The 548,843-nt window shown below is 37.6% G+C and overlaps 4 protein-coding genes and 1 non-coding gene across 8 annotated transcripts; 3 read left to right on the plus strand and 2 right to left on the minus strand.

Annotated features, from left to right (window-relative positions):
• Positions 1-15,556: 15,556 nt before the first annotated feature.
• Positions 15,557-482,621, minus strand: CTNNA3 (catenin alpha 3). Of its 2 annotated transcripts, XM_031053362.2 has the most exons (17): positions 482,515-482,621; positions 476,140-476,332; positions 468,260-468,426; positions 457,359-457,478; positions 381,232-381,495; positions 373,872-374,075; positions 205,729-205,809; positions 201,217-201,369; positions 179,816-179,908; positions 151,550-151,706; positions 128,025-128,225; positions 100,689-100,840; positions 77,075-77,167; positions 73,859-74,040; positions 37,306-37,411; positions 29,759-29,893; positions 15,557-17,866 (listed from the first exon to the last, which is right to left on the minus strand). In XM_031053362.2, exons 1-17 carry the CDS (start codon positions 482,614-482,616, stop codon positions 17,579-17,581), a joined length of 2,691 nt encoding a protein of 896 aa, XP_030909222.2. In that variant the 5' UTR covers positions 482,617-482,621; the 3' UTR covers positions 15,557-17,578. The 2 variants fall into 2 exon arrangements, with proteins under 2 accessions (XP_030909222.2, XP_030909223.2); XM_031053363.2 differs by lacking the exon at positions 29,759-29,893 and having other exon boundaries at positions 482,515-482,616.
• LRRTM3 (leucine rich repeat transmembrane neuronal 3) lies at positions 264,119-266,747 on the plus strand. Its single transcript, XM_031053364.2, has 2 exons — positions 264,119-264,624; positions 264,947-266,747. The coding sequence occupies exons 1-2, from the start codon at positions 264,621-264,623 to the stop codon at positions 266,482-266,484; spliced, it is 1,542 nt and encodes a 513-aa protein (XP_030909224.1). The 5' UTR covers positions 264,119-264,620; the 3' UTR covers positions 266,485-266,747.
• A 19,147-nt stretch (positions 482,622-501,768) lies between the features above and the next one.
• Positions 501,769-501,850, plus strand: TRNAS-UGA (transfer RNA serine (anticodon UGA)). Its single transcript has one exon. It is a non-coding gene; the product is annotated as a tRNA-Ser (tRNA).
• A 4,985-nt stretch (positions 501,851-506,835) lies between these two features.
• Positions 506,836-515,753, minus strand: DNAJC12 (DnaJ heat shock protein family (Hsp40) member C12). The gene is made up of 5 exons (XM_005153670.3): positions 515,523-515,753; positions 513,490-513,568; positions 511,008-511,147; positions 509,755-509,953; positions 506,836-507,969 (listed from the first exon to the last, which is right to left on the minus strand). Exons 1-5 carry the CDS (start codon positions 515,598-515,600, stop codon positions 507,875-507,877), a joined length of 591 nt encoding a protein of 196 aa, XP_005153727.1. The 5' UTR covers positions 515,601-515,753; the 3' UTR covers positions 506,836-507,874.
• A 4,606-nt stretch (positions 515,754-520,359) lies between these two features.
• Positions 520,360-540,588, plus strand: SIRT1 (sirtuin 1). Of its 3 annotated transcripts, none has more exons than XM_034061805.1 (9): positions 520,360-520,527; positions 523,952-524,068; positions 525,405-525,646; positions 526,920-527,072; positions 529,217-529,364; positions 532,621-532,700; positions 537,073-537,259; positions 538,610-539,170; positions 540,085-540,588. In XM_034061805.1, the coding sequence occupies exons 1-9, from the start codon at positions 520,467-520,469 to the stop codon at positions 540,405-540,407; spliced, it is 1,872 nt and encodes a 623-aa protein (XP_033917696.1). In that variant the 5' UTR covers positions 520,360-520,466; the 3' UTR covers positions 540,408-540,588. The 3 variants fall into 3 exon arrangements, with proteins under 3 accessions (XP_033917696.1, XP_033917697.1, XP_005153729.3); XM_034061806.1 differs by lacking the exon at positions 520,360-520,527 and adding an exon at positions 520,557-520,575; XM_005153672.3 differs by lacking the exon at positions 520,360-520,527 and adding an exon at positions 520,733-521,203.
• Positions 540,589-548,843: the final 8,255 nt, after the last annotated feature.

Below are 548,843 nucleotides of genomic sequence, written 5' to 3' on the forward strand. Positions count from 1 at the left end.
TTGTTAGGATATAATGGCATATATGAGTGTTCATTTACAAGACTCCCTTTTGGTGTTTTCCCTCCATAGAGGAGGCTGGTATTTGATGATCTTCTGAACCAGCAATTCTGTTTTCTGAAGCAGAAAATTAAGTTTTCTTTACTGTGAAGAAGCCAACATGTATTTCATATTCACGCTAGGCTGTTCTGACATACAAGCAGTAGAAAATGGGAAAATAGCGTTTCCAAGCAGCTAGGACAGCAGAACACAGTTTTCTGGCAGTCTATTTCAGCAATGTCTCACAGGTTCTGATTCTTATTCATACTAAGACACCTTTAAATTGCTCTGGGAATGCAACCAGTTTTCCCATGGATGAAGGTGTAATTTATGCGCTTTGCACTGCCAAGAAACCGTAATGTAAAGAATAAAATCCTGTACCTATTCTCTCAAAACAATATGGTATCCAGATTTGAGCAAGGCATCTGAATTTTCAAGTGAGAACAAAGAAATGTCTAAGATAGTTCAGGTAACAAAATTAAAATTAAAAAATTGGATTTTGGATATTATATGCACAGACGCTTTAGGAGAAGCTGAAAAGGGGTGCAGTGACAAAATTTGTCCCAGAATGTCAGGTTGTATAATATCGTTAAAGTTGATGAACAGATGTCTTCACTTGCATGGAGTTGAGATGTTTACCAGTGCAGCTGGTATCCCAGCCAAAGCACCCAGGCCCTTGCACTCAGATTTCCACTCAGAGGAAATGCTTCATCTTCAGAATCCTGACAGTTGGATTTTTCAGGTTATGCTGCTCTGGATGATCAGCCTAACATTTTGTCTTAGTGCTGTTGTTAGTGCTTCTCTAGATCCTGAATCTGTTCATACAGATTCAGGATATTTATTAAAATAGGGTAAAATACTGGATCAACCCACAGTGGGGATTGTGTGGCATATATATAGGGGGCTTTCGTATAGCTCTACTGTAAACCTGCTCAGTAATGGAACTCATTCTTCCTGCTGAACATTATTCATCTCCTCATTTAATTTAGGTTGGAATAACAATAGTATATTGGGCCTTGGAATATGGGCTTGCTGAGTACAGTCAGTACACCAGCTGTGTGTCTTGCATGAAAGACCATAGGGTTACCCATAAAAGTCAATCAAATCACATTGTCCCAGTTCACTTCTCAGTAGATGGTACAGCCTTTCTTGTGTCTTACTTCACTGAAGTAAATAAAAGAGATTATGCTTAATTAGGCTGAATTTTGAAACTATATATATGTTTGTACTTGCAGAAAATAGGGAGGTGAAAACATTTTTTCCCATCCTGAATAGAAATGGTAGGGAAGCTAATCAAATGAGTGGAAACAGCACAGAAGAGCACTACACTCATATTAAAGATGGATTGAATTTTGTTATTCATGCTCTGTTGTTGGCAGATGGCTTAATGTATTGAAATGGACAAGAGAGCATTACAGACAGCATGGCATCATAGCTGTACAAATGGAGACAGTTCAGGCAGTAGCTCATTGTAGTTTGGGGAGTGACTGAAAAAAGAAAATGACTCTGTCACACTTAATTAGAGAAGTAGAACTACAGTACAGAGTCAAAGCCCAGTGCCAAGTATTGTCCCTGCAGATCAAGCATTAGATACCTTGTACAGTCAATACAGAATCTTTCAGCTTCTTAGCTTACTCACTGCATAGATGATACAACTTTTCACTAATCTGACAGTCGTAAAGAGAAAAGCAAGCAAAGATCAGCCAAGGGAGGAAGACCCTGAAACTAGACAATTACTTCACTTCCTTCCTTCTTAGATAAATATGGGTCTCATTGCTGCTCTCATCTCCTGGATTTCTGTTTCAGTACTTAAATATGATTTATTTCTGTGCATAACTGAATATCAGATCAACCTTCTGAATCCTTTCGGCAAATTTTTACTTATTTTTGGTGCAAGCAGCATCTTTGAAATCTTACGGCTGCTAGGAAAAACGTGGAACGTTTTTCTTTTTTCTTTAATTTCTTTTTATCCCTAACTTCCAGAAAATAATTTCTTCTTCTTGGCAGTAAGCTTTAATCGTATTCAGCAGTGATTTCCCTCTCTTTGTAGTTCAAGTAATTTAATAGGTTTGAGATTTCACAGATATTCTTTCAGGTATCTAAGGTGCAGTAGTTTCATTAATGGATTTTCATTAATGGCTGTGGTCAGTTTTTGGTTCACAATCAGCATAAAGTGGCTTTGGGCCAGCCAGTGATTCCCAGCAGATAAATTACCTTGTGTTACCATCATTGTTGCACACATAGCACTAGTGAGCATGGCATGGCCCCCTCCCATACTGTTTGCCCAGCCATACCCTGTTTCGCTCAGGTTATCATATGCATGCAAGGGCAGCATTAGGGCGAGATGCACAGGCAGAGCTGAGCTCTGTTGCAGTCACTAAGAGCTCCCTTCCCAGCAACATGTGTGAATTGAACCCAGGGAGAAAAACCCCACCCAAGTTTGAGGCCTTAGCTGGTTGACTTAATCTGCCTAGGCCAGCTCTATGGTGGAAAGTGATAAGACACGGCGTAATACAAAGAATGTCACTGTGCAGGTGTTCTGAATTGCTCACAGGAGTTTAAAACATAAGTGGAGATTTAGTTAGTGTTGTTAGCTAATTCAGGTACCTAAAGTTGGAACAATATGAGTACTTCCAAAGTTTCCGCATGCTGTCTGAGGCTTACATCTGTGAATGATCCCTCAAGATTTTGTAATCTTGGTGACTGATGGATTCTGCAAGTTGTTGCTCTCACTGGCCTACAGCACTGGTAGGACATTATCTTGAGCCCAGCACCCTGCCTAAAGCTGATGTTTTCCAGGCTGCATGTTGTCTTCTTACAGGAGTGTATTATGTGTCCCACAGCAAAGGGCCTACAGGCATGAAACTTAGAGTTTTATCTTGAAGGGTGTATTGACTAATTAATTTTATGATTTGAAAACTTTTTTAATCCCAGATACCTTTGACCACAATTAGTTATCTGAACTTTTTGGGAATTTTCAATTATTTGTCAGGAGTGGTTCAGCATGAATTGTTCATTCCCCCTCTGCCATTTGCCCAGTTTCTTCTTCTTCAAGCATTCTACCTGCTGCTCCAGTTCATGGTCATCCAAGAGGTTCCAGGGAGGCTCTCTACTGTTTTATCATATAAATAAATAAGAAACAAAAACCATGTTGTTTGATGTTCTTTGTATGCCTGCTACCAAACCGTGAAGTCAGAGTTGCTTTAGGTTTAATATAAAAGTCCTAGTTAGTCTTTTATCTTTACTGACATAACTCTAACAGCCTTCACATCCTATCCTGTGTATTTTACCTTTCTTTACTGTAGAGAATCCAACTGTTCCATTATAAATCATCTTACACTTTTTTTAATTACCATAGATAAATTGTGTAACATTTCTGCACTTCATACTGCAGCAAAACTCCAGGTTCTTTCAGTGGGAGCTTCACCTGGATGAAGCAAATCACCAGTGCCCAAAAAATATTTATGTCTGCAACTTCCTAGGGAAGTTTCTTACATGCATTTACCTCTGTGTAACTTGCCAAGCCTGTCTGCCTGCCTGCAGCCTTCTTTCCTCTGCCTGCCTTCTTTCCTTTGCCTGTATGCTTTCCTTTCCTGCCTTCTTGCCTTTGCCTGCCTTCCTGTCCTTTCTCCGTGTCTCTCTCTCTCCTTTATGATAATGAAGAAACCTGCTTTTTACCAATCTCACTTCACTTTTTTGTTTTCTTCTTTTTTTTCCCCTATGTTGCTGTACTTTTTAATTTCTAGTTTTGGTGTTCCTGAATGTTTTGTTAGATGACTACAGTGGTGAAGGTATGGGATGTTTAGCAAGTAGAGCATTTCCTCAGTATATTTGACAAGCAAATTCAAATCTCTTTCTAAACACCAATTCTTTTGAATTCCTGCTAGCTCCCTCCTCAAAACAGGCTGGATTTTAATTTTTCTGTTGCAGTCTATTGCTCTCAATTTACTCCTACTTTAAGAGCATTTCATTTGTTCTCCAGTCATCAGCAAATCATGACAGTATGCAAGGCCTTCCACATTGCATGAAGCTTGTCAGTCATTGTTTGCATCTTACTTTTGTCATCTAATGAGGGGTTTTCATCTAAAATGGACCTTGGGCTGATGCCAACCTCATGAAACTTAACCATGACAAGTGCAAGGTCCTGCATCTGGGTCGGAGCAATCCCAGGCACAGCTACAGGTTGAGCAAAAAGGAAATTCAGAGCAGCCCTGTGGAGAAGGACTTGGGGGTGTTGGTTGATGAGAAAATGAACATGAGCCAGCAGTGTGCACTCACAGCCCAGAAAGCCAAATGTATTCTGGGCTGCATCAAAAGAAGTGTGACCAGCAGGTCGAAGGAGGTGATCCTGCCCCTCTACTCTGCTCTCATGAGACCTCACTTGGAGTATTGTGTGCAGTTCTGGTGTCCTCAACATAAAAAGGACATGGAACTGTTGGAACAAGTCCAGAGGAGGCCACAAGGATGATCATGGGACTGGAGCACCTCCCATATGAAGACAGGATGAGAAAGTTGGTTCTGTTCAGCCTGGAGAAGGCTGCATGGAGACCTCATAGCAGCCTTCCAGTATCTGAAGGGGTCCTACAGGATTGCTGGTGAGGGACTATTCATTAGGGACTGTAGTGATAGGACAAGGGGTAACGGGTTAGAACTTAAACAGTGGAGGTTTAGATTGGATATGAGGAAGAAATTCTTTACTGTTAGGGTGGTGAAGCACTGGAATGGGTTGCTCAGGGAGGTTGTGAATGCTCCATCCCTGGCAGTGTTCAAGGCCAGGTTGGATGAAGCCTTGGGTGACATGGTTTAGTGTGAGGTGTCCCTGCCCATGGCAGGTTGGTTGGAAGTAGATGAGCTTAAGGTCCTTTCCAACCATAACTATCCTATGATTCTATAAACATCTTAGTTTGCCTGTTGTGGTTCTTAAGCTGAAGTAAGTTTTTTTGTGATTGTTTGCCATATCAGAAATCACTTGCTAATCTCCTTTGTCCTTTATTTGAATTGCTTTATAGAATTCAATTACACACATTCTATAATTACATCACCTGTGATACTTTGTAATAATTCTCACAAGGCCAAATGACTTTCCTGAAGTTAAATGTAAGAAACTGAGACAAGTCTCTCAAATTGTATAATTTATTCTGGAGAGGAAATAAGGAGCTCAAGTGCAAAACCTTGTTAAAGAATAAAGCGTATCTAAAACATGTGCATATTAAAAATTATCATTAGAATGTACCATAGGTCCAGTTATTCTTTGTATAGCCAAATTGACTTGAAAATATGTGGATGTGGACAGAACGCACACATCCTTACATAAAGACACATTACGTACAATTCTGTTACAAAAATCTGCTCAATATAGCAAATAATTGGAAGAAGTTCAACTGGGTTTAACAGTTAATTTATCAGTCTTCAAATGTTTCCATTTTCTTCAATAAAATACAACAAAATTATGGAAGATGATACCAGTCAAGATAAAGTCTTGTGCACAAGATTTATCCAAGTAATTCATTCTTATCTGTACTTTGTATAAATTAATACTAAACTAATTCATCACCACCCAAAATCCTGTTTGCAGTAGTTTATCAAGTTATATAGCTGTTCCTCCATTTGAATAATCCATGCTGTGCTACAGAAAGTTATCACTACCCAGGAAGCAAGACATGGCCTACTGCTTAGGTGGCCCAACAAAATATGAAGTAAAATCATCTTGATTTTGAAACAGAGTATATGAATACTGGATTTGTTTTGTTGCCGTGCATTTAGTGCGAATCCTTGTTTTATTGTCTGTATCTTACTCTCCTGCAGTAAAATGTTCGCAGTTGTCCTATTCACGTTCAGTTATTCTATTCCGGAGGGATGATACAGTCTTCCCTTGGAGTGCATGCTGTCCCGAAAGCTTGAGACCCAGTCCCCTCAGGTGGTTACCCCGTGCTGGCCCAAACAGGGCCTTTCTGCTTCTGGAAATCAGACCAGCCTGGGGTCAATTGTGCAGATGTAGGAGGCTGGAGGGAAGCTCCTCTCTATAAATTCTGCATCTCTGACACACAAAACACATCCACAATGCAGGAGAAGGCATTCTTTCAGTCAACTGTCTTCCATTTGCTCACTTCAGGCAGTCAGTAGTATTCTGAAAGCTCCTTTCAGGTGAAATAATCCTCTTATATGTGTTACAGAGAAATGATAAGATTATAATGTACCTGAGTCTAACAGAGGATCAGCTTTCTTTTCATAAAATAATCTGGGTCTGCTCACAGTTCATTGCTTGGGACAAGAGATCTTGGGAAAATTGCCTACAGCCTACTACCATTTTAATGGAGAGCAATAAGCAATGGCTCTTTTTTCCATGCCAGATGTATCTTAGAATTGCCCTGCAGCATTGCGTATCTGTTATATTCCTTACCTGTGTTGCTAAGAGAAATAAAATGACAACCTTTGAGATTCAAATAGAATTAAAAAAAAAATAAAAAATGATGGTCACTGTGCTCCTGGGAAAGGATCACACAATATTGAAACCAGTGTCCTTAAAGCTCAGAGACAGCTACAGAAGTGAGCAATGACAGAGAGGTGGCTGCAGTCTTCTAGATACTTCATGTTATTGCCTTTTTTAATGTAATTCTCAGGAGATAGCTAATTTATTTGAGACCCTGTTGGACTAGCTTATGTAACAAGGAATTGCAGTGCAGTGGCTTCAGGAGTCCAATGAAGAATTCCTGGTTTTGAAGTAGTAAACTCGTCTTGCATCTCTTTTCTGTCTGAAATTATTGTTTTGTTTTATATGTGGTTTGACATCTGTCCCCAGAGCACACACATTTAAGGATGGGAATTTTAAAAATTAAGGTAACCTTTTTCTAAACAAGTAAATATTACTGCTGTCGACAAATAGCATTGTGATCTGCAAAATCAGAGGGAGAAGCCTGTGGCCACTGCAATTATTTTGTTGACTTTGCAAGTATAGCTTGCTCTGTTTGCAGTCTAAGGGTTTGAGGTTTTTGTAAGCTCTTCTCTGTGTGCTGCATTGATTCTTTAGTATTTTGCTACTAGTCCCTCTTTTATCCTCCCTTTAGATATCAGAATCAGTGGGTGCTACAGCGGCCAGTTAACACCTCTTGTTATAACAGACTGCCATTGCAAAAAAAAAAAGGGAGTTGGAGTCCTATTGCCAGGGAGACAGTGTTGTGAATGATTACAATTAGGCTGAGCCTGTGGTGGAAGCTGGTCAATGCATCTTTTTTTATTGGTTTATGGAGATCTGTATTTAAGGGGAAAAAAGATGTGTTGAAAAAATACAGGGAGTTTATACCTATCTGCTTCTGCCAGGTTAGAAAAGTGGGAGAGCATGAGCAGGGCATGAGCACACAGATTTAACAGGAGGAGGAAAGACCTTTCACTCCAGAGGCAGGGTTAGGGTTCAGGTAAATATTTGATTTTTATAAATAATAGCAGTATTAGAACCACTGCAAAGTGATCTGACTGCTGTCCCAGCAGCACAGCTTTGATTCAGCAAAGCACTTGCATATAATCCTAAAGCCAGGCCAGCTGAAGAGATCATTTAAGCATGTGCTTAATTATATTGTCTGCAGTATTGGCAGATCCATGAGACTTCTTTGAAGTGGGAATCATTGCTTGTACTCACTGTGATAAAATGTGATGAGGTATGTTATATTGGTATGTGTTGAAAGGTAAAGCACCTTACCATTAGCCTGACCAAATACTAGCAGCTGTCAATTCAGGCTACATTAACTGTAAAAAAAGATAATTCAGCCAAGTTTTACCCCCACACACTCATTGTCTTACCTAACACTTGCATGTTATAAGGAATACTACATCTGAAATGATGTCATGGGTTCAGCAGTAGCTCATGCTCTGCCAGGGAGGAGGGAGAGATAGGGCGCCTGGTCTGGGCTAGTCGGGGAGGTATTCCATACCACAGCACATCCTGCTCAGGGAGGGAACTGGAAGCTGGCCGGGAGGGGAGGGGTGAGCTCTCTCTTCGGGGCTGTGCTCGTGTAGGCGGGTGGTATTGTATTTTCTCTCCCTGTTTGTCTCCTCTAACATTGATTTGTTATTGGTAGCAGTAGTGATTTGTGTTATACCTTAATTGTTGGACTGATTTTACCTCAGTCCATGGGAGCTGTATTCCTCTGGCTCTCCTTCCCATCCCTCTGGGAGTGGGAAGGTGGGGGGGGGGAGGGGGAGGGGAAACATGGATTGTGCAGATTTAGTTTAAACCACAACAGTTTTTGGAACACAAGCACAGCCCCGAAGAGAGAGCTCACGCCTCCCCTCCCAGCCAGCTTACAGTTCCCTCTCCGAGCCCAGCCCAGAGTGTTAACCCCTTCCCTTCCAGCCAGCTTCCAGTCCCCTCCCCGAGCAGGACGTGCTGTGGTATGGAATACCTCCCCGACTAGCCCAGACCAGGCACCCTATCTCTCCCTCCTCCCTGGCAGAGCATGAGCTACTGCTGAATCCATGACAAATGAGTAATTCCATTTTTCATTATAACAGACTATATTAATCTGTAAAAATACCAAACCAGCAAAGAAGTGAGAAATATACCATATGCTATCTAATAACGTGGCATGATTCCTGGTTTAAATAAGTCTGTATCCCTTGTCTAGGTAGCATATTGTATGTTCCTTTTGAGTTTTTGTGAAGTCTATTTATATGAAAGTCAAACAATAAGATATAATTTGTTTTCAAAATATATATTAAATTGTAGTCTTTAGGTTTCTAGTTGCTTTTCCAGTCCTCCTGCATTGGTAATAAACTTTGGAACCTTCAAATACTTGGTGGCAAAATCTGTACCAAAGTGTGGGTCTCATAGCTAGATGTAGTTGGATAACCATTCTCCTTTAGATGCTGCCTTTTTTAAGGAAAAAGAGATTGCAGTATCAGGGTGCAAAGCTTCTGGATGAGGAATTCAGATTTGGCCAGAAAAGGAGCTTTTTAAAAAGCTGTCTTGCCAATTGCTCTATTTAAAATATGGCTGACTGTCCTTTTCTTAACAAAACAAACAAAAAAAGCATGATGTTTTTATCTGATAAGTAGCCAACCCAGATTATTTCACAGAAATCCCTTCCTTGAATGACACACATCTCTTACTGCGTAAGCCACTGGTGGGGGGTGCATTCTATTAAGTATGTACCTTAACCAAAAGGGCCTCATCTACATGGTTTGTGAACACTTCTAGGGATGGTGATTCCACCACTGCCCTGGTCAGCCTGTTCCAATGCCTGATCACCTTCTCAGTGAAGAATTCTTTCCCTAATATCCAACCTAAACCTTCCCTGGTTGCAGCTTGATACCGTTACCTCTTGTCCTGTCACTTGTTACTTGAGAGAAGATATCCACCACCACCTCACTACAACCTCCTTTCAGGTAGTTGTAGAGAGAGACATGGTCCCCCCTGAGCCTTCTCTTCTCCAGACTAAACACCCCCAGTTCCCTCTGCCACTGCTCGTAAGACTTGTGCTCCAGAACCTTCACCAGCTTTGTTGCCCTTCTCTGGACTCACTCCAGCACCTCAATGTCTTTCTTGCAGTTAGGGGTCTAGAAGTGAACACAGGACTCGGGCTGCAGCCTCGCTAGTGCTGACTACTAGTAGGGGATGATCAGTGCCCTGGTCCTGCTGGCCACACTATTTCTGATAGAGGGCAGAATGCCATTGGTCTTCATGGCTGCCTGGGCACAAGCTGGCTCATGTTCAGCCATTGATCAGCACCCGCAAATCTTTTTATGCCAAGTGGCTTTCCAGCCACTCTTCCCCAAGCATGTAGTGTTGCATGGGGTTGTTGTGGCCCAAACGCAGGACCTGGCACTTTGCTTTGTTGAACTTCATACCATTTGCCATAGCCTGTGGCCACAGGTCAATCCACCCTGTCCAGATCCCTCTACAAAGCCTTCCTATCCTTCAACAGATCAACACTTCCAGCCAACTTGGTGTCATCCACAAATTTACCGAGAGTGTACTTGATCTCCTCATCCATATCATCAGTGAAGATACTAAACAACATTGGCCCTAACACTGAGCCACTAGTGACCAGTTGCCAAGTAGATGTGATACCATTTACCACCACTCTTTGAGCTTTGCCATCCAGTCAGTTTCCAACCCTGTGAAGAATACACCTATCCAGGCCATGAGCAGCCGGTTTCTCCAGGAGAAGGCTGTGTTGAATACTTTACTGAAGTCCAAAAAAAGTACAGCTACTGAAACATAATGTTTCTGAAAACCAATATTGTAAGGGCTGTTTACCTGGGAACAGCTTCCTTTGTAGTCCTTTTGCCCTATTCTGTTATATTCTGCTGTTAATAATTTAGGAGGTGATGAGAAGGCTTGTTTGTGCATGTATTTTGCTTACACTGGACTCATGTATCATTGGCTGTCAGCTTTGGTCCTCAGCTGTTGGTGATGCAGAAAATTAACGGAGTCTTCAGCCCAGGCATTATGGTAATAGAGCACCTGAGGATGTGCCATCACCACCCATGTGATTCAGTATTTCATTCTACCAATAAGCTCTTTGCCCTTTGGATTGAGTATTAATAACCTTCATATTTTGTATTTTGGTATTTTAAAGTTGGCCCTGGCATGCCTAAATAAAGACAAGTTGTTTGAAATGCAGCAAGAGGAAAGGGCAAGGAAGACGTATTTTCTTTTGGGGAGCATATCTCTTCACTGGTGGCATGCTTTCTACCTGTTCAAAAGCAAACTTCAAGGTGACTGATCAGTCTTAGCCAGTCTGAATGAGGGATAACATTTTTAGGGAGCTGCTAGAGAGGAAGGACTACTGTAACTACTGTAAGAGGGATATTTTACCACTGACATCAAAATAGCTTTGCTGATATAGCCTGACTGCTAAGCTGGCCACACAGCATTTCTCCTTCTTCTTTTGTAGTGTTTTGACAAGATGATAAAATGAAGCAAGATCTTGGGAAATGGGGGTGGATGTGCTGATAGCCTATATGGTCTCCTTTCATTTAAAGAAGTTGCAGTGTCCAGGACAGAAGACAGGAGGCTAATGCTGAGGGGGAAATATCAAAATGATAGGAAAATAGGACAGATGGAAGCTAAAAGATGGCTTAAAAGGGAATAGGACAAGTGGGTTACTTGGTCACTGCCTACAAGTAACATTAGGAAGTTGTCAGAAGGATTAGGGTTCCTTTCCTACTTTCTTAGCTAACCTTGCAGACAGACATGCCAAGCACCTCTGTGAAGCCATTGAAGATCCGCTCCCAGTTATATTCCTGAACGTCATATGAGCTGTGGCTCCTCTGAATGAGACAGAGTGGGCACATTGTGGTTATGGCATGTCAGGTGATGAACAATAGTAAAAAATGTTAATCTAAGCAAGCCCATTCCCACACCTGATGGTAAAGGGCAAAATACAGAAAGCTGAGAAAACAGCCACATCCCGAATGTGAAGGACCTTAGCTGCTGGTGCTTAAATAGGTAGCCTGCCATTATTACCTGAATTTTAATGTATGACTAGGTATCATCTACATGCAGCATTACAGCTATAATACTATTCTTTTTCCTCTAGAAGAGGGCTTAGTTGTGACTGTTACACAGTCATGACTGAGCAGAGGAATATGGTACAAACCACACAATGTATTTGCACACAAAATGTTTACACAAGTAGTAGGAATAGTTTAATGCCTGTTTCTCTGATTGCTGCCTATCCAAGCTCTGAGAAACATCACTGAGGCTTTGGGCTTTGCAGCTTGTTGGGTGAGTCCTTAGTAACTCAAAAATAAGTAATATGAAACAATCAGTGCAACTTATTGATAGGGTGGCTTCCAGTATGTGCATCAGTTGCTGTAAAATAACAGCTGGGTGAATAATGCAAAATTTATACTTAGATAATCTGTGCTTAGGAGCAATTTAAGACCAAGAATACAGAGGACTAGAGTGGGCTCATAGAGGGATAAGAAGGTGGAAAAGAATCTCTTTCTGTTTTTTTCCTCTGGTCCTTGTAAAACTGTTACTCCAGGGAAATTCTGCTTTGCCGGGGAAATCATTCCTTTGAATGATGGTCTTTCTCCACCAGAGAAGCTGAAAAAACAGGAGAGTTTTCTTCCTTTCTTCCATTCCTTCAGCCATGCTGGGTAGTTGGAAAAACAGAGCATGGTACTCTCTTCTGTATTTTGAAAGCATGGGAGCAATTTCCTATTTTGTTTCCATCTAATAAGGGAGCTCTGGGAACTAAGCAGACAAAACACCTAGCAGCAGGCTTGCTAGAGCAGATAGCACCATCTCCCTTAACATCCTGCCTCCCTGAAAGAGCAATGCCAAAAAGGTAATCTGCACCACAGCTCATGAGCTACATGATTATTTTCAGCTGCTGTTACATCACCTTCTGACTTCTATAAAAATAATTGAGAACTACAGCAGAAAAGTCAATGGCTCTAAAAGGGCCAGGCTGATAGAAGACTGAGTCCAGAGGAAACATCATCCTGCATGACAAGGCATCTCTGTAGTCTCCGGCATGCTTAAATGCAGTAATTTTCAGCATCAGGAAGTAGAATAGGAATATTTCCTCTCCTGTAAAAAGCCCCTTAAAAATAAAAACACTAGCTCCATCTCGTGTATTGCAAGTTTTCATCTTAAGTATTTCTAGTTTTTAGCTTAATTATTTCTAGTATCCTGGATTCAAAACTTAGACCCTCAGCTTTCAGTTTCTTTGACCATAGCAGCAAGTTTCTTGTGTTTATAGGAAACAACAGGGGCTTTGAAGCATTTTTGTGCTTTGCGTTTATATAACTTTTAAGCCATTTCTGCTTTGGATATATTTTGTTTCTCTTTATTGCAAGAAAGTTTCCACAGAGGTGCAGCTTATTAATTGAAAAGTGGTATTTTTCATTGCAGCAATACTTTTTGGTGTACAATACAAAACCCCTAAGATATTTCATCAATAGCACTAGTGCATTTTTGTAACTTGAAGTAGTTCTGGAAACAAAACAAACCTACTAACCATCTTAGGAGAAAGAGTAAGCCAGTTCCAATGGCCTCCCAGAGAAAACAAAAATTAAGCATATAGCATCATATGCTTGATATATAATTACTCTGCTAATACGCTTTACATTGTATGGGTTTGGACAGTTTCAGATGACTGCTTCTGTTACGTTAACTTTTTCTTCCCAGCACTCCTGTGGTTTTAGTGGGCTATTAGACGGGAAGCAGTTTGTTAACAGTTGTGTATAACCAGAGCTGTAGAGCAAGAATGGAGGTGAGAGCATAGAAGAGGGTAGGGAAAGAGTCACTTGTGCCTCAGGTGTCCACCAAGAGCTGCTGGCAAGGACCAGGAGGATGAGAGAGGTGTGTTTTCAAGACTCTTGGGGCTCGGGGGGTCACGGGACTGTGAGGCAGAGGGCAGGCACCACTTGCTGAATCCGAAGTGCTGGTCCTAGTCTCAAGATGTCCAGCACCATTTTATCAAACCTTCTGTCTCTGGAGTTCCAACTTCCACGTCCTGTGACAAAAGTACCACCCCTGCTTACCAGCCTCACTTATTCCTCACCCCAGAGCTCAAGGTGTAAGTGCAGAGAGGGTTAACGCAACCTTTCCCTCAAAAAAAAGGCCAATCAGTTATGTCAGAACCATGCAAAAGAGCAGGGCTCCAGGGGTGGGCAGAGGTAGAGGCACAGGTGGTTTTACATTTTCCTGAGGGCCCAAGAGATGAGGGTTTTCATTGCTTACTGGGAGCAGCTCACTAAGTCAGGGCAGTAAGGAAGGAATTGAGACAAACAGCAAACTATGCGCAACTCAATCTTCAATGACAGAATCATAGGATCATAGAATAGTTAGGGTTGGAATGGACCTTAAGATCATCTAGTTCCAACCTCACACTAAAACATGTCACGCAAGGCTCTGTCCAACCTGGCCTTGAGCACTGCCAAGGATGGAGCATTCATAGCTTCCTTGGGCAACCTGTTTACAGCTCAGCATCACTAAGTATTAAAGCAGTGAGAGCAGTGACACGATCAAGTTGCTTATTAAAAAAAAATTCAACAGCTTTGGGTTTCGTGGAAGTGGCATGGATGTGGCCTCTTGTACTGCTGTGCTTCAGCAATGAAAATACCATCTAGTGCAGGTGTTAGTGCTTCACAGATTTCATTTTTGTTTTTCCTAAAATTGCCTTCAGTTGTCCATCAAACTTTGCTCTCTAGTGGGGAGAGGACAAGCAAGTTAGTGAAATAATCTGAGCTGCTGAGGCGAGAAAGTTGCAAAGCTGCAGTTAACAGCATAGTTTCAAGGGACACACTGATATGCTGCAGACATTATGCAAACACAGAGGTAAGCAACAGTGGAGTGAAAACTTATACTCTGAAAACTGGGGCTATGAAGGTATGAGAGCAGACTGCAGGATGAATTAAGTAGCTGCTTTTGAATAAAACTTACTGAGCAGCACATCCTCCTTTAGCATTATTGATAGTTGCATAGAAGTGGTAGTTCCCTATTTTGCAGGTGTCATGGTTTGAGCATGTTTTGAGGGTGTTTTTTGTTCAAGGTTTTTTTTTTTCCAGCCAGGTGGGAGGGGAGTCCGGGAGGAAGGAGAGACAGGACACCTGACCCAGGCTAGTCAATGAGGTATTCCATACCATAGCACGTGATGCTCAGGATGCATACTGGGAAAGGGAAGGCTGGAGGGGGGAGCTCTGGAGAAAAATGGAGGAGGGAGCACATGGTGCTCGGCCGGGCAGGGTGGAGTGAGTTATGGGTCGGTGGCTGGTGGGGTGTTGTATTCTTTTCACTTGCTGTTTGCTGTATCATTATTATTTGTAGTAGTAAATGGCAGTAGGGGTTTTGTGTTATGCCTTAGCAATTAAACCGTTCTTATCTCAATCCGTGGGGGCTACATTCTTTGGATTCTCCTTCCTAACTCTCCGGGAGTTGGGGGACTTGGTTTAAACCACGACAGCAGGCTACAGAGGGGGGTATTGAGCTATTATGGTGGGCTTTTTACAGCTCCAGGACTTGTTTCTTACCCTTCTGCCTCTTGAGACAGGAATACACTTTACCTTGTAATGTTTTCACTTGTGTTTGGAATTTAGCCAAGAAAAAGCAGTCTAAATACAATTAACTTACCATTCTTTTGTCTGTTTTCAAAAAACAGCAGTATTTTCTTGTTCATTTAAAAGGTTGTTTTTTTACCCAGTATATTCAATGTAATAGGAATAGTACTGAAAGTTGAGATCAGACTGGCTATTGAGTATGGCCACAATAATAGAGTAGTAAATAACACTGCAGGAAGGAGCATTAAATTAAGCAATAAACTGTGCTTTAATGATACTAATGCTAGGAAAACTCTCAATTAGACCTAAGTGTACATACACTTAGTGAGCTGGAAGACTGGCACCCCTATGAGGAAACCTGAGATTTCTGAACTGGGTTTTCGCTTGTTTTAGAGACCAGTAAGGAGACACATCAAAGAAACAGAAAAATCCCAGGACACCAGAAGACATCTTCTCAGTGGTGCAAGTGCTTTTTATTAATAATGTGAAAACGAGCTATTAGTTACAAACATTTGAGGTCAGGGTGACCTATATGAAAGGTGTGGCCCAGAGATACCAGGATTTATTAAGAAAGTAACTAACACCCTTCCAAAACAAGGAACTCTTCTGCTGGCTTCTGGACTTGAACATTGCTGGGGACATAGGCAGTCTGAGGGAGTGGGCCAGAATCTGGCATGGAGGTTTTGGCTTTAAAGTGTGACAACAGTGTATGCTCACCTGATCTCTGTACCAAACAGAATCTTTATCTTGGCTTTGACAGTCTGCCAGCAGACCTACTGAAAGCAGGTGGTACAACCTGCTCTGTATTAGCTCTGCCTGCTCCACTTGAATGTTAGCTGGTTCCCACTCTTTAGTCCCAAGAGGACTAGCAAAGACCTATACATGGTAAAAAGATCTTGATGCAAACAAGCTTGAGGGAATCTCAGTTTGATGAAAGGACTTTTTTGTTACAAACTTCTACTTTTGTATCATTTAGCAGATAGTAAAGTTAGGGAACATGAAGTAGTGATCTGCAAAATTTTTAATTCATGATTGCTGTATGTTTCATGAGATTTCTTAACCAACAGCCTAGATATTATACTGCTTTTCTGTCCTGAGCTTTAAAAACATAGTGGCATCCGAAAGAGGATAAATGGAGTTTATGGTTATTTTTGCTGCCCATATTGCACTAGGTAGGTCCACTGCTGTGCCAAACAAGGTAATAAATGACATGGAGCAGCAGCCTATAGTCTGGAGCCACCTCATAGTGGTAGCCAATGACCATCGTGAAGTTCTGGCATTTGAGTGCTTTCACCTTAGCAAATACAAAAAGGATCTATTTAACTGCTAAGTCAGACATTTTGAGTAACAAGTGCAGTGTGGGAAAACTCAGCAACATGGCAGAGAAGAGAGGGGTTAGATTCTTCACCACAAAAAAGAAAATTGAACTGGATTTTATTCAAATAACTTCAGAAGAATTTTCTTCAATTATCTTACAGAAGCCTGGTGTTGACCACAGGCTAACAGCACTTACCCTTCATTATATATGCTGAGACACAGCACAGTCGTCTAGCAGACTGCTTACTGGCACAGTCATGCATTTAGGGTTCTACTGTCATAAGAAAAAGAATTTAAGTCACTACAGTTACCTTGCAAAAATTTCATAATTCCTGAGATTCAGGATAGGTGCATGTGTATTTCACACACTGATCTCAGAATAATGATTTATTTCATACTTTTTCTTTTGTGCAGTGATTAGGTTTTTTTTACTGTTAACATCTTAATTATATGAACTTCCAAATGTAACAGTTGGCAGCTTTATTAGTATTCACAGAATAGAGTAGGAAACAGAACACAGATTAATTTTAATGTTTCAAAAGGCCTTTTAAAGAGGTATTATTACTGCTATGTTGCAGTCAGGGGTTTTTTTTCTTGTTATTACATTGTTATATCCATGTTGTTAGAACATTTTTTCTATTTCAAACTTAAATTTCTAAGACTGGATCTTGGATGAGGGGAGATCTTCAGATCTTTCAATCTAGATACAAGTTGAGGGCCTAGACTCAGCTAGCATCAAGCAGTCCAGCTGATTTGATCATGGTATAATGATGCTGATAAAGGATCTGGCCCAACAGCATGTTTGAAAAGCTGTATATCATGAAACACACAGAGTTTAATAGTGGCTACATTCATCCCTGGTAAAGGAATGCTGAAGCCTAGTGAATGTGGTACAACTTCGGGCAGGTTGGCAGATTGCATCCTCCTTTCCAACTACTGCACCATCCCATAACGTATTTCTCGAAGTGCTCTGTTGAAAACCAGTATATGTGCCAGTATAAAGCCATGATAAGTTTGTCACTGCAAGATGAGTATTTTCTTTTTCAACTATGTGTTTCTAATTAATCCAAAAGCCATTTTCAAATAATTTAAGTGTTATCTTACAGATTTAGAGGAAAGCAAATCATTAACATAGCATAGTTATTAAATAAGTGGGGGAAAAGAGGAAAATTCAAAGATCATAAATTCAAGATAGAGACCAAAACATGGCAGAGTATTAGACTACCTCTCTGCCTCTAAATTCACTCATGACTTGAACAGGATGGATTCTCTTCTTTGCAGAACCTTTCCTGACAGCCGCATAGATTTCTTCTGGCTTCTCTCTTTTAATTAGGGGCTTCTTCTCTGGAGCCTTCATTCTCCACATGACAACAGGATGTCGTGGGCCAGTAGGACTCTGTATCTTGATAATCTTTGTGGATGCAATATAGGACATCTTCACTGTCTGTACCACAGCATTCATTAAATTTTTGGCTGCCTGAATTAGTGAAGTGACGCTATCCAACTGTAAGAAGAAAAAGAAACATTAGCCTAGGAAGTCGGCCTGCTTTTAAATTCAATATGCTCAGGAATAAACAACAGTTAAAAAGTAAGGCTACAATACCAAACCCTAACTTCTTTGTTGTCCCTTGATGTGTTTATATTAATGTTCCACAGCTCAGACTTAAAGTGATATGCAGAAATTTGTGCTGGCAGAATACAAATGCTTATGTAGATAATGTTTATTGTTTTCTTTTTTTAAATGTGAATTTATGGTGCTTGTCTGCAGGGTCTCATTGTTATTACTACTGATGAGTAATGAAACCAGCTCAAAGAGCTATGAAAATGTGATCCATTACTTCTTTTGTATCAGCACTAAGCAAAGTCTCCAGCCGCTGCTGTCACATTCCAGGCTCTCACACATGCTCCTGAGCAATGCTGGGATACTGTAAAGTGACTAGTTTTGTCAGAGCTGTTGAACCTAGTCTTAGCTGCCAAGAATTATGAGCCAGATAGCACACAGAAATCGCAGTAACTTTGTGGCCTCTCAAATTGTTTAAGGAGTGCCAACCTAAGAGGCAGAATGCGTTAACAAACTAATCCCTATCACCTACTAACATCTTCAACAGCATAATAAATGTGCATACAAGTGCTAAAGCAAAGGCAATTTCCCATCAATACTCATAGAAACAGTACATTTAATTAGATCCGAAAATCTGCTAACTGCAACAAAAATGACAGCTTTAACAAGAAATTTGGCTTTGCTATACTGCACTGTAGCATAATACAAGCAAACTCACCAATAGCACTGCTCCCTTCATAGATTTGAGGCCTGCAGTCTCCAGCATCTATGGGCTGAGAGCAGTGCGCTGGGGACATTACACTGTCCTAGTCACCTCCTCACATGTGACTGGCATCACAGCTACAGGCTAGTTGCACAGTGCAGATGCTACAATCTTGGGAACTTTGGCTTATCAAAAACCAAGGACAAGCACAATTGTATGACAAAAAGCCAACACTGGCTAAAGAACTGTTACCTGTAACTGGCCATCAGTATTGTTCCAGCACTTGGAAATGAGCCTTTTTCTCATTTCTCCTGTTCCCAAAACACAGACTGATAAGGCTTAGGCTCATCCCTTCAGAAGTAACAGGGACAACAGCACCATAAAGGGTGAGAAACTGGGTGGGCAGGGGGTGGGAGAAGGCAAGATCACTATGGTTTGGATGTAAAAGTAGTAGGAGTACTCTATGTATTACTCTAGTAAATGTAGTAGAACCTACATTTTAACTTCTAAACATCCTCTTTGTTGAAACATTTGCCTGTAAAAGCAATGAAGCCAGTGCTCTAAAAGGGCCATCCATGGGAGGACAGTCTTGCACTTTGTCATCCAGCCTGTCTTTTGCAATATGCAGGTTTGCAAACTGATTTTTTAGGAAAGGTTCAGGGTCTTCTCCCCTTTGCCAGGTCACATGAATTGATCACGTGAGAAGTGTGTGTTATTGTCTGTTATGCTGATTGTGTAAGACTTTGCACACATACACCCAAATTCAAATAAGGCAACAACAAAAATGCAAGGGATGGGATTTAGTTGCATTCTGGAAACACCTCTGAACTGGCAGAAAAACCCTCCGGTTATTATCATGTTTACTGCTGCTCTCTGGAAGTGTGAAATAACCCTAATACCCTCCAAAAACTAAAATAACGTGCAGATATGTGTGATGACAAACTGAAATTTATACTCTGAGAAAAGGTGTAAAATTTACCAGATGGCCTCTAAAGTTCATTCCTTTCTGCAGCATCCCTTTTTTAGAAGGGATTTGCACTGTATAATAGTCATGTAATCTTTGCATGGTAGTATTTTAACATAAGCTGGTAGGTATATTTGAGGCCTGTGATGTATAAACTTTACTTTGGGGAGCAGGCTGTCCAACCACTCTGCTAAGTTCAGCAGTACAACATATTTACTGTCATATGATTTGACATGAGAATGCTCCATCCCTGGCAGTGTTCAAGGCCAGGCTGGATGAAGCCTTGGGTGCTATGGTTTAGTGTGAGGTGTCCCTGCCCATGGCAGGGGGGTTGGAACTAGATGATCTCAAGGTCCTTTCCAACCCTAACTATTCTATGATTCTATGATTCTATGAAGTTCAAAGCACACAGTTACCTCCAACCTAAAGCTTATTTCAAATGCTGCTTTTAAACTAAACATGTTAAAAAACTCCAGTCTGCCAGTAAGGTGTTCTGCTAACAGGCTTTGTCATTACCCTCCTGATACATCTTCAGTCTCCAGCATATCTGTTTTTCTAAGGAGGCTGCCTAGTTGTGCAGCTTCAGCACACTGGCACATGAACTGATGTCCTGGCCAGTTTTCAAGCTGCTGAATGTTCACTGTTGTAATATTTATTTATTTGGCTGGTTAGAAGGAATCAGAAGGGGAGACAGATCAAGTTGTGTGTGAACTTTTTCTTTCATGCTAACCAGAGAATTATACACACAGCCACACATGCATACGCATGTGTACACAGTCCCAAAATTTCAATTATCTGTTGTTTTCTAGAACAGCTGATGCCTCCATGATCCTGACAGCTTCTTAAAGAGGCTTTGAATGAGCTTTTTTTCTCTATCCATGGTCAATATTGGAGGCATCATGCACACTTTTCTAGCATTTGCTGTGTAGTAACACCACTGTGAAGCTGCTGTATACCAGAGGGCGCAAAAGAAAAGATCATCTTGGTTCTATGGCAGCAGGTGTACAGGCTTAAAGGGAAGGTTTTTCATTAAATTTCTCAGTGATACCAGTTTCTGTAATCCTTCCACTTTCTTAAAGTTGCCTGGAGTTAAGAGTTACACTGGGAGGAAATATGTTTGAAGCTTCTACATGAACTTGGTAGCAGCATCAAGGCAGGATAAAGGTTGTCCCAAAACTTCATCCAGTTTTTACTATGACTGTAGTTTATACTGTGAAATATGGCTAATAAAGCAGTATCCTTTCAGGAGACCGTTACAACTTGCCTTTCCTCTCCTTTTGGAAACTGAACAGTTATCACCTCATTCTGGCATCTGTAGCTCCTTTCACAGAATGGCCGTGGCTATGGAGCAGTCCACACCTCCTTCACCACACCACTGTGATACTGTATTTTTATTTATTAAACTACAATCATATATCTACTATAAACGAATTATAAATAAGCTTACTTCATGGGTCTCCAGTTTTGCTGAGGTTGGCATTACGAAGCTGTTTACTTTAGGGATTTGGCTGTGGTTACTTACCACAGTGGCAGGGGCAGACGGGAGGTAGGTGGTATATGTCAGAACAAGCAGCAATTGCCATTAGTTTTACTTTGCTCTTAGCATCTCTGCGTAGGCAGTGAAATAGAGGGAGACTTATGTAATGCTGCCCTTTAGGCTATCCATGTTATTTTCAGTGTCTTAGTGTCCAGGTTCCCCCTCAGTTTTCTGGTACTCACACTAGTCTCACTTCTATACTGAAAATGTGGATATTAATGGGAGGGAGAGGGAAGCTATTTTTTAAACTGCATTCAAAATTTCAGAACTTTCAGAAGATGTTATTAGATATGTATCACAGGTGGTGAGAGTCAGGCCATATATGTCATCTTTTTCGTCTCTAGAGAGCAGCTGTTTTTATACTTCAATGCCACTAGCATTATAGACTTTGGTGTAAATCTATTCTATAAATCTAATCTACTCAGGGACGCTCTGCACTTGGTTGCTTTTATCTCAGATATTCATCAGGCTTTCAAGGTCTCATAATGTATCTACGAAAACTGATGAAATGAAACTTGGCATAAATGAAAGATTGATAACATATTCATTGAGCATTTAAGCTCATTTCATGTAGCTGTGAACTCTTCGATGTGTAGCAAGTGGTGCATAAAGATTCACCAGCAAAACAAACAAACAAACAAACCCCAAACTAAAAGCTGTTTTATTTTTGGGTGACTTCCACTTTTGTTCTTTTGGCACTTTATATGGAGACACAACATTCCTGCCTCCACATTTCACAGGTCTGACTGTCAGTCAAGACAGTAATTCATTAAAGGATTTAGGAAAAGCATCTTTTGCCATATCTTTCCTTATTTAAATGTTATCTGTACTGGTTTCCATTGCAAAAGAAACACAGAACAATTCCATAACCACTGTGGTGAAACACAGAAGATAAAGATATAGTGAGTTTTTTAAAAAAAAAAAAAAAAACAAAAAAAAAAAAACAAAAAAACAACCTGCCCAATCCTTCTCTCCCCAAAATCAGCGCTCATGCTGAAATCGAATCCCTCCTCTCCAGCACTTGCATTTCTCTTCTGTAATGAGTTCGGTGTGCAAGTAAATTAACTCCACTGAAGAACAAAACTGAAGGGAGTGCAGCAAAAAATGAATTCTGAAACTTTATTTCCAATTTGTTTGCATGTACCATATTTTTCACATTTTTATAAAACAATTTCATGTCTTGGCAGCAGTAGCAATCCATTATTATAAGAAGCTTAACCATATGGTCAGTAACTTTTGTTTAATATTCAGAATGATTAAGAGTATCATGATTTAGAATATCAAGAAACTCTTCTGCTGTCAAAGTATTTTCTGTTCTGTGTATCAAGAAATGTTTGCCATGTCAGGTGTCAGGAGGAGTTGTTTCTGTAGCAAACAAATAGAGAATTTCCTTATTGTCAAAGCCTGCAAATACGTCAGTCTCCCGCTCACATTCTTAGCAAGGATTTGCAGATGCTGTCTCTTTGACATAAACAAGTGGCAGACAATTGCCTCCTGGAATAAAGCTGTGAGAGACTATGCAAAACAATACCCAAAAATAACTTCTTGATCTGTAAGGCACCAGTCTGCTCAAACCCCAGTTGGGATACTCTTGATCGATCTGCTGTGATCATTCATTTTTTTTGCAGGGAACTGAGATTTTACTATTGGAGCACAGATTTATCAATTGGCTCTTTACAATCTCACTAGTCCTATTTACAGTTCATCCAGACTTTAAATTTTCATACAGGTGAAAACTAAGAATTGACTATCAAACACACAATAATTAATGTTTGAAGTCTGAACTTACTTAAGATTCTACTGGAAACAAGGCCAGTTATTAAAAATTAATCCTAATTTAACCTCTAGGTTTAAATACATTCCTAGAAACAAATTTCTTTGTTACGTGATACTGTGAGACTAAGATTGAATCTTTATTTCTTTGACAACTACTTCTGAAAATAAAATGAATTCTATATTACTGTGAAGAACAGTAAGCTGAGTAGTACTGCATTTGAGGTAAGGAGTACATATTACATTGTCCTTTTCATTTTCTATCACTTTTTTACTATGTGTAACAATTTGCTGTTGTAAAATATTTTGTGGTTCTTTCACTGAAGTTGCTATATAAAATAAAGTCTGAGGTTGCTATATAAAATAAAGTTATTTAATCTCTTAAAAGTAGCAGAACAATGCAAACCAGATACATTATCAAGAGTGAAATCCTGACAGCTGAAAATATGTGGTTTTCCTTGGCCTGGGCCAGGATTTTAACATTAGTTACTTGCCTTGTTTTCTGAGCTGAGGATATTCGTATTTCCACAGCTGTTTCTCCACCCAGAACTGTGATAATTTTATTGTAATGAAAACAGAGATCTTAGTGTAGAATATGGGCATTCAGGAAAGCACAGGAAAAAAATTCCAGAGTTGGAAGCACTACCATGTTTCTTCATGTAACTGCCAGATGATAAATAAAACCTATCATGGATTCAGCCTCATAGAGGTTATATATGGGGTTTATATTGGGGTATATAGGATATATACCTATATATAGTTGTGTGTATATATATATATATGTGTGTGTGTATATATATATGTATATATTGGGGGTTGGAACTAGATCTTAAGGTCCTTTCCAACCCTAACTATTCTATGATTCTATGATATACAATAAGGCAAAAGGAGACTTGCCATTGCAATTCTTTTTTCCCATTACTGGAAAATGTTCCCTCAGCGTTTTGCTCACCTCTGCTTTGCCACGCTCCTCCCTTTGGGATATCAGAGATTTATTATTTTATATATCCAGTTTATGCAACTGGCCTCAGGAAATCTGCTGCACCATTTGGGTGGGTAATAATTTTCAATGAACCGAGTTTTCCTAAAAAATACGCTACTGGTCATCTATGTCTGTTGGTTTATCTAGTAATTACCTCAAAGTTATCTGGTGTTTGTTCTTTTTCAGTTTACCTATTTTTCAGGCAAGGAAATTGAATCTAATGAACTAAATAACCATTACCAGAATCTGCTTCAGGCTGTGTAGGATTCAAAGAATGAAACCGAGTCCTATAATTAGACCAGGCCTTGTGTCCAAGTTAAATGATAACTTACACTAAGTACTGTAAAACTGTTTCCCTGAAACACCGTACTGGAACATATGCTTAGGCAGGCGGTCAGTCCAGTCCCTTGCAAGTGCTGCTGCTTTCACTGGCAGGATGGTCTTCAAAAAAGGAAACTGTTTCTTTAAAGAAACAGGTCATTGAGGAATGATTTAATAGAAATCCTTTCCTTGCTGTTTCCATCAATTGCTTTAGTTTGTGAAGAAATGGAGTGCTTGCTGCAATAATCTTTTATATGCACTGAGGTCAAGAACTATAAAATACAATCTGATTTTGCTAATTAGCAAAGTAATTATTATTAGGAAAAGTTAACTGTCTTGTAGTGTACATTACCAGTAACATTTCTTGCTGCTTTAATTTAAATTGTTCTCAGTAGAAAGCAACTGAGCTTTCTGAGAGGACTTAACAGGAAAAAAATATATTCCTTGCTTTGCTTCCAGAGGCCAGGAGTTCTATATACACACATACCAGCATAGTCCAGGTAGAACTAGTGACAGATGTAGTGGTATTACATTAAAAAAAAAACCAAACAACCCAAACAGTGAAACATTCCTGTCAACCCTCAGTAAAAGAAAATCTTAAAATATTATCCCAGCTCTTGGGAGTTAACATCAGCTTTAAGAAAATCAGCATTTTAATATTTTCAGAATCAAATACTGATACAAGAAACAATTCTGTGCATAGTGTAAGGCCCTACAAATAGTCTTCCACCATTAGCTCAAGCAAACTGTATAGCAAGTTTCCAATGAGATCGGAGAAATACCATCTAGGAGAAGCAAACAGGCTGAACAAGGAGCAGCAGCTGTGCCTCTGGCACGCAGGCATCAGCTTTGTCAGAATGGCAGCTGTGATGTTAAAGAAGATCAAAGTAAATTTTTTAACTGAAGTCTGCACAGCAGTAAAAGCAGGACAGTGGTACTGAAGTAAATGGAGCAAACTGCCTACCTCTAATACATCAAGAGGGCTGTTACAGAAGCCAGTGTGACTGCCAGCTTGTTGCCCAGCTCTTGTTCCTGTTCTTCAGTATTATATGAGCTGAAGCTATGAAGCCATTCTGCCCTTCTCTTTTAGAAGGAAAAAGCAAACTCAAACAGAAACCCTAAATCAAATTGAAAGGCACTACTTTACTTTCCATCTCCTCCCCTGCCAAAAGAGCAGCTCTTCACAAGGTCAGCAAAATGCCAGCTCTTGCTGCATGGCTCCACTCAAGCAATAACTGAAACCCCCCAGCTGCAACAAAGGTGTTGAGCAGCTTGCCAGCTGCTCAAATGCTGGCCAAGATGTGATTTTTCTGGGATATGGTTATCCAAGGATTGGCTCTGTGTCAGCCAAAGGCCTGGTGGCAGCTACAGGTACCATACCTTGTATTTTTCTGCCTGTTAGCTTATAGCTTTGACTCCATCTGTTTTTTATCTGTGGTATAGCCTTCAAAGCTGAAACATGTTCATAGGAATAGTGTCCAGGCAACTTTTGATTTAACTGGCATAGGAATTCAGTGGTAACTCGCTAAGTGAAACAGACATTTAAATACAGCCTTCAAGCCTAAAGTTAGAAGTACTAAAGCACCTACATTTGGCACAAAAGTGGACTTATGTCACTGTTTAAGTAAGTCTGGTTCTTGACATACAGGAAGAATCAAAGATGAATCAAGTGATGCTTTTGATTTATCCCATTTTTTTGCTGTGGCAAAGAGAGCCAACAGGATGCAGGGTTACATCAACATGGGCATCACCAGCAGAGATAATTATCTTCCTATACTTGGTGATTGTATGGCCACACCTGGAATACTGTGTTCAGGTTTGGTCCCTGCTCTGCAAAAAAAGATGTGGACAGGCTGGAGAGGGTTCTGAGAAGGGGTGCAAAAATCATCAAAGGACTGGGAAGCCTGACCTATGAGGAAAGGCTGTGAGAGAACTCTTTGTTCAGCCTTGAGGAAAAAAAGGCTTAAGGGAGACCTTATCACCATGTTCCAGTATTTAAAGGGTGGCTACAGAGGAGATAGAGCCTCTTTTTACAAGGAGTCACACATGAAAAACAAAGAGGTGATGGGTACGAGTTATACTCCTGGGGAAATTCCGACTGGACGTAGGAGAAAGATTTTCACAATGAAAACAATCAGCCATTGGAATTTCCACAGGGATTTGGTAGACTCCCCAGCATTGGACACTTAAAACTCAGCTGGACAATGTGCTGGGATATCTAGTCTAGGTCACACTTGCCTAGAAAGGTTGGATCACTGAGGTCCCTTCCAGCCTAATATTTTGTGATTCTGTGATTTGCAGGAAAAATAGAGTGAAACAGCCTTCAGTGCACAGGTAGGGCTGGCTAACCTGAGAGATCTTTTCCATGCCACTTATCAACTTATCAAAATCTGATACTGTAACTCTGAGAACTCTTTCTTCCAGATTTCCATCTTCTTTTTAAGGCAAAAAACCTTTAATAACCACCATAACTGGGGGTCTGAGTATTACTGTGCCACTGGCTAGAATGAAAGTACTGGATGGAGCTCAGGGAAGGGCAGTGAGAGAGGCAAGTGTCTGCATAACTACACTCAGAACCTACAACATTCTGTGGACTGAAGTAAAAAAAAAACATTCACTGAAGAGAACAGTTAGGAGGACTATCACCCTGACACTCCCACAGCATTCCAGCTGCCCAGGTACACTGGCCTATTTAACCTACACTAATGATATGGCAGGGGTGTTAATTTAAGTAAGAAACATTTTAAGGAAGGTTGTCAGAGGAGTGTTACAGGGAAGACACAAGGGGAGACAGAAGAAAAACAACTAAAGATAATGTGATCTAGAGAAGGAATGATTATGAGCTGTGTTTTGTAGATTACGGTTTACTTTTTCGTATGCATAATGCTCTTTTTTGTCACAGCAGTAAGTCCCAAACTGAACTATACTGGCAGTCACCAGCACCTCCTTAGGTACAGTGTTTCTATCAATAAGAATACATTTTCCTACTGACAGATACATGGGTGGCATTACACTGTAGCACTGCTGACCAAAGGTACATAGTAGTGTATCAGGTTAATGTGTAATGCCATTTTATGTCTACTTTACTTTCTTCATAGCTTCATTCAGAAGAAGACACTGGTAAGGCAGGTGTTACAATTTAGCTCTATCTCAAGATGACAGTTCTTTCTGTTAAAGATCAGCAAATATGTGATAGAAATATAGACTATATCCTCTGTTCTTCATCTCCCCTATTCTTTCCTCTGACTTGGTCCTTAGGCTTCAATGGTGCATTTTTCATGAACTGCTACTCTTCTTGTATGAAAAAAACCCCAAACAATTAAAAATTCGAGACTGATTTAAATCCAAGATCCTTGTGCACTGTTGGAGGAAGGGAAGTGGAGGATGGACATAAGTGCTATCTGACACCCATTTTATGTGTGGATTTATGGTCTATTGCCAGCTTTTGCTCAATCATTTTCACTTTGTACAGCATAGCTGACTAGCTAGCTTGGAAGTTGATATTAACTATCTGAATGGAGTTTGGGTTTTTAGTTTTAGAATTTAAATATTTGCACCAGGATTATGTACTTCCCACTGTTGACATACGGGTGACACAATAAATTGGAAAAGAAAAAAATGCAACTATCATTACTATCGGAGAAAAACAGAGGAAGAACTAGAGTAGGCTTTCAAAATTTCTTGCAGTAATTCTACCAATCAGCTGCACTCAATAATGGAAACAGGACCAGGAAAATTACAGCTGGTGTATACCAGGCGGTATGCAGATTTTTGTAGCTCAAGGATCCTTGTGAATCCGAATTTGCCATAGTGGACAGCTCAAGTAAGATATATGTTGTGATGTGCAAGAATCTGTATCTTTTACTAGGTTTGTAAGTGAATAAAGTCTATCTGTGTTGTCCATTTATTAATTTTTCAGTCCTCCAGTAGCTTTCTAAATTACTAGTTAGCTAATCTCCAAATTTCATGGAGACTCAAAAATGCCAAGGACAAATAATAAATCTCTATCAGGTCACAAAACCAGAGACTGCATAGAGAAAAAAGAATCACAAATAAGAGATCCTAGAGAGAAAAAGACAGAGACAGCCCAATTCTTGTTGGCTGTCAAGTGGGTGACCAATAGCCTGCCAGCACAGGCTGAGCAGTCAGTATCTGCACTACTGTTTCTTGCTGCACAGCTGTTGTGGATTTTGGGGTGAGGTTCACTCCATCTATGTATGTCTGTCTGTCTATCATGATCAGGGGTAACATGTTAGAAACACAGAAGCTGAGGTAAAAAGCATTAGTACTCTAAGAAACACATGAACAGTTTATATGCAGGTGAGGGGAGAACAAAGCACTGAAACAAAGCCTCTAAGCACAGAGGGAATCACGGGTTTCTGTTGTGTAGGACCACTGGAAGTAGGTTTAAAAACAACATGGGCAAATTCAGAGCACAGAGGGTGTATGCACAGAGGGCATGAAACTATAAGATTTGGCTTTCTTAATCCACTCTGCTCATTCAGCTGTTGGTAAAAGAAAGAAGAAACATAATGAATCTAAACTTGATTAATTTACAACCCCATTGAAAATAAGTATTTGCTTCAGAAGGCATACATTCAAGTCAAAATTACTAACCTATAAGTTCTGCATGAGGTTTAAATATGACCTCTGAGTTTTCATTTGACTGTACCAACAAAAATGGCCTACAGAAATTAATGTTTCAGATCTTACATCAGCTGTAGAGGCTTAATTTCTGGTTAGTTTATAAACCATATAAAATGTACTAGTATTTTTAGTGATACATACATTTCATACTATGTGAATGTGAAGTCATCATAAAAAGCAAAGTATTTAAATAGTAAGAATGTGGGGGGGGGGGAGGGGGAAGATTTTGTTATCTGGTTTATGTACCTTTTAGCAGATTTAATGTCTTGAAATCATAATCCCATATGCTGAAAGTAATAATGCTAATGAAGAATATATGGATGCCTGGGATCAGATTTGTGCTGAGGACAAGTACAGAAAGGTTCCACAAAATCATAAACAATATATTTTCTGCTGCTAATGATACTTAGTTGCAATGGAGCTAATGACTCTTAAATTAATGCACAGTCAAGAAATCTGCTCAGACTACTTGCTCTTCATTTTAATTTTCTTTATTTCTATAGAGATGTAGAGTGTCTTTTATCACTTTCTTCTGAACTGGAAGTGAATCGGGATTTATTTTTTGGGTACAGACACAAACACATGCTCCATATATGTAAATAAATGAGACGCAATCTTAAAATGGGTTACAGTTCTTATATCAAATTACTCCAGAGTAACAGTGAAGAATTGTATGCTTTGAGAATTTAAAAGAAAAAAAACTGCAAGTGATTACTACTCCTTTAAAGCCACCAATGTTACGTTTCAGTGCCTCAGATGCTCTGTGTTAAGTCAGTGTACAAAACCAGTGGGGAATAAAGCAAGCGATTCAGGGCTACACTGGAATATCTTGCAAGCACAGGAAAGCACAACTGAAATTTAAGATGTATTTTGCTTGACAGAGTAATTTATGCCATTTTTCTACTTACAGCAGACATGATGAGCTCTCCACCTAGATTCTGGATTTCTGCTTTAACTTGGCTGCAGATTTTGAGCTGATGGGAGTACAGCTTGATCTGTTCCAGGTAAGCCAACAAATCCTGCTTGCATGATTGGTCTGGACACTGAAGAGTAAGAAAAGAACAATTAATAAAGCATTTCAGCAACTGCTGATTCACAATTTTGTCTGAAACATGTTAATATTTCACTCAGGAGCATTCAAATTGTACACCAATCTAGCCTTGCTTTTCACTGTGGCTGTGTCAGATCACAGTTCATTCCTCCTGTGAATCTTTTTAACAAAATAATTGGAGAAGTTCAGAATAATCCTACACTTTCCCATATTAACTTTTTTCTTTAAACAGTGCTGGGCTTGCCTTAGGAATATTTCTAAACAAATTCTTTAGTGTATGGAATAGTTACTTTCCCTTCAACTCCTAAGAGGTTATGCTTTCTTTTTAAGAAGATACCTACAAGAGCAATGTTAATATTTATAGGAAATTATGCTTAATTTTATAGTGCAATCTGGGTTTTTTTTATTCCATCCAGAATTTTTTCAACTAAATCCACAGATCTTCTGTAACAGTGGGTATAGGACAATAAAAATGTCTTACAGAAAACACCTATTTCAATACTTTTAATAGCACAGGATTTTTTTATAAAAATAGCATCTTTCCACCCTCATTTCTTTGAACTCCCTAAATACCTGAAGTACTGGGAGGGGAAATACTATTCTATGAGTACCAGGATAGACACTTAAGGCCTGCTATGCATTTCTTCTAAAGCTGCTTGCTCTGGCAGAGTAAAGGATCTTAAGGTGAATGGTAAGTCCCTATTGTGCTACCACAGCTGTAAAAAGTGAGCATGATAAATAATAAAGAGATCCCTACAAGTTTTTCAGACATATTTTTAGCCTGTGTGAGTGTGTACATTAGAAATATGGTTACTGCATTTTGATGGAAAATTGTGTTCAGGTTTGTGTATTAAGAAAGATATGTTCCCAACAACTGCAGTGGCAACAGCCACATATGGGTTTGTATAGTTATTTAAACTCTTGAGTCTTATGGAATTGTGATCAATGGATTTATATCCAAAACCTACCACAATTCAGAAAAAGCACTAATTCTATTTAATTCATGAAATACTGTACCTAAACTACTAGCATTGCTGAAGAAACCTGATACTTGTTTAAAATGGGGGTGTGACAATTCCACTCTTCAGGCAGTTATGTTTGGCAAAACAAAGCAGTCCATGTTTTAGACTTACGAAAAGATAATAAATAACGAAGAGTAGGATGAACTAGTTTAAATTACTTACTTAATATGAACTAAATGCTCTCATGAGACCTCACTTGGGAGTATTGTGTGCAGTTCTGGTGTCCTCAACATAAAAAGGACATGGAACTGTTGGAACAAGTCCAGAGAAGGGCCATGAGGATGATCAGGGGGTTGGAGCACCACCTGTATGAAGACAGGCTGAGAAAGTTGGGGCTGTTCACCCTGGAGAAGGCTGCATGGAGACCTCATAGCAGCCTTCCAGTATCTGAAGGGGATCTATAAGGATGCTGGAGAGGGACTCTTTATTAGGGACTGTATTGATAGGACAAGGGGTAATGGGTTAAAACTTAAAACAGAGGAAGTTTAGACTGGATATAAGGAGGAAGTTCTTTACTGTAAGGGTGGTGAGGCACTGGAATGAATGGATTGCCTAGGGAAGCTCCATCCCTGGTGGTGTTTAAGGCTGGGTTGGACAGAGTCTTAAGTGATGTGGTTTAGTGTGAGGTGCCACTGCCCACGGCAGGGGGTTGGAACTAGAAGATCTTAAGGTCCTTTCCAAACCTAACTATTCGATGATTCTACGAAATGTCAGTCCCTACCTCATGTTTTACTAGGTCCATTACTAAAATGTTTTCCATACTTTGGCAAAATTTAGAAGAAAAATAGAAGAGTTTCTTGACATTGTCTCTTTCTTATGTGTGATGTTTTCAAAGTGTTAGCATATTATAGAAAATTATACTAAAATATGCATTTGCTTCTTCCTTACTCACCACTGCTTTAAGAACTGCACAAACCAGTATTTAAATATTAGTATCTCAGTTTAGAGAGTTTAGACTGCTTGGAAGACTGGAATAGTCATTGTTTATTTAATTAATAAAAAAATCTGCCCTATCAGTCAAATGAAACTGTAATCCCTTTAAGCATCAGACTTCATTATATAAAACCAGGGTGTATTTCCTGCAATGAGAGATACTTGCTCCTCTTCTTTTTTTCTTTTTTTTTCTTATATATAGCATGATCTCTCCCCCCTACCCCGAAAAACCCAAGAGGTGGGCAGACAGATTGCTTAAATAGTGTCTCATCCACTTCAAATAGTGACAATGTCAATTACATCTTGTCAGAGACAAGAATAATTTAACCTTATTATATAGTACTCTCTCGTAATATTGGCAGGCCAGTTACATTTGCTATCTATCTTACTTATATACCATATAGAGAAGAAATGTGTAACATTTTAGGAATGCTAAAGATGGCGTGCATCAAAGACCAAGAAACTGCCGCTCAAAACCAAAATATGGAAACACAGTTCAGTGCTCAGTAGATTCAAAAACAGGTATATGCTAGGCATTATTAGAAAGAGACTTCTGACATGTAATTATGCAACTGTACAGCTCTGTGATACACCCACAACTTTTCTACCTAGTGTAGGTATGATATATCTTTCCTCTCCTTTGCCCACTACAAGGCACATAAAAAAACAAGAGGACAACAAAGATTTTTGTGAAGACAGGTATTCTTTCCTCCACTACAAGAGGTCATTAAAAGTAACTAGCCCGAGTTCAAAACGAAAGGGGATGGCTTTTAACACTGTTGGTAAGTTTCAGAAATCTTTGTTGCAGGATGGGTACACTACAAGCTTACATAGGTTAAAAAAGTTGCTGGACAAATTAACGAAAAGAAATACCAAGGACTGTTTAATATATCAAGCACATAAAAAATAGGGTCGGTTAAGTAAACTCATGAATGGCTGCTGGAGGTTGGGAAACCATATTGTGGAAAAATCATGAAATGCATGCCATTATCTCGCCATGTTCTGAAGATACTATTGACTATTGTCAGCAACAGGACATCGGCCTAAGTGAACCTACAGGGTCTAAGTGTGCTCATTTTTATGTACTTTACCCATGAAACTTCGCAAGAGCATATGATCAAGGAAGGGACCAACACAATAGAAAGAAGAGGCATTTACACGGGTAAAGATAAGAATTCTGAGCTATTTTTAGCAGGATAATGTACTAAAAAAACCCCAACCTTACAGCGTATCCAAATCAACCTTAAACAGATGTTAGAAAGAAATGTACTGTGTAGAGAGGATAGTTCGTAAGGAATCCTCGCATATTGCTCAGAAGCATCTGGTACAAGTTGCTCACTAGTGAAACTGAACACTAGGCTGCAACAGAAGGACGGTTAATAAATTCTGAGTTTAATCATCCCAAAGGTAATTGATGGTTACCAGTTTAATGCCTCACATTCTTAGCTAGAGATCCTGGCAAATTATGCAAGGTTCTTTTCCATACGTATTTAAGACAGTGGGATATTAACAAGGGCTCTCCATAACAACAGAATCAGAATTGACTTGCATGCAAAATACACTGTGATGTTTTACCTAATAGAGATAATATCCACAGAAACTTCCATATGATTTGATTAATTGTGCAGTGATTAAAATCACAGTGAAGCCAGCATTCAACAATCCAAATGAAAAAGCTACTGGCACAGCAGTGCCAAGACAAACAATTCTGCAGGAAAGTCTGATTACAGCAATGCTGTTCTTGCTTCACTATAATTTCATCGCTTTGCTAACAAAGTCTGTAGCATTTCTTTAGAATCTGAAGCTGCCTTTATGGTGATTAATACTGGGTATAATCACACACAGGCCCACTACTATAAATGTGTAATTTATTGCAAATATTTATTAACTGCAAGCTTTTAGGTAAGATGATCCTGTAATCAAAACATCTTTTTGGCACATCTGCTTGCATCATATTTATCAGCTTATCATTTTAGATGCCTGTTTCATTTTACTTTCAGGTAAACATTTTTGAAGTATATGAAATCAGCTAAGTTAGGAGACTACCTGGTTCTGCAGAATATAGATGTTTCATATTGATCCCTACACTTCTAGATTGGAAGTCTTTAACATTTCATTGCCTTGATGTATTGATCCTGACCAAGAGACCACTATACATTGAGGAGCTGGTAACCCACACAGTAGCTGACCTGTGAACTAGGGCCACACCTGGGCTGTGCTGCAGTACACAAATCTCTTGGCTATAGTGTACACCTAACTAACATATGGCAGTAGACAAGCCTGCAGGAAGCTCCAGCTCAGTAATGGGTTTGGGACACCTGCATAGCCCTGCCTTTATCTAGGACTGCAGCAAAAAGTTCCATTGTGAACATCCCATTTGACAGTGGAAATTACGACATTGTTAAATTTATTAGGAGTTTATTTGTGATTAATCTGCCTAGTTTTATGCTGATGCTGTACTGTGATTATTTTCACAGTTCTTAACACTGAGTCATCTTAAAAGTGCTGTCAGTATGGATTGAAATGTAACATTCTGCTAATTGTACCACACTGTGTCCCTTTCCTTCAAACACAGGAAGACGGGGTTATAAAAGCCTGTCCTTTTAACTGCAAAGGCAGAATAATAGTCCAGTCATGGGATGACTGTGAACAGTAACATGATGTGGCCTAATTAAATGACAGTATCAGACTTACAGGGTAGCCTAAGCTTAACAACAAGTGGTGAAAAAGTGGTGGAAAGTATGTGCAGGAAGTTATTTGAAACTGGTACAATGTAGAGGTCTTTTCACTTTTGAAACAAAGCATACAAATTCATTTTTACACAATAAAAATTCCACATAATTTAGATATTATTAAAAGGCAACAGGAGCAATACTCCACTAAAAAGCATTAATGCTGCTGAGAAAGGCACTCATAAAGTCTCCTTGGAATTTATGTTCCAGTCTGGGCATCGGATTCTCAAAGAGCTCCCTCAGTTTGGACCATATTCAGAGAACAGCTATCAGGTAGCCCTGAAGAATGTAGTTTATTTTATTTTAGGACTCCAAGAAAGCAGGGCATAGGGAATTTAGCAGAGTAATAGCTGAGAAAAGGAATTACTGGTCTTTACAAATACCTTGGAGATTTAAAAAAAAACCACAATGAGGAAAGAGCTTTATAAGTTACAGGATGACTTGCCACAGTCAAAACTGGTTAGAGAAGTTAAAGGATTTCTAGCCCTCAGAGGAATGAGATGATAATATCAAGCATCTCTGTAATAGGAGGAATAAAGGAAAGATTCTCTTTTATACCATGTTTGACACACGGCTAGCAATGCTTGTAGTTGTGCTCATCACAGTTGTACTGGAAGGGCTGCTTTGGTTCCATTGTTTATTTTTTTTAAATTGTATATGCTCACTTGCTTCTAATACATAGAGCACGAAATAACATCTAAAATACAAGCAACACCTCTAATAGTGTATTTCTGATGCATACGAGATACCACAGGGAATAAACACTAGGGGTCAGGTGGCTCAAGGGTATCAACTATGTGCAAGGTTCTGAGCTAGCTCATATGGAAATAATTTGAGTGAATTCAATAAAAGGGTTACAATAACTTGAATGATGTCACATCTTTCCAGCAGCTGATGTTTCCCAGCAGCTGCTGGGAAATGTGTCACACAAATTATTAGTACTAATGATTCATGGCTACTTTTTGCTCATGCTAATTTGTTCATGTTTCTGGTCTGCAGTCATTGTAGTAATACAGAAAAAGGAAAATTTTAGGAAAGAAGTGACTCAGTGAGACTAGATTCCCTATTCTAAGAGCAAGAGATTGTGACCCTTGCTCATCTTCAGCTTTGATACCATATTGTTTTCTGCAATGGATCTGTGATGGGTTAGAATTTTAATTTGTAACTGGTAAAAGCTTGAAAGGAGCCATTCTCTAATGCTCTTGAAAAGAGGTAAGTGCTGGAAAATATCTGTCAAGATCACAAATGGGGACTTAACAACATTTTACCTTGTTTTTCCACAAATCAGATCACAACTGTATAAATGGAAAATATAAGTTCTTTGTCTTGTTATCTGGAATTCAGAGTCACATACGGTAGAAAACACCAACAGATTGTTGCTGTTCATAGATATTAGAAAAACAACGGTTGTATATGAAAATTAAAAGTGAATGGAAGAGAAACAGTATGTAAGGGTGTGGAAGGCAGTGATTTGCATGCTGCCCTGAGCCTAAAAGGCAGTTACAAAGCCTAGGAATGTGTACATGCTCTAGATTTGATACTTGCACACTGACATTTCACTACACTCTTCTTCTGGCACTGTCTGGCCCTAAAACCACCAACCTTACTTAACAAAGCAGGCTGCATGTGGCAAGTTGCTTGGTATATTAATTTCCTAAGCTACTATGGAGTCATCCTAGCCAGGAACATGAGCATGCTTATCAATTTATGTACATCTGGTTTAGGTATTTTGGTGGGGGGTTTTGAGCCCCCCATGTATTTAAAATTCAATTAAAATAAAGTAGACTTTATTGTTCTACTCTGCATTTGATGATGGTACATATTTCTTTTAAATGCAAAAAAATCACCTCAAGACTGCAGGCATGCAGTGGCCAACACTCTGACTATCCAGAAGGATATTTACATAGAAAACCATTTGACATCAGTACTCCAAAGAAACGGCCAGTGTTGGGGGGCAGAAATGGAAGACAGATAAAACTAGGTACACCAGAAGTACAGATTCTGTAACTACAAAGGGAGATTAGGATGAAAAATAAGTCATTTCAAAGAAAAAAGAAGCAAAGTCGGTAACCTTACTAAGGGTGGTGCTGAGACCTAGCACATGTCTAAGCCTGCTCAGCAGAATTCTATGCCAGTGCAACACTCCACTTCTAAGCTGACTCACCTGAAACAGTTACAGTTGTTTCTAGGTAATTTACCCAAGGAAAAATAGACTATACATCTAAAATGTTGCATTCATAGCTCTAAGGAGGTATGAATATATGTATATATTTATATTGGTTTAGTGTGAGGTGTCCCTGCCATGGAACTAGATGATCTTGAGGTCCTTTCCAACCCTAACTATTCTATGATTCTATACATTATATATTCATGTATCTGTCTAAAATTTTACATTCATAGCTTAAAGGAGCTCACAAATATACCCATATGTACAAATACACATGTAGATAAATACATAAATGCACGTAGACATCTGTAATATATGTACAAAGACATTTATGTGTGTTTGTAAGTGTATTTAAACAGACACATTGATATGTATGAAGAGAATCCACACATACAATTAAGACAGGATCTATATATTCAAAAATTGAGAAAAAGACGAGACAGTAAAAATGTCATGAGCACTTTTGTAAGCGACTTTCTTAAGTGTTAGGGGTTCTGTGGATGGATTAATCTGTGACACAGTTTAATGCACTGCTGCATCAATAACCTACCTGATTGGCAATCAGCCGTGCTAGGACATCCATCCTTGATCCCGACTCTGAAATCATTTTTGCTGCATTAATTACATCAGATGTGTTCTTCAGTGGTCCTCTACCCCTTCAAATGAAACAAAGAACCGTCTTACATTATTCAAAAAATTGGGAATAAATCAAATCCATGAAAGTTAGGCACAGAAGAACTCTACTAAATAAAAAAATTAAACCATACAGAAGCAACATTAACGACATTAATTAAATCCCCACTACCCCAACTGTTTTGTTTCCATGTCCCACAAATTTGTATTGTTTGACATCAAGTGGATGCAGAAGTACTAGAAAGATGTCACTGTTTTCATGCTGGAAGCACAACACATGTCAAATCCTAAGGATAGGATAGGGATTTTGGAAGACTACTTGTGGCATTTCCTTTTCCCATGGTTATATGAATTTTATGTGCCTTTCCCCTCCAGAAAAATGTCTAGTAAATGTGTTCAAAGAAAATTCAGCTCAGGGATGTATTTTGAGACACATTATGGGTATCTGGTAAAAAAAAAATGGTTGTCTGAGTGATTTTTGGTTGTGGGGTTTTTGGGGGTCTTCTCTTCCTTCTCCCACCTGAAAAACTATGAAGCTCTTGTGAACAGTTTATCAAGAAGCCAGCTTCTTTTTTTGTACACCCCCCAACCCAAAACACTTATTTAATTACATGAGACTGTTTCTAGAACCCAAGGCAAAATGTGAATTGCCTAAGGTAAGCAATATTGACAACCATTATCTTCACATTTTCCTGTGCTTCAGCTTCTTCAATGCTGAAATACTTTAGCTAAACTAAAATAACAATTTTATTTCACACATGTATAAAGTGAGCAATCCTGCTAAGTAAGTTTAACTTTGCATTTCAACATCTTTGCCAGGAATACTTTCAGTTTTATGCAGATATTTAATTCCTGAAGGCCTCACATCAATTTACAAGTTCTGCTCTACAAACTCTAAGCAGTCCGGCACCCTCCTGCAAAATTACAACCCAGACTTCCAGTCAAGTAACACAAAAGATGAACACAACCCAGAAGCATCAGGGAAAGGTGAGAGGGCATAACAGTGCAAGTAACTTATGCTTAGGAAGTTCTTGTTAATATCGGCCAGCAGCTTTTTTGATATGTGAAGATACACTGGCTGGGTATTTTGAGGGTGAGGTTGGCAAATTAAACTACCCATTTTCTTATACCTGTGCAAGTCCCTCAGAGGATCTGGCTAATGAGAATGAAGCAATTCCAACCGAAGAAAGGTATTTCAGACAAATTAAAAGAAAGCATTTCTTGCCACCACAAAAATGGTCACTGTGAGAGCCATTAGAAAAACACTTAGGAATGAGGACTAAGACTTCTGCTCTATTTACCACCTTACTGCACTAATGACTCAATGTCTTCTCTTCTACATTCTGTAAGAAATGTAGACCAGGATGCTTATGAGCTATAAATCACAGCTAGGTCTTGAAACAAATACTTAGAAATAGTGTTTAAGAATGCCTCGCCCTTATATTGGAGTGCTGACAAAGCAGCATGGCAAGTTACACATACAAAGAGGTCTCCTTCCCTACACAACCAAGAAGAACTATCTGCGCTCCTTCTTTTACCTTCACATAAAATCCAGATCCTTTTACATAAAGTACAGGTTTAATTGCCTTGAGGTATGGCATAATGAGCTGTTAGTCCCAATTTATGATGTTTTGCAATTATTACCCACTGGACACTTTAAAAAAACACTTGGGAGAGCACACCAGATCTGCTGAATCACCAGACAAACAGAAGCAGCAGACAGGAAAAAAACCCAGGATGACATTTCTAAAGATACAACTGCACACTAGATTTTGGCAAAAATCATCAACCTCACAGAGATAGAGATAGCCTATAAAGTTGGTTTAAAAAAAGACACAGGAATTATCACATGGGTAAGTCTGAAGATCATGAGGTAGTGGTGTTAGGAAAGTAGCAGGTGCCACAACGTGGTACATAGGTAAAAGTTTTCCTTTCACTTTCTCAGTTTTATTAAGACTGCAGCTGCAGTTCTGTGTGGATTTCCATGAAGAAAGTTTTGTCACAGTTGGAAATCGTGCAAATAGGATGGTTAGACATGTCATAAACATAATGAATAAGGAATGACTGAAGGGCTTAGACCCTTAATTTGATTTAGAAATTTGAAAATTAGCAGTGGGGCAAAGGAGGAAGCATAAGCAAGAGAGCCTGTAGGATAGATATGGTAACAGTCCTCAATTGGGCTTCATGGCTCTATTGGATAGGGGAGGTAGCACTGAGCTTATATTTGGGAAAAGAAATTTCAGGTGAGGTGCTGAAATGGTGAGAAACTGGAACAGAGCAGCCAGGAGGTTGTGGTGTCTCCACCACTGGACAAGACTAGACAGACATTTGTTATGAATGGTGGGATGATTTAAGTCCCCTCTTGAGGTCTCTTCCAGTCCAACAATTTGATTATTTTAAATTTAACAAAGAAGTTTCATGTTGTTCAGTGAATGAGTGCCAGTTTCAATGCATGCTGCCTTCTGACGTTATCAGTGCAGCTGTGCATTTTGTGAATTCACAGTTTTCCTGATTTAGCACCAGATCAGCAGATTCACAATGCCACTAGCTCATATTAACTCCCCGAATCCAGATGTCAGAGATGCATAAAGTCCATTAAATGTTTTCCCCAGCCATCATGTGGCTTCCTACCAGTTTTATATTTACTCGTGTTTTGTCTTGCAAGTTTGAAGTATGAAAAAACGCTTTGTAGAGGGGGCTGTTTCCCTGAGCTACTTGTCTCACTGCCTGGATTTTTTTCAGTTACTTCACTTAATTCTCTCTCCATATCACTGTACTGACACCCCTTTCCTTCTACAGATATAGTCCATGATCCTCCCCCACCAAGTGCTGAAGAATCCCTGCCTAATCCGAGAGACTCTTGTGGTACTTTTTTGTGGTATTTGTTAAAAATAACCGAATTACTAGAGATAATGCAGATCTGTATGCAGAAGTTTAAGATTAGCTTAACTCATGCACCTACAGCAGATGCTTAGATTAAAAAAATCCTTCTCACCAAGTACCATCTGCTGGTCAACAGCACCACAAAATTTCTCCTTCATGGAGTTCTCCATCTTTTCCCTCTTCTACAACATAAATTCCAGTTTCTTAGAATGGATGTTCATGATGCTATGGCATCCATGAAACATGTTGGGTTATTTTTAGTCACTGTTCTCTTACTATTTCTGTTTCCAGTCTCTAATTTTTAAAGCCAAACTCCATCTTGCACATTCAGTTACTGCATTTACTGAAATTCTTTCCCAATAATTTAATGGGGTTCACAGCCTATGGTAGACTCTGAATGCCTGATTTGGATTCACTGCATGGGAAGTCTACTTTATTTTTCTCACACTTCATTATTTCCAAGCGTAAAGCCTTACTAGCTATGTAAGCTGCTATCACATTCACGGCTATGAAAACAAAGATGAAACACAAAGTACTGTATTTATGAGCAATGATGTGCCTCCAAGATAGTGATGGATCTTATATCATCTGCTCTACCCAATAAAGAAATTGGGGAGACCATGAATAACTTGAGAATCATCCATCTAAGCCTAAATAGAAAGAATGTAGTTGAATTGGGTACAACAAAAACAGTTTAGAGTATCTCCACAAAGCTGTAGGAGAAAAACAGGCTTCACATAAATGTTCCTTGAAAGATAAAATCATAAGAAGAAAATAAAGCTAGACTGCATTAAGTGGTAGGACACCACGGGTTTTGTAGAATTCTGAAAGAGAGATCTAAGCCTCTCAAGTCTAATCATTCTTGCTTCAAGCCATGATAAAGTGTTGCAGAGTAACTCCATCCCTGTCTGCCAAAACTATAATTATCAGGCATCAGAATCAGGCATTGTGATCTTCATACTGGAATTTCACTCTGGAAAGTAATGATCAAAAATATTCTCCTAATTTTACATCAACAAAAACTTGTACTCTTATCTAAAATTCAAAAGGCTTTTGGCATTACATTTTCCAGGAATAGAGTCTTTGGTCTCTGAGCAAAGCTGAGTGGCTTTCCTCTACTCACTGTACTCACACACATCAGCAAATGTTTTGTACTTCCCCCATGTCAGAAACAATAGGGAGCTCTACTGACTAGTCACTCTCAAAAAATAAACTTCTACCTAAAATGCGTCTATCATAAACTACCACCAAACACAAGCATTTCATAGCACTGCAAGCATTTGAAGATGTGTACTGCATCTTCACAACTACTGTCATCTCCAAGCCAAAACCCAAATGGTCTTTGTCACATTAAAGTCTTGAGTTTCAGACATCATCAGTCCGAATTTCTAGCTGACAGGATTACAGGGTTTTCTGGGCACATTGCAGAAGAGGCACTAACTCCAAACCAGTATGAATCCAGCAACACATCTCTCTGTTCCTTGGTGTTCCCATGAAAGCTCTCTGCAGGATCCAGTCTGGCAATCCCAGTCAACCCCAGACCAATGATCACAAGAATCGATTGGAACATTTCTTGACTTTGTGAAGATGGAGCAAGCACTCATTCAGGTGACTGTCATATTACTTAAGATACACTGGGAGAAAGGACATTAATTATATTGCCATCTGTTTAGTCTTATAAGTCACATCCATTATCTTACTGTCCTGTGTTCAGCAGTAGCAGTTGTTTTTCTCCTTCTTAGTAGCTGGTACAGTGCTGTGTTTTTTGACTTTCAGCCTGGTAACAACACTGATAACACCGATGTTTTTAGTTGCTGCTCAGTAATGTTTACTCTGACCAAGGACTTTCTGAGTCTCATGCTCTGCCAGGGAGGAGGGGAAGCTGGGAGGAAGCAGAGACAGGACACCAGACCCAAACTAGCCAAAGAGGTATTCCATACCACAGCATGTCATGCCCAGTATATAAACTGGTGGCAGTTACCCGGAAGAGCTAGATCACTGCTCGAGTCAGCCTGGGTATTGGTCGGTGGGTGGTGAGCGGTTGTATTCTCTTCCCTTGTTATTTCCCTTATCATTATTGGTGGTAGCAGCAGTGGTTTGTGTTACACCTTAGTTACTGGACGGTTCTTATCTCAACCTGTGAGAGTTACATTCTTTTTAATCTCTTCTCCATCCCTCTGGGAGCGGAGCAAGGAAGAAGGGTGGAAACAAGCCAGCGGCTCTATGGTTCTGAGTTGCCGGCTGGGTTTAAACCACGACACTTACCCAGAGACAGAAAGATATTCCAAACAAAATAACTGTATTTTATATATACTATGGTATTTAGTTAATTCAGTTGTCACTACATTCCATGGTTACACTTCTGCCTCCTGCAGTTCTTCCTTAAATACTTAGCATTTCTCCATTCTTCTGCCTTCCTACTGCTGCTCTGCAAAATGCTTCTAATATTGGCATGGTTAAGAAATTTGGATCCCCACCACACATTCTGAGCTCTATCCCAGGAGCTGTTTCTTGAGTTTGAGTATTTCTGTTGCTGAGATTTTTATCTTTTTTTAACCTAGTGATTGGATGAAGTCCTGGGAGCAGGGATAAGGAAGCAGGATTCACATCTCAGTCATTACAAGTGGTCTATTAAATTACTGGGTAATTACTTTTATTACATGTGGCTGCATATCTCTATCAGCTATACCTAGACAAACAGGAGGTAGCAGAGTTACTCAGGAAATTCAGTTAGGAGAACATAATTGTAGATTGTATACGAGGATCCCAGAGCTAACCTCTGCCATTTCATTACTGCTGTAGACACAGAAGCAAAAGAGATTCTAATTTCACTTACTTACTTTCTATCCCTGTCTGAGTTTACAGGTTTGAAATTCAGGAGAAAATAATTCCTAATGCTAGCAAAACTGCTAGCATAACTAAGACCAAACCCACACTGAGCATTTCAAGATGCATTGGCTGAAGCAGATATAGCCAGATGAGAAAAGGATAGTGTGAAGAAACACTAAAAGACATGAGATAAATTATCACAGATGCTCTGTATTAAATAGTATTTTGTAAGTAGAAACACCTTTTGTGAGTAAAGGAAGTTAAGACTTACAAAAATACCTGGATTATATGAACCCAGGAATGGGTCAGTGAAGTTGTAGGCAATGTGAATGCAGCATATATATTACTATCTGTTCTTCAAATCTGGAAATGAAAATTAGTTTAAGACAGAAGTTCCTTTTTGTCTTCTTTTTTACCATCTTGCACTGGCAATGTATCAAGTCTGCAACTCCCTCAAAGGGGAATAAGGGAGAAGATGCATAGTCTCTTTTACAACAAAAGTGAGGTGATACAGATGAAACAAATACACTTTGTAAATGAGAATTACATGGGCTGATCTAGCTAAGACTGCTTTTTATTGGATTGATACCTTTGAGTGTGCAGAAGTCAACCACAGACCCTGCTGAAGTTCTGAGTGCCACCTTTCAAAATCTCTTGGTAGGAATGTTAGCAAAGCAATCAATCTTATTTTGTCTATCAGTTCCAAATGGTGTATGCTGAGAGCAAATAGATCCTATCATTTTCTAATCAAACAAACAAACAGGTTGGAAACATGCAGAACATAACAAAGAGATTACTAACAGCCAACTTGATTTTTCAAGGATAAATATTGTCAGACCAATGTAAAATAAGCTTTTAGAGCTTTTGGAAAGATGACAAGCTATAAATGCCATGTATCTTCAGACAGGCTTCTGAAACTGTCTCCTGTTGTGTTTTCATAAGCTACCTAAAAAATATGTAGTCTAGACAAAATACTTCGGAGATGGAAAACTGTTAGAAGAGCATAATCCAAGACAGACTGGTTATCAAAGGCCTGCTGTCACAATGGAATTAAAAATAGGAGAAGGAACCTGGTGCTGCTGGAATCTGCCCCGGTTTCGGTGCTGCTCAGTTCTTCACTGATGACTTGAATGAAGGAAAAAAGAGAATGCTTAGTGAACTTAATCTTGATACTGATGTGAAAGGAGAAGGAAAGGGGCTGGCAGGCCAGACCTGGACTTAAGAATTATCCTGAGAAGAGTATGGAAGAAAAAGTAGATGCAATTAAAGAGGGATAAATGCACTCAAGGAGGATAACCAAATTAATACATACAAGTGGAGAGTCAGTCTCTACAAAACAGAACAGGGAACTCCAAGCAATGTGAAGTTTCAGTGGATCACAGATTCATCAGGAATGAACACGAGTATGCTGCAGAAGGCAGTGGGAAAATGGTAAACAGAGAAGAAGTAACACTTTTGCTCTTTTTTTACAGTAACATGGTCTATAGGAGAATTTCTGGAAAGATGTAAGACAATTAAAAAAAGACTGATTGCCAACAGAATGGATTAGGTTTGGGTTTGTTTCATAAGCTTCATCTTATTCTGAAATAAGCAGTAAGCCTCTGTGAAAAATAATGACATAGGAATTCCTGTTCAACTGCAGCCACTGGGTTATGTGGCACAAGAGGATTATATGGCATTTACACACTCATGGTTACATGGTCTATCAACAATGATATCTTATGTAACATTATGAATGTCTTATCTCAGAGGCTCCTGTTCTGTCGAAGTGTCTGTCTTCTGTTCCAGTGACACAGAATCTCTGGACAAACCCGCAATAATTATAGAATCATAGAATCATAGAATAGTTAGGGTTGGAAAGGACCTTAAGATCATCTAGTCCCAACCCCCCTGCCATGGGCAAGGACACCTCACACTAGACCATATCACCCAGGGCTTCATCCAACCTGGTCTTGAACACTGCCAGGGATGGAGCATTCACAACCTCCCTGGGCAACCCATTCCAGTACCTCACCACCCTAACAGTAAAGAATTTCTTCCTTATATCCAGTCTAAACCTCTGCTGTTTAAGTTTCAACCCATTACCCCTTGTCCTATCACTACAGTCCCTAATGAATAGTCCATCCCCAGCATCCCTGTAGGCCTCCTTCAGATACTGGAAGGCTGCTATGAAGTCTCCACGTAGCCTTCTCTTCTCCAGGCTGAACAGCCCCAACTTTCTCAGCTTGTCTTCATAGAGGAGGTGCTCCAGTCCCCTCATCATCCTCATGGCCCTCCTCTGGACTTGTTCCAACAGTTCCACGTCCTTTTTATGTTGAGGACACCAGAACTACACACAATACTCCACGTGAGGTCTCACAAAAGCAGAGTAGAGGGGCAGGATCACCTACTTTGACCTGTTGGTCACGCTTCTTTTGATGCAGCCTAGAATACGGTTGGCTTTCTGGGCTGTAAGCGCACACTGAAGCTGGCTCATGTTCATTTCCTCATTGACCAACACCCCCAAGTCCCTCTCTGTAGGGCTGCTCTGAATTTCCTTTTTGCCCAACCTGTAGCTGTGCCTGGGATTGCTCCGACCCAGGTGTAGGACCTTACACTTGGCATGGTTACACTTCATGAGGTTGGCATCAGCCCACCTCATAAGTGTGTCAAGGTCCCTCTGAATGGCATTCCTTCCCTCTAGCGTATCAACAGAACCACACAGCTTGGTGTCATCGGCAAACTTGCTGAGGGTGCACTCAATCCCATTGTCCATGTCAGTGACAAAGATATTAAACAAGACCGGTCCCACCACTGATCCCTGAGGGACACCACTCGCTTCTGGTCTCCAGCCGGACATTGAACCATTGAACACAATTCTCTGAGTGCAACCATCCAGCCAGTTCTTTATCCATCGAGTGGTCCACCTATCAAACTGATGTCTCTCCAATTTAGAGACAAGGATGTCATGTGGGACAGTGTCGAAAGCTTTGCACAAGTCCAGGTAGATGAAGTCAACTGCTCCACCCCTGTCCATCACTTTTGTAGTCCCATCACAGAAGGCCACCAAATTGGTCAGGCAGGATTTCCCCTTAGTGAAGCCATGCTGGCTGTCACCAAGCACCTTGTTGGTTTTTGTGTGCCTTAGCATGCCTTGCAGGAGAACCTGCTCCAAGATTTTGCCAGGCACAGAGGTGAGACTGACTGGTCAATGAATTCTACAGCACTACCTTTAAAGAAACCAAAGATGTGTGAAAAATACTGAACACAGAAACAGTTCAAATGTCCATACTTTTGCTTTGAGTTGTATTGGCAGAAGGCAAACTATACTCCCCCCTTCTCCCAGGCTTTTACAGAGTGATAATGCAACTATGGATACAAAAGTACTGAAAATGAAGGGCAACGCAATAATCCGCATGAGTAGTTAAATCATTTACACCAGTGTGGCTGTTAAATGGGAACTGGAAAGTACTGTTACTTACAGCAATTTTTTTTTTACATCAATGCAAGTGTGTATCAGTCTTATGATTTCTTTAGTTTTCTGCTCTGGGGCAGATTCTACTATCTAGATACTTCAGTGTTGATCTCATGTTTGTGATTTTCTTATCTAGGTCATCCTTCTCTCCCCAGATCCTTGTGCTTTTGCCAGCTTTACAAAACAAAGCAAGCTATTATTTAGAACGCTATGCTCTAAGAGGAACCCAGTAATTTATTCTTTTTGTTGTTCTTACTTCCTATATTTTGCCATCTAAAACCAAAATAGGGTAATCAAGGATTTTATCAGCACTTAGTAGACAATACAGAAGCAGATTTTTCAAAGGCCTTTAGTGTCTACCAATTTCAGTTCTGACAGTGATGTCTAAAACTCTCTGAATTTCACTGAAAACTTGATCATTTGTTGTGGCCTCTGAAGAAAGCCTTCATGTTCTGGTAATTTCACAATACATCATGAAGATTTCATGGTATATCTGTAGTTCATCTTTGGTGCCATGCCTATGCAACAGTGATTCTCATTCATGGGTCACTGCTGCCCCTCAAGCACTGCGATGTAGAATAGTATGGCCCTGCCTCCTTCTTTACTCCCCAGCTCTTTTCAGGTGGCATGGTCCTTGCAGGCTACCAGTCTGCAAAAGCCTTTATGTCCATCCTTGATAGTGTCTGTTCCTGACCTCTTCATACTTCTCCCAAAGCAGGCCACTTGTGACCCTGTAAAATAAAATGTAACTGCTTTTCAATAACAAAATGCCCTTCATTTGTGTTACTGTTTGGACAAACTATTTGATAATATTAAAAAAAAAATATTAAGAAAAGATCTTTTCTTAATGATTCACTGTTTTATTTTCCTCTATCTGCTTTGCTTAATGAAGTAGGAGTACAGCTATTTAAACATGAGAAAGGACAAAACACTCTTGTTTATAAGCTGACATATCCTATTCTGTCAGTTGTATAAACTTTGTCAGAAAAATCCAGGCACTGAAAACTTGGCTGAAAGGCCAAAGGTGAATACGACAGTATTTCAAAATAACTGTCACTAGAAGTGCTAATTCTGGTCTTTAAAAAGCATATGGCTTAACACCAAGGAATTTTTTCTTCAGAGTGTAGTCCTACATAGCAGAGTCCTGCTCCATCATCCTAATCATAACACTTCTGAAATGGAGAAATCCTGAAATAGTAAGGGAAAAATGTTGATATTACCTGAATAGTTACTGAACATTATGTTACCTGTCAAAGATGCTTCCTAATTTGGAACTGCATCTTAAAATAGTATGGAAGCAAAATGAAGCAAGGAGATGTTGAGGCAGAAGTCAAGTGGAAAAAGAAATGAATGTATGTCAAGAAAGAAGCTGTACATGTAGTCTGGGAGGTGTAAGAGCAGCTGAAAGCCTGACTACACGTTGTTAAATCAGAAGTCTGACAAAACTAATCATAGCAACAACAAAATATGGAAAGGAAAGCAGCAAAGGGATATGTTTGTACATGTCTGACTGTGATGTTTATGTATATGCATTGAATATTTGTATGTGCAACAATCAGACACAGAATTGCCTGTATAGAGATGAAACTCCAAAAATTGTGAGATCTTGTCATAGCTACATTTGTGCACACTGACAGACACTCTTTCCCTTCACCTGTAAATCCCAAAGTCCAAATCTTCACAAAGACATGTGAAGCTCTCTTGCCAACCCTGAATAAATGCATTAAAGAAAACATTCAATTTCTACCCAGTTGAGACCCATTGTGGGTGATATATATATTAAAAAGCAACAAGCAAAACACCATATAATTAAATGTATTCTTTATGTACATATATAAAACCAACAATATAAAATTATTACTGTGATCTGAAGATGAAAAGCTCTTCATAGTGCTTCACAAAGCTAGTTGTTATGAAATTATTTTATCAACAGATTTTACACTGGACGCAAAGAAAGAAAACAATGCTGAAAGCCTATAGTGATAAAAACAGAGGAAAGGCAGGAAGCTGCCCTCCTGCAGTGGGTCACAACTGGGTATAAACCAGACATTTCAATTATGTATTTCATCAAAGACTGCAAGAGAAGTTCAAATACCCAAGGGTGCTCTTCTGTGCACACAGCTGCACACAGAGCTCTCGATTTTCAGCTCTGTAAATTCATGTAATCATATAAATATTTCTGTGTTTGGTAGTAGTTTATTAAAAAAAAGATGAAATTGTAATGAGAGCAGTGGTTTGTACAGTAAAGCTCACCTGAATAAATTTGATGTCATTACTGAGAAGATGCTATTCATGAAGCTCAATGATTTGTATTTTTGTTGAGGGACTGTAGTGATAGGACAAGGGGTAACAGGTTAAAACTTAAACAGGGGAAGTTTAGATTGGATATAAGGAAGAAGTTCTTTACTGTGAGGGTGGTGAAGCACTGAAATGGGTTGCCCAAGGAAGTTGTGAATGCTCTGTTCCCGGCAGTTTTCAGGGCCACGCTGGACAGAGCCTTAGGTGACACCATTTAGTGTGAGGTGTCCCTGCCCATGGCAGGGGGATTAGAACAAAATGATCTTAAGGTTCTTTCCAACCCTAACTATTCTATGATTCTATGATTCTAAATAATTTACAGATGCAAAAACTGGCTACTCCAGTCAGCTATTTCATAGCTATTTCACTTTTTCCTACACCACCACAAATCTTTCCCCAAATCTCCCTCTGATCTGTTTATCATATCCATACATAAACATTGTTGATGCAAAGAGAATACCACATCACAATTGAGTCTTGGTATCTAAACCAGGGATCAGTTATTTGTTTCTCACCTCTTCTCCTTCTCATTACCTCTAAGATATTTCTCCATCTCTTTCTGCTTCCTGAACCAGCTTTTCAAAGGACACTTTGATTTTTTAGTTGCTAAGAAGGTCAGCAGACCTTCCAAGCCATGGGCTTTAATTTGGATGCCTATAATTTTTAATTACTGTGTTACAACTCTACAGTTACTGTTTTTACTGTTTCATTGATAACAAGAAAAGTATCTGCTATTTGACTCATCAGTCTCCCTTCTCCAGTTTTCCCTATCATAAACAGAAATCATTCAGAGACCTTGACATCAATAATACAAGACACCATCCAATAGCTGCACAAACTGTATGCTTCAATAATTTTTAAAATCCAACCCTTTTCATGAATTGAAACTATTTGGTTATAAGCAAATAACATTAAAATTGTGCACATATATGTTAATAAATGCAGTTTCCTTGTGGAGTGACCTGGATTGTGCAACAAAATGGACAATGCAAAGAGACATGAAATCTTGCCCTTTACAAACAGGCCAGATGCATACTGATACTTCTGCAGGCACTGATAGCCTGTCTGCAGAAGTATTTCAGGTTGTCTCCTGCAAGAGCAGGTGTTTGACTATGTGGAATATGTTTCAAATGTAACAGCAAAACAGTCTCCATATTTGCACTTTCTCAAAGCACAGAGGCTAATTCCAGCTGAGACAGAAAGTCAACATTATCTCTAAGGACTCCCACTGCTGAGTGGCCCCTCTGCTTCCCACTCTTGTGGACCATGTATTGAATTTTCAACAGGAGTTACAACATGGTCTAGAAAAAGCAAGTGTTAACAGCCTGGAAGCAGAAAAAAAGCCATCAGAGGGTTATTAATGAAACAAAATATGAATGTAAGCAGTACAGTGCAAACATGTAGCAATGCCACTTAAATAAGTCAATATTGTCCTACAAAATCCACTTGTTATGATGTAACCTTTAAAAATGGAAGAAATAGTCTTTGTTCTTCAAAGCATATCTTTTAACTTCTCCAATGAGAGAAAGCAAATAAATTATTCTGCAAATCACTTGTTGCATTTATTTTCTATTAACAATCATTTTTCCTTAAAAAAATCAAACCATAGATATATACGTAGTATGTATATATATATATATATGGATATATATGTAGTGTGTATATATAGTTTCAGAACATGCCTTGTAGCAAGGCCTGTTATAGCCATTAACTTAATAAATCCCAAAAGGTAGAGCTTAAAACTTAAATGGCAAATTTTAATTTGGTGCTTCATGACCAGCATGCTATGATTTTTTGATGGTATTTATTCTCCACGTAATTGTGTCATTTAAAGCAACTTTATGACAGACCTTACTTTTGATATTTTACAGCAGTGCACAGATACTCTTAGAATGTTAAAACTGCATTACTGGGAATGCGGCACAGGTTAATGCTGTTGCTGGAAATTACCTCTCTAAACCAGAATACTTGGTCTCTCTCTGGACTCTTTATTGCAAGTGTCCCCACACCAGCATCTTCAGCTGGATTGTGAGAGCCTTCTCAAACTTCTGCTGAGTTTTTATCATTCAGTTGACCCGTGGTCCTGAATGGTCCCCTCAGCCTGTGGATAATCAATCCATTGCTATTCATTAACAAAACTACATGCATCCTTACTACTTTAGTGAGGTGAAAAGGACTGTCCTAAGTCACCATTTCTGCATCTACAGCAACAGTTTCAACTGGCTATTTACAAGTACCTGCTGTGTGTAGTTTCATCAATTTTGCAGCAGGAACTGCTTGGGAAGTCTGGTGGGCCAGAATCTCCACCCTAGCTGTTTATCAACACAGCAGGAGCTGCCTGGGAAACCTTAAGGGCATGCTGGAGCTCCCAACAGAAAGCTCCAGCACCACTTGGCTAGATCCTTCTTCATGAAGGTGGCTAGAAATCCAGTCACTCACCTTGTCTATGCTTACTCCACTGTTCCAAGTCCATCCATTGTCTCATGGATGCAAATGATTATATGGGGAGTTCCTGAACCACACTCACAATTAAATAATAATACTAGCACATTTTGTGAAACATCAAATTGCTATGGTTTTCTAACCTTTTAATTCTCTTCCATGTTTTTAGAACAAAGCAGAGATGAAGTACATGGTAGGATCTCACCCCACATATTTTAACAGTAAAATGAATGGCATATATGAACAAACAGAAAGTACTTCTCCTTCTGGCCACAAGATGTTATGATTATTCCTGGATGTAGAAAAGAAGGTAATACAGAATAAATCAATGCAATTTAAAAACACAAACTACTTGGGGAAAACCATTAGGAACTCTGGCAGATATGTAACTAAACACTTAAATTCAGGAGGGCTGAGCTAAAGGTTGAAGATGCCAACTACCCTCTGAACGTGGAGTTATAAAGACACTTTTAATCCTTAGGCAGATGACAGTAGAAACTGAGAAAGAGATAATGTTTTCAGTTTACTCTGACATATATCATAGTTTACATAATTAGACACCACGTGTATTTTATGGTGAGACAATCAGATATCTTTTGGAGTAACTGCCTCTTTATGGAGACTACCTTACACACAGACATAAACACAGACACACACAGAGAAACACAAAATACCTTCATATGTGAAGCAGAGCCCTGAGAGGCTCATCTACCTACAGGTCTTCAGAAGCAGATACTTCAAGGCAAAAGACAGAGACACTAATATTGTTAGATGCAGGAGAAAACTGTGAGAACTGGCAAAACTGATTAGCAGTAGTAATATCATGGGCTACAAAGGAGGCTATGCTACAATCGGGTTTGTGCTGTGGTGTCATTTTGCTCTATGCAGTTTCACCCTGCAAATCTCTTTCTAATCTTCCCTCTAACATTTTTCAAATTCTTTAAGTTGATTCACAGGACAATCATTTTACCTCTTTCTTGCCAATACTTCCTGGTGTAATATTCTTTACTGAATGGTTTATCACTCAACTGAAATGGAATGATAAATGAAAATAATGTAAAAGAAGATTCAAAATCAGTCTTTCAGAACGCCTTTGCTACATGTAACATCATCTCACTCATCACCAGTCATGCCACATTTCTGAGTTTACATGTGCTGTCCTACTTCTAGTGTGAACATGTGCTATTAATAACCATATTTTCCAACACTTCTGCCCACAAGGTATCATTATTAGCTCTTAAAGCTACTTGAAAGCCCCACCTGTGGTGCAATTTCAGTTTTAACTACCTACTATGCACAACAAAGGAATCAGTCTTCTGAAAAATCCCCAGAAAAATACCAATCCTGAAGTTTGATTCAAAAACTCGCACGGTCTATCAGTAACCTGCTAAAATTTTTGCTCAAAAAGATGCACTTGACTAAATACATATATATAAAAATTCTGAAAAATTGTCTTTCAGAGTGATATTTGCCTGATGGTAACATCTGACATTTAGAAAAGGGAGTCATGAAGTTGTACACTCTACATGCCCTGAATTCAACAGCACTTATGCTATTGAACCTAGAGAGCTCCCAAAATCAGGACTACCAGGACCAAAATGCTGCAACAAACTTGTAATGACAGGCTGTAGGTGAGTAATGGAAGACAATAAACTTCAGCTTTCAAAATTAGTTCATTCAATTTGCAGTCAAATTTTAGAATTTATCAGAAAACCGTAGTCAGTTTTTTTAATAAAAGCATTTTCTGTGTGCATGAAGCAAATGGCATGACACATAATGCAGTTAAAACATTTTGTAATAAAAAATAAGAAATCACATATCATATATCCACCTAGCACATCTGCTATGCCATTGTGACAGATGTTTATTAATATGGATATCTAATCATACTGCTAGATTGCTAATGGCTTAGTAATCCATCTTCTAAACACTGCATACATTTCTGATTATATGCTGAACCAATTACCAAAATATTTCCTAAGAATTAGTTCTTTACCTCTATTGGCCTCTGGAAAGCACCATGAACTTGCAGTTTTGATTTCAACAACAATGTACAATTCTGTCACAGCAGTACCTAAAACATGTTGGGTTCATAATATATATGATTTATGAAAGACTTAAAGACACTTCCTTAAATATGTTAACTAGTATGAAAATTGGCTAAAATTAATAGAAACATCTTTTGAAAGAATACTTTCTATGTAAGGCCAGTGACCATAAAACAGGTGACTCAGCTGGGCACAAATACTTTCAGTTATCTTCAGGAATGAAGGTCCTAAATACTACTTCCTAATGTATTAGCCCACTCTAAAAATTGTATGCTTTGCAACCTGCAACCTGTTTTTTCTTCCTCCCGGTTTGGTTCTTGCATGCAGAGGAAAGCAGCAAACTGCCCCACATCAAAATAGGACACTGATTTTCTAATTTCTTTTTTCTTGTTGAACTTCAAAATCTAGGAGTAGAAAGTCTCACATCTTCCTGCCAGAATTCTATAGATCATGCACTTATTTGACATTCTGGCATTTGGCTACAGTGTTAATTAGCTGGACAATTCAGTTATTTACTGAAATACTCAGTTACAGGTGAACACCACTGTTTTCACATTCTGCAAACTGTGGGAATAATAATGATTTATTAAATTAAAGATCATAGTATCTTTTTCTAATAGTCCATCGTTTTCTAATAGCCCAGCCATTAACTACTGATGTTCACTATGTCTTTGTACTCACCTTTACCTTGGACATATTTCCTTACCAATTCTTTTCCTAATTTCTAAGCCCTCATGAAGGTACAGATTAAGCTTACTTTATTACAAGTAAATTCACACAGGATGAACTGGACTTGCTGGGCTTGAATTTCTGAATTATCTTGCTTTTTCTGATACTATAGCCCCAGTTATTTTTTTACTAGACACTGTCTAGCTCACTGGCAAGCTGCTATTTCATGTGGCACTGCCACATTATGAGACTATAAGGCAACAGAAGCTTTTGAAAGTGTTACTTTGGACATCAGATGTGATCAGAATCCTTCAGATACAGCTCTTCAGAGTTAACCAACACCTAGTGTCATGATATTTGTTGCATTTGAAGGTTACAGGGCTTTGGGTTTGTTTGTGTTTTGGGGTTTTTGAGTAAAACTAGTCACTTTCACTTTCTTTACTTTGTCTACTTTTTACTTCGGTTTTCTTGTTTTTACTTGTACTTCTTCCATATTACAGTTGCCTAATGGGCATGACCAGAAGCCATTTCAGTCCTAGGTGGTTTTCATGACTGCAATACTTACTTGACTCTTACTGAGAAAGTACCTGGCTTAAAAATGCTATGCAAGGAGAAAACTAATTTCAAATATATACTTTGCATAATAAAAACAAAAGTTTTAGAGACAAACTATCATCTTTGCATTTTATCAATTTGATACTTACCTTGTTCATGCTTTCAAAAAAAAAATGAAGTAAACATATTCTCATTTATACTGTTGATGACTCAGAGAGTTATTAACAGCTCCACAGCACCAAAGAAAAAGGGTCATAATGTCCCTATCTTCCCAAATCACCCACATTTCTCATGCTGGGCTCTCCTCATCACTCTTACCCACTTACATAAACACAGTGTAACATAGGGAGGGTGTGAATGAAATCTTTGTCTTGTCAGCCTCAAACATTCAAATACCAGGAGTCAGGCTCCAAAATATCACGGAACTGGAATAAATACCATGAGACTTGAAATAATAAATCTGAAGTTCTTTGTATTTACTTTCTGGTTTCTGAGCCTTCAGGGGTCACATTTTCAGGATTTGCTCAACGGCCATGAAACTCACTTTAAAAATGTTGGAGGTAAGTTCCACCTACAATAACATATCTTAAGTGCCAAGACATGAAGTAATACACATAGAAAGATTTCTAATAATGTGAGTCATCAACACTAACTATATTAGTCTAAGAAAAGAGCATTTAAAACATGGAAGTTGCTAATTCCTGTTCTGTTCATCAAACATCCCTAAGAAAGCTTTCCTACATCCACATGGTGGTGAGAGGTAAATAGTAGTATAAGAGGACATGGTCCCTAGCTAGAATCTATCACTGATGCCAAAAAGATAAAAGAGCAAAGATGTGAGGAAAAATTACTAACATGGGTGCTGCCTCCTAGAATTTATACACTGTTATGTTATGTCTGCTTACAGTGTTGCACAGAGCTGCTTAGCTCACTTTACTGTTCTCCCACCCCCCATCTTAAGTAATTTGCTACAGACTGGCAATAGAGAGCATTCATCATTTCTGCTGCAGAATTCTGGGTGTGAAGAAGGGATTTCCTTCCCTGCAATGATGCAAAAACTCATCTGAATTCATGAGGCTGAAATGCCTGGCTGCAGAGACTGCAAACTAGAGCGAGGATTTGAGTCTTACATAGATCCTAACAGTTTTCAACTGCTTGGTGCAACCTCAGCACAATAGGCCATTCCTGGTTATATTAATTACATGCTTCAAAGGGTTTCTTAACAGCCAAGAAGGCTAGAAACTTTTTTTTAATCGACACAGAGTTTCTATAGGAAATTATATTCACACAATTAACACAATTCAATAGATCGAGTTACTTGCCATTGGCAAGTGCAACTGTCATATTGCTATGTCAAGTTGAAAGCACTGGAAAAGATGTTTGGCACAGGCTCTCTGGTTAATGACACTTTAAAATTTTGTCAATGTAGTTGAAATTTCATAGGACTGGAAGGGGGAAGCATCCTCTGAGAGTATTTCAGTTGAATACAACATGCCCCAAAAGTAACATCATAGGCCTGAATAAAAATGCCAATTTGTCTACTTTTAAATCACAATTACACCATGCTTTATTCTAAGGCCTAAAACTAGAACTGCAGCTTGTTTCCTCAGCCTACAGGACTTAAATTTGAAGAGAACTTTCGGAATCAGTTACTGCCTTGGCATGCAATGCAGTACACACAGCAGCTTGTTCACTGAAATCCTGACCAAATCCTGAAGGTTTCTGCTCTGAGGCTTGTGCTCCCTCCCAGGCCATGAAAAGTTCTCTTTCTATATTAATAACCCTGCTTTATTGATGAGAAAAGCTGCTTAATCAACCCATTAAACAGCCATATTTACTTACATACTTATCTTCACATGGTCCACTCACTACAGGATTATGGAGCTGTATAGCTTTTTAGCATGGCTTGTTTTAGGATTAGTTGTAAAGACAAATATTCCAAACTTTGTTAAAGTACTAGTAATATTCACTCAGTCAAACACTGCACAGCCTGACTCTGAAAAGGAAACACACGATGTAGGCTCCACACTTAAGCAAAGAGGTAGACAACAAAATCATGGTGATTGAGAAACTTAGTGAGGACTTCCCTCTACAGTATTTCCATAGTAATTCTCCTTTCCACCCACCTTTTGCTTGTTTTGCCTACTGTCAGAAGCCCAGGTGAGACCTTATCTGAGTGGTTTGCACTTGGGAATGTGAGAAAGCAAGGAGATGATGTGCATTCCCAATTCCAGCACTGTCTGTTCTTTAAACACCTGCCAGATGTCACATGAGGTCCACTGAGAAAGCTTTATGATTACTGTGGGGCCTCAGGGCCTGCCATATTGTAGACAAGAACTGGTTTTGGAAACAAACTGGTGGATTACTCTGGAAATGTCCTTTGAGGAAAAAAAACAAACACATCTGAGAGTCAGTTAAAAAAGGTATAAGAAGAGAAAGTAAAGATTCTCCAAGTATCTCATTGCCTCTCTTATTAAACTAGATGAAACTGCAAGTCCCAGAAGCAAAATTATGGCTTGTGTAAAGGAAAGATGCAAAAATCCCACATGTGAAAAACAGAACACTCTTGACACTCTTGGCACACAGAAGAGCTGCAATGATTCATCTGGATATGACCCACACATTTATAGCAACTGGATATTTAAAAAGGCAAAGAATACATTTTAGGCATAAAAGGAAAATCAGAGCAAATGTGGAGTGAACACTTGGAATACTCCTTCCAACAGCAGTAACTTCTTTGTCAGCAACGTTTTCCTGCCATATCCTATGTTGCCCACACCATGACAGCAAACCCCTTGGTGTAACAGCACCAAACTCTCACAGTTGCTAGGAGCAGATGTCCAGCATCTGGTGCATGCACTGAGAACTCTTTAAGGAAATCACTTTTAGAATATTCATGTTATCATCATCTGCTACCTCTGACTGGCCCACTTGAAAAGCAATAGACAGAGACCAGACAGCATTAATGAAGTGTCGACACAGGAGTCACGGACAACGCGGAGACGATCAATATGATCAAGCGATTGCCAAAGTTTATTCAAATACAGTGCTCCTTTTATACCCTTACACCCTTAGGTTTCTTCTGTAACAGCCTTGGATACTGAGCTCTAATTGGTTAGTCTAGAGGTTACTACCATTTACAAAGCTAATGTTTATAATTGTTATAATTGCAATTAAATACCTTACTCTAAAAATACAGTGGGAAACTACAACCTTGGCAGAGATCATTCTCTGCACGTTTTCAGTGGAAAATTACAGAGGCCTAACAAGACAATTGACCTTGCTTATGCCTGCCAAAAATCTTCTTACTTTACAGTAACAAGGCTCAGGGATCGCTCACTACGTGACCTTGGCTCTTTAAGAATTCCCACAATGAAGACATTCAAGAGACAGAAATTGAGTCATACATATTCCCATATAGAAACCTTGAAATCCTAAATTAACTGGGAACTATGCTGTTTATAACAATTTAGCCACAAAAATGCTAATTAAGAGCAGAGCATTACAGCATGTCTAGCAATTACCACAGGCCCATATAGACAGAAGCTTCTCAGCCATTATTCAGTGAAGAATATACTGCTCTGCACAGATGATTCAGCCAACAGAAAAAAGGTGTTTAAAACAATGAATGGAACTGTGAAAGTAAACAATTACCTAATACTAAATATAAATTAAAGGTGTTAGTGTAAATGGCCAAATATTTTCTTATTTTTAGTAGCAGTTGATTACCTTCATTGATTACCTTGATTACTGATTTACCTTCAGCTCAAGTGAAGAGAGACAGAACTACCTAAAGATAGCAAGAGAACTAGTGATCAAGTCATCCAGGTGGAAGTGAGAGGATGACCTGCATGGTGAAAAGCAGAAATTACATTCCTCTGCTTCCTCTTTCTCTGACACAACACTAATCAGAAGCACACCATCTTCAGAACACCACACATTCCTGGGGGTAGGCATGTGGGACCAAGTGTGCTCACAGCCCCACTTCCCTCCCCCTATATACCTCTAGTTGTATTTTATTTTACACCTTGGTGTGTTGATGATATGTGCCTTTTCCATAAAACTAAAGATGTCCTCGGTGCCAATGTCAGCTACTTCTTTTAAGGGAATGAGTGGTGTATATGTAGGGATTATCTCAATGGTCTGTAGCAGTTTTCTTTAAAAACAGCTTTTCATTAAATTTACCATGAAGTGAAGATAGCCTGCTGAACTCAGACTCCTTCCATTAACTCTCACCCACCCAGAGTATACTGAACAGTGTTACTCCTTCCCCCTGTTATACAGAGCGCACAGAACTAGTGACATTGTTTGATCCACCACTTGCTGACAGTAAGGGTAGTTCTCAGATGACCTTAACAGTTCTGGATTGAGACAGGTATGGGAAAATACTGTGAAAGAAAAATCTTCTGTTTGAACTCTGTGATACAAATCCCTCCACATTTCTACTTTTTACTGTTTCTAGAGCTCAGGTAACAGCTGTGATGCAATCTTTCAATAATGAAATCATGATATTGGTGCTGTGTGGTGTCTGCTACATTAAGGCTACATGTGCATAACATGACTATTCCCAAATACCACATCGTGTTTACTCACACATCCTCCATATCCCCAGATAATTACCTCCAAGTGGTCATTCTACATTCTACAAATCAGCCTTGAAGCAGCAATAATTCCCCATACCACATGTTCTGTGGCAGACAGAATGGCACCTACTCTAATTGTACTTCAACTTGGCTGATGAAAACAAGATCTAGTATAGGGAGGCAGCACCATGCTCTGAGCAGGTATTTGTATGAACATGCCTCACTGCAATAATGGTGATTGTTGGCCATCTGACTTACAGAAATCTAGCACTATAAGCCAGTCCATCCAAATACAAATTTTGTCCATCATTTCTTGTTTGACATTCTTTCCATCATGTTGCTATACAGAACATAGGCTATAACAAGTGAAATATCACCTTATATACCACGAAAGCTGAAATCTGCTCTCATCTAGCATCAGGGCACTCAAGAGTTTGGGCCAGAGGCTCTGTATGAGCCTACCTCTTTCTGCCCTACAATATCATGCCTCAAAGGTGTCAAGAATATAGGATGGAGAGGCAAAACATTTGCTAACCTTTTGAACAGTACTATTATATCAGGTCTAAAGGGATACTAAGACAACCTGAATGCCACTACTACTGCTATTCCAAAGGAGAAAGACAGAATTTTAATCCCCAATAGTACCAAAACAGCAGCCACCAAAGACACTAAATTTAAAAAAAAAAAAAAAAAAAAAGTGTGTTAAAAAGTGCTGCACAGTGTCAAACAAAAGTTTAAAAACCACTGGCAGGTTGTGTGAGCTCTGAAAGGTCCTGGTTTAATTGAAAAAGAATGGAAGAGCTTCCAGTAGTATTTTTAGCAGAAAACACAGCAGCTCACCACTTTTTCTGTTGTTTGTCATGCTCCCAAGGTGAGCATCTGTGAATACTTTTTCTCAGAACTATGCATATTGAAGAAAGAAAACTAAAAGTATACTAAATAAAATGAATCATATAGAAAATACAATAAGGTTTTTTGTACCTCTTCAGTTTCTGGGACCAATTATATTTTATTAGATGTCAACTCCATCCTAGCTTGACTCTTGGCCATACAGAAACCAAGGTTCAACTGAAATTATTTCTTGTGGATTGATCACTCATGCATAAAAAAGTCAGACATTTGGTAGGAGAAACAATACAGGTGAACTGATTTTATGAAGATGATGGCCTTATATCTCTGAAATAACTGTGGCTTCATCTGCACAGAGTGCCTATAGCAAAGTGCTATGTTGTGCTACAATACTGTGAAACAACTGTTCTGTAACCCAGTTTAGGAAAGAGCTGAAAATAACAGTAAAGTAATTCTTTAGAAAAGACTGTAGTCATATACTGAAAATTCCAAATATACTTCCTCTCCCTACCCTATAATGTACTTCTCATATACCAAATGGCCAAGGCCACATACACAATCTGGAGAGCCTTAAGCTGATTTGGATATGGCTGAGTACCCCTATAAAATCTGCTTTATACAGTGTGCTGTGCCTTCATCTCATTTACATGTTCAAGGATATGGGACTAATTTTTCTCCAATGCCTATAACTTACTGTACATATGAATGTAAAATAAGGTAATTTGCTTAAAGTAACTGGTTCTTAGATAAAATTACAAAATCTCTTTGCTTTGGAAAACACAACTTCTGGCACCAAAATGTTTTCATGTTTTACATTCTGATAAAGAAGCCCTGAAATACAAAGTTGACAGAGTTTCTTCTAAGGGTGAAGAAGAGGGAATAAGATGGCAGAGAAGCCCCTGACTTCCTTCCTCCAAAGTGCCCACTTCCCTCACTAGGTAAGAGCAGCAGCCCAGAAAATGACACCACTTTACTAGACTCATATCATCCTGGCAATTGTGAGCAATCCTGTCAAGAGCATCTGCAAACTGTGGTGACCAGCACTGCAAAGCCTACACAGCATCAAAAGCACTCCACTTTAAAAAATAACATCCTACTGAATTGTCTTTTTTCTGTTTCACTATCTGCAATTACTCTTCTCTATTTCAACAGTTACTACTTATTTTTACATATGAGGTACTATCTGTACTATGAAGTTTACAAACTCTACCTTGACAATTAGACTCCAGTCTTCTATTTCACAAATACCATCTAGGTCAACAGTTCAGCAAGTGCCATAAACCCATCTTTTTTTTCACCCCTGGAAAACAGTCAAGAGAAACACGGGTGTTCATCACACTCTGAATGTGACTGATCTCTTGTAGAAGCAAAACTTTCAGTTGAATCAGCATTAAATTCACAGGGAAAAAAAAAAAAAAGGCATCTAATACTTTACATTAAATTTCTGGTCATAATTAATTCACTGATGTGAAGGAAGGCCTCCAAGTAAGGGCCTGATAAAAGCAAAAGTTTCCTGTCTTTATTTCTTGGAAACTCTCCAAAGGTTTAAGCTTCTAATTTCTGCTAATTAATTCAGGTGGAACTAGAACATATGGTGTTATAGAAAAATACATAGAATGTACAAAATATAGCAAACAAAATCCATAAGAATAGGCCTACATTTTAAAGGGGGGATAAAGCTGGGAGAGGTGCTCTGCCTCTTTTATTACTTCTTTTTTTCTCTAGGAGACATTGCTGGGTGCTCTTACTTAACAACAGCTTGAGCACAATAAACAGAAAAACAAGTCTTGCATCAAGCCATTAAAGGTCAAAATGTGGCTCAATTATGTGCCAATTGGAAAATGCTACAAAAATCATCATTTTCCTGACCATTGTCAAAAGAACAACAAATTGTAATACATAGTGACCATGACCTCATATCCAGTTTGGACACTGTCTGCCCACTGGGTGGGCCTGAGCCACCAGAATGGACCAAGAAAAGGGACAGAGGAAAAGTGGCCCCAGTCAGAGTGATGGTGGTAACTGACCCAGCAGGACCAACTCAGAATGTAGCTATTACTTCTGGGGTGCTCAGCTTCTTGTTTGGAGGGAGCTGACACCAACTCTGCCCACCCTTGCTAAATGGTTAATGTGTACAAAGCACAACCTTAACATCTGCAAGGTGGCCCAGCACTTTCTTGGTCTGTCATGCCCAAGGGAGACTGTCCTGCTATAGGCTTCCCATTTGCCTATGAAAACTGGTTTCAAAGCTGTTAAATTACTGCCTGAAGTGCTCCTCCTTTACAAGCCTTATGTCTGTGTGGGCAGAAACTAATAGCTGGGAGTGTTTTGCTGAAGAGCTTGTGTTTTCCCAGTATGATTGCCCTGTTGATGAACAGTTTCAGAGGCTTAGAAATCTACCCTCTCCATATAGGGCAGAAAACATCAGCTAACTCCAATCCAACAGGAATTCAGCAGTAGAACAGTTCCTGCAAATTTTGTGAAATTAGCACAGACTTTGAGAGACTGGGAAGGAATAGTGACAATAACATGCAACTAGACATTCAGAAAAGCAGAAGATGCTAATCAGCTATCACAGTAATGGCTACCATGAATCTGACGCTGTCGTGGAGTACTTGCTAGGCAACCTCCTACCAAAGAACATGCAAGCTAACATAGAAGAAACGACAGCTCCAAGCTAATCTTCAGGTTCATCTTTAAAATGTTGGGGATATGCAGACCTAAAGGCTAAGGCCTCACCTCAGTCCTGGGGCAAGTTAGGGAGCAAGTCTCCATGGAAGACATTTTGAGGACGGGAATATGAATCTTGGGTCCTCTGTGAGCATCCAGAGGTTTGAGGCTGGAGCATATTATGTATAGAGCAGAGGCTTAAGAAACAAAGCTTCAGCCTCAAGAAATTAAGGCCTAATCATTGTTCTTCCTGTACGTGAAGGGGAGTTTATAGAAGACATTGGCTTGTTCCTTAGATGCACAGTATTAGTAATTAAAAAAAAAAAAAGGACAAGGTGCATGGGACATAAAAAATCCTGTTAAATCAAGATGTAAAATTTCTTTACTGTGGGTGGCAAAACACAGGTTGGCCAGAGGCTGGAATCTCCACCTTAGGAATTTCCAAAGCTTGATTGGACAAGCCCCTGAGCAAGTTGATGTAATGTAAAAACTCATCTGCTTTGAAAAGGCTGGACTAGGTTACCTCCAAACATCCTTTCTAGCCTCATTTTTAATAAGAGCTGGTAGGAACAAACTCAGAAGCAATGAGAAGAGACTGGACTGCTGGGCAGTAAGTGACCCCAGCAACTAACATGCCTGCAGTGGCCATTTCTCAACCTGGAATGTTTCTGTGATATACATTAGAATAATGAGCTTCCAAAGCACAGCACTGACTTATTTTAAAAAACCTAGTAGGTGTTAAAGGAATAGGTTGGCATTATGAATGTTATGAGCTGGAGACACAAGCGGTACTGAGTGAGAAATGTGCTTAAGGGTTTTGACAGTGAAGGCAGGTGGTTTGTTTGATGCAGCAGAAGTGAGAAGTGTGTAGTAAAGCTGCGGTTAAAGGAACAACAGAGAAGATGCAGAAGAAACGGGAGGCTGCAAAAAATGCATGAAATTCAGACTCAGTCAAAATCTTTTGAGATGGGCAAGAGGACAGATACAGGATTTTTGCTTTCAAAATCCTCACTTGCGTAAGCTGGATTTGTATATATCTTAGAAGCTCTGTGACATTCAAGTAGAATGAGTGTTATCAGCTGATTCTGTGTTACATGGTATGATTTAACTTGACACATCTCAACAATTCATCACAAATCTGAGAGACTGTTTCTACTTGAGGGTAACAACTGCCTGAGGCTACTACATGTAGTTCTTCTGCAAGGACAGTCAGTATCCTGCAAGTACTGTAAAATCTTAAATAGTATTTAGACTACTCTAGTTAATGCAGTTCTGCTGCTCATTTTAACAGTAAAATTTATATGCTTCATCTACTTTGTTGCAACAAGTAAATTCTGGTGGTTCTGTTTATCAAAGTACATATAGTAAAACACATGCACTATGCACACAAAACTAAGTTGAACATCCTTTAGAAATAAATTAATTTTAAAAACAACTTCATATAATTAATGCTAATAAAAGTTGCTCTTAAGATAGAATTCTCTAAAGAGGGTTCACCTCCTTTGCTCAAAGTAATTTTATCTAAAATGACTGTCCTTTCTGATTATGACTCAGCTGGACACCCCCACTGTCTCAGAAGCTTTTGCAGCCTTCAGCCTTTGGGTGGTTTTTGATAAAATACTTAATTTTAAAGTTCTTTGTTCTTGTATGCATCTTATGATCAAATACTGAGCAGCTATGGCCTCCCAAAGCATCCCAGACTGCTTAAAAAAATAATGCTGACCTATGAATTCTCTGACATAAATAATGGAGGTATGTAAAAGGGAAAGTTTTCTATGTATCTGAAGCAGAACTGTAGGTGTAGTGGCATTTAGTCAGGTCTGGGTTTTTTGTAATAAAGGTACCATTATCTTTTGTAGCAGTGACAGACTGGATTGATGATCAGAGAGAAGACAAGAGTAGGAGGTCTGGGACCAGTGAGTGATTTCCAAATGGGTGAGAGCAGCTGGTTGAAACTGACAGAAATCGGAGGGCTAGGAGAGGCCAGAAAATGACAAGGAAGTCAGTGGATATTTGGATGCAGTGGAAAAGCTGTGCAGTATTACAGAAGCATCTGGCTGCTGAAGGGAAACTAGGAGGATCATGGGTACCTCTGAAGTGTAAAGGGACACAAGGAAAGATAAATCAAATAATGTGTTATGGTGAAAATCGTCATGAATAAGTTGAGTAGGAATAGAATCCCTCTTCTCTTTCATCATTATCTTTTTGTCCCATGGCCTCTTCAAATTCCAGTAACTACAGAACTGTCATCTTGACTTCTCATCTTCTTTTTAGATCCCCCCCTCTTGATTTTCCTCAGCAAAAACTAGAATATCATGGAGAACATATGAATTAAGACTGAAGACTGGCTGTTATCAGGTTAGGAGACTTGCTAGATTGGGCAGCAACTTAACCAAAAGAACTACAGAGAGAAAAGTTCAGGTGAAGCTGCAGTCGCTGGAAGTACTAGATATTTAAGCAGAATTGTATTTAGCTTTACTGTAAGGATAAAGGAGGACAGCTTTTCTGGGATGACTCTGTTAGATTTATTTTTCCAAATCTTGTTAATTTATTTTGCTATTTTTACTATTTTGCTAATATTAACTCTGATATTGATGCCATTTTAGAAACAAATGTCAAGTATCAAGAGCAAATATAAAACATTTTCTGAACAGTTTGCTGAAAGCTGCACTTAAAAAAAAAATGTGTTCATATGGCCCCATTTGGAATCTCAATAAACCTACAAAATGGATAAAAGGGATAAAAGTCCAGTGATTCTCATTTACCATTTATACCACAGAAAACTGAAAGGGATTGTCATGGAGACTTCAGCCAGGCACTGTGAATCCTGAATCCATGGACTGTATGCCCTCAGGATATTCTGTGAAACAGCCTAGCAGAAGTTAGTTACCAGAGCTGGTCTCTCCCTTGTGTATCTTTAAAATCACCTCAGACATGGCAGCATGCTCTGCCTTGTATGTTCAAATCTCATCTAAGGACCTAGTACTATCTTTCCTATCAGCAAAATGCTGTGAAATACTTGCACTGAGGATATCCTGTAGTTTTCTGTTATTATAAAGGAATTTGCCTTGGAGAGCAAGGTTCAAACAGTAAGGCTGTCCACTACAACTATTCTCAACAAGTTCATGACAGACTTCCCTTTCTGCTTAAACAACTGACCCTTTCTTCTTGATCCTAAGCATTGCTTTAATTAGATATGAATTCCTTTATATGAGCAAAAGATTTGTGTCTATTTACTGGTAAATGCCCCCTTAATTACAAATCCACTGTGACAATGGGAAAACAAAACAAAACAAAACAAAACTTTTCTATTTACACGAAGTGAAGGGGAAAAAAAAAAAAACAAAACCCCAGGATTTTTTTTGTACCTTTTCAGCCAATCAGAGAAATTAGAACATCTTCACCAAAATATTATTAAAGCTATTACAGTAGCTGAGGCAATTTCTTGCTATATACCTCTACAGAAGACACAGCAAAAGGACAGAATATTGACATGTGATTGACCCATGTGGTTAAATACATTTCCTCCATAAAATTAAAAGCTCCGACTCCTTTTTATACTTAGATGTTTTCAGTGAATATTCATGCTTTTGCACCAGGAAAATGTAATGTGACAGGACACAAGGAAGAAAAAACGTTCAAATCATGTAAACATGTGTATATGTTTATAAATACAAAAATGTCTATTTTTTCAACCTTCCATTCCTTTTACAGGTAGTTCTGCCTGTTGCTCATTCCAAGACACTGTCAGAGAATAGATACCTGTATAGCAGCATTGCTTTTTGATGTCAACATATACAGACACTTGTGTATCTCCCCAACCCAGTGTCGTCTTCAGTGTAATTTTGTCCGCACTTTTCAATGTATTTAAAAACACAATTCATGCTTATATTTGAGATGAACACATAAACAGTTATTTCAAAACCCAGCAGGCTTCTTTCCAATAATGACGTAATTTTACAACAGTTAGAAAGCTTGGGAACACAGTTTTTTCTTATTGAGAGGAAAAATTAGTGTATTTTGGCACTAGATCAATAATGTATCCAAGCCTGTTTATTAGCTACTTGCTCAGTTTCTGTAAACACAGGTGTGAAAAATAGTAACTCCAGAAGTCAGATGAGAGCTCTGAATTGCTTAAAGAATTGTAATCAGCTTTTCTTAAGAAAACTCTGACTCATATATGTTGATTGTACCCTATTGTTTGTAAGCAAGTGCTTCAGAGTTCCTTGATCCATAAAACTTTCTTTAAACTTTGTAAGATCTCTTTGATTTGGGATGAACCAAGTGGTTCACAGGTCAAGATTTAAAACTAAAATACAGTGCACAGTACCTGCTTCCCAGAGAGATCCTACTTCCCAAATCCAAAATAGTCTCCTCTTCCCCACAAGTCTGCTTGTTCAGATGCCAGTTCTGTTCTAATCTTTCATTTAGATACCACCCATCAATACAATAAAACAATGTCACATACAATAAAGTCTAAGCAGCAAGTTAATTGACTGTTCTGTGTTTATACAGATTCTTTCCAGGAATTATGTTCACTTAAAAGCTCAATTTAAAGGAATAAAACTCCTTCATTGCTAAGAAAGAAGCTCTTCCTTTAAACCAGTATATTCCCACACAGCAGGATGGATCTGTCACAGCTGCAGAAGTGGACGTTCAAAACAAAAACAAACTTTGATTTTGAAACAAGTATTCATTATGTTTTGGATTGAGTTTTCAAGTCAGAAGTGGCATTTCTACAGCTGTCGCATGTCAGATGTCAGGTACCTAAGACTACAAAGTTGTAGTTATGTGCAACTAAGCGAATATCACAGCGCTTACTTAAATACATCTTCAGCACTTAAATACATCACACACATTGCACTGTTAGCAGAAAACCCTACAAATGAGAGTTAAGTAATTCAAAATGGGATCTAGACAAAGCAAAATGCTCATCATGGAGTCATATATAATGGCCAGTACAAAAAAACTCTGAACAAAGGAATCTTTGTATCTTGTCCTCACCCAGGAAACAGAAGCCTTTCAAAAACTGAGCCAAGAACTGAAATCCTCTTTTCCCTTCTCCATAACATAACCAACCAACCTCTCATCACACTGGCAGAATTTGAGACAAGTCTGACTTCAGTGCACAGAAATGTAAACCCATGTCTATTGCCACCTCTCACTAAGAAATGTCGTAATTGCTCGGCTATAGCATACATTGGGTTTGAGGGCTATAGAGATGATGGCTTTGTGGAAGGGAGAGAAACCTCATACTCATCTTACTGTTCCCAGACTATCCAATGAATATTTAACAGACAAATATACATGAAGTTTTTGGAAAAGCAATTGGAATCCCTAAACACTAGCCAAGCAAATTCCTCTTCTGCACAGGAAAGTATCCACAGGATGGTATTAAAGCATCTCCCACAATTCCTGATAATTTATAGCCTAATACTCTGGAAGGTGAAAATTAAGTTTAAACCCTCTCCAGCCACAGAAACCAGAACTTCTGCTATCTTGAGTGAATCCCTAAGGTATCAGAAAACCAAACAAACCCTGTTCTTTACAGTTCTGCATAGCAGGCATTCAAATCAGATGCAGACAGGCACTTTCGGATAGATCCTGACCCAATAAGGTGCTCTGAAAATACCTAGCCTCTTTGAATAAATTAATAAAGCACCTCTTATGCATATTCAAAGAAAGATGGTAAGTGACAGGCACAAGGTAACAGTGTCCCAGGCTTTGCTTATTTCTGCATAGGCCAGAAGAGAAGTACAGTTTTCTGGTCAGCCACTGGGGAAGCCAGCAGAGCCAAGCCAAGCTGGTATTTCTTGAGAAAGCCAGGGATGGGGCTGCAGCAACATGCTGAAGACAGATAGAAAACATCAGCAGATGCACTGATACCTTCTTCGTTTCTCAGCTTCACTGAGTGCCTTTACCATTGAAGCCATGGCAATACAGGAACAATTTCCTTGTTCTTTTGCCTTACCCACTATAGCCCCCCTAAAAATAATAAAACTACAATCCAGTTCACTTTCAGCAAAGTAAAATTCAGGAAAGAAAAAAAAACAAACAAAAACTCTACCAAACTCTCTCATTGCTAGCAGCAACAACTGTCAGAGAACACACAGAACAAAACTGTCAGGAACACCCTATGCTATCCCCCAACAAGCACCAATTGTGGCAGAGTCCAAACAGGAATAGAAGGCCACACTTTCAGTAGAGCAAATGCCTGTTAATCTGCTGCCCTTACCTCTGTCTGTCAGGTACAAAGCTTACTAATGCAAATATCATGGTATCTTTGCACAATTTTTAACTGATTCCAGCAATCAGTATAACCAGTTTTGCATACTCAGGCCTGACTATCATGTTCAAACCACTGATGCTGATACAAACTTCCAGCAATATTTCTGCTCTTGTTCAATTACTTTTCCATCTGCCAAGTATAAGTTTTCTATAACAGTGATTTATAGGATGGTTCGCTGCAGCAAGGTTCATCATCAAGTTTCAGTAAGCTTATGTCACATAGCACATACAAAGTTTAAAGAAAGCTGTAAAAATATGTGCTACATAAAATCACAGTAGCCTGGCCTAATGTTTATCTGCAGAGGACATGCCTATGAATGTTCAGTAGGATAAGAATTGTTTCAGATTAGGTTCTACAGGTCCCTTTTGCCAAGACTCAAAAAAACCCCAGAGGCATCTGACTCTCTGATCAAATAAGGAAGCTAAGCCATAATAAGCTACTTCAGCTGGTTACTCTACCCTGGTCCTAACTTCTGCTGAGCAATAGCTCACTGGCCTTCACTGAAGTCATCCTGAAGTATTTTTCTTAATGACCTGAGGCATACACATTAACGGTTTATGCCACCATTATTCCCATTACCTTCTGTCTGAATAATGACTTATTTTAATACCAACATTAACTTGGTTTTAGTTTAATGTATTACTGCTGCATAATACAGTATAATACAGGTCAGGATAATACAGACACACAAACACACTCAGATGCCAAGATGACCTTGAACAAATAAAGCTTTCGAAAGTACTCATTGAAATTAAATAAAAATCAATGCAAGGGACTACATTTGAAGGAAAACAGAAATCAGCTTAGGTAACAAGTGACTCAAATACAGATATTTTACTATTTGCCTGAGTAGCTTCTGATGCAACAAATACAAAATGTCAGAATTTTTTATTTCTTCAATGTTCAAGCACAACTACAGGCTGGGCAAAGACTGGATTGAGAGCAGCCCTGAGGAGAAGGACCTGGGGGTGCTGGCTGACAAAAAGCTTAACATGAGCCAGCAATGTGCTCCTTCAGCCCAGAAAGCCAGCCATATCTTGGGCTGCATCCAAAGAAACATGGCCAACAGGTCGAGGGAAGTGATTCTCCCCCTCTACTCCACTTTTTGTGAAATCCTACCTGGAGTACTGTGCCCAGCTCTGCAGCTCCAAACACAAGAGAGGCTGAGAGAGTTGGGCTTGTCACAGAGAATCATAGAATAGTTAGGGTTAGAAAGGACCTCAAGATCATCTAGTTCCAACCTCCCTGCCATGGAGAAAAGAAGGCTCCAGGGAAAAATAAGAAAAGCTTTCTAGTACTTAAAGGGAACCTACAAGAATTGTGGAGAGGGTCTTTTTGCAAGGGCTGCAGTGACAGGACAAAGGGGAACGGCTTTAAACTGAAAGAGGTTAGGTTTAGATCAGATATTAGGAAAAACATTTTCATTATGAGGGTGGTGAGGCACTGGCACCAGCTGCCCAGAGAAGCTGTGGATGCCCATCCCTGGTAGTGGTTCAAGGCCAGGCTGGATGGGGCTTTGAGCAACCTGGCCAGACAACAAGGCTGTCTGTTATGGAACATTTAATTCTTTAAAACTACATATAGCAGCATGATATAGTTCTGATGAAAGCAACAGTGAATAATGTGATATAAAAATACATGTGTTTGAATATGTACTGCCAGACATATACTCTGTTTTATGCCTGACAGCATCATATGGTACAAGTAGAACAACCGATGAGACAATACTACAGGTTGAAATCAGGACAATTTTGTTACTTTTTCCCTTGCAGTGGGAACAGAAATCAAGTGCTGAAAAATGTGGAAAACTCCCAACCAACCAAATGAATCAAAGAATGAAAAGAAAAAGAAACAACATAAATTAAGGACGAGGCGGGTATCTGCAGAGAGGAGCCTTCAGTCCAGGAGCCTCAGCTCTGAGCAGCAGAAGGCACCGAGGCAGCCTCCAGCCCTCGGCAGCTCTTGCCCAGGAGCCGCAGCTCCGCTGACGCGAGCACGCACTCGGAGCCAGCAGGGACGGCCCCGCCCTGAGCGGGTGGAACGCAGCCCAGGGGAGGGCTGGAACAGGGCGTGGGGCGACAGTTGGTGCCGGCAGCGCGAGCAGGATGGGGAGCGCTGCCCTCAGGGCCAGGGCCGGTCCGGGAGCTCTGCTCCGGCTGCCTCGGCGGTGGCAGCGTCGGAACCAGACATTGCCGGTGAGAGAGGAGGCAGCAGCGCAGAGCTCCGAGGGTAGAGAGTGCCTGCACTGGTCTGGTGAGGCAGGAGTGAGGGTTTAAACTGGATGTGTTGGGGAAGGGAGTCATCGATCCATGGCCACACTCCCAGTCAGTTGCCAGCACATGTACTAAGTGCTTGGATCGATGCAGAGCTATTTCAGCCACTCCAGCCTATGCGAGTCAGCTTTACTTGGAGCTCAGCTCAGATGCCACTCTACAAATGCCCGTAGTATGGGACAAGAGGAATTAAGAGATATGTGCACAGCTCCAGGGATATGACATACTAGGCATCACAGAAACATGGTGGGATGGCTCCTATGATTGGAGTATTGGAATGGAAGGTTATAAGCTCTTTAGAATAAAGACAGGCCAGGCAGATAGGGAGGGGAGTTGCTATTTATGGCAATGGTAAGCTGGAAAGTATGGTGCTCCATCTGGAGACAGGTGATCAGTCAACAGAAAGTTTGTGGGTCAGGGTCAAAGGGAGAGCAGTGATAGGGGACATCACTGCAGGGATCTGTTACAGGCGGCCTCATGCGTGCAGGCCCTTGTCATCTTGGGGGGACTTGAAACATGCTGATACCTCCTGGGAGATAGTCAAGCGCAAGATCCTCAGGACAGGGAGAAAAGCTCACTGCACTGGACTTCAAGAGAGCAGTTTTGGCCTATTCAGCAGCCTGCTCATTATGGTTCCTACAAAAAACCCTAGAGGGCAGGGAGGCTCAAGACTGCTGGTTAATATTCAAGGATCACTTGCTACAAGCTCCAGAGCACTGGTGGTTTGACTAGCAGGAAATGGGGCAGGAGGGCCAAGGGACCTCCACTGATGAATAATGACCTGCTGACATAACTTAGAAGGGGAAAAAGAAGCTTATAGAAGGTGGAAGCAAAGACAGAAAGCCTGGGAAGAATACAGGGATGTTGTCTGGGAAGCTAGGGACCAGATCAGGGAAGCTAGGGACCAGATCAGAAGGTAAGGCCCAGTCAGAATGGGGTCTGGCAAGGGATGTGAAAGATAATGGGAAGGGCTTCTGTAAGTATGTAGCAAATAAAAGACAGACTAGGGACAATGTGGGCCCTCTCCAGAAGCTATCAGGGCAGCTGGCTACCCTGGATTTGGAGAAGGCTGAGGTTCTGAATGACTTTCAAGAAAGGGAATATGGAAGACCCAGGGAATTACAGACCAGTCAGTCTCACCTCTGGGCCTGGCAAAATCTTTGTGCAGATTCTCCTGAAAGACATGCTAAGGCACATGAAAAACAATGAGGTGGTTGGTGACAGCCAACATGGCTTCACTAGGGGGAAATTCTGCCTGACCAATTTGGTGGACTTCTATGATGGGGCTACGGAAGTGATAAACAGGAGCAGAGCAGTTAATGTCATCTACCTGGACTTGTGCAAAGTATTCGATCCTGTCCCACACGACATCCTTGTCTCTAAATTGGAGAGACATCAATTTAGTAGGTGGACCATTTGGTGGGTAAAGAACTAGCTGGACTGCCACACACAGAGAGTTGTGGTCAATTGCCCAGTGTCCAACTGGAGACCAGTAACAAGTGGTGTCCCTCAGGGGTCAGTGTTGGGATCGATCTTTTTCAATATCTTTGTCGGTGACATGGCCAGTGGGATTGAGTGCGCCCTCAACAAGTTTGCTGATGTGGTTCTGTTGATATGCTGAGGGAAGGAATGCCATCCAGAGGGACCTTGACACACTTGTGAGGTGGGCTGATGTTAACCTCATGAAGTTTAACCATGACAAGTGCAAGGTCCTACACCTGGGTTGGAGCAATCCCAGCCACAGCTACAGGTTGGGCAGAGATTCAGAGCAGCCCTGTGGAGAAGGACTTGGGAGTATTGGTTCATAAGAAACTGAATATGAACCACCAGTGTGCGCTCATAACCCAGAAGGCCAACTTTATCCTGGGCTGTATCAAAAGAAGCGTGATCAGCAGATCAAAGGAGGTGATCCTGCCCCGCTGCTCTGCTCTCATGAGACCTCACTTGGAGTATTGTGTGCAGTTTTGCGTTCTCAACGTAGAAGGACATGGAGCTGTTCAAACAAGTCTAGAGGAGGACCACAAGGATGATAAGGGAGGTCGAGCACCTTCCGTATGAGAAAGCTGGGGCTGTTCAGCCTGGAGAAGAGAAGGCTTTGTGGAGACCTCATCTGTATCTGAAGGGGGCCTACAAGGATGGTGGGGAAGGACTCTTCATTAGTGATTGTAGTGACAGGACAAGGGGTAATGGGTCCAAACTGAAACAGGGGAAGTTTTGGTTAGATATAAGGAAAAACCTCTTTACTTTGAGAGTGGTGAGGCACTGGAACATGTTGCTCAAAGAAATCATAAATGCTCCATGCCTGGCAGTGTTCAAGGCAAGTCTTGGGCAACATGGTCTACTGTGAGGCATCCCTGCCATGGCAGGGGGATTGGAATTAGATAATCTTAACATCCTTTCCAACCCTAACTATTCTATGATTCTATGACAAACATAGTTCAAAACTTCAAACCTCCCTTCCAGCATTTCAGTACTACTAGTTAGCATGCCAACATTAACTATGTTAGCTTAGCTACTCAATTCTGTAAAGATGCCTGACATTAAAAATCTCTGTATTTCCTGCTGTAACAATATGAAAATGGCCTCCAATATTTATAAATACTGAAATACCTTTTTTTGCATAATTACCTTGTGAAGTCAGTCATCTCCATCATAATCACACACATTCTCTTGGCCAAAACAATGATGTCATTGCTAGTATCGTCCCATATTTCAATCTCTGCATCAAGCTTACTCTTGACTTTTTTGAAGTCAGCCACTTGCTCAGCTATCTTTTCCTTTTCAGCCTCCGGCAGTTGAGTCATCTTTGCCTGAAACATAAAATAATTTGATTAGCAAAACTTTAATGTTGGGTATTTTTCTATATTAAAACTAAATCTCTGTATATTATTAAATATATAGTTTAAACACACTGTGGCCTGAGCTAACTGTTCCAGCCTGAGCACTTCTGGATTTTAAGAGCTATATGCTATCACTGGGTTGAGCTGAATAAATTACATCCATGTAACAGGGGCTGTGGTGTCTGCGAAACCACTAGTAATAAGTAGAGAGGGGCTAAGATATTATGTGGCCATATGGCAGTCCTGGCCCTTCGTAATACCTCTGCCACAGGAAGCAAGATCTTTTGGCCTGTTTGTCTCAATGGCTCTACTGTATACTGAGCACCTTCTCTGTGAAGTGGTCCATCTCTTGCACCACAGTCCATGAAGTTACATACAGCAACTATTAACACACTGTAATTTTGCTACAATTAAACAATAAATATGCTTGTTTATAAAATATCTACAATCCATAAAATGGAAAAACAAATTGACAAAGCAAGAGGAATCCAGAGTGCTGTTATGCAAACTAGTATCGAGACAGATATGTACAAATAAATATAATTACCATAGTGGAAATGCCCAAAAGAAAGAGCTTAAAAAGGAAAAAAGGTTACTCTGCAATCTTGCCATCTCACTTCTGGAACACTGTCATTCTTAGTGTTACTACTGCATGCAAAAGCCTTGCAATAGCACAGAAGTCTACTGCAGAACAAAAACCAAGACAATCCCTATGTAAGCCTTAAAAACTACCTTCCCTATACAGATTCTTCATATTGCTAAACAGGTCCTGGGTATAAATTTTCAAATACCTTTATCAAAAAGCAGTCAAAAAAAAGAGGCCTTAAATCATTGTTCTTGCTTGCTGCAGCAGCAAATACATACGTTCAAACACTTGTTTAAGAAAAATGTCCATGAAGGTTTTGTCAATATGTTGATTTAGGCTGAGAGGACATGTACCTACTTTAATCCAAGCTATAATTTTCTATTAATTTTGTGTGTAATGCACCAGTTATGGCCCTGATGTAATCTGAAATATAGGAAAATTGTTCCCAAGTAAAGAGACAGAATCAGGCATTAAGCAATGACTGCCATCTAGATACCCCCAAAAGGAACATTTACAGTAATTGTATTTTTTTTTTTGGAGAAATAGAAGAAAAAGTAGAACTGCACATCCTATACTGTTAAAATACTGTTGCTGTTGTTTTTTTCAGATATATTAACCATAGTTTATCTACAAATAATTCAAATTCATTGACAGTACAAATTATATATTATGTGTGTAATACACAGAAAACCATATGCCGAAGGTACCTCTCCACAGCAATAAACTATGCCTCTGATTCTCAGTACCCACCTCTATACCTACAACAGTCTTCAGCATTTACTTACTGTTTCATGTAGTCACCTGGAAGTATGTGTTACTTATGGGTTGGTTTTTTTTTTCCCAAATCCCATTCCCTTTAAAGGAAAACTGGGACGTGGAAGACCACATGTGTAAACATGATCTTTTAAAGCATTAGTGGATCTTTTGTTACTACACTGTGACAGTAAACATCTACAAACTTCAACTTCTGTTCTCCCAGTAAGAGGGAAAACTTCAAGTGCTTTCATTATGGGGTATTTATGAAAATATGCAAGCACAAACATTTGTACCTGTTCCAAACAAATTGAAAGTATCCTATGTGGTTAACATTTTGAAGGAAAACCTTGCCTTTCTTAACTACAATAGAAATTTTAGCCTGTAACATGGGGAAAATATGCTAACATTTCTAAAGAATAATTTAAATTGAAAAGGGCAGCTAGTATATTTTAATAGCCAATTATGTTTATTGAGTAATAAGATTGTATGAGGTGGTCTTTCACACAGCTGTATTTCTCACAGTGTTTTAAGCATCAACTGACAACATATAACTGATACACACATATGCAACACAAGTGAACAATGTTAATTTTGGGTTGGGTCTTTTTTTATTATTATTGGGGTCTTAATAAAGAAAATATTTGGTTTTGTTGAATTAAAAACTATATCCTGAAAAACAGATGTGAATTAAAATGCCATTTTCTTCACATAGCTCTTTTTACATCAAGAAGTTTTGCTTTTTCACAGCTAGTTCTATAATTTGTAATTTCCATAATGGGAATAATACTACAATCAATCCATTGTGAGAGAGATGTAATTGTTCTAGGTATTAAGTAAACAAATAATGAAGTAGACATTTCTGGTCCCATGGATCTTTTCACTTCAGAAAGTTGTGAACATACAGTTTTGCTGAAACATGATTTAAAACTGAAACATAAAGAATATTGTTTGCTAAATGCATCTCTTTTGTACTAAGAAACCTTTTGCTATCTCAAAAATGCTTTCATGCTCATAAAAACAATAAGCTCTTAAAAACAATAAACAATAAACTGTAATGTAGTGAAGTCCTTAGGTTAAATGATGATACAACAGGAAAACCTGATTAAGCACTTCCAGAAACACTAAAATTGTCAGTACTGTATTAATTTCTTCACATTTCTTTATTAATTCCCCAGTTAGGAAATAAACCATAGAACAGGTTCACACATGAACACAGCAGGAAATGTCTGTAACTCATGCACTGCAATGGCTAAGATTCCAGATATAACCCTTTCTCTTTTGTGCATGTGAATTTTCTTGTACATAGAGGTGATTTTTTGTCAAATTGTGTTGCAGGCTTCAGTGGCGTAAGACCAATAGAAAACTAGTTTCTATTAGACCAAGACACATTTATGAAACTGTGACTTGGTAGAATTTTATTCATTAAGTATAAGAATTTTTCTAATTTACATGTTCACCAAGTATTTACCACTTAATTACACTTTCACTCTTTCAGATCATACACATCAGTTTTATGCCATTACCACATTTTCACAAATCTATTAAGAGTTGAAAAAGATTTTAATGATTTACTGCATGCCTTTAAGTGGTTTTGTAGGAGCAGTATCACAATTAGCATTTTTCCTTGTCATCAAAATATTTTTAAATCAACTGGTATAATACCCTGTCAGTTTTCCCTTCAGTCTGGATACTTGTACGACTACGTGCATCATGGTCCTCTTCAAGGTCAGATACATCTTCTAGCTCCTCGGGTGTCTGGGAATAAGAATACAGAAATGGATTATTCTCTTTTGTGTTTAGTAACTTTGGTATTAATGCCAAACATGTATTATAATTTGGTCTAAAATAATGTCTGAAAAACAAAAGTCAGTCCTGTTATAGCAGTGCACTGGTTACTGAATGCTAATTAAAATCAACTAGTCAGACAGCTTTGACTAGTTCAGAATAGCCATGCTTTAATTAAAGCACTGACCTTTTAAAGTTGGTACTTACATGTCCTGGGTTCTGTTATTTTTCTCCTTCTTTAGTAACTGGTGCAGTGCTGTGTTTTGGCTTTAGTCTGAGAACAATGCTGGTAATACACTGTTGGTTTTAGTTGTTGCTAAGTAATGCTTATCCAGATCAAGGACTTTTAAAACACTCTCTCATGTCCTGCCAGTGAGGAGGGGCACAAGAAGCCAGGAGGAAGCAGAGACAGGACATCTGACCCCAAGTAGCCAAAGGGGTATTCCATACCACAGCACATCATGCCCAGTATATAAACTGGGGGGAGTCACCTGGAAGGCCCAGACTGCCACTTGGATTGGGTGGGATATCGGTCAGCGTGTAGTGAGCAATTGTATTGTGCATCACTTGGGCTTTGTTATTTTTTCCTTCTCTGTCAAGTTTCATATAATTTCCCCTTATTATTTCCCTTATCATTATTATTATTGGTGGTGGTAGTAGTGGGTTTGTGTTATACCTTAGTTATTGGACTGTTCTTATCTCAACCTGTGGGAGTTACATTCTTTAGATTCTCCTCCCCATCCTGCCAAGAGCAAGAGGGAAGATATGGAAGAGTGAGTGAGCGGCTGCATGGTTCTGAGTTACTGGCTGAGTTTAAACCATGATATATGGGAAGCTCTTTTGTATTTAGTACTGTGTTACTGCTGCTAGCAAAGGTGTCTTACAAGAAATGTTTACATGATGAGAATGCATGCCTCAGTTTTTAGAATCTAAACATTTTTCTACTTTTTACTTTCCTACTTTTTACTTTCCTACTACTGCTTTTCACTGCCCAGAAATACTCACACACCTACCCTCCCATCTTCAAATTAAACACAGATGATCTAGTAGACCCTAACATTTTTTAGTTAGTGGGAGTAGGAGGCTTCAGAATCCTGCTGACTTTTATTGCTACACTGACACCAAACAGTGTTCCAAGTCAGCTATGTACTCTGGGAGGGAAAGAGCACCTCTCCACCAGTTTGGAATATGTCACTTCTCAATTCTATCAAGGAGCACAAGTTTCTGCATTAAAGTTAAAATTAAGTGTCCCTAATTTGCTATTTATTTGTTTACATGGCACTATTTCGTATGCCACTGTCTGTTCCTTTCTGTCACCTCAACTGCCAATTAAGCAGCACCAGTTTATTACATGAAAATACATATGTGTGTTATGATAATCTGCGTTAAAGATATCCTTTTCTACTCTTTGTGATGTTTACTTAGGGCAGTCTGATTTCACCTGTAGGTGAATAGGAAGAAGATATCAATTACTGACATAAACCTATTGCCTCATAGTGGAAAGTTAATCCCAACAGCATTAGGTAAATACATTTCCACTTTATTCAGCATATAAGCCTTCCACAAACCTTAAACTATTATCCTTCAGTTACTATATATGCTGGGGGAAATGTAAATTCTGTTTTTAGCCTTCTCTCTTAAATATGCCTTACTAATTCTGTTCCTCCCTCTTGCTTTTTTTTTACTTTATTTTTTCCTTGCAAGTTCCAAAACATGAGTTATTTGGGCCAAATTTTACTGTGTATACTGTATGTTCTCTAAGGTACCCTTAGTTAAAAGAATCTGTTTTGGAAACATATGGTTTGGGTACTAATTTCTTCAGCCATGCATCAGCAACTCCATCAAAAAATATTGTCTAAGTTATGACAAGAGGAACTGTCTGTACGATCCAGGTCTTCACATTTATTTCCTCCTTCCCACTTACCAAGATATTATTAAAAAATATTCTTCATCATAAGTTCTGTATTTTATTATAAATAACTTTTTAAAAAAAAAAAAAAACACCAAAAAAGCGCATAATGAACATGGCTCTGCAAAGGAAACTTTAAAAAACCCCACAAACACAACCAGAAGCAAACATTAAAAGCAACTGTATTCATATTGCGAAAACACTGCACACAGGCATACCAAACTTTTGGGGTTATGAGCTATTTAAAAAATAGTACTTGTTCTGATGATGCAATAGGCAAACTCGAATTTATTAAGTACATTGAAATTTTAAAGAACTAAAAATATACAGAGCTAGATTCCATACATAACTGGTGACAGATCTGCTACTGAATGATCTACTACCAGCTTGACATCTAGACTTCCAATTAGAGAGAAATCCTGATGTTCTTAGTTTCCCAAAAGCCTGACATATGAAGAGAAACATGATAGGAGAAGGACTATCAGATAACCTTACTAAAAGCGAGGCAGAAAAAAACCCTGGTCAACCCTTTTTTCAATCATGTCAAATGTAATTTTTTAAATCCAGAATTGCTACATGTTCTCACTGTCTTTTTTTACTGTCAAGTTATTTATAAAAAAGATCTGTTGACAGGGACACTGGAGGGTTCTGTTATCTTATTCCTAGCACATAGCACAGTAATGGCACTACTTAAACTAAGCAAATCACCTGCATAGGTTGGTAGCATTTTGGAAAGCACCTCTGTGCCCAGAGGGTGGTATGTAAGCCACTAGACTTCCAACACTTCCAACATCAGCCTTGGGTAAAGGTTTAAATAGCATTCTATTACTTGAAGAGCACACAGATTTCCCTCACATACTTTCTATGAGGTAACACTGTAAGAAATAAGGAACTCAAAGCTGGTGCACATGCTGGAAGAAATATAAAGCTGGTGATGAAAAATACACCTAGATTTCCTCAAGAAAACAGGTAATCAATTTAGGGAGTAAAGATGGTATGCTGATAAAGCAGGAAAAGAAAAATTAATTTTCAGGCAAAGACTAACAGTGTGATGAAGTCTCTCAGCTTTACTCCTGGAATTAAAGATAGTAAGAAGTCCACAACAGCCAAAAGCTACTTTCATAAGAAGTTTTTGAAAACCTGCAGTGTGGAAAGAAAATCATGTTTTGTTGTGGGTGGATATCCGTAAAATAAAAAAAAAAAAAAAAACCCTACCAGAAACTCACTTTAATTGAAACCTTACAGACACTCTTATTAGAGGAACAATAACAGAAAAGGTATTAAAACAGAGTAACTTTAGCTTCTCAGGATTACACTGGCCTTGAGGCAATTAATAATAGCCTTGATTCAGTGAGAGATTTACAGACAGAAGAAATCTCTTTCTTTTTAAAGGTACACAATACTTGGTTACAACATAAAGAAATACATTGTGATTCTTAAGTTTTTCTAAACATTAGTTACAATTTCCAACCCCCCAAGGCACCATTGTTTCCTGGGTGAACATACACTTGGGAATGCTCGACCATCCCACATTTCCAATACAGGGATTTTTTTTCTTCTATAAAACATGGAATACAAGATGTTATGACAGGGGGGAATGGTTCACAATTTTGAGACAGTCGCATTTTGTGTGATACAATTTAGACTACTCGGTCAGAGTTTAGAGTGTAAGTGGGCTTGTCTTTGAGCCTCTCTGCCCAGATGTTGTCAGGATATTTTATTATTTTTTCCCCCTCTTTTAAATAATGTATATACCTTTGCCAGGTTAGTGAAATTTATTTGTGGCTACAATGAGAAGTTTCTTGTAGAAAGCCTATTTTCCTAGCCAGAAGAGTGCACTGCCATTGAGTTCTTCCAAAGTGATTTTCTCTGAAGCCCAGATTTCCCAGGTTTTGAATTACTGGTACTGCAGAATTCAGAAAAATAACTTATCCAGGTATTAAAGACTAAGGACAAAGTTTCAAAGCAGAAAGAAGTTATTGAGTTATTATACCTGAAATCACAGACCATAAACAGTAATTTTCAGACATAAAGCATCAAAAAATGCGGGGGGGGGGGGAGACGGAGGGAGGGGAGAATAAAATGTCACCATAATAATGAGGACAACAAAACTAGTTACTCAATTGTTTTCTCTCCTGGGAAGCCGTTTTATGTAATACAAGATTTGTGATTTTTCATATTACTTACATGATCCACTATTTATTAAATATATTATATATATATATGTATATATATATTATTAAATACCTGAGACACATATTTGTCATATTTATATGAGTACTCCATATGTAAACATACAGATAATCCATACTGGGAAAACTGAACAAAACACAACTCTCTGTTGGTTTTGAATTTGACACTCACTCTGAATGTTACAGTAAGAAAACATAACTGCATATTTGAACTGCTATGGACTACCAGTTTGTAACACAAGATAGGGTGCTGTCATCCATAATGAGAAATTTTGTGCAGAAAGAACAGCAGACCTTAAGTGCTGGAATAAGAATTTCAAGGAAGGAATTTGAGAATATTTAGGGCTCTCACATAAACTGTACATAACCTCTGACACAAATTGGAGTCTTGGCAATTGCAAGTGACAGAAGAGGAAGAGGGCTGGGTATACACTGTCAGTGACAAGACGAATACAAGACATAAATGGCAAATTCACCATTAAGACATACGGAGTGTGGAATTTCCGGTAGATATAAGGAAGAAAGTTAAGGTACAATGAAGTCCTTTGCAAGACTCTGGCTGATGACAACCTACAAACTCATGCATGAAGCACAGTGCCTGACCAAGTTAGGAAGCAGATCTGAACAGGAAAATTTACAAAAACATTTCCACCAGCTATAGGCACAGAACTCCTGAATGGTCTTCCCTCCCCTGGTGTTGGAGGAGGGGAGAAATCAATTGTAAGATGCAGCCTGAGCAGTCTACAAACAAGAGTTTTTAACAGCTGGCTGTTAAAAAAGAGCAAAGGTGTGAGATGGGACAGACCAGCTGTCACAGTCTGCTGGACCAAGATTCTAAGAGAGATTTCGGTCAGTTGTGGAAAGTCGTTGTTGACTCCAACAAAAATGCATCCATGTATGTCCCTACACATTTAAGACTGTAACTATGGGACTCTCACTGACATGTTACATGGTGGTGTGAATTTCTTTCCAAATTTTAATGATTGTAACAAAATTTACATTCTCTATGATTTTGCTACTGAAGACTCACTGTGAAGACTTGAAATCATATCTACAGCCATGTCTATTACGGATGAATTTTACACCTTCCTAGTATTCAACTTCAAACTGCAATAGCAAGTTGTTACTACTGCACATGGGTGATTTCAGGCTATGCATTACCTCTTCATCTATGAAATGAAAACCACTTCTCTAACAAATACTTACTTACTTTCCTACTAAGACATTAGAGAGAGTAATTAATAAAACCAAGGCCTGGCCTTAGCCTTTAGATCTTTGACCAGTCTTTCCAAACTGGGTACAAATGTGCTTTTTGGTTTATTTGCTTTTTAATCCAAGCTTTATAGAACTTTGTGTTTGACTATGCTCAAAAGCATTTTCCCCAAAACAAAGTGTTTCACTGTCCTGGTTTCAGCTGTAAAAGTTATTTTTCTCCCTAGAACAGTGGTGTGTTTCAGCTTAAGTCAGAATAATGCTGATAACACATAGAGTCATAGAATCATAGAATAGTTAGGGCTGGAAAGGACGTTAAGATCATCTAGTTCCAATCCCCCTGCCATGGCAGGGAAGCCTGGCACTAGACCATGTCACCAAAGGCTCTGTCCAACCTGGCCTTGAACACTGCCAGGGATGGAGGATTCACAACTTCTTGGGCAGCCTGCTGCAGTGCCTCACCACTCTCAAAATAAAGAATTTCTTCCTTTTATCTAACCTAAGCTTCCCCTCTCAAAGTTTGAACACATTAACCCTTTGTCTTATTGCTGCAGTCACTGATGAAGAGGCCCTCTCCAGCATCCCTGTAGGTCCCCTTCAGATACTGGAAGGCTGCTATGAGGTTTCCATGCAGCTTTCTCTTCTCCAGGCTGAACAGCCCCAACTTTCTCAGCCTGTCTTAATACGGGACATGCTCGACCTCCCTTATCATCCTCGTGGCCCTCAGAGTAGAGCAAGCATTATTTATTTTTCCTTACTACATTAGTAAGAACCTCATGTAATTGTTGCTACCTATTTTTTAAAGCACTTTTCAGGTTTTTTTTTTGTAAAAGCAATTACTTTGAGTGTTATTTTTAAAACAATAAACCTCACATTATAAAGGATGAATTTAAGACCTGGGGCTTTAATTTATTTGTCGATATTGTGGCATCTCAATGCTATGGTTAATACTATTCCCTCTAGTTATCATTAAAAATTATGATGTCTATTCTTCAAATCTATTCTTGGCACTTCCCTTAAAATTCTTTTGCATGCACATTATTTGGAATATTATGAATGTAAAGCTAACAATGATTAATTAAACCAAAGATCAGAACTCTGCTAGCAGTATTTTCACCAACTCCTGGCAAGGAATTTGTCATCAAGTAATAGTAAAATCATTATCCTGCCATAGCCTATACACATTACAGATAATTTATTTTTGAATGCAGGTGATAAACAGTTCTGGTTACTAACAGAAAAAGTTGTGAAAAAGATTATTTATATACATAAGTTATAATTTCATGTAAGGTTAGTGGTGAAAACAAACTTTGGTGAGGACCAATCAGTTTAATTAAGAATAAATGATGACCCTCAACACTGAAAGATGAAAGTATTTTCAATGAAACAAGATTAGGTTATATGGTAAACAGCTAAGATTTTAAAAATAACAAATGCCTTGAACTCATAGTATGGTGCAAAATTCACCTTATGCGTACTGGACGCTAGGAGGTTTCGTTTGCTTGTTTAACAAGAAGCCAGCTTGTTTTTGTTTTGATCTCCTTAATTCCAGGAGTTTAAGACAAAAGAGAGTAATCATCATTAGAAACAGCTAGATAGATCAATAGCCTGACTTCATGTGACAATGCCTGTGTTTTCAGATCTCACTGAGCATACATTAAGATAATAATTTTCTCAATAAATGGCCTGAGATATAGGAAGTATGTGAGCAGAGGAGGCCAGTTTAAAAGTTTGAAGTGAAATTTTTGAGAACTGCCTTCTGAAAACCCATTTGAAGTAAAAACTGTAAAGTTGTCATAGCTGAGTAAACTGGAACAGAGAATTTTAGCACCTATTTTCTAAGTTACACCTCTTTTGCTGTAAACCTGTATTTTAGGTACAGTACAACAAATCCACTTCTGTGAACTATGCTTTGAAAATATGTGATACAGCCTGCCTGCCTGCAGAACTTCCTTTCCTTCCTAGAAAACTCAACTTTTTTATGATGGAGAGTATATTCCAAAGCCTCCTTCTCAAAGCCAAAACAAAAAAATGTTTCATGGCTGACTGAACACAAATAAGAAAACTGAAACTGCTCTTGGAAATCATCAGTATTTTAAAGTCAAAAAAGATGCAGTGAAGATCTCAAAGTTTGACTGTCTTAAAAAGACATTTCAGTGCTCAGAAAGGGCAAGAAACAAGGGATAGAACAAACAATTCTGAATTCCATAAGAAATGTGTGTTTATCAGATGAATAAAGCCTGACCAATGGCAGCTCCTGCATAAAAATTTTTTTCTGATGTGCCAAATCCATCTGTTTCTGTTAAATAAATTAAAAAAAAATCTCAACAATCTCAAGATTTGTTCATGTCTCTTCTGTCTCAACTGACTCTCTGCTATATGATCTGCATATAAAATATATCATCTTAAAAAAGGTACATAGAAAAAGCCTGTCAATCAAAAACTTGTGCATAATTGTGAAAATACACAATCTAAATGCATAGCCAACTTCTCAATGCACAGGTACCACTACTGTCATCCTTCCCATATATTCTCCACCTATGACTTTGTGTTGAAATGTAAACTCTGTTTTAGCAGATGTTCCTCACAGGCACTAAGACACTGAAAATAAAACCACTCTACCCATGAACCATATATCCATTAGTTTAATTCCTGCTTTTAATTATCCAGAGGCTTCTGAAGCCCAGGACAAGCATCCAGCCACATTTAGTCATTTAGTAACCAGTAACTGTTCCACTGAGCGATCACTGCCAGTTGACATGGAACTAAATAACCCATTAAGCACATAATTGTGCAAACCAGACTTCATGCCACAAATCAGTAATTAAATTCCACTTTATTATAAACTAGGATCCCTAAGTGAAGTGGAATTAAGCACATACACACATCCAGCCACCCCTTAGAGAACACTATTTCAGGCGTTGTTTCTGAACAAATTACTTATTACATGATTTTGTTACAATTTTTGTAGGTGCTAAAGAGAATCATAGATGAACATCTTTTTAGTTATAAGTGCACTGATATTACTAATGCGTTTAACAGTTCATGGAAAATTCTTGGGTTTGTATGTGAAATTATTTAACTTGGGAAAGTTTCCTGACACAAAGATACATGAAACAAGGCAGAAAGGAATACTCCCTCTAACACATCAAACGAGACATTTTTTCAGATCAGTATTTTCCCTTTACCTATTTATTCACAATATGCAGTTTTGACAGCCTCTGGTGGCCAGTGAAATGGGAGATACTCAGCATAACTCTGTCCTTTACAAACAAATACTACTGTAAATAAAAATGATACAAAGACACATCTTCTTTAGTATCTACGGAAATTTAGCAAATTCTTACTCATAGAATTTGGTTTTCAAATGTCTAAACTGAATCCTCCCCCATGCAGTTAGAGCCTACTCTCTTTGTATCCATTATGATGAACATATAACAGGGATTTTCTCCTTAGAATCACAGAATAAACTGGGTTGGAAAAGACCTTCAAGATAATCAAGTCCAACCATTACCCCAGGACTTCCAAGTCCAGCACTGAACTCTTGTGCAACATTTTATGTAACTGAAAAACAGGTATCAAATCTTACCCTTATTTCTCCCCTTCTGTTGCTCTGTTCACTAGGTTAATTAAGACTAATCCATTCAGTGTTTCTCTCATTGATCACATTTTCTAATACTCTGATTATTCTAGCAGCAATAAATCAGAGTGCATTTGCTTAAACACATAGGAAATTCTGGAGGAGTTCACTGCTCATCTTGAGATCATAAACCACACTTCCCTAACTTCTAACTAAGGTATATAAACAGCAGAATAACTGCAGCGAACTGAAACTCAATAAAATCTTGCTTGACTGCATGGGTTGAAAGTGGTCTTTCAGAAATTCCCAGTATTATCTGACTTGAACAGTACGTGAGCAGTAAGAACTAATGCATCTAAATACCAATTTAGGCTTGTTATGGTTAATTCGATCAGTAACTGGAGCTGATCAGCAATATTTTTATCCCATGGCAATGGATGCAATTTTATTTTGAAAAAAAGTCTTTCTTACTAGAACTAGAAAAAAAAACACCTTTGATAAATACTTGTTAGAAAAGTATTAATGAGATTCATTTGTTTTGTCAATGGTGCTGCCTACCCATAATTTTACATTTTTGTGGAAACTGCTTAGACACGTGAATAATTTCAGTAAAACACTTTCACAGCCAGTAAATATTAGAACTACATCTGGTTTCAAATCTCCTGAATAATTTTAATTCTGGCAATGAAAACAAACCGCCATGATACACGTTTTACCAGTTTTACGGTTAGAGGCAAAAGTTTTTGCATGCTTTCACATGACCTCCTATTCAGTAAACTAGTGAAATAGGTTCTTGTCCTGGGTTAAGCAGTAGCCGTCTTTTTTCTCCTTCTTAGTAGCTGGTGCAGTGCCGTGTTTTTGACTTTCAGCCTGGGAACAGCGCTGATAACACCGATGGTTTTAGTTGCTGCTCAGTAATGTTTACTCTTACCAACGACTTTCTGAGTCTCATGCTCTGCCAGGGGGGAGAGAAAGCCAGGAGGAAGCAGAGACAGGACACCTGACCCAAACTAACCAAAGAGGTATTCCATACCACAGCACGTCATGCCCAGTGTATAAAACTGGGGGCAGTTACCCGGAAGGGCTAGGTCACTGCTCGGGTCAGGCTGGGTATTGGTTGGCTGGTGGTGAGTGGCTGTATGCTCTTCCCTTGTTATTCCCCTTATCATTATTATTATTGGTGGTAGCAGTAGTGGTTTGTGTTATACCTTAGTTACTGGACGGTTCTTATCTCAACTCGTGGGAGTTACATTCTTTCAATGATACTCCCCATCCCTCCAGAAGCGGGGGGTGTTGTGTGTGTGTGTGTGCAGGTGAGTGAGCAGCTGTGTGATTCTGGCTTGCCAGCTGGGCTTAAACCATGACAGTTCTAGACAAACCTATGTTAAAGTTTGCACATAACTGGTTAAAAAATTATACTCCAAAACAGTTACTAAAATTAGTCTGTCAAAATTACTGTTATCAAGTAGAATTCAAGACATCAGCACTAAGTACAGCATTTTCATAAAAAACTTTGTGCAATGGAATAGAGTGGGCTTTCTAAATCTGTAGGTGAATCAGAGACTGTGATTATTAAGCCAGTGTTGAAATGTAATGTATCTTGACAAACTGATTGAGAAAGGAAGATAGTACAGTAGAAACAAATGCAAAGTACTGAATTTAGGCAGGAAAAATCAGCTGTACAAGTAAGAGATGGGAACTAAAGGCTAGTAAGAACGTGACAGAAAAACTTTTAAGAATTACTGTGGATCACAGGCTAAACAGAAAGCAGCAATGTCACATTCTTGAAAAATCAAGGCAGCCAGATTGTTGCAATTATCTGTAGGAGCACAATAAGTAAGCCATATGAAACAAGTCTACCAAACTTCGAGCTGATGCCTCCACTAAAGTACTGTACCTAGTGTTGGGCAATGCACTTCCAAAAGGAGGTAAACCAGCTGAAGGATCACAACAAGCATGAGCATGAGAGCATGATATGAAAATTAAAGAGACTTCAAGAAGGAGGAGATAGTCTGTTCTCCACAGCCCTGATGGACCAGACAAGAAGTGCTTTAAGCTTCCACAAGATGACATGTGGGGGGGATTTTAGGAAGAACTGCCTAATTTTAATGACGGAGTAGAATAAATTGTTTGAAAACACCAGAGAGTTTCCAGCTGTTTGTAAGAACAGGTCAGACAAACTAACATCGAGAATTATTTGAAATTAATGCTGGGCTGCACAAGAAATTATACTGACAACAGTACCACTGTGCTTGAACTACTGAACTGTAGCTGGACATGAAGGAAGGAAAAGCAAATATTATACAAGATTCAACTCTGTAATTTTTGTCTTTTTTTTAAAAAAGATACTTTGTTATGCACAGATAACATTATGGAACACCTGCTGTTAGAGTGCAAGTCAGGTCTTTACAAGAATGATTACTTTAAACACAAATTGATATTACCTAATTAGAATTACCTTAATTCTAATTAGAGAGTGTAAATCCTCAGAAATAGGTGAAAAAACACGTAGCAGTCATTTTGTGGATTTCCTCATTAATACAGCACAAACTGTTAATTTGTTGTAGGATTTATGACTGCTTGAAAGCTTAGAATGGGACTTGTACTATTTAATGTAATGTAAAAACTAGACTTACACAATTTAATAGGTTTTGCTTATAACTGGTCATAGATGCTTGATTCGAATAGGAAAATACTTCTGAAAACAGTGATCACATAACTGATACTCTAATTCATTTATATAAAATTATTTTACATAATGTATATGTTGATCAGAAAACCAGTAAATCATTTGTAACTATTTCAATCATTCAAACTCCAAAATTTTCTGTCACACTAAATAAAAAACAATCTACTCACTGACTTGACTAAAACTTTCTGTTTCTTTTATGGAAATACTAATATATCAGTATGCATATATATGCAAGTAGTATGGGTATTTAATTCAGTGCAAGATTTACTATTGTAAATTATTGAGATACCATGAAAAAACACACCTGCTTGCTAAATATACACTAGGGATGACACAATGACATATTATTTAGATACAGTGCATTAAGATCACAGAGAACCTCAACAGCTGTATTTACTAGCTATTTAATAACTTTTAAGTGCTTGTTTCTAAAACATTCACAGTTTTTTAGTGCAATATTTTAATACAGAGGCAACATAAGAAACAGATGGAAATGAAATTGGGTGCAAACATCTAGATGCGTCTGCAAGACTAAAAGAGAAGAGAGAGGAACCTTACTTCTCAAGTAAGAAATCCAATTCCAAATGGGAGGGAAGGGTGAAAAAATTATTTCAAAAAGTTAAAAGGCAGGAAATAACTACTTATGAATGCTCAGTGAACTGTGCCATACCACAGGACCACATGAAGGCCACATACAGGCTGAGGGAGAAAGGTAATAAATAGGTTTTATCACTATATTCCAGGAGGTAGAGATCAGCACATCCTTCTCCAATTCCCCTCCTCAGGAAGCTGTGGAGAGCAATGAGTTTGCCCCTCAGCCTCCTTTTCTCCAAACTAGATGAGCCCAAAGTCCTTAGCAGTTCCTCATACAGAATTCCTTCCAGGCATTTCACCAGCTTTGTTGCCCTCCTCTGGATGCATTCAAGTACCTTAACACCCTTCTTAAATTGTGGGGCTCAGAACTGCACACAGTACTCAAGATGAGGCTGCACCAACACTGAATATGCTGGGATAATCACCTCTTGCCCTCTTGACTGCCAGCAAACCCTGCTTACTCCTACTGGGCCTGCCGTCAACTAGCATACCCAGATTCCTTTCTATAGGGCTGCTCTCCAACCACTCCATTCCCAGTTTACATATGTACTCGGCATTAATTCTGTCCTAGGTGCAGATCTCAGTATTTCCACTTGTTAAATTTCAACCCATTAATCATAGCCTAGTGCTTCAATCTCTCTAGATCCCTCTGCAAGGCCTGCAGTCCCTCAAGACATTTAACAGTTCCTCCCAGTTTGGTATCATCAGCAACCTTGCTAATGGTGCATTCAATTTCTGCATCCCTATCATTGATAAACACAATGAACTCAACTGGCTCTGGAATTGAGTCCTGAGAAACTGGCAACCAGCTATCTAGCTGTAGCCCCACTCACTACAACCTTTTGAGCTTTGCTGTTCAGCCAGTTCTTCACCCAGTGCACTGTGAATCCATTTATCCCATAGTCGGGCAACTTGTCCAGAAGAATGCTGTGAGGGATAGTATCAAATGCCTTACTAAAATCCAGATGCACTACATCCACCACTCTCCCTTCATCTACCAGGCGGGTGACCTTATCAAAGAACAGAACTTTCCCTTTGTGAACCCATGCTGTGCCTGATGACTGCATTATTCTTTAAACACCTTTCAACAATATGCAGTCCAATCTTCTCTGTAATTTTTCCAGGAATTGCAGACTAACAGGTCTGTAGTTCCCTGTATCTTCCCTCACACCTTTCTGTAGATAGGAATAAGACTGGCCAGCTTCTAGTCAGCAAGGACCTCCCCAGACTCCCAAGACCTTTGGTAGATGATCAAGAGGGATACTGCCATAACATACTAGCTCCTTCAGTACTCTGGGATGAATCCCATTAGGCCTCATGGACTTGTGAACATTCAGCTGATGCAGTTGGTCCCTCATAATTTCAGTGTTCACAAATGGAAAGTCACTGTTTCCACACTTGAGGTTCTCCAGCTCAAGGGACTGAGTAAGCAAGCTTACTTTTAAAAGCATGTTAAACATTTAATAATACTGATAGACTTTTAATGTGTATGTCCACACTTCTAACAAGATTTTTTGAACTGGATTACTGTATTATACAATTTCTATAGTTCAGCATCTTTAAATTTCATACTTGATTATACTATCTATTTTAGCCAAGATAAAAATCTGAATTCATACACTAATTACTGTTTTCCAAAGAGACTGGCACCCAGAGGGAATTCCAGTTTTCATGCTTTACAAAACATAATTCTTATGCTACCTCAGTCATAGGCAGGAGAGTGAATCTGCACACAAACAACACAGAACCACAGAATGATTTTGATCAGAAAGGACCTTAAAGATTATCCATTTCCAGCCCCACTGCCATGGGCAGAGACACCTTCCACTAGACCAGATTGCTCAAAGCCCTGTCCAACCTGGCCTTGAACACTGACAGGAATGGGGCCTCCACAACTTCTCTGGGCAACTTGTTCCACTATCTCACCACCTTCATGAAAGAAACTGTAAGGTAACAGGAGAGAAAATGGAAAAGGAAAATAGAAAAGGAGAGGAAGAAAAACAAGAGGATACAAAGAAACATTACTGTATAGCTACACCTGTGATGCAGCACGATGTTTCTTCAAATACTAACCTATGTCCTCATGGTAAGCTATTCATGTTGGTTACTGAATGGTCCCTAACATTAATTTCAATTGTGCTTTTACTTTCTCTTTTTGAAGGGTGGTATTTTTTGGCAATTAATAATGCTCTCAGGTTTCTTTTTTTCCCCGGGCATTTGATAAATCTCTGGGCTCATCAATATACCCAACAAAAAAAAAATTAAAAAGGCACAGAAATGCATCAAAGCCTAAAAACCAATTATGCCTGGTAAAAGCTGCCTGCCAAACCTGTGAGCTATCTGGCAATCCTACAGACTATGGAAATGCAAAACATTCCATCTCTAAATATCCAGGGTGCAGGTAACAGTCGCTACTGAGTTTTCTGAGTTAGGAAGTATCAGGAGAAAATTGCAGTTTTTTTTTTTACTGATGAACTAAACACAACCTAAAATTTCATCTGCATTTGACTCTACCAGTGAAGAAATGTGATAATTTTGCTGGGAGAAAACAGTCCTATAACTTATAAAGGTAGTACATTCTACAAATGCATGGTGCAATTTCATATACCAAAAAACCCTACACCCAAACAAAACCAAACAGCAAAATGATCAGATAGGATAATTTTTTCATGCAGGAAAATAACTTGCTTCATGCAGATCCTTTCTGCATTTAAAAGGCAATGAGGGTGAGTCATCTGCTTTCTGATCTGTGAGTTTCCTATAAACAAGAGAAAAATCAAGCAGCAAGCCTGTGACAATGAAACCTTTAAGGTGCAAGGCTTAAGGCTGTATTAATGGAATAGAACAGAAAAGTGAAAAGGGAAGCCTAAGTTTAGGCAAACACCATTTTAGGTTTCAGCTCTGCTGTGATCGGGGCTCCATTTCAACATTCAACTGACAATGGATGTCAGTTATCCAGCTGCCTCTGACACCAATCACTGCAGTCAAGCATGTGGCCCTTCACTGAAAGACTACACACAGCCAGTGTATTTCAGCACACCTGAAAGAATGATGATATTCCCATTCCTGCACTGGCCATAGTCCCAGTGGGGGAAGCCCAATTACACTGTAGTAAGGGAATGAGCCATTGCTGCTGCTCTGGGTGGAAGGGGGCTAACAAAGGCTGTCATCTGTTGACAAAGCCATTCTCAGGGACACGTTACTGTACCTGTGTGCATGCTCAAGCTGCCAATGCCTCAGTCTAGGTAGCTACTGGCAGCTCTTTCAAAAGAAGGGCTTGTTAACCAGGGTTATCTTCAGTTTATCTTCAGTACTTCATACATATATGCCTTCTATCATAACATGGAAGTTGCTACTATTTTTTTTTTGGTGAATTTAACATATTCCATGATATTTCAAAGGATAATCAAAATGGCACAAAAATTTCTCATGCACTATTTCATGCTGGACCATGTCTAGGAAAAAGGAAGGCTTCTATTTTCAGGAAGAACTTGCTAAATAATTGCCTTTTCTTACATTTTCCACAATCATTTTATGCAGACTGCTTCAGGAGACTAGGATAATAAGGACACTTGGAGAAACTAACTACTTTATATTAATGTTACTGTGCTAATTTCCTAAAGTACTTGGTAGAGTGGGCTCAAAGAAAAAGAGCCTCAAAAGCTAACAGCTTAGTTATACTGAAGGAACGGTGGTCTAAAACTGCAGTTTCAACACAATCCATGCAGTAGATGATGCACAGTACTCTCTTGCTGCAAAACACTTCATTATCAATATACATTGACTTTGTTGGTAATAATAATGAAGGGTCTCCTTTCCTTTTAAGAATGAGCAGTAAGTCTCAGAGATTCTCAGGTAATTAGGTAGTATCTGATTTGTCAACCTCTACATAATCTTTTCAGGTAAGCAGTACTTGAAAATAGTGTCTTCCATTTGGCAAGCTCAGTAGCTCAGTGAAAGATTATTTTTTTTTTTAATTCTCCAAAAAATTTTCTTTCACGTTTTCTGTTCTTTCTAAGTCAGTTTCCCTGTTATTACTACGGCTCCTTACTTAGTATGCTCACCTACCTTCACTAACTCTGCATTCCAACTCCATGAGCACACTTCAAAGAAAATAAACTGGTATGATTCAAGTTTGCTAGCAATGGTTAAAAAAAAAAAGAAAAATAAAAAGGCAGGAGGGTATCATTAACAGCAAACCTGAACTCAAATATACCTATGGAATACTAATGAGTTAAAAGAATATAAACCAGAAGAAACTATTCAGGGATAAACCAATCAGTAATTCACCCCAAACCTTTTTCACTGCCACACTGCTGCATCAGCAGGGAAATGCATGACAATGGGACCAGATCTTACACTGTTACACCAATGTCAAGGCATTGAATGACACAGGTCATAGCACTGATACTCCATTCTTGTGCCAGGAAAACTGAAATCACAGTCTAGCAAAAAATAATCATTATTATGTTTCTGAGGTCCCGTTATATATTGAATACATTTGTAGTGTACTTCGCGGCTTTTCTGCATCATATTAAAGACAGTCCATTCTACCAGGAAAGTGATTCCACAGTGAAAATAATGGCAATTGAGAAGTTTCAACTAGGCCATGGACTGTACAGATGACTGTGATTAGTAACAGGAATCTGTGGCCAGATTCACACTGAGCAATGAAGATCTATGAGCCAGAACTGGCACTAGCATCAACAGGGTTGCTTTCAGAATGAGAACCATAGCCTGAGCTACTAACACTACTAAGAGACTGCAGTCTCCATTTCCAGGCTTGCATTTCTCACACTCCACTGAACCATGTGGCAGGATGCATATTTTAATATAGTATCTGTGATTTGTAACACTTTGCTGCACCTCCCAGTTTTACTCCAAAAATTCACTCCTTCTCTTTTAACAGAATAATATTCATTCAATTTCTCTGGGAATATAACTTATATTGGACAGTAAGCACCAAATGGCATGGAAGGAATACACATCACTTTTCCTTACTGTAAGAAAAAAAAGCCCTCAGTAAAGATTTTAATGGTCCAGAAAAAAATACTGCCTTGTGCTTAAGTTTCCAATAAGCCACAAAAGTAGAGCTATCGAATCATTCTGTTTTCCTAACAGAAGGGGATAATTTTGTGAACAATTAAAAACATAAGCATATGTGACAGTTGTCATATGATTTAATCTCTAAATTGGGAAGAATTGAAATTTCAAGTAGTAAGTCAAAACTGTTCATGCTGTCCATGTCTGTGAAAAGCATACTGGCTTCTGTCTGAACCGGTAGACCCAGAACTAACAAACTATGATGATAAGCCATGCAGCAATTTGCTGCTGAGAAGTTCTTAATTCACAGCCTTGCATGAATACAGCCTTAGGCTGTATAGCTTGGGCATGAGACAATGCAGATTTGCCAGGATGGGTAATTACACATTTATACTGTAATGGATACAGCATGCAGCTGACACTCTCACCAGTGGTCCTTGTACGAGTATTTCTGAAATCATTCACTATTTTTGCCTATACAGGGAGCTTTTTTTTTCTTCTTTAATTTTTAGAAAACAGCACATCTTTGCCATTAGCTGACACAAACTGAAAATCTAAGGCAGACTGAAGAAAACTGCATTTTTAACCTGAAAAAAGAGTAAAAATGTACAGTCATGTGCTGAATGTGAACAAGCAAGCATAAACACAGCAAGGGTTGAAGTATTATAGTTTAGTAGTGGCATGCAGTGTAGCAAGTGGCTTGCTTTTATAAGTAAGATTTAACACACATTATTGTTTTACTTGTCCCATCAACCTACATTACTGTCTTTACACTAATACATATAAAAAAATCACCCCAGACAGTGAAGTCAGACTTGGCTTGACAGAGCCCAGGATAGCATTCTGCTTCTAACAGGAAGCTGGACCAGATGATCTCCTCAAGTCCCTTCCTTCTGTGATCCTCTATGTATGTTTCTCTTCTCTCTTTCTCCTCACCGATGAGGATGTGAGACAAGTAAAAGATGTGACAGTAAAAAGCAAGGTTTGGTTCAAAAGATACTGCAGTTTTTTGGGTTTAGAAAGAAGCGTTTGTTAACCATAAGATTTTGGACAAACTACCAAGTATATTAAAATAATTTAAAATACTGAAAAAAAGTAAAAAATGTTAACATACAGTAACTACAGTACTGATACTATCCAAATTGTGAGTTCCTGGAACTCCTTTTAAGCACTTCCATTTTGTCATATCTAGAGTCACTTGGATGGAGCATGTGAGCTGCTGATTTGGAGGGAGAGGAAAATCTTCACCATCAGACCTGTATGCAAGATGTAGCCTGACAACACCAAGTGCTTTCTCATATGCTTATACATGCAGTTAGAGAAAGAGTCTACTCCTCCAACATATACATAAAACAGCATGAAAATCCTACATATTCTTGCTCGGAAGGGGGTATCTGCTTTTGACAGTCCTATACTACAGGATGATTTCTCTGTATAGAATATAGTACAAGAATGTAAAAAGACAATTTTGGAACTGCACATATGGGGATGAACCCACTAGTCATTTTATATGTGAAAAGAACACAGAATCTAAGATCATAAATCTTCCTGTAAAATCTGAGCGAATGGCTGAAACATAGGAGCAGGGTTAATACTGAGAAGAATGTACAATGAACTGAAAAGTTAAAACTTTTTATCTTGAAAGCGCAGGAATACAGAAGCACAAAAGCTTCTTCTGTCTCCCTCTCCCTACATGAGGTGGGAACACACCACCTGTTTTTAAAGTCAGTAAATTAATCTGGTTTTAAACTCAAAAAAGTTTTAAATTTTTTTGTGGAAAGACCTCAACTCTTAAGAACAGATACTTGTTATGGAAACTGTGGTTAACTCCAAACTCTAAAGATATTTCCTAGGGTAACCCACTCACATGTTCAAGTGAAGAGGATGCAACTTTCAAGGAAAAGAAGGTGGGAGTTTTTTTAACAGATGCACTGCTGAGCAGCTCTTTGCTCTATAAAGCAACAAAATCAGCAACACTATTACACAGGGAACCAGAATGGTCATCTGATTTGTTTAAGGTGTTAAAGGCCTTAAACTAATGAAACTGGCAGGAAATCAGACCTTTGAGAATTTGTTACACAGTACATAAATATGAAATGAAAGCAAACTGATATATGTAATTGTTTGCCAGAAAACAGAAATCAGCTTTGTTTGTTTGGAAACACAACAGACCTGGTACAATAGGGAGATTAGCATTTAAAAAAATGTCAGCATGTTAAACTGAAACACATGCAGACAGTGTCCCAAAACTATTGCAGTATAGAGCATTTTGATGAGACACCTACAGTGCAGTCTCACAATAATAATACAGTTTATGATGCTAATCCAGATGTAAATATAAATAAGTATTTCTACAATATGAGATGACTTCCCAGGTCTGTTTATCTTCCAATAAAAAGAAAAAATTCCATGAAACTTCAACTTGGTGAATTCTCTTCCACTGTTCTTGATGTATTTTTGTTAAGATGACTTTATTACTGCTTTAGCTATGAGTAGTTATTATTCACTTTAAGTTATTACAACTTTCCACTGTTTATAATATTCGAATGGAATACTGTTAGCTGTTATTTCAATCCACTGTCTTATTTTCTTCAAGTGACTATGCTTTCATATAGCAGCTTTTTTTTATGTTCTAGCATCAGTATTAATATTCTGCAACATTTAATACATAGTCTTAAAGACTGTCAACCTGTTTCCTTTGACTTTTCCACATATTTCACGTGGCAGAATTCTTGTCTTTAATTCTACTATTTACCCTAATTAATTTCCATAACAGCAGCATTGTGGTTAAAACACTATCCAGATAATGCTCAAATGTTCCTGTGCAAGATCAAGCTCCCAAAGCCTCTCCATTTACACAAAAATCAGATGCTTCAAGAGTAAAATAAGGACTGAGGAACATAAGACACTGAGAAGGACATGTATCTGTATGCCTTGGATCAAGTATCTCATGATTCCAAATCAACAGTTAACACTGGATGAATTAATCCTTGTGAGTGAAACAATTAAAGCATCTTAAGGGAAGCATCCTGCAGCTCCAAAGGCATTTCTATTTCAGCTCATCAGTGTAGCACACCTTCTACTATCTAGTTGCTCTTAAGTGTTATCCACATTATACTTGCAGGACTGGAATGAACGTTTTATGCATCTATGGTTAACTTGGGACACGGAAAAGCAGATCTGATTATCAGCATTAACCATACCATTTGGCAGCATTTTACATTTAGGAACTCCATTTTAAAAAACATTATGTCTATGTAATTAGATGCTTGAAATCCTTCCTGAGGAACTGATCTGGAGAGTTTCTGCTTTTATTTTGATTTTGAAAAAATGCCCCCTGTGGATCGCTGTCCTCATTCATTTACAATTCTCAATTATATTTTGATTAACAATTTCTTTCCCTGATTCAGTCTTGCAGTGTCCTGTAATTGGCAATCCATTGTTTCTTGGCACTGTATCTATAAGCCCCTATAAATTGGCCATGGAATGCTTTTATTTCCTCACTTCGGCAGTGGTGGTAACAGCATACATCTGAATAACCATCAGATTTGCTAAAACTTCTTCCAGGCAGACTGAAATGAAACTGGCATTGTCTGGAATGTATCTAACTAGGAATGCAAATGCATCCTTACTCAAAAAATTAATGCCAGGGTTTCCTCAGCACTCTCTCTGTGCTGGCAATCAGTATCTCAAAGGGATGGTAGAGTAGCTGAATATCAATCCACCAAACCTCAAAAAAACTGTTGCATGACAGTGTCTGAATAATGGTATTCATTAAGTAGAAAGCTGCACATGTCCCTTGAAATAAATAAATTTCTTTTTTATATCCTGTGCTTTTGTGAGGACTCTGCAATTGCTGAGCTGTTGAATACATTCAAATATAGCTGAATGCTGAATGCACTTCAAGTTGCATTGATTTCTGAGGCAAATACATACATTATTTTGGATAATGAGAGGTTCAGCACAGGTGGAGGCAGGCTCAGAACTTCAGTTCACAAGAGGAGGAGCATCTGCTCTTTGCTACCCACAGCTTCAGGTATGGCCAGCAAGGTAATTTCTGGTAACTTTTGCTTCTTCTTGCATTGTAAAATTGCACTTGCAAAGCAGAAGTGGAAGATGGCATATTAATGCTGTCAATTTAGGTGTGGTGCAATGACTTACACTTTTACAGATGCCCTATGCACTTCCACTGTATACATACACTGTGAACTCATGAGTTATGCATACATGCAGTCTCTTTCAGGTGCAAGTATTTTCCCTTCATGCTTCAGAAAGTAGTACAGGGGGATAGAGCATCCTTTTCTTTTTTGAGTGACTGTCCACATATATATACACATCACAGACGACTGTACAAATATATACTCAGAGCTTCCCACAGAGCAGTTTCTATGACTTCACAGAAACTAACTGAAGCTTTGTTACACTCCTCAATGAATTCCCCAAAAATTAATCTCTAAAAGAGTAGTCAGTCATGATCAAGCTCAAGAAGACTGAACATACATAAGACTCAGATCTCACTGAGAAACAGAGAGAAACAGCTTCGTAATCTTTGTAATCTTGTAAAAAAAAGAAAAACCCAGAGTCCCTGAGTCACTAAGGGAAGACAGGATGAGCAACAGAGGCATTAAATGAAGCTTACCTAATCTAGAAAAAAATTTTATGTCCTAACCAAAACTCTTAGCCTGTGTTCACGGAAACAGGAACCGATCAGAAGACCTACAGAGGATCAGCCTCAGTCTGGTTTGTTTTGCCAGCTAACTCCAACTCAAATATCCTGCTAGAGGCAAGATACATGCTTCAGGATCTCTCTTCAGTATATAAAAAATATCGTAATTGACAACTGCAGTAAGGATGAGACATGTTAAAGATTTTGCAGATTGGAATTCCTACTGAAAGGGTTTAACTTATATACCACAATACATTAAGACTCACTAATGCATATCAGAATCATAGAATGGTTTGGGCTGGAAGGGACCTTTAAATGTCATCTAGTCCAAGCCCTCTGCAACAAGCACTGCCATCTTCCACTAGACCAAATTGCCCAGAGTCCCATCCAGCCTGACTGTGAATGTTTCCAGGAGGGGGTATTTACTGCCTCTCTGTGCAACTGTCACAGTGTTTCACCACTCTCACTGTAAAATATTTCTTCCTTATATCAAGTCTGAATCTATCCTCCTTGTTTAAAACCATTCCCCTTCATCCTATCCCTACAGGCTGTACTAAAAAGTAGGCCCACCTTTCTTGTAAGCCCCCTTTGAATACTGGAAGGCTGCCCTGGAGCCTTTCCTTCTCCAGGCTGAGTAAACCAAACACTTTCAGCCTTTCTTCATAGGAGAGGGGCTCCAGCCCTTTCATTGTTTTTTGTGGCCCTCCTCTGGACTCACTCCAACAAGTTCACATCTTTCCTGTGTTGAGGACTCCAGGGCTGGATGCAGTACTCCAGGCAGGGTCATAGCAGAGTAGAACAGGGGAGACAATTACCTCCCTTAATGTGCTGGTCCTGCTAGCCTGTAGTATTTTTTTTATATTTAAAAGAAAGTTGAAATCTGTTTCTTTTTTTCAACCTAAAAGACAGTGCAGCAGACAACCTTCCTCTGAAAAATGTATCTACATTTTTATTAGTGCTTAATTTTGTTTAAAAATAAATTGCTGAGCATATAGATAGTGCAGCTGAGTCATTTTATCATTTGAAATGGGATTTGTGGGCCGAAGATATCTAGAGGAAATTCTGCATATGACAAAACTCTATTTCAGATTTTAAAAATAAGGTGTTCTGAAGCATCTTCTCCATCTTCTGGGAAAGCACCAGGATTGGTACATTGATTGAGATTGTGTAAGACTGATAGAAATCAGGCTTTTAAGTGTGTGAAGCTGACAAAACTTCAAAAGGAGATTATCAGGATCACCTGAATCTCTGTTCCTACATTCCACTAAATAAGGTGAAAGTTGAAGAATTACAAACAGATTTTGGCTTGTAGTCACAAGTTGATAATTACTGAAGTGAATGAAGATCTCTACCAACAAAATATAAATAAGTATTTTTAAAGAACAAAGCAAATTTTAATGCGACATTGTGATCTAGTACTCAATGCAACTCTAGTCTTCTTGAACTATAATCATGTCTGTTTCACTGTAATCCAGATTTCCCTGATCAGTTCAACCTGGATATGAGTTTACACAGTTCACATACACTGTTCTAAGTTATCCTGAAAATGCCCTGATGTCCTGAACTATCTCAGAAATGAGTAATTAATAAACAAAAACCTTACCCGAATCATCATGACTGAGCATCTGATGTTATGAATTGTATCATACACCTTCTTAGAAATGTCCACAAACTGGTTATCATCAAAAAGATGCACTGTGTTCTTGCTTAAGCTCTCCAATGCAATATTTACTTGATTTATAAACTCTGGAATCACTGTTCAAAAAACAAAACACAAACAAAATTCAGTGAGCATAAAAAAGATAAAACATGCAATTGTAACATTGATTTACCAAGGCCATTTAGCTTGTCTGACTGAATCAAACAAATCTTAGTTTTTTGCATCAGTTTGATATTAACTTCTACTTTACCCACAATATCCTGGCCTTATTTTGCATGGTGACCTGGTACCACTAGATCTCTCTTGATCATCAATTGAAAGCAAGGTAAACCCAACACACAGAATACAAAATGAAGACAGAACACAGCTGGAAAATTCATCACGCAGAGAAGGACCTCAAATAAGTACACATCAAGCTCATTTACAACAACAGAAGACAGAAAGTAAAGGGACAGAACTCAACTTCTGTAATAGCCAATATGAGTAAGAACGGAACATTTCTCAGGCAATGTGCTGGTTTCAAACACAAGTATAATATGTGTTCAGTCCCTTCCTCCACTATTAAGTGCTATGTAATTCATAAATTCATACTATACGAAAGCAGTACTACCAGTACTTTAACTACAAACCACTTCAAGAAAATTTTGAAGTATGTAATAAATTTTTATACTGACAAAGCTTCAAAGTCAGCAAGCTATCTGAATTAGAAAACCTGTAACATACACTTTAAATATTAGTAAAGATGACTCAATAATGTTTTAACCCCTAACTTTACATGGAGAAACCCACACAATGCTTGGAGACATTTAGATTCACTCAAGTTACAGCAATTTCACTGTCTTCAAGATCAGTTATTTCTCTCTAGAACTCAGAACAGCTACTTCATGTGTCAGTTCTTAGCAATATCAAACTTCAGTTAATTCAGTGCCAGTGGGAAGATTCATCTTCTGTAAAATTGGTGTCCACAAGTGTGAGACAAGTAGGTGCCATTTAATTTGAAAAAAATATTATATTTAAAATCCTTTCTTCCCTCTTCCAATTATCAACTGAATCACCCTGCTTTCTGAAAACGTCAGTGGGAAGAACAGCTTCCTTAAAGAGTATGGAAAAAAAGACAAGGTACATTTTTCATTAGCAATCGAATTAGCAATTAGGGATAGCAGCATCTATTTATTCAGTGCTTTCTGGGAAAAAAAACAAACAACCCCACCAAAACCAACCAAACAAAAACCAAACAAAACCACTAAAAAAACCCCAAACAAACAAAAACCCCACAACTCACAGATATACAATTTCAGAACATTTTTTTTTCTCTGTTAAACAAAGATCCTGGCCCCTAGACTAACTAATAATTGCAACTGTGGCAACTTTTAACTGATCCATCACCTCATACATTTACATAAACATAAACATACAACTCTTCACATCTGTTGTAAAACTGCTGCAAAGGAGAATGTAAGAAGCTTCCAGGAACTCAAGATTTCCATTGGTACAGTGAAAACCATGAGGTGTTTCCCACAGTCTCATGTATCCTCACTTCTCAGTACATTTTATGTCATATATGTGCAGTACTGTGAAGCACAGACTTCCTGCTTCCCAGCAGCATTTTCAGTGGCTGCTAACTACATCCATCCCCCTTTTATAGGACAGACTATTTCTTCTAATTTATCTAGTTAGCTTCCATTTTGATGCCATATGCCTATTAATGGCCTTTTTACAACTCCTTCCGAGACCAAACTCATTATCACAGTGTATTTGTTTGTCTGAATGAATATATTGCTTATGAAAAAGGATTTTACACAGATACATACTCTATAAGTCATATTCTACTGGTTGAGTCAGTGCTAAACCACAGGCTGCACTTGATTACAGAAATATGATCTCAGTGGCTTCACTCTGGAAACACTTTTAAGATGTTTGCTCTTTGTCAATATAATTTTTAGACACTGACAATTAAAACACAAGACTAAAATGTAATTCTAAAATATGCACATAACAATCTGCTAATGAAATATAAAAGTACACTTCAGCTGTTATATGATTATAAAATAGTTCTTATTGTTTGGTCATTTACCCTGTATCTGATTGGGTAATTCCCTCAAATCCAAGATTTTTCTTGACTGCATGGAATTTATTTAATTTTTGAGTTCCCAACCAAATGACTATTAAAAAGAGTTTTCAGTGGGCATATGAGTTCTTATCCATGGATCACTGGCATCCAAAAATACTTCGTAATCCTCTAATAGTCCAGGCACCACTCTGAAATATTACATTAAATGGAGCAGAATTACATTAACATGCATCTTTGCTTTATTCTGCTTTACTTTTCTAGGCAGCCTAAATACAGCAAAGTGGATATAAAAACAGATTGGACAAGACTGATTTTTACAATCTTTCAAAAGCAAAGAAAAATTAAACAAATTGAGTTGTAAGTAAAATGAAAAATTGCAAGTGTTATACAGTTGAGAAGTAATATTAGTTTTTTATGATTTTAGTATTAAAAGATTTCAGAAGAAAACTTCAAATTTGTATTTTTGCCTTTCCCCCTTACCCCCGGTGAAAACATGAACATGAATCCTGCCTCTCCTGAGGGGGAAGGAGTAGAAAGGAGGAGGATACTTTGGCAAATACCAATACCACTCATAAGTATCATGTTAAAAGTCCCCAAACTAACTTCCAGATTTCACACCACCAAACCACGTTTTTCACTCTTCTTGAAATTAAGCTTATTTATTTTAAAATTCATAATTTCTTACCTAATTCTCTCTTGTTTTAAACAAAAAATACTATTTGGCTTTCTTCATAGGCCATGTCTTTTTAGACTTTGATACTGTAAAAGTTGGCAATTTAAACTCTAAGATTTGTGATGCTGAGATCTTAGAAAGCAGGCATTCTTTATTGCAGCACTGGAGACACAGGTGATCCTTCCATGCAACATGTCTACCTGGTGTTCCCAAAGCATTATATGGTAATAATACACACAAATTCATTAAATTTCCCAGAAAAGTCATATGTATACCTATTTAAATCAAGCATGACAAGTTCATTAAATTTCACTGAAAAGTTATGTATATATTTAAATAATGTCTTGAATCTCATTAATAATATTTTTCTTTTATCAAAGTTTACCAGGGTTTGCTTCAACAGAGCCTAGGCCAATGCCCTTTGTTTCTATCTTGCTTACAGGGACACCTATTCTTCTCCTACTTAAACATTTTCTGTTATCTAAACTGCTCAGCATAGAATGTGCAGCTCAGTTCATTATCTGCCAGGCTTAGCTCAGTCCATAAAGATTAACCCTTTAAGGTCCAAGCAAGTTGAGTATCAATTCCTAATACTTTTCTTATCTTCTACCAAAAATGACTAAGGAATCCTGTTTGTAGTTTAATATCTGTCACAGCTCAGCTCTTAATTGAGGCTAGCCCATCTATATGTCACAATCACACTAGGTAATATGGAAAAGTAAGCTTCACTAATCATTTTATTCCAGTTGGCAACTCTGTTGTTCTTAGTAACAGATTCATCAGGACAACTGTTTCTGAACTTTGCAGAAGGCCAGATGAAAACATGAGCCATTCTACTTACACCTTTTAATGAAGTCATGTTAAGTTATTACCATCACTTCATCAGTGATCAACACAGCTTGATACTGAAAAAGCAAGTCTCCACAGCTGAAATGTCCACACGTATGCAACGCTCACTCTAAAGAATGCCTTTAGAAAATGAATGTAACGGACATGGACAGACATGACCTCCTGCTACTGATAAAAAAAAAAAACTTTCATTTATTTATTTAAAAAAAAAACAAAATGTTTATGATTTTTAACTGGGGAGAAAAAAAAATCATAACAAAACCCTTGTTTCATTTGTTTGACAAGGAGAGGGAACAAACAGAAAATATCTTCATAAAAGAATAAACACAGATTACTTATTTTCCATCTTTCTTATATTCAAGCACTGAAACAGGACTATTTGGTACTCTGACATCTCTACAGGACAATCCCCAGATCCCATCCCTTGTGCTTATTATGCTGGAATTATATAGGCAGGGCATTTTTCTCCCTTGCAGCTCCTCTCAAGTCAGAATGCCACAGTTTATCTAAGGATGTCAAGGGAGAGCAGAGGTGGTGGATTACTGAATGAACATATACACAATTTATCTCAAAAAAAATAATTTGTTTAAAGTAGCTAAACTTTCAACTTCAGTGTTTTTCTCTATGTATAAACACCGTGAGCAACTTACTGTATGGTGTAAATAGACTGGGAAAAGGCTCAAGAGCTCCCACTAGAATGAAGACTGGAAAACTGCTCTTTAAAAGGCACTTTTGAAATGGAAACAAAAGCAGAACCCAGATGAATGAATGAAGCTCTCTGTAGCAAACCTACAGATCCCAGCTACAGGCAGACTGCAAGACTGCCATAGCTATTGCTTGAACTTAAGTTCAATGACCTTTCAACAAAGAATAATACTTTGTTGGGCAGTCAGGCATCCAGAGATGACATCTGTGCTCAGAGCCACAGGGCTACTGGTAGGAGATATTGAAAACATGTGCAGCCTTCCTATAAAATTTATTTTGTCAATATACAAAAATACAGAATACACAGAGTGAATGAAAACTTTCAACTAATGAAGCACATGAAAGTTAGTACCAAAACTGAACTTCTAATACTGAAGTGAATAATGACTGCAGGAGTATTTAACAAGAATGGCACAAGGATTTGTTCTAAGATTAGAATCTCCATCCTTAACAGTTAGTTGAAGTAACTGCTACAAAAGAAGATCTTTTTCTTTTATTTTAAATGTGGTCAAGATTGAATTAAAAAACGGTTTTCCTCCTAAAGGTAATCAAATCAGGGTTAGTTATTCATGATGAATTAGGATTCTAATAGGAGGAAAAAGCCCTATGAGAACATCCAGAAGGCCACCAGAAGGGAGATTCTAAAAAAAGATGCAAAACACAAAAGCTTAGTCATGTAAGGCCTAAAAAGATAATGAATGAAACTAATATGAAACTAGCATGATCACAGATCACAGAAATAGAACATTTGCAGACAGGCAAGTTAAAAGGAGATGAGTGCAACCTAGACCTATGCTAAGCCATATGTTTCAACCACTAATACCTTCTTTCAGCACACTGTGCCCTTGTATTATTTAGCATATGAAGAGAAAAGCTCCACTGAAATCTTGAAAACCATCTGCCATTTAGGCAATAAGATGGCAAAAACCCTAGAGATTCATGTCTTGATAATGACCTCAGCTTGTCATCATATCAGCAAGATACAAAAATCACAGGAAGAGCTATGGGTCTCCAAACCAAGAAACATAACAACTCCTGAAGCCCAAAACTATCTGCTGTAGCTCAGGATACCACAAAGGCAGTATTTTGTCATCCAGAAGATACCTCTTAAAAAAAAAAAGAAACTCTTGAAAGAAATTAATATATTACCATTCTTAACCAGAGGGCTAAGAGTGCACCTGAAAAATCCTTGGAAGAGATTTCTTTCAGATAAAAAAACCTTGTCATTTGTTGATACTAAAGGTTAAGAAGCTGATCTCAGGGCACCCACAATCCTGCAAAATGGTCTTCAGAACACCATCATGTATCTCCCCATTTCTTAATATCAGCCTGAAGGAACTCAGGTTGCCTTCAAGACCAAGAGGGCTCCTTGGAACTAACTCAGTCATACATGAATCCAAAGCTCTCAATCCGAGAGAGAAAACGCTAACTTCAAGCACAAGTGATCATTAGGAGTAGTATTCTTATAAAAATACTGCAGTGCAACAGAGAAAACTAAACCCAGAATTCTACACTGCTAATGCTTCCAGGGCAATTTTAAACCAAAGAAACTTCCAGAGTTTCTCCAGAATAACATCTAAACGTAAATTTAGCTGCCAAAGCTCTAAGAGGGAGCTGTTAGTATAAGCAACATGAATGGTTAGTAAGGTTTTCACTGCTAGCAAGACCAAACTACCTGAACAAGATGATCCTAAGCCTTCCAAAGATGGTCTTTATAAGATATCCTGAAAAACTGATCTCAGTTTTTCACTACTATATGTTACAAAGCACCTACTGAACTTTTGAGGACATGATCTAAGCTTTATGCATACAATAGCATGCCTTGCTTTGATTTCAGCAGGTCTGGGATCACACCAGGATGGATACAGGCCTTTGGTTTGATGCCGTATGTTGCAGTAAGTTAAAGCACACTGTCTCCTATATACAGGAACAATATTATCCATCAAATCTGAAATACCCATCCCTTTTTCTAAGAGTGAAAATTCAAGATTTCCAATTTCAGACAAATATATTTCTTTGAGATAAATATATTTCTTTAAAAGCATTGATGCTTTTAAGTTCTGTAGGCAAAAACTATCAGGAGCTATTGGTTAGAAAAAAGAAACCTATCCTCATAACAGCCAGCAAGTAGATGATACTTTTTTAACACTCTCCTGACTTCCCTTTTAAAAGGAAGAAGATTATAGAAGAAAGAAAATAAAGAGTTGCCATGTACACTTAAATTCTGACACCAGGTAAATATTACAGGTAAGCAGCAAGGGTATAGGAATAGCTTCCATCCCTCAGGTTAACAGTCAAAAAGCCCAACAACTGTAAAGGGAAAAAAAAAACAAACCTGAAACAAAATGAAAATATAATCAAAAGCAACACGGAAAATAAAATAATAATAATAAAAAAGTAGTAAAGAAGCAAAGCAACAATTACTCTTCCACCAGGAAAAACTAAATCTTTTTTTCTTGTCATAAGGTAATTCACTATTTCTTCTCTGTATGTGTTTTCAATTTTCCTCTGTGCTTGTCTGCATACCTTGACTTTAATTTTTATTTCATTTATCTAATTTTTTTGAGCACTAAGGAAGTGGCATAACAAAAGGAATAAAAGGTCGAACACTACCCTTCTGAGGATGCTTTTCAATACTATAGCCTGGAATTGTACATGATGTTAAACTGAAATAATACAGAATTTACTCATGGGAATGAAAGACTTCTTTAAGGATGTCCTTCATCTTCCAACAAGAATTTCCAATGAGTCCTCCTGTGGCAGCATAAGCAGACAGTTGTGGCAAGTGGTGTATCTCAAATACTTTATTATCTCCCATAATCTTATCACTGAGCATGAAAGTCAGTGTGATCAGTATAGAGTTTGCTTTCAGAGGATTTAAATAGCTTTCCAGTTGCAGGAATCCATCTAAAGTGAAGTATAAGCAAGATATGGTTGAAAAGATTAAAAACACAGCTACCACTTAAATACAGAGTAATGCTAGAGTAAATAAGAAATTAGTTAATTAACTAACAGTCTTTATTTAGTACTCCTTTACTGCATTTTGCTCTTTGAGACCAAAGAAGAGTTTTTACTTCTTGCAATTTATAATTAAACATTTTAAAATTTCTTCTGGTGTGGTATCTAAAAATTTCAGGTAGTAAGAATACCATATATTCCAGTAACCCGGTTTTACTGCCAAGTATTACTTCTATTCTTAATTCCATTTCAATCCAAAATATACAAAGTTATACAAAAAACTAATAAGTAAATAAAATTAAAACCATCTAAACTAAGGCAACTGCACTGGTTATGGCGTACCATCCCAGGTCCATACAAGGACATCTGGCAGAAGCTTGAGTTACATGAGCCACACTTTCTAGAATTAAATAAACCTGAGAGAAAAGATCTTCAAATTGTGCCCATCCATCCTTGACTATTTAGAGCATAAGTAACTATAAATTATCTTTGTGGGATTTAGTATTTTATGCTGAAGTTTTTGCATCCTTAAAGTGTAACAGAACATGAAGTAGCCAAGGCAGAGGCCTATTGCACATAAAAAGAATTTGCATACTAAAAGGAAGGTATGACTGTATTTGCTTCTCCTTAAGCCAAACATAAGCATACTAAAACAGTGAAACCAGAAACAGTGTATAAGCATTTTGCAGCACTGTATACACTTGCAAAGATGGAATACTGGCATAACCAGCAATCATTTAGTAACAGTGTCCTGGTTTCAGCCACACAGCTAAGCATACAAATAAATGCATATAAAATAAATTTTTAGAAAAATAGGTATATATATATAATCTATGCATATGTTCACATTTATATTTACATATAAGCTATAAATATCTGACAGCAGGTTTGTGGTATTACATCTTTACAGCTAGGGTAAAACTTTCAAGAGTTAACTGTCCTGAATCTGAGAAATTATTGATAATCAGTGAGACCTAATTATTGTCAGTGAAGGGCAACTGAGTAAACTGCTGCTTTTAATTTTGAAAATGTCATACTTTATCCCTCTTTTAAATTTACCCATGAAACCCACGACAAGTGATTCAACTTCCTACCTGGAAAACATACACTGATTTTCATTTGTACCACGACAATTTACATATATACAAAGTCATTGTTACTCTGTAAGCAGACTGGACAGGTAAGGATATGGGTACAGGTAATCAAGCCTCTGGACTTTCCCCTCCCTCAAGTTCTCCCTCCGCAGTCCTTGCACAGCCTGGCAAATGCACATAACACTGCAGCTGGGAACATAAGCAGTCCCTGTAATTAAACATCATGTTTCAAGACTTCAGTGGTGGCTTAAAGGGATCTTTTTCCCCTCACTGCACAAACATTCAGAAAAAAAAAAAAACCAAAACCAACCACAGAGAGGGTTGGATTTGTTTTTGAGGGTGTACACCAATTTGATTTCCCTACATGAGGTATTAGAGGCAGGTCACAGCATCTAAAAGTGCAGAAAGATACCTGTAGATCACATAAATAATGTAGACTTTTAAATTTCTCTACTCACTTTTTTTCTGCCGTGCTCAAGGACAGACTAACCATGAGATCTCAGATGAGAAATACATTTCCCCCTAGGTCATACTACTGAAGAATTTTAGGACATTTTGCATTTCTTCACAAACACTGTGGGCCATGTGGGCCTGTCTTATCTCATCAGTGCCCTGCTACTGCAGGGCCTTTATGTGCTGTGGGAATATCCACTTGCCCTAAATACAGTTCACAGTACAGAATAGCATGACCTTCTTTAGCCTAACTGGGTTTAATTTAGAGGCATCTGCAATAAACTGAATGATGTGATACATATAAACTAAGATTAGTAAATACCCTAAATATGTATCTAAAAAAAAAAGCATGATTACTTTTCATTAATGAATTTCACGGGGCACACAGGGTTTCAGTTCAGCCTATGTTCAGTCCAACTGCAGACTACCATGGAACCTCCATATATACACCCTCACTTCAAAACTAGTGATCATACAGCAGCATGATGACAAAGTTCAATGAACTGAAGCAGTTCAAGATTTCATTGTTTTTTGTCTGCCAAGCTAGTATTGAGGTGATTCGGTATTCCAGTCCAACTTGCTACCAGGCCAGATAGTTGACGTGCTAGTACTGGAACAAGGAAGGCGGCATGAAAAGGCAAATGGGGCAGGCGGGCACCACTGCTGTCAATAAAAGCTGCATGTAGAACCACTCGAAATTACTGTAAATTGCAGCCTGTATTTCTCTCACTAGAATTTGTTACCACAGATTTCTAATGAAGTTTTTCTTCACTGGCTTTGTTATATTCAAAGCCAAAGCTCTGACAGCAAGAGCAGGGAGCCAACTAACACATCAGGCGATTTCTAAGGGCTAATGAACAAATAATCCCAAATTAGTATTGTTCAAATGTACTGAATAGGACACTGGAAATGTACAACCCTTTAAGAGGAAGTAGAGGTCTTCCTATGGGGTAGTCCCTTCATTATATGTAAGAGAGATTACCTGAACAGAGAACAGCTTTTCAGTAATTTAGGTGGAGAAACACGTAGCACACAAGCCTACAAACCACCGACTCTGTGAAACTTGGTTGTTTCTAGTGAATAAGCATTATGCTATATACTGCTTAAGCTAAAGAATGTTGGGAATTAGCAACAAACCTGAACCAGTTAGACTTCTCTACTAATACGTTTTCTTTTAGTTTCATGTTTAGAATGATAATTTCTATGAAATTTGAAGTAGTAAGAATTATGCTTATCAAAGTACATTAAGGGGTATTTTGCGGAAACACTGCTTTAGTCATTAAAAAGACTGACCTTTTAAAAAGTTATTTCAAAGATATTTAAAGTCATTTAAGAGCATTCAAAAAGAAACTAAAATAGTAATCTTATCAAGTCTGATCTGGAGGGGAATACTGAAAAGATAACAGACTTTACTTAATGCAATAAATCCACCATTGTATTAGTCTACCTATTTGGGAAACAGACACCCTGGACACGGAATATATTATTACTCCATGTGCAATGTAACCCCAGGTTTTTATAAGATTTTATACATTAATATTGCCATGACTGAAATGTGGGTTTCCTCATGTATTCCCCTACGAATGCCAAGACTACCTGAAGACTGACAGTCTGCATACTACATGTTTACTCTTGCATCCCAGAAATTACTGGTTAGCATTACCCTGGCCTATGCCCTGAGCTTGTAACTCTTAGTGCACCTTCTCCTTTTTTTGGAAGCAATATAAGCATCTTTAGAAAATGCCCAAAGTGTTCAGGCTTCATTGGATAGTAAAGGACAAACGAAATAATAAAAACAATCTGTTGCTGCATAAGGTAAATTTGTTTGTAAATATACGTATTGTAACATAGCAAACACATTCTACATAAGTATAGTTTCTGAAATCACAATGTGTTTTTAAAAGAGAAAGCAGTATTACAGGGTTATTTTTTCACCTTTTGTCTGACAGATTGCAATTTCTGAGTCTTAGAAAGCTGGCCTGATTTATTTTCCTCACTATGAACCGTAAGTTAACCATTTTAAACCCTGTAACTTTCTATTCAACTGCATAAACTTGTATGTACAGACATACACACTTTCATACCTATTGAACCCTTTAATTAGCTTGTTTCTAGCACTTGACTCTTTATCAAACAGCATCAGTGCAACAACAGGCTACTCTCACTGATTTTTCACTAATCTTGTGTTGGGATAGACAAAGCACTCTGATTTTTAATACCTAGTATCAGATTTCATTTCCAATTAAAAACTGTCAGAGTGAGTAGGATATGGCAAGTTACTGTTTTCATCTGGAGGATAATGATGACTTTTATTCAATTTAAGCATTTAGAAGTACTGGGGAAAGCTAATCAGGAAATCAATGGACAAACGCTAATATCTACCTTTCCCCTAAGGTGCAAATAGCTAAACGCAAATAGCTAAATAGTGATCTTGAAAATAAGATCACTCACACTGCCTCTAAAAACAAAATGAAAAAGTACAAAGAATCAAGAGAAATTTTTTTTATGTTATCTTCTTATTTTATTATTATCTTATTATATTATATCTTATCTTATGCCCCCACCCCCAATGGGAGGTGAGGGGAAAGCATATGCACAGAAGGCCACACTGAAAGCACACTGGTAATATTTGGACACACCTAATACTACAATGTCCAAATGTCTTAGTCTCTAATATGCTGCAGTGCTCTGAAAATGCTAGTCATGTTTCCTAGTAATAGGAATGAGTCACCATCTTCATAACAGGAAAGCTTGTCAATTACACTATGGCAAAGAACACTTGTTTCTACGTTTTCCATGTATCTGTAGACAGACCATAAAAATAAATTACATTGTTTTGGAAAGAAACAAGTCTGTGATGCTTGCACCAGCCTTCTCCAGGCTGATCACCATGTAACTTTTCATGAACTCAACAGCACAAGGATTTTGTTCTAGACCCCTTTATCTCAGATTAACATGTATCAAATGCTGCAGTGAAGGAGCACACTACTTTCATAAGCTGCAAGGTTGATTACTTCTGCATTCTGGTCCCAGTTACTGCACAACACCCTGCTCACCAGAAGGAACACCAAGTGAATGCTTGAATCCAAGAATATATGTTTTGCTATGCAGGAGTCATATTAAAATTATATTTTTAAGGATTTCTTGAAACAGTTTCAATTATAAAATTACCTAAAAAAGTTAAAGATCATTCAACAAGGCAAGAAATTCTAAGACATTTCTTCCCCTTTACAAATGTAATGTTTCCACCAAATAGACTCTTTGAGGGACAAAGAATGATGCAATTCAACGACAAACTGAGAAATTAAATTTCTCCAAATAATTTTATAACAAAGATGTTTAAATTCTATTCCAAACAACCAATACTGACTGGTACAGTACTACCTCACTTTCTCCATCCTATTGTGTTCTCTTTGGGGTGTAACCATAGGCACTTTTCAGGCTCTACTTTTATAGCAGAGCAAGCAATACCTCAATTTACAAAAAGGTCACCAAACACAGAAATAAAAATAAACAAAATAAGAACAAATTATCTAATCCTGCATCTGTACATTTTTTGTCTGAGATGAGTAAGACAGATAGTCACAGACCGGCATGCATGTTTCAGTGTAACACTAGCACTAAATACACAGTAGTTTGACCAGTGTTTCATATCATTAGCTTTCACATCTTAGTCCAGTTCGACTTGCAATGTCAAACTGCCACTGCACCACTTCACTTTCTATAGAGAAAAAGGCAGAAAGTCAATTTATTTTAAGGAGAACCATCTAGGCCATAAATCTGCAAAGGAACCCTTTGTACCCTAACATGCTTGGTCTGTATGACACTTCTTAATATTTCTCATATCTAGGCACTTTTTTTTGCAATTTTTACAACACTTTGGGATGTTTTATATTACACCTAAAGGACAAAAATAAAACATGCCTTTGTTTTTCCTCTGCATGCCACACTGCATTTCATTGAAGTCATGAACAATAAAATACAGGAAAGTAAAAGGAAGAACTTTTCTGCAACTACCCCCCCCCCCAAAAAAAAGGCAGCTGTATTTCTATTTTTGACAATTTGAGACATCACACAGAATGTCTCTTTTGCAATGGCAAAAAAAGTAACATGTGAGAGTTTAATAAATAATATTTCACAGTAGAGACTGTGGTTTACCAAACATAACAAAATGGATTTGTCTACACAGAAGCATTGAACAGTGGGTGTATACTATCTTGAGTACCAAACACAATGGGCTCTTGAGCCAAATATATACCTGTAAAAGAAGACAAGGCTATATCCAGCGCCCTCAGTTACTGAAGAAAGGTCCAGACCAGGCAAAACATGGGAACAGTAACCGCAGTCCTGCCCATCTCTTGCTAGAAATGTAAAGATTAGAAAGATGCATAGGTAGGTATGTGTGAACAGGAACAAGAGCACTGCATACATCTCTGCCAAACACTGCTAGAAATCTCTACACAAGATTACTGTGTTTGCTGCCTTCGGCAGTAAATGTATGTCCCTATAAAATCAGCTGCATACTTGACACATGAATGATTTGTTTCCCAAAGGCAGCTTAGATTATTGCATACCTGTAAGATAAACTTAAAGAATCAAAACAAATCTGAATGTTGACACTGTTACAATTGGCCGCAAGGCATACTTATTTAAACTGGTATTAAATGAAACAATCATCCTATAGGGACAGCAAGAATTGGATTCCAAGTGGTGAGAAAGAATTCCCCATGAGAACAGGGGAATGCTTCACAAGGAGAGGTGGGCTGCATCTGCAGGTTTAGAGAAAAAACTGCAGAAACAGTGTTCTTCAAATTTCTCCTTCTATTTACCACCCTAACTACAGAACACAAATGGCATACCAGAAATGAAAACTAATGGCTACAACTACAGTATTCTGAAAGAGGGGCTTCAAAGAAACCACCAGAGATGCTGTTCACTCTTTACATTTTGCCTCATTGCAAACAACCTGCAGGTTTTAAATGCCTGTATCTAAGTTCTGGGCTAGAACATGCTGGTCTTACAGGCTGCACAGAGAAGATGCGGATGCCCCGTCCCTGGCAGTGTTCAAGGCCAGGCTAGATGGGGTTTTGAGCAACCTGGCCTAGTGGAAGGTGCCCCTGCCCATGGCAGTGGGGTTGGAACTGGATGACCCTTAAGGTCCCTGCCAATGCAAACTATGAGTGTATGATTCTATACTCTAACAGTACTTGAGAACGTGCTTCTGAAAATGTGGGGTCCAACAGTGGTGAACTGTATCTTGAGAAATGTCTTTTTCACTGTATCATCAAAAAGCATTGTGCAGTGCATATGCAAACGCTCTGTACAGATGAGGAACTCTGGTCTCATTAAAAGTTCCAAATTACATGCAAAGATCAATTTGCAAAACCTCTATTTTGGTTTTAGAACTTTCCAGATCTGAAACATCTGTAGGAAACAGTTCCATTCAGATACCTTAAGAGATCTGTTCTCTGGCCTAATTAATTGGTTCTAATAAACAGATCACTCATTAGAAAACAACAAGAAAAGCACCCAAACAAAACAAACAAAAACCAAACAGCCCCACACAAACACATAAAAAACCCCACCAAACAAAAAAACCCCACAACAAAAAACATCCCCTAAAAACTTGACCTTGAGGCCAAGAATAGTGAGCTACACTGACAACTTCCATAATGTTTAAATTCCAAGCAACATAAAACTTCAAAGTCCTATCTCAACTATACTTAGAATATTGCCATGAGGCTGATGAGCAACAGATAAAGTTAAATATCAGGAAAATGCAGTGTCTAAATCTGAGTTAACTCCAGTAATCCTGTAAGGTAAAGAAGAAGGGAAAACCAGCCCTAGTCCCAGAGTTTCTAACATACAAACTTCTGCATTATCCCCAGCCCAGTGATAAATATGACTCACAGGCAGCCTTCACAATGCCACCTTCTGGACAACCATTTCTACTCCAGGAAGGTAAGAAATGACTGCTCGGGAAGCAAATGCTGTCCTGGTAACATTCTTCCAGCACCTCTGCTTACAACCAAATTTTGAGGCCAAACCACATTCATGCCCATGCAGGAAGACAAAAATGAACTCTAAGTATAGTTCCCACCTTGAGACAGAGTCTGGAGTAGTTGCTACCATACTAACACAATCTGTAGGAGGATCCTCAATTTGGACAGCTTTAGGCCTCTCCTATTACATCCCTAAATATGCTAAAAGTTTGAGAACATGGTTCTCAAACTTACAGACACTTAGAACATTGCATTTTAATATGTAAGGTTGATACCTACTATAAGAACTTGACTCAAAATGGTTTTATTTTGGTGGTCCTAATTTGTAGTGAAAAATTATTTTCAGACTAAGGAATAAAATAATTATAATTAGAAGATCAGTGAACAAATACCAAACTGTACATATGAGCAAACTAAACACATTTATCACATAATCAAGCATCCACCTATGCTGTAAATATAACTGTAAACCCAAATTAGCAATCCAATCTCCAGACTCACTGATCTTTTTATTACAGCTATGCTTTTAAAGACTTTCTGTCAGAAGTGTTGAAGCATGACCTCACCATCTGATTGAGCTGAAAAAGGAGGCCAAGGGAGAAGATTTTACAAAAAAAAAAGGAATCTGGGGTGGAAATTCCTACACTTCTGAGTATAATGAAAGATGGACATTATCATAATTTTCTTGCTGCAAGCAGGAGATCCGTCTCTGGACACCTGGCTTCCCTGAATGCAAAGGCACATCAGAGGAGAAATTTTCAGTATTGTGACACAAAACCATCTTACCCACAATCCCCTACAGAAAGTAATGACAACTAGAGACATATAAGATAACAAAGAACACATTTCTTTTGCAGAAAGCAGTGCTGCTGTGCTTGAGCACCTTCTTTCACAAAAAAGAGTTTAGCTCTGGATGAGGCTATTAAGGAACCCAGTTGTACTGGTTCCTGCTTGTTATGGGTTTGAAAAGGCTCAGGTTCCCTAAACCTGCCTTAAACCACTCACCAATATGAAAAAAATAAAACCAAGAGGGAGCAACTTCAGCGCACTGAAACAAGTGTCAGGAGGCAAAAAAAAAAAAAAAAAAAGTTAGTTTCTTCTCAGCGGATGACTGCAAAAGTATAATAAGCATCAAAGTATGCATCAAAATGCATCACCAGGTGCTCTGCAAAAATTTCTCATATAGATAATGCTCCAGGGAAAAATAAACCAACCCAACTCAAGAACTCAAAACAGCATCTAGTTCATCTTCTGCTCAAAGAGGTATGAGTTGTGCCAAAGTTTGCCCTATCGGACTTTGACCAAAATCTCACTTGTCAACCTTTCGAAAGCTGTCATGAAGATTTGGATAGAACCTTCATATCTTTTTATCTTGTCAAAACTGATTTAACTATATCTACCACATGTATTTGAGAGCATTTTTTTTAAATCTAATTAAAATATAAAACTCACTGGGAAAGTCATTCTGAAAATTGTTTCAAGTGGAATCAGAAGATGACTGAAAGCCCAAAAGATCAAACATAAATACAACAGAATGAGCAGAGGATCAAGGTACACAATGGCCCCCAAATCAGACTGAATTCACATGAAGAATTAAACTATTCACACAACCTAACAAAATTGCTTTTATCTTTTTTACTAAAAAATGAAGAAACAGAGAATATGATACTCTCATTTACCATCTCTCTACTAAAAACATCAGGATGGGCTACCACATAAAATAAAGAAGAAAATAAAAAAAGGTAGAATACTGAAATAATCCCAGTCATACTATTCAACTTGCTCCTTCCTTTGATTCTTATCCAGGAAAAAAAAAAAAAAAAAGCATTCAAAGCAAGAATGGGCTGTTTGCACTCAGTACGTTAACAATAATTCATCTTGCATTTCATGTTTTCCCCCTACAGAAATCTTGTCTTAACCAGTCAGCTACCAATAACATGTTATCGATATATTCCTCTGAATATGCCTTAAATTTCTTAATCAACATTTACAGATATTAGTGCAAGTGCTAGTATTATTAGCCGGAAAAATTTCTTCAGGTAAAGAAAGTTCTGTACAAGAAAACAGAGAAACAGTGAGCAGGATTAATTGTAACAGGTCTGACTGTTCTGTACAGAAAATCATTTTGAATCCTAACTGCAAAGGACTGCTGACAGACAAGAAAGTGTGTGTTAGTTTTATTTCCTCCTAATTTCACTTCTATGTAAAAAGTATGGAAAGGCTGAAAAAGTTCCAGAAGGTCTTTTAGTTCTTTACTTGCAGTTTAGTTTACAAAGGCTGACTACAAGAATACTTCCTCCTAACCTGCAATGCAGAAAGAGTAACTTCTCCAAAATTCAAAAACATTAGTTATCAATTCACTAACAATGGTTATAAACTGAATAAAAATGCACTGAATAAAACTAACATTACTTCTAACACTATTGAGATATAATCTGAAGGTGTTTTTAGCTACATGTTCTTATTTGCCTCACAGAACAATATATAAGCAAGACAAGAAATGAAGCTTAAGTAAATACAAGATGACTGTGCTGTTTTGAAGAAATCTGGAACACTGCTGAAAATCATACTCTTAGGTCTCAGGAAAAAAGGAAGCCAACATAGTTTTAAAAGAGCATACTACAGCACAAGCACTTTGCAAAACAGAGTACCAATAGGCTTTAAATGGTAATCTGCCTACCTGGAAATATATGAGATTAAAACATGCGATCGACTGAATCCATTTGCAACTTTACTGTGTTTCACCTCCACTTAATATACATGGTACTTCATATAAGAAGTTTTTATTAGCATTCTGGAGAAATTTGTAGATTCAGAATGAGGTTATCTACAACCCTTCTATACTTAAAGTCCTTCACAAATACTAATGTTCTATTTTTAACAAAGTCACTAAGGAAAAGAAGGAATGGTCCTCTGTGAATTTGAGACTGCTACCGCAGAGTATGAATGCACATGTTAAAACAATTTCCCAGAAAAAAATTACTCTCATCTGAATGCAGCTGGTGTCTAACACAAGGGAAAAAAAATACCATAAAACTGTTTGAAAATTACTTCCATACGTCATTTGTATCTACCTCCTCCTCAAAAATAAGACCAATACTACATCAGGTCATAGTTTTGGCTACTTAGGTCTTAAAAGCCTCAAAGGAGAGAAATCTCACTGCATGTCCCCAAAGAACAAAAATCTCATTGCACATCTCTTCTAGAGTTGCACTATACAGGAAATACTCCCTCTCTTGCAATGTGTCCTGCTGAACTCATGCTGTGTACTGTGAGTACTGCCCTTTGTTGTGCTGTCTCTACCAAGAAGAGCCTGACATCTACTGTCTCTAATCGTCTCTCAAGAAGTTGTAGGCTTCTATTTGATTGCCCCTTGGCCTCCACACAAGCTCTTGATCTCTCACTATCCTCACAGGACACCTGCTCTAGTCCCCTGGCCAATCTGAGAGCCCTGTTTTCCAGAGCTTTTCTCCCCTTTTAGCTTCCATGGCATGCCAGGAGAGGGTAAAATACTTAATCAGCATCAGAGTGGCCAGCAGAAACAGACCACAAAGCCTTCTTATATTTTCTCCTTGGCAGGTGCCTTTTGAGTGAGAGAGAATGTAACATTCTTAAACTAGAGAAAACAGACAATTCCTACTGAACAAAGAGAACTGCCATTCATTTTGCATAAGCTGTTGTGACAAGCCTACAAACTGTATTTGAAAAAGGCAAATGAAACATCTAGCAAAATCCTTAGCTTGTGCACATAAGCATGTAAGAAATAGAAAAGCTAAATAAAAAGCAGAAGATGGAACGGCACTTGTATCAGCATTCCTATCTTTTATTGCTAAGATAAATCACCTTTTCCCAGGAAAAAGCAATGCAGTACATTTAATCCATCAGAAACATTTAATAAAGTACTGTACCGAAAATTTCTTTCTCTGGTGGAGTGGACCAGTATTAGCATGGAGGCTGCACAACTTATCATCACTGAAGGGGCTGGAAAGTGAGAGGAGATTCTGGAATGTGGCCAAAATAACAATTTTGGGATCAAGAAATAAACAAATAAATAAATGAACAAATAAAATTCATTACTAATAATGGCAAACAGTATGATGTTAAAGCATCCTGCCAATACAGAAGACCACTGGGTCAGGAAGAATACAATCACTTTTAGGACAAAATCATAGGAAAGGACTTAAAAAATAAAGGGCAACTGAAACTTGTGAAGGTTTCAAAGAAAATCAACAAGACTTACACAACTTAAGCAAATGTATCTGTAAAAGATCTGTACTCTTTCAGTATTAAGAGGGACACATTTGGAATCCACAGTTACAGATACAGGCTTATAACCATTTTTTGATGCAGGAAGAAATTTTCAAATCCATGTTCAATTTTATATCTGGTATATTTATATCACCTCTCTGTTCCAGAGATTAAACTCTTTTGTCTTAATCCATTCTTCAAAGCGAGTGAGCAAAGTATTCTGTGTCATACCAGCACTGATCTCAGAACAATGCCTACAGCTGACCTTTAATTTGAGAACAGTTCAATTTGGGTTGCATTCCAAATATAATTTTATCACTATTCTTAAAGTTAAGCCCTGTATCTATGTGAATTACAAGATATTTCATAATTCCAGTTGCTAGAAGCTGTGGAAAATGGTTTGCTGTAATTCAATCAGCACTACTGCAATTTAAAAAATGTGGACTCAAAATTCTAGTGATTCAAAGAATACCTCCACTAGTTCCTTAGGACTGTTAAGAGTACTTATCATCTGGTAGCCACAATACAAGGAGGACACTGACCCACTGGAGTGAGTCCAGAGGACAGCCATGAAGATCATCAGAGGGCCGTCCTATGAAGAAAGGCTGAAAGAGCTGGGCTTGTTCAGCCTGGAGAAGGCTCTGGTGAGACCTCAGAGAAGACTTCCAGTGCTTAAAGGTGCCTACAACAAATCTGGAGAGGGACTTTTTACAAAGGCATGTAGTGACAGGACAAGAAGGAACGGCTTTAAATTGAGAGAGGGTAGACTCAGATCAGATATTAATAAGTTCTTTCTGTGAGATTGGTGAGACTGGAGCAGGTTTCCCAGAGAAGCTATGGATGCCCCATCCCTGGAAGTGTTCAAGGCCAACCTTGATGGGGCTTTTAGCAGCCGGGTCTTAGTGGATAGTGTTCCTGCCCATAGAACGGGGTATATGGACCCAGATGATCTTTCCCTGTCCCCTTCCAATCCAAACCATGTTATGATCTTTGTCTCCAGCCTTTTCCTTGTTTTTTACAAGATCTAAATAACTAGAGGATTTATATATGTGTATACATGCATATGTATGTATATAGTATATCATACATTGACATGAAAGTGTAACTGCAGCTAAAATTTGCAGCTAAATAAATACAGGCTTTATTCTATATTAACAGAATATGCTGTAATATAAATTATTTACTTAAATTTAACTTCTGCTGATTCTGGCAGAGAGTAAAATGAGACAGTAGACTTTGATATTTAGAAGTAGAGTACAAGGTTATTTTTCCAATTATGAAGAGGAAATACCTTATGTTTTAATAAATAATGTTTCTAGAGGTTTCATTTTGCTTTCATGCAACAGTACACAAACCCTATGAAAATGCAAGGATCTGCATATTTGAATCTAGTCAATAGTGCCAGACATCAGGAATGACAGAGTGTTACCAGTAGAAACATTTTCACAGTCTTTAACATAGCAGAATAACGCCTGAAGCTTTATTTTTTCATATTATTTAGCTATTTCTTATTAGCTTTCACTTGTAAAATCAAGATAGGAAATGCTAGTTTAAACAAGTGCCTGCACAGAGTATGCAGACTACATAGAATAATAGAATCATAGAATAGTTAGGGTTGGAAAGGACCTTAATATCATCTAGTTCCAACCCCCCTGCCATGGGCAGGGACACCCCACACTAAACCATGTCACCCAAGGCTCCATCCAACCTGGCCTTGAACACTGCCAGGGATGGGGCATTCACTACGTCCCTGGGCAACCCATTCCAGTACCTCACCACCCTAACAGTAAAGAATTTCTGCCTTATATCCAGTCTAAACCTCTGCTGTTTAAGTTTCAACCCGTTACATGACTGAGCGCTCTTTTCTTCAGTGGTCTGTAAAGGTTTCACAGAGCCTGAGGCACGCATTTTCAAGGCATGATCCTCCATGCTGACTTCCAATCATCTAGAGCAGGACTTGGCTGGAATGCTTTGCAGTTTTCTCTCCTACCCACATACGTACATGATCTTCCCTCTGAAGCCTAAGAACAGGAGGGGACAGAGTATGTCCCAGTCTCATTGTGATGAAGAACAAGGATGCAGTGAGCATGATACTGGCTGAGACCAGGATCTGGGAAACGTTTCTGCACCCCACAAGTAGATGTAGCTTCATGAACTCACACAGTGTCACAGGGAACTCGAGGACAGACAGTGGCAGTCCGAATGACCTATAGAATCACAGAATCATTTAGATTGGAAAAGACCTTTAAGATTGAGTCCAACTGTAACTATACTCACAATCAGACCACATATTCTCTTCCAGCAGTCTTCTGCTTCATTACTTTCCAAACTGACCCCATGGACACCCGCCCTTTCTAATGTGTGGCCCTGGCATACATCTAAAGCAGGTCCATCCAGAGACCTGAATTAAGCAGCTGTTTTGTAACATAACTGCATATGATCACTTAATCACCATGCCATAATTTCATACACAGAGTGCAAATCAAAGCTGCAAAGACAGTTTTAGTTTTGGTATCAGCTAACTACTAGGGGCTTGACTGCACAACAGAAATGGTATTCTTACACGGTCTTGTTAGTTTGCTTGGGGTTTTTCTTGTTGAAGAAAAGAGAAGGAGCAAAATGGAGGAGTGACATAACATAAGCCTGATAAAACAGACACTCTGCTGTATGGTGCTGGCAAGATCCATTTGTCTGTTAACAACTCGTATCTAAACAAGATTACTCAACCTGAGCTAAGGAATTAAGCACCAGTTTCTAACACTCACTGTAAGGCAGCATTATGATACTACTGTTGAACAGCTCACTTTACTATCTCTAATATATCTGATGTCTTATAGCTAAACACACAGATTAGCAATCTTATGCTCTTTTCTTGAACATACTGTAATGCAGACAATTTAACCTCTTTTTTTTGTATAAATGACTTCAACATATGTGCTACAATTTAACCTCAGTCTTTGTTTTAACAAAGAGTAAGTGTACCTGTCCCTCTTTTTACACAATTTTTCTGTCCTGTTACCTCGAATCTGCACCCTCCCCATATCTGGCTCCCGTTCTCTCTTTTTCTTTTTATTTCTCTGCAATTTCCGTGTACACTATTATGCTATAATTGTATTTTCACTTACTCTACACTCTACTGCAATAATTTCTTTCCAGTAACACATAACCTTTTCACTGGGCATAAAGGATGCACTTCACTGCCATAGGTTACTCCTGTCAGCTAACTTCAGGGCTAATGACAGCATAAATACACAGTTCTCTCCTAGTGAAGTGCACCTTCCTATCAACTGGCTCCCGAAAGACCCAGCAGTAATAGAATATTTTCGGCTACACCTGAGGGTTGCAGCTTACCCACATTTTCCCTGTAAGCTGTAACAGTTAAATATAAAAATGAAAACCATCAAGAAAACAAAAAATGTCCCATGACTTGATCTTTGTACACTGCAGATCAGATAAATATGGGTGGGAATGAAATGCGCATTTCTTTTTTTTTTTCACTGCTACTGAATGATGTAAAGACAGCGAATCTTAGGTTTGAAGTACTACAAGGACATCTAAGATGACACCATGCTTGATGTCCCATGACAAAGGCAAACATTACAACTAAAACCATTTTTATGTCTTGCTGTTTTCTGTAGATAAGCCAGATTCAAACATGTTATATATCACTGTTGAAGCAAGGCAACAGAACAGAAATCAGTGTCATAGAATAATAGAATAGTTAGGGTTGAAAAGGACCTTAAGATCATCTAGTTCCAACCCCGCTGCCATGGGCAGGGACACCTCACACTAAACTATGTCACTCAAGGCTCTGTCCAACCTGGCCTTGAACACTGACAGGGATGGAGCATTCACAACTTCCTTGGGCATCTGATTCCGGTGCCTCATCCGCTTACAGCAAAGCACTTCTTCCTTATATCTAACCTAAACTTCCCCTGTTTAAGTTTGAACCCCTTATGCTTGTCCTATCACTACAGTCCCTAATGAAGAGTCCATCATCAGCATCCCTATAGGCACCCTCCAGAAACTGGAAGGCTGCTATGAGCCTTCTCCTTTCCAGGCTGAAGAGCCCCAACTTTCTCAGCCTGTCCTCATAAGGGAGGTGCGACATCCTTGTGGCCCTCCTCTGGAATTTTTCCAACAGCTCCATGCCCTTCTTACATTGAGGACACCAAAACTACACACACTGCTCCAAGCGGGTTCTCACAAGAGCAGAGTAGAGGGGCAGGATCACCTCCTTTGACCTCCTGGTCACGCTTCTTTTGATGTAGCCCAGGATACAGCTGGTTTTCTGGGCTGTGAATGCACACTGCTGGCTCATGTTCATTTTCTCATCAACTAACACCCCCAAGTCCTTCTCCACAGGGCTGCTCTGAATCTCTGCCCAACCTGTAGCTGTGACTGGGATTGCTCCAAACCAGATGTAGGACCTTGCACTTGTCATGGTTAAACTTCATGAGGTTGGAATCAGCCCACCTCACAAGTGTGTTGAGGTCCCTCTGGATGGCATTCCTTCAGTTCACTGTATCAAGTGAGCCACACAGCTTAGTGTCATTGGCAAACTTGCTGAGGGTGCACTCAATCCCACTGTCCATGTCACCAACAAAGATGTTGAGCAAGACTGGTTCTAACACTGATCCCTGAGGGATACCACTCGTTACTGGTCTCCAGCTGGACATTGAGCAATTGACCATAACTCTTTGTGTGTGGCCATCCAGCCAGTTCTTTATCCACCAAATGGTCCACCTATCAAATTGATGTCTCTCCAGTTTAGAGACAAGGATATCGTGTGGGACAGTGTCGATTGCTTTGCACAAATCTAAGTAGATGACATCAACTGCTCTGCCCCTGCCCATCAGTTCTGTAGCCCCATCATAGAAGGCCACCAAATTGCTCATGCAGGATTTCCCCTTAGTGAAGCCATGTTGGGTGTCACAAACCACATCATTATTTTTCATGTGCCTTAGCATGTCTTCCAGGAGAATCGGCACAAAGATTTTGCCAGGCACAAAGGTGAAACCAACTCATCTTTAGTTCCCTGGGTCTTCTGTTTTCCTCTTCTTGAAAATGGGGGTTGTATTTCTCTTTTTCCAGTCGTCAGGTACTCCACATAACTGCCACAATTTTTCTAATATGATGTGCAATGACTTAGCAACATTAGCAACATTAGCAACAAGCTCCTTCAGGACCATGGATGGATTTCATCAGGTCCCAAGGACTTGTGCACATTCAGGTTCTTAAGATGATCTCGAACCTGATCCTCTCCTACAGTGGGCCCAAGGTCTTCATTCTCACAGTCCCTGCATCTGCCTTCCAACACTTGGGTGGTGTGGTCAGAGCACTTAATAGTGAAGACTGAGGCAAAGAAGTCATTGAGAACCTCAGCCTACTCCAAATCCAGGGTAGCCAGCTGCCCTTATTGCTTCCTGAGAGTGCCCACATTGTCCCTAGTCTGTCTTTTATTTGCTACATACTTACAGAAGCCCTTCCCGTTATCATTCACATCCCTTGCCAGACTCCATTCTGACTGGGCCTTAACTTTCCTGATCTGGTCCCTAGCTTCCCTGATCTGGTCCCTAGCTTCCTGGACAACATCCATGTATTCTTCCCAGGCCACCTGTTCTTGTTTCCACCTTCTGTAAGCTTCTTTTTTCCCTTCTAAGTTTTTCCTCAGCAACTCCTTATCCATCCATGAAGGGTCTCCTGGCCCTCCTGTCACATTCCCTTCTAGTCAGGACACAATGGTCCCAAGCTTGGAACAGCTCGGTGACCCTTGAATATCAACCAGCAGTCTTGAGCTCCCCTGCCCTTTAGGTTTTTTTCATAGGAACCTTACTGAGCAGGCTGCTGAATAGGCCAAATCTGCTCTCTTGAAGTCCAGTGCAGTGAGCTTGCTGCATGCTTTTCTCCCTGTCCTGAGGATTTTGCACTTGACTATCTCATGATCTCTACAACCAAGGCTGCTCTGGAGCATCACATTTACAATCAGCCCCTCCCTGTTGGTGAGCACAAGGTCAAGCAGGGCACCTCTCCTTGTCGGCTCCTCTGTTACTTGCAAGAGGAAGTTGTCTTCCAGACAACCAAGGAACCTCCTGGAGTGCTTGTGCCGAGCCGTACCATCCCTCCAGAAGGTATCAGCGTGTTTCAAGTCCCCCATGAGGACAAGTGCCTGCAAGCGTGAGGCCGCCTCTATTTGTCTGTAGAGTGCTTCATCCACAGAGTCCTCCTGATCAGGAGGTCTGTAACAGATCCCTGCAGTGATGTCCCCTATCACTGCCCTCCCTTTGACCCTGACCCTCAAACTATCTGTTGACTGATCACCTGTCCCCAGACGGCGTTCCATACTTTCCAGCTTACCACTGACCATAGGCTGGAGTGGCTGAAATAGCTCTGCATCGATCCAAGCACTTAGTACATGTGCTGGCAACTGACTGGGAGTGTGGCCATGGATCGATGACTCCCTTCCCCAACACATCCAGTTTAAACCCTCACTCCTGCCTCACCAGACCAGTGCAGGCACTCTCTACCCTCGGAGCTCTGCGCTGCTGCCTCCTCTCTCACCGGCAATGTCTGGTTCCGACGCTGCCACCGCCGAGGCAGCCGGAGCAGAGCTCCCGGACCGGCCCTGGCCCTGAGGGCAGCGCTCCCCATCCTGCTCGCGCTGCCGGCACCAACTGTCGCCCCACGCCCTGTTCCAGCCCTCCCCTGGGCTGCGTTCCACCCGCTCAGGGCGGGGCCGTCCCTGCTGGCTCCGAGTGCGTGCTCGCGTCAGCGGAGCTGCGGCTCCTGGGCAAGAGCTGCCGAGGGCTGGAGGCTGCCTCGGTGCCTTCTGCTGCTCAGAGCTGAGGCTCCTGGACTGAAGGCTCCTCTCTGCAGATACCTCGGCAAAACAGTGTTTAAACATTACCAGTTTCAAGAAAGAAGAGCTCAGCTTTTACACGGGTGTCAAAACCATGCTTCCTAGAACTGCCAATTCTCTTGGTATTTGTCACAGTACTTTCAAAAGTTATGAAAAGAAGAATGTCATGTTGCAAGTTCTCAACTCTTGTATCAAATTCTCAGAAAAGAGGATAAAAACATTCAAGTCTATTTCAAATTCTTCTCACTATTCTGTCCCTTCTGCTAATTTATTGCAATGTCAGTTCACTCTTTTCACATGAAGACAGTTCTGTCCTGGATGTATTTGAACTGATGAAGAAAAAGCTCGAACAAAATTCCTGTCTTTTCTTGCAGTAAAGTAGAGTAAATGTCAAGTATAAGGTACAAGAAATTTATTTAGACTGAGAAAGCTAGGATTTAGACTTCTGAGTTCATGAAGCTAAATCCTATATTCCAGAGATGTTCAGACTTGCCAGAAAATTTACTAGTAACAATTATTTAACTGCCTGACTGTTAGAAATGATACTAATGAAAACATGGAAGTCCTGGGAGCTCCACATATTTTTTAATGTGAAATATACAACATGAAAGGCCAAAGATTCATTTCTATAAACAACTATTGTAGACCACAGAAACATAAACAACTATTGTAGACCACAGAAACCATTTACAGAATAGTGCTGTTACGCCCCTCCTGACAGTACAGGAATATTCCAATACAGGATACCTTCTTTTTGAATATCATGAAAAAGTAAATGGACATTATTTACCATTTTAGTAAGTTCCAAATTTGCTTAGGAAAACTGAAGGTGTTTGGGAATATTTAACCACTTTTCAACTGTCCTTAAAAGTTTTGTGGTAGTACCCACAAATCATGAACCTGCTTCTCTTTCTCTGAGTTTGCCTTTGATCCACTTACAATAGATGTGGTGAGGTCAGTACAACTAAGTGGAAAGCTGCTGCCTCATCAGTTACAAGTCTCCAAACATGTTATGTGCATTTATGTAAGAACTGCAGTCAGCTGGGGGCTGACCTACCAGAAAGCAGTTCTGCTGAGAAGGACCTGGGAATGCTGGCAAATGTTAAGTTGACTACGAGCAGGCAGCGTGGCCCTGTGGCCAGGAGGACCAATAGTATCTTGGTGTGCATGTTAAAATTAATCTTAAAAAATTGTTTTGAACTGCGTATCATCATAATTGGATAACATGCTGGAAGCAGATTAGAGCTCATATAGTAAATCATTAGGGATTCACAGGATTCTCTTTAAATGTTAAATTAAAGCAAGTATTTAAAGTGAAGTTTATATCATGAAAGAAACTAAGAATATATTTTAGAAATTAGACTTACCAGTCCTCGTCAAATACTGAACATTTGACATCACTTCTTCAGTGTAAGTCCCTGGTTCGTAATTATCCATCTCACCCGAAACGATATGAGCTACTCTTGAAGCACGACCTCGGATTGCACCTGCTGCACGATCTAAATTGTCTGCATTTTGCTCTCTCAGTGCAATGATACACTTGTTTACGTCCTCAAGAATATGGCTTTCTGCAAATAAAACAATATTTCTTTTAAGAGGAGACCCTTGTGCAATCAGACATATTTTAGACATGGAATTGATCGCATTTTTCTTCCCCTATTGAAATGCATTGGCCAACACAAGCTTGGATAAAAAACTTACAATGTAAAATGAACACTGAACTGTCCTTGAAATTCTTAAAACAACTTACTGAATCTTAGAATTCAAAGGTAGAGTAATAGTCTCCTATAAGCAACAGCAACAATAAAATGTTGTGAAAAATCTGAAAATCACAAAACCTCACATGCATAGCAAATATTTGCAGAATGAAGGAAAATTTCATGGGAGTAAAACTGTTACTTACTTTTGAAACTTTCTTAAGCCTTAGGTGACAAAAGTTGCCATGAGTTGAATCTCTGTCAACAACTGCTCCAACAATTAAACTAACTTGTTTTATATCAGTGTGTCAGGATGGTCACGCTGAATCAAACTCTTAGATTAATAGAATGAGCAGTATTTTTCCCTGGTATTAAAATTATGCTACTACTCATTAAATTATTGAAATACGCATCATTATAGATTACGTATTTTACATATGATTTACATTTCTTATACCAATATATTTACTACATTACTATGTATATTGTAGGTTTATATGCTATTGATCAGGTTAAAAAAAAATATGTGCAAATATGCACATACATACAGGATCACTTATCAATATATTAAAATGATGATACAGCACTGGCTTTCCTGATACAGCTACTTTATTTCACAATGTCTTCTTGCCAAATAATATTCCTCCCCTTCAGCTCTGTCATTGCCTAATAATAGCACATCTCTTTTTGTATTATGATGCTTTCATTCCTTCAATATTCTTTCCTTATTAGAATTTTCCTGTTTAAAATTCATCACCACCTCAGAAATATAAAGCCCCATTAAGGAAATAAATTATTTCTTGCATCATCTTTTCTACAGCAACTGATTTATTGTCAACTCTAGTTACATGATTTGCCATAACATATTCTAAGCTTATACATTTTTATTTTGCAAATTAAAACATACACACACTACAATCACCTTCTGTCTGAACAAATATATATACATTCAAAATTTTACATTTGCAAGAATACTGTTGAACTTCTACCTGAAAGTCAGTGTGGTTTCAGATCCAATAGAAGTACCACAGATCTGGTATTTATTCTCAGACAACTGCAAGAAAAGTGTAGAGAACAGAATAAGGGGCTCTATGTAACTTTTGTTGACCTCACCAAAGCTTTTGACACTGTGAGTAGAAAAGGCCTGTGGCTGATCTTGGAATGATTAGGTTGTCCCCCCAGGTTCCTCAAAATGATTATTCTGTTACATGAGGATCATCAAGGCCAAGTCAGATATGGCGATGCACTCTCTGAACCCTTCCCTATAACCAATGGTGTGAAGCAAGGTTGCATTCTCACACCAACTTTATTCACAATCGTCTTCAGCATGATGCTTCAAAGGGCTATGGTAGACCTCGACGAACAAAATGGCATCTATATTTGATATCGTACTGATGGGAGCCTGTTCAATCTAAGGTGACTGAAGGCCCACACTAAGAACCTAAATCATCTTGTCCATGAACTGCTTTTTGCTGATGATGCTGCCCTTGTTGCCCACACAGAAGCAGCTCTGCAGTGTTTAACATCTTGCTTTGCGGAGGTGGCTGAGATTTTGGGGCTGGAAGTCAGTTTGAAGAAGACAGTAGTTCTCTACCAACCTGCACCACAAGAAGATTATCATCATCCTCACATTACCATTGGTGACTCAGAGCTTAAGTCAGTTCATTAGTTCAGCTATCTGGGAAGCATTATTTCCTTGGATGCCATGATCAACAAAGAGAGACAACAGAATAGCAAAGGCTTTTAGAGCCTTCAGAAAACTATATAAAAGAGTCTGGTGCAATAAACACCTGAAGAAAAGTACAAAGATTAGTGTCTATAAAGCCATTATACTGTCTGCTCTTTTATATGTGTCTGAATCACGAGTTATCTACCGCCATCACCTGTGACTCCTTGAACGCTTCCATCAGCGCTTCCTCCGTACAATTCTAACCATCCATTGGACTGACTATGTGTCAAATGTTACTGTCCTTGAACAGGCAGGGGTCACCAGTATCAAGGCCATATTGCTGAAATTGCAGGTGTGCTGGGCAGGGCATGTCTCTAGGATGAAAGATCATCTCCTCCCTAAGATTGCGTTTTATGGTGAACTTGCCACCAGTTGCCGCAAGAGAAGTGCCCCAGAGAAGATATATAAGGACTCCCTGAAACAATACCTTAGCCTTGGCCACACTGACTATCATCAGTGGTCCACCTTGGCCTCCAATCGGGAGACTTGGAGACACACTATACATAATACCGTTGTCTCCTTTGAGAACACGCGCGGAACCAGTCTCGAGGAGAAAAGGCAACGTAGAAAGAATCACGACCTGCCTATACCACCAAAGGAGACCTTTTGTTTTGCTTTTTGCAACCACATTTGTCTATCCCACATAGGCCTTTTTAGTCATCAGTGCACTTGTAGTAAGCATGGGTAAAACCCTTCCCAAATCTTTGTTCACGAAGTCAAGACATGAGTGAATGGATGACTGTGAAACACATAATGACACAGAACCTCTGAAAGTCAAAAAGTCTCTTGGACTCCAGTTCTTGGATGAGAAATTAAATGCAACCACTTGCTTCACCCCACCTCCCACCCTGGGAAATTGCAGAAGATAATCAGAAAAAAGGTAAACCCCATACGTTAAGAACATTATAACTGAAATACAGTACAACATAGTAATAATTGTATATAGGACCTGATGAAATAAATCCACGGGTCCTGAAAGAGCTGGCAAATGAAGTTGCTAAGCCACTGTCCATCATATTTGAAAAATCATGGCAGTCGGGTGAAGTTCCCAATGACTGGAAAAAGGGTAATACAGTTGATACACTGAAGGGAAGGAATGCCATCCAGAGGGACCTCAACATGCTTGTGAGGTGGGCTGATGCCAACCTCATGAAGTTTAACCATGACAAGTGCAAGGTCCTACACCTGGGTCAGAGCAATCCCAGGCACAGCTACAGGTTGGGCAGAGAAGAGATTCAGAGGAGCCCTGTGGAGAAGGACTTGGGGGTGTTGGTTGATGAGAAAATGAACATGAGCCAGCAGTGTGCATTCACAGCCCAGAAAGCCAACCATATCCCAGGGCTGCATCAACAAAAGCGTGACCAGCAGGTTGAAGGAGGTGATCCTGCTCCTCTGCTCTGCTCTTGTCGGACCTCACTTGGAGTATTGTGTGCAGTTCTGGTGTCCTCAACATAAAAAGGACATGGAACTGTTAGAACAAGTCCAGAGGAGGGCCACGAGGATGATCAGGGGACTGGAGCACCTCCCATATGAAGACAGGCTGAGAAAGTTGGGGCTGTTTAGCCTGGAAAAGAGAAGGCTGCGTGGAGATCTCATAGCAGCCTTCCAGTATCTGAAGCGGGCCTATAGGGATGCTGGTGAGGGACCATTCATTAGGCACTGTAGTGACAGGACAAGGGGTAACAGGTTAAAACTTAAACAGGGGAAGTTTAGGTAGGATATAAGGAGGAAATACTTTAAGACAGTCATGTCAAGAGTTACAGAGTGAACAAATACGTCATGTGCTAGCATTCCCATCTATATCACCAATACTGAAGGGCATATTCCATTTTTTCAGGCAAAGCAATGTAAACATAGAATTTAACTTAGGATATAGAGGGTAATACAACATAATTGAAAAAGAGAGTATGTTTATAGCCTTAAAGCTTAAAGGCTTCTTAAAAACTTCCATATTAGTTTTGGCCTTGAATTTCCTTTTGGCTCTCAGAGAATGAAACAGGAACATCAGAAATGTATGATGTGAAGGTAGCAGTTTTTCTCTATCTTCAGAAGAACCATTGTGAAACATCTCTTGCACTAACCCAGGAAGTAATTCAGAGCTTATGTTTTTTCTTGTTAACTCCCATGACTGCTATTCAGTACACCAGTGTTAAATTACTTTTTTTGTTACAGAGTAAATTGGACAACCAAGTAATTTGGACAGACCAAACACACCATTAGGTAATCCTGAATTACTAACTCCACCTAACATGAGTATCCTGGGATCCTACCTACGCAAAATTTATAAATTCTGGTTCAGTTTATGGCACTGCTACATCACAGAACACCTCTGTAAAATGGAATGTCCATACCCTTTCAGGTACATGTCACCAGCCTCCAAGGTCAGCTGAAAAAGAATAGCTTAATAATGGAGATTTTCTTAGCACTGTTTGTTCAGTCTGTACATACTCTGTAACTACACCCGTGAGCTGCCATCTACATGCAAGCTGAGCAATAAGAGGTCCAGTGACTACTTCAGTTCCACCCACGCCAAACACAACACATGAAACAATGATAGAAAGGGGACAAATGACAAGATGTGCACAGATGTTACAGGGTCCATCCTGTGCTGTACAGGTTAATATCTCATCTTTATTTTCTCTGGCATCTTCCGTGCATTCCACAGTAGGGATCTTCCAAACAAACCAGTATGCAAATGTGTCCAAGGCTGAAAAAGGCTGAACAACTGAAGGAAAGAGAAGGTTGACGTGCACAGAATGCAGGAGAAAGGACTAAACCCCACACTTCTGCTGCCATTGTTAGATCTAAAATGAAGCAGTATAGGTCACCACTGCATTAAGTTTAATATTGTTCAAGTATTAATAGAGATAATCACAGAAATAGACAGCCCAACCTCCACTTCAAGAGCCTTTGTGTGAAGAAAACACTGCCTTTTCACTGTTCAGCAAAGACAACTAAAGGACTTACCCCGTGTAAATAGAAAGGTAAGACTCTTCCAATATCTACCAAGTGAAATCTCCATAATGGAAAAGCATAGTTAACTGGTTAATTTGTGTGATACGCATGTCATAGAATCATAGAATCATAGAATAGTAAGGCTTGGAAAGGACCTTAAGATCATCTAGTTCCAACCCCCCTGCCATGGGCAGGGACACCTCTCACTAAACCATGTCACCCAAGGCTTTGTCCAACCTGTTCTTTATCCATCGAGTGGTGCACCTATCAAATTCATGTTTCTCCAATTTAGAGACAAGGATATCGTGTGATAGTGCCGAATGCTTTGCACAAGTCCAGGTAGACATCAAGTGAATTGAAAGAAAAAAGTATTGCATGTGGCCTAATGGAAATACTGGATGAAAGGAACACATGATGGAAAGCTCACAATTTTCAAACTTTTTAAGAGATGTCAACCACAACACTTTTATGGAGAAAGAAAAAGCAAACTTGAGGCCAGATGCTAATGGAAATGCAATTAGACCTGGATGTTGTGGACTGAGATCCCAACTAGTTGCTTCCTTCCAAATTGCTAAGCCTACTTTTAAGTAATTTTAAAATCTTAACTATCAATGCCCATAACAATATCAAGGAATATAAATTAGAATGTGGTATATCCTTCCAGATACTTTGTTTCAAAGAAGACAGACACAGATTTAATTAACTGTATACTGTCGATCCACCCTGTACTAGAAAAGATGTTCAACATGTTTTCTTGCTACATCCATGCACTGCCTACATGTAAGGGGTCATTTGAGAACAGAATGCACAGACCAGTAAGCATAAATGACCCTGTTCCCACATACAGGTACTATATAGCAGTTGCCTTTCCAAATATCTATAGGCAACACATAGTCTCTCTCAACGTTCTGAAGCTCTTTCCAGGTGAGGTAGTTCACAGCCAAGAAAACCTTGCTTAACTTAATTTTCCCAAGGCACAAACAAGTTTATACATTTGCCTTAGTACATCAAATAGAAATCAGCACTGATCACAGTCCAGCTGAGACTGTTTTAACCTGCATCTTTCTTACAGATGTTTTCTCCTATACAAAATACATTAGATCAACTTTTGATTTTAATCTAAGTATCCTGCTTTCCAAAGCAGAAAAACAAATGCTAGGATGATGTACCATCTCTCTGTCATCAGTCAGTGTCTACTATAAGAGTTAGTTGTAACAATGGATTGATAAATGTTTAAAGAAATCGTCCAATTGTCACAGTCACCAGAGAAATTATCAAGAGTGGTGCACTGTACCTTCTGATTTTCCTATGGGATCTTGGTGTAGTTGTGTACTGGCCAAAAATCATATCTCAGCTGAGCCAGCTAGTGGATACTAAAGCTGTCTTTGACAAAGCCATGACTCAGACTGTCTCTGGGACAAAATCAATAGTGCTTCCTTTGCATTTCATCTGAAGAAAAAGACATGTGATGCCCTTCCACTCCACTTGGTACTTATAAGGTCTGCGTTGAAGCACTTTTTATTAAAGTTTTCCCATTCAGTTCAAGAAAATTGTGGACCAAATGGAGATATGCCAGGAAAAAAAAAAAGAGATTTAAGAAATATAATATATGAAAAAGTATTAGAAAACTCAGTTTGGTCTCCTGAAAACAAGATGGAAAATAAAAAGTACTTTTCTGCAAACCCCAAACCATAAAATTAGATGCAGAAGTATGCAGTGATAGTTTAGCCCGACCAAAATGATTTCTATCTTTTACCATCCATTCACATGATAAAATGGGAAGCAAAGCAGCTTTTTACAAAAAGTAAACTTCCTTTCAGACCACTCCTATTCCCTGGATACGGTGGTACCTTATAGTGTTCTGCAGAAAAGGATTCCAGTGTTTCCAATAATGGCGCTACCTACTACAGCAACAGACATGCTTCCAAAGACTCACAGTGCTTTGGTGAATCTCCAAAAGATTTCTGAAAGCAAATATTAATAATATCCATACTTAGATTTAGCAACTTCTGGTGCCAAAGAGAACAGGACCACTAAGTGGAAGGTGCAAGTCCCAGTATACCATTCCACGCTATCAGTCCTCCTATATTCAGAACAAAAAAAAGAAGTTGCATTTAATTCCCACCTCTTTGCTACATACTGAAGTTCAGGGAATACCCAAAGAACAATCTTATGGAACAGATTTTCTTGGCCCTTGTGGCTCTTTTAATATAATATCTACAGTCTACAAGCAAGACAGTGTCTTATACACTTTTCAAAAAATTAATCGCTGGTGATCACTTAATGTTTAAAGACCCTGGGAAATTCCATAGAACAATTTTTAAATTAATAAAAAAGTGGAAAAAAAATTACTAAGAACAAGGAAAATAATTTCTCCTCTAATTGTATTACTAAATATATTTTATCTGTATAAACTAAGAAACTAGATGATAATTTCTAATATTATTTGTTGCTAATCCATCTGAAAACACTGTCATTCTATCTCAGACAAGAGTGGCACTGAGAGGCAGGATTCATAATGGTCTGATATTTACTCAACTGCATGCATGGTGCTTCCAAAAGTCTTTTGACACATACACCAATAGTATAAAATGCACATAAGCGTGATGTCAGGCAAGAAGGAGGATCCAGGAAGTTATAGGCTAAGGCTTCATATCAATTCCTGGAATAATTATTGAATAAGATCTCATGTAAGACACTTTCAGGCCTTGAAGCACAGGAAGATGATAATGAATAAATAGCATTGATTTACCAAGGACAAATCAAGCATGGCCAAACTGATTGCTTTGAGTGACATAGGACTGGCTCTGTGGATGAGGGGAGTGCATTGATTATTGCTTACTTCAAGAACATGTTTTACACAGTCTTCTTACAGAAAAGCTGGAGTGATGGCATCTGGGTGGGTGAAGAACAAGGTGGATGAATCAGCAGTCAGGCCATCAGGCTCACAGAGGAATGGTCAGTACTTCAAAGTGAAACTGCAGGCTACTTAGGACAGCTGCTCTTCAGGAAGGGACGCTGAGGCTGCCAGTGTTTAACTTCTTCATTAACACCTTTTACAATAACATAGAACGCATCTTCAGCAAGCCTGGTGGTGACATCAACTTGCTAGACTGTCTGGCTAGTACTCTAGAGGACAGGGCTGCCACTCAGAGCAACTGTGACAAGCTCGGCAAATGCACCAACAGGCTATTGATCAGAAACTGAAGCAAAGAAAACTTAGAACTTGATGTAAGGGGCATGGAGGAGTGCGAGGGATGGGAGTAATTCTTCAATATGAGCATGGTGGAACACTTTAACAAATTGCCTGTGGAGACCAGAAATCAACTGACACAGAGAAATTGGTGAAAACGCTTTTGTTTTCAGGTGCTAAGTAAAATAAACTAACACTATTTTTAAATTGAGGAAGTCTGCCACAATGACAGTCTCTTCCTGAAAGGGGAACTGTGATGCCAAGAGATCAAATTTTGAAAAACACATACATAAAAAGCCTCTTAGTTAATAAGTAAGTCTCACATTAATAGGTACTAGGCTGCAAGGACAAATTTTTCTGAAAGAACATAGCTAGGAAGTATGCCAGAGAGTTCCAGGAAAGAGGGAGCTAACCTGGAGAAAGGTAAGATAAAAGTGTCCAGTGTTATGGACATAAGCACCATAAACACAAAAATATGGTGACTATCTCACACAGTTATCTGGAGGCTGAAAGACAAAACGTACAAGACAAGAAGAAAAAAAGGGATGGAAAATGAAGGTGAATGTTGGCAGAGAAAAGAGGGTATGGCATAAAGGCACCCCCCTTGGCAAGGTACTGGAAATTCTTCAGGATCTATCACTAGTTAGGCATGTCTCTACAGATGACTTCTGAAGGAAAAAAGAAGAAACATATTCAACTGTATAATAAATTTCTTGTTTATGTTTCTTCAAACTTCAGTGTGTAGTCTGAAACATTAACCTCTGTTCTATTCACAGAAAATTCTGTTATCAGATTTTACCTTAGAGTGAATAAAATATAGATTGAGTTGGCAGCTTCTCCTTAAGGTTCATTTTCATTCACATATGCATAAATGATTCCAAGATGTTAGCATTTAAACCAAGGAAGCTAAAAATAGAAAACCAAACAAACAAAAAAATCCCCACCACATCACACACACACACACAAACCCTCTGATAATAACATTTTGTAAAGTGTTTATTCATTACATACTTGGCAACCCAGAGTCATCAGTTTGAGTGGCTAATAGTTTTAGATTACAGAATATTTATCTCCCTGCATTACTGCAAACCTTATAGCAATATTAATCCCTTCAGCAGTTTTATTTCTTTCCCTCATTTATTCTAACATGATTACAATGAGATTTGGTTCACCTGAGATGGTAACTGCTTGTGCTTCAACCCTTGCCCTCCATTTCCTGGGCACAAAATTCAGCCTACAGACAGGCTTTCTTGACTGTCAGCTTCCCAATTTAGCATCCAGTTGTATTCCAGGACCTTAGGGAAATTAAGGAAGCAGTGTCTTATATAGTCAGCATATTTAAGCCTCTCTCCTTTCCTAGAACGTTACATGAGCAAAGCCTAGAGAACTCTGAAAACGAGGAAGTACACTGTAAAAGCATACAAGCAATTTTAATGTCTAGGTAAGGATCTGGAGAGAAGAAAGGCAAAGAAAAAGTAGACCAAAAGCATAGAGACCTGGATGGGCCAGAGAGAAACAAAAGCCAGAAAAAAGGAAAAATGTGAGTGCACCCAGCTGCACAGGGTCAGTACCTACACACTCCAGTTCTCTCCTGGGCTACAAAACCCAGGAAACACTTTCCTCCATAAAAAGGTAGGGGTGGCATGCACTCGTATAACTTGCTCCTAGCCTTTTTATTTGGCCTAGTCATCTTAAACGCATCCGTAACAACTGAATTATATGTTTTAGAGACAATCAACTTCATTATTTACACACACATGTAAATGTATTCAAATGACTTAGCCCTTAGAGTACCCATTTCTTCCCTCTGGCTATAAAAAAATGAAAATGCTTATTCTAAAAATTACATGAGATGGTTCATATTCCCATTATCCATGATACTGTGCAGGGCAACAAAGAATTTTTAATGTATTAATACTCTGTAATATGATGCTGACTTTGTAGGACAAGATAGAAAAATAATTCATTGGAGATGGTAACAGAACATTAAAGAAGAGACAAGGAGGGAGAAGAAGAAATAGAGCATTCTTGTTTAATCTCTGGAAATCAGCACAACCACAAATCATGGTGCAGTATGTCCTCCCACATCCAGCTGCTACTAACTTCCAGAATGAACAAATTTTACTCAGACTAGCCATGTCTCAGCTATGAACCTAAGAAACTGTTTTAATAACCATTCTCTTCTTAAAGAGTATTCTCTTCACCAAAGCACCTATAACCAACATACCGTAAAATTTTTTGGTGTGTAATTTACCTTTCTAAAAAAAGCAAATTGAACTTCAGCTTCTTCAAGTATAATGCAATAAACCACTTCAATCCCATGTTAACTCCTGGTAACACTGACAGAATGTCATTTGGCCTAGACTAGGAAACTAGGCAGCAGTGGACTAGATGACCTTTTTTTTTTTTCTCAGCTATTGCAGGTAAGACTGATGGTTCAATGTTATGTTGTTTACATTAGAAGTCTAATAGTACACATCTATCTCTTACATCTGATCACAAATGTGGGGACTAAAAACTACCTCCCCTTTCCTCTACCATAACAACTAGTACTTCAGTGGACCTGCATTATACACCCAGTTTTGCTTAACTGCTCCAAAAAGCACCTGCACCATTTAAATACATTTACACCTAAAACAGTAAGTGTTTCCAGACAGATGAAAGAATCCATTAATTAATCAGCATATATTGCTCATCTCCTATATCGCTTTTCAGAAATACAAGTTTTAGTGAACACATCATGCTGGAAGAACATTGCCAGGTAACCTTAACTCTGCATTAATAGGTTAATTGACTCTTGCCTTTTACTTCTTCACTGAGGTGTGAGGTTGGTGAATGAGCGATAACTGTCAAAATAAAACGGGAGAATCTGAAGGGGGTGGGGAGGAAATCACTGCAAGGACAACGAGGTTCACTAGAATAATTAACAGTTGCTCAGACAGGTTGTAAAATCTCTGTTCTTGGTCCAAACACAGTGTGGGCCCAACTGTGAGTAATAGGACAGACTAAACATTGAGGTCCCTTGCAACCAGAATAATTTTATGATTCTGTGATAGAGGGAAAAAACAATAAAAACTGTCAGCCAAAAAGACGCTGGGCTAAGGCAGACCTATCCAGGCTCTACAATTACTGAAACACCCTTCTCTGCATCAGCAAGTCCTTTTACAGATATGATCATAAAATTCATCAGAACACTTGCCACCAACTGTCAGCTTTAATTTAGACTTTCCTTCTCAGTTTGTTATCTCAGACATAATAATTACTTTTCACTCTTCCCTTCAGCTACTGGATAACAGAGAATTGTTTGCCTTACTAAACAAAAATATGGCTGATTTCTTATGTGGCATTCAGTTCATAAAATACCCAGGAAAACCATTTTCTTTATTCTCACTCTGGGCCTGTTCCCTTCATTTACAGCAATGCACAATCAAAGCATTTATTATTTTCCATAGAACACTCACACTCGTGGTTTAAACCAAGCCGCACAGCTCATGCACTCACTCCCCCCTTGCTCCCCCAACTCCTGGAGAGTTAGGAAGGAGAATCCAAAGAATGTAGGTCCCACAGGTTGAGATAAGAACAGTTTAATAGCTAAGGTATAACACAATCACTACTGCTACTACTACTAATAATAATAATGATGATAAAGGAAATAACAAGTGAAGTGAATACAACATCTCACCAGCCGCCGACCCATAACTCACCCCACCGTGCCCGACCGAGCACTGACCGCACCGACCGGTACCTCCTTCGATCCCCCTGAGCCCTCGCCCTTCCGGGTTACTCCCGGTTACATCCTGGGCATGACGTGCTATGGTATGGAATACCTCTTTGGCTAGCCTGGGTCAGGTGTCCTGTTTCTCCTTCCTCCCAGCCTCCCCTCCTCCCTGGCAGAGCATGAGGCTCAGAAAATCCTTGGCCAGAGTAAACATTTGAGCAATAACTAAAAACATCGGTGCTATCAGCACCATTCCCAGCCCGAAAGTCAGAACACAGTGCTGCACCAGCTACCAAGAAGGAGAGAACATGACTGCTACTGCTGAACCCAGGACATTCACTCTCAAGAAAATGCAGGAGACAGCTTCCCTTTCTGTCACCTTTATGAACCTCAGCTAAAAATTTTGGAAGGTTTCTTTTTCCAGTGGATGAACTACAAAAGAAGAAATACTTTTCTTTGGAATTTTTATTTTTGCCATTTGATTCTTCATTCCAATCAGCCTTTCAGCCATGTACTGGAACTGTCTTGGGGGGGAGAATTCTTAATGACAAGAGAAGATTCTCCTTCAGCATACAAGCAGGAGTCTGCATCATACACAAAATGCTCCATAAGCTTTTGTTTGGTCTTTTGTGCAGCACTTGCCCCCTTTGAAGGCAGAGTTACTCACACAACTGATGAATTAAAGCAGATAGAGGCTAAAACAGGAGCTGTATTCTCAGTGATGTAGTTCTCAGTAGAAGTAGAGATTCAATTTTCCATATCATTTGCTCTGCCAAAAGAGAAGAGCTGAAGTATACAGTTTTACTGCCTTAGGTGAAATATGAGTTGGCCCTAAACAGGGCATAAATAAATCTGTTTTCTGCCCCTCTGTGGTGGTGAAATGGAAAATTTATTGTTGCTTTCTAAATTCTGCATTGAAAATCCAAATCTAGCTAAAATATTATTTAATTTCATAAAAATATATCTTAAAAACTCAGAAAGGTCTTGATATATCATAAATCCTTAAATCTAAAATGGCAAAAGCACTGTTCCCTGAATAGCAGATAATCTAGAGTAATTAGTTTATGCCAGGAATTACAGTTTTCCACTGAGCTCCAGTCTCATCTCACTAGAAATGAAAGCCTTTTGCACAGTGAAATAACTAGGCAGATTACACAGAAACAGTTCATAGCACACATCTTAAAAATCAATGTATAGCTGATATCCTGGTTATTAACTTCAGTGGAAATGCTACTGCATGAAGACCTGGCCCTTTTCCTAGTTTGGACCAAAAGCATGAGGAAAAATCTGCAATCACTAGGGAACACTCCATGCCTGTCTTTGAATCAGTTTAGGATTTGGTCAATTTAGCACCTTCAAAAGATTTAAGAGGAGGGAATGGGGGGAAGGGGGGGGGGGGGGGGGAGAAGAATTAACAAACATTAAAATTTACTACCTACTTCCTTTTGATGAATTAGTGGTGTATAACTAGAGACCTTTTGCATTATCTGTTTTACAATGCATGCAACAAAGCAAACCATATTATGTTAAATGGTAGCTATTTCATTTATGTCTAGAAAATAATGTCAAAAAGTAATAGCCATCTGCCACTCTGATAATTGTCCAGGTGAAAACACTGACTTTATGATACTATTCTCTTGTAACAGCTCCATATCTGCTATAGTGAATATCTGATGAACACCAAATAATTCTGTTTGACAGAATAGCCAACCCACAGATAGGGCAAATGTTAACAGAGGAAAAACTAATTGACAAGAAATAATTTGGGGTAGGAAACTCCAAAGTCTTCCATCAAAAGTGATAAATTTTAAGCTGTGATAACTTTATCAGTTTTCCTGGTGGAAGCATTATCCTCAAATTGCATTGTTTACTGCTGAATATAGTTACCTCTCAAAGTATCAAACTTGCAGAAAGAAAAGCTGCCTTTTCATTAGGTCAGTTTTTCCACTGAAGTGTAAGATGGCATGATTTTTGGTGGTGATGGTGGAGGGGTGGTGGTGATGTTGGTTCGAGCATTTTTGGGGGACTGGGGTTTTGTTTGGTTTTAAAGGTTTAATCTACCATGCACCACATTTCTGGGGCCAAATTTAATATCTCTGCTAAACTTATTGATAACAGCAGCTCAGACACCTCAGAACTTGTGTAACCTGTGAATTCAATTATGCACATTCCTTGATTTTGCACCTTTTTTTTTTTTTCTTCCCCTAATGTGCTAAGGATTCCCAGCTGTGTAGCTGGAGGTTCCAAAGGGCAGATATCGCCTTGCCCTCAAGAAAACCTCATTAGTATCTTGCTGCTTGTTATCAAGTTCACAAGAGAGGAGCTTAAAGGAATATATCACATTTAACCATCAACTTTTACTGCATATGCATGTACATATGTCTGTTTTCTCAAGTTTCATTTTTAAAGCAAATATAGGTTGGACATGCTGCACATTAGCCTAGCTGGCTGTCAGTAGGAAAAGCATATTCCAGGAGTTTCCAAACTACAGCACAACTGGAACCTGCTCTCCCAGTTAAAGATTTTGTTCTTATCATACAAAGAAGTCTGACAATCTGTACCATAGTAGCACAGAATCACAAATAAATTAGCACCACTGCTCAAAAAATCTTCCATTATCATTTGGTTGTACTTATTTAGATATAATTTTTTAGAACACTTGCATATGCTGCCAGTAGGCCCCATTACATTAAGCAAGCAGATCAATTCCTGCATAGCTGCACAAAACCATTAAAAGCTATTGCCACAGCTGCAGCTGGAAAGCTATTAGCAACCAACCTGTTAGGAAATACATGCACAAAACATTATTCCCAATCTGCATCAAACCCATGCATCTTTGACCGTGCTCCAAAGACTGCCGCATCTGAATTCAGCCACATCAGATACAAAGTGAATTCCAAATGCATGAGCTTTTAAAAATCTGGAAGAGGCTGCCAGCAATTTGCAACAAAGGTTGTGATAAGAAACAAATCTTGCAAGTAACTATACCTCAGCAACAACTTACTGAAATTCAATATGGAATTAAATATGAAATTTCAGTTTGGTATGGAAACTTTAACAATCCAGATGACTAAATCCACAGCTGAACTGCACTGCCTAGCTTCTTACTCCTGCCTGCTTACTGAATGACTTGATCTTATCCTGTACAGCTTTGCAAGAAGTTCACCACTAAAACTTTCCCATGATGTTACTAACAGGTACAACAAAGTCTTTAATTAGAAAATGCTCATTTGAAGTAGCAGGGGTTTATGGGACAACATTTGCCAAAACAGTTTCTGAAAATCAGCGTGTAATACATGGTCCAATTTAGTGGCTAGAATATGGCATATCTAAAAACAGTCTCTAAGAATGCATCAGTTACCTAAGAAGTGTAACACCATTCTAATGTTTGCCCTTGAGCCTAAGCAATCAGTATTAAAAGAGTAATTTGCATGTATATTGGTGTAACAGGGACTGTCTGCTACTTCTGAGGCAATCATATGGACAGCAAAGGGAGAGGGCAACACTACATTTTCAGTTAAAACAAAATGGACACAATGCACATCAACAAATTTGCAGGAACAAGATATTCCTCTAAAGGAAACTGAAAACGAACTGTTGCATTACTTGTTATGACATGTAACATATCAAGTTCTATTAGCCTTGATAATACAGTAAGAAAAACTGTGTACTATGGTGGTAACTTTTAAGGTGTTTGATGGAATGAAGTGAAACAAACCTACATACAAATAATTTCTGTTGGGCAAACAGGTAGAAACTTTTATATAAATTGAACAGAGAGAGTTCTTTAGTAATAATCATACTCAGATGAGTCAAAATAGCTTCGTAGAGAACCATGTATCACAAACTGGAGATTTTTAAAGGTGCTAGTGAACAGTAAGATAAGGGATTCATTTGATAACTACAGACTGGATTTCCAAAAGGCTTTCAACTGCTATGCCTAGACAACTCTGAGATAGCATGGGATGACATATTTTCCTGGGTGCTAATTCTCATAAAACAAAAAGCAAAGATAGAAATAAGCAGACTGTTTTCACAATTACATAAACCAGCAGTTCCATGGGGATGGGCTCTGAAATTGCATTATTTGATTCTTTCAGAAATAATATAAAAAGAGAGTATTGAAGCAACAAAAGAGGGAGTTGTTTTTTGTTCGCATTTTCTCATTTGAATAACAAAGAACTGAAAATGGGTATCACAGTAACAATGATAGCCACGCTCATAGAATCATAGAATAGTTAGGGGTGGAAAGGACCTTAAAGCCATCTAGTTCCAATCGATGTCAATAACATCAAATTAATGTGTATAATGAAAAAACAGCCCTAAGTCTCTATAAAGTATTTAGCTGTAAATTAGTTACTTTAAGCACAGAATTTCTGAAGCCAATTAAAAAATTCTAGAACACTTTCTCAAGAATTAGAAGTTAACAATGCTAGGATCTTCCAGGATAGTACCTGACAGTAATGAAAAAAGAAGTTTACTGTTCCATCATAAACCATGATATGTCTACGTGCTGCAAATATTTATTGTCCTTACTTCCATCTAAAAGCATCAATTTCAGTAAGCAGCAGGACTAAAACCAGAACAACCTACTTTTTCACTAAATACACCTCTATCTTGTTGAAATAATAGTTATATAATGGTATGGAAGACAGACAGGTTAAAATGAACAAGACACAGGGAAGGATATGCCCAGCAAGAGCACAGTTGTATGATAGCTTCAACAGAACCTTCAGGTGGGTCATTAAACTGATGAAAGCTATACCAACAGAAGCAAACTTTGCGTGCTCACTGACACATGCACAGAGCTTTTAGTCTTCATGAAAAAGGGAAAAATTCAAAGCCATTTTCTTATACTACAGGTGAGAACCACAAAGAAGGAGCTCAACTGTTTTAGCGCATTACTTACTATCCATAAGCACATGATAGCTGAGCCAAACAAACTTGAGATAAATGGTATTGAAACCCACTTTATAATTTACCTTCCTGTTTCAATACTGTTTCACCTTAAGTAAGTGCATGTACCTCTACTTAGATTCTTATAGCTCTTTGAAAAAGCATGACATGGCATTTTGCTAGTGCAAGCGACAAAAACACAGCATGAAAACATAAAACGTACTCCTAAGTGTCTGAATAGCATCTTGCTCTTCTCCCCTATCTCCATAGCTACACTAAGAGTGAATCTGTAATTGGCAATTTTTGCGATGCTTTCATCTGTAAACATGCTACATAGACTGGAAAAGTAGTAATAAACTGAACCAGAACTTTAAACCATTGATGGAAAACAAATTACACCAAGAGACATAAGCAAGCCAGAAATCTGAATCATTCCATTACTCCTCATCCAAGTATTTACAGAATATTTTGTAGTTTATTTTGAGTGACTTTAACTGTCCAGATTGCCTTCTTAATGATTGTAGCTCTCCAAAGTGCTTTGAAACATGAGCCTGATCAAAATCTAAAATTTAATGCCATAAATACTTACAGACCTAAGCCTGGCCTTAAGATTCATTGTATTTGAAAGCTATTCATCAAGCATGGTTTCTTTAACAGAAGATGTGGCAATATTATAAGGTGATCACAGACAAAAATTTGATTGATGGGCCACCCAGTGGATAAGGACTTGGCTGGATGGCCGCATGCAAAGAGTTGCAGTCAATAGCTCAATGTCCCACTGGAGACCAATAACAAGTGGTGTTCCTCATGGATCAGTGTTGGGATCAGTCTTGTCACTAACATGGACAATGGGATTGAGTATGCCCTCAGGAAGTTTGCTGACGACACTAAGCTGTGTGGTTTAGTTGGTACATTGAAATGCCGAAGTGGTGGACTTATGTCTCAACTCTGTCTCTGCCTGCATTGCTTGTATTCCTTGTAGGCTTTCTGTAAATTTATGATTGGTTGCAGAGGATGGTTAATTTAGGTTTGGTACAGCTCTTTCCTGTCTTAGTCTTCCAGATTCATGAGTTTAGCCTTATCCACCAAGTGGTCCATCCATCAAATTTATGTCCCTCCAGTTTAGAGACAAGGATGGCATGCAGGACACTGTCACACGCTTTGCAGAAGTCCAGATAGATGACATCAGATCCTGATGCCCCTATCCAATCATTTCTATAGCCCCATTATAGAAGGCCACCAAAGTGGCCCTTAGTGAAGCCATGTTGGCTGTCACTAACCACCTCACTGTTTGTCACATGCCTTTACATGGTTTCAAGGAGAATCTCCTCCATGATCCTGCCAGGCAGAGATGAGACTGACTTTCCCATGTCTTCCATTTTCTCCTAGGGAAGCTTCACTAAAATCAAATAAAAACTACTAATAAAGCAACCAAAAATGTTAGGGTTTGGGTGGCTTTTTTGGTTGTTTCTTCTTGTTGTTGTGGTGGGTTTTTTTTTTCTTTGGTGGGTTTTGGGTTTTTTTGGGGGATTTGGTTTTTTTTTTTGCACCAACAAAACCTGCTTGTTCCAACAGCTTTACAATAACATTCTATCTTTTGCTGCTTTCCATGAAGTCAAAGTAGTTTTTGATGGCACAAGTTTACATTAAAAGGCAACTTCTGCCTTCTGTTCTAATGTTGTGGTATCTCACTGTTTACGCTTGAAAGACTTAACATACTCTTAGATTGCAAAGGAAAAATTAAGATATTGGGAACAAATTTCTAGGCTGCACAACTTCAGACTTTTAGGAAGTTCCTCGCATGCACTGCATTTGGAGTATGTTCTTCTCAACTGCATTGAGTGGGAGAGTCAACTTTTCCCTGGATTTCCTGTGAAAGTAAGTACATCACAGTGGAACAAGATTATTACAGGACCATGAAATATGACTCTCCCTCTTGCCAGGAGTGATTTGTTCCAATTCTTTAGTGAAAAAAAAACCAACACTCCCTTTTGCCTACTCAAGTCAGCTTGAATGATCTTTAGTCTTATCACAGAATTGCCTTAGCAGCCTCAGAAGTCTTTATCTAAGACACTTCAGTCCAATTTCTGCAGAGTTGAACTGTGGGGCACATCTGTACATAAGTATGATGTATACAGTAGAAAAATGAAACATTCTCCAGATTTTACTGCAAATTGATGGGCTGATGTTTAATGTCCACATTTAGCATTATCAATTGATAGCAGTAGAAACTGAACAGCAGAGTTACACAAATCCTTACCCGAGGCACACATGTAAGTCATTCAACTCATTTTCATTCCATCAGGTAAATGGCAAGTAAAAGAACTTCCAGTAGAGAAACAACAAACTAGACATTAGGCAAAACCATCTCAACATCTAATGACTATAAACTACTATTTGGAATGCATTTACACTAAAAAAAAAATCAATTGAAAGTGTTGAGGCTACAAGAAGCAAAATGCATTTCTGATAAATTTTATTTTAAGGAGGTATTTGAAATGGCAGAGAGCAGAGACATCATTACACTGGGAACACAACAGGAGAAAGTCTATGTTGCCTATGTTACAGTACATGAGGACGGATGAGAATAGAGATGAGTAAGGGAGTATTTTTATGAAAACATTAAACTTCAGTTTTGGCAAAAGAGGAGCTAACATTGTAAAGACTAAATGACAAACCAAAACTCAGATATTATGAAAGGCTGGAGAGAAGTTTCGGTAGATGTAACAATCATTGTTTGGGCACGGATATTAAGAAGAGGACACAAAAGCAGCACAAAGATTGGGCATTCAAGCTCTTCAAGACCACAGAAAGTAAAAAACACAGATCCTGAGAATTTTCTGTATATAAACACATTTTTGATGCCTTTCTTACCAATGTAGTTGTTATAGTAGCTAACTCTTGGACTAAAAGATCTACCTCTTACTGGTTTTCTAAAACATAATAATATTAAAATATTTAATAATGCAATTAATTTGACATTGCAATTACACATCATCATCAGAAGATGAATATATGTATACAAAGGAAGGAAACACATTTGAGATTTTCCATCTATATCCAGAAAGTTTATTAATATAGTTTTGAATAGAGGGTAGTAAATTGACACAGAAGAATCAATATTAGAAAATGAACATCATTAAATATTTTCAGCCTAACCACATCAGGAAAGAGACACTGAAGAGTCAGTTTATGAAGGCAATTGAGGATAAAACTTAAAATTCACCAACATAAAATTACAAGCATATCAAAACTAGTTTCCTGGTAATTCATGCATCAAATGCAATAGCACATTTCAATTTACTTATATGAATCTAAAAACTTCACATCATCATGATAAATGGATGACAGTAGTTTTTAAACTTAATGTCAATGGGTTGTAAAGATTAATACCCTCATTCTTCCTTGCATAAATTAATTATCCAAAACTGACAAGCTGCTACCAATTCTCTGTTCTTAGAAAGTATAATAAATCTATGAACAATGGTATAATAATTTATACTATTTTGTAAATGCAATGACATTTCTAATACAATTCACTAACTCTTTCTTTTATAAGAAGCAGACCTTCATTTAAACTGGCTAGTTGCAATCAGACCTCTCTTTCACTTGTAAAGATCAGATTTCATCTACTTTTTTGTTTACTGTAGTGCTAGTTTTCCTTTGAGCACAGTATCACATACAGATAAATAGCAAGAATAAACCACAACTGAAACAAGCAAAAAATATTTCATGATAGGTGAATCTGAAAAGGAAAGACCAATACACTTACAAAAGTAAGAACAGCATTATTAGCACTTAAAAAAAAACAACAAAAACCAAACCACAAACAAACCCAAACTTTTCAAATGCTCACAATTCACCCTTTTTGATTTGCCACAGAATTCTCCTTCCCCTAGTGCCACATCAGAGAACTACATGAATCACAACAGGAGAGACGCAGTTTTGCTCTGTGCATATGTTTTGTTTCACATGTGGCTTGTGAAGAGTCACAAGATCTTTTAATGTGGAGCTCAGTTCCCTTATTCAGCTTATTTTAAGGACAAAAACATCCTGAATTCAATAAACATAGGAAATATACCACTTGCTACTGAGCTCTGCACAAAAAATCTGCAGTGACATTACATGAGTTACAATGTACTTTAAAAATGTTCATAACAGAAACACAGCTAAGACTACTTAATTTGCCCTCCAAATGATCCCCCAGAATAACTCACATTATATATATATACATGTATACATACATATATATATATATGTATACATACATACTCATCATTTTATAGAATGACTTGCCATCCAAGGCTCAGGTGACACTGTGAAAAGGGCTACATAATGTATCTTTTCACCTCAAGTCTTCACCAGCAAGTGCTCCAGTCATGCTGCCCAAGTCACAAAAAGCAACAGCAGAGACTGGAAGATTGAAGAACTGCCTTCTACAGATCAGGTTTGAAAACATCTACATCAAGCTCATGCACAGGTCCATGGGATCTGACAAGAAGCATCCGCAGGTCCTGAGGGAACAGACAGATGAAGTGCCTAAGCTGCTACCCATTGTATTTGAGAAATCATGGCAGTCTGGTGACGTTCCTGCTGACTGGAAGAGGGGAAATATAACTCCCATTTTCATGATGGGAAAAAGGAAGACTGAGGGAACTACAAGCCAGTCAGTCTCACATTGGTGCCTCACAAAGTCATGAAGTAGATTCTCTTGGAAACCATGCTAAGGCACATGAAAAATAAGGTGACTGGCAACAGCCAGCATGGCTTCACTAAGCATAAATCATGCCTGATAATTTAATGGCCTTCTGAGGCAAGTTGACAATGTATATGAATAAGGGCAGAGCAACTGACATCATCTACCTGGAGCAGAGCAAAACAGTAATGGTGCTATAACACTGAGGAGTAGACAGAGTCACTTGCACTATTCCTTGCAAGTAGCCTTAATAATTACTGCTTTGTACATGAGCTAATAAAAACCTTAAGTATCTTCTCAGAGCAAGAAAGTTATACCACCACAGGTAAATATCTATTCACAGCACACACTTAAGAACAAGCATGACACTGAAAGTTAAACAAATTAAATTCACATGTGCCAAAATGTTCTACCAAAGCCCACAGAAGATGCTCTACACATGGTTTAGAGCAGATATATGTTTATATTTTGACCTCATGATAGGTAGGCCTGCACATTACTGCTACTTAGTTACAGTTTCTGCTTTACTTATGGTGAAATATTGTCAATCATTCACTTGTGCTTAATCAAAGAATATAAAGTACATAAAAAATGGAATCTACTATGAAAATAGTAGCTGCCCAATTCTCCCCCTCCCCAAGTTATTACTGGAATGTTTAACTTTATTCTTCAGGTCAAGGAAACTTAAAAAAACATCTGTAATATGTCATTTAAATGAATCATAGTTGTAAAGTTAGAAAGAACCATTTAGCTCAGTGAATTTTAAAACTCAGGAGACTTCACAGTAGAAGATAATTCACTTCCACTACAGCCTATCTTACACAGAGAAAATTAACCTCTGGTTATTTTTTCCTACACTAAAATGCTGAGATATACTTAGGAGAGTAACTCAATACACTTGCAATAATTACAATAAATTCTTCTACATTCAGACCTAAATCACTTGCTAGGTGTATGTCCTGGCAGCTGTAAAGCAAGGAGAACTTTCATGCTTACAATTTTTGTATTGTAATACCCATATGTTGGTCACTGGGGGCTCCAGTTCAGCAGATTCTAGTTACCACAGTAAAGGTGGTATTTCTGAAGATATGCAAGTAACCTTTAGAACAATGATATATTCAAGCTAAATCTCCCTCTAGACAAGATTCCAACCTCATGTTTAGTAACCAAAGAATATTTTGGGTAAATTAACTTAGTTCTAACTTAATTTTTAATGGTTTCACACTACTGACATTTGTAGAACCATTTATGTTCTAGATTGCTGCACAAACCAAGTAATTTTAACAAATTAAATTAAGAACAAAAGACATGCCCAGATTAAAATGGGCAAAGCAGGACTCACTTGCCATCAGGAAACACAAAAGTTAAACTACATTTAATGATGATGAGACACAATTTTCTTCCTGTTCAGGTTACAAAAGTCAAAAACATAGAATTGGGATCTTTGAACTGCAAGGAAGAAAACAAATGTTTCCTATCTTTGGCTTAAATGTTGAAAACACTCACTGCTTCAGTCAGTACAATATACTGCTACCAAAGATCTTTTCAGTGAGAAGACTGAAAAGTACATTTTTCTTGACAAATATTTGCAACAGTGAAAATTTGGGAAATGCTACAGTGCATTCCACAGTAACTGGAACACAGTATATTGTGAGAATCTCCTAGTTTATGTATATGCACACTGATACTTCCTTTTCTAGAAGGAGACTACTCACAGCTGCAGAGAGGATTTTGAAACTTAAAAGGCAAATGAACCTTCGAGGATGGATAAATGTACCCCCTGTAACATACTCATTCTGCTTCATGCAGCTAGTTTGCTCCAATAACTGCTAGCTGGGTCCACATTGTGCACAATATAAATATATACTGTACTTGAACATCTTAAACAGAAGCAACAGCTTCACAAGACCTTACACAATCTAAGCTTCCACTGGTTTCCTGTGGAAAAGTTTTACTAAAAGTTTTTAAAGCATATAAAAGAAGAGTCAGATTCTGAAAATTGTCATACCTGATACAGCAAGAAAATCATCAATACTTATTATATCATCCACAGCTTCAGTAAGGACATGGATGTGATTCTCCCATGTACTCCTATACATCTCCATGTTGTTTTTCACAACTTGACTTTTTGGTCTGGCAGCAAGAGCTAAAGCAGCATTAATAACCTGTACCAAAAATAAAGACAAAATCCAACATAAAAATAATTATGTCTTCAGAAATAAAATCTAATGCTTTACTTAAAACTGCAGAGCAGTATTTCTGTTCTCTAAGCGAAAGCAATGTTCAGTTTTTGTTTCTGTTCTCAGCAGGACTATCAGGAGATGTTGCTTACTTCATCTTCCATGAGCTTTTTAACTAACAAAGCTAAAAAGGAATATGATAGCAAAAATCCCAACTTTTATTTTTAGTTGGAGAATTCATACAATTCCAGTTTGCAATATATTAATACAAAGAGGCTTTTACTTTCACAAACTTAAAGCACACACTAACTGGTATGATATACATCAGTTTTGAATTTAAACTCTTTCAGGAACTGTTGCCACAGAGCTTATTATGGAGTATCTTCACTGACAGAGGTATTATCAGCCTCTCATAATGACAGAGGTAAGTTTTGGCAGGACAACAGGTATCTCTTTTAGGATCATTGGCATGGGACATAACACATACTACATTTATATAAAAGCCACAGGCTGATATTTCTATACCAGTTAGGCCTAAAAATAGTAACTAAGTTCACATGAAGAGGGTAGATCCTATCTCTCCCTGGAAGGACTAATTAAAGACAGAAATATTGGATCCTAAAGTGATTACTTCTCTAGATACCTCTTCAATCAATTAATTAGTTAGAGGATTTTCTTCCTAATACGGCTTTTTATTGATGGTTTACCTATAAATGTTAAATTAATACATAATCCAGGCAGAACTGAACATTAGCCTTATACTAATCTTTTTTTCCCCTTCCCAATATTGCTCACTTATCAAGGGTTAAATTGTTTTAAGACAATAGAACACCATGTGAAGAAAAAAATGGGAAGAATAAAACCAAAATGCCACACAAATCCCCAGTGCTGACAGTATACATTCCTGAAATGTCCTGATACATTATGCCACTGTAACCAAGTCATATTTCTAATTCTAATCCCATCTGATGTGTCTTTTACAATAATATCAATCCTCTTGACCCTGTTCTGGCTCATAAGCTAAATCATAATCAGTTTGGTTTGTATTTTTATATATCACATGAATTTATACAATAGGTGAAATTTAAATAATGGTGAACTTACTAATGACTCTCATAATCAAGGAATGTACATCATTAGGTTTTCACAAACACTGCTAAGACTGGGTCTTTTTACTAACACTTTTGATGAAAAGATCATGTGCTTATTACTTTACCAGCCATCTGTAAAAGACAGAGTATGCACCTACACTGAAGGAAAGGGTAAGATTTCTTCACAAGTGATTTTTAAACAAAATACAAGTCTGTCCTGTAAATACAAACACAAATGGATCTTAATCCCCAGCAACAAAAAAAAAAAAACAAACAACCTCAATAGGCAGAACAAATTTAGAATTGGAACCAAGTGGACAGGTAGCAACAAAAATGCACATGTGTTTATAGTGTGTCAGTCAAATGCAAGTCTGCTATGCCAAGTGATAGTGAACAGAAAAAGTACTGTCAGAGAAACCAACAGTCTGAGAAGCAAAGCCAGAATTCCTGAAAAACAAACCATGAAGCAAATGTTTTGCTCTACTGCTGTACTTTTAAAGTTTTTAGGTGGAATATAGCTATGCATTTTGGTGCACCATACTTCTAGAATGACAAAGAATTTCTTTCCCACTGAAGACAGAACCACATGAGCATCATCATTATAGATTAAGAAACATAAAAACATGACAAGACTGAAAAAACTGAAACTGGTCCAGAGAAAGAGAGAACCTAAAGAGAAAGAGTAGCTGCAGAGATTAAATGAATTAACTGCTCTATATGCATCATGAAAAGCAAAGAAGCTACAAACTGAGAAAAACAGTAAAAGCTACAAACACTACCAACAAAAAAAAACAAAATCCCAAACAAACAAAAAAAATCAACCAAAAAGCAAAAAGTTCTCCATTTACCTGAAATTCTCTAACACATAAAAACAATAATTTGTTTAAGATCAAAATATCAAGCACACCAAATGCTGAACTGAGGAAGATGACATCATTCATTTGTTATCAGTTCCATAAAATAGCGCTAACATGCAATAGTACATGAACATATTAGGATGATGTCCAACATATTTTTGTAAACCAAGAATGGAATTATCATAAAGATGTTACTTGATTTTAGATAATGATATAATATGCTTAAACACTGTTTAAATGTTTTCTAAATGTAGCCAATCAGGAGCACTAACATCTCAGAATTACTATTGAATTAGCAGCAATCTCCACTGGAAACCCTTCTTATTCTGACAAAACATCTGCAAAGTTATGCAGAAAACCACAGAATGCACTGAATAAAGCATATGTGGTCATTCTCCTCATCTTCCAGATTACTAATACCCAAATTATTTCATTCTGAACAGATGAGCAATTAACAGTTTGATATTCTTGTGTCTGATCAGTGTTTAAAAAAAAAAGGCTACAAAATGTCTACAAAATAGAAAAATAAAATACTAAGCAAAAGCACCTCAGAATCTACCACCACCTGCTATGGTTTCAGCAGTTTTCCTATGAAACAGTTTTTTTGAAAGCTCAGTTCAGCTCACCAGACATAGTGCATGCACATAAACAAGTTTAAATGCTCATTTAAAAGAAGCCTGATTTCATGCAGTATCCTTAAAACTAAGCCACTGACTTTTAAAATAGTAGATGTTACAAGCAGGTGACAGAATACTGCTCTAACCAGGGCCTAGAAAGGACTTGGAAATGACTATTCTTTTTCCTTTCTGATTATAATTTTGTTTGTGCTATACACAGAGTTTTCTGCACAGCTTTCAGACATCCTTTCAAAAAAGCCTCTTCCTTGTGTTATACAAGTTTATTTTGTCCATACTCCAGGTCTACAAAATCTGTAGCAAAAGCATTTATCAGCTGTATCAATTGGCAGCAGATCTGTCTTAATGGTGCATAATTCTACCACTAAAAGCAGGCAAACAATTTGTGTCTCATATAAAAAACACTATCCCAGTGCTTCCCCCCCACACACTTTTTTTTTAATGTCAGGAAACATATATGGTTAAGAAATTGAATGTACAAGAGGTGCCTTATATTTTAATTTGTAAATAAAATTCTCTCCTCCAATAAAATGTAGGAGGGAAATCATAGTAACTTCCACGGGAATTAGAAGAGCAGCTCTCCCAGATGAATGCTGAGTGCAGCCTGCTAATTTTAGCCTGCTGATTTTAGTACTGCTAAAATCATACATAGTTTCTAACATACAGAAAATAGTACTAGCATAGCACTGCTGACACAGATTAAAAGGTTCATCCTTTATACCTTATCAAAATGTAGAAAATAAAAAATGAGTCACCAGGGACTTTGAAGCCATATTCAGATACCAAAGATGTGTATATCCTAGGCATAGGCAAAACACCATAATAAACCTTCTGCCTATATCCCCACACACTTATTTGTAGCACCATTTTGGAAACATAGCGTCTTTTCCTGCATACATTTATTTATGCTTGGATAGCCAATTGCTTCTGGCTTCTCAAATAAGTCAACAGATTACTCAAGTAGCTGCCGGCTTAAATTTCCATTCACATACATTGCTCCTACTGAAAGCTCTCTGAAAGTACAGACTTTTTTCTTTTTTTTTTTTTCAGAGTTAAAGCAAGGAAATTCAGAGCATATTGGGGTACATTTTTATAAAGGTAAGTGCTCAGCATTTTCCTCTAAGTACGACCTTTGGCAATGAACTTATATTTCAAATAAATTCTTCAAAGCAGGCAATGACACACTACGCTAAAGCCAGTCTTAACTGACTTCCAATTTTATCCGTTATACAAACTACTTCATTTGGTTATTTAAACAAATGACTAAAATTCCATACATGCAATTGTAAGCAGTTTATGAACTAGGCTTTACATCATCTTTTTATTTATAGAATCATAGAATAGTAAGGTTGGAAAGGACCTTAAGATCATCTAGTTCCAATCCCCCTGCCATGGCCAGGGACACCTCACACTAACCATGCCACCCAAGGCTTTGTCCAACCTGGCCTTGAATACTGCCAGGGATGGAGCATTCACAGCCTCCCTGGGCAACCCATTCCAGTGCCTCACCACCCTAACAGTAAAGAATTCTTCCTTAGATCCAATCTAAACTTCCCCTGTTTAAGTTTGAACCCATTACCCCTTGTCCTGTCACTACAGTTCCTGATGAAGAGTCCCTCCCCAGCATCCCTGTAGCCCTCCTTTAGATACTGGAGGGCTGCTATGTCTCCACACAGCCTTCTCTTCTCCAGGCTGAACAGCCCCAACTTTCTCAGCCTGTCTTTGTATGGGAGGTGCTCCAGTCCCCTGATCATCCTCGTGGCCCTCCTCTGGACTTGTTCCAACAGTTCCATGTCCTTTTTATGTTGAGGGCACCAGAACTTCACAAAACACTCCAGGTGAGGTCTCACAAGAGCAGAATAAAGATCACCTCCTTTGAGCTGCTGGTCACACCCCTTTTGATACAGCCTAGGATACGTTTGGCTTTCTGGGCTGCAAGCACACTGCCAGCTCATGGTCATTTTCTCATTGACCAACACCCCCAAGTCCTTCTCCGCAGCACTGCTGCGGCCATCCAGCCAATTCTTTATCCACCGAGTGGTCCACCTATCAAATTGAGGTCTCTCCAATTTAGAGACAAAGATGTCGTGTGGGACAGTGCTGAATGCTTTGCACAAGTCCAGGTAGATGACATCAACTGCTCTACCCCTGCCCATCAGCTCTGTAGCCCCATTATAGAAGGCCACCAAATCGGTCAGGCAGGATTTCCCCTTAGTGAAGCCATGTTGTCTGTCACCAAACACCTTGTTTTTCATGTGCCTTAGCATGCTTTCCAGGAGAATCTGCTCCAAGATTTTGCCAAGCACAGAGATGTAGTTCCCTGGGTCATCCATTTTCCCCTTCTTGAAAATGGGGGGTTTATTTCCCTTTTCCCAGTCATTAGGAACTTCACTTGATTGCCCTGATTTTTCAAATATGGTGGCCAGTGGCTTAGCATCTTCATTGGCCAGCTCCTTCAGGACCTGCATATGGATTTCATCAGGTCACATGGACTTGTGTACATTTAGGTTTTTAAGATGGTCTCAAACCAGATCCTCTCCTACAGTGGGCCCAAGGTCTTCATTCTCACAGTCCCTGTGTCTGCCTTCCAAGACTTGGGTGGTGCGGTCAGAGTCTTTGCCAGTGAAGACCGAGGCAAAGAAGCCATTCAGAACCTCAGCCTTCTCCAAATCCAGGGTAACCAGATCTCCCGCCAGCTTCCAGAGGGGGCCTACATTGTCCCTAGTCTGTTTTTTATTTGCTACGTACCTACAGAATCCCTTCCTGTTATCCTTAACATCCCTAGCCAAGTTTAATTCTAATTTTATTTCTAATTTTTGTTACCACATTTCTCAGGACTTCTGGTGATGGAGTCCACCGCTTAAGATTTCTATTGGATTTTTGGAGAGAAGGTGCGGGAAAGCGGCGGAGGGAAAACTGCACCCTCATGTAAGGTCGGCAGAATTCGTTTATTGATACACATACACATGTTTTTATAACATACTTAATTAGCTCATACATATTGCAAAAGCTGAGCTCATGATTGGTCGCTAAGCATTGCGTTAATCTTGTCCCCGAAACCATCTTCGGAATGGGGAAGCTTTACATTCTGCGGTTAGTTCTTCCTCTTATCTTGTTTACTGGACATTTGCTTTTTGCTGATCTTGCCAGTAGCTTTCCTCCAAGGTCACCATGTCCTTCATTCCACGTTCTGCTAACCACCGCTGAATATGCGGCTCCACAAGAAGGTGCTTCAGCAGTAGGATAATACCTAAGTTTTTATTTGCTAAAATAATTTTATTTCCAATCTGTAAGGACCTGCAGAATGTGGCTACTCCAACTGACTTGGCAAAACTCATTGAAAAATCCCACACATGCACAAATGAACACAGAAACTAAGGTACGAAAGGGCCCACGCTAATACCCTTTCCTTCACTTTTATCCCCTTTAAAATAGACTGAGCTTTCAGTTCCTACACACTATTCTCCTGAGTGTGGACTAGAGACACAAGGCCTTCTTGTTAATGCCCCATTTTAACTCTCGGACATAGAAAATGAGGACAAACCCATGGTGACTCAAGACTTACACACAGACCATATTTTCAAAACAATTCTGCACTTGGTACTTCAGGAGTACCACTTCTGGTGACAGCACATACCACATCCTTCAACTCCCCACAAGAACTTGCAGAGCTCTACCAAGCTTCCGCTCAGTGCCCAAACCTCCTTGGTTGAAAGACAATGCTGCCTGCAATGCTCTTTCTATATGAAGTGTAGAAAACCCTAATACAACATTCAGCATAGTAATAGCATATTTTCATAACTTTTTTAAAATACCAGTGTCTGCTGCCCAAAGGGTACTGGAGGTGGGCTACAAAGACAGAGGGAAGTGCAGCCAGGTACTAGCACCCAATTAAATACTTTCTGGGCTTGTTAAACCAAGACAGGATCTGTATATCTGATCACATTTGGATATTCCACAGTTGCACTACAAATCTCACAGTTCAGGTAAACATTACCAGTAAATTGTTAATCCTCCTGCTCTATTGCTTGGGCATATCGTTAGGAGCTAAATTAATAGCTTTCAAATATCTCTTTCCAATTTTGAGCAAAAGTTAGCTGAAGACAGCATTTTTTATTATTACTTGCATTGCAGTAACATACATATGTCCTCATCAAGTACAGGATAAACCATACTCTGTACATTCCATTAAGTGGAAGTCAGTCTCAAAAACTTAACAGAGCAATAACAGAAGATTACACAAGTTGAGGGAAGCTTGAGGATAGAACGAAATGATGACAACAATAAAATAATCCTACAGACTTCCTACTGAGTAGCTTCTGAACAGCTGATGTTCATAAAGATACAGATAAAGATACAGATAAGCTGATAAGGGCAGAGGGGAAGGGGGAGGAGGAGAAAGGCAGGGGATGACAACCACAAAACCACACCTGGGCAGCATTGATGTGGTAGTCTTGGACTGTAAGACAGTTACTCCTCTGTTTAGAAGTACCAAACTGAAAGCCAGCATATATCTACTGTCACACAAGGGAGGGAAGCAATGTTCAGTGAGATGGTGACTTAACAAAAGGATGTCAACCAGCCTAAGGTCAAGCAAAAGGAGACAACAGAAGAGTAAAGTGCATAGCAGGGTTGCAGTAACATTACAAGAGAATACTTGTGATCAGTGTTTTAATTAAAATGAGGAAAGAAACAAGGGCAAAGGTCTGATATGACAGCAACAACAGCAGAAAAAAATAAGGATTTCTTAGAAATAAAATGTAGCGATATTGTGAATACTGAAAACTGTTAAGTCTCTCTAGCCAAATCAAGAAGCCTCAATTAATTGCTTGTTGGGGTTTTTTTGTGATTTTCTTTTTTTGCAATTTTCTTTTTTTGCAGCTGAATGGGAGCTGGCTGTCCAGCTTCATGTTCATCTGCACCTCCAGCAGATGAATTCTGAACAAAATTAAGTGGGCAGATCCATCAAAATGATACACTAAGAGCAGAGCCAAATTCAGTCAATTTTTTCTCAAATATGCCAGAGGAATTTTCTTCAAAGAAAAGAAGGGTCTATTCTTCTCACCCTAGGATACATGGTTTACCAACCGAATCAAAATAGGAATATGCATAGCTTTGAAAATAAATATTCTCAAACCATTTTATTCTTCTGGGAGAGTAGTAATACCTTAGAAGTCTACATGTAGTTATAACTAAGTATAACTGCATACAATTTCAAATGATGGGGGAAGGAGTAAATTTAAGCCCCCTCTCATAACTGAATTCTAATTTTTCTGTAACCAGCCTTTCAATTATCTACACACTTCTATGCCACTGATAATTCTTTTAATCAGGCCTCTACAGCAGGTTGCTACAAAAGTGAATGTGACATAGTTCATCTGGTGGTCTCTAAATCAAAAGTTGACAGTCATCAATGTACTGCCCTGAAGAATTATACCACCCTAAAAAAAGGGTTCTGACACTGAATTTACATCTCTGGTTGTTTCACATTCTGTATCTCAGTTGTTTTTCCCCACTGGCCATGCTATGCCAACTTTACTCACACTGAGCAGTAAGGGTTTATAGTGGCTAATATTTAAAACAGATTAGCATGAAAAGCACACACATGGACAACTTTACTCTTCACACTTAACTGTTGAGTGATTGATTACTTCATCCTAGCCTTTATAATGATGACATGCTTCATTTGCTGTGCATGAGGTCTTCATCTCTAAGGCACAGACATGGATAACTATGCAGAAAAATAAGCTCTATATATCCAATAGAATGTATATGGAAAATGGACTGCACTCAAATGTAGTTCAGCACAGCTATCACGGACTCAGCCAAAAGGGACTTTCAGACATACATACCAAAAGTGTAGGTTGTGTGCAGAGAGTACAAAAAATTAGCTCCAGTCACTATTGCAGAAATGTGAAAAACATGCTCATGAGGTGAAGTCCAGATAAGGACTCTACTTGTTGACTTCTCTAGTCTCACCACGTTGGCAAGCACAACAGTCTATATTGGTGTTCCTGAGTCACTGCTAATGTTCACAGAAGATGTAAAAGGACACAAAGTTCTCTTAATTAATCTGAAGATCTACATGATTGAGAACCATGGCCCCAAATATTTAACTAACTCGTTTCTTTGTATTACAGCTGTACATCCATCTTATATACATGAACATAATCTCTTATGAGAAAGAATTCTTTTGTGCCTTAATATTAGAGGATAATTAAATGTAGTTGTAAAATGGTACATTTACTGCCACCCTGCTCCCCGAAATACAGTAATAGGTCCATACTTTCTCCAGAGCAAATCCTCCCAGAAATTTCATGTTCTGGCTGGGGTAAAAAGTTTTGACCTGTATGTAGGCTGGAATTCCTTTGGAGTCGAAAGTATAGAAATGGTTTCCAATCAGTTCTTCCTGTGTATAGGACAGCAAGCTCTGCATTCATGTAAACAGACAGAAACTGAGTTCAGCATCTGACTTGACCATAAAGTTTTATTACTTGAAGAGAGAACTCAGTAGCTGTGTAATTTTATACCTAAGAAAAGTATAATGGGATGGTCATATTTAAGGTGAACAGTACATCAAATATGCTATTTGATTCTGTCACTTACAGAAACCAGAATGCATGTCATCTAAAATCAAAACTATTTTGTGCATCTTGTATTAATTCCAATTCATTTATGTAATGTGAACAGTTTCTAAGCATACCTCACAAGATTCATTGAGTCATGCACATGAGTAACACAACAAAATAACACAGAAAACTCTTTTTTGAGCTTCTAGAGGGTCATTTTTTCCAAGCTATTACTGAACTAATTATCTCACTCTACTTCACAATAGGAATTACACTCCTTGGGACAGCATCAGTATGGAATAAAAGTCATGTTCAACTACTTTTTATCTAAGAGAACCTAAAGTGCTTTTTCTATCTCAAAAATGATAGTAAACAGAAATAATGTGAACAAAAATCAACAGATAATGCAGCAACATTTCCTGACATAAGGGTTATTGCTAAAGAAACCACAAAAACATGTTGGCAGTCTGCCTTTTTGTTCTTTTAACAGAAAATTCTGCAGAACTTTATTTCTGTCTAACTGTGCCTTGTATTTCTCTTAAAAAACACAGTAGGGGAGCTTAAATGTCCATACATCCCTAAGCTCTGTAAGAAAGCGCATGTATTTACTACTAATGCAAAAAACTACTCTGCAAGGGGAAAAACAACACTCCAATAACAAGGCTCAGGAATACATGACACTGTTGCTTAGGCATCTGTCATAAAAAGCCATCAAAATAACAAAGATATGAAATCCCTCAAAAATCTAAAAACTTTGAAAGTTGAGTATCTTGTATAAAAAGTATTTCAGTCGATATAATTAAATAAAATCGAGGCCATGTTGATAACACAGCTCTAGACATCAGAAAAATTCTACCCAAGAAATGAGTGCATTCCAAGAGTAACTAAATTACTTGCTATATTTATTAATAAAATCAACTTTAATTGCTCTGTAAATTAAAAAGGTGAAATGTACCCTCACTGAAAATCTGATCCAAAGTTAGGGAACATTGTTCAATCACGGGATCAGAAGTGACACATCAGTAACAAAGCAAGATTGTACCTTCACAAGAAACCTCTTCTGAAAACAGGAAAAGTTCCATCTACAGCAAAGTGCTTGCTCTCTCATATCATTCTGAAAGACTTCTATCTCAGCAGCATTATCAAGTACTGACAGTTGTGGGCAGTTAGGTGTACAGGTGTTATGACAGGACAAGTGCATCACTGTGTTTACATTATATTCAGAAAAACTAAGAAACCTATCGCTCCAGGCAGAGACTCAAAAATTCTAGCAAGACATAATGATGCAATCATAAGAATACAGCAATCCCTAAAATACTAAATGCAACTGTTAAGATATTTAGGACAAATTATGATCTAACATTATTTTTCAGCATCCTATTTGCAATCTCTTTCCACTTTGGCAGAACTGGCATTTAAATAACTTTATGTTCTGTTTCTTCTTTCTTTCCAATCATTTAAAGCTGAAAGAAGGGACTGGCACTGAAGGCACTGGGTCTGATAGTGGCATAGTTGACTATGTTTGGTAGTAAGTTTTAGAGGTGAAAAACCAAATAGTTAACTTGAGAAAAGATCACTGACTAAAGTTGGTACATATTAACCCAAGCCAATGGCTAAGGATCTTGAAAATAAATTAGAAGTACACGGGGAAAGCAAACCCTCAAGAACAAACAGAAGTGTGGGGCTGGGGTTAAGCCAACAGTACAATGAATATTATTAATCTGACACTCCAGGGTAAAAATTAAATACAATCCTGCATAGCTTTATCTTCTGGTGTTTGGGCATTGGCTACTGGTGAGACACAGAAATATATTTTTATTACACTGGAATAAAGTTTTTGAATTTCATGAAAAGTTTGTGTAACCTGACTCAAAAGCATACCTCCCAATAAAGCTTAGTGTTGCTGAGAGGCAGTAAAAGCCATGGTGCACTTGAAGAAGGCGACAAAAGCAAAACCAAACAAAAACACCACCAAAAACCAAACCAAACCAAATAAAAAACCTCATCCCTACTAAATCAAAAACCACACAAACCAGCTCTCTAAAGCTCTACCCTACCCCCAAACATAACTATGCTTTGGTTTAATACAGGGACTACATGCACATTTCTGAATGCATCTGAAAACCTTTTACAGGAAAGCCACACAAAGTTATCTTCAACACTTCAGGACTGAACAGAGGTAAGACTTTGACAAGGTCAGGCATTTTTTTAGGTCATGCTTTGCAAAGAAAGGTTGGACCAGATGATACTTGAGGTTTCTTCCAACCTGGCATTCTATGATTCAGAGGTATAATAGAAATATTCTGACACAAGAAAGTTAAAGCTTAAAAATAAAAACATACATTCACATTATTTTAGTTTAAAATTTCACGGAAGTGTAGAAGAACTGAAAATGCAGTAAAGTATTCAGTATTCACACATTTGGGTGGATAGTTTATTTTTTTGAGAGAGAGCACAAAATAGACTGAACACTTAAAGACTCATTTTTAAATCCATCTGACAGCACCTTCTTTCCAGAATGAATTCACTTGACCTGAGAAGTGAAGCAGACAGCAGATCACAAAATAAACTAGGGTTTTTTTGCAGGTCAGATTGCAGGTGCTTGATCACATGAAATTACCAGTTTCAGTTCTTCAGTAGTTTCTCTATTTTAAAATGATGAAACTAAAGTAATTAAAATATATATTTCTGCTATGCTTTATTGAATACAGTGTCTGTAAATGACCAGGGAACATTTGGAGATGTTATTCTAAGGTCTGGGGGGGTGGATCACATAAATCTCCTGGTTTATTTCAAGGATAAAAACTATATTTTTCCACTCAACCAAAATATACTATTCCTTAAACCATATATTTTTTTTTTAATTAGATACACAAGCAGTATCCAGTATCTTATTTAGGATCAAGAAAATCATAAATATTGGTCAATTACCTGAAACAATTTTAGCTATGGTTTCAATTTTATAAATAAGCAATTACTTTCTTCTGCCCATGGTTACTGTATGCAGAGTCCAAGTAGATTCTACTCACAAAGCACAGACCCTTTCACTAAATTTTAATCAAGCCTTGAGTAATGCATTCTCAAATGCGAATTTTTATTTCGAGAAAAGCAAAATCTTGAAATGTAAGGCTGAAATAATCTTCAAGATTCACTGATATATGAATGACAAAATAAAAATACTCATATACAGTTCTGTTTATAATATTTCATTTGTTATCTTACACTTATCACAGTATACCAACTACACTGCTGATAGCAGAATTTGCTGATCAAACTGGGATAACCTATATTGTCAACAGCCTAAGTTATATAGCTACAGTATAGCTTTCCGAATATGCTGGCATGAAAGAAACTCTCCATGAGAGTTTACAGTCTTGAGACTTGATCATTAAAAGTGTTCAGCATTAAAACCCCTTCTGTCTGAATACAACACCCAGAATTATCAATTACATTGGTTGCATACTGAAATTACAATATAAAAATGAAGCTTATGTAATTAACATTCCATTCATTGTCTTTCATATCAGTTCAATTTATAATGTACTGCATGTAAAATAGAAAGGTCCTTACAAACTATTCATTCATGTAGCAAAGTTTACAGAAATAAAATACAACTGCAGCAGAACCAGAACAACTGCAGTATAACTACACTAAAGTTACATTCTTTGACTATTTAGTAAGCTGAACACACATGTAGATTAAGTTTATATACTTAAGTTCATAGAAAAAAATAACATCAGTAAAGCTCAATATGTAAGCCACAACTTGCTTCATGTACCTTTTGAAGTCTATTATGCAAAACAAATCCCGTACAACACAAACATCAACTAAAAAAATACCAAGCCCCAACACCAAAACAAAAAAACAAAAACCCCCACAAAACAAAACCAACGGCAACAGGAAAAAACAAAGAACCTACTAAAAATGTATTAAATCCATCCAGTTAGTTCCTCATTCTCTCCTGGGATTTCTAACAAAACAGTCACCATTACAGACAAGGTTCTTCAGTAATCATATGTCTAAATGCCATTGCTCTACATTTCCTACGTAATGTAGGTCATTATGAATTATGGTATGGCCTGAGCAAAAGAAATCAAGAGCAGAAGACAACAGCGAGAATTCAACTTGACAAATGAATGAGTTAAAAAATAAACAGACAAGCAGAAAGCTTTAGGAGAGTTAGATACAGACAGGGACATGGAGGTCAAAAATCCCCGAGGTGCATCTGGAAAGAACAAGTAGAAAAATTATGGTGAACAGGTGGGACCAACAGATATCCTCAAATATATTCCATGTCACTCTTGCATACAGAAGCAACAAGCTCCAACTTTTCACTTGTTGCTGCTACACTCAAAGATCTAAGGCGCAGTGGGTACTACCCTGCCCCTCCCCTGGAAGTTTTTTCTATCCTCCCAAGGCCTCACCATATGCTACAGGCCCCTCACTGAAGGCTCTAAGGACTTTGCTAGGCTCTCTCTCTCTGCTGCAGCCTACAAACACTCAATTCTTTTCCTGATCCTCTCACACATTTAATTTTTAATGGATCTAAAACAACACACTGTGAAAAGAAAAAGCCACCAAACAGCTGACACCTATTGTTTTGTTTCTTTCTCTAGCAGACTGCTTTATAGAATAGAATCATAGAATGGTTATGGTTGGAAAGGACCTTAAGATCATCTGCTTCCAATGCCCCTGCCATGGGCAAGAACACCCCACACTAGATGATGTCACCAAAGGCTCTGTCCAATCTGGCCTTGAAAACCGCTAGGGATAGAGCATTTAACACTCCTTTGAGCCACCTGTTCCAGTGCCTCACCATCCTTACAGTAAAGAACTTCTTCCTTATATCCAATCTAAACTTCCCCTGTTAAAACCCATTACCCCTTGTCGTACCACTACAGTCCCTGAAGAAGAGTCCACCCCAAGCATCCTTGTAGGCTCCCTTCAGACACTGGAAGGCTGCTATGAGGTCTCCACGCAGCCTTCTCTTCTCCAGGCTGAACAGTCCCAACTTTCTCAGCCTGTCTTCATACAGGAGGTGCTCCAGGCCCCTGATCATCCTTGTGGCCCTCCTCTGGAGTTGCTGCAACAGTTCCATGTCCTTCTTATGGTGAGAACATCAGAACTGCACATGGTACTCCAAGTGAGGTCTCACAAGAGCAGAGTAGAGGGGCAGGATCACCTCCTTCAACCTGCTGGTCACGCTTCTTTTGATGCAGCCCAGGATACAGTTGGCTTTCTGGACTGCGAGCACACTGCCAGCTCATGTTCGTTTTCTCATCGACCAACACCCCTCTGCAGCCAGCCAAACAACCAAACTAAAAAAATAAAAGAATTTAAAAAGGGTGCAAAGTGAAAACAATATGTTGACAATATTGTAGCGGGTATGCATGACTTTAAGGTAAGCTAAGTATTTGCAAATTTTCTCTAAGCTTTCATTGTCTGTTGTATATTTAACATACATAGAAAGTACAAAAACAACATAAAATCCTTGTTACCTTCCAGATAGCAAGGATAATTCTGGGCAGATAATGAGAAATTCAAACAAAGAAAATCTTTTCTCCACTCAGGAAGGAATCTTCATTCAGCTGTTATTAAAAATCATTTCTGAAGCCCAAGTAAAGAAACTCATAAACATGAAATTAGGTTCCACCACATTGTTCACATTATTATCCTGTAAAAAGGAACACAACATTGCCTAAATTGTATGTCACTCACCATCAAGTGACTACTCTCTCCCCCCTCCCCTCCCCGGCTCTTGTTGGTACTATTTTTCTAATGACTTTAGTCTTTTAATCTATTTTCCACAGACAGAAACCCCAGCAGAATATTGACTTAAAATAGTATCAAGAAATAGGCAAGCTACTGCCTCCACAGAAAGATGTACCATTAAGGAAATGAAAAATGGGGTGATTTTTGAAGTGTCTCTAGTTATTTATACATGCCAAAGCACAGGTAAAATTAACATTGGAAGGATGCAGTGTGTTATCCAGAAAAAAATTTCTTTTGAGAACATCCTTCCCGGAAAACTATGCACAGATGGGTAATAATTCTGCCTTAAAGATACAGATAAAACATCAACAGCAACAGTCTGCATTTTTCAAGAACTTCAGCAATGCTACAGTAGAACATAAAGTTAGTGTGACTACAGTTATTAATTTAAAATTCAGATTGCATTTTCCCTGAAAAAGTTGAAAGGAGACCGAAGTGATATACTGAGAAATACACATACCTTGTATCTATTTTATGCATAAACATAAACATGAGTTCACATCTAGCTAGCACATCACGTAACACAGAAAGTTCCAAAGAAATCAGAAAGAAAACTTTGCTTGGAATTATTCTGTTTAAAATAGAAGTGACAGCTTTAGGATGGTAAACTTAAGTTTTTTCTAACTCAGCACAGCAAATTAGTATCAACAATAATGTACAATCATGTAAGAGACAAAGGAATAGAACCAACTGGTGCTATACATGCTTTTTCTATTCCTTACAAAGCTGATCTTAATGACATATTTCCTAACGACTTTTAAATTTGGAATTTAGCAAAGCATAAAGTCAAATTGCCAGATATATTCTGCATTTACCATTCTGCAATGTAACACAGAAAATCCACTTGCAGACCACGTTATCTCTCTTTGTCTTTTTTAATGACATTTTAACATTTCCAGAAGAAATCATGAAAACAGGAAAGGTAGCCATATGCTTCCTTGAGTCTGAAGCTACTTCACTAGAAACCATTTAAAAAATCAATTTAAAAACTTGGAAGCTCAGAGATACTAACTGGCTGAAGTTTCTAACATTCAACTTCTTCATGCTTCCATCAGAAGTGTGCCAGAATTTCCTGTCTACATCATCAGCTGCCTCCATGGTGCTGAAGCACCCATGAGGATCCCCATCTCACTTAGAATCAGAGAATCATAGAATAGTTAAGGTTGGAAAGGACATTAAGATCATCTAGTTCCAACCCCCCTGCCATGGGCAGGGACACCTCCCACTAAACCATGTCACCCAAGGCTCTGTCCAACCTGGCCCTTGAACACTGCCAGGGATTGAGCATTCACAAGTTCCTCGGGTAACTCCTTACAGTAAAGAACTTTCTTCCTTATATGCAATCTAAACTTCCCCTTTCTTTCCAAAACCATGCAAAACTACATCTCTTAACAGTAGTATTATTTTGCTGTCTTGTAATACTCTAAGCTTTCCTACTGTATGACCACCCTCCTCCCCAGACTCAGTAGGTTGGAGGGGTTTTTTTTAATCACAACAAGTCTCTAATAATAAAGTTTTATTGGTTTTATTTCCTTCGCTGGTATTCTGCTGCAGGACTTGTCACCAACAAAATGTGGTATCTCAGGAAAATGTATAAATTCAGAAAAAAGGAAGAAGTTGAAGATGTAAAAAAAAAACACCTTTCCAGGAAGAACACTTTGAAGTTTTAAGGGCACAGTGAAAAAGAAATTGTTTATAAAACATTAATAGCATTTTTGTGTGGTACGAATCTACAGCTAATGCCCTCCAACAACTTTAAGATATTCAATCATTCTCATGTCTTATGTCCACTAACTGCAGGTGAGGCAGGTGAAAGACAATAAAACAGTACAGTTTCTATATTGTTACAGAAGTTGAGGCTACTCAGGGTTGGTATTTTTATGTAATATTAGAAACTGAAAATTAGTTGAGCATTCTAACACAACAGATGCTGAAAGATGAAAGTTAAGACTAAACACCTCAAAGCATTTAATAATTATTCTCTCTCCAATTACTATCATAAAACTGCCAAGCAGCCACAGCCAAAAAGAGACTTCCATGAGAATCCAAGTCACACTTTGAGGTTTTTTTTCCCCCTTCAGAGTGTTTACTGGAGAAGTACAAGCCAAAGCAAAAATCTAGCAAAGTCCATTTGTGTAAGAGCATAAAGCATTGGGCCTTCAAAGACATTTTGGTGGCCCGCAGTTTTAGAATTCCATAATACCCAACCAGCTAAAAATGCCACAGGTTTACAATCTTTTTAAACCAACATTTTAAACCAATCTTCATTTTCACAAACCAAGTAAGGTAACATCCTACAACTACTAAGTCAGTAAATTACTATAGAGGATATGGAAAAGGTTTTCTTCTATCAATTTCAATCCTTGTGAGATAGCCAGACTGGAAATTGGAGCACAGCTAGTTATACACATGTTCCTTTTCTGATGAGTGCCTGTCACATTAAGACTGCAGTGTTCTGATGATACAAAGGAACATCCATCCAAATAAGATCACTATCATTATTATCATACTTCTGGACTAGACTAACAACTACTTCCGTGCAATGTCTCCTAGAAGCCAGTAACAACAGCTATCTACTAAACTAAAATATTAACTTCCAGCACCAAAGATGTGCCACTATCAGCTCAACCTGGCACCGCCAGTGGCCTGCTCCAACTTCACCCTCCTTTTCCCTCACTCCTTCCCCTGACCCAGCAAGCATTGTTCATACACCCATGTAACAGACAACATCAAGCAACTGGCTTTAATCACAGACTGGTTTGGGTTGGAAGGATTTTGAAATATTATCTTGTTCCTGCCTCCCTGCCATGGGAAGCAATAACTTCCACTAGAGCAGGTTGCTCAAAGCCCCATCCAGCCTGGTCTTGAACACTTCCAGGGATGGGACAGCCACAGGTTCTCTGAGCAACCTGTTCCAATGCCTCACCACTCTCACAGTAAAGAATTTCTTCCTTATATCTAATCTAAATCTACCCTCTTTCAGTCTAAAGCAGTTCCCCTTTGTCTTGTCACTACATGCTCTTGTAAAAGGTTCCTCTCCAGCTTCCATTTCTTGAACAAAAACTGACCTTCTTACTTGTTTCCCAGGTTAATTCTCAGCTGCATCAGTATCTTGATTGAGACTGCTGAATAGATGTCAAGATTGCTATTGTTAGTCACAAGGAGGAAGGCAGATACAATAGACTGAAAGTAGAGAGGGAGATCAGGTCTCTAGCAGCACTGATGATGTATACCAGATTAAACTGGTTGAAGAGCAAAGATGTAAGAGAAAGAATTAAACATAGGATTTCTCCAGCAGACCACCACAGCTATTAAGGTTAATGGAAATTTCTTCATGAACTTCAGCAGCATGGTGTGTAGACTTAGCCAACATGGTCAAAACCTACATGGAAAATGTATCACTTCACCCAAGTATCTTTCCTTTAGTTTTAAAAATATTATTATTAAGGCATGATATGCACTTTCAATTAATCTCTCAATTGAAAGGTTGAGGATGGTACTTAAGATGTCTGACACTGCTAGATAGATGTTAGTAGAGATACTAACATCTGTTTTCCCTCTTTTAAAGCAAGTAGTAGAGAACTCACTGATTTACCATGTTCTGCCCCATAACTTACACCCTTGCAAAAGACTACTGTATTTTAAGAAAACAGTATTAACAGACAAAAAGAAATGCCACACAGATGATTCAACCAAGATGAAACAATGAAATAACTGGTTATTAAAGTGACATTGGTCAAGACTTTTTCCAAGACTAATACGAGACTTCTTCAGTGTCTCCTATCATTTAATGTACCAGAGCAAATAACAAAATTATTGATTTTCTCTCATGAAAAATACATAGGAAATACGAAATGTGCTTCAAAAATCCACTGGATCATAATATATAATTAAACTCCAATACCTGAAAAATTTAACACATCAAAAGATGCTGCCCACTTATTAGATATCAAGCCTCATTTTTGTGAATGAGAATATGCAGGTTTGTTCAATACAGTACCTACTTTCTAGAAAATAACAGAATCAAATAATATCCATCTATCTGTATCAGCTAAGCAATTTAAGTGTAAATCAAAATATAGCTCAAAGGAAAGACTAAACCTGTTCATTTTTATAAAGGAAACATGCACTGATAAATGTTTAATTTTGAGTATAAGATTCTGTAGGACATTCACATTTAAAGCTTGACCAAAATTTACAGGAAGCATAAGAAAATTATTATCATAGTTTTAACAAGAAAAAGAAAAAGCAGAGAACATGCAAGTTGTGCTTGGAAATTAGAGCTGCTTGCTTGAATATTCGTATGCATGGGGCACATTGATGTAACTGTTAACCTGCTGAAGGCTTCCATGTTATTTTGCACCAAATTATAGGTGTAATCAATGTACTTTGGAAAAGGATGGATTACAACTGGCTTGTGGACTGGAGATGCCTTTTCTGGATTGCTTCTACAGCCACATATAAAAACACTATACAAAAAACATCTCAGTTCTTCAGCTCATGGTTCCAAGCTATTTCTGAATTTACTGATAAACACCATGATCCTAAAAACACACAACAGGCTTAATAGTATCTGCTAGAGAGACAGGAAAGAAAGCACCACAACAGTGCTGAAACTACTACAACTGAAAGAAAGGGAGGCTGCAGAGGCCAGTTTTTTGCAAGGGATCTTGGTGGGTTTTGCCATTCTCCTCACTGCAGGTACACATGTCAATAGAGAAGCAGATCTTAACACCCAAAACAACAGTCAATTCCAGACAGTCATTCTGGCACTGAACACCAGGTGAATTATGCTGGACAAACCAAATACAAAAATGTTAAAGACAGCTGTCAGATAGTATTTGAATGACCTCAAAACATGAAGTTTAGAAATATATTCCCACTGATCAGCTCAGCATCTTGCTTATCTGAATACCAGTCCACGTTACTTGAACTAGCACACTGACTTATTTCAAACTCACACAGCCAAAAATTCAGCCTCTGTGTTTAGTGGCAACAATATTAAAAAATAACTACCAGCATATCAAGTTCCAAGCAGCAAGAAAAGATGGCACTGAAAATTAGAGCTGTATCTTCCACAAATGTGACAAGTGTTATGCTCTTTTCAGTAGTTTTACTATTATTTTGTTAAGAATTTACTAACAGCCAGTTTTGTAGCATGATATTACTGAATGGTGTTAAATTACATAATCCAAGCAATTATTTAAAAGATGACAGATAAGCTTGCCTAGAAATTTTTTATTTAGATTGTGAGAGCGCTGAAAACTGCACTGAGATAGGATGCTTACCAGAAGCTTTTGCATACATTCAACATTCATAATCAAAGAATTCTGTGGGAAAGGTGAGAGCACTCATTTAAAAAGCAACAATTCTGTGTTCTATGTAATTTCTGTATTAAATTCTGTATTGAAAAAAATTACATCCTAGCAAAACAAACCCAGTAAAGCCAGACATCCAAAACAGGTCCTAATGCACTGCAAACCAAAATAATAATCAGCCTGATTTAGAGTAGAATACTAACAAGGCTGTTTTCAGGAAAGAAGCAAGCAGAAGTATGACCAGAACATCTATGTTTTGTCCCCAAGACTTTTTCAAGTGAGGAAGGATGAGTCTATACATATATTTTTATATTCTGAAATTTAAACAGAAGTGCTGAAAGTTTCTGGGACATCCTTAAAGAGTGGGAACACACCAAAACCCCTTGCATCCTTTCTAAACCTCTCACAAAGACAGATAGGAGTCTCATAAAACCCCCATGTAGTTCTGTAGGAGTTAATGAGTGAAATCACACTTTTGGTTCCCCTGCATTGAGAACAATGGAACTATGAAGCAGTTTCTTACATTTTGATCAGTGAATTTAGTAGCCTAAATAGAAAATGGACTCTTCTAACAGCACATGTATGAAGAATAGCAAATTATGGGGTCCAATGAAGTCACTCCATGTGTCTCTGCTAACTGAAGTTGGAGTGAAACAGCAAATGCTTTTATCTAGAGGCAGTTTAGTTTCATAAGCACAGATTATCTTTTTTCTTTTTAATCATGTATTTCAATATTTGTAATGTAATTATCTCATTTAAAAACTTGACAGAAATCTGGTGTGAAGAATTCCCAGTTTTTGCAAGATTTCAAAACTAAGTCTTCTGTCATGTGTCATCACTACAAGTTGTCGGTCTAACCTCAATCATTCTGCATATCTCATTGCCTTTTAAATATTTACAGAATTATAAATTTAGCTAGATCCTGATTACATTTTCATTATTATCTTACAGCTTTTTCCTACTAGAAGCATTATAGGAATAGGGCTAACAAACTTATGTCTCCATTTCCAAATACACCAATTTAACTTCTTGCAGCACAATATTTTGCTAATGTGTAACAGGAACTGCAGGTGCAGATGTACAAGGTAAACAAGCATAGGAGGGAAAGGACAATAAATTAATTACTGAAGATATTTTAACTTAAGAAGAAACAGGATAAAGAAGAAATCACACACACTTAGATATCCATTTGCTGAATATTACAAACTCAGTAAATCAGTATAAGCAGATAAGAGTAAAGTCTATGACACAAAGATTGCTGACAATGAACATTTTATTCTTTGTCAGCAAAAAGTTCTGAACAAGCAGTGCAGGGCAAAAATGCTACTATAGGTACCAAACCTTGTCTACAACTGGGCACACCACTGCAGAATAATCTTATGAGTAGAAACATCAAGGTAGAGACACTAAGAGAACTAACACATCCATTATAACTACAAAACAAATAAAACCATATCAAATCTCAAATATCTGTTTCCAAACTAAGATACTCCACATAAAGCAGTGAAGACATGTTAGAAGCATGTAACTTGCTTTAAAAATAACATCTTCTCATTCATATTTTTGCTCAATAACTAGTCACCATGTAAAAAAACGCCTCTACAGATGCTACACCAGCACATGAGAGAACACAGAACCATATGTTCTATGGTTCTTAGAAGAAACATGCCCTTAAAAAGAATGCAAAGGACCAAGAGGAAGACAGCTTCCATCCAAGCAACAGTAAGTAGTTCACTACAAATTCTACATTTGCCCACAGAAGTTGTAGATGCCCAATCCCTGGAAGTGTTCAAGGCCAGGTCGGATGGGTATTTGATAATGCTGAACCAGTGGAAGGTCTCCCTTCCGATGGCAGCAGGGTTGTACCTAGGCAATCTTTAAGGTCAGATGCCCGAGAGCTGTGTAGCTGATGCTCTGTCATTAAAGGTTCACTAACCTCCCCTGCTTCCAAATGGTTTCTTCAGAACAGTGTAGGGATGTGGTTGAAAAAAATGGCTCAAATTATGAACTCCTACAGGCAACAGGTAACTGGGTAGGGGAAGAGGAATGACTGAACTCTCAAGCTTAAGCCTGGTACTAGCCAGCTGCAGCTGGTATGTGCTGGTTTAAAATTCTTTTAACATCTCAACTAAAAAAAGATGACATCTGGAATCATACAACTAATAAAGAAATGTAAAAGGCACATGAAAAATGACAAGGTGCTTGGTGACAGCCAGCATGACTTCACTAAGGGGAAATCCTGCATGAGCAATTTGGTGGCCTTCTATGATGACACTACAGAACTGATGGGTAGGGGTAGAGCAGCTGATGTCATCTACCTGGACTTGTGCAAAGCATTCAACACTGTCCCACATGACATCCTTGTCTCTAAATTGGAGAGACATCAATTTGATAGGTGGACCACTCAGTGGCTAAAGAGCTGGCTGGATGGCCACACACAAAGAGCTGTGGTCAATGGCTCAATGTCTAACTGGAGACCAATAACAAGTGGTGTCCCTCAGGGGTCAGTGTTGGGATTGATCTTGTGCAACATCTTTGTCGGTGACATGGACAGTGGGATTGAGTGCACCCTCAGCAAGTTTGCTGATGACACCAAGCTGTGTGGCTTGGTTGATCTGCTGGAGGGAAGGAATGCCATTGAAACAAGGGGAACACAAAATCACAAAATGGAATATATAAACCTTTAGAATTCGTTTTAAGCAATGTTAAGTTTGATGGCTTTGTAACAGTAGCAATGGAAAATTATTGAAGTGCATGGTACATAGAAAAAAATAGAGTACAGCTATAGAACATACTGACACAAGATAAATGATTATAGTTGATGTAGTTTTAAGAAAAACAGTCTAGAAGAACAGGACACAGGGATAAGGAATATCTGGGAATAGCAGGTGTCCAGGATGGGCTACAGTTAAACTAACTGATAAGTAGGAGGATAGGAGGATTATTATGTCTCTGGTGCCAACGAACCAATTAAGCTGGTATAAACATCTACTGCGTGTGCTTCAAAGGCTGCCAGAAGTGATGAAGATTGTTGGAAGAAGTAAACGACCCTCAGAGACCACCACCACAATTTTGTACGCATGTGGGGAACTTTCTGGAAAATAACGTAATCCATACGTAGCCTCATGAATATGTATGTATGCCCAGGGACTATATAAGGATGGCTTGTGTAGCAATAGGGAGACACATGTTAGGAGGAGCTATCCCCCCATGTCTCCCGGCGCCACAATAAAAGGATACCTGCTTGTCAGCTTCAAAACTTTGTTGGCAAGTTTGTTCATGGAGTTTTCTTCGAATCAGATTGGCACCCCAAACGGGACCCTCTCTGCTCGGTTGCAGGACCCACTGAGGACAGGGCTCCCTAGGGCTCTCGGGAATTTTTCACGGAGGGACCCCATGACTCATTCGGATCACTGCGGGAGCAGACAAGGACCATCTTCATAAAAGGTATTATTTTCTTTTGTATAGCCTGTAAGGTGCAGGGGGCATCTTGCATAAAGACTGCATTGGTAATTGGGTTGGTTTGGTAAGCGTACACAAGGTTTGGAAGCCTTCTGTAAATCGAGATAAGAAAACTCGTAGGTAAAGGCGTATACCTGGCTGCTAGCGTCCGTTTGGTATACACCCACAAGAAGCAGGGGGCTTCTTGTGGTTTGGGTCCTGCAAGACGCAGTGGACATCTTGTAGAAAAGGGTTTGGATTTTACTGGTATACACCCTCAAGCAGCAGGGGGCTTCTTGTGGTTTGGGTCTTGCAAGATGCAGGGGGTGTCTTGTGGAAATGGTTTTGGATCTCGTTGTGGCTTGTTACAGTAAGCATTTTGGTATTGGTGACAGGATGTTGTAACTGTGTTATTAATTGTGGTTTGTTTGATAGAATTTTAGTCTCTGTCTCTGTTTCAAGTGTTGTAACTGTGTAGTGTGTCTGTGGGATCCCTAATGTGTGTGAGTGAGAGACTGATAATGGAAAATCAACAGTGAAGAGATCATGAAAAAGAGTCCTTTAGGGTACATTTTGGCACACTGGAAAGAACTGGGAGGGTCTCCTGGGGGCTCGGTAAATAAGAAAAAGTTGGTAAAATATTGTAACCGATGGTGGCCTTTGCATACTTTGGAAGATCAGGAAAAGTGGCCTAAAAATGGAACCTGAACTATAATATATTGTTACAATTAATGTTGCTTTGAGGCTGCAAGGAAAATGGCATGAAGTAATGTATGTTGATATGTTTTTCACTTTAAGAAACCACGTGGAGTGACAGATGCAATGCAAAATTAATATAGCTCCTCCAGATCCCTTAATTTTGGCTTTGGAAAAGGACAGGGAAAAACTGAAAGTTAAGATGGAGAGCTGTTGTTCAGCCTGTGATACTGGGGAAAGATGTTTAAAGTTAAAAAACAGTAATCAGGAAGATAGGCTGGAAAATTATCACAGGTACCTCCAAGGGGAGCACCCTCTGCATCTGTCCTATCTGATATTCATAAGGAGCAAGAGATTGCTGTCACTGGCATCAAGAGGCAGATGCACATTCTGAGTGAAGAAAGGGTTAAAGCAGAAGTGCTGTTGCAGAGGCAGGCATCTGCAGCCCCTGCAGAGCAGGTGAGCAACTGTGAGGAAAAAAAAAAGGAAAACCAAGGGGGAAAGGAGGGGAGCTCGTGCAGCTCCTGTGTTTGAGCATGGGATGGGTGCCAGGGCAGGCAAACAAGTGAGAACAGATATGTTCACGGACGGGACTGAGGGGTTGTTGAATAAATGTGGACAGGAGGAAGCATGAAGAGCATATAGGAATTGAGAACAGGTAGAAAAGAAAAAGCTGGGTCATGCTATAGCCACAGCTGCAGTGGTTGCTTTGAAACTGGAAGGAGGGGAGTGCCATGGTGTGGCTCCAGTAACTGAATTGGAACTAGACTGACAGGGACCTGGGGAATCTACCCTAGCAGATCCACTGGTTAAATTAAAAGTAGGGACTAGAGGAAATAAAGTGGAATTTTAGTGGATAGAGGAGCAACTTATTTGATGTTAAATCTGAGAGAAAAGAATTTGTTACAGATGTGGGAGCTACTGGCCACCAAGAAAAAGAGAAAAAAAAAAAACACAAACAAACAAACAACCTGAGGCATTGTTTCTGAAACCCTTAAAGTACAAATTGGGAAAACAAATAAGAATGCATGAATTTTTATGCATGCCAAATTCTCTAAAATCTTTACTAGGGTGAGAAGCAATATTTAAAGAAGGCAAAATGGAATTTAGAGTTAAAAACAATCAATTAATTGCAGTTTCGAGTTTATCTTTAATACAACAGAAAAGCAAACAGGAGGACCTCCCTGAAATAGAAGAAATCCTTAATCAGGGATATCTGGGAGTATGGGCATCTGAAGTTCCAGGTAAGGCGAAAAATGCTTTGCCTGTTAAAGTGGAAAAAAAAGGGAGGCCTGCCCAATTAGAATAAAACAATATCCCTTAAAATCAGAAAATCAAAGGGAATAATAAAAAAAAGTCATTGATAAATTTTAAAATATATATTATTCATTGAATATGAATTGGAATATAATACTATCTGCACAGTAAAGAAATATGATGGTAAAATTTGCAGATTGGTTCAAGATCTCAGAGCAGTCAACAAAATTGCAGAGGATATTTGTCCAATAGTAGCTAATTTGTATGATTTATTGACTAAATTGAATAATAATCAGAAATGGTTTGCCATCTTGGATTTAAAGGATGCTTTCTTTTGCTTACCATTGGCCAAAGAAAGCCAAAATTTATTTGCTTTTGAATGGGAAAATACTACATGGGTAATTGGGTTGGTTTGGTAAGCGTATGCAAGGTTTGGAAGCCTTCCATAAACTGAGATAAGAAATCTCATAGGTAAAGGCGTATACCTGGCTGCTAGCGTCCATTTGGTATACACCCTCAAGAAGCAGGGGGCTTCTCGTGGTTTGGGTCCTGCATTCAGAGGGATCTTGACAGGTTTGTGAGATGGGCTGATGCCAACCTCATGAAGTTTAACCATGCCAAGTGCAAGGTCCTACACCTGGGTAGGAGCAATCCCAGGCACAGCTACAGGTTGGGCAAAAAGGAAATTCAGAGCAGCCCTGTGGAGAAGGACTTGGGGGTGTTGGTTGATGAGAAAATGAACATGAGCCAGCTTCAGTGTGCACTCACAGCCCAGAAAGCCAACTGTATTCTGGGCTGCATCAAAAGAAGTGTGACCAGCAGGTCAAAGGAGGTGATCTCTACTCTGCTCTCGTGAGACCTCACTTGGAGTGTTGTGTGCAGTTCTGGTGTCCTCAACATAAAAAGGACATGGAACTGTTGGAACAAGTCCAGAGGAGGCCACGAGGATGATCAGGGGACTGGAGCACCTCCCATACAAAGACAGGCTGAGAAAGTTGGGGGTGCTCAGCCTGGAGAAGAGAAGGCTGCGTGGAGACTTCATAGCAGCCTTCCAGTATCTGAAGGAGGCCTACAGGGATGCTGGTGAGGGACTCTTCACTAGGGACTGTAGTGACAGGACAAGGGGTAATGGGTTCAAACTTAAACAGCAGAGGTTTAGACTGAATATAAGGAAGAAATTCTTTACTGTTAGTGTGGTGAGGTACTGGAATGGGTTGCCCAGGGGAGGTTGTGAATGCTCCATCCCTGGCAGTATTTAAGGCCAGGTTGGACAAAGCCTTGGGTGATATGGTTAGTGTGAGGTATCCCTGCCCATGGCAGAGTGGTTTGGAACTAGATGATCTTAAGGTCCTTTCCAACCCTAACTATTCTATGATTCTATGATTCTAAACTTGTACCCCTGGAGAAAAAAATAGGGTGGAAGAAGCTATGCATGAGTTCCTTCTTACAAGCAAACAATCTTACAAAACTAGTAACAGGTTAATTTGAATAGAGTGGTATGTGAACCACAGAACTATAAAAGTTATAAAAAAGACACTGAAACTGGATATTTCAAGAGAGAACACTGATCTGTGATATTTTCAGAATACCACATTTCCTTGATTAAATTTTCTCTTCCCCTCTTCCTGCCTTCCACCCCCAGTCTTGCATTTACTCAACAGGCATAAAAAGGACTTCTCCAGTTTATAATTTAATATTTTACTAATATTTGCTCTTTACCTCCAATTTCAACTACATGTAGCCTGCAAACACACAAAAGAATATGAATATTTAGGCCACTGTGTAAATGACAGTATTCTTCAAAGAACTTATGATCTTGAAATTATGCAACCTCAAGTCTGAAACACTCAAATCAGATTCTCACAAATCAGTAAAATTTTTGCTCTGAACAGATGTCAACTACAGAAGTTTTTCCATCTCTATAATTCTAAATGTTACAGAGTGAATACGTATTTTATAATGTATTAAGTACCAAAAAATGTATTTGTATCTGTAGTGTTTTTCATTCATTTGCTTAAGACACGCTTTTGAATTGGTAATTATGAGAAGAATTCATAACATTCACATGCACAAAATCCAAATCAAATGGTAATAATATTTCACTTTAAAGTAAAAATATTTTGCTTTCTAAGTGTAAAAATACTCCCAATTTGCCTATTATGTTACACTGTTCATTCAATCAGGTGTAATTTCAGAAACAGAGCAGCATGTTTCTTCAACTGACATTCCTAAAGCTTTTTAAAACTCCCCAAATTGTTTACAATTCCCATGTTAACCACTAATAAAAATTAAACAAATTAACTATTTGTCCTTGATTTATCATTTGTTCTCCATTTACTCAGTAAGCTGTGTGAACAGAATGTGAAGTTAGACTGAAGGAGCATGACTACCTATGCTGTGTGACAAAAATAGTGTATGCTCAGTGCACTGTAATGGGAATTAATTGAAAAAGCCATACCTGTGGACATAAAGTCTCTATGTGATTAGCTGCCATTTGGACAATTTTCATTCCATCTTCATTTGTTGATAGTGAACAAGCAAGATTAGCAACCTTAAATAAACAAACAAACAGTTTTGTAAGTATTCATCCCCAGACTCTGAAACTTGCCAAAAACACATCTCTGCCAGAAAGCCTTAACTACTTGGGGAATTTGTCAAAGAATGCATCAGAAGATGGAAACACAGGAGAAGAAGGCGGGGTGTGGGAGAGCTGTACAAAGGTGTGATAGTAATGAGGAATCTTGTGACCTCTCCCCAATTTAGTTTCAGCACATAATAGCTTCAGAGTGGTGTTTAGATAAATATCATGAAATTTCAAAGATCGTAAGACTTCAGCTAGACTGCTTGTGATCATGAAGCTTTAATTATTCAGACCATTTCAAGCAATGTCCAGATTATTTTTTTTTACCTTACTTCTAAGACCTTCAAGATTAAGTTCATTTGCCTTGATTTGTTGTAATGAAACACAGATTGATTTATGCTCTGCACTATCCATAGTGGCACGGTTTTCTATTGTAATAGTCGTATCAGCGTAGCTTACACTATAAACATCTAAGGGAACCTGAAGTTTGAAGAAATTAAGGGAAAAAGAGCACTCTGCAGCTCACTGCAACTCAGCATCAACGGGTGAAACAGTCTTGACAAGGGTACAAGAGGGGTTGGGATACTGACATCAGTCAATGTTTTCATCTGACTCAAGTCATGTAATGCCCTTACGTAAATGACTACACACTTGCTAGTCTTCACAGCCTTCACTGAAGCAGCTACATTACATATATATCACTCCACTGTTAATGTAGATCAAGAGCTGCCTGAGAAATAGACCTCTGTAGAGCTGCAAATACTAACAGCAGTTAGTCATGTTTGGGTCATGTGTCCTTGTCCTGGGTTCAGCAGTAGCAGTCATTTTTTCTCCTTCTTGGTGGCTGGTGCAGTGCTGTGTTTTGACTTTTGGGCTGGAAACAGTTGCTGATAGCAAGTATATTTTGAGTTACTGCTCAAATGTTTGGTTTGTCCAAGGCCTTTTCTGAGCTCATGCTCTGCCAGGGAGGAGGGGAGGCCGGGAGGAAGGAGAGACAGGACACCTGAACCAGGCTAGCCAAAGAGGTATTCCATACCATAGCACGTCATACCCAGGATGTAACCAGGAGAGAGCCGGAAGGGCTGGAGAGCTCTGGGGGGATGGAGGAGGTATCGGTCGGTGCTTGGTCGGGCAGGGTGGAGTGAGTTATGGGTCAGTGGCTGGTGAGGTATTGTATTCTCTTCACTTGTTATTTGTTTTATCATTATTATTTGTAGTAGTAGTAGCAGTAGTGATTTGTGTTATACTTTAGCTATCAAACCATTCTTATCTTAACTTCCTAACTCTCCGGGAGTTGGGGGAGCAAGGGGGGGAGTGAGTGAACGAGCTGTGTGGACTTGGTTTTAAACCACGAGAGTCCTGTCTCTGCTTCCTCCCGGCTTCCGCTCCTCCCTGGCAGAGCATGTGACTCAGAAAGTCCTTGGTCAGAGTAAACATTACTGAGCAGCAACTAAAACCATCAGTGTTATCAGCGCTGCTCCCAGCCTGAAAGTCAAAAACACAGCACTTCACCAGCTACTAAGAAGGAGAAAAATTACTGCTACTGATGAACCCAGGACAAATGTGTATATGAATTTACCAAGTCACTGACATGATGACTGTAATGTAGGAAATTAAAAAGGCTGAAACCAAGATGAGGACCTTGCTTTGCCAAATGTTTCAAAGAAGGCAAAGCCTCAAAGACCTTGTGATCCATCAAACTTTAACTGCCCAAGAGATGGGCACCAAATACAAACAAAAGAATTGGGAAGGGGAAGAGCAGGAGGAAAAGTATGATGGCATAGGGATGATACACATCATAGTACAACACAGACACAAATGCAATAAAGCAATCTATTTAAGGTAGAAATTAATCCTGACTGATCACTGTTCAGAAGATATTTCATTTATAGGAGCAGCTGAATACAGAACTGATGAGTAACATTTTATATTCAGCATTACAGCAGTCAACATGGCTTTTGATATGAATTATATACTCTCTGAAAATTGATTTTAAATGGTACTCTGCTCTCCTCCAATTATAAATGAAAAGGTGTTTATATATTCTTTGCTTCTAATTTCATAGCATACTAAATTATCTTCTACAAGTTTATTATGTATTCTTAGTTTTGACCCCTAGCTCTATTCATGAAGCCTTAAAAAGTCTTTTGAGAAAAATGACTTTTCATATAAAAAAATTGTCATGGAAAAACTAAAAGGTCAGCAGTAAATAATAACTCTATATTTTTAAGAAAAAGGCTACCCTGATGTATCTATGTATGTCTTCTAGTTGCTGCATTTTTATATGAATTTATGATTACTATGTGCATTTTTATGAGCTTATGAAACTTACACAGACTGGAATATTTGTTTAGAGTGAAAAAACATATTCCTGTAGACTGAAAACTTACCCCCAGGTGTGCAATAAAGTATTATCACAATATTGCTGGTTTTCAATCCATTTACCCATTTTCTACAGTAAAACTTAACTTCTTTCCAGATCAAGTAAAATTGTGATACTGAGCTATTTATAAGCTGCTTCCAAAGTTTATAGGTTATATCTGCATTGCTTATAAAATGCTTTAGGGTACTTCAGGTCAGATGCTACACTATTACTTTAATTTTTATTACTCATCACTTTTGGGGGAAAAGTTACAAGCTATACTAAAATATTCTTAACATATATTACGTTGCTTCCCATGTCTTTTCTAGCTTTACACCTCCCAGTTTTCAAGAAAGATTCTGGAAAATGCTAGTTCAGCTACTGTGGGGGACTACATATCTGCAAGCCTCTATCTGTTACACTTTGCTTAATTTTACATGTCTCTCTTCATTTTTCTGCAGAATTGAACTCTAGTCCATTACTGCCACAATCACTACTTTGACAAAATTAGCTCTACCTTGTACATCCAAGGCTTATCACTGCCCCAGTTCAACTGTAACCAGATACCTTGTTAACACGAAGAAACTCTTCAGGGTATTCAACTTGAATGTTTCCCATAATGTTATTTGTCAAGCATGCTAAAGATTCTGTTTCCATAATTAATTAATAAAGGGTATTTGAATACCAATAGACTAGTTTTCTTTTTTTTTTAATCAACACAAATCTAGAACAACTCACTTCAACCTATTTATTTCAAGTTTCATGTGCTTAGATAAGTCCTATCACACACAAGTTCAATTAGGAGATTGCTTTGATAAACTGGCCCTCAACCAAATTAAAAATGGGAAAAAGCACAAACAGAGAAATACAATATTCTGAGGCAAAGATTGCACATGTGTAAGGGAGAATTCTGCACAGTAACATTTCACAAACCATTTCCTTTTTGGTAAAGCTGTCAGGCCTGATGCAGAGCCCCATTAATCTTTCTCTCACTGCTTTGCATCACAGTACAGATCACTGAAGAACTAAGCTAAAGATTCCCTCTCTAGACCTCAGAGTGTAGAGCACTAGTTACAACCAGAGGGATTACATTGTATCTCGACTGCATTTGTGCCCTGCAAGCCAAGGTAACTGAGGAGTCCACTAAACATTAACAGTCCATAGGTGTGATCTGTGTCTCACTGAAAGTTTCTCAAAAAAGGCACTGTCTGCATGAGTACTAGACTTAATCCACTGGAATAATCACAAAGTGGCCTTTGATATGTCAAGATAGGTCCTTCTTTAGCACTATTTGCTAAATTATAGCAATAGAAGGCTTTCCAGAAGTACCACACAAGTACAGAAATACAAAGAAACTATGTGAAAAGGAGACTAGGACAAGCAAAGAACTGACTGAAATACAACAGTTTTACTCCTTACCTCTTTCATCATGCAGACAGAAAAAAATGTCAGTATAAAGGCAAAAAGAATATTTTACCAGTACACACATATGTTATATACTGTATTAACTGGAAGAGAGCATGTTTTTCAAAAGCAGAAAGTCACTATCCAACTCCATAAGCATGTAACCGATAACCAATCTTCTGATTTTCCTTATCTCAGCCTGACAACAAACATGGCAGATAAAACAGCAGTTCACCATGGAGCAAGGGAAACAGGCCTTCAGTCATGCACAGAATCAGCCAATTCCTTAAAATATTTAAGAGGAGGAACTCTCAAAACTAATGGCAGAATATACAGTATTTGAGGGGATTGGGCACCACACACAGAGAAATGCTTCTGAACACATTAGCAAGCTGGACTCAACTGTCTGACATTGACTTTTGGACACCAACATTTATCCCCAGTGAAAGCTTGGAAGGATCAGAGTGGATCAACCACTTCTCAAAACAAATGTATAATCTCATACTCTGAATATCCCATGTATTAATCTCTTTTTATTGTAAATGTTTCAGGGTAAAATTTCTAAACATCTTTTTTCTTCTGCATGTGCATTTCTTTTCTTTGTTCCTCTCTGCATGAAACCCTCTATCTCCTGCACCTAAGTAACAATGAGGCAAACTGTCATTAGAATACTCAAGATTTCAGGCCCTTCCCTGTATAAAACAAAGGTAAGCTCCAAACATATCCATGAATACACCCTTACTTATTTTCTTAGTACTCATTATTCCAAAATTCTATGAAACAATATCCATTACCCTTGCTTTACAGATTTTTCTGCTAAGACTAAATAACATATGGCTTTGTCATCTACAAATACCTAAGCATACTTGGGTGATCTTTGTTTCTCTTAGCCACATCTTAGACTCTTTCTAAGATGTCTTAGAAACGATTCTGTTGCCATAAATATCCACCTCCTTGCCTCTAGTTAACTGAAATGGAAATCAATCCTAGGAGATGCAGTGTAGTTCCTCCAACATGCATATAACCTATATTATTAAATCAGTGTGAGCTAAGGTAACTGTCAGTCTGCTAACAAAATGAAACCACACAGCTCTCAATTAGTGCTTAATAAATATTAGCAGAGCAGAAGAGGAAACGCACTTCTTTTTAGCAGTGTAATCAAATAGTCTGAATGCTAGAAATTCTTTCATTTCAATGTAAATGTTTTAATTTTTTTGAAGTAGGACACCTGACAAATAAAACATTACGTGATTAGTTTTGAATGAGGAAAAATAAAAAAAAAAATCACAGTTCAGGTAACAGTTCTTTTAAAATTTCAAAATAGAAGCAAAATGTCAAAATAGACATTTATCCTTTTACAGAAAGAGTTATGCTCTAAGCACATTGATCTGATTCAACACCTGGATTCATTATACATGCTAGAAATTTACATTCTTATAAATAAAAGGTCAATCATACTGATCATAAATTAATCTCTGGGAATTTACAAAGAACGACCATTCAGAAATGTAATAACCATTGTATCATAAATACTTTTCAAGAAATCGTGCCGGAGGGAAGAGACTCTCACAACCCACCAACAAATCTACAGATATTCAAAGATAATGAAAGATCAATGCAATAAAACATACTTTCAGAATTTAATCCATTTTGGGACTAGCCCTTCACAGAAATTTTGCCTCCACAGAAAGTATGGACGCTCATTTCACACCTAACGTTAGTATCAAGCACCTGTTCCGGCAATACATAATGTATATAGCAGTGTAAGTTTCTGAAATACATACTTTTTGCACTAAGAAGCAGTTACTAGATATTCCAGTTTGTTTCCAATGACCCTTACTATTAATTATGGGTACAGAATTACAGATGTGTGCTACTTGAGCACTTACAATCAACTGTAGGATGAGAACAGGAGAGTCAACAATACGGCATTGAGGATTAGCTAGAACTGAATAAAGTATGGCCCATTACCTAGAATCAGAAATTAACTCTTCAGCAACAAAAGAATGTTTTCTTCCTCATAGTTGGAAGGAAACAGAACAGGGAGATACAAGCATACACACTCAATAATACAAATTAAATTCACTGTATTACCAGAAATAAAGTAGCTCACATCAGCCATACAAGCTTTGACACTAATTTTCACACATCCACCACTAGTAATACCTACTTTATTTTCCGTAGGACACAATATTGCATTGCAAATTGCATGTGATAAATTCACAAACAATGAAATTGTCTTCTAAAAACTACTACAGAATTCAGAGCATCTAGCTTCTTTTTTAAAAAGAAAAGAAAAAAAACCCCAACAACTTATCAAACAAAATTTCATTATGATAGATTGACCTTTTTCTCCACATGGCAAAGAGTGAAAAGGCTACCTTAGCTACTCAAAACTGAAATCAGTGAGGCAACTTTGCACTTCCCTGTAAACTACTGAACTGTTCAATGATGCCAGCAACAGTCAAAGGAGTACTAAAACATACCAATGCACAGAACACAATTTTAATTTCACTTTATTTGTAAAAATCCCAAATATTATTGCTAGCTTAGACTATGATTTGCACCAAAAGTTGTCACTAACTTTCCAGAAACTCACCTCCTACATTAATTGAACCAGATCATTACTGCAAAAATAAATCCAAAAACCATTCAACCAGATGTACCAGCATATGTAATCAGGAAAATGGAACAGCACACTATCACTGAACACAGTATTTGCTAACTTATTATTAATGGTACAGTGGTACTAGGATGAACATTCAAATTAAAACATAAATACATTAAAAAAAAATAAATAATATAAAGCTGCATGACAGGAGGGTTTAACATGCAACTTTAGAAATCCTTACTGACAATCCCAAGAAAACTTCTTCTCAAAAGAGAAAAAAATGTTTTATCATATAAGTCATTTTCCTGAAATCCCTGTAAAGGCATGGTTAGAGGTCCTCGCACCCTTCAAAAACAAACAAAAAAACTGTCATCCAATTTGTTTCAAGATTCAGAATTCAACTTCTGGGACAGCAACTTAGTGTTAAATGGTGTGCAACCCTCATAGCACATCTACACGTAGGGAAAAAATAAATTTTAAGAATTTTTGTTTGTTTGTTTGTGCTTTACAACTAATTGGATGACTCAGTTTCCGCCTCACACACACACGCAGGGCTTTCCAACAGTTGAAATATTGAGAATTGCTGTTTCTTGGAATTAAAACAAAGGAAAGGAACTTAGAGGAACCCTTGTAAAGAAGACTGCCTTAATCATTACCAGACAGCAAAGCAGAGCTTTCCATACCACCACATTCAGGACAGAAACCAATCCCAGCACACAGATGCATAAATTTTTATCTACCATAAGCAAAAAATACATTCACTTCAGAGTTAAAACAGGATACAATATACCTTACTGTTATCAGTGCTATTATAAAGACCTTAGTTTACTCTTGTCCTGCTTCCACTGAGCAGGACTTGAAAAAAATAATATGCAGAGGAGGACTACTTTACTACTCCATCCCCACCAGCTGTAAGCGTAAGCATAATGAAAAATACTTAATTTCAAATACTGACCAAAATAATACTCAAAATAGGACCGTATACCATTCACTTACACTGATCAGCAGTTGCTCACATAGGTACTCCCAAAATCTCATGACTGCTTGAATGCAGCCCTTTAAAAGCAGGCCAAACATTCAGACTGAAGAACTGAAACTGAGTATTTGTGAACCAAATGCACTTTTTAATATATTGTTTTCTACTGTTTCCTCACGGATTAGGATTTCAGACTTTACGCTGCACTAAATTAGGCCTTAAAATGACAATGCTATTGAGCTTGTTGCTTGCAAAAGGCCAACACCAACTCTCGCCATATACAACTCATAAGTAATAAAAAACCACAGTCATTACTAGTTCTTAGCAGCCTGAACTCCCCACGAGCTCCGGTTGCACACTGCCCGTGCAGTTTTCTCCTCATCACTCAGCAGCTCGGCGCTCAGAAAAGCCTCAGCCAGGAACGGCAGAATTCTCCTTCCACAAGGCACAACACATTTTTGGCTACCTACATTAAAAGCTCAATAGAGAAATGCACAACCAAACTTACCCACTCCCGCTGGCCATGACCTGCCAGGTTACCAGGACACCAGCAAGGGCTTCACCACAACACAACAGCAAGGTGACCATGGAACCTTCCAGAATGACAGGGGCAGGGCTAGGCACTGATGGGGGTTGGGGCCCTGCCACAGAGTAGAGGTGTGAGGTGGCCTGAAGCGAGGGGAGTGGCACACTCTCTGCCCCACTACACCCAGCCCTTCCATGGCCACTTCTGTACCTGCAGTGGCTGCATCTTAAGTGCACAGAAATGGGACTGAGTGTTAAGGGATGGCACCACAGCTTCGGCAGCCAGCCGACCCCTGCCAGGAAGTGAGGAGTCTTGGTGCGGCGCACGGCAGTGACCGGCCTGGCACAGCCCGGCCATAGCAACAGCCGGATCAGAGAGGTCCATGCCTGGAAAGCTTAAAAGAGCCTTTTAATTGAAAGGGTGGCTTCAAAATTTCCTACTGCCAATGGTTTTGATTTATTCTCACTGAGTACTAACTAACCACACAGGACAGGCATGAGGTCTCTTAAAATAAAACTTCCCATTTTGAGTAAATTTAAATTGAAATTGAAAATTTAAATTGAAATTTAACACTGTAAATATGCTTTTTATGAAATGCTCAAACAAATGGAATTTGCAGTGGCTGTAAAGCAGTCCCTGACTCACTTATAATGAAGTACATACATGTATGTATACTACATATCTAAGTTAGCAGAACGTTACACTGCTTTAGTTTAAAAATGCACTATGTGCATAGGCACATAGTATATTCTTAACACATTAAAATACGTCATTAGTGCAGTTATAATATACTCTTTCACTATATCATTCACTATAGGCTGCATTTCAAATATCTAGCAAAAATTAATCCTCTTGTTCATGATTACCCTTCCTTTATCCCTTCAGTGAGTATTTAAAGAATTTTGCAGATTTATAGTTTTTCTTCTCTTCATGAATGGTGTCATGAGCTGTGCTCCTGCAGCTACTGAGAAAGCCATCTATAGACAGCAAATTCCAACTGCAGTGGAGCTTGAAGTAGTCCCTTAGCTACTGTAGTTTATATGGGGTAAATGTACTAACATAAAAAGTTTCTGTGCCAGTCTTTATTTCATGTTGAGTTCAAAAGCTCATAAGATACTTTATAAGAAATCCTTGACTCATCTGTGCAATGTGCTCTCTCATCTAGGAAAGGTAACATTGATCACAAAGGAGAACACGTAAAATGCAACCTTGCAACCAAAATTTTAGACATAAAGTCATCCAGATTTCAAAGCTGCAGACTCCAGTGCAGTCTGAGGCATCATGTGGGCTCACCTTTAAGGATGTGGATAGAATTCAAAGTACAGGACTGTGTACACTACTAAATTCACTGACAAAACTCTTACGGAGACTATCTTGTTTATAGCCTGCTGACCTTTAGAAAGGGCAAATGAAGTTACTGTTAATCACTGTAAACCAATGCACAGATGAGAAACAGTCTTAACACATGGTAGACATCCATCCAGTAACAACAGAGTAAGAGATGTGGGGGTTGCTAATACATTTCAAAAGAAACAAATTCTGTGCAAGACAGTCTAGAATTATCAACTATAAATGATTCCTAATAAAGGACTGACAGGGCGTGTATTAATTAAGATAAAACACAGAATGGTGATCTAAACTTGCCATTGCAAATGTACATGGGATATGTCAACTACTGTCCGTCTGTCCGTTTACTGGACCAGCTGTGTAAAAGACAGATGAGAAAGTTGTGGCTGATGACAGTTCATTAGAGAAAACATGCCTACTTTAATTCTGTCCTACTGAGTCTAGTGAGGAAGTTTCTTGTTCTAGCAAGACCAGCCTGTGTTTTCCAGAAGAAGAAAGATTTAGAAATTTGTTATGAACTTAGTATTTTCAATATTAGGCTAACAGTTATAAAAAAATGGACTTTAATATAATGATGTTAAAAAGTGAGTAATGTGATTTCCTTGCAAGAAACTATGTTGACCTTACTAAATATTGCTCAAATTTGTTGTTCAGTTTCTTTTACAGAGCTTCTGCAGAGGATGAATTACACCAAAGGAAAATAATTAACTGTATGTGCCTGTTGCCTCAAAGCTGTCAAAACCAAAACCAGCCAACTTCTCTGTTAAACAAAGATCAGTTCCCTTCCTTGATCAGAAATTGTAGTCTATGACTTCCCATTGTATGTTTTCTTAATAATTTTCTTGCCTTTTTTTGAGAGTTCAGTCACTATTCATTTAATTTTATTTCTACTGTTAAGTCTATAATACGAAATTATTTGTCCTGCATTTTGTTTTCTTGCCTAAAATACAAGATAACAGATAGCTTCTCTAAGTACTGTGCACAAACTGCATTTCGGAACAAGAACATTTATTAGTTATTTCAACGTATTCAGGAATTCACATTTTTAAGTACAGTCTTGTAAAAATCAACACCCTGGCAGTGGGAAAAAAACCCCAAATCCACTAGTTCAAAAGCCCTTTGGCAGTGCTAAAATAGCCAGAAGGATTCCTAGAGAAGTGATTAAATTTGGCAAATAAACATGTTGCCTGACCCTCTACAAAATACTCTTAGAGTCATAGAATGCTTTGGTTGGAAAAGATCATCTTGTTCCAACTCCCTTGCCATGGGCAAGGACACCTTCCACTAGACCAGGTTGCCCAAAGCTCCTCCTTCACCATGTAACACAGCATCCATTGTCTAGGGGAGAAAGAAAAAAAAACAAACCACAAACCAACAAACTTCAACAGGTACACACACAGATATTTGGTATTTAAAAAGCACAAGCTTTAGTGAGCTGCTGTAAATATTTGGATGTGTGACTTTTTTAGCACCTTCAGAATTTTTCTGTTATGGGTGAGTGGCTCATTACAGATCAGTACTATCAAAACTGTGAGATTTTGGGGGATTCAGATAGAATCATGATGCCTGATACTGTGAGGAACTTCTAAATCTGGTTTCTGCAGTGATACAAGGGAAAAGTCACTGCCACTGCACTTGTGTCAGCTGCCTTTACACTATCAGCAAAAATGTTATCTGAGTGTATTTTGATGAGGAGTCCATGTTGAAGCAAGACAATTTTCCTTTTGGAGCTGATACAACTTAAGATACACTCTGCCTCACCATTCTAGGTGGCTGACATTTCTAGCTCTTGAAATATGCATCTCAGACATACAAAGTCTGATAAATCTTCATGTTGTTTATCCTTTGTTCCCTTGCGTCACACTTATGCAATAAAGGCTGTGATTAAGAGGATTAATGAAAATGTCACCATTTATCACCTGAAGCTCAATCAGTAATAGGAAAGTTGGACCTTATTTGATTAATTACATAAAGGTGAAAAAATCCTCACATGAATTCAGGACTAGCTGCAAGATGCTGGAACTCTATAAGGTCCAAAATCTCAAGGTTCAAATTCTTAAAGTTTACAAACACTTAGAAGTATATGCTTAACTTTAAGCTAACATTATTGAATTAATTTTCTTAATTCACTAACTCAACCACATTAACTCTCCATTAAGCCTCCATCTACCAGCTCTAACATATCAAGGACAAGTTACTTGTCTTTAAAAGCCTCCTCCCATCTGCCTTCCACCTCTCAATTACTGTTGCCAGGATTCTTTTACTAGAATTTAATGTATTTTTGCATTTAAAACATTTGTGCATTTTTCCTGTGCTGCCTTACAATTTTAGAAATAATTCTACACACCTCCCACAAATGCCATTACCATCTTTAGGCTTCCCTCTTTCATGCTATCAGCATGCAACCAAGCAGAGCCACTCCTGACAACAGAGGGTTCGTAGGCTGCAGTCATTAAGGATGTCTATGCTGTTATTGACAACTGTCACATCCTGACAATCAGGTCAATTTGCTGAAGGCAAAATTTTGAATTTCTAGAGCATAGAAACAAATTCTAGATTAAATGGGAAAGTACAGGTTTAGACATAAATCTTGGGCTTACTGGCATAAAAATTGTGTTTCAGACATTAAAAGTTTGATTTTTTAAAAAAAGTTGAAGAGAAAAAAAAATAACAGTAAGTAATATAAGGAATTATATTTTTGGCTTTGTAGTTAGATTGGTAGTTCTTGCTACAAACCTATCTAATCTAAATGGCCTTGCTCATTTCAGGGGTTTGGACTAGATGGCCTTTGAAGGTCCCTTCTAATCCAAATTATCTTATGATTCTATGATTCTAATTACAAATTCACTAAAACTAGCTAAATCAGCAGTTGGGTTGCTAAAATGGATTTACTTAGATCTCTGGATTTAACTGAATTGCAGCAATGAAGAACCTACAAGAAAGGAACCTTCATTACTGAGATCTCAGGAATGTGCCATTAACTAAATCCTGCCTGAAGAGGCAGACTGCACACTGATCTCTCCTGAAAGTGAGAAAGTGAAACAAAAGCAGGGTAGTGCTGAATGGGAATTCTGAGTCACACAAACTGAGGATACATAGAAATTAGCAAACCGAAGGTGATATTCCTCTCAAAAACAAAGCATTATTTTAACTAGTTAAATAAAGAGTTACAAGATAAAATGTGTGTGATGAGAGGAGAGTTAATTTATCAAGGTTAGACTGATTCTAGAAATAAATATGGTTAAAATAATGAAAATCCACTTCCCAGTCATAAATATTGATCCAGCTTTAAAGTGCTCATCTTATCTACAAAAAACATCCTACTCTGCTGACAGGTACATTTTATTCCCAAATGCTGACCAATATTCTGCATGCATATCTCTATATGCTAACTGCTTCATGTTTCAAACTTAGATACCTGCTGTTTCAAGCAGAAAACCATACTTAAGTTCTGTGTCCACAGATCCTACTGTACAACAGGATCCTGCATTCTAGTGATGGCTATTGTGTATGTTTATGTACAGGATAGAAGTTACACTGTAATGCAAAAACAGGAATGATAGTTTATTCTTCAATTTAGAGTCTTAAACTGCTATTATGACACAGATGTAGTTAAATATTACACCACTGAAACAATATGATGGTTTTAAGAAAAATAGTAAGAACAGAAGCACCAGAAAAAAAAATATATAAGCCCTGGAGTTGGATTCTATATTTGGGGATCAAATTCCTCTCCATTAAACTGCCTCAAACTAAAAACTTCTGCATAACAGAATTCATTTTTCTTGTCTTGTGATTATGCTCCTAAGAAGAATGATAGAAGATCCTGCTCTTTTCTGATATCCTGAAAGTTAATAAAGATGTTTCAATAATCTGTCAGTTTGACCTCTACCTATGTAGTTGCGGAATTTTGCCACTGTCAGAAGTAGTTTTGTGTTTCAATGGCTCAGTAAAATGAGAGTCTTCCAGTTAATAGGATTTTGTATAAGTAGTACTTAAATATATAAATCAAAATTCATTACTGGATTGTTAAATTCCATTTTAGATTAAGTTGCTATCTACCAGGAAACTATGTATTACATTGGATGGCAAATCTAGGGGGGGGTTCTTGGCTTATCAGAATGCAAGTAGTTTTACTCTCATTGCCCAAGTGGCAAGTAAGAGCTATCATCCTTTATATATATATGTCAATAAAACAGATTGAAGTAGTCAGATTTTTCCCACTGTACTTGAAGAGAAATATTTACTGTTTGTATATAAAATGAAAAGCAACTTATCATGATTAAGTTGCAGAATCTGTGTTGAAACTGGGTCCTGGCAGAACTGTTTTCCACAAGAGGCAGATATAGAAAGCTTTAGTTCAAGACCCAGTGGCCCTGTGTTTTGCTTGTGAGAAAGTAAGGATTTTATGTAGCATGCTTATTAGCTTATGATCAATATAGATTCATTTTGCTTACAAAATACTCACTGTTATTTCCACCATGCTGGGTTTTGCAAACATTTTAACATATTTAGCCCCGGAAATCTTGCATTGTACCACATAAATTCTTCCATAGTTTGTTAAAATGGCATTGTAAAGCATTGAATAAAAAAATAACATATCTATGTATATCACAAACTTCAATTTCTTTATAGAAATTGCACTCATTAACGGTTTTCTAAATAGGAGTTAACTCAGATAAATCCTTACATGTACATTCTTAACTAAGTCTAATGGTGACTGATTTTGAGTTAGCTAAATTCGCTTATCTCTGTTTTATTCCAGGCTCTGTCATTGATCCATAACAGATTCATTCTCCCATTCTGCCTCCTTCTACAGTTTATCTGTCTCCTATTTTTTCCCAGATGTAGAGACCCAAATATTTCTTGGTGTCTCCAGAGTGCTACTGAAACAGGGATGTAGTAAATGTTACCTTTGAAGAACTTCCGTGAAGGATGAGCAATTCCATGAGTTTGGCTCACATGAATTCAAACATATTTTCTGGGTCCAGCTCTTAGGTAAGTAGGAGAGGCTCTAAACCAACAAACTAAAAACATATTTATACTTAAATTTAAAAAAATAAAGGTGCCAATCCAAACTGCTGTCATTCAACACACAATAGTTTGATCATGGTAAAATGGCAAAAAGCTATGAACTCTCCAGCTGGTATTGTTTAAATGAATTTCCCTCATCCTTATTGCTGTGCTCTCCTATCCAGAGACAGAGACCACCTTCCCAGGTAAGGGGCCAGAAGCCATATATTAAGCAAGGAGTGCCTAGACTCAGATTATAAATTGTGAAGGAAACTTCTTCCAACACATTCGGGACATCAGTCTTATCTTTTTAAAAGCTAGTTTTTGAAGTAACTGAAGTAACAAGAGCCAGCAAGTTATTTTATTCAAGATCTTAACATTTTTTTTCCCTCCTTAAAGTTTTCTGTCAGTATTCACATAGTTTGTTCCCATGCATCTTGTCCAACTAGAAAGTGACAAACTAATTTATTTCTATATACATATATATAACTCAAGATTTGTTCTCCCTTACATCTTCTAACTTAATTTTAAAAGAATGATTTCTTAAGGAGAATTCACATTGAAAATATGTGCTGGATTCCCTGCACTGAAAACCTTTAATAACTGGCAAATTTGTTTTTTAACAACACTCTATGTTCTGTATGCATTTGCTGCTCTACATCAACAAATTACAATACTGATGAGCTTAAATATACGTGCTGTGTGTTACTGTCCATTGTTCATAACAGAGTCAAACTCAGAAATCCTAATTCCTAGAAGCCAGCACTGTCATATTGGATACACTCAAAACTGAAAAAAAAAACCAAAGGTAACAAATAGGCAATAGGCTAAACCTTCAAGTTTATGTATTAGAGTAGTAGATCTGAAGTCAGTGTTATTAGATCAAACTACAGAGAGTATGATATATTCATGTACTGAGAAATGAAGAACACAAAGTTCAGTTCATCATCACCTCCGCTTCTCCTGTTAAATCTCTCAGCCTCTGCTTCGTTCAGCTGACCTTTACATGCTGCAGTGGGAGATTTGCATCTGCGCCAAAAGGAAAGATAATCAGAGGATTCTTCCCCGCTTCCATCAAATTCCTTTTTTAATCTCAAGTTCACCCAGCCTATCACTCCTCCTTTCAGAAAGCATTACATCTCTTTTGTAGATCGGCTCAGGAGAACAGCCTGTCAGCTTTCCCAGAGAAGAAATTTCTAGTAACAGAGGACCTGCTTTTTTTTCTTCTGTAGATGTGACATTTCATTCTTCCTTTTTACCTCTTTTGTTCATTTTTACATGTTCTCTCAATACCAGAATTTGTTCTGGTCTTTGGCAGAAGTGAACCACAGGCCACAACACTATATTCACTAAAACCAGGCATGTCTTACAAGCCAAAAAGCTTGTAAAGCACAACCAAGTCCCCTAAGGCTTTTCATTATTATTGTGTCATAATTTTAAATAGTGGTTATATTCAGAGCTAATTTTCAAATTCCCTAGAAGACAGGACTGTTTGAAAATGTTTCCATATAATCCAATATTTCAATTAGGTTTGCAATTTAATTGTAATGTTTTTAAATGTAAAGGCGTTTCAGAGCAAAGATAAACGTGTGAAATCCCAAAGTATTTATTTTTTGAAATACTTTTATCAAAATTGCTGCATTATAATAAGTAATTCCAATTAATAACAAACCTTTTCTAACAGAAACATATCTTTTGGGAATTTATTTTAGCCAAGGCTCACAGGCAAAGACACCAAGTACAGACAGAATTGTAACCCAGATTTGGTTGCTTTTTTCATTCTTCAATATATCCTAGTTTTTCAATGTCACAAAATCAATACTCACATTCACAAATATTTGATGCACTATATGAGCAATATAAGGCACTGTAACCTAGAAAAATCTCCATCTGGAGAATCTTTAATATGAACTTTGCTAGTCATGAAGATACTTCAGCTATGGAGTGTCTATTTCATATGTGGGAAGAGTTCAATATAATAGCCAAAGTGGACATTTTAATGTTTGGGTTTTTTTTAGTTTTGACAGTAGAACTAGGACTATTTAACTTCCTCCACAGAGCAGAAGATACTATTCACATTCACAACTAAGAGACTCTATTCTGTGCAATTACTGTGCAGCTATAATACTGCAAAGATATTTGCCATATTCTTTGCACTGTTGGAGGTTTTTGAGTACTAGCACTGTCCACAAAGCACCAGCTAATATTCCTGCTGAGTGTGGCTAACCTCCCAAGTGTATGCATTTTTTAACACAGGCTAGAACATCTTGGGTAAGAGCACAGAGTAGTTAAACTTAGGAGAGAGAAAACATAAGAAAAAAAGGAAGAAGATATTACCTACTACCTTTGGCAACATCACTGTCCCAGATGTGGTATTCAGTCTTTCTGTATCACTGATGTTTTGTACTTCACTGAATTCATAAACATGCTCCTGAGCTGTATTATATTGTAACGTCTTGAATCAATTTTGAAAGGAAAGACTGTAACTTCAAAATGTTAATTCAGGAGAAAGATACTTGTAACAGATCTTAATCCTCAAACTTATTTACAAAGGTCACTGGCCTATGAGGATACTGTTTGTTTCTTAAATTACAATACGAGCAGTGAATCACTGTAGTGAGCAGTTTAGCTTAGCTCAATTAACTTTGCATATTCAAAGAGGAAAAAACCCATATTCTTCCTCAAGAGCTACTGTTTCTATCTGAGAAGCTTTAATTTTCAGATTAAAACAGAAGACACCAAAATATCTTTCTTGATATTCCAAGTAGTACTTCTAATATCCATATCAAATTCATTGTCAGAGAAACCTTTGTGAGACGATGAACTTTTGCTTTTATAATGTCCCACTCAGTCTACTGTATTTATATAAAAAGCAATATAATAAGCTACTATTCAAACATCCTTGGTCTTTCAAAAACAGATTAAAAAATGCACTGAAAAAACAAGATACACCTGATTAAAAACTGTTATATGGAGCATAAGAAAACGTAAAGTAATGTATGTCTCAAAATAGACCAACCTCATGGTACAATTCATCTCGCCTCACTTAAATCATCTAGAAATTAAGACATCCAGACTAAAGCTGTCATTTAATCAAAGAAGAAGAAGGCAGTTAATCAAGATAAATCATCACTGGGAAATCTTTATCTTGGGTTAAGATTAAATGGGCTAAATAAGTTTTTAAATTGAAAAAACACCAACACAATGAAATCTAGAATATCTACCTGAATTTTTCAACTTTGAAAAAAGGCAAGTGAAACAAATTGAGTGATACTGGTGGGCTGGGGAGTGGAGAAGGGACAGTATTGTTAGTACATGCTGTAATTTGAACACAAAAAAACACAAATATCAATGGTTTGTTTTACTTAAAAATAGATTTAGATCCTAACCCTGTAATACCAGAATCACTGCATTTTCTATCACCACTAGACTTGCTTGGCTGCAATACTAAAACTGATTTTTAAGTGACTGGAGATCTGACTATACAAATACCCAGGCCTTTGTGGACCAGATTCAGAATTTTATTTTGCTAGTTTCTGCAATCAAGTGAAATACCATGGAAAGAAAATTAAGCACTGATGGTTTTATCAATATGGCAACAACAGCTTGATTCACAACTGACAGAGTTATAGAATCATAGAATTGTTTGGGTTGGAAGGGACATTCAAGATCACCTAGTTCCAATACAGGACATATTGGAGTAGGTAATAAAACTATGCTGACTCAAATTATGGCTTACTGATTATTTTGAGGATGCAATATCATCTATTTATTACAATATGTTGTCCTGCCTCCATTTCTAAATTGATATTATCAAATGAAACATATCCAGGGCAACAGGTTAGGCAACTGTCCCAGAGGGCAGAGGTAATGTTTATACATTAGAAGTTTCACTAAGAAAAAGTAAACTATTCGATAGACAAATGGATAACCAAAGTAGCGAGGATTCAAAGCCAACTCATCTCCTTTCTATCTGTCCTATCTTTCTTGCAGAATCAGGTTCCCTGTTTCAGTAGTACTTCGGCTGTGCCTGATTTTTATGGAGTACCCATAACCCACAGCACCATGTCCAGTTGAAAACCAAGCTCCATGCATATTTGCACTTCTCATTTTCTGAATGCCACGGTTTTTAAGCCCAGCTGGTAACTCAGAATCACACAACTGCTCGCTCACTCCTCCCCCTCCCTCCACACAACTCACAGCTGCAGGGATGGGGAGGAGAATCAAAAGAATGTAACTCTCACGGGTTGAGATAAGAATAGTCCAGTAACTAAGGTATAACACAAAACTACTACTGCTACCACCAATAATAATAATGATAAGGGGAATAACAGGGGAAAGAATACAAAACTAAAAAGGGAAAGGAAAAAACCTCAATAAACACAAGTAATGCACAATACCATGTGTCAACCGACACACAGCCCAACCCCAGCAGTGAACTGGGCCTTCTGGGTAACTTCCCCCAGTTACTGGGCATGACATGCTGTAGTATGGAGTACCCCTTTGGCTACTTTGGGTCGGGTGTCCTGTCTCTGCTTCCTCCTGGCTTCTTGTGCCCCTCCTTACTGGCAGAACATGAGAGACTGAGAAGTCCTTGATTTGGGTTAAACATTACTTAGCAAGACCGAAAAACATCAGTGTACTATCAGCATCATTCTCAGAGTAAAGTCATAAACACAGCACTGCACCAGCTACAAAGAAGGAGAAAAATAACTGTTACAGTCAAACCTAGGACACTGAAGTATGTGTACATACACGCGTGAAATCTGAGATGACTAAGATCAAAGCCTACCTATCTGTTATATTCCTTGACAAATTAAAGCAATAGTGCAGTGCTCTACAACTGTCAATTTAAATATATATACATACTCTCAGTTTAACAGGGTTCAGGCCACTTAAACCAAAACCTGCTCCTAATTTACAGCTCTGATTTACTTGAATGCTATTCCATCTACATCAATTGAATTTGTATTACACTTTCCACAAAACAGCTGCCATAATTCTTTCTCTTTGAATATGCTGTCAGAAATTACTGAATTTTTCTTAAAAATCAGATAAATCTGTTTGTACATACAAAGCCCCTTTGTGGCTGCTTGCTTAGCTGTTAATATTTTTTTGATTTCTGGTTGTTTATTTTAAGCCTGATAGGCTAGCAGTCAACAGATGCAGTACAACTACTAGTTAATTTGCTGGAGAGTTTAGCAGTACAGGTTATCAAAAAGCCATAATCAAGCTCTTATTTAGGGATACTGGAAAGTGCATTAGACCAATTTAAGCAACTTTTAAATAAGATACTTCAGTTCTAGTAGATATCCAGAAAATAATTTCAATTTTATTTTATATGCATTTTCAGTAGTGCCATATGATAAAAACACCAGTAAAACAACAATCTGGAATAACTAATTTAACAACAGGAGGTGGCACTGGGTACAATCTCTCTGAAAGCTACTTACAACATGTCTAAAAGTACATTCTCTTCACTGTATGCAGCATATTACATCATAGGATAAATATAAATACTTATTTATATTTAATACACAGCCTGTATATTTATACATAAAATAAGATGATGTAAGGATACCATTTAATAGAAACCCTTTTATACAACATCACTAAGGATAGCTGTCTTCTGGGCAGTCTTATGTTCACAGGCAGCTGCTACATGTCCTTGTAAACTTTTTTAGTCAGTGTATCTGCTCAGTCATCAGCCCCTTTAGTCACAAACCTAGCCTGATGGCCAGCTATTCTTTGCATTTGGGAAACAAATTCAAACCCATGAAACGAAACTAATATTGGATTTTTAGGTTCACATCTTCTAAACTGAATAATGATTTGGGTATTCCAGCTGACCTGACCTCAATTCCAAATTCAGTAAAGTTATCAGATATTCAGAGATCTGTCCTTTCTAAAAATCTAGCTGCTTCAAGCTGGTGTAGTTTCAGTATTAAAAATCTTAAAACCTTTAAAACTTCAGGTTTCTGCTTTAGTTTTCATTTGACTTTGTAGCATGGTCAAAATGAGACACTCTTGTAAATCAGAGAATAATAACTAGTGTTACTCTGTAACTACATAAGCATGAAGAGAAACAAATACAATACCTTACTTTTACTTTAGCTATTTACCTATTTGTCTTTCATTATCTGTAGACCACTCAAGATTAATTCATTCATTCTGAGCCAAATACTTTTTCTAAGTAAATTAATTTCTAAGTGAATTAATTGCTTTTTCCCATTTTTTGTGTTACTGCACACAAAAGCACTAAAAGCTTAAAAACCCACAAAAATTAGCAATGCATTCCTTACGGGCACTTGAGATAATATTCCTGCAAAATCCATGACTTCTGTATTCCAGCAGTGTTTCCAGCTGCAGACTGACTGAGTTAGTAATTATTTAGTCAAATTTACAAGGCCGATTTTCCAACAAACTGAAATCTCCCCCAGATTCTATCTGCAAATTGCTAAGTGATGAGTTAGTGTCATTTATAAGTAATAAATAAGTATATATTTTAGAAATGAGTATACAATATATGCGAGTGAATTTGTTCAGCAATGCTGAACATGCTTTCAGTCTGCTAGAGAGTTCATGGCTCTCAACTGGGAGTCAGCACCAGTTCCTCTTCAGCATATCATTACACAGGCTATGAACTTTCAAAGTGAGAAAGCTAGCAACTAACATTAATATGGTCTCTCACATAGCTTGGGTGTCAGTTTCCTAACACTTTTGAGCTAATACTCTTTAGAATCACTCATTTGATCAAGTTCCCACTGAATATCTTACACTGATTTCTCTAATTAGAATTCCCCAGCACCTAGTTTCTATGCAATGAAATACTATATAAATGCAATACCATAAAACCACTATCTTACTCCATACCTTAACATAAAAAATAGAGTATGTTTACTTTACCCTAGGCCATCTATTTATTCTTTCCTGAAATATCAGGCTTAATAGTTTTATGATATCTACCAGCAAAAGCAATGTACAGCAGCAAGTCACTTGTACCATATATTCAAAAAAAGTGCAACTCCATCAAACGCACCTCCACAAGCCTGCTGGTATGTTCTCGAAATATAGCAGCATATTCCTTTATCTCTTTCTCTCTTCCATTTTTAGCAGCTTCAATGAGAACTAGAAGTGGAACAGTGGTGTCCAAGAAGGAGTCTGAGATATGATCTATAATGGCTTTACGGAGCTGCAAAAGAAAGCATTACATTAGTATCTGCTAAGTGGACTATTTATTAAAGTTTACTGTACTTACTGTCTATTAGTATTTTACAACATAAACCTGTACACACTGTATTCCTGCATTATTTGCAGGATTATGTGTCTGTAATCTACTGCAGTTGCAATTTATCTACTACACAGAAAAGTATTTAATTTTACGGACAATTTTAATATCCCACTACCTAAATATGCTTGTTTGTACGTGTGAGTGTATGTATGTGTGAGCATAGATACATAAAACACTTCAAACATGTAGTACTCCCATTGAATTCAAGGGAGCCAAACAAATATTCATGATCCTTGATGAACAGCATGATTCCACATATGAAAAATTACTGTTAGACCAAACCTAATGTCTCCTGGGTACTCCTTCTTGAAGTTCAGATGCCAAGGGAGAAGGCTGATTCACTTTGCAAAGAAAATATCAATGATGTTTATACTCAGAAAACAGTCTACATCACATATTTTCATAGTTGTAAAATTACCCAAATATTTTCAACAATGTTGGAATACCCAACAATATGATTTGATTAACAAAATGCTAGTCTTCATGGTAATTATACCAGTAAGATTACTGATTATGCCACCTGAACACAGAGTAATAGAGCCAGAACTATAAATGTGCCTGAAGTTCAATTTTCTCAGATTAATTGTTCTTGAACTTTTAAAGTTATTGAAGAACAAATTACATCTCTGAGATTAGGCTTCATGTAAGGTTACAATTGATCACTGGGACATTACATTACCTACACATGGCAATCATTCATTTAATCACAGAACACTACAAGAAATGTACCAATTCTAACAATACATGCAATGCAACCAAATTATCAAGTTTCAACTTGAATTTCCTACTGCAAAAAAAAAAAATTATAATATATAGAAAATATATGGATTGGAACAGAAAAGAACACAAAAGGCTTTTTTTTAAGCTCTTAAATGCTGACCAAGAGAAATATTTTTGTGTTCTGCATAGCCCAGATTGTAGGACTTTTGCAGCCTTCATTGCTTATTTGAGAATCAGTGATTGCAATGACCTTAGTCACATTTGTGGCGATCTTGAGGCATCTGATTTTCAAAGCAGCAGCCTAATTTAATGCTGCATCACATATTTCTTTGCTGCAGCTTTTTATTGGTTTGGTTGGTTTAATTAACCTTTCACATATAAATTGTCATTACTATTTCATTCTAAAAAGTACTCTATCCTGCAATTAAAAGGTAAAAAGCATCTTCTTCAAAAACAAGATAATGCTGTATCTTTGCTGAATACAAACACTTTTGAAATTATGTTCCTGTTTCAGCTATGCACAGCAATACATGAGGTTGAGATTTTCAAAAGATGGCTTGCACAGCATTAAAGAATGAAGAAATACAATGTAGAACAAAGAAAGGAAAAAGCCAAAAGAAAAATGAAGTATCTAAAGCAGTATGTGTTCCTCTTCATCCAGTTAAAACAATAATTTTTCACTACTCCGTAGGTCTGTTTCTGACTCTGGCCACCTCTACAGCAAAATGCTAAAAGCTAAGTAGCCATACCAGGAGACACATAAAGTGACAAAGAATAGCACCAGCAGTGTTAGCAGGCAATACTGGGGAACTTACTGTGCTATAATTATTTTTTTTCTCATACCTCTAAGTAAAAGAGACACCATCAGAAGAGGGAAGAGAGAGGGAGAATGATATTTGACAAACTAATTTTTAAGTTGCGAGGTCTTATTCTTACCCTTTGAGCAGACTGTTACAGAAGTCGAAGCATGGAGCGTTTTTTCTTTTGATATTGAAGTGCATTGAAAAATAACATAGAAATATACTGTTTATAAAACATAGGGCATAAGGTTGTCCAAAAAAACTGGACAGTAGAGAAGAAAACCCCAGAAGCTGTTTACAATACTATCAAATATCCGTATCCTGATGAGTACAGAAAACAGTGTTCGCCTCTATTTGCCTATTGCTTCACAAGACTACGTTGGCAAAAGTCCTGGAAAAACTAAAGATTAGTTTTATTAATGGCTCTCTCTTTGCTATTTCAAAGGAATGACAGGAAGGCAATCTTCTTTATGTTCAGAAAAAGCTATCCATGGTGAAAAAGCAACACAGAAATATAAGAATATCATCAGGAATAACACATCTATAAAAAAAAAGAACAACCAACCAGAACTCTGGAGCAACAATAGGAGGAACATCTGTGCAGTCTATTCACGGTATGCTGGAAAACAACTGGGAGGAGAGACTGAGTATGGTAATTTCTCAGAATTAGAAATTGGACTGAATAGGCAATTTCTTCCTAAATATTCATATAGCTCTAATAGGCAGGGAAGCAGTGATCTAGGTAAAACTGCAGACACAGAAATGACACGCTACATCTCTGGCACAATACCAGTAAAAATCAAAACAAAACAGAATAGTTTAAAATCCCAGCAAGTGCTGGCCAAGTTCCTGAAGTGAATACAAATAACTTCATTTGAAAAGACAGAGATTTTTAAAACTTCCAGAACACGCTGTTCTTGAGATACTTACTTTTGCCATTGAGTCTTGCCAGATACAAGAAGCCTTCCTTCGCTTTACTTACTGTGATCTACAAAGGCATTCCATAGTGGCCCATGGCATAACCCATTGTTAGCTGGTGCCTGCATCAGCACTTATATGACAGTTTTGTTTATCATACACAACACTGAAGAGATTTCAAAAATACACATTCATACGGTTTTATCTTCAACCCCAGCTTTGCAGAGGTATCCCAGTAATTGAGTGAAATCTGAGTACATTGTGCACATCTTAGCCCCAAGTCCAGCAAGAATGTCTTATATGAGACAAGCTGTGATGCTTTATACCATTCAAAAAAAATTTAGTATTATAAAAGCTGTAAGTGTAGACCAAGAAACAATGTTCATGTTTCTAGAAAATGTGCTGACAGGCAGAATAATGAATGTTGTAAGTGAAAGCAAGTAAGACTTTACTGCAATACCTGCAGGCATAGAATTTGCAATTTCATGTTTCCCAGATCAGGAATTAGACATGCAGTAAAACAATTCTTATGCAATTCACATGTATGAATACAGAGCAGGATGAAGTAGATTAAGCATTTCTCATAAATGCCTTCCAGTGGAAAATGTCAAGAAAGCATACAGCTATTCTGGTTAGAGAAAACTGCTGGTTCTAGATTGACTGTAAATTCGGAATGATTACTTTCAGCCTCAGTGTTTTATAAAAGTTTCTAGAAACACACAAATTGAATTATGTAATAGATTTTAAACACTGTAATAGAGTCACTAAACTGTTACAAGGTTGAGTCTGTAATGGATGTGACAGTAGGACAGAAGGGAAATAAATGTTCCTAGATACACCGAGCTTGTGATCTAGGATGCTGGATATTTGATCTGAATGTATTTTTGAAATTAGATAGCTAGTTAGTTGTAGACACTATATTTATATTATATTCATATCATCTTTCAAGGCTGGCCGTGGCTGATTATTGGGGGACACAAAGGAAGTTATTCATCACCTTGAAGCACAGGCTGGCTTGTAGGACTGTTCACAAAGTTGGGAGGGATATTCTTCCATCAGGGAGCTGACAAATAGCCACAGCTAGAGACAGCATGAAAGCAGTCTGTGCTCATGTTTTGTGCAGCCATAAATTTTCATATAGTTGTTTGGCCAGCCTTGCTGAAAGAACTGCTGTCTTTCTAGGTCTTTTTTTCTGAAGTGGCACATTTTATACTTTCAGCATAATTTACAATTTTTCTCAAACATGTTCCTTGAAGAGACGGGATTTAAACACAGCTAATGTCTACTGCTCAATGTCTGCAGTGCACTGAAGTTGTAGATTTTGGTGCATGTCTTACATTAGGTTTAGGTTATTGGGATGAAAAATGGTTGCGCTGACTGTGGACCAGGTATTTCAAGGACCCTTTTTTGTTGTATGAGTTCTTACAACTGTATAGAACTAGACACAGTGACTCAGTGGTCCTTTCAAGGTATCTGTTCCAACAACCGATAATAATTCAATCTTACTTAAAATAAAATTTCTCTTGATGTCCAAAGTACATTACCAGTATATTTCTAAAGCAAATACATTATTTTGACATGTATACATGAAGAGCTTTGTTTATGTACATACATATAATTCAGCTGGTATCATTTGTTAGGGTTTTTCCCCTTACTTTTGAAAATTTGCATGTTCTGTGGAATAGTGTAACTGTCTTCAGTATTTTCTTGACATAGAAATCTTTATTTTCAAAATGCAGTTCTACAAAAGCTGAAATAAGCAATTTGGAAAAGCATCCCTCAAGTCTCCTTTTCTACCTTTTCAGTTCCCCAGGTTGCTTACCTGTCTGCGAAGGTCTCTTGTCTTCTTGCACATACTATCTATTGCAACATTCAAGGCATTGCTTCTCTCTTTCTTGTCTGTCTATAATAAATATGATAGAAAACACAACAACAGTTATTTGTGATCTCTTAGCATGTTTTTTGTGACCTCAGTTCATCATAGCATTTCTTAAATCATATATGCTTAAGGAATTTTTTGAATTTTAATACATTTCAGGAACCAGTACCACAATATTCACAGAATGACAATTTCTAATTATAAGTATAATCTGCTGAATCAAAACATATGCTTTGCTAGCAGTATATCCAAATGAAATTAAACACTTTTTTTTTTCTTCTGAATTGCTGTAATACTCTGATTATAATGTAGGGTTACTTATGGAACAGCATTAATGTAATAATTATTGTATTGGTAATATAATGTAAGAGGGTGTAACAGGTTGCTTAAACAAGTTGTGGATGCCTCCTCCCTGGCAGTGTTCAAAGGCAAGTTGGACAGGGCCTTGGGTGACGTGGTCTAGTGCAAGGTGTCCCTGCTCATGGTGGAGGGGTTGGAACTAGATAATCTTTAAGACTCCTTCCAACTATAACCATTAAATGATTCTATTATTTATGCCAATCCATTATCACCAAATTCATATGAAAAATCATATTATGTTTCTATAAGCCATTTATAAATTCAGACGCCCACAATGCAGTTTGATATTGCTTTAGTCTACAGCATGCATTATTTTACTCCTGTAAAACAAAACAGGTGAGTTTCAAAATGTTGCAATGCAAACATCCATTGTCAATGAAAATGGTCAATCTCTTCCTTTAACAGCATATTCATTCTCAGCATCAATAGAAGACTGATTTTTGGAGATTTTTGAGAGATCTTCAGAGAACCAGTTCGATACTTCCAAACAATCTTAGCTTTTTTTATTTCTATCAGCAAAGTGGTTGTATCATTATTTGCTATTTGAGAAGTGTAATTAACACTTCTACTGTACTGCCTACCTTTCTTCTATACCATATTGCCATAGTAGTTCTGTGTCTACTAGCTATTTTGAATAATCTTTATTTCACATTTGTACAGAAACTATATGAAAATACAAAATGCCTGATGAGCTTTGTTTCTCTAAAGCAGTCATTCAGTACTCACTATTTTGGACTGCCCTGGTCCAAAGGCAAGAAACCAGAAACAGTGATAGTATCTTTGCAAGAAGTTTTAAGTCAGTACACATCTCCAGGGAGAGGACCAGATTCTCAGAAATGTTGAAGAAATAACTACGTATACTGGTTATAGTTATTTGGGCTTCAGTTATAGTACACTAGGGAGTCTATTATTATGAACATGACTCTCGTTTTATTAATCATACTAAAGTTAATACTAGTGAAAACAGAAGTAGTAATGTACTGGTAGGCACCTAGGTGTATAACTTTGTTACATACAATATATCATACTTCAGAGTTATTTCCTTACAAAAAAAAAGCAATAATCTTTGAACAGAACAATATCCTTAATACTAAAGCAAAGACTAGACAAGATCAGAAAAGAACTTTTTACATTAAAAGTGAATGTGTCAAGTAATAAATGCCTTGAAATGTTTAGTATATATTTAACTTAAAGGAAAAATGACTTCAAAAGGTAAAGCTCATATATTCAGAGTGACTTAAAAATTTTCCTATTCTTTTACTTTTCTGAAATTGCTTACAGTCTTTGCAGGGAACAGCTGGTCAAACATGGGTCTTGGAGAGAGGTCTGAACTTCACCTTGAAACCATCAAGGAATCCCTGAAGGCACATACTGACATTCTATTTCATAGTAATGGGACCATTTTTCATACCAATGCTTGTATACGAACTGAAGTAAATAATGACTCTTCTACTATATTTTCGAAGCTATTGTCAGCCTTCGCAACAAATCAATCCCTTCTAAACTGTGAAGTAAACAGGACCAGTAAAAGCTTTGTGGATACAACTCAGCTTATGCCTACGCATTTTCAGCTGACAAAAATGCAGTTCCACATTGGCACATCCTTTAAAAGCTTTATATTTAGAGCCTATTTTTCTAAGACAACAAAATCAATGTAAAATATTGGGATTTTTTTTAAGTTGTCTAGTAAGCTGTAACTTCAATGGCAACTAATGATATAACTCGCTTTAAGCAAACCTAAATCTTTGAGGCAGCTAATATGAAATAACCTCACTCAGCGAGTGGAATAAAAATATTGAGCAGTGAACAAGGAAAAATACTTCATTTGCAAACTCTTTATGTAATTGTCAATAGACAATGTCTAGAAAACAAAACTAATAATAATTGAACTTATACTTCACCTTGTGTTTTCCCCAAGAACTAAACACACTGTAAAATGTAGCTTCGGACTATAGAATGTGGACAGGCTCAGAACGTGGGTAACCTCAAAACTGCAAACTCTCTTTCTTCCTTAGATACTTAAACATCAGAAGAACACATTACTGTTTGGATCAACCCTTCTCACAAAGATTTAAATATTTCAAAATTGTGTGCAGTCTATTAAAGTCAGGGAGACACCTGATGACAAAGTCTACTCTAAATACTTCTAAATACGAATGGCCTTGTGCCATTTTGTCCATCTTCTATGAGGTATTGTCCATTGGGCCCAAGTACATTTGAATGCTGAATTACTCCTTTAAGTTTATACCCCTCTGCAGACTTCAATCTCAGATATGCAACAGTAACAGTTCAAGATCTACACTATGATTACACTTTTGTAGCTGAAAAATTCTGTATTTAATATTTTTAAAAGATCTATTAAAATAACGGCATAGTGAAAGTAAACATGATCTGAACATCTCTATGCAATGTTCCACTTTCTAGTAATGCAGATAACGCCTGTGATTGCAATACTTTGCATCTGCTTGTTAATTAACATTCTTCTCATGACTGCTGTACTTAAAAACAAGCAAGTCTATCCTGAAGTAGTTCATTCTTGTACAGGCTGACTGAGTTAAGAAAAGGGCTAGGAAAATTATACACATTTTTCTAGGCTCTGGATTTCAAAAATCCTGCAGTTAAGCTCATTCCTTTCAGTTTTCCTGTACTCAGCTACAGTTTTATTCTGTAAAATATATATAATAACAGCTATATGGCTCCCTTGTGAAGATATCGTAAGAAATACCCAGCTCCTATCTCAATGCACTTTTAACATATGGAAAATATAACAAGCATTAAGTCGTATTATTATTAATACTCCACAAAGTGAAAACAAGTATTTTTAATTAACGCTGCACAGCCTGAAGACAAATGCTGAGCATGGCCAATAATACAGGCCTATCTATTTCACACACTGGCATGTAGTGTTAGTTGCATGACTCAAAAACCGCATGTGCAGAAAATCTTTTCTGACAGATTTTCATTCAAAACAGTACATAACTAAGAGCAGATTCTCTGTTGAAACAAATCACCATGTCTCCATTATTTTTAATGGAGGAGTTCTTTTGCATCAGCAGGGGACCATGACCTTCATGGCTATTACAGATCCTTCTGCACTCCAAGGCATCTAGATGCAAAATAATATGTTTTTATTAGCTACACAATGTAAGAACTCAAGAACATGCCTACAGTGAAGTCTTTTGTGGGTACATGCCAACAGTTAACAATATTAACAAAGACAACACTAATTCAACAACCTTCGCACTTCATTGAGTTGAAGAGGTAGCTTAAACAAAGGCATATCATTATTCTGATAAGGTTTTGAATTTCACTTTGCTTATACTACTGAAGAGATGCAAACATTTTCCCAATAGTTGTACTAGCATCTCCCAACTGAAAACTGATCAGTGAATTATAAAGAATATTTCGGGCAGAACTACTTAAGTGATCATCTAAACTCTTCAAGTACTGAGGCAATATGGACTAAATTTATGAAAAAGGATATAAAAAAGGATATATATAAAGAACACAATCAGCCATAGGTATTAAAATAGTAAATAAAATAAGCATTCCTTATGTGAATCAAAGAATACCCCCCTTTAGCCATAATCAAGAATTCAGTTATAACACAGAAATGGTCACATTAGCAGTACTAAAATAAACAAGACATGGCCAAGTGAAATGGAGACATTTTATCTGGGTATGTACTGGTGATAATGTATTAACAAGAATTTCCTTAAATCTTGCAAGACCACACTCCTTGTCCCCTTATAGTCATCAGAGAAAAGTAACCCTCTGAAGGTTCTGAGCCTCTACTCGCTAGGTGAGAGACACCTAGTTTGGTAGGTTGGAGTTTTGCCTTGTGATTAGTCTGCAGAAATACTCATTTCATATTAAAAAAAACCCTAAATTTATAAAATGCCCTGGATATTTTTTGGACACATCCACCTGAAATAGGTACCAAGATTTCAATACAAAGTAATTGTTTTTCAAAAGTACCTATACATGTTCAAAAACATGTCTGTAGACTCTAATTTTTTAATGCTGTGGTATAAAAGGGAGCAATATTAATTTATCACATTCATGGTGAGATCAGATATCTTCTGAATTCTGTATTTCAGAACAGCAGGAGTCTTAGCTTATAAACCTAACCTATTTTACTTTAGTCCTAAAGGATTCCTTCAATTATTTTTATGGCAACAACACAGTGAGGACATTCTATAGCCATGCTATTAGGCAGGGCCTCAAGATACAACTGCTGAATTAAGATCTAGACTGCAAACAGCAGAAGTGGTCACGATGTGTCTGGGTCCCCTGTATAGGAAAAGTGATTTTGAAGAAGTGAATGAAAAACCTGGAGCTTGAGCCTCACTCTTAATTTTTAATAACTGTCCTCCTCAGACAAGTTGTCTGTAAAGGAATAAATATATGCAGGAACTGGTCAGTATAAGGTTATAAACAGAATGCATCAATATAAGCTGAGTTAGATTGTATACGTCTCTGTGTGCCATTGACTACAGAAACTGCACAGCAGTAAACAATTTATCTTGTAAGGCACCCTGACTTTTTTCCTTAGACACACTATAAAGAATTATTTGTAAGCATGCAAAATAGGCTTGAGATCCAGGGCATTTGTGATGTTTGGGGATATTCAGATACAAGTTCATCTTGCATGCCTGGGCTTACGTATTGGTTTAAATCAACATGTTAAAAGCAAGCAAGCAAGCAATGATACTTCACTGAGATGTTTGAAATTACATACATGACTAAAAACAACCTTAGAACCTTAATCCATATGGTACTCTCCTGAAAATAGGTTTCCATACTTAAAGGCTTAAGGCCAGAAACTGAGCATGTATTTGGTTTCCTGGAATGTGTTTGTTCCTAAACACTAGATAAAAAATAAATCCAGCACACTAGCATTACTTTCATTGTTTATCTCCAGCAGCTGTACCATGACTTGGTGATAACATCTTTTGATTTAGTTCAATGTATCCAAGAACAATTATATTTTTTAAAAGACTAGCTTATTTATTGAAATTAGTTCGCTATGGGAATATCAAAAGAATGTCAAGCTAAAAAGTAAACACAATTCAATACAACAATATATTAATAAATGTCAGAGCTCTAATTAAATGACCGATTATTTCAGGCTATATGTTGACTGATAATAATCCTGTAACTCAGTATTTATAGGGTCCTGTACATTGTACCTTAATAAAAAAAAAAACCAACAAACCCTCACCCAACCTGAATAAGATATTAACACGAAGTCACAGTCTCTATAGAGATAGCAGTCATTTAATGCCTGCTGTTAAAATTTAACATTTATCATTTTTTGATATATGGTGCTTATAAATGTTTCTTCTTTTGAATTATAAAATCATTTTGAATTCTAGACAAAACTAACTGATCAAAAAAACTTGTATAAAAAGCAGCTTAACAGCTATCTGTGTGTGCTGAAACAATGCTGTCATTACATGGGAAAATTCTCAGCATGTTTGCTGTGCAAAGACAGAAATAAGATTTTTAATTCTTTTTTTTCATACTCAGTTCATAGAAACTGTGATCTTTCAAATCCTGTTTTGCAATTAAACAAAGTTAACACAACTGCAAGGATCTGTCTCAAAAAAAAAAACCAAAACCAACAAACCAAACCAAACACAAACCGTATGCCTTTGTAAGGGAAGATCCAGTTCAATCCTGTTGCAGTCCTCATTTATATTTAAACATACGAACTAACAAAGAAGGGGCAAGAGGCTTGCTGCTTACAGGGGGCTTGCTTCTGGCAAAATTAGTTAACACAGTGTTTCAGCCATTAATAAGTAAATAGAACTAATTTCACTGCTTACATTCTTTGCTGGGAAAAGGCAAAGGACTTATCACCTTTAAGGTCACATAAGAGTGAAGAAGTCTGAGATGAGTGCTATGAAACACCTTTTAGAAATGCCGAGTCTGGGGCAGCCACACCACATGAATGGTAACAGTGGCGCACAAACATGATGGGAACAGCATAATAGAGTGTGGAAGGTCCAAATCAGCAATGCTGGAATAACCTCTGTCTCTCACACCTCTTGCCAAAGTGAGGCCTCAGGGCAGCTATTTCCATGTGGAGAACCTCCCTCCCTCTGACATCTCTTGGGGAACAAGTAACTAGAACTATATAATCTAAACCCTTATCTGATCAGTGGGCCTTAACTGTAGTCAATCTGCTTGCCACTAGGCTGCTGCGTAGGCCTCCTCTCTGCCCCTTGCTCCGTGCATGGTCCATGCTAGCTACAGGATCTGCACCGCGCAGCAACGGACACTTCTCTGGCATTAGCCCCCTGGAGTCCCTGTATTTCTTGGGGCACCGTAAGCATACTATTGCCAGAATGTGAAAATCAGGCTTCAGCTGTCTTCTCATCTAACACATCTTTGTACTCAAATTCATCTGGCTTCCTAGTTCAATCTAATCTAAAGAAGAGATCTCTCAAGCAAGTTTTCTTTCTTACTGCCTTCTTGTCTCAGTTTAGACTGATAAATCCTTCAGTCCTGTTGCTGTTCAGTCCCAGTCCTACAGTTCCCAGCACAGTAGGAACAAAACCTCTTTTAATTAATAGCAAAATCAAAGATATTTAAATGCTGTTAAGAACCTCTTTCTACTTCCTTGTACCAATTTATGTATTGCTAGGCCAAGGAATATTTGCCTTACATGAAGAATTAATGGAAACAGTATTTTACCCTTCAGATTTTCAACTTGCTCCTCAAATACAACTTCCATGTAAAAGACAAGATCCCTTGTTGAATGGCATATGTCTAGTTAAATAAACCCGAACTATGATATCCAAAGCTTTAGATATCACTAGACAAGTCTGTGTCTTGTTCAAACACAAAAGGAAGCCAGTTGTTTATAATTCTAGTTTCCAAGTATCTCTCACGCTTTTAAACAAACTTTTTAAAAGACCTCTGTGTTCCTCATCTTGGAAATGGATAGCAAAAACTTTTTGAGTGCCAATAATTTCATTAAAACAACAGGATGATATAGAGGCATAAACTATTATTTGCAGGTTTGTCCTTAACCCCCCTCCCCCCAGATCTTTAAGGATTCACAGCAGTGCCACATTATTAACTGCTGCCTGAGAAAGTTCTTAAATTAACATTTAAGAAGTTATTAGGGAATCCTCTGACAAGACAGTAAAGGCAGAACTTGACATTTCTGACATTTTAAAGAAAAAAAATCCCTTTGAAAAGGCAAAAGCTCTCAGGCCTTTTCGTATGGCATTTCCAAGCATATTTTTACTGCACATCAAAAGCCTCCAAAAGGAAATTCATTTACAGGTATATTTATTACATTTATTTGTTAATATAGGAAACATACAGAATGAATAACCCATGAGTATTTTAAGTTGAAAACCACTATATTTACTCAGTAACACAGATTCCCTTCTTTAGCCTAGTACACTTTTAAAGACACTTGACTCAAGAAAACCTATTTCTATGAAAAACAAGTAAGTATATTTAAATAGTGTGAGAGGGAAAAAAAAAAAAAAGCTGGGGGGAGAGGAAGTGTCCCACAAAAAAAACCAACCAACAAATCAAACATAACAAGGGCATGGAAAATCATATACAACTAAGGAGTCTTTCATAAGGAATCTTTCATGTGGAACTGTTTCTCATTATAGATTTTTTTTCTCCTCAACAGCTTCAATGAGATTGTCATTTTTTTCCTCTTTAAGCCATCATGGACAGGTCCCTGTGGACCTAATGTTGTGAGATGTGAACTTCCACATAAGAAATGAATTACCTCAACCTCTGTCAATATCAAGTGAAGTACCAAGGGCTCACCACACTGTGCGAATTACCCCTTCTCAATCAATATGCAAGAAGTCTTGAATTTAAAGCCTCTCGGTATAACTCTCTTAGCATTCAGTTATATCTAGCTCATAACACTGCAAAATAAATTTAATTCTAAATGAGCATGCATAAAACAGTCAAAAAAAAACCCCAGAAAAACAATTTAAAATTTTTAATCCTTTAGCTAAAAAAAACAAAACAAACCCACACCAAAAAAAAACAAAACCTGAAAATTTTAGATCCTACTGTGATCCTAAATTATCAGAAATAATCATGTTGCTGAAATATATGTAGCATTGCATTTTCTAATACATGCTGAAAAACATCGGTGTCAGACAACTGAAGCTGGGGAGGATAGCAAGGATTTCTCTAAGGACAGAACTGGATCCCTCATTTCTGGTAAGAGAATAAGGAACTTGAAATACTGAGCAACCCAAAAGACTGAAGGAGGAATCTATGCTGCTTTTAAATTTTATTGTTTCTTTCTGCTATATAAGGCAAATATCTCATTGTATCAGTTTTACTTTTTTGCATTGGCAATATTAGAAAAATTCAGCACAATTCCTAGGTGAACCTGAAAAAAACAAACCAACACCCCTCCCCGCCAGAAAAACCAACAAACCAAAACCCAGGCTTTTCTTCTACTTGTTTGGGTTAAATTGATGCAGGAAGTAAATGCATCGTAACTGGTCTATTGCAAAGCAAATATAATCGTAATTTACTTTTCTAATGAAAAATCAAAAGCAAAGAGTACTTGGTATTTGAAAAAATGACAGTCTTCACTTAACAGAGAAATCATAAAGGCCAATGGCACTGTATTTTGGCTTGCATTTCAACTTTAAAACTACTGGAGGAATTTAAAGGGATTAAAAAGTTGATTTTCTTATAATCTGATGTTACTGTCATTCACTGATGATGCAGTAGGTAAAACAAGCGTAACTAGAAATAGAGCAATATCCATACTGTAGAACTGAAAACAGGAAACACCCTTAAGGTTAATCTGCTTTTTACTAATTTTCTAAGTTTGTAGTACAGAAGTTTTTAATTGAATATCCATCTACCATTCACCAAAGTGTTCCAGCAGTTTTACTGCAGCAAAATAGGAAATTAGTTGGAGAAAATCTCACCCTACAGCTACAGTGTAAGAGTTTTGTATGATGAACTATCATATAAATTGCTTGAAGTAATCTCTCTCTGTTGTCAGAGGAGGTAAGTGATGGAGGGGAAAGAAAATTCAAAATAAAATATAGCAGAGTTGCTAAAACAGTCCTTCCCATACAGATTGTTTAAAAGTCTTAGCTGTACTCTAAATCAAAAAGTTAAACAGGAGTCAAACAGGGAAAAGAGTCCAGTGCTAAGCTACTTAAATTCTTCCATACCTAGGGATGTATTGAGATACTAAAAGTTCCAAAGTTATATTTCTACAGCAAAGCAAAGGCATATCCTGTGTTTTTCAAGACAACAAAAACCAATTTAGTGTGGTTTTAGATGGGGTATTTTAATGCACTATGTACTATATAAAGAGATTCCAACTGACTTAAGAGGAGTAGAACAGCATTCAAATTAATCAGCACATATATATACACACACATATTTATCATAGAATCATAGAATAGTTAGGGTTGGAAAGGACCTTAAGATCATCTAGTTCCAACCCCCCTGCCATGGGCGGGGACACCTCCCACTAAACCATGTCACCCAAATACATTTAAATATATACATGTAGTGATTACAAATATATTTCTGAAAAAAAGACCTCTTTCAAGTCCTCATAGCCACTCCACACCATCCAGTAACATCACACTTTCTCCCTATATTCCCATCATATCAAAGAGCAACATGAAGAGATAAGGAAGGTAGAACAGTAACAAGACGGTATTTTTTTTTTTCCTTCATGAAGTTTGCTGTTTATATTATATTTATTATCCTGAGATAACCTCTCTGATACTATTCATGATCACTTATAGATCAGACATGCCATGATATTTCTTTTCACCCAGCATACTTTTATTGCCAGGGATGGGTAATGAAGATTGATTTCCCTGATTCCAAAGATTTCAGCTACCCACATGTCCATAAACAAGGGAAGTTCCACTTTGTAAATATTATTTTAAAACTTTGTAGTTTCACTTACACATACCTCATACTCTATGGAGTAGAAAGCAGCCTTTTGAGACAAACAGGGGTGGACCCATGACAGAACTAGGTCTACAGACAGAAACTTCATGAAAATAGCTACTTGTCATAGATTTTTGTTCTAAGCTGGGCAAAATTTGGTCATTTCAGATAACATTCATGTTACGGATTTGGTTTTGTTCATAACCATGCTTTTAAGTAAAAGTTAAAGGCTGAAACTCAAAACGGACAAAAACTGTAATTCCATGGAATTATATATTAAATTTATTAGCTAATCCCTTCCTAATCCAGAGCAATTAATTTACTTTAACACCATAATGTGATGTAATATGTGAATCTGGGAGGATAGGAGTCACTTAAGAATGTGCAGTGAATGCAAATCCATCTTCTAGGGAGCGGACTAGGGTAAGTGGTTTAAACATTTAGCTCTGAAATTTACAAATACTTCAGCTAAACACTCATCACCATCAAGCACATATAATGAATCTAGAACGTGTGAATCCCTTTATATATGTCTTGTCTATACAGAGGACTACAAGATAAGAGGTAGCAACATAAGATGTTTTGGGCATTGTCAAAGCAAATAATAGTTGATGCAATCACTCCACCAGGTGAATACAGTACTACCAGTCACTCCTGAATAAAACATAGCATTATTTATAGCAACACAATGAAATGACTCCAAGATGTTATTCCCAGAAGCTCATGATTAAATGTTTTCAATACTCAAGTGTTATTTAAGAAAATCACTATTCTTAACTAGAGAAAATCTATTCCACTTCAGATAGTTTCTGCTGTTAGGACTTAAAGGGGAAAGAACATGAAAGAGATTGATAAAAGAGCATTTGAATGATCCTTTTCACACTGAGACTGCCAGAAAAGAGGCCATTGCATAGCCATTTATTTAGCAGATTGATTTGGAGAGTGAGAAAGCAAAGCATTACTTTGGCTGTTGGATTATACTCTTAGTACAAGTTTGAAGATTCTGGGTTTCTGTGCTACAAGAGAGGGGGAAAAAAAGCAATTTGTTAAAGGTAGCAGCTAACAAATGGAACAAGGGAGGCTGTATGTGATGCCATGCAGGGAAGACAACTGAAAATTACAGTCTCCTACAGAGCAGGGGTTTGCAGGATCCTGCATGAGATCAAGAAAGCCTGTTATTCAGGGCATATTCCTATGCAGTTCTATGCAAAAATTCTCTGCTGCTTTTTTCTGTATTTATTTTTACACAGAAAAAACCCCCAACATATACCTGTGAAAAAATTCAAACTCAGCATGCAACATACTTGTCATTCTAATGCAATGATCATACCTTAGGTTGGAAGCTCTTTTTTCTGATGTACTTTTAGTTTAAACATTGTAGAGAATTTTTGTCTAAATTAAGATTTCCAAGTTTCATGTTTAATTTTTTTAACCATTTACATCCCTAATTAGCAAAAATATTAATTTACTATAAGGTAACCTAAGTTTGTATACAATTGTCATCACAACTTTAATATAGCAAAAATGGAAAGGAAATAAAAGTATCTAACTATAACAAAATCAGGAGACAAGTAAGAAAGAATTATGTTGGGTAAACCTAGGAGCAGAAGAAAGATTCATTAAAGATTTAAGAGAAATGTATGTAAGTTAAAATTGTATCATAGAATCATATGCTTATGCATCATTAATTGTACAGAGCGAGCTTTTAACTTGACAGGCAGCAGCAAAGGTAAAGAGCAGTGAAAAAGTCTTTGGTATAAGAAGAAAGCTCAAGGAAAACTGTTAATACATAGGTAGAAGAAAAGACACAGGAAGCATGATGACTTATGGCTATAGAAGTTAAGAGTCATGTAGACTAATGACATTTGGAAGTAAACAGGAACATACCTTGTAGAGGTATGGCCTACTGGTTTTAACAGCTGTGTTCATACTTTGAGATAGCCATACATAATGAAGCAATCGGTAATAAAAATGCTCTGGAGAACTTAATGGTTGACAACTGGTGACAGTATTTTGTAATGACACCAGTTATCTCAGTTGAACTAGAACCAGGCAAGGTGTCTGAATATCCACTGACATAAGCTAGTTTCATGGACTATCACTGCTGAACATACAACAGATCAGAACCAAAAATCCCTAATAGATTCAAATTTTGCTTTTAGTGGATGATAACATATTTTAAAAGTATGCTACTCATATTTTAAAAGCATGCTACCTATGTCTAATCAAGAGACCAATAAAAATTAAAAACCCATAGTCTACAAAAAGCTGTATTGAAGGTAGATATCATTCTCCTTCTTTAAGAAACCACACACTTGGTATACTTTTATTGACATAACATCAGAGATATGGCAGCACCAGAAAGCAGGAAAACAGATGAGATAAGGAGTCTTAAAAAAAAAAAAAAACAACAAACCAAACCAAAACCAGAAAAATACAATAAAGTGAGGTTTTCCACCAATACAGTCATGTCACAGAGTTCAAAGAACATTTTTCCTCACAAGACTTCTACTCTTTCCTTCACTTTCAATGAAATTAATGAAATACCTGACTGAAATCTAATAAATAACATCCTCCTTCTGTTAATGTCTGTTACTGAATTATATGAGAATTTCAAATAATGTTTAGAGAATTTCAAATAATGTTTAAAATACACAAAGTCAGAAGATTAAAAGTAAAAAGTTAAGTAGGATTGTTGTAAGTATTGTTTACTGCTTATTATGTACATGTAAATTCAGACATGTATGTCTGAACATTTATATTAAAAGAAATCTGCAGGTTGTGCTAATGACCTGAAACCAGGGTCTTAAAAGATATGCTGTCTGTTTGCATACTCTAAGAGTGCACCCCTATGTAAGATTTTAATATTTTCCTTATAATATCTACAGAGTGTTTGCTCTCAGACCTCCCTTACTGCTCTTCAAGATAATGTATGTAGGTCACAGTAAAGCCACTAGTTCAGTTAACTCTCAACCACACAACTGGCATATAAGAATAAGACAGGTGGAAGTCAAATGTCCACACAAACTGCAAACTTCAAGGAACAGTTTATTGGTAAAGAAGCCTTTATTCTCTACAAGGCCTTGTACATATTCTAACAGGTGCAGTTAGTTACCATTTTCAGTTATCAGATCACAGCAGTTTTGGTATTTATTTCTCATTTGATGACTGATAATAGCACCATCATGTGAAAAGCCACATCATCTCCTGTTTCTTCAAAAGTGCTGTCTCATCTGATAAAAGTGACTGAGCAGATGGCAACACAGCAGCATCTGGAGTTACAATCTCAGCCCAGCCACAGAATTTTTGAGGAATCTTACAACATGCTCTGACTATTCTAAGATGGCTCCTCTCAGCAGTTTCCTAGCAGGCCCAGATACAGCTTGCTACCCACTTCAATAGTCTTTAGGAAACACCTGGACACAAAGATCTCCCAATAGCGAGCATCAGTAAATTGAAAAACTTCAGAAGAGAACTGTTTCATTGACTCCGTGTTGTGCATGAATCATTCATGTGGAGAAAACAGTATTCAAGCATTTAAAGACTGTGCTAGCATGCGTGCTGCTGATAGGACATAATAGGTGTGAAGAAGAATCTTAATTCCACCATTTCCTTGCTGCTTTGAATTTTGTTGCCATTAACTAGAGATCTATGGATTTGATCATATACATAGCCATATTATGCAAACACATTGCGATACTCACACATACGTATACAACTATAAATACGGGTAACAATATGTCAGACTGTATCTGGTCTACTTTATAAACACTGTTTGGACTGAAGGAACTGGCAACACCACATGCTGATCTAATGGAAATCTGAAAACACCAAGTTGCACAAAACTGAGTGACTAACCTGACAACTTCCCAGATTTGAGAGCCACCTGTTCAAGCATTGCAAATCAAAGAAACGCAGATTTTCTATTAATTTAAGCATATATACTCACAGTTACCATGGAAAACACTGTTAATAAATGCCATGGAATGAGAGTTTAGCATATAGTAAAGCGAATGAGATTCTGAGAACAAAGATAATGTCAATACTTATTAGATATATTTATCTTATTTCAAGCTTTCCTGAATAAAGTACTTGCTATGGGACTAAGAAAAGTATGGCAGAATGTAAACTTTCTTCCGTCATTCCTTCCACTCCCTCTTTTGTTGCAACAAAAGATAACCCTACAACTCTATTCTAAAATCACAAAGAAAATTATACGCCTATTGGGGGGAGAGGGGGAGGGGAAAGGGGGAAGAGGAATCAGTTCAAATATCAACTGCTCATGAAAGTATAAGACATATTAAATAAACTCAGTGCTGAAAGTATAACTTTAGTTTGGCATCATCTTTTGTATGTAAATAAAGGTATTTTAACTATACTTGTTACATCACCTACACTTCAGTGTGCTATGCTTCCAAACTACCATAACAAACATTGTCTGAAAATAAATATTTGTGGATATGTCCTTTATCAAACTACTTAAACTTATCACATTGGAGGTACATATTTAACTGCCTATTTTTCAGGCATATGAAAGGGTGTATATATTAATTTTAACTAGAATATGTGTTCCAATGTAGACAAGACCTCTACAATCACATAACAGCATATATATTAACAAAAACCTAAATAATAATTGAACAAAACCTCATTAATGGGATCCAAGAAAATACAAGAGCAATTGTACATGAAAAAGCTTTATGTCAGATTGTGCTGACAGCATAAGGGAAAATGGATGCTCTAGTAAACCATATTACATAAAGAGCAAATCTGATGTGACAGTGTGTCTGTGAAGAATATTAAGAAGAACAAAATCAAAATCACTAAAAAAAAAGAGAATGGAAAAGCTAAGCAAGAAAAGCAAAGTAAGTATTCCAGGCAAGGTTTGTTCTGTAATTATGAAATAGAAATTATAAATTATGGATGAGTTGTTTCCTACTCACAAGACTAAGAATGGTATTTGAAAATAAGTTTGCAGAACTGGGGCTTCATTTTGCTAAAGACTGCCAAACTCACGCTCATGATCTCTTTTTTTTTTTCTGTTCCTTCTTAAGATTACTGATACACTTCTTTTCTGATCATCCATAACGACAGCATATTAAACATAAAAAAACCTCAAATGGGAACTAACACATAACTGCTACTGCGGACATACACAACATAACTTAAACTCAAAGAGTATTAAGATTAAAAAAGCAAACAAAACACTGAACATGAGAGTGACAAAGTGAAAGGTTTTTCTTACGAAAGACTTTAATATTGGTGCTTCATTAAGCTATGTTGAGTGCAGGAACCTGGGTAAGAAGAGCCAAAATGCTTCTAGATTACCTTTCTATTAATCCCAGTTCAGAAAGACCTGGATCCTCACACACAACCTACTGAAACTATGGCAGTTAAAGAAAGCTACAGAGACAGGGACAAAACAGAGCTTTTAAGACATGTCCATTAAATCCACTGTAAGCAGCACAACTGCAGTGCACTCTGACAAGTCCCTAACAACACGTAGACAATGTGCACTTGCAGCCTCTGCATATTTTTATTGACATTAAAAAAAAGTTTTAGGAGGAAAGGAATGCTTGTAATTCAATGCATTAGTTGAAAGAGCTGGTAAACGTAAATACACCGTAGGCAACTTTGTTGATAAAGCTAAAAAAAAAAAAAAAAAACAGAAGAAGCTGCTAAGAAGTACAGACAACACTTTGCTTTCATTTTCATACATAATTAAAATACCGAAGAGTAGTATACTCAGAGATTCTAAATGATATATGAGCAAAACCAGTGAAGAACAAAAATCAAGTAACTTGATTCCAGTATCAATCAGGCAGAATATTAAACATAGGGCAGAGAATGATAGAAATTGTCAGTAATTACTGTTTAAATTTCTGAGGTTGTTCCATGCAATATTGCCATCCCTGAATTTATAAAGTACTAATTATAATAAAAAACCCACATCATCACTTAGGAGCTAGTTCCTCATCCACTTCAAACATGATATGAAGAGACATAGCATAAAACAGAGGCATAGATCAATTCTGCAGACTGAAGCAGCAAATTAACAGATTCCCATTTATAGAATAAGTTTAGCAATGGAAAATGGAGATTTGAGCATGAACAAGCCAGAGGAGAGAATGGCACCTTGGGAAGCTAATTCAGGAAGGTCTGAGAACAAGTATCTATAATTTTCAACAGGTTTACTGTTGACTTATTAGGCAGCAACATGGAATTGCAAAGCAGAGCTTTATCAAGCAATTTTTTCCAGTCTTTCGACACAGAAACTTAAGTTCAATAAACAAAACCTTTGCTCCAAATCTCTCTCCGTTACTGCTGTTACAGAGCAGTTCAGTTAGCATCCTTTCACAAAATATGGGTCATACTCCTTGCTGCATAATGATATCCACTGTTAAAACAGTTAAATTGGTGTAAGAAAAGACTAATCCAATTTTTAATCCATATTTAAATAAGACAAAAATCTGACTCAATGCACTGATTGATAAGCCAGCAAATGACATAAATTTTATGTGTGCACAACATGCACTTCTTTAGAGCACAGACAACATTGATAGCACTCTTGGAATTTATATTTAAATGAATGTAAAAATTGCTAAAATGAAAATTGCTTTGTAATTAATTCCCTTCATTAGCACATGCACTGCAAAGAGGTGGAAGCCAGCGCAGAAGACTCAGACTGAAACTCTAAAAGCTGGCGTTTCATACAAAGGATACCAGGTACCATCTGTGACCTCACGAAGAATTTAACCTCCAGGAGTCTTGGACAATTCACCATGTTTGCTCCTAAATCTCTTCAGTTTTTGGATATCTGCCAGAACAAAATTAAAGCCTCTCTTACTCCATTTTGCTAACTGCAGAAACCCATTCACCTAAGGCTTAATGATGAAAACTTGATTCAATTGTAAATCAAAATCAGTAAGTTTTGTAAAATAAATTTTGTTTGCACACTGTGAAATGCTATGCTAAAATAAATGAAGTACTCTCTTTTTTAATCTTTTAAATATCTAAGTCCTATTTACAGTTTACCAATATAAAAGCTGTAAACATTTTCAGATTCTGCTACAAAAGTCTGTTTAGATTCTCTCCCTCTTATTCTTTAAACTTAAATAAAACTTGGGTAGGTAAAAAGCTTTTGAAAACTACATGTTGTCGTTAAGTAATTACTCAGACTCTCTAATATATATGTCGCATGACATGGCCATAGAATTACAGCAATGTTTGTTAGCTGTGTCATGGTTTTTAATAATTCTTGCTAGATCCACATACAGATTAAGGCAACTTGCTCAATAAAGAGAATGCTGAAGAACAGCTACCCCTAGTGATCAGAGAAACAGGAGTTGAAGTTCGAAGTCTATCAGTGTTTACAGGAATCCCTCATTTTTCTCCACAAGCTTGTAGCCAGACACAGAGCAAACAATGAACAAAGACAATACCTCCATGCGCATAAACATACTTGGATAAATCACTGCAAATAATTTTACCAGAAACAGCTTTTGAATAGGTTTGTGTCATATTGATACATCCAAGTCAGACTCCAGTTTCAAATGCTAATGTACCATCTAAAGACTTAAAGCCCAATCTCTGTAAATTTCTCTGGTGTGACCCCCTGAGACACAGAATAGCAAACAGAACCTTCTCTGGATCTCTATGCAATATGTATGCATTTCAATGCACTGACTTAAGAGCAGTCTTTCTTAAGTGTCCTGATCACTTAGTAAAGATCCTTTATGTGGAGAGTCACACATGGGAGTGGTACCAATGGCAGACGGAGAGCAAAAGATAAGAATTTGAACTGGGCAACAGGGGCAAAAGTCCTCAATATAGTAACAGGCCCTGAGCCAAATATTGTGAGGAAGAGGACATCAACACATTTACACTGTGCCTAACAGAGTACCAGTTCACAAGAAGAAAATCCAGATGCTATCACAGGAGTAAAAAAAAAAAAAAAAAGAATCATAGAATTATTTAAGTTGGAAAAGACATTTATGACCATCAAGTCCAACTCTTAACCTAGCACTGCCAAATCCACCACTAAATTATATCCCTAAGCGTCACATCTACATGTCTTTTAAATAAGTCATGAGATGGCAAATCCACCACTTCCCTGAGCAGCCTGGCCCAATGCTTGACAATTCCTTCAGTGAAGAAATTCTTCCTACTATCCAATCTAAACCTCCCATGGTATAATTTGAGGCTGTTTCCTCTTGTCCTATTGCTTCTTACTTGGAAAAAAGAGACTGACACCCACCTCACTACAACCTCCTTCCAGGCAATTGTAGAGAACAATAAGGTCTCCCCTCAGCCTCCTTTCCTCTGGGTTGAACCACCCCAGTTCCCTCAGCCTCTCCTGGTAGAACTTGTGTTCTACGTTCTTCACCATTTTCGTTACCCTTTTTTGGACATGCTCCAGCACCTCAATGTTTTTCTTTCCCTGAGGGGCCCAAAACCAAACACAGTGTTCCTGGATACAGGGGGATGCTCACCTCCCTAAGTCCTGCTGGCCACAGGATTTCTGATACAAGCCAGGATACTGTTGGCCTTCTTGGCCACTTGAATATGAGCTGCTGGCTCATATTCAGCTGGCTGTTGACCAACACCACCAGGTTCTTTTCTGCCAGGCACCTTTCCAGCCACTGCTCCCCAAGCCTGGAGCATTGCATGGATGGTTGTGATCCAAGCACAGGCCCTGGCAATGAGCCTTGTTGAACCTCACACAACTGGTCTCAGCTCATCCATCCAGGCTGTCCAGGGACTCTTCAGAGCTTTGCTACCCTCAAGCTGCCCAACTTAGTGTTTTCTGCAAATTTACTGAGGGTGCACTTGATCATCCATAAACATATTAAAACTGGTCCCAGTACTGAGCCCTGGGGGACACCACTTGTGCCCAGCCACCAACAGGAGTTCTCTCTATTCACCACCACTCTTTGGGCCTGGCCATCCAGCCAGTTTTTAACACAGCAAAGTGTAAACCTGTTTGCGACTTGAGCAGCCAGTTTCTCCAGGAGTATGCTGTGGGAAATGGTTTCAAAGGCTTCAGTAAAGTCAGGGTGGACAATATCCACAGCCCTTCCCTCACCTTGTGGGTCACTTTGTCATAGAAGATCAGGTTGGTAAAGCAGGCTCCGTCTTTCATAAACCCATGCTGACTGAGACTGATCATCTGATTGTCCTGTTTCCATATAAATGGGAAAACCTTAATGTGAATGTTATTCAACAGAAAATTAGGAGAGTCCATAGCAAGTAGCAATTCTCCCATGCAATAAAACTGGCTAAACAGTGTCCATGGAAAATTTTGTACAAGCAACACAGACTACTTGAAGATGCTATTACCTGGAACTTTCTGAGTGCTGTATGGGCTCTTTATTCCAGTTACACAACTGTATTATACAGGTTGGAGTTCTCTCTGTGTTCATAAATATTATACAGTTACTTCAAAATATGCATAATATACTGTTTATAGACTCAAAAGATGGATGGAGGACTAGGAAGATAATTTTTACAAGAAAGCAAAGAAAAAAATTAGCATAAGGAATATTCATGTGGCAGGAAATTTAAAGCACACAAGCTGCAAGAGAAAGAAGAGATAAGACTGATGAAGAAATCAAAATCTCAGTGAAGGGAAACAAAACAGAGACAAATTAGAAACAATATTATTTTCCATAAAGCAGAAGGCAGAATCACTACAGCCCTTGCTTGGAACAGTGCAATTTGCTATAAACTTCATGCATCTTCTATACACATATCAAATCCTTTTCTGAATTGTATTTACCTTCTGGACAGTCCTCCTGAGCATCTTGAGCATCTTCCTTACACCTCCTGTCTATACACACACTGATTTCTGACCTCTTTTTTCTCCTAATAACCAAATATACTATACCAGCCTCCACCATACCCAGCTTTTCTCAGACTGATAGTCTCTGGTTATTGCTACTTGTCCACCTTTTCATGCATCATTCGCGTATTTACAGAACTTTCATGTGATAGATTCTGTACAGATCTTTGGAGAGATTATTTAAATCATGTCTTTAAATCCTGCACTTAACTTGTAGCATTAGCTTTCTATGTAACCAAGACAGAAGCTGAGTGAAGAGAGAGAATATGCATGTGTGCAAGGATTTTGTTCTATACAACCTCACCTTTTTTAAAAGAAAAATCTTTTAAACTTTATACTCTTTCTGTGAAGTAAGAGTGAAATAAGTGAACTAAACCAAGTCAAAACCAGCAGGTTACACTACAGGTGCTTTAGCATAGGTGTTCATTTCAGAATGAAAGCACTCCTGTCACGGTTTAAGTGCAGTCAGTAACCCAGATCCACACAGCCCGCTCGCTCACTCTCCCCCTTCCTCCCCCCCTACCCTCCCCCGCTCCTGGAGGGATGGGGAGGAGAATCGAAAGAATGTAACTCCCACGGGTCGAGATAAGAACAGTCCAGTAACTAAGGTATAACACAAATCACTACTGCTACCACCAATAATAATAATGATAAGGGAAATAACAAAGGAAGGGAATACTACCACTCACCACTTGCCGATCAATACCCAGCCCGACCTAAGCAGTGAACTAGCCCTTTCTTCTGGGTAACTGAGTTTACATCCTGGGCATGATGTGCTGCAGTATGGAATACCTCTTTGGTCAGTTTGGATCAGGTGTCCTGTCTCTGCTTCCTCCTGGCTTTCCCTCCTCCCTGGCAGAGTTGTAAGGCTCAGAAAGTCCTTGGTCAGACTAAACATTTGAGCAGTAACTAGAAACATCGGTGTTATCAGTGTTGTTCCCAGGCCGAAATTCAAAAACACAGCACTGTACCAGGTACTAAGAAGGCAAAAAATGACTGCTACTGATGAACCCAGGACAACTCCTCTGAAAACAGCAGAAATAAGTAACATAGCATAATGGCTATAAAATAAATAGTCGAAACAAGAAGTAGAATTTTTTTTCTAACATTTCTGTTATATACCACCAACTCTGTTTATTGGAAATAAGGGAGAAAGACATTTGAGACCCCAAGAAAAAAGTCAGTTTGCAGAATATATGTACATTATAAAAGAAGAAAAATGGGGTGGGGGAGAGGGGGAAGGGAGGGGAGAAAGGCATAGAGAAAGGCAAAGTTCATTATGTAACTTTAGAACATGTGTCTTCCACTGACCTAAGTGTCACATCTAGATGACTGCAACAATTTTCCATTTAGATCTCTGCAGAGGAAAGCCAGAAGGTGGATAACTGCTTCCTGCATGCTAGAAGCAGCATGGACCTGGCTCCAGTGGGACATGGTATTTCTGACAGTGCAAAGCTCAGTGCATGTAACTGCTCAGAGGCCTCCACACCTGAGACCTGGGATACAGTGAATATGCAGCCTGGCTAACCTGTCTGTGGGTGACATGGAGTTATCTTACAGTGTTAAGCATGGACTATGATTCTGTCATTCTATGTTAAACTGAGAAATCACTGAAAAAGTTGTTAAATACCCACCCCTTTTAAAATAACTACTTTCACAGATTGTTATCTATAAAATGGCTATTTCCATTCTGAATGGCAAAAAGGATAAATTGTATTGGCCTCCTGTAAAACAGGGAGGCATATTTTCATCTTTATTACTCAAAAGATAATAAAAAATAAGTTTCAAATGTGGTCAGTGATACCTGCTTACCAGCAAGTATCAACTGGGCATACCAACATGAAAAATGCAATATATGGATGGACCCAAACTCTGACAAATTCACATTGTGTGGGAAATGCTTGAAATCAAGGAACATTACTTCTAGTGCTAGGGAAATGCACCTGCGAGGAAATAAAAGCAAGGTCAAACCACAGATACTATCTCTAAAAAAAAAGTCTATTCAAATGTAACACTGGAGGTGACTTGGAAGCTGACACAGGTAAACACAGAGCAGACAAACTGGAAGACAACAGCAAACTGCCAAAGAGTGGACAGTATTAGCTATTCTAATTAATGTGTTATTACAGGGCACAGCACTGATGTGTGCACATCCAGCACATTATAATTCTTTACCCAGATGTTTTTTACTTTCCATGGTGGTGAGCACATGTGTATATATAATGGTATCTTCCCTGTAAAATATTTCCTTAATAGATATTTAATGTTAAAAGAACATTCATGAGTTTGTCAGAAAAAGCACCCCAAATTACCTAAAATCTAAAGGAAGTGAATTCGTAACTGAATTTCTATGAGAACTGCTTGCATTTTCTAAAGAAACAGCTAGTCCAATTTTAAAGATGTCAATGCTTCTCTCAAGCATATTTCTGTTACAAACAATTTTGTATCATTAGTTTAAAAGAAAGGTATTTTAAAAGGCAAAAAGCAAAAAAAACCCACCCTTTTGATATTCAGAAGCAATTCTATCAACTGCCTGATTTTGACTAGGCCATTCCTTACAATGAGAAAACAATTTAAGGATGTAAGTGGCATGTTATTACTCAAACGGAAACCCCTCCATGAGATACAAATTCACACAACATAAGCTTGTTCTGAGGTAACAAAATATACAGATACCACCTGCTAAATAACTGCTCCAACTGTAATAGCCATGAACTGAAAATTTAAGGCAGCTTAGACTAATATAAAGGCAGACTACTTCAGCTATGAAGTTTACAATCAAGAGTAAGCTCAGTTGTACAGTAAGCCATCTCAGTAATACAGGAGGGAGACATGCATACAATGCTAACATCACTGTTAAAAACCAGTCTAGTTAAAGCATATGTAAACACAGAAAATAATTAAATCTATTATCTGCCTTGCTCCTACTTCTCTTGCAACCTCCAAAGCAAATAATCAACTTCAGCATTATCGCAGTAACTAGATGCTCAGCAATGAGATCTATGGAAGCTTTTCTCCAACTATATCTTCTGATGCTTTTTGAGACAATTTTCAACATTCATCATCTGACAGACCTCATAAGCAGTACCCTGGACTTCTCAGTGAACCCAGAATAGAGAGCTATTGGCCCACACCTTACAAAATGCATACAGAGACACTCCTGAGAGACACTTTCAGCTCAGCCACTAAATACACTACTTTGTTGATTATTTTACTCTTCCTGCAAAAAAATAGGAACCATAGACAAAGGGTCTTCTGTGGAGACACAGGTTGGCTCATTAGTATTTATACTTTCAAATTATGTCAATACAATCAGAATAATGTAATACATAATTCATATTGCAATGAGTCCAACAACTGCAGAACTGAAAACTATAATAGCAGTAATTAAATCTTAAACAGAGCTTTTCTCAAAGTGTTTTGCAAAGAAAGCAAAGCTTTTCCCTTATTTTCCCATGAGAAAATTGAGAACAGTGAAGTTACTTGGCCATTGCCACCTTCAGTCCACCAGCGAAACTAAGGATAGAAAATAAAACTGAAAAACTGAAAAAAAAGCAATCTTTAAGTCAAAGGGATCACACCTGAAATGGTGGTAGGAATGAACTCACTGTTGGAAAACAAAATAATTCACAGGTCATGCAAACTACAAAAATGAAAATGCATTTTTTTCTGCTTAATTCGGATCTTACCCTGTGTCGAATTAGATGAATTAAATAATTGTTTCATTACTCATCCTAACAAGGACCCTCAAATTAGATATATTTTCCTGAACTAACCCCTACAGATTCCAGAAACATAATTTACAAATGTTATCAAGCTGGGGCAACAGAAAGAGTTGGCTGAAATACTTCTGCACATCACAAACTAAGTCACGAATTAATTACAGCAAGAGCTTAAATTTATCACTTCCAAGATGAATGAGTGTCTGCAAGTTGTTTCAATGTCTTTGGAACAGTCTACGGCACACAGTCTTACAAGCAGCGCCATCCCTGTCTGCCTTGGTTATCATTAAACTGGCAGTAGTGAAAAGCACTTTCTGTTACTGTTTTGTTCAATGGATTTGGGGATGGATAAATCTTATTTCAGTTCTCTAAAGTGACAGTTCACAGTGTTTTCGATTAACATTTCTTTGTTTAACTATGAAACTACAGTCAAAAAAGCATGTCAGAGCACAATAAGCTACCACTCATGATTTCTTTTTCTCTCACATTACAAAATAACTCTCAGAATGAAATTATTTAATTTTGCACACCCACAGAGTCCTTAGCTTTGAGGTTAAGAAAATAAAAAAGGATTTAAATTTATTATGTAATAAAAATAAAAGTAAGCACTGTCCTTTGGACTTGTCCTGTGTTCAGCTGTAACAGTTATTTTTCTCCTTCCTAGTAAGCTAGTGCAGTGTTCTGTTTCAGCTTTAGTCTGAGAACAATGCTGAGAGCACAGTGATGTTTTAGTTGTTACTAAGTAATGTTTACCCCAATCAAGGGCTTTTCAGTCTCTCATGCTCTGCCAGTGAGGAGGAGCACAAGAAGCGAGGAGGGAGTAAAGACAGAACACCTGACCCAAACTAGCCAAAGGGGTATTCCATACCACAGCACGTCATGCCCAGTACAGAAATTGGAGGGAGTTACCCCAGAAGGGCACACCACTGCTGAGGTCAGGCTGTCTGTTGGTCAATGGGTGATGAGCAATTGTATTGTGCATTACTTGTGTTTATTGCTGGGTTTTTCCCCTTCCTTTTTTAGTTTATATTCTCTCCCTTGTTATTTCACATATCATTCTTAGTATTATTAGTAGTAGCTTTGTATTATACTCTAGTTATTAGGCTGTTCTTACCTCAGCCTGCGGGGTTTTATATTTTTTCAATTCTCCTTCCCATCCCACCTGGAGGAGGGGGTGAAGTGGGTGGGTAAGCAAGTGTCTGAGTTACCAGCTGGGTTTTAACCATGACATGACTGCAGTCAACATAGCTTTTTTCAGCAGACCAAACACAGCTTCATGTTTTGAATTTTAAGTTTTCCTCCTATTTTCTAAGGACATGCAACTTAATTCCAGAAGGTCTATTCCTTACCAATTACATTCTCAGGTGTTGCCACTCCAGTGCTTCTATAGAGCAGCAGCTGATCTCCACTGTTAAAATATGCAGGTATGCTGAGATCTGTCTCTCCAAGGCCAGGAAGGATGAACGTGCTTCTCAGAGCACAGCATAGGACAAACTGTCTTATTGTCCTTGCAACCTCTCCCTACACAGTGGCAATGGCATAGAGTAGGCTTATTAGCTATCATAAGCCAATACCCCTGGGCCTGTACCCAGCAGGCTGCCCTAGCACCACCCTCTAGACTGCAGGGAACAAGCAGGACCTCTGCACTTATCACTCACAGGTAACAAACACAGTTCAAGGGGAGCATCTGGAGATCTCATTTGTTTGTTGGCAAAAAGAGAACAATACCATGAAGCTTTAAATCTCTTCTGCTTTTACAGTGTTTAGAAATCAATGGTGCTCCTGAACTATACCATCAATACAAAAGTTGTCTCTGGTCAGAAGAAGAACAGTGAAGTACTTTGCCTCTTAGAAAAACTAGTAAGAATTGTTAACGCAGGATGCATTAAGTATAAAATCATATACAGTCCAAAAGTTGACAGTATGGAAGAGACAGAAACATCCAGCCTGGAACTGAGGCAACAACCACATGTTCCTATCTATGAGCTACTACAAAAGCTAATCCATCCAGATTTTGGTAGATTTATGAATCAATCTTTTGAATAGTCCAAACTATGATTATGGATCAATGTCAAGCCTTCAGAGCAGGCATTTTTTGGTCACTAATAACTTGAGGCTTAAAGGCATGGGTGCAAAACATCTGAGAAAGAAAAAATCTATTAATTGTACTGTCAAATCGATACCTCCCCTAATTGTAAAACATTTCATCAGGTGGAATATGTAGTACAACGACATCTCCTTTCCCACTATACCTGGCAGGAAAAAAAACCCACAAATGCATTATGCCGAAATCAAACCATAACTGGGGTTTGCAACTCCAGTGTGTTGTGGCTTATTAAATGTCATAGTTTATAAAAGGCCATGTGGACTGTCATGTCTTCCAGTGAAGGAACTGAATATTGAGGCTGTATAGCCTGCTTTCACATCAAGAATGTAGAAGAAACAACCACAGCAGCTTTACAGGCCTGACAATAGTGATGCCTTTCCTCCTACATGCTTCTCTGGCTCACTATTCCACAGTAACTTTGCCACACAGTAATACAGTCATAGAGATAATAAGCCAACTTCTAATGCATTTAGTCATGATAAATACTCTGGATTAAGTGGCTGTTAGTATCCAGTTTGCAAAGTGCACTTTGCAGTTGTGAAATGTTTATAAACAGCCAAGCCTTTGTTCATAACTCAGCAGGACAATCCTACAATGCTGTGTCTCACATAATGGGAAAGGCAGTCTTGATGCTATTCATACTTTGCTTCTATTATTTTCATGAGATGTGCACACAAAATACTGGTTATGACCATTACAGAAACACAATCATGTGCTAAGCACACAGAGTACCTCTGGACAAGATTTTGACCGGCTTCAGCATGAAAAACAGTATTTCCCAGACACCTACAGTCAGTGACTTCAGAAGCAATAGCAATACAAATAAAATATAAAAACAAATGTCTTTGAGCTGTTCAGATCACCAGGAAATACATGGCCTAATTTAGTACTAATATATATGCCTAATGGGACTTCACTATATAATACCTTTATTACACCAAATTCCCTTTATTTTGTTCAGCCTTTAGGCCACAAGTCTTACAACGTTTCATGGTGGTTATTTATTTCTTTTATTTGTTCTAACCCCAGTATTCATTTTCCTCCACAGAGTATTTTGATTAGGTTCACAGTCATTCCAATTTGGACGGAAAAAAACCAAGCTTCCACAATTTTGCACTTGATCACCACAAAACTTACTTGTTTCCTTTTTCCTTTAAAATTATTTGTACAGCATTTGGGATTTATACCCAAATGGGCCTAACTGACTGGTACAGTCATAGATCTTAGAAATATCAATTCCCTTTGAATGGATTACAAGCTGCACAGAATGTAAAATAGAAGTGGAGTAACTGCTGGCTGGACATCTAGCATCACATTCAGAACTGCAAACTCATCTTTCTAAAACAACCTATCATGTTTAGGATAGTCTCAAACAACTCAGACCTACTTTCCAGGTAGCTTATGAGATATCAGAATTTATTGTTTGCATTATGTTGAGAATACACCATATGACAGCTGGTAGGGTACATGGAGGGAGTATATGTACAGGAATTTATGCTTCTGACCTTAAAGGTTAGTTATCTTCTGAATTCCATTCCAGTCTCATATTTTGATGCAGTCCCCTGATCTTTAACAGCATAAATTAACAGATTCAATTAAAATTACTGATCTATTTTCTATTTATTTTTAGTCAATATCTGAAAGACCCTAGTGTATCAAATATTTGCTACTTTAAATTTCAAGTCATCTGTTTTTAATATCTGGGTCTATTGATTCATCAATTCTTAGCAATGCAACAATGAGAAAATTCACACATTGCAATGCAGGAAAAGCATCTTAGTTCAAATCATCCGACTTTTGATATCAACAGTATTGATATTTAAACCCGAGTGAGGTGCTTTGAACTTTTACTGTGCCAGTGGAGACAGAATCAAGACAAATGATAGAATTAAACTCAGCCTAAATTTGGCATTTATATTTGATCAGACTGCAGACTCCACTGACTGTATTAATTTATCCACCCAGCACTGTGATGAGAACCTAGACAGTTAGGTTAGGTGTCAATCACTACACTGGAGATACTAAAAATTAAGTAACACTCTCAGTGTCGAAAAAGCAGACATCCCTTTATTTTTAGATGGGTTTGATGGGATCATTATAAAAATGTCTTTCACTGCATAATTTTAAACTAAAGGCCTCCAAATTTCCTGTATTTCCTTTTTTTTTTCAAAGAAGCATAAAAAGCATGTCCCCTTAGTCAAGAAAACTTTTTACAGCTCCCTTAGGCACTACATTAAACACCTGAAATTGTTTAGCTATCAGCAGACCTGGATGAAACATATAGACAATAAGAAAATATTTTAAACATTTGATAGGAAATAGTAGAAGATGTATGCTGCATTCACTGAAGGCAGCAGGAACACTACTACTTACTTAAATGGAAGCAGAACTGAATATGAACATTTTTTACGAGAAAGTTTTGAACTATTTTGAAACTAAACATCTATTTTCAAAAAATATAAGTTTTTATAAACATACAATTAAGATCTCTTTTTTTTTCCTGAGGGTTTTTTTTTTTTCATATCAAAAGCTCCAAAATATTTCTAAAGTAAAACTGAACAAAACCTGCAATTTCCTGCTTGAATGATTTTCAAGTAAAAGTGGCAGTCTTACAGGAATGATACTGAAAAATACAGATTTCCCCTACGTAAAAATCATACCAACATATTCTCTTTCAGCAGTTCAAGCCAAATGGGAAGATTTCACTGTACTACAATAATATGAAGAGTTTTGTTAGAAGTTAGCCGCAAAACAAAGAGTAACATTTTCTTTTCTTCCCAGTGCATAAAATAACTGGAACTATAGCTGGGATTCCAAAGACCTATGTATCTCCTTCACAATAATGAAACATGAGAAAACCTGTACACTGCATGAGAGCTATCATGCTGGCTATCCATAGATGTGAAACAGGAGGTGACTGTTGAGCCAGGGAAGCTGATGTGTCCCTCCTTCCACACTCTTCACCTCAGCCTGGCTGTCCTCAGGTCAGTTATGCAAAGTGAAATACACTCTTTTTATTTCAAAATGTAAAAAGCTTTCTATTCCCATCAGAAAAGTTACAATAAAATGTCCACATTTTCACAGTCTTAATCAACATTATCTTACTTCAAAGTCCCTTTTCAGAGCAAGAATAAAGATTTGGAGTTTCTCAGAAGATTGAAACTGCCATTTCAAAACAAACTATTTTGGTTTATGAAAATAAACATTACCCCTGGCAATGACATTTAAAAGCGTAATGGGGCCCATGCCCAAGTGCTGGAAGCATGGCTGAGAGTTGTCTGTGAGAGGAGGCTGGGGCTGCCCTGTGCTGAATGCAGCAAGCTCCAGCTGGCTCTTGAAAAGTTCTGGAGCACTGCAGACAGACAGAGGCTGAGCCCCTCAGCCACACTGGCAGTGCCCTATGAAAACAGATTTAATAAATGGCAAAAACACCAGAAAGAAGAGGAATATGGAAAAACAGTGTGAGGAACAGCCCAGTGAGCACCTAGGGATGAAGGGGGGAGGTGATGGTACTCCAGGAACATGCACAGACTTTCGTTTTTTTTAACATTAGGTTCCAAGACAGATTTATGCACAAAAACCCCTTTCTCAGATTTACAGATAAAACCTTGCCTTGTGGCCATATATTCATTGACAGATACAGCACATTATGAAACACAAAGATAATTCAATATCATTAAATGACAGGTACAATCCGTAACAGTAGCCAAGAAAAAAATATGCAACTGAAAGCAAATATTAGCTCATTGAAAGCAGAGAATATTTACCTGATAAAAAGCCAAAGATGAGTAAACAGGACAGAGGATGATGCTTTCTTTGTAAAGCTCCTAAATTCTGCTCACAAAGCTAATTCTAATTTTATTTTCTATTATAAACCCAGTCACTTTAAATATATTTTACTGCCTGTCATTAGAGAAGTATTTTTTCAGCCAAAGCCCATGTTATGCACTAGACCAAATCTAAACCTGAAATTTTAGCAATATACAGATATCCATTAGATGTGCAAATTTTAATAATATTTTGCTATTATGCTTGCAAAAAAATGGGGGAGGTTTGGTATAACTTAATTTGAAAAACAAATGTAATACTCATTCTTTTATTTTGTTGTTATAGCTAAATTCTCTACAATATATTACAGTATTTACTACAGACATTACCCTGATTAGTGTAGCTTAACATAGAACAGGTGGCCAATATGGTCAAATTTAACTGATCCAAAGAATGAAAGAGAGAAACTGTGTTGCTGTGTATGCAAATACATTGATATTGTCAAGGACTTTAATTATAGTTAAAAATATGGACTGAAAATACATTATAAGATTATGGCAAATTATATACCTCCTCAGAATCAGCCTGATACTATATTTTTATTTTTAAAGATGAAGTTCCTGGTTTAATATGTTTCTGTCCTGAGTTTGTCTCTTCAGCTGTTTCACCTGTGAAGTCATTTGAGACAGAAGAAAGACCTGGCTGTCCCAGTTATGGACTAATATTCTCATAGATAACACCTCTAATTGCATCTCTCTCAATAGCTGCAAGAATACAAGTGGGCAAAAGCCATTTCCTCAGAGCTGAACTGTGGGTGCTTGAAGACAGGCAGCTCAGTGCCCTGGGAGCTTCAGAAAACTATGCCAATCATCAGCACATACATTCCTGTTTGTATCCAACAAGGTGCAACAGCATATTTCCCTCAAGACCTGACTGAGATAGTTCATTCTCAATCACCATAAATAAAATGTTTTTCCACACAATTAAGTCAATTTTGTTTATTATCCAAAGCAAGAGCCTGGTGTACTCCACAAGTCATTCATGTACAGCCCCTCAACTGAACAATCTGAAGGAGGGTGTACATATTTATGCAGAGACTATAAAAAAGGCGAGAAGTATAACATGATAGCACAGCCGCCGTATGCAATACATTCTACATTGATGGATTTCAAATAAACTAGTTATCACTTCACCACTCACAGGAATAAACCAAAATGGCACATTACAGAGAAATGTTATCTCAAAACAACAGCTGTATGCATACTTTGGCTATGAATGTAACTGGCACACAGTTCCAGCAGCATTGCCTATTCTGTCATCCCTCCCAGGGAATCAATGCCTGATTATCATGGCCTCTCTTTTGCTACCTTCATTTCATCTGCTATGAAATCACGGTTCTCTGTTTTTCATTTCCTCCCCGAGCTTTCTTTGCCCCTGAATTCCTCGGATTACTAATTCCCTGTTCACAGTCTTTGTATACCTTTTAAGAGCCAGAACCCACACTGAAGATATTTTATGTAGAGTTTTTCCCTCCAGAAGTGAACCTGCATTCCTTCGCCATAGAGACTCCAAAAAATCTTACTGCACCAAAGTTAGCACCAGTCCACTGCCTTAAAGTAAGTTAGGTAACACTGTGAAGAATATGCTGAGTACACTACCCCTCCTAACCTCCCCCAAAGCAAAAAGATGTGCCCTGCATTAAAGAACTTACCCAGTGGTGGAAAGAATGTAGCCAGGCCTCACAATAATACTTTCATGTACAGGGAGGGGTATGGGTTGCTTACTCTCCTTATTTAAGATAATACAAGATTCGTAGTATGTGAAAGAAGCACACTCCTCCAGGTTAAGTGGTCTCTCAAATCAATATTCATACCTTTGAAATTATAACATAGCTGACTGGTGTACCAAGAATATATTGACATTTCTACAGTTAATGTACAAGGATTTCTTCTTTACTGAGAACAAACCAATTCATCATAACTATAGCAATGCTGAATACCTTGAAAAGTAAATGTATCTTGTGAAGTTTCTAGAATGTCCTTAAGACTCATCTATTAATTCTCCATTAATACCCATTAGTATATTGAGAATTACACTAACACTTCTCACAAATTATTTTCAGGGGTTTTTTTCCCTCATTACAGTGTATATGACAGAGTAGGACATGAATAAGCCCACAGGAAACAACATAATGGGATGTGAAATTCAAAACCTATTGAGAGTAAAATCAATTCATATTTAGGACACATCATCTTGGCTCCTCTTAGATGTACATATAAGACTATAAAGGCCTTTGAAAAATGAGTAGAACATCCATGCAGTGATTTCCAGTGGATGTGCATAACAACCTGTCCCATTCTATCTGCTCCCTCTCCCATGTGCCCTGTTCACTTAACAGGCCACATGGCAGCATGCAGTATGAGAAGCCAGGTGTAAGGTTATTCACCCATCCAACTATGCTGACTGACCAACAGGCCAGTGACCCTCCCACTATGGCTAAAGTGTACTTAAAACTAATTCATGCTCCATAAAAGCTTTAATGTGGACCTCTATTCCCCAGCCAACACAACCAATTTTTTTATTTTGGGTTTTTTTTTGTTTTAATCTTTATCGTAATGACTTCGACACTGACACATTGACTGGAACCAGCCAAAAGTTTAACAATTATCAACAGGGAGCCCACAGTTGGCAGTGTAATCACTTACATCTCATTTTCCTAAGAAACCAAGCTAAATGAGTGATTAATTCAGAAAAGCCCCAAGACAGGAAACCACATTAAATGAATGTCCTATTTTAAGTAGAAATAACTCAAACTGAATTAGTAGCATAGCAGAGGGGTTTTGAGTGCAGTAAAACTTTGCACACCAACAAATAAGACAGTCCTCATACTGGTTGCACCTTTTCCCATCAGCAGGTGAAACCAACACTGGAAACCAATAGAAAAGGCTTAATTTAAGCAGAGACTGTTGAGCTCATGTCAGTTCCTACTCTGGTGATGTAAATAAGCCTTTTCGCTTTGTTTTGGGTTTTTTCCCTCTGTTTTATTTTTTGCATATAGATCCTTTATAATCAAAATAATATGTACAGCACTGTTTTAGCATTTACTCTATTCTATATATACTTATTTTAAATCTGAAGCTCAAACAAAATTTCAAGATAGGCAAAACTTGGTTTTGAGATTTCTTACTGATAATATAACCACTAAAATAAGCTTTTGCTCAATAATAGCAGCTAGAGTTGTTAGTAACATTCCCTGCAAGAGTATACTAGAATATGTAAATAGAAGCATAGAAAAAAATACTTTATGCAGTAAACAATTATTTATGATACATATTAACAGATAAACAATTTTACTGTACCATGAAAATGACATTGTATTTTTACTATCTTTTTCCCCCTTTTTCTCTCAATTTTAAAAAGCAGAAAATCTAATGGCATGCAGAGAAAGAAGTCTACCATTTCTATACAGGACATATATTGCATTTATAATGCAGTGCAGAAGTAGACTGGTATGAGGAAGCATTTAACAAGAAGGAACACTCTTAAAGAATAAATATGAAAGAATTCAAATTAATAAATCTTTAGTATGCTGTTGCTACTACAGTTTTTATCATCCCATTCAGCTACTCCAAACTTTACTGAAAAATCAAAATATATTTTTATTACTCCCTATTTCCTAGACTTTCAATTCACTGAATTTTCATATGACCTTCTCTCTGTCTTTCACAATACCATACAGGTTCAGTAAAAGTCATTCACTTAGTTTCAATGATAAAGGGGGCAAAAATAATCTTTGCCATAATTCAGCAGAACAATCTACTTAACACAATAGCAACCCATAAAAATGACCCCATGTGTAATGTTTGTGCTCAGGTGGAAAGCATTTTCAGATGGTCCCCAAAAGATCAGACCCAGTTAATTGTTACATTAAACCAAACTACATCAAAAAAGGTATACACACAAGTACTTGGGATTTCAGATAAATGCAGCAACATGTGTAACAGATCAGATCATGCATCCCCACTGCTTCATGTCCTACCTCTGACAGTAATCACTCAGGAAGAGTTACGAAAAGTATGTAGGACAGAACACACTGATATTTTCTAAATTGTGTGCTCCAACCTATTGGCAATATGCAGAAACACTTCCTGAACTTGGGACTTCTTGAGCCAGAGGTGGTATCTACCTCTTAGTACAAATCCACAGCTGCAGAGAATGAAAATGTGTCTTACTACTGGCTACGCACAATTCATTACTATTCAGTCACCAAATCTGAAGTAGAAGCAATACTCTGTGACCTAGGTGACCAATTGCATCACAATTAATTCAAGCTAAGAGTTTATGCCTGTGGGCTAACATTTGGTCACAAAATATTTCAGTTTTATTTGTGAATAATATATAAGCAAAGGGGAATGCCTGTTCATGAACAAGTCACAGTCAAAAAAACCCCATAAATAATGCAGCGTTAGATAATTCTTATGTGACAAAGAATTTGGCCAACTTTCATGCTCAGAGAACTGCTAATTTTTGGTGGTCTCCCCTTCTCTTCTCTCCAGGTTACACTGGGGGGAGTGCCAATGATTGAGGTATGGGAACTACTAGGTCACCTGAAGTCTGTCTCTTCATTCTGACTCCTTTACTTTCCCCAAACACAAAGCAAACAGAAATCAGCTAGGACCACAGCTCCGCAGCTGTTGTTTTCTATGTACTGTAGCAATTTCAAAGATGCTTCTCTTCTCTTTCCCTTCCATTTAAGATGCTACATAACATGAGGAGCAAAAAGACAAGACAGTATCTTGTGTATCTCCTGGAATTTCTAGCCATGTCTCAATGCTGCTGAGAGAAAAGAGGACTACTAGAAACTATTGCTGAAAAACATGCCACCTACTGCTGACGCTGATATTCACTATATACCAGTGGAAGCCCCTTCTAAGAGTTTTTCCCAAATTCCTTGTATCTAATTTTCAGCATTTCCAAACTAGTTTTCAAAACAGCCAGAGGGTTTAAACAAAGAATTTCAATACAATACACAAAAAGAATAGCTACCAAGTGGTAGATAGTAGAAAGTAACAAACACAGAGTGCATCCAATTTGCCTCCTCACTCACGAGATTAGATGCACACTTCTTGCTTCCAGGCCTGACTACCAGATTTTAGAATAGATTAAGTAGGTCAGTGTTTCATCCCTCACACTGAAGGAGGGTGACAACGGAGGTACCACAGAGCCAGAGTATGCACTGACAAACTCCTGGGTAGACCACCCAGAAAAAAATCTCTTGACTTATATGCAGATTTCGCACTCAGTTTCTGAACAACTAGAGTTTATTTTCACTGAATCACTCAGACTTGTCTTACTGGTTTTTTGATGTTAAAAGAAACAAATCCCCAAGGTAAGCTCTCTTTGTAAGTATGCACATCATTGCAGCATTCATTTGGGATCTCAGTTCTATTTTGTGCTGATCATGAAAACCAAACCCCCTGCTTATTCCGTTAATACTGGCCGATTATTTAATTTTGTTCTTACTTGGTAGGGATCTATTTTTATCTTTGTTTGTAGAAGTCCAAAATAAATTCAAAGGCAATACCAAGTCAAATTAAGCCTGGAATACTGCAAACTAAAAGCTTCTATTAGTTGGGTTAGTTTGTTTGAGGTATCGCACACATTGTTAGATGATTAAAATAGAGGAGGAGGGAGGATTCATTTCATACTATTCGAGTTAACCAAATAAACACCATAAACTCCAACAAGCAAGCCTTAGCTGCTAGACTTGTCATCACATTCTATAAGCTGTGTTTCTAAATCATCTGCACTGCTTTGCAAATTTTATATTAAAAGATTGAAGATACTCACAAAAGTCTTCTCCTTTATTATCAATGACTAAACAATAACACAGTATACTAAGTAAAATATACAGTAAAAAATATATCCCATAGTAAATGAAGCCAGAGAAACAGAATACGTCCAACAGGTATGGCAGGTATTAAAGAAATCATATTCTTATTCTTTGAATCTTGTTCAGCAAATTAAAACCAGTAAATTTTCCTCTTTGTTTCACACTTCATAAAATATGCATTCCACTATAATAGTATTCACTGTACATACCACTACCATTTTCAGTCTTTGCCACACACATTCATATAAAATATGACTGCAGCTAAAAGCTCATATGCTTCTAGATACCACTTAAATTAAGTATGTCCTAATCTAGTAACAAATCTATTCTCTGACACACCAGAATTCTTCACTATTTTGAATAGCAATGGACAAAATATACCAGTGCTAACGATTTTGTCATCAGACCAACCATATTATGCCATACATTCTAAATCCAACATTTTCCTTGGCCTACCAGTCAGTGCAAATACAAAATGCATGTGAAAGATACACTTCAAAAATGTGATTTTTTTCATGAGTAAATAGCCCAAATATTTAACTGGTTTTGAAAACACAAACAAGGGTCACACGTATATGAGCAGATATGCATGTAATTTTACGTTCCTGCCTATTGCATTTCCTGATAAAGCAAATTCCTTAACTTAGCTAATATCTGGCTTATATTTACACTATAACCAAAATTGAAATCTGGGAACTGTGAGAGGGTGAAGAAATCCCTGTGAGGGCTATAAGTAGCAAGGGAAGGATGAAACCAGCATTCTTGGGCTGCAGAGAACAGAGGAGCAAGGACCACCACCCAGCTGTCCTATGGGGCTTTGGGTAGTCATCTTCAAGTGTCTGCCTTTCCAAATTCCAGTTAATGTTGCCCTCAGGTAATCTTTATACTTTCCAACTCTCTCACAATCTGTCCTGTCATGAAGCCTTCACTTCTCAGTTCTCCTCCCTCATGGTTTGGATCCCTCATGTTTGTGCTTTCACACCTCTGTGGCTCACAGCTCACAAATCCACAAGCCTAGAAGCTGTCTTTTCACTCCCAAACACTTCTCTCTCAATTTTGAGACAGTGTTGTATGCCTACTGGGGGCAACAAGAAGTAAAAATGCTTTTGCTGCTACCTCTTGTAACCAGTATTCCAAGTATCTGAATTCACTTGAAAATGTGTTAATTTCTAAAAAAATTGAGTCATCACACACACACCTAGTCTCACAATTATGTTTATGAAAAAAAAAATCAAACAATTGCTAAGCATTGTTTTTTAAACACGGAAATCGAAGCTTCCTTAATAAAGAACATTGCATGCTTTTACAGCATATTTCTGAAGTTTAGCATCTCAGCTCAAACTACTAGTAACATTCCTGCAACTTACATTTCAAGTTTTGACTCTGGGATGACAATTCTGCAGAGTTGCAACATTCATATGTTTATTTGCCCATCAAATCTAATGCCAAATACTGAAGCTAATATTTTCCTACTTTACATACTGCAATTACAAGTTTATTTCTATAAAATACAGTTCAGTTGCTAAAGATGTCTCATAAACCCTGTTTTTTTCCTATAATTTCAATTCCAGATCCTAGAATGAGAATCAGGGATTCAAAAAAAATATGACTACTTTAAAACAAGTTTCCAGGCAGTGTGATAGAGTTGGATAGAGTTAAAACATCTATGAAAGTGACTGAGGAATAGAGACTTTAAATCTGGCATCTTAAACCTGATTAAACTCTTCTACAATGCACAGAACTGCAACTATTTCTACTAAAAACTGAATTTGGCCCTGAATATGGAATAAGCACTTGAGAGCTGCTGTGGGATGGCAAACTGAAGGATCACAATTAATGCCCTCTGGCCCACAGAGGATTTAAGGAAAGCAGCTCACTGAAGTCGTGCAGATATCTCAGATTTTCTGAGCTTATATAGAAGATATAAAGTACAAAGTATCATTTCTCTGGCTTTTAGTGGAAATCATATGCTAGTTATTTAATCAATGGTAATTTAACAAACCAGTAAATCAAAATGCATTTCTATCCAAGCAGAAAAGCCATAATTATATTAATGTCATTTACAGCCTAACTAAAGACAGAGGCATATACCCAGTACTGAGTTAACAGAGAAGTCTGGTCAACACTAACCATATAGTTCTGCCTACACTGCTATTTACCAATTGTGAGAGGAGATGGGATTTTAACAGTGAAAGTATGAAGCTCAGCATACCTCCTTCCCCTAATTAGCTTTTTAAATACTCTGAAAACGCTGTATACCTTCAGGGGAAGAGTATTTGTCTAGCCCCATAGGCACACTGTGGATTAAAAATTGTACTTCATCACTGGTTTCAGCATGTAACCTCAGCAGCAGCCAAAAGCATGCCAGAGGTGATGGCTGCCAGTTCTATTCAGGTCAACCAACCTTAAAAATTTGTCAAGCACTGGTGGCATTTGAAGCTATATTTTTTTATTATCAGTAGGTTAATATGATTTATATTTATACTATCTCCCTTGGAAGAAAAATAAACCTCTCAAGTAAAGACTCTTTTCTAAAACATGCACACTTCAGCTTAAAACCATTTGGCTGTCATTAACTGAGTCACATTTATGCAGATGAGGAATTCACCAATAAAATCTATGAACATGGTTATCTTGTTCTTCATCTCTGATTTTCAGAATCTAAACAAAACAATAAAAATGCTGATTTCTTTTATTGTTATCAGCTCATCATATTTTGCAATAATGTTAAGCTGCTTGCAATTCTCAGAGAATGTACGCATTCAAACATTATACATTCTAAAATTCAGTATCATTGAAAAGTGCTAATGCAATGTGTATGGCAAATTAAGACTATTCTGTATATGCATTAATTTTTACTAATTCCAGTTTTATTAAGTGTTAGTTAAATCCAGTTTGCCGACTAATTCTAAAATAAATACCTTTCTGTAGTCTTGAGAAATGATCTGCCTTTTGCTGCAACAGCATAACATGTTTCTAACAGAACTTGTCCAATTATTTCAATTCAAGCAGCTTCCACTGTGGGAGGCAATTTGGTTGTGGTCTGAGAGTTCCACTGCATAAGCATCCAAAGAAATCACTTTAATACACACTCAGAATTAAACAATGCTGTTTCTACAAGGTGTCATTGCCACTGAGACCAGACTGGCAGGCAAGTCTCTATGCTCTATAATTGCATTCTTCCCCAAGGAACAATTTTTGCCATAAAAGTTTTATTCCCATTCAATAATTTTAACTTCCCTTAAAGAGAAAAACCTTTTGTTGCTGCAGGATAAACAGAATTTTAAAGATTCAAGACTGAAGTTTAACTTATCCCATGACGTGTCCAATACCTACAGCTTATGTTTCACACTCTATTCAGACAATGTATCTTGCTGGAGTCTGTTTACTCTCTTCTTCCTCTCTTTTTGTTGCATTTAATCACTCTATGTAGAAGGATTCACCAAGCCTTTCCATTTCCTAAGCTGTCTTTTTACTTAATCCTAACTACTGGGGAAGAAAACAAGTGTGATTTTAGGTAGGACAAATATGGGAGCCCTAGAGATGTGCATTCAAGACCCAACACAAGAAAAAAGTAAACACCCTTACATACTATTATTAAGTAAAACAGTGAGGATGGAGAGAGATATGTGCATTTCATTTAATTTCTGAAAAGAGAAGTAGCAATTACACCACTACTAAATATTTAGTGAATCCAAAGAAATCTCAAAAACATTTCATCACACAATGTGCACAACAATAGTTTTTGCTAATGATGTAAATACACTAAGACTGAAATCCAAAGTACAGACAGGTTTTCTTCTTTCTCTGTCTAATTGTCAACAGTCAATTATTGTATTGTCTAACATCTGTTGTGCATTGTCTAATATGCTTTTCCCTATCTGTGCCAAAGCCCACCTTTCAGGTAAAGCTGGTCAATTAACCTTATTTATCAGTGTATAAAGCACTCTGAAACTGAAGCACAGCAGTGAAACTACAGTATATCCTTTTTGTCTGTAGTCATAGCTTCATAGCACCAATTAGGAATGTGAAATTGTCGTGGTTTAAACCCAGCCATGCAGCTTGTTCACTCATTCCCCCACTTCCTACCCCAACTCCCGGAGAGTTGGGAAGGAGAATCAAAAGAATGTAGCTCCCATGGGTAGAGATAAGAACAGTTTAATAACTAAGGTATAACACAAATTACTACTGCTACTACCAATAATAATAATAATAATGATGGTGCTGAAGGAAACAACAAGTGAAGAGAATACGACACCTCACCACCCACCGACTGATAGCTCACCCCACCCCGCCTGACTGAGCACTGACCGATACCTTGTCCAACCCCACAATCCCCTCGCCCTTCCAGGTAACTCCCAGTTACATCCTAGGCATGACGTGCTATGGTATGGAATACCACTTTGGCTAGTTTGGGTCAGGTGTTCTGTCTCTGCTTTCTCCCGGCTTCCCTCCTCCCTGGCAGAGCATGAGGCTCAGAAAGTACTTGGCCAGACCAAGCATTTCAGCAGTAACTAAAAATATCGGTGCTACCAGCACCATTCTTAGCCAAAAGTCAAAAAACAGCTACCAAGAATCAGAGAAATAACTGCTACTGCTGAACCCAGGACAAATTGGCAGCAATTACTCTTAACATCCCAATCAAGGCAGTATGGGTCAATAATGTGAAACCATCAAGCTGTACAGAAAGTTGGTCTTTGCACAGTTCTGAAAAGAACTATCATATCTTCTATTCTTCCAGTTCTTTGAGAGCACTTGTCATGTCTTTTTCTCATAGAGGTTGTAAACTCCTAGGGCAGGGATTAAGCCATTCCGTATACTGTCTACTGTTGCTGCTCCAGCCAATAATTTATGCATTGAAGATCTTCACAGAATTTTTATTTTAAATTAAAACTATGTTATCAAGTGTTGATGATTAATAAATCTAGAACCATTTAATTCCTGAACACTCCCCATTCAGTGGTCCTAAAAGGACAGCACCAGCTACCCTTGCCTAAAACAGCATTTCATTCTCTATTTCATAATCCTCATCCACGATGATCAGCCAAACCTAACATTTAATACCTAGCTGAACAGAGTACTAACTTGGAGACTTCAAGACCAAGCAATACACTTGACCTTTCGAATTCTGTTCCAATCAATACCTCAGAAATTGATTTTTCTTTTATTCAGTATAACCAAACGGTTTCATTAGACTGAAGAATTATGTGACCTCCCAAAAGGAAAGGCCATCAGAACCTATTCTGTAGCCTGTTTTATATAAAAGCCCCAATCACCAACCAGTGAGTATCTGAGAATATCGAACACATCCACAGCAGTTATTATACAACAATCACACTAGAAGTTATGCTCAGAAGAAACTATGAACAGAATATTAAACTATCAAATTTTGGACATTGTTAGATGTCTGACAACAGATTACACAGCTGGATTTGGACTGCATGAACATACAAATTCAGCTATTACCAGTTCATTGTAGCAAGTATGTCAGAAAGTTTCCTAATCCAAATGCATTCAAGGACTTTGATACACCAAGAAGTTTCTCCCTCTCAGGTGACAACTTCCCCCAATTGCATGTTAGAATAAATGGGGTAACAACATTACAGTCACTATTAGCCATAAATACTTTACTTTTGTAGAGATGTTGAGGTCCAAAGGATAAAGGTGATGTCAAGGGGATCTAAAAGGGAGAATGTGTTTTATCATAGAATCCTTTAGGTTGGAAAAATACCTTTAAGATCATTGAATCCAACCGTTAATCTAGCACTGCCCAATCCACCACTAAACCATGTCCCTAACCACCATATCTACACATCTTTTGAATACCTCCAGCAATGGTGACTCCACCAGCTACACCATGCTGTCATCTCAAACCCTCCTGCCTTCATAGTATCTGGACTTACGTTCTTCTACCCTAATCCCACAATGACTATGACACTGCATTCACATTTACACTAGTCACCCTCCTTTGGTCCTTCATTCAGCCGTTTGAGTCCACCACATGCCTGTTCTTTAATTCAATTAAGCAAACTAAGTTTTGTAGTGTGTGGTTGTTTGGGTGCAGGTATGAGGAAGAAGGGGAATAAAACAGTAACTTCAAAAAACTCTGCCTAAGCCAGCAATTATTAAAACAAGTTTTTCCTGACAAGAGCATAGGAACAAGCAAATGCTTTGCAACTGAATGGAGTATATCAATATTTCATGGCAGTTTTCCCCAGTATTTATCCAAGCTCAATAGCAAATACATCTACTTTACATCTGCTTGTCTCCACAAAAATTAGAGGGAAAAAAAAAAAGCACTTTGCAAGGTTTATTTAAATCTTGTATTTCTTCAAATATATTAGTTTTAGAAAATCCAAGTTCGGGTTAGCCTAGCGGAAAAACAGCATATCACAGAATCATAGAATAGATACTGTTAGAAAGAATCTTAAGATCATCTAGTTCCAACCCCCTTGCCATGGAAAAACAATAAAAAGGAATTTTTAAGGTGCAGTTTAACAAATGCTTAATCCAAATGAATCACCAGTAAAAGGAGGAAAAAAAATAACAAAACAAAATTTATTGCATGGCAACGCTGTTGGTGGGAGTTTTATCTGACAGAGAAGAAATAAGGGAAAGAATATTAACTATTCCATGCCTTAAATCAAAGCTGGGTTTTTTGGGGGGATGAGTTTTCCTTTTTTGGTTTTGGCTTGGTTTGTATTTTTGTTTGGTTTGATTTTTTTTTTAATTATTCATTCAAAACATGTTTTCCTGATTAGAAGGCTCTGGAAGATCCTAGGCATAAAACAGATATATAATAATGTATACGACTCACTTTAACCTGCTATTGCCCTTTTAAATTAAGGTATAGGAATGACACAAAAATTATTTTGCCATAGACACTCAGATTTAATCTGAAAATAATATAGTGCTAGCAAAACTTTTTTTTTTTAAATAATATAATATTAGCAAACCTGTTTTGCTCCATCCCTGGCAGTGCTCAAGGCCAGGCCGGATGGAGTCTTGGGTGGCATGGTTTACTGCGAGGTGTCCCTGCCCATAGCAGGGGGGTTGGAACTTGATGATTTTAAGGTCCTTTCCAACCGTAACTATTCTATGATTCTATGATTCTACGATTCTATGATTCTATGACTGGACTGGGGAAATACTATTTTTTTTTGCTCTATCTTCACTCTGTCAGTACTGTTTAAATCAACCCCAAAATGGAAAGCTCCAATCTTTCCCTAACTCCATCCATTTCCATACAGCTTCAGTAAATAATGAAACATCCATAAATGATGAAATGCCTCCTCAGTAAGACCAGTGATTTTCCTCACCCCAACTCTTCCGAGACTTTGCTTTTTGAGCACATTTCTTAACACAATAATATATAACTTCAATCCTCAGCACAACCCTACATTTGGCATATCCATTCTGAGCCCAGGCGTGACAGCCTGACAAATTGCCAACCTTTATTGAAAATAACTGTGGAGTCCTTATGCTTCCATAGAATTAGTCAAACAACAGCTGCAGATGCCTTCATCTGGATAAAAGACAAGCATACGTCAGTGCCACACAAAAAAAACCCAAGACACACAAAACTGGTCAGAAATTAGACCACACAGTTAAAGTGGCAATGGTTGTTGCTTTGAGGAGGTTTGTGTATATGCAGTAGGGAAAAGGAGAGAGGAACATTACAGAAACAGACACAAAGTTAATTTAAACCATCTGATCTCATCCTACCCTGGGACTGTAGAACCCAGAAAAAAAATAAGAGAGTGTTTTTTGGTGATGTGGTCCAGCTGAAAAAGACTTGAAACAAGGCCTAACTCAATGGCTATTTGATTCTTGCTGTGTACCAGGAAACTGGAGTTAACAAAGAAGATTATCTTTGTCTCCAACATTTACTCTTCCTCCTAAGCAAAGCTATTGGCAGAACTGTAACATTTATCTACCTCTCACATCAAAAGGGATACCAATACAGACATAAGCCCAAACACGCAGCTAACTCTACTATTTTAAGCACATTTAATAAAATTTCTATTTCTCTACATTCATATATGTTTAATTTAAATGAAGCATTTCTAAATTATCAGCAGAAAGTACTTCAAATAAGTTGAAGCAATTGGCTACTCCTTTTGAAATTCACCTCATGAAATAAACCCTGAAACCTTGACTTTCAACACAATTTGTGATTTTAAACCCCACAAATCTTGAAAACTGGTGAACAGTAGGAGTAAATTTCCTTGCCAATGTGTAATATACACAACACAAAATCTGATGTCAATTTACTAAAACAGCAGCTGCTAGGAAAAAGAACAAAAATTAAAAACTAATTTCTATATGAACCACAATACCATCTAAGCAGTCCAAAAGCATGTAAAGTGGGTCACAGCTGATGCTCCCCTGGGTGAATATATCAAAACATCCAGATAGGGAAGAAGACACAAAGAAAATTCAGTGACTCGCTCTTTGCTTCAGTCACTGAAGAAAGGACTTCAGAACTGCTGCATACCTATTGTCTTCAAACATGGAAAATCTGAAGGAGAAGAAGGAAAAAATCCAAACATTTACATGGCTAAAAATGTAAGGACTAAAAATACAGGATCATAGTGATTTACTAAATGTGTTGCCCTTATTTACAATAACGATTTTCAAGACTTTAAAGAGGAGAAGTTTCAGGATTTTGAGGTGGGAAGAGCTATATTTTAGGTCTAGAGAGCTGTTCCCAGCATAGAGGAGGTAACAGTAAGGTAGGCTGACATACAACAGTGGCCATCTGGACAGAAATATAAGGTACTGTCTTACAGAGAGAACACTGGAAACATACCTTCACCTCACGAGATGGAAACCTGCATGGTCAATAGCCATCTATAAAATCACAGGGGTTTCTTTGCTTTTAACGGATGAAATGTCAACAGTGAGGTTCCTCATGTTTAGAAAAGGTTTGAATCAATTAATAAAATTGATACATTTTTATCTAGCTGCTTTATCTGCTTGCTGAGCTTCAAGCACATTTTAATTTCCACTTTCATCTCTTGAACAGGAAATGGATCCCAAAGAGACTGCAAGAATGCCTAAGAACAACTTTTTTAGTAATCTGGAATTCATGGTAATATATATATATTTTTTTTTTTAATCTGACCTGTTAAACTCAACAGGTTATAAATTAGCCATTAAAAACTGAAATTTACTTAACTGAATTTCTTATTAAGTATCCTATCAAACTGGCAAAAATAATTATACACCATAGATAGAGATAAGCTCTTACATAGGGCAGTAAATATAATGCTTTGCTTTCTTTACGTAATAATCCCTATTTGGCTCACCCGAAACAAAAAGTCTGAGTCAGGAAATGCAATACAGAGGAAAGTGCACTGAATTTTCATCAATGTTATATTATCTTCAAAGACTCCCCATGTTAAATTTTTCAACCAGCATGCATGTTTCTACAGTAATTTCAGTTCCTTTCCAGCTGTGTGCAGAGGAGCTCTGCACTTTTGAACAGCTAAGGAAAAGAAGTGTAATTCACTTGAAACTTACACAAAACTTTGTCTATACCCTGTTTCAATCAAATCCTGTGAGCACTGACTATCTTCATAGAGCATAGAATCATTTAGGTTGGAAAAAGACCTTTAAGATCGAGTCCAACCACTAACCTAGCATTGCCCAGTCCACCACTAAACCATGTCAGTAAGCACCATATCTACATGTCTTTTGAATAACTCCAGCAATACTGACCACCACTTCCCTGAGCATCCCAAGGTGGATCCCATCTAGCCCCTTAGACTTATGTCAGAAGCATTCATTATTGTGATTAAATGGGAATATCAAGTATCTTGATAAAAGGATTATCACATTTCCCTTGTATTATTTTCCAGAGCAATAACATTTTTCAACAGTCTTCAGAAATGCCAAACAAATTATCTGCTATAGCAAAATTCCTATATATAAATCTCATATGAATATTTATTTACTTATTTGTGCATTACAAAGTGATTAAAATTATGTTTATATCTTGATTAAAGGGAGTAGTGGGGAGAAGGAAAACAACTCAAATCATGCAAGAATGCCACTGTCACCAGGCTATAATGAACCTGTAAGCTTATAAATTGGTACCAGTACACTTTGATACAGACTCCCAGATACTACTCACTTCAGTGTAATGTGGATGAATCTGCATGACTTAAACTGACCTTTAATTGTAGATCTAAAAAGAAGCTGAGAACAGTAAAACATGACATCCTATATTCCCCTACTACTTAGCAGAAATGAACCTTGCAAACAAGAATTTTAGCCAGTACCTGAGGGACTTTTCACAAGGTGGTGAGAATCTGATTATCTCAGCCTCTTTCCCTGTGGAATACTAATCCTGAATAACTGGACACAAAAGCTCTCCTTTAGAATGTCAAATAAGTTATCTGCTTCAGTTTAAAGTTAATTAAGATGCAAATTGAAGACACAATGCTACAGCATAACTCCCTAACCCTAAATGAAGACATTCAATACTATGAGGAATAGCTACTCATAATAGAAAAACAATCTTCATGCCAGTATGTTTAGACTAAATGGAATATACTTCTTATGGTAACCAGAGCCAAGCAAATTTAACTCTCTGTTGTTTACATGGTTCTTGACTTACAAAGGCAGTTTCCATTTAACAGACAAATTCAGACAAACTGTTCTTCACATGAAATAATTCCCTTTCTTGGGGAAGGAAAGACAAAAATGGAAGGTCAGCTCAGCTGACTAGTGAATGCCAAAACCTATTCCATTATAGAAGAGTAGGGACAAAACTCAGGAGAGACAGCAGGACTTTTTAGTGTGTTCTTATTCATTCATTTTGTTTCAAACCCAGCAGCAACTCCTTTAGATTATCTACTGCAGATTCACTCCAAGACAACAGAATATTTCCATTTTGGATTTAATCAATTTTCTAAAACCATTGACTACAGCACACACAAGCAAGTCTAACACATACTCAACTGGTCCTGTAAGAGTAGTTACAGCTTAACTTAAAAAGTCATAAATGAAATTTTAGTACAAAACATGATGGCTGAATCAATTTGAATAACAGGAGTGAGACTATCAAAACAGTGAAATGCAAAATATTCACTTCTGACCCTAATTCTAATCATGTAGAGTACAAATTAGAGACAAAATAGAGACACAGTCATTAATTCCACAGGGAACAGAAATCAGCAAAACATACTCCCAGGAACTGTTATGTTAAATCATGAAACTTATCACTAAGTTCCTAATAATGAGCTCTGACAGACATATCTAAAATATGTGCTGGAGGATACTGTTGTCCTGACATACACATTCATACCTGAGTCACTGATATGCCTATTCACTAGAACTCCTGGGAAGTGTTTAAATAGTATATCACTCCATATAATAAGTAAAACTCTCCATAATTTTTCAATTCATTTTTGTTTGAGAACACAAGAAACTCCCTAATGATTTCACAAGTGGTTTTGTATGTGGTTCCTACCTTTCCTGAATGGTAACAATAGAAAGAATGTGAACTGAAACAAAGCAGATTTCTTTTCTGTTGCTGACTGGTTTTGCATTAAACTGTGTTGAGTAAAATAAGCCACTACTGACACATGATAACTCCAGCCAGCATCTGACAGCAAAGTAGCATACAGTATCAAGCAAATTGTCCAGAAAGCAAAAGACAAATACTAGTGAAAGACAGAAGAGGATGCAAACTTGCAAAGCACTGAAAGCTTTATTTTAAAATATATTCTAGGTACAGTGGGATATATAGGACTTCATATATTTTTACTGCAAGTGGCCTGAAGTAAAAAATGTCAGGTAAGTGGCAATGTAAGCAAATAATACAAACACTTTTAAGTAGGACATAAAATAGCCATCAAGTACTTCCAGTAGTTGTGAAAAGAAGAGCAACAGAAAAAAGGTCACTGGCATATGTATTAAATTATATGCAGAACATTTCAGAGGCTAGTTTTGCCAGACTTAAAAGGGTCAGCAACTCCTCCCTTAATCTTTGGATGAAACTTGTTGTATTAGTTTATGATATGATATGGGATTAAATATTTTAAAACAGAGAGAAAAAAATACACCAGTGGAGAATCTCTCACTGTGAAATTGAGAAAATTAACTACATTCATTACGTGACAATTAATACTACAATCCGTTAAGACATTTAACTGTAAGAAAAGTGTGTTACAATGAGTAAGAACTTTCTTTCTCGGTGTCCCTGATCTAATTTGCAGCAACTTTTTCTAAGTAGAAAATCCAAGCTAGAAGTTTATCCGTACTGTGCTAACTCCCCTTATGACAGTCATGGGCAATGACAGAAGTAGGCTTCCAGTTCTCACTAAAGGTACAATAAGGTACAAGCAGATTGGACTTTGTATGCAGATAGAAATAACCAGAGCAGTAACTGTTACCAGAAACCCTTTCTAAATCTGGCTTTAGATAAAACTTTTCTTCTAATCAAAATAAAGGAGCTTTGCAAAATTAGCTCTTGCAGTTACTGTTACAAAGCCTGGCATATCCACCCCTATGTTCCTCTTGTGATTCCGTGTGTAAGGAAGGGTGGACTGTTAAATCCTGGTACTTCTGTGAACATATGAATTATCAACTTCTTTAAAATGTTAATCTTTTGATCAGCAAGTATCTGATAAAAAATACCTTCTTATTTATGTAAGGAGGAAATATATTCAAGGACACTTACAGCTTTTGAAGATTCTCTCATACACTGGTATTCTGACACAACACCGAGACTTTTATCCATTTACAAATATCTCTATTCCAACAGTGTATTTCTACTTGACTAATTCACATAGAGAAGAACATTGAAATTGCTGTATCAGATAAGAGAACTAGGTCTCTTCCAGCTTTCTGTCTCACAGTGGGAAGTCTTAAGTATTTTAAAGGAAAATGCAAAGATCTTCATAAGAAACAGCTCTTATTCAGTAACATGGCCATGCAGTCTTTCCCCCCCCCCCCCCCCCCCCCCCCCCCCCCCCCCTAAAACCATTAGTTACTTTCTGGCTTTTACATTAAAACATGAGGTTTTTACGCCTTTCAGCTTTTACTATGTGAATTTTTTATGCAGGCAAACAGCACCAAGGCACATCACCTTAGAAAGAATTGCACAGAAATTGCATTGTGGGGTTCAGTTATCACAGTGTATTATACTATACAGGTGAAATTATGCATACAGATTAAAAAAAAAAAAAAAGTCTTTTTAAAAAAAAACCAAAGGTATATTTGGCTTCCCCTGAAAAGTTCTTTGCTACTTTTTCTAGGGATTTCAAACAGAACAACATTTTGACATCGCTCTATTCATGGTTGTTCTGTGTATTAGATTTTTATATAGTTATCTTATGATTAGGGTCCATTTTAATCTTACATTGATATAATAAAGCACATTCCTTTCCAACAAGCTTGCAGTCTTACAAAGGAACATGGGAAACTGCTCAACATACAGCACCAGAAATCCCCACAGGAAGTATTTTTGTTGTGTTAATTACACTGGTACGTGACTATTAATGCTCTGGATTTCAATCAGTTAATTTGTCCAAATGACAAGTAAGTGATGACACAAACATACACTGTAAGATCAAATCAGCAAGACACGTGATTTACATGTTTTCTCCATTAGACAGAAGATTTTTCTGTCATATATTTATGACAAGAGGTGGCTTGTAAGAAGTGGATGGAGATGTGGCTGCTTTCTGTGTCTGAGGCAAAACATTTGGTTTTGAAACAGTTCATATTTACAAGTCCTTATTGTTTTCTTCCAATTCCTGTTACCATTTAGAAGCACAGAAATTAAGCTGTTGACTCACTCAGGTTCAGCTCTTCCATGTCTCCACTATGTGGGCTGACCAGAGTCTCTACTTATGTATCAACTGGCAGTATTTCTTGCTTTCTAACCATTTCTGTATGCAGCTAAGCTATAAGAGAGAAAGGTGGCTTTAAGCTTCTTGCCTACTTAAGAGATAGAGAATACTGGATAGAAGGATTTACAAAATGGAAAAGAACAAACAAAAAAAACCCAAACCATCTGACTATTGTTGCAAGAAAGAGTGAAAACTCCAGTTCTTTTCGTGTCAGCTTCCTCTCTTCCTCCCTGTGCCTGCAGCACTCTTCAACATTTTAGTCAATCAGAAATTAACATTTTGCAGACATTTATTGTTTTACACTGTGACGCAGCAGGCAAATGTCATGTATAATATTTGAGTCCCCTTAAGTTGGTTTTGTCATTTGTTTGCTGTCCCATCTACTGGATAAAAGACACTTAGTTTTAATAAACAGTATTTTATACTCTCACAGAAACAAAACCAGATCTGCAGTAACCAAGATTTTTGTTCTGAAATTATGTGTACTGGAGTCTATTGCATTTCTGCAAAACATTTAAATATGCTGCGGTTTGGGTGCACATTTATTTTTTTATTTAATTACATTCAATTTAGGACAATTTTCTTTGGTAGGCATGGCCTGAAAAAATGAGATAATATGTCATTTAAATCACATATGTTTTTTTCAGAGCTCTGTTTGCCAGACACACCAATGGGAAAAGAATAAGAAGGATGGCAAATACAGAATGGAATAGCCAAAACGGACCTGCAACAATCCAAACTTTGTTTTGTTTTGTTTTTTTTAAACCAGAAAGTTGCAGTGCATCATTACTGGGCATGGACGAGTAACCTCTGTGATGAAGTAGAAGCAGGTTACAGTCTGGGTAACTAACCAAGATTGTCAGTATAATTAAGATTCTAAACTTTCTCAGGAGTAGCAGCTAGTAAAGCTGGAATATCTAAAACCTGCTGTAGCTTGCCTTAATTGAAAAAGACCTCATCGAATTATTAAAAGCTAAAAAAAAAAAACCCTGAAGCTTTTCATAAAAAAGAGAACAAACACGTATTTTTTGCAGGCAAATGCCAGAAAACAGAATTAGGCTGAAGCCAGGGAAGGAAGTGACTAAACATGCAACTGTAACCATTTGGAATAAATCATTTTTATGCTAGTCACAGTGTGAATGAACATAATTATATGCTTCTTAACTTTGTTCATGTTTTTCTCTTTCAGTTGCAAATCTGCTCAACTGTCATGTTTAGTTTTCTCTTCAAAATGTTACTAATGCTGTATAATAACACATCACTCTGCCTGTCTTTGGATTTGAAATCACAGTCTCAGAATACCACACTTGAGTCCAAGCATGAGCCCTAATAGAAGTAAGCTAGAATGAGTTTTTCCCTGTAGAGCTGTTCATGCATAAGCAAGTGAAAGGAGAAAATGGGAATTATTTAAGAATATTTCAACAGGTCAAATGAAATCAAACTATTCTGCATTCTTTACTTGCTTACACCTGTACTACTGTTTGCATTGAAGAGCAGTAAGACTAGGGAGTACAAGAACAACTGTCTTATCTACTAATGTCTGATCATAAGAAACTGTGTATATATATGTTTTATTTCAACTAGCTGAAAAACGTTAGCCACCCATCACAAATTTTACATGGAAAATTACAGGCAGTATTCAGCAGACTTCAAAACAGTTTTCAAAATGGTACTCTTGTAACATGAATAAAGGTCCTGCAGTGAACAGAAGAACAGAAGTTGACAAGCTTTATTAATCAAAGATTTCAGATAATTTTGCATTAAAAAAGCCTGTTTTCCTGTATTCCACAATGATATTTTCCTCACATGGAACTTTGCTATTTCGTCATTCTAGATCAAAAAAAAGTGCATCAAAATAAATTATACCAACAGCAAGTAATAAGAGCAACAACAGATGTGGAATAACTTGTGTTGGAAGTCCAAAAAGTTATTGATGGCTTAAGATGGAAAAGACACATGTTTGAAAGTAACCAATGTCAAATGCAAAGCGAAGCAAGTCATCTATTATGCTGATCAACCTATAGGATAATTAAATGTCACTATCCCTTCTCTCATAAATGGAAATACTAAGACCAAAAGAAAATTAGAGTAAAAGCTGAAATTTGGAAAGCAAATTACAAGATTTTTAATGTCTTTTGATATGATGTGGATGTCACGACTTCTCTATAATGAAAGTTTTTGCCAGTTGCATCCCTTCAGCAAAGAGCCACAGCAGACAATAGATATTCCTATGCTGACCTGAACTCTACAGCTTCAGCATATAGTGAGATACCAAGGTGGTTTAATTTGGAAAACTAAGGAGCAATTAATGAAATGCATTATAGGGAACATCTGAAATTCCTAAGAACACATGTGAACATGCACTGTACAGCTGAGCAACTGACAAATATTTGTTCCTCAGATATACGCATATGTATTTGTTCCTCAGTATACACAGGGTAGCAAAGAACAAGGAGAAGCTTTAGGCGAAGGCATGAAGGCAGAGAGAACAGCTGAGGAGGAAAAGCTAGCCCTGAGGATTTTAACTACACATCAACACTGAAGACTGCAAAGGTCTAGGATTTGGTGGAAAACAAAACACTGTCAAAATGGCCATATTACTGACACTGCTACCACTTCATTAGTCCTCAGCCAAATGTTCCTGTTCTTACCAATAAGACCGGACATGCTCAGAACATCCTCCTTTCCCTCTGGCCAGAATGGACACTGTCAGGATCATTTTTAATTCCCCCGATAATGTTTCTTTCTGTCAGAAAATGTGTATTTATATAAATCTTCTATTGAAACATATACATTTAAAGGAAAACTCCACTGGAGGATGCCTCCAGTTTTCCAATTCATTCTTCAAAGAAGAAAATGTGGTTTTGTGCATGCATATGCTCCAGCAACCCATAGTTAAATTGCTCATAACACTAGTCCCAGATAGACTATCAGAGCAAAATATTCCAATATCCTGAATAACTCTGTGATTTTCTCCTCAGTCTTACTGAGAGATCAAAGACCTACACTCCTCCATTTTGCTGCTCATCAACCTGACAGTCACTGGAAAGTAATTTACTCTTCAGCTGATGAGAGACTGGAACAGCCTGTGATATCAAATGGAGCCTCAAGGGCCACATGGGTGCATGTTCTGAAACCAGCTGCTCCCCATCTCCTCTGATTCTTCACATGGCAGCACAGGGCTGCTCCAGGGATGTCACATTGCTGGGACCAGGCTGCAACTCTGAATTCAGTACACAATGCCTCCAGCCTGATGTTGCAGCCATTAGATACCTCTCCATGAACAAAACTTTTCTAGAAGTCCACATTAATCTGGCTCCCCAGGGAATTAAGTTAATTACTTTTGCCATCTATCATACTCTGACACTGATGCATACGCAGAATTGTTATAGCAAGGCAGAAGTCAGATACCCCTAGGAGAACAAATCATATACTCTATAGACAAGCATACTTTATGATGACGTCTAAGGGTTTCTGAATAGTTTAGGCTACATAAACACCGTATGAGCTTCCTGGACAATAAGATAGTAGGCACGCTTCCAGCAATGGCATCCTGGCCCATAAAAGAGTGGGAAGCATCCACAACAATCCTGGGTTTATTCTAACCTAATCTTCACAGAGATTACAAGCAAATCACAAGCAGAGGCCAATAAGAATGCACTTCATTTTGCATCTACACACCTCCAGGGCATTTATGGCATCATTCATGCTCTGCAGGTTGAAGCTAGCACTATGTGTAAGATGTAAGAAATTTAGTTTACTTCAGTGATGATCATTTGCTTTCTGCTGCTTCTACTCATATTCACCTTTCACCAAGATGCTGGAGGACAAGCCGGAATGAATCAACACTAAATCCCCTGAAACATAAGTGGCACCTATCAGTTTCAGAGCGTAAGTAAAATAATAGCTTTATATCCCATGCAGTCATGTCTCCAGAGGGTGAGAGTGAAGCACAGGCTGCTTGCCTTCAAACAGCTTCAAAAACATAGGACAAAAAAGTCAATCAGGGAACAGCTGAGTGCCCAGTGCCTCATTAAGGATACAGGAGTTACGACAGGATCCAAAAGACGTAGCCACTGGACACCATGAAAAAAGGCCGTAGGCTTATATGCAACATCGTCTACCCTGGGATAGCTTAAAGACCCCTGTGACCTAACCACAATGTACAGATTTAGACAAAACTGTACAGCTGGAAAAGCTTCTTTATTCAACAGTGTGTAACTGTGCATGAGGAATGTGATAGCCTGTGTTGCCCTCTGAAGAAGCACAGCACTGAGGAAATCATCCGGGTATACAGAAACTGACAGATGTGTCCCTGATATCCTCTACAAGCAATCAGATGTTAAGGAGTTTATTGACTCCAAAAAAGGGGGCACAGCTCCTATTCAGCTTCAGATGTTCCTTCACCTTATCACAGAACTCATAACATGGGATCCTTTTAGAGGCCAGGGGAAGCCTTGCAGGAGAGCAAGGGGATATTTTCACTTATCTATCTACTACTTTACCACCATGGCCCTTTAGGTCAGTACAGACAAACCTCTGGGATAAGACCCTCCCTGCTCTTAGTCCTCTTTCCCTGTTTCTTCAGAGCATTTTCTGTTGCCTCAATTTCCCTTGCCTGCATGTTCCTTGAACCTGGTTTTCCCACACTTCCCTTCCCTTATATCTGCCTTTAACAAATCCTGCATCCTGAGTTTCCTCTCTGTCTTCCCACGCTCTGATATTTACACTGGGACTTATACTCCCCCAGCTTTAATCTGATCCCCATGGAACAGCAGGTTCATTTAATCACTGGCTCAAAAATGGCAAACACATTTTATTAGACTTATCTACTCTTAATGATACAGTAGCATACTACAGTACCATTTAGAACAAACTACTATTGCTAACCCAGCTGACTCCTAGTTTCTTTATAGTGAAATAAAGTCAAGGGAAAGACGTATGTTGTCACTTCATAAACCAAAAAGAATACAGTGCAGCACTTGTTAACTATGGTTCTCCAAAGGATCATGCAATTACATACATAAAGGCACTCCTAGGCCCAGGAGCCCTATCTGTGAACAGAAAAATTCTGTATCCAGAAGTCAAAATTCTGAAGTTTGTACCCTAAGAACATAATGCAGTGTGGCTAGAAAAGATCATACTACTTTTCTGAATGGATTTCTTATGGGAGTAACAGAAATGGAAATATTTCTTCTTTTTTTTGTTACAATATCATTGAACAAGAACTGAGGAAGGCTGATGAGAAGCAAGAGACAGAACAAGGGAAGGTTTTGAATGCTGATTTACATGAAATCCCACCAGCATCCCATAACTGCTGGTTCCTTAGACTTTGGGAAGTTTATAGCTCTTCCCTGCACCCCTCATCCTCATTCTACTGGAGCCTGATCATTCTGTCACTCCCCTTTTTCAAATGTACTCAGCAAACATGTACCTGGTCATTAGAGGAGCTTTCTCATAACCCTGAAAACTGCAGGATTTGCTTTTTACCCTTTCTTCTTCAAAATGTTTAAATTCCAAACTACCTCTGTGGAGGAACACAGTTTTCACAGTGTACATCATCTTTTAATTCACTTTCTACTATTCCAGCTGCGGTTCATGTCAAGCTTTGCATAGGGAAGTTGCATCTAAGTACAGACACCACAGCCACAATGAATGGAAAAAGAAAACATACTAGAATTTAACTATATAAGCAAAATCGAAATCAATCATGAAACTAAATTAAAGCAAATTACTACAAATTCAGGTAATTGTGAAATCCATCTAGAACAATTTCCAGGCAGAAAACCTATTGAAAGTTTAGTAACAAGAGGAAAATCTGGGCCACCCCATCATAATGGTGGGATAGTGCACCATTTCCAAACAACTTTGAGTTTTATTTGCCTGTCATTCTAATAAATGAAAACAATGTATTCATCATGGGCTCCACCCAACACATCATTTTTCACCTGCACAAATGTTAAGACATATTTAGGTAAACATTTCTCACAGTATTTTCTGATCTATGCCATTTTCCCTCTCTATGAAATCCCCAAAAACCAAGCTGGAATGATCATGGAGGTGTAGAACTCAAAACTAATAAGGTTCACAGGTTCTGTGGAATCTCAATTTATGTCTAAGGCTGAAATCCCAAAATATAAACTGTGTGCAAGAATACATATGAACTCACATGTAGTACAGTTACGTTCACACCAAGCCTTCAACAGACTCCTGCATTTTAGGCACTCAAAAATTGTAATATTATTTCTAATAAAAACTAGCTTATCCATAAGAGAAGTTAACTACTTTGGCCTCAATTTCATTCTTCCTGGTTACATGAGTTACATGGTAATGCAACGGTGTTGCACAGCTATGTAAGGTGGGGTTGACACATGGCAAAGATTAAACTTACAAAAGTTATCTAAAATGCAGCTTTAACATAATTTTCTATTTTTCATAGTTTATAATATGGCTGGACAGATCTGAAATTTTGTATGGAATATTTCCTACTGACCACAGCTTTATTTCCACAATTTGAAAAGAATCCATTCAGCTGTACGAAGATACAGAAATGAAATTTTCTAAACCTGTTTATCAGACACTGGCACTTTTCCTGCTTGTGTAATTCAAAAAGGATCTCGGTAAAGAAAATTCAATTTGGCAATCCATTAACATAAATTTGATGCTCTCTCTGTTCATCTCTTGATGTCTCACCCCTTTCAGAAAAATGAAAACAACTCATGGTTAAAGAGTGGCTGTTCCCTCTTATTTGTCCAGTATTATACTGTCAATTATTAAAACCCTGGAAGAGCTGCTGAAGCTCTGCTGACTCATGGTGGCAGAGAAGTTACTTGTTAACTCCACATGAAGATGGAGAAGGGAGAGAAACCAAAAGAGGGAAATTCAGAGACTAGACAAAGTTTGGGCAGAAGGCACAGAATGAGCTGGTATACTGAGTAGCACCAACTCTCAAGAAAAAAGAATTTGGATGTTATCTGAAGCTTTACATGCTGTGTTTGAACCAGATGAAGATGCAGACTGCCACCTAAGATGGCATTTCATGTCATCTAAGTTTAGGAACCTAATTGAGCCATGTCAATAAACAGTTTACTTCTTACAGGTACCTCTACTGTCAACAGGAAGAGCAGCAGTTCTAAGGAGGCAAATTGGCTTACCAAAGGTCTGAATTGTCTTCTGAAACTGTCAGTCTTGATCCATCAAGTACAGAGAGACCCCAAAGCCTACAAGTACACCAGGACTGACATGTAATACTGCTTTCAGCAGAACAGCTCCCCAGACTATTGCAGTTCCCAGTGCAGTCTGCAGTTTGCTGTTGGCTCCTCAGCCCTACAGACAGATCTAAGGGCCAGAAACAAACTGTAGTAGAGAATGGGAGATGGTGACAGTGACAGATGTTAATGGAGTTAACCCTTTTGATCTCCACAGATCTGACCCAAAGGGGAGAATTTTCACAGGATGTGCCTTGGCACAGGTATGTATTTCTGACTCACATGAAAGATGTTTACAGCTGTTAGCCAGGGGTGACAGTGCTCCTAATTTAGGCACTACAGGTAGGTGCATTAATAGTAGTGGGATTACTCTAAGTCTGAAGGCATTCACAGACTAAGTAAGTACCAAGCAATGTTGGCATTTTAATGTGTGGAAAATTTCAGGTTTCACCTCATTTTAAGTTCTATGATCACAACAGTGAATAGTAGGGGAAAAGTCAAAGCACATTACACCAAGGGGTTAAGAATTCTGCCTCAGAAAGGAAAAGCAGTTCTCAGAGCTGTCTGGTTGCATTTGAGGGACTATAATCTGTACTCCTAACAAGCAGCATACTTCTCTTCAGGCTCTAGACTATTCTTGCACAATAAAGAGCCATGATTTTGTATTTCCCCACCATCATCTCTGATCACATATTTCTTGGTGCATTTGCTATAATGCCATCTTACCTTTGCTCTACACAGACAAGAGGATGTGTCCTTTCTCTACTACATGCAGGAAAGAAGGGTGGATTAAGGAAAGAGAAGGCAGCTCTTTATGTGATGTTTAAGGAATGGCCAGAGTCACACATCTAAAAATACCCTCTGCATATTGTACCTTCACACAAAATCCTGTACATGTCATAAGTTATAGTAAATTCAATTCACCTGATTAAGGTACTACACCAAGTTGCTTAGTCCTTATATTGTAAGGGTTACAGAAGGCTGTGTTTGAAGTGTTAGTGCTGTGGAACAAAGTGACAGCAAGTTGGGAAATAAATGAGCACAATACTCTCTTCTAACCTCCTGGCACTGTGCCTTTTAACAGAGAAGAAAAAAGCAAAAAGGCAAAATGTCAGCTCCAAAACATTTTTCATGTTGTAAAATATAGTGTCCCCACAGAAACACTTGATAAGAGACACACTGAGCGGGCTGATACTTCACTAAAAAATAGTGAGTTATTGCAAAAAGGTCATGTGGACACATCAAATGCAGTAAGGAAAAAAAGAAAAAAAATCCACAACAACCCTTATGAGTGAAAATTTTTATCTATGTCCTACCAATGTCATGTTAGCCTTTTAGACAAAAGTCTCGGCAATGCATGCTGAGCTATTAAGTACAAAGATGCAAAACAGCTTTCACAAACAGCAGAAGAGACTAAGAGGATTTGGATTTTTCAGCACACCTCACTAGTTTACATCGATGCTGCCCATTCTGCTTCTATTAGTCACTGTGAACAGTCACTCTTCCCAGCAGAGCTTACTCATTTGCAGGATAAAAGGAAGGCATTTCTGCACATGCCCATAATATTCTTCACCACTGGGGGCAGCTTTACATAAGACTGCATTCGCCGAAACCAAAGCAACAGTCGGACGGAGCTTTCAGAATGACAGTATGCAGAAGTGAGCAGAGCTTGTTCGCTGTACGGGCTTATTCAACCTTCTATGCTACAAAGCAGCTTCCTAGCTGGACCGGGTACTAAGTAAGGGAACTGCTGTGCTATGGAATACAGATGTGTGAATTCAGATAGCTAAATGGTGCTTGGAGGAATATAACATGCTTTTCTATAAAATGATATTTTAAAAGCCAGGTTCCTAACTAAAGATGCAAAAACATAATATCCATGAAGATCCTATTACCTAGGAAGAATCTGACATTTTGCTGCGAATGCTGTGTTGGGATTGATTTATTCTTGGAGTATTCTACATGGCTGGCAAAGAATAATGTTCCAAAATCGGTCCATCTCCCAAGGGGTCCAATTTTTCTTCCCGGGTGTCAGCGAGCCCTGACTCACTACAGTGCAGCTGACAGGGGCTGCCATGCTTGTGGCACACTAAGCAAAAAACAAAAGACCTAAGGACGACCTTTGAACAACACAAAGGATGGGTATGTTTTTCATGTTATTTTTTCAATGCATAGTTCATAGTCACTGCATAGCCTGTGCTTTAATTACTCCATAGACTTACCTTGATATGATTTGTTATTACAGTTAAATTGGTTAGGGATTACATTTTTTTACCCAGCTGTTTTTCAGTATTTCTATAAAGGTATTCTTTAAAAAAAAATCTGAGTAAAGAAAACAGTGTGAAAAGTAGTTGAGTCAAGCTAGGGATTTTTTAATGATTGTTGAAATAAAAGATTTTAGCATGATTGAAAGAAATGACTGATGTGTGGGGGGATAACTTTTCTAAGTTGTTTTTATTTCCAGGTTTCAATGTAATTAGGCTACTGAGCGGATCAGCTGTAGCTCTGGTAATAGCCCCTACTGTATTACTGACAATGCTTTCTTCTGCTGAACGAGGATGCCCTAAGGGCTGTAGGTGTGAAGGCAAAATGGTATATTGTGAATCTCAGAAATTGCAGGAGATTCCCTCAAGTATATCTGCTGGTTGTTTAGGTTTGTCCCTTCGATATAACATCCTCCAAAAACTAAAATACAATCAATTTAAAGGTCTTAATCAACTCACCTGGCTCTATTTAGACCATAACCACATCAGCAATATTGACGAAAATGCTTTCAGTGGAATACGCAGACTAAAAGAGTTGATCTTGAGTTCCAACAGAATCTCCTATTTTCTTAATAATACCTTCAGACCTGTGTCAAATCTCCGGAATTTGGATCTGTCATACAATCAGCTGCAGTCTCTGGGATCTGAACAGTTCAGGGGCTTAAGGAAGCTGCTGAGTTTACATTTGCGGTCCAATTCCCTAAGAACCATCCCTGTTCGAATATTTCAAGATTGTAGAAACCTTGAACTGTTGGACCTGGGTTATAATCGCATCAGAAGTTTAGCAAGGAATGTCTTTGCAGGCATGATCAGACTGAAAGAGCTGCATCTGGAGCACAATCAATTTTCTAAGCTCAACCTGGCACTTTTTCCAAGGCTAGTCAGCCTTCAAAACCTTTATTTACAGTGGAATAAAATCAGTGTGATAGGACAAACTATGTCCTGGACCTGGAGCTCATTACAAAGACTTGATTTATCTGGCAATGAAATAGAAGCTTTCAGTGGACCTAGTGTTTTTCAGTGTGTGCCCAATTTACAGCGCCTCAACCTGGATTCAAACAAGCTCACATTTATTGGTCAAGAAATTCTGGATTCTTGGATATCTCTCAATGACATCAGTCTTTCTGGGAATATATGGGAATGCAGCAGAAACATTTGCTCCCTAGTAAACTGGCTCAAAAGTTTTAAAGGGCTGAGGGAAAATACAATTATTTGTGCCAGCCCCAAAGAACTGCAAGGGGTGAATGTTATTGATGCAGTGAAAAACTACAGCATCTGTGGCAAAAGTACTACAGAAAGGTTTGAACTAGCACGAGCTCTCCCAAAGCCAACGTTTAAACCAAAACTCACCAGGCCTAAACATGACAGCAAGTCCCCTCTGCCCCCAACTATCGGAGCCACTGAATCCAGCTCTGAACCTGCGCACGACACAGAACATATCTCCTTCCATAAAATCATAGCAGGCAGCGTAGCCCTTTTCTTGTCTGTGCTTGTGATCCTGCTGGTAATCTATGTGTCATGGAAGCGTTACCCAGCCAGTATGAAGCAGCTGCAGCAGCGCTCCCTCATGCGAAGGCACAGGAAAAAGAAAAGACAGTCACTGAAGCAAATGACTCCAAGCACACAGGAATTTTATGTAGATTACAAACCTACCAACACTGAAACCAGTGAGATGCTGCTGAATGGAACAGGACCCTGCACGTATAACAAATCAGGCTCCAGGGAATGTGAGGTATGAACCATTGTGATAAAAGAGCTTTTAAAAGCTGGGAAATAGTGGTGCTTTATTGAACTCTAGGGACTATAAAGGGAACGTTTTTCTCACTTTTCTGGCACAGCTCTTCCATGTCTCTCTTTTGTACATTCATAATACTGGTCATTTTACTCTCATACATAATCAACTCATTGAAATTTAAATACCGCAATCAATGTGAAGCCTGGGCTCTGGTTTAATACAATACCTATTGTACAAACCCTCTCCTGATTTCATTAAAGTCTCTCTTGTTTTTAAATAGAAAACTTCTTTCGTAAGTAATCCACAGCACCTGCAGCAACTGTGCCTCTATGTAGGGATTAAAATTACAACAAGGAGGGGGTGGTGATCAAGCTCAGTTGTTCCCCTTTCCCACCTCCCTCCCCTCCACACACCTAACCCCAGCCTTTGCTCTGAAACTTACTTTTTGAACCAAGACCAAACTTACTTTTTGAACCAGTACCCAGGTACTGTAGCATCATATGAATACTGAGTTGTCTGAGGAAAGAGACGGTGCAGGAGCAGCTCTGAAAGAATGCCCCATTTCTGCCCAACACAAGCTGTAACAAAAAGCCAGTGGGGAGTTAAAGCAATGTCTTAGGATATGAGGTATCACATCAAAAGCAAAGCAGAGGGAAGCCTAGACTTAATAAACATTTTAAAATAAAAATAACTGCATTATAATGCAGTGGTTTTAGGGCTGATAACAATTAATTTAAACCTGTTTCATACAAAAGGTGCCAGTGTTTATCCCCTACATCCAGTTGCCTTTCAGAAAGCAGTCAAAAGGCATTCATTAAATGAGTAGAAATTCCTTATTAATGTAAGTAGAGGAATTCAAATGTGGAGCAGCAAAAGCAAGACCACTTCCTGCACACATTTGTTTCAGTGCTCATTAGAAATTCGCTTTTCAAGACTGTCAAAGACATTTATGTAGCTGACGAAACCATTAAATCTGTCATTTTCTTCTATTTCTTTTTATTTGCTGGGCTGAGCTTTTTTAGGATTTTGTCGTGTTTTGCACACCGTCCCTCTAATAACTAAATAAAGCTTCATTACTTACAAAGCCAAACAGTGTACATTTTAGAAATACTACAACTGCAAAGGGCTTTCAGAGAAAATTGGGTACTCACTGAGCTGAGGGAATCCAAAAATCCTTAAAGAAATCAGTGACAAATTATTTTTCTCTCTTAGTAAAATCCTAACATCATTACAGAATTCACAGATGTTCATCTCTAATGTGCAGTCATTCATCAGTGATTCTCAAAAATTCAGATTTATAGCACAGCTACTCCCTGCCCTCCCTTTCCTGAAGTCACGCATTTGTGTTGGCTGCAGGAAAATATAACATCCCCCAGATTTCCAAATAAATCATACCTCTTATTTTGACTATCAGGAAAGGGGTAAGGAGGGGGGGTGTGTGTTTCATTCTTAATAATACAGTGGCACCTATGTAGAAGCAAGTCAGTAATCTAATTATCTCTATTTTGTGACTTGATTTGGCTTAGTAAACTGCATGTCTTCAATCACTTGGGAGGGAATGTTTCTACAAAGCAGTTTCACTGCAGCAGATTAGAAAAAGCAAAACCTTAGTAAAATGTTCTGAATTTTGACTGGAATAAAACTAATCACAGTCAATCACCTTGAAATATGCTAGATACTATTGAAAACAAAGCTAGAACACACCTCTTAAAAAAAAACACATTTAAGGGGGATTATTTTGTTTTTTTCATATAATGAAAACATTCTCATTTCCAAGGACTGTAGTGAAGAAATAGCCAAGAGTAGAAGCTTGAGACTGTACTGAACCCTGCAACACTGAGACCCTGTTTTACTGAGTACAAAGAAGATCCCACACAATTAATAATGCAAATGCTTGAGATGCTTTCCCAGTACTGAGCAGGCTGTGATTTTTAACCTGAGTTATACCTTGAAAGTTGCTAATAAGAAGCCAATACACATCAAATTATCTTTCCTATTATGGGATTCAGTTTTCTACCAGCAGGTCTTGGTTATCTCTGTACTGAAGGATTATTTTGCTGTAAACTTTGTGTTAAGAACCATCTCCATACTTCTAAAGGCTTTAATCTCTGCAGTGGTGACTAATATTAGGTACAGCCAAAATAAGACAGATTTGGCCTAAAGCATACTATACATACATACACACACACACATATGTGTCTGTGTATATATATAAAATTATAATTATATAATATTTAGTTTTGGGAGGGCTAAGTGCAATCATAAAATAATTTCAATAATTTCATGCTATTAATTTAGAATTTTTGCTATTTGAAAACATTCAATACATATTTTAAAACTTGTTACTGGAGTGTTATTGTGAACGAGTTGTACATAACTGAGTTTGACTTTACATGCTTCCTTCTGTGTTTCTTTAAGCCTTATCCTGACCATAACAATACTCAGAAGGAGCCAATCCATAGCCTCCTACAGAAAACAATACCCATAAGATTATTACTTGCTCCCTTGAAAAAATATTTAATTATGAGCATGAAAAAGAAAATCAAGCCAGTATGTCATTAATCATAGATGGATAATAAAAATAACAATGAAAATCCAGCATGTCTATATTCAAGCACAGACATGCTCAGATCAACTAATCCATTTATTGCATGAAAAACTACAGATTCACTTTTCATGAATTTCCAAATACATACCAAATGAACACAGATGAATGTCTAATTGCTGCTATAGTCATTGATAATGAAACTACTGTCTACACAACAAAAGAGATGCCCAATACAACTCTTTGAATCCTCTTGCATAGACTGAGGCCTGCAAGCTGAGTTTTTTAAACCCATTCTAGCAGCTATTGCTCAGAAAACATTTTAAACCCGCTTCATAGCATATTAGTGTACATTACAAACTCCATGCTTTCATCTGTGCAAAGACTACATGAACTTAGTTAAACTTGGTCTCATCATTCTCACATAAAACACTATAGAAGTGACTTGTTTTGGGTGGCTAGGCCACCAGAGTCACAAATTCTAATAATCTTGTAGGGAACAACCTGGTCTTAGCTGAGCAATGTTCAGTCCCTGTGAAAGGCTGCCCCTTTCCTGAATATAAACTGTTAAAGCCTCAACGATTCCAAAGAAGAAATTTATCCTTTGCTTCTCTCCAGTTTGGACAGCAGATATGTAGAATTCTGATCCCACTTTGTTTGGAATTTGGATATTTTGGTGCCAGTCTCTCACAAAACTTAAAACCTTGCTGGAGTGATGTCAAGGAATCCTCAGAGGATGCATCAGAGCTATGATGGCTCCCAGAAACCTCTAAACCTTAGGGCATTTAGGCATCAACTCTAGGAAGATGTGACTGAATGCCTCTAATGACCTGGCTATCCTTTAACGGATCTGATGCTGCCACATATTCCAAGTTTAGGAGAGCAACAATGTGTTTTGAAGGTGTCTGGGGTTTGCTATGTTGTGTTGGGTTTTTTATGTTTGAGGTTTTTTTGGGGGGTTGGTTTTGGTTTGTGGTGGGAGATTTGTTTTTTTGGGTTTTATTTGTGTGTGTGTATGTTGGTTTTGGTTGTTTTTTTGCTTTGGTTTGGGTTTTTTTTAATCAACTTCTGTTCTGGAGCTACCACTTGAAGACCAGAGCTTTTCAAGACACAGACAAAGTGTAGTTACTCTTCCATGCCTGCCTTCATTTTCATCGGTTTTGCAGTCTACATTTATTTAAATAACATTAAGACAAATGTTAGTTGGAATCACCATACAAAATTGTTTCACTTTAGTGTGGCACTCCAAAACCCTTAAAATAAATCAGGACTTCCTCTGCTAGACACTGTACAAACATCTTTCAAGAATCTCTCACATGAAATGTTTATATGGTATGTTGAGAAGACAGAAGATGGCAAATAAACATAACAGATTTGAGGTAATTTGCTCAAGATCACACACAGGTTGAGTACTGAGAATATAATCCAGTCTCCTCACACCAGGACATCCTCCTAGCCAGTGGACTACCTGGCCTCTCAAATAAATTACTTAGCTCTTGTAATATTCAAGGAGTATTTCAGAATAATAAACCACACAGACGGCAGGTCTTTGGGAAAAGAAAATAACTAATGTACCAAGCAAATTCAAGGAGACTGGTAATGTTCAGTCAGTGTGTTGAGATTACCTCCAGCAATTGCAGAGTAAGAGAATAATAATGAGAACAAGTGGCTTGACTATAATAAATGCAAGCTTCTCTGCTGGCTGGTAGGTTTTCATTACTCACTGTCTGCACTTACACACTCCTCACAGCTTAAGGTTTCGCAATGCTCTTTTTTTTATCATTATGAAATAGTGAACCTTGATATAAAATGCAGTTTCCAGATGAACATAAATGTACAGTATTCCTGCAAACACAATTAGAAATTTTCAGTTTCCTGCAAGATAATGATCTTTGCTGTCAGCCAGGCAACTCTAGATAAATATTCTCTCAGATGAATTTCTGTGGAACAATAGTGACATCCAGCGGGTAGCTAGCTTAATCACAGGTATCTATTGTCTAGATCAATTCACACAGATGTGTTTGCTCTTCCTCTGCATTCTTCTGTATCACAGGGTAATAGCATCTAATCCTTTCAGCATATATTCAACTGTATCCATGTATAGGAGTCATAACTTGAGTGCAGTGAATAAGTGGAGAAATAAGAGTAGATGAATGCTAGCAAGAAATAGTCTTAACTACTGTGTAAGTCACTACTGTCAGTAAAAGGCAAGAAACACATAATAAGTGAGCTAGGATAGGAGCTGTAACAAATTTGTGGCCACTGATTTAGAACTTATTACTTATAAAACACCACTAAGTGGTGTTTAAGATACTATAAACTCAAAAGATACTATAAACTCAAACTAATCATTCAGCTTCGTAACAGCAAAGATTTAAAAAGAAATATAAAAATTGTTGTTTATTTTTACAATAATGACAGAAAGATCTTATGAGACGTTAAAAGGTAGGGCACTCCCCACCTGGGAACAAATTGAAGTAACAGCTTCATCTCAAAAACACAAGAGACAAAGGAGACAAGAAGCAAACAATGGAAGATCAAATTCACAAACAATAGTACATTCAAGCAAGGATAAACTCACCAGACACATAAATATGCAGTGCATTTACTTGGGAAAAGGTTCCTTGCAGCAACCTCTGGTATGTTTTGCGGCAACTACTTTAGCCTCTTAGAGTAACTCTATGCCAGTGTTACTCGCAGTTACTTTAAACCAGAGTGAATAACATAAGAATTAAATCAGGATTACAGCTCTATTGATGACAGATTTCACTTCCCTTTAAAAGATGCACAAGAACTCATTGCACTCTGCACTGAATGGAATACAGTTGAATTTTTAATGACTTATTTACGTAGGTGTGTTTGGAGGTCATCTACCTGTCCATGTTATGTAGCTTTGATTTTTATTCCTAGCTAGGCTTTCTATAATGGGTGTTATCACAGTGGTACAGTATAGGATTTTGATGTCATTCTCAGGGTTACAGCCAAACTATTTCTTGGCATAACAGTGAATGGACCACAATAAGGTGCATAAGTGGTAAAACTGGAGTGAGCTATTGATCACCAAGGAGGTCATAAAGTAATAAAGGAGTTTATTCAAGAGAGTTGGGGATGGCAAGTTGATGGCCAACAGTTTACTTATCCAAAAAACTGCAAATCTCATTTAGAATGAGCACAAACATCATAAAAGCAATAATCCAAAGATTTTCAAGTAGAAGGCAGAATATTTTATATAACCAACTCATCACAGAAATCACATCTCCCTATAGTTTCTATTTCACTTGTATTGTTAGACTATCATGACCATAGCACTAGCATCCTAATGCAAGAATAAGCATTGTTTACTGAGAAGGGACAAAGGAGCAGTTAATCCCTATTTTATTTCTAAACAACTTTATGAAACTTACTGATGTTATTACAAGAAATATTTAATATTCACAGGAAAAATTACAAGTTTAAGATTCTTCACTACTGAAATCAACCAAACTCTTTAGCAAAACAAAATATTTCATTCTTTACTTACAGCTTCTAACTGTTTTTCAAAACTCTTTTGCTTGCCAAGAAGAAACTGAATGACTGAAGATGTAAACTTGAAAGAGCTCTCCAACAAGCCTCCACATGTGTCACCTTAACCACTAAAACCAGTCCCTCCTGTGTTGCTGTGTGACTAATACATTGGCCATGTTTCACAGCTTAAACTCCTGACTATATGCCAAATTTCTAATATTTTGGTAGCATTACTAGCAGTATCACTCAGATCATGTAAGGCTTCATAATTACAGTTCAACCTTAGAAATTCTCAAAGTTCTGTGGCAGTCAACCTCATCATAAGGACATATGAAAATTAAACATTCTAATTACTCATCTGTTTACACTCCAAACAAAGACATACATGCATTATAAGGTTTATTGCTTCACTAGACCACTGAGAAAATCATCTGCTCAGTTCTGTGTTCAAATCCTTTTCTTCTTCAACCTAACAAAACATTTAACTACCTAGGTCTCCCAGGAAGCTAATTGCTTAATGCTGAGAGAAAAAAAAAACTCAACATGTTGGTATTGACACCAGCCTGCAGAAGTTGTCACCATGAACTCAGCCTTTATTAGTTATTCTCACTTGAAATCCATCACTACCTCCTACACTTGTCATAGGTTATACCTGCACTATATCCTGCACTATAGTGATCTACGAGCATACTAAAACTTCGCATTTTTATGGGCACCTCTATTCATGGGCATAATTATACTGAGAGATGGAAAAGAGAAAAGGCTCAACAAAAGGACTGCATATAGCTTACAGTGCTAGATAAAAGTTAAGAACGATTACTCACCTTTTCCATAAGTTAAACAACTAGTTTTAAAGGACATAAAATCACATTCTAAAGCAAAACTGGAATGCTAAATAAATATTTGTGCATTTCTTAGAAGTATTTTAAACATCCATTTTTTTTAAAACTACTACTGTCTGCTTCTAGGCATCTTTAAACATCAAACAAAACCCTTCTCTAACTTTTGTTTCTCACCTAACTTCGTGACAGGGAGAAAATAAACTTCTTATAATAGAAGACACCTTTTTCTCAAATTGTGAGACTGAGCTGATGAGGAATAATCAAAATATATTTCAATTTACTAGTTTGCTTCTCTTGTATGCACATTTGCAATATCTGTAGGAACAATATGATACTGCTAACAGGTAAGATGTACAATGCTCTAGCTGAGTACATTCTCCTGGCATGTATTTTGTGTTTCATGACAAATCACAAGGTGTGTTGTTGGGTCTTCTACAATAATTCATGCTGTAGAACTCATGGTTCTGATTTTAAATCAGGCATTTATATTTTTCACTTCCTTAAAGGCTGCAAAACTCACAGATCAATTTCAAAATAATGTAATGAGATTAGTATCCCCTTCCTGGTTTAGCTGTAACTCAAGGGACAAAACACGCACAAAACATTCAAAGGTACAAAACAAGATCTCCAATGGAAGCTGAGCATCCTAGTTGCCTTTTTAATTCTTCCCTTCATTGCCCTCAAGATTAAAAGTAGATGTAGATGAAGGAAACATGAAGATTGAACACATGTTTTGCTAGTGTGGATAATAAGCCATAATAATACATTAGTCATACAATCTCTGAGCCACTGAAAATATGACCCTTATAAACAGATTTGTTATTCTGAAGTACAGACTTCATAATATATATTCTAGCATACACGTTGTTTCTTGTTGGCTCTTTTTTTGTTTTTGTTTTGTTGTTTTCTTGTGGGGTTTTTTAACACATGCAGGAACACCTATTTGGCTTGTGATAAGTTGTTAAAAGCTGCAGATAATGAAAGTATTAAAAAAGGGAATACAGTTTACAAAATGAAAACTAGAGTAAAACTGAAAAACACGTTAGACTTCATCTTAATTAGTGTTTTGGTACTAGTTTTTCAGTTCTCTATAGATGATGCTCTTTAGTTTAAAACAGACTATAGGAAAGATTTTCAAAGCTGCAACACCCAATTTTGACAGATTATCTCCTCTCCCCTTCTGCATAGACTGTGAAATTCAAACAAGACTGTGTATAATGTCTGACCAGCTGCTCTGACCAGCTTCATGAAGCTAGTTTAAAAAAAAAGAACCTATCCAGAGACTCTGGCAAGATTTTTTGCAAGTGAAAAGAAGCACTTGTGCCTCAATGATGTGCAAATGCATCATATTAACATTGAGTGGGATGCATATTGGAAAGGGTATATACTGGAAAATTGCCTTCTGCTCTATTACAGAAGAGACTGATGCTAATTCCTGACACACAGTTAAAACCAATTGACCTCAGAAAAACAATTACCTATGGTTTGGTTTAAAAACCAGCTACAGATTCTGAAGCCTGTTTTTTTTTAACCAGATGAGTTTATTCCCTACATTCCTCACTAACAATAGTCACAGTAATCTCATACAAAAATATTTAGTCAAAGTTTGAGATATGGAACATCTTTTTCTCTTAAAAAAAAAAAAAATTAAAAAAAAAGTCAAATAATCATTCCAGCACATCAGACTTCTGTTAGCAGTACACTGTTACTTGTAACATAACACTTTCATATCACAGTATTAGCCTTTCAGCCATCTGTAATATGAGTCATATTCTCAGAACAGCACAGGCTTCATTCTACATAGCTTCATACCAGCCAGCCTCTCCTGAAATGCACTGTACTATCCAGAATACATATGCACTGCAGGTAATAGCAATTTCCAACTCAAAAATTAATTTCACACCTGTGACTCACAATGCAATATACATACTATCCACCTTCCAAGAAAGGATCACAACAGACAGGGATGGAAACCCTTCAGTGGTTACTTTTCCTAAGGCTAATTGTACCGTCTTCATATGAAAGTCTTCATATTTTTGGGACAAAATGTTTACTTTTTCCCACTTGCATCTATCCTTAACAACACTTTCCAGGCTACACTACTGATACAAAGTGTGGGACTGAAGCAAAAACTATCAGTATTATTATATGGGTTCATAAGCTCCAATTACTAGCCAGTAACTTGCCCTTCATTAAAGAGCAGATTTACTTTATATTTCATTTTTACAGCATATTTCTATTCATCCCTAGTGAGACTGGCAAAACAAAACTAGTTTTGCATTTTTCTTAGTAAGTCACAGTCACAGAGAATATGGGGGAAAAATGCTAACATTCTAAATCAGAATCTTTATACCTTCCGCATTTTGCATAAGTGGCTTCCTATTTTTAAAATACATATGTCAAAAATAAACTATTTGTCACAGGAGAAGGAATAAGCTTTGCAAGGCAGTCTGTACATAATTGCCATTGACCATCTTCTTTTCAGTGAGAGTTTGAACTTAGAGCCAGTGTTTATTTTACAGCTTAAGGAAACCTGCAGTGCACAGCTCTGGTGTCTCAACAGTCTCTTACTTTTTTATTAACTTTTGCATATGACCTTTCTTGGGACAAACTGAAATATTTTAAAGTGAGAAATCACTGACTATCAGGCTGAGCAGAAGGCGGTAACATTGTAGGTGTAAAAGTGAGAAACTGAGTGTGAATGGTATGCAGTTGTCTTTAATTTGCATATACTAAAGTTCAGCAGTAGTCATGAAGGTTTGTTTTTATGAAAGCTCAGTAAAGGCACAGTAACTTAAACAATTACATATAATTCCTTGTTATCCAAATGATACAGGTTTGCTGTAGCCATTGCATATAATAGTGAATTCTGATGTGTAAGAGATATCTTATGGCAGTATAAACCAATTTGAAATCATAATATAATAGACTGCATTCTCAAATCTGAAAGTATGCTGTGTTTGGACAGTATAATAAATTAAAAATGCCTACATATCAGTAATAATAATAATTATAATAATAAAAACTAAATGCATTTTACCAAAGACACAGAACTAACACTTTGGCTTCATGTATAAACTGACATGGCAAATTCTAAATTTAACAAAGACAATTTTGTTTAAAGCTTCATCACACTAATTACATCCATCGTGTGTAAAATACATTTTGTCAGCTACGAACAGAGGACTTCAATTAAATTTAAATCCTTATTCAGCACTTTAAGCTGTTAATGGCTCAAACTCATTAATGAGATGATGAAAAGAAAATGTTCCTACATACAGATTCTGTAGTAAGAATTTAATACAAGCGCTCATTATTTCCATCTAGTTCATACACTTAAAAAGCGCTCTGTATTTATGTCAACACTCCAATGTAAACAGAGAAAGATACCAAAATAAACTTGTTCGTGAATGTACTTGTATACGTATTTGGGGCTTGACAGTAATTTCCAAGAGAGACAACCTTCTTCCCTAACCAACAGGCCTCCCAGAATAGCCAGTAGGATACTCTAACCAGCTGTGATCTGCTGCTGATTCAAACTTAAGACACCTTCTGTGCAGTGCTTGCTATAGCTATTTTATAACTTTATTGTGCAATACCAGCAGTTCATCTGAAAAAGTATTCCATGTTCCCAAATCTTTCCTCAGCCATCCAGCAGTATGGGTATCTAAAACTGACAACAAAATTCACCTGGCAGGTACCAAAATTCTGCCTCAGAATCAAAATAGAAAAGTCTGTCTTTTCAGCTGTATGGTTGATAAGGCTGTAACTAGGGGAAACTGGGAGACAGGTATTACAGGCTGTCAGGCATTTTTTCAAATCAGTAATATGAACACTAATGGCAGACTGCACAGCACGCCTGGCCTCATAAATTTTTATATCATTTTGGATAGATCTTCTATTTTAATCAGTTCAGAAAAGCGGTGGAAAGAGGTTTACTGAACTACAGGTGAACTACCACAGCAGGACAAGGGGAAGCATCTGTGTCAGAATATAGCCCTGTTCTACAAAACTTGCAAATTTCACTTCAATTTAGCAACATCAGGATTTACAAATTTTTGTCCTTGTTGTGGAACAAAGGATTTTCTGTATGTGCTTATAACCTTCAGGAATGTTATTGATGGGATTTCCCAGTTGCAGGACTACCCTAGATGAGGCTTAATTCTCATAGAAAGGAAAATATAAGTACATTGATTTCTTTTTCATGTTTCTGTCTCCCACTCCACTCCCTTTCTTTCCTCCAGTCTGGTCTCCTCTTTTGATTATCTATTTCTCAGAAGTCAAGAGACTCCAAGGGCCATATAGAAGCATACTGCATGCCCCTGAATTTCTGAGTCTACAAAGTTCTGGCCCTGCAAAGCCTTGTTTACAAACAAGCTCAGGTCCAACAGCAAGCAAGCTCTCAGCAACAAAAAAGCATTATAGACATTTTCACAACAGTTTTGAATTACTTCCCCCAGTAGAAAAAACTCATTGATCAAATAATATGTAAAATGAGATACAGTGTAGTGATTCATACCCAAATACTAACAACAACAACAAAAAAAGGCTGTAGGCATTTGTACTTTCTGCAGGAACCCTATCCTACCAATTTTAAGTGAAAATTAACATAATGTTCACAAACTGTTATGCATGGGAAAAAGAAGTTATCTCAAATTATGGGCCTCGCTGCAACAGTATGATAATTAATTACAAAGAACTTAATTTTTTCTGTCAATGCTTTATTGGGCACTGTATGGACAGGACAGGACACATTCCTGTACAAAAAGGAAACAGTTTTGCCAAAGGTTAATTCTACACTGGCTTAATTATTAATTAATCTCTCCCAAATGCTTTTTTTTCCTCCCTTATTTAATGTATGTATAAAGGCCTTTGCAAACATAAGTCCTCTGATTATCAATAGGATAGTTATCAAAGCAGACAGCTCTGCTGCAGTATATCGACAACATTTCTTCAGCTGATCTGGTAAATTAAAATGAATGATTATAACAAGCTCTGTCAGAACTGCAGCTGAACAACCTAGGATCCCTTTCTTCTCAGTACCACAGAACTCTTTGCATGTATTTAATAGGGCTGTTTTCAGGATTTAATCAAAGATTTCCAATCTACACTCTGGAACAAGTCATATTTCCTTTTTTAAAAGGTTTCAAATAAAAGACTAATTTTTGTAGAGATCCCTTCTGAATATCTGCAGCCTGTGTCCCTTACCTACACCTTACTTAATTTAATGCTTGTTTTATACAATTTAACACTTCTTCTTCCACTTCTCTCTATCCTTAACACAAAGAAAAAACAAACACCATTATGACATGCTCCTTCCAGCGTAAATCTGTAAGTCCAATTTTGTTGAATGAGTTCAGAACATACTAACAGCTTTGAAGGGGGAGGGTAACTGAAAGAAATGCAAAAGCTAATAGAAAACCTGTGCCAGGCAGTTGATGAAGCAGGACTGAAAGTGGAAACCCATCTGATATGTAGCATTTGCTAACACACTGCAGTGGTGCTGTCTGCTAGTACATGTAAAAGAAAGAAGAAGGGGATTTGCAAAGGAATATTAACTTTGAAGATGTGTAGGCATTAAATTGTCTGGTAAACAGCCCAGAATAAAGGGTCAAAATCAACCACTTAAAACTACCAGACACTTGAAAACACAGCCCCTATTTCTGTCTATACATTGTAAAAATCACTGTCATAATTACAAGGCTCGTTTAGTCAATAATGGTAAAAAATGTGGACACCTGAAAAATAAATATCTTCAGTTCAATTTCAATTCTGACTATATCTGACTCATTTCCTTCAATTGGATCAGTTGGTCCTTCACTCACAGCTAATGTGCATCATTTGTGACAGCATTCTGGAACAATCCTCTATGCCAAACCTCTAACTCAAAATCTCTAGTCAAATACCTTGACTGGGGTGGCCAGTTGCCATCTTTTCCAAGCAGTACTGGAAGTCTCCAGTAAATTGACATGGCTCTGTATACTTCGGAGAAAGATTCTGTACTAGGCCTCATCTGCTTTAAATTCAGCTGTTCCATGAACCTACCAAAAATGACTAGAAAGCAGCTGTTCTCTAAAACGTATTTTCCTTTCTAATGGGCAAATTCAAGTAGACCTCCATGGTGAGACTGCAAAAGGTTCCCTAACTGGCAAGACCATAGTCATTGGGCATTCAGAGGGGTCTGATTACCTTTGCAAATAACTTTACCTTCTTTTTATGCCACTGAAGCAACATAGATCAGTAAGGAACCACTGCACATCCCTCTTTTGCTGGTTTCATTCTCTATTTAAGAGTTTGTTTAATGGACAAAAAAGTGCACTTTCCACATTCTTCAACAGCAGCATTAGCTTTCTCAGTTTAACAGTCAGCTCCATATATGTTATGTTTTAGGAAGTGCTGTTTTGCTCAACAGCAGTAACACTATGAGAACAATATGTAACAGCAATAGCCTTATGCTTCCCTATTCTATTGACATTGCAGAAATCAAGGCTCATAGAGCCTGTGAAAAAGAAGCAAATGACCTTCACTTTATTTTAAGCTTTTATAATATTAGGAGTTCAGTTTCAGGCTTGCAGCCTTCAAGCTGCACAGTTGAGACTGAAGTAAAATACAGTAAAGAAGCAAATGTGTGGCACGATTTAAAAAAGCTCTTTTCCTGAGACCCGCTGGTCATTTCCTCAGCCATAATGCAAAATTCAATTGAAAGTCTTTAATATATTTTCCCTACTTGGAGTAAATGTGATACAGGTTCAATTTCAAACTGATAAGGGAGAGAGATTTCCAAATCTTAACCAAGAATCCTGTGAAATCACCACTAACTTTGCACCACAGACGTTACCTGCTTTTGTAACAAAGAAATGCTTCCTGGTTTTACTAGTGGCTGGTTCAATAAATCTCCAGACCTCCCTGAGAAGTTATGTTGACTAGGCAACACCTGACTATCTTTTAAACCCTGAATTTCTTATCAGTAGACTGGCTGAATCAGGGCTGGAGGGATGGCTACAACAGCAAACTCATCTCTTAATTTTTGCGATTCATATTAATCCAGCACAAAATTCTACTGCTATTAAAAAGCAGGAAAACCACTCTTGTACCCTCATTCTCTCCTTTTCTTCAAATCACATTGGTCTACTGGAACTGAAGACAAGTTAAGAGTTTTCCGAAGGATAAGGGTCTCACTAAACTCAAAGACAGAGCCGATTAAGAATGCTCTTGCTAGGAGGACTTTATGAGTATGGTTACCCATAGAGCTGAATGAGCATTTCTGAGAGTTTAACCTTTATAACTAATTTATACAGCAAAGCATCCCAAAAGGTTAGCTGAATTTTACAGATTACTGTCATATGCTGTGGTTTTTAAATCAGCAGTATGAAAGTAGGACAGTGGTACCATGCAGACAAGATGCCTTAGTATTTAACAATTTCCTCACTAAATAAGCATGACTTGTGGTAGCTACAACAAATCCACTCTTCTCAGTGTCAGCTTTTCAGCACAGCCATTGAGAGGGGGAAGGAAAGAGAAAGAAGCAGCCTAACATACACTCTTTCCTTCTGAACACAACACACAGGAGCTGAAGTGTGCCCTTTGCATAGCATGTACACACTTCTGTACAGCACAAGGACCAGGATGGAGCAGCTGAAACATTTCACTACTGTTGTTGAGGAGCAGAACCAGAAACTATCAGTGGGCTACACCTTAGATCTTCACAGACATGTGTTACACTAATGAGACATGCAACATTATTCCTGTTAAAATTCCTATTAAATTTACAGAATTACTCAGTTTAAGATATACAAAATTGTGGTGACTGTATAGAGTGCAAGGGAATCCAGCACTACAATGAAAAGATGATTTAATCATAAACAGCCCTTTTTGCATTCTATTTTTCAAAGGCTTGGTTGTTTAAATAATATTCATTAGCTCCTATTACATACAAAAGCTTTAGAAGAGGGCAGGAAGGTTAATCTGTTAAGTGGAAAGGAAGATGGCACTATTGATTCTTCATGCCTCCTAGGAATCAGGGTCAGGGGATTCAGGACATCTTGACCTGTAGATGAAAAAACAGCTGATAATATCTATGTCATGTCCCAAATCCTCCTCAGGGAGAAGAATCTAGAGTCACCACACTGTAAAAAGGGCTGTTTCTTCCTCCGTGTTTTATGGGCTGATGGCTTTCAATAATGGATTATGTTCATCTTTTATATCACCGTCTTTTATGTTCTTAATACTCCAGGTGGGAAGGCCTGGCAACAGATTCAGGCAATATTCTGACATGCTGCAGTATGCTGCTGCAGGGTAATCGGGCTACTGCCCGTGAGCCCGCTATTCCTCCCAGACCAAAGGAGGTCACAAACCACCAAATTATTTTAACTTTTTCAGTTCAAGCCAGTCCCCCCATGAGCCAAATATGTGTTGTGATCTTCATCTGTCAACCTTCGTATTTTATGTTTTGGAAAGTTAACAGCTAAAGACATAAAGATTTTTTCTCAATTATAATCTCAACAAGAAGACAACTCTTTTGTTTTGCTTCTTTCCTTTGTGCATGCAGAAATAAAACTCAATCTGGCAAGTATTTTTCTTATTTGGAGTTTTAATATCAAATATTGAAAAAAACAGGAATTTTCTATTCCAATTTTGCAGGAATTTCAAAATGAAAATAAACAGCTCATCAAATCAGGTATCAATTAATAAATTAAAGCTTATATTCCTACCCATCTGCTTCATAATAGAATAAATTACATGTAATAAGAAATAGAAGTCACTGCTTAAAGTAATCTTAACAACAAAAATATTGAAGCTCCTTTCATTAGAGTCTTAAAACATTTTACAAGACATAATTAATGCCATTTATAAAGAAGAGACACCTGGTTTTCTTACAGCCTGTGTTAGCATTGGAAGCAGATGCTCAGCCTCTCACTCCCAAATTCCAGCTCTGACTACTAGATCTGTGTGACTGTCTTTTGCACACAACTCAGGGCAACTTTTTTTAATCAAACCAGAGTGGATTTTCATTTCTGTTTATGCTTTAATACCAGTATTCAAATAAATGTTGTATTTGGAAAAAGGGCTAGTCTCTCTGCATTTTAAGAACTTTTTCAGTGACCTCTTTTGTGAGATGGGTGGTAAGAACATCCATCACATACAGTGATAGATGTGAGTGCCTCACAACCATCAGAGAAACTTCATAGGTTTTTTCCCAAAGGCAGGTATGCTAACTCTCAGATGTGTCAAACAGCTTTAATTGTGCAAGGGAGCATGGATATCCTAATCTGTGCAGCTCTTAGCTGCAGCTTAGAAAACCTAATGAGAATTGCCTTTCCTACAATATACATGGTAAAAACTGTATCTTTATCTCAGCTATTGTCTAGCTCCTACTTCAGCAGCAGTAGCGATGACATTTTTGCTTGTATGATTAATGTAATCTCATTTTATACAATAAAAATTACATATTATTGCCTCTACATCCTTATTCCATTTTAAAAAGCTTATTCATTAATATTATTTTATCATTTTCTTACTCACAAAGTGGAAATTCGGTAGGAGGAAAGTCAGATGAAGTGAGAGTGAAGGACCATGCAGCAGCAAGTGAGCAATCTCAGAAACTACCATCTGAATTTAGAAAGGTACCTATTTTTTTAATTAGGATATAACTTTAATCCCATAATAACATACTTTCACAAGTGTTGTTTAAAGATGTATAGCCTGCTTATAATTACCACAGAAATCTCATAGGCCTGTTAAGGTTTGGCAGGCTTTCCTTGTACATTGACAAACATAAAGAGATGATGGTGGTCTAAGAACTTCAGGGAGGTATATGCTTGACAGGATAACAACACTGTATTGGAAAGCACTGTATGTCTTTCAATAAAATAAACAGGCTAGAACAGGCTAAATATTCATTCCAGCAATTATGACCACCATAGTAAGTCCAGAGTTTCAGGTTTTTTTAGTTTTAAAAGACTCATTCCACTTTGTGAATGACTACTCTTTCTAAAGTGGCTCATGATCTGATTGCTTAGAGATTTATGTGCATTATTGAGAATGCCTATTCAGACAAATGCTTTCTATATACCGAGAAAATTACTAAAATCAGACTGTATTTATCATGTAGTAATAATTATTCTTTTTTTTTGTTAACAACAATGGAAATGATTTTATATTCATAGTACCAGACAAAAATCTGTTTCATTGCTAAACTCTGTGTATTGATTTAGACTACCTGTCCTACCCAACATGACTCAGCATGTTGTGCTTATAATTTCTGAAGGTCCAGGTTTACTGTTAAAAACAACCCATTTTTGATCCAAGTATTTATATGGGTACCAACAAGTAGCATTGAAACACAACTGCTTACAATAAACTAATGAAATCCAACTTAAAGACAAGCAGCAATCTATCCTAGCAGAGCCAGGCTTTCCCATACAGAAAGAACAAGGGATTATTTACAAGGAAACAGACTGCAACATTTGACATCCTACCACACCCTCTACGGTAGTAGCAGCTCAAGACAGCTCAACTACATTCAGAAAAGGGGTCCAGCTACACACTGCCAAGCACTGCTTTTCTCCATCCCTCCCTATAAATCAGGATGGCAGGTGAGGAGGGTGTATAAATTGTCTTTTACAAGCTGAAAATTCTGATTCAGCTTCTGTTGACCACATTAGCATTACAAAGAAGTTGGAATACTAATGAGATTATGCACTCAGAATCAAACTGAAACAAATATCAGCATGAAAATTGTTTTCTTTAATTCCATTGTGACTCTCTTTAAGAAGCTCAGATCATGATGTCACATGATACAATAATCTACCTTAAATTCAGGGATACATTTGCAGAAGCACAGACAATTGCAATACCTCATAAAATGAAGGAATTTAAATATACTGCATTTAACTATTTGTGCTTTCTCCAAAGCTGAGAGTACCACAGGAACACTAGGAAATGTCATACTAGACCTGCCTAACAGGCGCCCTTACTGTGAATAATCTGTGTCTAACAGATATAAACATATATTGATACTGGATAAGCAACAATAGTTAGAGAAAAAAATGCCACTTAGTCCTTAACATATTATACATTCAGATGTATGGATCACATATCATACTTTCTAAATAACATACTTGTAAGTCTTCTAGTTATACATTTAGCAATAATATCTTTTTATTCATAAATTCTATTGAAACTTTAACATCACCAAGTTCCAGCAGAAAGTTCTACAGATGAATTACACACTGTGAATAAGAATATTTTAATAGGCCATTATAAAATCAATTCCCCATCCCTTGAATCAAATGCTTCTAAACATTTTACTCAGCAAGTTCCAAATCCTTTCTGTTTCAGCTAAGCTTCTTTGATAATGCATAAGTAGAATGGGACATAGGCTCGAGAGAAAAGGTGAAATATTTACACAGAGGCATGTATTAATTTTTTCCTGTATTTGCTAGTCTATCTGTACTCTGAACAAGCCTTTTGAGCACTGTTCAGAAGGACACAACATACTCTTTTTTTCACTGCTAACATTTTGCTTAAATACTAACAAGAGATGCTTATAGTTCAAATTATTCCTACCATTGCCAACAGGTGTTATTTTACATTCATCAATTAATTTTGCAAAATTAATTCATGCAATTAATTTTGGTATGGTAGCCCTCATTCATCAAGTTTTGTTGAGTTCTGGAAGGACCTGGCTGCATTTCCTAGATCTGACACACTTAAACAAATGTATATTATCTGCACATTTTATTATTTTCCCTTTCACAGAGACTACCACATGAATCTAACCTGGGTACCTGAGCACTCCCTCCTGTTAACTTTTTGCCATGTAGAAAACTGACACTATTCCTTCTCTTTGTTTTCTGTCTCCAGCCAGTTTCTACCCCAGAAGAGTACTTCCCCTTTCACCTCCCAGATATTTAGCTTCCTGAATGGCCTCCTATGAGGAACCCTAGCAAGGGCTTTTTGAGAGTACAGATAAATTCTGCCAATGTGCTCTTCTTTACCCTGTCAGACAGTACCAATTAGCTGTTGTGCTAAAGCTGTTCTAGAAAGAAGAAAAAATATTGCTGGTTTGGTGCTACTTTTGAGCACATAAGGCAGTAATACTTAGCTCTATTTGCCACATCTACTTGATATGACATTTAGGAGACTGATAAAAAGCAGCTATGTGAAATATTTCAAGTATATACTGTACCACCGCCTCGGAAACACATAAGAAGGACTTTCCAACAGTGGTTCTGAATTTTCCTCTTTGGTGAATTCAGGTCAAACCCCTATTGTTACCTTTAATTATTTTTGTTTTCTGATTTAATTATGCTTAGCGCTAGTTTCCAACAGGATGTCCTTATGTTAGGCTAGACATACTACAAAGCAGTAAGGCTTAACAGAGTGTAAAGATAGAGCTGTTATTTTCATTCATACACATTGGATTAAATCTAGAAAAGTTTATTACACAGCTATCATTGTGTAGGCAGAACTCAGTCAACAGTTCTTTCACTTCCCCTTTGGAAATCAATAAGATGAATATAAAAATCAAGACTTATTATGTTAAAAACCACCATTCAGTAATGAATGTGGAATTAAATTTCATTAGAGTCTTATTGATATACAATGCAAATGCATGTAAATGACAAAAATTAAAATCTATTTATTTTATGGTTCACAAATAGAAGTGTATGTAATACTAGACACAAATAGCATGCAAGTTTACAAGCATAGTCAATATTCAGATAAAGGCATATTTACTTCAAATAATGTCTGCTATTCTAATAATCAATGCAAGAACGCCTCCATATTAGATTAAAAAGATAAGAAAAATAACATTATACAAATTACTTATTTATAAAACACATACATGAGATCAGTCACTTTTTTTGGCTATCCTATTAAAATACCATCTTACAAAAACTACTACTGTCTCATCTGAAGTATTTTTCACTAAACAAATACTTGTCCCTTTATGCCACAAATAGATAACACCATAAACACATTCTAAGTAAAAATATTTTTATACATCTTGCATATATAAAAACAGGAGCCACTTCTTGCTAATGCCAATAATTAAATACCATCGAATAGTATCTCCACATATCCTTATGGCACTCCAAGCAATTTCTTCTTTTGAATGTTAATCAAGACACATGCCTCTGCACTTCTAGCTAGGCTATCAAATCCTAACACAAGTATATGGGAGAGGAAAGCACCACACCAAACTACACAGGAGCAAACTCAAAACCACATTATGAATAAAGTATCTTATTATCCATCCATCTAAATTAGACCCAGCCTAATCACAGAGGTATGAATGGCCCTGCTTAGTGTATAAAATTGAATGAGGTGATGGATATTCTCAAAGTAACATTTGGATGACTGCTTTATTAGATGTGGTTTTTAAGATTCAGGTCTCTGTCATCAATTTCTCTTTAGGTGGCTAAAACAAAGTTGTAAAAGTTCAGCCCTGGATTGAACATTGTTCAAATATATTTTCCCTTCACAGTTTTATAGAATGTTTGTTTTTAACGTACTTCAAAAATTTGTAGATATGTGCATACCTTTTCAAAGTACAAAGCCACTATTATAACGCACCTGTTAAGAGAGAAGCCTCAGAAAACTGTCTTGTGCAAAAGTAGAAACACGGCAATTTTCATAGTCAATAAAATGCACACCTTTATTTACAAAACCAGAGAGCAATACCTATCTTGCAGGTGCTAACAAGGCAGGATGTATTTTTCTTTTTTTGTAATCGAAGCTTACACTTGTATTACTTGCCTCGCATTTCTAAAATGAAATTGGAACAGTTTTGAAAAGTTCATCAAATGCTATCAAAAAGCAGCATTTTTCACAGTGTCACACAGACTTCTACAGATTTCAGGGCAAGTCTTCAGCCACAGCATCTGCAACTATGCTCACGAAAAACATTAACTAAAGCTGACTCAGGAATGAATTTAAGCAGCTGATTGAAACTTCATTAATTTGAGTCACCCACCCCCATAAACATAAATCTATAATAAAAACTCAACAGTCTACCTGCAAAATTCATCTGAGTATTGAGATTTTGTAAAAAGAGCAGAGGATCCCAGGGAAAGATACACGCATGCTGTGACTTTATATCTCTTTCCCCCAGTCTGTCCACAGACAAAAGCACAGAAAATGTATCAGCCAAGGTCAAACATGAAACAGCGAGAGCACTTCCCAGAAGAGACAGAAAATAAAAGAAAAAAACCCCAAACATATATGCATTTCTACACAAATGCTGGAAATGTTAGAAAACAGATGGGTAAACCAGAACACCTACTTTTAAGGGACTATGTTTTGAAGCATGTCAAGCACTTGGAAGAGACCAATTATTGTTACTTTAGTACCTGGACATAAAGGATAAAGAAAAGATGCAACACCTCATGTCAATAGAGGAATCGTGCTAAGAAATCATATTACAAATACCTTAGAATGATATCAGAGCTTGGTAAAATGCAGCAATGAATACAGAGAATCTATAAAATTTAAAGTCCATGTCCAAATACAGGAAAAACATATTATTAAGGGCAACCTTCTCTCTGCCATTCAGCAACTACATCCCAGTCATGCCTACAAAAATAGAATAATTGCTAGCAAAGAAAAACCAGCAATAATGGTAGATCTTACTTGTTTCAGAAATGCTGTTATGCCACACTAAATCTGCAGACTGTACTTCATGGAGTGGCTAGACAGGGAACACACTAAAAGAAAACCAACTTGTGACACAGACATCAGCAATGTCAAGGACTTCACTGAGAATGACTAACAAGATGACCCCCTGTAAGAGGAACACAAATATATTTCGATTCAAAATATCCACAGTAGACAGGATACACTTCATTTTAAAATATACTTCATTTTAAAAAGGTGATCTAACTAAGTATGAAAGCATATTAACAGAAAACAAAATACCAAAAGGTAAGTACTGGCAAGTATATGAAAGCTATGTATGCATTGCACAGTAGACCAAAACTGAAAAGGCATTTTAATGCAGAGTAAATGGAAAAAGTAAATAATAAGAACTCATCAGGACCAGCCAGAATTCACTCACAAATATAAAAGAAATTCAAGTTAAAATAAGTAAACTAATCACAGTGGCATCTAACCTAAGGCTTTGAAACTACATCAGTGTTAAAAGAAGACAGCACAAGTGACACAGGTTCTCATGAAGAAGCCTTGAACACAAGGACCAGTACACACAATGTCCATTTAATGTTAAATGGTACTTAGGAACAATAACAAATAACTAAAGTAATAGGCAAATGGACAATTACTGTGTATCAACAAAGGGTTAAAGAGACTTTTGTAAAAAAATTCACATCTATTAAATTAATTCAAAGCTATTGAAATTTCATGTAACACTTCAGTAACAGCTGGGAAAGCTTTTCAACTAGTTCTTCATTTAAAATCTAGAAACCTATTAAAATTACATTCATGGTGGAGCAACTGACTTATAAAATGTAAAATCAAAATTGTCACACATGCAGAATAAAATCCAGCTTTCTAGACTCTCAATCCCATATATCTCAACTGGGATTTTTCAAAGGTTAACAGAACTGGGCATGTGTACTTCTTTAAACCCTAGAATTTAACATTTCTCAACATGATTCTGCAACAAAGTTAGCTCCATCCATTCCACTAACAACTACCTCCAACTCATTTCTGTTATTTCAAGGTAAAATTAATTCCTGGAGTGGTGTTACTTTGCTGCTTGAACACCACAATTATACAAATCCCAAGCTGCTACTGAAGTTTAAAATAGACACATTGTTTTCCTTTCACCATCACTGTTCTCCTACCTTCAAAATTCTCTCAGCCCTTATTCATCGCACTCCAATACGTATTTGATAGCTGACAAAATGGCAGACAACTAACTTTTAAAGTTTATGTTGAGGACGACAGCCAGCAAAGATCAACTCATTCTTTTAATAAGCAAAGAGAAGGTTATATGGAACTTCCAAGGAAGATGGTACTAAGAGCTCACTGAAGGAGGAAAGAGATGGGCAAGGGGACACATGGTTAAAAAGCCCCCCTGTAAGTTCTGCTTCTATTTATTACTGGTCCTCTCCCCCAAAGCCAAGCTGTCTGTAGCTGATTCTGACAGCAGCTCTTTCCCCCTTCCTCTCCAGGCTTTCCTATTGATCCATCTGTGGGGTTCACGGTCCATGACCTCAAAGCAAACTTCTGGTGTTGTACCTGTAGCCTGTACCTACTGATAAGCTTTTAAAGAAGTGAAAGAAAGTAAAGTTGAGAGTGTAGGGAGCGAAGGGAGGTAAGAGGAAAAGCAGGGTAATGAAGAGGAGAATCCAAGAACTTTTAAACACAAAAAAGGATTAAAAGCAAAACAACAACAGGAAACAGATGACAGTAGCTCTGCAGATTAATGTAACAGTGTTAAGTACTGCAATGAAACACAGCTATGGTGGCTGTTTTCTGCTTCTACCTTGTAGCAGTTTTTTTCTTTGCAAGGGCTCTGCATTAATCAAAATCAGACACAAAAAGCCTTAGAGATTCATTTAAAGCACTGCAGTTTTATAAATCTAAACACAAGTCGTGCACGGTGTGTCACACATACACTTCAAAGGGAAGAAAATACAAATACATCTTTAAATCTGTTATAAAAAAACCCACCAAGAGTGAAGAACACAAGTGATACACTCATTCTTAATAAAACCACCCTTCACAGCCTCCAGCTTCACTTTAATCACTAGTTCCCTGAACAGAGCCTTGGGGAAAATGAAACAAAGTGATTTAGGCTAGATTTAAAGCTACACCCTAAATACCTAAATGTTGTACATTGTGCTCAGATTTTGAGAAATTCCACATTGTCCATGGGTAGCAGTGACCCAAGTCCTCTTTCAGCATATGTACTCTCTGCAGTCTGCATCTCTCCTTGCTATTATTTAGTGTAGAGCATTTTCCATGGCAAGCTGACCACTGTCTCAGGTGTCAATGAGATAGAAACTTTCAACCCTATTACTAGTCATGCCTGCCCACTCTTTAGCCTTAAACACAGTGCTGGGAGAAATAACCTCCCACTGTGTGAGGCAGTTCAGGACACTGAAGAAACTGAGGGACATTCATTTCCCGCCCAGACATGTTAGGCAGCTCATAATTAAACCTTCTGCTGCAAAGCTTTTAAATATTTTCCTATTAACTGCTACAAGGCATTTTTAGCAGCTCTACTTACATAGTACCAATTGTGACTTTCTAGAAGAAACATTAATTTAATATGCCATGCTAGTACTTCTCTTAAAACAGTGAGAGCAAAAGAAAAGCTTTATAATACAGAAGAGATTTGGATTTAGCAATTAAGCCTTAATTTGTATCTCATTTAGCAATCTGAGAATTCTGACAGTATCTTCAGAAGATTTTTAATATATCTGCACTAATGCACAGCACATAACTCACCAGTGCTTTCATTTACTAAGCGCTCTAATGCAGCTATAGTTACCAGATCACCTGGTGCCTGGCAAAATAATTCTCTTGGTTTGAGTAGATTCTCCAGTCAGCTTCAATGAAATAAAATTGAAGCAGTTCAAAACTTCAACTTCAGAAAACTCTAATACATTACACTTCATGTTAATCAGAAGTATATGGTCTTTCAAATAACATACAACCATCAGTGACTCAACATTACCATTCTGAGAAGCAAGGGTACTACATTAAGCAATTCTTATGTCAAAAGAAGACTTTCAAAAATCAGGTATGTCTCTTTAATCTATTTTTCATGCTATAAAAAACAGATAGACTTTAAAATTATAAAAGGAGTGATGCAGTGTTCCCTTTAAAACAGAAAGGAAGCACAACTCATATCAGCCAGCTATGCAAAGGGACTCCATGTTCCCAGTCTCAAGGGAGAATTTTGCCCAGAAAGATGTTCTCATGAGGTTTATACTGTATCATTATACTCACACAACTTCAAGGAGGTACATAATTTACGTATTAGCTCAAAGTATGTGTGTCCTGTCAATTGTGCAATAAGAATTTATCCTTTCATCCTGCTTGCAGTGATCCTTGAACAAATCAGTGCTATGGAAGCTCTGCACATAGATGCAATCTACATTTCATTGTAATAATGAGGACTGCCCAAATCATGCAGATTTTCCAGAACAGTCTCTTAAAATTGATTCCTTTTTACCAATATAACAACCATTCTTCTGTCTACTTCCCATACATTTATGAGTGATTATGCTTTCCTGGCCTGAGTCACAAACTTATTCTTTGAAAACGTTTTATATCTGTACATGAGCCAAAAATGGCTACCTACTTGAGCAGTCAGGAAACTTGAGTTCTCCTATGCTTCATCCATCTAACACTAACAAAAAAATACCTCATTTTTTTATATTTGGAATTAAACATCAAAAAAGAACAATGACATTATTGATCAACAATACTGGAAAAGAATATAAATTAAGATTTTATTAATATAGAATCAGAATAGTTAGGGTTGGAAAGGACCTTAAGATCATCTAGTTTCAACCCCCCTGCCATGGGCAGGGACACCTCACACTAAACCGTATCACCCACGGCTCTGTGCAACCTGGACTTGAACACCACCAGGGATGGAGCATTATATGATTCTATGATTTACAACCTCCCTGGGCAACCCATTCCAGTGCCTCACTACCCTTACAGTAAAGAATTTCTTCCTTATACCCAATCTAAACTTTCCATGTTTAAGTTTGAACCCATTACTCCTTGTCCTATCACTACAGTCCCTAATGAATAGTCCATCCCCAGCATCTCTAATATGGCATTAGGATCCACACCCACTGCAAGATAAGCAAGAGAAGTCTAGAGGAAATGACTTGTTGCAAAATATTTACCTGGGTTTAGAATTAGCCAGGGCTAATGTCCTCTTTAAACGTGTTACAAGTTATTACAAAGAATTAAAAACAAAGCCTAAAGGCCAGATTGTGATCCCCTTACTTGTATTGGCTAATGTTAATCAATGGTGTTTCCATAAACTCATATGAGTATGGAATGTACCCATACTATGTACTCATGATTACAGAGTACTCATAATCATATGAGTATCCCTGTTTCCACAGGAATTAAGGACATCACTACCTAGGTCTGAAACCACAGAAAATGGGAATATAAGTGGAAAAAAAAATGAACTTTAAGATAAGCAGAAGTCCTGCAAATTCAAGACTCTTCCTCCTACCTTGAGATTCCATGATAACAAACATAATTTCATGCAAGAGCACCAACATTCATTAGCCAGCAAGCTCCTGTACTGAAACAGTAGAAACCACCTAAAGATCTGCAATGACTTGGTGCTTTAAAATGGTTCCCTTAGGTAACCACTGCGAGTTCTATCACTTACGAGTGAGCACTGCTAATGATTCTCCAGTAAGAAGGTACAATACCTGATAAAATATTGTTGAGGCTTTGAAGCCATTTTTGTTCTAGGGAAGGATGGACACAGAGCATTTAGATATTTTCTGTGTCCCTGGGACACTGTTCTAAACATTTCTTAGAAAGTCAACTCTAAAGTCCTGAGCTCTGCCCGAGGTAGATAACTAAAGAAATACAGCCTGTTGGATGGCTTTTGCTGTTGTTTGCTTTTTTAATTATCAGTATTATTAAATCTGTTATTTTTAAATTGGGCAGTGCTGTGATTTAAAGTTTACCACTGCCCTAAATCAGTCTCTGAACCACCCATTTCCTTTTTAAAATAATCTGTTTGATTCGATTCATCCAGCTGATGAAATGTTTCCATTTCATCATGACAAAAAAATACAATTTTCTGTGATTTTGGTTTGGTTTGCTTGCCTATTCTTAACTACTTCAGCTTTCAAAAACAGCTGCAAAGTTACCATCCAAACTTCCTGATGACAGTAAATAGTTCCAGCTACAAACTATAGTAGCAGTGAGAGGCAGGAATAAATCCTGAGAAGCAATAGTGTAGCTGATGAAAGTCAAGAAGTGAGGAGAAAGTTACTAATGGAAAACAGGAGTGCTTGGAGCATAGGAGGGAAGCTCCAGGGTGCTGTAGGCAGGCAAGGAATGAATAAAGAGGGCTGAGCCTTTGCCATGCTTTTACTGCACAGGCTAGACCCTGCTGCTGACTCAAGACAATCAAAAGTCTATTGCATTGTATGCAAGGCCTTCAAGAAAATAAGCAGACTAGATAATGAGAAAGAAACCCTTATCAAGAGAAGAATTTGCTGATCTTTTCCACCCCAGGATGAAGCTTCACAATTACTTTACACTGACCTAATTACAGACTGTTGTGAAAGAAGATGGGGCAGTCAGGATTTTCTCTCCCTCCCTTGTCCTGGCACTAGACCTGGTACTGGGGCACACTGAGAGAAATTCGGGGTTTCACACAGGGAACTGAGTCAACTGAACACTATTTTTTCTGCTCTTTTTAAATTCTTATCAAATTACTTCCAGGCTGGATCAGTTGCCTCCTTTGGCTGAGCCCAAGCACCTCAAAGGAACACTTAAATTATACAAAGCATGAAACCACACCTAGAAAAGGCCCCAGTTCTGCTTAGAAAGACAGAAAATAATCATGCCTTTACAGCAACTCCCTGTGGTTCTTAAGAACTCCCATCCACTGCTACTTAATAAGCATTTCCATCCTGCCCAAATCACTTCAGTTTTTTTTAGGCACAGCAAAAGGCTACAAGAGAGAAAACCCCGTGTGCCTACCAGACTGCAAACAAGCAGATACAACGTATGCAATATGTACTGGAGACAGATTTTAGCCTCCAAGTAACATGACACAGTTTAACAAGGTATCAAGAAGAACATTTGGCTATGAGTTTTCCATAAACAGCAAATTTGCAAAACAAGCTGTTCAAGTTCTAGAAATCGGTCACTTTTTTATTTTTTATTCTTTATCTCATTATTTTATATAAGTGTTTGGAACAGACTTCATAATTCTGAGATTTAAAGCGGATGTCTTTGTGGTTTTGGCTAAAAGACTACATGCTTCACAGATACAAAAGGATGGAAATTAATTTGTGTGATAAACTAAAAGAGGGATCAAATGGCTGTAGCTCCAGTTCTGCAAATCAAGCAGTACTCATTCAAAAATTAAATAAGAATCACTTTATAAGCAGAATTGACATTTATATTTGTCTGTAAATAAGCAATTTATTTCTTTCCAGAACCTGCTGAAACAAACTTTGAAGCTCCTCTTTGATGTTTCTCAGTGACACTAAGTAGGTGCAAGAATTGCCTTTTAGCAATTCTCTAGGCCTCTGTCCTTCTTCAGCTGCTTAAAAGTTGCTCCTTCTGGTTCATCTATAGCTCCATACCTAACAAACTATTCTTCTAGGGGGTTTTGTTAAGTTTTACTTCCTCCTCTTCCCCTTGGTCTCTCTCACTCTAAATGAAAAATGCACAAAAGTACCAAGACAGCAATTTAGAGATCCTGCTGAAACAAGCTGGCTTCAGACAAGACAGCTGTAGGACTATTCAGGAAATGCATCATAGATCACTTCGTCTGGAAGAAGATAGGATTAGGATGGAAAGAAAAGAGTGAGGTTATATATATATAAAGGGCTCTTGGAACTGAGACTGAAAAAGTAATTACAAATCAAAGACAAATCCAGAAACAAAGTCACTACTGCCAAAAATTAGCCTGGACTGTTCTTCATGGAAGCTATGACTTAGCATATGGGTCTGTCAAAATCTTCCACTGCTGTGCCTCAGAAACATTGATGAAATCTGAGAGGAGCTAGGCTAATGAAACAGACAAACTAAGACCCATGTAAGTCAGGAGTGAACATATAGCAACTGACAAGTATCCTCTTTGATAGATCTATCCTTAAAACCAATTTTTAGAAAAGTTCTTGTTTGAACTTCATAATGAAATTTAATATGTACAATGCCAATTCACATATACCCTAAAAATGCAGTACTTGTGCAGAAGAATACTGAGAGCTCATCCTTCCACAGAAAGATTTAGGAACTCAGATAAGACCAATTTTGCGCAGTTTATCTGTTCATTTCCTAAGACATAAGTATGAAAAATACTACCTTACTGGTATTTCCCAAGAACACTGAAATAACTGAAAAATTTCAGCATTTTCTTAGATCATTGTTGGCATGAATATGCCGTGCTGTTCAGGTTCACTCAAACCTAGTTCAGGCTTCTCAATACTCTCACAATGTATTAGATAGCAAGGGAAAGTACTTTATGTTTTTTGAGAGTTGACAAAAACACAGTCCCTAACATAGATGCTTTACTGAAAAGTGGAATCAAATTACTCTTAGAAGAACAGAAGAGAAAGTAATATTTTCTCACATTTCTTAACAACCAAGAATTATTCTTCCCCTTTTCATTTTATATTAAAATAAAGGTCAAGCTAGTGACTCAAATAAAACTAATGCTGTAAATATTGACCTCCGTAAGTCTGAAATGATGGCTGGTAGCACTGAATCCTTGAAACAGGGTTGGAAGAAGTAAGTTGAAAAGCTCTGTAAACTACTGTAGAATTTTCTAGTGCTCTGTGCACCTTGTTAATTCTTAAATATCTGCCAGACTGTATAGACAGAAGTGATTTACAACAAACAAGTTCTGTTCAAAACAAGCTAGCACCAAAGAGCTGACTGATCCTCATATAACATTATTACACAACCATGAATTAAAATAAGAACTCACTGCCTTTCCAATGTGAAACTCAATTTATCACAGTGTCTCTTTCACGCTTCATGAAAAATGACATGATAATTTCTTTCTGTTTTGTTGGGTTTTTTTTTATGTAAGGCAACCATAGTTAACAGATATTTACTGCAACATATCATTATGCAGGTTAATATGCAGCGTGGAATATCCTCATAATGTGTTTATATAAAATATAACTGTTTAAATGTCACTGAGTTGAAAGAGATAATTGGAATAAGAAGAGTGGAAAATCCATTTATTCCTTCTCCCTGGGGATAAAGCCATTTTTACTTCAACAGACAATGAAGAGGAAAGTAGAAAAAGAGTTTTCTGTGGAGCACCTTTGCATGTAAACAGGTATAGAGGCCTAATTTACAAAAATCATGCAAACCAGTTCATTCCTTAGACCTCTGCCAAAAAATCAGCTTAGGTAAATCCTTACAAAGCTTCAGCTTCACAGAAACTCATAGCTTCTAAAAACACTAGACAACTTGTGAAATAGTATACTCTCCAGTGGAGGTCTTAGCAAACTAAATGCAACCCTGGGGAGGCTGTAATTTATTATGCTGCTGCCAGTGGCTGAATAAACAAATGAAGGAGCAGATATGGTCACAGTTTCATTTATCATGCTTTAAAATTCTATGCTGTCATATTTGCTCAATTAGTAAGTAAATGAGATCACAGTGTAATCTTCCAAATTTAAAGATGAAATGAGTAGTATCTATTTGTATTGGAAGCCAGGGACACACTCATTCTGCTGCCCAAAGTTCACACACTTAGGGAGAAATGGCAGGACAATTCTTATCCTGCCACAGAGAAAGACAAGCAAAATGAACCTCATAAATTCAAACCACTTTTCAAACACATTTATAATGTAAGCAAGCCTTTTGTTCACTCAAAAAGAATGTTAATTTAAAAATACTACTATTTTTAAGTAGTACAAAACAGCATAACATTAAGAGGTATTCACTGATAATACACTAATTAACTGCCAAACAAAAAAAAGTTGTCAAACAGAAGAAACCCCCAAGCTCATAACATATTAAGAATAACTGAATTTACTTCAGTGGGAACCTTGGATGAAAACAAATAGACTTATCAGACCAAGTATAGTTCAACCTGCAAGTCTAGAGAAATAATGCAACTGCTATTTAATGGAGAAAACTGATCTCACTCTGAAATAATTGTCATTAAAGTTAATGAAAGACTTGCTAGTGTTTTATTATGGGAACTTGTTGGTGCCTTAGCTTTGTTTCAGTATCAGAGACCATTAGTCAGCTCTGTGATTTCTAATGGGCCAGGAAAGGGCTGTGGGGAAAGGAAGAGATAGTAATTCTGAGTAGCCAAAGAAAGTAATTACCTGAAAAGCTGATTTCCATAATAAATATTTCTGAAATTCTGTAATTCCCACTAATAATTTACCCAGATGGATTTTAAAACGTCTGAAATACACGTCAGAAATAAGGGTTAGTGACACCAAAACTAATCCATGGTGTGTAAGTACTGTGAATATCGGTTACTAAAATTTCTATGCCTAAGATACTAAGTATTTGTTACTTAATTACATTTCAGGAGAATCATAGATGAATGGAAGCATCTTTTTTAAAATTCTGTCCCACAGTTCTAATTAGCCAAGCACACATTTAGGAGAAAAGGAGCTTTTAAAGAAAAGCTGAAAATAAGTCTGATGAGAAATCTTGATAATACTCAAGAAGAATGATTATATAAAAAATGGGACTGGAGGAAGGAAAGAATAGGTACCAAAGTTATCTTCAAATAGGATAAGCAATTAATGTTGGCTCCAGGATATTTTATATAAAGCACAGAAAATGTAGTAGAATTATTTCACTCAAATTGACCTGAGCTGATACACTGCTTCCAGTTGCAGATACTACATTTTAAGCAAAATACAGAAAAAAAAAATAAAACAATTTAGAGAACAGAAAAGAAAATGAGAAATAATACTGTTAAAATTACCTGTGATGTGTTAAATTGGTTCAGTTTGGAAAATATTGAAGGAAATTAGACAATAATCCTCCAAAAAAATTTGGGGGAAGAAAAACACAAAAACCAAACAAAAAACTACAAAACCACCAAAACAAAACCCAAACCAACAAAGCAAACAAAACAAAACCCCAAATGAAACAAAGCAAACAACTCCCCCCCCAAAAACAACATAAAAAACCCACAAAAAACCCACAAAACAAACAAAAAAAAATGCATTCAGTTTCAACCATGGTTCTGAGTTGTCAGATGTTAGTGAAGAAGACATAAACTGCCTACAAGCCACAAATAAAAAACACAATCTGAGGTTCTATGTAACTTTAATACTTCCTATATTAGGCTATCAAAGATACGAAGTAGTCTTAGGCTAAAGCAATGTATTGGATTACAAGTTTGTCAGTGCGAGCAGAAAACCAGGCTTCAAAACAATCACAGATTTACACATGACAAAACATAAACAGCTAGCTGTATCAATACTACAGAGCAAGAGGGGTGATTGTCAATAGGTTAGCAAGAGGCAAACAGTGAGACTCCAGGAGGAAACAATGACAAGATGTCCTAGAAGTTTTTCTCCCCTGGGTCAAAGAGTAAAATCAGTGGGTATTCCAGTAAAGACAGACTCTAAAATGCTAAACAGAAAAACCATGCCAATGAACTACAAATCACATATTCAGCACAATAGGTAATAAAGATGCCTCAGAAATATAGGAAAAGCAGTATCAGCCAGGTATGTCATCAAGCTAATTTAAAATATGCCTAGACCTAATTATAACAGCCCAAACTCATTCCACCTTTCAGCATAAATCAAGTCTATGTGCTAATTGCATGATGGGATGTGCTAACAATTAAGCGTAACATAGATTTTTACTTCCTTGCATCTCCCTGAAGCTGGGTATAAACTCAGTTTTTCAAGGCACATCCTTCTCTAAAGAAAATAAAACATTCAGTACCATATTTCAAGGCAACTCAGTTAGGAGGCTGCTAATATGGCATGGAATTTGGCAGCAATATGAGTGAACACAGTAGCAAGTATTTTAAGTATGCAAAGTTGCTCAGAGACAACTATGGCCTTTTATCTTGTAAATACCTATGGCTGGAAGGTATTTAGCTTTTGGCAGATACAAAAGGATAATATTTAGGACAAGTGATGTGTATGCCACTTAGTTGAGAAGTCTGGTTTGATAGCCTATGCGTTACAGTTAACAGAAAACATTAAAAAAACATTGAAACACAAAGGTTCTGGGGTACAACTAAAACTTTGCATGAATGGATCAAAACTTATAATAATCCTGCCTTTTTTTCCCATGTCCCCACCCAAAATCTCTAAAGCAAATGGAATCAGACTTGCCTCACATCTCTCCATCTCTCCAGAAAACACAACACATGCTCCAGATAAAATGGGCAGATTTTAAACCTGACCATTACATTGAAAAATAGTTAAGGCCTGCCACTTAACTGAGCCTTTCTGATGTTCACACCTTCCTCTCAGCTGCTGTTAGTCAGTGAAATTAATTCAGCAGGCAGACTGTGTAATGGCAACAGGTTATATCAGTTTAGTTTTCCTCACTTAGGCTGTATGCTATTCTCTTAACAGCTGTTTTGAAATGCCACCTAGGGGTCTTGGTGAATCATGAAACCTGCCAGCATTTTGGAGCTGAAAAACTGCAGAATAAAATATTACAGGAAATAGTAATAAAATATTACTAGAAATATGAAAACTAGAAGATAGAGATGGATTTTAAAACAAGGGGGGAGGGATCTTAACAACTACATTTAATTACATTAAATGAGAATAGACAGTATCTGTCTGAATTAAATGGGTAGCTTAGCAGCTTACAGACAGGACAGCCGACCTCACACATGGGAGACTGACAGTTCCAGCAGTATTCCATGTTGCACTTCCACAGCCCAAGGTCTTAGAAATGCTTTGAGAAGCATAGCTTTTATTGTCATGAATGTTCATAAATTCTGCAGTGCCTAATAGCTCTTCTTTGCCTGGACAATTATACAAATAGGGCTAGCAATTTTTTTTTTTAATATTAAGACAAAACTCCAGCTCTCCTTATGCCACATACTTCAGCTGAACTGTGACATGTCTTGTTTTCAGTGTTTGCTCTATACCTAGAATTTCCACGTCACAAGCCAACAGCCACAGGTCTTTTTAAAACCAAATCCTGGTTTATGTAATACAGGAGAAAATGCATTTCAGTTGAAAGCTGGCCTTCTTCAGTTTTCTCTCCTGTACCTAAATCAGGAGGGCAAGCTTGGCTAATCCCAGCTCAGCTGCTTCTGACTCTCTGCCAAATTCTACAGGGGAAACTGTCACTTGAAAGTACACCTCCCACAGAACAGTACTGTGCCTGTGCAGGCTTCCTACCAAGAACAAAAGTCAATACAGCAGCTAGGTTTGTCTAATGCTATGCATGAATAAAACATTTCAGAAAAAAAGCAGCAGCAGAAAACTTAAACACAAGTCAGAGATGTTCTTGTATCAAAATCTTAGACTTGATCAGCATCCCAAACTTTGGAAAGCCTCACTACTGGACAGCAAGCCGTCCTCATAAGATATATGTCTACAAACTTTGTGACCTCTTCTCTACTTACCAGCCTGATAGAATGTAAGCTAAGAAAAACCAACTTATCCCCATTTAAAGATGGAGCCATCCTCATCACAACTGACTCCGTTCACACAACTGGATGAAATAAGTATGTGCCAGTTTGCCATAGGGGACTAGAAAATTAGGTGTTTAAGCAGCATAGCGAGTACAAAGATCTGCAAGAGACAAAGTACCTGCAGCATTCCTCTTCACATTTGTTTCCAAATATGTGGTCTTGCTGTCTTCTCCCAACAGATGATGTAGATAGATACAAGTCATGATCCATCTTACAGCACTGAGACAATATTAGCTAAGATCTGAACTAAAACATGATGATACAGATTTTGCATACCAAAATAAAGTGCTAATAGAAACAGGCCATATTAGTTAGGTGTGTGCCATGTGCACGAAATGTATGCAGAAACTAACCATGAGGCCAAAGGATGGTCAAAGACACAATTCCTGGGAACGCTGCTCTGTTTTCAATGTCCTAGTACCTTCAACCACTGAAAGCTCAAAAGAAAGCTTTCTAAAGCTCCTAAGTTGTTCTTCTGTCCTTTAATGCAGTTTAAAAAATATGTCAAAACTACTTAATTCTAGTGATAGGCAAGAATTTTATCTTTATCCAGAGACTTAATAGCATCACTTAGTGCACCACATTCAGACAAATGAGACCAGTTCTCAAATACCTTTGTAAGAGTTACAACCCTCTCATCTGAGCACTATGAAATGGACTCAAACCAAACTGCTTCTCAGAGGCAATCACACAGAAGACGTTAACAGCATTAATAACCCCTTTGTCTAAATGCCCATTGACACAGACTACACATCCAGTTACTAACTTTCAAGACACCCTGCTCTCAAGGACCAGGTGTAATTTCCTTTTCTAACTATGCCGCATAAAACCCAATCTAGAAAATATACTAGACTTCGCTAATATATTACAGGTAACCACTATCCCCTTAGCATTTTTTACATAACTCGTTGGTTTTGACTTGAAAAATAAATGCATGCATTAAAATGGTCTTTTCTTATAATTACACAATACCTTTCTCTGTAACTTTATCATTTACCAGATTTTTAACTACAAGTTACTTAGCAAAGATCTTATTGCCATTATTATTACCAAGAAGTCCAATCAAATTTAATGGCATCTTTTGTTTATAAGATACTACTCAGAAAGAATGGATGAACCCAACTACCTGTAAGGTATCTGCCTTATTTCAGCCAGAATTATGCTTCTGCTAACCACATACACATTACATGGTAATTTTCTCCCATCTTTCCCCTATGCTAGCTTTTCAAGTAGTTCTTAATTAGCTCTGTTTTATTTATGAAAGCATATTCTGCTAGACTCTCACCAAGAGCTTTAGAAAACTACTATATAAAGCTTGACTTCTCACATTTCCTGTAATGCTTTCAAAAAGGAGGGAGAAAGCGAGAACGTTTGGAGGGCTAGAGCTATGTTTGGGTGTGAAGGTTTCTGCTACTTTTAGCCCATCTCTTAAGTCCTATTTCCTCAGGAAATCATGTTTTTCCATGTTTATATGTGTGCAAATGCCAATTTCTCTCCTTTCTTGTTAGTGCTTAGCTAACTAGTCTCTTTTGTCCTAAATCAGTGGAGGGCAAAGCTCTTAAACACACAAACTTCTCGTAAATTCTGTGAACTCTAGGAATGGAATGGAAGAGACTGTGGACTATTCAGCTCATTAGATGTAACAAAATTGAAAAAGAACCAGCTTTTCCTTCTGAGGCAGTAAAAACTTCCATCAACACTGAACATCTGGTATTGCTGTTTTCCACACATACTTCAGTAGTAGTTGCTAAGTTTACAAAAAATGGCTGCTAATTGTCTTGAAAGGATGGCCATCACTCCAAAGAAAGGTAGAAAAGTGTTTCCCTTGTTCTGAAACCACATTTAAAAAGTACAGAGAATGACAATAAATAAATTCACCTTGCAAATCATTTGTTAGTGAAATGAACTGCTGACGTTATATGACAAACCTTTTCTGAAGCAAAAAAAACCCTACATACTTTAAATTCCACAGAGCTCATATGCAGAATTGGGATTGTAAAATGGAAAGTGAATATGCATTCATTTACTTCTCATGCTAAACAAATCTTGCAGCTTTTTGATTTTTAAATTTTTTGGTTGTTGTGGTTTAAGCCCAGCTGGTAACTGAGAACCACACAGTCACTCACTCACTCCTTTCCACCCTCCACCTCCAGGCAGGATGGAGAGGAGAATCGAAAGAATGTAAACCCCACAGGTTGAGATAAGAACAGTCCATCAATTAAAGTATAAAACAAAACTACTACCAATAACAATAATGATAAGGGGAAATAACAATAAAAAAATAATATAAAGAGAAGGAAAAAAAAACTATAAACACAAGTGATACACAACAGAATTGCTCATCACCTGCTGACCCCTGATCAGAGCAAGCAGTACCTAGCAACAACCAAAACACTGGTGTGTCACCAGCATCGCTCTCAGACCAAAGTTGAAACACAGCACTGCACCAGCCACTAGGAAGGAGAAAAATAACTGTTAGAGCTGAACCCAGGACACTGGTGTATACATATCTAGGAACTGATTGTCCATCTAAATAGTCCAAATAAGTACAGTATCTTTCCATAAAGTGGAGAAAGAAACAGAACTAAGTCAGAGAAAAAATTTTGCCCCACCACCTTTCTTTTTTTTTCTTTTCCAGTGAGCATAGGTACCTAAAGGGACTTAGAAGAAAGCTGGAGGGGGGCTTTCTACAAGGGCATGTAGTGATAACTGAAAGAGAGTAGATTTAGATTAGATATTAGGAAGTCCTTTACTATCAGGGTGGTGAGACACTGGCACAGGTTGCCCAGAAAAGTTGTGGATATCCCATCCCTGGAAGTGCTCAAGGCCAGGCTGGATGGGGCTTTGAGCAACCTGGTCTAGTGGAAGATGTCCCTGCCTATGGCAGGGGGGCTGGAACTCGTTGATATTTAAGGTCCCCTCCAACCATAACCATTCTGTGATTCTATGAATTTCTAAAAAATGTCAATTTTTGTCCAAAGAGCAGTTTACTTATTCTAATTGTCAGCACACCCTCAGATGCCACTTAGCATCCAGTACTTGTACAGTTCTTTGCACTAGGAAACAGTGGTATAAATACAGAAGCATCTGAGGAAAAGAAGGGTTACATAGTCTGGGCACAGGATTGAAAATTATTCCTGTGATTCCTTCCAAAGTCCTGTGAAAGTTATCTAAATTCTATCTTTCAATTTCCCCTCTTTAAAATGGGAATATTAATACTTAACAACTTTGAAGGATATGATGAACATTAAGTCATACTTGTAAACTCCCCTGAAGGCAAAAAAACACTATATAAAGGCTTAAGTATCATTCCAATAATCAGAAGTTCATGGTGTATCCTTTTCTCCTCCAAATATATGAAGGCAGGAAATTATCTTACCAAGGAGATTGATGGCGACTGGAAATCGTAGGCAGCCACCCTCTAAATTACTGTGCATGAGTCACTTTAAAGTATTACAATTCCTTAGTGGGAATGTGTTGACTCTAGCATATATTGTCAGAAACGTATTACAGAGATGTTTGTAAAAGGGTAATTTTCACTGAAGACTACTTGTAACTGGTACATAAAACAGCCAGAGTGAACTTCCCAATGATGGAAGAGATGTTGGCTGTGTTTCAGTATTCCCATCCCAAAAGATGTGTTTCAGATCATGCTAGAGAGAAGCTGTGCTGCACATTCAAGGTGCCCCAACATATCAGATAAGGAACTGACAAAAGGTATTTTAATCAAAAGCAAATTTAGAATAAGAACTATTTCTGGTTCTTTCAAACAATTCATAGGCAGATCCTCAGTAAGTTTAAACAGTTTCCTTGATATCATTGGAGCTCTACTGCTTAACAGGGGTTGAAGATAGGTTATTTAATTCTAAGAAATAACTAAAGTACTGCTTGAGGTACTTGAAGATGAACCTCCACTAAAATTTCATTCTTTATAGCTTCATCTTCTGATAGTCTTCATCCATTAGTCTTTGCAAGAAGCAACTTCATTCTGCTATTCTACAACAGCCATAGTATAAGGACATGAGCTGTTTGGGTTTGGCCTTGTGCAAATGAAATAATGATGAGTGACGTTCTATGAGGCAGTGACAACATACACTTAAAGAAAGTTTAGAAGACTAAATCTGATTACTCAGGCTGTTTTGACACCAAACCTGTCTACCCAAACTCTGAGTATCACTTTGGAATCGAACACAAGACAATCAAGGGTTCACATAAAGGACCTTTAGTTAAAAATATTTACCTTTCACAACCTAAAAACACAGTCTTACATATCTCAGAAACAGAAATCTAAAACCAAAACAATCAAATTTTTATTTTTTCCCTATCTCACCTTGTAAGGCTACAAAGTGCCTCATATCTAAGTTTTAGCCTTGAAGTCCAGCAACTTCGATTTCAATGGTTAAATTCGAACTGCTAGAACATATCTTCTTCTGAAGGCACTGAGCAAGTTCAACAATATTTTATGCATCAAAGAACTATTTCATCAGTTTCCATCATCTCTTCCCTTGCCTTAGCAAACCCAGTTCTTTCAATCTTTCCTCATAGGTGTTATTTTCTAGGCCTCTTATTTCTATTTCTCCAGCTTGTTTACACTCTAAGAGCAATGCCCAAACCCAACATAACATACTTCCTTTTCACATCTAAGTAGTATCCAAACTGCACTTATCCTAAGCATGAGTACAGTAAATGTTTCAGCAATATCTGAAAATATCAGTAAAAATATAACTGAGTCTCCCACTTCTTGAGATTTTGCTGTGTGCATATTTTCCCAGCATGCAATGGTGAAAAAAGGGAATTATATGTTACTTAAAAAGAAAATAAGTCAAGTCTTGCTTCGGGGCTGTGAGGAAAAGACTGAAAAGATATTAATAAGTCAAGAGGAAAGATTCCAAAATTGAGGTGAAAAATAAAAATTACTTTTACATGCATTCACTCCCATCTCCTTTTACCAAATCTTATATTGTGATTTTGGACAGTCCAGTTAGTGTCTTTTAAACACTTCTCGCCTTTGAAAAATTGCCAGTGCTTCATATAAGAAACAAAGCAAAAGACACTCCTGAAAAGTCTTTTTTCTCTGTTACATTTAGGATAACAAAACATATACGTGACCTAGTGTTCTCTCAGCACTAGAGTAATGGAAATCATAAGTAATTCTGTCCATACTATGTATTTTTCAATGTGATTCTTAATATCACTTTGCATTTCCTGTTTCCAAAGGAAGAGGAATACTGTCATACATTGCTCATTATAAAGTGTTCTAGACCAGTTTTTCAGCCTTACACATCATGACCGATGTGTGGAAGAATACTCTTGAAAAACTGAAGCTGAAAATCTCATTTGGATTAAGTTGTTTCACATGATCTCTAAGAATGAAAAAATGGCTTACAGTCAGAGAAAGCGATTTCCACATATATTTTCACTGTGCATAAAGGATATGTGAAGTTCTGTCTTCAACAGATACAGTTCCTCAATTTTACATTGATTTTTCACTTAACAAATTTTTGGGATGACTTGAGAAAAGTAATGTAAGAAAGCAGAAGAGACAGAATCATTCCAGTAGAATTTAAAGGGTCAACACTCTTCTTAAGAGCATGAGGTTAAGAAAACCCTTCTATTAATCTTGCTTAACACCATATAAAAAGAAGTGCAAACTTACACCTAAACAAGCTTTTTTCTTCAGTTATGATTGTTTTCATTGGTGATAAAAATCAAATACATTTTAAGCCAACAGAAAACAGCATAAAAAGACTGCAAAAAAAAGGTGAAGAAACATTTAACTCTCAAGCTACCGTAGACAAGCAGGAATTTAATTTCTATCAGGAAGTGAACTTTTTTTAAAGGAATGGTAAAGTACCCATCCACCTTTTATTTTCACAAGTGTATCCAATGCAAGCCCTCAAAACCCTTTATAGGGAGTTTTAAGTTGTCAGGCACTTCTCCCCATACAGTCAATGCTTATTTTGCTATAAGAGAGATTTTTTTTTCATATGATGACTAACATAACTCTGATGCAGGGGTTCTGAGCACCCTGACATGTCAGTGTGTTCTCTGTGTTGCAAAACAAACAGCATAACTCAAATATTCAAGGCATTAACCTAGATTATTCATAGAATGAATCAAAGCATCACTTTCTACATTACAATAGAGATACCTGTACTTCAACTTGCAGCATTTTTTCCCAATTGTTCTGATGTCAGCTGCCTCCATATTTTTGTTGGAGCAGGATAACTACCACAGCATATCTTGAATGTCTGGGAACAAATGGGAACAAGAACGTTCCCATTTTGTTTATGTCCCTTCCTGTTACGTTGTATACATCAACTCTTGGGTCTGATACTTCAGTGCATGACTTCTCATGCCATAATCATATCAGCTGCAAATTTGCAGTTATTACTTATCTCCAAAACAGTTTTATAAAGATGTGGATAGGCATGAATAGGTAATGGCTGACAAAAACACTCAGTTCATTAGTAAATCAAAAGCAGTGTCCAAAGGTCAGCGTAAAAATCTGTATTTGAGAGATGAGGAAGCTAGTTTTCCTGTTCCTTATACTCTCTGCACAGGACTGACACAACTCAGAAGTCCAATTGCAGTTTACTCTGTTAAGCCAGGCAATGACACTAAAACCACAAACTGTCCATTCACGTAAATAAATGGTTTAACTGTTCAGGATAATGTAACTAGTACAAAAAACCACCTGAACTTCATCTTTCTTTGATTAGCCAAGATTTGATAGCTAAAGTATCGGGATTATATAGGCATTACAGACTGTATTGTATCAACCATTAAACACAAAAACAGCTGATCTGCAACAATTCCACCTTTAAAGTGCGAGTTCAAAAGACTCAGTACTAGAAGCCTATTGCTAAAGACATAGCTTTGGTGCACAGGAAGTGTGAATATAAAACATAGTCTTTATGAAACTGAAGCATTGATATTAATGAACAATGCCAGGCAGGTCTTCTTCATACATTTCCATAAATTCTGTGAATACTCATGAGTCACAACATCAGAGGTTAAGGTATGCCTTTTCCAAGACTGCTGCAGTGGATCTTAAATGTTTCACATTCTTGAATAAAAAGTAATATATATATATATATATATATATATATTATTATTATTATTCATGATGTTTCTTAAGATTGCAGTTGATCAAGAGTTAAGATGGAATAAAAATTACAGGAGATATAATTTCAGAACCTGTAGTGTTGCCAGATTTCTGTTAGCTGCCTTTACGTTCAGAGCCAGCAGGAGGATGGGCAAGTCACCTATATAGGAGCATTAACTAATGAAATCCTCTCTGTCCATTTAGGTGAGAAAGCACAACCTGGCAATAATGCCTTTTAACCCTCAATAGCAGCCCCTGAACATGACGATTTCCCATTAGCTGAAGATTCCTTGCCACTTAAAGATTCAATAAAGGGAAGCATCCACTGGTCTTCCCTCTCAATCTGTGCTTTTGATTGCAGTAAAAGCAAGCACTGCCTTGCTGATAATGACAGTCTTAAAAGATGTCAGACTTATAAATTCAGCATAAGAAGAGACAGATAAAAAGGTATTGTAGTCTACATCAACCAGGTAATTCTATAATCCAGCTCCTTATGGATTTATGACCAGTGCCAACAAGTTATTGCAGCAAACGTAAAATTAACAGTGATCATAAAATAAAATACAGCTTCTGTAATGCCTTTTGTTTCTTCCAAAACCAGCTACCAGCATTTAGCCTTATTCTTTTCTTAACAAAGGATTGTGCAAAACAAGCACAATGTAACTCCACTGAATGCAATGGAAGTATCCAAGAAAATGCCAATGCAACTGAGCTGAAAATGTGAGATCGAAATACTGAAAGTTGAGTGGGACAAAAGTTTGTGCTGCTTAAAGAAAATACTATGTAAAACACATTACTTTCTAATCTCTATGCAGAATTGGTAACATTTTCAAAGTAATCAATTATATCGACTGAGCCACAAGTTTTAGCATTGCTCTATTTCAGATCTTTAGGAAGCTGTCTTAATTAGGGCAGTATTGGATTAGTACTTTATGCCACCACTGGTCTTTCTTCTTCATGGTCTGATAACAGCATTAGAAACCACTGAAAGCCTTTGTGAGTGCTACCTATTTCAGACTACTGACCAGATTTTACTAGTCATTTCTCTGTCATCTTACCCAGTGCAGGCATCTCCCATAATAGCAATCACTAGTTTTCACTGACTTCAAAATAAATCTGAGATTGAGTAGGTATTTTGCAATATTTTCTTATAATAAAGAGCTGTAACTGGGTGTCACAGTCTCACAAATAAATCATAGTACCAATACAAGCTAATACAGTGCCAAATCTTTTGAAGCTGTAAATGTCATCAGTGAAATTTTTACACTGGCAGAAAATTTGCCTACAGATTTAAGAAAGCATCAGCAAACACATTTCAGCATTTTTGTGGAGGCACAAGTTGGAACTCATCAGGTTTCTGCCTAATAGAAGTAGCTGACAGCCAAGAAACTCATCTGGAGTATTGAAAATTAACTTTATTAATCGCACCCATGCACTCTTAGTATGCTGCCTTCTCCTCTAGCAGTTAGAAGCCATGCATTTTGCAGGAGACACAGACAAAAAGGTACAGTTTATGTCGATTTAGTACAATGTGACTGAGGACTGCCATGAGCTACCAGACCAAGCCAACTTCAGGAATAAAAAGTTGTATCATTTCTTGATAATATGTTAATAGTTGGATAAAACATCCCAGTGACCTGATGTTTAGAGCATCATATCAGAAATACCATGAAGACAGAACAAGCAAAGCAGGATCATAAATTTAGACACTAATATCCAAAAATACAAATGTTCATCTGGAACAAACCAGAAGCTTGTGGATGCTGACTCACTGCAAAATTATCATGTGATTTTCAGTTTACAATACCAACTTCTGAAATTAATGGGAAAGCCATGAACCAGCATGCTAATTCCATATTTTAGGTGTATTTTTCAAATAAATCCAGCCTCCTGTATTCCACACATGCAAATATGAATACAAAGTTTCTTTGTAAGAGTTCTTGAAAGAGCTGTGTGTTTAAAAAGGATTACTTCCTCAGAAAGGTGACATATAGTGGCACATCAAACACAAAGCCCACCAGAATTCTTCTGGTTAAGATTCTGTGCATTCATGTTCCTCAAATGTCCAATAGTTTTCTCATCTCAGGAGACACCTGCTGAAAATGATTCTTTAGTGCTATTCCCTCTTGCTCTGCGGAGACCACCTCCAGATTAGTGAAAGAAACTCATGCCCATTAAGTTGTTAGACTCTAATGAAACTGGCACAATGAGGCCCACCGGAGTGATTTTTAAAGAGTGAGAAGGGAGACTGCATGAAGGCTTCCAGCTGGAAGTATATTTTTAGGTGCTGTTTAAGATTCACTGCAAGCAAGAGTAGCTCTTAAACTGCAAAGCAGCTCTGGAAGCTACAGGAGCCCCTAACAGCTGTGACATTTGCTGGGGAAGGGGAAACCTGGAAAAATGTAGTCACACTTCTTGGGACATGGGAGGCAGGGAGGAATCAAAGAAATAATGACATAAAACATGTTCAAAACAGGTGCCTGATGTTAGATCGCTTAGACATGGCCTCTAACGATAAAAATCCCACCCATGAGATTTAAAACAGGTTCTTCTGCATATGGATTTTACAAGCTTTCTAAGTTCTAGTTTCATAAATTCAAATGGCCTTCTGGCAGCTTTCTTCCCCCAGATTATCCCCTGACATTTACCGCTGTCAGGATTACTATATACATATTAAAACATGACTACGATTTTGTGCTTCCCTTAACCGAGTGATAATCCAACTACTTCTTATTACTTATATACATTACAAACTCAGAGAACAAGAATCAACATTTGTACACTGAATATAGTTATAGCATTTAGAACTAAAAAGATACAACATCAAAGACAAGAAATATAGGTAAATCAGTCATGAGCAATGAATTTGTTGCATTTTGCAAGAAAAGTAGCATAGTCTGATTCCTGAATTCTATCACTCCAGGACAAGCAGCTTATTTTCAGTCCAATTTCCTGCATGAGGTATCAGTTAAGGGTAGAGGATTGAAAAAAGTACCAATTGCAAAAGAAGTGTTCATAACCAGACTGTATCAGTTAGTCTAAAGATGCAATGCTGGCTCCTGAATCAAAGAAAACATGAATCAATTTAATGGGAAAAGTACATTCCCTGTATATTAGCTGAATAGATTTTCAAGGGACTGTATTACTTCCCTTGCCCTAAATATGTAACATATGTATCTATAATTTCTTCTAAAATGTTACTTGAGCCTACCAAACTGACAATGTTAGCAGTTCTCTGACTCAAAGGACACCTTTGCCTTGTTATGCTCTAGAATTAACATTGTATTTCCTGACCCTCATTCCTGTGAAGGACTTTTACTCCCCAGTTCTACAACCGTGTCCTGGGCTGCCTCAAAAGAAGAGTGACCAGCAGGTCAAAGGAGGTGACTGTGCCCCTCTGCTCCTGTGAGAACTCAGAGTACTGTCCTCAGCATAAGGACATGGGGCTGTTGGAGCCAGTCCAGAGAAGGGCCACAAGGATGATCAGAGGGTCTGAGCACCTCCCATGTGAAGACAGGGAAAATTGGGGCTGTTCAGCCTGAAAAAGAGAAGGCTGCATGGAGACCTCATAGCAGCCTCCCAGTATCTGAAGGGGGCCTATAGGGATGCTGGGGAGGGACTCTTCGTTAGGGACGGTAGTGACAGGACAAGGGGTAATGGGTTGAAAATTAAACAGGGGAAGTTCAGATTGAATATGAGGAATGAGTTCTTTACTGTGAGGATGTTGAGGTCCTGGAATAGGTTGCCCAGGGAAGTTGTGAATGCTCCATCCCTGGCAGTGTTCAAGGCCAGGTTGGACAGAGCTTTGAGTGACATGGTTTAGTGGGAGGCATTTCTGCCCATGGCAGGGGGGTTGGAACTAGATGATCTTAAGGTCCTTTCCAACCCTAACTATTCTACAATTCTATGATTCTATGATTTCACCTCTGAAACTTCCTCCCCTCAAAGATAGTCACAGCTCACATTTGCGTCAAAGCTCACATCTGGAATTCCATAAAACAAAAAAATGGAAATGCCACTAGTTTTGAGGAAGAGATCAGCAATGAAAATTTTGGGGTGGATAAGCAGCTAGTTAAAAGAAAAGCAAAAGATCAGTGTTTCAAGAAAAAGTCAAGGGCAGGTGAGAGATTATAAACGGTTTATCTCAGTATTTTCATTAATGATCTTAACATAAAAAAGTAAAATTATGCTAATGGAATTTGCTGGTACACAGATTTATGAAGTATCATCAATAAAGTGGGATTGGAGCATTACACTGAAAGAGGGAGATGTCAGAGAAGACTGCAATAGTAGGAAGAAGATTAAAATTAATGGGAAATAGTACAAAGTCATGCATTAGGGTTTCTGTAAACAATAGGTTTATTCACTGGAAATAACAGCACAAAAAACGTATGAATGTGTTCAGCAACTTCAACCTTACTGTGAAGGAATAATACACTATGGCTTTGAAAAAGGTAAATCTGATCCTCACTGTGCCAACTGAATCACTTCTTTAAAGGGAATTGTGAACATTATTATAAAAGGTACGAGAGTTAAATGGATAATACATAACTGTTCAGCTAGATTAGAGAAGAGATTCAAACTGAGTCTCTGATGAAGAGAACCTGTATGAAAATTACTAGGATGGATAACAGGAAATTAACAGCTTGGATTGTTAGTATACAAAAATTATGGACAAAGGGGAAAATCAGGTATATATCAGCAAATCAATTCCAGGAGAAAATAAGGTTAATTTAAACTTAAAGGCAGAAAAATGGGTTTATATTGATCCTGTACTGTAATCAGAAATTAAAGAATTTCTATCAGGAAAATGAGGTACTACAACAAAATTACTGAAAGTAAAGGGAAGGGAAGAAATCTGGGTTTCAGTAATGAACTTAAGCAGAAAACCAAGAAACTTACAGATTTATATTCTATTTATCCAAAACCACTTTGTTGAACAGAACCCTTCCTGAACTTTGTCTTCTATTGATCTGTATCAACACAGCCTTAACGGTACTGCACAGAGACCTGGGGGTATATGAGAGAATGTAGGCTGTTTCCTGTTAGCAACCTCTGCACATTTGAGTGTACAGGGAATGAAGAAGTGTCAGGTAATAAATGAGAAAGACATTTCAAAAATACCTAACTCACTCCAACACTTCGCTATTTTGAAGCAACCTCTTTAAAAATAATCTGTGTTGGTTCCCAAGTTGATAGGAAGTGGTTCTAGGGCCCTTTGTACAGGAATCAGAAACTGGATTCAGCAGAAAGACATTCCACAAGCTTTTGTCCTTAGATAACGTATCTTTTCCCCAGGTTACATTTGACAGTATCTTGCAATTAGATTAATCACATCAGATTTTAGGCTAGCCTATTTCTCTATGTCTCTTTGACTAACTCATATTCCTACAAAACAGCTTCTCCAGTTATATGCACCAAATTATGGGAAACCTCAAACCTCTGACATATGCTATACCCGATTTAATTTTGAATTTGAGCTATTTTTAAGGCTTCTAAGATTTTGGAAGCAGAGTTCTTTCTATCATCACAAGATTTAATCAAACAACTACCAAGTGGATTCATGACCTTCTTCTTGTCCCTAGAAGATCTTCTAACATAAAAAGAGATTACTAATAAAAGAAGCGGAGCTAACAAGAGAGCCTAGCAATCTCATTATAGTCCTCCAGTGAGACGCTACCTTTTGACACACATTTGTTATACACTTGATTTTGGACATATATATGTTGCACAATCTCTTTTGAACACAGAATGCTTCATGTTATGGTTATAGTTTCTACGGTGAAACCTTGATTATGAGAGAAGAGTCAGAGCAGAATTTTATGGCACAATTTATTCATTTACCAGCCTCCTTAATAAAGGTAAAATGTGCCCAGCTGCTTTCTTGACTATGCTGTTCCAGAAATTATGTTAGCATAAAACATATTCTTATTCTCAGGGATTTCAGGAGATGAATGACAAGCCTTAATCTTTAAAATATTCCTAAAGCAATGCAGATACCAAATATCACACCCTGTAATGCTGTAACCCTTCTCAGGAGGGTTTATAGGATTATAAGGAACTTTAGGATTATATAGAAGCCTGAAAGCAGAGAAACTGATGACTTCTCTGAATTCAGTGAATTTCAAATTCTCTTTTTTTACAGAAGGTGTTGTAGCTTTCAGACAGATCACAGTAAATAGAATCATAGGATCATAGAATAGATAGGGTTGGAAAGGACCACAAGATCATCTAGTTCCAACCCCCCTGCCATGGGCAGGGACACCTCACACTAAACCATGTCACCCAAGGCTCTGTGCAACCTGGACTTGAACACCACCAGGGATGGAGCATTCTATGATTCTATGTTTCACAACCTCCCTGGGCAACCCATTCCAGTACCTCACTACCCTTACAGTAAAGAATTTCTTCCTTATATCCAATCTAAACTTCCCCTGTTTAAGTTTTAACCCATTACCCCCTGTCCTATCACTACAGTCCCTGTATATTACCTTAATACTTAGGGAAATACTTAAGACACTTAAGGTACTCCCATTTAGAAAGACCAATGACAATCTTTGGGGCATGGGAACCATGAAGCTTGTCCAGCTATTTTGTATTATTTGTAGTTCCTACCATCTTTAAACTGTTCTGACTGTACCTATTGAGAGACTGGCATCCCTATGTCCATTTAACTGTAGCTGCTGACAACATACTAGCATACTGGTTGAGGAAAAATAATTTTAGTACTTCTGACAAAAATCCACAGTTTCAATGGTTGGGAATTTCCACCTTATTCATTTGAACATATCTGTCTGTCAGTACATTCAGAGAAGCACTTCAAGAGCTTATCGCATTTGGGCTGGTGTGTGCAGTGGTCTCAAAGCAAACTGCATTCCTTTTTCATGAAACTAAATCAGAGAATGTGCTCCAGGAATATTTCAACTGCTTGAGTGCACTCCCTTCCCAAGATTACACATGGTCTGACAAAAAAATCACACAAAACAGACTCAAATCCTCTTCACAAACTCTACACATCTGCCTTTGTCTGCACTCACTAATTTAGATATAGCCAGTGGTTTCTCTAGAAGCTCCTCTAATAAAAGCAATACTGGCTTGATACAGGGTCCATTAGCCCTGACCATTCTTGGAACAGTAGGAACTAACTGAAGTCAACAATTAGCTGTATTTTTTTTCTTTCTCCTAACAAAAGATAAAAATAATAATAATTTTATCTGGTACCATATTGCAAAGCTTCTGTAAAGCAGAGGAGACCACAGAACAAGATTAAAGAACACAAAGAAAAATGAGATTACCATCTCCCAGAGGTACCCATCCTGATATGCAGAAGACACTCTCCCCATGAAACAGGTCTAAACTTTCAAAGTATCATGTTTTTGCATGTGCATGCTAGGCTATTTTATATAAGCAACATGCTTATTTTCAGTGCTTTTCCCTGTGTCCCTGTGTCCACAGCAGGTATAATAAGTACAAAGTATGAGAAGCCATGAAATCAGGCCACATTAATATTTTAAGTAAAATTTGCCTTTTAAATCAACTCCATTCAAGGTACATAAATATCACCTAATCACAATTTCCGAAATTTTCATTTGGCAAATTAAGGAATGCTTTCTATTTCATGACACATCAATTTCAGACTTTTTAATAACCAAATCACATGGTTAGATAGTACAGATAGTACAGATGCACAGAAAATCAGCAGTAAAAACAAACAAACAAAAAAAAAGTAAATACAAGAGTAATTCCCTTACTGGTAATTTTCTTTGCAAAACATTGCCTCTGCAGTAAAAGAAAACTTTTCATATGTTCTTGACAAAAATCCCCCTGCAATTTCTCATCAAAGTAATTTTAGGATGGTATCAATGGAAGCCATTGGTGGTACTGTTACGACATCACATGGTTGCAAAAGGTAACAAAAATCTAGAGGGACTATTGTCCTATGGCAGAATGATGTCACTGCCAGTCTGCAAAGATGACTTCAGAGCAGTCATTGCCCATGAGAGTCTTTGTGGATGACACCATGATGATACCACTACATTGCAGTTCTGGTAAAGCCATAATAATCTGAAAATGTAATTTGATTGCTCGACACCTAAATAAATGACTCACATAGAATTAGCTGGAAACTAATCAAACATTGACTCAGCAGCGCTTACTCACCAGTGCCATAAAATGATAAATAGAAACTTTCAAAGGAGATGAGGTATGAGAAGAAGGGAAAGGTAACAAGCAAATTATTTTGTATGCAACTTCTGGGAGAGACCTCCCTAACAAACAAATTCTGCATTCATCATAATTACAAATAGAGACAACCCAAGAATGTGTTTATTTTGCTGGCATTTGAATTCTGAGCTCATTTGTAGATGCCAAGCACCATGTCTGAAATGTTACAACACAAATAATGTCTCCCAGAACTCTGAGACATAAGATATTAAGATCTGGATGCACATTTTGCAATTCAAGTCTATTTCTACCAATCTTTAATCAAATGTCCAGAAAGCACAGTTTCCAAGTACCTGTCCTAAGGGGGCAAGGGGAGTTAAGAAAGAGAGAGAGAAGGAAACAAAGGAAATAATCAAGTAGAAATTTTAATGTCGTTAAGTAGTACAAAACTTTTCAAGTCAGGATTTACCTTGTTCTTATCTATGCAATTGACAAATTTTGCTTTCCAACCCTTCTGGCGATAGTAAAATTTTATACAGTTGTGATATTAAGAAGAACACTACACCATCACCATGTCCTTGAAGTGCCAAACAAGATTACATAAACAGAGAAAGTGGGCAGAGGAGAAATCTGATTTCTGTCTGGTTGATACTTCTGACTGTAAAGCTATTACAGAAGATTCTATAGCAGACATGGACACCTTTCTCTTTTGTCATTTCATCTTTCTCAGTATGTTTCATCTCTTCGTCTGAGATTAATTGCCAACAGCAATAGAGTAGATAAGTAGGATTTTGGTGTGACATATTATTAAGGAATGTGTGATAAATCAAATTTCTGGTGCCTTTCAAACTCACTTTCTCCTCAAAAGGCATATCCTATTTCCCTCCTAAAAGTTCATTTGCTAATTATTTTAATTTTTTGTCATCTCTCTATATTTCTGTTAGACTTTACAGACTTGATTCTTACTCCCTTTAAAACACAGAAATGCAAAAGCCATAATGCTCAGTGCTTATATGTGCACATACTCATAACAAATTTATAGCAATGACTTCCCAGCTCTAGTTTTATGAAAAATGTGTGAAAAAATTATAGCTTTATTAAATGAGAGAAAAACAAACAAACAAACCCCACAACATTTTTAAGCATAAAAAAGACAGCCTTAGAATCACAAGGACTATTTAACAACATAAAGAACAATTATACAACGTATATACGTGTACTCTCAGGCAGGTTGGTTTGTTCTCCACTTAAAACTGCTTCTGCCTCTTATGTCTACCTGCAAATACAGATGAGAGGTCAGGTTTGAGAGTACTGCACTTGGCCCATAACACTTAAGAGGCTAAAATGAGTAAAGAGAAGTTCTTTTGGGAGGTGTGATAATCTAAATCACAGCAGATGGAGAAAAGCCTTTCTCTAAGCAATCAGCCCACCAAAACACAAAAGGAGATGGAACCCTCAACTTTCCCTCACACACTACAGATTTCACACATTGTCTCCCAGGAGGAGAACAAGCAATCTCCACCCAGACACTCTGAAGAATCCAAAGACTCTTCAGAAGATAAAAAGAGAACTATTTCCAAATTATGTGACTGAATTCAATTCTCTTTATTCTGTTGCAACAGAAATTGGAATGAAATTAAGATTTATTGGGCTTGTCACTCCTGTATTCCAATGTCCCCACTTTAAAGATAAAGCTACAAACAACACAATTTCTTTTATATGAATTGTAGTCCACTGACCAGATTTTAGCTCAAAAGCTACAGGTATAAAAAGCAGTCACAAGAGTATTGAATATATATATATTGTATGGGATGTGACATACAAAGTAAAAGTTTAGTTAAATATTAACCTTTCTAATAAAAGCAAATATTTTCTACAGAGTGTTTAAATTAATGACCTGAAAAGCCCCACTCCCCAACCCATGTAAACCTTCATTATATGCTAAAAACACCCCAAATAAAGTTGTAAAAAATAGTATGAAGAAGATAAAAAGATAAAATTATGGAGGTCCCTGTAACTTTCAGATGAAATCTGTGGCTAGAGCTTCGATGAATTCTTTTTTTTTATTTCAATCCTACCAATCCTACCCCATGTCAGTACCCAAAAAAAAAAAAACCCAAAAAACCAAACAATTTTTCAACTACAGACTGCAGATTCTCCAACTAATACACATTAACGACCTGGGAAAAAAGTTGCAAAATTTAAAATAAATAAATAAACAACCCCCCCCCCCAAAAAAAAAAAAAAAACTTCATTGTGCCTAAGTGATAGCAATTTCAAAATAAACAAAACACTAAAAAACTACAACAATAAATCCATTAACTTTAGGCTACTTTCATTAGGTTATCTTTTCACTGTCACTGCAAAATGGAATGCAATCATTAGATAAACTATTGAATTACAAATTCCACTCACACATGAACAGATACATAGGGTTTCACAATATTTTAAGTGTACATTTCTGCACCAGGATTACTAAGAAGCATTCCCTCATTTTTCCTCCCAGTTCACTCACCACAAAAGGCAATACTGATTTCATAAAACTATTTGACAAATGTGGGTTAAATTTACAAAATTGTTTTTGCCAAAACACTAAAAATATAGGGGAACATGAAGGATACTAACTTAACTCAAAGCTTTTTTACTTTATTGAGGTCTTTCAACCCTTCCCATAGCTAGTTAGAATTGTTGAGAAAAGGCTGTGATGAAATTTCAGTAAATAAAGGTAGCAAGTTTTTTTTTTATACAGCTTTTTCGTATGTCATACACGTTTTTTAATTAATAACAATAAAATCTGAGCTCCACAAGAGGCAAAAAATGTCAAGACCCATACTAAATAAGTATTAGCAATCTGGAAGTTGATTATACTATCACCTGTGCTTTTTTCTTGGCAAAATTCCATAGCAAATTTCTCTTTAGTGTACTTTTACTCCATGACATAATAACCAGCCTTATTTCTTTCTGGATGCTTCAGACAAAATAAGAGAGAAAATATTAACTATTCAAAATTGCAAATTTATCTTTTCTAGTAAATACATGAGACTTCAACCTTCTTGTCCTGAAAGACTTAAGGTATATCCTATTTCTGGTTTAGTCCAAATGTTAAACAGCTGCTTATGAAGATATTGGTGATCCTTCTATTCACATTTAATTTTCTGTTTTGCTGTAACTCCATCATAAACACAGTCATGCATGAGATTAAAATGCATTTTATGAAATAAGAACATCATTTGCTTAATTTGTTTCAAGTCATTCAACCCTAGTGCATTTAACAACATAATTAAGTTAACACCAGTGCTGTTCTCTACTGCATTGTGTCAGGAAGTGCCTCACTTAAATCTGCATCAAGGTCACCTTTCCCCATAACTCTCATAATACCAAATCACCACACAATAAATAACACCTGCTGTCAGTGACTGAACAGATTTGATTTTTGACAGCCTGGTAGAATTAAAAAGTTGTGCTACCTCAAATAGGAGCCAGATTTTAAATTACTAGGCACGTAGGAATATTAAAATGAGCTATGATGCTTAAACTTAAACTTAAAATGAGCTATGATGCTTCCCATGTTCCATAAAAGTCAGCTTCCTTGGTGGCTCCTACAGACCTTTAGAACTGCACTAAAACTTTTTGGGAAAGGAGAAGAAATTGCTCATTATACTGAAACTACCTCACCTAAATATATTTTGTTTGGCCTATTTTAAATACTGTCAAGTGGTATTTACAAGGCATGAAAATGTTTTGAATACCATCACAGTAGAAAGTAAAACTAAGACATATATATATATACAAGTAAACTGAAGTATATTATATATACACACACATTAGCAGACTTGCAAAGAGACCTCCATCAGTCAGCTAAGCTTCAAACTGGCCATGTGTCTAGCAGATCAAAATTCAGTAAGTAGAGCATTTCATAATTTCTTTGTATTTTCAATACATAGGGAATATATGGAAATATATGCACAGAAAGCTTTCATGCTTATTAAATTGTCATTTATTAGACTTTATTACAGTCTTTTATTAGACTTTCATTACAGACTGGAAAACTCTCAGTATCACAGAACAGTATTTGCTGTGTAAAAGATCACAGTCCCACAGATTTTCTTCATTGATCTTAGTCCAATCCTGCCCCACCTTGGGGCCTATTATATTTTCAAGTCCTGCTTCCCTAAAATAAGGCTTCCAGAAACTAGAGATGCTAAGAACAGCACCAGGGCATTTTTCTCTACCCAGATTTTCCAGTCTAGCTAATTAAAAAGCATCTATTGGAGCAATTCAAAGGCATACCTCCTGAAGTACACATATTCTGTACATTTTTAGATACTTAGTTCTTAACCCACACTCTGTTGCTACTGACCTCTTCCTGCTGTAGAGCACTGCTAGCAGGATTATCCAGAGGTTCTTCAATAGCTCCCTCCATCCATTTCAGAGAAACAATGTAATAAATCACAACACAACATATATACACTTTTACAGATCATACTGCATTTTATTACTTCACTCTGTGCTTGTTATAAAGGTAAATGCAATCTATAAAGCAGTGAGAAGTATTTTTACTGACTTAGCAGTTCTGCAGCTTATACTGCAAGACGGCAGCGCCCATGAACCACTAAGTTGAATAGATTGCTTTAGAAGTTCATTTTTTCCACTGTATGATTAGTATAGAAAGGCTAGAAGAGAAATTATTTGATCCAGGAGAATAACACTTTAGAGAAGACCAAATGATATTTTTCTAAATTCCATCACTGGACAAGAAAGATTGACTTAATCAGTCTGGATTTCTGGAAGTACTCCATTTCTATTTTTCTTTTGATCAAGCTATATGTGTTAGCATGCAATAACTCCAGGCAGGCCAAATTTATGCACAAGCTTCTTTGAACTTCAAACAAGCTTGTTGGACCCTTTAAATTCAATTTTATCTGCAACTCAATTACAGAGAAGCTGTTCTCTCTCCTCCCTGCAAGAAAATATATTTCTATTTGCATCATCCCATAATTTCATATAACCTCTAGTAGAATCCTATTTCCCTTGTCAAATGTGATCAGCTTCCCTAGGAAAGTTGATCTAAGTATTTATTTGCTAAACACTTAGCAAAGTATTTATTCATAAAGCTTTCTGTAGTCTATGGCCAAGTAAGGATGATTTCAACATTTTAAAATAATTCCATTATTGTCATATATGAAAAATTAGAAACATACCTCATAAGTTGTGTACTACAATCAGTTTAGTTCTCTATAGACTGACATCTTGTAGGAAAATCACCTGGTTTAGAAATAAAATCACTTACTATAACTTGTTAGATGCTAGGGATTCATGGGCAGTCACTCTTGAGAGGAAACCAGCTGCAATAAAACCCAGATTGCTATCACTTAGCTATGTCTAAAAGCAGATATAGTACCTCCAGTGAATACGTGAGTACATCACAGGAAAGAAATGCAAAGCAGACTCTGTACATACAGATGCTACATGGATATCATAGCATGGAGAACTTTAGCACAGTGGGAAACTGTGATTCCAACATGATACAATGTCAAACAAAATACTGAGTTGTCTTCTGACATATTTCTAACTCCAAGACAAAAATCTGTTTCTACTGTAGGTTAAAATGGTGAAAATCTCTTTTTGCTCAATAAGACTGGTATATTGTCAAGTCATCTACTTCACCCTCAGCCTCAGGACACGTTCAGCTATTACCAGATCAGTCTGACAGATATCTAGAAGCTGTCCCCATGACAGAGAATCCACACCTTCCCTACACAAACTGCTTCAATGTTTTGCTATTTTGTATTAAAACAAATAAAGCCTGTTGCTTCTTGTCCTATCACTCAGTCAAGGAGAGCAAGCCCCTTCCCCAAAAGCAATTTTAAAAGCCCTCTCGTGCAGTATCTACCAGGATTGCTATCAGATTTCTTTCAGCTCAGTTCAAAACGTTGCTGATACAGGAATAGAGAAGGACACTTTACACATTTTAATGGCTGGAGAAGGCAACTCAAGCTAACTGTACTGCACACTGGTTCTGCCTACAGACTGATTCTCTTGCACATCATATTATGCGATTTAGCCAGAATGGTAAGGCTTAACCTGGGTAATCTGCTTTATTTAATTATCTGAATTACAAATTATCAATAAATCTTTTATTAAAAACTTCACTACATTTGCCAGTAACTTAGCACTCTAAAATCCTGGGCAAAACTGTAGTAGAAAGATGAAGCCATATCTTGCGGGCAGTTGACAACTCCTGAACTTCAAAGCTGAATTTTTGCAATTGTATGGTCCTGTGCTCTCAGGAGACAGTATATAGAATAAACAGCAACGACAGATATCCCCTACTGCTTTACATGTTGTTACAGATACCCTCTATCAATTGAATTATTTTATTTACAAATATATCTAACAGCAAGAACTTTTTAATCCGTTCTGAATTTGCCCTTATGCAAGTAGCCTGTGCTGACTCTATAGTGCTTTAGCACTCATTTTGCTACAATGCTTCAGCATATTCAGTTCATTGCCATGTGTGGTATGAAAATAGGACCAGGCCAAGAAAGAAGCATTAGGAAAAAAGATGCCTAGCTTCCAAGGAAACAACCAGTAGCTTACAATATATGCATTTAATTTCTTGAATTACCCAAGAATTATTTTGACAAGTGTGGTGAATTTACTTAAGTCCTAATGAAACATATCAGATTAACCCCTTGTTTTCCTTTCACCTCTACTGTGTTATTACAAAAACCCAGTTGAAACAGTCCTGATTTATGATGCTTTAACTGGGAGTATAATTAAATCTATTATCCCAATCTCCCAGAAATAAAATATGACATATATCGTTCTAACTGGCTTGAGGGGGGGGGAAGTATTCCACCTACCCTCTTTGGCATTTCAAACATAAAAGCCTTTGTGCTGTCCATCCTACAGAACTGTCTCTTCCAGGCTGCTACCACCTTCAACAAGGTCTAATTCTCCAGGTTAGATGAAGAGAGAAACTCCATTAGAACTTCTATAGAGAACAGAAATGGCAGCCATATATTGAGCAAATATTACCTCAACAAAACTCTCTTCAAGGAATGCTTCTCTCAAGAGGAAATAGCCTCTTGTCTCTCCAATGAGCCACCAACAAGCAACACAAAGAAATATTCCTCAGACCTACAGGCTACCCACATGGGTGCTGCGATAAAATGCAAATTCAGGATTTTCAATGTTTTAAGCCTGCTGTAGATGCTACCCTTCAATCACTCAGCCTCTAGATACATTCCCAGGCTATAGGCTACCCATGATTTCCTTACCACAGAGCTATGCCATATGCTATAAGTTACATACTTATGACAGAGGATTCAGTCCTCAGTTTTCCTATCATTTCAATTAAGGTGTGATTTTCCTGTTTCATAGCTAATGATAGGTGTGATTCACATACACACTAACACAAACTTTGCAAAGAGTCCTGAATACAGGATTTCTCAGTCAGTTGCACACATCTTGAATGAGGTTGTCATCTATGTCCAGAACAGCATAATCATTCCTTTACTTGCTTCCATTGGTTAAAGAGGGCTTCTTAAGCTTTGCTGGACCAGACCATTCCTTGATCAGATGACTTTACTACCAAAGAAATCTCTCCATGAAAACTCTGTCACAATTTGTGATATCTGCATTTGTAGAGACAACCAGAATGACATAAGGACTTCAGTCAGTCCATTATGTCTACATTTCGATTGCTAGCACAACAGAGAGGTGAAAAGAAAACACTGCTGAAGAGCTGAACAGATGGGACTTTGGCAAGAAGATCTGTGATCCCACACAAAGCATGCATCTCTCCAAATTCTCTTTTAACCTACTTGCTGGATCTATTTCTCTACCTTACAAGGAGTATTGTCACTTAAAGCATATATCTTTGATGTATACCTTTTAATTCTGGAAATGATCAACAGCTTTTACTTATCTAGGAACTAAACAGGATTGTTTTCTTTATTATTTCTAGGGGTGGGGAGGAATACCAGTTCCAACTACAACAACAGGAAGTTTTCTATCTAGAAGCTTACTGAGAAAATGTTTACCTCAAACAAGTCTTTGGAAACACAATAAGGGGATTTTCTTTGGGTTTTTTTTGTTTTTTTGGTTTTTTTTGTTTAGATGCAAAACATCTTTGAAAACTTGCATTTTAGAAAAAGGCTGGAAGGGGGATCACCTTGCTCATCACTTGCCCCAGCAAGAATGGCCATGATCTGTCTGTTATCCTTGACAGAAGCCTGGCTAACCTCTTCCTAATTTGCATCCTGTGAAGTACACTTCACTATTTCCTCCGGCAATCTATTACATTACTTAATATGAAAAGCTTAATCCAATTTAATCCTATTTAAGACCTACTTCTTGTTTTACCCACCATTATGATGGAAAAGATCCTCCCTTCTTTGCAGCCTCAATTCATGCATCTGAAGGGTTTTATCACATCTTGCTTCATCTTCTCTTAAGATTCCAAATCATTCCCCTAAATCATCATTTCTAGATCTTGATTTTTCCTGATGCTGTCCTTCAGACTGTCTCAGATTATTTTGTATTTTTCCTTAACCACATTGCTCAATATTGGTCAATATTTCTCTCCAGCCAGTGCCTCAGCAGTACTGTATAGTATGATGTATAGCACTATAGTCAACATACACTAAACGATCTATGTGAAGTACCCATTTTGTCACTGTTTTTCAATTTAATAACATTTCTGCAATATGAACGTATTAGAAAGATAGCCTATGTTATGGATACATTAAAACCCTGCTTTCTAAACATACAATTAAGATGTGTATAATATGCAAAATAGACATTCAGATTTCTTCTCTAGTGCTTGCAGTTTGTATGGCTACCAGGTAGAAAACTGATCATAATACCATGTACCACAAGCACCACAAGCAGTCTGAAACATATAGGAGATTTTGGTGTTATGGCACATGTCCTAAGCAGAGGCAGGCACGTCAGGCACATCTACTACCTCTGTTCAATATTCCCTGGATTCACTGAGCCAAATGCACTAAGCAGATCAACTGCACACATTCAATAAATGGAGGTATGCCAGCTCTACTGTTCATGTGTGCAGCTCAGAAGCAAAGAGTGATCTCTTAGGAAATGCTCATGCATACAGCTTTGAAATCATCTCTCCAATTTTAATATATATAAGTTCGAGACTTCCTCCAAGAACATACAGAAATCAAATAGAAAAGAGAAGCAACTGTGAATATAATGAAAGCTAATTCACTTACCATGCATTTATCTATAGCTACTGTGAAAATTGCTTTACCAGTCATAGCTGTAGGCTGAGAATGAAATACACTCTTTTTAAAGCTTAGTGGAAGAAATAGGCATTAATGAAACACTTGGATTTTAAAAGTAAAGATAAGAAAATTGGAAATTACAGTTCCCAAAGCAACTGAAACTCTATCATATTTTATGTGTATTGAAATTAAAAATGAAAATGCATGTATGCACAAATTATAAGAACTGCTATGAAATAGAACAGCACAGGATATCTTCAAGTGCAAGTTTCATCAGGTTTCTGTTTCACTCCCCTTCTGGAAATGCAGCACACCCCAAGAGAACTGAGGGCTGGATCCAGGAACACAAAGGATTTCCTTGAAAAATCAAAAAAGTAAAAGCACCTTTCATCTAGACAGGTTTGAAATCAGAATTAGTACTGTTATACTAGCCAAATGGACCATGGTTGTACACAGATGAAAAATTCTTCACAATTGGACCTGGTCTGATATTAATTAACACACTACACAGCTTCAAGGGCTGATCTTGAGGAAAGGTAGCTTCAATTATGACAGGAGCAGATGTTATTCGTAACACTTCTGATCTCTAACAGACACTATCATAACCAATTAACAAACACTTCAAAGCTAGGGTATTATACACATCAAACTACAGTGTTACTCAACATACTCATTTTGAAAAAGCTTAACTTGCAACAAGTAGACAAATGCAAGGTGCACACATAGGAGAGTTTAACATGGGATGTTATAAACAAAGACAGTTTAAAATTTGCCTACAGCTTTTTAAAATTCACTTACAGTAAACAGATGCTCGGTGCCAGATATAGAATTGAGTTTTTAATATATATAACACATAATCATTTACAAGCCCTGATGTCACAATAAATTAGGAGATTTCTGAAAGGACACCAAGTGATACTGAATACTCTTTCAATATTCTGAAATCTTGATTTAGTAAATTCTCTCATCCTGATTTCTAATAAATGTATATACAAGAGGACATACTGTAATACAGAGTCTGAATTTCTGAGATTATTCAAGGATTAATAATCTGTCAGTGCAACTGAATATAACTCTCTGTTCCTCACTGTTAATTCAGTAGTCAGCTGAAAATATTATTTGATCAATCAACTGTAATGACTGAAAGGATAGTAACAGATTAGATACAGTACCAAGATGATACATCAATCTTCAATTTCTACATTTATTTGAACACAGAGATATATCAGATGCAAGTAGATGCAATAAAACTGAAATATCTATGAAATTAGTAAGACACTGACAATTAAGAGAAAAGGAATATTTAATGGTGAGCAAAAATTCCCATTGTATATTTCAAGCAAGATACTCAGCAATAAGCATCCAGTAACATTAAGAATATATATTAATATATATATCAATTTACTTAATGTAAATATTTAAATATTAAGAAAAAATATTAATATATATTAAGAATGTATATAGTTCTCTTGCTGCTTAAACAAAACTACTCTAAACAGCCTTTTCAATCTGAAGTAGAGAGCTTTAACTTATTGCATATTCTACAAACACCACAAGCTGTTATTTTAGCTCAGATTTATATGTAAACAAGGGTTCAGTATAGTTCAGCCTAAAAAAGCATCTAATAAAAAAAACTCTTTGCATACACTCTTAACTGGTGAATTAGAAAAGAACTTTACCCAAAACACAGAGGGATAATATTCTTTAACGTAACAGTATCAGATGACTTTTACATTTGGCATGTCTACATGAATACTATGGTAATAGTAGTACTGCATCTTTCCTAAGTAGGTCACCATAAATACTTGGAACTACATTACATTTGTCAAATACGAAAATTAGGATTACAGCTGGTAACAACCTCTGCCAGTTTATGTATCTTGGTCCAACCATCCACCTTATATTTATAGTAAATACTTTCACAAATATACAAAAAAGACAAAACTTCAGATTTTAACATTTAATACAGACCAGTTGATTTAAAGATCCTGTGATGCCTTGTATTTATGATTTGTGTATGATTAAGAATCATGCTAGTATACAATAGTATTCTAATATTGACAATGGATCAGCCTTAGTAAAAGAAAACTAACTCTATCCCAGCCAAAGCCAGCCTGCTTAGGTGATGGAGTAGTCCATTTGTTTCACTGGAATGTAAAACTGACTCTACCATCCAGGAAGTTAACAATGGCCTACCTGTTAAAAACCTCTTAAAAATTAGCTACTGGGTGCGCTGGCTTGTTTTGACAACTACTCACCAAGAATAAGTATCCTAGAGGATTTTAATATGTTCTCAAATTTCTGAGGAAAAAAAAAACTGTATTATATGCACATTTGCCCTCTTGCCTACACAGATAACCATTTCCCTCCCCTGTTAGACTCAGTCTCCAAATAAAAATGAGGTCTATCCTTCCAGACAGTTAGAACATTAGGTAAGGCAAAAGGCCTTTCTCTTTCTGCCCAAGTGTCAATGGCTACTCACTTGCTGCTTCGGTAACATACAATCCAAATATTTACCTCATGCCCTGGCTTTAAGAACCCTGGGTGACAGCTTTTCATAATGTGAAGGTGGAACCATATATTTGAGTTGGGGTTTTCCCCCTAAAAAAACAAGAAGAAATTGCTATCTTCAAAAGCAATGTAGAAAGAAAAAAAAATTCTTATGAATGCACGAAAAGTAGGTCCCTTCCAGTCTTATTTCACCTTAATATCACAATACATACAAGAAACTTTTGGGTGATTTGGATGAGATAGGGTTAATATTGAAGACATTATTTTATTGTTGCACATTCTGTGTGAAGTGGTGGTGTAATGCTGAATAAGGAAAAATATGGCTGGCAGGAGCAGTATGAGTCTTTTAATTACAAGAAGCTACATCTTGGCTGGGGCTTTATATTGAACAATTTGCTGGTTAAGCAACCACCTGTTCCATCAAGTTAGAATTGGCCCTCACTGAAGAAAAACACTTAGAGAGGCAGCTGAGAAATATTAATAATCCTCCAACACTTACAAAAAATTAAAGGAAAAAAGGGATATACAGTTCTACCCAAAGCATAATATTCCATGAAAATCTGTAAAACGCATGTTTGTTGCGTATATATTAGGTGCTAGAACAATCTAAAGAACAGGCATATTCCTGATTACAAAATAAAATTAAGACAGATAAAAAGCTTTGCCAATCCTCATGTTTCCATGACCGTATGATAGAGCTCGGACAAGTAAGTGAGATATCACACACATACAAAGGGATGCTCAGTGAGAAAGTCACTAATGTAACCATACAGGAAGTAATGCTGTGTTGCTTCCTATGTGGAAGGTAACGGAGGAAAGGAAATGAAAAAGCATCTATCTGAATAGCTACCATGACGTTGCTCAGAACGCAATATATTATGATCACAGCACAACAGAAAAATTAAATAGAACCCCTGACCAATGTGAATATCAGCAAAAATTATTATGCTTAAAAAAGAAAACCAAAACAACAAACTACACCAAATACTTCCCAGGAAAATTGCTTCATTCCTGAAGAGTTCTCTCCAAAATGGTGTTTTCAACATGGAAAATAACAATACTTAGCTTGACAATGGCAAATATTCCCATAATTCTGAAAACCTAGCACTGAGGTTCTCAAACAGGACTGCTCCCACTGCACTAGTTTTTCCTAATCAGACACATAAACAAGCCTAGCTTTTTAAAACCATCTTCTTATGACATGTGCATTTGTGCTGCTTTTCAACAGATATATCCTCTCAGCAATATCATCATGCTTCTCTTAGTTTGGCTAAGTTGCAATTTCCTTACCTTTCTTCATTTATGTGAACAAGCTGCAAGAGTTACTGATTTCCTTGCACTAGCCATGAGATTTCTGCACAGTTCACACTGGCTTTATTTCTGGGCTGTGAACATCAGATCAATGTCATTCAGACCTCGGGGGGGAGCAGAGCAAAATCAGTGGAAAAAGTACAGTATATGCAGCAAAAATAACGATCTTATTTCTCACATGCAATAAAAATGCTATAGTCTAGAGACTATGTGTTTGCTGCATGGAAGCAAAGAGGTGATATAAAACAGTAACACAAGTTGCTCAAAAATCTCCAGAGGCAGAAAGGAATAGAAAGGGCAGGTAGATTAGAGACTAGAATACTTTAGGGATATTTTTTTTGTTTGGTTTTGTCTTCTTATTTTCTTTTAGTCAAAGACTATGTGTGAAAGCACCACATAATTGGATAATAACAGAACACAGAGAACCTCAGAAACTGAAAATCCCATTAGGCTGTAGGTATTGCTCTTATAGATTAAAACAGACCATGTCATGAAGGATAAGTGAACATATCAACATTTTAACACCCAGCCATACAATAACTTCTCTGAATGGTAAATAATTTTTACCCTTCTCATTTTTTGTTTGTTAAAAATTTTCTTTCCAAACAAAAAAGATAACGTGTGTCATTTACTCAAAGTGTGTTAACTACTTTTCAGAAAACTAATTCATAAAAGTGTTTTGAAACCTCTACTGTGATTTTTACATTTACCCCATAAACTGAATGACAGCATGTACTGAAAAAGCTGGATATCTAGGATGCTGAGTGGTATATCTTACAAATACATCCCAAGTTTAAAATCAATTGTTCCTCCTTCCTTGTTGAATTCCTTCCAGGTTGCTGCCTTATCTCTGGAGTAGGTTGCAACATAATTTTTCCATCCTTTCATTTACATTCAGACAATGGTAACACTGAATACAGCATTTATAATTTTGCTTTCTTAATTTCAAACAAGTTATTATTTCCAGATAAGCCATTTTTTAGCTATCACTGTTACAAGATTTAAAGGACACTGCAGGTAAATCTGCACTGCAGAGCAACGGAGAAAGGAAGCAATCCAACCCTGACTGAGCTTGCTTATAAACAAAAGGCAATGGGGCTGGCAGTGTTACTAAGACATGCAGACCTTATGGAACTGTACTGCTTCTGGGATTTGCGTTAGCAGTTCTGTTCCACAGTGTGTAATGTAAAAACTCCCTTAAGGGCATTTTCATTGGATTGATTTATTTCCTTGAGTATGGTACCTTTGCTCAGTATTTTCAGGCATCCAGAAGTCTAATCAGTGTATCTCGCTGTACTGCCAGGGACACAATCTTCAGATATGACAGGTCTTTGATACCTTAGGGAATGGTGAAAACACTGATGGAGAAAATGCAAGGTACTATTTTAACTGGCAGGAAAACTAGCAAGGATTACCTTGTGTTGACAGTAAAGCAAGAGCATTGTCTTAGAAAAATCAATGCAGCATAAATCAATATACACACCATTTAGTTACTTCAAAGTAACTTCCTTCTCAAGCCAGCCTTGACTTACTAAAGAAATTAATACACTTGAAATCAGTGCCTTTGTCCTCAACAATCAATAATTTGGCTATATCTTTCAATAATCATGATGACTGAATTATTCTATCACCCTTCTTTTACAACAGAGTGCCAAACGAAGAGTTTTCACCGAGTCCTGAAATACTCCTAAGTAAAAAATAATCTTTTCTGGCAGCATTTCCCCTTCCCCAGATCCATTTCCTATCAATGCCAGATCCAGAGGGCAGATAAAGTCAAACACTGCAGCTGCTCAGACAGCTTTGTGGAAGGCAAATTAAACAGGACCCACCCATGTGGCTGGGACACAAAACCACGGTAGAGACATAAAGTCTAACAAACTTCCAAAAAACGAAAGCCAGATGCCTGATTTAGGTGTCACAGAGTCAGTGCATGTTACTTTTTAATCCTTAGGTGATTTAGAAAATGTGTTGTTAACATTCATGACGTTAGAGAATTTTGTACAACTGTAAAATCCACTGCTAGAAAATAAACAGACATTCCAGTTAACTTCACTAGCTTCAAGGTAAAAAGTCTTCCAAAAAGAATTTTCCAATACAGATTTGAGAGACTGGCAGATTCCTGTACTGGCCATCTGCATCTCTGGTTAGCTCAGCTGAATAGTTCTCTGTTTGTCTATTCTTAATGTGCAAATCACATCACCAGAAGGAATTAAATAATAAAATAAATAGCAAACTAGTCTTTAATAACATCTCTGTCATATGAAGTTACATAGAATATTTCTCTTTTCCTCAAAAATCAGCGTAAAGAAAGTAATTTTTTTTTTTGCCATTTAAATACATGTTACCTGTGACACCTGATTGTGAAATTTGGTCAGATTTTCAGCCCATCTGGTGTATATATTAAAGCATGCAGATCCAGATTTTGAGAAAGTACTAGAAATTAGTTATGTTTTGGTCATTCTTACACAAATTCTTGTAATAAAAGTTTTGCACAAAGGTTTTCAAGGGAGATGGATGTAGAGGGGGTTTTATAAGAGGTAAAGTTAGCCAGGACAATTGTCTGTGGGATCCCACAGTAGTCTCTCAAAAGGTACAGGCTCATCAAGCACCCATACTGGTCCTTCTTCAGGTCTTGGCAGATTCTTTGAATGAAATGCTACCAGTATATGTAACTAGTGTTGTAAGCGAATATCTATCTTCCATTCCTTTGGTGGTCAGCACCACGTAATCCAGCTTCCAGATCCAAACACCACTTCACACAGCTGATGGATTCCCCAGTGGTCAAATTTGGGTGGTTCTGAGTTTACAGGTAACACTGAATTGCAGTACTACAGGAATTTACAGGTCGAAAAACTAAGGAAGAGGACTAGGGGTGTTATTCTCCAGTTCAGGTGCATTAGCATCCACTTAAGTGCATTTAAACTTAGACATCCTTCTGTCAATGAGGCCTTTAATCTGCTGCATGACTTAAAATCAGACCCATAAATACTACTTTGAACATGCATTATTTTCACAGGGAATGATCCAAATGCATACCAGCATCCCCTAATTCAAAAGCAGTTCATAACTGATCTTGTAGGATTATGGAACCATGAGAGCACTCAATGGTGACTAACCAGAGAAAAATCCTGTTCTTTCACTGACAAAATGCTATTTGAGCTGTGAACCAAAGTCAGTCAAATGCAAGTAAGCTGTTACTGTTCTGTTCTCATCAATCCCATGCAACAGAACATACCCCAAAGAAGTGACCTTTTTGTTTCCTTATAGCTAATGAATATCAAAATATAAAATTACAATTTCATAAAGTCACATTACTCCCTGCACCTTTTGCCTTAGAACTCCTAATATGATACAGAATAGGTGGCATCAGAGCCCTTCATATGAGACAAGTCAAAGTTTGTGCCTATTCTTTTATCACCATACTCCAAAAGAGAGAATGCAGAAATGCCTATGGAAATCATAAGGAAGAAAAAGGGGATCCATGCCAGATACTGGTGCATAACATACACCAGACAACGGTTTTCTCAAGCAGCCAGATGATAAAGAACTAACCCAGTGATTATCTATATTCTTTCATGACAGCTTAAGTCCTTTAATCAGTACCATTCACTAACCACTGCATTACTACTAGTAGATCATTCTATTGCTGTTAGATTGCCTTTTGTGACTGAATCTGATGTCTCAGATGAGATGTGATGGTACCTTGCTAATTACCATCATGCTAATGGCATGATCTGGCCTCAGCAAAGGAACCAGTCCTTGGCACTGTTCTCAAGGTACTCAGAACTGGTCAAACACGCATGGAAAGGTTTTCAGAATCCAATCAACAAAATGGATTTGCAAAAAAATAATAATTCTGAAACAACTGCATTAGATCAAAATATTCCCATTATGATTTTAATACACTGTTACCATTTTTAATCTCTAATGATAAATCATATTGTTATAACTTGATTAATACAGCATTCAACAAAACCAGAACAAAATATTATAATTCAAAATGAAAAGGCTTCAGTGCTGTGAAAAAAATAAGGTTCTAAACTATTTTTCATTCTAATTCACTCTGTATCCAAAATCTCAGTTTTCTGATTTTCTAAGTGGAAGTTTTTATTCTATCGTCAGGAGCTCCCTAGAGCTACTACAGGTAGAGCATGCAGGCTACTGAATGTACATTTCTCAGCATTTTGGAAAGCAGCACTATTTTATCATCTTTAACATGCACAGACCCATTAACATGGATAGCTTACACATCATCTTCATATTTCTCAAATACAGAAGGAAATTCCTTTATTGCCAGCACAGTCTTGTCCTCTTATCACTGCCACCTATGGGCAGTAAATGCTGCGTGGAGACCTCATAGCAGCCTTCCAGTATCGGATGGAGGCCTACAAGGATGCTGGGGATGGACTCTTCATTAGGGACTGTAGTGATAGGACAAGGGGTAATGGGCTGAAACTTAAACAGGGGAAGTTTAGATTGGATATGAGGAAGGAGTTCTTTACTGTGAGGGTGGTGAGGCACTGGAACGGGCTGCCCAAGGAAGCTGTGAATGTTCCATCCCTGGTGGTGTTCAAGGCCAGGTTGGACAGAGCCTTGGGTGACATGGTTTAGTGTGAGGTGTCCCTGCCCATGGCAGGGGGGTTGGAACTAGATGATCTTAAGGTCCTTTCCAACCCTAAGTATTCTGTGATTCTATGATACTAGGCCAAATAGACTAATGAAGATCTAGTACACCTGTATTTAAATTTTCCTTGTACATAGCTGGGGTAGTTTACTATGCCTTGCTCTTGAGCCCTGTAAGTTTGTAGTTCTGTCACTTGTTCTAACAGCAAATAAGCTATCTGATAAGAAACACATCTTCTATTGCAAATTCTGTAGAATTACATAAACAGAATATTACATTTGCTGTAATATTTTCACTTGTTTTAAAAATATTCTGGCTCCACACCAGACCTGTTAGAGGTGGCTGGCAGTGCTGCTCATGACCCATTTTGTGTGTTCCTTTAAACTCATGTTGGACTCCTGCTATATATGTGGGCTTTTTTAATACTGTTTAACATCTCAGGTTGCATGTTCTGAAGAGAACCATCATCTGCCTACCCACAATACCAAAAATAGTACAAGCTACTTCTTTTATTGCAGCAACATGATTCAGTTTTGACCTAAAGAAAACATGCTAACCAAAATAGTCATGCAGTAAATATGTATTGATGTCTCTTTCCATAGTTAATATAAGAAAGTAAACATATTTGCATGACTGGGTACTAGAAAAGTTCAAAGTGATTGGGCCTAACTGTCTGGCTCTAGATAAATATCCTTATCAGTTTTCATTTCCCTCACTACTTCAGAATTTCTTTAAAAGGGAAATGCACTTTACCTGTACAATTCTGAAAGGAATATTACTGATATCAAGAGGAGGATGGGGTTTTAAGGTCCAATTGTCAAAAAAGCTATGAAGCAGAATAATTCAGATACAGAATGAGAGAGGGTCTTTTTTTTATATTAGGTCTATTCTAGTTCCTGTACCAGAAAGATTATAAAGGAATCAACTGTACAGAGTTAACTGAGCAACCTCCTAATGGCTTTTGGTAATGACCACACTGGGATAAACACATGAGTCACCTGGATATCTAAAACTTTGAAATAAGAGTCCCAATTCTATGAACCATGCAAACCAGCAATTAGGGTCATCATTAATGAACCAAAAAGGTTTATGACAACATTTCCAGGATTTTTTTAAGTCCTGTACTCAGCTTTGGTCCTTTGCCTGCACACCTCAACTCTGTCACAGTGTATTGTCTATGCTCCCTTCCTGACCATAATTTCCCTGAAAATCTGGCCTGAGTAACACACAAGTATCTTAGGAGCAGTGCAACTGATGCACACAATATAATATTTTAACAAGTACAAATAATAATACTTCTTGTCAATAGAAATAATCTCACATATACTGCTTGGGAATGTAACAGCTTTTTCTTTCCATGATTATACAATGATATAATATGAAGGCCACTTAAACATACAGTTAAAAGAAAATTATTTCACTAGCACAGATATTAAACAATATGTGTAGAGGATGCCTTGGTTAAGGAAAATAAATGTTATATTATTACTACTGTCACATCAGGAAACAAAAATTTTATATTTGTCAGGTAAACCCAGTGAATTTAAGAACCTTTCCTAAGAAATGGAAGAACCATATATCCCATGTTCCTCATCCATGAGAGACATAAATAATTTTAACCCTTGCTCTTGCTTTAAAAGCTGCATCTGGTACTAACCTTGTGTTATAATATCATTCAATTTTTAACAAAGATTTTTGTTAATTTACTTAATCACACAGAGCTTATTCACTAACGTAATCAAAAATAATTCACTCAAATGAGTTTTATGAAATTGCACTATTGTGAAAATAAACAAAATGCTTCTCACTGCATGGTAAATTACAAGAACTGAGTCTTTTAAAGCAGTATTTGAACATTAAATGAAAAATACCTTTTTTTTTTCTTTCAGATATATTCTCTATTAATACTATAAGTTTCCAGGTAGAAATTCGACTTTTGGTTTAAATTCTGTGTTTTGGGTTGTTTCTACCAATATCTTTTAGGAAGTCTCTTCACTCTGGTTAAACATGTCAGTTCTACTACTAACAAAGAAGGAGGACTTCATTCCAGGAAAGCCTCTGCCAAATCTCCACTAACATTCTGGCATCATTCAAAAGGTTTTCTTAAGATTCATGAAAATGCCCTTGTTCAAACAATTAGAAAAGAGCAACATGCTAGCTATATGTAGAATTTATATATTTTTATTTTATCTTATTGATAGAGGATGATGCAATTCTTTCCACGCCTCACATGCATTCTCTGAGCAACATAAAACCCCCCCCACCCCCACCAGAACAAGGACTCCTACTACTTAAGAGTTGCTTTGTGAATATATACCCCCACATTAACCCCCTCAACCTGTCTACCTTCACCTCCCATTCTGTGATGTCCTGGCATTACCCGAGTTTCAGCATAATGTTCACTGTACACACAGCTACATATCACCACTGACAGCACCAAATTGCCTTTAGCCAACCAGGAGTTTCCATCTTTTGCTTCTTCAGCAAAGCAGAGTGTACATCAGAGCAACAACAACAGAAACAAAAACTAGCCTTTGTCAACTTGGTGGGGAGAGGGAACAAGAAAAAAAGAATGGAAGAATACCTGGAATTCTGTGCAGCATGTATTAAGTTTTTCAATGAGAAATGCATCATAGATGCATCATACAGTTCAAAATAGATTTTAAACTACTTCCTACAATAAACAAAGTATTAAGCTTCGACAAATTATTTAATCCCAAAGGAATTTGTGTCTTCCAACTACTTTTAAAGATCTACATGCAAAACTCAGCATGTGGGGCACATCTGGATTTCAGTCAGGTACTTCAAGGGACTTTGGGATGATAAAAATCAGCAAATGGAATAAAACAGTCTCAGATAGGTTTTCCATATCTGAGACGGATGTCTGAATTAGTCACTGAAATAATATTTGTATCATAAGCTGATGCAAGTTATGAATGTAAGTCGGATTTTTAAATTTAACTTATTAGTTTAAGAACACTGTGTATGAGAGGACACCATTCTGTGAAAACTAGTTATTTAAAACATAGAAAGAGGCATTTATATTGCAACACACTTGAGAATGATATAAAAAACACATGCCCAACATCCTCATTCTTCATTAAGTTGTTTACTACACCTAAAGATACATTTTCATAATATGCCTTTTAAATGAATCCACATATGCCATCTACATAGAGGTATATTTTGGGCAACCTTAAGTACTTATCAGCATTCCCTCACAAAATAATGCAGCAGTACAAAGAGACAGTAAGCTAAGGTTGAGGTAAAATAGTTTCTTGGTTTGTGGAAGGAGGGAGTGTTGACCTTTCTTACACACTTCATAAGGTTTCTGGAACTTGAGATTTCATTACACAGGAATATTCCTGATATCATATCACTGACCACTGAATGCCTCAATATTACTGAAAGTCAGCCAAAAGAGCTGTAAGAGCAATCACCCTCATCAGAAAGATCTAACAGCAGATGCCCTGCACCTGCTGAAGAACATCCTACTAATACAACCTAAGCTAATAAAATTAAACATGGCTTCATCATCATGAAGGGTTTTGCCAGCACACAGGAGAGGATTAAAAGCATCAGGTTTTCACTGTTGGGTTTTTTGTGTTTTTTTAAACTGATACTTCAGTTTAATCTTGAGCTATCAGTAATGTAGAATTCACTGAGTGTGTCTTCAAATCAGTCTTCCACACAGAGAGAGAGCACAATTTCTTTTGCCTTCAGATCTACAAATTTGTTGGCCCTGGCATTTGTTGCCCCATACAACTCCAACTTACACAAACACTGGATTAACTACGTGGATGTCGCATCAGCTTATCCCAGCAGGCTAGTCACAACTGCATGCAACAGTTGGCAACATCAGACTTTGAACACTATGAAACCCACAATCACAGTCCATTCAGAGTCCAACAGAAAACTGTTGGGAGATAACAGAGAAAGGGCAAAGTGGAAAAAAGGAAGACATCTGTATCATCATTATTATCAAACTTCCTGGTATTTCTTAAAGCCCTACTATTGGAGCTTTAAGAACTTCAGCTTTAGCAAAAGTAAGAACTTAACCTTTTGTACCAACTCTTCATAGCTTGGTACAAAAGCTATATAATATTCCCCTAATGCTCGCACACCAGAAAGTAACCAAGAACCTAAAGATTATGTTAACAAAAATATGCTCTTTTTCTTAACATAGGCTCATGACTTTTTCAGAATCTGGCTCACAGTTCGGAATACTCAGAGTAGGTAATACTTCAACTTCTGGTTTATTCAGCGTTATTTATTTTGCAGCTAGTTTATTTCTCTGTAGAAAAGCTTAATGAAAAGTAATGAGATTGCCTGTTATAACACTTAGGGGATATTAAAATTGGTTGTTACATTAAAATAATTAGAGAAGGATAAAGAAGAAAAGATCCTATTAATCACACTCTACACAAGCCTATCAAATACATGAGAATGTAACATTTGAGGAATAGAGTCCTCAAAAATCCTACTTACAGCCCTGCGATGGGCAAAGTTCAGCTATCAGCCAGAACAATCACACTTAATGAAAATCTGGAAAAATAACTGCAGTCTGTACTATAACTGATTAGATTTTTGGTTATAGCCACTCTTCAGAGATTTCTGTCCATTAAAAGGCCAGACCTTATTTTCCAACGAGACAAGGAAGCGTCCCTTTTGATTTCTGCAAGACATCCTGCATTACCAGACCCGAGGATATTCAGCTAAGAAAGGCACTCCAATGTTTTTTTATACTTAACTGTAATACATTGTCTCTTGAACTTGCTGATATAATAGGGATTTTTTTTTTAAGGAAAATAGACCTGCCTTAAATAAGAAACAAATCATTGATATAAATCAAATTGATTTCATTCATTCATTCATTCATTCCATTCAGCTCCATTTTCTTCTACATTTACCAATAAAGTCTAGTTTCCTTTTTAGTATTCTAAAACTTTCAGAAAAGGGAAGGAGCTCCACTGACCTCTTTTAGGGCCTGTAAGGCTTGCAAGTCTATCCATAAAACATATACATCTCTACCTATGTATGTGTGCTTTACAGCCTTACTTGTTTGAGACACTTCTACAAACACATTGTTTAATTCTGAAAGGTGCCTTTTTCATGTGCATTTTATCTATGCAGAGTCTTCAGATTTAAATTCTAATGAAGATGAATTATGATGGTCGCGTTCTCCAAGCTGCAACAGACTTTACTAAGACAAAAATAGCTAGTTTTTCCTAACAAATGCTTGTTGTCTAATACTTCAAACTGAATTTAGCCAGCATCTAAAGTAAAAACTATCTGCATTGATTTACTTTTAGTCTCATAAAGTTCAGAGCTGTCTTTTTTAAATGATACTTCTAGTTTAAATGATGCTTCTTTTTTAAATGATACTTCATATGCTTTCAGAGTCTATCAATGAATACCTAGTTTTGTATGCAAACAAAAAAAAATTAAGAAATCTAAAAAGATACAGATCTAACTGTAATAACATTTTTAGAAATACTTAAGGCAATACACACTTCATTTTTAAATATTATGAAGCATATTTCAAACAATGTATTAACTGAAAAGGTAAATTTTTACTGACAATCACACACTCTCATAAGTACTTCCATAGTTCAGTTTACTACACTAGCATTTGAAGGACTGTTAAAAAAAAAGTGTGCAAAATTGCAGGCTGTTAAGATAAAAATAAGAAATAAATAAATAAACATGAAAAACACACCATTAACACAAACACACAAACAAAGTAAAAAAAATCAAAAAGGCAGGGCAGAACAGTATTTAGAATTTGATCATTTGTTAACATTAATAGCTAACAGATCTAACAAAATAACTAAAATAAAATGTAATACATACTGTTTTCAAAGCCAAGCAAGCAATTAAAGCTAATCAAGTCATAAGCTGTTCTCATCTCATGAATGTCACATCCTCTGCAGGAAGGAAATATGTTAAGCAAATGTCAACCTGTTTGAATTTTGAGAAACTAACAACACACAAGACAAAATGTCCAGCAACTAGGAAGTTACAGCCCACTATTTATTAGTCTGAACCCCAATTAACTGAATCCAAACGAAAAATAAAACCTTTTTTGTTCTGCTTCCTCCTCTTCCTTATCTTCTACTTAAAAAGTGAAATTTATAGGGTGATACTCTGCAGCAGCTGTTAGCAGTTGTTCATTCTGGCATTTCAAACACTGGTAAAGGCCTTTGTCAAACCTAGTATACTCAACTTGCAAAAAAAAATTTGCCAATTCCTTCTACTTAAAAATCAAAATACAAAATCTACAATAACATAGCTAAACAAATTTGTATGGTTTTCTGATGGAATCCAACAGTGGTTAAATAATGTCTGTATTCTCCCCCATCCCTCAGATCAAAAATCAGCTTACTGCTTACATGTCCAGCATTCAACATAAAGGTTCAAAAGTACTGGCCTTTATTTTTAAATGTTTTTTTACTTTTTAACACCACCCTCTTCTCCCAGGAAATATGCTGCATCAAAAATAATTTTAAATTTATGTTAAACATTGAACAGATAGGAGTACTATTACTGATGGACTATAATACTAATCATGCACTTACCAAAGCTTCTTTTTTGGTATCAATATAAACACAGGGTATTCAGCCATGAGAAGTGGCTACTTCAATAGGATCTCTGAAATAATACAGTTTTTATATTGCCATGGAGACAACTGGTCTTCACCTTCAATGTGACTGAATAGATGGTTTTAAAAGATTAAACCACAGATATGATGCAGATCTCTCATCTGTCCTTTGCTTCCTCACTCTGATGAGAATGCACAGCTATGACACATTCAGTGGAACATGGCAGTGAAGACTGGGCACAAAACTGCTACATAGTAAAACAAGTTTGGTTTCAGTAGCATTATTTAGCACAATGTGGGACCCCAATTTAGGTAACCAGAGATAAACACACTGGAACAGAAAAATTTCTAAACCAAGCAGAACATGTGAAACATATTGCTACTGTACTTTATTGCCCAGATTTACTTCAGAGAAGGAAAAATCACAGCAGAAGAAAAGCAAGTATCATTGAGCAACAGAAATTTCCATCTTGAAATCCTATACAGTATCTGAACAGATGTGCCCTTTGAATAGAAAACATAATACTCCCTCATCAGGAGGGCATTAGCTTAATGTTTGTACGAAGAAAAATTTTGCTGTTCCACAAAAGCTATTGCTACTGCTTACACTTCTGGTAGATTTTTAGTTACAGCCTGAACTGAGGAGAGATTAATTTTGAGAGAATCAGAAAAACTTTAGGGAAAAAAAAAAGATTGTTTCCCTTTGTATTCCTTCACTTGCACAAGCACAACTCTTCCCTGCCATTCACAAGTAAAACTGGTTAATACCAATACCTTGTGACATTTCATGCCAAAGTTCTCACCAGCTGATCTAACAATATATTGCTCTTTCCCAAGCCTTTACAATGTGAACTTCGAAAGGCTGAAATATGCAGACACAAGTTTTAAAGAACCACCATCTAAGAATTTAAAAGTTTAAAGGAAAACTAAGTTCTTTAAAAGTGAATGTCAATTTTTGCAGTCCATTTTCAACACTTCAAAGGGACCACAATTCAATCTGAGGTACTCGTGGCCCTACAGTAAGGCCTCCTCATAGTGTATACAAATACCAACAACAAAAAGTAACTTTTTGTAACCTTACCCCCATAGATGAGTTACAATTTGGTAGAGGAGCTGGGAGGATCTGAACTGTAACTCCCTGACCATCACATATTGTCTCATCAGATTTACCTTGAAGCTTGAGATTCGTTTTCTCTCATTTCACAGTACAGGACTTCTACGTAAATATGTACTTGGAGAAGCAGACAATAAAAGTAATGGGATAAAATCATAAACAAATAGGTACTTTTCTTTCATAACTATACCTACCAGACAGCTGTAGTGCCTTCACAAAAAGCCACTGGACATGCTACTTGAGAGAAAATAAGAGACTTGTTACATGCAAGACCTGCCTAAATCACTGAGAGGACTTAAATGCAGCAGTGCAGGGGATGGAGGTATAAACAGAGGTACATAACAATTCTGCTATGGTCCTGTGCTAAGACTCTTTAAGGAACAGGGACTCAGCTTCAAGGAGAAGCCAGTTAAGAAATCTGAATGAGTGTTCAGGTAATTCTTGCACAACTTTATCAATAAACCAGAATACTGTGAAGCACTTCAAACATTCCAAGACCTAAGTTATTTGAAGAAAACAGGAACTACTAAGGAGCAGAGTACCTGCAAGGCTACTGTGCTGTGCCAGGGTTGTGCATTCAACTGGTTTTCTCCATTTAGCATGAGAAGTAGTTTTGTACGAGAGCCCAAAAATTCACAGAACTGCTCTAGTCCAGCAGCATTAGAACAAGACTTTGGATTACACTCTTACATAGCACTTTCTCTGCATCTTAGACCAACAGAAGAAAAAGGAACAATCAAGTTAATATAGGTCTCTTAGGGAAATAACAGTGCTAGAAAGCAATGGAAAATCCCACTTCCAGAATTTATGGCAGTTATGTATAGAGAGGACCAGAGATGCTTTCACTCTACAGTACCACAGCAACTGTAGGCACAATCATCCTAGGAGGGAGTGAATCCATCCTGTGTACAGAAGGGCTTGAGAACGATGATAATTGTATTGAAACAGCTACTTGAGGAGATCAGTTAGGGTTCAGGGTTCTGGATGTGATCACAGTAACAGTGAGTACATAGCAAAGCCCTGTAGTCTTTCATCTATCATGAGCAAAGCTTCTGGAGAGAGTACATACATGTTAATTGCACTGCAGACTACGAAAGAAATCAGGGCCCATAGTGCATCCAATATTGTGCTGCATTCATTAAATTAGCTTACGAAATACATTTTGAGCTGTAAAAGGAAATGTTGACCAGTTTAAGAAAACATACTGCTAGTGTTTATGAAGTGGGGTGAGGAAATGTGAAGAATTTTTTCTTTTTTTTACTGCATGTATTTAAAATACCAGAGGTTTTCCTCAGATAAAGTCTCTTCATTATTCTCAGAAAGCCTATCCAGGGTTTTATTAAAACAAACAAACAAACAAACAAAAAACCCAAAACAAACAAAAAAAAAACCTACGTCCAAGGTGGCTACACAAAATGCAAAGAGAGCTCATAAGTATTTGGGAGTCAAGAGTTATAGATCACCAGACACCTACAATACAGTGTGGTATCTTTAACCTTAAGTCTTTCAAATATAAGAGTAAGGATAGAAAAAGGTGCATCTCACTGTTTTTCTGCTTCTATCCTGTGAAGACACAGTTTTGTCATGAGTTTAACTAATATTCTTTTGATTCAGACAGTACAATCATGTGATGTGCCATGTACATCCATCTTCCAAACTGAATGTTATTCAGCTCTTCATGAGCTATCAATATCTCTTATGTAGGTAGAAAAGTCATCCATTTCCTATTATTTTACAGTCTATCTCCATGTTTTGCATAGTGTAAGAGTGGTGTTTACAATGGGACCTCCAACATGTTGTCACGAGGTACAAGTGGGACATCCAAACACATCGACCAGTTGTTTTAAGAAAGTTTTAGTATGTACTATTTCACATTTCAAATTCAAATGCTTTTAAATATTACTTATCTTCATATGAAGCTTTGTTACATTTCAATCTTCAAAATTATAATAAGAGAACAATAAAAGCAACAAATAAAAATTGTTCTCTTTGGTTTTACCATGGACTAGAAATCTGATTTTTAAATACTTTAACACATAACTCTCACAGCCATTACAATATAGTCACCTTTTCCATCTTTCAATTCTCTTAATACATAAAAAAATAAATCCTATAATACAGATACAGTTAAAACTATGAATTAATTTCACCTGTGATTCTACAGTGTATTGAAAATAATTCTATGCTGAAATGTGTTCAAAATTTTCAAGAAAATTGTAAAAAAAAAAAAAGTTAATAACTTTTCAGCCTAAAGCATTTGAAGGAAACCTACTATAGTGAAACTTCCAGAGCTACCACAGCATAGCAATGGATGAAGCCATTATCTACCATGGTCCAATATTTACTGAAAGCTGCTAGATCCAAATCAATGCTTATGTAATAAATAATGAGATATGTGACATCTGTATTCCCCAGCAGACCAACGGTATCTCACCCACTGACATATTCAAGCAAGATCCACCAGCCTTAAGCCACTCTTAAACTGGAAGTCATTTAAATTTCATTTGACATATTCCACATATCTTCAATTGAGTCACTCCTCTTTCTCCTGCCTGATAGATTGATTTTAACAGACGCTAATTAAATTCTAAAGATAATTTGGATTCAATTACATCCTAATCCTCACAAACACATTCAAGCACACACCTACCCTCTGCCACAAGATCAACGATGGTAGTGGTTAGGCTTAAGATACCCTAGTAAAAACCAGGGTTTGGGTGGAGTGGAAGGGGTAGAGGGATAGAGAAAAGGAAGAAATTTGTTATATGCAGCACTGCCTTTTGCATTAGCTAATGTTTTAGACAGTCCATTTCTTAGACATCAAATTCAGGAAAGTACAATTTGATTATGTCTGGGTAATTGGCTAGTTTTCATCTTTGTTTTTCCCCTAGATACCATTGTCTATGAATGTGTCGACATTTCTTGCTTATGATCAGCCCACAATAAGTTACTGTGGAGTACATCATGAACTGCTTGCTCACAAGCCCTATGACTCGAATAACCAGGAAGAAACAGTGGAAACACACCTAGAAACTGACCTGGATCTGAGCACAATAACAACAGCAGCACGAATCAAGGAACACAGTCAGCAGCTGGCTTAACTGGGTTGGAGTTTTTTTGTTGTCTTTTTCCTGTAGCAGAGGCTGCAACCAAATTCTGTGTACCATTATGGACAGAAGTTAGAAGACATATATTATGGATTCTAGGATCCCTGTTCAAATTAAAAATTGATCACAAAGATTAATCGTTTCGAGTCTACAATTTGTAATTAGTTAAGTTGTGCAGTATTTTTTTGACTTATGACCCTTCAAGTGAATCTTTTTCAAAACTCATCCTACCTACCTGTATAAACTGTACAGATGTAATGTATTTTTCATATTGTAAAGTTTCAATTTCCAAGAACAGCTGGTATGTACAGTACCATAATTTAATTACATCTTAATTTACAAGTTTCAGTTTCTAAAGTTTCAAATTAACAAAAGTTATTTCTTGTGTTATTAAGTTACTCTGTTTTGTAGGGATTATTTTGTTACTGCTTTTGTGCCCAGAAAACTTTAATCTAAAATTCTGTCCTTTGCAGAATATGCACCGTTTTTACTGTGTTTAGTGTGTAGAATTTTATCTACTGGTTCCAGAAGTAATGCATTAACCAAAAGGAGGGTTTAACTATTCAGGCTTCTAAGAAATTCTTGAAATACACAAGCAAGTTTTCTTACAAATGAAAATATAAAAAAAGTGACATTTCTCCTCAAACATACCTGTTGCCTTGGAATACAGTCTGACTTCTAAATCAGAAAAATTTAATGGTAAACAGATATATTTTAACAACAAAGTTTATGTGTGCACTCTTGGCTGATGCTGATGTTTTGTAAAGTCTCACTGTTCTTCAAGACAATATAGACAGGAGACTTCATTAGGCAGTTGTCTTTACAAAATCTGCTGGGAAAGTATAGCCTGCCAAATTAGACATTTGTATTTCTACTTAAAGACAAATGAGTGCAAAACCTACTCCTGTAAAAGATAGCTGTTGATAAAGGTGGCAACAGAAATAAGCCTTTGGAATTATTCTACTGCTACTATGTCAATTGTTACTGAAAAGTAAGAAACCTTTACTTTGCTGAAAAATACAGTAATTTGGACCAAATGGTAAAAGGTAATAATCCTTTAACATTCTGATACATCAAGCTAAGAAACAAACACACAAAAAAAAATCCACCAAAAGAAAAAACAAAAAAAAAATCCAAAATCAAAAAAGAAAACACAAAACCTTTAAATATTAAAAAAAATGTAGTATTAAGTCTTTAACAATTACTACATTGCTTATTTATCTAGCATTTAATATCTGGATTGAAGCATTGTTATACCCCATTCTTTGGTTTTAAATCTTCAAGAATTCTAGATACTGTATAAGAACAACTTTTATAATACTACCCTCATGCTGTAATCAATAAAAGATTACAAAAATTAGAAACACAGTATATCATGGCAACTTGGTGAATTATAAAAGGGAACCTGAGCCTTCCAAAATACAGGAGAAAAAACTTTCATATGGTGAAGCAACATTTTTTATAATAAAGAGGAATTATATAACCACAAATCTATTTTTCTGAATGTTTATCCTACCATATTTCCATGTAGCTTCAAAGCAGAAGACTAAAATTTAAAATTAAAGTTCAATTGTTTGTACAAAATATAAAACAGATATAATGAAAAACAGCTTCAAAATATTGTTAAAAATTATTCTGCATTCACTATCTTTTAAGTGGAAACAAAGTAACAAAACAATACATTGTATTGGTTGTTTATTTAGCATTTTAAATTTTGTAACATATTTTGCATAAATTATTTGCTATTCAAAACATTACTTGTCTTTTTAAGACTCATCTTAAACCTCCATACTTCGGTTTCTTATTTCTTTTCTACATGGGTTCTTGGATTTCTGGTAATCTTCTACAGCACTGGCATTCTACTACGAAGTTTCAAAATGCATTTTGCCAATTATAATATTAAACCAGAAATGCAGGTGTCATTCTGGAGACTAGTGAATTTTGTACAGCAGGAAGTCGTTAACTGCTTCAATTGAAACTTGTTTTAAGTTTTAATGAGGCATTCTGGACACAATAGAAGGCCTGAGCTGTTAGATCAAGTATCATCCTCCCAAAAGATTTTTACAGTTATTCTGTCCTTCCTATTCTTTACTTTGACCCACTGCCCTCAGATATTTATAGTGCTCAGAAGTGGTCCTGGCACCAATGCAGTTACTCAAAATGCACAATGTTCAAAGGCTCCAGGTACTTTTAATTTATGGAGAACTGTATGGCATGACTATTTTCAATGTTAGACACTGTAATGAGCCTAGGCTAAGGAACATGATAAAATATTTTCTTATGCCAAGTGACAAAATCTTTTGTGACGTTATCTGGTTAAACAATCACAACTGGGTATGTATTCACACACACACAAATGTTTTTCTTTCTTTTTTTTTCCTCAGTGATGAAGCATACATTAATGAACGTGGTTTATCTTGGACCTCTGCAGAAAGACTTGTAGTTTCAGACCAACATATCAATACACAAGTGGTACAAATGGCATGTTCACAGAAGTAGCAACAATTTTGCACCTCACAGGTCTGCCACACCACCACAATCGAGTTCTGGGCCATTTGTAGTGCCCGCTCTAGTGCCAGGCTCTCTGTGACCCCAATGGGACATACCAGTGCTCTGAATGACAGGTAAAACATCCCAGGGCCAAAAGCAGCAATCGAATACATGCCAACCCCAAATTTAAATGTGTTAAAACATATTTTTCAGTACAAATAACTGGATACCTTTTTTTAATGGACTATATCAACCTGAAATCTGCTATTCTCAACAAGATGACTGCCTTCAAGAAAACTAAATGGCAGGTAGGTACCTTCCCTGAAAAAAATCACTATAATGAAAAAAATGTGTTCTGGTTTAACCCCTGCCAGCAACTAACTTGTTCACTCCCCTGTGTCAGGGATGAGAGAGAATTAGAAAGTGAAAAATCTCACAGGCTGAGATAAAGACAGTTTAATAAATAAAGCAAAAGCTGTGCACACAAGCAAAGCAAGGAATCCATTCACTACTTCCCATCAGCAGGCAGATGTTCAGCCATCTCCAGAAAAGCAGGGCTCCATCATACACAATCATTACATGGGAAAACAAACACTGTTACTCCAAATGTCCCTCCCTTTTCTTTTTCCTTCCCCAGCCTTCTGTGCTGAGAAAGATGTCATATTACATGGGATCTCCCTTTGTGTAGTTGAAGTCAGCTCTCCAGCTGTGTCCCCTCCTAACTTCTTGTGCACTCCCAAGCCTCCTTGCTGCTGGGCCGGTGCAAGATGCAGAAAAGGCCTGGACTCTGTGTAAGCACTGCTCAGCAATAATGAAAACACCCCTGAATTACCAACACTGTTTACAGCACAAATCTACAACATAGTCCCACAGTAGCTACTACAAAGAAAATCAACTCTACTTCAGCCAAAACTAGGACACCAGGTTAAGCTAACACAAACATGGACTCATAATGTTCTATGTCAGCGTGTGTACACCTGCTTTCCAACAGGTTATTACAAGCTATATACTGACTCATCATGCACAGAAATAGTAAATGCTCTAGTTATGTGGACAGAACAGGAAAGTATCACCTAACACAGCCCCAGTCTTCTAAGGTACAAGTTAGCAAGAAGGAAGTACACCAAGCCTATGGGCTCAAATATCTATTTACAGAGGGTTACTTTCATATATCATTTCCCTTTGCAATAAGATCCATAAACCACAAATAGAGGTAAGCCAACAACATCAATCTCAGTCTTACAGTTAAGTGACACCACTATATACTGGTAGACCATTTCATCAAAAAAAGCTGGGTGAATTCATTATTCTTGCAAAATACAAACTGATGGAGAGTATAACCTCCATCAATTAAAAAAAACCCACAAAATTTTAAAAATAAATCTAGCTGCAAGCAACAATTTACACCATTCATCACTGGATCATGCTTGTACAGCAATTTACAGGGCTGAAACACCAATTAGGAAATTGAGCATAGGTACCTGAATGGAGGTCCTATTTGAAGAAGGTGATATATAGGAAAATTAGTGATTAATCTGACAAATTACTGCAATTGTTTCAAGAGAAAAAAATAACAAACACCAAAATAACATCTGTACAAGAAAGTAAATGATTGCTTCAATTAAAAAGTGATCAAAATTTTCAGTATAAGGTGTTGTACAAACTATTCACAAGACATCTGAGAGCTACCACTAACATCAAGAAATATACACACAATTTTCAGAATTATCTCACAAAAATCAGACATTTTTGCAACACACAGCAAAAAACAAAATAAAAACATACCTGCCTCAGAATTTGTGTACCAGTGTGCTTCACTGACAGCCACTCAATCTCTTCCCTTCTCTCTCATGGCATTTTTTATCTCTTCCTGTTATTTGCAATCCTCAGGTTGGACAAGGGAACAGAAATTGTGCAAAAACCACAATGTGAATGATAAATCAAAACAAAACTGTAAGGGCAACATCACTGAGTAGAAACATAAAGCCTACATTCCAGTATTCCAGAACTGCAATAAATTCTCAAAATTCTTTTATTAGCAATACAGATACTCAAAGATGGTTAAAATAAACAAATTACATGATCCTGGGTAGTGCCAAATAAAAGCAGCTATATTTAGTTCCCAACTGGTCTAGCAGAAGTAATCTGTTGAGCAGATGAGACAGAACAGTACAACTCATGTTCCCTCGACTGATCCTCCTCTGCTGAGGGAAAGATTATTTGTCCCAGAGTTTTGCATGTGTGTCAGGGGCCTGGGCTTCCTGAAAGCAAATCTCACCAGTAAAGGCATATAATATAATAACGGGTTTACTTCGTCAGATCAAAGGTACAGTTAGGCTTGATAACCTGTCCCAAACAGCAGTCAAAAGATGAAACCCAAAGAACTAAAGAGTGTGGCAAGCACATAGCATTATTTCCACAGAATTCCCCCAAGGTCCCCAACAATTTGTAGGTCAGGGACTTACTGAGTCAAATGTGGTGCCTTAATAGTCACTCTTTGAATGTGTGCATGAATTCTGTGAAACCACATAAATCTGTTACATTCACAAGTCCTGCAGAAAGTAAATTTACATTGACAGGAAAACTGTCTCTCTTCATTGTTCTAGTACAAATAAAAGATGGAGGAGAGTAATAATAACACTTCTCACTTCCATTTCTGAAACAGAAATATCACAGAATGGTCTGGGTTGGAGGAGACCTTAAGATCACCTCATTCCAAAGCCCCTGCCAAATGCAGGGACACCTTCCACTAGACTAGGTTTCTCAAAGCCCCATCCAGCCTGGCCTTGAAGATTTCCAGGATGGGGCATCCACAGCTTCCCTGAGCAACCTGTTCTAGTGTCTCAACACCCTCACAGTAAAGAACTTCTTCCTAGTATCTTATTTAAATCTACCCTCTTTCAGTTAAAAGCCATTCCCCCTTGTCCTGTTACTGCAGATTACCTCTGTAATGATAATCTAACCTAAATCTACCTTCCTCCAGTTTAAAGTCATTCCCTCTTGTCCTATCACTGCATACACTTGTAAAACATCCCTCTCCAGATTTCAAGCAGTCCCCTTTTATGTACTGGAAGGCTGCTATAAGGTCTCCCTGGAGCCTTCTTTTCTCCAGGCTGAACAACCCTAAGTCTCTTGGCCTGTCTTCATAGTTGAGCTGCTCCAGCCCTCTGATCAGCTTTGGGGCCTTCCTCTGAACTCAACCCAACAGGTCCACATCATTCTTATGTTGGGCAGTGTGGCTGGAGCACTTGCTGCTGAAGACCAAGGCAAAAAAATCATTGAACACTTCAGCTTTCTCCATATCCTGGGTAACCAAGTCCCTCACTTCTTTCTGGAGAGGGCCCACATTTTCCTTAGTCTTCCTTTTATCACTGACATACCTAGGCAAGCATTTCCTGTTGCTGTCCCTTGCTGGATTTACTTTTGTCTGGCTTCAGCTTTCCTAACCTGATCCCTGGCTACTACACAGGCCTCCTGGCATTTTTGCCTAACTTCCTCTTTGTTGGGATGCATCACTCCAGAGCTTGGAAGAGCTGACCCTTTAATATTACCCAGCTTTCTTGGGCATCTCTTGCCTCCAGGGCATTATCCCATGGTACTCTACCAAGCATATATATAAAGAAGACAAAGTCTGCTCTTCCGAAGTCCAGGGTAGCAAACTTGCTGCACACCCTCCTCACTGCCTTACCACCATTTCATGATCACCGCAGCCAAGCCTGACCTCAAGCTTCACATTCTCCAGACACTTGTTATTGGTGAGAAAAAGGTTCAGCATAGTAACTCTGCTTATTGGCTCCTCTATCGGTTGCAGAAGAAAGTTATCATCCATGCATTCCAGGAAGTTCCCAGATTGCTTATGTCCTGCTGTGTTGTCCCCTCAACAGATATTGGGGTGATAGAAGTTTCCCATGAGGACCAGGGCTTGCAAAATATGGTTATCACATATTTAACACCAGACTGTCAATTTCCAAATAGCTTGAATAACATCCATCCAGTCCTCTAACGTACAGATATTAGCTGAAACCCTGTACATTTACTTACCAGATTACCCTTAGAGGCGGGCCAAGATCAATCTTACCAGAAAGTAGAATATTATTTCGGCTTTTTCAAGTTCATCACAATGGTAAACAAAAAATAAGTCCATTTCCTACAAGTATTGCAAAATACTTTTCCTCATAGAAAGACACACATGAAACTCTTACTAGATACAAGTTCTATTGTATGGTCCATATTTAAAAGCAGATGTTCATTAAATTCCTCAAAAAAAAAATCTAAGATTTAAGTGAATTAATAGTTCTACTATAAAGTAACAAGGCCAAATACCATTTTCCTGCTCTACTTAATTATAAAATCTGATTAATTTTAATTAAAAAGTTTCAAAATGAATCAATGTGAACATCAACAGAGTTCAAGATTAATGGTATTTTAATGAACACCTAAGGAATTAATATTTTGCCACTAGAATCTTGCCAAGAATTTTTATGCAAGATGAAGTGCAGCATGTACAACTATGAAAATTTTACATGGCATGGAGCTTATATTCTCCTTTATCACATCAATTTTGTACGTAAATAACCCATTCTTAAAAATGTCTATATGGTTAAGTACAAAGTAGCACTCGCTGCGTAATAGCAAATTGGAATAGCAAACCATGGAATTTATTATACCTGATCCTGTTACATTAAAGCTGTAATGTACTCATAACAGTGGACACTTCAAAGTGTCACCACTGTAGTCAGGAAGATAATAGTATAAACATGAGCATTAATGTTGTATTAGTATGGAATTTCTTTGGATTAACATTGATGTTTGATCATTACTTATTAATTACATTAGGTCAACTGACATAAACAGGATGCACGTTACTGTAATAAACACTAAAGGAATTTAAAATGTTCAGTTATATAAGAATACGGGTTTTTTCAACTTACATAGAATACCTTCCACTTTGTATTCCATAACAAAGAGACTTTCAAGGTAGATGCAACTCAGCAATAGGTCTATCTAATCAAATTATAAAGTGAACACACCACTGAAACATAGTAAAATAATTTAAACATGGTATAAACATGTATATAAACATGGTATATACTAATTCTGTGCTGCTTAGACAACAAAACCTCATCATCTAGGGATGAGAATACTCAAAAAAATGATGGTTCCCTCCAGCACTGTGCACTTCATTTCAGCAGTTTTATACAAGAGTGCATCATAAATGAGGCATGGAGAGCCTAATCCTGAACCATTCATATTGAATACTGGTTTTAGTAATTTATTCTTTCAAAAGAAATAATCTGATTTATTTTGCTAGTAATAAGGATGCACCCCCCCTTTTACATCTTGCTGTTGGTAACTTCATTTTGAAGAACCTCTAAACTCACATGGCTAGCCTAGAGTTCACTATCCAAAACCCTTATTCACATTTGCAAGAAAAGAAAAAATACAGCTATCAATGGTATATCTGAATGTGCAAATGAGATTAATGACAATCTGGTTTTCTTGTTTTCTGCTGTAGCATTATCTCGATAATTCATCTTACTTCTACTTACACTTCTGCAACTTGCCTCCTTCTCCAAGTTCAGACTTGGAGGAGGTGGGGAAGTGTAAATGCCTTTCAGGTACCCACCTCCAGAGGTGAATAGGTTTGCTGCCTACCAACCACATGCTCAATCTTGTCTGACTTAATTGCCCACTTCACCACTAGACCTTGCAAATATAAACTCATAAATACCCTAATGTTGTAGCATACTAATAAACATATTTTTTTTTTCATTCTACTACTACACACGGTGGTGTTGGGTTTCGGTGGGGTTTTTATGCTGGTTTTTTTATTATTTTTTTTTGTGGGTTTTTTTTTTTTGTTTTGGGGATTCTTCTTTTTTATCTGTTTGCATCCTAAGCCTTAAATACAAATGATTATTGGATGTCGGTATAAGCTGTCCTAATTACACTTTTATCATGTGATTGCAACACTGACTTTAAAAGTGAAACTATAAGGGGTGAAAAGGGGTGAACATGATGTCCTCCCTCAAAGCAAAATCAACTTTACTACCAGAGACGTTTCTCTAGCTTCTTCAAAAACTTTCAGTCTTTGGGGAACACAGTATCTACATTGACCTGTATCCATGCTTAAATATTTTTGCTATTAGAACAATTTTCCTTATGCCTAACTTAACTGCTACTTGTAGCTTTTGAGGTTCTACACCCATATATATGCTTGGAAAAATGCCATACTGACTGAAAGTTTCACAATGTTTCAAGAGAAGAAAGTGAGATATTTTCCAGTATTGGAGCTTTCAGAAAGACAGGTGTACTGCTCGTGAAGATCAACAGTACATAGGGGTTTTAATCTTTCTTTAAAAAAATATACTTAAATAGCAATGGATCTGATTAACCTGACTGGGAATCAGCATTAATGATTACATTTCTATTTCCATTTTTCTGATGTTATAATTTGTAAGATTTGTAAAATAAGATTTGTAATGCTATCTAATGTCTGGTGTAAATATAGTCATTTCTACGCCTCTTTTTTCCTGAAGCTTTCCTTAATATCTTTATTTTTTTAATAATTCTTTGAGTCTACAAAGAATTTCATTGAAGGCAACTGGATCCCAAACAGGGATAAAGATCTGTCCCTGTTCTGCACTGCAGGATCAATCTCACAGTTTAAATTTAAAATGACAACTCAAATGTAAATTGTTTATGGCCTTTCCTACCATATTCACAAGCTTTGGCACTTGTTCATATTTTGGTTCCCTACCTGCATGCATTTTGCCTCAAGATTTTTAATTTCTTCTGCAAAAGTATTAAGAAACACACTGAATTTAAGAACTGATTTCAGATAAATTATATTCTAAGACGCTTTCATGTAAAATAGAGGTACCTTACTAAAACTCAAAATTATTCTTAGAAAAAAGAATAAATTGAGCTTCCAGAAGTAAGAATTAATGGCCTATTGTAAGACTGTGTGTTTTTCTTCTAAAAAATTGGAAGAAGGAGGAAATTTATGCAAGGGCCATGCCGACACAAAAAAAAATATGTTACTGAAATAAAACACATTGCTAGCAAAAACAACATTACTTCAATGCAAAGAAAATTCTATGTTAATTCTGAGAGAGGATGCAAAGAGGATATAAACAACATAGATAAAACTAAGTTACAATACAGAAACAAAATAAAATATTCTCAAAAATTACAGGGATCCAGATAGAAGATATTTAACACTGTTTTTTTAAAGGACATACAGGCTAATGAGGCACTAATTAAAGCAGGAGATGAGGATCAAATTTAAGTCTGGACTGAATACAAAGAGGCAGAAAACCTGATAATGAAAAAGTCTTCTGTCTTCCTCACAAATGAAAAACATTTTGTTTCCATTTTCTCTGGTACTAAATATCTTCTGTATGTCTGAGTAATCAGGAAGACAGTATCCAAATGTAAATGACTAAGAGGGATAAAAAAGCTGGCCTAGATAGTATCCAAATGTAAATCACTAAGAGCAATAAAAAAGCTGGCCTTATACACAGGAACTAAAAGGTGTGAATAACCACAGAGAAAAAGAAGACCCACATATGCAAACATTTAAATCTTAATTCTCTAACTGCTGTGGGAGGCAAATAACTCCACATTAGAGGCTAAATCAGGTGCTTTTATGTTAAAAATAACTTTTTGCTAATGACTTTTAAGAGAACTTTAGGGAAACCAAGAGAAGCAGAAAAGTAAATCAAAGACAGAATTATTAATAAATAAATACATGATAATATAGGTAAGAATATCAAAATATTGCTCACATGAAAATTAATTCAATTACATGGGGCAATGAGGATATACAATGCTGCCTATAAAAAGCAGAGGTCTGCTATGCTTTAGCATCATATTTTTCCAGTAACAACACAGTTTTCAAGACTCTCAGTTAAAAAGGTAACCTTGGAAAATAATGTAAAAACTAAGCAGGGATTATTAAAAGGAGTCTTTAACGTATATATTGTAGCATCAACAGATCTTCTAAGTTGAAATAGTATGAGTTCCTTTACAAGTTGTCTATTCTGTCTATCACTTAATAAATTGTTTATAAGTTGTTTACACTGTCTGACTGAAGAGATAAATAAGGAAACCAGCAATTAAGAATGAAGGTGAAATGTGCTAACTAACAATAAGAACCCTTTAGATCCTTACAGTTATTTCTCACACAAAGCAAGTAACTCCATTAAAGTTGACCAACAGTGAATCAGCATTACACTGCAAACATGATCTCCTATGCCACAAACTTTATGAAATAAATGCAACTAGGAAAAAGATTGATTCTATCTATATGGGAGAAGGGGTAGATATGTAAAATAGAGAAAACAACAAAAAAAATATGTAAAAGAAAGACCAAAATGATTCAACTATGAAGGACTTGAAAAAGTATGAAGGGCTTGAAAAAAAAGGTTTGATCACACATTACAGTGACAGATTAAGATAAGCAAGTAAGCAGGAATTAATGAAAATGTGAAGGCACAAATTAAGCTGCTTGTTCATATTGATTAGCCCCAAATCAGATTTAATCCTCTGGGAACAGGAGTGAACACAACATCAAGATTCAAGAAGTTGTCTACCTCATCCACCACAGCAGTAAAAATAGGTGACTAAGATGTTATGTCAGAAGGATAGTCAAACAATATATACACATTAAGACAATTCTACCAGAATGGATGTTATCTTTTGAGCTTGAATACTTCATTCGGTTTGGACATCTCAAGGTAGATCCATTATTTTTCTATTGATTAAATGGGCTTTTACTTTGCAGCAGTAACTCTCTAAAGAATTAGTTTTAAGAAATGCATTCTTCACCTTTAGTACAGGCACATCAAAAACTGTAAATACTCCCCAAATTCTTATAAAAATAAGAGCTTTGCAATCAGTTATACTTGACTTAAGGATAATGAATCAGGTTTTGTGGGCTGCAGGACATTATAAATCTTTTCTGATATTTTTTGAGGTAGAGGGAAAAGGGGAATTGTTGAAGGAAAAGATAATAGATTACATTTGCCTGTGTGTAATAAGGCTTCCTACAAGGAGAAATGGCATACTCTGAATAATTACATGCAGTTTGAGGGCAAAAGAGACAAAGAGAGTCTAGTTCTTTTTGGAAATTTCATCTGCCAGAAAATACTGATTAAAAATGCATAAGGATAACAGGATGAATTCACACTTATTTTTCAACATTCTTTTCATTTTACTGATTTTGCGTAGTTTAAACAGTAGGTCAAACAGCAATTTCTTCCTTTTCCTCTGCAGAAACTCTTCCATTTTGCCTCATGAGTGTCCATAGCAAAACAAAATTGTAGCCAAACTTCACAGAATGTCAAAACATCAAAACCACAGCACAATTACAACAAAAAAAAAAGATATAACCAGAACTGTATATTAACAAACATATAGAGTATGTTTTTCAAAGAATGTTTATAAGACACTACAATATACATGGGTGTCATGCAATACAGACAATAATGAAAAGCACAGCATAATGCATACCATGCTTCTTAAACAATATGACTCCCTCTGTCCCTCATCCCTCCCTAGTTTTTACCAGATGCTACACAACTGTGTTTTTGTATCCACAGAGCTGATCTTAATTCCTTGATAGAAGATAATATCCTGGCTCCATTAAAATCAGTTGAAGTTCATCCATTGGCTTTAGAGCATTTGACCTTTTAAAGTAGTGGGATGTTTGCACTTCTACTGATGATAGTCAAGAGTTGGCAATGGAGATAAGAATGTCTTTTATTGTAGCAATATTTGACATAGGCAATAGCCGCAACACACAAGCTAATCTCATAACTAAATACTCACTTGCAGCTTTCTGAGGCATTTTCTGTAACAGACTATTTGATGAGAGGGTAACTCCTTTCTTCTCACAATGAAACCATATATTGATTTAACAAATTTTATGTGTCACTGAGAAATGGCTATCAGGAACCTCCTTGACCAGAACCTCCTTCACTTTCACCGTATTAAAAAGAAGAATCAAAAATCCACCAAAATCATAGTTTGCCTTACTGCAACATAACTCTGAAAAAGTGAAAAACCTGAGCCACTGGGTAGAAGAAACTAAAAAATCAAAGTGTTAGCCAAACAATCTCTCTTGTGCTCATCACATACCCCTCCTTCCCTACAAGCTTGTTCTCAGGCTAAGAATTCTCAGTGGGGGTTTTTTGAGATGCAGTAACTTTATAAAACTTCCTCAGGCTCCACAGAAATACTGCCTTCTTTCTCTGAAGTCTCCTCCAACAGCTACCAGTCCCTAGCTTAGGGAAGCACAGAAATTCCCCTCAGCTGAACAGGCTCAGCTGTTCTCAAAGTGCATTCTCCTTTCTGAAAAAGCTCCGCCTGAACAAAGGCTACAGGGGCAAACAAGGAAAATAAGCAACTTTTCTTCCTGCCTCTGAGCCAAAATATAACATACAATAACATTCAGTAAAGAGTGAAAAATCAAATAACAAAATCATACTATCAATCACATCATTCCAGAATATCAAAAGTCGCATATCACAACTCACAGGTCAAAAGCATCACAATAACTTAAATTTTTCTTCTTTGTAGTTTTAGGAACTTCAGGCCACTTTCTAGGTTGCCTTATGTGTTACTTCAGTACAAACTAACAAGATAGTGAGAATTCATTAGCAACTAGTCAAGTGTAAACAGCCCATCAATCACTTTAATTTCCTTACTGTCAGCAATTCTACTTTCAACTCTAGAAAAAAAAAATTGTGGTTTAAACTGTGATATATCTCACATAAAATAGTGACATTGGATAATATGGTTTTTAGACTCTTAGGCTTATTGTGAAAAAGTCAGTTCAACACATAATGAAGTCATTCTTTCACTAACCACCGAACCCAATTATAAGGGAAAAAAACTTGCTTCAGCTAGATCAGATAAACAGACTGCAATCCATTCCAGAATAAATACACCAGTTTGCACTTGAAGCACCTGTAAAAATTCTGGAAGAACTGCAAAGCTGCTTCATGCCTTATATTTACACGATTTCTGTGCAATGAAAAGCAGTTACATATTCTGGGTTGTTCTTATATTCCAGTCAGTTACTATATCCCAGTCAACCAGTTACTGTAAAAGGACATTTCAGCTGATGACAGGAATCAGGTTAAAAGAATTACTATTAAAAGTAATGGTAGCTTAAGAGAGTAATGTTTAATATTAAATACTATTTATTAGGTTATTAAATATTATTTATTAGATATGAACACTAGGAAATTACTGTGGATTTCTGCCATACAACCAAATTCTAGGAAGATTTTTCTGTTGTTAGTTGGTTGCTTTTTTACAGTGCATGTCAACTTTCTTCAGAGAAACATGTTTATATGAGAAAATGGCTCACACATTACATTACACAAATGCAATTTTCTGGCTAAAGATTTAATTTTGTACAGCAAAATTCCAATCTTCTATCTCTTGTATTTGAGTCCTAGACTATGAAAAGATTATAGGATATAAAATTGTTAGGTAGATTCTAAAATTCTATAGTTAGTTAAATCTTTCTAATTTATTTATAAATTTAATGGGGGGGGGGGAGAATCCTGAAGATATGATAAACTGAATTACTGTTCAATGTACTACATTCATGCAAACAGCTCATGAAGAAATAGACTCTTAATATGCTATCATGGTTTAAGTCCAGTCAGTAACTCAGAACCATGTAGCCGCTCACTTATTCCCCCCTTTCATCCCCCTGCTTCCAGAAGGATGGGGAGGAGAATTGAAATAATGTAACTCCCATGGGTCAAGATAAGAACAGTCCAGTAAGTAAGGTATAACAAAAACCACTACTACTACCACCAATAATAATAATGATAAGGGAAATAACAAAGGAAGAGAATACAACTGCTCACCACCTGCTGACCGATAGCCAGCCCGAACCCGGCAGTGATCTCATCCTTCTGGGTAACTGCCCCCAGTTTATATACTGGGCATGACATGTTGTGGTATGGAATACCTCTTTGATCAGTTTGGATCAGGTGTCCTGTATCTGCTTCCTCCTGGCTTCCCCTCCTCCTTGGCAGAGCATGAGACTCAGAAAGTCCTTGGTCAGAGTAAACACTACTGAGCAGCAACTAAAAACATCGGTGTTATCAGTGTTGTTCCCAGGCTGAAAGTGAAAAACACAGCACTGCACCAGCTACTGAGACAGAGAAAACTGACTGCTATTGCTGAACCCAGGACATACGCATACAACTATTTATAGCTTCTTTAGACTATATCCAGCCTTCCTCAGATACTGAAGGCAAAACTGTAGAAAGGACAGATAACCTGGAAGTCTAACAGCCCCACCGGATTTCAGTCCAGCACTAGTAACTGCATACAAAAAGCATTCACTGTTACAATCCTACACTAATCTGGGGAACGGGGGGAAATTGTGGTAAGAAAATAAACAATGAAGACTGGGAATATTACTTGAATAAAGAGGCAAGCCAATAATCAGTGGTGCTAGAAGAACCCTTGTGGACACTTTCTCCATTCTGACCACTCTGAAACAGCACAAATGTTCCTATTGCTGCCAAAACAGATATTTGTCTAAGCAGTAGTCTTTAACTGTGTCCATAAATAAATCTCTATTGTCTCCCACAGTAACTTCTTCCAGTGTTTACTTATTTAGATGGTTGATTTTTTTAATCTTAACAATGCACAGATTTCACCTTTTGCCAATTACATTTGTCTTTCTCTTAACAGATACGGAGAATGACTTAACAACATACACCTTATGAAAACCTCTTCCATATTAGTGATCACTTGTGCCTGTCATTTCAGCATGCAGATTTCATTCCAATTCTCCAAATTACTGAAAAAAAAATAAAAAAGGAGGGGATGTGTGCTTTTATTGGTCTATAAAATAATTCAAACTCTTACCACAATAGCATCATTCAAACCCTCAATAAGTCCATTCTTCATTCCCTCAGCCACCTTATTAATGAAAACATGTAATACACATGGGCACAGGCCAGTCTTTGCAGAATCACACTTTACTAAACTATCTCAAGTTGCCCCACAATAGTATAAATAACAATTCACTAGGAAAGTTATTTTTCAGTGAACTTAATTCTAAGTTCAGTTAACTTAATACTAAGTTAACTATGCTTCTCAAGTTCGCTTATGAACTGTCCTCCTCTCAGTGTGACAAACTGTGCACAAAGTTAAATTATAGAATCACAGAATGGTTAGGGTTGGAAGGGACCTTTAAGATCATCTGGTTCCAACCCCTCTGCCACATGCAGAGACACCTTCCACTAGACCAGACTGCTTAAAGCCCCACCCAACCTGGTATTAAACACTTCCCAGGATGGGGCATCCACAGCTTCTCTGGGCAATCTGTTCCGGTGCCTCATCACCACTTTCACAGTAAAGAACTTCTTGATATCTAATTTAAATCTACCCTCTTCCAGTTTAAAGCCATTCCCCCTTGTCCTATCACTACATGTCCTGGTAAAAGATCCTTCTCTAGCTTTCTCGTAGGTTCCCTTTAGGCAATGGAAGGCTGCTATAAGGTCTCCCTAGAGCCTTCTCTTCTCCAGGCTAAGCCCAACTCTCTCTGCCTGTCTTAGGAGAGGTACTCCAACTCTCTGATCATCTTTGTGGTCCTCCTCTGAACTTGCTTGAGCAGGTCCACATCCCTTTTTTGTTGCAGTGCCCAGAGTTGAACGCAGTACTTCTTGTGGAGCTTCATAAGAGTGGAGCAGAGGAACAGAATCATCTTGACCTGCTGACCATGCTTCTTTTGATGCAGCCCAGCATCCCAGGTTGCAAGCCCAAACTGACAAGTTTATGTTGAGCTTCTTGTCAACCAACATCCTCAAGCCCTCCTCCTCAGGGCTGCTCTCAATCCATTCTCTACCCAGCCTACATCTGTGCTTGGGATTGCCTGACCCTGGGTCAGGACCTTGCACTGGCCTTGTTGAACTTCACAAGGTTTAAGCTGGTGCACCTCTCAGGCTTGTCAAAGTCCTTCTGGATGGTACTCCTTCCCTCAAGCATGTTAACCATACCACATAGCTTGGTGTCATCAGTAAACTTGCTGAGAGTGCATCCAATCCCACATTTACTACTGGAACAGGAAATTACTATTTCATCCTTACTACTGTGGATTTAAATTCACACCTTTAGTATCAGGTTTCTTACTTTTTCATAGTATTTTTGACCAAATTACTTCCAGCACAGATTTCCAGCACTCTTCTTCACTATTAAAAGTCACAAGTTACTTCTCTCTTTTAACAGAGAAAAAAGGGCTTTGATGCTATACAAAAACTTGTTGGAGTGTGCTTTGCCTTTTGTAACAGAATGTTTGTTATTTGGACAAAGGAGCAAACAGCCATTCTGACCTAGAAACCACATACAAAAATCACCTGGCCAACAACCAGGTCTCACAAAACTGAGGAGAAGGTGTGGCTTTCACAGATGGATAGCAGCAATGGTTCCCCAGTACTCCTAGAGGAGCACTTGTATAAGGTTGTCCTAAGCGTAGGCCTAGATCTCACAGCAACCCCATGAGACTGTTTTCAAATTCCTCCTCATTTACTTCCTCCTGTCACTGAAGATTCACTCTCACCACCAGCCAGAGGGAATACCAAGGACAGAATAGTATTTCGACTGCTAGCAAGCAATAGATGATTTGAGATTTACAGGCTGGCCTATAGATCTGTATCACAGATACACAGAGACTCACCACTACAATAGTAAACTAGAGAATAATAAAAAGAGTTTCACTTTGAATTAGTGGTCAAAACAAAAATATAAAAACATTCCTCCTGGTTATTTTTTTCAACCTCTCTATTTTAATTAAGTTATAATAACCATTAGGATTTGTAGTAATATTCCACCACACCTTTATCTAAATAAATGCTAGGCAAATAATTTAATATCTGACCAAAAATCACTTTTGCTCCAGGTATGGAAAATCCAAACTCTTTGACAATGTGTATGAATATACAGAAGTCTGAATTACATCAGCAAATTCACCAGCTTAAGAGCATTAAGACTGCATCCTCCATTTGTTGCAAATCATAATCCTATTAATAAAATGTACTTTCCTTTTTCTTTTTTGTTTTAAATACGTGTTCAAAGGAATGTCATCTACTTCCCCCTTTAATCTCACCCTTGGAAACTGCCATCATGTAGCTCATACACAATCCACATGATATTCAATTACAGTGTGTTCCTGGAAAACCCAGTTTCCCCAACCTGGCTAATCACATCTTTATTTTTCTTGTCTCACTCAAGATCCAATTATAATCTACAGATATATGCAGAACATACACACTAGCTTAAAATAGATCATACACTGAAACAAATCACTGAGACACAAATCCAGGTGAAAGGATGGAAGAGGCCTCTGCTGTGCTGTTTCCAACAGTAAGAGCTGTTAGCCTAAAAAGAGTTGTTGGTGTATCCAAGAAAGTGAAACTGGCTCATGTTTCTTCATTAAAATAAGCATTAGCCTTCTATGGGAGTGCAAACCAGAAAAAAAAAATCATAGAAGAAAACCTCCTTTAAGCTTTCTAAGGAGGAATTAGTTGTAAGAGCTAGTATGTGTTAACAAGCTCTCTAATGAGAGCCTCTCTATGGGTGCAACCTTAGGCTTAAGACATACACTAACAACAAAGCCATAACACACACCTAGCTAAGAAAGGATAACAAGTCAGATAGATAAGGGAGAAAATGAATCGGTCTTTCTGATTCCCAGTGTAGTGCAATTTAATAGCTCACAGCCCACAAAAGGAGCAGCTCTGCTCAGCTAGCCCACTTCTGCACTCTCAGTTACACATTCCTGTTCCCCTGGGGATGTAGAAATCTGACCTGATTGAATATGGCCCTGAGGAGCCTGATCTGACTATGTAATGGGCAGGGAGTATTACCAGATGTCATATGTCCCTGATAACCTAGAATATTTTTATATGATTGTATTTTAACTAATAGCTTCAATTATTAAATTGATATTGATGAAAGCTACAGAGACAAAATTTACAGAGACAAAATTAAGTAGTCAGAGCACTTACTACTTGCTTACAATTCTATCAAACATTTAAAATGGCATTGACAACATTTCAGACTAACTGATAAACAAATATAAAAATTGAAGCACAGCAGCAGAAGTCAGGAATACAGCTGACTGGATATTCTTCACAAGAATCTTTCTTCTACTGAATTTTGTCATTTTTTCATAAGTAAAATTTCCCATGGAAATAGTGCAAGTACAACAGATCTTCTGACACAAACATATGCCCTGCCAGCTCTGCAAAATGGTCTTGAAACCAAAATCTGAAAGTTTCAGATCCAATGCTCCCAGTCAGCTCTGGGAAGAACTTGGGAGATACCAGTCCCTAAGTAGTCTTGCTCTAAAAGTCCCCTTTTTTTACAGCTCAGAGAGGCAGGTGTTCTGAGGATCCTAATAACTAAGGAGCCAAACAGCCTAAGAACCTGGAAGCCTTATCTGGAGCTTATTCAGATTTTGCTTGCTCACTCATACGCAACAGCCAAGAAATAAAAGCTCAATTTTCTAGCCAATTGTAGCAAGGATCAAAAATGTCATTATAAACTTGCATCCTTACAAATTGGCTACAAGCTATCATGAAGCATTTCACAATTCTTTACCTAGTCATTTTTTGTTTTCATTCAGTTCACACTTTCTCTTGGAGCTTTGCAAAAGTTTTATCTATTTCTCTTCCTTACTATTCCAAACAGTAGACTGGAAACACCATTACCAAACTGAAGTGGTTACTGCTTGTGTGCATATGGTCTCTCACATATACATTGTCCATTTGTGCATGTGCGCAGTTAGTAAAGACATGTTAATAGTACAGTGCTTTTGTTGTATTAAGAAAAAAAAAGTACTAATAGAGTTCCCAGAGAAGACATTTACCCTGGGCTCCAGTTTTATTTTTCATTAACTGCTTCTAGGGTGTATGTAATTATTATGTTTCTTATTTTCACCTGTTTATGGGGAGTTCAATTTGATGATTATTATTGATTTCTCCTGCAAAGAGCTAAACATATTCAGTAAGGGAACGGAGGGAGGAATTCCTTTACCAGTTATCTTTTCAGACTAGTAATGCCTCCTCTATAATATTAAGGTGTTGAAAAAATTAGAAACATCACTGTTTGATAGAAAAAATAACCTTAAATTATTCCTCAGTACAGCCCCTTTTAAACAGGTGGCTCACCCTTCTTCTCCATCTTCATTAAAGTTTTCTTTTTTTTTGCTGTTGATAATGGAACAGTGTTCAAAAATAATTGGAATAATCTACATTGGCAAAGATTTTCCAGTACACAGAGTAATTAGATGATTCTATTAGATTATTAGTAATATGTTACTAAGCATTGCAGCTGTCTAACTTGAGACATTTGTTTTTCATGTACTCAAAGAAAATGTGCCAGTTGGCAACAGAGGCTTAGAAAACAACCACGAGAAGCAGTTCTTGAGCAAAGCTGATCTTGAAAAGACCTTTTTTTTAGTACGATATTGGGGGTTGGTTATTTGTTTGCTTTTCCAGCCTTCTAATCATACACTTTGGTCATAAATGAAATTATACAAAATAATATTCCTTTTCATTTTTAGTTAGTTAAGAAAAATGAGAGTAGCACATCAGACAGAGAAACAACAACTGGAAATTAATCCACTGAAATGAAAGTTAAAATAAAAAGGAAGTGCCAATAAATGTTGTTTAGGACCACAAAGAAAGATCTGGTTTTATTCTTTAAGCCATGTTTTGATTTTCTTTCCAGAAAGAAAAAGGAAATGTGGAATTTGGATTTAGATCCCAAATATCTTTTAAATCACTGTTTTAAGATCTGGCTGAATAGTAAAGACAAAGCATTAGAATGTTTTATGATATAGTACCAATTTCATTAAAAGAGGTCATGAGCTGTTTCACATAAAACTCCACTGTTCATTCCTAATTAAAAAAAAAAAAAACAAACAAACCAAAACAATAGAAGTTAGGCAAGAAATTAAGTTGAAAAGCCAGTTGAGAACTATGCAGATATCTCCATTTCTATCTAAGAGAAGCCACATCCAGGTTTAGAAATTAAGAACTGCAGCATCTCATATGTTGGTGCTGTTCCAGTAAACTACACCTGAGTAACTGCAATAAAAAGCATTTGCTTTTTACCATGGAGTAGACCTCAACACTCTCGCTGATGAAATTAATAAGGACAGCCTTTAATCAACCACTTCCCAAATAATTTTTACAAGGAATTCAAAGTGCCATTTTAACTTTTGTTTTATAACTGGCACAGAACTTACCTTAGTAACTACTCATCCTTTTACCACCCCAAGGTGGCCAGAGATTATTTAAATTAAACAAACTTTCTTTTTACTACTTTATGTAATTTCTTGTCCTACCCTCATTACCAGAGCATCTTTTTATCTCCCATTAACAAATAATGGGATTTATTTTACATTAAAAGAAACTGGCAGGGACATCCAGAAGTTGCACAGACTTTGGAATTTATTCAAATGTTTACAAGCTGCATATTGAAGTCAGCAGGGACATCTAGAAATCATCTACGTCAACCCACTTTTCAAAGCACAGTCAACTACAGCCAATTTTGTTTAGGGTTTGGAAGGGGGAACTCCACAACCTCTCTGGGAAACCTGTTCCAGTGTCCTTCCACTCTCACATAAAAAAAAAGTTTCTTCTTATTGAAGTGCAATTTCCTGTATTGCCATTTGTGCCCATTGCTTCTTGTCCTGTCACTATGAACCCCTCAGGCATAGCTAGCTTTGTGCTCCTTACTCATTCCCATGTGTACACACTGGTAAGATCCCCCTGGAGCCTTCTCTTCCCCAGGCTGAACAATCCCAGCTCTCTCAGCCCCTCCTTGTGTGGTCAACACCCCAAATCCTTAATCAGCTTCATAGCCCTCCACTGGACTCTGTTCAGTATAGCTGTGTCTCCTTTGTACTGGAGAGCTCAGCACTGGACACCAGATGCGTCTCACCAGAGTTCATTAAAGGCAAAGGACCACCCCCTTGATCTGCTAGCTATGATTTTCCTAATGGAGCAAATGAGCCTGTTGGCCTTTGCTTAAAGAGCACATTGCTAGCTCATGGCCAGTTCAGTGCAGGGCCACCTAGTCTCTCCCTTTGTTGAACTTTATGAAGTTTCTTGTCAGCCATTCTCTCCTGCCTCTTAAGGTCCCTCTAAAGGGCAGTACAGCCAGCTGATGCACCAGCCATTCCTCTGAGATCTGTACTAGCTGCAAGCTTGCTGACAGCGCTCGCTCCCATCATCCAAGGCATTAATGGGTTAAAATGGCACTGGACCCAGTACTGACCCTAGGGAGGTACTGCTAACTACTTGCCTTCAGATGGTCTTTGTGCTGCTAATGCCAACCTTTTGAGCACAGCACTTTGGCCAATTTTCAATCCACCTCCCGGTCAACTTATCTATTCCATACTTCTTCAGTTTGTTCTGGGAGACAGTGGCAGAATTCTGACTAAAGTTAAGTTAAACAACATCCAGCATGTTGTCACAGTGAACATGTTTGAAGATTGCATATATAGGGATATTTGGGGTACTGTAGGTTACATACTTAGCCATTAACAGTTTAAGAAATTCTGGATTTGTTTAGAAAAAAAGTAATTCATTAAAACATTAATTTGGTCTTCATTTGTCTGAAATATCAATATTCTATTTACAATTTCTAAACTACCAATAATCAATCTTAATGAGAATTGTTACATAAACAAGCAGTAAATACCTTTCAATCTAAAACAGAATGCAACTTAGAAATGTATTCAGACAACAAAATCATCTGTCCTATAAAAAGGATAAAAAAACAAAATAAATGCATTCTGAAACACCAGACTTCAACAGTATTCCTAGAAAAGCTATGCAAACATTTATAAAATTATCAGTCTTTAAAACTCTTCATAAAATAGGAAACTGGTCAGGAAAAACCTCACATAATGGCAACCATTTTCCATTAACTGTTAGGAAAAAAAAATCTTGTAAATTACAGTTAGGTAGATATTGAGTTAACAAATACCTTAATATTTATTTGTAATGCATGTTTATAGCCATCAAGGATTTATTTCATCTTGGGAGAGAGGAAATGCTACTTTATTGAAGGTTCCCTGAAAAAGATTATTCTTCAACAGCCCAATATATTTCCAGTACTGTCAAGTGCACCAAATACAAATTACTGACTATTGTACTGAATCATATTCTACAAACCCATGACTCACTCATCATGCTACATTACTTCAATGCAATCCTTCAGTTAAGATCCGATTAAACCTGAAATAGCTTGGCTCAGAAGCATTAAATGAAAAACAGGGCTTAAGAATAGAAAATCTTTCATTATCGTTATCTAGCGCATGTGCATGAATTTCAGTTCATTGTATGTGCTGTAAGACCACCTATAACCAGGTAAACTTAACTGCAGCTTATTTCTCAACTGTAAATCTATTTGGGGAATTCACAAGACTATTTTTGTCTTCTAAGCACACTAAAAATCTTCTTCCTGAGCAGTTCATATCTAATTTCCCTATAAAACTGTTTGACGAATGTTGACATTTAGAACAATAACTTTCAATTACACATGCTGCATATAAAACGTAAAAGCCACTGCAGCAATGTTCAAAGTCAACTGAATTAAGTAATCAGCCAATGTCAACAACAGAATTATGAAAACTGCATTATTTTCCTGCATAAATGGCAGGATAATGTGCAATATGGGCCAACTTTATTGAAAAAAATTTTTTTCTGAAAAATATTATATTTGATAAAGTAATTAAAAAAAAAACAAATAAGAAAAATCTGAGTAGCACCTGCCACCACATATCACACACTGAAATTTTCATAATTTATATTTTGCTATACCTGACTTCCAAAATTCTCTGGAACGGCAGGTTTTTTAAATGTTTGACTGTGGACACTGAAGTATGAACATTTGAGTCCATTCTTTTTCCAAAAAGACATGAACAGAAGCCCCGTTTATTGACGTTCCTACATAGAAATATTGAAAAAAGGATTTCAGGAAGTCATGTAGTTAAAAAAACACTTGTATGAATAACCAACAGTTACACTGTTTTTGAAGACTTTAACACAGAATTTCTTTAAACTCCCTGGCTAGTGTAGTCTGCCAAGTTTGGGCTCAGTTCTTCAACCAGAGAGCAATTACACAGAACTTTTCTTCAGGATACATTTTAGTGAAAGAAAGTGGAAGTAATCAAAAAAATCCAAGTCAGACAGTGCCCTAGTCTTTGTTCCCTAGACATCACTGGCTCCCTCCTAGACTTCACTAGCAATAACGTGGAGAATTCAAATACTGAAGCATATTACTGAAAAAATAATATAACTCTAACAAGTTGCTGTAATCTTCAGCTGCATCATATGTATGGAAGAAGTCAGAGACACATCAAGCTAAACAGATAAAGGTAAAAAGCTGCATATGAAAATGCATTTCTTCAGTCATAGCTCTTTTATTCTTTAAATAATGAGCTGAATTACCAATTTTACAGATTCACAATATCATGTAGCCATACAGACAATTTCACTGGAAGCTACAATCCACATTTTGGAGCTATGAAAAAGGTATACACACCTTAGCAGAACTGGCAATTTCCTTCTAGAAGTCTCACCATCACCATCAACACAAAAGGACAAACAATGTGAAAATGGTAAAATACACATATATAGACACGCAGCAATATATGGTCTGTTGACTGGTTGGAGTACTTTTGATTTCTTTAGACAAAATTTTAATACACATCATAGCAGCTTTCTATAGAAGAGTGAATAGTAGCTGGTAGGTACTGGGATGTGAAGGTTTAAGTTTTTAAGTCATGGAAAATGTATCCATGAAGGAAATTATACATTCTAAATACATTTTCAGCATCCTATAAAAAAAAAAAAAATCAGACTGCTCACTACACCCCCTACTCCAAAATATAAATGCAAATTAGCCCCAAATTAATGAAACTTTAAAAGTGCCAAACACTATTTTCTGAAACAGCCTGTGTTCTCCAAAGCCTGTCTGAGAGAAACAGGTTAGGTGAACACCTATGTGAATGAAGAACATAAACTTTATGGTAAATTAGCAGAAACCAAGTGTCTGGAGCCTTTTCACAAGTTAGGTTATCTGATTCATGCAATGTGAATTTTCTCTGGCAAGACATACCATTTTATGCCCTAATTTTTATTTATGGAGTACCACTCTTTTCACACACATATTACTGACTACTAGTAATCCACATTTTTGCAGCTATAGCACACAGATAATTCAGGAAAAATAGTCCCAAGTGATACAAATATCTAATAAAAACAAACAGGCCTTCTTTACATTGAAAATATGAAACATTCCCTTTTTAAGCTGTATAAAATTATTCCTTCAATCTGAAATGACTCTTTTGGTGGAATTCTTGTAATTTTCAGAACTACCAGAAATATTCCCCCGAGTACTAAAATAAAAATTCCACTGCTCAGAGCAAGATTAAGTAGCTTAAATGCAAGACACACTGCACCACTGTGATGATAAACCAAAGTGTCTTGTCTTCCCTCTACCCAGGGAAGCATTAAAAGACTTCATCAGGAAACCATAAAGTACAAGTAACATGAAGTTTGAGATAACTGTATTCTTGATGCATCTGTATGTCCTTCCACTCTAAAAGAGTAAGCATTGCAATAAAATACCACACAGAACATTATCAATCACAGTCTCTGCATAGAGACAGGGGGTCTGACCTTAAGCTGTTGTTCAAGAGTACTCAATACAGGAGTAAAGCAAGGCATGAGCACTCCACAGGGCTCAAATTTATGAGTTGACAAAGGAAAGGCCTAGACCATGCTATCAATAAACAAAAAAGCCTGGTTTTCCATTCACTTTCCGGTTTTAAATTTTCAGTCTTTGAAAAGATCATTAACAGTATTGGTTTTATACATATATTTTCTAATCTCAATGTTTCAGATATTCATTTGAAACTATTTTTAAAGATGAAAATCTTCAAAACTTCAAAACTTTCAAAGTAAAAACTTTGAAAACAACAATGAAAATGCAAACTGTTTAACTGACATTATCTGACCAAAAAAAACTTAGGTAATTTTAGCATAAACACAGTTAATAAACAGAAGGCTTTGAATACGTGAAAGAATGAAATTACAACATAACAAAAAAGGCATAAAGTATACTGTCCCAAAATGCATAATACTGTATACCTACCCAAATCCAACCAATATGCAGAAGAAGCTGAGAAACTATTAAAGCTCAAATATCATGAAACAGCATCCTAAAAGTAATGAAACTTTAATTCAATTTCAGCTATTCAGTTCAGCTATCACACCATCAGCATATATGACCTTTCTTTACCAACCTTTTTTCAGCCTTGCCTGAACAATCTAGCCAGTTTTCATTTTATTAAAACCCCAAGGTGGGTGCAGAATTATTCAGACATATACCTTTAATGAAGGCAGAGAAAGCAGTGCCTGCAATCATCCTAATTGCTGCTCACAACAGCCACTTTAACCCACATTCAATTGCAACTCTATTATCACTTTTGATCACCCAGAGAAGTGCAAACTGTCTGGGAGTAAAAGCAGACAGAGACTTCAAAACACATGGAGTTAGTATCACTACACTCCAAGGTACTCAACTTTAGAGGATGAGTAGACACAAGACAAAAGCTTGTCATTAGGAAAATGCAAGTGCCTATTATAAGAACAAAATTATTGCTCCTATGAATACATTTTTATCCACACACTGTAGTTTGATTCTGCTGTTGATAAGTTATGGAAATTTACAATAGTAATTCTCTTATTTGATGTGCTGAAATACAAATATATTCCTTAACAATGTATGTCTGTGAGTAAAATTCAGAGAGGATAACAATGGTACATGAAGGATTCTGAAATACCAGAAGAAAAATTGCTGCCTTTCAGAAGAATTATACATATATTTGCAATTTCCTATATGGCTGAATTACTTTGTGAACAGAAAAACTTAAAGCTTCTTGGAGACAGAGAGTGGAGGGGGTCTTTATTAGTGTAGAGAACATTTTGCTTAACTTTCCATTACACCAGCTCTCTGTGATACAGCCTCTGTGAAAAACAGCTACTTACTTAAGGGCAGGATCTGCTGAAAAGATGTTTCTCCCAGCTTCCAGTAAAAACTAAATTTCATCACTAGCACTAACAGGCCCTTGATTTCACTTGATATCTTTCAGGCTTCCAAGAAACTTTGAGAAAAAAAAATAATAGGAACCACAAAAGCTACATTCCTTGTACTGTTTCAAATAGTCAGGGTTAAATCATAAGTTCCTGTACATTTATTTAGGCACTGAGGGCTAGTTTCAAAAACAAAGATGATGCAAAAGTTAACTTCAACAGAATTCAGGCACTCAAGTCCTCGACAATGATCCTGTTCAAGCTAAACACTTATCAGGCGGGCTGCACCTACCATCAGCACCAGACTCAGGGGCTTCAGAAATAAAACTGAATGTTACCAGTGTCAGCACAGCTCATACAGCTTCCTGGCAAACCAGCTCCCAGAGAAGGATTTGCAAAGGTGGCACAAACCCTGTGTGTCTCTGAAGCCATATGGCTCCTGCCAGCAACGCTCAGATAGGGAGAAACCTTAAGAAGAGTAATCAAACCAATATACCAGCAAGAAATGACAGACACAAATCCAGGGGGGGGGGGAAAGTCTTCCAAGCAGCTGACAAGTACACTTCAAGCCACTGAAAACAAATCAATTGAGAGTGGGTAGGCTATGTTTTGTGAACCATATGCCATCAGGACAAAGAGAGGAGCAAAAGCATGCTCCTTGTAGATAGTGGGCAGGGTAAACTTTCCATTCTCACATACAAGCAGAGCTACAAAGACTCTGTGCCTTACTCTGGCATGGGGCACAAATACATCATGAGAACATCAACATAAACTCACATGGAGTTTTATGTAGACAGTGCAACTGCTTCTGAAGTACAACAGTGTCCCCAGGGAGATGAACAGAATCACAATGTAGTCCTTAAAGTGTACTATGTTAACAAATGTTTGGCGTAATCACAGAATCCCAAGGGTTGGAAGCGACCTCCAAAGATCATCTAGTCCAACCCCCTGCAAGAGCAGGGTAATTATAAGAGCTCATTCAATTCACAGTCATAGCTTACTGAAGTGATTAACAGAAGAGCTCAGAAGACAGTCAATAAATCAGCACTGTCTCCTGAATCCATCATCTATTCTTCAGTGAGTTAAAGCTGCAGAATAAAGTAACTGACACCTGATAATCTTCTCATTGAAAAACTTATTAATCTGGTCTCAGTAACAGCCATAAACTCTTCTTGGTGAGAGTTTTTCCACTGAAATATTAATCGTATAAGCAGATCAAGAGCACTAAAAGCTCCTAAAAGCTTAAAATTCATTCCTGCCATTTAACCCTAGTTGAATACCTCCTACCTTTAAATCTTCTGTATTCCTTCTTTTTTGCTTCCCTCCTCATCTATGTCACCCTATGCAGACACTTTCCCTTGATGCCATATTTAAAAAATTGCTTCCTGACTTGCAAAAGTTGAGGGGGTTATGTATTCCTCACCCTAGAGCAGATACTGCAATAGACAACTGCTGCAAGAAGGTGTCAAAGACTAACTTTCCAAGCTAATCAGACCTAAAGAAATCTCACATAGCAAATCCCTGTGAAAAGCACCACCAGAAAGGTTCAAGAATTGTGTTGCATTCAACAAAAGCTGCAGCTAAATTTAGAGTAAAATATGATAGCATCTTTATTTGGCATAGGGACTGAAAGAGGAACTTGAGTTCACAGAAAATGAAATCAGCTGTGAATTTCATCTGCCCCCTGACAAATAAAGAGAAAATACCCAAAAGTACAGTATTTGTGAAATGAAAAAACATCTGACATGCACAAATTATCTTAGTCCCTACACTTCGTTATTCTAATGACAATAGGATAAGACAAAGAAAACAGTCTTATTAGAACAGCTTCAGACTGCGTTAACTAGAATGACTTGAAGAAAATAGAGGAATTTCAGCTTCCCATAAACAATAGATGTATCATACAATCATCTTCTCAAGTGTCTGAGGAACCATCTTGAGGTATCTTTAGATAAGAACAGTATGTGTACAAAAAAATGTTTCCAGAGGAAAAAAATTATATTAACACTGTGTAACTATGTTAATAGTATCTGTGTCACCAGTGCTTTTCTGCCAGACGTAGGTGCCAAATCCACTCTATAACAGTTATTTTTAAAACATAATCAAATTTTAATCATTTTAAAAAATTCACAGATTAATTTGCCTGTAAAAATGCCAGACAACCAAATTTCTGGGTTTACCAAGCAGTCCCAGCTTTCTAATTTATCAATGAAGTCATTGTTACACTTGTAACTTGGTGCTCTTACACAGACCAAATCTCTACTACAAATCTCTACACTCTACTTTAAAATTATACTAACAGTTTACTTAGATTTTAGCACATTACTATTTAAATTGTTGCATCCTACACAAATAGAGATCACATTTTAAAACTGTAGTCTAGAAAGTGACATTACAAAGATACTCTCACTGCCAGCATATGATGGATTACATCTGTTCTTACTAGCGACTGTTCACAATAAGTATAAATTAACCTAAACAAGTACCTTGTAACTATAATGCAGTATTTTCCACAGATTGTGTGATATAATATGATGCATACTCATTCTGGGGATATGTATTTAGCTTTTACTTAGATTTATGCAGAAAAATGTTCCCTTCAACCTTTTAAAGAGCATGGTGTGAAATGATGGTTAAACTCTAATTTACACTAATTATGGGTTAAACTCTAATGTACGCTAAAGTAGGCTTTGAAACAGACATTAAAAAAAAAAGAAAGAAAGAAAGAAAAGTCTGGTTACCTACATTGTTTATGTATTCAGAAAGCAGGTCTTGGAGAGCTTGGCGGATAGCATTGCATTCAGCAATGATGCGTTCTCGATGAAAATCACGCGTGCAGGAAGAATCAGCTAGCAGAGCTGCTCCACTGATAATAGCTTCCAGACGTTTCTCTAGTGATGGCCTTATTTTCTCTTCATCCACTACAAGAGGATCCAGGATAATTAAATTCTGGAAAATATTAGGAGTACAGGTAATAAAAGTCATCCCAATTAAGTTGCCACCTTTTTTTTTTTATCTGCATGAACACAGAATCATAGAATGGTTAGGTTTGGAAGGGACCTTAAGATCACCTAGTTCCTACCCCCTGCCATTCCCCAAGATCAGGTTGCTCAAAGCCCTATCCAACCTGGCCTTAAACACTGACAAGGATGGAACTACAGTAATTTTATGATTTCTAGACTTGCAAATAAACCTTTCTGCTTGAAATACTTAAATTACCTTTACCATGGCAAATTCCATTTTCCTTACTGGGGCTATGCATACAGGTCATCTGCAGACAAAGCCAAGTTCCTTCTGCCATTCAGATCCCACTAGTTCTAAGCCAATATCCATGTTATCAAATCCCACTGGCCTGGATCCAGTGCTAAGATGGCCACAGAGCTTTCAAGCTGGAGTTGGTTCATACCTGTGCGTCTCACAGAACAAGTAGAACAAAATCACATCTACCTGCAGAGGCCACATTGACATTTTCTGACTAACTGCCTTGTCTTTGAATCCTTCCTCTGATCCCTATTTTTGCTGCATGAGATTCAAGATTTTCATCCTCACTTTCAGTCTCTCCTACACCTGTATCTAAGCATTTCTTCTTCTACAAGGCATTTCACTTCTGGAAACAAAAATGCTATTTTGTACCTTTATAAATATGCATGCATTCTTACCACTGCAGTACCTATTTGGTCTATCAGTCTTTACAACATCTTACTCTACAACGAAAAGCTATCAACCCCATTTTACAAGCAAAGAAATGTAGCCCAGACTGCCGGGTTCATGGCCATACAGAAGGTTTGTCTTAAAATACACAACTGTGTGACATCTTCCCCATTCTCAATTAGCATTGTTTCTCCTCTTCAAGCCTTGACTTTGCAGCTGTGGAAAAAAAAAAAAAAAAAGTATTTCTTCTGTCAAACTCTTTCCTGTGTCTGTCCATGCTTCTTGAGGGTCATCTGTCTTCTTTATCCTTGAGGGTCATCTGTCTTCTTTATCCTCCCATATAATGGGCCTGTTTCTTATACTTACATTGTCAATTCTTAAAAAAGATATGTATCTTATACTAAGCTTGCAATGTCTATATAGAATTGTGACACTGTGTATGAGTTTACTACTCAGTAACATTCCATGTTTTATCCAAGTATCTCAGGCCAGACTGTCAGCTTTGTTTGAAAGAGAGGTTCAACACCCCCAAAATTTAGTCTTTTAGAGATCAGGAGGGCCTCTTTATTTAACACAAAAGCAGAAGTGCTAGCTTACAACTGAGAATGTCAAATCATATTACATGAGCAGTCTAGTTCTGCTGATTTTTAGTCTGATAGAATCCCCCACTGTGACAGAAAGTCACTGCTGCTACCTTTAAGAGACTGAATATGTGCAAAGATCAAAATAGTAGCTGTTGTTCAACAATTCCTTTTTTTTTTTTTCAAAGGAATCACAGAATGACAAGGGTTGGAAGGGACCTCGAAAGATCATCTAGTCCAACCCCCCTGCAAGAGCAGGGTAACCTACAGTACATCACACAGGAACTTGTCCAGGTGGGCCTTGAATATCTCCAACGTAGGAGACTCCACAACCCCCCTGGGTAACCTTTTCCAGTGCTCTGTCACTCTCACAGTAAAGAAGTTCTTCCTGATGTTCACATGAAACCTCCTATGCTCCAGTTTACACCCATTGCCCCTTGTCCTACCACTGGATATCACTGAAAAAAGCCTAGCTCCATCATCCTGACACCCACCCTTTACATATTTGTAAACATTGATAGAAGTGTCCTTTTGCTTTTCACTACCTAGGGTAAACAAAAGCCATCTGCCACTCTGGCATTTATGTGTCAAGCAAATTTTCTAAAGAAAAAGAAAAGTAGTGATATTTTCATGAAATGTGGAAGTGTGGAGACAGTGTTCTCACAGGAAAATGGGTATTTGGTACATGAGCTCTGAATAACTCCAAGGGATACAGCAAGGCCGTGGGAGGCCTGAGGAAGCTTAAGCAAGCAAGATAAGAAGAAGCTGTAATTCACTGAGTTATGAGACCTGTGGACTGTTGGCAAGCTTTCGAGGTCAAGTTCTCACACCTGTGCTTAACCAATTATATGTTAGTCACTAAGGGTCTTCTAGACAAGTATCCAATCATGATATGCCAAATTGCTGTAGGTGTGTGTAAGCAGTAGTATGTAAGGAGTTAATGCTTTGCAATAAATGATTTTTGTCTGATGATATTGATCTCTGACTGAATCCATTCTGCGGCATGGAAGTATATTCAAGCTTCAGCATTTCAAGAAATTCAAACTAGTAATTTTTAATCTAACTGAACATCTAAAACAGTGTCATTACTGTCAAGACCACCGAGTCTATATTCCATTCAAATCCATTCATCTATTAAATCCATATGTGGTTCCAAACCTTCAGAGAAAACATTAAACAGGCAAGTATGCCATATACCCTTAAGTGGAATTTAGGTCAGGTAAATCAGAATTTATCTGTGTGTATCCAGTATGTACCAGACTACTTTTAAGAATTATAATCGTATTTTTAACTTAATGTCACAATTTCAGGTACTGTCTAGCTTAGGTAATTCTAAGAGCAGTCAGCATTCTATCAGATCATAAGATAAAAGTTTAAAAACCTAGGAAAAAGGACTTCAGCTACCTTGACATTTTCTTGTTGGTTATTATTAACATGCTCTTACACGCTAGGTATCCTTAGGGAAAGGAAGACTTTGCTACATTTCCCATCCTCAAATGTCTTCTGAAATGTACAAGAATTGTTTTGAGACAGCTGGGTGATTCTCCAGAAAAACTAGAGAAAAGTCAGACTTCATAATCTGAATATTTCCAAAGGAAACCAGTGCAGGTTCTTTCTGCATTACTGTGTTGTTCAAAAGGAAACTTGTATTTCCCAATTTGCAAGCCCAGTGTAGGTTTCTAAACATTCAACCTCACTAGTGTTCCACTGTTTTGAAGTCCTCCATCACATTTAAAGCATTCAAGTTATTTAAGCAGTTTCAGCACTTTGGCCCCATACTTACTACCTTTTAACATACATACTAGAACATAACATACTTGGTGGAGCAAGTTCAGAGGAGGGGCATGAGGATAATAAGGGGGATGGAGCACCTCTCACATGAAGACATGCTGAGAAAGTTGGGGCTGTTCAGCCTGGAGAAGGCTGAGTGGAGACCTCATAGCAGCCTTCCAGTATCTGAAGGGGGCCTATAAAGATGCCAGGGAGGAACTCTCCATCAGGGACCGTAGTGATAGGACATGGGCCAATGGGTTTAAACTTAAACAGAGAAAGTTCAAGTTGGATATAACAAAGAAGTTCTTTAATGTGAGGGTGGTGAGGCACTGGAACAGGCTGCCCAGAGAAGTGGTAAATGCTCCATCCCTGGCAGTGTTCAAGGCCAAGCTGTACAGAGCCTTGGGCAACAGGGTCTAGCGTGAGGCATCCCTGCCCATGGCAGAGGGGTTGGAACTAGATGACTTTAAGGTCCTTCCCAACCTAAACCATTTTGTGATTCTATGAAATAAAACCAGTGGACAATGAGCCTTCTTAAACAACTTCTGTAAGACAATCTGTGGCCTGAAGTTCTAGGATTATGTTATGCTTTGTATCAGAAACTGGGACTACATGTATGAACTCTAGCCCTCAAATTTCTATGGATAATGACTAGAAAGGAAAGGTACTAGTGAAATTCTGTCTGTCTCCATGTTGAATTTTGGAATTTTCATACCACTGCAGTGATACTGCTAGTACAATTTTCTGTCGTCTATATTATGAGAGACTATAAAAAGTCTAAAATTAAGTTACAGACTATTTTCAGCAACTGACAGGATAGACCTTTAAAAGGTTTATGAGTCTGTGTCAGGTGTTTATGCGCATCTAGCAGATGCAACCATAGATTAAAGTATTAAGCATGTACTTCCAAACTACTAGATTTTCTCAAACCAATGGTCACCTATCCAGATACACATAATATATTGAAAAGGAGTTCATATGCAAGCAGAAGGGAAAGAGCATAAATATTTTGAAGATGAAAACCACAGCTATTTGTATACCCATAAAAGCAACATACTAACCCCCTATTTGTATCTCTTGATTATTTCCTAACTGAAAGATACAAAAAATATGTTGATCATGGAAACATTAATCTTACATGCAACTTTGAAACCAAAGCCAAACTGGGATGGAACAATAATTTGCTCAGTCACAAAGACAAAAACAAAGGAAACAGGTGGTCTACTGCCTCCATCTTCTTTTGTGGAAGTAGAGAAGTTGGAACTAGTTAAGAACTACTCAGTAGTTACAAAAAATTCAACTTCTGTACTCTTCAGGACAGAGAGAAGAAAAGCTGAAATTTTGTCAGTACCTGGCAGACCCTGTCATGAAGGCTAAAATCCAAAGAAAAGAAAAAGTGATTGGATAGAATAAAGATGGCTTCCTCTTCTACTCTGAAACATCTCCACATACCCTAACCTCTTGCTGGCAGTGGATGCAGCCAGACTGGCCCTCCCAGGCAACAGCACAGAAAGTCATTTTGCTTTAGTGGGCAAATTCTTAATTATCAATGCCTAGAGTCATGTCTGATAAGAGCAGTAATACAGATCTTCATGTTGTCATGAGAAGCCTTCATTTTCTGTAATACTTCCACAGAAGAAAGGAAATGTACTTGAAGACACTTTTCTGGAAGGGTGAAGGTAGTGAGGTACCATTTTTTTCCCACAAAGATAGTTTAAAGACACATTAAGAAGATTAGTATCAGGCATATCAGGCATCCATTTTTGGCTCATTTCTTCACTTTGTGGAGCTTTCTTACAACAGTAAGATTACGGGTGAGTGTAAAGAAAAACTGCATCCAGCTTAGCTGGAGGCAAGCTGTTACTACGTCTCAAACACAATATGCATTGCATGAAATTATGGAAATGCAGTAAAGGAATTCTTTGCACAGAAAACCTAAGAAGTGCCATGAAAGACTGAAATGCAGCTGAAAATAACCCCTTTCAGCTGCCACCTCTCTAAGAAAGAAAGCATAACTTTAAAAGTAGAATCAAAATAGTTCTCAGCAGTGGGGCCATATCCAAAGACACAGCAAAATTAAAAATAAGTTTTGGCTAGCATATTGATACAGATTTGTAAAACTGCATAAAACTAGTAATTAATGTTTAAATACTTATATTTTAAATATACATATAAAATAACTTATTACACCCAATAGACAGTTTTAAACTAATCTTATACATGAAAGACTCAGACTCACCCACAATGACGTAAGAATAACAAAGTAAGGCATTTTAAGATACAGTCAGTTTCTAGAGGTCAGGACATCCATTCCTGATGTGGAAGACAGCTTTATTTGTGGTAGAGATGTGAGATTCTGTCTCCCTCATTCACATTACAGTCCTTAATACCAAAGTGTTCTGTGCACCTCACCTCTACCAGAGTTGTGCCACTTGGTTACTATTTATTGGAGCAGCAACTTCACTGCTGTGCACTCACATCTCAAGTAAGCACCCTTAATACTAGGTTATGCATAAAATGTCCATAATAATGTAAGGTACGTTTTACATTATAGAGCATTAGTTAAATGCTCTATAAATTGTGCTTTATCTAACCCACACAGTTTCAATTCCCATTTGTGTTACCTAGGTAAAAATGTATTTAGAACTCCATAAACAAATGTTTTTTTACAACAGTCAGACTTCTATGTTCTTATGTTTCCAGATATAAGCAAATTCAATCCAAAAGACTTTTTTTCCCCCATTTTGTGATTATTGCAAATCTTAAGCACTTTAAAACAATAATAAATTTAATTAATTTTTAAAAATCACTAAAATGGTATTGCTTACATACAGACAAGATGAATTAATCATCAGTCATAAGATGCAATCTTTTTGCCAAATTTAGGTCAAATAATTTTTAGTAAAATAGGTAACTAGTAGCTCTCATCTAAAAATCATAATTTGTCATTCAGAGTTTCATGTATATAAATCATGTATTACTCTTAAAAAGTTTACCTTTTTCTTTCATTTATTAAGAAAATTGATTAGAAACTGTAATTTTAAAGTCCAGTGTGAGAAGCATGGAAGGATGACGTATGACATGTAATTGGAGTCTATTACTTTGGGAGGAAACTTTGAGCATGACTGAGAGGTCTGTTTTGATCTATAAAGTGCCACTACAAGATTTGAGTCATATTTCAATGTATTTCTCTAACCTTTCATTGAAAATCTTAGCCAAAATCTATTACCATCAGTCAAAACATTAATCCTCCTGAAAATGTATCAACAAAGTTTGCATTCTGAGTGTGCTATCTGGAAAGTGAGAATTTACAACCAAAAAGACCCATATCTGCAAAGGTGTTTAGAAACTTTTCATTCCTTCTTTGTTGATCTGGGCCTACATCAGTTACACCAGATGAGAAGCATTGTGGGTAATCTCATCTACAGGAGTTTCCTTACCATTTTGGCAGGACAATGAAAAATAACACTCTTAAGAGGCAGCTGTGAGAAAAGGGAAAAGCTCTGTACAAAAGCTGAGGATCAGGCCAGGAGTCGAGAAAGACCTACCTGCTCAAAAAATTTGTTTTAATATTGGAAGTGGAAAAGCAGAATTTGTGAAAGCATATTGGTTATGTCACTTTATTTAATGACAAGCAAAAACATAATTAGGTTTCTAAATCCTTCAGTTATATAAATTATATAATGATCCAAATGAGAAGTTTTGGAGTAAATGACTTCAACTTGTTTTGTACCAACTGGAATACAGTCATGGTAGCAGTGATCACCAACATCTGATAATCACTTATTTGTAAACTAAACTCATGGTTTTGCCCATTTATTCAAGGACCTGTCAATCTCCATCATTAGTGATGCACTTGGAACTTTCCTGCTCTTTGGATGAAGCTAAATGTTGAACATACATGAAGACTTAATTCCAAACTCTTTTGAAGGAAGTGATCCCTCACAATGAAATAATTTATAGTTATAGTATTTAGACTAGGACTAAGCAGAGCATAATTTCTAATACCATTAGGTCCATCACTTATGACAGCGATGGTTAATTAAAAAAAAACCACCCTATTTTTTTAAAAAATGTTTTCGTTCCACAGGTTTACATACCTCAAGTTCATCCAGTGCACTTCCAAGAGTAGCTGCATGAGATGTAGGTTGTCCCACTTTATTTCCAACTCCTTGGGAAGCATTAGAAATTACACTGAGAGCATTCTGTATTTCATTGCAAATTGAATCTTTGCTGGCTGATAGGGATGCAACATCTGAATGTTCCAAACAAGCTGAACATATTGAATGTAGGAGAGAAGAATTTTCCTTCAGGGTTGCACGTGCTGCAGCAATTTCATCTCGCTGATTGCTGGATTTCAAATCCTGTCAGCAAAAGAATATACTGTTTATTTCCAAAAGCAATTCAGAACTGACAAGTAATGTATAAACAAATTTTTTTCTATCTGTTTAAGGAAACATCAAGTTGAATTTATCAAAGATTGCAAAAAGAGAGTACAACAGTGTTTACAATTGAATCACCTTTATATCACAAGAAATGAACAAAGTGCGTGTAAAATAACCCCGATTTTTGTTTTCTTATAACCAGCATCAGGAACTGTACATATTTTTCTTATTTTTAAGCACAGTTTTCCTATGAGAAAACTAGCCTGGAAATAAACTCTTTCCTCCCAGACGTGTTTTTCTTCATTAGCAATAGAGAAGGACATAGGTGCAAACAGGGTTAAGCAAGGAATTCTGTGATTGTTCCATCAAAACAAATCTGTGTTTGCTTCCCTGCTCCACCAGCATATATTCCAAGCATACTGCAGAAAGGAACAGCAGGTCAGGGATAAGAATCCTGTATTCCTGGAAAACAGGAAGTATGAAATGTGTGGAAATGAAAACAGTGCTTGAGAGAAGCCATCTCCTGGAAGTACCACTACCTGTTTTTCTTCTCTCCCCACTACGTACATACTTAAAACACTCAGGTCTCACCATATTCATCTTGTTCCTCCCTTCTCCACACAGATCTTCCTGATACCTTACTTCCTCCTGCCAGCCCAGACAATAAGGAACACAGAGCTCAACAGAGTTTCCAAGTCACATTTAACTGTTTCTAGGAATCAAGCTTGGAAGCTGTTATTTGGACAGATGAAAGTTAACGGACTTTAAGACAACCATACAGTCAACATCAGAATTCTAAGGAGCCTCCTGTCTCATCCTATTTTACTCTAGAAAGGCTGAGAGAGGTGGGGCTGTTCAGCCTGGAGAAGAGAAGGCTGCATGGAAACCTCATAGCAGCCTTCCAGTATCTGAAGGGGGCCTACAGGGATGCTGGTGAGGGACTATTCATTAGGAACTGTAGTGATAGGACAAGGGGTAACGGGCTGAAACAGCAGAGGTTTAGATTGGATATAAGGAAGAAATTCTTTACTGTTAGGGTGGTGAGGTACTGGAATGGGTTGCCCAGGGAGGTTGTGAATGCTCCATCCCTGGCAGTGTTCAAGGCCAGGTTGGATGAAGCCTTGGGTGATATGGTTTAGTGTGAGGTGTCCCTGCCCACAGCAGGGGGGTTGGAACTAGATGATCTTAAGGTCCTTTCTAACCCTAACTATTCTATGATTCTCTGATTCTTCCCACTCTCCTTCTGTATCTTGTCCTTTGAAAACAAACTAGTAGATATCTGCAAAATGGCTTGTGTGAAGGAGACAGTTAAATTCAGGGAAAAAATATAAAAGGAAGGAAAAATAGCGCATCAGAACAATAAAAAGCCTGTGGCACCAACTTCAAACAATGAGAAGAGGCGCAATGAAGAATGAACAACAAAATGCATACAAAACTGCTCGTGGCCTGCTGTAAAGAAAGCTGAAGTCTTTCTAATTATTTTCCTTTGCATTGCATCAGGCTCTAATATGCATTATTTACAAAAGCATCCCAATATCCACTTTTCACTGCATAAAGTTTCTAAGTTTATGCCTGAAGAAAAGAACATTCAATATTAAATGAACCAGTCTTATGTTCTTAAAATCTCATTTACTTCATGTTATGCACTGGACATCAGACTGTGTCTTACTTCCTCAGGGTAACTTTGAAATCTCAGGGATATAGTAAAAAACAAACAAAAAACCCAAACACCAAAAATGGGAGAGGTGGAGGGAGGAGAGAGAGAGAGAAGTGGAGCCTTAAACAGAAGCAGAGAGTTGTTTAACCAGCTGATCATCTGAATTAGAAAACTGACTTACTCTTTTTTGGCATATTAGTACTTAAGATATTTTTACATTTTAAAAAAACCAATATATAAATGAATCACCACTATGCAAGAATGACTTCATTGCCCAGTGTGCTCAAATTAGCGCACTTCCAACCTTGGTAAAGCAATTACAATTTAATCCAGTGCACTCTCAGCAAAAAGTGTTATTTATTTTTTACAGAATCTCATTCTACCTTTCCTACAATTAAATTACAAGACAACAGAATGCCCTCTTTCCTCTTGTGCTGCAAGAAAGCCCTAGAGTTACAATGGGAAGCTAATATAACACTTCAACCTAGCTGTCTCCTACTCTTAAACATTTCTTACTTTACTGTGTCATATGCAAACAGTCAAACTCAAAAGTCCTTCTGGATTACTTTTTTCCTCTAAAACAGTACTGTCTAACAAGGAAATGAGGTGTTCATAAGATAAAAAATGAGAAAACCAGTAGCAGAAAGCCAGTAATGGCAAGTTACATAACATGGCATCTGGAAACAGCCCTTGAACTCGATGCATTAATGTTCCTAAAACACAGACCGTTTTGTTTCATGCAATATTGTGTAGAGTTTCAGAGACATGGTATCATGGTATTGGTAAATTCACCTATGAAAAGCCTTGCCTTTGTTCAATAATACTTAAATAGTTACTGAGTACTTAAATACTCAATAATTTTTTTTTTAAGTTTAAATCCATTAAACTCATCACTACTTTGCAGTTCAGTTGTGAGCTTTGGACAGCCCCGAAAGAAACTGTAGGGCCATTTTTCTTCTCCACCTTGATGAAGAATTAATTCCTCAAAATTTTTCATGTAAACAAGAATCACAGAATCCCAAGGGTTGGAAGGGACCTCAAAAGATCATCTAGTCCAACCCCCCTGCAAGAGCAGGGTAACCTACAGTACATCACACAGGAACTTGTTCTGGTGGGCCTTGAATATCTCCAGTGTAGGAGATTCCACAACCCCCCTGGGCAACCTGTTCCAGTGTTCTGGAAGAGGCAGCTGATAATTTTAGTCTGATCTTCTGCAAAATTGGCCAAAAACACCCACCTAAAATCAACTGATCTCCCTATCAAGCAAGGGAAATAATCATACAGAGGAAAAGGTATGTATGTATAGGACTGAAATATCATTAAAATATGGAACCAGAGGAACAGGAGAACACAAACTACAACTATGTTTATTGTTACTCTGAGATAGTTGTAAAGATGGATCATCTTTCACTGCAGAGGCAAAAGACAAATAGGGCTACAGAGAAGAAATTTCTCAAACCAGCTCTTCTTACTGCTCTCTTCATACCATAACATCTGAGCATCTGTAGTTCATCCAACTACACTACTGAGCTTTAGTCTGTTTTTCTTCACAGTCTACCACTTTCCTCTTACTCAAACTTCTTTTTACATTAGTGGACTATTTCCAGTGGCCTGGGATGTGTTCTTATATACTCAGTCAGCAGCTGAGTTCTAGATACACCACATGAGATTAGCTGAGAGCAAGGATAATCCTGTTTCCAGCCATTGCCAAACTAAGAGGGCCAGTATAGTGATAATTCCCCAGGCTGCTGTCCCACACCCCCTGGGAAGTACTATTACGTCTTCATCGTCATACCTGGTTGCCTCTGATAAAAGTGGAAAACAAACAGATTTCCAGCTGTGGCTTGTTCCAGCTAAATAGGGTGTATGAACAGGAAGACTTTGAATGTAAAACTTGAAAACTACCTTCACAGTTAAGCTTCATTTGTACTACTTCATTAAGAGTTAGAAAAATCAAAATCTGTTCTTTATAACACTTTTAAGGTCTGAGAGCACAATACACCAGGAATCCAGCTCTTATTCACTGTGCATTCCTATCAGCACAACTCATGAGGTCCAGGCCTCACCGTGGGTATAAATCACACTGCTGTATTTTACATCTGCTGCAGTCAACACGAGGTTCACAAAGGCAGCTTCAAATAAAGCGTGCTGCAGTCCTCTAGCTCACTCTGCAGAGACAGATAGCATTGAACTGAGTTTTATATTCAGCAAAAACACAGACATAACAAAATCCCACTATTTCATACTACTATATGGCTGGGAGACAAAAGAATTACTTTTTATCACAGCTTAAACTTGGTATTTAGTGTTCAGCTTTCTGTCAAAAGTGGCAGCCAAATTATGTGCATTTGTGAATCGAAGACAACAAAGATCAAATTCTTCCAAGTGCATCCATGAACCATTTATTGGGGTAGGGCTCCAGTTTACGTATTTCGTAAGTACTGTGCAGTCTTAGAATCACAGAATCATAGAATAGTTAGGGTTGGAAAGGACCTTAAGATCATCTAGTTCCAACCCCCCTGCCATGGGCAGGGACACCTCACACTAAACCATAGCACCCAAGGCTTCATCCAACCTGGCCTTGAACACTGCCAGGGATGGAGCATTCACAACCTCCCTGGGTAACCCATTCCAGTACCTCACCACCCTAACAGTAAAGAATTTCTTCCTTATATCCAATCTAAACCTCTGCTGTTTAAGTTTCAACCCGTTACCCCTTGTCCTATCACTACAGTCCCTAATGAATAGTCCCTCACCAGCATCCCTGTAGGCCCCCTTCAGATACTGGAAGGCTGCTATGAGGTCTCCAAGCAGCCAATTCAGTTGAAGAAAATATCTCACAGACAAGAAAGTGAAAAAGATACTGACTCTCACATCACTCTTAAGGTGTGTTAGTTCTTCCAAGGTAATACTACTTTCATGGAGGTTTTAAAGGCTTATACCTGTCAGGGCCCTGAGAGCACTACTAGGTCTCAAAGGTCTGCCTAGCCTTAGCTGGGGCTCCATCCACCTCCCACCACTGGGCTCTGGAGCTCCCTTTCAGCTCAACCTGGGACTTTCAGCCCCTGTCTGAGCTATTTTGCAGGAGTGTTTGTCTGCAGCTCAGCCACAGCTGCCACACATCTGGCCACAGTCCTGCAGTCCAGACTGCCACCCAGAGACTGACCTCCTGAGGTGTCCGGCCCTGACAATATTGTGCTTCTGAGATATCACTGGACTGTGTCTTACCTTCTCAAGGCCTGACCCTCAACCTGATCCATGGACTGACTTCCCAGCTTGTCCTGAGATACCTCATTACCACAAACTTTCCTGATGATCTGGATTCTTGGTTGAACACAGTCACCATCACCTGGCATGCCCAAGTCATTTTGATGCAGGTCAGTGGGACAGCCTGGCCAGTGAAGCCACTGCCTCAGAGAGCAGCCAGCCCTTGCTGCACCCCCACAATACCTTTATCTAAACAGATAAGCATTTACCACCAGCATGGATCACCTTTTACAAACCCTATTATAAAGGTGACTCTGCCTACTCTAGAAAATGCTAAATTGACAGAAGTTCAAAGCATGACCTAATAGGCCCTCCATGTAAGGCTTTTAGCTATAGATCTGATGACCTACACAAGCGACTGTAACTGTACAAAAGAAAGATTACAAATATACATTGGGAAAAATGCCTGACATAGGATAACGACTTTCTTAGCACAAATGAAACATCACTAGATCACAGAACTGTACTACACTAACTACAAAGGGTCACCTTACATGCATTCCCACCAAGTTAACTATTCAGAAGGTATGGCAGTAAATTAAGAACAGAACTGATTCAAAGGATTTTGTTTAAAGACACCTTGTGCATTTCACATTGATGAATCAAAATCTTTCCATTACCTCTAGAAAGCAAATGATTATACCCTTCAGTAGAGACGTAAACTTGCTGGAAACTCTTAAAAATATCTGATCTGCTCCTTCACAGAGAAAGCATGTGCTCCTGAAGCCAGTTTGTACACACTTCGTTGCTTTAGTTTGTTGGGGTTTTTTTAAATACATGTTTCCAGAAATTATTCTAGTCCAAACAGGTGGATGAAATAAACTAGCACTGTTACAATCCAGAAACATAAAAATTGCTCTTTTCTCATTTCTCCAATAGACAGACAATCCTAAAATACTGACAATCCTTAAAACAACAGTGTTTGCAGGCAGCACAGAATTAAGTGATTTTAAAAGACGCATCTAATAGATTGGCCAGATCTAGAGACAAAAGCAGGAACTTGCCTTTACAAAGCAGCAACACAGTATGCACTTGATTGCCAGGAATTCTAAGCTAACTTGCTACTAAAAAACTCTTAACCTGCCTCGATTTATTTTTCCTGACTTCAGTAGTCCTTAGTGTCTCATGCTATAATTCTACTACATCATGTATACAGAATACATAAACATCATACATACATACACACATAATACTTATACTCTGTATGGTATAAACTGTAGGCAGTTTGTTTGCATCAACCTTATGCATGAATACACAAATGTGAAGTGTTACAGAACAAAGCCATGTCAATGTTATAACAGGACTAAAACTTAAGCAATACTCTCTGCCTCTAAGAAAACTCTGAACTATCTTTATAAAACCGTAACTTTCAGGTAACTTAGAGCAAACACGAAACAGATTTACAGAACTGAAGTTCCCAGTAGAAGAGAAGCCTTGCAATTTCCTCTCTGTATCTATTTATTATTAACCATATTTAAACTGGTAATGTAATATTACATAAAAGCAAAGCTGTCTTATACAGAGGATCAAAAACTGCCCATGACAGGTTAATATCACAGGGTTCCTTTAATTCAATAATGTTTTTCAGGAATTTACTGTTCAGCTACAGAAGATACAATTTATTTTGATGCATCAGACTGCAATTACTGTACAATATTCTGTATGTCTCATGCTTCAGCAACTTCTAGCCCAGTTACAGATGGTAAAGCATCACCTTGCTGTCACTTCTCTATCCATTATTTTACGATTTGGTCGCCACACTTTTAATACCTTGCTCTGTTAACTTTCAGCCTCCTAGATGAAGTACCTGGTTTTGAAAGATAGCAAAGCAATTTTTCCCTGTAAGAATGAAAGATTTTTTCTTTAAAGCCATCAATCCTTCTTCTGCAAACACATACCAGTTAACATATTAGCTCACAGAGGTTTTCTCTGAGTATGATTATGATCACATTTGTCATGTGCTTGGAACTACAGTAGGAAACATTCATCAGGGAGAGGGCTTTGAAGAACCTCCAGGTCTTATCATACCTTGAAGAGAAAAAGATGGCTAACAAAGATGTGAAGAGGAAGCAAGGAAGAAAAGGGGGGGGGGGGGGAGGGAGAAGGGGTGGAAATATAGCAGAAATACAGATTAATTTAAAGAGAGAAAAACAGGAAACAAGGGAGATGCAACATAAAAGAGGGAGATTGAAAAAGTGTAAGGAAGATTAATAAGAAGAAATAATGGATTTGAAGGAGACAATGATATACCATCCTTACTTGATTTCAAACATTTAAAAATACAATAGCCAGTGTAGAAGCACTCAAAAGTAGGGCAGCAGCAGCATACAGTCCTCTTAAGTAACTTAATGATTAAAGCAGCAATCTTTAATTTGTAAAGAAAACACAAGTAAAGCAGCACTTTTTCTTTGTTAACATTTCTACTTAAGAAATACCTTCTCTTTATGCTGCTGTCAAATAGAGCTTAACATTTTCCAGTGTGCATACTGGTCCATAAGAGTCCAGTGTTTTCATGGCATTTTTTTCCTTTCTAAACTTGCTTTGTTTTCAGTGTTTAGCACTGAATGTGATTTAGAGATAGATCTCTTTCCAGAAAGCTGAAAAGGTGGTAGGTGTAAGCTGCTTGTTTCAGAAGCATTACTGATAGCTTGACCCATGAGAAATGACAGATTAAGACCATTCCGTAAACATTCCTAAAAAAGAAAGAAGTACACTACATAGAGCAAGACTCAATACAAGTCATAGTGTAGTTATTTCAAAGGTATGGATAACACGAAGTACCTACATTCATATATAGTACAATGGAACATAATACAGTTGTTAAAGCTTTCAGGAAATATTTTTGCCTGTAACTTTTTCAACAGAAAACTCATTGAAAAATGTGGCAGAATGACATTATCCATAATTACTTATTTCTGCCATTTTATTATATTCTCATAATACCATATCCAATTATCCTTTTTTTGTTTCTTTTTTTTGAGACTTTAAAGTTAGAAGAGATTTGGGGATATTCATTAAATAGAAAACTTGCTTCATTATTTGCACTAGTGGCATTAGGCTACTCAGAAAAAATTTAAGTAAACCTGTTAGTAATGGAAGATCATGTTACACATGATCCACTAGCATTTTCACTGATACACAGTCTAACAGGTACCAAAACAAACAGATACTTCACATTTAGCGTGTTCTAGTTTAGCCTTTTTTCAAACATATTCCATCTGACATAATCAACAAATATTCACGGCCCTAGACCCTATTCTTCTGTCAAACTCCAGGTACTGTTTAACTATTTTTAACATTCATTATATATACTTCCCAAATATTTAAAATAAGCTAGATTACTTTTATTCTAATTTTAAAACCCCAAAACTAAAACAAGCTGAATTAAGTAAATCAATGACAACTTCACACACTGTCTTAAGATGCACACAATTCAAACACTGCAGGGAATATTAAGTTTCTGTAACATGAAGACACACATAATTAACATGCATAAGGAGTGACACTCAAGCAAATGGAACTGAAATGCTAATCCATCAAAAGAAGTTTATTAGCATTACCAGTTTCAGAAATGTTAACAGTTTTGATTCTGCTGTTCAGCTTAAACTGAAAAATGAGCTGGTTTCAAGTATTTATCATGGACAATATAGCACTTTTTTTTTTTCCTTGTATATCAGTTTAAGCTTTCTGGTGTTGTTTTCTGCATACTTTGCAAACACAGGACAGCAACCCAGAGCAAGAAATAAAAAGCCACAAGCCCTTGAGCTCTGTACTGAATCTTAGTGCATTTGAATATGATAGGTTTAATACAAATACAAAAACAAATTACTTCCAGCAGCTATATTCCAGACCTATAAATCACTGTGAATACTACAAAATCCATACAAAGAACAGCTGTATAATTTACAGCATCAGTATCTGTCAAGAAATGCTGCAAATACAGAACCCGATTTTCTCATTTTAACATTTCTATCAAAATTAGAAATTGCCCTTACACAGATTCTAGTTAGATTAGAAATGGTATTCATCTTCCCTGATGGCACTTCAGTGCAGAACGTTATTTAATTCTTACCAGGGTTAAACTAAATTGAGAAAGCATAAACACCAAATTATAAAACACAGAATATTTTTTTACACAGAATATGCTCTGAGAAAATCAGAATAATACTCTGATTGCATGATTTATACTATAGGCAGATGCATTCTACACAAATCTACAAGAAGCAAAACTCATGGCAAAGGTTTAAACAATTGGATTTTTCTCAAGATGCATCCTTACTAACAGTACTAACAGCCACCATACCACACACTCCTCCTTTATACTTGAAGTTTGCATTACCTTCAGAGCATAACGTGACCTGTCCGAGTATGACTTAATATAACCAATACTCAAACTGGCAGAATTTCATTAATTTTATGGAAGAAATCCAAAGTTTTGGATCCCAAAATCAAATGCCCACTTAACAGATATACATTTTTGCTTATTTCATAGAACCATAGAATATTTAGGATTGGAAAGGACCTTAAGATCATCTAGTTCCAATCCCCCTGCCATGGGCAGCGGCGCCTCACACTAGACCCTGTTCCCCAAGCCTCTGTCCAGACTGGCCTTGAACACTGCCAGGGATGGAGCGTTCACAAATTCCTTGGGCAACCCATTCCAGTGCCTCTGCACCATCACAGTAAAGAACTTCCTCCTTATACCCTCTCTAAACTTCCCCTGTTTAAGTTTTAACCCATTACCACTTGTTCTACCACTACAGTCCCTGATGAAGAGTCCTTCCCCAGCATCCTTGTAGGCCCCCTTCAGACACTGGAAGGCTGCTATGAGGTTTCCACGCAGCCTTCTCTTCTCCAGGCTAAACGGCCTCAGCTTTCTAAGCCTGTCTTCATACGGGAACATTTATGAACTCCAAACAATGGAATGTGAAGGTATGAACAAGATCTGAATTTTTCACTAAAGAGGTAGTAAAACTTACCAGTCTGTGATTTTGATTCAGAAAATGGGGGAAAAATAATCTGACTTTTTTTTCCCAGGCAACAGAAATATTAAAAGCTGTATTTATAAAAAACATTCTCTAGTAACATCCTTATTAACACAAGTAGTTTCAAAATTCATGGAACCAAAGTGATTTTGTTTTATTGAAGGCATTAAAAATAGTTCCTTCAAGAATGAGATCAACATGGAACTTCATTAGCTAGTATGTCTATTACCTTAAATGATCAATATCTGTTAACAGTAGTTTAAACGCACAGTGTCAGCTTCCAAATTTATTGTTGAAGTGACCCAATTTACAGCCAAAATGACTAAGTAGGAGACAATGTCTTCTTGGTTTTATTGCAAATGACAACTAACCCTATAGTGCCTTTCTTATATAATAATAAGGTTAGTAAAGACAGTTTTCTTGATGTCTAAATATATAAATAAGGCATTCAAAGTCCCATGAAAAATCCATCTGAGGAAAGCTGATCTGATATAAGGCATTTCATTACAATTATTGATGCATAAAGTCAGGAAAGCTCCAAAACATAATTTCCAAAGTTCAACCACATAAAAGACCTTCAGACCCGTCAGAATTCAGCTTTATTCCTGTATCAGACACATAATACTAGAAAACAACGTATCAAGCATGTTTGTACTATCTCACACAGCCCTAGCTGTTATGATTCAGTGGATCCATCGCCCTTAACCTTAATACAAACGGTATCGCAGACAACACGATCCAAGACAGCCATGTTCACTAGATACAACATCAAAAATATCATGATTCTTATTAATACAAGAAAAAGCAGTGCAAAGCAGTCAGTTTAAAGTTCATTAAAGGAAATTTGGTGAGGACCATACAGATGCTGTGAAACACTGAAATTTTACTTTCACCAAACTGTCCTTTAAGAGATTAGTTACAGAGTTGCAGCATGTCTCCTAAAGAATAAAATTATGAATCCACAGCTGATGATAGTCATCAGAAACATACACTTTGTTTCTTTGTTTGGACAGACCAAAACAAACTATAATGGTCTTTTCATGAAAGAGGAAATGGTGAAGAACTTCCAGCTTCACAGCAGTGGCAGTAGTTTTACCAAATATCCTGAACACATTCATATGCTGACTTACCTATTTTTTTGACTCATCTAAGACTTAGAAACCTATTAGTAATTTTTCCTTATTAATGCCATCTTTTCACTAGAAGCGGAAAACTTCTGTAAATGGCTAAAAACTGTTATCAGAATTAGCTGGGTTTGATTTTTTTTCTTTGATAGTGTTATCAGTGTGGAAGAACACTGATGAATTAGAAAATCCAGGTATTCAGCCAGTCCAACTGCTTGAGGAGTTTTTTAGTCCAAGGGCTTTGTTTAGGTACAGTTATCCTCTGTAGTATCAAATTCTTCCTTTGGAGCAACTTCTTATTTTTCCTATACACCCCTCAGCATAATAAGCCTTAATAGAATGCAGGTAGTTCTATGAGTAGCAGTTTATCACAAATTATAATAGGGTCAGTTTTTCCATTGAGGGAAGGTCACTGTCAAAGAAAACGTCCGCAGCAGCAGCATTTCTAGTTACAAACTACAACACTGGAAGGAACTCAGACAATTTAGGGAGCGTGGCAACCTGCTTGGTTGAGAAATACTCAGACTTCAGTGTTTCTAAATGAGCCATTCTTTCCCCAGTTGAATAAAAAGATACCTCATTAGTATTAGCTAAACCCTAGAACCTTATAAATTGTAAAATAAATTATACAATCTTCGGTAAACATTTAAAGTGATCACAGAAAAAATTTAGAAAAAAAAAAATCAAATTATTTTATTTAAGAAAGTTAAGAGGTTACAAAGAAAATCATCTTTCTCTGCTTCCCTTGATCATAATAAAAATAAAAAATAAAATTAAAAAAAAAAAACAAACAACAAAACAAAACCAGACCTTAGGACATGACTGTGCAGATAGTTTAGAAAATTTTAGAAAGGCAAATATGTTTTACACTTCCTCAAAAATAAGTCAAAAGCTTTCAGGTTTGTCAAGTTTTCAAGAGTTCAGCGAAAAACAGCCAGAATTGTTAGCTGTGCAGGAAGACACAGCATCAGGCTGCAGGAACTAGGTTTACTCAGGCTGGAAAAGAGAAGGTTGCACGATGTGAGGGATCCTGTTTACAGTCTTTCATTGTGAAGAGGGATCTAATGAAGAACATGGATCCAGAACCTTCTCAGAGATCCACAGCTAAAGAATAAGAGGAAAGTATGTTGCTATCAAGACTTACAGGGAGGGAAAAACTTCACATCACAAGTGGATGATGTACTGCGAGACAGATGAAGACAGACTGACATTTTCATCCTTAAATACATTCAGAAGCCAATCAGATAGGAGTTGAGCCCCTAGTCTAAATTAGAACCTAGCCCTGCTCTGAGCAAAACATTAGACTAGATTTCTGAAGATCCCTTTCAGCTAATATATGATACTAACTTTCATTATTAAAGAAACTTACTAGGACACAGGACTTGACATACAATAGAAGAAGCAAAAATTAGGGGAAAAAATAAGATATGTAGGTAAGTGGACAAGGAGGAAGAACACTTTGAAGAAAAGTTAAAAAGCAGGAACATTTAATTAAAGAAAGAGGCAGGGGGAAAGTTAAAGGCAACAAGCAGAAAGAATATCAGGTTTATCATACTAGTATACACAGGAATGAGGCCAGGTAAATCAGTCTAAGCAGCACTGTGCTGAATACTTCAGGATTAGGACTTTACACCACTGTATACTTCTCACTAGCAGTCACTTCTCTAAGATGAATACCCTGTTACTAATGAGCTTATAATTTTCCACTGTTAATTAGAATTCAGCTAAACAAAGATTTGACCCAAAATCCCTTCAAGCCAAGAGGAAACTGATATTTAAGTCTTTGAAAAAAAAAAAAAGTGAATAAAATACTGTAGCATAAACCACAACAGTCATCTCATATTCCTGGATCTACTTTTTAAAAAGTTGATTTATTTCTTTCATTGACTAGTGTCCTGGTTTCAGCAGTAGCAGTCAATTTTTCTCCTTTGTAGCTGATGCAGCACTATGTTTTGACTTTCAGCCTGGGAACAGAGCTGAGAACACCAGTGTTCTTAGTTGTTGCTAAGTAATGTTTGGTCTGGTCAAGGACTTTCTGAGCCTCATGCTCTACCAGGGAGGAGGGGAAACCTAGAGGAAGCAGACAGGACACCTGATCCAAACTAGCCAAAGAGGTATTCCATACCACAGCATGTCATGCCCAGGATGTAACTGGGAGTTACCTGGAAGAGCTAGTGCTCTGGGGGGGTTGGAGGAGGTATCGGTCGGTGCTCTGTCCGGAAGGGAGGGGTGAGTTATCGGTCAGCGGGTGGTGAGGTGTCATATTCTTTTCACTTGTTATTTCCTTTGTCATTATTATTATTATTGGTATTAGCAGCAGTGATTTGTGTTATACCTTAGTTATTAAACTGTTCTTATCTCAGCCGGTGGGAGCTACAGTCTTTTGATTCTCCTCCCCAACTCCCCGGTAGTTGGGGGAGCAACGGGGGGAGTGATTGAACGAGCTGTGTGGCTGGGTTTAAACCACGACAACTAGCTAAGTATTGCCCAATTAATTTAAAGTTAATTACGTTCATCTCATCACAGTATCAGCCTTCTCTTTGCAGCACACTCACAAATTCTAAGATTTAGAAGTATTCAGAGTGCTTTTCATTTAGAATTCTGGATGAATTACGTAACTTCCTGTTTTGCTGAGACTAGAATGCAGTAAATTATATTCTCTCTATATCCACCATAAGCCACACTACAATCAATGTAACATCTATAATTTCAGGACTGTGAATTTATGTAAAAACTGCAGTAGAGTTCTTTTGTCTTGGAAAGTTCATTTAACATGAAAATAACTTTTTTGAACTGTTTTCTTCTAGAAATTTTCTTCTAGAAAGGAAATATTCTTATGATCTATTAATGCAGCATACGTTGTTTGCTTATTTTTATTAAGACAATACCTCACTGTTAAAATGATAAATCACATCCAATGACTATCTAATCAATTTACTTTTTAGACTATTGTTAGAACATCATTTCTGAAAAGTGAACAGGATTTTTTAAAAGTGTAATCTTTCAGAATGCATACCCGCCTTCTGAAAAGGAACAGATGTTTTGTATTTTATTATATAAGTAAATTTTCGCACAGTATTGGAGAAGTGATTTTTGCTCAGAAAAAAAAGCTCCATAATTTCTAACAAAAACTTCTTTCAGAACAAATGTGAGCTGCAGTTGTGTATTTGTATATTTCAAAAGTTATTTTCACAGGTTCCCCTCCCCATTAGATTTTAAACTTGTGAACCATATTCTGATCCTGCAGTATTAGCTCTTGAAGAGAACAGGTAAAGAATGTCCATTCCTCTGCTAGAACAGTTCGCTGTAGGATTGCATAGTAGCAGCTGGGATCATAGTCTTTGCATACAGGAACTTCGTAAAACTAAGATGATGGACACTTTGCTCCAGACACAAGATAAAAGAAACAGGTCATGCTATAAATAGATAAGATAAACTACATGGAAATGAGAAAATAAACATGTGAGCAGAGGGATGCATCATTTTAACCCCATGTTCAACTTTTTTTTTCTCTTAATTACCACAATCAGGCTAGGGAGAGGAAGTAATGGAACACAAGGAGGCAGGAAGTGTTTGTAATTATATGGGACTGCAACAGTTTTAGGAAAGCTTATTGAATTTATGTGACATTCTCAGTATGTCAATAATAGTAACAATAAAAAGAAAGCTCACTCCTTTTAACAGTTTTGGAAATGGAAAGACTAGCACCTGGCACAGCAGTCATCTAACAGAAAACAAATGAACAGTGGTCTCAAACAGGAGCAAAACCATCAGGACTACTGTAAAATATCAGTAAAAACTACTCCTATCTCATCCTAAGAAGCCATATATTTCCCATTCTGGGGAGTGCTTTTTGTGTTGGAGTTTTTTGGTGAGGTTTTTGTTTGTTTGGTGTTGTTATAGTTGTTGGTCTCCAACATAATTTCAATGGTCTTCATCCGACATTCTCTCTACAAAATTGCGACCAAAATGGAAACTGTATTAGGAAATTGTAGCATGGGAAATATTCCTTTGTTAAAGTGCTAGTCGTACACTAACAACAGAAACAAACTCATCCAAAAAAAAGAACTTAACAAGTGCATACACCTTACACCTGCATTCTGCATATTTCCTCAATTTATAATACCCACACAGCAGCTGTGGAATGCCTGTTATTAACTATTTTTCCTGCTTTATAAATGCTTCTAATTTAGACAAAAATAATTTGTCCTTTTTAAGCAGTCACAGAATGCAAGCTTCTAGATTTAAAATCAATCACTCCAGCAGAGAAAAATGTCCCAAACACAAAACATCTGAAGCTCTTTCAAGCACTGTATCAAACAGCTAGCCCTGAAAGCTCATGTTTGTGAAAGACAGTGAAATACATTCAAGTCCTCTGCTCATTCAGCCTGGTAATGCCACAGGAATATTTAGATCAGGAAGCTGACAAAAATCCAATCCCATAATAACAATTCCCACTGGAAATAATTTTGATAATTACAGTCTCCTCAGGTCATCAAGAACAAAAACAATTTAATATCTCTATAAGAAGATAATTTTTTCTTTCATAACAAAATTCTTGCTATAGCATTTGTATGTTGCATTCAATAGCTGCTATACTGCTAGGAATCCCTCTGACAGCTCTGGACTAGTGCTTTTTTGTTGTTAAACAACTTGGTACATGTGGCAACTCTATGAGAGTCTGTTTGTGACTTGCACCTACTCATCTGTAAGGAGGTTTGAGTGTTGATTCAAGGCAGGGGGGTTGGAACTAGATGATCTTGAGGTCCTTTCCAATCCTAACTATTCTATGATTCTATGATTCTATATGCAGATGACTGCTGAAAAGTACGTAAACTATGTACTGAGAATTCAAATTATGATAACCATTACAGTTTACAGTAATCATATCGTAATTAGCAAAACCAAAATACGTATTTTACCTAACCTGGCTAAGCTTGTGGTTCCAGTAAATTGCAAAAATAGTGGCTGAAATGGATGCATATGCTAGGAAAAATAAATAAATAAATAATCCAGGTGAGAAAAGTACATCATCAATTAGTGATATAAGATAAGGGGAGCAAAAGTTCATTGTCTGTGCAATTTAAGTATCTAGGCACCTTTTCCCCCACTGGTTGCTGCACGGCCAATACTGTTGCAGGTGTATGGTGCTTCACAGAATGCCTGAATATAAAGACATTCTCCGCCCCCTCAATTGAAAATGCTGGGTCAGACTGGTTTTGCAGTGGATCTGTGGCCTGCTGTCACCTTGGAGGAAATGCAATACTCCTTACTTCTTTCTGGAATGGAATAATTATCTTTGCTTCGAAATGAGGCTAGTGAACTCCTCCAACAGAGATGGTAGATTTCCTCCTCCTTCCCCTGAGAGTTTGTACCTAAAGAGTACTGCAGTGTGCAAAACCTTGTTAACATTACTTCTCAGCACTTAACTGAAAACCTGTAGGGACTAATTAGTAGCTTTTGGAAAGCTCTGCAAAGCTGCAACTCCAAGTACCTTTATATTCTGTCTGAGATGTTCCTTCCTGTTGTCCCCCCAATGATGAAAAATCTCATGTGGAATGGAAACTTACTGACTTCCAGCTTGCTCTGAATAGGATATGGATGAGGTTAGCACAGAGAATGCTTGAGAACCAGCAAAAGCTGTGACCTCTAACAACTGAACACGTTTCTTCTGTGATTAAAGAGGGATGCAGAGTGAAGGAACATGACAAAACCCTTCCGTGCATCCAGAAACCCAGACAGAAATAATGACTACTTAAGTCCATGTTTCCCTAAGCTTTCACTTCCCAATGAAAGCAGGTCTATTCTTTGCTGTTATAAAATAGAAAAGATTAAAAAAAACCCCACCAAACAAAAAGGCAAAAGGAAACCTTCAGAGAATAAATCAGTAAAACAAGTTTTAGCTACTCCTAATGTATAAAGAAAAATTGTTTCAAAATTGTAGCAGTTTGCTTCTTAAAGAGAACAAAAACAAAATGTGAATGGTACTAGTATCTTGCTCTTTAAAAACGTTTCTTATCAATACACAGACTAATGTACTGGCCTACTGGTCCCTGTCAGACCTGGACTCAGTTCCTACACACAGGGCAACAATCCAGGAGAAACTGAAAAGGATGACTAAGCTTTTAATCATTGAGCTGGAAACAGTACCAGCTACAGCATGACCTTCAAATAAGGAATAATTTATTTTCAAAGAATTGACCCAGACTTTATCATTAGGTTAAGGAATAATTTATTCTGCAATTTCCCTCCAGGGAGAGGTGCAGAATTTTCCAACAGGCTGTGTACCCATCCACTAACACCGGGAAAAACTGTTCCAAAGTCATTACAACTCATTCTTTTTCTTCAAGGAATATTTTTAGAAAGGATTTTTTTAAGATAACAAAGAGACTTGATTCATGAGAGACCACACCTATACTCTAGGCATTCAAGAGAATTAAGTCATTCTCTTTGGTTCTGATTCAGCAAAAGACTACATAAATCTAACTGAAAACACAACTGGTATCACCAACCTCCATGGCATAAGAGAGAAACTTTCTGCTTAATTTAAAGTAATTATAATGTGGGCATTGCTAGATAATAAATGGACAGAGATGATTGCCAGTAAGACAGAGAACAGCTGTTACTGTCATCTCTAATCATCAGAAAAAAAACTCAGATTTGAACCTCTGGTCTTCAAAAGAGGGTCCCATATACTGGTACCACATCCTTGGACAAAACAGTTCATCAAATACCATATGGCAAAAATCAAAGATTCTAACCAAGTCTTCCTAGTCAGTAATGAATCCTAAAACAAAAAGCATTCTGTCCCTTAGATGGAATACATTCCTACATATCAGAGCCTTCAAATTGATAGTTTGTACAAACCATAAAACAAGACTGCCCATTAGAAAAACTACAGTCAATGAGTTTATCATCTTTCTGTTGTAAAATGACACATTAAAGAATACTTAGGATAACATGGCAGGTTTCAAATTACCTAAACCTGTTTAGTTTAATCCCATCATACCTTGACCAAGCTTGAGAGTCACAGGAATTTAAACTGAGAACTTTTTGTAGTATTGATGAGGCAATTAAAAGGACTAGCTGGGAAAAAAAAAAAAACCAACAAAAAAACCCCCACTCTTTAGAAGTGGGGATTCCATAAAAGGAGAAAAACAAGAACGAGTGAGGGAACAGACATTTAACTGCAATTAAAAAGAAAAAAAAATCTTAAAATCCTTTATTTGTAAGCACAAAAAGGAAAAGCAACAAGTGAATTAAGCTAATTTGGGTTGACTCAAAAAATCTAATTTCCTTTCTATAACAAGGCCATAGGACTGTGACTAAAAGTCATAGACAACAATAATGTACTCCATTTCTCTAGCATGGTTTTTAACCCCATCACAAATGAGGTTCCTCAAATCAGGCTAGAAAACACACTCTAAATGAAATTAGTGCAAGATCAACACAAAAATGTTGATAGTGGAAGTATCCTGGAATAGTAAGGCTCTTACGAAATATTTTCTTTGGCTGGAAAAAAAAATAATATTCTCAACCAAGGTTACGAAAAAGAGAGAAAAATGAAAGAGAAAACAAAGATGACAAAGGGAAAGATTAAAATTTGCAGAAGCAGACCTAAACATAAGCAATTTTAAAAGCACGTGTTTCAACACGCAGGAATGTCTGTAATCAAAATGGAAAAAATAAACTGCTGGCTATACTATGGTCCTACAAATAAAGAATCACGAGCAATCAACAAATGAATTCACAAGCTTGGTGCAAGGAAAATATGCTGCCGCCTTGTAAATCCCTTTCCTGCCTAAAACAGCAAATATCAAAGTGAAGTGAATGAATAGACTCTAGCCCGTTAAAATATTTGGTTACCTTTCATCATCTTTTACAATGATAAATCCAGATCTGACATGCTGTGAATAGTTGTGGCTTTATAATTCCTTCCCCTCACACCCCCTGCCCTCTCCAGCTCCAAAACCCTCTCTTGAAATAAGAGGGAAGAGACCACTGAGCATGCACAGGAAGCCTAAAAAAAACCCCACTTTAATTTAGAGTAATAACAGGGGAGACTGAGGCTGCCAAGAGAAAAGTTATGAGAATTATGGGTCTTTTTCACATAAATAAATGAATCATCTGTCTCTGTGATCACTGTGGACAATAGATTAAAAAAAAAAGAAAAAGCCAACAAACCAAAACAACAACAAAAAAACCAAACCCAGGTTTAAATGACAGTAAGGAAAACAAAGGAGTAGCATTTTAACAGTAAGGACAATGAAATGGCACAGATAGGGACAGATATTAAAAAAAAAATCTGTTGAGATTGCTCACGATTGCTCACTTGTATTTAATTCTGGTTTGGGATGCATAGATACTGGATGACTTCCTGTGTTTATTTCAGACCTACTTTTCTGATTCTGTGAACACACATTTTGAAATGGCTAATAAATATCACAGCTCTCCACCAGACTAAGCAAAGAGAGATTTCACATCAAATAGAGCAGGAAATGTTCTGACTAATAGAAGAGAGCTATAAAGGCATAAAGAGGTTTTCATTATGGATCAGTAAACGGGATCTCAGTTTCTCTGGTCATGACCAAATTAACTGCCTTGTACAGACTTATGTAAAAATATCAGGTATGTTGTCAGAACAAGCTATACAGGGTCCATACTTCTGCTCTACTGGCCTTGTGGCTAAACAGACCCATGCATGTGAATTCTGTTCAATGCAGCACCTTGCACACCAACTAAATGTTAGCACCATACAGTGCTGTGCTATGCTAAAGACACAGGCTGATTTTAGTGTCCCCGAATAACTCCTCCAGATATAAAGGATTAACATCTCCACTGTTTTACAATGAGCAGTGCATCACAGTGAAAGCACGACAGTTCAAATCAGCACTCATTCAGGTGTGTGTGCCTACCAGATTTCTTTGCTTAGTTGTAGTTCAATCTGTTTCCTTTCTGCACGTGAAATCCATTCTATGCACTCTGTTTCTCTGCTATATGAAAGTCAGAAATATCACCAAGCATACATACAGCAATTTTATTGATTTTTTTTCCCCCTCATAGAACCTGTGGAAAATGTTTCATGAATCATTTCATTATTAATAGCAATAATTTAGTTTCGTATCTTCCAACCTGTCACATAAACTTTTAGAAAGCTATTACTCATATTCTGGAATCCATATCATTACAATTCTCAAGCTTGAAACACACTATCAGGCCTAAAATCTTCTTACAGAGTCTTGAACACATCTCAAACTTTTAACTGAAAAATCTCTTGGAAAACACTTTACAAGAGTTTCATGACTCAGTCACATACCCTGGCACAACACAGTTTTGCAGACCACTGACTTAGAGGATCTTTATACATCACAAGATTGCTGTAGTTAGTGCCATACAGACACTATGTAAGTAACAGAGAGAACTGATTAACCACAAGCAGGGAACTTAGTTAACTGTTAAAGGTTTTGTAGAATTCAACAGGTATCCCATCAAGTTGCATTTTTTTCCCAGCGCTGATTAAAATCATGTGCCTCTGACAGCACCTTCTTCCCTTCCCCTTCCATTTCCTCATCTAAGTGCTCTTTGTTTACTTGCTTTACTGGTCTTGTAAGTGAGGCAAGCAAATTACAGACGTGTAGTTATCTGTTCCAAGGGCAATGCAGGTTTTAAAGTCTTGTTATTCTCTCCCTCAAGCCTGTGACAGATGTTTACAAACACCTGTTATCATGGGTCTTTTTTAATAACTACACCAAACCAGAAATCACCCTGAAATATCTCCTCTTACAGCATGTTTAGATCATACTACAGTTTTGCATTTAGTAATTGCAGGATCTCTCACAATTAACTCTTTTACAAAGAATGTCATACAACAGGTTATAATCATCAAAAAGAACATTTTCCAAATATGTTCCTGCTCTCCAGTTTCAAATCCACCATAAAGCTGTACCAAGCCACCTATCACACATTATACATCACTACAACATTTCAAAAGATGAAGAGTAGGAAAGTTAAATCAATTAACATGTACTTCTTCACTATGTGTTGAAATAAATCATCATGAGAGTATAAAAATCATTGCTTTTTCAAAAGTACCTATGGATGGACAGAGGACTAAGACTCATATTATTTAATACATTTTGCTTTCAATTCTATGTTTACAGTGAGTGATCTTTCGTTTTCATGTCTTGGAAACTCTGGGTAGATCAGTAAACTAATGATAATTTTGACATATTGTTTGAACTAAGATCTGACTGTTACAACCCTTTTATCTTAATTTGGTTGTATATCAATTGATCTTGTGAATCCTATGATAAAAGTGAAAACCTGTCTTTCATTTGAGCACAGGCATCCCTGAACTGAACTAGTTTTCATATAGTTATTCACAGATTGGGAGTTAACTCTGCAGCCTCAGATACTCATGATATAACCTCTATATATTCATCTGAAGATTGTCTTCTCAGTTTATTATTTCCAGTCAAGCACAACAGATACATAATGTGTTCATATATGAAACATGATTAGTTGCTGACCATGGTGAGACATAGGTCACATTTCATTGCAAGTGTTCAAGATTATTTGCTCTACTTCAGCACTTACAAAATATGGTGAGACAGTCATACAGATGAAAACATTAAATTCAACCTAATGAACGTACAACTACCTCTTCAATACTCCAGCCTTGCCTTTCACACAGAAATTACAGTCCATGTACCCCCCAAATTATCCTAAGTCTGACATGCAAGTCACAGCTACCAGAATTAGGAAAGAACTTTTCTGAAAAGGGAGAGACTGGCCACAATATTAAAATCATTTTCACCGCATTTGTGTTTTGTATTCACCGTCCTTAGCGACCTCAAGATTGAGAACTGAAAATCCTGAAATTAAAGCTTCAGTGAAGTTATTCTGGAAATTCTGACACAAGTCACAAGCTTAGAAAGAAAAAGCTACCTTGACACACCTCTATACATTTCATAAACAACAGTCATTGCTCAGCAGTCTGTCAGTCATTCTGCACTCAATGAACTTCCATAACATCTCCACACAGAGCTAAGGAACAGCTTTAAAGGAACATATTTAAGATATTTGTGCTGGCATCCTGGCCCCATCAGACCTTTAGCACTGACTTTAATAAAGAGGAGGAATTAAAAACAGGAGGGGACGGGAGAAAAAGGAATGAAAAATACATTTTAAGTTACTTAAGTTATTTACAAAGCAAAACACTTCCTGTTTTCAAGGACATTTTACACAAAAATAGAAAAGGCCAAGATTATTTTGTTCTATTTAACCATAAAAAAAGAATTTGTAACATTTGAGAAGTCTGCTCACTTAAACAGAAAGCAATAATATCTACAGCAGTATTGGGCAGGATTTTCAATTAGAGAATAACTCCTACAAATACTGTGAAATAAGAAGAATCTCTAAAAAAGAGATAATTATTCCAATAGATTAGTTAATCCGTACACAACTTCAGTCCAACCCTTAAAAACTATGACACCGCATCTCTAAGTATCACAGAAGGCCTTACTTTGGTAATAAAGTTGCACTACCATTGGCCCAAGCTAAAAATAATGTATAACAGCAGCAGAATTGCTTAAATGTTACATTTCTTCACGAATGTTGAAAATTAGGAAAATTTTGACATTTCTTTGGAAATATTTCAGGAAATAATGTAAAAGATATCTACTGATCAGTTTACTGAATGTCAGATTTTTTGGTGTGGTGGGCTGACCTTGACTGGACACCAGATGCCCATCAAAGCCACTCTATTGCTCCTCCTCCTCAGCTGGACAAGGGAGACAAAACGTAACAAAAGGCTTATGGGTTGAGATAAGAACAGGGAAAGATCATTCACCAAGTACTGTCATGGACAAAATAAACTGAAATTGGGAAAATTAGATTAATTTAGAATCATAGAATCATAGAATTATAGAATAGTTAGGGTTGAAAAGGACCTTAATATCATCAAATCAGAGAAGGAAAATGAGAAATAAAACCAAACCTTAAAAACACCTTTCTCACATCCCTCCCTTCTTCCTGGACTAAACTTTCCTTGCAAATTCTCTATCTCCTCCCCTCCCGAAGCACAGTGGGATGGGAATGGGCGTGTTGATCAGCTCATTACATATTGTTTCTGACACTCCCTCCTCCGGGGAAGACTCCTCACACTCTTTCCCTGCACCTAAGTAGAGTCCCTTGCATAGGAGACAGTCTTCCTGGAACTTCTCCAACCAAGTCCTTCTCACAGGCTACAGTTCTTCAGAAACTGCTCCAGCATGGGTCCCTTTCATGGAGTGCAGTCCTTCAGGAACGGACTGCTCCAGCATGGGTACCCACAGGGTCACAGCTTTCTCTCATATGCATAACGCACATTCATTAATGAATAGTTGAAAAGTTTAACAAAGAGTACAAACTCAAACTCTGTAATACAAACTCCTTAATTCAGCCATGTAAAAATTCTCCATGGTATCCATTCTCCCACAGATCTGAAAGCCAGTCTTTGTCACACGAGCAGTTTCTCCATAGTACAGAGTAACTACTCCATTTCTCTCATAGCCCATATTCTCTCCTCTACAATGACAGAACATTCAGCAACACTGAAGGAGAAAAAAAAACGGGTGGGGGAGGAAGAGGGAGCTAGCTCTCTTTTTGAGAAGTAGATAGGTTCACTTGAAGGGACACAGAACAATCCCTGTACTCCTGATCATGACAGCTAGGAAACTATCAGGCTTTCCTTAGCAACCATATATTAATGATAACTGAGCTTTATTTCCCTTCAGTTGCCAAGGGTATCCTGTATTTTCTAGCTACTGACCAAGGATTCAAGAAGGCATTCTAGGGGAGACAACCCATGTTTCATTTCTATCTGGTTTAGACATGCTTTTCATATCTCCTTTTGTTCTGCAAGATAAAGTCAACTCCCCAGCCTACATACTGCACACCATCATGAAGGGACTGCAAAGAAGCAGGAGGCAGTGGGTTCAGCACTTTATGGCCACATAATACTGCCTGCATAAACAGCTGTGTAAACATTCAGATATTTAAGATTTAGGCTTTAAGTAGTATTTCTATAGAACCAGCTCTAGGAAACCACAGTTATATTATTTTTTCTGATCAAGCTATGCATACAAAAAGGACAACAAAAAAGTTATCAATGTGTATTATCTTTCATGGTCATATTAGTTTAATGGAAACATATACAGCAACATATTAAAAAGAGCTTCAATTATTTCACAAAGCCAAGGAAAACCCTGAGAGGTTATTCATGAGAATTTAAATCTATGTTTCCATTAAAGCCATAAAATCGCCTATGATATTGAAAATACTTTTGAGACCACAAAACTGTAACACAAAAAGAGATCTATAAATATACTTAAACACTATGAATGCTAAGTTACATAATAAAATTAGAACAAAAGTTTTAAACTTATTCTTTTCTTCCAACATTTACACTTTTCTTCAACCCACACAGGTCAAAGATGCTAACAGAATACTGCAGCTCATCATACTTCTTATTTTTGGTTTGTCATTGAAAACAACCTGGTATAACGTTGTCTTTATTAACTTTTTATTCCAAAATCCTGTAACCTTACCTCCTCAATGGCTGCTGAGATCAATCATGTGAAAATTATTGCAACAAATGTCAAAAATGGAAGAAAATAAGATTGAGGTTGCACTATAAGAGATAGGTAAGGCACATCACACTACTCAGATTTAAATAGGTGTTGAGCTAGAAAGGAAACAAACACCTCTCATGTACCAGGGGAGCTACGTAATGTTAAACGTAATGTTACCTTACCTTTTCTCTGACACTATAGGATGAACAGAAATATGATGAATTCTATTACAAAATTAATACTAAAATAGTTTCATTTTTATCAAATTTGTTCATTAGAAAATTCAAAAATACCATGGAAGGCAAAAAAATTCTCCAAAAAAAAGTGGAAATATTCTGTGGTAGCCATATTCCACAGCAAACAGGAACAGTCAGACTTCACATAGAACCAGATACTCTGTGGTTCAACTCTTTTTCACACTGGATTTCATCTGCAGCCCTGAAAGATTTATACCCACTGTACATCGTGTGTTGACTGAATGGCTCTCATTTATTTTTTTTAGAATGTTTTTTTAAAAAATGGGTTATGTTCTTACTTTTCTTTTCAAGGCTTCTGAAACGCTATCCATGAGGATTTAGGCCAGTACTAACAGGAATGCTGGCAAATCCTTCCTAAATCCAGTTTGATCCAAAGCCCAATAGACAGACAATGCTCTGATAGCAACAGATTCTACATTAGTCCAATGGTTATGCAGCTGTCCTTATTTTTATATTTTTCCAAGCTCTCAATGTTGTAGTCATTTCACAGTAAATACGTTTTTCAGAGAAGGTCAAAAATCCTAATACTTACAAGTCTCAAAAATCTTTATCTTTATAGAAGATTACAATGTAACTATGTAATTTGGTATCATACTGAGCTCTTTAGTGAGTCTTTAGTGATTATTGAATACTTGCCAGGATAAGCTGCATGCTATTTCCTACATTTTTCATTATCACATGACTACCATAAGCTTTAAAAGCATTTCTTAAAAGAGTAAGCATGATTATAATTTTTCATCATAAGATGCACACCCTCTTCTGCACTTTTATCCAATGTTATACTTCATATGTTTACCTTTCTTTAATGTATTTGAGGCCCTACTACAGCTCCTGAGAAGAATCCTGTGAAGGTCTGAAATATTTTCATTACAAAGTTTCCAGTTTCTTTTTCAAAGATGTTGTCAAGTATTTCCCAAGAAGCCTGCACATCTCACAAACAGTTAGTGTTAAACCTTAAACAGAATTTGTGTTCCTATGCCTAGGGTCTTATTCCCATCTGATCCTAGCTGTCACATGTATTTTAAATGCAGACACATCTTGCTACATGCAAATGAGGTGTTTGTGCTCCTTGAACTACACATGACCTAAAAGCAATTTAAACGCTGCTCCCACATAACTGCATTAGTAATCTCCAACTAGAAGAGCAGGACTGCAGATTTAGAAGGGGCTGCCTTAACATTTTGACAGATGGACAGAGGCAGAACTACTCAATGATGCCTTCCCTTCCCTGATCAGTCAAAAAGTGATTTTGGTGTGAGAAGCACTAACAGATAATTTAGAAGCAGGTCAAAATTAGGCAACAGTTGTCAGAATAGTGTATGACAGAGTATTAAAAAAGAATTGCTACAATATCTGCAGTCTCAGATGGCAGGAAATACTCAGATAACTGAAGTAGCAGAACCTAGAGAAAAAAAACAAAACAAAACAAACGCCACCACACACTTGTATCTCAACTTACTGCTTCTCCAACATTACTAATTCCAACTTGGCAAAGCTACATGGCACCAGACTTGTAGAATGCCGTTTTTTAAAAGTGCCACACTGTGCTAAAGTCAAAAGTTGAATTGTGTTCTTTTACATAAACCAGAAATGCCTTGGTCAGTACTTCAATTTTATCCTATAGCAGGAAATGACCCCCTAAATCCAAAATAAAAATTCAGTTTACAAATATTACCAGCAGTCAAAACACACTGCATTTTGTTGCAGCTTAACCTTGCTAATGAAGTTTATGCCGATTATGTTGATTAATAAAGGTTACGCGTATTTCACTAACAAGCCAGAAACTAAAGAACCATGTATAATCAAAGCTATCCCGCAGGCTGTTTTAAATTTACATCTACACTGGAACATTCAGATTTATTGCCATAATTTTAGTAATTGCCACTAGGCCAGCACATCAAAAGCGGATATGATGACAATATAGAAAATGTGTACATGTCCGTATATAGTGCTACTGCTCAGCATATGAAAGAGTTGCAGAACAGGTCCAGGATGAAGAAAATTCATCTTACTGTTGCAGTAAAGTGTTATAACTAGCATCACGGTAGAGACAAACTCCTTATAACACACAGTTGTGTCCATAGAGATGTCACTCATTACTGCTTTTTAAAAACCACTCAAATCCACTCAAAAAAACCCCAAACCCACAAAAAAAAAAAACAAAACACAAAAACATCTTGCCCTTAACCACCTTCCTGTAACACAGCTGGTTTGGAATCTTCAGCACTTGCTGCATGAACATACAAATACATAGCAGTTTTTGTAAAAACTGCATGGACTCTTCTGCTCCTCATGCTCTCAACAGGCATTATTTTTTCAAGTGTGGTTAGCCAATTAGGCATTGAGCTCTTAAGCAAGATGTATTTTTAAGAACCATTAGGCACATAACACCAACCATTCAGTGAGAAAAAAGGCGTGGCTCACTGTCGTGGTTTAAACCAAGTCCCCCAACTCCCGGAGAGTTAGGAAGAAGAATCTAAAGAATGTAGCCCCCACGGATTGAGATAAGAACGGTTTAATTGCTAAGGCATAACACAAAACCCCTACTGCCATTTACTACTACAAATAATAATGATACAGCAAACAGCAAGTGAAAAGAATACAACACCCCACCAGCCACCGACCCATAACTCACTCCACCCTGCCCAGCCGAGCACCATGTGCTCCCTCCTCCATTTTCCTCCAGAGCTCTCTCCTCCTGCCTTCTCTTTCCCAGTATGCATCCTGGGCATCACGTGCTATGGTATGGAATACCTCATTGACTAGCCTGGGTCAGGTGTCCTGTCTCTCCTTCCTCACTGGCAGAGCATGAGCTACTGCTGAACCCATGACACTCACACTTCGGAAAAACAGGCTACTTCACTTGAAAACACTGATCTGTCTGCATTATACAGGGACCATAATTGAAAATGTGTAACCCTACATCAAGACCCAGGCAACTTGAATTGTTCAGCAAGTTTATCAAGTGCAGCATGAAAATATTTGTAGAGAGAATTTAGAAAGCTAACAAAACGGAAGACTTTCTATATTGGGTTAGAGAGAGAGGAAAAAAAAACCTCTGTAGAAGGGAACCAAGAAAAATGAATGCACTTCTAGAGTATGCCCCATTTATTCTCCCCTAGAAACTTATTACAAAGTTTCAGGAGTCCTATCTTTAAATGCACACATCATAACGCCTGGAATTCATTACCTAGGTGGAAAGTCAAATCCATCTGTCTTTAGAAAGGTAATTAATAGTTTCAAATAAAAAGATGTTTAGGGCATGAAATTTCTCCAGCATGATTGATTTGGAGAAAACTGACAACAAAGTTTTCAAGCTGACAAGCAGGTATTCTTTATTGAGGCGCCGGAAGACACGGGGGATAGCTCCTCCTAATGTGTGTCCCCATATTGCTACACAAGCCATCCTTATATAGTCACTGGGCATATACATACATATTCATGAGGCTACGTACAGATTACATAATTTTCCAGAAAGCTCCCCGCATGCGTACAAAAATGTGGTGGTGGTATCTGAGGGTCGTTTACTTCTTCCAACAATCTCCATTACTTCTGGCAGCCTTTGAAGCACACGCAGTAGATGCTTATACCAGCTTAATTGGTTCGTTAGCACCACAGACATAATAACCCTCCTGTCCTCCTACTTATCAGTTCGTTTAACTGTAGCCCACCCTGGACACCTGCCATTCCCAGATACTCGTTATCCTTGTGTCTTGTTCTTCTAGACTGTTTTATTTAAAACTACATCAACTATAATCATTTATCTTGTGCAAGAATTCTCAGTATGTTCTCTAGCCGTACTCTAGTTGGTTTTTTTTTCTATGTATCATGCACCTCAGTAATTCTCCCCTGCTCCTGTTATAAAGACATCAAACTTAACATTACTTAAAACTAATTCTAAAGGTTCATATATTCCATTTTGTGATTTTGTGCCCCCCTTGTCTCATAACCCAAGAGTAACATTCTACTCTTGGAAATTTTGGTGTCCCAAGTACCTTTCTACCAGATGCTCTCCTTTTTCTGCTACATTTTGCTCATTACTTCATTACCATTTCGCACCCTTCCAGATCTATGGAGAGAAGAAAAAAAAAAAAGTCTGATGCACTTTATGGCCCCTACTCCTTAGATTTGTAAAGACATGGTTGAAATATTGGTCTACAACAGCAAACCTGTGAATTACATGATTAAGGCATCAGATGGAATACTTGTCTATTTGTGGTTAAAAAGGTATTCAGATGCTTGGCTGATTAAGGACATCAGTATTTTCTAAGAACAAACATTAACAACAGTCTCCATGTTTTCCAGGTTGTATAGATAATGACCTGTTTTTCCCCTTTGACAGAATTTATTTAAACAAGAAACTGGTCATGCCCACCTGCAGAAACAACTATGATAAAGACATTAATAATACATGAGTGAGGTAGGAGGCAAAAATGGAACAGAGAATTCTTTAGAAGTTATCTTAAAATTATGTCTAGATGTGGATGCTATGGTTCCTTAAGAATTCAGGGGTTGTTAGAATTAATCAGAAAGAGTAATATAGGATCTGTGTGCATTTTAAAATTAAATTTTTATCTTAAAAGCACTGAAGTACATATCATGACTCTATACTGAGCATATGACATATCAAACACAAAGCTAACTTCTAAGAATCTTCCAGAGCAGATTATGTTTCTATGACTTCCCATAACTTTATGAGTAAAGGGACTAGACAGTGTTTTCTCCTGCATTCAAAAATAAGTTCATCTCTGAGAAAAGGTCATCCATGAAAAATTTTAGCTGCAAGGATGAATATCAGGAAAGCTCTGAGCATATAAATAGAATGCCAAAAGAAAAATATTATTTCAACTCAAAGCACACACTGGTGTTTCAAAAGAGCAAATTTGGAAGGAGAAATATGTTCTAGTGCTACTGTAAATTTCTATTTCCTCACAAATAACAGTGACCAAAAGAATTTATTTTCCTTGAAAAGACACTCATTTTGGAAAATTGAATATTTTTTGTTTAAATAATTTTATCAGAGACATATCAATTCCCTTCCTCTAGATAAACTGTATGTAATAAAGAAAAATGTATTTAAAGTTCTGGGAGAGCACATTTTTAACTGTATTTATAATATCAATAAGAAATTCATGTACAAATGTAAGCCACAAAGTATAATAATGGGTAACATCTTCATTGGATTTATTTCTAAAGCTAATATAAATAACCTATTGGTAGACTTTTTTCCCCTTTAGGGAATGAGTTACATCTTTGTCTATTTTGCAATTTCTTTTAATAATAAACATCAGATACCTGAAAGAGACTCTCTCAGCCCTTCCACTCCAAATATTATATCCTGAAGGTTCACTCTATATGGTAAGGTGTACTGGAAAATCTGTATAAAGTATGATTTTATTTATTAGCTATTTACCTACAACCTTTTAAAACCATTTCATGTTTATCATCTCCCATTCCAATACTGCAATTAACTTAAGTAAAAATCTTCCAAACCTAGACTAACTAAAGTTGTAGTTTCTCATCTAAGCAGCAAGTATACACAGATATCTATGTACATTTTCCTGTCTTTTTCTCATATGTATTTTTTCTTTCACTGCTGGTGCTAAAAAAGCCATAAGTACATCATATACATTAAAAAGAGAAACATAGTTGAAAACTTTTTCTGATCAGGCATTTTCAGGGATGATCTGTCAATGGAAGAGCAGGTCAAAACAAGGTAAAATATTTTCCATTTTTGTGTGCATTTTAAATAATCCATTTGCTTCATTATTTGCAGTAAGAAGAACTAACCCACTTTGTTCTCATGAAAATTTATACATGATTAAATGCACTGCATAGTTTACACAGATCTCTATGCATGTTATACTTTCACAAATTGTTTCAGAAACTTAAATGACCTCCTATCTATGCCATTTTTGCCACATTTGACATGATTTTGTGATTTCAGTCTTTTGGGAAATCTGAACCACAGAAAACTGTAAAATACAGCTCTGCTAACATTTAGATTGAAAGATTTGGTCGGGACTATAATGAAGAGCAAAAGAAAACAATACATTGTAAATTTCTATTGGAAAGACTATAAATAACTGCAAGTTAAAAGAACTCTGAGAAGCAGCACTATATTTTTTTCCTAAGAGGAAATTAAAAAGCAGGAATGACAAAAAGAAGATGACTTTAGAAGTCTCTGGGGCCAAATTGATTTTGAATACACATTGAAAAATTGTTCCCAAAGTGTTCCACATTCATAAATGTTTTGATTAGGAACAAGAAAACCACTCCAAATACAAGAAGGCCAAATTTATTAGCAGTCAAGGCTCACACTGCTTTCATACAAACTATTAGCATTCATCGCATAGAAAAAGAGGACACATCCGTGTGAGCCAGCAATGGCACTATATTACATCTGCTACTCCAGAGGAGATCCTCACCAGCAGCATTATGAGCTACAGATCTGACTTCTTACGGTTAAGTTACATAAATACATATATCAATCAATATACATGGTTCTGAGAATGGAAGTCCCTGATTTGTCCCTATGGCCAACACAGAAAGATGATCACAAACACACACTGATCAGTTTGAAGATTTTTTCTTTTTTTGGTGCAGAAAAAAATATGCAGCCATCCACTCCCGCAAAGAAAAATCCATTACAATTAACAGTCAAAATAAATAAGCTGCTTTTTTTGTTGAAGATGAGTGATTATGCTTGCTACCAATAGGTAACAGGAGTTTTACACATTTTCCATCAGGTGAGCATACAAAAAGATGAAAGTAGCAGCCCTTCAGTAAAGCTGTGATTTAACACTGCGCAAAACAGCAACGTGGAAAAAGGAAATGTCTTCAAGAAGAGGGGGGAAGGAAAAAAAAGAAGAGGAAAAGGAGGAAGAGCGAGGGGGGAAGGAGAAAAGAAGGAAGGAAAAGGAAAAAGGGAAAATGAAAAAATGCAAAAGCAGAAAAACAGAAAAAATGCAAAAAATATGGGAAAAAAAGGAAAAAATAGGAAAAGGAAAAGGAATAGGAAAAGGAAGAAGAAAAGACAAAATAAAAAAGAGAAAAAGGAAAAGGAAAAAGGAAAAAGGAAAAGGGAAAAAGGAAAAAGGAAAAGGGAAAAAGGAAAAAGGAAAAAGGAAAAGAAAAAGAAAAACGAGAAGGAAAAAAAAGAAAAAGAAAAACGAGAAGGAGAAAAAGGAAAAATTGAAAAGGAAGAGAAAGAAACACAAAAACAAAAAGAAAAACAAAAAAGAAATAGAAAAAGAAAAAAACAAAAGAAAAAGAAAAAAAAGGAAAGCAAAAAGGAAAAGAAAAATAAAAACAAATAAAGAAAAAGAAAGAACACAGAAAAAAAAGAGAAGAAAAATCCAAGATGTGCTAGGAAAGAACTCCTAGATGAGATGTGAGAACCTTAAGTCTCTGGCCACACTTGTCAACAAGGCTCAGGTCATTCACCTCATCTCTGTTCTTTTCAAGTGCCACTCAGTCCACACTGAGTGGCCATACCTGCTGTATCACACTGTCTGTCCTGCTATACCCTGAACCCTAGAAGTCGCGTGTAGAGCCCAGCATGTTTTGTGCCTTCTAAAAAGAATGAGTTTCCTCTCTGCTTTGTGGTGGAAGCATTTCTAACAGACTTGGACACACACAGAAGTTCTACTGGCTATCTTGTACTGCTTCAAGGAGTAGGTAAAAACTGAGATACTTTGTGGATTCTTTGGCTGCAAAAATTCAGCTGTAAATTGGAGCAAAACTGGGAAGAGCCCACTTGACAGAGTCGGCATTCAATTCATTTCACAGAAGATCTTGAGAAATGTCTCTTGGATTCACAACATCCCAGAGTTCTTGGCCTTCTAAGCATAGCAATGGGAGGAAAGATGCATTATCTTTTTATATAATCCACTGATAAATTGTAAATGCAGGAATAATACAACTCCATCTTGTTAACAGCAGTCCTTCAGACTTATAAGATCCTATGACATTCATGAAATGTTATATAACTGCACTTTGGAAGATTAGAATAATATTTTGATACAAAAGCAAATTAACTTTCAATGTGGGAATTTTTTTGTCCACTGCCTTTCAACCAAGCTTTTACAGATACTTATATACAAAGTATAACCCTACTAGAAATACTTGAACATGCTCCTTCAGTGTATTATGAGATCAACCAAAATGAGATTGCTTTACTACTAATCTTAGCTTTAATACCATACTCTCCAAATTTACAGAAACATTTTCCTGCACAGACAAGTAGGGCAATATGATAACTCTGCATTAAAGCCTCTATTCAGCTTTTCTTCCTTAAGCAGAATCCCCAGTGAAATCAAGGGAAACTGCTCAAAACAGGGCTGCTGAAGGGATCCGAAAGTAGTGATCCCTCCAGTTCAGGACAATTTCTGCCTGCTAACAGGCTATGATCAGGCATGAAATCCTCACTCCACTGAAATCAAAGGATCCTGCAACTGGGGGTCTAGACTTCACTCTTTCTACTTGGTGTTTTTGTGTCCTGAAAAAAGCCAAACCAATATGACAGTCTCTAGGAGTTTGGCTTTGCCAAAATATGTAAACAAAGATGGTTTCTTATCACTTAGAAATCAGCTAGCCCTGTTTTTAATGTGTTGCATGCACGGTGTTAATGAAAGTCCATGAAGAGAATGCAGATCAATTAAAATGCTTTGATCAAAACAAATCTGATTTGGGGGATACAAGTTTGTAGAGTGTTTTTTCTACTTATCTACTCATTATTAATTGGATTTATAATTGTATACAATTCATGCAGATTAAAACTCATCTGTCACACTGTGCTGTCTTTTTTTCTACTGTAGTGGCACCTAAAGGGCCAAGTTCCAACCAAATGTCAGTTTTAAGCGTTAACAATATTTTAGTGAATTTTCTATTTTTGTGGTAAGGATATTCAATACAGAAGTCAGAGACAAATGTACAGCTGTACTGTTCCTTTGTACTAAATTGCTTTTCAGGAAAGGAATACACTATGATTTATCTTCTTTCCAATGTAACTTTACAGCTCAGAACAAAGCTCCATCCTAAGATAAACCCCCACAAATGTGCTGAAGAGCAACACCAAGCACTTGTCACAGTTTATGAACTTAAAAAAAAAAAAAAACAAACCAAAACCTAATAGCACTTGACACTACAAACTAGTGCTACAATAAATTGCTTTAATTTTAGCAATAAATAATTCTAACAATACCACTGAATTTCTATCATTTACAATCTCATATCCTTTCACATTTTAGAAGCAACTCTAGCAAATCTAACTACTGTTTTAACCTCTATTTACTCAGTCTAACCAACTACCAACTCTAAGTTTTGTTTGTCTGAATACAGAATAGCACATTTCCCTGTTCCCTAATAATTACATTTTAAAGATTATTAGTTAACAAAGACAAAAATTTTCTCAGCCATCACTCTTTGCTTGCATGTGTAGACATTACAGATTTCCTACTTAATTCCTTATTAATCTTACAGAACTTGTTTAAGACCATATAACTGAAATACTCTAATTGGTCTTTAGAAGTAGGGTCACTGGAAAGACTTTGCAGCAGGGTGCCAATAACAAGGTGAAAGGTATACAGGAACATATTAGAGGCAGAGCATTTTATTTTTTTTCACTTGCCAGACATCAGTGGAGGAGGAAAACATTTTTCGTGTAGCACACACACACCCAGACATGCAAGGATATTTTACATGTCACTGTTACTTGTTGCAAGAAGTACTATGAAAAATTAAACACAATTTCGCAATGCATTTCAAGAAACTCTTTCCTGCCTTACCCCCTAGAAATAAATTTTAAAAACCTTTATATCAAGAAATAAGATGCTTACAAACAAAACCAAAAAAACTGTTGAAAATGAAAGATAAAAATATTACATTCCAAAATGTTTTGATACAGCATATCAAAGGGATTCTCATACTCTAAGGGATTAGGTCTAGAATCTCAAGCAACATTGTGAATCTCACTTCTTTAAAATGTTGCTAACTATGGAAGGATTAGATAGACTTGTTTTCATCTACAGGCTAATAATATTTTTCAACAGTCAACATGGCTGTTGGCATTTACTTTTTATTACAGTGAATTTATTATTTTCATGTATTTAAGTACTGCAATCTACATTCTTTCTGTTACCTTCTGTTTAAAAATAGATGTATCACGAAAGATCATTAAGTGACCTAAATAATCCGGAAGTCTACATAAAGTCATATCCGGTGTTCAATGCATGGCATAATGAAAAAATCAGAACATGACTGAAAAATAGAAAACTGATCTTTTTAAGATTACAGGACCACTTTGAATGTTACAAAGGACTTAGTAAGGTGTATTTTTTTGAATGGTTGACTGTGGTCTTATTCAGTAAGTGACTGAGCTGTGCTGAACAGCACTTCCAAAATTGCTGTTGTTGATTAAAATTACCTGGACAACAAATGTCAAAACACAGCAATTCTGTCTGTCAAAACTTTTCCTCTCCTCTTCCCCTCATTCCTTTTTTTTTTTTTTCTTTTTTTAAAGTTTCTCAGAAATGAACTGTTGACAATATTGAAATAATTTGGGGCAAGCTAGTTTCAATGGAAACTCACTTTCAAAACCAAAATTATTTTCCAATTTTTTCAATGTAAACACAAGTTATAAACTTTCAGAGCTGACTGGTTCCTGGAAACAATTTTGCAATATATGAATGTATTTTTGCTTATGTTTATGCCACCACTCAATACATGTGAATCTACTTAGACATTTAAACAGCTTTATTGGACTATGGCCATAAAGACTGATGCTTTAAGTCTCTGTATACAGAAGCCTCATTCAACTCAATAGGATTTTTATCCAATAAAAAAAGGCATAACCAAAGCCATATGGCTTTTTGGCTTGTATTACAGTATCATGACTTTTTACTCTCCTAAGGGCAAATTAACCTAGTCATGGAATATACAGTATCCTAAGGAAGTATTTGTGCCCAAAACCTAGAGCTGACTCTTTAAATCAGTGTCTGTTCTTTCGTGTTTCTAAAGTAAAGCGTTGGAACTCAATAACTGTTGAAAAATTTACAATATATGATGCACTTACACTGTTTTGTTTTCATTTCTTTAGCTCTGCACCAACAAATTTAGACATACACATGAAAATAGTTTCACTTTTTAAAGTAACTAGTTTAGACACTGGCTGTTCCATTATGCTAAGGTGGCTAATACACAATTCCGATAAAATTACTCATGTAATTCTTTAATGAACAAACCACTAATATCCTGCAAACTTCCACAGATACAGAGGAAGAAAATAAATAAGTTGATATTTCTAAATCATTGATCTTATTTCTATCACAAGTAAGTGTACATCATTTTCATCCCCACAAATACTAAACTTCATTAAAAACTCACAGGGTTTACTTCTGTATCAGTGTTCCCCAATGCTGTAACTCAGTAACAATTAACGACTTCCCTATTATAAAGATGTTAACGTAGTTCTTTCAGTTTCATTACTTAATTTTTCAGAATGAAGATGAATGTTGACTTGTGTAAACCTCCTGGTGCTCTGTACACCTGCAGACTGCCTTATGTAACCCTCCTATAGTTCAGAGCATCTGTTCATATTTTAACTTCAAAACATACTGTTTCTTCCAATTTCACCTGCAACTCCTTATTAAAATCTTTGTAGAGTTAAATGGTGAGAAACTGCAAGCCTAGCAAAATTACTTTCCATTTTTTTTCCAATGACAGGTTTTGTAGTACCTCAAAAACTTCTCCACTACATCCCTTTGCAACAGTATTTTATTAATAATGCATTTAAGGCAATTAGGGGCCACTGAAACAGTTTACTTCCCAGATGAAGAGAGTACATACCTTGAAAATACTGAATGCTAGGCATAGAAAATTTATTCTGCCACTGTCTTTTAATTCCTCCCTGAATTTCTTACAATGGCAGCATCCATATAGCTAAATTCCCAAGAATAAGCCATTAAAAACAGGAATACAATATGCTTATAATGTGCTAAAAATCTGCACTAGTTTTACCAGAACTGCAAAAAACTGCATATCACAAAAATTATCCTATTCAAGTTATTCCAGAAAAAACAACTTTATCCCAGATAGAAATGCTTTTGTAACTGCATGCTATCTTTAATCATAAAAGCTAACATCTGGTTTAGTGGTTTGCTATGAAAATAAAGTATTTTCTGACTATTAACCATGGAAAAATACTATAATCCTAAGGAAAAAGCCCTACAGACAGCAAGCTAAAAAAATGTGTGCAACATATCAAATCTATTATGAAAAGAAAATATTTTTAAATTTTTTTTTTGTTGGAAGGAACCTTTCTATGTGATCAGAATTAATCAACACTACAGAAATAAACCTAACAGATAATGACCATGAGAGGTAGCTTCAGATGTGAAACAGAAAAGGTACGTATCTTTGCATTGCTTCTGTCTTTAAATTTAGAATTGATAGTGTGTGCATATAAACATGATCTTCAATATATATTCACAGAAAGATATAATTATAAAAATTTTCTCAACAATTTTAATAAGCCACTGTCCAGCTCATGGAGTAAAAGGCTTATAGGAAAGAGGTGTGATGACTACTAAAGCTGTTCCAAAATCCTGTTCATAAAGTATTTATACCTACAATTTCTGACTTTTTTCTTCTTAAAAATGGCATTTAAGCAACAGTAAATGATTCTCTGTAGCAGAGAAATATTGCCATTCATCCCTCTGTTACCAGTGCAGCAGCCACATTTGCCTCTTCCTGTCATGCAAGATTGTACTGAATGGACATGATATGAAAATACAATTTTATATTTTTTGTTATGAAAATAACTTTTCCTCTACACCACAAAAAATCTCACCAATGTTGTAATGAATTACAATGTACTAGTCAAACCTGCCAATTCACAAACTTCTCCAAGTCACTCCCCATAACTATGGAAAGATTTAACAGTGGAGGTGGCAGAAATTCTGGCTTATGAATACTCCATTATTTTCACAAGGTATTTATCAGTACACTATGAATAGCTCTACGACCACATAGCTATGAGTTCTACAGTTCTTCCAAGCAAACATCTACAAAGATAATTATTGCAGCAAAAGAGCAGCAGTATCAAACTAGGACATGCGGTAAAAATTTTACTAGCAGTAATTCTTCTGGATAAAGAGATTCATACAAAGTCTGAACGCTTACCAGAAGCCATAGTAATTGCAAGCTGCTCCTCTGCTGAGGTGCAGGCACAATACTCCCAAGGAGCTAACATGAAAATGAGAACACCAGTGAAGAGAGAGTATTAAAACTAAAGTTTCAGTTGTCACGGTTTAAGCCCAGCCAGTAACTCAGAACCACGCAGTGGCTTGCTCACTCCCCAACTTCTTTCCACCCAGTTTCTGGAGGGATGGGGAAGAGAATCAAAAGAATGTAAAACCCACGGGTTGAGATCAGAACAGTCCAGTAACTAAGGTATAACACAAACCTACTGCTGCTACCACCAATGATAATAATGATAAGGGAAATAATAAGAGAATATAAAACTAAACGGGGAAAGGGATTAAAAAAACAATAAACACAAGTAACACACAATACAATTGCTCACCACCCACCGACCGATACCCAGCCCAACCTAAGCAGCAATCTGGGCCTTCTGGGTAACTTCCCCCAGTTTATATATTGGGCATGACATGCTGTAGTATGGAATACCCCTTTGGCTAGCTTGGGTCAGGTGTTCTGACTCTGCTTCCTTCTGACTTCCTGTGCCCCTCCTCACTGGCAAAGTATGAGAGACTGAAAAGCCCTTGATCAGCATAAGCAATACTTAGAATCAACTAAAAATATCTGTGTGTTTACTGGCACTGTTCTTAGACTGAAGTCATTAACACAGCACTGCACCAGCTACTAAGAAGGAGAAAAATAACTGCAACAGCTAAACCCAGGACAGGCATAAAAACAGATAGACCCTCAGTAGTACTAAGGATTCCTCAATATCTGCTGGGTTTACTGGATTTACTCACTCCACTAAGATGAGAGAACCAGCACATGGAAACAAGTCCATAATCAGATAGACTGCTTTTTCCCCTTCTCATACCATTCTGATTACAGTCACTTTTTGTCATACTATCACAATGCGTTATGGAAGTAACAAATATAGAGGAGTCATCCACTGTGAAACAGTATCACACATTCCTATTTAGCAGTTCCCAACACAATGAAGAGCATGCATTACTGATTTTTTTTATTTATAATTCTTCTTATGAGTTATGACATAAGCCAGGAGATGACATTTTTCTCCAGAAAAGCATTTGTTTCCTTTAATTTTGAGACAACTCTCCTATACTCATGAAAAACTACAGGTAAGACATATTGCAAAATAATTCATCTTCTAAGACAACCACAAAACAATTGTTAAATAAGATTAAAACCTCTTCCACTTAAGACAACCATATGATGGAATGACCACTGATTTTACCAGCCTGTTGAATTTTAAGTTATTTGGTGTACTGCAAGTTGCAAAAGGAAGCAGTGTACAAGGTTGCAGGAAAAAATTCCTTCATTTGTAAAGAAATACAGAAAACATCTTTATGATACTGCCTTCCACAAAACCTGAACCATAAACACATACCATTCTATTTACAGAATAGTATTTATAAAGTCTATGCACTATAATCTATCCACAGAAAAGTGATTTGCTGTATAACTTACACACACAACATAATTAGAAGACCACGACCCTTCACATGCATATTTCACCGACACTAGTCATGCCAACAAAGATATGTACAGTGCCAAAGAAGATGCTTAAGGAACTGAGGGATCAAAAGTATCCTGGGCTATATTATTATAATCAGTAGGTCAAGGGAAGTGAACATTCCCCTTTTTTTGGGGTTTGTTAGATCTAGAAAACTATGTCTGGTTTTGAGCCCTCTGATATAGGAAAGACATGAGGAAGCTGCAGATTACTGATCTGCCATCATTAATCAAATGATGGGGAGGGCCATCAAATTACCAGGGGGCTGGAGCACTTCTCTGTCAGGAGTGACTGAAAGAACAGGGCTTTCTCAGCCTGGAGAAGATACAGCTTTGGGTAGAATCATAGCAGCCTTCCAGTACCTATAAGAAGGTCATAAATATGACAAAGTCTGCATAGCAGTGCATGGTTGGAGGATGAGAGTCACAGGCATAAACTAAAAAAAGAAAGGTCCAAAACAGATGTAAGCGAAATCCCTTTCCCCAGATGGACACCCCAGCAGTGGAAGAGGTTGCCCAGAGAGACCATGCAGTCTCTCTTCTGAGGCATTTCCAAGATGCAACTGGATAAGGTCCTGAGCAACCTCATTTGACCCTAAACTGACACTAATTTGAGCAGGAGGTTGTACCAGGACCTTCATGAAGTCTCTTCCAATCTGAATTATTCAATGATTCTATAATTCTAAGTAGAAACTAGAGGACCTGGTAATCATAAATGAATCACTGTGACATTTTTGTAGCATATAAAATAATACTGCAGCAAAAATATTATACAAGAATATAAAGTCTTTATACCAAGTCATTCTTATAGTATGTATGAACATAGTAAAACTTATATGCACGATAAAATATGCAACTTTAAACTTTTGTGAGATTTAACTACTTACATTTTAATAGCATTACTTCCTTCCAAAAAAAAGGATTAAATATTACAAGTAAGCACATCTTGCTAAAAGGCAAGTACGCATTCTAATATTTAATGGACATGCTGCAAATTTTAACTTTGATTTTCTAACTAAATAAATCTTGCCTGTGCCAGAAAATTTCACACAACAATTCCCACCAGTGCTAGTCTGGTCTTTACTGAACTCCGCAACACAACAGGAAGCTCTAATTCAAACCAGATTCTTTGACTAGGACCAATCTTTTCATTTTGTCCTCTATCTTTGCAACTTAACTACCAGAACAGGAAATGCTCTGCAATAAAGTGAAACGTTTTTTACATTATGGCTAACATCAATTCACTTGAACCCACCAGAAGAGGGGTGTTCTGTTGTGAGTTTGTGTTTCCTTTGGGTTTTTTAAGTGTGAGATGTGCCTTAATATCTCTATACCTCACTACACAAAGTATGTTTCAGTCACATCTCCAAAGCAGTTTTTTGAGAGCACACAGTCATGTTTGTTCATGTATTTCCTGTATCTGTCAAACTCTGTATCAGAAAAAGCTCGAAGAAACAAGATCTGAGCAGAATTCTTTCAGAGAACACATGCACAAAGCAATATCCATAAAGGAAAAATATGACATATTTGTATCAGACTAAATGTATGTTTTGTCAGACATCTCTGACATCTGAATAGGACTAGGTCAATCGTAGCTGCCTCAAAAAATACTGATGAAAGGTTTGACTTCTCTGGTTGGGACTTTAGGGTATTTGCTATAGTAGAACTTATAAAATTAGAAATATCAATGTTTGTACTTCACAGCTTGCCTCACATATAGTTTCATAAACTTCTGATTTGGTATAGGAATGAGCACCACAAAGAGCCTAGCTCCATCATCCTGACACCCTTTACATATTTGTAAACATTGATGAGGTCACCCCTCAGCTCCTCCAAGATAAAGAGACCCAGCTCCCTCAGCCTCTCCTCATAAGGGAGATGTTCCACTCCCTTCATCATCTTTATGGCTCTGCGCTAGACTCTTTCAAGCAATTCCCTGTCCTTCTTGAACTGGGGGGCCCAGAACTGGACGCAATACTCCAGATGTGGCCTCACCAAGACAAAGTAGAGGGATAGGAGAACCTCTCCTGACCTACTAACCACACCCTTCCTAATGCACCCTAGGATGCCATTTGCCTTCTTGGCCACAAGGGCACATTGCTGGCTCATGGTCATCCTCCTATCCACCAGGACCCCCAGGTCCCTTTCCCCTTCACTCCTTTCCAGCAGGTCAACCCCCAACCTGTACTGGTACATGGGGTTGTTCTTCCCCAGATGCAAGACTCTACACTTGCCCTTGTTGAATTTCATCAAGTTTCTCCCTGCCCAACTCTGCAGTCTGTCCAGGTCTCACTGAATGGCAACACAGCCTTCTGGTGTGTCAGCCACCCCTCCCAGTTTAGTGTCATCAATTTTTCTTTTCCTGGCTTTCAGGTACATTGTTTCCCACCTAAAAAATACTGCTTTCTAGCTTTAACTTATTATTTATTTTAATTGACATATAAGTTGATCTCTATACTAATCAGCTGACTACCTATAGAATCATAGAATAGTTAGGGTTGGAAAGGACCTTAAGATCATCTAGTTCCAGCCTCCCTGCCATGGGCAGGGACACCTCACACTAAACCATATCACCCAAGGCTTTATCCAACCCGGCCTTGAACACTGCCAGGGATGGAGCATTCACAACCTCCCTGGGCAACCCATTCCAGTACCTCATCATCCTAACAGTAGAGAATTTCTTCCTTATATCAAATCTAAACCTCTGCTGTTTAAGTTTTAACCCATTACCCCTTGTCCTGTCACTACAGTCCCTAATGAATAGTCCCTCACCAACACCCCTGCAAACTAAAGTCTAAGCACAAAATAAATACCATTTAGTTTTTCTTGTCTAGTTCCCATACCACTCAGATGTGGACGAATACTACTGACAGCCCTCATCCCACACGGGGGAGTTCACCCTAGGCAAAGACCCAAAAACTGTGGGACCATGAAAATAAGAGTAACGTAGGCTAACAGGTACAGATGTATGGCCTTGCAGGTCACTGTACAATTGCACCTATGGCAGACTCACTTAGCAGGAACACACCCAATGCTTAGACATGTGGGTGGTCAGTATCCTCAGTTCTGCTTCTACCATGAGTACTGCTTCCTAGAGGGAAGGGTACTAGCTCTCAGTGGATAGGTGACAGCTCCCAGCAGAAGTACATGAAGATGCCATCTCTAATAACATTTTCTAAAATCTCATTCCTAGTAACATTCCTTGCAAGACTCCTGTAAGATCAGTTAAGGTTTATAACTACTTATGAAGAATTGTCTTAATGAGATTACAAAAAGCAGTAACGACACGATAAGAGAGAGAATGTATTGAAATTATTTTGAATTTTCTTACAATACTTCTCTTCTGCATCTTCTTTGGAGGACTCTAACAATGCTCAAATCTTTTTTTTATATTATTTCTGTTTATATTTTATTTTCATAGAATCACAGAACAGTTTGGGGTGGAAGGGACCTTAAAGATCATCTCATATCAAACCCCCTGCCACATGCAGGTACATCCTCCACTAGGCCAGGTTGCTCAAAGCCTCATCAGCCTGGCCTTGAACACTTCCAGAGATGGGGCATCCACAACTTCTCTGGACAACCTGTTCCAGTGTCTCACCACCCTCACAGTAAAGAACATCTTCCTTACATCTAATCTAAATCTACTCTCTTTCAATTTAAAGCCACTCCTGCTCATCTTGTCACTACATGTCCCTCTCCAGCTTCCCTGTAGGTGCTGTTTAAGTTGTTTGAAGACTGTTCTAAGGTCTTCCTGGAGTCCTCTCTTCTCCAGGCTGAACAGCCCCAGCTCTCTCAGCCTGTTTTCAAAGGAGAATTATTTAGAATGCTTTCAGTCATTTTTCTCACTAACTCCCTTCTCTGACCTCCTGTCTTCTCCATAGAAATTAATATATCTACCCTTCTTATGACAAGATGCAGTCCGCTTCACTAACACACACTTCCCGTTGAGTTCAGAGGGGATACACTCAAGTGTATCAGGACACTTCACTACCATTTTACTTGTGTTTGAAAATTATAACTTATCTGTGAAATAAGGAAGAAAATAAAAACAAAAAAAAATACAGGTATAATATTACTCATTATTATTGTCTCTGTGCCTATGCTCTCCTATCAACTTGGCAATAAAATGTCCCCATGGCAGGGAACTAGATGATCTTAAAGTCCTTTCCAACCCTAACTATTCTATGATTCTACGATTCTAAAACATAATCAGCACATCCAAAGTTTTCATCTGAAGCCAAATTTTTGTTCCATGGACATGAGCCATTCCATATAGGTCTAGGTCCTTGACATACAAAGTACTGCTCAAAGAACGACAGCTATTAGAATATTAGTATTACTACAGACACAACCTTTGCCACAAATCTTACTCAGAGACATATGGTGAGCAGCTCATTTCTGGCACATTATTTGTCTATGAACTAATAATCAGTAAGGAAGTTAAATGTAATGCTTTACAGTCTTCAGATCCTGAAACAATTTACTGGCCTCTACTGCCTTAGCAGAAGAGGAGAAATACTGTAGTGTTTTCTCAAGACACTCAACTAAAGACTCACATAACACTGACTAACTCATCTGAATGTATGAAGAAACATAATACTTCTCTTTAGTGTCTGTCCTTGCTATGAGCATAGTGTAATATCTGCATCAGTCAGTAAAGAGAATCAGTAGTTCACAAAACCAGCAAGCTATTACTCAAAATACATAATCAAACACCATCAGCTCCAAGGACTTCCATCTCACACTTTCCCTTTGCCACTTCCTGCAATGGTTTGTGACTATGTAAACAGGTCAGAGAACACAACTGCTTTATTCTCAAATCTTTTTTAAACTGACTGTGCCTAAACTCATTGTTCCAAGCCAGGCTTAGTACTGATTGTACTACAGTACAATCTGAAGTACTTTCCCAATAACAGATCTGAATTATAACCTTTTATATATTCAGTCTATACCTACTGCACATTACTAGACCATGACAAGATCACATAAGAGCAACCCACAGTCTGCTGATCAGACATTTTGAATCCATAACAGCAATTTTTCTAGGTCTCATTCTTTGTCTGTGGGCCATGCTCCAATTGCAAATTAAATACATCCCTGAAACAGAAACTCTACACTTCAGACATACTATCTACAGGAACTGCTCAGAGACATCTTTCCCAGGTCCCAAAAATGAAAAAACCTCCAGGTCTCCTTTCCCTGAGGATATTTAACTACACTCCATGACCCTGTGGTTGGTTAGTCTCTTTTACAAGTTAGTGAATCTAGCGCTGAATTTCTTGAGTGCAAATAACATAACTTGGTAAGTTTACATTATAAAGCATGCCTCTTCTCTTTTTTTTTAACACTTTGTGATCTAGCTAAAACAAACTACATAAAGTTGTCCTGCAGTACAGTTCGTACTTCTCTCTCCTACACATCAAACAGGATCTTATCTTTCTCCCAGTGTCAACCAATCAAATAAATTTGCAGATAAAATTATAGTAATCGCTGTTGCCTACGTAAAGCTTGACTAAAGTAAGACTTCATTACATATTCTCTCTTGTTCTTACAAGGTAAACATAGATCCATTCAGAGGAAGAAAAAAAAAGAAAAACCAGCAAAACAAACAAAAACCAAACAAATAAACAAACAAAACATAATAAAAATAAACCCCCAAATGTCCTTACCCAAGGAAATAAACCTAGATTTAAATTGGACATAGGAAAGCACTCACTGTTCCATTGCCAGCAGAATTCATTATCATTAGTTATAAAAGTACTGTTACAAGTATCAAAATCTTACCTACAAAGTTTTGTTCCATAATGACCATCCATAAAGCCACACTTTCACTAAATAATATGAAGAAAGACTTCAAGGTAGATCAACTGCATAATAAGGTCTATACTGAAGAGCAACGAGCTGTAGCACTTTTAAACCATGAAGATCTAAAATAGAGACTCATATTTTAACAAAAGCTAGGTAATAAATAAAGGAAAATATTAGAGTCTGGTGAGCTCCAATCAAGCAAGGGCAAGGCCTAACTGTGCTCTCCCAAATCCTTGATGATAAAATCAGTGATGAAATGCCTATATACTGCAGACAATCAGATGCATTTCTGCTGGGTTGGGACAAGGATTAGGAGCTCTCAGAGGAACAAGAAGAGTGAATTCTGATCAGGAAGGTGGATACTATGTTGGGGCGGTAACCTCCGTTATGACTGTTATAAATTGAGACCACAACGGATCATAATCCAATTAGAATTTTATTAATTATAGCAAGTAGAATATGAGCAAATACAGCGCTGGACGACAGGGGAGTCTGCGCTCCACCAACTGCCGTCCTGAGCAGTTCAAACAGCCCCTTTTTATACATCTTTACTTCTGTGTTCATGTCGGTTCCTGGGTCTCTGGCGGTGATCTTATCAGTGTGTGTTGGCTGTTTGCATAAGCGATTTCCTGGGCACCTGGTGGTCATCTTGGCTATTCACATATGCGATTTCCTGGGCACCTGGCGGTGATCTTATCAGTGTCTGTTGGCTACTTTTTAAATTGGGCTTAACATAAATCTTAATAAACAATATTCTAGTCTATAGTTTCTTACAATCCCCCCTTTTTCTTTTTATCCTATTATTGTTTATTAGATGCTACTTTCATTCTCGGAACTGCGAGCAAACCTTTTTCCACAATCCCAACATTTGTCATAACACTCACAAGGTAATATATTACAATAGGCATAGCTTTCACGTGGCATAACGCATTCACAACAATCTTCATCCTCATTAATAGATACACTCTTATATTTTGCCCCAGACCTCGTAGTTAAAATAAGCAGTTTAGCTATGTCAAACCGTTCTCTAATAAAGTGTAAAACATAGCGTAATATACAAGGCCTAAATATAAGTTCCAAAATCAACATAATAAGCGGTCCTGCTAAAGCAGACAACAAAGTGGTTAGCCAAGGTGAAACATTAAACCAGTTTTCATACCATGACCTGCCCATCTCACGATCTTTCTTACGTTGATCTAACCTTTTCCGGAGTTCAGACATGGTGTTCTGGACTACTCCCATATGGTCAGCAAAAGAACAACATTCTTCATTGAGAGCTACACATAACCCTCCTTCTTTTAAAAACAATAGATCTAATCCTAAACAGCAATCACTGAGATTAAATTTTCCACAGACCACTCCTTTTTGAGCCAACAGGTAATCTAAAACCACACAATTCTGATATATTTCAGTTTTCATTTTAGTATTTTGCTTTGCAATTAATCCTAGTGCATTTTCTGTTTTATTTATTACTATTTCTACCACAGCTTGTGACCTTATAATTCTATTTAACATACATATAGGAGTTCTGTATCCCCAGGATGCATCTTCAGTCCAAGTTGTCAAATCATAAGATTATTCATTCAGGTGGCCACTCATTGTCTTCATTTTGCAGCTCTCTTTTATATTGTTTTCTCCTTAATAAGAAGAAACTAGGTCTGATCATTCCTAATATACATGAACCTGTCCAATTTTGGGGTAAAAATGCAAAGGTTATTTTACCACAGATTCAATAATATCCATTTGGAGTAGGCCAACTGTTTGGTATGTTAGTTCCATTAGTCCAGTTACTGAATTGGTGATTTATTTCTATGGGATTTCCCCATCTTCCCCAGTCTTTCTTTGCTCTCTTCCACATATAACCCCCTTCACAAAGTAAATTTCCTATTGGTTTTACACCATTTTCTAAATTTTGCCAACAACTTTTTCAGATTATACCCGTTTGCAAGATCCATTGTTGTCTCCTTTTGTTTCCTTTTCGATTTTTCCAGATTGTAGGGTCGCTTATATCACTCTCCATTGCCTCCTAGGCCCATCTCTTTCCCTGGTTAGTTCCCCTACAAACATAGCAGTTAGTTACATTCAATGCTTTAGATATATTTTCAGCAAGATTTATAAAGAGATTTTTTTAGCAACTGTGGGAATTTCATATTGGACTCCAGTTTCCATTTCATGATAATACGTGATGTTGTATTGACTCTTTATATTTTTCTTTGATCTTAATACTAATAATCACATTTGGGTCTTCTTCAGTTCCATATATTTTAAGTCCAATTTTAGTCACTTTTTTCTGTTTCCAATTTTTCAGTTAGATTTCAGTTAAATTTACTGGCTTGCAGGCACGGGTTGTACAGCTATTCCTGCTATTAAATTTAGTCATATCTCCAGCCTGCAGTATTCCAGCATACACAAGACCATCCTTTTCTTCCACAGAGGTGTGATGACTGATATCTAGCCGTTTGACTAGGTACATCATCAGGATTTATGTGACATTGGTATCCACCTGGGCAAATAATATTTTGGTTGGCTACTGTAGTACCGTCTCTACTCTGAATTTCCACAATTAGTATCTAAATCCTCACCTATAATATCACATGCATCAAAAATCATTGGCAGTGAGGTACTCAAATTGGTTATAACTTCACTTATTCCAATTAATTTCCCTTCTTCTGAATTTGTTCTCATTTCTACCCAATACAAGGTTGGAAGTTCCTTTGGATCATAACACACAGTTTTGCTTGTTTTTCCTGACACAATTCATACTGGGTTTGATTATATATGCAACTGCCTATCTTTGTTCCTTTGCATTCATAAACAGTGTGATATACCAAGGTTTTAGAGATTATTCTCCCTCATCTAGTTGTGGTAATACATTCAACTACAGTTGTTGTGAATGTTTTTAAAAGCCACGGCACTTTCCCATATGGTTCCTATCAGAACCGACACCAAAAGAGGTCCGGTCAGAATCATAGTGCTCAGCGGTCACAGCCCCAGGGGTTGCAGCCCTCGGCAGACCTTTTCAGCTGCAGCACCGATTCCCTCCGGTCTTGCCCTCTCTGGTAGGTTAAAGGTATATTCCCCGTCGGCTACTATGGCAGTAGTATTTGACCCACAACAACTGTTCCAACGAAGTGGTAATTTCACACTGAATGCAAAAAGAACTGTAATTGATTTCTCAAAAATTGTTCATGGTCTCTCCTATGAGTAATAATATACTTCAAACAATTGGGACACTTGGCTCTAATATACAAATTGCAGTGTTTGCATATAGGAGGACATGGACTAGTACTGGCCCTTATCCTATTGTTTCTTAAAATAATTTCAACTATATCTTCATTTCCCATATCAGATTTACAGGAGTCAATATGAATTCTCTCAGTTACTTATCCAAGTCCTCTAGAGGGTCAGCTTGGCGTCTCTGGGTTCAGTCACAACTTTCCATTCTTTCATGGGTCCTTTTACTCCAGACGCCTGTGTCCACCCTTTTTCAGCAGTTCTTATTGCCGTTTCTGTAGTTAAAAGAACAAGAAATGGTCCCTCCCAACGAGGGGATAAATTTTTTGCTTTCCAGTTTTAATGTCATTCTAGTTCTAATTCATTCACTGGAGCTGCCCCATGGCATTCCCCTCCAGAGCAGTCTCACTTCCAGGGTCCAGACTCCCCATAGCACACACACCGATCTGGTTCTACAGAAGAGCCTACTCCCCCACCTCTGCTCAACATTCCTTCTCCACCAGTTTTAAAGCAACCGCTTTCTTTTTATCCACTTTCCATGTTTACTCCCAGCCAACAACCCTTCAGTCCCATCTATCAACATGTCTGTTTCCATTTGTTTGCCTAAACACAGGAGCTGCTCGAGCTCCCTCCTTAACTTTCTTTAACTTCTTAACATCTTTCCCCAGTATCACAATCTGAACAACATTTCTTTAGCTTTTTAGTTTTTCCCTGTCCTTTTCCAAAGCCAAAATTAAGGGATCAGGAAGAGGTATATTAATTTTGCACTCTGTCATATCTGCATACATTACTTCATTCCATTTTCCTTGTCACCTCAAAAACAACATTAATTATAACAATGTATAATAATTCAAAGTTGTATTTTAGGTCATTTTTCCTGATCTTCTAAAGTGTATGAAGGTCAGCATTGGTTACAATATTTTACCAACGTTTTCTTGTTTACAGAGGCCCCAGAAGACCCTCTCAGTTCTTTCCAATGTGCCAAAATGTAACCCAATGGGCTTTTCTTCAGAATTTCCTTGTCTTGACCGGCTCCCATTTCAGCCAATCTTTTACAGATCTCTATAGCTTCTCTTTCCCAGTGCTCTGCAAATGCACTTATGAAAATGAGAGCACCTACACACAAGTTGTATGATATTCTTAAGGGGGTCAGTACAATAATATCTCTGGGTTCTGAAGATCAGCTCCCCTGTTGTTAGATCATAGTTTTGGTTACAGCAAAATTTCCTTTGCAATCATGCCTCTTTAAATTTTCTTTGATACTTTTTTTTTTTTTTTTTTTTTTACAAACCCTTTCCCAGTTTTCCTTTTTAACCTCCCAGAACTTTTGTGGCTTTTTCCACAAAAAAATCATTTTATTTCTGTTCTCAGAGAATTACCGATTGGGTATCTATAATTTAATGGCTGTACACACACAAGAGGATACACAGGACAGAAAAAAAAAGCAGCGAGAGGGGCAGCCGGACACTCCCCCTCCACCCTTTTCTAAGCTGCTCACAGACAGGACACACACAGGGTTACACGGAAAGGACAGCGGGAGGGCAGCCAGGCCCCTGCTCACAGACAGGACACACAGGTCCAAAAAAAATATAGACGCTTCGTCCGTCTCCGGCCGCTCTCCTCGCGGAGACACGGAACCGCGGATTGGGACTCCACACTCGCTTCGTAGCTATGCTACGTCTCAGTCACACAAACACAAAGTTACACATGGGATCCCCCACTCACACTATGGTTCCGCTTACTCTCCTCACGGTTCTCAGAATTTGAGATACAGCAGAAACCTGGTGGGTTCGCTTACCCTTCACCTGCCCCCCCCCAGCAGGTCCGTCCTGGCTCCCAAAACCTGGGATATAGCGAAAACCTGGGCTCACCCGATCCGTCTATACATATGTATTATCTATCCCCGCTTCGTATTATAATGAGCCAGAAGGTCCTTTGCACTTGCGCAGTGCCCCTTCTGATCATGGGCAAGGGTTTCAGGATGAAGTAAATGAGTCTCCCTCTTGTTAACCTTTACACCTTTTAATCTCCAGACATGGACTTAGGGTTAGTCGGCGCCCAGTCTGCTTCTCCTGCCGCTTATTAATAGGACCAAACACCTGTGTTTTTGTCATGGTCTTAAGGCTTGATCGCCCAGTCTGCCTCTCCCCGGCTTATCAGCAGAACCTTTCATCTGCTTTTGTCAGTAGAATTAGCATCTGCTTCTTCCCCTCCAGCAGTAATCAATGCCTTGGCAAGGTGGCAATGGCAGGTACTTAGGACAGACAATACTTTTGTTTAAGCAAAGGAATTCCTTTAACTCCCTTGTACAATTTCTCTGTATTACCCCCAGTACATTGGTTACCCGTGTATAAGTTCCCCCTTTTTCTATAAAGTGAGTAAATTCTTTTACTCTATTATTTATGACAGACCTATCCATGTTACCTGGAGAAGGCCTTGGTTAAGTATATCTCTGAACCATCCAGTAACTCCTCATCCAATCCACTTCCAACAATTTAAAGCTTTTGCATATTCTCCTGCAGTTTTCCCAGCTTAGCATGGGTTGATTCAGAATGGTCAGATTACGTTCATGCAGCACATACCTTTGAAATCCTCAAAACCTGTTCTACAAGACACCCACTGTGTCTTGCGGACACAAATATCGGGTCGAATTTTTTTTTTTTTTTTTTTTTTTTTTTCCATACTTCCATACAGTAATGGACCATTTTTTTCCTTACTTTTTTTTTCCTTCCTGGGACGGCTGAATGTCCCAGTACTTTATCATTAACCCCAGGGGACCGTCCGGTGGTGCATCCGGTGGGCTGCTCCCTGCTTTATTCTTAGGATCTCTCCTTGGATCCTTTCCTGGGTTATAATTACGACTCTTACTCTGACCCATTGTCTTACTCCGGGGACCTCTACCTGGGCCCCCGGGACTGGGACCTCTACCTGGGACCCGTCTTCCCTCCCCATATCTTAGTACAATATTCTATCATTTTTTGCTTATCTTTCCCTAGGGTTCCAGGGAAATCTCTCCAATTATCTAAGATATATGCCAGAGGGGTATTCATGTGAGTCGAAGGCTTGCTTCCTTTCGCCCCCCATCTTCTGGAATATCCACAAATATACACTCACTCGCTCCCCCTTGTTCCTGGCCCAGTCCCTCGCGGGAGATGGAAAACGCAGTACTTAAGGGTCCACACTCGCTTGGTTCAGTATATCGAACCTCTCATTCGTTATATTCCAGGAAACCCAATCCCGCCCGAACGGTAAACTCGCGAACAATTTCGCCGCGAACAATTTCGCTCTGCGAATTTCGCAATATACTTACGCATCCTGCGTCTTCGTCCGGACTCCCGTGCACAGAATTTTTATGGGATTTTACCGGTCTTTCCTTTGCTCACTATTCTAGAATTTAGGTTCGTCGGTAAGGTTGAGGTAGGCTGTTGGTCGCGGGGCCACGAAATGTCGCGGGGCGCCTCCCCGGAGGACCAAAGCCCACCGTTCCTTATCCGAGTCACGGCACCAGAAATTGTTATAAATTGAGACCACAACGGATCATAATCCAATTAGAATTTTATTAATTATAGCAAGTAGAATATGAGCAAATACAGCGCTGGACGACAGGGGAGTCTGCGCTCCACCAACTGCCGTCCTGAGCAGTTCAAACAGCCCCTTTTTATACATCTTTACTTCTGTGTTCATGTCGGTTCCTGGGTCTCTGGCGGTGATCTTATCAGTGTGTGTTGGCTGTTTGCATAAGCGATTTCCTGGGCACCTGGTGGTCATCTTGGCTATTCACATATGCGATTTCCTGGGCACCTGGCGGTGATCTTATCAGTGTCTGTTGGCTACTTTTTAAATTGGGCTTAACATAAATCTTAATAAACAATATTCTAGTCTATAGTTTCTTACATGACCCATCCTTTGCCCATGCTCAAAATCACTGTGACCTGTCAGTCCACACATACACATGCTCCAACATTTAATGGTAATTCTTCAGACCCTAAATACATACATACCAAGACAAATCCTTTGTGCATGGACAGACAAGAATAAAAGGAAACAGTATATGTGCAGATGGGATTGCGATATTGTTTGAGTCCATGCAATAAACATTCTTCAGTGAGCAAAATGAATGAGTAAATACCTTTAGAAATAAGGAGTGGATGATAAATGCAGAGGCTTGGAGAAGGAAGGAGAGAGATGGAACAAAAATTGCCTTCCAGTATCTGAAGGGGGCCTATAAGATGCTGGTGAGGGACTCTTCATCAGCGACTGTAGTGTTAAGACAACGGCTAATGGGTTCAGACTTAAACAGGGGAAGTTTAGATTCAATATAAGGAAGAAGTTCTTTACTGTTAGGGTGGTGAGGCACTGGAATGGGTTGCCCGAGGAAGCTGTGAATGTTCCATCCCTGGCAGTGGTCAAAGCCAGGCTGGACAGAGCCTTGGGCAACAGCGTGTAGTGTTTGGTGTCCCTGCCAATGGCAGGGGGGTTGGAACTGTATGATCTTAAGGTCCTTTCCAACCCTAACTATTCTATGATTCTATGACAAGAAATTTATCTGCTGAACAACTAGAGTGAGTTTTAGACAGAAACTGCAAATGGGTAACATTATGTAAATGCAAAATATAGAATGCAACTTCACATAACAAATGTTCTGGGGAAGAGGTGTGAGACAAGACAGAAAGAAGGACTAAGAGCCCAACTTGATAATGATGCAAAGTACTAGTATTGATTGGATTCAAGAGAAGACTAACAAGTAATTCACTAGTGTATGCAACTATGATTTCTGTCTTCAGGGTTTTATTTCAGCCCTGGGTAGCATTGCTCCAGCTTAGCAGTTTCCTCAAACAGTTGGAGTCTAAAGGCCATACAGGTACCTACTATTCAAGTGACAGAAACCTCATGAGGAGGGTTTCCCTCAAAACAAGGTTCATAGGCAGGGTGAGCTTTGAAGCTCACCTGTTACATAATCCTAACTGCTTACAGAACTGAATTTCATAAGAGACACAGAGATCCCTACCTCTGCCTCCTAAATCTGTGGCAGTTAGGGGTATCCACACAAGAAAAAAAACACACAAAAAGAAATCTACATCCTGTATTAGGCTCAAGGAGTGCATTAAATCCAATTTCCTATCTGAATGTTCTATCTACTAAGACAAGTAGTACAGGCATAGTAACTGCAACACAAGTGCAACCACAGAACAATACAGGAAGACAACACACCTGCTCCTGGCAGAGTATACTTATGCTGTTGTGCACTAAGGGTTCCTAAGGAGCAAGCACTTCAGGAACACTGTTCCTGCAGGATTTGTCCATGTTTCTTTCGCATTTTGTTCTTGAACTATTTTCCACTCACAGCTCAGTCATTTTGCAAAGCTTTGAATTTCATCTAACCTGAGTTTTATGAAGTGCTACAGTACAGAAACATTTTATAAGAGAATTTATTTTTCTGTGAGAAGCTACTAAATGTCTGTCGAGCTTGGATCAATACAATACAACATTCCCTTCAGATACTGTTTTACCAGCTACTATTACTATCATTTTCACCATGACATCATTCATTAGACAGCCTTTCCTAATCAGGGCTCTATATTCCAAACTGTTATTACACTTCTAGTTTGCATTATTTTGGCATTTGAACACAGGTTTTTCTTATATTTATAAATAAAAATATAAAAAACAACCAAACCAAAAAACACCACAAACATTAAAAGAGTATATCAGACTAGATGTTTTATACTGCCTCTGACTCTAAAGATGTGTCAGTTGTGCTCAGACTGAACTTCACTGAATCACTTCACTCAGGCGAGAGAAATGAGAGCAAATTCTTTTGGCATGAAGACCCTAAGCCAGACTGGCCTAATATAGGCATCAACCTCCTGTCTTTTAATCCTATGTTGACATGATTTACCTAGTCTGACATAAATCTGTCATCGTCTGACAAAAAAAAATTCAAATATCCACAGAATTTTACTGGCAAGACATTACACACCTATAAATTTTTAACTTTCGGACAGAGGCAATTAGTAATGTCATCCAGTATATCTGGTACTAAGAGGCTTGCTCAAGAAAGCTGTGAGACAGCAAATTTGAAAATATTTGCAAGACCTATACACATATCTCCTTTTTATATTTCTTTTTCCTCACTTTTCAGTAAGGAAAATCTTACTTTGACCACCACTCCCTACTGTCCAGACTGGTTTACCTGAACAAGAGAAAAAAAAGTTCAAATCAAAACAGCACGCACATCACCTTTCATAACATTCAATAAATGAAGTAGCCTCTATAACTCTTGCTTCTTCTGTAGAATATTCATAGACTGACTGAGTTGGAAGGGACCTTAAAGACCATCTCATTCCAACCCCCCTGCCACATGCAGGGACACCTTCCACTAGACCAGGTTGCTCAAAGCCCCATCCAACCTGGCCTTGAATACTTCCAGGGATGGGGCCTCCACAGCGGCTCTGGGCAGCCTGTTCCAGTGCCTCACCACCCTCACAGTCAGTATTTAGATACGTTACTTCCCAGAAAATTAGGGAATGCATTTTCTCCTTCAATTGTGGCTAAGAATCATGGACCACTCTACTAGGTGATGATTTCAACCAATAATAATGTACTGAGCTGTAGATCTATAAAACAGGGACAAAGAAGTTGGCACAATCTTTGAAAACAGCAACCCTTAAGTATTTCAGATTTCAAGTGAATTTTGTATTATTTCTGGAGAGATAAAGTCAATGCTTAGACCTAGTTCAAATATAAATATTGCTTTTCATGCACAAATATGAGAATGTTATGTTTTATATTTTTTATTAAGAACTTTGTCAAAGTTCCTTAGAGTGTAGCACTTTACAGATCAAAATGTTGCATAAGCTTTTATACAAGGCTTACATAATATAGGAATCTTGACAGGTGTGTGAACAACATTAAAAAACAGCAGTACTGTGACCCAGCAAGACCTACGAGCAAGCTGCTGCAAGAGTGAACCATCAGGGGAGAGGAAGATCTATACAGCAAACCATACTGAGAACATAACATATAGGAAATTTTCTTGGTATAAACTGTACCTAGAGAGGGAACTTAACTTGTGTGGTTATGTTTTGAAAATTATAATTTTCTTAATGCTTTTAATATGAGAAGGAAAGGGCAATTTGGAGTAGGCTGTCCCCAGTGATATAGAGATTCTGCAGTCAAATTCAGACACCACCATACCTTTCTTGAATTAAATTCAGAGCTTTCTATGAAGCAAATTATGTATCATCAGCCTTTTCAATGTCTTGCATATTGCAGTCCCTTATCGTAAGAAAACTAACCCAGGTTCTCAAGCTTGTTCTTAAAACCTCCATATACACATAGAATTACCAAATACAGAAGGAAATGCATATGCATAAATCACAAATATACCACACCTGAACATGTAAATTACTTCTGAAAATATCGAGTCATTCCAGGACACAGTAATAAATTCAAGCTGTAAGTGTACTTGCCTAAACCAAGTTAGCTGCGGTGAATTGGACAGTGACAGTAAAATCTTCATTCAAAATATACTATGTCCTTATCTGCAATATGCTTCCAAAATTTTTTTCCCTACTCAGGTTGTTAGTTACTGTATGCTACACGATGGGGGAAAATGAACAAAAAGAAACCTTCCCTGCTTTTATTTTGCATTCACATCCTGAAATAACTCATTTCTCAACAGCAATTTATAGGATTAATATATATTTTGACACCCTTATTCATTAATTTACAGAAGCCTTATATGTAATCTTGAGAAGTATTTGGAGCACTTCCAGTGAGGAAGATGACAGCTAGAAAATATTAAATACACTTCATCTGCATTAAAGCAAGACCTTAATGTACCAGCACACAGCCATGAATGACATCTGTATGCAAAATAAAGGTACAACACAGTTCCTCAGAAACATGCTTAGCTACATTTAGGGCATTGAAAAAATGTACTGCCTACTTTAGGGAGCACAGGTTTTGGTATAGCTAGTATTCTGAAAACTGCCTTAAGACAACCAATTTGTATGGACTCTAAAGGACAAGATCTTTGCTATCTGTATGGATGAGGCAGACGTTAGTCTAATGAACAGTGTAAGTCATGAGTATTCTTCCAGAAGTGCTACTATAAACAGACTGTTCTTACAAATTTAAGAAGCTATCAGGGCCTACTGCTTTCTTTAGACTTTAGACTAGTTGATGTCAGTCAAAAAGCCTAACAGTTGATATAAATCTAACTTGCTTAATACAAACTTTAATAAATGCTGCATTGACCCTCATTTCTGACTTTCTGCATCTTCTGAATACAGTCTACTACTTTTTTCTCCTCCTCATATCTTATCTTTAGCTGTACTGAATTCAGCTGAATGCCACAGTTTAAGACATAAAGCATCAATGTCTTAATAGCTTTAATTCAGTCAACCTGATGCCCTTGAAATGCAATTCCACAAGAAAAAGAATCACTTAATTTAGGATGAAACATTTTTCTCCAATCAGATTACTCTAACATGAAATATTTGGCAAACTCTCTAACAGATAATACATATATGCAAGAAAAATGTATTTTTAGTTCACTAGTGGGAAAAGTGTTGGCTTATTTAGGGGTCATGAGGGAGTATATATGTTCACGTATTAATTCTCAGAAGACAGCAGATTTTTCAGTTGTACATTTCACGATGTAATGTATTCTGATTTTATCCTCAGAGATATCTAGGCTTGTGATTGTTTCTGTCATTCACCAGTGAGAACATTCATGTTAGGATGACCACATTCATACAAAAAATAAGATGGAACCCTGATGTATTTTGTTTTATCACAGCCTTCACTGCAGTGATTTACTGAGTAGAAACAGTAACATGTAATAGCTGGTTCTCACAGCGGCGGTTGGAAGACTCACACTGGTTGGCACTTTTTTCATTTGTATATTTTCCTCTCCCTCACCTGGACCTGTTATGCTATGGATAATTCAACAGCAACAAAAATCAGATTTTCTTCGATGTGTTACTGGCAAGCCTAAGCAGTTTGCCCAGTACAACACTGTTAAATAGAAAAAAAAAATATATATATAAGTACTGCCAGCAGTCTGTCTGTGCTTGAACTCTAAGTTGCATTCAGCAAAATGGTGGTCAAAGATAAAATCTCAAAAATAGTTTTTAAGTGGTGAAAATCAGAGGAAAAGTCATGGTAACAAACTTCACATACGATATACACACCTTCCAGAAAATAACCAGTGTTCCTTGGAAGTCATCCTTGGCTCCACTTTCACTGTAAGTACATATAGTGTGATTCGGAGAAAACTCCAGGAACAAACTTGCCAACAAAGTTTTCAAGCTGACAAGCAGGTATTCTTTATGGAGGTGCCAGGAGACACAGGGGATAGCTCCTCCTAACGTGTGTCCCCATATTGCTACACAAGCTGTCCTTACATAGTCCCTGGGCATACATACATATTCCTGAGGCTACATACAGATTACATAATTTTCCAGAAATTTCCCTGCATGAGTACAAAAATGTGGTGGTGGTCTCTGAGAGTCGTTTACTTCTTCCAACAATCTCCATCACTTCTGGCAGCCTTTGAAGCACGCACAGTAGATGCTTATACCAGCTTAATTGGTTCTTTAGCACCACAGGACCTCCTGTACTCCTACTTATCAGTTAGCTTAACTGTAGTCCATCCTGGACACATGCCATTCCCAGATACTCCTTATAGAATCATAGAATAGTTAGGGTTGGAAAGGACCTTAAGATCATCTAGTTCCAACCCCCCTGCCATGGGCAGGGACACCACACACTACACTAAACCATATCACCAAAGGCTTCATCCAACCTGGCCTTGAACACTGTCAGGGATGGAGCATTCACAGCTTTCCTGGGCAACCCATTCCAGCACCTCACCACCCTAACAGTAAAGAATTTCTTCCTTATATCCAATCTAAACCTCTGCTGTTTAAGTTTCAACCCGTTACCCCTTGTCCTATCACTATAGTCCCTAATTGTGTTCTGTTCTTCTAGACTGTTTTTCTTAAAGCTATGTCAACTATAACGATTTCTCTTGTACAAGAATTCTCAGTATGTTCTCTAGCTGTACTCTTTTTTTTTCTATGTATCATGCACCTCAGTAATTTTCCATTGCTACTGTTACAAAGACATCAAACTTAACATTACTTAAAACTAATTCCAAAGGTTCATATATTCCATTTTGTGATTTTATGCCCCCCTTGTTTCAAGTGTGTGCCTGTAACAATCACTTTGAAGCTATCAACTGACCTGTCAGATTTAAAGATTTTTAAGTTGTCTTTGCAAATGATGAAGTTCCTTGTTTCAGTACTTTGCTGCTGTTGACCTCCTGCCCTCAAGCAATTTTCAAGTAACTCCATGCATGGGGCAGGTAGACACATTCTGTGTCACTAAACACACCAAAGGACATCCACCCCCTCTTAGAAATTTACAGAGCATATTTGCAACCCCATCCCTTTCCCTCATATCCAGCTACATAAAATACTACAGGGAGCATAGTACATCTTTAGTGTCATTGAATGGCCCCACATTAAATAGATTGACTCAGATCTGCACAGTAGCCCAGCTTCAGAATGCAAAAAAAAGTACAGTGCCAGCCCTTTTTGGTGAGCTGTGTGAGAACAGAAGGAAAGCAAAAGGCCAAGACACAACTGAATGCTGCAGCATTCCACAGGGTCTTGGGGGATTCAGTAAAAGCTGAATCTGGTATATGGAAATTACCCAGCCTCACAGGAATGCACAAGGAACTTTGTCCCTGGCTGATACAACCTGAAGCACCAGCAGAGAATGCAAATACTACAACTCTTCATTCAGCCAATCTCAGCAACTGCTTAGTGACCTGTGCTTCAGCTCTGAAAACTGAGTCAACTGATCCTAGAGATACCAGGGGCTATAACTGCACATATAAGGATAGAACTGAATAAAATCTATTCAAAGAAAGGTAAAGTACTGGTGTTTTGCTTGGAGCCAATGTAGACCGTCCCTGAGCAAGCCACATGCTGTAACACATCCTGCTGCTACTGTCCATCTATGATCTCTGCAACTAAGCTTAGCACTTTGTTAGTAGAGTTCACTACGTGTAGTGGTCCAGTTACATTCTTTTTTACATAAGTCTCATTTTAATATTCTCCTTTCTTACACATCAATCACTTAGGAACATAAAGATGTAAGGGAAAACTGGAAGATGTAAATGGGGTGGGAAAAAAGCATATCTCAAAAAAAAAGTTATTATCACCTACTTTTTAATGAGAAACAGAAGGAAGTATCCCAAAATCAAAAGCACTGTGTGAAAAACTATTCTCCATGGCAAGGGCAAGCCAAGGAAAAGTCAGATAATTGGCAAGTCCACAGTCTGTTGACAGTCATTGTCCAGACCATTATGATGAAGTTTTTGAAGAGTTAGATTATTTTAAGCACTGGATGCTTTTAGCATTGTGCAATGGGTATGGTATGTCAGATTCTTTATCTCAAGGTTCTTATCTATCTAAACATATGATAAATCATACAATTTCCAAAAAGAAGTCAGAAAGCTTCTGACTGCAGGGACCTTGTCTACTGGCAGAGCTCCAGGTTCAAAATTGTCTGGCATAAATACAGTAGGACTACAGAGGAGAGCTTAGGTCTTTTATTCACTGGAAGTGATTCCTGACGAGTTCATGATCCATTTGCAGTACTCAGAATCTGACAAATACTACAACATATCAAGGCAGGGGGAGATGGGTGTAGCCTAGAAGTCAGGAAAATCACAATCCCATTGATACATGCAGCACAGTTGTTTACTAGAAGCTAACATACCAGGCACAAAGAAAGCAAACAAAAGCAGAAAAGAATAATACTATTTGAAGGACAGAGACAAGTGTTGTGATAAATGTACCACACTTGTCAAAACACTGATGTTTCTTGGGGAAGAATTTTGCATGCAGCTTCTACATTAATTTACCCAACTGTACTTAACATCTTTTTTTTAAGTTCTCTCTTGTTCTTTTTTCTTTTTTTTAATTTTAAAATAAGATTTATTAGGAGTGCAGAAAACAGGTTTTGTTTCTGCACACAGAAGAGATTGCCACAATCACAGAAACTTCCACTATCAAGTAACTGACCCTCCTGCTTTCAGCCTAATTTAATTTTTTTAAGTTTACCCTGGGACGGTTTAGCAATATTTTGATGTGAACAGTAAGACATTCCTTCAAAATGTGCTGGCAACTGAAACTACAGGGCTGGTTCTTGTATATATTATGTAAGAACTCCACTGGTAAAATAATTTTTATCAGACAAAACCAAAGTCATAACAAATGAACATGCTCTCCAAGACAGACTCCCTGACATGGTGCTTAGGGACATAGTTCAATGGTGGACTTGGTCGTGTTAGGTTATTATTCAATGATTCTACAATTCCTTCAAATGCTTGTCATCTATTTCTCCTTCCATTCTAAGATACAATAACGATAACTTCCTGAGATGTGGTTTGAGCCACAAGAAACCTCATTTATGCTTAATCTGAGCTATGGCTTTTTGAACATAGAAGGGTTCAACCTTCTTTGCCTGGTTCTGAGACAAGTCACACAGCGCTCAACTTACAACTCGAAGTTCTACTGCCTCAATAAAAACAGCCACAGAATACATTTTGCTCTCAAGGTAGAACGTCACAGTTTAGCAAAAGGGAAAAGTACTAAAAGGTACTGAACACTATAACTTACTCTTTCATAAAAGTGGAAAAGGCATTTAAAAAATTAGGAGGGAAAAGAAAATACTCCCAAACTTTCTCTGCACAGCAGAAGTAGGTCTTGAAACTTGCATATACCACAGGCTTTTCATGGTTCTGAGGCACGGCCTTTTATCCAAGAGGATGTTCCTCCCACTAAGCCCTAGACCTGAAAGCTCATGGGTTCTCTGGTGACACTTATCTTTAGACTTCTCTAATGATTTAGACTTTTTTAATGCAAATGGCTCTTGTTGACAACCAAAGAAACCCAATGCAAACTTCAATATCCACAACTACACTTGCAGCTGAACCAAAACAGCACTTAAAAGAAGTGATAATTCCTGATTCCCTCTGCTCCATCTTCCCTTCCCGTATTACTATTGCTTCTTTTCCCTCTCTAATGTTCTCTCCATTCTAACAGGAACTTTGCAAAACAGGAAAGGATATGTAACCAAATGTTTCCAACAAACAGTCCCATTAATCTTCACGTAGCTTCAAACATATATGAAACAATCATATATGGGATCAGATCAGGGAGTTGGAACTAGATGATCTTTAAGGTCCCTTCCAAAGCAAACCATTCTATGACTGTATGAAGCTACTTGGCCAGAATAATTAGAATGAGAAACAACCACAAACAAGGTTTGTTATCAAGTTTGATGCTGTATTTGATTTTCTCTTTGCTTGTACTTTCACAATTATTTGTTTATCCTCTCTTCCAATGTCTTTTGCACTGATGCTACTATTCAGGTAAAAGAAGCATAGAACAGTTTGGGTTGGAAGGGACCTTCAAATTCATCTAGTCCAAACTCCCTGCAAAAAGCAGGGACATCTTCAACTAGGTCAGGTTGCCTAGAACCACATCCAGCCTGGCCTTGAAAGTGTTCAGGGATGCCACATCCACCACCTCTTTGGGCAGCCAGCTCCAATACCTTACTACTCTGTTTTTTCCACACATCCAGCCCAAATCTGCCCTCTTTTACTTTAAAACCATTACCCGTCAACCAATTGCAACAGGCCTTGCTAAAAGAACTCATCTGTCTTATAGGTCCCTTTTCAGAACCAAAAGGCCACAATAAGGTTACCCCAGAGTCTTCTCCAGGTTGTTCCCTCATACACATGAGCAGTTAACAACTCAAAGTACTACATTTCTTCTATGACCATATAGAGATTTATTTTTCCTTTAACATCTGCATCAGTGCCTTTCTATTGCAAAATTCTTACAGGCATCAATAAATTTATTTTGCCTGTGTATCTTGAAAAAGGAAAAAATCAACAAAACAAATACAGTAACTAAGATTAACCAATCAAGTTCCTTTTTTTCCTGGTTGCTAAGCTCACTCTCAATGACTCCTGAACATACAGAATATTTTATTGTCTTCTCTAGTAGGTTATTATTTATTCCAAAAGTAAAGGATATAATTCATGAAGTTCCCACTGATTTGCAAATGAGAGAGATGTGTGGTGCTCACAGCTGTGTGTTGCTTAAGTTTACACTAGTCCATTCAAAGCTTACTGTTGATAAGTTCTTCCCCACAAATAGGACTAAGTATATGTAATGGAAATTACTACAAAGGATTTCAGGAAGAACTGAAAAAGGAAGACTAAACAAAATGAACAGAGGGGAAATAAAACATTAAAAAAAAAAAACCCAAAAAATTGCTTGATATCTCCTGTAAAACTTCAAAGAATTTTTATTTTAGCTGGGAGTGCTTGCTAAAGTATGGGAAATTGTTGTAGAGACCCTTCAATTCCACTATTCTTTGGTCTCTTTTAAAAGGCAGAATACTTCATGTCTCTCCTGAACAAAAAACTATTCAGGAAGGAAGGAAAATTACAACTACAGATACTCTAAAAAATACACACACACACACATGCACACCCCATCTTGGTAGTCTTTGCATAGAAAGTATCCGTTGAATAAGTCTACACATGCCACCAAAGACAGACAACTTTTTTAAGTTTTTTCATTATCTCAAAGTGAATTATGCAGTAATAATAGTAATACTGCTGTGTCTTCCAGAAGTTCATTCTGAATACAATTCACATAAATTGTGTGAAAATAGAGAACAAAGCCAGGCCTCAAAGTAAGAGGCAGGCAATTTAGTTTTAAAACATTTCATTTACTGATATTGCTCTTATCCAATTAGAATAGATTCTGACCTTAGCTATATTGGTGTAAGTTTACAACACTATTAAACTGCTGAAACTACTTCACATTTAAACCAGTATAAAGTCAGTTCAAAATATAGAAATCAAATATTGAAGTCAATAAAATAAAAGGTAGACAACTTAAGATGGAGTCCATACACCACCTGGGTTATACAGACGTATTGATACTGACTGTAACAGAGATCAGACAAAACAATGTACTAACTGGAAAGGATAAAAGAAGTCCCCTGCAAATTGGATCGTTGATTATTTCCTCAGTACAGAAGTTTACTAAAATGCAATCCTTTATTCAGAGGAGCTTCCATTAATTAGAAAATATAACATATAGACTTGATGTATGCCCGGTTTAGATAAGCTTCTCAAGCCATTGCTCTCTTAACATTTCCAATTACTCTTAAAAATTTTGCATAGCTCAAAGCTTTTTGGCTAACATGAGAATTATCTTATGAAGCACCACAAACTCATCCAAGGCTTTTTCTCAAATTTATTACTCATTCTCTGTTATGGAGAGAATGAACAAGTAAGAAGCTGATCATGTACAGATGACAAAATTTGTACTGATTACAGTTTAGATGTCACTCATAAAGTGGACAAGCCACAGAAACACAGCTTGTGTGTCTCATTGTGTGTGTATCCTAGACATGCACAGGGGGCTCAGGGGAGCCCAGCAAATCACCCAAGGCAAACCACTGTCAATCATAGAATCATAGAATAGTTAGGGTTGGAAAGGACCTTAAGATCATCTAATTACAATCCCCCCGCCATGGGCAGGGACACCTCACACTAAATCATATCACCCAAGGCTTCATCCAACCTGGCCTTGAACACTGTCAGGGATGGAGCATTCACAACCTCCCTGGGCAACCCATTCCAGTACCTCACCACCCTAACAGTAAAGAGTTTCTTCCTTATATCCAATCTAAACCTCTGCTGTTTAAGTTTCAACCCATTACCCCTTCCTATCATCTCATGCACTGTATGCCCAGAGAAGCAAGCTGCATCTCTGCAACAAGATCAGTGCAATTTTGTATCTGCAACGAAACAGTACTTCAATTACCCCCATGTTCTGAACTAAGCAGGAGCTTGTAGCCACTGCACTGTCTTGTCTCATTTCTCCAGGAAAGGTAGTATCTCTCCATCTACAGAAACTGCCTAGAAACCCCATGCAGTATCCCAGAATGCAGACCCACACTGACTGCCCAGGAATTTTCAGATAAACTTGGACTGCCATGACTATTATCAAAAGAAAACAAACCCAGGCAACTTCAAGAAAAGATAGTGCAATTCTTTGTGGTTCTATAAAACATTAGATCATGCTGAAACAATTTAAATGTGTTGATTTGCAAAGTCCACAGCAAAAGATGCCTGTTTGATATTGGCATTTGGAGGTATGAAAGTGTACTTTTGATAACTCTAAGGTAAAAGAATGGAATTTCTCTAAAAGAATGGCTGAATTCCACCAAAATTATTACTTCAGTGATGTTAGATTTTTACAGCTAATGGGCTGGTGTACCAAGAATTTTGGCTTTAGCTGGTTTTAATAGATTAAAATCCAATTTTAAAAAAATATCTTCTGTTTAAACTAATTAAAACTTTGGATCACTAGACATAATATTAATACAGCCACACATTGATTTCTCCTGTATTTGTTCATCAGAAATGCTGGTGACCACTTGTATTTCTAAAATTATCCCATGAATTTCAAGACTTTTCCCATTTTGCAGTGGACCAGAAATGAAGCAATGGACCAGAAACTGAAAAACCTTTGCCAAGAGAAAAGACACATTACCCAGAATTACAAATATCAAACTCACTAGACCGTGTTGGTATAAGCCTCACAAATCAAATAGAACAGGAACTTTAATCTGAATTTGGAGCAAATACTGGTTTTGGATAGAAGTCAGTCAGTCTGTCTGTCTCATGCTCTTAAAAACAAGAAAAAAAAACAAACAAAAATATTTTGGGGGTGTATACATATATATATATAGGGTATATACATATACACCCAAATGTAACTTTTTAATTAAAAAAAAATCCAACCAATTCCAGCAGTTACCTGTACCAGAAATGTCACAGCTAATGACTGCCATTTCAGAGAGTCTGGGCTTTGTAGCACAAAATTATTCCTTCATGCATTTTAATACAGATTCATTATTTCATCTTTACTCGCTGCTAAATCATACAATCTACTTTAGAGCACTCTATCTGTTCCACCCACAGTTATTCCTCCATATCAGATGCTCTTTATTTCTGTCTTCCTTGCAAGTGTGAGCAACTCAAATTATTAGGCCAGAAAAGTTATCATTGAAACAAGGGCAAGTAGTCACTTTGTCAAACCATTCTCTTATCCTAGATTCCCAATATATGCACCTAAATCTAAACCTAGTTAATGTCATTACATCTTCAGTAGCTTAGATAATACATTTTGCTTTTAAAATCTTAATTATTAAGATAGAAAGCCTGATCTTACAGTCCCTGCTCAAGAAAATCCAATACCACCTTAAAGTTAGAAATAGGTTTGCCTTGGGAAAGGCTGAAGGAATAAGACTCACAGGCTTAATCAAATTAATTCTAAATCACTTTGCTTCTTCTTCAAGCACTGGATGTTTCTGCTTTGAATCTCTGCATCATCCTATATTTGCACTGTATTTTCTTGATATAAACCAAAGATTTATAACTTATAATAAAGTGCAAATTCTGGCTTGTGTGGGAGTGGTTTTTCTGACCACTTTTCCACAATTAAAATTCTACTCTGCTACACAATATCCTGCTTTATTCATCATTTTGTCTAATCCACTTTATGCTTACTGATGTTGCAGGCAATTTTAACAGCCTTATTCTGAACCACTGGTGGGTACAAATTAAGATGTAGTAAGAAGATTCAGCAAGGACACACCTGCTTGTAGGGCAGATTGTATCTGAAAGAAATTATCTGCTTTCCCACATCTTTGATTAGGGCTAAATAGTTAAAACATACACTGCTGTGGATTATACCTGAAGACCAATTAAAAGCTACTATTATTTCAAAAGAGGGTACACTATCTACAAAATGACATTTTTTATTACTAGTACATAACCACCAGTGAAGTGATGCTGGTGAACAGGAGCAGCAGAGTGAAATTAAAGGTGTCCACCTTAACCGTCACCTGGAACTGGTTCATCACTGAAAATCCAGCTCTCCCTTTTCACCATACTTCCTGCCCTCCACCTTACTCCTTACTTACTCATTTGTGTCTAGAGCAGTAGATCTGAGGTCTCTTAAAACTGCACTCTGCAAGGTCCTGGCTAGGGAGCAGCCAATCCTTTTGGTCAACATCTGCAAATAAATGGGAGGCAGCAAGGAGAAACTAGCGTTGCCACTAACCCTAGCACTGAGGGATTGTGGGACAGGAATCATTAGGATAACATAGGTTATTATCAGGTGAGGGTAATAAATCACTGTGTTTTAAAGGTGGCCAGTGGGAGCTCAGCATGCAGCACAGATTCATCTAGCATCAATATGAGACAGAGTAATACTACTTAACTCTGCTTTATCAGTGATGTGAAATGTTAAAATACACTTGACAAATACTTTGCACTCTTCTTCTTTCTTTAATAAACTCTCCTGAGAAATCTAAAACTATTAAGCCCAAAAGATTTCTTCCTTTCAGGTCTTACCTCATTCCTGCTCTATAAAAACCAGTTTTATTGGCTCCTTGAGAGGACATTGCCACCTAACAGAATACTGTAACTGCCATACTAACAGTTATTGATGCATCAGTAAGTACCATTCTCTTTAGACTCTGACCCCACTTATATTGCACAAAGAGGGGAAAAGAAAAAAAAAACATAAAAAAGGAAAAAAACCCACAAACCAAACAAAACAAAAGAAAAAACAAACAACTGTTTCTAGTCTCCTCAAAGACTAGTGTTCTAACCAAATACTACTGAAATAAAATACCTACACATCACAACTCACATAGGACACATACACAATACCATACCAAATGTTCAGGTACAAAATCACTGGTGTTTGCAAGTCCCCCACGTCACGCACTCAAAATTCTTTATCACCTTTTTCAGTCATGCCCTTTTAGTGTTATTTAGTTGTTACTGTAATATAATTCCTAGCTGAAGATTCATTTCCTTCCCACTGTTACACTCAATTTTGTATTGTTTGTTTAGTTTTATGTTACCTGGGTGTTCCATGGTTAAACTTGGGAGCCAAGGATGAGGCATCATCTGTCCTGTCCTTTGTTCCCCAGACACTGTATACACATTTATCAGAGACAAGACTAGACTGGAATCTTTTCCCCAAATCAAGGACACTTTGGGTGCAGGTAAATGGTAACTCAGTTTCATATAAACACTAACAAACTGAGCTTTGAAAGAGTGGGAAGTCTTTTTAGCCTTCTGCTCAAGTCCCAAGCTCCCTACAAGTTACCTGTTTTCTCAAGAAAGTGAGAAGCGGGTTTAAATAAACCCCTCATAGCTATCTTAACCTCTTTACAGCACCACTGGTTTTATTTCTGTTTCTGAACTTCCTTTTTTTAATTTCCTTTCTAGTATCAAAATTTAAGAGCTTTTTGGCACAGGCATGTCAGATAATAGCTCGACTCTTCATATCTTGGATTCTAACTGTTTTACATACTAACTACTTATACCCTCCACAGACTATATGAAAGAGGGAAAGAGATTATTTCTCATAATTCTCATTGTGGATTCAAGATAAACCAGAATTCTGTTCATTAACCCCAAATTCTGAAACATTTACAATAGCTCACATAAGAATATTTCAAAGACATGCAAAACAGTTATGCTTTTACCTTCATGACTGGACTTCCAGCAAGATTTGAGTGACTACTTTTACATTTGGAAGAGAAAAATATACCTCCCTGTTTTAATTTCTTCCATTTATCACAGCTGTGGAAAAATTGCAAATGGCTCCTCTTTGAATTCTGGATACACGTTTATTGATCCAAAACAGGAGTCCTACCCACTCCTGAGTTTGTCAGTTTTCCATAGTTTCAAAAGTTTCAATACCTTTTTAAAATCAGAGTACTCCTCTGCAGTGATGCTTTCAATTACTTACTAAAAATCTACTTCTTGTTATCCCCTCATCACATTGACTAACATCAGGCTGGATTCTGAAGCCACCAGCATCAGGTACCTTTGGTGTTAACCACAGAACAGCTATCAGGCACTTAGATGCAAATGTGACCAACTATTCAACTATAATTCCTGGTTTCCACCTAAGATTTCTTGTCTATTTTACATAATTCTGATGCTCAGATTTTTGCAATTAAAAGCTGTATCTATGAGAAGACCAGAAAAACCTCCCTTCTACTCTTTGTGCAGCTGCAGTGAGCACACCAGGTCCCTACATCACGAACTATACACACAAAAAAAAAAACATACACAGAAGCTGCTGGACTTGTTTTTTTTTAAATAAATTCTCTACCATGTCTCATTTTATTTTCCTTATTATTTGACTACACACATGGAGATACAAACTGCTTGCAGCTTAAACTCATGAAGACTAGCATTAGAGAAAAATCCAACTGAAGACCTTAGCTATAAAACTATGGTGCACGCAGTGGCAAAGTTGATGGGGGACGCAAAAGTCTGTTACCCCACTACTCAGAATAGATACTAAAAATTGTAAACAGGGGCATATCAGCACTTCTAGCAGAGCAGGGGAAAGAAAAACCTGTTCATCCCTGTGACACACAAAAGCAATGGCTACATTACAGAGTTACAATCACAGAACTAACAAGACAGGTGGCTGGAAACAGGTTTGTCACAACCTTTTAGCTACTGAGACTGATTTATTGTTTGCTTTTAATGAATGCATAAATCAATTATTTTAATTATACAACAACATAATAGATGTTCTTATGTCAAGAGGAGATAATAAGCTAAAATACTGGAAATACAACCTATGCTCTCATTTCATAATTTATATAGCATGGCTAAATATTAAAGAAGGAAAGAAAGAAGGCATCTTCACAAAAGTCTATGGGAATCAGATGCCTACATGTCCATACTCTGAAGTGCTATGCTTGTTTAAATATTCCTGAACAAGAACCCAACACATCCAACCCTTCAGAAGACCAGAGTTTCAGTGGTAAACACAAAAGTAAAAAAACTCACCCATTTATTAATCCAGGATGGCAATTCAAAAGATATAATTTAGGTTTATTCTCAAATACACAACCAAAATACACTGTCATTTTTAAGTCTAGGGGGAAAAAAAATTCTAATTCAAATTCATTGGATAGTATAAGCCTTAAAAAACTTTTATGCCCTTTGATTTGCATCTCACTTGCTGCACATCTTTTAGAAAGGCATGGATTATGGATATAAAGGCTACAAGCAATGATTAATGTACTTTAGTTCTTAACTAAGCAATCTCAGCAGTTTATTCTCAAAAAACTCTTCATGTGCTTTCTGGTTTTAACTTTTCAGATTTCATCCACTGGATCTTGTCACACTTCTAGGTACTAGAAAAGAGATTTAGTTAAAGTGCCTTTATTTGTGGTATTTCCATGCCATAACCTTCTCCAGACAAGCTACCGATGACAACGTTCCTCAAGTTTTCCATAGAATCATAGAATAGTTAGGGTTGGAAAGGACCTTAACATCATCTAGTTCCAACCCCCCACCATGGGCAGGGACACCTCACACAAACCATAGCACCCAAGGCTTCATCCAACCTGGCCTTGAACACTGTCAGGGATGGAGCATTCACAACCTCCCTGGGCAACCCATTCCAGTACCTCACCACCCTAACAGTAAAGAATTTCTTCTTTATATCCAGTCTAAACCTCTGCTGTTTAAGTTTCAACTCGTTACCCCTTGTCCTATCGTACAGTCCCTAATGAAGAGTCCTTCACCAGCATCCCTGTTATAATGGTTGTTTTCTTGACAACAAATAATTCATCTCTACCCTGAACTCCCTTCAAATTTCAGCATACTTTTTAAACTGCTTGTCACACACACACAAAAAGAAAAACCAAAAACCACCAGTTGATAGGCAACAGTCTCTTTTGAAAACGCGTCTCCAGCTTCTGGAGTAGAACGCTTTTGTGAACAAATCTCATGCTGTACTGGTTTTGGCTGGGATGGGATTAGTTTTCTTCACAGTGGGTATTATGGGGCTATGTTTTGAATTTGTGCTGGAAACAGTGTTAATAATTCAGGGATCTTTTTATTACTGCTCAGCAGTGCTTACACAGAGCAAAGGCCTTTTCTGTTTCCTCTCCCAGCCCATTAGGAAGAAGGCTGGAGGTGCACAACAGCTGACCTTAACTGACCAAAGGGATGTCCCATACTATGTAACTTCATGCTTAGCATATAAAGCTGGGGGGAAATCAAGGAAGGGAATAACATTCAGAGTTATGATGTTTCATCTTCCCAACTATTATGCCTGACAGAGCCCTGGTTTGTTGGAGATGGCTGAACACCTGTCTTCTGATGGGCAGTAGTGAATGAATTCTTTGTTTTGCTTTGTTTGCATGCATGGCTTTTGCTTTACTTATTAAACTGTCTTTATCTCAACCCACAAGTTTTTTCACTTTTACTCTTCCAAAGCTCTCCCCCATTCCACCAGAGGGGAGTGACCAAGAAGCTGTGTGGTATGTAGCTGCCAGCTGGGTTAAATTACAACACAGGCTCAACACAATGTCATTTAAAAAGCAAAGTGAACAATCAAAGTTAGAGAATAAAAATGCACTTATTCCATTTAACAAAGAGAAATACTATTGGACCATAGAAACAAGTCTTAATTCCAAAATTAAGACTTTGAAAATGTAAATTTGACCTGTATGATCATGAAGGCAACTGCAATACTGATAATATGGACTGCTCTGAAGTAAAACAGGTTAAGGGCTCTGCTTCATCTCCTGGAAGCATCATTTCCCATAAACCAAGTCAATTACTGTGTGCCCCGTAAGTGTCTTTGATAGATCCCTCAACTCCTTCAGTTTCTAAAGCAACTTCTCAAATAATTTCTAGATACAATAATTATCAGGAAGCAATCCTAAAAACATTTTTAAATGGAATAACCAAAATGTTTTCACATAGATTCAGTCCTTTAACACACAATTACCTTGAGGGCAAACAATCAAAATCAAATTAGTAAACCTTAAATTAACATACCTTTACAGTAGGATACTGCTTTTGTGTGTGTTCACATACTAAAGTTCTGTTGTCAACTGTTAGATTACCACACTGCTGGAGACTTCTAGGCAAAACCTAGGTATCTTCACATTACAGCCAGTACTGCTACAAGCATCCTAAAAGCACTGTTAACAACAAGTTAAAACTAAGAACAGCAGTTTTTCACTTTGACATGTGCTAAATACCACTGAATATGGTTATAATTCCATTTTTATTGTAGCCATGCCCAACACTCCTGAAATGACTTTACAGTAAGATCATCACAATGAATGGCCTTAAACCAGTACTGTTCCAGCTGAACATATATATATGGATATATATATATATGGACAACTTTCCTTCAATAGGAATAGTGTCCTATATAATAAAAATGGATGTGTACACCTGCTACAGAATCCCAAGAGTGCTGGGATAGATAGATCACTGAGTTTCCTCTTATCCCAAGGTGCTTTACCATTTTGTCCTATACAATTTCACCCCTAAATATTCATTTTGAAGTGTTCATATTTAGGTTAATACTAAATAATGTTCAATGTAAAGCTTACTTAACATTTATCAACATTTGCAAGGGATCGGCCTACATTCCACTATTGAGTATAAATGTTTTAGTTCTATTTTATCTTCATCTGGCCCAAGTTAAACATACTTTGAACTAAGCTGGCTAATAAGCCATTTCTCTCAGAAAAGTATGGGAAGTCTGTCAAGATGGAAATGTATGTTCCATTAACCAAGAGTAAGAAGGAAAGCTCTGACATGCAGCAATATATTTGAGAACAGATTTGAATATGGTGGGAGTTCACAGACAGCAACAGTAACATGCAGATGTAATTCAATACATCATATTTTATTTGCGACACAGAACGGTAAAGAGCATCACTCAGGCTTCTTGACCATAACAACCGATGTCATCCACACAGTTCATAGAATCATAGAATAGTCAGGGTTGGAAAGGAACTTAAGATCATCTAGTTCCAACCCCATTGCCATTGCCAGGGACACCACACACTAAACCATGTTGCCCCAGGCTCTGTCCAGCCTGGCCTTGACCACTGCCAGGGATGGAGCATTCACAAAGATCAGGGGACTGGAGCACCTCCCATATGAAGACAGGCTGACAAAGTTGGGTTTGTTCAGCCTGGAGAAGAGAAAGCTACATGAAAACGTCATAGCAGCCTTCCAGTATCTGAAGGGGGCCTGCAGGGATGCTGGTGAGGGACTCTTCATTAGGGACTGTAGTGATAGGACAAGGGGTAATGGGTTGAAACTTAAAAAGCAGAGGTTTAGACTGGATATAAGGAAGAAATTCTTTACTGTTAGGGTGGTGAGGCACTGGAATGGGTTGCCCAGGGAGGTTGTGAATGCTCCATCCCTGGCAGTGTTCAAGGCCAGGTTGGATGAAGCCTTGGGTGATATGGTTTAGTGTGAGGTGTCCCTGCCCATGGCAGGGGGGTTGGAACTAGATGATCTTAAGGTCCTTTCTAACCCTAACTATTCTATGATTCCTCAGGCAACCCATTCCAGTGCCTCAATACTCTCACAGTAGAGAACTTCTTTCTTGTATCTAACCTGAACTTCCCCTGTTTAAGTTTGAACCCATTACCCCTTGCCCTATCACTACAGTCCCTAATGAAGAGTCCCTCCTCAGCATCCTTGTAGCCCCCCTTCTTCACAACATTTTGAAGTCTCCAACTCCAAAAACTTCCCATCTTCCTCCTTTGTACCAAAGAATTTAGCCACCCGGACAAGTTCCATGCCAGCTTATACATACACTCAGCCTATTTGCAAAATTAGAATCTGAAAGCTCTGTGAGGTTTGACCAAAATATGCTAACAGCTTTGGGGGTTTTTATAAGGAAAGACAGAACTAAATTCTTGACCTTGCTGCACATTCTAAAGGGACATTTCTGGTGACAATCTGCTGGCTATCTAAAAACTCAAGACCCTCTGCCCCATTCTGAAAACTGCCAGTTAAAAATTACTTAATATGAACCATCATCCCAAACATGCTTGTCTCTTGTATACTTCTACCACTTACAGAACTTTGGTCCATATTTATATATCAGTTACGTGGGCATTTTAAACTTCCTTTAAAAAGCACAGTTTTAATTTCCAAACTGTCCTGTAAACTTCATCACTGAATAATCACATTGTTATATTGCACTTTGTATCTCTTGTCTAAAAAATATGGACAGAAGCAGATACCCATATTTCATACAAAAGCAGTATTTACTATATAAAATAGTAGTTTTGACTACATAAAACACTTTACCATGAATGGATTCACATTAATATCGTATACAATTGTCTGTCTCCAAAGAGGTGGGTATGATTCAACATTTTGCCAGTGGGGCTATGAATACACCCTTAATCTATTAAGAGATCATATAGGTCATTATCAATTAAATGCACCCACTCCACAAACTCATATACAAATGTCACAGACTCAAGACAGCTTCAGCCTCAATCCAGGTCTGTGATTTTTACATAGTAAACCAAATCTTAACCTTTTCACAGAAAAAACACTTTCTTTTCAAGGGACAACACAATTTAAAGCATCCTTTATAATAAATAGATATGGCAGCTTTTCAAATCCCTTGCTGCAGATTCTACACCAAGCTCTATTGAGATTAAAGTCTCAGTATCAAAACCAGCTAAAATACTACTCAAGAAAAGCAGGAAGTGATATTACACTTAATACATCTTTAGTGCCTCCAAATGCAAAAGCTTCTGACAGCACAGTTAAATAGCAGAAACAGCATGGGGAGCTATATGCATGCCTGACATTAAATAAGGATGTTCAGATCCTCCAAATGGCTTGAAAGTGCAAAGTACTGAAATGGGAAGAGTAGTGAAGATGTAACAACAGCAAAAAAGATGCCTTGCTCAAGATGAAATGAAGTATGTTATTGAAGCATATTCAGAGTCTGCTAGAAAAACAGATATATATCACTTTATATAACATGGAATTTTGCAGAGTTCTAAGTGGGAAGTCAGACTAGAGAAAACTAGCCCAAATAAAGTGCAATGATAGCCTAAGAAGTAATTACAGAATTCACACTTCCCTGGTTTAGAAACATTCTCCAAGCCCTTTCAGATGTGACATTATTATGTTTGACACACTTATGAGACCAGATAACATAAACACACATTAGTTGCCTGTTAAAAACATTGTCTTCTGGTTGCTGGCAACACCATGTCAAAGGGCACAAAGAACTATGCTTAGAGCTACCAGAGTTAACATCTCCCACCACAATGAAACTCACCCAAGCCAATTGTTTCCTGACCTGCCTACCTCAATAATCAAATATTCATGTGTTCAGATACCATCTGTCCCTGAGACGTTTCCTAAGTTTTAACTGTCTAATCAATTACCTGATATATACTTTGAACTGCTTCCAAGCAAAAGACATGTTTGACAACACTGACACCAAGCGACAGAACTCAGAAAAATAAAAACCAAAACAACTCCCACATAGAAATGTTCAGAGTATTTCATCAATATTCTCTGAAAGAGGCAAGGTGTCTTTTTACCATGAACACAAAGTGAAGACCTATTATGAAAGCTAACTTTTTCAAAGAAGCCACACGTAGGTGATAGAAAATATGTCCAACATTAAATATATGTTAATTCTATTTCACCTTGACCTTTCAAGCACAAGTAAAGACCACATACACTTGAGTTTATGCAATCTAGCCTCAAATTCATTTCTAAAGAAGAAAAAATCAGTGGTTTGCATACATGGTTAATATTTGATTCCATTAACTTGCAAGGACTTAGTTCAAGTAAAAAAAAAAAAATCTGAACAGTACTCTCATGCCCTTTAATTGGAAAAAAAAAAAACAAACCAAAACCAAACAAAAAAAGACCACCATGTTAATTCAAAGCTTAACAGTCTGCCAAGTCTCACTTAGTTGCTTTACCTCTCTGCTGACAAATCAAAAAAATGCAGTTCAACATCATATGCATTAAACAGAACTGTCACCCCTCCTACTAGCTTACCTGATGACATTACACTAACCATAAACCCTACCAACAGAACAACTCTACAAACACATCAGTTTTCCCACCCACCATGTTTATGTACAGTATTCTATGTCTTTCTACCTAGCTTCCATGTTCTTACCTGCTGACGCTTGTGTGCCAAATAATCAAGATTTTCCAGATCTTTTCGAAACTTCTGGTAGATTTTCTGTAGATCAGATCTACTGGATACATTTCTTAAAGATTCAAATGTTCTTTGAAACTGTGATGGTAAAAATAAATAAATAAATAAATAAATCACACAGTTGTTGCATTTTCTGCTCCATTAGGATTTTATTCTTCTAAATACTCATGTTACAGAGCTGTGTCACCTCTTGGGTGTACTACCTTCCAGACATTCTTACAATTCTGTTTTGAAATCAATCCCAAATTCAAAGCATACTACAAATGCCCTGTTTAATTAAATTAAATCTTCTAATTTGATAGCTCAGACTTGCATAAGACAAAATACTAGCCATCAACACAGTCTCTAAATGCTAGTTCTTTTTCTATGCCATGTTACAGGATAAAAATAAAAAAAAAATACAAGCTTTTTTTTAAAAAAAATTAACTAATAAAAAGCACATACAACTTTATAGAGGCCATGAACTCCTCATTCTATCATGCACAACAGTAGATCTTACATATAACAGGGTACTCCTTGTCAAGTTAATTTGCTTTAGAATAATTTGCCAAATACTGACCTTGGGCAATGTGCTCACATTCTGTATGAAAGCTGTGACATTAATTGTACTTCATTACAGATTTTACTTCTAAATTTAAAACTTCTTTTATGCATACACTATTATTAAAAATAGTACTGGTATTTTTCAAGAGATGAATACCACCAACCCAGCTTTAGGGATCTGTAACAGAAAAGCTAGGATTTGTGTGAAGGGAGAATGGGAGTTACAGCTTCTTTGCCACCTGCAGGAAATCATGAACCTTCTCTGACTTTCTCTGTTTTCCCATCTATAAATATTCTTCTTCACCTCGTAAGCATGTTGAAAGCTGCAAAGCTGTAAGTAGTTCAGGATTGTTACCACAGTGATTACCACCAGAAGCAAGTCTATAAATGTTTATTTACACTGATATAATCTTGAAGAACTACATGTCTTCTGAATCCATCCAAAATACTGCCTGAGCTTACCACAGTTACAGGCCCTGTAGATGACATACCTACTGTAAGCTTGCATATGGTACTGATGTCTAGGCAATGAGGCAAAAGACCAAAAGAAATGGACCACTTTCCAGTCAGTTCTGAAAACCAAATACTTCACTAGTAACTACAGTTCACATTTCTCTAATCCTACTGAACTGAGAAAATGAACCATAGAAGATTTTTTTTAAAAAAAAAAGAAAAAAACAAACAAACAAAAAAATACTTCACTCATCTTCAGTCCTTTTAAAAAGGTGACAAGATATCTGACCACTGCTCCACAGTGTGATGCATTCTGTGGGCATTTGACTGGACTGAGATCAAGTCCAAGCTGTACACAGTGTTGAGCAGCCACTATCCTCTTCGAGGATAACAACAGAGAGATACAACCTGGATCTTCAGGCAAGTTAGCACTTCCTGTTTGCCATGTTGCAGCCTTTATTTCAGTCTCACTGCTCTCATAACCAAGAAGGAAGTTAAGGCAGTGTTTATATCTCCTTGTAATTTACCTTACAACACCTCATTCAGCACCACTAGAGGTTAGCTGGACACTTTCTAGTTGCATTTAAAATGTGTGCTATCTGAAATTAAAAGAAAGCTTTCTCATGCCATTCACTTCATGGAATTTTGTAACAACATGGGTGGCAACATAAATGATAAAACAAAAATGCAAGACTCTGTTCTTTTCTGTTTGACTTCATTATCTTTCTTTTTTCATAGGGTCTGTTGTTTTCGTGTTTTTTCTGCTCAAGAGCTGCTATTAAAGCCCTGATTTGGAATGCTTGTTTTCACTGGTTCCCACTCCAGAACAGCCCTCTTAGGTGGAAGCAAATTATTTACAATATCTGCAAGCATGACCCAAGTACAGTTTAAGCTGACGAAAAGCTATCCATAGTGCTCTCCATGTATGTGTGGAAGAAACAACTGATAATATATCTGTACAAGTTTATCATATACCTTCAGCTCCAAATCATGACACGCATCTCCAGAAATTACCCCAAAGCTGCTGTCCTCCGTAATGGGGTGGAGTAATCCAAGATAAAGGTTTCCAATGATTCCCAAACTCACTAAGTGGACATAAGGTAGCCTTTTTTTGAGCTTGTTTTTTTGTTTTTTAATCATCAACACGTTAGACTACAGTACAGTTGTAGAAGCAGTAGTATCATCCAGCTAAGGATGTACTTAATACCATAGCTTCAACTCTTCCTTTGACAGGAACTCTACTAGAAAGCTCACCCACCTCCTTATGTTCTGAAGCAACTTAAACATTAATAAAGCATTTAGCTCTATGAAAAGAGATATAAGAACCAGCAAGTGAAGATGAGTAAATACAAAGCAAATGTGTAATTCTAAGGATAATATACTTCAGTAAAATAGATGAGTAATAGCCAGGACATTCACTTGGAAGAAATCTGTCTTTAAATGCAAGGAATATCCTTTTTTTCTCCCCAAAAGTAAATAAACAAGCAATTTTAAGAAAACATACACATGCTCTTTTCATTGTCATCAATATGAAAACATATAAGTATGCCTTAGGCGTACAAATTTTTTCAGAACACATTAAACTTAAAATCACAACTGGACCTTTGTGTGCCATTCTGCTATCAGCGTGAACACCATTTTGGGGTGAATAGCAAGACAGACACAAGGACATTAAGCTGCATTCATGAAAATTACAACATTCCTTTAGCAATTAACAAAAAAAAAAAGTAAAAATAAAAATCAACAACTATAAAACTAGAGCCAAGCACACAAGGTGGATAGCACACCAGATGCTATGTCCTGAACATGCACTGTCAAGACATTGCTGAACAAAGGTTGCATGCTTATCCAACTGGAAGCCAATACACAATGGATGTCAAACTAAGTGGAGTAACTCTCACAGTCCCATTTCAGCTACCTTGGAGCAACAAATACCATCAAAACTCTGAAAATGATGAACATCCCAGATATGGATGGATGAGTGTTATTAATATGGCCACTTCATAAACACGATGCCCCTGATTAGTATGGGAACCTCCTCTCAGATAATGATCTAATCAGTAAGTGTCCTGGATTCAGCTGTAGCAGTCATTTTTCTCCTTAGTAGATGGTACAGTGCTGTATTTTTTACTTTAGTCTGAGAACAGTGCTGATAACATACTGATGTTTTCAGCTGTTACTAAGTAATGTTTATTTCAATCAAGGTCTTTTCAGTCTCTCATGCTCTGCCAGTGAGGAGGGGCACAGGAAACCAGGAGGACGCAGAGACAGGACACCTGACCCAAACTAGCCAAAGGGGTATTCCATACCACAGCACGTCATGCCCAGTATATAAACCAGGGAAAGTTACCCAGAAGGCCCAGATCGCTGCTTGGGTCTGGCTGGGCGTCGTTTGGCTGCTGGTGAGCAATTGTGTTTTCTACCCTTGTTATTTCTCTTACCATTATTATTATTGGTGGTAACCCAACTTCAGCAATTTTTCATTAACTCTTTTTCTTAATTCATAATAAAAAGAAGGTCCCAGTCTGTCCATCCACCCCTACATGCACAGTTTTCACTCTCCCAGGCAGGGGTTTTGGAATGGCAACCTATTCCCTCTTGGTGTTTTCTCTCTCTCCCTTTTTTTTTCACTTTTTTTTCACTTGTTTTTCACTTGTTTTTTACCTTTGTTCTTCTCTAGAGTGTGGCAGATGGGGGTGATTTTCCTTCACTATTATAACCCATGACTCTTAAAAAGGCAGTGGCTGAGCAGTGAAGAGGAAGGCTGCATATTTATCTGGCCTGCCACTACTAAGGGTGAAGATCTGCTCCTACTATACTCCGAATTATGCAGACACTCTGGAAGAAATGGCAATGATCCTCTCTCAAATCTACCAAGTACACTTTGCTCATGGAGACCCTTGCAGAATACTCAGTAGGACAGGAAACAGTGAAAGACAAGGTACCTGCAACAAAAACAAAACTAGGAAATTTCTAAGAAGTAGAAATTCCCAAAAGAGCTGACCCATACCTAAGTCTTAGATGTGATAGCAAAGAACAGTTTTCAGTGCATGTAAAGACACTGAAGAGTATTGCTGACGTATCTGCCGAGAGGTACTGAACTAGAAATAAGACTGAAAGTGAGGCTCTACATTGCAAAGAAGCAAAGATTGGATTTGTTTGCAAACCTTTTCATTTGAGTGTGCTTTTAACCCAGCAATTATGTTTTTCTCTTGGAAATACAGCCACTATATTCCATTGGTTTTCTTGTGCTCTAGTAAAACAGGTTTGGGAGCCTTCATGCTTCATCACTTCAGAGAAATTCTGGAACAGTAGTACCTAAAGCTGGGCAGTTAGGGTCCCTTCAAAGCCATGTTTCCAACAGGCAAGAAAAGGATAATGCTCTTTATTTCAGTGATTCCCATGTTAAGATCAAAACCAGATATTATATAAACAGAAATGCAGTCACTGGGGAGTCTGTTCCTTTGGAATGCTTTGTTACAAGAGTCATTAAAAATATGACTGTTTCAAGAGAAGCCCTAGGGGTCGGTAAAGCTATGAGTCATTAGGGAGTTACAAAGCAGCAGTCAAGAGGCCACACTATACCAAGAACAGAAGTGGATCCAGGTTTCTATTGCACTCAAAATGGTATTAGCTTTGAAAAGCCCAAACATAATTCTTTGGAAGCTGCTTTTCTCTGTCATTTATGGCACATTACAGACTGCCACAGAATTTGCAAAGTTCAGTGATAAACATAGTAGCCCTGAATGCAAACAACTGTATTCCATGTACCACATACTGACCTCAGATTAGCATCAAGAACCCATTTCTGCTGGTTGATGAGAAAATAAGTATGGGTATGAACCAAAGGAGATGTCAAACCCTCTGCCAAAGACTCCTGTCATCTTCTTCATACTCATTTTCGGTGATCTCTCTCCATGGTAACAATCCATGCCCACCAAAAGAAAGGTGGGAAGAAATAGAACTTAATCTGGCTACTGCCATAAAAGACAATAAAAAATGTTTCTATAAATGCATTCAAAACAAAAAAAAAGAACTAAAGAGAATGTACATCCTTTTTTGGATGTGGCAGGAAACATAATGACAAAGGATGGGGAAAAGGCTGAGGTACTTAATGCATTCTTTGCCTCAGTTTTTAATAGTAAGACCAGTTGTTTTGGGGTACCCAGCCCCCCATAATCCAAGGGGTTAGTGACCCACTACACCACTTAAACACGCACAAGTCTATGAGGCTGGATGGGATTCACCCAAGGGTACTGTGGAAGCTAGCAAAAGTGCTCACTGAAGCACTTCTAATCAATCATTTCTCAGCAATCCTAGCTAACTGGGGAGGTCTCAGTTGACTGGAAGGTAGCTATTGTGATGCCCTTTTACAAGAAGGGCCAGAAGGAGGATCCAAGGAACTACAGGCCTGTCAATCTGACCTCGGTTCCAGGAAAGGTTATGGAGATTATCTTGAGTGCCATCACACGACATGTACAGGACACCAGGTGATCAGGCTCAGTCAGCATCGGTTTATGAAAGGCAGGTCCTGCTTGACCAACCTGATTTTCCATGACAAGATGACCTACTTATTGGATGAGGGAAAGGCTGTAGATATTGTCTGCCTAGACTTTACTAAAGCCTTTGACACTGTTTTCCACAGCATTCACCTGGGGAAACTGGCTGCTCATGGCCCAGAGTGGTGGCAAACAGAATTAACTCCATTTGGTGGGTGGGCACAAGTGGTATTCCCCACAGCTCAATGCTGGGGCCAGTTCTGTTTAATATCCTTATCAATGTTCTGGACAAGAGGATCAAGTGCACCCTCAGTAAGTTTGCAGAGGATAAGTTGGGCAGGAGCATCTATCTGCTTAAAGGTAGGAAGACTCTTAGAGGAATCTGCACAGGCTGGATCAATGGGCTGTGGCCAGTGGTATGAGGTCTAACAAGGCTCTGTGCCAGGTCCTACACTTAGGTCACAGCCCAAATCAAGACTACAGGCTTGAGGAAGAGTGGCCAGAAAGTTGCCCAGCAGAAAAGGACCTGGTGGCATTGGTCAACATCCAGCTGAGCATGAGCCAGGAGTGTATCCAGGTGGCCAAGAAGGCTAACAGCATCCTGGCTTGAACAAAAAATTGTGCAACTATGGAGGCAATTGTCCTCCTGTAGTTGGCACTGACGAGGCCACACCTGCAACACTGTGTTCAATTTTGGGCCCACTGCTGCAAGAGAAACACTGAGGTGCTGTAGTGTGTCAAAGGAAGGACAATGAAGCTGGTGAAAGTCTAGAGCACTAGTCCTGTGAGCAGCAGTTGAGGGAACTGGGGTTGTTCAGCCTGGACAAAAGGAGGATCAGGGAAGACGCTTTTGCTCTCTATAACTACCTGAAAGGAGACTGTAGTGAGATGAGTGTCAAGCTCTTCTCCCAAGTAACAAACAATAGGAGAAGCAGAAATGGCCTCAAGTTCCACTAGGAAAGGTTTAGATGGGACATTAGGAAAAATTTAATTACCAAAAGGGTGATCAGTGGAACAGGCTGCCCAGAGAAGTGGTAGAGTCACTATTGCTGGAGCTATTTAAAAGACATGTGGATGTGGTGCTCCAGGGACATGGTTTAGTGGTGGACTTGGCAGTGCTAGGTTTATGGTTGGACTCAACAATCTTAAAGGTCTTTTCCAAATTATTATGTGATTCTGATGATTTTCAGTTTCACAACATGACCCTGTGACCTCAGGGCAACCTATGTTCTTTTTTTACCCTTTTCCATTTTTTAATGTTTTACTGCATGATACCACACCACAAGACTAGTCAGAAAGTAATGCATGGAGCAAGTTAAATTCTAGTTTAAGCAGTCATTTATGCAAGTCAAACCAAATACCTAAACCTGAAGCGTAGGTAAGCCTGAGATGACTTACCTCTCTTTTTTTTTTTATGTCACTATACTGTTTTTCTCCTGCTCAAAACATTTTTAATGCTGATGAACACTGCAGGGAAGGGAAGAACAGACAGCACTATGCCCACAGGTCCCAAGTTCACAAGTTGCTGCTTATCTGCAGCAATTCTAATTTTTTTTCCTGGCAAGAATTTTAAGTAACTGTAAGCAAGCATTTTATAAAGATCACACTGTCTGAGGCGTTCATGAAAAATACTGAAGACTTAAACAGTAAATCTACAAGCATGACAAGAAAGGAAAAAAGGCAGATAAAACATGTTGGCTCAGCATGATCTGAAATAGTTTAGAGAAAGACAGACTGCTAATGTGCTTTTGAGTGAAATTCTCAGAATTTGTCACCTTCTTGCTGTTCTCTCCTGATCAATAAATTCCAGCAATTCCATTAGTCTGTTAATTCACTTAATTAAATAACATGGAGCATAACTAACCATAGTGAATGAGGCTGTTAATACAGGTCTGAAACACAGTGCAATAAATGCAATAGCCCTTTGACTGCATTTTTCACAACTCGTTTTTTTTATTAGATACTTCAATCTCTAAAATGAGTATGGAAACTCAGATACAGACAGCTATTTATTTAAACTCTTCTCCATTAAAAAAAAAAGAGTTGTTTCAAGAAGAAATACCCTTCTTATCAGTGTGATGTACTTTTTTCTTAGTCAACCCTAAAATGAGCTTCCTGTTTGCACCATGCCATCATGAACCAGCCAACATTCTCTTTACTTTATCAGTGAAATTTCAGAAAGATCTAACCTAATCTTCACAAAAGTATGGTTTTGGACATTTGGAGCTAAATTCCTGACAAGTTTATCTAATTCTTCCAAAGAGACTGACCTATTATTTGTAGTTCAAAACTTGCATTTCAGGTTTTTTGTAACAAAAAATGTTTGGTTTTTTCAGCATTTTACTCTTTTATATGAAGATTTTATTACACAGAAGTCAAAACCAGTCCAAAGTCCAAGTAAAATATACAGAAAACAACACTTACACACTATATAAACTGGAAGGGGTAGATGAGATTCCTCTTTTTCCCTAGATATACTTAGAATGGCAGATATCACAGGTTAACTCTAGACAAGACTTTATAGGACAGCTAAGTTATATTGTCACTGTTTCCTTTCTAGTTTTATTCACAGATTACAGAGGAAATTAAAGTTTAATGATCCAGACTACATTCTATCAGTACAAGTATGGCTTCAAATGTTTTGAATGTCAGTGCTGGAATTAACCAGCTTTCCTGAGTGAGCAAGACTAAAAACCTTCATCAGCCTCTGATAAATGGGTTTGAAAAATATATTAATAGATCATTCTCCATTAAATACTTCCGTATTGATTAAGAACTGACTAGTACTCTGCAGAGTTCTTTGATGATGCTGGACAGCTTTGTTTCATTTTATACATAAAACCAGAAAAAAAACATCCTTGGTTAGAATTTTCATTTCATTTATTCTACTATTACTTTTTTTTTCCATTTTAAAAATTAATTTTGGCTCAGTTCTTTAAATGTCTCCATTTTATTTTATGAGAATTATAGAGATTAGAGTTATAGAAATAAAGGGCAATGAAATTTCTCATCTCTTAAATAATTCATAAAGCTTTAACATCCATGTCTATGAAGAGAATAGGCTAGATGTATTAAACTTTAAGAACAGGTTCAAAGAAAAACTGCTCATGACTTTTAAAAAGAGTTGATCTTAAGTCATATGAACATGCAAACATTAAGACTATTAAAGCTGATACAGAAAAGACAAGGTCTATTTTCTATGCTGCATCCACTGTATGAATAGTCTTTTTGTCAGATCAATTCCACACTGAAGAAACGCTGAATTCCTAAGGGAGTTCTAAAGTATTATTACAGGTAAGGGCTTCAAAAACAGCAAATTTGAGACTCATTAAAGTACTTAATTGCATTTAAATCTGGCTCAGTTAGGCATGACCAAATGTTGTTATAAATTGAAGGATATTCAGGAGCATATGTTCAAAGCATTCTAAGTTGATTCCCTGATTAGATATCAATATAAAAAGATACCCATACCACTGATAGCCAGGGCAGACTCTAAATAAACATGAGAAGTGTACCACCTTCCTCTAGGGACTAGGATGAGCCTTTTTACATAGACATTTTGGAGAGTGTTATACCTCACTGATTTATTCTAAGAGTTAATTAAAGAATTCAGTTGTCATTCAGAAAACTAAATTAAAGTATGAAGAAGAACAAGAAACTTAATTGCGCTTTTTGTAGTGTTGGAGTTTTTCCTGCATATGCTTTTTATTCCTTTATGATTTTCAGCTACTGTTTATTTTCATTTTCAAATGGAAAACATTAAGTGAATTATACAGTTGTTTAGAAACACTGAAACTCTAGGAAGGAAAACTACCCATTTTATGTCTCTCATGTAAAACATACTGAGAACATTTTAGAATGGTGCATCTAGGATTACAAAAATGCATATGCAAAAATGTAAAAGGCTACCAATGAAAAAGATCATAATTTAATAAATTTTCCACAAATGGTGCAAAAGCAGTCCACTCCCCTTACAGCTTACAAATTTCACACATATGTAACAACACAGAAGTTTCTGCAAGTCAGAGCTCATTCACCTTGTACTGCATCCAACAATTGTCAACATTCGATATTACAAACGCAGCATTGTTTTATTATAAAACACTGTTAGTACTGCGAGTGGGAGCTAGATTTTCATTCCTCTGTCCTTACCAAACTGAACTTGCTTCAAAAGGGTCCCCTTTAAGTGAGCTGGTTGTCTTGGGGCATGAGGCATTATTAAGAGGTGGCACTGATTATTCACCTCTACCCTGAAACACTAAATCAGTCAATGGAACACATTACTGAAGATGATAAGAAGGGGAAAAAAAAAGGACAACAAAACAAAAATAAAACAATTTGTTGCTCTTCCCAGCAAAGAAGCCAGAGAAGAAACAACAATAAACACATTTCTGTGGTCAGATACATGATCATGTAATGCTTAAAAGGTTAAAATCACACTGTTCAAAAAAGGATGGAAGTTTGCTCACATGAGACACTATGGCTGACATTAAAGGAACCTGAACTTTTGTAGACAGGAAAGTATGCTGAAGTTGAACAACAGAAGTGTGGACATTTTGCCTAATTCAGTAATAGTGACAAAATCACTGGTTAGTTTTATATGAGAAAAGAAGAATGAAGCCATCCCTTCTGTATAAAGAGAGCCAGGTGGAAAAAAAAAGGTGATGCAAAACACAAACACTTATAATATGCTTCCAAAATACATTATTTCTTTGATTAAAAAAAAAAAAAAAAAAAAAAGTGGCTTTTAGATAATATTTTCTACTGCACTATTTTTAAGTCTTTGCCAGCATTAGGGCTTTCTAGTCTTCCATCTGCAGTGTACAAATATATAGTTGGAGTTGGGGGGGTGCTACAGGCCTCTCTCATACATCTTCCCCCTCTCCTTCTAGTTGATGTCTCCCACAAAATTACTTGAATACAGAGATAGATCCTTACCTACCCAGTTCTTTCCCTTGTAAATATCCACATAAAATTCCACCATCAAGATTCTCTACAAGTAAATTATTCCCTACTACTGCCACAAACATCAAGAAGGCTTCATGCATGAAAAGCTATATAGCAATACAAGTAATAAAATAGGAAATGAAATAAAATAAAAGGAATATAAAATATAACTGTATGGATAACCATCCGTTTCCCCAGATCAAATATGTTCAGTTAGAAGACTTTTTTTCTTTGGTATGCTCTACAAATCTCATCTAGAATCTATACTTCTACCAATTGCCAAAGTGTTATATGCATGAGATCTACAAACCCCAGACACAAAAAAAAAAAAATAAAAAAGAGTTTCAATGCAGAAAGAACAATGAACAGACACTTCTCTGGCTAAAGGGAGCCCAAGTTAAGTCAAATTCTACTCACCACAGTTAAATGTTCTAGTAAGTATGCCACATCAACCATGTCCGCCAGAACTAGAAGCCTTGTGACAGCTGTAAGCAGACATCGTGCTGCTTGGACAACAGCTTGCCTCTTAGGCAGATAGCAGGGATCACTGGTAAATGCCTCTGCTGATACCTTTAAGGCTTGACCTGCAAAATGAAGACATAAATTCCCTTAGACTGTATCACAACAGCGAGGTTGCCATGCCTTGAAATGAAGGTCAGTTATTACAGATCATGCAGAATGTTCCACATTTTGAATTATGTCCCTTTCCTGCTCTTCTGAATCATTTAATTCTGAAATAATTCCTTTGGCAATCACACTGTTGCTCTTAACTGTACACAATGAGGCCAGGAATGCTTTGTTAAACTTTTCCAGTCACTGCTTTTTATATTACTATGTACTTTGTGGACCTTGCTATTAAATAATTCCTGGTTACAGAAGGGAATAAAATTTTCTCATTATAAATATAAGTTGATGGAATGAAAATCTCATACACTTGAACATAGGACTGACATAAAATATGTGAAATCTATGCAGTGGAGCTAGTAATAGTGCCAGTAGACAACATCTGCAATGGACAGAAACACCTCTCCAGATGAGTACCCTTTTCAGTACTAGAAGTTTCAAATCACTGATTTGAGTCCAGTGAGAGAGTAAATCCTGCTAACATGCATACATATCTTTAGATGTAATACTGAAGGTGACTACTACAAATGTTAATAAATTAATAGCAATCTGGGAAGCTTTTGTATGATTTTAAATTACTAACTCTGGAATTTCCTTGTGCCTTAATAAGAGCATGTGAAATATAATGCATACATACTACCATAAATCCTTGCCCTTTTGTTTCTTTCATGTATAGAAGCAATTAGCAGTCAAAGAATAAAAAAAAAAAAAAAAAAAAAAAAAACAAACCTGAAATGAGAAGTTATAAACCTTAAGCAAAAAGACATAGGAAATTGCAAGATAACAACTTTGCAAAACTGAGCCACAGCTCCAAAGCAGCAACAAAGGCCAACATTTTCCCATGTGACTGACAACCATCTTGCCAGCATTACTGGGGTGATAAATACATTAACACTTTGCTCAGTCACTCAGTCTTAGCTGTCTACTGAATGCATTAGCCAATAACCAACTACTTTTTATTTTTTAAGTTCAGTAGCTCCTGCTACTGAACTTTGCTCTCTACTACTCTCTTTGCACACAATAAAAGGGGTCCAAACAAAACTGGCCGGTAGAGCAGCGCTACAGATTTGAAAGGAACTGGTTGGGAGTGGAAGAAGTTGAAGTACTCAGTTGTGAGAAGCCAGACAGGAGTGAATCGTGAGCCCAGAGAACTGCATGTGCCTTCGAAACCTCAAATAGTCCTAAATCCTGAAAATAGTATCATTTCAATGCTGGTATTTTCTGGGTACTTGAGCCGCAAATATGATTAAGGGAGTAGAGCACCTTCTATATGAGGAAAGGACAAAAGAGCTGAGGACTGTTCAGGGTGGAAAAGAGAAAGCTTGGAGGGATCTTATCAGTATATATAAATACCTGAAGGGAGGCTGCAGAGAAGACAGAGACAGACTGCTCTCAGTGGTACCCAGGACAGGGAAAGGGGCAATGCGCACAAACTGACACATGGGAGGTCATGGCTGAACATCAGAAATGTATTTTTCCACTCGTAAGAGTGACTTAGCAGTGGTACAGGCTGACTAGAAAGGTTGTGGAGTCTCCATCCTTGGTGATACTCAAAAGCTGACTGGACATGGTTCTGGGCAGACTGTTGGCCCTGCCTGAGATGGGCGATTGGACCAGATGACCTTCTGATACCCCTTTCAACCTCAGTGCTTCCGTGATTGAGTGTGAGCAAGGACAAGCCAGAAGGATATGAATATGACCAACCCCTTAGAAATAAGTTGGACATAAGCTGCGATGGCTGGATGAACAACTATAAAATCATGACCCTAAAACAAAGGTATGAAATGCAGGCTAGGCAGACAGGAATTATGAGTACAAGCAGTAGAAAATTACAGCTCCAACAACAACATGTTAGAGCTGTCTTAAAATTGAGTACACAGCATGACAGGTTGATGCAATTTTATCCATTTTATTGTAATTCTCATCAAGTGGATGTTCTTCCATAATTACATGTTACAAACAGTTAAACATGAAAAATTGCCCTTTTAGTGGCACACAAATAGGGAAGCAGAAAGATGGGAGGACTCATACTATTTCAATTATTTTAGCCATTCAAATGAGAAGTAATTCAAAGTACCAAAGTCAGGATATATCATAACTACATAATTACTGGAAGGCAGATACTTTCAAGATTCTATTCAGAACGCACAGATGGATGATTCCCAAAGTAAATGAAGTTACTATCATTAGCTGATCAGCTACTGACAGCTACCGCCACTGCCAAATGCCCACTAATTACACACGCACATACACAAAAGGATAAATAAAAACAAAAACAAAAACAAAAAGAAAGAAAACCTATGCTCATGCATAGGGAAAGATAGAAACACAGTTCCCACGTAATTTTAAAAAAAGTTAGAGGATGCACGCACTATATTCAGCACCAAAAATATCCAAAAACTGTCTCTGCAATTCCTTTTAAAAACAAAGTAAACTGTAGGCCTGTTGGTAAATTTGCTGTTGCTAAATAGCTGACAGAAGGCACACACTTCTGCTGGGCTGCTGGCCAATTGCAGGCAACCTGTCTAGGCAGACACTTGCAGGAACATCAACTGCAGTCAGTGAGCACCACTTAGAGACAGTGTTCAACATCACACTCTGACAACAGCTAAATGTTCTTTATTGGTTTGCACAAGACCATCAGAATTATGCTTTCTTCTTTTATTTCTTTGACTAGATTTTCTTTCTTCTACTAAATCCCATTTAAGGACCACATTTCCATTTGTTTTTACATGTGGTTTTCTCCTCTCATTTTTTATTTTTAACAGCAACAATGTGAGACCCACATGGAATGCAGTGGATTTATGCCATCCTTGTATCCTCCCACAAGGAGGTATTGTTACCAAGAAAGTCCACTCCTCTGAACCGCACCCTTAGAGGCTGGTGGATTTACAGTTCCAGAGAAACGCAGTTGTAAAAATGAGCTAATTGACTAGAGGAGGGAAGGACATTCCAGAGTCAGTAAAAAGAGGATTTTAAATGTCCTAGCCTCAAACTTGACAGAACACTGGGGGAGGGGGGGGGGAGAATCTCAATGGCTTATACTAATAATAAAAAACTGACAAACTGATTTACACTACTATTTGCAAATTCAATTTCCTTAGGCATGGACTAACACATAAGCAGAATCACTACCACAGAAGGTTGGGAGTCAATGTCACATTAGAACACAAAACAACCTACCCTTTCCAAAAAACAAGAGATTAAGCAATACTAGTAACTGATATAATCATCTATTCTGCTCCCACAAATACCATCTCTATCTGCTACAGCAAATGAAGGATCCTGCTTCAGCCAGCCAGCTGTGACACTGTGTCAGTGCAGAGCAGATTGATTCCTTCTGAATGTTCCTAATATTCAACACCATAATTCTCACAATAGCTTTCTGTAGATATTAAAGGACATTTTTCTTCTGCTACACAATCTCTTACCCACTCAGATACCACTGTATTCTGTTGCACTGCAATTATTTCAGAACTGCATTCCAGGAAGTTCCACTTCCACATGTCATACAGTTCTTCCTAATGTGTAACTAGAGCCACCATACACCCCCTTCATACCTTACACCCATCTCTTCGTTCCCCCTTTCCCACTCAGGAACACCTGATCCAATGATGGTGATGTCAGAAGCTTTTTTACAAGGGATCTGTTCTTGGTTTGATTAAAAGGGTGTACAGGGCAGGTTATTTTCAGCCACTTGACTATCTAAATTCTGACTCCCAATATGGAAGTCACTTTGATGCAGACCATATGCATGTACCTCTTAATGCAGGATGAGAAAACTAAGCTTATTTTTAAGACTTTTGGGGGGACAAATAAGAATATAGTATAATACAAGAGATCACTATCACTTCCTGTAGTAAATATCCTTACAGTACGCTCCCCATCTTGCCAGTGAATTGTAGTTTCTTCTATGCCATCAAAGTCTTGTCCCCCCTTTTTAATGCCAAAAGACATTAAAGATGGAAATCTGAAATAGCTTTTTTTTGGTTTTTTATATTTCCTATTGAAGGATAACTGAAGGCTCAAAATATAACTCCAACAAGTAACTTGCTTTGAATTCACTGTTATGTGTGATGAAAGGTTTATCTAGGAACACGCTTGGGCCTGATAACAGCTAAACACATGGAACATTGACACAGCAATAGATAGAAACAACTCAGACAACAACTATTGTGATTCTGACCATATATAGTCAATAGGCAATGGCAATAAATACCAAACATTTTAGCTATGCCTGTAAAACTGTTTGAAATCTATAAGCAACCACACCTTGACATAAATGCAAAAAATCACTACCCTATGTATAACGCTTAGACTTTGATGCAAATTCCTAAGAGAACATTTCTCTACACAAACTGCATCGTTTGTCTTAAATTAATTAATTAATTAAATATCAGAATTGGGACATCAGTTATAGGCTGATATATAGTGTCAGAAGCATTCATGTTTGAACAATGCTTAGATCATAGAATAGTTAGGTTTGGAAAGAACCTTAAGACAATCTAGTTCCAACCCCCCTGCCAGAGGCAGGGAGACCTTGCACTAAACCATGTGACCCAAGACTCCATTCAGCCTGGCCTTGAACGCCATCAGGGATGGAGCATTCACAACTTCCTTGGGCCTTGCTTCTTACTTCTTTGTGTAGAAGTCAGTTATTTTATCATTAATTCACAGCACATTATAGGTCAGAAGACAATCTTTTGAAATCTGGCAGCAAGAATTTTTCAAAATACTTGAATTTGGGTTTATTACACTACTTTAGAATAAAAAATATGAACATGAGTACCTTTAACAAAGCTTCACTGAACCAGATCAACAGGAAAACATAGTATCTCTAGGTGATGCACACAGTCCACCACCCAGAAATATGCCTGATGACTCAGTCAGTAGAATTCCAAAAGAAGGTGAATCAAGATGTGGATGGAGAGAGGCCATGGAGGTAATGGAGGAAGATATGGAAATCCGAAGTGTACCTCAATGGGATTTGATTTTAGGGGAAAACACCCAATGTTTGTGTGTGCATGGCTGTATACATATATATCTATATATGAGACAAAATTGATGGTCTATTGAAAAATGTTGGATCTGAGCATGGCGTGAATGGTATGGAGTAAGGGGGGGATACTGTCTTGGGTTCAGCAGTAGCAGTCATTTTTCTCCTTCTTAACAGCTGGTGCAGTGGTGTGTTTTTGAATTTCAGCCTGGGGGCCAGAGAGCAAAGATTTTGGAATGTCACCAGAGGAGGAGGTGATGTGTGCTGGAGAGCAACTAACAACACAGAGGTAAACCCATCTGGCCTGCTCCACTGCAACAAGATATCGCTGCCTGGGTGCAGAACCTGGTGGTGAAGGCCGATGGGCTTTTGGTATTGCTGCTTTGGAGACAGAGGGAAGTGGCCAGTACTTTATCTCCAGAGCTGAGGCAGGTTTTCCATCCCACTTTCTCATGTCTTCTCTGTGATTCCGCAGGCAAAACCATAGGGTGGTCCACGGAGTGTACCTCCTATATCTTTCGAGCAGTAGGAAGCCTTTAAGCTTGATATCATCATCATACTGGCTGCAAGGAGAGGCCACTGTTTGCTGAAGGTGTCCCAGGACCACAGAGAAAAATGACTACTACTGCTGAACCCAGAACACCCCTTGTTCCATAACCGTTTGAGCTTCCTTTCTCAAGAGGAAGCTCAAATTAAAATGTGGAGGCCTTCTATATTAAAATAATCAGCATCAAGACTATAAATCTTCGATAAAACTTTGCAGACGTCAAAAGAAGCACAAACTAGATCTATTCAGGGAACATGCCTGCCACCCATTATAGCAACATCTCCTTTTAGGTGTCACTAACAGAACTCATTTGAGTTTGAGAGACCAAAAGCTCATCTACTGACAGCATTTGTCAAGACTGAACTGTAGTCAGCAAAGCCATAGCCATGTCCCCATTTCTGAAGACATTAGATGAGTCACTAATGCATCAGATTAATTAAATATGACAAATCTTCTATTTATCTTACCTTCACTGTTCACTTCATCCTATTTTGCCAATTTCTTCCCCAAAACATTATTATAAGCAAGATTAGCAGCAGCATCTTGGAAAAAGCCTATCACTCCTCTGAAAGGAACCCCTATTAATGAGCTCCAAAAGTATCAAAGCAGCATTTCCACACTAGCAAATGACATTCAAAAGAAAATAATTTAATACTCATGTTACGAATTCAACTCAACAAGCTGAGTGACACAAGTGTAAATGCAAGAATTGGTGAGAGTATTTATTATTTCCAGATGGTATGCAACTCTGGGAATGATAGTTTGATTCACATCTGAGTGAAAATACAAGCTGTAGCCGCATGCAAAAAATTCATAACTTATCTAAGAGCATGTTAATAAACATAGCTGCTAGTCACCACAAAAGTATGCCCACAGAAGATTGAACACTATAGGCTATGACATGCATGGCAGGTGATTGCATACAAGCACAGTTTATGATCCATATCCTTTCTAAGAGCTTGAAGTAAATAACATGAGGCATTTAAAGGCAGCAGAATGTGGCTTGAATAAAAGGCAATAAAGTTACATATAATGCGGCATACCACAAATCAAAAATGATACACAGCTTCAAAAGACTAAAAATATCTGCAAAATCAGCAAACTGCTATTTAGTTTACAGTTGTCCACCAACTTCTTAAAATTAACTTCTGCAGTTTGGCAAATTCTTGGAGGAAGATCAGCTGTGAGCACTCAATTTGTCATTGCATAATGGTAGGTGATAATATGGACTTAACTTTCTTTTAAAATGTATGAGGTATAGATAGTCTACTTTGTCTTATTTTTGTAGTTACCTGTGGTCTTGGCTGAGAATAAATAAATTAATTAAAAATGTGAAATATTTTTATATTATCTATGTATAAAAATCAATACGAAACTATGCATTTTATTCTTGTGTTATCTGCCTGGAATGGATGGGCAAACTTTAAGAGTATTCCAAAATTAATGATTTTTTTAAAAAGCTTCAGCTGATCAGTGTGACAGATAACAGTGATACTTTCTGGTCATAACTCTTTTAATCACAAAGGATCTTAAGGTATCTCAGACACCATATGCATATATCTAAAATGCAGCCACTTCTGGATCCAGAGGAAGCCAATAGCTAATAATCATTACCCTGAACAACAGCAGAGACTCAGAAACTGCCCCTGCTGCGCATCAAAGATAACAAAAAAAAAAAAACTCAAAAAAACCCCAAACCTGATTAAGTTGCAACTTTAGTAACAGCAGGGTGATAAAAAGATCCAATTTAAGCAGCTAACGCACAGTCCTTCAGGTACAGGGAAGATTTCTGGTTTTAAATTTTTAACTAAAAGGCCTTAAACCCAGATACAGGTAAATAGGTCTTTTCAAGAGCATTAAAGCATGCATTAGCTTAAACTTGTGCTTAACAGCCACTAAAATTAACAAAGTGCAACCTGTCTTACTTGGAATGTTTTTCCACAATGGGGTCCAGCTTGCACACTTTACCTCCTTACAAGTGGCATATGAGAACATACAATCAGACAACTCAAAGTTCAGACATTTGCATTCATAATATATTTCTAATGGATATCCTAGCTCATTTTGATAGCAGTGTTACATGGTTAAACTAGTTCCTTGTGGTGCCTAAATTAGTTTTCATATACTTACTCTCTTTCTGGACATCAGCAAGTGCTGCATGAAGTTCTTCTTTAAACACAATTGCTTCCTTGGCAATTTTTTCCCCCTTGTCCAACAGATTCCATGTGGCTTCTTCCACAGAAGCTAACAAGACACGAGCCCTTTTGGAACGGCCTTTTTTCTTACTAGAAGGATTCTGTGGACAGTTCACTAGTGTTGTAACCTACATTTAAAAGAAACAAGACAACAGAAGTGTAAGTTCATTATAAATTCACCTATTATAGTTCTCAGATTTAAAAAAATCAAATACAGTTAAGAATAAGCAGTGCTATTCCTCCCGATTTAGAGAGAGACAGGCAAGCTCAGCATACATACTGAGAATGGGCAAAACTACTGAACTGAATCTGACAGATAATTTTACATAACATGCCTCATCTTTGTATTCTTTCTGTATGATCAAAGTCAATAGAAATCTCACTGTCATATTAACCCTGATGCAAATTCCTGACACTGCTTATTTTAAAATTTCTTCATTATGAAAAAAAATTACTATTGCTATCTAAGGAAGCTTCAGCCAAGGCAGGAATTACAATCAGTGCTGAATCTTTCCACCTCCCAAGCCATCCCTGAAGTAAATACTCCAAATGAGTACAGACACGTTTCAAAATGCTTTCTTCTCTTATAAAGGAGGATTGCCGTGGTCAGAACTCAGCACTTCAGAATTCTCAGGGGGCTCTCAACATTATAATTGTACATAATTTTATCCAGAATGTAGGTTTGTTGCAGCTTTCTTCAAATTAAGTTTTTGAACAATGCACTTCAACACCCATGAAGAACTTATTTTTATATAGTATCCCACTCCACATTCCTCATCATCTGAGCACAGCCCCCACATTCCAACAGAATGTTTCTAACAGACTGGTCTCTAGGGCTTTGCTTGAGCTGTCATGCTACGGAAAGAATGTTAAGATTTTAAAATAAAAGTTCTATATAGGTATTTTAAAATGTACTTATAAATTTATATAACACCTATATAGAATATATATAATACTTTTTAATTCTATTATAATAATTTATAATTTTTAATTATACTTTTAAAATATACTTTAAAATAGCTTCAGTACAGCTTGTGATTTGAGCTGCTCCATGGAAAAATGCTCCATTCATGGGTAAATGTGTGCTAGCTGTGTCCTGTCTTACCTCTAGATCTTTTTCATGAAATCACACACTTCAGTGCTTTTCATGAATCAGTACTTTTAAAAGTAACTGACATCCTCTGAGAAGCATTTCTATAAACACATCTCTGAAAGACAAAAGCCCTGACCCCTACATCATTCATGTGGAACTGTGGGGGAAAAAGGATCAGCCACTTGACATCAATGCTTGGGCATGTCAGAAGGGAGACAGTAACATAAATAACTCTAGCTCAGACTGTTGAAGAGTGCTTGAGTATCTATCTGACTCTGGCTCAAAGAAAGTAAATTAAATTATGTATTGCACATAAATCAGCCAGCTGATAGAGAATGCACTGTGGATAATATATCTTAATAGCTTTTATTTTTACAAATCCTTTAAAATTAGTTCTAGAGCATTTAATGCCGTTTCCATAATCATATTTTTTAAAGTAAAGAGATACTTCCAACAAGGAAGACATAAAACATCATAAAAAAATTAGATGTTGCCCAGAAATATATCAAGGACTTTGCGTCTTAACTATTTACTAACCATTGCCAGAAAATGCATGTTATTTCTCAGATTTTTACTGCAGTCTCCTTTATATGCAAAACACAATTCTGTGTATTGTTCACTCATATTTTTTGGAGGAAAGGAAACAAAACAAATCAAAAAATATGAAAAATGATTCCTGCAGGTGAAAAATGTTGACTGTAACACTCTTCATCTTCAACTGCCAGGAAATAACAGAAGCAGCTTCTGAACTGAAATACAAATCAAAATTTGATAGGTCGTTCTTGGCTCTTGGAGATGAAGTAATATAGAACAACTACTCTGAATTTTCAAACAGAATCCCACTGAGGAATGCAAAAAGTTCATGCAGATCCTACATAGAAAGAACAGAAATACATAGTAGCTAATACAGTGTGCCCCTTTGATCCACTGTCAAACAGCTTGTGCTGCAGTGGCAGAATACCAAGTCAAAATGATATCTTTATGGAAAAAAAAACAAAACAACAAACCAAACAAACAAAACAAAACAGTCCCATTAATCCTGCTTATGCCCAATTGCATTTCCCAATTATTAACACCTTCTTACAGCCATATTACAGCAGGTCTCCAAGGGCTCAACTGACATCATTGTCCAGAGGTTATTTTGTATCTCTGGTAGGAATAACAGAGCTGTACTAGAAGCACAAAGCTTTAAGTGATATTGCAAGTCCATATGCCATCACAGCTGCAAAGCTGAATAATGATGTTGTTGTCTGTCACTGCCATTATTTATTAGGCAGAAAGGGTGGGAATTTTTTGTCATGATTACCCCAATTACTGAATTCCTGAGGAACTGTGCAGCAGTTCTTCCAATGGTATATTCAGTTCCTGCCAGCCCTTACAGACAATCTTTTAATACTGCAGTAGTTAAGAAAACAATGCCTTGGTACCTTGGGTATCAAAAGATTTGGTTCACCTATTCTATTAATAAAAAATTATTTAAAAACATCATAACGCTTTTTTGTTTAAACTTACTTTCTGTGTAACTATAATCCCTAGACGTTTTTTAAAAAAAGACATTAATTCAGTGATCCAGTGAGAACAGCAGAACTGTTTCAAACCCAAAGTTTCAAAACTGTTTCAATTCCAAAGTATTGCCCCTACAATAAATACTGGTTAATCACTTTCAGTGTTCATAAAGCAAACTCACCATAACTAAAACTCATATTACATCACCAAAACTCATCAAAACCAGAATATCACATAAAACTAAAGCCAACAGTGTAAGTTTCCTGTGTGAGCAGATTTCTGTCAGTGTGGATGACAGGTGAGAGTAAATGACTTTCAACTTGCCCATTTTTCATCAGTGAAGGAATAGACTCTAAAATACATGGATGTTTCTACATACTTTGTAAAACGTACCTATCTCTTGCAGACATAAACTTTCCTTAGCTCATATGTTTGTATAAAACATAAAGGTACAGAAGCAAGAGGTTTTGAGGAGGAAAAGCTCTTACAAATACTTGCTTATGTATACATACACACATAATGCACATATTAAGTATGTGTGTATAAATAAATATATATAAAGAGCTTTAGCTACAATATCCAAATAAGTGGCAAATTCACAGCTTGTAAGATTTGTAATGACTGCAAAGACAGTTATGAAGTGTTTCCTGCATTAAGTGATATGAATCTCATCAAGTCATATCTTTCAAAACTTTTACTTGTAATATAGTTTGCTACAGAAGCAAGTTTATACCTAGCCATAACTGTAATCATTACATAGTATAGCAAAGAGATTAAACAGACTTCAGAGTCTCAGGACAACATAAAACAAGAGAATATTTTCCATTATATTAATTGTTATATGTTGTGAGTAAATCTAGTAGAAGCATAACAACTATTAGACATCAACTACGCAAATGAAAGTGCTTTATGATCTACTGATTGCTTCACACTACTTCTCCATAACAGAGTGCATCTCTAACCTCTAATAAAAGCCTGGAATTAAGGAACAATTGTTTGTCTGAGCAAGTACTCAATTTACATTAAGGCAGCTGGCAGCTGAATTATGTCAACTTGGACAACTATCACTTTTAATGTGCCAGGCACATTGTCAGAGAACTTTACCTGAAAGCCATCCTTTCAAAACTAATGTCCTTAAAGCACCTGGAATAAAACAAAGGCCACAGACACATGTAACCCCTTCTGGTGAGGGGGTGGTTGGGTAAGATTAAATAAAATTTTCTGCAATTTATAGAAAACAGAGTAATACAGACCATAAGAATACAGATTATAAAGTTGGTTACAGAATTACACTAACACAGTTAACGCCATCTCCAACATACAAGTTTCTCTTCCCACAGAGCCCTTCACAGCACTTTCCACTTAATATGTAAGTTTCCCTCCCACAGTCCTGTTATGAAACAAACAAAGCATTAAGGTTAGGAGGGGGAAGAGACAATCAAAACTGTATTCTCTTTGAATCAAAGCACTTCCATTTTTGACAGACTCACACCTTTTAAAGATGCTTGAGAAGAGTTTAAAAATAAGATTAAAAAAAAAAACTGTTTTGCTTTTAGAACTGTATTTCTTTGTTATGTCAGGGGGGCTTGATCCTGCAGATCTCAGGCCAAAACCTACATTTCTTCATCTCCTCTAAAAATAGCCGCAGTGTTGCTGCTGCTTGAGCACAATCGGGAGTACAAGAGAAGGTTTTAAAATGCAGTCTATCAAGACCTCTACTCCTAGTACTCTGAAACTGATTTTATAATCCATCCTCTTATGATGCTCCAGCTTGACAACATCACACAAACCACTGAACTGTTAACTAAGGTTTTTTGATACTGTCAATCATACGCCAGCAAAAATAAATATATAAAGACAGAAAAAATGCATGAAAGGCAGGTGGAAATGAAGTAATGGTAAAAAGAAAAAAGTTACTTCCTGAACAAAAGAATCTTCCAGAAGAAGCAAATGAATAAGGACAAAAAGAAGATCAAAAGAAATCAAAAATAAGAGAAGAAATTTCAAATATTATAATGAAAAAGGAATGAAAATGGATGAGCTAGTGAGAGGCAAAAGGTTCAAATGGGGAAAATACAACTTTATTAAACAGAAACTTCTTTCAATAAATTAAATTATTTTTAAAAGCAACTTTTCATATAACTAAAACATGATCGGCACTTCTTTGCTTTTCCTAGCTTTTAGTGAACATACAGCACTTATGGAATAAAGGACTTTTCCAACATGACAGTCCAAATAAATATATGAACCATCACACCAGACATACTCATAATTTTATTGTCCTCATCCTTCATCTCTGTATTCTTCTTCCCTCCAATCATTATGTGCTGCCTCTTTAATTAGAATCTGACTGTTCCCCTGTATCTGGTCACCATTCTTTGGCAAGCCCAAGGAAACATCACGAAAAAGACTGGCTCCAGACAAAGAAGGAAAGATGACATCACAGCAATATGTGTGTGAAAAGTGCACTCCTGGAATAACAAAATTTAACATGTACTTAAGTGGCTAAGAGCAGTCAAATGAGTTGTATGATTATTTTTTTTCCTTTAATATCTGTCCAAGTAAAATAATAACAGTTTCAGTCATAATTAAATGGTTATTTATCTCAAAAAAAAAACGAACAAAATCAAGTTGCAAATGAAGAAAAATAATTGAAAACTTGGTAGACATGCCTTCACTTTTTTCTATTAAGCTGTACACCTCCAATTTCTGCATGTTCAGAAACAGTTACTGCCAGAGTACAGTTCTCTGTCTGGGTTTGCTCTGTGTACATGAAGTCATCCTTCCAGCAAGTTTTATTTGTCGATTGTTAACATAACCTATTAAAAAAAAGTTACTGTCTTGTAAGAGGCACCACAAAGAGCTCAACCGACCACTGAATCTACTTCATAGCAATTATACCTGACCATCTTCACAACCTGAAAAACAAAGTATTCTTTGTACATTAGCAAGTGAATAGAAATTCTGAATAAAGTCACACCTATCTGCACCTACACAAACTACTGTCAGAGCAGAGACTGCCATGTGAACACACCCCTAGGCACCAGCAAAAGAATACTAAGCAGTGTATTATTGTGATAAATAGTTTAATCTACATCATATTGTCACAGCTGAAGGACTATGGTAAACCGGCATCCTTGCATTATGTGTAATTGACTGAGTACATGCAGGCACACCAACATTTCTGTTCTAAGTACAATGAAGAGAAATTCGAAACAGCTTGAGTTTCAAAACAGATACCCTTTCTGTTCTTTACCCTGAAAATTACTGCTAGAGAGGTCTTTTAAACACTTTCGTAGTTATACACATTATTTGCAAAAAGAGGTCAGGTCTTCAAGTATGTCCTTTCCATTGTATTAAAAAACTCATTTGCAATCCATGCCAAAAAAAAGATACAATGAGATAATCTTTAACACACTAAGCACTGTGTATTTAACCAGTTAATACTTGAAACAGAACTGGAATATGCAGTGAAATTGCTCCCCTTAAAAAGGAAGTTTTATCAACAAACCTGAAAGCATTTTTGTAAATCCATTCAGTGCAGATGAAATTCTTTCCAAAATTCAGATAAAGAAACTCAACTACAGATTGTCTTTTCTACCCTGTCCACTACTTGCAATACAAAACTTTTCATATGTTGGAAATCCATTTCCAATGTATTTTACATTTAAACATGGGTTATCCAATTTATTATTTGCAATACTAAAATACCTGAATTATCAATGGTTCCAATAATTTCTCCACTGTAAAGGTCTGGATCTGCAGATCCCGAGGATCAATTTTCAGTTTAATGTTTGGCACTTTTGTTGACATTTCACCTATGTACAAAAAAAAAAAAGCAATAAGCAACTATTAGCCACAACCACAAGTCTCACTGCCTCTGTACAGTCAGAGTAGAGATGGTTCCAGAACAGGGTTAGAATTTCAAGTGATTATTTTTCAGATTCCTCATTTCTAAATTGTGAAAATATATGCAGATACCTCCATAAACTGTAAAATTACAGATTTAAAGTACATATAATTCCTTGTCTTCTGTTCCAGAGAATTTACCATTTATTAAAAAAATACATACAGCTAATTGCATTAGAAGATCTTTGAATATAAGTTCTCTACTAGTAAATAAAAAGGAGCTTTAAAGCCAAATTATATATTACATTATTGAATTAAAATCATTAATGCTATATGCACAATACCTGTATCTTATCAATTCCAAATTGCAATGGTCATAATAAACTCTTTAAGAACAAAAATACAGCAGCCCTTAAAAGTCCTGACAATAGCAGGAGAAAGTGAAGCATTTAGTTATTTTATACCCTGCAATAACAAATAATTTCCAAGTGTCAAGAATGCCTATTACTGAAGTCAATAAGATGAAAGTAAAGCTAAGTGGGGTCTTTCAAGTGAATAAATCATTTATTAGGACCTTGATCCAAAGTCCACTGATGTTAATTTAAGGCTTTTCACTGAGTTCACTGAGCCGCGGTTCAGGCCTTTAGCCGCAGTGCAGTGTGTGTGTGCCAACAGAGTTATAACTGTGCTCTAGTAGAAATGCAACTGATTATTGTCCCCAAAATAAAAGACATTTTAAATTTTCCAGTAACTTAACTTCCCACAAAACATAGCTCTGCAGAGGCCTTTTAGCCAGTAAAGACTTCAGATACAATGTATATCTGTCCTTTCTAAGCAGGACTTATCACAACCATTGCTGCTGTATAATAAAGTAATAAGGTACTGCAATTGTGGAGGCTAAAGATATATATTGTCACCTTCCAGTGAACCTAGCATTGGTTTAATACGGGACAGTAGCTTTAGGGTTTCTATAGCAAGTTGTGTAGAAATAGATCCGGTTTGTTTATCACAGAATATTCATTCCACATTTCACTTGCAAGCAAAGATAATAAGAGCAGTTACTAAAGAATTAAAGTTAAAGGTAATTCAGTGGTTTAGTATTCTTAGTAAAGGTTATACAAGTGCCAAGTTTATTCTTTTATTACTAACTATAGTAGTGGCACCCTTAAGTTGACAGATTCAAGCTGCATACAGTGAAGTGATAGCATATAGCATAAAGAACTGATATTTCAGTTTTAATTTGTAGTCAAAAGATAAAGAGAACAAAAACTTGAAGTCAGACTGACCAGAATTATACTTTTCCTTCCATGGACATTAATAACAGAAAGAGAACTACAGAAATGCCAATGCAAATTATTTGGCCCTATTTTACGCATTTAACTTTTAGATAGTTGTACAAAACTCCAAGGAAATAAAGCTTGAGACTCCCCAGATCACCAGTGTCAGCGGTTCTCTTTCTGCCCAATGAATCAGTAGGTAGGATACTCCCATGATTTTGAAATATTCCAGTTTAACTTACCCCTCTGTTTGAAGGGAACTGAACCTTCTCATCATTATTTCAGAAACAAGTGGTGGCCCCTAGTCAGGAAAAGGACTACAGCCCTTCTTCTAGCTCAAATTGTTATGTATGATGAAGTTGTAGCTATGCAAGTGTACAGACCACACCTCTTATTCACAAAGCCACATTGTAACTGTTACAAACTTCTTGGAGATGGATGACTGGGTACCTTCTGCTGGTTCTGCTTTACTCAAGGAAAAATACTCACTGAGCTCAGATAAAAACAAGCTGAAAACACAGCAAAGCTGTAAAGGCTGGTAGGTCTGGGCATGCCCCCAGAAGGCAAAGTACTTTGTTTCCAAACTTTGCTTAACTAATGTTTTCAGAGTTTCAGACCAAGGATAACAACAAGCAACAGAAGACATGAATTCAAACTATCCACAAGCACATCCAACATAATTAATGTCCTGCTGAATCAGACCAACAGTCCATCTAGCCCAGTATCTTTTGATCAGGCTATCAACTCTTAACAATACACTGTATATGCAACAAAGCAAGAAATAAGGTAGGCTCTTTCCATCTGCTGTTTAGTAGAGGAATGACTAAGAGACAAATCCCCAATCACCCGCTTCCTACAACTACAGCTTAGGTCATCATGAAAAAACACCACCACCTTGCTTTTTCATTCTGTGCACAGTTATACTAACATCTTGGCGCAGAGCTAAGCTCTGCAACAAGAGCTTAGTCTTACATCTCAGGCCGAAGACATACCCACTCTATGCTCACACAAACAGTTGTGGTTTTTTTTACTTTTACTTAGTGTGATCCTTCCTGTTAATAGCCATTGGTTCTTCATGTACGGAAACTAAAAACAAACATGAAACCAATTTCTCAACCACCTAATTCTCTGGAAATGCACTAAATATATAATGATGTAAGTACAGTCTGTAAACCACAAGAGCAAAAGTTCTAGTACAAAACACAATCTCAAAGGGACAACTGCATCATTTTATTGAACAACGAACATTCAGAAAGGTTGTGTGCCTGCAAAGTTGACTAAAATTCAGGCTTTCCTATAGCTACAGCTATAGAGTTATTTCCAGCAACATTTGTTTCACTAGCAAGGCAGCTATCAGTGGCCTGGAAGCCAGGTTCCCACTGACATTCAGACTTACACACAATTTCTTGAATCAAAGAAAGCAAATATTAATGAGACCTCCTTTTTTAACCTCTTAAAGTAACCTTTGCTACAGCACTAATAACTTCCTCTGGAAGTCACAAATGTGTGTCACTGACATCCCTGGTCTTCTGTTAGCTTTAATTCCAAACCACATTGGCTATTTAATAGCTTCTTAAACTACTTCTCCCATAACAAAAGAGCAGCATATGGCCAATTTCACAGTGTTGGCAAACAGTGTACCATGTCTATGCCTACCTGTCACCATGATGGCACAGCCTATGAACACACAGCAGAGAAGCACCCACACTTCTGAAAAACTGCTTCTGCTGTGTCCACCCTTGAACCAAAAAGGCTTTTAATTAAAAAAAGATATTCTACTCCAGATTCACTGGAATGGCATCAAACCACATAATTTCACATCCCTGAAAAGACAGACTTTTTTTATTACTACCTGCAATTCACTGGTTCTCTGAATCTTTGGTCAGCATTTCAATGAATCTGCCTTTTATTTACATTTTAAAAAAAATCTTTATGGCATTGCTGGTTCACAACCCTAGTATTCTACATTTTCACAAGCACCCCAGTACACACATACTTCTGAAATCCATCACAACAGATGCAAATAGAGATTATTGACTGTGCTGTGCATTTTTTTTTTCTGGTCAAGACATACATTAGTTGAAGGGGACATGTAAGAACTGGATGGAGACAGCACTTAATACTTCTACCGAGATTTGAAGAAATCACTAGATGATTTTCATGTTACTTTTTTGCTTTAACTTTGCAGTGGCTTCCCCTCAGTTCCTTCATAGAAGGGTATTAGCAGCTAGTTTACTCAAAATTCAGGAATAAAAACTTCGCTGCTCACAGTAGGAGCTGCTCTCCATTTTCACAGCACACTTTCCTATACTACAGGTCGGCTACAGCAATCAGATCTGGTCAAATTTGTCTGATAAACATGTAGTTGTAATTTTCTGTATTAAGAGACCACTGTGCTCCAGAATCCTGTGCAGTCTCAAACTTGTGAAGCTTTACAAATCCAATTATACTTCTGCAGATCTGAAAAATGTGAGTACATGTGCTGTGACTTTCGCCTTTCTGGGTTTTGGGGTTGTTTCGGGAGCTTTGAGGTTTGTTTTATAACCTTAGCATACTATCTAACATAAGCATTTTTATTCTTTGCTTGAGCTCTACTTTGACAGGCTTTTGAACTAAGCAATAGCTTTTTAGCCTTGGGTCAGGGGCATAACTTACCGTTAACTGAAAGTCAATTGCAAAAGTAATTGTTTCTGAAATTTTCAATTATATGCTAAGGTATAAATAACCTACTTAAGGGCTTACTTGCTGATTGGGCTCACTTGCTGATTCTAGTCTTTTTAGTTTTGGGGGTTTTTTGGTTGTTCTGGGTTTTTGGTTTTTTTTTTTGTAAAATGTTAATGTGTCCTGAAACTAACTTAAAGCAGCCAATATGAAAACATGCTTGCAAGCCAATGCAGTGAAAGCTACAAACTCTTAAATTATCTTGACACCCTGACTGCATACTTCAAATTTATCAGGCTCTCCTTATTGTTATTTACCATACTAGCTAGTAAGTATTTATATAGGATTTTTTTTTTTTAATCAAAGGAAGGGTAGCAGATGATTAAGAAAAATATGTACCCAGTGAAGATTGTTTGGCGGTTTCTGCTGATATTTCCACTTAGAAAGTGAATTTGTGTCCTTCTAGATCTTCTTAATTAAGATGACAAATTTTTTGGTGCTTGCCTCAGGAAAATGAGAATTATATGCCATCTTTTTTTTTAATACATATGTTTACTCCAGTATAATTTGCCCTCTAATAACAGTGGGGATATTCATTTCAAGGTATTTTGGTAAAAGACTGTTATAACCCCACACTTGGCTATATTAACCTTTACAGTAGGTGATTTCAGCACTGTAGACCAGTAGCTCTTACAACACTTAGGATGTTAAGCACGTGTCAGAAGATACAGTTGTGTCTCAGAACAGTCAGAAAAGCAGCCACTTGCACACTCCTACCAAGTGCTACAAACTTTAAGATAATGAGAATTCTGTCTTTTCAGCAGACTGAAACTGCTGAGTGTTTTGGTGTAGAAAAAAAGACACCAGAAAAACAAAGTCAGTATTCATTTGCAACACAATGTGAACGCAGTACCTGCAGCTTTTAAACAATATGTAAGTACACTGTATACAGGCACAGATAAACTCATTAGAAAGCAGAGCCAAATATATTCTGCATAAATTAGAAAGCGTTAACTTTAGAATCCATTTGCTGCTAGATCATTAGAAAGCCAATAGCACATCACTCACCTATCCTAGAATATACACGGTCCATATTCAGCACTAAAACAACTGTCTATGTAATTTCCTTGTGTTACAAACTACAATGCAACGGCTATGCCTCACTATTTGGCTTCTGAGGCATCTGCAAGGGACTGCCTGACAAGCTCTCCAGTGTATTTCAGGATGACTGACAGGACACAGTGGCTGCTGGAGGGGTGGCAGGGGGATGGGCATCCTTAAAGCTACATACTAGAGCACAAATATGTAAAAAAAAAAAATTAAAAGCTTGTGAGCAATTACAAGACATGAAATATGTCATTACTGATAGTTTTGGTACTTATAATTTTCAGCACAGCTACTGTTTTCCCATCCGTTTTGACTGTATGCCAGCTTCTGTCCTAAGGCAATGACTCAGTGTCAGACTTCTGAGCTGGACAGCAGAGAGATTCATAAGGCCTTCACTCAGTAACTTGGTACCAAATTGGTTTTCTTTATGGGGTTGGGTTCTTTTTTTTCTATTATACATTATACTACACTGACATAAAATATATTATCCTGTCAATTTCATAAAATGTAAAGGCCTATTGCCTTCTAAAAAACAGAAAAACAAGAAAAATATTAAAAACCAGTCTGAATTAGTATTTTTATGCAAGATACACATGAGCAGGACACCTGAAGACTTCTAAGACATGAAACATTGCTGACTATATGTAACAGAGTATGTGTTAATATTTGTTCTTAATTTCAATATTTATTATACAGCTTCAGTAGTTGGTCCCAACACTGCTACAGAGTCAGTACACCAAGTGCAAATCACATTTTATAGAAGCCACAACAGTCACCGTGTTTTTAATTATCTAGCTGATAAACCAAGACATTCAGAATACTAAAATAGACTAGTCCTGTTCGCAGTACAACAGCATGGACTTTTTTTTTGTTTTATGCTTGAAGACTTGCTGTATTTTGTGGGCCAGATAATGCCCTGGTATAGACAGATACCTCTGACAGCTGGGAAGGATGTGGCCCATTAAACACCAAAGAAAACCTATAATGGACCTGCCAGATAATTCAGATTTCTACACAAACCTGTCAAGTTCACTCTAATCACCCCAGATTTTATCACCTCACTAGTAACAGGAAACATGTTTGTTAATGCATAGACTTCACAAACGAAAAAAGAGCTGGAGAACTGAAGGTGGCACCAAAATTCAAATCTGTTAGCATTCACTGGAGACTACTTTGTTTAAACAGGGTTTACATTTAGGAATTTGGATACACAGTGAAGTAACCAGAAGATCATTTTTAATACTGAGAGAGGGAAAAAAAAATACCCACAATTTTTTTCTCTTACATTTCTTTCACTTGCTTCTGTGTCTACTACAGTACTTTTTCAATCCACTGGCCAATTTTAACATTCTGAAAAGTAGCTGAAATTCCCAAGGACACAAGATTTTCACCAAGTTCTTCAGCATCATTCTCAGGATGAACAGTGTCATATGTCATTCCTTATAATGAATCTACCATGGAAAAAAACACAGTATAAGCCGTGCTCTTACTGGATGCTGGAGACTCCATATGGCAAGGAACAGCTTACAACTCACCTAATGACATGGAAACATTTAACTAAGGTATCTGGAAAAAAGTTTGAGATCGGGGAAAGTATTACAACTCAATGAACTTGTGTCATGCAGACTTTCTGATGTCTAGTGAGATAAATTAAGACAATACTTATAACATGCTCTTTTCCTCATTTAATAGTCATCTCTACTTTTCCTACAGCGTACTCCATCAAAGCACTTTTTCAGGCAGAGGTCATCTTCTAATGTCACATAAGGAAATATAATCCTAGAGAAAAAATTATTTAGTTAAGATCACACAAAATGCCAGTGGCAAAATCAGGGATGGAGTGCTGAGATACAACCATCTGGTCACTAGACTACCTTATTCACACCTTCACTGGGGCTGATAAGCAGGCTGAGGACTACCAGATACAATTTACACTAGAAATGTAAGAATATAATCTCATCTTCCATACTCATGTCAAAGTTACCCAGATATTAGCACTTCTTCATAGTAAAGTCAGTTAATGAATTCTTCTCCCTTAAACATACTATCACAATTACTGCCTTGGTTGAATGCATACACACACTGATGAATTCTAGATGTTCCATCAGAGGTGTGAATTCTATGGCCTACAGTTACAGAACTTTTGGCTTTGCACAAGCGTGCCAGACTCGGCTTTTTAACCAATACCTATCCTGCTTGGTTTAGAAATACTTTGCCAATCTTATCTTCTTAACACTTCTTCCAGGTACTTTTTTGGAGGCACTGGAGCTTTTGGTCTCAGAACTGCAGTAATAATATTTAAAATACTGAAAAAGCATTTGCTTCACAAAAGACAAAAGAAGGTGGTGGTGTGACATAATATGGCAGCATTTCATTCAAAATTAAAAGGTTTTCATAAATACTCTTTAGACCCATTTCAAATTCTTAAAGAAAAAATAAAATCCTTTCACATGAGTCTCTGTGCTATTTTCACCACAGGCACTTTGAGCACAGAACAAGGATACATCTCTAAGTGATATTAAGTTCCTACATGGATAGCTATCCTGTGCTGGTAACAACAGGTTAAGAGGTCTGGCTCCAAGCCCTTCATTTTGTTATCACTTTTTAAGTGTTCCTATCTCTATTCAGAACGAGAGACTGTTTAAATAAAGTTCAAGTTGACCTTCCACTAAAAATAGGATTTGTTCAACTCATTTAAAAAATGGACAAGAAAAATACCAATGAAGTGCTACTGAAAGGATTTCAAATTTTATTTTTATTAAATGCAGTCTCCTCATTTCCCCTTTCTGTTGTTTGCTAAGGGTTACCTATTGCAACATTATACTACATTGTTTTGCTTAATAAATGTCTCCCTTAGTTGCAATGAGTTAAAACCCATGGTTTTCCCTTTTTTTTCTTAGAGCTGCTACTCTTGACAACTGATTTTATAGTTTCATACCTATGCATTACCCCAGCATGAGTCACCATGACATACAATTTTATGTAACTATTTTCAAATTGATATAAAGGCTTGCATTATTTTTGTCCAGTGACCCCAGTATTATAATTCTTCTTCCCTGTTGGCTACAGACACATACAAAACAAACCCAAAATTAAAGGTAACAAATGTAATTGATACTTCTTGAGTATATATTATTCTGAGATATGCAGAAAACAAAAGAAATGGCTCTCAAACTGCATTGTTTTGGATGTTGCAGCTAGCGGCTAGCAGCTAGTTAGCTAACACCTACAAAAGTGTGATCAAAAATACAGGGAACAGGAAAAATGGTATTTAAGCAAAACTATAATCCCACCATGACATGCCTGTACACATGGACAGACCTCTGACATGCAGATTAATTCTTCCAGTGGGGTTCCTGGTGCTGTATGCCCCTCTATTTCCTCTATCAACTCAGACAACCAGTTTCAAATCAAAATGCGTCTCAGAAGAAAAGCCCTACTTAGTTGATACATCATTTCTGGTGAAACAGCTTCAGAAATAAAGACTAAATACATTCCTGCCCATTTAGCCATCTGCTCTCATTACAATTCAAAAGGACATGGCTGAAAAGCAACCAATATAAAAAAAACACACATAAAAACAAACAACCAACAACCAAGAAAACAAAACAAAACAAAACCAACCAAGTTTGTTTTGAGGTGGATTAGCTTCCTAAGATTAACCAACTGATTATGAATAGGAGAGAACAGCAACAATTCATTACTCATTTTTTTCTAAATTCCTACCACCAGGCCTAATGCTTCACTGTTGGATTCCTTTTGGTCTTCACTAGCTGTGAGCATAGTTCTTCTCTTTAACAAAAGGAATCCAAATGGATTTTACATAAATGAAAATGTGCACATAAAGTTTTTTAAATATGTCAAGTGTTATATTAAATGTAACAGCCCTCCATTACTCCTTGCTCTGAAACAAGTGCCTTTAAGTAATTGCGTAAAATTTCCTTGTGCAGTAATTCAGTATTTCCAACATTAAGACGATAAATGTAGATTTACATATACCTTACTTGGATTAGATGCAAAATCAAGTAAAGTACCAAGAGGCAAGCTAATTTTTTTACAATAACAGCACTCATGAAACATTTATACTTCCTTTTCCAGTATTCCAACATGCTTTTTCATATTTGGAAAACAGGCAAACACATTGTACAACTTTGATTACTGACTTCAAGTGACAAGGCCACTATGATTTAAAAATATGCAGAACATTAAAAAAATGTTTAAAAGTTCTTTTTCTAGAAAGTTGGTTAAGAAAAATTGGCTTTTTAACTCAAACTTTTGAGCTAATTACTTGATTAAGCAACTATAGTTCCATTCATAGCTTCATGTAGTTTCACTAAGTGGAAAATTCCCTGCATTCCTCTTCAATCTTACCTTTTGAATTGAGAACCTAACAAGAGATCCTAGAAACAGCTCCGTGAAGAACTCCTCTTGATGCAGTTTGCCTCCAGAGGCAGTGACAGTGAGATAGCAAATGGTTCCTGTCATTCCTAGTTTATGAGAAATAAAATAGGGGTGGAAGAGAGTCAAAATGGGGAGGGCAATACTCATTTGGGACCTCCTCCTAAACTGTTAATTCCTGTCTGCACTGACAAGTTGCTACTGAAAATACCACTTAAAGAAACTCCAAGCTCTTTCCTAGGCTTGCAAACACAGTTTGGCACTGAACTTCTAGACCTTACATCATACGCCATTGAAGTCAAGGGCAAAGGCCCCTGAGAAATCAGTGAGCTCAGTTCAAACATTAAAGGAAAAAGTGGAAGAAGGAAAGCAAAAGCCATTATTGTAAAACCCAGGTCAAATATAGTTGCAATGTACATATTATAAAAGTTCATATAAACTATGCTTTACATGACAACCTTCTTCATTTACCTTCAGAAAACATTCAAAATATATTTCTAGACAAATAATCCCAAATTTATAAGATTTTCCACCAGGGCAGCCATTAGAGCAATGGACATGAGTGAAGTTATAGCAAATTCGAGTACCCTTAAGTGTAGTATGCAAAAGCACTCGTAAAAAAAACCCTAGAAACTCTGAAAAGGCAGACGTTGCTCAATACTTCTGTCTATTCTGCTAGAGACTCTCCATTCTGCTGCTAAAGATCTTAATGGTACTAAACCATTCAATCAGAAAAACCGTATAAAGTACATGTGTCAGGCTGAATTTTCTTTCTGGAAAATTTCAAGCACAGCAATTTGGCTATTTTTAGTTAATTTAGAGGTAAAAAGGGCAGATACAGCATGAAGGTTGAGGTAATCTGACACCAGCTAACAGAGCAATGGGCCCCCAGTGACTATTCACAGTTGAATTAAAAAACAAGCCTTGGACAAGCATAAGAGAGAGTACTGAAATAACTGGAGGGAATGAGGGAGAGGAGAAATCAATCACATTAGGCCCTGTGATGCAGTGGCCAACAGATTTCAGTAGCATTTTCTCACTTAAAGCATAGAAGGAAAAATTTGAAAGGCAGATCAAAGGTGTATACAGAAGATACTACAGATTTTGTTCCCCTGCAAAAGCATCAAATATTATTCACAGAAACTAAGCACACTTTCCCAGAAGATGCAATAATTTAATATGGGGTAATGTACCTGCTATTGCCATATTAAACTTATAATTTTATTCAGAATTCATTCCTCAGATTTTTTTTCTGGGTTCAACCTTGAAACATAACCCTTTCTTTACTCACCTTCAACTCATGAATTCAGAAAGCATGAACAGCAGTAGTTGGAGAAGAAAGCTTCCAAATCAAGAAAGATTTTATTTTCTTGGCATTATATTAAATCTGTGATACAGTGCAAGTCTAAATCTTAACTAACTGCAGTTACAGTATTTCTCAGCATTTCTCAGCTGTTTTACTTACTTCACAAATGTTATTGGAAAGTTACGAATAAACAAAAACAAAATTCACTTAACTGAAAAACTGAATATACACAAGTGGAGTTATGAACCTGTTACACCTTTTTCAATCATTAATTTTTTGCAACTACGTAAGTGCTTCATAAATTAAGCAAATTACTACAGTGGTGAACAAAGATTCTCTGTATTTTAACAGGTACACTAAGGAGAGTTGTGAAAAATGGTTTTATTTAAAGTTATTTGTTCTGAATTCAGTTTAAGCTAAACTGCCAGTACCACCTTAGATACTGTAGGGTATCCACAATACAAGCCCCCAGGGCACTGTAGGTTTCCCAATAGACTTCAACTACATATGCCAGGGCTGGCTATGGGGATGCTTTATGAGGCCATATGCATCTGAAATGTTTCTAGACACGTATGCTCTGGCACCTGAATCATTTCACAAGTTGTCTTTAGCTTAAAAAATAACCCCTCCTATTCATTTGTTGCTATAAAGCTTTTCCACTCAAATTTGGCTTTAAGAGATCACTTGTGAATGTCACCTGTGAAAGTGGCAGGCACATGCCATTAGGAGTTTTGAAGTCATGCAGTGCCACTGCACATACCACTGCAACACCACTTCTTAAGCACCATTAAAATGTTCCACACACAATATCTAAAAATATGTTAATGGTATAGGATACTGTAAACTACTATATACTATACTTTTCCACTTTGGCTGTCTTCCAGATTTCCTTAACAGCCTTCATGTAATCTTGTCCATGCCTCTAACATCTGCTCTCTATTACCTAATCATAACTACCTGTAACTTCACATCTTGAGAAATCTAATCCTTTGATTTCTATACCTAGCCCATCTTTCACTACTAATTTCTTAATCTGTCACGAAGTGTTTTGCTGGATAATCCAATTCAATGGCATCTGCACAGAAAAACATAGCTCTCATCACAGAAATACCAGTCATTTGGTGTGAAAACAACATTAAACTAATCACAAAATAACACTTGTTGGATTTTTTCCTCAACTCCCTTGTTCTACATTTATTTTAAAAACTGTCTTTTTAGATAGGTTATTTTTCCTTTGTTCAAATTATTTCTATCCTTTTCTGTTAAATTTAAGAAGTTTACAAAATAGGTGATCATTGTTCAGGTACTTATAGAACTCAATAGCTTCTTCCAGGCCATAAACTTGGCAATTCTTCTGACAAACTGCAAGAACTCTATACAAGGTAGTCATTTCATTCTCTCATACCAAGGTAATTTACTCTTGAACTTTCTAAAACAAAATACACCAACCAAACTGCATAACCACTAAGCAATATTAAAAGGTTTAAACCAACAGAGAAAAAGAAGCTAACAGCTAAAGGACTCAAAACCCAACTCCCAACCCTTCTTCCCCTCCATTTTTATCCCCAATTTGTGATTATTAAGGATTACTTCAAAGCTCCAGTAACTTCAGAGCTGCAGGCAGAATAGGCAGGTTTTGAGAAGGGTCTTGCCCTGAAAATAATCACTTTGTTACAAAAGACCCTGAAAGCACTTTCAAATTTCGCTGAAGCAGTTGCTGGTAAAGGTATGTGTGTGATATGACAGAAACAGGGCAGCAGAGGTGAGTGCATACATTTCCCCAGCAAGTGGGCTAGCAAAACGGATGAAAGAAGATGCTACACTAAAACACATCTGTCAAAGCCCCTATGCGAAATACATTTTCACCTACTTCACATGCTCATACCATTCATGCCAGAAGTCAGTTTAAAATGCCAGAACAGCTCTGAGCAAAAAGCAACCAGATTCGTAATACACCAGAGCACTACCACTGTATCTAGAAACACCACTCTGAGACAGATTCTCTTTTCAGTAAAAAGGGATATTCATATACCTTTTTTTGCCTGTAAGTGTCTGCATTGAGGGAACTGCCTCAACAGCCTGCTCCATACACACACTCCCGTTACAACCTGCATTCTAACATTCCCAGCTGTTTCCATCGCTCCCTTCTCCCACTCTCTGCTCCTTCTGCCCTCCACAGGACACAGATGCTCTTGCCCTATTACTTGGGGTAGGCATGAAAACCCCCGCGGGCTGAGGGTGGTCCGGAAATTGAAGTAACACCCCTCCTCCTACCCTCTACTCCCCACACTACCCCTAAACGGGAACAGAACGCAGCCCAAGTCACCTCACATCGCCCCGCCCCTCAATCTGCGCCAACGGTCGCGGCCCCGCCCCAACGGTCGCGGCCCCGCCCCAACGGCTGGGCACGCGCCCGAACACCTCCCTTCCCTCGCGCTCGTGAGGGCACGTGGCGCGCTGGGGACGGGTTGCCTCTCGTTCTCCGTTTGTACCTTGGCCGGTAGTTGACAGAGGGAGCCTCACCCTCTGCATGCACCCGCTGCCCGCCCACCTGCTGCTTCCTCGACAGAGTTTGTTCCTTTTATCACACCGTGTGATAAACAGCTCTTGTTCTGCAGGGTGTTTGCAAACAAGAGAGCTGTCTCCTGAACACGTTCGCGTGAAGATCTGACACCATAATGGGCGTTATGCAGTTTATTGCTACAGTCTACCACTGAGGCTTAGTAGGAATTAAAGTGGTAGTTTACCCAGAATAATCACAACCTGCCAATAGTACAAATAGATTTTATGTTTAGGCACAAATGTGGTTAAGCCAGTCAGTGATCAACAGGGAGATTTTCTGATGTTTTAATACACAATTTGTGTCAGGTTTATTAATTTAGTCACATTCTTCAAGGGAGATGTAAAATTTACACTTTAATATTTTAAATTACATATAGGCACAAAAGTACTGTTCCACAGACATGGCTGTTTTTCTTGTTAACTCAGGCAGAATCTAAGCTAATTTTTCTGTTGCAAGAATCACAGATACAACACATTAATATTTCTATCAGGAATAAATGTTGAAATTATCGCATTTGTGAAGCTGATAGAGATTGATTAAGTAAGAAGCCACAGAGGAAATGTATGAGAAGGGGTGGATTAGGCATTACTGAATGAAAGTTGCACTTGAGGTCAAAAAAGGCAAGAAAGCAGAGGCATTGAAATGCTTGGGGCTCAGTCCCGTATTTTTAAAGAAGACAGTAACAATATAAAGATTATTTAATGCTGAAGAATACATTTGAAGCTGATTATAACTTGCACATTTCTTCTACCGGTTGGTTAAACTGGCCATATTCTTAACAAAAATTCTGCAGTATCTGCCATCTTCACTTACAGAAGTTAGACTTGAAAAAAATATGGGCAAAGCTATCTAGTACCATTATTTTATCTAAGTCCTAAACCAGAATTTTCTTTGTTATTTTCTTTGTTAAGAGTCCAGCTCTTGCTAGTTTTAAGTAATAAAGTAATAAATTAAGAAATAAAACTTTTAAGATTCTTTTGGGAGATAAGTTTACTTTCCTAAATGCACTTATCCAGTTGGAAATGTCATCTGTTACCTGTGTTCTTTTTGGACCAGTTACATCTTCATTAAAAGCCCATGAGATATAATACAGCTTTTTTTTACTGTTTACTTCACCTGTAGCACTGCCATGAAGAATCTAGGCACTGATGGTTTTCATTTAGTTTTAATTTCCAAAGCAGGTGTATTATACTTCCATTTTCAGTTTAGGAAAACTTTCCAAATACCACAGTCCTGGAGGCTGTCAGCTGTAATTCTTATTTCCACTTAAAAACAGGTGCCACACTTTCAAAAATTCTAGATCTATAGAAGAATACATTAATAAAGCAATGTTATATACATGAATTCTGATAATGAACCAATTCTTTGACAATATCACTGTATGCACATTAACCATATATATGCATAAACTTAGATAATTTTAGCCTATGACATACCAAATGCTTGAGCAGGCTGTTAGTCTTATAACTAGTCATCTTAAGGGCTGCTCAGTGGCTACTGGGAGGTATTTCTGAAGAATTTCTCACACCATTCTTACGTAGGTGAGCTTACCCTTACCCACCACGGACAAGGATCTCCCTCTCTGATGTCTGTAAAAGATGACCTGAGCAGCTGGCTGCAGCATCTAAAAGCCACTTGAATGCTGTGGAAGGTCTGTGCTACTCGAACTACCCAAGACCATTTTTCATTTTATCTCTCTCCCCTTACATTGCTTCAGCCCCTTAAGGTAGCCAAATATCTCAGGCTTTAAGGTCTTTAAAATAAGATTATGTAGAGTAGGTCCGTGCTTTATTAATTAAACACCTGTACATGCAGAGGCTCTCCAGTTCTTGCAGCAGACCTTACTACATTTCAGGAATTTCAGAGTTTTACTTCAGGCCCGTATCTTAAGTTTTTATTACTTTTTTAGATATTGAGCTTCCCTATCTCAATAATTTATCACCGCAATGCTATTTTAGTTGAGGCTTTCTTTAGAATATTTTTAGTGATTTCTGTTGTAGTTAAGATCACCTTCTGTCTTGGGAGCACAGTAGCTTCATAGTGAATTCAAATAGCACTCAGCAAATTATATAACATTCTCCCCTAATCACTTTTTGATCACTTCTCATCTTCAAAGATTATTATATGAAAGTGCTTAAACCTCCTCTTTCTGCATGTGGTACCCACAAACACATCCTGTTACTCTTTTACTTGCAGCTTGCATAAGGAACACTGGAGGTCACTCTAGCATTGCTCAAGTAACAATTTTCTCTAAATGGAGACAGACACCAAGTTTTTCAAGACTTGAATTCAGTTGGTTAAATATAACACTTTGCGTGTCATTTATACAAGTCAGACAACTCTCATGATTTATTATGTTTTACTGAACTTGCACATTTAACTCTAGTCCTAGATACCGTCAACACAAAATAAAGGCACCTATCATTTAAAGAAAATAAGTTTCTTCTTAGTCCTCTTAGGAAATAAAGACTCCTAAATACAAAATATAGAAGTTGTACATTGCAAATTATGATAAAAAAGGAACACTGAGTCTGCTTCCAGGTTTCAATGGCACAGAGTACTGCATGTATGTTCTGTATGCTTCTTTATAATTCTTTGCTCCTTGTAAGCTGGCAAAAGCCTGTGGACTTAGAATGGTAGGGTTTCACTTTCAAGGAAAGCCTGAGGGAGAACAACTGAACTCAAATGTTCCCTCAAGCTCCAAATCCAAACCCTCAGACCACATTCACAGCTGTTTCTATTTGAGGAGGATGCGGGGGGGGATGGGGGGTGGGTGAACAACCAAAGAACAACAGCTATGGCTCACTCTCTTCAGGAACAGTTAGAACAAATACCTTACTTGAAGGGTATTACCAAATCTGAACTTTGATGTGTTATAATTTGGTTTCCTTTGGCTTTGAGTACTAAAAAGTTCTTGCATTCTGTAAGATTTTCCTAAAACAAACTACTTGTATGGATTTCAAGTAGTCTCTTTTCTGTAAAGAAAATAAATCTGCAGCAGATGTATTAGTGTAGAAGTAAAGAGCTCTGCTTCTTGTCTCCAAATCAATTTACAAATAAAATTAAAAAAGCAGCAGCTTTGACTAAAAGTCACAACAAGTCTTTTGTGGCTTTTACACCTGAGAAACACTTGTTTCTCCACCAGCAGACACAAACTCTGACTGTCTCCACCTCTATCTGTTCTTAGAAGTCCCCTGTTGCTATAATGTGGTATACTGAAGGCACTACTTTTCGTCACCCTGCTCTTCACACACTTGCTATTTACATTATCATAAAAATTTGGTATAATCATGCTTTTTGTCTTCATACATATGAAACTAGGTACACTATGGGATAAAGACAGTGTCTTACCAAGCATAATGCAGTTTATGAGAGCCTTACCCAAACACACAAAACTCGATGAACATTGGCAAAACTGTTGAAATCACTCTTAAGTATAAGCACATTAACCAACCACAATTTAAACAAAGATTATTATGACACTAAATTACTGAGTTGGATAGGGGGATATAAAGCAGGATAATTAGGACCATTTTGTATGTTAATGTGTTTAAGGTGTCCCTTATTACCTAAAACACAGCAAACAGCAAAAACATAAGTTTGATTTTTACCATTTTTTTTTTAATATCCCAAATAATACAGAAGGACATACAGGAGAGAAAGAAGAAATACACAGATAATAGAAACAGTAGCATTGAACACTATGCACTGAAGTGAACAACAATAAATCACTAATATGAAGTATCAATTTTTCTGTGTCAATCCAGCCTTTTACTGTCTCCTTTAGAGAAATGATTAAAGGTCTGTTAACACCACAGGCCTGAATACATATAAGGGACCATCCATGTTCCTACACAGTGGTCCATAAACACTGCTGTCATTCTCGTTTCCCATTGAAACTAATGATAAATTTATAACTCAGAACTGAACAGCGTCTGACAATGACCACAAACTGACCTAACTCCCAATTGTTAATGGCAATTAAAGAGGAGGAATCAAAACCTTTTTAAAAGCTGTAACAACTTAAATGGTAAACAGAATTTGATAAATGTGAGAGTACAATAAAACAGCTGAATCATAGAATCGCAGAATGGAATGAACCTTAAAGCTCATCCAGTTCCAATCCCTCTGCCACATGCAGGGACACCTTCCACTAGACCCTGTTGCTCAAAGCCCCATCCAAACAGGCATTAAACACTTGCAGGGATGGGACCTCTACAACTTCTCTGGTGTCTCACCATCCTCATAGGAAAGAACTACTTCCTGATATCTAATTTAAATCTGTCCTCTTTCAGCTTACAGCCATTCTCCCTTGTCCTAGCACACATGCCTTTGTAAAATGTCCCTCTCTGGATTTCCTGTCAGCACCTTGAGGTACCGGAAGCTGCTATAAGGTCTTCCCAGAGCCTTCTCTTCTTAGGGGTGAACTGTCCCAACTCTCTCAGCCTATCTTCATATGAGAGCTGCTCCAGCACACTGATCATCTTTGTGGCTCTCCTCTGGGCTCACTGAAGCAGGTCCATGTCCCTCTTGTTGGGAGAACTGAGTTCTTTTAAAATTATAGAAACACCTTTTGCTTTCTATGTCTGTCTGTCCTCTATATTCCCCAGGTTAGGCTGGAGAGAAATGTCCTAAAAGATTAATTTTATACGACTATTTTGAGATCATTATTAATCCAGCAATACTTCTAGTGCTGAGGAGAGTCAATGAATTATTGAAGAGTACTTAATTAGTAACCCATACAAAGGGAAAAAAAAACAAAACAAAAGAAACCACCCAGAAAACAGAAATGGGGTGGATAGCTGGGAAGAGAAGCACAATCATCAGCATCCCCCCAGATATTAAATAAAAAGAGTGTTAACAAAACCTGTGACTATAGAAATAGGGTAAAATTCCTAGCATAAGCATACCCAGCAAACTGAATGGATGAAAGGGAAATTATTTGTATCCATTGCAGCATATATATAAAGTCAAGTAAGATTTAATTTTCATTATACTACTCCTGACACAATTAACTATCACTAGGGTAAAAAAATCCACAGTGGATGAAATTACATATAAAAGTTATAACAGAATTCTTGTTATAGTTGAGGCACAGAAATTGTAAAACCAGGAAAGGTATTTACAGTATCACTCTAAAAATGAATGCAATGCCTGTTACTGTATTTTGTAGCACAAACCGGTTGCGTTCAAACTCGCAAATCCAAGCGTACCTGCAAACATTCCCAGGCAGAATTTGCAGGAGTAGACAGAGCCTTTATGTTTCAGGCTGAAAACCCTAGCAGCATATAAAGTGACATTTATTTTTTCCTGATCTGAAAAGCTGCATGGGTAATGCAGTCAAGTTATTACCTAGTCTAGAAAAAGTACAGTGTACTGCACCGGCTGTCTTCTCAACAACGAGAACTGATGCTTATAGCAACGAAAATCACTATATGAAAGACGGCGCTAATTTCAGCTGTCTAAAACCTCACTGTACTGAGCAGACCGGAATTCTTTTAACGGGGAGAAATAAAGGAAATGTAAAAGGTGACACTGGTTGCTAACACGTCTGCTTCCCCATGCTCAAACAGTACTCTCAGATGCACGGGCACGCAGTCCCACAGTACCCTCTAGCCAGCCACGGCTGAGGTGCGGTACACGGCCACCGTCCGCGACGCCACCATTACTGCGAGAGGCCATTACGGCGGGCGGGGGCGAGCAGTAGTGGGCTGTGCCCATTGGCTCCTCGCGCGGCTGGAGGCAGGACTTCCGCCGCCGGGGCACTGGGTAAGGATTTCAGCCCAGAGGAGCTGATACCAACAGCAGCGATGGCCGAGTGGTTAAGGCGTTGGACTTGAAATCCAATGGGGTCTCCCCGCGCAGGTTCGAACCCTGCTCGCTGCGGCCCCGTGGGGGTTAGCGTTTTTTATGTAGGTTTTATTCGTCATGTCCTCTTTCACTGCTAAACATGCTTCTGCACCAGGAAGAATGAATATCCAGTATTTATCCGATTGCAACTCATTAGGCTACACCTATGTACTCTTCTGCTTTTGTAAAGAAATAAAAGTAGTATCAAAGCAGCAATAGGTCCCACCCACCCCTGTAATCTGGAACAGATGAGAGAAACTGTGTAATGCAGTTTTAGGTAACATTCCAAATTAATAAAAAGAATTAAAAGAGTCAAAATACTAAACACAGTGGGCAAGCTTTTCACTGAGTCCTTCTTTTTCACTGCATCACTGAAGAAGTTACCAGGGTTTTTACTGACCATTCAGTCTTATTTCCAAAAGATGTTTCACTGCTTCAGCAGATCTGAAGACAAAGCACCAACACAATAAATATTTATTAGGAAGTTTTCAATTTCAGAATGTCCTTTTCACTGGAGCTTTATGGGACTGGAAATGTCAAATGCCTGACACCAAAATGCCTACACCCAGGCTGTCAGAAAAGCAACAAAAGTTTCCTCTAAGGATGTATTTGCATTCAGTGAACCTTTTCTCCTTGAAACTGATTTTCCTTAAGATTTGCAGTTGAAAAATAAAAAAGCAGCCCCAAAAATAAGCAAACAAACAAGTTATTTTCCACCCTCACCCTTCAGCAAGATTTATTAAAATGTTTCCATGAAAGCACTGAAGAACCATATGGTTTTAATTGCAATAATTCATTGTAATTCCAGAAGTAAGGACTGCTAAAAGGCCAATTAAAGCTACATATGCATCAGTAGCACTAGTGTTTGGAGTTCAGTACTCTCCTCTTGACACCTATCATTTTCATTCCATTTTATAACAAAGAGTTAAAGTAGTACTCTCCTGATCCACCTCTTTTTTTAAACCTCTGGTATAATACTGAGAAAGAGCAAGACAGTAATGACTCTGGTGCTGGAGTACAGACCCTGAAAGGTCCATTTAGGCTTAACCCATGTTGAACCCATACATACCAACATGTACCATCTCTGCCCCTCAATGCAATTTTCCTCCCCAAACCTGGCTCAGGCCCACAGCACACTACCATTAGGGATCCAGGTGCCTCCAGACAGCTATACAGAGATGCTCAAGATGTCAAGTTCCCTTGCATCATCAGCTATCCACACTAAAGCAAGCAGCCTAGTCTTTTGAGAGTGGCAGGCCAAGGATGGACATGGGAATCCTGGGAAGACTCAGATCCTTTGAAAGCAAGGACTGCAATTAGCAGAAAGCACCCAGGCCCAACCATCTGGAACAGTCTCATACTCCTCTGGAACTTTCTGCTCATCCTCCTGCCCCACCTGATCCCATCAATATTATTCGCACAAGGTTGCTTATGAGGAGAAGCTGACAGTCCTCCTCTTGAGGGCTCCATGGAAATTACTGCCAGTGCAGGACCAGCTCTGACAATCCTGACAAAATAAATGTAGTTTCTATAAGGATTAATGCCTGATAGTCAAACTGAATCTCCTTAGGAAAGATATTTCCCTTTGGTGCCAAGAGTCCTTTGATATTTTTGGATAAACAGTTTTGACAAATCAACAAGCGAATAATTTTGTCCAAAGCACATCAAGACTGAAAACCTAACACTGGCAGCAAATTTCTCTAGAAGTAACCCCTCTTCCTTACTGCCCCACCAGAAGAAGGGAACAAGAGCAAATCACTGTGAGGATGGAATCGAGAGGAAATAAAATTTGTTTTCTCCAGCATCCATCACCTGTGACAGGTTAGGATATCCATCAGAGACATAAAATGTGTAAAAGTTCCCAGTATGTATTATGCACTATCATGACTCAGACACAAGCCTTTCAAAGCTGGGACAAAAAGAATACATGAAGAGCCTCATCTTCATTAACATGGGTGGAAGAAAAGACTAATAACTGAAAGAATAAACATACGCAGTGCCTCCCATTATGGGGGAGGCTCGGTACCTCTTATAACAGCAGGATGAGCACGTACACTGGGTTGCAATAAAAATACCCAGCATAAACTAACTGATAAATATCACCTCATTTGACAATGACAGAGGCTGACTTACTGAATTGCTTTATCTTTTGCTATGTAATTTTATCAGCCTCACAACAGATTCACTGCTTACCTTCCCAGCAGTCCTGTCTCTCATTTCAGATATGAAACTGTAAGATAGCAGTGTTCATGCTCAGGAAATTAAAACTACCCACTATCTGTTTTAATCATCAGGATGCTTGCTTCTATTACAGAACATATATACTGCATTTTTCCCCCCTGTTCTCCACCCCTATTCAAAGAAGAACACAAGCATTCAGGAAATGATCTTAGCTGTCATTAAGCATTATTCAGCCTGAGATTTTAAGTCACATACTATCTGTATTCATCATCAAAACTTCAAACTCTTATCTTGCCACTTGGGAAACACTGGCAAAACAACTTGGCAAATACTGGCAAAATAAAAAGCTTGAGTAGAACTAGAACATTCTCAATCCTACATTTTCAGCATTTGCACAAGAACAGACAAGACAGCAGTAATTAAAAAGAATTGATTTTATACAATTCAAGAACACCCCCTCCCCTCGATCTGCTCCATTTCATTGCAAACACCTGGCTAAATAGTTGCTTATTTTTTATTATTACAAAATTGACACAATTTTAGAGACCTAGAAACAGCATTAAACTACATGCCCTATTCTCTGTATTTTATTATCATCATATCCATCATATCATCATATACCAGCTGAAATATCATTAGCCCTCACAAGTCCAGTTACAGCCAAGTTTAATCCATACTTTTGACCAGACTTCAGAGGAACTAGGCACACTTCACAGGTCTGCTTATTTTCATGAATTGCTTATTTTCAATCTATGCCAAGTCATTTGGAGCTACACCTGACAAAGCACTCGAGCATGTTAATGCTCAGTCACTGTGTAGTGAAAGCACACTCCAAGTCAGATGCCTCAGGTACCCAGAAGGTTCAGAACCCTTTGCTACCTAGCTAAACAACTCAGAAGAAGTGCTAAAGAAGATAAATGGGACCTTACAATCCCTTACAGGTAGCAGCCCTCTTTCTCCAACTTTAGATACTTCTAATACACAGCATCTGCTTTGTTGCTGTTGTTCCCTGCCCCCCAACTGTCCCTTTGCAGCTGTCTCCATTTTGCAAAGAAAGTTAAATTTTCTGTTGCCACTGAAAAGCTGTGCGTACCCAACTCCTGCCTCTTAATCACATCTTCACAGAGCTTTAGAGATCTACCTTACAACCCCTGCTTCAATTAGTATTTAAGCATACTGAGCATGTTATGTGCTTACCAATGCAGAGACCAAGGCACATGTTATTGTGGATAATGGTGCATTTGCTGGATCTTTTTATGCCACTTGGAAAAATCTTCTAAAAATACTATGTATTTAAAATAATTAATAATAATAATAATGCAGTTCATACTTGGGAGGTAGACCCTGAATCATCTAACAGACTGATTTGTCAGCTTATTTCTTCTGTTTCTAAGGTGAGGGAGAACTGGGCTTCCCACTTACTCCAATCAAATGTGCTTACTGGCCAACAGGTCAGATCTCAGCAATGTTTTCCCAAAAGCAAAATAGGCTGCACAGCTTCCTCTTGATTTCCAGTGCCTCTGGGTTTGCTCTGCTAGGAATAGGTTAATTCAACTCTATTTGAGAAATACAGAAAATTGGACCACTTCAAGTTAAATACAAACATAAAAAGAAAAAAAAAGGCTGCACTGGTGCACTAGAACATCAGTTAATAATCTGCCCCCTTCACTAGGGCAAATACCTGTTAGAGATCAGTACTTGCATTTTTTTGTTGCAAAGTGTAGGTTTTGTTACCAGTTTTTCCTGGGCTGTCTTCCAAATATCTGCAGTTATTCAGGATATCTAAAGGTGTTCTGCCAAAACAAACCATGTTATAATTGGCTAATAATGACATCAGTTCTAATGACATGAAAAATGAGTTTGCTCTTTAAAGCTCTATTGTATACTCACTTCCCATGGGAAACCAGCTGGTTAGGTGCTAAGTCATCCATCCAACTACCCCCTTTTACCATTACAAGCAAGTGAAATTGAGAGAGGAAAATCTGAGCTGCCACCCGATTTAAAAAAATCCAGCTGGTTGCCTTTCCATCTTTTTGTTAGAGAAAAATTCTACCCTATTACTCTGTATCCTTCACATGAACTAGAGTTACTACTGTTTGACATTCCTTATAGTCCCTCCCTATAAAACGGATTGAAAGTCTTTCTTGAGTAAAATATCTTTATATAAAAAGAAGTACATGCACTAGAAGAAAATTTGTAATTCCATTTAGCAGATATTACAGAGAATTATTAATCTAATCTCTATAACATTTTCAGCTGCAAAATATGCATGGGAGAAACATGTAGGATGAAATAAAAGATTTTGGATAAGCAGGATGATGTGCTGTAAAAATAGCTATTGCTACTGATGCCATCAAATCTAGGATTGATGTAGTTTTATCAGCGCAACACTGGTACTTTGAACTTTTAAAATGGTACAAACACAACCAGCATGAACACTGGTATCATCCCCCATAAAGAAAACTGGCACCAGGATAAATATTCTAAGGTTAATGTTGCACATATTACCAGGATTCCATTGGCAGGCACTTGTGTTACAATTTATAGCAAATATGCACCAAACAGAAGGTCAGGAGGTCATTCCACACATCATACCATCACACAATAAACCCAAACATACCACTCCAGGACAGAGAGAGAGACAGACATCATAATATTGTTTCCATGCCAGGAGAAGACTGGAATTTTCAGATGAGACTTTCCATGGAGATGCTGAAGATTCATAACTGGCCTCCCTTAAGCTTTTACCCACTGAAGGTACAAACAAGAAATTCAAAAGGGATCTCTGTGGTGGGCAGAGGATTTTAATTTAACAAAAAATGAAAACAACCCCTTTTTGTATGTATGCATTTTTATTTGTTGCTGATGGAATTACTTGTCTGCACAAAACCACAGTGTCAATACCGGACACATCTGGGTTTACAAAGAAGAAAATGAACAATGTAGAATATGAGAAGTTGTCCAAAATATGGAAAAACGTATTAATGCTGACTAGCCTGATTCTTCATTTTTCACCATACAAAACCTTGATAAGACCCTGTCTACCCAGCCAGAGCCAGGAGGCAAATTACTATTAAGTCACAGTGTGAGAAACAGTCTCCAGGTCCAGGCAGGCCAATGCTGGCACACACACCAGGGGTATTAGTTGTTCATCAATAAATCTTAAGAAGAAAGTTGCTAACTGGAGAACTAAAGTTCAGAAACTGCCTTCCACAATAAATAGCTGGTGAAAAAGTATACTTGTTTAACAAATTAGAAAGTTAAGGGACTTCTAGCAGTGCTTAATCTATCACGGTGACCTTCTTGAATAATAAGAACCTTCTTATTTAATTCATACCATAAGATCACAATTCTCCCACAGATTAAGTTTGTAATAGTATTAGGCATGTGTGCATTATAAATCACTACAGAAAGAACAATGCAATGGGGAAGTGAACCAGAATACACAATTTAGAAATAAGCACAGTTTTGTTTAAAGCTCATTGTCATATGGCTTTTGGAAGATAATTACTTAATAGTATGATTTTCTGAAGTCTAACATTGACTTTTGATTCTACCAAGAATACGTTCTTTATAACATCACAGTATTAAGAAAAATATTATTCACTACACAGTATTTAAGAGTACAAGAAACAATATGTAGGATGTTACATAACATCACAAAATTACATTAATACTGAAAAGGTCTTTGCTTACTTAAGTTTGCTCATCAAACAAAAAGAGCTCCACCTGTAATGCTCATATCATGTGAGTGAGCAAACCAGTATTAAAACATTTATTCAATGTTCACATCACAGTGCATGAATACAAAATACAAATAACTTATAACTGCTGAAAAAACAATACTGAATTGTTGAACAGATGATCTTACACGTACTTTTAGATCTCATAGTTTCTGAATTTCCTTAGAAGCTCTGATGGAGCATCCCCTGACCAGCGGAAACGCAAATGCCAGTAATTTGCCTCTGAAAATCCTGAGGTAAAAAGAGAAAGACAAGTACATTATTATAAACATGTATAAAACTAAGTTGTCTGAAGTAATAATCTATAATCTTACCAAGAAAAAAAAGAATGGTTACTTCCAGGGCTCTTGACTAGCAGGGAAAACCTGTATTCCTGGCACCACTTGAACAAGAACTCAGGCAAACACCAATCTTCAAGATATATATCAGCTAGAAAGAGTCTAAAGGAGAACACCAAAAATAATGGCTATCCAGAAAAAGAGGACTTACAAAGAAAAACTGAACAAATTGCATTTGCTTAGTCTAAAGAAAAATGGAGAGTGACATGTTGAATCTCCAAGTACATGAAAGGCAGCAGTGAGGACAGAAGCCACAGATGGCTCTTTCTTCTGTTTTTTCAGACTCCGCAAAATTTTTATGATCTATGGCCTCTCAATGCTAAAATGCGATCTTTTTATATCAAGAAGCTGAAACCTATTACCAGACTTTGTGTTACAGTCTCTTACTCACTACAGGTACTGTAGTCCATAATTCTTACAAACAAGCAGATAGGAATTGAAAATATCCCAGTTTAATAGTGGAATCCTATATACAAAATTTTCCTGGACCAAGACAAAACCATTATCAATGCCCTAACAACTATGAACACTGAAGAGCTTACAGGCCCTGTCAAATATCTTTTAATATTAACATTTATTAATGTAAATATATGCCTATTGGATAAATTAAGTAGGCATTTGATGCATTGGATATTTTTACCATTCAGATCTCTGGAAATTAAACTAAAACTTAAAAAACATTATGAGAAAGAAGATGCCTGCAAAGAAAGATCACCATTACAAGGGATGATGGTTTATTTCCTTTGAAATTTTACTGATCTACAAAGGATATACTGACAATTTCATTGCCAAAAAATAGCCAATAGTATAATGTTATAAGGCATATTTTTAAAATATAAAATTTTCAGTTGTGCCTCACATATATTTGTACTATTTTCTTATCTATTTTCTGCATTCCACCAATGTTTGGGATTCGGTCAGGTTTTGCTATCCTCATAGTTCAACATAATTTCCTGTTTGATCAGCTGGGAAGAAATTACAGAACTTTGTTTAATAATAGTTTTCTGATAACATAAACCTAAGGTTATAAAACCCCTGAAGAATCAAGCAGAACAGAGGGTGGCCACTGGGGTAAGTAAACTTTGATTCAAGCATACAAACCTAAGCAGCAGACAGGAAATGGTCAACTGACAGCTTTTAAAATACACATTTATTCTGCTGCATGCACTATTCAAAAACAAACTCTTCAAATACAAAAGAAACCTTCAACTCTCAAATTTTAGTCCTCATTAACTCATCAGGTGCAAATTGTGCAAAAATACTGAATGACACATAAAAAAAGTAAAATAACTAAATATTTTAACAATTTTTAAAGTTACTTTAAATAAAATCACTGAAAATAATTCCCCTCCTCCACCCTCTTTTTTTTTTATTTTGATATAGCAAAAAAACTGAAATTTCCATTTGGTTTTAAGAAGAATTTTTTTTCTTCTCCAGTTTTGGGCTTTACTAGCAATCAAGCAAACAAATATGTGGTAGGGAGGAAGAAAGGTCTGAAAGCTTCAAAGTTAAATAAATAATAAACAACAGAAAACCCCCCAAAAATCCCAACCCAAACCCACATTAAAAAAGCTACCAGTTAAACATGTTATTCTGCAGAAGAATTCTCATGACAAAGCCTGCTTTTCGGGACAATTCCTGGATAATGCAGTTTTCTGTAACTTCTGGTTTCACTTACTTGGGGAATCTGGATTCTTTGAAGGCTGTGGTTTCCCATCAGGAATTGCAACATCATCTTGCTCCCTGTTCCCATCTGACAGTCCTTCTTCATTGTTTTCAGTCTTTTGGGTCCAAATCTCACTAGTTATGTTGCTATTATTCGAGTCAGGAGCTTCCAGCATTTGGTCCTTCTTATTTTGGACAGCCCAATGCATTGACTAAAGAAATACAAAAATTACAAATAAAGAATGAACTACTATACCTTAAAAGATTTTTAGTAAACTTCTCTTTTCTTTTTTACATTGTTGTAATGAGTGGTCAAACAAAGCATATATTACAGAGAAACTTTCAGGTCAATACGACAGAAGAAAGCACAGCTAATTACAGAAATAGCATTTGAGAGGATAGTTTATGTCAGGGAATGAAGAACAAAGTACAAGTGCACCAAATAATTCTGAGGATGTTTTGATCAGTTTCTTCTATCATGTCTTCAGACACTTTTTCAAGAGGGCTTGAGTGACTTAGAAATGTCTGTTTTCAAAGCTGTCTTTGACTTTAAAGTGCCTAAAAAGATGATTTGGAAAGATTCACTGCTGAAGTCTGTGGAATTATTTCTATTTGGAACTGAACTAAGCTTGATAGGATATTTCAAGCAAACATTTAAGAGTAATGCTTTAGTTGAAGAGACTCTCAAGCTTCTCTTGTAAGCAGAATCCAGGTGGGCAGAACTGGCAATATGAGTATGTATTCACCTGCCCTAAAATATGACCATATAGACTTGTAACTATCATTCACCCTCATAAGGAAGGCAAAAAAATAATCAAATATTACAGAATTAGGATCTAATAGGAATATGCCACCAAATTAATGCACTAACAGAATTAGGAGGGTAAACAACCCTCAGAACACCTGCCTGTCATAAATCACCCCACTAGCCTAGCAGGGCCCCTCCAAAGAAGTGTATGAAGCCCAGGGTTCCAAGGAACCTGGATTTTTCAATGAGCTCTTTATTTCGTCAGATAGCATGAAAACCTATCTGATAAGCAACATACCAAAAGGAGAATATATTATACACAGGTCCTAGCTTTAATCTAACTTTGAGAATAACAAAAGGTTCCTACAAAAGTAAAGTGTGCTGAAGTATTTGAAAGCAACCCTTAAGTTGCTTAACCCTTAAGTGTTGTAACTCATGCCCCCACTCACTGCTGCATTTTCTCTGGACCAGCCCTACCTCCCCCTGCTCCTGAAGGCCCAGACTTAGACACCACCAACCGTTTTCACAGAACTGCTCAAGGCCTCCCATTGCTGGAATGGAATGGTAATTTTGCTTCGTCGCCAGTAATCGTAACGTGCTCGACTCTCTTCATTAGTAAGAACCTCCTTAGCTTGCTGCAGCTTCTGGAAATTCTCCACTAGAACAAAAACCAAAATGATACTGAAGTCAGTATTTCTTTTCAAATAAATTAATTCAGATGTGAAAGGGGAGCTGCCAACAAAGGCTTAGAGCAAGCAGAGCAAAGGACACACAAGAGCTAAATCACAAAGGTATGTGTGTGGTTGTTCTGCTTACAGCTTTGCACAGTTTAGCTGACTTTAGGATCATAGCACCTTTGGTGGACAACTGATACCCTTTTCAAATGGGGATTAAATGCTCATTTGCCTACCATCTTCAAAATCTCCTAAATGTAAAGTCCAGAGAAATTTACGGCAGGCAAAAGGCACAACTCGCCCCCTTCAGACTTCCTTTAAAAAGAAAATTAAACCAGTCAGAATGCTTAGAAGGAACATGCTTACATCAACAGCAGCAAGGAAGTTAAAGCAAAGCACACCACCAAGAAAAAACATAAGTGGAGGAAAGGGGACACGAAGGGACACAACACACAAGTGAAAATTGACAAACAAGAAGACAAATCTAAATATAATTTAAATAACTTATGCATTTTATTAGATATGTTTTCTACATATACTAAAATGCTGTCCTGAATACCAGGCTGCATGAATGAGAGCTATTTTTTTTCCCTAGAGGGTAATTTGTCATTAAATGGTTACTAAGGATGCAGCTGCATGTTACTATTTGTAGAAGGGCTATAAAGACTTAGATTTTATCTATGAGTCACCTGTATTACAGCGATCTATTATTATTACTATTCATTTATTCCAGTTCACAAATTAGATTTCTTTTGAAATACACTAAGCCCAAATGCTAATCAAAATTGATAACTATAAATCAAACAACAGATTAAGGGAGCAGTTCTGTTAGGTTTCCTTTTTCTAGTGTTACTACTTTTCACTAAATAAAAGGTCTACTTTAATTACTCTTTACTGAACTTTAAGATGATGAAATAAACAATAAAAAGTAAACTTTCACTACTGCTGTAAAAAGTTATTTCAAATAAATACAGCATGTTCAGGTAAGTGAAACATAAAATTTCTTGTCAAACAAGGCTGCTCTAACATCTGTCACTTGGCCTCCTTCTTTCAGTTACTTCAATTTATTGGGGGTGATAATGGCGTGAACCACACGGACTGTGGGATGGTGCAAACAGAATAGGACCATACACTGGAATAGTCTCTTGTTTCCTTGCTGCAATAGCCAGAATTTCCAGCTGACAAAGTTGATTCCTTGTTGGTTTCCTTGGTACTTGTGCAATCATTTATAATAAATGATTACTTACCAGGTTACTGTTAATAGGTGGTAGATAGCCTCTCAAACACCAAATCTCAGGGTTTCCTTGTAAGGCAGTCTGAAAACCCCCAACTATTTTACCCTTTAATCTCTATCCCATCAGCTCTCTGATTCTAGGCTAGGACAGCACAACAATAAGGAAAGTCAAGCCCTGCTGAGAGTTCTGCTCAAGGCAGGGGAGTACAAGTCTCATTTAACATCTACTATATTCGCAGCTCTGCTGCTTCAGAGGAGAGTGGGGATAAGGTCAGACTCAAACAAGCAGGTAAGCTATGATGTTCAGTTTATATGTATGTTGTTCAGCTTAAAACTAATAGGAAGAATCCAAAGGAAAACCTTTATGCATTACTCAAAATGAGAAGTATATTTAATTATTTTACATCAAATTTCTGGTGGGAATCATAAATATGATCAGAACAACCTTTACTATAAGAATATAACTATTCAGATATTGGTGAGCACTGATTACAGCTATCTTGTGGTCATAAATGCAGTAAGATTGCCTCCAAATAACTCAGGTGTCACACATACGATGAACTGCACACTTTCATAAACACAAATGCTAGCTGCTGTTCTGCAAACAGATGGCTACTCATCTGGTGCTGGTTTCTCTTTATTTCAAGTCATTAAATTTCATTAAAAGAAACTACAGTACATTTAATGTGTTCCTGATGGGCTTGCTCATGGAAGCAAATTAACTAGTTGACGCAAGTATGGCACTCGAATGCCACTGAGCATGGAAGCAGGCCAACTTCACAGGACTAGAAAAGGATACATTTCATAAATATTTTCTGGATTAAAAGATGTTTTGACATAGAAAGAAAAAAAATTAAAAGTCCTAGGAAAAAAAAAAAGTGCCTTCCTGCTCTAGTGTCTAGAGTGTTCAAGTGTTAGAAATTAATACTAAAGCTTGCTATTTAAAAACAGTATGCTCAACACACCTGATAATTCAATTATATGGGGGGAAAATAATATTTAATAAAGTTTTAAAGCTGAATTTAACATCTTAGTCATGTTACAATAAGAAAAAAGAAAATAAGATTGGTTTTAAGGAGGAAGAATACATACCTGCTTTGGGGTTTCCAGGATGTTTGTCAGGATGACATTCAAGGGCTTTAATCTTAAATTCTGCAAGAATTTGTTCGACCTAAACAGAATGTCAAGACTTAAAGTGAGTAAATACATATACACAGAAACTATTTTCAAATTTGCCTTTTGAAAGGGGTTGAGAGGAACAACAAAGAATAATGAAATATTCTTTCCTATTCATTTTTGCAAGCCTTAGTGCAGGCAAAAAATTTGGTTATATAGAGGGGAACCTGAAAGTCAAAATATGTGCAATAGCAAAGGTGGAGTGTGGATGACTTCAGCTTAAAAAAAAAATCAGTATGTATGAAAGTTTATACAAAATATATGAAATTTATATAAAAGATTCAGTGAGATGTTTTGCCAAGAAAGGTATCTAATACACACTCTATATGAATAACACTGTGGAAGAAGGATGTAGCTTAAATCTCCCCTGTTCCTCACAAATCAGAAGATGAATTAGGTGTGCCTGTGCTCAATTCTACAAGAAGCCAAGGAGGAACATGGATGTTTACTCGAACACAGGCAAAATCTTTAGAAATTGAGAATATTTGTGCTTAAATTTAATCAAGCCAGATCAAGACCAGAATATTCAGCAGCTTAGATGAAAATACTCCGCTGGGAATGTGCTGTATATGCCTAAAGAAGCCTGTGCTGCTACAAATACTTGACCGGTTACACAAAGTAATGTGATCACAAAGCATCCATAATACTTCAGATTTCTGTTAGATGTTAAAAGTAGTGTGCACCATCCTGAAGGAAGGCAATTATGGTATTCAGTCGACTCATGATCTGAGTTCCTACTCCCATGTCAAAAATATTTAGTCACATCTGCTTCTCTTAACAAATAAAACTCAACAGATTATTTTTCAAGAACTATCAGCATTTATTCCATCTTTTTAATTTAATTTTAAGCAATTTGAAAAATCATCATCACATGTACCTGAACTACTCATTAATTGCTAAACCCTTAAGGAATTAGTGCGAGGTAGAAAATTAAGCAATAGCATCTGCAAACAAGCCTACACTGAAACTTTAACACCGCCCTCTGCTGGGATGACTTTTTAGGAGTTATCTCAGGAACAGCTTTAAATTGCCTTCTGTAACAGATCAAAGATACTTATTAGTGCGCTTTTAGTGATAGAAACTACAGAGATATTTTCCCAGCATTTGACCACTACGACAGATGAGAGCATCAGATTACATTTTCTGAGCAAAATACAGCTTTTATCCACAGTGAATACATCCTTCATTAATCAAAACTCCTTTTCCAAAATTCCTAAATTGAAACACAGATTTGAGTTAATATAACAACTAGATTCAAAAATATTAGCATACCCCTAACTTAGACTATCAAAAAGATTATAGAGGCACCACTGGGGAAAAAACTCCACTTGTTTTAGCTACAAAATGTTCAACAATTGCTTAGCTAGATCTCATTACGAAGTATGTATCTGTTACCAAAACAAACTAGTAAAACTAGTATTTATATAATAAGTATTATTAAAATTAGGATTTATTAATAAGGTATTATCTTTTGTTTTCCAACCAATGAATATAAGTTTTTTTTTCATTTTCAAACATGCATATAACTGGAGAAACTTAATAGCATTATCAATTACCTACACCTATGAACATTCATTCATATTAGTTGCAACTTTTAAAACAACAAAATAAATTTAAAAAATATTATTTGGATGTTGTCAAATTTAAACAGTTGGCTCATGATTCATAACCATATCACATGCTGAACTAAACTAATGAATAAATTATTATTTCAGCTATATCTATAATACAATCCAGCTTTATAGGACACTTTTGAGCTTTGTTCTAGGATCTTAACATCAGTATGCAGATCAAAAAATTGAGCTTCACAAAGGGAGATGCTAAAAGCAACAAGAAAGAAGGTTCACAATGCATTTCAGATAGTCCTGTCTGTAAACATAAACAACTCCAAATCCCCCCTGCAGCATACTTAAAATATTAGCTGGGAGGGCAGTGGGGAAGGCTCTTACCGTAGACAGTTCATCACATTCTAGCAGGTTATAGTAATCTTCCAAGTCATCGGGTCTGCAGTTCAGAATTGCATCCATCTGGACTAGTTCAGGAGGCTTTTTCAACCCAGGCAGAGAATGTAAAACAAGAGTATCACGACAAAGCTCACACAAGGGTGAGCTACAGGTAGCCCGAGGGAAAACGCAGCTTCCACCCAGGTCTGCAGCTCTCTCCCGTGATTTTAATGCCGGCAGCTGACACACATTAATTTTCTTGAGTTCTCGGCCTGCCATTGGTCCCTGCAGGATGCCAATCCAGTTGCACAAGCAGTGCTCCCTGGGATTTGTAGTTGCCAAGGTCACTTCAACTGCAGGTCTTATCCAGACTAAAGAGAGCTCTGAATACTAAGTAAAATCTAACTGTATTTGAGATTTAGATCACACCATCATGTGTATAGCAACTTAAAATCAGGCACATACTCATGGGCTTTCCTGCATCTCAACCTATATATGCTAAAATACATTGTCTGCTTAATTTTTAATTTTTGCCACAGTCTTTGACAAGGGAATTATATATGTAATTATAGAACAAAGTAAGGATTGCTTCCAAAATAATAATTACAGGGCTGCAAACTTTTATACCAACCTTGCCAAAGCCTTTCGAAGTTCTGTCAGTCACTTCATTTTTACTCTTTGAAGGCTACCTAGGGTACATGCACTCTTCAAAACCAAACAGCTCTTGTATACCAGTTACAAATCTGACAAAATTATGACTATGAAAAGACAACATGAAATACTTACCACTATCAAATTAAACAGACTCCTTCTCATGCTAAATTACATTCAAATTATGTCTTGAAATTCTGTATGGTGTGAAAAACACATTTCTTGTAAAACTCATTTTACGTTGAAGTGAAATACCTTTAATTTTGACCCATGAGTAACAATCAAGGCCTCAGTCCAACAAAGACTATAGACATGGTTAACCATACTGTCTCCTATGATCTGATTTTAAATCAACCTTTCCTAGATGTAATACTAACCACTTGCTGAAGTCTTTCCTCTGGACCCTAAGGAGCTCTGGTTTTACTTTTCCCACCCTTGCAAAAGCTTTGTAATCCAAGATGTTTCACATCATTAAATACCTCTGATTCTGTAAACTAACACAAACAGATGCCTTGAATAGTTTCACAATTTTAGAGCTATGACCTAGTAGATGAGTCTATGCAGAACAGACACACAGGGTGTGACCAACGCAAGAACAAATGTGTTCATCAGAGAAGGACCTACTGGCTATTCAAAACTGTTTATAACATACTGAATATATAATTCCTGCATTTACAAGTTCTTTATGTTATTATCTATATTATTAATCTTCTGAAATTACCTTCATATTAGCGTTCCACTGCTTTCTCTGAAAGGTTGTATTATCTGAAATTTCCTATTTTTACTGTATGTTCAGATAGCCTATTAAGATTATAAAATATATAAAGTAAAAGAAGAAGAAATGATATTCAACAGCAGAGCACAAGCTTCAATGAAACCATTTAAATGTGTTTAAAAACACTACTACCATATTTCTCTGAGTAAATAAAATAAATACATTTTTTCAAAGTGGAGGGATTACCAATTGCAAATCTTTTCCTCTCCCCCAGTCATAACTTAATAGTAAACCAGAAAAGTATAGAAAAGGGAGCCTTTTAGCAAGAGACCATGTAAATATTTAAATAGATTGTACTCTGGGGGAGGATAAAAAACAAATAGCTGTCCCTCTTCCCAGCTGCACTCCTGACATACTGTTCTTGTCCAAGTACTTCTTGCGTATTTGCCTAAGGTGAAAGGGAAGGCTCTTTAACCTTTTCTCCCTCCAGCTTTCAGGGCCTGTTTCTGTGCTGCAAGGTGAACTGCAGGTCCAAGAGCTGAATTTGGACAGTAAAACCTTGAGATTTGGAAGCTGCTTGTTCACAGGGAATTTGCTCACTTGAAGCTTGGTACAGTCTGTGCTCTTGTCTGTTCAGACCAAATAAACAAGAGCTTTGATACAAACTGCAGCAGTGACCATACTTGTGCCTCCTCACCTCACACACATTCCACCCCAAGATTTCCAGTGCCTGGGGCACAAAGGGTCCCATATTGCAGTCTGAGGGTTCATGTATGGGGGTCACAAAATACTGATACTGAATAGTAAAGTTTTTACTGCACATATCAACTTCAGTGGGACAACTGACAGCATCCTTCAAAAAAAAGAGAACCTGTATATAACACACAGAAAAATACAAAGACTGCCTTTGTGACACACAGCTTTATTTATCTGAAAGACAATTACAGTGCAGGAGATGGCACAGCTCCTGTGGCTACACATGCTTTGGTTAGTTTTGCTCAGAATGTACAAACAGTACTGAAAGTGAGGAAATCTCATATTTGTTCTGTGTACCTAACCACCAACAAAACTTTTCCATTCATTCCTAACATATTATCAATATTTTTGTTTGTTTAGAGCCAAGAGTGAAACTAAATTCTGGTTCAGTGTAACTGGAGGTTTACCATCAACTCGTGAAAGTCATAAATGGCCCCTTAAATAAATAGGCAAGATCTGGAAATCTCTGTTTGGATTTATTCTCTTAAAATACATCAAGTCTTCCAGTACTCATTCTTGTTAACTGACTTCAGTTCTTCTGCTTCCTGAGGTTAGAGTACACATTTTCAAGAAGTTCAAGACACAATATAACACAAATTGAATTTTGCATTTCATGCTCCCTCTCTGTCCCCACACATGCTCCAAGTTGCAGAAATAACAGAGGACCTAAGCCTTACCAAACTGACTTCCCAATTTAGGGGTAACTACTGCAACAATAACATTAACATGTATAAATGCTTTCAGTATTAAGAGTCAACTTTAACATCGTTGAATCAATATATTCTCACCAATATCTTCTCAGAAAGCTTCACATCATATACCTGTATGACTTACACATTTCTTCCTCAGAATGCAGTCTTCGCATTATTTATTTGGTGCTTATTTAAGTCACAGCTCTCCTTTGCATGCTGAAAAAAACATCTTCCACATGATTTTTAAGAAATCTGAATCTTCCTTCTGCCTCAATAAGGAGAAAGAATGTTTGCATACAAATTCACACAGAATAATAAAAATGTTTTGATTCACATCTGGTTACTTCATATCTAGCTTTTGAGAAAGAGACAGTGTATGAAATGGCATGTACTGAGGGGTGACCTCATCAATGTTTACAAATATATAAAGGGTGAGTGTCAGGATGATGGAGCTAGGCTTTTTTCAGTGATATCCAGTGGTAGGACAAGGGGCAATGGGTGTAAACTGGAGCATAGGAGGTTCCACGTTAACATCAGGAAGAACTTCTTTACTGTAAGAGTGACAGAGCACTGGAACAGGTTGCCCAGGGAGGTTGTGGAGTCTCCTACGTTGGAGATATTCAAGGCCCGCCTGGACAAGTTCCTGTGTGATGTACTGTAGGTTACCCTGCTCTTGCAGGGGGGTTGGACTAGATGATCTTTCGAGGTCCCTTCCAACCCTTGGGATTCTGTGATTCTGTGAAAGAACCATACAAAAAAAAAAGTACCCCCCAATACATATACCATATATAAAGTTATCTATAAATACATTTTGAAGCAAAAAACCCACAAACCAATATTTTTTAATTTAAGGGGTTTAAAAGCTGTTTTTATCAAGGCCTGCAAGGGAGAAATTCTACTTCTGTAATCTTGGTCATGCCAGTAAACTTAGTGATTCGGTTGTATTAAATTCACCTAAACTGTTCTGCAAGTCGCCTGTGATGTTAAGCAGTGCCATTAAACAAAACAATATTAAATTTATATCCATTAAGTTTATATATAAATTCTATGTTGGTAAAAGCCCTGGGAAATTGGCCAAGTTCTATCCTGACAAGACTTCAAGGCAGAAATAGACACTATGTGCAAGAAAGCCCATGTGTAGTTCCTCCATATTTCATATTCAGTGGCGGTCCACAATTCAGCATCAAGGTCAGCCAGTAAGGATTGTCTCTACAGTTTACACAACAGAAGAGATCAGTGGAAAACCACAGGTCACCACAGCTACTGTAGTGCACATCCCACCAGGGAACGCTGATGTGAGAAAATGAATTTGTGAATGGCATTAGAGCAAATCCCAACTCTCACAATTTGCCATCAGTTTTCTCACTCATCCAGCTGTTATTCAGAAGACTGCTCAGCCCCTCACCTCCCTAAAAAGAGCTCTGTAGTTCAAGGAGTCCAAGTACTATCGCAATACGTTTAAACATCCCTACCAAAAAGCTTAACCTGTAGGTGCAAAACCTTTCCCAGGCAGTCCGCAGACACACTAATGTCGTAAGCAGAAGCTACCATCCTGCAAACACTGCTGCCTACCCCCAGCTCTGTTTACAGAAAGGGAAGAGCCGATACGACACTCTCGGTAACCCGGCCCGACTGGCAAACGAGCTCACGGGGAGACCCGTACGAGTTTCCCCGGCGAGTTCCACCTCAAGCGCTGTACAGATGCATGGCAGCCCAACAGAGCGCCTCTACAGCCTGAACTGCGCCAAGCAACGCGTTTGTTCCTCGCGTTCTCCGATACTCTGAATACACAACGGAGAGCCACGGGGAGTTCTCGAACAGCTTGTGACAACCAGACCACCGAGCCGCACAGCCCCGACGCGACCGCCATTTGCCAGGAGCGTCCCAGCGGCAGAGCTCACTGCGGGGTGAGCGTGCGGGGTGGGGCGTGGGGAACGACGTCACGAACCAGCTCCACAAGGCCAGGACTCCCCCTTCCCGCTGTGGGCGGTCCCCCCTCCGCAGTGAACACTGCAACAAGGACATGGCGGCGGCCGCGGCGTGAACCGACAGCGGGACCGGCACCGGCACCACCCCCCCGGCCCTACTGGGCGAGGCTCCGCACGGGGACACGCGGCCACGTGACGAGCAGCCGCCATGGCACGAGGGGGAGGCACAGCACCCGGCTACGCGAGGGAGGAGCTGGCACGAGCGTCAGGTGACGGCGGCAGCGCCCCCGCCCCCTACGTCCCGCTCACGTGATCCGGTTTGTTGTTGTTGCTGCCTCCGCTGGGCGGGTGCCCGCGTGGGCGGTGGCGCGGTCACGTGCCGGGTTTAAATCGCTCCCTGGGGGTGGGGGAGGGGGCTGTGGCGGAGGCGCTGCTCGCGCTGCTGCGCCGGGCGGGAGGGGGGCGGCGGTTGCTACTCCAAGATGGCGGACGACGAGATTCCGCTGCTCCGTCCGCGCGACTGCGGCCCCGGCGGCGCGGCCGAGAGCGCTGAGCCCGCTCTGAAGCGCCAGCGCCTGCACTCGGAAGACGGTGGCTGCGGGCGGGGCGCGGCCTACGCCCAACGCCCGGACCGGGGCGCGGGGCCGCCGCCCGCCGCCGCTGTGGCGGCGGAGCTGCCGGCTGAGGCGGCTGCCGTTACCGCCGATGGCGGCGGCCGGACGGAGGAGGAAGAGGACGAAGAGGTGGCGGCGGTCTGGAGCGGCGCGGACAATAGGGCCGGGTTGCGGGGCCTGTCCCGGGCGGAGCCGCCTCCGCAGCCGCGGCAGCGGGGCCGGGGGGAGGGGGCGGAGGCGGCGCCCGGCGAAGACGCGGCGGAGGCGGCCATTGGCTGCAGGCGGGCGCAGTGTTCAAACGGGGCGGCCGGAGCGACGGCCCTGCATCCCGGTGAGGACCCCATCCTTCCCCTCCTCCGCTTGGCCAGCCGGCAGAGGCCGCGGGCCGGCCCCTCGCAGCCGTCAGGGAGCGGCCCGGCCGCGCAGCCCCCGTCGGGAAAGGCGGAGGCCGCAGTGGGCTTTCTCCACCTTAGGCTGGCGCTTGGTGCCGGCTCTGCGCTGGGGCTCCCCGCGGGCGCCTCGCCGCGGTAGCAGCCCGGGCTTTACCGCCTAGCGTTGGCCCGGGGGCCGTGTCGCTCGCAGGAAGGTCGGTGTTCACCTGCTGCAGCCCGGGGCCAGCGCTGGTCTGCCCCGGTCTGGGGGGGAGAGAGCGCCACTACTAGCGGGCGCTGTTTGCGGGGTGATCCCTGAATACACGCTGTGCTCCGTGCATCTCCTGAACCGTACATCGAACGCAAACTCGAGCGAGCTGCTGCATCCATTTTTCTAAACCTTAGCAATTCTAATTCTCGTCAGGCCTTGTCAAAGCCTGTTATTTTTTGTGGGTGGCTTTGGAGAAAGAGAAGCTTCTTCACAGGAGGAGATCGATTTGGCTCTTATTTCTGAAAACATTTATTTTGCTGTGTTGCTGACAACAACTGATTAAAAAACATAAGCTCTGTTTCCTTTTTATAATCAGCTTGCACAGAAAGCACAGGAACAGCAGTCTTGAACAAGTCTTTACATAACTTCAAATTACAGTTTTGGTTAAGATTTCAGTGATTGCAGCAAAAGACTAAACTATAATCTTCTGAAAGAGTTTCCTTGCAGATCGTGTTAGAAGTATATTGTTTGGACAGTATCAAAATGAAAGTACCTTGCATTGCATTATTGAAATGGTTAGGGTTTGCTCATTTTGGTTTTTAAGTTAGTGCTTTGGAAAGACTTCTTAAGAGAACTGAGATGCTGCATTCTGCTAGTAAAGTCTTTATATTTTATTCTAGAATGCACTTAGAAGATACTTTACCTTTAACTCAATACTAAAATTCTACAGGAATTCTTTGCCTGTGCAAAAGCAATCCAAAAGGGAACAGAGCTGTATGATAAGCTTGGATAGCCTTGGTATTTAAAAACTTCATTGGAACAGGACAAGAGTAAAGCTAATGATCTCTTATCAGTGCCTTGTATGCAGTGGTTTTGCTCAAGTTACTCAAATCCTCAGGCATGTTTTGCTGCGGATTGCTTAGTTCTGGCAAGCATTCCCTTTAAGTCCTTTGAAGAACCAAATGGATACATAGGGAGTGTTACAATTTAAGCTGTTGCTTAGGCTGCATGTATCTGTCACAGTGTTTTTTAAATACAAGGCAACCAGACCTGTATGTGATGAGTCTTTAACACTGTAACCTTTGTTTCTTTATACAATAGACATAAACATTGTTTTAGTAAATCTTGCACTTCACACTTACTGATGTGTACCAATCAACTTTTTTCTTAGTAATGTTTTTTTGCATAGTATGTTCACTGACTTTGTGCATAATAAGATGGAACTGATATGCTGTGAATGAGTAGGTTAATAATAAGAAACAGCAGTGTCAAGGAGTACCTGTGGTCTCAGAAGAACAAGACAGCAAGTACAAAATGCAAATTTCTGTCCTCCATCTCTTTCCATTCTAACCAGAATAAAGAACTTATGCCAGCAACAGAAAGAACAGGACAACAAAATCTGAATAAAAACTGATGGTGTTTTGTGCTGTTCTTTATTTAAGAGTAAAGTGAGGTAACCTAGTTAAAATATTGTAGCGGCTTATTCAAATAGAACTTGAAAACTATTCTAGCGATTCTTTGCTTTAGAGAGCCTTACTGAAACCTGTTCTCCTTTGTTCATCATTTTAGCTTTTTTAAAAATGAAGCTTCTGTTGCTATTTCTAATAAAGCCAATTAAAAAAAATCCTAGTAGTCTAAATTCTGTTAAGCTGCTCAGGTTAAAATTTAGATTTCCCCTTAAATGTTAGCTTAGTAATGCATGCTGTAAGACAAGTATCTCATTCTTCTTTGAGCTCATCCATCTAGATATGTGATGAAGTTAGATTGAGTTACTCTGGCTTAAGGCCATGAGCTGAGCTGAAGTAATTGTGGTAGTCTAAGCCAAACCCGCTGCAGAGTAAACTGGATGAGATAAAGTGAAGGTGGTTCAAGGTAGCACATTTTCTGTCATAACTGAAATATCATAAAAGTGTGTATGCGTTCATCTATTGCAGCTCAGATGCAAGGTAACCACCTAACAAAATTCTGTAACTTTGTTGTATCCAAATGTGTATTTGTGGGCTTTTATAAAACACTGTGCTCTTAAAACCTAATCATAGACTGGTCTATAAATAGGGGTACATTTTCATCTTATCCAGGTTCTCAGCTGAAGTGAGAATTTGTAAGAGAAGATAATTTTTAATTGTACCTTTAAAACAGCTGGATTTTTTCTAAAATACAATATCCGTAATGCCCAACACTTATGAAAATTTCACTATGGTCAACATCCAGCCCACTAAAGACCAATATTAAGATAGTAAATCCTGCTGTAAATCTACTGAAGGCTTGAAAGCATATCTATAAACTTGAAAAAGAAAAAAAAAAAAGAAATTTCCCATGTCTATGTAACAAAATTGCTTACTTATAATTCATTGCAATCAGATTTTATAGCATACAATTTTGGGGTTTGTGTTATATTTAAATATGTACAATTTTAGGGTTTGTGATGTATTTAAATATATACCTGTGCAATTTAGCTGTAGTGTAACCCATCTACTATTGTTGTGCTCTCTTGCAGATAACTTCCTTTTTAGTGATGAAATCATAGCCAATGGTTTTCACTCTTGTGACAGTGATGAAGATGACAGAGCTTCACATGCAAGTTCTAGTGACTGGACTCCAAGACCACGTATAGGTAGAAACCTAAATAATATAATTCTTAGATGCTGTTTGCCTTTGAACAGTTACTTAATTCTTTCCACTCTCCAAATGATTTATGTGAAAAAGAAAAATATTGGCAATTGCTGCTTTTGAGCAGCTGAGAGTTGTTGACTATTCTGCATGTTACTGAAGGAGTTAAAAATTAAACTATTTAAACCTTTTTTTAATTTTGATTAAAACTGTCAATGTCTTTTTGTGTAGAAAACTCGCTGTGATCCATATTAAAAGCATACACACGGGCTCACTAAATGGAATGACTGTTAGCATATTTCTTGCCTATTCACTTAGTATTCTTAAAGAAACAAGAAGATGATTTGTGTGTGATTTAGGCAATCTGTGGGGCTTCACTGTCCAAGTGTTACATCAGTTTGGGAATGATTAGTCTGCATATATATTGCATACTAGCAGTAGATAAGTTAACCATAGTAGTTAGGAACTCGGTAGAAAGTTCTTGCCTTGTACAGAGGTAAGATAACTGCTCAGGTCCCTAATGATTTGTGTGGGACAGTGGCTTCTAGGGTGCAGTGTGGTCGGGTCTTTGTCTTACCCAGGCATGACAATACCACAGCATTTATTTTGTTAGTCTTGATAGGAACACCAGCAAGAAAACACATTATGATGACAGTCTTCCACTTAAAAATTATCTTTGCTAATCCCTCATTGCAGGATCACTATTGGTTCCTTTTGGGCAAATATATATAGCAGTTGTTTTCTTTATATATTCTGTAATTGGCTTTAATGATAGCTATTTGAGTCGTCTTAGATCAGCTTCTTAAGATTCACCTGTTTTACTGCTCTAATCTTGAATGTTTCTGGAAAGATTGACGTGATGGCTTTAAGAGGTCATGCCCGAAATCATGACTGTTAGATGGCTAAAAGAACAACAAAAAATCCATGGACTGCTGGGCCCTACTTGACTCTTTAGAGTGATGTTTTATAATATGCATGTTTATTGTCTCTTCAACTTATTACTGTAAATAGCTTACAAAATGATGAAAGAATACCAATGAAGCCATAAAATGGAGATACACTGTGAAAATCTCATTGCTAAATAAGTGCACCTCTAAGAGCCATCAAGTTTGCTATGAACTGGGATTTTTACCTTGACTTTCATTAAATCCTTCATGGCTTAATGTCATAGCGAGTAAAAACCCAAGCTGTACTATCACTTAGAGCAAAATATGCAGAGGCTTTGATGAACAATGTAGTAAATTGGATTAATAAAATGTTAGTAGCAAGCAGTAATAAATGGAGCAATGATATAATAATCTGAACTACTTGACTCAGTTCTAATTATTTTTTTTTCTTAGGTCCCTACACTTTTGTTCAGCAGCATCTCATGTTAGGTACAGACCCACGGACAATTCTGAAAGACCTGCTACCAGAAACAATCCCTCCACCTGAACTAGATGATATGACACTGTGGCAAATTGTTATAAACATTCTTTCAGAACCACCAAAAAGAAAAAAACGAAAAGATATTAATACTATTGATGATGCTGTGAAACTTTTACAAGAATGCAAAAAAATAATGGTCTTGACTGGAGCTGGGGTACGTACTGCTGCACTAAAGAGTGAGAGAATATGTAGACAGTTGGTTAAATACTTACCCAATGCTTTACAGCATGCAGGTGATGTGAACCTCATGACATTCATAATCACATAATTATGCTAGCTGAGAAGAGGAGGCACAGCTGTCCACTACAGATGATGCACACGGCAAGACTGGAGCCTAATTTGGAAATTACAAGATATTTCATAATAAAATATTCTTAAAAGCATTTAAGTCCTTATACAGTTGTTTCCATGCAAAATAGGTGACTTCTACCTGTTCCAGAACATTTTCTACCCTAGTCTTTTTTTTCATGTGAAACAAAGGTAATGTTTTTTTAAACAAAATGTCAATGAATCTTAAAATACGTGATGGAGCTAGAAGTACTAGAAGAGGACTCAAAAAGAAGAGTTATGGGGAAGGGAGATTTTCATTAGGTTTCAGTAGACTAAATCTTACTTTTCACATGTGCTGCTCTATGATGGTAGTAAGTTTACTCACTTGTTTTACTGAAGAACATTTCTAAGCTGTTGTACATTTGCAGCTTTATACCTGTGTACCAGATCATGATACAAAAGTTGGTAATTTTTTGCTTCTGTTGTTCATCCCAGAGGGTGTGACATAATTTAAAAGAGATGAGTGATTCAAATCAGCTTATTTGTTACCCAATCTTGCTCTTTCTATAATTGTTATCATACACCTGTTTGTCTTTTTTCCTTAGCATTTTGGGGTAGTCTGAGATAATAAATTTCAGTCTTCATTGACCACTACAATGCTCTGATAAACAATATTTATCAAAAGGGTTTTATTTATCAAAGGGGTTTTATTTATCAAAAGAAAGTCTACTTTGTTACTGTGTTAGCATGTTAAAAAAAATATCAACCACCTTGTCCAAGCCTAAGTTGACAGATCAATGAATACCTATTAATTAAATTTAATACAATGGTATTTTAGATTTTTGTTTACTTTTTACAAAACTCCCAGTAGTAAAAGTAAGTGTCCTCTTACTGCCTGTGAGACTGTACTAACAGGGTTTTCTGTGCTGTTTTTCCTGTCTGGGATTTGAGAATTGTTTTATTTATTGGTTAAAAAAAAATGAGGAGGGGGGAAACAAAAGAAAAATAAGTAAGAGAGCCCAGACTGGGTTTGTTCTTAAAGTCTTCAGCACAGTCAGCATACAGAAACATGACTTCCCAAATAGTTTGTATCACAGCAACTCTTTATAGCTGAATATGTAGTTTTGCTTATTTCAGATTGCAAAAATATATTTCAGGTGTCTGTGTCTTGTGGAATACCTGACTTTAGATCAAGAGATGGCATCTATGCACGCCTTGCTGTAGACTTCCCAGACCTTCCAGATCCACAAGCAATGTTCGATATAGAATACTTCAGAAAGGATCCCAGGCCATTTTTTAAATTTGCAAAGGTACGGTTTTCCAACAGTTCTTTTCTTGGTCAGTGAAGATAGATTACGGTATTAAAATGCATAAATCAGATATCAAACTATTATATTAGCAAAACAATATATGTCTTTTTTATATACTTGAAAGGGAGAACAGTTTTTAGAAAGATGTTAGAGGTATTAAACAGTTTAAAAAGCAGGGAATACATTGCAGAGACAAAGAATTGTAGAAACTATAGATACATGTAGCAACAATAAAATAATGGCACCTAATCTGGTATTTCCTTGTGGGGGAGAAAAAAAAAAGTCAAAACCAAAACATTTAGGAATTACTACAGGACCAGTAAGGACTTGTGAAAATCAATCACTGCTAGTTTTGCTCACTTTCTTTGCTTTGCTTGCTATTTATACTACTGCTCTGTTATGTTATAAAGATCAGAAGAGAAAAATAAATGTATTTTGCAGCTGCTCAGCTTTCTCTGAAAGCCTCCTATCTAGACACTACTATGTTTTGATGCTTATTAATATACTCAGTTCCTTGGTTGTTTTGTTTTGGTGTCTGTTTGGTTTTTTAATATTAGAACAAACAAACCAACCAACAAAAAAAAACCAACCCAACCACAAATCCCATCAAAAGAGCAAACAAAAAAACCCCAACTTACTTGATGTCTGTAGATACGCAGGTTTTACCAGAATAGTCCAGTGTAGCTGATAGGTTTTTACTAAAATGATTTCTCCTACTTCTTTTTTGTCCATCAGCTTAGTTAGAATATTGATGTCTGATTTGATGAAGTCTTAAATTCTTTTAATTTTAAGAATGGCCAAATAAATTTTCAGAGTTCAGTGGCAGAACACATCTTGCTTCTTCAGACTAAGATATAAAGCTGTTACAACCACATGAATAACTGACTATAATTGTGTAGTAGCCCTAATCATAATCTAGATAATCTGTCACAATGAGTAATCATTGATCATTGTGGCAGCTTAATTCCAAAGACCCGTGTAGTTTCAGAATTATGAGTAACTTCAAATATTTTGGGAAAAAACAAATATGTTAATAGTTGGGCTGTATGACAGCTGAAGGCAGAGCTGTCACAAAGATGAATTTAACAGTTCACTGTTGTTCTAGAATGTTTGATTAACCTTTAAGTATCTACCAGTAAAGGTAGTCAGCATGTTCCTTCTTGCTAACTTTCTTTTGGCCAGTTGCTCTTGTGCTTTTTCCATAAAAAGGCCTCACTTGTGCAGGTGGGACTCCAGCCCAGTTGCTGTTCAGTGGTGACAGAGTGACTGGAAAAGAGAGGTTCTGAAATTCAAGTTCCTCCCCTAAATAAGTGCTTCTGAGCAACAGAGTGGTGGTGGTGGTGGTGCTGCTGCTGTCTTCCTTATCACACAGCAATCAGAGGTACCACATGGGGTGGTCAGCTCCAAACAGAAGCTTTCAGCTGGGTGTCCAGATTGAATTTTTGTTTTGGCAGGCTTCTTGTTCACTGTGAGGAAGTATCAAATCATTCTACAAAAGTGTCAACATTTTTTTCCATATGCTCTTTAGATATATCTACCTACTGTACCTTGACCTAACAGAGAGGTTAAGCATCTATCAGGCACAGCAGAATTGCTCTACACCAATGATTACTACTATAACTGGCTAAATTGGCAAAGCTGGTCCAAGTATGACTTGTCTTATCCTTTATATCCAATGCCATTCTGCTTTCTGGGCTTTCATCTTTTCGGAATGGCAGCTGATAATGCTGAGGAGTAAAAACTGCTTATCCCAAACCAAGAGACCAGAATCCAAATTTGTGATGAAATTTTTGTCTAATTGCAGTTAAACCATGTATATTTCAAACAACAAATATTGAGGTTACTTGACACTTACCAAAGGAAAAATGGCTTTCCTATTTCATAATTCTCAAACCCCCAAAAGATATAAACCTTGCTTTTATGGTGTGGGAAGAACAAAATGCCAACTTGCATGGACCAGTTTATCCTGACACAATCAGAAGCTTAGCTGTTGAAAGAAAAGTTGAGTCTGAGAGATGGCAAAATGCAAAGGGAGTGACAACATTAACTGCCAGCACAATTGTTGTTGATGATATTTAGGCCTGCATGAATTGCTGCAGTTGTATATCCATTTGCACTTTCTAATACACTTCTGAATTCCCTAGGAAATCTATCCAGGACAGTTCCAGCCATCTCTCTGTCACAAGTTCATAGCTTTGATGGATAAAGAAGGAAAACTACTTCGCAACTATACTCAGAACATAGACACACTGGAACAGGTTGCAGGAATCCAAAGGATAATACAGTGTCATGGTTAGTGGTTTTAGTTTCACTTTTCTTATTTCATGTATAGGAATGATTTTTACTGGTGCATATGACAATCACTGTTGGATGTTTTGGGGGTTTTTTGTTGAATTAGTATCTCTTGGCAACAGACATACTGCTTTTTAAATGTTGTTTGTTTTGTTGGGGGTTTTAGGTAGCTTATGTATTTAAATCAGAAGTGATTTAAGTGGAAATACTTCTTTCAGAAATTATGCCTGATACATGGTGGTCTTCATGCATCAGTAAAGATCTATATATACCCTGTTCACACAAGCTTAGACCTTAAGTTTTATTAAAGTTTATTTGTTGTCTCTTTATATTCATGTATGAGAACATAGTGTGGAAATCAGTCTTTTTATAGGTCCCTCTCACTGTGTATCAATAAAATGTAGTTTGGCTATCATCTGATTTTTTATTTAGGTTATATTCAATAGAAATCCTAAAATATCCTGATACTTCAATGACTTTACCTCATGTATGAAATATTGTGGACTAAGTGCCAGTTCAGTTGAATTAAAGATCACCTTGTTACACCTTCAGTGTCATACACATTCTGTAATTACAATTCCACATTGAGTGGAATCCCTTAATTAGTTGCTTGATATGCTTTCCATTTCCAAGGAGTTGCAAATGTCAAGCTAAGAGTTCAAGAATTAATTTTTTAAGGAAAGCACACAGAAAATTGGTTCTTAAAGTGCACTTTCAGTTCATTTAGGAGATTTCTGGCAAAGAAATTGATTAAAAGCAGCACTAGTATGTTAGTAAGACTTGGCTGTCCAATTCCACCTTTTCCAGGGAAAAAGAAACTCTCTTGGTTTCTTTATCACATCACTTAACTTTGCCAGATTTGTCAGTACCCTTTTTTTTAGACAGAGCAAATACTGTGCTGTTGTGGTGACCAAAGAGCACACATCAGAATCCTATTTGTTGAATAACCCAAATCTAGTTTCCATTTGCGCTTAGTGTGTCAAGCATTTTCTTTTGGTTGTCATTCTGTATAACATATCTGTCATTAACTTCTCACATAGCTATGGTTTTGCACGTCACTACCACACTCAAGCTACCCATTTTTTCAGGTGCACAGTACCGTAAGTAGGTTTCGGGCCATCTTTAGTGTATGTTCTGTATAAGCTGATACTAAATTAGAAAGATTCTTGAAAACATGCTATGGATTTTGAGGCCTTTGGAAATTAGCAGAGATTGTTTTGAGTACATCAAGCTTTATCTGACATACAGTTGTGCTGCCCTTTTTTAAAAATGCTAGCTGACTAATGGTAGTGGCTGAAGAGAAACTGAAACTTTATGTAAGGGTTTATACTGCTATATTTATTATTATTATCTTTTTGCCTAACTGTGGCATTGACAAGTTAATTATGAATGTGCCAAATTACAAGGAACCTTGTAATGAATTGGGGAGTTCATATGTGAACCTTTGAACCCATTTCACACTGCAGATATACAGTAAAGTTACTAGTTAGATGCATTTTTCTGAATTTAAAATGGCTATTGCATTCAACAATGCGTCTGGAATTAGATTACATTCCTTGCTATTGCTTTAGCTGAATGATCAGAGGCAGTGTGCTAGCTATATAACTCATGCATAGGGCAGTATAATTTCTTGAGCAAGTCCTTCTAACAGTGAAAAGTATCACACAGAGTTGCAGGTTGGTATCAACAGATGCTTCAGAGAGGGTTAGGTCTGCTAGCTTGACAGATGTCCCTAACACACTGTATAAAGGCCTAAATTATTTCTATGAACAAATTACAATGAGCAAGTAACTGTCATACTTCCTGTAGTCTTTGGAATCCTGCAAGTTCTGGGAGTTGCAATGATGAGCAAGTGTTTCAGAAGCTGTGCACTTTCCACTCCAGCTGCGATAGGCAGACCCGAACTGACAGTTGTTCCTGAATGATCTGCTGCAAGTTTTTCTGTGCTTTGGCTCTCTTTGTCTCGACCAAATCTAGTATTCCCAAAACATATTTTGAAGTTATACTTACCCTCACAACCTCTTTATTTAGCAGTGTAAGTATTGCTTGGCTGCTGTATGTAGGTTATGAGCAGAAAACATCTTTGGTTTGGGTGGCCTAAAATAATACTCTAGATACAGTTACGGTACCAGAGGTTTTTAGCTGTTCCTGGCTTCTGCAAAGCTTTCAACATCTTAATTGTTACCTTTCTAAAAGTTTCCTTTTGAAGGCAGACTTTTGTACCTTCCTGAACATTATTCAGTCACAGGGCTTTCTTACTGCCCTCATATCACCATGAGAAACTAGACAGCTACAGACTTCTACTGTATGATTCTATGAGTGATGCATTCCAGTGCAGGGTCAAAAATCCCAAATTCTTTTTTTTTTACCCTTTGTTTCATGGTTAGGAGAAAATCTGTCTTTTTTTTTTTTACTTTATTTTTCATTATTCTGTGAACATCTAGCATTATTCCTTCTGCAGATAAAAGGCCTTACAGGCTTATCTCTCCTGGACATACGCACACCAAAAGACCACTCCAGTTTGCCACAATGACTTCAGACTGTATTTTCATATGTGTTAGCCACCTGATAAGGTTTCCCCTTAGACAGAGAAGCAAGTGCTCTACCAGATACTCGAGCATCACCTTCAGCTGCTTCAGAAACAGGCCAGTCAGAACTACCAAGTGGCTGGATGGAGCAACATACTTAACACAGTCTTGCCAAATAAACACAGTAGCTGAGCATGATACCAAGTTCAGAACAGTATTTCAATTTAAGCAATGTAGCTTTAAGTTCCCACTTCTGCTGAAAGGAGCAGTACTAGTGCTCTTTAGTTGTCTATAATGAAGTATTTACTAATGCATTTTCTTAAATTATTTTGCCCTGGTTTCTTGAGTTCATGTGGGTTCCTGTTCTGCTGCTGCTGTTTGCAAGGGCAGCTGGTGCTACTGTTAGTTGTATAAAGGGGAAAAGGGAAGGTCTGTTCTCCTTCCTTTGTATATGCTTGAATAGGTTGAGGGAATCAGAGACACAGTATAACTTGTGTTGGCATGCATGTGGTATATCAGTACTCCTAAAACAAGATTTCTACTGACTAACATCTAAAGAACTACTTTTAGTACTATAAGTATCTTCTCTGAATTTTACATTACTTTTTAATGACTGATTTTTTTAGCACTGCAACATAACAGCCTTTGTGTCAAAACAGCTTGGCCAGAAAGACCAAATCTGAATGACTGAAAATCCTTATTTCCAACATATGGGTTCTTCTCCTCAGGTTCCTTTGCAACAGCTTCCTGCCTGATCTGTAAATACAAAGTTGATTGTGAAGTTGTTCGAGGAGATATTTTCAATCAGGTAAGAAATACACTTTAACTCACTGCAGCTTTGTAATCGGTGATTCTCTCACAAAAAAAAACCCAGCCAAACCCAAGCCACTGTGCTTAGAGCACTGAAAAGATCTGCTTTTAAAAGGCTACATATATTTGCATGTATTTCATACAAGTGCCTGTCTGTATTTCAGCATTTCCTCTAGTATTTAGAAGTATACTCAAATACTGTACTGCAAAACTTAGGTAATGGGAAAAAGAAGAACAAAACCTTAAGAATCCATTTTGAGAAAAGGAGAGGTTAAAATGGTAAGTAGAAAGTTGGATTTATATCTGGTTTATGTTTGAACTCACAGTCATGCTGAGAAAGCATTCTTTGCTGTTAAGAACATTGGTTGCTCTTTGAGCATTTACCTACATTAAAAATACATTTAAATGGTAGATGATACATGGAGAAATTGCTAACTACAGACCAGCCTCTCAGCAAGGAAAGAGGATCAAATGAGATGCTGGACACTGCTTTCTAGGACTTCTGAATTACTGCATATTTAGGACACCCTGCATCTGGGTGTGAATTGCCTCAGGGCCAAGGCAGGTAGTTCTGCTGTGTCAGTGATGAATCTTTGGTTTTGCAAGACCCTCTTTGCTATTCTTCCCCTTCTTTTGAAGGAACAGAGGTGATGATTCTTTGATCAAAAAGATCTTTTTTATACAAACAGAAGGGGACTCTTTCTACAGATTCAGGGAGTTTTATGATAAATGCTTGAAGAGGCCACAGTGGCAACTTTAGATGAGAAACATAGAAGGGATGTAAATCTTTCAGATATTACATTTGAAATTGAATTCGATTAAAGCCTTTCAGAAGAGATGTTTGAGTTAAAGCTTTAAGAAATGTAAATCTCCTAAGCCTGAAGCCTTGTAACACTGCATATGAAGTCTGGTTTACTTTTCTGTTAAGAATATTATTTTTGAGAACTTTTTATCTTACAGATGTTTGCTTTTCCTTTACCTTCAAAACCAACGGGCTGGAGTTTAGGGTTTTTCTTTCTAAACAACTTTTCTAACTATACTGTAGTTTTCTGGTTTGACTATTAGTGGTTAGCTCTACTTTTCCCAACAGCACTTTAATCATTGTATGTTCATATTACTGAATCTAACTTCTGCCCAATGGCCTGTCCCTGCTGGTGGTCTGTAATGGAAGCATGGGGAAGTGGAAAGAAGCAGCCTGTAACAATACTTCTGCATGAGAACAGAGGGTTCTTACTCCCAAGATGAGACCAAAGGATCTTTTTAAACTCAGTCTCTCAGGCCTGATCTTACAGTACTATTGCCAGGTACATGTCTCCAGGGTAGGCCCTAGCTGTAATATTGAATTATTTTCATAATGGCCAAATATCATTTCATATGAAAAACACAGCTACTGAAAGAAAATCTGTTGTTCCTCCTCCTCTGGAGAAAAAAAAATAATAAATTCTGTTTCCTATAGCCTGCATTTCCCAAACCAGTGCTATGCAGTTTCTTTTTCTATTGCCTCTTTAGACTATAGAATTTGGTTCCCTAGATAGAAAAAGAAACCTTTTCTGTACTTCTGAAACAAACCACTGTTCATTTCAACAGCTTTGTTTTCTAGCAGGTCCTCTTTCACAGAATGTTTTTGGCACCTAAGTACAAATAGATAGTCCAGTTTCTAGCCTTCGCTGTCCTCCACTCTTGAAAGTTCCGTTATACATAGCCCCAGCTCCTTAGTTTTCCATAGAAAATACTACCTTTCGTTTGCTCTGGTCCATCCCCTGTTGGTCTGAAGTGCTTTACAAGGAAGTGACTCTAGCTAACATCTTTCTGTCACGATTTCCTTTCAGCATACTACAGATTGAGAATTGTTTAAAATCGTCTGTTTAAGAGAATACCAATTTCTTATTGCTGCATTTCATTCTTTTGCCACTTCCAAGATCATGTGCTTGTGCTCTGTAGCATGATTTTTTCTCTAGGTTGCTGCACACAATCACCCTTCTGGATGAGAAGCAGCAGCATTCATAAATTGCACATAGAACTTCTGAGTAAAAAAGCTGTCAGTCACTTCCGAAAATACCATTTTTACTTTGCTTTTATTTACATTAGGCAGCTCCAGGAAACAGTGAAAGGATCTCAGATTTAGGAAGTAAAGGCTCTGCAAATGGAAAACTTGCACCAGTTCTTGGATATTCTTAAGCTAACATAATCTTTACTAATCTTAGCTTTTATACATGGATAACATCCATAGTCAGTGAGAAATTCCATTTTACTTTAATTAGACATGACCAGAGGCAGTGGGGCTTTGGGGGAGTGCTGCTTCTGGAGGTAAAGAGGATCCTAGGTAATTGAATGGCCAATTATCTAGCTTTAAAATCTTGGTATCAATTTCAGCTCTTGGAAGAGAGCTTTCCCCCTTACTGACAACTTTTCTGAGGGTTAGCAGAGAAGCTGGTAAGCAGTGTAGTGCTGAAAAGCATTTATGGTCCCATTACAGTGACTCAAATGATTTGGATAGGGACATCAGTTGTTTTATAGAGATCTACTAAGAAACAAGCCATTGGACTTCCTGTGAGGAATGATGGAAACAGAGTTAATATTACCTAGTCTCTCTCATTTCACCTTCCTCCTAAGACAGAGCAAATTATTTTCCCTCGTTAAGCTTCCAGCTGAAAGTGCAAAGGCATCACTAACATCAACAGAAGAGACAGCAGGGTAAAAAGCTTCATAACAGTTTTAAGCTGTTTATATGTTATGCACTCTCTAATATATAAATATATGAGGAAAATGTTCAAGATTCATTCTACTCATCTGCTGCTTTTGGTGGAATTCTTCTGGTTGGTTTCCTTTTAGTGAGGGGTTACTAGACTCTCTTTAACTTCTGTACATGGTGAAGGTTTCCTCCAGACCAGTTCCTAGTTCTTGTGCTGTATTTCTCCTTGTGTGTCCCTCAATGTTTTCGTCAAAGGAGGATTAGATTCTTTGAAGACTTACATTTCTGGGAAAGGTCCTTTAACACTAGAGGAAGACTTTGTGATGTTTTATCATTTGGAAAGCATTGTCTTTTGTCCTAGTGCAGGCATGCATAAACCAGTTCTTCAATTTAAACTTTCTACGTTCTGTATTATTTTTCTGCATATGTTCTCTGTACAAGAGGGAGTTGGTATGCATATAAATATCAGTTGTCATATATTCTCATATTACAGTAGGTAACATACATATTTTTACACCTTTACATAGCACTAATTTGCTTGTAATGACTGCTGTAGGATTACAACTGCATTTAGCTCCTTAGATTTATTCTGGGGCATTGTATTTTAATACTGCAGCTGAGAAGACTTGAACTATTTTAAAGAGAAATTGCTCAGTCTGTACATATATTGCTCAACTTCTTGCTTTTCTTCTCTCTGAAAAAGTCTTATAATAGGAAAGAGTTGAAAGAGGTGTCCAAAGATCAGAAAATCATAGAACCACTAGGGTTGGAAAGGACCTTCAGATCATCTAGTTCCAACCCCCCTTCCATGGGCAGGGACACTTCACACTAAACCATGTCACCCAAGGCTGTGTTCAACCTGGCCTTGAACACCGCCAGGGATGGAGCATTCACAGCTTCTCTGGGCATCCCATTCTAATGCTTCACCACCCTTACAGTAAAGAACTTCTTCCTTATATACAATCTAAACTTCCCCTGTGTAAGTTTGAACCCGTTACCCCTTGTACTAAAATATCTCGTTTCAGGAGGAAAGGGAGCCTGCTTTTCCACAAAACCTAACTCGTTTTTTTGGTGAACAAGGATTCTGCTCTGTTTTTAGAGTGTTTCTAGGGAACTGGAAACATCTAAAATGGAGACCAAACAAAAGTTCTTCCCTGTGTTCTCGTCCTGTATGCTTTTTGCTAGCTGCTACAGTAGTTGCTTTTTGTCTGTAACACATATAACCCCTGGGGGAGGGAGAAAGTAGAGAGTAAAGCTCTACAATATATTCTTTGATTAGGGAGGGGTTTGTATCAGATCCTACAATGGAAACTGACAGTAAAATGTAAGCTGTTGCCCCAGTTAAACCAAGAAATATACATTCCTATCCAAGAGGAGGTAATTGCTCATTGGTTCTGAGCATGACTTCTGGACTTTGGCTTAGTAGCCAGATAAGAGCTGTGGTGAAGAGCTGCATGGTTTCTCCCTTTTGATCTAGGAGGACTCCTCTTTATTCCTGCAGTTGCTGCAGGCTTGAATAAGAAATGTACTTGTCTATATATCCACAGAAAAATTAGGAGATAGCACTGAAACTTCCCTTTTTGGTCTTTTGCCAAAATAAGTGACTGTGAATTGCTAAAATCTGAGGTTTTCAAGGGTGCAGCCTTGAACTTTAATAACAGAAGCTGGTTTAATGCAGGTTGTACCTAGATGTCCCAGATGTCCACCTGATGAACCACTCGCTATCATGAAGCCAGATATAGTGTTCTTCGGAGAGAACTTACCTGAGCAGTTCCATCGCGCCATGAAGTATGACAAAAATGAAGTTGATCTCCTTATTGTCATTGGGTCTTCACTGAAAGTAAGACCAGTAGCATTGATTCCAAGTAAGTGGAATAATACCGGTAATACTTTCTTATTTGGATCAAAAGTGAAATTCACAGTTACGAGCTCTAAGAAATGCTTTTGGCTTGACTCAGTAAGGAAAATAGATTAAGCATCTAGTTTTCCAGGATGAAAACTGATTGCCTACATAAAGCTGAAATGCGAAACAGAGAAAGTAACAAACTCCAAGTGCTTTTTGTACATTTCAGACAGCTATCAAGGTGATGAAATGATTATCTGAAAAACTACTCCCCTAAAACTTGAATTGCTTCATTTTTAGATTTGGTTAATTTTTCTCCCTGCTTGCAATGTCCTTTCAGAGTTACTTGAAAGATTTAGAAAGCAGTCAGCTGTAAAGATCAATGTAGTATCAAAACAATCAGATCAAGTACATCAGGTGTCTGAGTTATAGCTTATTTTAAAGTCAGTACTTAACAATAAATGATGCACAGCAGGTATTATATAGCATGTCACCATTTGAACCCTTAGCTTTTAAAAATTATATGGAAAAACATATCTGCTAATACATGTTACATTATATAGAAAAATGACCTTTGGGAAAGCTGAGAAAATACCATTATACAGATGCTCTATTTGCCTGCTGAGTGAAAGACTTAGTAGCACTAAAGAAATCCTCTTCACTTGCAAGCCTTAGAAGGATCTGTGTTAGCATCTCCTGTTAACTGGGATTAGTACTTCATCCCTGGCATTTGTATCAGCATCCTCTTCACTGTACAAGAGGCAGCGGCTAGGCTGCTGGAAAATGCATAAGGAGTGGAAAGTTAGGATCTATTATACAAGTCATTGCTCATCCCATGCCCCAGAACTGAATTTCATTAGTTAGTTATCTGAGGAATTGATGCTAGTTTACCAGACTAGTAAAGCCCAAATATCAGAAATGGATTGAGCATCCCTGGACAGTGTTGGCCACTGGAAATATTTGCTTACTTAAGGCGATGTCATTTACCAGCACTATGTTCTTCATGTGCATTTAAGTACATAAAATGAATGCACAAAATCAACGTAAGAGATTATAGTACTAATTTTAATAATCTTTTTAATACTTGACCAAACAACGGCATAGTCAAGTTTCTGTGTCTGTTTTTCTCAATGACTGAGTAGATGAACACCTTTTACTGGAAAAAAAAATGGGGAAAAAAGTCTAGACAGGCTACAGTAGGCATAGCACCTCAACCTGCTGCTGTTAAATTTGGGATTTGCTTGTCTTCTTCCTGATCTGTTTTGGTCTTGTTGCAAGTGAAGGGAGGTCTGAGCAATCTAGCTTTCTAAGCAGATGTCTGCTGAAAGTAAAACTGAAGTGATTACCTTGACATTCTCTTTTCTATGTGTAGGTTCCATCCCTCATGAAGTGCCTCAGATCTTAATTAATAGGGAACCTTTGCCTCATCTACACTTCGATGTGGAGCTTCTTGGAGACTGTGATGTTATTATTAATGAATTATGTCAAAGGCTAGGTAGTGAATATACAAAACTTTGCTACAACTCAGTAAAACTTTCAGAAATAACAGAAAAGCCACCACGAACGCACAAGGAGCTCGAAATGCCCTCATCTGAGCTACCGCCTACCCCTTTAAACATTTCAGAAGATTCTAGTTCACCAGAAAGAATGACTCCACCAGATACTTTGGTAGTGTTGTCAGAACACCCAGCTGAATGTAAGGTAGAAAACTGTGATCCTGCCTCAGAAACTAAAGGGGCCTGCATAGAGGAAAAGCTTCAGGACACACAGACATCACCAGGAAACCCTGAAAATCCTACCAGTGAACTAATGAACTCTGAAACTATGAAGGAAAATGGATCTAACAATGGAGAAAATAAAGAAAAAAATGAAATATTAAAGAAGTGTTGGGTAAACAGATCTGCAAAAGAACAGATCAGCAAAAGGCTGGATGGTAAGTGGTAACTCATTTCAGCATTTTGCATCTTTTGGCCAAGATGTTTATTCTAGACTTACCTTAAAGCAATAAATAAGTTACCCTTGAGTGGATTTTGGTGGCTATTTTTGTTCAGACAAGTGTCTACCTAACTCATCGTTTTATCATTTGTTTCTTTTGGAGAAGCTGACAGGAAATTCTTTTGTAATTCCTAATTTTATAATCAGTGATTGCATACTCCCTGAACAGGTCAAAGTTGAGGAGACTGAAGGTAGGTATCAAAAAATAAATCTGTTTCTAAGATTTTCAAATACATTTTCAGAAAAATTAGTTTGATTCTCACGTGTTCAGAAGGTGGTCACACTATGTCAGAATCTGGTGTGGAAGTAGAACTGAAAGATGAAGCCATGATAGATCAACTGCAAATCTCACAGCTGGAGCCAGGCATATTTTGCAGGAAACTAGAATTTCCAAGAAAGCCTTCCATTATGCAGCCTCTTAACTGATACAGGGAGTTACCACACTAGGGAATCAGTGTGGATGAACCAGGTATTAAATTGCAACTTTCCAAAGCAAAAGCCGCTTTTAAACTTTGTCAGGTAATCCATGCACTGCGTTCCAGTTCTGGTACAAGTAAAAGAAATCCAGCTGTGAATACATGTACCAGTGAAAAGAGCTGCTGAACACTGAAGTTTAAATGCTATTTTGTGTCAGAGGGGAGGGGGCAGGAGGAATGCTGAGCCTTCCAGTAGAGCATTTGGTTTGTGCTTTATAATAAATACACATACATCAAAATAAATACATGTAATCTGTCAGTTAAGTTTCACTGTCAAAAAATACACATATGCAGGTACCTTCCAGACTGGAGCCTGCAAGATCTTGTACGAATCATTTCTTTTAGCCTTTTAATGACTTTCAAAATTCTGTTTCAGGTACTCAGTATCTCTTTTTACCACCAAATCGCTATATTTTCCATGGCGCTGAGGTATACTCGGATTCTGAAGATGATATCATATCTTCCAGCTCCTGTGGGAGTAGTAGTGAAAGTGGTTCCTGTCATAGTCAGAGCTTAGATGTGGAGGATGAGAGCGAGATTGAAGAGTTTTACAATGGCATAGAGGATGAGGATGCTCCAGAAAGGGAAGAGGAACCTGGATTCGGGGAAGATGGAGTTGAACAAGATGAATCAGCAGCTGATGAATCAGCTTATGCAACTGCAGCTGCAGGGACTGACCATCTGAGCAACAAGTTGTGAAGTGGTCATAGACTGGTTACAGGAACTCTCCACCAGCATTAGGAGCTTTGGCATGTCAGAATGAATGTTTACGTCTGAATTTAGAACAACAGAAACATCAGGATGTAGTGTTTATAAATAACAAAAACAGATTTTCATGCTTAGTTTTTTACCTTTTTCAATAAAATTCTATTACTGCGCACTCAACACTAACTTTTTTTTTTTTAAGGTACTAGGAATACCTGAACAATTGTCACTGTCTTCACTTCTAAGTTCCTCTGTCTGATCAGGCATCCATGTATATAATACATATTTTTGCTCAAAAAAATCAGCTTATATTATTTTTAAACTGTTTTGAAAAAGCCATTGGAATGTTAAACTAATATAAAGGGAACAGCTAATTTAGACCAAAGAATGGTATTTTCACACCTCTTGCTTTGTAACAGTTTGGTTTATTTAAAACCTCTTGCTCTTCTGCTAAACCTTTAGTTCTTGCCTAATCTGTCATTAAACACTGGCATTTTCTAAGACCTACTGTGGCAGCTAATTTTTTGCTTTAACAGTTACTTTGTATGTTTGAGACATACTTAAGTGCAAGTAGGTAGTTAAATGGAAACAGGACAGCAAGCACTTGAGAAATCCTATGGGTTTTAGACTGATCAAGAAGTGTTGTGAAAATGCTTGGGGTATTGAGTTTAATCCTTCCTGTGGGCAGGAAGCAATGCTGATATTGGCTCCACAGCAGTTGTAACACTGGCATTTCAAACAAAATGGATCCCCCACAGCAGAAGTTTTTCATGTTGTACACAAAAGTCAAATTTAGCAGAGCCAGCATTAAAACCAGCATTTGCTAAATTGCCAAGGCTCCAGTGTGGAAGCTAGGACAAGTCCAGAATAGTGTTTCCACCAACAAGTGAGAAGCCACCAAAAAATAAGCTCTTCCTTTATCCTTATTGATGCAACTAAGCCAGGAGAAGCTATCTTGAATACCAAGAGGCTCTGCTTGCCCTGCTGAGTGGCTAAAGCACAGCTTAACCCAACCTGGAAGCACATGGCTCTGAGCTCATGCCTCAGGGTGGGAAAATAACTCTACCTGCTATCCCCACCTTGCTGATTAAAAGCAAAGCAGCTACTAAAATTACTACATTGTGTATCTAAGCGCTAGTAGGCTGCCTTAAAACTGGATGTGGCAAATGTTCAAGTGTGGATTGTTTCTGAGCCTTTAGAACTATGTTGTAAAATTGCACAGTGCAGTAGAAAGTGAAGCAGCGTTTTTCTATAACCACTTTTTCAACATTGGCCCAGATGAACTCTACGATATAGATTATTCCTATCCTTTAATATTTATTACATTTTGGAAGATGTATAGTAGCTGTTCTTTGAACGTAAGATACATCAGTTAATAAGTATTTAAGAACAGCTTCCTGTATTCATAAAAAAATGTTGGCATGTTGCATCTCATTCTCCAAATTTAATACAGCTCTTATTTGGCTACACTAAAGAATGCAATATGTTTTGTTTCCACTTGCATGTCACAATGTATTAGTTCGTGCTATAGGAGATATTTTAAATTGAAATACTTTGGTTTAAATTATTTTTACAGTGAGGATTGTTTTCTGCTCTTTTATAATTGTATATAGTGTCTTTTATGTAATCTACTGGCATATGTTTTGTAGAAGACTGTTTAAAATGACTGGCTATCTTCCTGCAACTTTTGAAATACAAAACCAGTGTTTTATACTCGTATGCTCTGTTCTAAAGTCTATTAAAATTGTCATTTGATTTCTGGTTTCTGTTAATTTCTAGTTAGATCATAAACACGCACTAAAAGATGCCCTATAACCTCAAGCTACACCCTGGCTGATGTAGGGCATTACACAGCAAATAGTTTTTTTCCATCTGCCCCCTTGGGGAACAAAATAACCAAACCCAGCCTAACGGAGGCTGCTCAGCACTGTCTTTGGTAAAACGACCTCCTAAAGCACAACACAACATTGTCCTTCACAAACACTACTTTTCTCCTTCCAAATCCCAAGTGAATTTTAGCTGTCTGTGCTGAACAAGAGTGCTTTTTCCTGCTTGTGCTGCAGAACCATGCAGTTCTGCCACCCTTTCTCTACCTAGCCCAAAGCTTCCTTCACTTCTTGCACTTGCCACACCTACCCTGACCCTACACAGCCACATCCAGGAGAAGGTCCCTGTGAAGGAACCTGAGCCGTGCAGGAGCTCGGGCCACTTTCTGGCACAAGTATTTCACTTGGGTTTCGCAATGCTGACAGTAAGACCCCATGTTTCCCCTGGGAGGTAGCCCTGCCTGCATGGGCTGCAGATGAAGCCCAGCTCCACTAGGCATCCCCTCTGGTTTGTGCCATGGCTTCCTGTGACCACAGCAAACTGACCTCCACATACAACCAAGAGCCTCTTCCCTTGGACCTGTTCAGTTGGCTTTCCACTATGTAACACCATTTTGATGGCTCCACTGTACTTCTGAACCACCACCCCACAAACACAAATTACATTTGGTTTAGGAAAAAAACCAACACAGAAATTCATAAAACTCACACATTTGCGCCAGGAAATACTAAAAACACTTAAGAATTTTTTACACAAATAATGTTTCTCCATCAATTGCTTATTACTCTGAAAGGAGTTGAAAACATTTTTCCTCTGGAATAGAATAGCTGCAGTTTTTTCTGAACTTCGATGAAGAAGTTCTCCTTTTTGTTCTTCCCTGTATCTTTGCCAGTATTACTTGAACAGAAGCGTAACCCCAAATGACAACGTGTCACCTTATTCCTCCACTTCACACACCATCCTTCCCCTGTGGTGAAGGTGCTGTCATTAAATAACATTTAAAACAAACATACAGCAAACAATGGAGATAAGGAAGTATTTGCTCTCACAGCTTTTAGCATTTAGTATCTCAGATGAAATTCATCTGGATGCATGGAAGAACATGTTCAGTTCCAGCTATAATTCTTACAGTCTCAAAAAGGAAGATGACTGATTTTCCTCAGCATTTGCATTACCACCCTACGAAAGCACCTTAACCCTCTTAGCATATATATATACATATAAATAATATATGCATTGAAAAAAGCAAAAGCACAAGGATTTGATTAATAAGATGGTGCCATTCCCCAGGCCCCTTCCAGCCTATTTTGATGCATCCGTGGCCTGCGTTCAGCAGTAGCAATCATTTTTCTAGTTCTTAGTAGCTGATGCAGTGCTGTGGCTTTGACTTTCAGGCTGGGAACAGCGCTGATAACACCGATGGTTTTAGTTGCTGCTCATTAATGTTTACTCTGACCAAGGACTTTCTGAGTGTCATCCTCTGTCAGGGAGGAGGGGAAGCTGGGAGGAAGCAGAGACAGGACACATGACCCAAACTGACCAAAGAGGTATTCCATACCACAGCATGTCATGCCCAGTATATAAACTGGGAGCAGTTACCTGAAAGGGCTAGATCCCTGCTCAGGTCAGGCTGGGTATCGGTCGGCAGGTGGTGAGCGGTTGTATTCTCTTCCCTTGTTATTCCCCTTATCATTATTATTATTGGTGGTAGCAGTAGTGGTTTGTGTTATACCTTAGTTACTGGACTGTTCTTATCTCAGCCTGTGGGAGCTACATTCTCTTGATTCTCCTCCCCATCCCTCTGAGAGCCAGGGGGAGAAAGAGGGAAAGTGAGTGAGCAACTGTGTGGTTCTGAATTACTGACTGGACTTAAACCATGACAATTCACAATAATGACTTGCAGAAGTATTTCAAGTGATGTAAAAGAAGTCCATATTTTAAAATCTTGAACTAATTTTTTTCATGGCCATGTATTCTCTACAGCTCTGTCCTGAACCCGGTACATTTTTAATTCGTGGGGTTTGACTGTGGAAAATACCTTTTTTTTTTTTTAAATGTGTGATTGGCAAAGCACCAAACACCATCCAACTGGGAGGGCTCCAAGAGCACAAAGTCTGAATGAAAGCAGCATTCAGGAGCCATCTGAAAATCATTTGAGAAGAAAGAAGATGTCATTTGGTCCCTCAGTTCAATATCACTGCTGAAATACCAAACCAGAATGGTCAAACCTAAAGGCAGTTACAATTATTTTCATAATATACTTCACTACAGAGTTACTGGAAAAGACAATCCAATTCAAAATGTAGAATTTCAGGCTAAGACAACTGGCCATGACTACTTAAGGAATGGTTCTACACTAGTTATAAGCCATCAAGTTATGAAGCCCTAACAGTACCTGTAGCATAGTCCCTCTCTTGGCTCAGCAGTTCTGAGAAGACAGACAGGCTGCTAGGGCTCAGTAGGAAAAGCAATAATAGTGCCAACAACAGCGCATGATGGAAAAGGAGTTGCTATTTACCATCCCAGCCACTCACTCACTCCTCCCCACCTCCCACACCCCCAGGTGGGATGGGGAGGTGATTCTGAAGAAGGAAACACCTGCAGGTTGAGATAGCAAACAAAGAGGGAAACAAAAATCCACCTCCTCCCAGCCAACTCTCCCCCGTTTCTACACATGATGTGCTGTGGTAGGGAATATCTCTTTGGCAGTTTGGGTCAGGTGTCCTGTCTCTGCTTCCTCCCAGCTTCTTGTGCCCCTCCTCACTGACAGCATGAGACTGAAAAGTTCTTGATCAGGGTAAGTGCTACTTAGCAACAACTAAAATCTCAGTGTTTTATCAGCACTGTTCTCAGACTAAAGCCAAAACACAACCTTGCACCAGCCACTAGGAACAAAATTAACTCTATCCCAGCCAAAAATAGAACACGGACAAAGGACAACCCTGCTGAACATGCAGGAAAGCAGAGGCAGCAAAGTAAACAATCACACAGGACCTGTGGAACTCCCTGATGCAAGGAGAGCTCAAGGTGGGCTCAAAAAGGATCTGATCAAATTCAGGTGAGACAGGCCTCCTGAAGCTCCTTGAGGAGCATTCCAAGAAAAAGAGTATTTTCCTCTCCCTACCCTCTCCTGCAAGCTACAGGTGGAGAAAGTTTGTACCTGAAATTAATGCAGTACAGCAGTTCTTGTGACATACAGAAACTTTGGAGACCTATTTATACTGGATCTTTAAAAACCAAACCAAGCAAACACTCATAAGGCACATCCCATGTGCATGTTCATCCTGCCCTGGAGATGGTGGAAGCAGAAACACAGGTCTTCACAGGACTAAAATCCTTAAGAGACACAAACCTGGGACTCCGGGTTTTCCTCCCATAGAGGCAGGGACACACCACCCTCCCAGCCAGCCGCCCCACAGCCCTGGGGTGCAGCCCAGCCCTGCTCAGAGTTGCTCCTGCACCAGTGTCCCTTGTGAGGGAGTCACTGACAGAGCCAACGCAGACAAACTACAAATGGAGTCACAGCTTCCAGATACTCCCTATGAGTTTTTGAAAGCCACAAGGAAACACAATCACAAACCCCTTAGAACCAGCACAGAAACAGCTTTCAGTTGTTATTCACAGTGCTGCCAAACAACAAAGCACCGCTTCCGAGCACACCAGCAGAAGGATCCCCTTTCCTATAGCATGCGGGTGGCTCACCCGGAGCCCGGGATAACCAGACCACACTCCCAGCGCCCGCACCCCGACCCCTCTTACCACTCGCCGCCTACCACGGCGGCCCCAGAAACCAGCGGGACGGGAGAGGCGATCCAGGCGACGCCGGGCCAGGCCATGCGGCGGCAGCTCCTCGCTTGCCTTCCCACGCACCCGCCATACGGCTCTGAGGGAACGAACGGGGGTGAGCGGCTTCCTGCAGCCGGGAACGCGCTCCAGGGCTGCGCTGCTCCCGTCAGGTGAGCCCGCGGTGCCTGCCCGGCCCCAGCGGCGGTCGGAGGCTGCACCACCAGCGAACGCGGCCGCTGCAGCCGCCGGGATCCCGACACCGCTGCGCTCCCGCTTCGGCTGCTCGGGGCGCCGGCAGCACCGTGCAAAGCCACCCTCGAAGGTGCCGGCACCGACCCAGCCGCTCATGCCCCGCAGCTGTTCCACATAAACTGCTCCGCATCCCCGTGGGGCCCTCCAGGCAGCAACTACTCTAGAAACAGTGTATGGTAAAGATGATCTCAGACCCTCCAATGGAGCATCACTGACTTCCTACCCCAACTTTTAGCACTGCTCTAGGGATTCGCTGCCGGCCACCGGCACATATTCAAAGCCAAGGGATGTGGTCAGAGTGTTCAGTCTACTGACAGTAAGAGACCTGTGCATATTCCAGGTAGTGTATTCCAGGAAAACAGTCATGGGGCTTTAAGGTATGGTAATACATCTGGCTATGGGAGGTGATCAAGGATGCTCCAAGCTTTCAAAGTCCAAGTTTTTAAAGATACTGTTCCAAATTTGATCAACATAAACCTGAACAGCATATTGAAAAACAAACCGACCCACCCAAACTCCAGCCTGACCTACCAATTAAGGAATACCCACTTGGTAATCAACAGGAACTATCACATTTCAAGGGAAACAAATGTTTTGTTGTCCAGTCGTGTGTGTGTCCCCCCCCGAGAACCGTGTTAAACATCTGTACACAGAACACACAAGTACATAGGTCTGGCTGCACAACAGAGAAAGCCAACACAGCCATTCTTTTAACAGTATATACACAAGTCTATCGAGCCAAACCCTGTATTATTATTATCAAAAGAAAGCTTTTAAGTATTTATAAGTATTTATCTTAACTGCAGAAACTCCTATGCTTTTAAATAAAAAACTCTTTATATTTCATTCACTATACTTCATCTATTTCTGACAAATCAAGTTTATTCCAACAGAGAGCAATGTGATTAATTAAATTCCTTTTTAATATAGCAGTTTGATGTCCTACATTAATAACCACATTATTAGCAGTAAGTCCCATAAAGAGCCAAAGAAGACAAGCCATTGCACTTTAAGCAGGGCTCGTTGCTTTAATAGTTCCACATGTAGAGCAACCACACTTTTAGATTTTCCTTGGAACAGGAGGGACAAACTTCTGCTGTACATGTAGTTGCAACAGCCTGTGTACTTCTGTCATGTAAATTCAACCTGCAACACTGTACTAATGTGATGGGTACAATAAACCTAGTACATGACTGTACCTCTATGACAAGTCCTTTAGTAACCACAACAGAGATATAAGTTTGACATGCAACTGGCATTCTCCAGTGATAATCCTGGATCTTTATCAAAATGCTAACCTAATTATCAAATAAAAATACTTTAGAGATTTTGAATTTTTGCCAATTTTGCTCCCACTGTAGTCCAAACTACTGCTATCCCCCAGTTACCTGCATCAACCTTTTTTTAAAAGTGGCATTTAAGCTTTCCTAATTGGAGATCTGACAGGGAGGAAGGCCCTAGGCTTTCTTCATTAAAACCATGAATATTTTAGCTAAGAATATGGAAGGGATTTGTTTTCCCCCATATCTCACATGATGCACAGCATCAAATAGTGTACGCAAAATGACACTTGCCCACCTTTTTCCAGTCAGAGAAAACACTTCAGAGTACAGCTTCTGTAGAGATCCTTCACAGGGCTGTTAAAGACTGTTAACAGAACTAACAGCAATGTAAGTACTGCAGAAAGCATTAAACTGTTTGAAGGAAGTACTATAATAACTAGCAATTACTCTAGCACTACATAGAAGTCTTTTACCTTGTTATGCAGATAATGTCTGTTTTGCCACAGGGCACCTGTCTTGCTGTACAGAATGTGCTAACACCTGTAAGATAATCAGGAGCATTTAGCAAATACAACCATGCTCTGTAGGACTCCATTTCTTGCAGCTGTGGACAAAATCAAGGCCAAAATTACCGAAAGTCTCAGGTGAATGGTGTCCTGAGGAAAGTGACTAAGGCCTACTCTGCCAGTGAGTTCTGAACATGACATTTAACCAAACATTCAACACCCCCCCACCCTCCCAATACTTACTAATGTTCCAAGACAGTAAGAAATATGTCTTGCTGATACTGCAGAAACTTTTGCAGTAACATGAAGCAATTGCCACAGCAATTTTAGTCAACAATAACTGTACTTCAAAGATAAGGACATTCAAGCTATCTAGTACATCTTAAATTAGGCACAAAAAATTGGCAAGTGTCCAACAACTATGACTGTCTCAGACCCTCCCATCTACAGCATAAGAATATTACTCATCTTTCCAATTAATATTGGTGATAAGTCCAATACAGCAATACTCTGAGAAAGTCCCATAGGGAAATTAAATACATATATACAGTGCCAAGTTTAGATCATATAGACTAAACTAGGATCTGCACAATTAAGCATAAAAAACCCCTCAGTGAACATCATCAACTGTGCACACTGAATGAAGCAAGAGACCCATAGAAAAAAGAACCCAGCTCCTGACTGTGTATAAAACATGAGACTAAAATCCAGAAGAGAGCTTTACATTAGCCACTTCTCAAGTTTGAAATATTTGCCTTTTCAATCCTGGTGTTTCA

Source organism: Melopsittacus undulatus, chromosome 4 (assembly GCF_012275295.1).
Source record: "Melopsittacus undulatus isolate bMelUnd1 chromosome 4, bMelUnd1.mat.Z, whole genome shotgun sequence".
Lineage (NCBI taxonomy): Eukaryota > Metazoa > Chordata > Aves > Psittaciformes > Psittaculidae > Melopsittacus > Melopsittacus undulatus.

What these genes read in the sequence shown, in the direction of transcription:
- SIRT1 (XM_005153672.3), top strand. Translation starts at nt 520,741, where the DNA reads ATGGCGGACGACGAGATTCCGCTGCTCCGTCCGCGCGACTGCGGCCCC. An exon ending in AGCGACGGCCCTGCATCCCG is followed by an intron (nt 521,204 to 523,951) that starts GTGAGGACCCCA and finishes GCTCTCTTGCAG; the next exon opens with ATAACTTCCTTTTTAGTGAT. An exon ending in GAGGAGATATTTTCAATCAG is followed by an intron (nt 532,701 to 537,072) that starts GTAAGAAATACA and finishes GGTTTAATGCAG; the next exon opens with GTTGTACCTAGATGTCCCAG.
- DNAJC12 (XM_005153670.3), bottom strand. Translation starts at nt 515,600, where the DNA reads ATGGATGCAATTCTGAACTGCAGACCCGATGACTTGGAAGATTACTAT. An exon ending in AATGTGATGAACTGTCTACG is followed by an intron (nt 513,569 to 515,522) that starts GTAAGAGCCTTC and finishes CATTCTGTTTAG; the next exon opens with GTCGAACAAATTCTTGCAGA. An exon ending in TCCTGGAAACCCCAAAGCAG is followed by an intron (nt 511,148 to 513,489) that starts GTATGTATTCTT and finishes TTTTTGTTCTAG; the next exon opens with TGGAGAATTTCCAGAAGCTG.
- CTNNA3 (XM_031053362.2), bottom strand. Translation starts at nt 482,616, where the DNA reads ATGTCAACAAAAGTGCCAAACATTAAACTGAAAATTGATCCTCGGGAT. An exon ending in CAAGAGACCTTCGCAGACAG is followed by an intron (nt 201,370 to 205,728) that starts GTAAGCAACCTG and finishes TTTCTTTTGCAG; the next exon opens with CTCCGTAAAGCCATTATAGA. An exon ending in GAGAGCTCATCATGTCTGCT is followed by an intron (nt 17,867 to 29,758) that starts GTAAGTAGAAAA and finishes TTCTTCTTACAG; the next exon opens with TTGGATAGCGTCACTTCACT.